This window comes from Pleurodeles waltl, chromosome 1_2 (assembly GCF_031143425.1).
Source record: "Pleurodeles waltl isolate 20211129_DDA chromosome 1_2, aPleWal1.hap1.20221129, whole genome shotgun sequence".
NCBI classification, from domain to species: domain Eukaryota; kingdom Metazoa; phylum Chordata; class Amphibia; order Caudata; family Salamandridae; genus Pleurodeles; species Pleurodeles waltl.
The window spans coordinates 1,343,835,474-1,344,412,189 of NC_090437.1; the positions used below are offsets into that span (position 1 = coordinate 1,343,835,474).

Here is a 576,716-nt window from a genome sequence, read left to right on the forward strand (position 1 = left end):
ACTCCAATCCAAAACAATCTGCCCCACTCCAATCCAAAAAAATTTACCCCACTCCAATCCAAAACAATCTGCCCCCCTCCAATCCAAAACAATCCGCCCCCCTCCAATCCAAAACAATCTACCCCACTCCAAACCAAAACAATCCACCCCACTCACTCCAAAACAACATACCCCACTCAAGTCTGCCCCACTCCAATCCAAAACAATCTGCCCCACTCCAATCCAAAACAATCTACCCCACTCCAAACCAAAACAATCCACCCCACTCACTCCAAAACAACATACCCCACTCAAGTCTGCCCCACTCCAATCCAAAACAATCTGCCCCACTCCAATCCAAAACAATCCGCCCCACTCCAATCCAAAACAATCCGCCCCACTCCAATCCAAAACAATCCGCCCTACTCCAATCCAAAACAATCCGCCCCACTCCAATCCAAAACAATCCGCCCCACTCCAATCCAAAACAATCCGCCCCACTCCAAACCAAAACAATCCGCCCCACTCCAAACCAAAACAATCCGCCCCACTCAATCCAAAACAATCCGCCCCACTCAATCCAAAACAACATACCCCACTCAAGTCTGCCCCACTCCAATCCAAAACAATCTACCCCACTCCAATCCAAAACCATCTGCCCCACTCCAATCCAAAACCATCTGCCCCACTCCAATCCAAAACCATCTGCCCCACTCCAATCCAAAACCATCTGCCCCACTCCAATCCAAAACCATCTGCCCCACTCCAATCCAAAACCATCTGCCCCACTCCAATCCAAAACCATCTGCCCCTCTCCAATCCAAAACCATCTGCCCCACTCCAATCCAAAACCATCTGCCCCACTCCAATCCAAAACCATCTGCCCCACTCCAATCCAAAACCATCTGCCCCACTCCAATCCAAAACCATCTGCCCCACTCCAATCCAAAACCATCTGCCCCACTCCAATCCAAAACCATCTGCCCCACTCCAATCCAAAACCATCTGCCCCACTCCAATCCAAAACCATCTGCCCCACTCCAATCCAAAACCATCTGCCCCACTCCAATCCAAAACCATCTGCCCCACTCCAATCCAAAACCATCTGCCCCACTCCAATCCAAAACAATCCGCCCCACTCCAATCCAAAACAATCCGCCCCACTCCAATCCAAAACAATCCGCCCCACTCCAATCCAAAACAATCCGCCCCACTCCAATCCAAAACAATCCGCCCCACTCCAATCCAAAACAATCCGCCCCACTCCAATCCAAAACAATCCGCCCCACTCCAATCCAAAACAATCCGCCCCACTCCAATCCAAAACAATCCTCCCCACTCCAATCCAAAACAATCCTCCCCACTCCAATCCAAAACAATCTACCCCACTCCAAACCAAAACAATCCGCCCCACTCAATCCAAGACAACATACCCCACTCAAGTCTGCCCCACTCCAATCCAAAACAATGTACCCCACTCCAATCCAAAACAATCTACCCCACTCCAAACCAAAACAATCTACCCCACTCCAAACCAAAACAATCTGCCCCACTCAATCCAAAACAACATACCCCACTCAAGTCTGCCCCACTCCAATCCAAAACAATCTACCCCACTCCAAACCAAAACAATCTACCCCACTCCAAACCAAAACAATCTACCCCACTCCAAACCAAAACAATCTACCCCACTCCAAACCAAAACAATCCGCCCCACTCAATCCAAAACAACATACCCCACTCAAGTCTGCCCCACTCCAATCCAAAACAATCCACCCCACTCCAATCCAAAACAATCTGCCCCACTCCAATCCAAAACAATCTGCCCCACTCCAATCCAAAACAATCTGCCCCACTCCAATCCAAAACAATCTGCCCCACTCCAATCCAATATAATCCGCCCCACTCCAATCCAAAACAATCTACCCCACTCCAAACCAAAACAATCCGCCCCACTCAATCCAAAACAACATACCCCACTTAAGTCTGCCCCACTCCAATCCAAAACAATCTACCCCACTCCAATCCAAAACAATCTACCCCACTCCAATCCAAAACAATCTACCCCACTCCAATCGAAAAAAATGTGCCCCACTCCAATCCAAAACAATGTGCCCCACTCCAATCCAAAACAATCTGCCCCACTCCAATCCAAAACAATCTGCCCCACTCCAATCCAAAACAATCTGCCCCACTCCAATCCAAAACAATCTACCCCACTCCAATCCAAAACAATCTGTCCCACTCCAATCCAAAACAATCTACCCCACTCCAATCCAAAACAATCTGCCCCACTCCAATCCAAAACAATCTGCCCCACTCAAATCCAAAACAATCTACCCCACTCCAATCCAAAACAATCTACCCCACTCCAATCCAAAACAATCCACCCCACTCAATCCAAAACAATCCGCCCCACTCAATCCAAAACAATCCGCCCCACTCCAATCCAAAACAATCCACCCCACTCCAATCCAAAACAATCCGCCCCACTCCAATCCAAAACAATCCACCCCACTCAATCCAAAACAATCCGCCCCACTCCAATCCAAAACAATCCACCCCACTCAATCCAAAACAATCCGCCCCACTCCAATCCAAAACAATCTGCCCCACTCAATCCAAAACAACATACCCCACTCAAGTCTGCCCAACTCCAATCTGCCCAATCTGATTCGGCCCACTGTTCTCCAACTCACCCGGATCCACCCACTCCATCCCAATTCACCCCATTTCAATCCACCCACTCAATCCAATCCACCCTGGATCAATCCACCCTGAATCAATCCAATCCAGCCCAATCTAATCTACTCCACTCCACTCCGATCCAATCCACTGCACTCCAATCCAAAACAGTCTGCCCCACTCCAATTTGCCCAATTTAATCCAAAACAACCTGCCCCACGGAGTCCAAAACAATCTGCCAAACTCCAATCAAAAACAATCTGCCAAACTCCGATCCAAAGCAACCTGCCCCACTCCAATCCAAAACAACCTGCCCCACTACAATTTGCACCACTCCAATCTGTAGGAAATTGCCGCCTTTGACATGGTCACCCCACTTTTTGCCACTGATGCATAGGTTTCTCGACTGGGTTTCTGCTAATCAGGTTCCCAGTGCCAGTGCTCTTTCCCTAAAAAATAAAATAAAAGGTCTAATTGTGTACAATTGGCACACACTTAAGTACCACTGTAAGTCCCTAGTAAATGGCACCCCTGGTACCTACCTAGGGCCTGGGTACTAAAGTGGGTCCCTAAGGGCATGTATTGTGCCACCCTAAAGAACCCCCTACGATTTGCACACCACCTTCCTTTGCAGACTGTGTGGCATGGTGCCATGCCCTAAATCACTGCATCTCATATGTAAGTCACCCCTACAGTGGGTCATAGAGCCCTTAGGCAGGGTGCATTATATTTGTTGTGAGGAGATATCTGCATGAGCAGATATGCCATGCTCCTGTGATGTCTAGTTCGATTCCTAGATATTGCAAGTGAGCAGGGAACCCATTTTAAGGTATGTACTGGGCACTTGTTATTACGAGTTACCCAGCTACATAATGATTTCGCTGAAACCTATGGTGATTAGTACCAAACACCTCACTTTATGAAATCCACACTGATGCCAGTTTTGGATTTATTCTGACATGCACCCAGAGGGCACCTTAGAGGTGCCTCCTAAAACCTACCAGACTCTTAGGGGCATATTTACAGCCCCTAGTGCCTTATCATATATATATATTTTTTTTACACTAAGGCAGGGCTAACCATTCTCCACCCTGTACCATATTTACAAAGTGGAGCAATGAAAGTATTGCATCACTTTTTATACCCTTGCACCACAGTATACCTGCACCAGGTATAATGTATGCAAGGGGTGCGTTCCCTCGCAGGGAGGACCAAAAAAATGGCGCAGTGAAATCTACAAAATTTCACTGCGCAATTCTAGCAGCATTTTTTAATGCCTGCTCAGGGCCGAAGTTAAAGTAACGCTAGTGCATTAGCCTATGGGCCTCTCTGAGCTTTGCTGAACCCAGCAAAGAGCCACAATAGTGTCAAAAATTCTGACTCTATTGTCCTAACATGCACCATGGTGCGCTGTACTCTAAATAGGGGCGCAAGGCAACGCAAGGAAACTGGCGCATCAGACCCAATGCGCCAGTTCCTTGAAAAATATGCCCCTTAGTGCACTGCCTGACTGGTATCGAACAGCCTGCCACCACAGAGGTTTCTAACCCCCTGGAGGTGAAAGCCTGCACTCAGAGTCCAGAAACGATGCTTGCTCCGTAGGAAGTGTAGTAGTTTGACTATTGCTCTATACAAGACTGCTGGTTTAAGGATGACAGTACTTGTAGGAGACTATGCCAGTCCTACAACAAGTCGCAACTGTCGTCCCAACCCTCCCAGCTCACAAGCAGCACCTCACCAGAAACCCAAACAGTAAAAGGTGATTTGTGGCAGCCTTTACGCATGGACTCAAGAGTGTGACATCTCAGGGAGTGTTGTGGTTAAACAGAGATTACCCCTTTCTCACATGAACATGTCTCAATCAGTCACAGGCAATGAAGAAGATGCAGTAAGGTTTCAATAGGTTTTATTTAATAAAACTGCAATCTGTGATAATTTGCATGGGCTGCAATGATTAGGATAATGAACAGTGCAACAAACAGAATGGTAAAGACTAGAGTCATTAATACAAAGACCCCCACCATCTTGCAATGACATGAAATGACACGAAGGATTAAATATATCCTAATAGCCTAACATGATGTACCTAATCTCTAACATAAAAGAGAGCTAGGTGTGTTAAACCTAATCTGCCAATGCCATGTCCATGAGAAGAGCCCCCAACTCTTGTTACCTTGGAATGAGGTCTCTAGCTCAGACTCCGTAGGGACACGAAGACTAGGTCTTCGTCAAGGCGACGTGCAGCATCGATAGCAGCGATGGCATCTGGTTGGAATCCCTGTGACTATCTGGTTAAGTGAGGTGCATTTATACAGATCTGCTCGGACCCCTGACGTAGGCCAAATCCCAAACTATAGATAACAAGGCATGCTTGGGATGGTAATTTATATAAACAATTCCCTCTAAGGCGTGAAGAGGGAAAGTACCTAATGTGAACACCTACAGTTAGTTTATCTTTGTCACTTGATATTGACGCCTTATCGCAGTGGCACTGATAACATGAAACTAAAACATAAGCCTAACTAAAAACAAGGCAGCCATCTTAAAAGATTTAATTAAATAAATGTGCTAAAACAGAGCAAGCTAAGTAGGGTAAAAGTCACTAGGTGACGGGGGCACAAGTCTGCAAGCCAAAGGCTGAGCTAACTCCTGTTTCCCATTAAAACAAACTAGGATTCACTAGAGAAGGTATCACCTCCTCCAGCAGAATGGCTAGTGAATTTGCATACCAATGTCAGGGACTTTAAAGTCCCTGCTACCTTTAATATGGGATCCTAGCTTCCCCCAGGCCAGGAAGAAGCCAAACCATGCCCTGAAGCTCATTTGGCACCAGAACAAGCGAGAAATTAGCAATGCAAGGAGGTGTGTTGCACTACCAGGCTAGTCACAACCCTAAGGGGCTGGGGGGCAGCCTGAAGCGCCCCACAAAAGAAGGGTTCAACCATCTTGTTTTTGATGGAACTAGGAATTCTGGGAAAGGGTTATGCCCTCTCCCTACAGGAAGTGGTGATATAGGGGGTGTAGTCACCTCAGGGGTAAGTAGTTCACTGGCTACTACCCTACACTCCTCTAAACACCCCTAAATTGAGTGTTTAGGTGACCCCCTGAGAGCAGGAACTTAGAGTCATCTGAATGAAGGAGGACAAAGAAGAGCCGACCAAAGCAAGAACAGAGGACCAGCCCAGACTTTGGCCGGCAAACCCTGCCCACCTGCTGCTGTCCCGACAATTGCCCGGAACCCACTTGTCCTGCAGCTATGCATCTCTCAAAAGACTCCGAAGGCTCCCAACACTTTCTCAACCAGACAGCATCTCCCTTGGAGTGGAGGAGCCACTTCTCTGCAACCTGCAGATACCAACTGCGACATCTGGTCTATCGATCTGCTGGCCACTGGGTCCACCGATGTAGCAGCAACCCAAGAGGAGGTCACTATGGTCTAGGAGGACAGACCCATATCTGCACAAAGTTTGGAGTTTCCAAGCCCACCAGGACTCGCTCTGCACCAGTACCCAGGATACCGGAGCAGTTGCAAGCACAAAGGCTCGTTTGTGTCTGGGCCAAACTCCACCACCTCAAAAAGATAACCAGCACCCGAGTGTGAGAAGGTAGCCTCTTTCTAGCCTTGTTACCCCCACTTTTGGCCTGTTTGTGAGTGTATGTCAGGGTGTTTGTCACTGTTTTCACTGTCTCACTGGGATCCTGATAGCCAGGCCTCAGTGCTCATAGTGAAAACACCATGTTTTCAGTATGGTTGTTATGTGTCACTGGGATCCTGCTGGTCAGGACCCCAGTGCTCATAGGTTTGTGGCCTATATGTATGTGTCACTGGGACCCTGTCACACAGGGCCCCAGTGCTCATAGGTGTGCATGTGTATGTTCCCTGTGTGGTGCCTAACTGTCTCACTGAGGCTCTGCTAACCAGAACCTCAGTGGTTATGCTCTCTCATTACTTTCAAATTGTCACTGACAGGCTAGTGACCATTTTTACCAATTTACATTGGCTTACTGGAACACCCTTATAATTCCCTAGTATATGGTACTGAGGTACCCAGGGTATTGGGGTTCCAGGAGATCCCTATGGGCTGCAGCATTTCTTTTGCCACCCATAGGGAGCTCTGACAATTCTTACACAGGCCTGCCACTGCAGCCTGAGTGAAATAACGTCCACGTTATTTCACAGCCATTTTACACTGCACTTAAGTAACTTATAAGTCACCTATATGTCTAACCTTTACCTGGTAAAGGTTAGGTGCAAAGTTACTTAGTGTGAGGGCACCCTGGCACTAGCCAAGGTGCCCCCACATTGTTCAGAGCCAATTCACTGAACTTTGTGAGTGCGGGGACACCATTACACGCGTGCACTACATATAGGTCACTACCTATATGTAGCTTCACCATGGTAACTCCGAATATGGCCATGTAACATGTCTATGATCATGGAATTGCCCCCTCTATGCCATCCTGGCATTGTTGGTACAATTCCATGATCCCAGTGGTCTGTAGCACAGACCCTGGTACTGCCAGACTGCCCTTCCTGGGGTTTCTCTGCAGCTGCTGCTGCTGCCAACCCCTCAGACAGGCAGCTGCCCTCCTGGGGTCCAGCCAGGCCTGGCCCAGGATGGCAGAACAAAGAACTTCCTCTGAGAGAGGGTGTGACACCCTCTCCCTTTGGAAAATGGTGTGAAGGCAGGGGAGGAGTAGCCTCCCCCAGCCTCTGGAAATGCTTTGTTGGGCACAGATGTGCCCAATTCTGCATAAGCCAGTCTACACCGGTTCAGGGACCCCTTAGCCCCTGCTCTGGCGCGAAACTGGACAAAGGAAAGGGGAGTGACCACTCCCCTGACCTGCACCTCCCCTGGGAGGTGTCCAGAGCTCCTCCAGTGTGCTCCAGACCTCTGCCATCTTGGAAACAGAGGTGCTGCTGGCACACTGGACTGCTCTGAGTGGCCAGTGCCACCAGGTGACGTCAGAGACTCCTGCTGATAGGCTCCTTCAGGTGTTAGTAGCCTTTCCTCTCTCCTAGGTAGCCAAACCCTCTTTTCTGGCTATTTAGGGTCTCTGTCTCTGGGGAAACTTCAGATAACGAATGCATGAGCTCAGCCGAGTTCCTCTGCATCTCCCTCTTCACCTTCTGATAAGGAATCGACCGCTGACCGCGCTGGAAGCCTGCAAACCTGCAACATAGTAGCAAAGACGACTACTGCAACTCTGTAACGCTGATCCTGCCGCCTTCTCGACTGTTTTCCTGCTTGTGCATGCTGTGGGGGTAGTCTGCCTCCTCTCTGCACCAGAAGCTCCGAAGAAATCTCCCGTGGGTCGACGGAATCTTCCCCCTGCAACCGCAGGCACCAAAAAGCTGCATCTCCGGTCCCTTGGGTCTCCTCTCAGCACGGCGAGCGAGGTCCCTCGAATCCAGCGACACCGTCCAAGTGACCCCCACAGTCCAGTGACTCTTCAGCCCAAGTTTGGTGGAGGTAAGTCCTTGCCTCACCTCGCTGGGCTGCATTGCTGGGAACCGCGACTTTGCAAGCTTCTCCGGCCCCTGTGCACTTCCGGCGGAAATCCTTCGTGCACAGCCAAGCCTGGGTCCACGGCACTCTAACCTGCATTGCACGACTTTCTAAGTTGGTCTCCGGCGACGTGGGACTCCTTTGTGCAACTTCGGCGAGCACCGTTTCACGCATCCTCGTAGTGCCTGTTTCTGGCACTTCTCCGGGTGCTACCTGCTTCAGTGAGGGCTCCTTGTCTTGATCGACGTCCCCTCTCTCTGCAGGTCCAATTTGCGACCTCCTGGTCCCTCCTGGGCCCCAGCAGCGTCCAAAAACGCCAAACGCACGATTTGCGTGTAGCAAGGCTTGTTGGCGTCCATCCGGCGGGAAAACACTTCTGCACGACTCTCCAAGGCGTGGGGGATCCATCCTCCAAAGGGGAAGTCTTTAGCCCTTGTCGTTCCTGCAGTATTCACAGTTCTTCAGCCTAGTAAGAGCTTCTTTGCACCAACCGCTGGCATTTCTTGGGCATCTGCCCATCTCCGAGCTGCTTGTGACTTTTGGACTTGGTCCCCTTGTTCCACAGGTACCTTCAGACAGGAATCCATCGTTGTTGCATTGCTGATTTGTGTTTTCCTTGCATTCTCCCTCTAACACGACTATTTTGTCCTTAGGGGAACTTTGGTGCACTTTGCACTCACTTTTCAGGGTCTTGGGGAGGGTTATTTTTCTAACTCTCACTATTTTCTAATAGTCCCAGCGACCCTCTACAAGGTCACATAGGTTTGGGGTCCATTCGTGGTTCGCATTCCACTTCTGGAGTATATGGTTTGTGTTGCCCCTATCCCTATGTTTCCCCATTGCATCCTATTGTAACTATACATTGTTTGCACTGTTTTCTAAGACTATACTGCATATTTTTGCTATTGTGTATATATATCTTGTGTATATTTCCTATCCTCTCACTGAGGGTACACTCTAAGATACTTTGGCATATTGTCATAAAAATAAAGTACCTTTATTTTTAGTATAACTGTGTATTGTGTTTTCTTATGATATTGTGCATATGACACTAAGTGGTACTGTAGTAGCTTCACACGTCTCCTAGTTCAGCCTGAGCTGCTTTGCTAAGCTACCATTATCTATCAGCCTAAGCTGCTAGACACCCTATACACTAATAAGGGATAACTGGGCCTGGTGCAAGGTGCAAGTACCCCTTGGTACTCACTACAAGCCAGTCCAGCCTCCTACATTGGTTGTGCAGTGGTGGGATAAGTGCTTTGAGACTACTTACCACTCTTGTCATTGTACTTTTCATAAGAGAAAAATATACAAAACAAGGTCAGTGTATATACACATAGCCAAAAAGTTTTGCATTTCCTCTTTTCACTCTTTTCTAAGTGCTGAAAAGTACTTCTAAACTTTCAAAAAGTTCTTAAAAGTTTAAAAAGTTTTTTTTCTGTCTTTCCAAAAAGTTCTGAAAACTTTTTTCTCTTTGTCTATCACTTTAACTCTCTCTAAAAATGTCTGGCACAGGCCAAAAAGTTTAACTGTCCAAACTTGCATATGATCACCTTAGCTGGAAAGGAGCAAGGAGTCTCTGCAAAGAGAGAGGTTTGAGTGTAGGGAAGAATCCTTCCTTAGAACTGTTAATTAATATGCTTAGAGTACAGGATAAGGCCATAAGTGCCCAATCTGTAGAAAAAGTAGCTAATGGTTCTCAATCTGATCCAGGGACTCCCCCAGGAAAAGGTTCAGGAAAGAAACTTCTCAGCCTGCCCATTACTAGACAGTCTAGCATAGTTGGTACAGAGGTTGAATCACATCATACTGATGATGTGCTCTCACATTATGCTGGTAGCCAAGCTGTTAGGGTGCCCTTGGTAAGGGACAGGTCTCCTTCTGTTCATTCCCATCATACCTCTGTATCTAGAAATGTCCCTCCCACCCACCCTGATGACAGATTGTTAGAAAGGGAGCTCAATAGATTGAGAGTGGAACAAACCAGACTGAAGCTCAGGAAGCAACAGCTGGATTTGGATAGACAGTCTTTAGAATTAGAGAAGGAAAGACAGAAGTTGGGTTTAGATACCCATGGTGGCAGCAGCAGTATTCCCCATAGTCATCCTGCAAAAGAGCATGATTCCAGGAATCTGCACAAGATAGTTCCCCCTTATAAGGAGGGGGATGACATTAACAAGTGGTTTGCTGCACTTGAGAGGGCCTGTGCTGTACAGGATGTCCCTCAAAGCAGTGGGCTGCTATCCTATGGCTATCATTTAGTGGAAAAGGTAGGGATAGGCTCCTTACTGTGAAAGAAAATGATGCCAATAATTTTACAGTTCTTAAGAATGCACTCCTGGATGGTTATGGCTTAACCACTGAACAGTACAGGATAAAGTTCAGAGAGACCAAAAAGGAGTCTTCACAAGACTGGGTTGATTTCATTGACCAGGCAGTGAAGGCCTTGGAGGGGTGGTTACATGGCAGTAAAGTTACTGATTATGAAAGCCTGTATAACACAATCCTGAGAGAGCATATACTTAATAATTGTGTGTCTGATTTGTTGCACCAGTACCTGGTAGACTCTGATCTGACCTCTCCCCAAGAATTGGGAAAGAAGGCAGACAAATGGGTCAGAACAAGGGTGAACAGAAAAGTTCATACAGGGGGTGACAAAGATGGCAATAAGAAGAAAGATGGTGAAAAATCTCAAGATAAGCATGGGGATAAGGGTAAAACCAAAGATCCCACTTCAAATCTTAAACACTCTTCAGAGGGTGGGGATAAAACAAATTCTTCCTCTTCTTCCCAACCTGCACACATTAAAAAGCCTTGGTGCTTTGTGTGTAAAAATAGAGGCCATAGGCCAGGGGATAAGTCCTGTCCAGGTAAACCCCCTGAGCCTACCACCACTAATACATCAAGCTCTAGTGCCCCTAGCAGTAGTGGTACTAGTGGTGGGACTGCTGGCAACAGTCAAGCAAAGGGTGTAGTTGGGTTCACTTATGGGTCCATAGTGGAAACTGATGTAATCAGTCCCAAGACAGTTTCTGTCACACCTAGTGGCATTGGCCTTGCCACACTGGCTGCTTGTCCCCTTACAATGGATAAGTACAGGCAGACAGTTTCAATAAATGGTGTTGAGGCCTTGGCCTACAGGGACACAGGTGCCAGTTTCACTTTGGTGACTGAAAACCTAGTGCCTCCTGAACAACACATCATTGGACAACAGTATAAGATTATTGATGTCCATAACTCCACTAAGTTTCTTCCCTTAGCTATAATTCAGTTTAGTTGGGGTGGAGTTACTGGCCCTAAGCAGGTGGTGGTATCACCTAGCTTACCTGTAGACTGTCTCTTAGGTAATGACCTAGAGGCCTCAGGTTGGGCTGATGTAGAGTTTTATGCCCATGCAGCCATGCTGGGCATCCCTGAGGAATTGTTCCCTCTCATTTCAAGTGAAATGAAAAAGCAAAGGAGAGAAGGCCTGAAAACTCAGGATCCCTCTCCATCAACAGGTAAAAAGGGTATCACAGTATCCCCTAACCACCCTACCATTCAGGATACTATTCCTGTGGTGGGAGAAACCTCTCCTGGGGTGGCACCTGTTCCAAGGGAATCATCAGTTAGCAAAACTGTACTCCCTGAGGTGGAAGTACCTCTCTGTGGGATAACTAACATTGGTGAGAAAAAGAACACCATTTTAGTTAACATGGAGCATCCCTCCAACCCTCCCAGAGAAACTTTAGTGCAGAAACTCTGCACTGCCTCACAACACTTAGGACAGCATCCCTGCCCTAGTGTGGAGCTGATAGGACAGCATCCCTGCCCTGCTCCAACCCAAGAGAAACAGCATCCCTGTTCTCTCTTCCAGCCATATGGACAAAGTTTTTGCCCAGCTATGGCTTTTCTGAGACAGCATCCCTGTCTGGCATTTCCATCACTACAAATAGGTTCAGTGGACAATTCCCACTGCTCTAACCTAAAACTTACTGATAGAAACTCTGAAAATACATCTTCACATTGTTGCTTAGCTAAAAAACTTCAAACAGGGTGGTTTACATCCCCACAGGGAAGTAACCATATAGTGGATGATAAAGGGAGTAACCAGTCTATTGCAGAGCTACTCTCTACTTATCACCACTTAGACAATAAAGTCTCAACTGGCCAAGGTTAGCCTTATTGTCCTTCGTTTGGGGGGGGGTTGTGTGAGAAGGTAGCCTCTTTCTAGCCTTGTTACCCCCACTTTTGGCCTGTTTGTGAGTGTATGTCAGGGTGTTTGTCACTGTTTTCACTGTCTCACTGGGATCCTGATAGCCAGGCCTCAGTGCTCATAGTGAAAACACCATGTTTTCAGTATGGTTGTTATGTGTCACTGGGATCCTGCTGGTCAGGACCCCAGTGCTCATAGGTTTGTGGCCTATATGTATGTGTCACTGGGACCCTGTCACACAGGGCCCCAGTGCTCATAGGTGTGCATGTGTATGTTCCCTGTGTGGTGCCTAACTGTCTCACTGAGGCTCTGCTAACCAGAACCTCAGTGGTTATGCTCTCTCATTACTTTCAAATTGTCACTGACAGGCTAGTGACCATTTTTACCAATTTACATTGGCTTACTGGAACACCCTTATAATTCCCTAGTATATGGTACTGAGGTACCCAGGGTATTGGGGTTCCAGGAGATCCCTATGGGCTGCAGCATTTCTTTTGCCACCCATAGGGAGCTCTGACAATTCTTACACAGGCCTGCCACTGCAGCCTGAGTGAAATAACGTCCACGTTATTTCACAGCCATTTTACACTGCACTTAAGTAACTTATAAGTCACCTATATGTCTAACCTTTACCTGGTAAAGGTTAGGTGCAAAGTTACTTAGTGTGAGGGCACCCTGGCACTAGCCAAGGTGCCCCCACATTGTTCAGAGCCAATTCACTGAACTTTGTGAGTGCGGGGACACCATTACACGCGTGCACTACATATAGGTCACTACCTATATGTAGCTTCACCATGGTAACTCCGAATATGGCCATGTAACATGTCTATGATCATGGAATTGCCCCCTCTATGCCATCCTGGCATTGTTGGTACAATTCCATGATCCCAGTGGTCTGTAGCACAGACCCTGGTACTGCCAGACTGCCCTTCCTGGGGTTTCTCTGCAGCTGCTGCTGCTGCCAACCCCTCAGACAGGCAGCTGCCCTCCTGGGGTCCAGCCAGGCCTGGCCCAGGATGGCAGAACAAAGAACTTCCTCTGAGAGAGGGTGTGACACCCTCTCCCTTTGGAAAATGGTGTGAAGGCAGGGGAGGAGTAGCCTCCCCCAGCCTCTGGAAATGCTTTGTTGGGCACAGATGTGCCCAATTCTGCATAAGCCAGTCTACACCGGTTCAGGGACCCCTTAGCCCCTGCTCTGGCGCGAAACTGGACAAAGGAAAGGGGAGTGACCACTCCCCTGACCTGCACCTCCCCTGGGAGGTGTCCAGAGCTCCTCCAGTGTGCTCCAGACCTCTGCCATCTTGGAAACAGAGGTGCTGCTGGCACACTGGACTGCTCTGAGTGGCCAGTGCCACCAGGTGACGTCAGAGACTCCTGCTGATAGGCTCCTTCAGGTGTTAGTAGCCTTTCCTCTCTCCTAGGTAGCCAAACCCTCTTTTCTGGCTATTTAGGGTCTCTGTCTCTGGGGAAACTTCAGATAACGAATGCATGAGCTCAGCCGAGTTCCTCTGCATCTCCCTCTTCACCTTCTGATAAGGAATCGACCGCTGACCGCGCTGGAAGCCTGCAAACCTGCAACATAGTAGCAAAGACGACTACTGCAACTCTGTAACGCTGATCCTGCCGCCTTCTCGACTGTTTTCCTGCTTGTGCATGCTGTGGGGGTAGTCTGCCTCCTCTCTGCACCAGAAGCTCCGAAGAAATCTCCCGTGGGTCGACGGAATCTTCCCCCTGCAACCGCAGGCACCAAAAAGCTGCATCTCCGGTCCCTTGGGTCTCCTCTCAGCACGGCGAGCGAGGTCCCTCGAATCCAGCGACACCGTCCAAGTGACCCCCACAGTCCAGTGACTCTTCAGCCCAAGTTTGGTGGAGGTAAGTCCTTGCCTCACCTCGCTGGGCTGCATTGCTGGGAACCGCGACTTTGCAAGCTTCTCCGGCCCCTGTGCACTTCCGGCGGAAATCCTTCGTGCACAGCCAAGCCTGGGTCCACGGCACTCTAACCTGCATTGCACGACTTTCTAAGTTGGTCTCCGGCGACGTGGGACTCCTTTGTGCAACTTCGGCGAGCACCGTTTCACGCATCCTCGTAGTGCCTGTTTCTGGCACTTCTCCGGGTGCTACCTGCTTCAGTGAGGGCTCCTTGTCTTGATCGACGTCCCCTCTCTCTGCAGGTCCAATTTGCGACCTCCTGGTCCCTCCTGGGCCCCAGCAGCGTCCAAAAACGCCAAACGCACGATTTGCGTGTAGCAAGGCTTGTTGGCGTCCATCCGGCGGGAAAACACTTCTGCACGACTCTCCAAGGCGTGGGGGATCCATCCTCCAAAGGGGAAGTCTCTAGCCCTTGTCGTTCCTGCAGTATTCACAGTTCTTCAGCCTAGTAAGAGCTTCTTTGCACCAACCGCTGGCATTTCTTGGGCATCTGCCCATCTCCGAGCTGCTTGTGACTTTTGGACTTGGTCCCCTTGTTCCACAGGTACCTTCAGACAGGAATCCATCGTTGTTGCATTGCTGATTTGTGTTTTCCTTGCATTCTCCCTCTAACACGACTATTTTGTCCTTAGGGGAACTTTGGTGCACTTTGCACTCACTTTTCAGGGTCTTGGGGAGGGTTATTTTTCTAACTCTCACTATTTTCTAATAGTCCCAGCGACCCTCTACAAGGTCACATAGGTTTGGGGTCCATTCGTGGTTCGCATTCCACTTCTGGAGTATATGGTTTGTGTTGCCCCTATCCCTATGTTTCCCCATTGCATCCTATTGTAACTATACATTGTTTGCACTGTTTTCTAAGACTATACTGCATATTTTTGCTATTGTGTATATATATCTTGTGTATATTTCCTATCCTCTCACTGAGGGTACACTCTAAGATACTTTGGCATATTGTCATAAAAATAAAGTACCTTTATTTTTAGTATAACTGTGTATTGTGTTTTCTTATGATATTGTGCATATGACACTAAGTGGTACTGTAGTAGCTTCACACGTCTCCTAGTTCAGCCTGAGCTGCTTTGCTAAGCTACCATTATCTATCAGCCTAAGCTGCTAGACACCCTATACACTAATAAGGGATAACTGGGCCTGGTGCAAGGTGCAAGTACCCCTTGGTACTCACTACAAGCCAGTCCAGCCTCCTACACCGAGGAGTAGCACAATCGATGAGGCTGCCTATGAAAGTGGCTCGACTGTCTGTTCTACTTCCCCCTCTGCAGGTCATACCAAACCCCATGAGCGCCTCTGACACAGGACCAGTGGACTAAAAACCTTCTGCACCCGAGTGCCCCAGCCTTGGCCTAGCAACATCGACTATGCCACCTTGCTCCCAGGACTCGCATAAACTGAGCCCCCCCATTGGGAACTCCCGGACACGTCTCCAAGTCCCCCTCTGCAGCCTGTTTCTAGGTGCCACCCACCCCTCTGCCAACCATGTAGTGCCCAAGCCACATGTCTCAACCAGCACCTCTGCACCCAGACACCAGAGGGCAGGTAAACCTGAATACCTGGTGCTTCCTGTGACCGTGGCCCCCTAGTGCCCCATGACCTAGAGGGGACCCCTGGAGTTCGATTGTAACCCTTATGCAGTACATGTTGCTTCTCCATTGAAAAGCATTCACGCGTGAAAGTGCATTTGTGTCCATTACTTACATCACTGTGCAAAGCAACTTTCCAAAAAGTACTTAACTAATTCTGAAGATTTTTGGTGTCCACAAATAATATAAAAAGTGTAGATTTTGTAAAAAATTGGTTGAGTTTCTTCTTGAGTGTGTGTCTCGTTTATTGACTCTGTGTTCAACAAATGCTTAGCACTACCTTCAGATAAGCCTCAACTGCTTGCCCACACTAATACTGAAGTGAGCATTTACACTTATTACTTTAACCTCTGTCAACCAATAACAGGCACCTGTACTATCTGTATAGTGTACCCCTACATTAGTACAAATCCAGTCTACAACACTCTACTCCCCCAATCCACTCTGACACTTCAGGCCACTAACCTTTAGCCATTTGAAAAGCAGCCACACTGGTGTACAGCATGGCAAAAACAGATCGCCAAAGCCAAAAACATTCCTATAGGTGAGACATATTGGCTTTACCAATGCTTGCCTTATGAGCTGTCACAACTACATGGAATCTAAAAGCTCCCACCGTGCACTGGCACAGACCTGCGCACACACTCACATACACAGGGCCGGCTTTAGCGCTGGTGGTGCCCCTCGTGAGTCTTTTTTTGCAGCCCCTGCACCAAATGACCACCTCGTCGGATTCCCTTACTATCACCCAGCAAATCTGCCCACCTCTCTCCATAGTTTTTAAAGGCGGGTTTTACTAATCCACTCAGCTATCTACATAACATATAGTTCTGTTCTTTGCAGCAGGCACATTATCCCACTATGCTACTTTATGGCACGTTAAAGCTGCCGCTAGACAAAACTTCCAACTCTCTCCCTAGCAGGAACATTAATGACAAGAGGTAGCTTGACATTTTAATTGTTTCTTGAAGGCTGGACGCACAAGGAGCTTTTTAGCAGGTGCTTTTAAAGCACAAGTTTCCTAAGTCATTGCTAAACACAGCGCCCCTCTGTGGTCAGCACCCCCCAATCCAGGCCAGCACCCGGTGCGCCCGCTCCGCTCACACAACCCTAAAGCTGGCCCTGCATGTACATGTACCTTTGACCCATATCCCACACGGATGGAAGTGAAACACCCTGGTTGGGGAGGCTGGCAAGGCTTTTACACAGAGGAGTCCGGTAGGCATTTATCCTTGAAGGTGACAAGTAAAAAGGCCCCTCCGTCAGCCAAGACTCAAGCTTGGGCTCCTTGACACCCACTGGACTCAAACATGCTACTGGCATACATGACATATCTTCATTATACAAACATCACTAACATGAACTCAGTGAGACACAGTTCCATGATGGAGCATATCAGATTTTTAATTGCCCCTGAACTCAAAATCAACTACAAAATCAGAAAGACTAACAGAGGAAAGGGGGTCAGTGCCATGGTGTATCTGCTGATGTGGACTGCACAGAAACATCCACCACCTGCAGTTCATCACTCGAAGGCAGGGGGGACACTCACCTACCAGAAGTAAATCATAGATGTGAGCTCCATCTGCACAGCATGGACAACCAAGGGCCTCATTTACAGAGCCCCAGCAGCACACTCTGCACTACTGGAGCATTACAAAAATGGCAGGGTGCTGTCCCATATATACAAGGTCACGCAAAGTCACCTTGCGCGGCTTTTCATGGCCTTTCAAATATGGCTCCCTTTCACGCATAACTGCGTTAAAGGGGCATTCCATGGATGTTGCTGTTGGAGTTCCCATGCAACACCCATGTAACATGACGGAATCTGACGCATTCCCAGACTTACAAGGCTGGGAATGCGTCAGATTCCTATGCCACCTCAGGGGTGGCGTTAAAGTGGCTCAACAGGGAGAAATAATATTATTTCTCCCTGTTTTTTCTGCAGCACACATAGAAAAAGTAAAAAACAATTAATGATTGTTTATGTCCAGGAAGGTGTCCCTTCATGCACATAAACAATCATCGTTGTAAAGCAGGCACCCTTGCATCATGGTCAGTGCTACTAAGCAGTGTACGTCACCTGACATGGTACATACATTAGAGAGGGAGGTGCAGTCCCAACACCCTGACCCCACCTCCTATCACACTCCCTGGTCTCCCAGATAACAGCCTATGATCCTCTAAAAACCATGGACGTCACTTAGAAGTCGCAGCTGGTACTCCTGGTTTGTCCTTTGCAACCTGTGGCATGGCCATTGTGACACCTGACCTCAGAGATGGAAAAATCAGCACCAAAAATGCAGGGGCAGTGTGTGAAAGTAGCCTCTTTCTAGCTCGGTTACCCCCATTTGTGACCTGTTTGTTAGTGTGTTTGACTGTGTCACTGGGATCCTGCTAATCAGGAACCCAGTAGTTATGCTCTCTCTCTTTAAATGTTGTTGTTGGATATTGTTAACACAGTATTCCACTCATAATTTACATACTCGTGCCCCCTTGTAAGTCCCTAGTATATGGTACTTAGGTCCCCAGGGCATTTGGGTTCCAGGGGATCCCTATGGGCTGCATCATATCTTTTGCCACCCAAAGGGAGCCCATGCAAAGGCTTTGCAGGACTGCCATTGCAGTCTGTGTGAAATGGTGCAAGCACCCTTTCACTGCCATTTACACTGCGCCAGGTCACTTATAAGTCACCTATATGTTAGGCCTTCCAACCCTGAAGACTGGGTGCAGAGTACATGTGTTTGAGGGCACCCCTGCACTAACAGAGGTGCCCCGACACCGTTGAGGACCTTTTTCCCAGATGTGAGTGTGAGGACGACATTTTACACGTGCACTGGACATAGGTCACTACCTATGTACAGCTTCACAATGGTAACTCTGAATATGGCCACATTTTGCAAGCATTGGTTGTATGATTCTATACACTCTGAGGGCTCCTTAGCGACCCCCCGGTACTGCCATTACAGACTTCTAAGGTGTTCCAGGCAGCTCCAGCTGCTGCCACCTCACAGACAGGTTTCTGCCCTCCTGTTGCTCAAGCCCAGGAAGGCAGAACAAAGCATTTACTTTAGGAGAGGGGTGTAACAACCTCTCCCTTTGGAAATAGGTGTTACTGGCATGGAAGGGGTAGCCTCCCAGAGCCTCTGGAAATGCTTTGAAGGGCACAGATGGTGCCATCCTTGCATAATCCAGTCTACACCGGTTCAGGGACACCCCAGTGCCTGCCCTAGCACGTAACTGGACAAAGGAAAGGGGAGTGACCACTCCCCTGTCCATCATTACCCCAGGGGTGGTGCCCAGAGCTCCTCCAGTGTGTGCCAGATCTCTGCCATCTTGTTTCCAGAGGTGTGAGGGCACTCTGGAGGCCTCTGAGTGGCCAGTGCCAGTAGGTGACGTCAGAGACCCCTCCTGATAGGTGCTTACCTGTGTAGCTGACCAATCCCCCTTTCAGGGTTATTTAGGGTCTCTCTCTTGGGTGGCTCTTCAGATTCGGATTGCAAGACTCCAGCAGGAATCATCCGCATCCTTTACTTCACCTTCTTACTGACAGAACTTCATCTAGAACCTCCAGGAACTATACAAACTGCAACAAAGAAGCAAAGATGACTTCTGCAACATTGTATCTTCAGCTCCTGCCAACAACTGCAACTGTTTCCAGGTCGTGCATACTCCAAGGACAGCCTGTCTTCAGCCTGCACCAGAAGAATGAAGGAATCTCCCTTGAACTGATGGAGTCACTTACCTGCTTCAGCAGGCATCCCTCCGCAGCAACGACCGGTAGCTTGGGTCCCCTCTCCTGAAGAAGTGCATGGACCCAGCAACACGGGTGGTGGACCGAAGTGGTCCAGATGTCCAACTGTCCAATTGGGTGGTGGAAAGAGCTTGTCTTCCCATGCAAGACATACCCCCCTGCACCATGTGTTTTGCAGTTGCCAAGACTTGTTGGCATCTTTCCACAAATTTCTTTGTGCATCAAGCAGCTCAGGTGCCCAGCACTCTGTCCTGTGATGCACAGTTTCCTGCATGGATCTCCGGCGGCGTGGGACCCTTTGTTGTAGTGCTGCATTGACCTCCTTTTGCACCTACTATGTCCCCGTGCTGTGGTAATCCTATGCATATAACCTGGTCATCTGAGAGTCCACCAGGTCCCTCCTGGTCCCGGGCAGTGAAATTTTCCGCTAACCACAAGCTTTTCATGTGCCAAGACTTGTTGGTGGAATCCAGCGATGCAAACCAGACTGCAATCATCCATCCGGTGTGGGACATCATCTGCACCAACCAGGAACCTCCATCTTCTTGGATGCAGTGCTGACTGTTGTTCTTCACTGGTGGTTCTTCTTTTGCACCTTCATCCGGGTTCGAAGGGACTCCTGTTCTCACTGGACTCTTTGGTGCTTCTTGGACCTGGTCACCTTCTTCCACAGGTCTTCGGGTCCCGGAATCCATCATTGGTGTCTTGCAGACTCTTCTGGTTCTTGCATAATCTTTCTCGTGTTCCTGTGTGTTCTAGGGCAGTTCCTGTGATTTACTCCTGCTTTCCTGGGGTCTGGGGCGGGTTCTATTAATTACCTTTGTTGTTTTCTAATACTCCCAGTGCTCCTCTACACACTGCACTTGCCTAGGTGGGAAACTGACTTTTTGCATCCCACTATTTTAGTATATGGTTTGTGCTCCCCCTAGGCCCATTGTTATCTATTGTGATTTTCACTATTTTAACTGTTTTCTAACTGTTTTTACAGCTATTACTGCATAGTAGTGTACATACTGTGTATATTACTTATCTCCTAGGGGAGTATAGTCTCCTGGCTGCTCAGCTACTGCTACCCCTAGACAGCCTGGCTTCTAGACACTGCGTGCATTTCACTAATAAGGGATAACTGGGCCTGGTAGAAGGTGTAAGTACCTTTGGTACCCACTAGAAATCAGGCCAGCCTCCTACAGGCAGCTCGCTCTTATGACCACTTTCTATTATACTAACAGTGAATAACAGTTTGTTTTTCTCAATTAGAGCGCCAGGGTCTGGAATGAGGCTTTACCTGGCAGCTGAGGTATGTTAAAAAATTATTTAAATTCTAAGTAGGGTGACTACGTGAGAGAGAGTGACCATGCATTTGTGTGAGCATTTGTGTCTGAATGTGTGAGTGAAATTGAGCGTCACTGGCAGGTAAGGAGTGAAAATGAGTTAGATTGGCTGTCAGGATAAGTCAGAGAGTAAGAAAGAGTGATCACAAATGAGTGAATGAGAATGATTTAGTATGAGTGTGAAGGAGTGTTAAAAAAGGTGACTGGATAAGTATGAATGAATGGGTGAAAATAAATGAGAGCAAATGAGACGGAGAGAAAGAATGAGTGCACGTAAGTGTGAGTAACAAAGTAGGAGTAAGCCAGAGTAAGAATGAGTGAGCGTGAGTGCAAATTACCAAAAATGAGTGACAGTATGAAGGGAAAATGAATGTGTGCAGGTGAATGAATGTGTGAGAGTGATAATGTGTGAGTGTAAGCCAATTCTTGGCTTACAGACCCCATGTGCTCTCATGCGAAAATACTGGTATTGTCATATTAGAGATACTTCTTGGCACAATGGTCACCCCTAGAAAAATGCTGGTCCCTTAAGGACTCTTTCCGTTTGCGAATGGGTTACCACCTCCTTCACAGAGTGGGTAAAACGTGAATGTTTTGTGACTGCATCCCGGTCGCAAAACATTCATACAAACCAGTTCAACCACTGGACTGTCGGGATCGCTTGGATCCAGCTCCTGTGTTCCAGGGACGCCCTGAACACGCCCCTTCCTCATGCCGACTCGCAAACACTACTTTCTGATTGGATAATTTACCCAATCGGACAGCAGGGTTGGCACATGTGGAAAGGCTATTTAGCTGTCGCAATCCGCCCAGTTCGCCGTTTGCGACCCCTACCATCCTTTGCATGTCGCCCTTAGTGCCTTGCTATGGAACCTTTAGCTGAACATTAGCAGCTGGGGCTTAAAGCCAGAGGCCTCTTTCAGACAATAAAACAACATTATCTTTCAGGTCAGGAGCACAGTCTGGTGAGAGTTTTATGCATGAAGAACCCTCAGAATGAGCGAATAAGGGCGTCGGGGACCAGAGGTTATGAATTATTGAGAAAAGTGAGGAGGTCCGCAGAAAACAGTGCAAATAAAATATGAAGATCATTCTGGATGTGGTTTTCAAAACTGCCACTAGGAGGCAGGGGTGCACTGTTTTCCAGTTTTTTAATTTTTTTTTTAAGCACTGAAAGAAACCACAGAAACCGCACTCCCCAGAAGGTTGGGAAAAAAATGAAGAAAAAAAGAGAAAAACATGCAGTTAATCACTTGTGCTGACGCTGCAAAGAGAAGCGAGGAGACGCACAGAATACATGACATCGATGTGTGGTCGCTGTGGTGTGTGGGAGGATGTGCTGTGAGATGCAAAGTCGTCTGCTGACCTGAGAGGCTGGAGAGAGAACTGTATGTGTGTGTGTGGACCAGAGGCTGGGAACTGGTGCATGAGAGGTTATGTATTCTAAAGTCGAGTTTATCTGAAGTTATTTATTCCAAATTCGAGTTTATCTCTGATTCACTGTTTGGCACTGCCTCCTGGGTTCTAAGGGATGGATCAATCAATCAATCAGGATTTATAAAGTGTGGCAAATCATCCGTGAGGGTCTCAAGGCGCTGGAGTTGCTGCTTGCTTCACGGTGCTCTGTTCATTCGAGTAGCCAGGTCATCAGTCCTTTCATGAACTGTCCGGGGGGCAAGGGAAGGATGTTTCAGGCTTTGGCCACCAGGTGAGAGAAGGAGCGTCCTCCGCTGTTGGATCAGCAGATGCAGGGGGTCCCTTCGAGGAAGATAGAGGCGGGTCACAGGTGTCTGGTCAGTTGGTGGAGGGTCATTCCTTCATTGACGTATGCAGATCCTGCATTGTGCAGGGCTTTGTATGCGTTGGTTATGGCTGATGTGAGTCCATCTGAGGCGGTCAAGGATGAGTCTTGCCGTTGAGTTTAGCTGTTGTTTCCTAGAGCAGGGCACAGAATGGCAATGAGTGACTGATTATCCACCCAGAGTGATTTTGTTGTTTAAATGCTAACAAATAATCAAAGTTTCCCAAAAATGCTTCTATTTGTTCAAAGACTATTGGAGGCAAATTCCAAGCTTCCAGAAAATGTAGCAAACAAATATGCTTAAACTCCCCCAACCTTTCGGGAGCCTTTCTGCAGGACTTCAGCCACAGGCTCGAGGTGGGGACAGACTTCCCGACCCTCCTCTCCAGGTCCACAGCCTGGGATCAGTCCCACTTCACAGAATCTTCCTCTTGGTCACTCCTGAATCTCCCAAACCTCAGAGGAGTGGGTCCAAAAACCTTTCACAGGGCACTTTAAGTCAATATTTTGTCAAGTGAAAGTTACTGGATACATAATTGAACCTTTTGTAATAATGTTCTTGGTTTTGGAAATACAATTCAAACTATCCAACAAGTGTTTTGTTGCACCTAAAATGACTAAGTTGATTCTTTAAGACTACCAAAATCACACAGTGGCCCCAGCGGGCTTCTGTGCACTCAGGATTGCAGTTTGTGATGCAAAGCAACTCTAGAGTAATTTCTATGCAAAAGAAGAGGCATGGTGTATACATACTTCTAAGTATCTTGCTTTAAAAAAAATATATATATAGGTTGTAGGAGGCTGGACTGGCTTGTAGTGAGTACCTAGGGGTACTTGCACCTTGCACCAGGCCCAGTTATCCCTTATTAGTGTATAGGGTGTCTAGCAGCTTAGGCTGATAGATAATGGTAGTTTAGCAGAGCAGCTTAGGCTGAACTAGGAGACGAGTGAAGCTCCTACAGTACCACTTAGTGTCATATGCACAATATCATAAGAAAACACAATACACAGTTATACTAAAAATAAAGATACTTTATTTTTATGACAATATGCCAAAGTATCTCAGAGTGTACCCTCAGTGAGAGGATAGGAAATATACACAAGATATATATACACAATACCAAAATATGCAGTAATTGTCTTAGAAAACAGTGCAAACAATGTATAGTTACAATAGGATGCAATGGGGACACATAGGGATAGGGGCAACACAAACCATATACTCCAAAAGTGGAATGCGAACCACGAATGGACCCCAAACCTATGTGACCTTATAGAGGGTCGCTGGGACTATTAGAAAATAGTAAGGGTTAGAAAAATAGCCCACCCCAAGACCCTGAAAAGTGAGTGCAAAGTGCACTAAAGTTCCCCAAAGGACATAGAAGACGTGATAGGGGAATTCTGCAGGAAAGACACAAACCAGCAATGCAACAACGATGGATTTCCAGTCGAGGGTACCTGTGGAACAAGGGGACCAAGTCCAAAAGTCACAAGCAAGTCGGAGATGGGCAGATGCCCAGGAAATGCCAGCTGCGGGTGCAAAGAAGCTGCTACTGGACTATAGAAGCTTAGGTTTCTGCAGGAAGAACAAGGGCTAGAGACTTCCCCTTTGGAGGACGGATCCCTCACGCCCTGGAGAGTCGTGCAGAAGTGTTTTCCCGCCGAAAGACCGCCAACAAGCCTTGCTAGCTGCAAATCGTTCGGTAAAGGTTTTTGGATGCTGCTGTGGCCCAGGAGGGACCAGGATGTGGCAAATTGCGTCAGGAGACAGAGGGGACATCGAGCAAGACAAGGAGTCCTCTCAGCAGCAGGTAGCACCCAGAGAAGTGCCAGAAACAGGCACTACGAGGATGCGTGAAATGGTGCTCACCCGAAGTCGCACAAAGGAGTCCCACGTCGCCGGAGAACAACTTAGGAGGTCGTGCAATGCAGGTTAGAGTGCTGTGGACCCAGGCTGGACTGTGCACAAAGGATTTCCGCCGGAAGTGCACGGAGGCCGGAGTAGCTGCAAAAGTCGCGGTTCCCAGCAATGCAGTCTGGCGTGGGGAGGCAAGGACTTACCTCCACCAAACTTGGACTGAAGAGTCACTGGACTGTGGGAGTCACTTGGACAGAGTTGCTGGATTCAAGGGACCTCGCTCGTCGTGCTGAGAGGAGACCCAGGGGACCGGTGATGCAGTTCTTTGGTGCCTGCGGTTGCAGGGGGACGATTCCGTCGACCCACGGGAGATTTCCTCTGAGCTTCTAGTGCAGAGAGGAGGCAGACTACCCCCACAGCATGCACCACCAGGAAAACAGTCGAGAAGGCGGCAGGATCAGCGTTACAGAGTTGCAGTAGTCGTCTTCGCTACTTTGTTGCAGTTTTGCAGGCTTCCAGCGCGGTCAGCAGTCGATTCCTTGGCAGAAGGTGAAGAGAGAGATGCAGAGGAACTCGGATGAGCTCTTGCATTCGTTATCTAAGGAATCCCAAGAGACAGAGACCCTAAATAGCCAGAAAAGAGGGTTTGGCTACCTAGGAGAGAGGATAGGCTAGCAACACCTGAAGGAGCCTATCAGGAGGAGTCTCTGACGTCACCTGGTGGCACAGGCCACTCAGAGCAGTCCAGTGTGCCAGCAGCACCTCTGTTTCCAAGATGGCAGAGGTCTGGAGCACACTGGAGGAGCTCTGGGCACCTCCCAGGTGAGGTACAGGTCAGGGGAGTGGTCACTCCCCTTTCCTTTGTCCAGTTTCGCGCCAGAGCAGGGCTAAGGGGTCCCTGAACCGGTGTAGACTGGCTTATGGAGAAATGGGCACCAAATGTGCCCATGAAAGCATTTCCAGAGGCTGGGGGAGGCTACTCCTCCCCTGCCTTCACACCGTTTTCCAAAGGGAGAGGGTGTAACAACCTCTCTCAGAGTAAGTCCTTTGTTCTGCGATCCTGGGCCAGGCCTGGCTGGACCCCAGGAGGGCAGATGCCTGTCTGAGGGGTTGGCAGCAGCAGCAGCTGCAGTGAAACCCCGGGAAAGGCAGTTTGGCAGTACCAGGGTCTGTGCTACAGACCACTGGGATCATGGGATTGTGCCAACCATGCCAGGATGGTATAGAGGGGGCAATTCCATGATCATAGACATATTACATGGCCATATTCGGAGATACCATTGTGAAGCTACATATAGGTAGTGACCTATATGTAGTGCACGCGTGTAATGGTGTCCCCGCACTCACAAAGTCCGGGGAATTGGCCCTGAACAATGTGGGGGCACCTTGGCTAGTGCCAGGGTGCCCACACACTAAGTAACTTAGCACCCAACCTTTACCAGGTAAAGGTTAGACATATAGGTGACTTATAAGTTACTTAAGTGCAGTGTAAAATGGCTGTGAAATAACGTGGACGTTATTTCACTCAGGCTGCAGTGGCAGGCCTGTGTAAGAATTGTCAGAGCTCTTTATGGGTGGCAAAAGAAATGCTGCAGCCCATAGGGATCTCCTGGAACCCCAATACCCTGGGTACTTCAGTACCATATACTAGGGAATTATAAGGGTGTTCCAGTAAGCCAATGTAAATTGGTGAAATTGGTCACTAGCCTGTTAGTGACAATTTGGGAAGAAATGAGAGAGCATAACCACTGAGGTTCTGATTAGCAGAGCCTCAGTGAGACAGTTAGTCACTACACAGGTAACACATTCAGGCACACTTATGAGCACTGGGGCCCTGGATGACAGGGTCCCAGTGATACATACAACTAAAACAACATATATACAGTGAAAAATGGGGGTAACATGCCAGGCAAGATGGTACTTTCCTACACAACCCCCCCCCCAAACGAAGGACAATAAGACTAGCCATGACCTGATGAGTCTTCATTGTCTAAGTGGAAATATCTGGAGAGTCCATCTGCATTGGAGTGGCTACTCCCAGGTCTATGTTCCACTGTATAGTCCATTCCCTGTAGGGATATGGACCACCTCAACAATTTAGGATTTTCACCTTTCATTTGTTTTAGCCAAAGTAGAGGTTTGTGGTCTGTCTGAACAATGAAGTGAGTGCCAAACAGGTATGTCCTCAACTTCTTCAGAGCCCAGACCACAGCAAAGGCCTCCCTCTCTAAGGCAGACCAACGCTTTTCTCTAGGGCTCAACCTGCTACTAATAAAAGCAACAGGTTGATCCTGGCCCTCAGAATTAAGTTGTGATAGGACTGCCCCTACTCCTAATTCAGATGCATCATTTTGGACATAGAATTATTTAGAGTAACAAGGGTTTTTCAGGACAGGTGCAGAGCACATGGCCTGCTTCAGCTCCTCAAAAGCTTTCTGACAGATTGCTGTCCATAATACCTTTTTAGGCATTTTCTTGGATGTGAGATCATTAAGAGGGGCTGCAATGGAGCCATAGTTCTTAATGAACCTCCTGTAATACCCAGTGAGGCATAGGAAGGCTCTCACCTGAGTCTGAGTAGTAGGGGGAATCCAATCAATAATTGTTTGGATTTTCCCCTGAAGTGGTGTAATCTGTTCCCCACCAACAAGCTGTCCCAGATAAACCACCTTACCCTGCCCTATCTGGCACTTTGAAGCCTTGATAGTGAGGCCTGCCTTTTGCAGGGCCTCCAAAACTTTCCATAGGTGGACCAGGTGATCATCCCAGCTGGAGCTAAAGACAGCTATATCGTCCAAATATGCTGCACTGAAAGCTTCCAGCCCTTGCAGGACTGTGTTCACCAACCTCTGAAAAGTGGCAGGTGCATTTTTCAATCCAAAAGGCATTACAGTGAACTGGTAATGGCCTCCAATGGTTGAAAATGCAGTTTTAGGTTTAGCATCTTCTGATAATTTGATCTGCCAATACCCTGCAGTCAAATCAAAAGTGCTTAGATACTTGGCAGATGCCAGTGTATCTATGAGCTCATCTGCCCTGGGTATAGGGTGAGCATCAGTTTTGGTTACCTGGTTGAGACCTCTGTAGTCTACACAAAACCGCATTTCCTTCTTTCCATCTTTGGAATGGGGTTTTGGTACAAGTACCACAGGAGAAGCCCATGGACTTTCAGAGTGCTCAACCACTCTCAGTTCTAGCATTTTCTGCACCTCTTGCTTTATGCAGTCCCTGACATGGTCAGGCTGCCTGTAGATCTTACTTTTGACAGGTAAACTGTCTCCAGTATCTATAGTGTGCTCACACCAAGAAGTGGTACCTGGCACAGTAGAGAAGAGTTCAGAAAACTGACCCAGGAGATTTATGCAATAGTCTTTCTGCTCAGCAGTAAGACAATCAGCCAAAACTACACCTTCCACTAGAGCATCTTGTTCTGTGGAAGAGAAGAGATCAGGTAGAGGATCACTGTTTTCTTCCTGTCCCTCATCAGTTGCCATGAGCAGGGTGAGATCAGCCCTGTCATAGTAGGGTTTCAGGCGGTTGACATGGAGCACCCTAAGGGGACTCCTGGCAGTGCCTAAGTCAACAAAATAGGTGACTTCACCCTTTTTCTCAACAATTGTGTGGGGACCACGCCATTTATCTTGGAGTGCTCTTGGGGCCACAGGCTCCAAGACCCACACTTTCTGCCCTGGTTTGTACTGAACCAAAACAGCCTTCTGGTCATGCCATTGCTTTTGGAGCTCTTGGCTGGCTTGAAGGTTTTTACTGGCCTTTTTCATATACTCAGCCATCCTTGATCTGAGGCCAAGTACATAATCCACAATATCTTGCTTTGGAGCTTTTAAAGGTTGTTCCCAACCCTCCTTGACAAGTGTTAGTGGACCCCTAACAGGGTGACCAAAGAGGAGTTCAAATGGGCTGAAGCCCACTCCTTTCTGGGGTACCTCCCTGTAGGCAAAAAGGAGGCATGGTAACAGGATATCCCATCTCCTGCGGAGTTTTTCAGGGAGACCCATAATCATGCCTTTGAGAGTTTTGTTAAATCTCTCCACCAGTCCATTTGTTTGTGGATGATAGGGGGTAGTGAACTTGTAAGTCACACCACACTCCTTCCACATGGCCTTTAAGTATGCAGACATGAAATTGCTTCCCCTGTCTGATACTACTTCCTTTGGGAAGCCCACCCTGGAAAATATTCCCAGGAGGGCCTTTGCCACTGCAGGTGCTGTAGTGGTCCTTAAAGGAATTGCTTCAGGATATCTTGTGGCATGGTCCACTACCACCAAGATAAACCTATTGCCTGAAGCAGTAGGTGGGTCAAGGGGGCCAACTATGTCAACCCCTACCCTTTCAAAGGGAACCCCAACCACAGGCAGTGGAATAAGGGGTGCCTTTGGAGTGCCACCTGTCTTGCCACTGGCTTGACAGGTTTCACAGGACTTACAAAATTCCTTTGTGTCCTCAGACATCCTAGGCCAATGAAACAAGGGAACAAGTCTGTCCCAAGTTTTCATTTGTCCTAGATGTCCAGCTAGGGGAATGTCGTGGGCTAGAGTTAGGAGGAACTTTCTGTACTCCTGAGGAATCACTAACCTCCTGGCAGTTCCAGGTTTAGGATCCCTTGCTTCAGTGTACAAGAGGTTGTCCTCCCAGTAAACTCTGTGAGAGTCACTGACATCCCCATTAGCCTGTTTGACAGCTTGCTGTCTTAGACCCTCTAGGGTGGGACAGGTATGCTGTGCCACACTCAGATCCTCCCTGGCAGGCCCCCCTTCACCCAAAAGCTCAGCAGTGTCTGCTTCCAGCTCCTCTGGTGTAGGTTCTGCACAGGGTGGAAATTCTTCTTCCTCAGAAGTAGAATCCACTGTAGAGGGAGGGATAGTAGGAAGTGCTTTACTTCTACTAGCCCTAGCTTTAGGGAGCACTTGGTCCATTGTTCCAGGATCCAAGCTTCCCTGTCCTTTTTGCTTTTTGGCCTGAGCCCCGGTTAAAGCAAAAATATGCCCTGGGATGCCCAGCATTGCTGCATGGGCCTCCAACTCCACATCTGACCAAGCTGATGTCTCCAAATCATTTCCTAGTAGACAGTCTACAGGTAAATCTGTGGCTACCACAACTTTCTTTGGACCAGTAACCCCCCCCCAGTTGAGATTTACAACAGCCATGGGGTGGCTAAGTGTGTTGTTGTGAGCATCGGTTACTTGGTACTGGTGACCAAGTAGGTGTTGTTCAGGGTGGACCAGTTTCTCTATGACCATAGTCACACTGGCACCAGTGTCCCCGTAGGCCTGAACCTCAACACCATTTATTAGGGGTAGCTGCTTGTACTTATCCATATTAAGGGGACAAGCAACTAAGGTGGCTAAATCAATAGCCCCCTCAGAGACTAATATAGCCTCTGTGGTCTCCCTAATAAGACCATCCCCAACTAAGTTACCAATAGTGAGCCCAGCTACTCCCTTGGATTGGCTATTAGTAGGTTTGCTCCCACCACCACTGCTATTAGTAGGGACACTAGGTGTAGCAGTAGGGGTTGTAGTGGTAGGAGGCCTGGTACTTTTCTTTGGACAACTGGGATCTGTTGTCCAATGGCCTTTTATTTTACATAAATAGCACCATGTTTTTTTTTCCCTGTTTTGATTAGAAGAGGATTTGGGCCCACCACCCCCACCAGAGTGTTTTTGTGGGCCTGATGAAGACTCATTTTTAGATTTGTCCCCACCCTTGTCAGAAGACTTACCATCCTTCTTCTTGTTGCCATCTTTGTCACCCCCTGTATGAACTTTTCTGTTCACCCTTGTTCTGACCCATTTGTCTGCCTTCTTTCCCAATTCTTGGGGAGAGGTCAGATCAGAGTCCACCAAGTACTGGTGCAACAAATCAGACACACAATTATTAAGAATATGCTCTCTCAGGATCAAGTTATACAGGCTGTCATAATCAGTAACTTTACTGCCATGTAACCACCCCTCCAAGGCCTTCACTGAATGGTCAATGAAATCAACCCAGTCTTGTGAAGACTCCTTTTTGGTCTCTCTGAACTTTATCCTGTATTGTTCAGTGGTTAAGCCATAACCATCCAGGAGTGCATTCTTAAGAACTTTGTAATCATTAGCTTCATTTTCTTTCACAGTAAGGAGCCTATCCCTACCTTTTCCACTAAATGATAGCCATAGGATAGCAGCCCACTGCCTTTGAGGGACATCCTGTACAGCACAAGCCCTCTCAAGTGCAGCAAACCACTTGTTAATGTCATCCCCCTCCTTATAAGGGGGAACTATCTTGTGCAGATTCCTGGAATCATGCTCTTTTGCAGGATGACTATGGGGAATACTGCTGCTGCCACCATGGGTTTCTAAACCCAGTTTCTGTCTCTGCTTCTCTACTTCTAAAGTCTGTCTCTCCAAATCCAGCTGTTGCTTCTTGAGCTTCAGTCTGGTTTGTTCCACTCTCAATCTATTGAGCTCCCTTTCTAACAATCTGTCATCAGGGTGGGTGGGAGGGACATGTCTTGCAACAGAAGTATGATGAGAATGGACAGAAGGAGACCTGTCTCTTACAGAGGGCACCCTAACAGCTTGGCTAACAGGAACATCATTTCTACTGTGATGAGAATGAATGCTCTTGCTATGATGTGAGACAACACTATCTGTATGGTGTGACTCAACATCAGTACCAACTATGCTAGACTGTCTAGTAATGGGCAGGCTTGGAAGTTTCTTTCCTGAATCCTTTCCTGGGGGAGTCCCTGGATCAGATTGGGAACCATTAGCTACTTTTTCAACAGATGGGGCACTTTTAGCCTTATCCTGTTCTCTAAGCATGTTAAGTAACAATTCCAAGGAAGGATTCTTCCCTACACTCAAGCCTCTCTCTATGCAGAGACTCCTTGCTCCTTTCCAGCTACGGTGATCATATGCAAGTTTGGACAGATCAACATTTTGGCCTGTGCCAGACATTTTTAGAGAGAGTTAAAGTGATAGAAAAAGAGAAAAAAGTTTGTCAGAGCTTTTAAAAAGACAGGGAAAAAAACTTTTAAAAACTTTTTAGAACTTTTTAGAAAGTTAGAAGTACTTTTCAGCACTTAGAAAAGAGTGAAATGAGGAAATGCAAAACTTTTTGGTTATGTGTATATACACTGAACTTGTTTTGTATATTTTTCTCTTATGAAAAGTACAATGACAAGAGTGGTAAGTAGTCTCAAAGCACTTATCCCACCGCTGCACAACCAATGTAGGAGGCTGGACTGGCTTGTAGTGAGTACCTAGGGGTACTTGCACCTTGCACCAGGCCCAGTTATCCCTTATTAGTGTATAGGGTGTCTAGCAGCATAGGCTGATAGATAATGGTAGCTTAGCAGAGCAGCTTAGGTTGAACTAGGAGACGAGTGAAGCTCCTACAGTACCACTTAGTGTCATATGCACAATATCATAAGAAAACACAATACACAGTTATACTAAAAATAAAGGTACTTTATTTTTATGACAATATGCCAAAGTATCTTAGAGTGTACCCTCAGTGAGAGGATAGGAAATATACACAAGATATATATACACAATACCAAAATATGCAGTAATTGTCTTAGAAAACAGTGCAAACAATGTATAGTTACAATAGGATGCAATGGAGACATATAGGGATAGGGGCAACACAAACCATATACTCCAAAAGTGGAATGCGAACCACGAATGGACTCCAAACCTATGTGACCTTGTAGAGGGTCGCTGGGACTATTAGAAAATAGAAAGGGTTAGAAAAATAGCCCACCCCAAGACCCTGAAAAGTGAGTGCAAAGTGCACTAAAGTTCCCCAAAGGACATAGAAGTCGTGATAGGGGAATTCTGCAGGAAAGACACAAACCAGCAATGCAACAACGATGGATTTCCAGTCCAGGGTACCTGTGGAACAAGGGGACCAAGTCCAAAAGTCACAAGCAAGTCGGAGATGGGCAGATGCCCAGGAAATGCCAGCTGCGGGTGCAAAGAAGCTACTTCTGGACTGTAGAAGCTTAGGTTTCTGCAGGAACGACAAGGGCTAGAGACTCCCCCTTTGGAGGACGGATCCCTCACGCCGTGGAGAGTCGTGCAGAAGTGTTTTCCCGCCGAAAGACCGCCAACAAGCCTTGCTAGCTGCAAATCGTGCGGTAAGGGTTTTTGGACGCTGCTGTGGCCCAGGAGGGACCAGGATGTCGCAAATTGCGTCAGGAGACAGAGGGGACGTCGAGCAAGACAAGGAGCCCTCTCAGCAGCAGGTAGCACCCGGAGAAGTGCCAGAAACAGGCGCTACGAGGATGCGTGAAACGGTGCTCACCCGAAGTCGCACAAAGTAGTCCCACGTCGCCGGAGAACAACTTAGGAGGTCGTGCAATGCAGGTTAGAGTGCCGTGGACCCAGGCTGGACTGTGCACAAAGGATTTCCGCCGGAAGTGCACGGAGGCCGGAGTAGCTGCAAAAGTCGCGGTTCCCAGCAATGCAGTCTGGCGTGGGGAGGCAAGGACTTACCTCCACCAAACTTGGACTGAAGAGTCACTGGACTGTGGGAGTCACTTGGACAGAGTTGCTGGATTCAAGGGACCTCGCTCGTCATGCTGAGAGGAGACCCAGGGGACCGGTGATGCAGTTCTTTGGTGCCTGCGGTTCCAGGGGGACGATTCCGTCGACCCACGGGAGATTTCTTCGGAGCTTCTAGTGCAGAGAGGAGGCAGACTACCCCTACAGCATGCACCACCAGGAAAACAGTCGAGAAGGCGGCAGGATCAGCGTTACAGAGTTGCAGTAGTCGTCTTCGCTACTTTGTTGCAGTTTTGCAGGCTTCCAGCGCGGTCAGCAGTCGATTCCTTGGCAGAAGGTGAAGAGAGAGATGCAGAGGAACTCGGATGAGCTCTTGCATTCGTTATCTAAGGAATCCCAAGAGACAGAGACCCTAAATAGCCAGAAAAGAGGGTTTGGCTACCTAGGAGAGAGGATAGGCTAGCAACACCTGAAGGAGCCTATCAGGAGGAGTCTCTGACGTCACCTGGTGGCACTGTCCAGTGTGCCAGCAGCACCTCTGTTTCCAAGATGGCAGAGGTCTGGAGCACACTGGAGGAGCTCTGGGCACCTCCCAGGGGAGGTACAGGTCAGGGGAGTGGTCACTCCCCTTTCCTTTGTCCAGTTTCGCGCCAGAGCATGGCTAAGGGGTCCCTGAACCGGTGTAGACTGGCTTATGCAGAAATGGGCACCAAATGTGCCCATGAAAGCATTTCCAGAGGCTGGGGGAGGCTACTCCTCCCCAGCCTTCACACCATTTTCCAAAGGGAGAGGGTGTAACACCCTCTCTCAGAGGAAGTCCTTTGTTCTGCGATCCTGGGGCAGGCCTGGCTGGACCCCAGGAGGGCAGATGCCTGTCTGAGGGGTTGGCAGCAGCAGCAGCAGCAGCTGCAGTGAAACCCCGGGAAAGGCAGTTTGGCAGTACCAGGGTCTGTGCTACAGACCACTGGGATCATGGGATTGTGCCAACCATGCCAGGATGGTATAGAGGGGGCAATTCCATGATCATAGACATATTACATGGCCATATTCGGAGTTACCATTGTGAAGCTACATATAGGTAGTGACCTATATGTAGTGCACGCGTGTAATGGTGTCCCCGCACTCACAAAGTCCGGGGAATTGGCCCTGAACAATGTGGGGGCACCTTGGCTAGTGCCAGGGTGCCCACACACTAAGTAACTTAGCACCCAACCTTTACCAGGTAAAGGTTAGACATATAGGTGACTTATAAGTTACTTAAGTGCAGTGTAAAATGGCTGTGAAATAACGTGGACGTTATTTCACTCAGGTTGCAGTGGCAGGCCTGTGTAAGAATTGTCAGAGCTCCCTATGGGTGGCAAAAGAAATGCTGCAGCCCATAGGGATCTCCTGGAACCCCAATACCCTGGGTACTTCAGTACCATATACTAGGGAATTATAAGGGTGTTCCAGTAAGCCAATGTAAATTGGTGAAATTGGTCACTAGCCTGTTAGTGACAATTTGGAAGAAATGAGAGAGCATAACCACTGAGGTTCTGATTAGCAGAGCCTCAGTGAGACAGTTAGTCACTACACAGGTAACACATTCAGGCACACTTATGAGCACTGGGGCCCTGGATGACAGGGTCCCAGTGACACATACAACTAAAACAACATATATACAGTGAAAAATGGGGGTAACATGCCAGGCAAGATGGTACTTTCCTACATAGGTGTAATGTAATTTTATTTTCCAACCATTGCTTCCATAAATTGTCCAGTAAAATGTAACATATGGTTATCGGATTGAATTATCGGTCTTTTAGCCAAGCAAGAGGATTTAATTTCCCATCATCCCTCTGCACACTGACTACCGATCCCTTTGTTACTTCCCTGCTTAATGGCAGTTGCAGTGTGGGCACAAAGTGGCATGTCACTGTTGTACCAAGTTCAAGCCTGTGATCGCTTGTCCTCTTCTGCGTTGTGCAGAGTGCAAGGATCCTGGTCCTCCCCTACCCTACTGTGCTCCTCCACTCTCACCAACGTGGTTGTCGCTCTGATACTTCAATGCACCACACAAACGAGAGGAAGCGTTCACATGTGCCCCAAACAAGCTTTCATGGACTTTGCCACACCCTTCCCCCACCACTCCTGCACCAACAGCATCCAGCATCCCACTGACTCACACAAACCAACCACATCGCCTCCCACACAACACACTCACATGCATGCTTCTCAACACCTGCTCACGCACCAAACATGCCACAAAGATATGGGTCCTACCACACGATCACACTCTAGACCTGCTCTACCTCACGGCAACATAGCTAAATCCAACCTCTGCACCAGACATCACTACAGCCACCCTCGCTGGCTGCAAGATCGCCAGGCAAGACCAACAGCACAAGCCTGGAGGTGGAGTCCCCATCATATTCAAGGCATCATCAGCTGGGCCACCTACACAGACTCCTCCGTCAGTTACATGGAACACCTCAGGTTCAAGGTAGGCATCACAGCCAACTTCTCCCAGGGTAGCCCACCAGGACCCTGCACCAATTTTGTCAGTGACATCACAGACTCTGCTGCACTCTTCTTTATTAACATCTGCGCCTCCGTCATCCGCAGAGACCTTAACTTTCGTCTAGAAGACCACAACAACCCAAACTCTACAGCACTTCTAGGAAACCTTGGAAACCTCAGCATGACCCAGCAAGTTACCGAACCAGCCCATATAGCCAGACACTTATTGGACCCAATTTTTTCCACAATCAGCAACATCACAGTCCACAAGACATCCACTATACCCTAGACAGACCAAGCCCTTGTCAGCTACAACATACCCATCCTGCATGGCCACAGACCCACCACCACTGGAGTCGCCCACCACAGCTGAAAAGCATCACAGAAGAGGACTGGTCTTTTGGTCCAAGCGCACCAGCAAATTACCAAGAGAAATCAAGAACCTCAAGCACTGGATCACTGCATGTGCCGACACCCTGACTGCCTGCAAGTGCAACCGAATGGCAATAGCCAGACCACTGCCCCGCTGGTACACAGAGGAACTCAGACTGATAAAACGCCATTGCATGCAACTGGAACACAAATAGAGAATCAGCCAAGACATGATGGAGAAAGACATCTTCAAATCTGCCCTAAGATGGTACAACGAGCAAACACAGAACACCAAGTGTCCAGCTCTTGCAGACCGCATTAACACAGGAAGAAACAGAAGCAACAAAATCTTCACCAATATCAAAGATTTCACCATGACTCCTGCTGCCTACAGAAACAGCTCCCCCTCGCAAGACTTTTGCAATAAGCTCTCAAAATTATTTTGTAACAAAATCAACTCCATATATGGCATATTCGACCCTCAGCCAGACCCTGACACATTTGAAAGTCAACTTCCCATCACAGCCAAAGAAGGAACCATGACTTTGTGGCTCGCCATCACCACCATCAAAACCACCATTTCCATGAAGTCCATCCACTTGGGGGGCCCATATGACTCTTGCCACCACCACATCTTCACCAAAGGACTCCTAGCAAACAAGCAAAGAACTAGCAGCCATCCTCAATGCCTCCATCGACTCCTGGAAAAAAGCCACTTTCATCCCCCCACCCAAGAAACAGTTCACTGACCCAGCCATCATCTCCAGCTATGGGCCTATCTCCCTCGTACCATACCCAGCCACAGTCTTAGAGAAACTAATCAACCAATGCCTTACTGACCACCTCAGCAAACAGAAGCTCCTCATTGCCTTGCAGTCTGGATTCAGGTGCAACCACAGAATAAAAACAGAACTCATCACTGCCACAGATGATACCTGCATGATCCTTGATAGAGGAGGCATGGCAGCCCTCATTCTACCGGCCCTCTCTGCAGCACTTCATATGATTTCACACAACATCCTCATTAGGTGCCTGCATGAGACTGGCATTCAAGAACCCCCTGTCCGCTGGATCCGCTCCTTCTTATCAGATAGAACACGAGCTGTGAGCATCTTACTCACTGAAAGCCCGCAAACTCATCTGCAGCGTGCCTCAAGGGTCATTGCTCAGCCTCACCCACTTCAGCGCATACATGATCCCTCTAGTTAATGTCATCCTCATCATAAGAAACAAGTTCACCAACTGCATGATCAAAATCACTAACTGGATGGCTCAACATCGACAAGACTGAAGAAGTGATCTTTGGAAAGGACAGCTCACCATGGGACTCAAGCTGGTGGCCTGCTGAACTTTGACTCGTACCTACACCCAGCACCCACAGCAGGAACCTTGAGCTCATCATTGACAACAAACTGGACGTGACCGCACACGTCCAGGCATCCTGTTTCCACACCCTAAGGATGCTGAGGAAGATCTTCAAATGTCTCACACGCAACACCAGACAAACCATTACTTATGCTCCTGCCACCAGCAAGTTGGACTAGGGGAACACCCTCTACTCCAGGATCACCAAGCTAATCACCAGCAGACTAGAAGCCATCCAGAACTCAGCAGCCAGGCTCATTCTTAGCCTACCACATAATAAACAAATGTACTCATTTAAAACTCCTCACACCCACATTCAAGGCATTACACAACTTAGGCCCCACTTCCCTGAACAGTCACATCTCCTTCCACCAACCACCAAGACACCTGTGTTTCGCAGAACTTCTACTCTCACACATCCCGCACATACGCAGAACCAGATCAGGAGGAAAGAGTGTTCTCTTACATCATTCTTAAAGAGTGGATGAGCTGTCACCTCACATCAGAGCTTCCTCTGGTCTTCTTGACCTGGCTTTTTAAGTAGTCAACCTACTATAGGCAGGGCGAGCACACACACCTTCTAGTGCTAGGATACCCTTGTGGGTGATAAAGTGCTTTACTAGTACACACAAGAAGAAGAAATGTCAAAGAGTAAGGCTTTTCTACATAACGGTGGCATTAATACATGAAAGCAAGTGATTGTGTTACAGAAGTAAGCCTCAACTCCAGCATAAAACAAAGAAAGCTTCATAGTGTAGAATTGTCTTGGTTAATGATATTAGTTTGATGTTTGCAAACAGCTGCCTCTTGAGTGATGCCATCCTCTTCAGGTGCCCTGGTCAGCTTGGCATCGCTGATACATTAACCAGCAGATATAAATTAATAAGCGAGGAGTTCATCTAATCAATCAAATCAAATCAAATCATTAACATTTATAAAGCGCGCTACTCACCCGTGCGGGTCTCAAGGCGCTAGGGGAAAAAGGGGGGGGTTATCGCTGTTCGAACAGCCAGGTCTTTAGGAGTCTCCGGAAAGCGGAGTGGTCCTGGGTGGTCCTGAGGCTGGTGGGGAGGGAGATCCAGGTCTTGGCCACCAGGAAGGAGAAAGATCTCCCACCCACCGTGGAGCGGCGGATGCGAGGGACAGCAGCGAGTGCGAGGCCAGAGGAGCGGAGGAGGCGGGTGGGGACGTAGAAGCTGAGGCGTCTGTTGAGGTATTCCGGTCCCTTGTCGTAGAGGGCTTTGTGTGCGTGGGTGAGAAGTCGGAAGGTGATCCTTTTGCTGACAGGGAGCCAATGCAGGTGTCTCAGGTGTGCGGAGATGTGGCTGCTGCGGGGTATGTCGAGGATGAGGCGGGCCGAGGCGTTTTGAATGCGTTGCAAGCGATTTTGGAGTTTGGCTGTGGTCCCGGCGTAGAGGGTGTTGCCGTAGTCCAGGCGGCTCGTGACGAGGGCGTGGGTCACGGTTTTTCTGGTGTCGGCGGGGATCCAGCGGAAGATCTTGCGGAGCATGCGGAGGGTGAGGAAGCAGGCGGAGGACACAGCGTTGACTTGCTTGGTCATGGTGAGAAGAGGGTCCAAGATGAAGCCGAGGTTGCGGGCGTGGTCTGTGGGGGTCGGTGCGGTGCCGAGGGCCGTGGGCCACCAGGAGTCGTCCCAGGCGGACGGGGTGTTGCCGAGGATGAGGACTTCCGTTTTTTCAGAGTTCAGCTTTAGGCGGCTGAGCCTCATCCAATCTGCGACGTCCTTCATACCCTCTTGTAGGTTGGTCTTGGCGCTGGCGGGGTCCTTGGTGAGGGAGAGTATAAGTTGGGTGTCGTCGGCGTAGGAGGTGATGATGATGTCGTGCTTGCGTACGATGTTGGCGAGGGGGCTAATGTAGACATTGAAGAGTGTCGGGCTGAGTGATGAGCCTTGGGGTATGCCGCAGATGATCTCGGGGGTTCTGAGCGAAACGGAGGGAGGTAAACTCTTTGGGAACGGTTTGAGAGGAAGGAGGTGATCCAGTCCAGGGCCTGGCCTTGGATCCCGGTGGAGCGGAGGCGGGTGATTAGGGTGCGGGGACAGACGGTGTCAAAGGCAGCCGAGAGGTCGAGCAGAATGAGGGCGACTGTTTCACCATTGTCCATCAGGGTTCTGATGTCGTCAGTGACTGAGATGAGGGCGGTTTCAGTGCTGTGGTTGGTTCGGAATCCGGTTTGTGAGGGGTCGAGCAGGTTGTTGTCTTCCAGGAAGGTGGTCAGCTGTTTGTTGACGGTCTTCTCTATTACTTTGGCTGGGAAAGGCAGAAGAGAGATGGGGCAGAAGTTTTTTAGGTCGCTCGGGTCAGCCGTAGGTTTCTTTAGTAGGGCGTTGACTTCGGCGTGTTTCCAGCATTCGGGGAAGGTAGCAGAAGAAAAAGAAGAGTTGATGACGGTCTGGAGGTGCGGGCGATGATGTCGTCGGCTTTGTTAAAGATGAAGTGCGGGCAGGGGTCCGAAGGGGCGCCGGAGTGGATAGAGTTCATGATGAATTTGGTTTCTTCCGTGTTGATGTGGGACCAGTTGTTGAGGGTGATGTCCGTGGATGCCGGTTCGGTGGTGTATGGTTGGGTCTGGTGTCCGAAGCTGTCATGGAGGTCGCTAATCTTGCGATGGAAGAAAGTGGCGAGGGATTCGCACAGATCCTGTGAGGGCGTGACGGTGTTGGCGCTGGGGTTGGAGAACTCCTTGACGATGCTGAAGAGTTCTCTGCTGTTGTGTCTGTTTTTGTCCAGTCTGTCGGTGAAAAAGTTCCTTTTGGCAGCGCGGATCAGGTGGTGGTATTCGCGGGTAGCGTTCTTGAGGGTGGTCATGTTGTCAGCGGTGCGGTCCTTGCGCCAGGCTTTCTCATGGGCGCGACAAGTTTTCTTTGATTCTTTGAGGGTGTCAGAGAACCAGAGAGGTTTTTTGGTGTTGGTCTGTCGATGCGTGCGCTTGAGGGGAGCAAGGATGTCTGCGCAGTTGGAGATCCAGTTTGTGAGGTTGAGGGCTGCGTCGTTGGGGTCGGTGGAGAGGGTGGGTTGGTTGGCGGCGAGTGCGGAGAAGAGTTGCTCTTCGGGGATCTTGTTCCACTGTCGACGAGGGATGGGTTGAGTGCGGAGGTGGCGGGTCTCGCGTCGGAATGTGAAGTGGACGCAGCTGTGGTCGGTCCAGTGTAGGGCGGAGGCGTGGCTGAAGAAGACGTGTTTGCTGGCGGAGAAGATGGGGTCAAGCGTGTGTCCGGCGATGTGGGTGGCGGTGTTCACCAGTTGTTTGAGGCCGAGGTTGGCGAGGTTGTCGAGCAGGGTGGTGGTGTTGGGGTCGTTGTTTTGTTCCAGATGGAAGTTGAGGTCACCTAGGAGGATGTAGTCCGGCGAGGGGAGGGCGTGCGGGGAGATGAAGTCGGCGATGGCGTCGCTGAAAGGGGCGCGTGGCCCGGGAGGACGATAGACGAGGGATCCTCTGAGGGTGGTCCTCGGATCGGTGCGAATCTGAAAATGCAGGTGTTCAGCGGCGAGAGGGGTGTCTTCGGTGGAGGTGGTGACGCTGATGGAGTCTTTGAAGACGATGGCGATACCTCCTCCTACCTGGTTGGTGCGGTCTTTTCTGGAGATCTTGTAGCCTTCGGGGATGGCAGTGGCGATGTCAGGGGCCGAGGAGGCGTTCATCCAGGTCTCCGTGATGAAGGCGACGTACGGTGCTATGGAGTCCAGGAGGTCCCAGAGTTCAATGGCGTGTTTGTGGACGGAGCGAGCGTTGACTAGGATGCACTTGAGGTGGTTGATGGCTCGTGGGCTTGTGGTCGTGGTTGTTGCGTGGTGGAAGGTGCGTTTGCAGGAGTTGCAGGCGAAGGGTCCATGGGTGCGTTTGGGGTGAGCTTGGAAGCAGGTGTTGGAGCGTCCTGGGTTGAGGGCATGGAGGGTGGTGGGGTCGTAGCGGGTCAGCGGGGCTTGGGAGAGCTGGGGACCAGGGGTCGTGGCGCTGGGTGCGGGCCAGGCGCGGACGGGCGCAGACGGGCTTGCCTCTGGCGCGCCTCCGGCGCGCCAGTGGCATGCCCGCTGCGCAGTCGCACAGCGGCCGCCATATGAGGTAGGAGGGGGGGGGAGGGGGGGAGGGGTCAGGTGGGGGTGAATGGGAGCTGGGGGGCGTGCAGGAGGTCGCGGCGGGAAAGCGCGAGGGAGGGGGGGACAGGTAGAGTGAGAAGAGCTGGGGGAGGGGGGTCTAAGGGTGGAGGGGGGTGAGTGTTAGGAGGTTTAGGAGATAAGGGAGAAAGATAGGAGTAGGGTTGAGAAGATAGGGGAGGGGGGGTTGTAGAGGTGGGTGAGGGTGAGAGGTAGAGTGAGAGGATAGGAAGATAGGTAATAGAGGGGCTGAGGGAGGGGGGAGAGATAGAGAAATAGATAGAGAAAATAGATAGGGAAATCGATAGATAGGGAAATAGATAGAGAGATAGGAAGATAGGAGGAGGTGGAGAGTGAGGGAGTTAGATAGTGGGATAGAGAGATAGGAGGAGTGAGGGAGGTAGATTGTGAATCAATAGAACGTGTAAACCTTTAGAAGAACAATACACCTGGAGTCAGATCATTAACACATCTCTGAAATTTGAGCCTTACAAGAAATTCATCCTTAAACTTTATTAAACATCATGAACATGTATAAAACATTTAAAAATCTTTAGGATCTGCTTCTACATTCCTTGGAAATAGCAGCAAAGGATCTGTGGAGGAGGAGATCCAGGAAGCTTGTCCACATGGAGACAAGACCTTCAGTGAGAGCCAGAACCTCCCTTGTCCCTGTGTCAATGAAAAGGAAGGAGTGTGATGTTTAGTCTCGTTCTTCCACCCAGTCCACTTCTAGAGCTCGCAGCCCAGCTGCGGTACCCGGAGGTCTCAGGAGCAGGATGTAACAAGTCTGTGGAGGGAAAAGAGGAACACACCTTGAAACATTGATTTCATGGTAAAGGCAGACAGTGGGTGTGATTAATGCACAAGTAAGCATGTGTGTGGTCAGTCTCAGACCTGCACCCCAGAATCATTATGTTGACACAGTCATAGCACTGGACTCCCAAATCGGACATCTACACCTGGTGTAAGCAGAACTGGGGAAGAGTTTAGAAAACAGACATTTGATTGGAGCTGCAATTAATATCCAGTCAAATGCAACACAGCTAGGGATCTTTGTGGTGAAATTTGTCCAAGGAAGTTCCTGGGCCATGGACCTATCATACTTCTGTGCAGTGGAGTGCCGATTAGTAGAAGTGGATAGTTGTGCACAGAGGTAGGTTGGATGATGCAAGTAGCACAGTCCATCTCAGCATGAGGGACACAGATAGGTGCAGAAGTAAGTCTTTAGTTTCACTTTAAGCAGGTGTAATCCTTCCAAAACACAATGCATTTTTAAGAGTACTCCAGGAAATGACTTTAGTATCTTCTGAAACTACTGTTTTTCCAAGTATTATGCAATAAACTTTCTCACTAATGGAGCCGGTAAAGTTCAAATAATCTGTCAGGCTTTTGTGGTTGAAGTCTGCTGATATCAGACTCTTATTGGGGATAATTTTTTCTACTACTCACTCTTCCACTCTCAAATCTACACCCTTTCACTTCCTGGCTGAGTAGCACACCTAGTCAGACAGCCTGGTGCCCCGGTTACCCACTAGATCCCAGGCCTGGTAAGGACCTAACCCTTCCTTCTCCTCCATATGCCGCTCCCCAATGAGTTTCATTCTTTGCTCCGCTCAGAGCGCGTTCAAGATGAGCTTTAACATACCAAGGAAAAATGTATTTCATCCTATCAGTTCAGAAAATACTCAACCTTTTTCCGAGGGTCCCATAGAGGATAACTTTCTAATAAGATCTGCTTATTGGAGGCTGCCCCTCATTCATCCACTTAGCACCTACTCTTGCTCTAACAATGACTATCGAGCTTTACCCGGCTGACCTTAAAGGACACGGCAATGAGCTAGTCTACCAATGATCAGTCACACGTCTTTGGAAGGAGGCGACAGTGAACGGTTATACCCCCTGGAATCCGGTACCACAGGACTCAACAGGTCCTGCTCCCTTCAGAAGCCAAAGAGTGGTGATATCAGATAACCAGTGAAAATCAGAGCGGAGAGAAAGAACATTTGCCAGAAGTAAAGGATCAGAGGTGCTTGGATTTGAGCTATCCAGTCACACATGTTGCTGATGTTAGTCTTATTAAAATCATCTGTGAGATTTTGACAAACTCTTGGGATGTTGAGATTTCTGGAGCAAGATACTCAACGGTGGATAACTTAGGGCATGAATTAGAGGGTTACTCTGTCATAAATGTGACGGATCTCCCATCCACTGTATTACCACTTCCATAGGATATTATGGAATCATAATATGGCGGGCGGGATAGCCATCATGTTTGTGACGGAGAAGACCCATCCGCCAAACTGTAATCAGGCCCTTAGTTTTTGCACAGTGGAGACAAAGAGTTTAGCGTAAATGATTTCTCCTTTTGGGTATGCTCCCTGAATAACGAGGACAGAATATCGAAGCATACAAATCTCAAGAATAGAATATAGACTCCAAAATATCGAGAGTTGCGAGTACAGATTTTCAAACCTGACATATTTGTATCTATGCTCCAGGTACGTAGATGTGGAATTAGGGAGAGGAAATCTATAATCCCTCTATATGCACTTATCTTTCCATATTTTCTTCCCCAATATTCTGTCCATAATCATCTCGACTATTGGTAATCTTATGCTCAGTATTCAGTGCTACAACCCTCATCCAATCTAACTGGGAATAAATTGAAAATGTATTTATGTTGAAAACACTTCAAGTTCACATACAAATTTGTTTACTTCTAGGAGTTTTCCTCATTTTCTTTTCCAGTAATGAATTGGTCTATTACTTCTCACATATGATGTATAAACAAAGATGAACTTTCAGTTTTTTTAAAATTTTTATTACTACAGTGGTGAAAGGCACTAACACTTCACCAATCCAGTGTTCCAGTCAATGACCCTTCATTGAGGTAACAATTTGACATCAAGTAAGTCTACTTAGGGATTGGATTTCAGGCTGCAGGGGTATCATTCCAGCATAAGGCCTGGATAACTCCGCTTCGGCGCATCCATTGGCCTTCACACTGACAAGGTGAAGGAACGGGTGCCACAGGATGTTGGAGTCACATCATATGCATGTGTACCCCTCGCTCTGCACACACCACACGGTGCAAGATGTGGCCTGCTGTATATAATGGACATTCCTGCACATCTGTAGAATCTCTCACACCATGCGGTGAAGGAGTGGCCTGCTGAACTCGTTCTCTATTCCCCTTCACATCTGTAGAACCTCACACACCACGCCGTGCAAGGAGTGGCCTGCTGAAATCATTCTCTATTCCTGCACATATGTAGAACCTCACACGACACGGGGTGGAAGGAGTGGCCTGCTGAACTCGTTCTCTATTGCTGCACATCCATAGCACCTCACACACCACGCGGTGCAAGGAGTGGCCTGCTGAACTCGTTCTCTATTCCTGCACATATGTAGTACCTCACACACCACGCGGTGCAAGGAGTGGCCTGCTGAACTCGTTCTCTATTCCTGCACATCCATAGCACCTCACACACCACGCAGTGCAAGGAGTGGCCTGCTGAACTCGTTCTCTATTCCTGCACATCTGTAGAACCTCACACCATGCGGTGCAAGAAGTGGCCTGCTGAACTCGTTCTATTCCTGCAAATCCATAGCACCTAACTGTAGGAGGCTGGACTGGCTTGTAGTGAGTACCAAGGGGTACTTGCACCTTGCACCATGCCCAGTTATCCCTTATTAGTGTATAGGGTGTCTAGCAGCTTAGGCTGATAGATAATGGTAGCTTAGCAGAGCAGCTTAGGCTGAACTAGGAGACGAGTGAAGCTACTACAGTACCACAAGTGTCACTTGCACAATATCATAAGAAAACACAATACACAGTTATAATAAAAATAAAGGTACTTTATTTTTATGACAATATGCCAAAGTATCTAAGAGTGTACCCTCAGTGAGAGGATAGGAAATATACACCAGATATATATACACAATAGCAAAAATATGCAGTATAGTCTTAGAAAACAGTGCAAACAATGTATAGTTACAATAGGATGCAATGGGGAAACATAGGGATAGGGGCAACACAAACCATATACTCCAAAAGTGGAATGCGAACCACGAATGGACCCCAAACCTATGTGACCTTGTAGAGGGTCGCTGGGACTATTAGAAAATAGTGAGAGTTAGAAAAATAACCCTCCCCAAGACCCTGAAAAGTGAGTGCAAAGTGCACTGAAGTTCCCCTAAGGACAAAGAAGTCGTGTTAGAGGAATAATGCAGGAAAGACACAAACCAACAATGCAACAACGATGGATTTCCAATCTAGGGTACCTGTGGAACAAGGGGACCAAGTCCAAAAGTCACAAGCAAGTCGGAGATGGGCATATGCCCAGGAAATGACAGCTGTGGGTGCAAAGAAGCTTCTACTGGACAGAAGAAGCAGAGGTTTCTGCAGGAACGAAAAGGGCTAGAGACTTCCCCTTTGGTGGACGGATCCCGCTCGCCGTGGAGAGTCGTGCAGAAGTGTTTTCCCGCCAAAAGAACGCCAACAAGCCTTGCTAGCTGCAAATCGTGCGGTTAGCGTTTTTGGACGCTGCTGTGGCCCTGGAGGGACCAGGAGGTCGCAAATTGGACCAGGAGAGAGAGGGGAGGTCGAGCAAGACAAGGAGCCCTCTCAGCAGCAGGTAGCACCCAGAGAAGTGCCAGAAACAGGCACTACGAGGATGCGTGAAACGGTGCTCACCCGAAGTTACACAAAGGAGCCCCACGTCGCCGGAGACCAACTTAGAAAGTTGTGCAATGCAGGTTAGAGTGCCGTGGACCCAGGCTTGGCTGTGCACAAAGGATTTCCGCCGGAAGTGCACAGGGGCCGGAGTAGCTGCAAAAGTCGCGGTTCCCAGCAATGCAGTCTAGCGAGGTGAGGCAAGGACTTACCTCCACCAAACTTGGACTGAAGAGTCACTGGACTGTGGGGGCCACTTGGACAGAGTTGCTGGATTCGAGGGACCTCGCTCGTCGTGCTGAGAGGAGACCCAAGGGACTGGTAATGCAGCTTTTTGGTGCCTGCGGTTGCAGGGGGAAGATTCCGTCGACCCACAGGAGATTTCTTCGGAGCTTCTAGTGCAGAGAGGAGGCAGACTACCCCCACAGCATGCACCACCAGGAAAACAGTCGAGAAGGCGGCAGGATCAGCGTTACAGAGTTGCAGTAGTCGTCTTTGCTACTTTGTTGCAGTGTTGCAGGCTTCCAGCGCGGTCAGCAGTCGATTCCTTGGCAGAAGGTGAAGAGAGAGATGCAGAGGAACTCGGATGAGCTCTTGCATTCGTTATCTAAAGTTTCCCCAGAGACAGAGACCCTAAATAGCCAGAAAAGAGGGTTTGGCTACCTAGGAGAGAGGATAGGCTACTAACACCTGAAGGAGCCTATCAGAAGGAGTCTCTGACGTCACCTGGTGGCACTGGCCACTCAGAGCAGTCCAGTGTGCCAGCAGCACCTCTGTTTCCAAGATGGCAGAGGTCTGGAGCACACTGGAGGAGCTCTGGACACCTCCCAGGGGAGGTGCAGGTCAGGGGAGTGGTCACTCCCCTTTCCTTTGTCCAGTTTCACGCCAGAGCAGGGCTAAGGGGTCCCCTGAACCGGTGTAGACTGGCTTATGCAGAATTGGGCACATCTGTGCCCAACAAAGCATTTCCAGAGGCTGGGGGAGGCTACTCCTCCCCTGCCTTCACACCATTTTCCAAAGGGAGAGGGTGTAACACCCTCTCTCAGAGGAAGTTCTTTGTTCTGCCATCCTGGGCCAGGCCTGGCTGGACCCCAGGAGGGCAGATGCCTGTCTGAGGGGTTGGCAGCAGCTGCAGTGAAACCCCAGGAAGGGCAGTTTGGCAGTACCAGGGTCTGTGCTACAGACCACTGGGATCATGGGATTGTGCCAACTATGCCAGGATGGCATAGAGGGGGCAATTCCATGATCATAGACATGTTACATGGCCATATTCGGAGTTACCATTGTGAAGCTACATATAGGTAGTGACCTATATGTAGTACACGCGTGTAATGGTGTCCCCGCACTCACAAAGTTCAGGGAATTGGCTCTGAACAATGTGGGGGCACCTTGGCTAGTGCCAGGGTGCCCTCACACTAAGTAACTTTGCACCTAACCTTTACCAGGTAAAGGTTAGACATATAGGTGACTTATAAGTTACTTAAGTGCAGTGTAAAATGGCTGTGAAATAACGTGGACGTTATTTCACTCAGGCTGCAGTGGCAGGCCTGTGTAAGAATTGTCAGAGCTCCCTATGGGTGGCAAAAGAAATGCTGCAGCCCATAGGGATCTCTTGGAACCCCAATACCCTGGGTACCTCAGTACCATATACTAGGGAATTATAAGGGTGTTCCAGTAAGCCAATGTAAATTGGTAAAATTAGTCACTAGCCTGTTAGTGACAATTTGGAAAGAAATGAGAGAGCATAACCACTGAGGTTCTGATTAGCAGAGCCTCAGTGAGACAGTTAGTCACTACACAGGTAACACATTCAGGCACACTTATGAGCACTGGGGCCCTGGGTTACCAGGGTCCCAGTGACACATACAACTAAAACAACATATATACAGTGAAAAATGGGGGTAACATGCCAGGCAAGATGGTACTTTCCTTCACAACCCCCCCCCCAAATGAAGGACAATAAGACTAGCCATGACCTGATGAGTCTTCATTGTCTAAGTGGAAATATCTGGAGAGTCCATCTGCATTGGAGTGGCTACTCCCAGGTCTATGTTCCACTGTATAGTCCATTCCCTGTAGGGATATGGACCACCTCAACAATTTAGGATTTTCACCTTTCATTTGTTTTAGCCAAAGTAGAGGTTTGTGGTCTGTCTGAACAATGAAGTGAGTGCCAAACAGGTATGGCCTCAACTTCTTCAGAGCCCAGACCACAGCAAAGGCCTCCCTCTCTATGGCAGACCAACGCTTTTCTCTAGGGGTCAACCTCCTACTAATAAAAGCAACAGGTTGATCCTGGCCCTCAGAATTAAGTTGTGATAGGACTGCCCCTACTCCTAATTCAGATGCATCAGTCTGGACATAGAATTTTTTAGAGTAACAAGGGCTTTTCAGGACAGGTGCAGAGCACATGGCCTGCTTCAGCTCCTCAAAAGCTTTCTGACAGTTTGCTGTCCATAATACCTTTTTAGGCATTTTCTTGGATGTGAGGTCATTAAGAGGGGCTGCAATGGAGCCATAGTTCTTAATGAACCTCCTGTAATACCCAGTGAGGCCTAGGAAGGCTCTCACCTGAGTCTGAGTGGTAGGGGGAACCCAATCAATAATTGTTTGGATTTTCCCCTGAAGTGGTGCAACTGTTCCCCACCAACAAGGTGTCCCAGATAAACCACCTTCCCCTGCCCTATCTGGCACTTTGAAGCCTTGATAGTGAGGCCTGCCTTTTGCAGGGCCTCCAAAACTTTCCATAGGTGGACCAGGTGATCATCCCAGCTGGAGCTAAAGACAGCTATATCGTCCAAATATGCTGCACTGAAAGCTTCCAGGCCTTGCAGGACTGTATTCACCAACCTCTGAAAAGTGGCAGGTGCATTTTTCAAACCAAAAGACATTACAGTAAACTGGTAATGGCCTCCAATGGTTGAAAATGCAGTCTTAGGTTTAGCATCTTCTGACAATTTGATCTGCCAATACCCTGCAGTCAAATCAAAAGTGCTTAGATACTTGGCAGATGCCAGTGTATCTATGAGCTCATCTGCCCTGGGTATAGGGTGAGCATCAGTTTTGGTTACCAAGTTGAGACCTCTATAGTCTACACAAAACCGCATTTCCTTCTTTCCATCTTTGGAATGGGGTTTTGGTACAAGTACCACAGGAGAAGCCCATGGACTTTCAGAGTGCTCAACCACTCCTAGTTCTAACATTTTCTGGACCTCTTGCTTTATGCAGTCCCTAACATGGTCAGGCTGCCTATAGATCTTACTTTTGACAGGTAAACTGTCTCCAGTATCTATAGTGTGCTCACACCAAGAAGTGGTGCCTGGCACAGTAGAGAAGAGTTCAGAAAACTGACCCAGGAGATTTAGGCAATGGTCTTTCTGCTCAGCAGTAAGACAATCAGCCAAAACTACCCCTTCCACAAGAGCATCTTATTCTGTGGAAGAGAAGAGATCAGGTAGAGGATCACTGTCTTCTTCCTGTCCCTCATCAGTTGCCATGAGCAGGGTGAGATCAGCCCTGTCATAGTAGGGTTTCAGGCGGTTGACATGGAGCACCCTAAGGGGACTCCTTGCAGTGCCTAAGTCAACTAAATAGGTGACTTCTCCCTTCTTTTCAACAATTGTGTGGGGTCCACTCCATTTATCTTGGAGTGCTCTTGGGGCCACAGGCTCCAAGACCCACACTTTCTGCCCTGGTTGGTACTGAACCAAAACAGCCTTCTGATCATACCATTGCTTCTGGAGCTCTTGGCTGGCCTGAAGGTTTTTGCTGGCCTTTTTCATGTACTCAGCCATCCTTGATCTGAGGCCAAGTACATAATCCACAATATCCTGCTTAGGAGCTTTTAAAGGTTGTTCCCAACCCTCCTTTACAAGTGTGAGTGGACCCCTAACAGGGTGTCCAAAAAGAAGTTCAAAGGGGCTGAAGCCCACTCCTTTCTGGGGTACCTCCCTGTAGGCAAAAAGGAGGCATGGTAGGAGGATATCCCATCTCCTGCGGAGTTTTTCAGGGAGACCCATAATCATGCCTTTGAGAGTTTTATTAAATCTCTCCACCAGTCCATTAGTTTGTGGATGATAGGGTGTAGTTAACTTATAAGTCACACCACACTCCTTCCACATGGCCTTTAAGTATGCAGACATGAAATTGCTTCCCCTGTCTGATACTACTTCCTTTGGGAAGCCCACCCTGGAAAATATTCCCAGGAGGGCCTTTGCCACTGCAGGAGCTGTAGTGGTCCTTAAAGGAATAGCTTCAGGATATCTTGTGGCATGGTCCACTACCACCAAGATAAACCTATTGCCTGAAGCAGTAGGAGGGTCAAGGGGGCCAACTATGTCAACCCCTACCCTTTCAAAGGGAACCCCAACCACAGGCAGTGGAATAAGGGGTGCCTTTGGAGTGCCACTTGTCTTGCCACTGGCTTGACAGGTTTCACAGGACTTACAAAATTCCTTTGTGTCCTCAGACATTCTAGGCCAATGAAACAGGGGAACAAGCCTGTCCCAAGTTTTCATTTGCCCCAGATGTCCAGCTAGGGGAATGTCGTGGGCTAGAGTTAGGAGGAACTTTCTGTACTCCTGAGGAATCACTAATCTCCTGGCAGCTCCAGGTTTAGGATCCCTATGCTCAGTGTACAAGAGGTTGTCCTCCCAGTAAACTCTGTGAGAGTCACTGACATCCCCATTAGCCTGTTTGACAGCTTGCTGTCTTAGACCCTCTAATGTGGGACAGGTTTGCTGTGCCACACTCAGCTCCTCCCTGGCAGGCCCCCCTTCACCCAAAAGCTCAGCAGTGTCTGCTTCAAGCTCCTCTGGTGTAGGTTCTGCACAGGGAGGGAATTCTTCTTCCTCAGAAGTTGAATCCACTGTAGAGGGAGGGATAGTAGGAAGTGGTTTGCTTCTACTAGCCCTAGCTTTAGAGAGCACTTGGTCCATTGTTCCAGGATCCAAGCTTCCCTGTCCTTTTTGCTTTTTGGCATGAGCCCTGGTTAAAGCAAAAATATGCCCTGGGATGCCCAGCATTGCTGCATGGGCCTCCAACTCCACATCTGACCAAGCTGATGTCTCCAAATCATTTCCTAGTAGACAGTCTACAGGTAAATCTGTGGCTACCACAACTTTCTTTGGACCAGTAACCCCCCCCCCCCCAGTTGAGATTAACAACAGCCATGGGGTGGCTAAGTGTGTTGTTGTGAGCATCGGTTACTTGGTACTGGTGACCAAGTAGGTGTTGTTCAGGGTGGACCAGTTTCTCTATGACCATAGTCACACGAGCTCCAGAGTCCCTGTAGGCCTGAACCTCAACACCATTTATTAGGGGTAGCTGCTTGTACTTATCCATATTAAGGGGACAAGCAACTAAGGTGGCTAAATCAATAGCCCCCTCAGAGACTAACACAGCCTCTGTGGCCTCCCTAACAAGGCCAACCCCAACTAAGTTACCAATACTGAGCCAAGCTACTCCCTTGGATTGGCTATTAGTAGGTTTGCTCCCACCACCACTGCTATTAGTAGGGACACTAGGGGTAGCAGTAGGGGTTGTAGTGGTAGGAGCATTGGTGCTTTTCTTTGGACAACTGGGATCTGTTGTCCAATGGCCTTTTATTTTACATAAATAGCACCATGGTTTCTTTTCCTTGTTCTGATTAAAGGAGGATTTGGACCCACCACCCCCACCAGAGTGTTTTTGTGGGCCTGATGAAGACTCATTTTTAGATTTGTCCCCACCCTTGTCTGAAGACTTACCATCCTTCTTTTTGTTGCCATCTTTGTCACCCCCTGTATGAACTTTTCTGTTCACCCTTGTTCTGACCCATTTGTCTGCCTTCTTTCCCAATTCTTGGGGAGAGGTCAGATCAGAGTCCACCAAGTACTGGTGCAACAAATCAGACACACAATTATTAAGAATATGCTCTCTCAGGATTAAGTTATACAGGCTGTCATAATCAGTAACTTTACTGCCATGTAACCACCCCTCCAAGGCCTTCACTGAATGGTCAATGAAATCAACCCAGTCTTGTGAAGACTCCTTTTTGGTCTCTCTGAACTTTATCCTGTATTGTTCAGTGGTTAAGCCATAACCATCCAGGAGTGCATTCTTAAGAACTTGGAAATTATTGGCATCATTTTCTTTCACAGTAAGGAGCCTATCCCTACCTTTTCCACTAAATGATAGCCATAGGATAGCAGCCCACTGCCTTTGAGGGACATCCTGTACAACACAGGCCCTCTCAAGTGCAGCAAACCACTTGTTAATGTCATCCCCCTCCTTATTAGGGGGAACTATCTTGTGCAGATTCCTGGAATCATGCTCTTTTGCAGGATGACTATGGGGAATACTGCTGCTGCCACCATGGGTTTCTAAACCCAACTTCTGTCTTTCCTTCTCTAGTTCAAAAGACTGTCTATCCAAATCCAGCTGTTGCTTTTTAAGCTTCAGTCTGGTTTGTTCCACCCTCAACTTATTGAGTTCCCTCTCTAACATTCTGTCATCAGGGTTGGTGGGAGGGACATTCCTAGATACAGAGGTATGATGGGAATGAACAGAAGGAGACCTGTCCCTTACAGAAGCCACCCTAACAGCTTGGCTAACAGAAACATCACTACCAGTATGGTGAGAATAAATGCTTTTGCTATGATGTGAGACAACACTATTTGTATGGTGTGGCTCATCATCATTACCAACTATGCTAGACTGTCTAGTAATGGGCAGGCTTGGAAGTTTCTTTCCTGAATCTTTTCCTGGGGGAATCCCTGGATCAGATTGAGAACCATTAGCTACTTTTTCAACAGATGGGGCACTTTTAGCCTTATCATGTTCTCTAAGCATGTTAAGTAACAGTTCCAAGGAAGGATTCTTCCCTACACTCAAACCTCTCTCTATGCAGAAACTCCTTGCTCCTTTCCAGCTAAGGTGATCATATGCAATCTTAGACAGGTCAACATTTTGGCCTGTGCCAGACATTTTTAGAGAGAGTTAAAGTGATAGAAAAAGAGAAAAAAGTTTGTCAGAGCTTTTAGAAAGACAGAGAAAAAAACTTTTCAAATTTTTTAGTACTTTTTAGAAAGTTTAGAAGTACTTTTCAGCACTTAGAAAAGAGTGAAAAGAGGAAATGCAAAACTTTTTGGCTATGTGTATATACACTGACCTTGTTTTCTATATTTTTCTCTTATGAAAAGTACAATGACAAGAGTGGTAAGTAGTCTCAAAGCACTTATCCCACCGCTGCACAACCAATGTAGGAGGCTGGACTGGCTTGTAGTGAGTACCAAGGGGTACTTGCACCTTGCACCAGGCCCAGTTATCCCTTATTAGTGTATAGGGTGTCTAGCAGCTCAGGCTGATAGATAATGGTAGCTTAGCAGAGCAGCTTAGGCTGAACTAGGAGACGTGTGAAGCTACTACAGTACCACTTAGTGTCATATGCACAATATCATAAGAAAACACAATACACAGTTATACTAAAAATAAAGGTACTTTATTTTTATGACAATATGCCAAAGTATCTTAGAGTGTACCCTCAGTGAGAGGATAGGAAATATACACAAGATATATATACACAATAGCAAAAATATGCAGTATAGTCTTAGAAAACAGTGCAAACAATGTATAGTTACAATAGGATGCAATGGGGAAACATAGGGATAGGGGCAACACAAACCATAAACTCCAAAAGTGGAATGTGAACCACGAATGGACCCCAAACCTATGTGACCTTGTAGAGGGTCGCTGGGACTATTAGAAAATAGTGAGAGTTAGAAAAATAACCCTCCCCAAGACCCTGAAAAGTGAGTGCAAAGTGCACTAAAGTTCCCCTAAGGACAAAATAGTCGTGTTAGAGGGAAAATGCAAGGAAAACACAAATCAGCAATGCAACAACGATGGATTCCTGACTGAGGGTACCTGTGGAACAAGGGGACCAAGTCCAAAAGTCACAAGCAGCTCGGAGATGGGCAGATGCCCAAGAAATGCCAGCGGTTGGTGCAAAGAAGCTCTTACTAGGCTGAAGAACTGTGAATACTGCAGGAACGACAAGGGCTAGAGACTTCCCCTTTGGAGGATGGATCCCCCACGCCTTGGAGAGTCGTGCAGAAGTGTTTTCCCGCCGGATGGACGCCAACAAGCCTTGCTACACGCAAATCGTGCGTTTGGCGTTTTTGGACGCTGCTGGGGCCCAGGAGGGACCAGGAGGTCGCAAATTGGACCTGCAGAGAGAGGGGACGTCGAGCAAGACAAAGAGCCCTCACTGAAGCAGGTAGCACCCGGAGAAGTGCCAGAAACAGGCACTACGAGGATGCGTAAAACGGTGCTCGCCGAAGTTGCACAAAGGAGTCCCACGTCGCCGGAGACCAACTTAGAAAGTCGTGCAATGCAGGTTAGAGTGCCGTGGACCCAGGCTTGGCTGTGCACAAAGGATTTCCGCCGGAAGTGCACAGGGGCCGGAGTAGCTACAAAAGTCGCGGTTCCCAGCAATGCAGTCTAGCGAGGTGAGGCAAGGACTTAACTCCACCAAACTTGGCCTGAAGAGTCACTGGACTGTGGGGGCCACTTGGACAGAGTTGCTGGATTCGAGGGACCTCGCTCGTCATGCTGAGAGGAGACCCAAAGGACCGGTAATGCAGCTTTTTGGTGCCTGCGGTTGCAGGGGGAAGATTCCGTCGACCCATGGGAGATTTCTTCGGAGCTTCTAGTGCAGAGAGGAGGCAGACTACCCCCACAGCATGCACCACCAGGAAAACAGTCGAGAAGGCGGCAGGATCAGCGTTACAGAGTTACAGTAGTCGTCTTTGCTACTTTGTTGCAGTGTTGCAGGCTTCCAGCGCAGTCAGCAGTCGATTCCTTGGCAGAAGGTGAAGAGAGAGATGCAGAGGAACTCGGATGAGCTCTTGCATTCGTTATCTAAAGTTTCCCCAGAGACAGAGACCCTAAATAGCCATAAAAGAGGGTTTGGCTACCTAGGAGAGAGGATAGGCTACTAACACCTGAAGGAGCCTATCAGAAGGAGTCTCTGACGTCACCTGGTGGCACTGGCCACTCAGAGCAGTCCAGTGTGCCAGCAGCACCTCTGTTTCCAAGATGGCAGAGGTCTGGAGCACACTGGAGGAGCTCTGGACACCTCCCAGGGGAGGTGCAGGTCAGGGGAGTGGTCACTCCCCTTTCCTTTGTCCAGTTTCGCGCCAGAGCAGGGCTAAGGGGTCCCCTGAACCGGTGTAGACTGGCTTATGCAGAATTGGGCACATCTGTGCCCAACAAAGCATTTCCAGAGGCTGGGGGAGGCTACTCCTCCCCTGCCTTCACACCATTTTCCAAAGGGAGAGGGTGTAACACCCTCTCTCAGAGGAAGTTCTTTGTTCTGCCATCCTGGGCCAGGCCTGGCTGGACCCCAGGAGGGCAGATGCCTGTCTGAGGGGTTGGCAGCAGCTGCAGTGAAAACCCAGGAAGGGCAGTTTGGCAGTACCAGGGTCTGTGCTACAGACCACTGGGATCATGGGATTGTGCCAACTATGCCAGGATGGCATAGAGGGGGCAATTCCATGATCATAGACATGTTACATGGCCATATTCGGAGTTACCATTGTGAAGCTACATATAGGTAGTGACCTATATGTAGTACACGCGTGTAATGGTGTCCCCGCACTCACAAAGTTCAGGGAATTGGCTCTGAACAATGTGGGGGCACCTTGGCTAGTGCCAGGGTGCCCTCACACTAAGTAACTTTGCACCTAACCTTTACCAGGTAAAGGTTAGACATATAGGTGACTTATAAGTTACTTAAGTGCAGTGTAAAATGGCTGTGAAATAACGTGGACGTTATTTCACTCAGGCTGCAGTGGCAGGCCTGTGTAAGAATTGTCAGAGCTCCCTATGGGTGGCAAAAGAAATGCTGCAGCCCATAGGGATCTCTTGGAACCCCAATACCCTGGGTACCTCAGTACCATATACTAGGGAATTATAAGGGTGTTCCAGTAAGCCAATGTAAATTGGTAAAATTAGTCACTAGCCTGTTAGTGACAATTTGGAAAGAAATGAGAGAGCATAACCACTGAGGTTCTGATTAGCAGAGCCTCAGTGAGACAGTTAGTCACTACACAGGTAACACATTCAGGCACACTTATGAGCACTGGGGCCCTGGGTTACCAGGGTCCCAGTGACACATACAACTAAAACAACATATATACAGTGAAAAATGGGGGTAACATGCCAGGCAAGATGGTACTTTCCTACACAACCCCTCCCAAATGAAGGACAATAAGACTAGCCATGACCTGATGAGTCTTCATTGTCTAAGTGAAAATATCTGGAGAGTCCATCTGCATTGGAGTGGCTACTCCCAGGTCCATAGCACCTCACACACCACGCAGTGCAAGGAGTGGCCTGCTGAACTCGTTCTCTATTCCTGCACATCTGTAGAACCTCACACCATGCGGTGCAAGAAGTGGCCTGCTGAACTCGTTCTATTCCCGCAAATCCATAGCACCTCACACACCACTCGGTGCAAGGAGTGGCCTGCTGAACTCGTTCTCTATTCCTGCACATCCGTAGCACCTCACACCATGCGGTGCAAGGAGTGGCCTGCTGAACTCGTTCTCTATTCCTGCACATTCGTACAACCTCACACACCACACGGTGCAAGGAGTGGCCTGCTGAACTCGCTCTATATTCCTGCACATATGTAGTACCTCACACCATGCGATGCAAGGAGTGGCCTGCTGAACTCGTTCTCTATTCCTGCACATCCGTACAACCTCACAGACCACGCCGTGCAAGGAGTGGCCTGCTGAACTCGTTCTCTATTCCTGCACATCCGTAGCACCTCACACACCACGCAGTGCAAGGAGTGGCCTGCTGAACTCGTTCTCTATTCCTGCACAACTGTAGCACCTCACAGACCACGCCGTGCAAGGAGTGGCCTGCTGAACTTGTTCTCTATTCCTGCACATCCGCAGCACCTCACACACCACGCGGTGCAAGGAGTGGCCTGCTGAACTCGTTCTCTATTCCTGCACATCTGTACCACCTCACACACCATGCGGGGCAAGGAGTGGCCTACTGAACTCGTTCTTTATTACTGCATGTAGAAAAGTAGCCTATTTATAGTTTGGTTACCCCCACTTTTTGCCTGTTTTTTTGTGTGTTTGACAGGGTCTACTGGGATCCTGCTAACCAGGACCCCAGTGACTTGCTCTCTCCTTTTAAACTTGGTTGCTGGAATCTTTTTCACCCAGCATTTGAAGTTCAACTAGCTTAGGCCTGGAGTCCTGCTGGCTAGAGACTAGAGTTCTACTGTCCTGAGATAGGAGTCCTGCTGGCCTGAAACTAGAGTCCTGTTGTCTTGAGACTGGAGCCCCACTAGCCTAAGATTGAAGTCCTACTAGCCTGAGACTAAAATCCAGCTGGCCTGAGATTAGAGTTCTGCTGGCCTGAGACACTGGAGTCCTGCTACCCTGAGACTGGAGTCCTTCTTAACGGAGACTAGACTCCTGTTACCCCCATGCACCATGTCTCCTGCAGCTGCCAAGGCCTGTTTGCATCTCCTCCAAGGAATCTTCAGGCGTCGTGCAGGCCCAGCACTTCTTCCTGTGATGCACAGCCCTCTGAGTGGTTCTCCTGTGGCGTGAGATCCCTTTCTGTCGTGCTGCGTGGGTTTCCTATGCGATACCTGTGTCCCCATCTTGTAGGACTCCTGTGGGTGCTGCTTTTGCTCCTGTGGAGACTCTGTGTTGCTGAGGGTCCTCTCTGCCTCCCCATCCTGGGTTGAGTCCTCCTGTGCCTTGCTGGACCCCGGCAGCTCCACTTTTCCAGTAAACTCAAATTTACCTTTGCCAAGGTTTCTTGGTGGAATTCCTTTGCCAACACCCACCTGCAATCTTCCCTCCGACGTCGGCCTTCATCTGCATCCATCAGGAACTCTTCGACTCCAGGGCTGCAGTGCTGACCTGTTCTTCCTCACCGTCAACCAACTCCTGCATCCACAGCTGGGTGGGTAGTAGCTCCTACTCCTCCTGGATTCCACTGTGACTCTTGAACTTGGTCCCCTCTCTCCACAGGTCTTCTTTATTCAGGAATCCACTGCTGGTTTTCTTGCAGTTTTGTCCGGGTGTCTTCTTTTCCTTCCTTTTTTGGTTGTTTGGGGAACATCCAGTGATTTACTCCTGCTTTTCTGGCCGCTGGGCGGTACTGTGTTACTTACCTCTGTGGTTTTCTAGTACTCCCAGCTCCCCTCTACACATTCCACTTACCTAGGTGGGGGTCCTGTGTTCGCATTCCATTAGCATATGGTTTGGGCTCCCGCTAGGGTCTCTATTAGTTATTGCTATTTACACTGTTTTCTAACCTTTTCTATGCCTATTACTGTTTACTAGTGTATATAATTAGAGTATTACTTACCTCTTATTGGAGGGTTGCCCTTCTAGTATTTTGTGTTATTGTGTTCCAAAAATAAAGTACCTTCATTTTTGTACAGCTGAGTGTTTTCTTTCATATGTGTAAGTGCTGTGTGACTACAGTAGTATTGTAAGAGCTTTGCATTTTTCCTAGATAAGCTTTGGCTGCTTATCCACAGCTACCTCTAAAGAGCTCTGTCTTCTAGACACTGCCTGCACTTCACTAAGAGGGGATACCTGGTATAAGGTGTTCATACCATAGGTACTCACCACACATCAGGGCAGCTTCCTAGACTGCACATCTTTAGCACCTCACGCACTACACGGTGCAAGGAGAGGCCTGCTGCACCCACTCTCTATTCCTGCACATCCGTAGCACCTCACGCACCACACGGTGCAAGGAGAGGCCGGCCGCACCCACTCTCTATTCCTGCACATCTGTAGCACCACACGGTGCAAGGAGAGGCCTGCCGCGCCCACTCTCTATTCCTGCACATCTGTAGCACCACACGGTGCAAGGAGAGGTCTGCTGCGCCCACTCTCTATTCCTGCACATCTGTAGCACCACACGGTGCAAGGAGAGGTCTGCTGCGCCCACTCTCTATTCCTGCACATCTGTAGCACCACACGGTGCAAGGAGAGGTCTGCTGCGCCCACTCTCCATTCCTGTACAGCTGTAGCACCACACACACCACACGGTGCAAGGAGAGGCCTGCTGGACTCAGTCTCCAGTCTTGCACATCCTTAGCCACTCACACCTCATGTGGTGCTAGGCAAGGGCTCTTGGGCTCACATCTTGTTACTCTATATTCATATTACTGCACACTTTATGGCCCAGATGACTAGTGTCATGTCCTTTTCTGATGTGTGGCAAGTGCTGTTAACACACATACCAACATTATTAGTACTGTGTAGATTACTGCAGCCACCCCCAGGTACATTTCATCAGGTCTAAACTGCACAGTAAATTCTGACGCATGCAGCATTATTATGTGAAAACCACCAGTTTTGCATCAAATTGCCCATTTTCCTTGGGAAACTCTGCATGTGTTATTTTTATTTAATTGTAAAGGAGGCCTATGTGGCTTAGTGACATTACCTGCAGGAACATACCTGGGTTTGTATTTCCATATGATGTCACACATCATATGGGGAACTAACAGGGTTGTGGTATACGCCAAAAGCCAGATTTATCTAGGGGAGGGTGGTGAGCTCCGCTACGCTGGTGAAGTAAACAGAGTTTTTCACACTCCGTTCGGCCAAAAACTCCACTAGCACAGCAGCGGCGCGGAGCTCCCCAACACTTGCACTGTAGCCCAGTTATGGGCCATACAGCGCAAGCACAGACAGGCTGCGCTTGCGTTGTGTCACCCATAACTGGGCTGCACGTCACCCTCGGCCCAATATGAAGACAACGTTTGCCCTATGACAGGCTTTGCTTTCTGCTGGTCTGTGACGTGGAGCTGCTGCTGAGACGAGGGGCTGCACCAGTGCCAGCTACGGATCCAGGCCTCCCTCAGTAGCCCAGTAGCGGGGGGCACAGAGCCAGGCCACTGGCAACCAGGACCCTGGACCCAGGTCAGACCCTTGTTTCGCTTTCTCTTCTATGTGCACACGGGGTCCAGCACTGGACATGGACAGTGATTGCATATGAAAGACGGGGAGAAAGATTCTGTGCTTGGAAAAAAGGAAACTTTCTTTCAGAGCTCCAGTTTAAAATAACTGTCCCCCCAGAGTCCCTGGGAAAGGAAGTGGTGCTATGGGGTACGGTGCTGAGGCCAGCAGGGAGAGCTGGAGATCGAGGGAGCATCGGCTTCTGAGTGGTAGTCTGGCAGTCCCCACCAGATAGAGAAGTGTGTGGCCTGAGAGAGCGCCTTAAAGCCCAGTGGCAAGCAAGGCTAGGCACTTTGTGAAAATACCAGGCTGCTGGTGGTGACCTTGGTCGCTGCTCCTAGTGCTGGCACTCCAGAGTCCTAAAGCAAGGGCAGTCTGAGGCTGTGTGTAAGTGCAGAGGAAGCGACTGCACGGCTGGTGCAAGGCAGGGGGTGTGCTTGGTGAAGGGGAGAGTGCAGGTGTGGTTGAGAGCAGCAGGCTTCGGACCTGTGGGCTGTGTCAGCACAAGAGGCCAGAAATGTCAGCTTTCGTTGCCTACGGCATACCACCCATGCCTGCCCTGCATGCGTTCGATCTTGGAAGCGCTAAGCAGGGTCGAGCCTGGTTAGTGCTTCTAACCAGGGCGGACCCTGCTTACTGCTTCCCAGAGTAGGCGCATTTAGGCCACGGTGCCAGTAAGGCAGGCTGCATTCCACAGCACACGGAACTCCGTGGAATTCCACTGAGTTTTTAGCCAACTCCGCGTAATTCCATGGAGTAGACCTTCATGAGCGCTGCCCACTCTTAGATTTATCAAACGTTCACACAACACAGCTAGACCTTCCTGCGCTGCGTGAAAGGGCAGCGATGTTCGATATTTAACAAAATATGGCTCATTCCTGTCATTTCACTGCGCTGGTGCACAACGTGCTGCCTTTCGCAGATGCAGGCAGGATTGGCTTTGTGCAGGAATGTGCATCTTCCTGCACAAAAGCAATCCTCTGAGGCAGAGTACAGCACACATAGAAAGAGGGAAAAACAAGGACAAATAATGATATTATTCTCGTTACGCCTCCCCTGGGAAGGCGTAGCATTTTGATGCATTTTCAGGTCTACTGTCCATGGGAGATCTGGGAACTGGCCAAAATCCATGAGTGCACTTCCACGCTCCAACCATCGAACGCCTCCCTGGGCAGAGTAACGCAAGGCAGCAACTTACAATGCCTTGCGTTAATCCAGATTCACCAAGCCATGCAGGGCAAGGTGGCCTTGCGTTATTTGGTAAATCTGACTTTAGTGCTGGGTTGCCCTTGCGTTACCTTGCTTGACGCAAGGGCAAAGTAACACTACGATAACTCTGCCCTCAGTCTCTATAATGGTTAACTCCAATGACCAAACGCTAGCAATAGACCATTATGGTGCCACCCATGATCTCACAGTGGTTGTGATCCTCATTTATACACGTCTCCGGGGGGAAAGAAGCTTTCATGGAAGAGCCTAAGCGCAGCTATAGGTGGTTGTAATCTTACCTAGGAGTGTCTGGCGGCCTGTCTAGGTTCACGGTTTGGTGGACTTATGTTCACCCTTTGAAGACGTGTCCGAAGGAGTATAAGTGAACTAGAATCAGACAAAAGATGCATTAAGGTTAAAACATTGCAACAACAAAGTGACCTTAAATGTGACTGAAAGAACATCAGCAAATCTACAGAGACCAAAGGTTGGCATTATTGTGACACACACACAACTAGAGGCTGTGGTATCACCTCAACACAACAGAGTGTCCTTGAAAAAATGTGACTCACAGACCTGTTTACACAGTTACACACTGTGAACCTGTTAAGCTAATTCAGCATAAGTATAAAAAACTAACTAACAAGTGACAAGGCAATTTCATTTACTAAATCCCAAGAGCTGCAGACTTTGCTCTATTCTAATAAAACTGTATCTGGATGTAAGATTTACAACTAATGTATTAACCCCTTAAAAAATAAGTTTGCAGAAGTCAAATTTAAACAAAAAACAGTTTATGAATTAATTTCTATAAATGGTAAATGGTATTTAATCTGCAAAATGTCCATTAAACAGTTTAGGTAGAATGGTTCCTCAAAAACGGTATTCCAATAAATTGATTTCGATGGAATCACATACCACCGCCTAGGGTGTTATCCATCCTCTTCGGTGCTGACGGAGTGCACCTGGAGATCTGCCTTTGGCAGGAGCAGTTAAGTACACACAGGGGCAGCCCAGTAATCCTCGGTATATGGGTTTGTTACATATTTAATTGCTAAGTGATTCTGTCTGTTTTTTTTTTTTTTGCAGCAAACATTTGCTTCTTGTCAATGACATTAAAATAAACCACGAGATTGATCCATTGTGACTGTTAAAGGGCAGAAGAGGGAGTTGACCGTTTGACTTTGTAGGACACCCATATGCAATTCATCTTTTGCTTTGCATGCCTCAATATAGTTACATTAGCTAAGTGATGTGTGTGTTTTTTTTTAAACGTTTTTAGCGGATTCTTTGAGCTCCTGACCAAGAAACAAACTTTTTGCTGCAAAAACAAACCCAGACAGAATCACTTGTCAATTATATGTGGCAGGAACAGGGCACAAATTAGATCTAATCCTGGAAGGATGTGAAGTGCGCAGTCCATCTGCGGATGAAGAACTGTGGTCCCGATTCAGATCTTGGCAGACTAGTTACTCCATCACAACGGTGACAGATATCCCATCCGCCGGAACATAAACCCCATAATATCCCATGGGTATTATACTTCAGTGGACCAGATAACCATCCCCGCTGTGACGGAGTGAGTCACCCACCAAGATCTAAATTAGGCCCTATATCTTTTCATGGGCAGCACTGGTGCAGAGAACACATCGCTCAGGTGAGCCCCAAGGTACACTTGTCACTACATTCTCTTTACGGAGGGTGTCTGGGCAGGAGAAGGATTACCTGTGGGATCTGCTGGATCTCTCGCATGGCGAGACGTATGGAGGGATACAGTCGAGGGATGGCTCTTCTGCTTGCGCGACCTCCTTCGACGTCTGTACTCTGCTGGATACTGCCCTTCAGTTTACGGGCCATGATTCGCTTCAAGGAAGGCGAGTTATTTTGGTCACCTCCCTTCTCTGGTGGGGTGAAGATCTCTGCCATTTGAATGTGCACTCGGTCCTGAGAGCGGTCAGCGGGGGGTTCTGCGTTTTCCGCCTCCTCCTCCAAAGAACGAGCTTTTATCAGGAACTTCAGTTCTTCATACTCCGGTTCCCAGTCACTCTTCTAGGAAAGACACAATAAGGAGGAAATGGTGAGTTCTGGCTGTTTACTGAAGGATGGGAGAAACAACACAGTGACAACAAGTTGAACACGTTAGGATCTCCTGTAGTCTCACTTGAGACCAGAGAGGATGGTGGGCAGCAATTTACCTTACAACAAGTGTGTTACAAGTTAGGAACTAGGACTAGATAATAAGTAATGAAAATGTCACTTACCCAGTGTACATCTGTTCGTGGCATTAGTCGCTGCAGATTCACATGTTTGGCACAGTCCGCTGCCTGGTGTTGGGCTCGGAGTATTACAAGTTGTTTTTCTTCGAAGAAGTCTTTTTGGTCACGGGACCGAAGGACTCCTCCCTCTTTGGCTCCATTGCGCATGGGCGTCGACTCCATCTTAGATTGTTTTCCCCGCAGAGGGTGAGGATGGAGTTGTTTGGTATAAATAGTGCCCATGCAATGGAGTGAATATGTATGTATGATAAGAGTTTCTAAAAATTATTTACAAATGTTCAGATGTTTAAGGTTTATGATCTACTTCTAAACGGCTACAGGCTTCCCGGGGAGGTGGGAGGGTACATGTGAATCTGCAGCGACTAATGCCACGAACAGATGTACACTGGGTAAGTGACATTTTCAGTTCGATGGCATATGTTGCTGCAGATACACATGTTTGGCATAGACTGTAAAGCAGTTACCTCCCCTAAAAGCGGTGGTTTAGCCTGTAGGAGTTGAAGTAGTTTGGAATAATGTTCTTAGTACAGCTTGGCCCACTGTAGCTTGTTGTGCATTTAGTACGTCTACACAGTAGTGTTTAGTAAACGTATGAGGCGTAGACCAGGTTGCAGCCTTACATATTTCGCTCATAGGAATGTTTCCTAGAAAGGCCATTGTAGCACCTTTCTTTCTGGTTGAGTGTGCCTTTGGTGTAATAGGCAATTCTCTTTTGGCTTTAAGATAGCATGTTTGAATGCACCTGACTATCCATCTAGCAATGCCTTGTTTAGAGATTGGATTTCCTATGTGTGGTTTTTGAAAAGCTATGAACAGTTGTTTTGTTTTCCTGATTAGCTTTGTTCTGTCAATGTAATACATTAGTGCTCTTTTGATGTCCAATGTATGTAGTGCCCTTTCAGCCACAGAATTTGGTTGTGGGAAGAACACTGGCAATTCTACTGTTTGATTTAAATGGAATGGTGAGATTACTTTTGGCAGAAATTTAGGATTTGTTCTTAGAACTATTTTATTGTTGTGTATTTGAATAAATGGTTCTTGTATGGTAAATGCCTGTATTTCACTTACTCTTCTGAGGGATGTGATTGCAATGAGAAATGCGACCTTCCAGGTTAGATATTGCATTTCACAGGAATGCATGGGTTCGAAAGGGGGACCCATGAGTCTTGTTAAGACGATGTTAAGGTTCCATGAAGGAACTGGTGGTGTTCTTGGTGGTATAATTCTTTTTAGCCCTTCCATGAATGCTTTAATAACTGGTATTCTAAATAGAGACGATGAATGAGTAGTTTGTAGGTAAGCAGATATAGCTGCGAGGTGTATTTTTATAGATGAAAAAGCGAGATTCGCTTTTTGCAAATGTAGTAAGTATCCTACTATGTCTTTAGTAGAGGCATGTACTGGTTGTATTTGATTGGCATGGCAGTAGTAAACAAATCTTTTCCACTTAGATGCATAGCAGTGTCTAGTGGAAGGTTTTCTAGCTTGTTTTATGACCTCCATGCATTCTTGTGTGAGGTCCAAGTGTCCAAATTCTAGGATTTCAGGAGCCAAATTGCCAGATTCAATGATGCTGGGTTTGGATGTCTGATCTGTTGTTTGTGTTGTGTTAACAGATCTGGCCTGTTGGGTAGTTTGACATGCGGTACTAGTGAAAGGTCTAGTAGAGTTGTATACCAAGGTTGTCTTGCCCATGTGGGTGCTATCAGTATGAGTTTGAGTTGGTTTTGACTCAACTTGTTTACTAGATATGGAAGGAGAGGGAGAGGGGGAAAAGCGTACGCAAATATCCCTGACCAATTCATCCATAGAGCATTGCCTTGTGATTCGCGGTGTGGGTACCTGGATGCGAAGTTTTGGCATTTTGAGTTTTCTCTTGTTGCGAACAAATCTATCTGGGGTGTTCCCCAAATTTGAAAGTACTTGTTCAGAACTTGGGGGTGAATTTCCCATTCGTGGACTTGTTGGTGGTCTCGCGAAAGGTTGTCTGCTAGTTGGTTTTGTATTCCTGGAATAAATTGTGCTATTAGGCGAATGTTGTTGTGAATCGCCCACTGCCAAATTTTTTGTGTTAGGAGGCACAATTGTGTTGAGTGTGTTCCTCCTTGTTTGTTTAGATAATACATTGTTGTCATGTTGTCTGTTTTGACAAGAATGTATTTGTGTGTTATTATGGGTTGGAAGGCTTTTAACGCTAGAAATACTGCCAACAGTTCTAGGTAATTGATATGAAGTTTTGTTTCGTGTATATCCCATTGTCCTTGAATGCTGTGGTGATTGAGGTGTGCTCCCCACCCTGTCATGGAAGCATCTGTTGTTATAACGTATTGAGGCACTGGGTCCTGAAATGTCCGCCCTTTGTTTAAATTTTTGCTGTTCCACCATAGAAGCGAGAGGTATGTTTGGCGGTCTACCAACACCAGATTTTGAAGTTGACCCTGTGCCTGTGACCATTGTGATGCTAGACACTGTTGTAAGGGTCGCATGTGTAGTCTTGCGTTTGGGACAATGGCTATGCATGATGACATCATGCCTAGAAGTTTTAGCACAAGTTTTGCTTGTATCTTTTGGTTTGGAAACATAGCACTTATTAGCTTGTGGAATGCTTGCACTCTTTGTGGACTTGGAGTGGCAATTCCTTTTGATGTGTTGATGGTTGCTCCTAGATATTGTTGTGTTTGACACGGTTCTAGGTGTGATTTTGTGTAGTTGATGGAAAACCCCAGTTTGTGAAGGGTTTGTATGACAAAGGTGGTGTCGTTTGCGCATTTTTTTACTGTGTTGGTTTTGATTAGCCAGTCGTCTAGGTAAGGGAACACATGTATCTGTTGTCTCCTGATGTGTGCTGCTACTACTGCTAGACATTTTGTGAACACTCTTGGTGCAGTTGTTATTCCGAATGGCAACACCTTGAATTGGTAATGTATTCCTTTGAATACGAACCGTAGGTACTTTCTGTGAGAAGGGTGTATTGGTATATGAAAGTACGCATCCTTTAGGTCTAATGTGGTCATGTAATCTTGCTGTTTGAGCAGTGGAATGATGTCTTGTAGTGTGACCATGTGAAAATGGTCCGATATGATGTAGGTATTTAGTGTCCTGAGATCTAATATTGGTCTTAATGTTTCGTCTCTTTTTGGAATTAGAAAGTACAGGGAGTAAACTCCTGTGTTTTTTTGTTGTACTGGTACTAATTCTATTGCATCCTTTTGCAGTAGTGCTTGAACTTCTAGTCCTAAAAGTTCTAAATGATGTTGTGACATTTTGCGTGTTTTGGGGGGGATGTTTGGTGGGAAGTTGTGGAATTCTATGCAATAGCCATGTTGGATTATTGCTAATACCCAATTGTCTGTTGTAATCTGTTGCCAAGCTTGGTAGAATTGGCTTAGTCTTCCCCCCACTGGTGTTGAGTGAAGGGGTTGCGTGACTTGAAAGTCACTGTTTAGGTGGAGGTGTTTTTGGAGTCTGGAATCTTCCCCTACTCCTTGGGAATTGACCCCCCCGATATCCCCTGAAACCACCCCTTTGGAAGGAACCCTGATATGGTGTGGTTCTTGATTGTTGGCTGGTGGTGTCTGTGGGTTGGCCACGAAACCCCCCTCTAAATGGAGTTTTTCTGAAAGAGCCTCTGCTCTGCGGGGAGTAGAGTGCGCCCATGGCTTTGGCCGTGTCTGTGTCCTTTTTAAGTTTTTCAATGGCTGTATCCACTTCCGAGCCAAACAGTTGTTTCTCGTTGAAGGGCATATTAAGGACAGCCTGCTGGATTTCAGGTTTGAAGCCTGAAGTGCGTAGCCAAGCGTGTCTCCTTATGGTGACAGCAGTGTTGACTGTTCTTGCTGCAGTATCGGCTGCGTCTAGTGAAGAGCGGATTTGATTGTTTGAGATCGTTTGTCCCTCTTCCACTATTTGCTGCGCCCTTTTTTGGTATTCCTGGGGAAGATGGTCTACGAGAAGTTGCATCTCGTCCCAGTGTGCGCGGTCATATCTGGCCAGCAGCGCTTGTGAATTTGCGATGCGCCACTGGTTGGCTGCCTGTGACGCCACTCTTTTCCCTGCCGCGTCAAATTTTCTGCTTTCTTTGTCCGGAGGTGGGGCGTCGCCAGATGTATGTGAATTTGCTCTTTTGCGAGCTGCCCCTACTACCACAGAGTCGGGTGGTAACTGTGAAGTAATAAACACTGGGTCTGTGGGTGGTGGTTTGTATTTCTTATCCACCCTTGGGGTGATGGCTCTTGATTTTACGGGCTCCTCAAAAATTTGTTTTGCGTGCCGTAACATCCCTGGTAGCATTGGGAGACATTGATATTGGCTATGTGTAGCCGAGAGGGTGTTAAATAAGAAATCATCCTCTATAGGATCGGAATGCAGTTGGACATTGTGGAAGTCTGCAGCCCTAGCCACCAGTTGCGAGTATGAGGTACTGTCCTCTGGCGGTGACGGCTTTGTGGGGTATGACTCGGGATCATTGTCCGGCACTGGGGTGTCATACAGGTCCCAAGCGTCTTGATCCTGATCGTCATGACTTATGGTAGTTTGCGCTGGTGAGTGCATTTGTGGCGGTGTTTGTGCCGGCGATGCCTGTGGAGGAGAGGGCGGAGGCGTGACTTTTTTAACCACTTTGGCTTGTGGTTGTGTGTCATCCTTTGGAAGTCCGATCTTTCTTTTCCTCATGATTGGGGGAAGGGTTGATATCTTCCCTGTATCTTGCTGGATGCACAGTCTCTTTTGTGTGTAGTCCGATTCTACACTTTGGAGCTCTTGTCCAAATTTGTGCATTTGGCCACTTAGTCCTTGTTCCTCTGAGTAGGATGAAGGTGTGGTATTTTTCGGCGCCGAGAGAGAATGTTTTTTCGGTTTCGGCACCGACAGAATTTTTGTTCCTTTCGGCACGGATTCTCGGTGCCGATGTCTTTCGGTGCCGGTATCTTGTTTTTGTCTCTCGGAGCCGCTTTCTCGGCTCCGAGGTTGCTCCATGGCGGTCCCTCGACCGGAGTCGGGTGTCTTCGCTATGGGCGTGCCCTTTTTCGGCCCCTTCGACGGGTCGCCTGATTTATGGGTCGAGCCATGGCCTGTTGGCAGTGGCGTCCCCTGGGCTTTTGGTTTGTCGATGGATTTACTTTTCGACGTCTTACTCACAGTTTGTTGCTGTTGTTCGACGTCGGAGTCTCCGGATTCTGATTCCGGAACCGAGAATGTTTCCTCTTCGTCGTCGAAACGTTGTTTTGTCGACGTGGACGCCATTTGGTGACGCCTGGCTCTTCGGTCCCGGAGTGTTTTTCTGGACCGGAAGGCTCGACAGGCTTCACAGGTATCCTCCTTGTGCTCGGGGGACAAGCACAAGTTACAGACCAAGTGCTGATCTGTATAAGGATACTTACTGTGACATTTTGGGCAGAAACGAAACGGGGTCCGTTCCATCGGCTTCGATGTCGCACGCGGTCGGGCCGACCAGGCCCCGATGGGGGATCGAAACTGCCCCAAAGTCTTCCGATGATCGGTGTCGATGTACCTAACTATCCCGATACCGAACGGAACAATACCGACGCTTTCTTCCGAGATTCTGACTAACTTTCCGAACCGAAACACGGAGCGAAAAGGAATACGTCCGAACCCGACAGCGGAAAAAAACAATCTAAGATGGAGTCGACGCCCATGCGCAATGGAGCCAAAGAGGGAGGAGTCCTTCGGTCCCGTGACCAAAAAGACTTCTTCGAAGAAAAACAACTTGTAATACTCCGAGCCCAACACCAGGCAGCGGACTGTGCCAAACATGTGTATCTGCAGCAACATATGCCATCGAACATACACTTACATTATCCAATAATTCATGCTACAATCTCCCTGCTTATGACACAAAGATTGTTACCTTGAATCCACCCAGAACTCAGAGGCTACATCTTTGATGTTGAAATATTTCTGCTCTGTAACTGGAGATAGATTCCCTCAGATCATGATGGGTGAGGATCAGACAAGCTGAAGTGTAGTAGGGAGGCTTGAAAGTAGGCCATAGTTAGAGTCAACTTTATTTCATAAATATCCCAGGCACCAAAGGCCGAATCAGCACAAAGAATATAAAAATGTTTTTCATGTTTGCTACACCCTTGAAGGTTGTGTGCAAAGTGGTTGCCGGGCGGGGAAAGTGTAGGTGGGCCTAAAAAAGGATTTCTCCATTACAGCTCCCATAAGGAGGTCTGAGAAATTCAGCAGACAAAACAAATGAACAAACTGGCAACAAATGTGCCAATCATAAGGGACCAGCCTCCTGTGCGTAAGGTTACTTAGTATCTTGAAATTCCCATAGAATACCACTGGGGCATGTTGTTACTGGGAGTGGGGGCATGTTAGTGGGGTGTAGTGAAAGACCGTGCACAGCAGGATCTCAAGGTTGGGAGACAGATGCCAGTGTGTGAAGTGGCTGCACTAGGGGCACAATCCCTGCTTTACACATCCAAAGGCGAAGCTTAGAAGGGACCAGGATTGGTGAACACAGGACAAAGGGTGATGGGAGGCCGCTAGCAATACGTCTGACCACTGGCAATAGCCTGGGGTAGAACTTCAACTCATGGATCTTTTGCTCACCACGCCCCCTCAGTTTGAACTCAGCCATATGCACATCAGTCTTGACCCTGTTCCCGGTGGGAACAGTCCAGTCCGAACTGCCAGGCTGGGTCCTCCCTGAACCAGAACACAAGCAACCACCGGTTTTGCTCTAGTTCTGGGCTCATCCATCTGATGCAGCCTGGTTCCAGTTACACTGAGCACAGGACCCACATACGGGCACACACATGCCACTTTGGGTGGTAAATGAAAAACATAAACGTCAGTGGGACGGTTCTTGCACAGGTCTAACCACTGGCAGTAGCTCGAGGTAGCATTGCAACCCATCATTCGTTTGCTCACCATGCCACCTCAGTTTGGACACAGCCATATGCGGGACGCAAACGAGTGTTGTCTCTGTCTCAGTGAGAACAGTTCAGTCTGAACTGCCAGGCCAGGTCCTCCCTGAACTAGAACACAAGCATCCCAGGAGCAGTGTGGCATGTCTACTGACTAACATATGCTTTTAGCAATCAATATGCCAGGCCTACTGCCTTTATCATAACTTTTCATTATAAACAGCCATCACCATAACCAACTGAAGCCTACTGTACCGAACGTAAGCTTACATAAGGCAACCATCTAGCAAACAGTCATAAAGGTACAAATGTAATCAAAATTCAGTTGGCAAAGCAAGATACTGTCTCTCCTAAGAGCACCTCAGACGACACTTGTACCATAGACCTTCTATTCCCATAGTATGTTTGGATAGACCAACAACAGCAAAACTCTTGCCTACTATGTTAATCTGTAAAATTCTATGTAACAAAGTTCCCGCACACAGGCTTTTAGAGCAGTGTAATAATCCATCCTTAAAAGCCTACGGTCTTTACAGGTGTTGTCATAACATTTCCTGATAAACAGATGAAATCTATGAAAGCCGGGATTACTGCTCCCAATGAACCAATGAAGCCTTTAGCGCTGGCTTTACATTTCACCCAACACCGGCCAATTCAAGTACACGTAACCCGGAAAACACCATGCATATAGCTATAAAATGACATATATGTATAAAACACAGCATGTAAAAATAACATACAACCCCTGCCCCCCCCAATTAACAGGGCCTAAAATGAATCATCACAGTAAAAAGCCACAGGGTTTGTCAGAATTGTAGGCCAAAGCCCAAACCGTTGCGTACTATACTAAACTGTGATATTACATGTAACAAAATACATGTCTCTAACCTGTAACATGATGTGACAACAACAAACTGCTTAAAGCTGACTGGCTTTAGCAAATGCTGTTCGCAATTAATAAACCACAACAACTGGCTTTGCCATCACTGGATCTACGGCATCGGACATCATGTTTCCAGTGCACCAAACAGGCAAACAGCTTTTCACCATAACAAACTCAGGCCTAAAGGTTTCAGTGTAAGCCAATTCACAAAGCCGCCAGTTGTCTAAGCCAGTGGTTCCCAACCTTTTGACTTCGGTAGACCCCCACTTTATGTTTACTGGAACACGGGGACCCCCACTGAATCATTATTGGAATCCAGGGACTCCCCACTAAGTCATTAGGGACTCTCGACTGAATCACTACCGTAACCCAGGGTTTCCCCACTAAGTCATTAGGGAACTCCCCCCCACCCCCACTGAATCATTACTGGAACCCAGGGACCCCCCGACTGAGTCATTAGAGGACCCCCCCCTCTGAATCATTACTGGAACCCGATCTAAACACCGTCGATGATTTGAACCACAAAACAATACACACAAAAAAAAAACAACAAGCGTTTGTCAAATAAAATTAATAGGAAGGTTGGAGCTTTTCTAAATATAATTCAACCCACACATCATCCATACTGTTTTCTGTTTGATGCACCCGACCTGCTCCCACAAATCAATCCAAGAATTTTCATTTCATTTTTTACCTCCAATGTAAAATTCCTTGACATTTATAGTATGTTTTAAAATTTTCAATTGAACATATAGCCACTTTATTTCTATACACTTCACTAATCACACTTTGCGGCGCCCCAGGGGTCCCTGAACCACAGGTTAGGAACCACAGGTCTAAACAAAATACTCTCTCTCCTAAACATTCTAACAAGTACTCTCCAGGGGTGTGGAAATTCATAACATATCTACTTGTCCATGGAACAGGTTACATCATAAATCTACTTTCTCGCAAAAAAAAAAAAAAAAAATCCACTTCTCCCTTTGGTGCCATGTAGTGTGGCAACAAATTATGGTAGCGATCTCATTGCAATTTCATCGGCTGCTCCGATCATGCCAAGGCTTATAGTACTGTAGGGTTGAATAATGGCTATTTGCTTATTCTGCCAACTTTCAGCAGATCCACATACTGGGGCTGGAGGAAGCGGTAAGCAATAGTTCCAGGGTTGGAAAGGCCTTTGGATTCTGTGCAAACCTACTAACTTGCATGTTTTGGGGTTTTTCACCAGTTTAACTCTAATCTTTACCAATACTGAGAAAGGTGGGAAATTTACTCCCGACAAGGGTAGAAGTAAAACGGCTTCCAGGGTTTGGAAAAAGTGGTTGGAGGGAAAGTGAACTTGTAGCCTCTCAACAGATTTTTGCGAAAACAAATCCACACATGCATATTTCCTCATGCTAAAATGCAGTTTACAAATATTTACTAGGAGTACAATTTCCTGGCCTACTTTTGAAATTCTTCTGAATGTATGAAAGCCGCAAATCTGTACTAATACAGGGACATATACCACGGTTGCACTTTTGTGATTTTATTTAAAAATTGTGCCCCTAATTGGTTGTTTTTATTAAAATTCCATGTCTCTATTTAGCGTCTGTCTTCACTGTAAGGAGCATATTGGCACATAAGGTACTTTTGTTCAGTTCCAGGAACTACAAAAAGCAAAATGCTGACCACCAATGTTAGATCTACTGGCTTTGCCAATGCTTGTTTATTTTCATGTTGCCCATAATCTTTCTGAAAATGGTTACCCTTGTTTTTCCATAATGAATATTTGTTGAACTACTAGCAGCATCAAAACATTTTAGTAAAATGAATCTTCAAAGAAGTGGTACCCAAAATTTCACAGTAGTTTATCAAAACGTTTTATCCTAGTTGCGTTTTTTGTGAACATTCTATTTTGACTCGTCAAGCTTGCTTTCGAGCTCCTACAAATATTTGCATCGAACTAGCCAGTATTCTGGAAACACAATATGAAGCCTCATATTGTTAAACTTGGCAAATGTGTGCACACATTTTTATACTGGAACCACTAACAGTGGTGCAGTGCGAGCTAACAATATTTTCTTAGTGCTCACCTTAATAACAAAGGCTCTGCATTAAAGAACCATAAATACAAGCTTTAACAGCATTAAAATACGGAAATAAATATTACCTTAACCGCAGAAAATGCCCTTCTCTGATCCATAATGTGGTACTGTAAACTGCCAGCCAAAGCTGGAGGGGAGAGGGCCTACTTGTCCCAAACGTGGTGTACTTGACCCCAAACAATATGTCCTGGGCATCGGGCTACAGGAATTCCACACCCCTGTTTCTCACAGAGGAAACCTTCTATGTCCTCTGTTTGTAACATGTGATAACTAACACCGAAAACCTTGTCTACCACAGTAACCTGTGAGATTCCATGTAACAAAGGACCTATCTGAAGATTTAACATAGAATAACAACAAACCACGCTCAAGTGCCTACTGACATTAACATGTGTGTCTTACAATAAATGCATGTGGCCTAGTACCTTTCATCATACCATTTCATGATAAAGAGATCAGGCTTAAAGCCATGGTCATTGGTTTTCACTATAACCAACTCAGTCCTGCTGTACAGAGCATAAACGTTGCTACAATTGAAAAGGTGCAATACAATCACTCATTTTAGTGGAAGTATACACATTTGGCCCAACTAAATCCTGTGCTCAGGGTAACTAACATGTGACTGGAGTCTAAGCACCTCTTGCAGTAGGACTCTGAGAGCTCTTTGTTTGATGATCATAGATGATCAGGGGACAGTTGCACTATCAGGCCACACCTAAAAATCCATGTAGATTAATGAGGCCCTGGGGATCCCATACTGCCTTCGAACACAAACCTGCATGCCGATGTCCAAAGTTATTAATGGAGGGGATGGTGCTGGGACTGCAATACATCCTACCTGTGGTACTAACTTATCTACGACACTTTAACAGCATTACAATGTCATGCGTGTGCCCCTGACGTTCACGTTCTAATATCCATGCTGCTGTTGGCATAGACATCTGCATAAGTAAACAACATATTCTCAAGCGCATGGTAGAGAAGCATTTTTCTGTAGAGGCACAAAACGTCACCCAATCAAACCATACTCCTGGTGCCAATATGTGGGTAGAGTCAGAGCTTCTGCCGGTAATTCTCCTGAAAGCTCTGTTTTAAGTTGACCCGATTAGGTCAGGCGACAGCTATCATGTCAAGCCACACCTAAAAATGGCTGCACAAAGTAAGGTTGGAAGATGAAATTAACAGAGAGACACAGGATAAAACCTGTGCAAGAGACTATAAAGATCCATTAAATCCCTACTTTAAAAGTCTTTGTACTTAAGTCACAGCCTTACACAGTTTTCAAAGGGAGGTATGAAGCATACAGACTACAACGGCAGGAGACAGTTTAATTTATATGGCAACAGGATGCCTGCTAATGAGAATAACTGTCATCAAAAACAAAGTACAGGGCGAATGCTTAAATTAATCTCAGCCATTGGCAATCGCTCAGTGCCGTATGTATCCCTGAGAGATTGCCAATTGCTAATTTTAGATGAAGGTTTCCATCCATCACCTTGCTCTGATGCCCTAACTGGGATGGGTATGCCCAGACTTGGGTCTGGGGCTCACTGTACATGGGAACCAAGAAGAAATACCTGGCTGATGAGCCCTCATCAGGGTGAAAGAAGTCCTAGGTTCTGGTAGGACATGACCTGGCATTTACGGTTGGACTATTCCCATTCGAGCAGGGTCAAGACTGTTTCGGGTATGGTTGAGTCCAAACCTAGGACGCATGGTGCCAAAAAACAAAAGATTGGGTTGTGGCTCTGAGCAATTGCCATTGGCTGAGATTAATTCAAGCACTCAATCATCACCTTGTTTTTCTTGCTAGTGACCCTGTCCAGTTGAAGTTGTTTGCACCTGAGTGTTCTTATAATGCTCAACTGCTTTCATCAATTTGTTTCCCAGCAAACCTTGGAGTCGGTGCTGTGCCTTTGAGTTCTGACAACAAATTGCATGAGGCCCACTGATTCCACTCCAAAGATCGAGGGGCAATTTGACTACGCACCAGCTACTGTTTCTCCCTCTTTCCCATCAATACAAAAACTAATATGACAGTATGACACTGAACTTAAGATCACCAAGGAGTATGTTTGGCTAACAAGAAATATCTACTGCAACAGGAAGTGGGAGGGAGGAAAAGAATTTAGAACAAAAGACCAACCTGTGACTATAAGCCCCCAGTGGGTTCTCAAACTCTGCTAGTGCAAAGCCTGTGTCCCAGGTGGAGATTAAAGAAATATTTTGAAAAATCACATACAGCCTTTAGAGAGGATCATGGTTCATGGATAAGGGCTGCTGATGTTCTCCACACAAAAAAGAATTCTTCTGGGAAAAGGAAGTCCACCTAATGATTTACCTCTCCGTGGAAGGCAGAATGTTGTGGGCTAGCTGTGTGCTGTTCAGCATTGTATTGATCACATAACTGTGTTTGAAAAAAAGGGAATATTATTGACCGAATGATGGGACCAGCTAACAATGCCTGTTTTTTGACCTACAAGAGGCCCTCTTTCTGTTTCTAGTACTCAAGGCCCGATTCACAAAGGTAAACTTAAACCAAAAGTCTAAGTTTATGACTGTCGGTATTCCCAAAGGTAAGTTATGAGTAGCATCTTTATGTCCACACTCGGGCGGAATTTCCACACTCGGGGTGTAATCTCAGTACTCAGGGCGGATCTCTGCCCCAAGTGTGGAGATTCCACCATGGGTACAGACAGATATTCTGCACCGAGTGTGGACGTAAAGATACCTTACCTTTGTGAATACCGAAAAGTAGTAAAGTTAGACTTTTGGTCCGCAGCCTTCTTTTGTCATTTGTTTTGCACTTTTGAGCTGGAATATTGCTTGTCCTGAGGGCAAATTAGGCAATAGTCACCTCTAGACATATTTGAGCCAGTACAAAGTCCTCTGTATGCAGGACCTCTCCTTGTTTGGTACAGTTGATAAATACTGACAAAGCCAACAGGTTTGGGTTTATCTGCTATCACACGCAACATTAAAAAGTTCAACAGTGGCTGGCTACCTTCAACTACCTAAGTTAGTAAAACTTCAGGGGCCAAGTATCAAGGTTTAGTGCTTTGAGATTGGGATGTTGTATCTTATCTTGGAGATGAGTGAGAAGATTTGCAGTTAGAGGTAGTTTCAAATGGGGATGTACAGACATCTCGACTCCGCTCAGGTGGGTGCTATGAGGATGCGTCTCAGTCGCTTGCCTCATTTTCCTTACCACAATGTATCTATAGTGGATCCACTGTGGACTGTGGGGGGTGTACCTGGGAGAAAAGCTTCAGCATTTTACATTCTGTCATGTTGCAAACGGATCGATCATCGGGCCCCCCATCATCAGAAGTACTGTTGAAGTACCTGAATGTTAAGCCGCCACTTGTGAGTTTGTTGCAATACCCTCTGGCAGCAAGCCTGTGAAGTTGTTGCCCTCCCCGGGGTGGTGTTCCATGTAGACAAAGACTTCATGACAAATGCCCAGTGCCACGTTGTCTGTGCCAACTTGAACAGTTCAAGTGAGGATGCGTTCTCGTTTCAGAATTTAAAACACTGTGGTTGTGCTGTCTCTACGATCAGGCAGTATTTTGCTGTGGATCAGTTTGGAAAATAATTCGAGCACTACCGGAACTGCCACGAATTCTAACCAATTAACGTGCTTTCTCACTTGCTGCGGAGAGCAATGCCGCTGAACATTAAAGTGGCCCATCCCGGAAGGGAGGAGCCTGTGTTGATGGTGGCTCGCAGTTAGTGGTTGAGAAATGTCCCCACCACTGCAGATTGGTCTAAACTCTGGGGTCTTCCGACACTAGATCCTGAGACTCCCCAGTTGCTTGTGACCGGTGTCTGGTGAAACATTCCTAAAGTGGGTGCAGTGAGCATTGAGGGCGACTGAAAAACAAGACACCATGATTGGTCACAATGGTTTGATTGCCCTCACAGTGAGAGGAGTTGACTTCTGGTCAAGGGGAAGCAGCCCTTGAAGGGCCATCACTCTCTTATTGGTGTTGGCTTTGCTTGGTAGTATATTCAGTATTGCTCCCAAGAAATAAATGTAACCTGCGGAACATGGAGACTGCTTGCTGAGTGTGAATGAGGCATTGCTGCCGACTGCTGATCTTTGCCACTGAGTGGTGAGACTACAGGAGGACATGAACGGACGCGCCAAAGATCTGCAGCAACCAGTGCCAAGCATTTGGGGCAGCTGTGACAACGAAGGGAAGTACTTTGAATTGGTAAGATTTGCCAAGTACTACGGAACCTGTGGTGCCAGTGATGGGCCAGATACGTGGGAATGTGAACGTCCACATCTTTGAGATGGTAATTTTGAAGTGCTCTGAGATTAATGTACCAATTGAGCAGCCAGAAGTATGTTGGCATTAAAGGTCCATTCTTTTAAAGGGTAGGACAAGACTAGACGTCCTTTGCCCGCTGACATGGGGGAACCAGTTCAGTTGTCTCTTTTTGATACATTGCCTCACTATCTCTTGTAGCAACACCTGGTGATCCTGGCTGATGATGTGCTGATGTGGCAGTATATTGGGAGGTGTAGTATGGAACTCCAGATGCTAAGCGTGGGCCACAATGGGCATCACCAACATGTCTGTCTGTCTCTTCCTGGTGGGGAAAAAATAACCCTCTGTCTCCACCAAAAGGTGTTGTGCGGACAGATCAGTGGAAGGTGGTTCACTTGGGGTCGTCGAACCCTATTTGGGGTACGTCTGTATTGTAGGAAAATGACACTGCTGGCATGGTTATCCCCTAACTTTTTGCCTTTTGTTGATACTAGTTATGATTGAAAGTGTGCTGGGACCCTGCTAACCAGGCCCCTGCACCAGTGTTCTTTCCCTAAACTGTACCTTTGTCTGCACAATTGGCACAGCCCTCGCACACAGATAAGTCCCTTGTAAAAGGTACCCCTGGTACCAAGGGCCCTGTAGCCAAGGAAGGTCTCTAAGGGCTGCAGCATCTATTATGCCATCCTGGGCCCCCTCACTCAGCACATGCACACTGCCTCACAGCTTGTGTGTGCTGGTGGGGAGAAAAAGACTAAGTCGACATGGCACCCCCCTGAGAGTACAATGCCTGTGGCATAGGTAAGTCACCTCTCTAGAAGGCCTTACAGCCCTAACGCAGGGTCCACTATACCAGAGGTGAGGGCATAGATGCATGAGCACTATACCCCTACAGTGTCTAAGCCAATTCTTAAACATTGTAAGTACAGTAAAGAGTATATGGTCTGGGAGTTTGTCAAACACAAATTCCACAGTTCCATAATGGCTACACTGAATACCGGGAAGTTTGGTATCAAACTTCTCAGCACAATAAATCCATACTGATGCCAGTGTGGGATTTATAATGAAATGCACACAGAGGGCATCTTAGAGATGCCCCAGGCATGCCAGACCAACTGCTAGCGCTAGGCTGACCAGTTTCTGCCAGCCTGCCACATCCAGATGGGTTTCTGGCTACATGGGGTGAGTGCCTTTGTGCACTCTGTGACCAGGAACAAAGCCTGTCCTGGGTGGAGGTGCTTCTCACCTCCTCCTACAGGAACTGTAACACCTGGTGGTGAGCCTCAAAGGCTCAAGCCTGGTGTTACAATGCCCCAGGGCACTCCAGATAGTGCAGATGCCCGCCCCCTGGACACAGACCCCACTTTTGGTGGCAAGTCCAGAGGAGATAATGAGAAAAAGAAGGAGGAGTCACCCTCCAGCCAGCACATCCCCTAAGGAATCCTGAGCTGAGGTGACCCCTTCCTTAGAAAATCCTTCATGTTGCTTTGGAGGACTTCCCCAATAGGATTAGGGATGTGCCCCCTCACAAAGGGAGGAAGCACAAGGAGGGTGTATTCACCCTCAGGGACAGTAGCCTTTGGCTACTGCCCTCCAGCCCTGTACACACCCCTACATTTAGTATTTGGGGGTGAACCTGAACCCAGGAAAACAGATTTCTTGATGACCTAAAGAAAAAGAAGGACTGCTGACCTGAAAGCCCTGCAGAGACGACAGAGACAACAACTGACTTGACCCCAGCCCTACAGGCTGGTCTCCAGACTCAAAGAACCTGCAACAGCGATTCATCCAGCTGGACCAGTGACCTTTGCCGACTCAGAGGACTGCCCTGTAATCCAAAGAATCAAGAAACTCCTGTGGACAGCGGCTCTGTCTAAACAACAAAGAAGAAACCATCTTTAAAGGGACTCCAGCTTCACTCCTGAAGCGCGAGTCCCCAACCCTCTGCACCCGAGGTGGCTCATGTACAGAGAAAGCAACACTGCAGCGAGGACCCCCATGAGACTCCCAATAGGTGGACACCCCGAGATGACCTGTCTGCACCCCCACGGGGACGCCTGCAGCGAGAATCCAGAGGATCCCCCTGACCGCATCCGCCCGATAAAGAACCTGACACCTGGAATAAGCACTGCTCCCGCAGCCCACAGGCCAGAGAGGAACCAAATACTGGTGCAGGAGTGAACAGCAGGCAGTCCTCATTGTTGCCCAGTTTGTGGCTGGCCTGAGAAGCCCCCCTGTGCCATCCTGCATGCATTGCCAGAGTGATCCCCGGGTCCTTCCATTGATTTCTATTCAAAACCCGACACCTACTTTGCACACTGCACCCAGCCACCCCTGTGTCTGTCAGGGTGTATTTTGTGTGCCTGTTTGGGACCCCCCCAGTGCTCTACAAAACCCCCCTGGTCTTCTCCTTGAGGACGCAGGTACTTACCTGCTAGCAGATTGGAACCAGAGCACCCCTAGTCTCCTAAGGCGCCTATGTTATTTGGGTCCTACTTTGACCTCTGCACCTGACCGGCCCTGTGTTGCTGGGTGTTTGGGGGTGACTTGAACCCCAAACAGTCGGCTGCCTATGCTCAGAAGACTGAACTTGTAAGCGCTTTACTTACTTGCTAAACTAACTTGTACTTATCTCCCCCAGGAACTGTTGAATTTTGCAGTGTCCACTTTTAAAATAGCTTATTGCAATGTTTGCCAAAACTGTGTACATTACTGTTTTAATTGAAAGTTACATACTTACCTGTGTGAAGTACCTTACAATGTATGTACTTACCTAAATTCTGAATCTTGTGGTTCTAAAATAAATTAGGAAAATAATATTTTTCTATATAAAAACCTATTGGCGTGGAGTAAGTCTTTGAGTGTGTGTTCCTCATTTATTGCCTGTGTGTGTACAACTAATGCTTAACACTACCCTCTGATAAGCCTACTGCTCAACCACACTACCACAAGATTATTTCATTTTGCCACTATCAACCTCTAAGGGGAACCCGTGGACTCCGTGCATACCATCTCTCAGTTTGAGATAGTATATACAGAGCCAGCTTCCTACATGTATTTTTCACATTTGTTGCCAGGGTATCCTCCTACGGTGCATGCTTTGCTGCTCTGACCTACATGAAACTGCTGCTGCAGAAGCACAGCTGCCTCTGTCCTCTGGCTACTGGCTGCCTTTGCTGTCACAAAAAACATGTTTTGGGCTACTGCTGTAGCGCCCCCAAGGCCTTCACTCTGCTGGTGTCCTCGTTTATCTTTTCTGGCTTTGCATCAACTTACGAGCCGAAGAGCTGCTTTCTGTTGATTGGCTGGCCGATGAGCTGCCGTCACACTTGGTCCTGAATCCAGACACCCTGGACCGTGCATCTCTCAGCAGACGGACACTTGTGTTTGTCGCACATGAGATGGAATCAGCAGCACTCCAGGCACGTTTGATATTCAAACTGGAAACTGTTTCCTCCCTGAACAGTTTTCTTCCATCTCTTTCACCGGGCCTCTGGGAGGTGCTTAAACTCCCTCATTTCCACCCATGGGTGTTGATCCTACCTAGTGAGTGAACCATCGGAACTGGTAGTGCTTTGTTAGATGGTACCTGCCACTGCCACAATCTTCCCTCGGGCGTCAGTGTTTTTACGCATGCTCCCTGTAACCTGAGCAAATGTCTTCCCATTGCCACTATTTTCCCTCGGGTGTCAGTGTTTTTACGCATGCTCCCTGTAACCAGAGTGAATGTCTTCCCATTGCCACAATTTTCCCTCGGGCATCAGTGTTTTTACGCATGCTCCCTGTAACCTGAGTGAATGTCCTCTCATTGCCACAATTTTCCCTCGGGCATCAGTGTTTTTACGCATGCTCCCTGTAACCTGAGTGAATGTCCTCTCATTGCCACAATTTTCCCTCGGGCATCAGTGTTTTTACGCATGCTCCCTGTAACCTGAGTGAATGTCTTATGTGCTGTATGTACAACTAGGGAGTTTGGCACATGCATGGGCTCGGATGTAAAATGGATCCTGCAGGGCTGCCCTATCATCCTTCTGTACACAGGGTTTGACTGCACATGATTTCTCCAGGTCTTTAAAGTTTTCAGAGGAACTCATCAGCAGACGTTTGAACGCAGGTGAGTACTGCATGGACCGCTCTATTCTGAGTGGGTCTCAATGAGGAAATCATCTCATTCCTTCATATGGAAGTTAAGCTTACGATGGTCACTGCTCCTTGAATGATGGTAGAATATGCTCCTCCATCAATTGGTAGAGAAGGTTTAGCAGGGGGGCTCCAAAGATGAATTGTCATATCTACGGCTGATGTTATACAAGGGATAAGGTCCCCCTGCTGTACATTACAGGAATACAAAAAGTCACTGAAGAGTTTCTTTATAAGGTTATGGAACTCTCTGTTGACTTGCAATATCCTCATCACATATTCATCACATATAATACATGGTCACACAATCGTAATTCCCACAAACCACTAAAAAAACTTGGCATGCAACTATTTTATATAAAAGATCAAACATGTTTACAAACATGAAGAATAAAAATAAAACCTCTAAAGCAAAATGTAACATAAAAAATCTATTAGATATTTGTTGCAAACAGATAGTAGAAATAGTTCAATAGATGTCAGTATTTTGTAAATAAAAAAGCACGCACTATCTCGGAATGTGTAGGAACATGCAGAAGGATTCTAGGTCTCCTCTATCGAAGGAGTGAAACAATGAACATGCTCTCTCTGCGTGCCACGTTAAGCTAAAGACTGGAGCAGAAGATAGAAAAGCAATGTGCTGTGCTCGTTGCTTTAAACAGCTGCTTCAACTATGCTCTGTGACCTAACCTGCCTTTCACCTCAGCTTCGGGCTCTGGCAGCAGACATTGTGACGTTAGAACTCTACTGGAATAACTTATAATAGTTGTGTTCTGAGGTCTTTTCTTTATAATCGGCGACTGGGTGCTCCACAAGTCCATGACTAAAAAGCAATCCAATTCTGGCGTCAATAGAGGAGTTAGACACAGGCATTATAGATATGCGAAGGGTCATCTGCATCACGAGTGAGCATGGACTGATCATGAAGGTTTGGCTGACCTTCCACGGGTTCTTAATCCGAGTTTGTGGCCACAGAACGAGCAGGAGACGGGGAACGCGAAGAGGGTGGAGCGGGGGTTCCTTTGGCTTCCAAAGTTGAAATGGACCAAGTTCTTCAGAACTAACTCTTTCAAACGTGTGGTGCCTTTTTTTTTTTGACGATCTTGCTCGGATGGAGAAGAACGAGCTACGGTGCAGCCTGTGACAGGGCAATATAAAAACCTTCTCTGCCCTACATTTGGTTGAACCCATATGTCTTCAGTAGGGTGCAGGTGTACTGATTAAGAGAGTATTCGTATTCCGAGACCTGTTGGGTACGCTCTCGGTGCCGAGACTGGAAGTCTCAGCGTCAGGGCTCAGAGTCTCACACCTCCATTGCTGAACTCCCTTTTGTGGCCAAACTGTCGTGGGGTGAGTGGGTTGAGCTTACTGTCGAGGTTTCTTCTCGGTCGGCAGGGGGCTTACGTCATGACTGGTCAGTGATGTCGCTGGCCATGCTGCCGAGGCTTCAATCCAGCCTAGCCAAGAACCACGCATCGACGATTAGACTAACGCATTTTAGTGCTGGTGTTTGCATTACCACACTTAGAAGCGTGAGCTTTGGTCTCCCTAAACTCATCGCCTCTGTGGTTTAATTAATAACTAGCTGGCCAACAGCACTCTTTTTGGTGCCCGCTGTGCCACAAGCGGGGGCATTAACTATTGCCCAGCAGTTCAGTGGAGCAAGCTGCTGGGCTCCAACTGAGGGGACCACTTGGTGGCTTTCCTTCAGCGTGGCTCGTGGTTATGGACACAATCTGAAGGCGGCGGCGTCTGTTATTGAGGGCCCCGGGCCTGTCCCCGTGACTACATAGCACCTGACTGGTCCCAATGTGCACCAGAGCTGACAATGAGCAGCGCATGGCAGTGATGTGTTTCCTGCTCGTCCATCAGAGGTCACGCTCACAAGCGGAAAGCTCTGAGATTGGCCCACCTCGCATTCAACTTCAGCATCAAGTTTACGTTTCTCATACTCGAAAATGTGAGTTACAACCATACTCCGATTTATTTGTGCTTATTTGTTTAACCTTCGGCTTTGGAACGTCCATTATCCTTTTTACTTTATCTTGAACATAGGTCATGCAGCTTAAAAAGTATGCAAGCCTTGTTACGCTGCTCGATTTCCCAGTGCAGGGGTTGAAGCTGATATACGAGACCGACAATCTTACACCTTTTTGTAATGTAAGCATTCAGCCTGCGGACAGTGATTTACACACACCTTACTGCTGCAGAGCCGTCTCCCCCCCAGCTAAAATGTTTACTCTTGAAATCATTGCTTTCAGGTGCCTGGCAATCACTTACCTTGGCCCTCTTCACGGTGGTCGTCGTTACTGCAACAGTTATAAACATTTTCAAAGGCAAAACATTCAGGTTTTAGTTGAAATAAAAATAGTCTGTGCTCCCTGGAACAGGTAAGTTTCTTATTCACCTGCAGAATCACTCAACGTAGCCTACACCCAGGAGAACTGGTTGGAACAGTGGCGAATAGTGACCACTGTAATATAGTGCTAAGAGGCCGCAGTTAGCGTTTGAAAGCACTATGAATATGCACACTGTAATCTGCTTCAGTGGTACCCCCGCTTAAGCGAGTGGCTCACAGGGCCCTTGGGTGGAAGAAACTATCTTACGTTGAGGTATGTCCCGGTGGATTGTGGGTTTCAGGGGAAGGATCACGAGTCACCTTGAAACTTTATTAAAAAAACAACTTACAAAGTCCATGCTCAACACTAGAGGACAATACAGCACATAATTTGTGATCTACAGCAGCACGTCCTGCAAAAACAGGCAAAGCTAGATGGAGGTTTACAGGTTTGAAATCAATAACATGATAAAAAATCCACTGCAAAGTTTACATTAAAGTTTTAATGGAAGAAACATTTTTCCTGTCTGTTTATATGAGGAGCAGAGTGATAGAAGGTGGATGCTCGTTTTGATCACAATAATATTTTCCAAACAATCTCCAGAGGCTCCTCCCATCACCAATTGGCAAAAGCCATAGTTTAAATCCTAATCAGGGCGGTCTTGTGTGAGAAGGAAGGCGAGTCCCAGGCTAAGGCTTGCCCGGATCTTTTCATGTGCGAGATACATGCACCCCCAGAAGCCAACATAATGGTTTCCAGATTGGACTTTTGAATCCCTTCATAACACTTGGACTTAACTCTGGGTCCATCCTCCATCTGTAATGTCTGCAGAGAGCTAACTACCCAGGAGACCGAGATGGTAGGAAAGGGTTGTATGTCTTTATACCATGGAAATGCCCTCCCTGTAGAGAGGTTCTTGCTGTGTGGCCCAAAAACAGCCCAACAAGGGTTAGCCCAGAAGAGTTTCCAAAAAAGTAGAAGTAAAGGTTTGATATTACTTTCCAGGAGAGGTCTTGGTATTTGTAGAAGGAGCCTGCAAGCCTAACACACGGGTTAGTTATGGCCAAATGGAAGTGGTTTGTCTCAGTGGTTAATCTGAAAACAGTAAGTTCCAGGGCCCTCGTCAGGAGGACACGTCAGCGTGCACCGTCCACTGATCCTGCCACACTGCTGATCACAGTACTAACAGAGCCACTAACCACCACCACCTGCCAGTGAGATAATCCATAGTATGGGGGCCCCCAAAGCTAGAAGAATGGCTTGGGTAGGAAGTATTAGTGAATGTTAATGTATGTTAAAGTAATAAACAGCTGTTGTTTAGTTCATACCCACACTTGGCAGACAGCGCCACATTGTGGCAGACTGTAACAATCACTGGTGCTAAGAATTAGCTGCTGGTTCTGAGCACCGGAAAACACTGGTTCAAATTAAGCTCTTGTACTACTGCAGCACTCCAAAGAAGCAGCATTAACAAGCCTCAGTGCAAGACACCGCCTACTTATTGCACCTACGAAAGGCTTGTCAGGCCTACACTTCAATGCCAGCGCAGTTAGCCCGTTACTGCTTACATACAGAATAGATAGCACCAATCCTTTTTCAAAATACTGGTATTAAAAGCCTTTATGGAAAACCCTAGGGCTTCGCCCGTCCTCTCGTGGGGTCTGAGCAGTGTTCATACCTGGCTTACGAGGCCACCATTCGCTGCATTACACTTTCATGGACTGTGGCCTTCCTCGTGGCAATCATTTCCATTTGGACATTCAGTGAACAACAAGCTCCAGCAGTACAAGAAACTTTTATTCAAGTGCAGAAAGTTCAGGTCACCCGTAGGAAAAAGAAAACCCTGTTTTCTGCCAAAGGTTTTCTCTCAATGTCATATCAGTCAAATAATTGACTCAGTCATTTTCTACAATCTCAATCACTCACAGAGCTTTAAACACTCTAGATATCAGAAGATCTCTTGAGTATTGCAATGACATAGTCAAACTCTGTCGAAAGAACAATAACTTTTTGTACTTTTAAGTATGCCCAGATTAGGAAAACCTATTTCTTAATCTGATTTCTTAATCTGCCATTGCTAGATGAATAGTGAAGTGAATGCAAGTCTGTTGTGCTAAACAAATCATACAGGGTGTGCTCTTCAAAGGCTCATTCCATTAACAGAAAGGGAGCCATTGTGGCTTTCCTTGTCCACATATTACTTGTAGACATACACAAGCCTACAACATGGTCTACCATTCACAAGATACTACTGGATGGGTATTCATGCATGCCAAAAACCAAAACTAGACCAAACATTTCTTAAAACTTTGTTCCACACAATCCACGGAAGCCGATAAGCCGCTGCCTTCGGGAGGACATTTCTTCTCAGTCCATGGAAAAGCACATGCTACAAACTGAAAATGTTACTCAACTGTTGCATTCGGTTTCCAGCTTCTAATTCTACACTACAAGCTGCAAAAGGAGTTTACAGGTAACGTCTGCCATTTTTACACCTTTCACACACGGTACTACATCCTTAGATTTTAACCATATTTGTGTTTTTAAATGTGTGTTTATTGTATTCTATTCATCTTTTTATTTATTCTGAATACACTAAACTAAGAATTTCTACAACTCATTGAGTAAATCAACTGATCATTCCCCCTTCCAGTCCGATGAAACAGATTCCTCCCCTCAAGTACAGAGCAGTAAGAACCGTACTTGTTGCCAAGATGTTTTCTATAACAAAAATCGTGAGAGTGGCACTGCCCTGGGTATGTGCATTGCCCCGCTTCCTGGACATTATAACTTAAGGGGGTGGGAGCTAAGATTGAGTGATACCATTAAGATATCATTCACCACCCGGAGGCAAGACTCTACACAGCATTAGTGTACAAAGATAACACCAGGTGATAACCCCCAGATCGTACCAGGAGATACAGTTTTATGTTGTTTTTACAAGTTTAGGAGGCCTTCAGTAGAGGGGTCCATCGCCTTCGTTTCCCCAGGTGCTTCTGACTGAGCCTGGGCACAGTTAGTGTCAGGAGTGAACTCCTTTGGGTGAGGAGGCAGGAGTAAACCTCCTTTAGCTAGGCCTCTCAAGGGGCAGTCACGACAGCCACAGCAATTAGGTACATAAAAAAAAAAAAAAATCATGAATTTGTAGCAAAAAGAAGGGGCTATGTTTATTTGCCAATCCAGGGATAGCACCAGAAGACAGGAGTTATTTATCAGGAAAGACACAGGAATACAAATCCTCCTTTATCAACATCTTGTTACACGATCTGGACCAGACCATCTGAGGGCGCTACGCCTATCCCTGTACTGAGACTGATATTAAGTAAAGGCGGTCAGGGAGAGGCCAAGGGGAGACCAAAAGGTAGTACAAAGGGGGATATCACACACAAGACAGCGGAGGTCAGCAAAGACTCACATGTGCACATGGTTCCGTCAACTTCTCCATGAAGGGCTGTAGGCCAATGACCTTGTGGTACTCCACCAGGTTAGTCAGTGATGCGTGGACTCGGTCCTCTCCCGGGATTACGTAGCGTCCATTCGACTTCATCTCAATCATGTAGTGTCGGCAGCGGGTCTCACCCCTATGGATAAATATGAATTCTTGTTAGCAACGGCAGGCTTCAAGCATGGTCTGGAGCCTCCAAGGATGGCTCAAAGGTGATGCCTCTTCTAGGTTACAGGATGATATGGTCCCTACAGAGTTTTCTGGGGAGAATGTGGTTTGAAACATAGGCTGGTGAGAAACATCTCTTGACATCAGCTTGTACTGAATGCCATATTTGTTGGGAAGGACCCATTACATCACTGATGAACAGGAACGGACTTACTCGACACCATGATCATTGATAGATTGCAGTCTTAAAAAACAGGTGCTCTTGTAACGGTGTATAGCAGGTGGTGTCACCTGTATGCCATGTAGTGGTCTCACCGTTGATGCATCTACACTTAACCAGCGATGGGACATCGTCTCAACCACATGTTACGAGCTGACCTCTGCAGCTCACCAGTGATGGAAGGTCTACTCAATCACATGCTATGGGTCGATCTCTACAGCTCAACAGTGATGGGACGTGCTCTCACTGACATGCTACAGGTTGACCACTGCAACTCACCAGTGACGGGACGTCTACTCACCGACTTGCTACAGGTCGATCTCTGCAGCTCACTAGTGATGGGACATGCTCTCACTGACGTGCTACAGGTCGACCTCTGCTCTTACCCAGATGCTATAGGTTGATCTCTACAATTCACCATGATGGGAGGCGCTCTCACCTACATGATATAGGCTTTTACCCACATGCTATGGGCTGCAGCTCACCAATGAAGGGAGGCGCTCTCACCTACATGATATGGGGTGATTACTGCAGCTCACCAGTGATGTGAGGTCCTGTCACTCACATGCTATGGGTTGATGTCTGCAGCTGTCCATGGATGGGAGGAGATCTCACCTGCATGCTGTGGGTCGATCCCTGCATCTCACCAGTGATGGGAGGTCCTCTCACCTACATGCTAAGGGTAGATCTCTACAGCTCCCCAGTGATGGGAGGCCCTCTCACCTACATGCTAAGGGTAGATCTCTACAGCTCCCCATTGATGGGAGGTCCTCTCACCTACATTCTATAGGTCGATCTCTGCAGCTAACCAGTGATAGGAAGTTCTTTCACCTACATGATGTGGGTCGATCTCTACAGCTCCCCAGTGATGGAAGGTCCTCTCACCTACATAATATGGGTTGTTCTCTGCAGCTCACCAGTAATGGAAGGTGCTTTCACCTGCGTACTATGGGCTGATCTCAGCAGCTCACCAGAGATAGGAGGTTCCCTCACCTACATACTATTGGTTGATCTTTGCAGCTTACCAGTGAGGTGAGGTACTCTCACCTACATGCTAAGGCTCGATTTCTACAGCTCCCCAGTGATGGGCAGTCCTCTCACCTACATGATGTTGGTCGATCTCCACAGCTACCCAGTGAAGGGAGGTCCTCTCACCTACATGATGTGGGTCGATCTCTACAGCTACCCAGTGATGGGAGGTCTTTCACCTACATGATATGGGTTGTTCTCAGCAGCTCACCAGTAATGGAAAATGCTCTCACCCACGTACTATGGGTTGACCTCAGCAGCTCACCAGAGATGGGAGGTATTCTCACCTACAACCTAAGGGTCGATCTCTGCAGCTCACCAGTGATGGGAGGTCCTCTCACCTACATGATGTGGGTCGATCTCTACAGCCCCCCAGTGATGGAAGGTCCACTCACCTACACGATATGGGTTGTTCTTTGCAGCTCACCAGAGATGTGAGGACATCTCACCTATATACTATTGGTTGATCTTTGCAGCTCACCAGTACTATGGGAGAAGCTCTTACCTGTAGGATAAGGTGTATCCTTCTCTGGTTTGGCTCAGTCGGATAAGGAAACAGCCCAGTGACTTTTCCACCAGCATATTCTCAGCTTCTCTGTGGCATGAGAGCAAGAAAAAGAACAAAAGGCGTTGGGTTAGTGATGGGACCTCGAAATACAGGACTTCAGGATGTGCACTGTACAAACCTTCTCCTGTGTTTAACTTAAACTATAATGTTGCTCATGTATAATTGTAATCCCGGCCACCCAGAGAGTGCACATAACAACAGACTTGCCTCTTCGCTCACTATTGGCATAGTTGTCCGGGGGAAGGGTGACATGAATGTTTAAAAATTCATGTTTGAAAACTATCACTTTACAAAAAATAATCCTCAATGCACTGATGTAATCTGATGTATTTAGATGAAACGGTTTTGAAGAGACCTTATAGTATTGCTTCATGTTTGCTGCAAAATCTCTTTAAAAATAAAGATGTTCCGAACCTTAAGTGGTGCAGAGCACCCTAGTTATTTCCTTTCTTTAACTTCAATTAACCTTTAAATAATGCTTGCCCATTTATTTAACATTTAATTTAATGTTAGTGCTGAGTTGAGTAAATAGCCTTGATCAGGTGCTCGCAAATAAAGGTCAGGAGGGATGCATGTGGCCCCCGGCCCCTACAGTGAGTATAACTGTTGTATGGCAACCCCAAGCACCTCTGACAAAAAATCTAGGATTTATCTTTTGCTGGGGGTGGTTGCATCGCCCAGGCAAAGTAACGTGGATTACTATTGTGCCTCAGGGGTGGTGGGGTACTGAGAGCAGTCGTCTTCTACCTGGAGCTGCGGGACACTCTGCAGTCTACTGCGCAGTCGGAGCGGGTTAGCCCCGGGGGCACTCTGAGCACTGGCGGTGAGGTGGGGCAGGGTTAGCCAGCTCAGAGGTGGTGCACAACACCACTCCACCTCCACCCTGTCCTGGAGACACTGATGTCCAGGGTCTGAGGAGGACAATGCAGCATCAGGAGATTGCAGCCCTCCAACACCCAGTTAGGCAGAAGCGCATGACTCGGGGATCCGAGGAGCAGAATAGGACCAGTGCCATTGGTAAGCTGCCTGTGACAAAAGACCACTGTGGGTGACAGGAGCGTGGTGGACCCCTAGTGGCCTGCCCACTCTACGGGAGGAGTCCAACTGTGTTTAACACTCCTTCAGCTCCTGCTTCTGAAATGACACACGTGACAGGATAGCACCTCTCTGTACCTCACAAAACCACTAGGGAATTGTAAATATTAACAGTCTAGACAAACAAACCGCTGACCACCATTGCCTTTGGTTACATTAAAAGAAGAAAAATCAGGGAAAGAGTAAGTACACATTATGGTTTGCTTCTCTCCTACTCTTGGAGTGATTTGCCACACACTTTGGGCGCCCTACCTATGATCGCCTTTTCATTTATGGTAGACTCGACTGCTGAGAGTGTGCCCAGTACAGCCTGGTGGACTACAGCTAAAGGTACAGAAGCAAAGAAGGGCCTGCTAACGGTTCACACTAGGGTGCCTCTCCAGGCCTTTGGTTGTGTCTTACTGCTTGTCTGAACCCTTGAGGAGGCACCTTCTAGGCTCTCGCCCTCACCCGCCTATGGGCTGCTAGAGCCACCTATAAGCAACTCTTCTCTTCACAGATTCCAGTCTTCGCCTGAACTGCATCACACACAGATCATGTTATTGTGCTCCACATCAAACACTCCCATGGACCTCGGTCTACTCTTATAAAATAAAAATCTATGTTTAAAAACATCTGATGCTAAAAGAGCCTGGTGGGACTCCAAGTCCCAGGCTCCTCCTTGCTGCTGTCTGCTCCTCTACACCTGGGGCCACTTGCTGCTGATCGCGGGCGCTATTAAGCGCACCGCGCAACACCGCTGCGCAGGACGCGCCCGGGCAAAGCCCGGGCCAAGGGCGGGCCCGTCCGCGCCCGTCAGAGTCCGAAGGAGGCTGGGCTGGGCCCCTCCTCTGGGCCCTAAGGTACGCTACTAGTCTATTTAGTGCTGGGAAGCACTTTCAAAACTCCTTCTTGCATTGTTTTTGTAGCTTCAATCCTCAATGGGGAAGGCGAAAGGCAGCCCTGCATTGGGCTCTGCAAAATCCAAAATACTCAAAACTGATAAGGCCACGTTACCACATACTAACTGTGTTGCTAAGGAAATAGATGACTTGATTGAAGAAGTCAAACAGATCTTAAATAATGAGAGGGTCAGATGAAAGGAGCCGAAATCTGGTACCCTCATCCCGTTCTTGACTCCAAGTTCGCATACTGCCCCCAAATCGCAAACTGTTACTTTACCCCACCAGGTGTCAGCCCTTCAAGGCCCTACTAATATTGGTAGTTCTTCTTCTCCATCTGCACCTCATCTTGATCCTGAAGCACCAAACGACAATGTTACATACTCCACAATTCCTTGTTCTAACCGTTTTTCTTCTCTGGCCCCCCAAGTTCTGGAAAATCCTTTATTAATTTCCACGACTTTGTCACATACGGAGAGTGTTCCTTTACTAAATGACCTGCCAGCACTGGTGTTTAGCCTCAAGAGTGAAATAGGTGAGCTGAAATCCTTATTGCTCGAAATCACTACTCTTCTCAAAGGCAAATTTCTTCTCCCTATTGAAGAGCCCAAGCCAAACCCTACAACATCCAAATACCCATATGTAAAAATTGTTTTCTCAACAGAGCCCCTGCCACCGCCATTAAGCACAGCAGCCTTTTTGGAAGGGCAGCGTTCTCATAGCCAGAACATGTTCTCTTCTGAACGTAATATTCCTCTTCCTTCTAATGTCCCTCTTAAATGGGACACTACTAAAGCGTCCCGCCAAAATTTTAACCCAACTTAGAATAATTATATATATATGTGTAATGTTCCACCTTTGCCCCCCAATACACGAGAAGATAAAGCCTCACTAGCCAATAAGGCCTAGCATTGGCTAAGACACGTTAGAGGATGTGGCTCAGTCATCCGCGATGACATTTTATCTGCCGAACGAGCAAATGGTCTTCCTGGTTGTTGAGACCTTATAAAACTTAATTTCAAATACTCCCATCTGGTAACAGGTCTTCTAGATATGGAAGCACGCAATATAAATAGGAAGCCATCTGCTATTTTTCTCAGCGCCAGTCGCCCCACTGATAGCCATATGAAGCCGAACTTTCCCTCTAGAACAGCCAATTGGGTCTCGAGCCGTTCTTCAGACCATCAAGATTTCAGGCCATCAGGCCTCAAAAGGTGCACCATCTGACCTTGCCCCAATGACCAGCTCCGGTCCTACGTTTAGTGGCCAACCAGCATCCGATTTCAATCTCCAGGGGGCCACTTCCGACATTGATTGACTATACTTCACTAATTCCTGCGTCTCCACTCCTAGTTCAGACCGACGGGCTACAGGCTCTTCATTCTATCCACCTAGTCCAGGTGCCGTTTCCCCTTTGGGTTCACAACTTGTTAATACCAATAAATTTACAAATCCGCTTATGGAGAAGCTTACTGACAGCGACCTTCCAGACGACACTCTCGTGAAATCAAGCTGCTCTATTGCCCAGACACCAGCAAAACTTTTGTCCTGGAATGTGGCTGGCATCAATGGCAAACTCGCAGACAATGAGTGGGGGGCATTTGTTGAAAATTTTAATGTATGTATGTTCCAGGAACTATGGACCAAAAACTGCACATATACACAGGGGTTCAGTTCTTTTTTTAAACCGGCTATGCCGTCTTTAACAGGTAGGGCAGCAGGGGGCTTATATACTTGGGTAAAATCGACAGAGGTGGGAGGAATAAAGGAGATATATGTGGACTCCCATGACATTTTGGCTATTGCTATCCAGACAATCTCAGGCCCCCCTGTTCTCTGTATAAACATTTATAGCAGGCCGGGACCCTCTAACAATTGCTCTACTATTATTGAGCTATTAAACACTCTAATCTCAGATTTTCATCTTAAATATCATATTATAATAGCAGGAAGTTTTAATGTCCAACTTGAATTCAATTTAGACCTTATAGAGGTTATGCAGCCTGAAGATAGTGTGTGGAACATTCCTCCCCATTCCACCCAGCAAAACTCATACAAACCTAGCGTTAGGGCAATGCAGGTATTAGATCTTATGATATCACATGGTCTCCGTCTTGGCAATGGCCATTTTCCAGCTGACACCCCTGCAAGACCAATCTTTTTTAGGGTTCCTTATAGTAATAAACTAGATTACATTTTTTTTTATTTAAGAGTTTGGCACTACATACTAGATGTGGAAGTGGGCAATCCACACACTAGTGATCATGCCCCTCTACAGATCACGTACAAGAGACCTCTTTTAGCAGGAGCTGTATCTCTTTCTGCTTTACCTGCTGTTATGGAGTTGTCTAGCAATAGGCGCACAGTAAGATGGGACTCTTTTGAGAAATCGAACAAGCTCCGAGAAAAACTGTGTGCTTTAATTTCTTCTCACCAGTTATTTGACCATAGTCTTACTTTATCTCCAATCGAAGTTACGTCCCTCCATTTGGACCTCTTTACTACCCTGAAAGAGTTGTTTTCCAAACGTGCAAGGCCGCTGACTAACTCTTGTCCCCAACCTTGCTCCAAATGGTTTAACAAGAGGTGTAGAGAGGCTAAAAATACCCTGGTCAGTGTTTTAAGGAGAAAGGACAGACTAGGTATTATCAATGCTAGACGTAATTATGCTTTGATATGTAATAGGAGCAAACAAGAGCACGAAGAGGAGCTCTGGAGTGACCTATTTGAGGCAGCTAGGGCTCACGACTCCAAACGATTTTGGCTTTTGGTATCTTGCAGTGATCAGAACCGAGCCCCTTATTTGGAGTCCCATATTACCCCTGATGCCTGGCTTTCCCACTTTAAAGAACTGTATGGGTCTCCACTGGCCCTCGATGCCCCAGGTTTGGGACAGCTGACAACACCTCATTCGCCCGTGTCCTCTTTGCCTTTTTTTACACTGAACGAAACTGCGCAGGCCATCACTGCCCAAAAAGCAGCGAAGGCCCCTGGGTCGGATGGGATCCCTTCCGATATGTTTAAAGCGGACCAGAACACCTGGAGCCCGTATATCAATAGGCTCTCTAATGCCATTTTGACTACCAGATCCTACCCTGACTCATGGAAAGAGGCAATCATTGTGCCTATTTATAAGAAAGGAGAGAGGAATCTCCCGGGAAACTATAGACCCATCAGCCTCCTTGACAATCTCCAGAAAATATTTTGCCATCAATTGTTGAGTAGGCTGAGTAAATGGATAGTGGAAAACCAAATTTTAAACCACCTCCAAGCGGGCTTCAGAAAAAAAATCATCATAATAGACCAGATATTCCGTTTCATTTCTATTAAATGGAAAGTTGTTGATGTGAACTCAGGTCACCTATTTGTAGCATTTGTTGACCTAAAATCAGCTTTCGATTTGGTACCCCGCAATAAATTGTGGGATGTCTTGTCTAAAATGGGAGTCCTTTGCCCTATTTTAAACATCATCAGAGATCTCTATACTGGTAATTATGGTAGAATCAGATGGGGTCGGCAAGGTGAACTAACTGAAAAACTTCCCACCGCTCGTGGCGTGAGGCAAGGCTGTGTACTCGCCCCTACCTTATTCCTCCTTTTTATAAACGCATGCATTCCGTATCTTATGGAGTGCTCCAATGACGCCCCCAAAATAGGAGGGCAGAAGATCCCCTGCCTCCTATTTGCTGATGACACCTTGTTGATATCCCAAACAGCTACAGGTCTCACAACCCTGCTTTCGAGATTTATAGCCTTTTGTAACGATCACGGCCTGGAAATCAATCGATCAAAAACTAAGTGTATGGTGTTTGGGGATAAAAAAGGTAGGATGCGGCGCCCCATTTATTTAGAAGGCGCCGCATTGGAAAGAGTTGGCGATTTTGAATATCTAGGCCTGAAACTAGAAGATTCGCACAAATGGTATTCTCATCTCCAGAAAGCGAATCTCCGTTTGAAACAACAGACGAGCGGTATTGTAAGGTTTGCAGATAGATCTCCTAGCTTTGCTGTGACACCCACAATTGAAATCTACAAATTACAAGCAAGGGGGGGGGGAGCCCTTTTTGGAGCCGAACTGTGGGGCCACTGTAATTTAGATGATTTGACAAAGGTGGAAAACTCTTTTTTAAGGTCTTTACTAAGAGTTCCTTCCAGTACCCCAATGCTTCCTATTTGAATGGACCTAAATTTGCCTCCTATTTGCCAGATTGCTGCTCTCAGGCCTTTGTTGTTTTGGATCCACCTATGGTCATTAGACTCTCTTATTCTCTACAGATGTGGGCTAGTTAACCTGATGGCCAATAATACTAGTCCAAAAATCAAGTGGTGTGCGTACGTGGAAAGGATTTTCACACTACTTGGCTTGGGGTCTTACTGGAAGGATCCGCTATCTATTCCAAAAAATGCAACACAGACACTAAAGGATGCATTTTGGCTCCATGTGCATCTTTCACAACTGTTTGTTGTTTCATCATCTTCCATGATGGGCAGTTTCTTACAATTAAAATGCCATTATGAATCCACGCAATATATGGACATAGTTCTCTCTCCACGTGCACGTGCATTGTACATTAGATTTAGGATAGGCTCTCTCCCTTTGCGCATTCTAACACACAAATGGGCCAACACTAGCTACACTTCGAAGATGTGCCCAATGGGTTGTGCCAGGGAAGAATCTATAACCCATGTTCTTTTTCAATGTCCTGCATATCATAATCAGAGAGTTCGTTGGATCATTCCCTTGTGTAGGAAAATGGGTTTTAAGAACTGTCCATTGGCCCTGAGAATTTTTAAATCCGACCCATCCGCTCTAGTGGCCTGCTGTCTGGCAAAATATTTAGATTCCATCTGGCATTGTAGATTGAACATACTTAAAAAAATAGAGGTAAACTCAACTATAGACGTAGGGAGAGGCTGTTAATGATCCCATCCGTGAATTTTAACGTAGGCACCTATTACCTTTTATCGCTTAAAGTATTCTTATGTCCAGATACTTTTGGTTAAGTCTGTATCTGATTCTTGATATTTACTATGCAAAATTTTGCATTCTCATATGATCTTATAATATGGCTTGAATTTTTAAAGGGAACATTTTTATGTTTAATATATACACTTTTATTGTCTAAAAGTTTTTTTTATGCTTAGATATTCTTATACTTTTAAATAGATCGGTTAGGCTTGTATTTGAATCTTGATGTCTAACATACAAAATCTTGCACTATTATATGATTTTATAATACGGTTTGAACTTCCAGAAGGAAAATCCTCATGTTTTACTTTTTTTTATGTAGCCCAACCTCTTATGCTTGAAACTTGTTGTACACAACCTGCTGCTTTGTAAAACTGTGAATTGTGGTGTGCTTTTATGGTATTTACTTTTACCGAAATAAAGCTAACGAACGAACAAAAACATCTTGTTTTCCTTTAAAGAAAAAGGGCTGCATTTAAAAAATAAATGATCAACTTTTTTAAAAGCTATCACATACATGGTGGCCTGCTGACCTCTGCATACCCGCATTCCTGTGATGGCAGCTAATCTAACTGGGTCACAAATTGCGACCTACCTGATTAATATTCATAAGGTAGAGGTCTATTTCTGACCCAAAATTAATCACTATTTATGGAATAAGGACTAAATAATACCTTGGTTCAACAGGATTAGCAATTACCAAATAGTGATTACCCCAAAAAAAAACGATATTTGGTAATCGCAATTACTACCATTCGTACATTTAGCCCAGAGTCCTTAAGAATAAAAAATGAAAGCAAACAGGGTTTTCATAATCTCAAGATGGAGTCCACATGAGGCCAGAAGAGAAATAAGGATGAGGAATGAAGACCCAGTGGGTGAAAGATCTCCACCCTGGAGACCACAGAAGTCAGGAGAGATTCAGCAGAGACATTGGGTAATTCCGAAACCGAGTGGATCCTACTCTGTGTAGTATTAAAACTAAAACAAATTACCTGGTATGAATTAATCTACAAACAATCAGCTAGGGAAGTACCAGGATTGCCAGTGGGAATGAACATAAAGGAAGAACTGCGTCATACGCCCTGCTTTCATTCATCAGAATTGGCCCTGTATGGAGAGTTTCCCTCTTTCGCTGGTCAAACTGCCTTCAAGGGAGGGGTCTCTGGGTGGAGAGATGCTACATACTTGTATCTTTCTCACTGTCCTCTCAGTGGCCTCCACTCCCCCTGGCTTCCCCTTACTTCAGCGCCTCCTCTCACTGGCCTCTCCAAACAACAGGCGCCTCACATTGGCCTCTGCTCCAGTTGGCTGTCCTTGACACTGATTAACTTCCATTAACAGAAAGATATGAAAAGTGAACAGAAGCCAATGCTCACCTGCGGCTGATCATCCCATGCAGCCACGGGGGATAGTCGCCATCCAGGATCACTTTGCAGACCTGGGTGTCTCTAAACCAGCACAAGGTCTCCCTCCTCTTCAGCTTCTTCCTCTCCTCTTCCTCTGCCTTCTGCAGGCGGCTGTCAGTACCAGCAGAGGTCCTGTTGTCAAAGGGCATCAGCTGAGGAAGAAAGTCAGGCAGGTTCGAAAGTCGGTGGTAGGGATACAACACACATGTACAGCTGCACACACAACTCTATAGGACACTGGCCAAGCACTCTTACCACAACCTTCACTGCCAGGCCTATCCACCGCAACCATCTGCTCTCACGTGAGGCATCAGATGGAGAAGCAGGGATGGAGAAGATTATAGGATCGGTGGTGGAGATACAGAACATATTCATCCAGCCACATGCACAGAAGACGTGACACCGGCAGGCACTGTTACAACAGCCTTTACTGCCAATACCATTCACCACAACTCTCATCTTCAGTGGTGCAATAAGACCTTCAACTACACAAAGACTTAAACTCCAGCCGGTGAAGGTGGCCAAAGACCATGAAACCACTGACCCAGCACCCTTGACTTCAGATTAAGGATCCTCAAAGACATACACTGCACTGCACCAATTCCTTAGACTTCAGCCAAAGATCTCAAGCTACTTGTGTTGTCCAAACCTGCTTGGTCGTCTTCCTGCTTGTGGTGGACTACGGCAAAATAAGGGGTGGATTTACCTTCAATTTGTCTAAACAATGCATTGAATTCAGATAGAAAACCTTACTTTTGCTCGAGTCAGCCATGAAAATAGGTTTTCTCCATAAGAAGTAATGGGTAATATTTGCTCATAGGTAGTCTGACCTGCAAAAACAAAACTGCAAATCGGAAGTGTGAGTGAGTGTCTCCTTTCACAGACCAGCTGGGCTGGGGCAGGGTCAGTCACAGTGGCAAACTGGTAAGCCTGTTGTCAAACTCTTCATAACTGAAGAACAGTATGGGGCAAAGCACTGCAAATAAAAGTAGCAACTTGTGAGTCCTGATACTTCAGTTCGCATTGGGGATAGAGTAAAGGACGTCAAAGGTGCCTTGAAGACAAGCAGACAGCACCTTGTAGATAAAGCGCATGGGAACTGTGAGCAAGCAAACTTAAGGAGCTGAAGGATGCAGGACTCTGCAAGGCAGGTTCAATGTCTTTTCACAGAGTTTGCCGCCCTCCTAAAGGCTGTGGGCCTCTCTGAGGCTAGTTCAATGCCTTCTCTCAAGACTGGTCACTCTCCTGAGGGGGCAGGTCTCTCCAATGCTGGTTCAATACCTCCTTTCAGGAGCTCACCACTGTCATGAAGGGTACCAGGCACTCCCAGGCTGGTTCAGGCCCTACTCTCAGGAGCTCACCACCCTCCTGAAGGGTTTGGGTTGTTCCAAGGCTGGTTCAATGCCTTCTATCAGGAGCACACCACCATCCTGAAAAGTGTCTCGCTCTTTAAGACTGGTTCAATGCCTCCCTCTCAGAGCTTGTTGCCCTCCTGAAGGGTGCAAGGATCTCCAAAGCTGGCTAAATGCCATGCCTCAGAGCTTGCCACCCTCCTGAAGGGTGCTGGGCTCTCCAAGGCTGGTTCAATGTCTAATCTTAGGAGCTCACCACCCTCCTGAAGGGTGCCGGGCTCTACAAGGTGGATTCAATGACCCCCCTCTCAGAGTTGTCACCCTCCTAAAGGGTGCCAGGCTCATCAAAGCTGGCTTGATGTCTCCTCTCAGAGCTTGCCACCCTCCTGAAGAGTGCTGGGGTCTCCAAGGCTGGTTCAATGCCTCCTCTCAGATCTTGCCACTCTCCTGAAGGATGCCATGCTCTCCAATGCTGGTTCAAAGCCTCCTCTCAGAGCTCAACCCCCCCCCCCCCCCTTAAAGGGTGCTAGGCTCTCCAAGGCTGATTCAATGCCTCATCTCAGCAGCTCATTGCCCCACTGATGGGCGTTGGGCTCTCCAAGGATGGCTCAGTGCCTCCTCTTAGAGTTTGCCTCCCTCCTGAAGGATGTGGCCTCTCCTGCTTCTGGGTCTTCTGTCTACGTCAGTTAGACAGTGATCTGGACTCTAACCATCCTGGCCTTGTTCTCTCATGTGTGAATTAAAGCATCCATCGAATCATTTACACACAGATGCCAAACTCTCAAAGAAATGCCTGCCTTGAACTGAAAAGCATACTTTGTGACTCTGCAATTCATTTCTAAGCTTCAAAAGGATGCTTTTTGGTGGGTGTGGAAATACGGTTCACCATTTCAGCTATGATGAGCAGAGTGAATAAACCTGTGGGGAGCAAAGGTAACCAAACCTAGAGTGTTTGGATTCATATATATATTTAAAATTATCTACCTAAAGAAGAACGTGGATCAAAAAAATCTGTCCCCAAGAACATTTAGGAGGATACACATTGAATTTTCAAAAATACTTAATCTAGGAACCAGACCTGGAGCAGGTTTTAAATTCAGCTGGCTCTGCAGTATCAGGTTCTTGTCAATCCACAATCTGGAGCCCGAGGGCAGAGAGATCACTCAGTCAGCTTCCTCACTGTTGCTTTCCTTCTCTAGTTGCAACACTCCGTCTCTGGGGCATAATACTGCCTCCTTCCACCCTCCACATTCCCTCACCCTCGTGTCATCCTCAACCATTCCTTTAGTGTTCTCTCCCACCACTGGCCACCTTGGTTCTTCCCTCCCAGGCTACCTCATCCTGGTCTATGACTCCCACCACTAGTCACTCTTCCTTTGCCCTCCCCAGGCTTCCTCTTGATCTAGGACTCTCCCACCACTGGTCACCATGGCTGTTCCCTCCCAGCCTACCTCCCCCCTGGTCTATGACTCTCCCACTACTGGTCACCTTTCTTCCTCCCAAGTTTGATATACCTCATCTGGGCCCCTCCAATCCATATGTCTTCACCTCACTTGCTGACACCACACATGCACCACAATATTACCTCAACAAGTCTGCTGCGTGGGCGAGGCACAGGGGGCCCAGGTGAGGATTCTCTGGACTTTGGATGGGGAAGGTTCTGTGGTATTCTTTTCCTTGGCAGAGGAACGGGGGTGGGAGGAGTGTGAGCTCCTACAAAGAAGAGCAAGAAACAATCAGAAACAAGTCATTAAAGAGCCCCTGCGAGAAGGAGTGATGCATTTTACCGTGGCTACAAAATCACTAACAAGCCCACCTGTGCAACAGTGAGTACCACTGATGTACTAGGGTGTTCTAACTACGCAACAGCGAGTCCCAACTGCACAACGGTGTGTCCCAACTACGCAACGGCAAGTCCCAGGTACGCAAAGGCGAGCCCCAACTTTGCAAAGGAGAGTTCCACCTCTGCACCGGCGAGTACCATCTAGACAAATTTAGTGCTGAGCATAATATAAACAGAGGGAGAATGCATACCTCCGCACAGTCAGTGATGAGTACTACCCATATGCATGCAAGCCACAATCCCTGCCTAAGCACACACTAGTCAAGAGGGACTCAACAATAAGCAACTGTAGGAAGTTGGCTCTGTATATGCTATCTCAAAGTGAGAGATAGTATGCACAGAGTCCAAGGGTTCCCCTTAGAGGTTAATAGTGGCAAAATGCGATAATACTAATGCTCTATTTTGTGGTAGTGTGGTCGAGCAGTAGGCTTACCAGAGGGTAGTGTTAAGCATTTGTTATATACACAGGCAATAAATGAGACACACACTCAAAGACTTAACTCCAGGCCAATAGGTTTTTATAAGAAAAATATTATTTACTTAATTTATTTTAGAACCACAAGATTCAGAATTTAGGTAAGTACATAAATTGTAAGGTACTTCACACAGGTAAGGGAAGTAATGTACACAGTTTTGGCAAAAAGGGCAAGAAGCTATTTTAAAAGTGGACACTGCAAAAATCAACAGTTCCTGAGGGAGGTAAGTAATGCTTAGTTTCTCAGGTAAGTAAAGCACTTACAAGTTCAGTCTCCTGGGTATAGACAGCCCACTGTTGGGGGTTCAAGTCAACCCCAAACACCCAACACCAGCAACACAGAGCCGGTCAGGTGAAGAGGTCAAAGTAGGGCCCAAATAACATAGGCGCCTATGGAGAACAGGGGTGCTCTGGTCCTAGTCTGCTAGCAGTTAAGTACCTGCGTCCTCGGGGAGCGGACCAGGGGGGTTTTGTAGAGCACTGAGGGGGGGGACACAAACAGGCACACAAAATACACCCTCAGCGGCACAGGGGCGGCCGGGTGCAGTGTGCGAAGCAGGCGTCGGGTTTTAGGTAGCAATCCATAGAGGGACCCGGGGTCACTATGGTGACGCAGGTAGGGCACAGGGGGGCTTCTCGGGCCAGCCACCGACTGGGCTAGGATGAGGGCCGTCTGCTGGTCACTCCTGTGCCGATGGTTGGTTCCTCTCGGTCCTGGGGCTGCGGATGCAGTTCTTTGTCCAGGAGTTGAGTTCCTTTGTTACCTGGCAGTCGAGGTCAGGGGGAGCCTCTGGATCATCTCTGCAGGCGTCGCTGTGGGGGTGCAGGGAGGTCGACACAGGGTGTCCACATCGTTGGAGTCGCCTGGGGGTCCTCTCTGCAGTGTTGGTTTCTCTGGACACGGGCTGAGGGCGTCCGGTGTAGTGTGAAGACTCATGCTTCCGGAGTGAGGCTGAAGTCTTCTTTAAAGTTGGATTTTTGGTTGTAGTTTTAGACAGAGCCGCTGTCCTCTGGAGTTTCTTGGGCCTTAGGTGCAGATCAGTCCTCTGAGTCCTCAGAGGTCACTGGTCCCGTTGGATGCGTCGCTGTTGCAGGTTCTTTGAGTCTGGAGACAGGCCGGTAGGGCTGACGCCAAGTCAGTTGTTGTCTCCGTCGTCTCTGCAGGGCTTTCAGGTCAGCAGTCCTCCTTTCTTCAGGTTGCAGGAATCAGATTTTGTGGGCTCAGGGTCACCCCTAAATACTCAATTTAGGGGTGTGTTTAGGTCTGGGGGGCAGTAGCCAATGGCTACTGTCCTGGAGGGTGGCTACACCCTCTTTGTGCCTCCTCCCTGTTGGGAGGGGGGCACATCCCTAATCCTATTGGGGGAATCATCCAAAATAAGATGGAGGATTTCTAAAGGCAGGGGTCACCTCAGCTCAGGGCACCTTAGGGGCTGTCCTGACTGGTGGGTGACTCCTCCTTGTTTTTCTCATTATCTCCTCCAGACTTGTTGCCAAAAGTGGGGGCTGTGTCCAGGGGGCGGGCATCTCCACTAGCTGGAGTGCCCTGGGGTGCTGTAGGCTAGAACCTTTGAGGCTCACCGGCAGGTGTTACAGTTCCTGCAGGGGGAGGTGAGAAGCACCTCCACCCAGTACAGGCTTTGTTCCTGGCCACAGAGTGACAAAGGCACTCTCCCCATGTGGCCAGAAACCCGTCTGGATGTGACAGGCTGGCAGGAACTGGTCAGCCTAACACTAGCATTTGGACTAGTATACAGGGGGCATCTCTAAGATACCCTGTGTGCATTTTTCAATGAATCCCACACTGGCATCAGTGTGGATTTATTGTGCTGAGAAGTTTGATACAAAACTTCCCAGTATTCAGTGTAGCCATTATGGAACTGTGGAATTCGTGTTTGACAAAGTCCCAGACCATATACTCTTTATGGGTACTGTAAGGAAATGCCTCCTTGGCATGGTTACCCCCTGACTTTTTGCCTTTGCTGATGCTATGTTTTGAATTGAAAGTGTGCTGAGGCCTGCTAACCAGGCCCCAGCACCGGTGTTCTTTCCCTAACCTGTACTTTTGATTCCACAATTGGCACACCCTGGCATCCAGCTAAGTCCCTTGTAACTGGTACCCCTAGTACCAAGGGCCCTGATGCCAGGGAAGGTCTCTAAGGGCTGCAGCATATCTTATGCCACCCTGGGGACCCCTCACTCAGCACAGACACACTACTTGCCAGCTTGTGTGTGCTGATGAGAACAAAACGAGTAAGTCGACATGGCACTCCCCTCAGGGTGCCATGCCAACCTCACACTGCCTATGCAGTATAGATAAGTCACCCCTCTAGTAGGCCTTACAGCCCTAAGGCAGGGTGCACTATACCATAGGTGAGGGCACCAGTACATGAGTACTGTGCCCCTACAGTGTCTAAGCCAAACCTTAGACATTGTAAGTGCAGGGTAGCCATAAGAGTATATGGTCTGGGAGTCTGTCAAACACGGACTCCACAGCACCATAATGGCTACACTGAAAACTGGGAAGTTTGGTATCAAACTTCTCAGCACAATAAATGCACACTGATGCCAGTGTACATTTTATTGTAAAATACACCCCAGAGGGCACCTTAGAGGTGCCCCCTGAAACCTTAACCGACTATCTGTGTAGGCTGACTAGTTCCAGCAGCCTGCCACAACCGAGACATGTTGCTGGCCCCATGGGGAGAGTGCCTTTGTCACTCTGAGGCCAGTAACAAAGCCTGCACTGGGTGGAGATGCTAACACCTCCCCCAGACAGGAGCTGTCACACCTGGCGGTGAGCCTCAAAGGCTCACCCCTTTGTGCCAGCACCGCAGGACACTCCAGCTAGTGGAGTTGCCCGCCCCCTCCGGCCACGGCCCCCACTTTTGGCGGCAAGGCCGGAGAAAATAATGAGAAAAACAAGGAGGAGTCACTGGCCAGTCAGGACAGCCCCTAAGGTGTCCTGAGCTGAAGTGACTAACTTTTAGAAATCCTCCATCTTGCAGATGGAGGATTCCCCAATAGGATTAGGGATGTGACCCCCTCCCCTTGGGAGGAGGCACAAAGAGGGTGTACCCACCCTCAGGGCTAGTAGCCATTGGCTACTAACCCCCCAGACCTAAACACGCCCTTAAATTTAGTATTTAAGGGCTCCCCTGAACCTAAGAATTTAGATTCCTGAAACCTACAAGAAGAAGAAGACTGCTGAGCTGAAAAACCCATGCAGAGGAAGAACAGAAGACACCAACTGCTTTGGCCCCAGTCCTACCGGCCGGTCTCCTGCCTTCCAAAGAACCCTGCTCCAGCGACGCTTTCCAAAGGACCAGCGACCTCTGAATCCTCAGAGGACTGCCCTGCTTCAAGCAAAACAAGGAACTCCCGAGGACAGCGGCCCTGCTCCAAAAGAACTGCAACTTTGTTTCAAGGAGCAGACTTAAAGACCCCTGCAACTCCCCGCAAGAAGCGTGAGACTTGCAACACTGCACCCGGCGACCCCGACTCGACTGGTGGAGAACCAACACCTCAGGGAGGACCCTCCGGCGACTCCGAGTCCGTGAGTAACCAAAGTTGTCCCCCCTGAGTCCCCACAGCGACGCCTGCAGAGGGAATCCCGAGGCTCCCCCTGACCGCGACTGCCTGAACTCCATTTCCCGACGGCTGGAAAAGACCCTGCACCCGCAGCCCCCAGCACCTAAAGGAACGGTACTCCTGTGCAGGAGTGACCCCCAGGAGGCCCTCTCCCTTGCCCAGGTGGTGGCTACCCCGAGGAGCCCCCCCTTGCCTGCCTGCACCGCTGAAGAGATCCCTTGGTCTCTCATTGAAAACCATTGAAAACCCGACGCGTGTTTGCACACTGCACCCGGCCGCCCCCGCGCTGCTGAGGGTGTACTTTTTGTGCTGACTTGTGTCCCCTCCGGTGCCCTACAAAACCCCCCTGGTCTGCCCTCCGAAGACGCGGGTACTTACCTGCTGGCAGACCGGAACCGGGGCACCCCCTTCTCTCCATTGAAGCCTATGCGTTTTGGGCACCTCTTTGACCTCTGCACCTGACCGGCCCTGAGCTGCTGGTGTGGTAACTTTGGGGTTGCTCTGAACCCCCAATGGTGGGCTACCTTGGACCCAAACCTGAGACTTGTAAGTGATTTACTTACCTGACAAAACTAACAAAAACTTACCTCCCCAGGAACTGTGACAATTGCAGTGTGTCCACTTTTAAAACAGCTTATTGTGTTTTATGTAAAAAGTATACATGCTAATGTAATGATTTAAAGTTCCTGAAGTACTTACCTGCAATACCTTTCAAATGAGATATTACATGTAGAATTTGAACCTGTGGTTCTTAAAATAAACTAAGAAAAGGTATTTTTCTATAACAAAACCTATTGGCTGGATTTGTCTCTGAGTGTGTGTTCCTCATTTATTGCCTGTGTGTATGTACAACAAATGCTTAACACTACTCCTTTGATAAGCCTACTGCTCGACCACACTACCACAAAATAGAGCATTAGTATTATCTCTTTTTGCCACTATCCTACCTCTAAGAGGAACCCTTGGACTCTGTGCATACTATTCCTTACTTTGAAATAGTACATACAGAGCCAACTTCCTACATTGGTGGATCAGCGGTGGGGTACAAGACTTTGCATTTGCTGGACTACTCAGCCAATACCTGATCACACGACAAATTCAAAAAATTGTTATTAGAAATTGATTTTTGCAATTTGAATTTTTTTTAATTCTTAAAAGACCTGTTAGGGCCTTGTGTTAGATCCTGTTTAGCATTCCTTTTAGAGTTTAAAAGTTTGGTAAAAGTTTGAATTAGAACCTAGAACTAGTTTTAGATTCTTAAAAAGTATTCCAACTTTTAGAAGCATAATGTCTAGTGCAGAGATGAATGTGGTGGAACTCGACACCACACCTTACCTCCATCTTAAGATGAGGGAGCTAAGGTCACTCTGTACACTAAAGAAAATAGTAATGGGCCCCAGACCTTCCAAACTACAGCTCCAGGAGCTTTTGGCAGAGTTTGAAAGAGCCAACCCCTCTGAGGATGGCAACACAGAGGATGATGATAGTGACTTGGAGGGTGATTCCCCCCTACCAGTCCTATCTAGGGAAGACAGGGCCTCTCAAGCCCTGACTCCACAAAATCGTAGTCAGAAATGCTGGTTCCCTCACAGGAGGGACCAACCTCTCTGAAATCACTGAGGATAACTCCAGTGAAGAGGACATCCAGTTAGCCAGGATGGCCAAAAGATTGGCTTTGGAAAGACAGATCCTAGCCATAGAAAGGGAAAGACAAGAGATGGGCCTAGGACCCATCAATGGTGGCAGCAACATAAATAGGGTCAGAGATTCTCCTGACATGTTGAAAATCCCTAAAGGGATTGTAACTAAATATGAAGATGGTGATGACATCACCAAATGGTTCACAGCTTTTGAGAGGGCTTGTGTAACCAGAAAAGTGAACAAATCTCACTGGGGTGCTCTCCTTTGGGAAATGTTCACAGGAAAGTGTAGGGATAGACTCCTCACACTCTCTGGAAAAGATGCAGAATCTTATGACCTCATGAAGGGTACCCTGATTGAGGGCTTTGGATTCTCCACTGAGGAGTATAGGATTAGATTCAGGGGGGCTCAAAAATCCTCGAGCCAGACCTGGGTTGACTTTGTAGACTACTCAGTAAAAACACTAGATGGTTGGATTCAAGGCAGTGGTGTAAGTAATTATGATGGGCTGTACAATTTATTTGTGAAAGAACACCTATTAAGTAATTGTTTCAATGATAAACTGCATCAGCATCTGGTAGACCTAGGACCAATTTCTCCCCAAGAATTGGGAAAGAAGGCGGACCATTGGGTCAAGACTAGGGTGTCCAAAACTTCCACAGGGGGTGACCAAAAGAAAGGGGTCACAAAACCTCCCCAGGGGAAAGGTGGTGAGACAGCCAAAAACAAAAATAGTAAAGAGTCTTCTACCGGCCCCCAAAAACCTGCACAGGAGGGTGGGCCCAGAGCCTCTTCACAAAACAATTCTGGGTACAAGGGTAAAAACTTTGATCCCAAAAAGGCCTGGTGTCGTAGCTGTAGTCAGCCTGGACACCAAACTGGAGACAAGGCCTGTCCCAAGAAAGATACCACTTCTAACTCCACTCCAGCTAAAACTGGAATGGCCAGTCTCCAAGTGGGATCAACAGTGTGCCCAGAGCAAATCAGGTGTCACACTGAAGCTACATTAGTCTCTGAGGGTGGGGTGGATTTAGCCACACTGGCTGCCTGGCCCCCTAACATGCAAAAATACAGGCAGCAGCTCTTAATTAATGGGACAAGTGGAGAGGGCCTGAGGGATACAGGTGCCAGTGTCACTATGGTGACAGAGAAACTGGTTTCCCCTGGCCAATACCTGGCTGGACAAACTTATCCAGTCACCAACGCTGACAATCAGACTAAAGTACATGCCATGGCTATGGTAACTTTAGAGTGGGGAGGGGTCAATGGCCTGAAACAGGTGGTGGTCTCCTCAAATATCCCAGTAGACTGTTTGCTTGGAAATGACCTGGAGTCCTCAGCATGGGCTGAGGTAGAACTGAAAACCCATGCAGCCATGCTGGGTATCCCTGAACTGGTGTGTGTCAAAACAAGGGCACAGTGCAAGGCACAGGGTGAAAAAGTAGAGCTGGAGTCTGGAAGAAAGGCCCAGCCTACCAAGAGAAAAGGAAAGTCAGCTGGGAAACCAGCTGCAACACAACAAGAAAAAGAGAGCCTCTCTTCTCAGGAAGAAGTTCTGCCCTCTGAGGGAACTGAGCCTATGGAGCTGGAACCTTATCAGGTTGAGCTCTTGGGCCCAGGGGGACCCTCAAGGGAGGAGTTGTGTAAGGGACAAGAAACCTGTCCCTCTCTTGAAGGCCTTAGGCAGCAAGCTGCTGAAGAGTCCAAAGGCAAGAAAAATGGAACACATAGGGTCTATTGGGAAGATGGACTCCTGTACACTGAGGCAAGAGATCCCAAACCTGGTGCCACTAGGAGAGTGGTAGTGCCTCAGGGGTTCAGAGAGTTTATTCTGACCTTAGCCCATGATATTCCCCTTGCTGGGCATTTGGGACAAACCAAGACGTGGGAGAGGTTAGTCAACCACTTCTACTGGCCCAACATGTCCCAGAAGGTTAAGGAGTTTTGCACCTCCTGTCCCACCTGTCAAGCCAGTGGTAAGACAGGTGGACATCCAAAGGCCCCCCTCATTCCACTTCCAGTGGTGGGGGTCCCCTTTGAAAGAGTGGGTGTGGACATAGTGGGTCCACTGGAACCTCCCACAGCCTCAGGAAATATGTACATCCTAGTAGTAGTGGATCATGCTACTAGGTATCCTGAAGCTATTCCCCTTAGGTCGACTACTGCCCCTGCAGTAGCCAAGGCCCTCATTGGTATCTTTACCAGAGTGGGCTTCCCTAAGGAGGTGGTGTCTGACAGAGGTACCAACTTCATGTCAGCATAACTAAAACACATGTGGAATGAGTGTGGAGTGACTTATAAATTCACTACACCATATCATCCACAAACTAATGGCCTTGTTGAGAGATTCAACAAGACATTAAAGGGCATGATCATGGGGCTCCCAGAAAAACTCAAAAGGAGATGGGATGTCCTCCTGCCATGTCTGCTTTTCGCTTACAGAGAGGTGCCTCAGAAGGGAGTAGGGTTCTCACCCTTTGAACTTCTGTTTGGCCACCCTGTAAGGGGACCACTAGCTCTTGTGAAAGAAGGCTGGGAGAGACCTCTTCATGAGCCTAAACAAGACATAGTGGACTATGTACTTGGCCTTCGCTCAAGGATGGCAGAGTACATGGAAAAGGCAAACAAAAACCTTGAGGCCAGCCAACAGCTCCAGAAGTGTTGGTATGACCAAAAGGCTGCACTGGTTGAGTTTCAACCAGGGCAGAAAGTCTGGGTTTTGGAACCTGTGGCTCCCAGGGCACTTCAGGACAAATGGAGTGACCCTTACCCAGTGCTAGAGAGGAAGAGTCAGGTCACCTATCTGGTAGACCTGGGCACAAGCAGGAGCCCCAAGAGGGTGATCCATGTGAACCGCCTTAAGCTCTTCCATGACAGGGCTGATGTAAATCTGTTAATGGTAACAGATGAGGATCAGGAAGCTGAGAGTGAGCCTCTCCCTGATCTTCTGTCATCAGACCCTAAAGATGGCTCAGTAGATGGAGTGATCTATTCAGACACCCTCTCTAGCCAACAGCAAGCTGACTGTAGGAAGGTCCTGCAACAGTTTGCTGAGCTCTTTTCCCTAACCCCTGGTCAGACACACCTGTGTACCCATGATGTGGACACAGGAGACAGCATGCCTGTCAAAAACAAAATATTCCGACAGTCTGATCAAGTTAAGGAAAGCATCAAGGTGGAAGTCCACAAGATGCTGGAATTGGGAGTCCATCCCATTCCTAGAGCTGATGAGCTGATTGATAAATTAGGGGCTGCCAAATTCTTAAGTACCTTTGACTTAACAGCAGGGTACTTGCAAATCAAAATGGCCCCTGGAGCAAAAGAAAAGACAGCATTCTCCACCCCTGATGGGCATTATCAGTTCACTGTTATGCCCTTTGGTTTAAAGAATGCCCCTGCCACCTTCCAAAGGTTGGTGAATCAAGTCCTTGCTGGCTTGGAGTCCTTTAGTGCAGCTTATCTTGACGATATTGCTGTCTTTAGCTCCAACTGGCAGGATCACCTGGTCCACCTGAAGAAGGTTTTGAAGGCTCTGCAATCTGCAGGCCTCTCTATCAAGGCATCCAAATGCCAGATAGGGCAGGGAACTGTGGTTTACTTGGGACACCTTGTAGGTGGAGGCCAAGTTCAGCCACTCCAGCCTAAGATCCAGACTATTCTGGACTGGGCAGCTCCAAAAACCCAGACTCAAGTCAGGGCATTCCTTGGCTTGACTGGGTACTATAGGAGGTTTGTGAAGGGATATGGATCCATTGTGACAGCCCTCACAGAACTCACCTCCAAGAAAGTAAACTGGACTGTAGAATGCCAACAGGCCTTTGACACCCTGAAACAAGCTATGTGCACAGCACCAGTTCTAAAAGCTCCAGATTACTCCAAGCAGTTCATTGTGCAGACAGATGCCTCTGAACATGGGATAGGGGCAGTTTTGTCCCAAACAAATGATGATGGCCTTGACCAGCCTGTTGCTTTCATTAGCAGGAGGTTACTCCCCAGGGAGCAGCGTTGGAGTGCCATTGAGAGGGAGGCCTTTGCTGTGGTTTGGTCCCTGAAGAAGCTGAGACCATACCTCTTTGGTACTCACTTCCTAGTTCAGACTGACCACAGACCTCTCAGATGGCTGATGCAAATGAAAGGTGAAAATCCAAAACTGTTGAGGTGGTCCATCTCCCTACAGGGAATGGACTTTATAGTGGAACACAGACCTGGGACTGCCCATGCCAATGCAGATGGCCATTCCAGGTTCTTCCACTTAGAAAATGAAGACTCTCTTGGGAAAGGTTAGTCTCATCCTCTTTCATTTGGGGGGGGGGGGGGTTGTGTAAGGAAATGCGTCCTTGGCATGGTTACCCCCTGACTTTTTGCCTTTGCTGATGCTATGTTTTGAATTGAAAGCGTGCTGAGGCCTGCTAACCAGGCCCCAGCACCGGTGTTCTTTCCCTAACCTGTACTTTTGATTCCACAATTGGCACACCCTGGCATCCAGGTAAGTCCCTTGTAACTGGTACCCCTAGTACCAAGGGCCCTGATGCCAGGGAAGGTCTCTAAGGGCTGCAGCATATCTTATGCCACCCTGGGAACCCCTCACTCAGCACAGACACACTACTTGCCAGCTTGTGTGTGCTGATGAGAACAAAACGAGTAAGTCGACATGACACTCCCCTCAGGGTGCCATGCCAACCTCACACTGCCTATGCAGTATAGATAAGTCACCCCTCTAGTAGGCCTTACAGCCCTAAGGCAGGGTGCACTATACCATAGGTGAGGGCACCAGTACATGAGTACTGTGCCCCTACAGTGTCTAAGCCAAACCTTAGACATTGTAAGTGCAGGGTAGCCATAAGAGTATATGGTCTAGGAGTCTGTCAAACACGGACTCCACAGCACCATAATGGCTACACTGAAAACTGGGAAGTTTGGTATCAAACTTCTCAGCACAATAAATGCACACTGATGCCAGTGTACATTTTATTGTAAAATACACCCCAGAGGGCACCTTAGAGGTGCCCCCTGAAACCTTAACCGACTATCTGTGTAGGCTGACTAGTTCCAGCAGCCTGCCACAACCGAGACATGTTGCTGGCCCCATGGGGAGAGTGCCTTTGTCACTCTGAGGCCAGTAACAAAGCCTGCACTGGGTGGAGATGCTAACACCTCCCCCAGGAAGGAGCTGTCACACCTGGCGGTGAGCCTCAAAGGCTCACCCCTTTGTGCCAGCACCGCAGGACACTCCAGCTAGTGGAGTTGCCCGCCCCCTCCGGCCACGGCCCCCACTTTTGGCGGCAAGGCCGGAGAAAATAATGAGAAAAACAAGGAGGAGTCACTGGCCAGTCAGGACAGCCCCTAAGGTGTCCTGAGCTGAAGTGACTAACTTTTAGAAATCCTCCATCTTGCAGATGGAGGATTCCCCAATAGGATTAGGGATGTGACCCCCTCCCCTTGGGAGGAGGCACAAAGAGGGTGTACCCACCCTCAGGGCTAGTAGCCATTGGCTACTAACCCCCCAGACCTAAACACGCCCTTAAATTTAGTATTTAAGGGCTCCCCTGAACCTAAGAATTTAGATTCCTGAAACCTACAAGAAGAAGAAGACTGCTGAGCTGAAAAACCCCTGCAGAGGAAGAACAGAAGACACCAACTGCTTTGGCCCCAGTCCTACCGGCCTGTCTCCTGCCTTCCAAAGAACCCTGCTCCAGCGACGCTTTCCAAAGGACCAGCGACCTCTGAATCCTCAGAGGACTGCCCTGCTTCAAGCAAAACAAAGAACTCCCGAGGACAGCGGCCCTGCTCCAAAAGAACTGCAACTTTGTTTCAAGGAGCAGACTTAAAGACCCCTGCAACTCCCCGCAAGAAGCGTGAGACTTGCAACACTGCACCCGGCGACCCCGACTCGACTGGTGGAGAACCAACACCTCAGGGAGGAGCTTCCGGCGACTCCGAGTCCGTGAGTAACCAAAGTTTGGGGTTGCTCTGAACCCCCAACGGTGGGCTACCTTGGACCCAAACCTGAGACTTGTAAGTGATTTACTTACCTGACAAAACTAACAAAAACTTACCTCCCCCAGGAACTGTGAAATTTGCACTGTGTCCACTTTTAAAACAGCTTATTGTGTTTTATGTAAAAAGTATACATGCTAATGTAATGATTTAAAGTTCCTGAAGTACTTACCTGCAATACCTTTCAAATGAGATATTACATGTAGAATTTGAACCTGTGGTTCTTAAAATAAACTAAGAAAAGGTATTTTTCTATAATAAAACCTATTGGCTGGATTTGTCTCTGAGTGTGTGTTCCTCATTTATTGCCTGTGTGTATGTACAACAAATGCTTAACACTACTCCTTTGATAAGCCTACTGCTCGACCACACTACCACAAAATAGAGCATTAGTATTATCTCTTTTTGCCACTATCCTACCTCTAAGGGGAACCCTTGGACTCTGTGCATACTATTCCTTACTTTGAAATAGTGCATACAGAGCCAACTTCCTACAGGTACCCTGTACTTACAATGTCCAAGAATTGGCCTAGACACTGTAGAGGCATAGTGCTCATGCAATTATGCCCTCGCCTCTGGTATAGTGCCCTGCCTTAGGGCTGTAAGGTCTGCTAGAGGGGTGACTTACCTATGCCACAGGCAGTGGTTTGTGGGCATGGCACCCTGAGGGGAGTGCCATGTCGACTTAGTCTTTTTTCTCCTCACCAGCACACACAAGCTGAGAGGCAGTGTGCATGAGTGAGGGGTCCCCAGGGTGGCATAATACATGCTGCAGCCCTTAGAGATCTTCCCTGGCCACAGGGCCCTTGGTACCAGGGGCACCACTTACAAGGGACTTAACTGTGTGCCAGGGCTGTGCCAATTGTGGAGACAAAGGTACAGTTCAGGGAAAGAACACTGGTGCTGGGGCCTGGTTAGCAGGGTCCTAGCACACTTCCAATCATAATTAGCATCAACAAAAGGCAAAAAGTTAGGGGGTAACCATTCCATGAGAGGCATTTTCCTACAGCAACGATCAGTGAGAAATATCGTTTAGACAATTCACTGATGATCCCACCTAGTCACACATCCTTGAGGATTATGCCAATACATAAGCCAGTGAGAAGCCCTACATTCCCAGCCACCAGCTGGACACAAGATAGTGAGGAGACCCAGCTAGACAGCAGCTACAGCTAAGCAGCACCTGTGCCACGTCAGTAACCACGCCCTCTGGCACGTCAATGAGTGTTCCAATACTGAAACAAGTACATCATGCCCAGTATTAGTACACATCAGTGCTGACTCCTGTGCAGATAAAAGCTCTCAGTAAGTCAGTGCTCCCTCTGAACTGCACACAAGTCACTGAGGAGTCCTAGATGGGCACACATGAGGAATCAGGCCCGGGCACACACAAGTGATGAGACCCTCAGATGCCAGTCAAGTGCCAGTGAAGTGTCATACAGATGCATGTAAGTGCTAATGACTATGGTGATTAAAGTCACAAGCAAGTCACACTAGCACAAGGCAGTGTTGTATGTAGCAAAAGTGATGAGTTTCCTTGAAGTGTAATTTAAGGCATAAAGCAGCGTCTAATCACACATAGCAGTGGAGAGTCACAGATTCACACAGAGCAGTGCAGCGTCTCATGCAGGCACAAGCTGATGGTGGACCCCACATAAACATAAACCCTCAATAAATCATTCTAAACACAAATAAGTGGCAGGGTACACCTAGACACAAGAGCAAAACTAAGGTTGTACCTGGGCACAACTCAGTGAGAAGTGTCTATTTCACACGTCATAGATACATACTCTAGAGTCCACAAATCGCTAAAGGGGTAATAGCTACACCCCATTGACTTCTAATATAAACAGATGGACGAATCACTTGAACACACGCCAGTGATGACTGCCATCTGCAAACAGGCATCTGGGCATACAGCTTTGGCACAGTTGAGTTACTTGACCAACTTGGCACAAGTGAGGTTTGGAACCACCTAAACAAAGGTCAGTTATGACTCCCACCTGAACACAGACCAATGTCACAACCAAGCACCAGTGAACAATGACTTCTAGCTAAAGATGGACGTCCCCGCAAGGGCACCCAGCTGAGACAGAGCGAATACCCAGTTAAGAAACAAGAATGAGCATACAGTAACCAACTGAGCATCGTTTAGTGAAGGCGTCTACCTGAGGTTAAGATAACTTTATACATCCAACTGTCATACAATGTGACGATACACAGCTAAGATGCACGCCATGGAAGATACTCAGGGAAGACACCCACCTATGAAGCACATCACTGAAGATACTCAGGGGAGATCTTCAGTTTCATGCCAGAGCAGGGACTGGTGGTCCCTGTACCGGTGTAGACTGGATTATGCAAGGAGGGCTTTCTTTGTGCCCTTCAAAGCATTTCCAGATGCTCTGGGAGGATACCCCTCCCATGCCTGTAACACCTATTTCCAATTGGAGAAGGTGTAACACCCTCCTTCCAAAGGAAATACATTGTTCTGCCCTCCTGGGATTGAGCTACTCAATCCCCAGGAGGGCAGAAACCTGTCTGTGAGGTGACAACAGCTGGGGATGCAGTGGAAACGCAGAGAGCTGGTTTGGCAGTACTGTGGGTCCATGGGGGAGCCCCCAGGGTGCATGGAATTGGCTCCCCAGTACCAGATTTGGATTGGGGGTAAAATTTCTCAATCTTAGACACCTTACATGGCCATATTTGGAGTTACAATTGTGAAGCTACATATATGTACTGACATATATGTAGGGCACGCTTACAATGGTGTCCCCGCAATCACAAAGTCCGGTAAATTGGTCCTGGACAACGTGGGGCACCTTTGCCAGTGCAAGGGTGCCCTCACACACAGTAACCTTGCACCTAGCCTTCAGTAACTGAAGGTTAGACATATAGGTGACTTACAAGTTACCTGGTGCAGTGAAAATGGCTGTGAAATAGTGTGTACACTATTTCACTCAGGGTGCAGTGGCAGTCCTGAAAGAGTGTTTGTATGAGCTCCTTATGATGGCAAAAGAAATGCTGCAGCCCATAAGGATCTCCTGGAACCCCAATGCCCTGGGTACCTAAGTACCATATTCTAGGGACTTATAAGAGGGGTCCAGTGCGCCAATCTGAATTGGGATATGGAGTCACTAGACTATAGTGACAAAGTTGATAAACAGAGAGCGCATAAGCACTGGAGTTCTGGTTAGCAGAACGCCAGTGACACAGTAAAACACACTGACATATAGGCCACAAACTATGAGCACTGGGATCCTGGCTAGCAGGATTCCAGAGATACAGTAAAACACATTGACATATAGGCCAGAAACTATGAGCACTGGGGTCCTGGCTAGCAGGATCCCAGTGAGACAATAAAAACACACTGACAAAAAGGCAGAAAGTTGGGGTAACATGCCAAGAAAGATGGTACTTTCCTACAGCATGTCACTGAAGATAGTCCATAAAGATAGATAGCTAGGATGCACATCCTTGAAAACACTCAGAGAAAATACCAAGCTACGGTGCACATCAATAAAGATATCCAGAGACAATACCCAGTTATGATGCCCATCACTGAAGATACTCAGGGAATATATGTAGATAAGATGCACCTTACTGAAGATACCCTCGAAGACACCCACCTATGAAGCCCATCACTTAAGATAGTGAAAATATCCAGCTAAGATGCACCTCACTGAAGATACTCGGTAAACATACCCAACAACGATGCACATCACTGAAGAGACTCACTAATGATACCCAGCTAAGAAGCATGTCACTGAAGATAGTCCATAAAGATAGACAGCTAGGATGCACATCCGTGAAAATACTCAGGAAGATACCCATCTACGATGCACATCACTGAAGATACTCAGGGGAGATACCTAGATAAGATGCACATCACTGACATGCATCATTGATGTGCCTCAGGAAGACACTCCCCTATGAAGCACATCAATGAAGATACTCAGGGAAGACACTCAGCTAAGATTCACCTCACTGAAGAGCAATAGACTATCTTCAGTGATGTGCATCGTAGATGGGTATCTTCGTGAGTATTTTCAAGGATGTGCATCCTAGCTGTCTATCTTTATGGACTATCTTCAGTGACATTCTTCTTAGCTGGGTATCATTAGTGAGTCTCTTCAGTGATGTGCATTGTTGTTGGGTATGTTTACCGAGTATCTTCAGTGAGGTAAACATACCCAACAACGATGCACATCAGTGAAGAGACTCACTAGTGATACCCAGCTAAGAAGCCACCATAAAGATAGACAGCTAGGATGTACATCCTTAAAAATACTCCGGAACATACTGAAGAAACTCAGGGAAAATACCAAGCTATGGTGCACATCAATAAAGATATCCATAGATAATACCCAGTTATGATGCACCTAACTGAAGATACTCAGGGGAGACACCCAGCTAAGATGCACATCACTGAAGATACTCAGTGACAATATCCAGCTAAGATGCCCCTCATTAAAGATAGTCTATAAGCATACCCAACAACAATGCACATCACTGAAGAGACTCACTAATGATACCCAACTAAGAGGCATGTCACTGAAGATAGTCTATTAAGATAGACAGCTAGGATGCACATCCTTGAAAACACTCAGGAACGTACCCATCTACGATGCACATCAATGAAGAAACTCAGGGGAAAATACCAAGCTATGGTGCACATCAATAAAGATATCCAGAGACAATACCCAGTTATGATGCACATCACTGAAGATACTCAGAGAAGATATCTACATAAGATGCAAGTCACTTAAGATGCTCAGTAAACATACTCAAAAACAATGCACATCACTGAAGACTCACTAATGATACCCAGCTAAGAAGCTCATCACTGAAGATAGTCCATGAAGATAGACAGCTAGGATGCACAGCCTTGAAAATACTCAGGAAGATACCCATCTACGATGCACAACACTGAAGAAACTCAGGGAAAATACCAAATTATGATGCACATCAATAAAGATATCCAGAGACAATATCCAGTTATAATGCACATCACTAAAGATACTTAGGAAAGATACCTAGATAAGGTGCACATAAATGAAGATACTCAGTGAAGATACCCAGCTAACACACACATCACTGAAGAGACGCAGTGAAAATACCTACCTAAAAAGCACATCACGAAAGGTACTCAGCATAGATACCCATTAAGATGCACCTCACCGAAGATACTCTGACATCATCCAGTTAAGATGCACTAAGTGAATATACTCTGTAAACATACCCAGCTGTAAAGCACATCACTGAAGATACTCAGGGAATATACTCTGCTAGGATAAACATCACTGAAGATATTCACCAAAGATACCCACGTATGATACACATCCCTGAAGATATTCACCAAAGATACCCACGTACGATCCACATCACTGAAGATGCTCACTAATGATATCCAGCTAAGAATCACATCACAGAAGATACTCGGGGAAGATACCCTGCTACGATTCAAATCACTTAAGATATTCAGGGAAAATACCCACGTACGATTCACATCACTGAAGATACTCAGAGAAGATACCCAGCTAAGGAGCACATCACTGAAAATACTCCTTGAAGTTACACAGCTAAGAAGCACATCACTTAAGATATTCAGGAAAAATGTACATCACTGAAGATACTCCATGAAGGTACTGAGCTAATGTGCAAATCAATGAAGATACTCAACTACGATACCCAGTTGTGACGCACATCGTTGTAGATACTCGGGGAAGATACATAGCAATGATGCACATCAGTAAAGCTACTCCAAGAAGATGCCAAGCTAAGAAACACATCACTGAAGACACTCAGTGCAAATACCTAGCTAGGATGCACATCACTGTAAATACTTCCTATCTGATGATAGCCAGCTAAGATACACATCTCTGAAGATGCTCGGGGGAAGCAACCAGCTAACACACAAATCACTGAAGACACTCCATAAAGGTACCCAGTTACAACCCTTTGAGGACTGCCAGTAGAGATATGATCCAGTAAAAATACTCAGCTGAGATGCACCTAAGAGTAATGTCACCATAGCTCTTTGAGGATTGCTAATTGTTTTCATTAACTGTACATCTTATTATAGTGCCTTAAAAACAGTAGAAGTCACGTGAAAGCACTTGAACTCATAGATGTGAAATGCTCAGGTGCAGCTGGGCTCTCATTGGTGGTACAGAGTGGGCTCCGTTTGGTAGTACAAGGGTGGGCTCTGATTGGTAGTACAAGGGTGGGCTCTGATTAGTAGTACAAGGGTGGGCTCTGATTAGTAGTACAGGGGTGGGCTCTGATTGTTAGTACAGGGGTGGGCTCTGATTGTTAGTACAAGGCTGGGCTCCGATTGGTAGTCCAAGGGGGGGGGGGGGCTCTTATTGGTAGTCCAAGGGGGGGGGGGGGCTCTTATTGGTAGTCCAAGGGGGGGGGGGGGCTCTGATTGGTAGTCCAAGGGGGGGGGGGGCTCTGATTGGTAGTACAAGGGGGGGGGGCTCTGATTGGTAGTCCAAGGGTGGGCTCTGATTGGTAGTCCAAGGGTGGGCTCTGATTGGTAGTCCAAGGGTGGGCTCTGACTGGTAGTCCAAGGCTGGGCTCTGACTGGTAGTCCAAGGCTGGGCTCTGACTGGTAGTCCAAGGCTGGGCTCTGACTGGTAGTCCAAGGCTGGGCTCTGACTGGTAGTCCAAGGCTGGGCTCCGACTGGTAGTCCAAGGCTGGGCTCCGATTGGTAGTACAAGGCTGGGCTCCGATTGGTAGTACAAGGCTGGGCTCCGATTGGTAGTACAAGGCTGGGCTCCGATTGGTAGTCCAAGGGGGGGGGGGCTCTTATTGGTAGTCCAAGGGGGGGGGGGGGCTCTTATTGGTAGTCCAAGGGGGGGGGGGGCTCTGATTGGTAGTCCAAGGGGGGGAGGGGGGCTCTGATTGGTAGTCCAAGGGGGGGGGGGGCTCTGATTGGTAGTCCAAGGGTGGGCTCTGATTGGTAGTCCAAGGGTGGGCTCTGATTGGTAGTCCAAGGGTGGGCTCTGACTGGTAGTCCAAGGCTGGGCTCTGACTGGTAGTCCAAGGCTGGGCTCTGACTGGTAGTCCAAGGCTGGGCTCTGACTGGTAGTCCAAGGCTGGGCTCTGACTGGTAGTCCAAGGCTGGGCTCTGACTGGTAGTCCAAGGCTGGGCTCTGACTGGTAGTCCAAGGCTGGGCTCTGACTGGTAGTCCAAGGCTGGGCTCCGATTGGTAGTACAAGGCTGGGCTCCGATTGGTAGTACAAGGCTGGGCTCCGATTGGTAGTACAAGGCTGGGCTCCGATTGGTAGTACAAGGCTGGGCTCCGATTGGTAGTACAAGGCTGGGCTCCGATTGGTAGTACAAGGCTAGGCTCCGATTGGTAGTACAAGGCTAGGCTCCGATTGGTTGTACAAGGCTGGGCTCCGATTGGTAGTACAAGGCTGGGCTCTGATTGGTAGTACAAGGCTGGGCTCTGATTGGTAGTCCAAGGGTGGGCTCTGATTGGTAGTCCAAGGGTGGGCTCTGATTGGTACTCCAAGGGGGGGGGGCCCTGATTGGTAGTCCAAGGGGGGGGGGGGCTCTGATTGGTAGTATAAGTCTGGGCTCTGATTGGTAGTCCAAGGGGGGGCTCTGATTGGTACTCCAAGGGGGGGCTCTTATTGGTAGTATAAGTCTGGGCTCTGTTTGGTAGTACAAGGCTGGGCTCTGATTGGCAGTACAAGGCTGGGCTCTGATTGGCAGTACAAGGCTGGGCTCTGATTGGCAGTACAAGGGTGGGCTCTGATTGGCAGTACAAGGGTGGGCTCTGATTGGCAGTACAAGGGTGGGCTCTGATTGGCAGTACAAGGGTGGGCTCTGATTGGCAGTACAAGGGTGGGCTCTGATTGGCAGTACAAGGGTGGGCTCTGATTGGCAGTACAAGGGTGGGCTCTGATTGGTAGTACAAGGCTGGTCTCTGATTGGCAGTACAAGGCTGGTCTCTGATTGGCAGTACAAGGCTGGTCTCTGATTGGCAGTACAAGGCTGGGCTCTGATTGGCAGTACAAGTTGGGCTCTGATTGGCAGTTCAAGGGTGGGCTCTGATTGGCAGTTCAAGGGTGGGCTCTGCACAGCAGCTGTAAGGATGGTAGGGACACTTACTCTTGTTCTCCAGCTCGCGAAGCCTGGCTAACTCCTGCTCGGCATCTTCTTCTTGTCGTCTCTTCTCCTCCAGTTCATGCTCCAACTGGACTCGGGCCCTCATCTCCACCAGCACAGCCAGATATCTCCTCCGGCAGCAGAAGGTTTTGTAGTCTGCACAGATTAAAATACAGAGTCAATGTCCTGCTAAGGAGGAAGGAAAGAGGCAGAGACTGCTTCATGCAAAGTCACTCCCAAGGAGCATCAAACTTCTTAGTGCCTGGCAGGACCTGAAGCCCAAGGACAGCCAAAGACATGTATTCATCAGAAGCAGCCCTCATGACAGGTATGAAACTTTAGTTATTGAACAAAGCAAGTAATCCCCGTCTGCAGCTTCACACCACACTGCCTCACTGCCCTGGACAATGTTGCTCTAGTTTTTCAAACTGCCTGATGAGGCACAGGTGGCAACCTAGAGAAAGAAAGAGTTCAAGCTATGCTACTGCTATGTGAAATGACCACATGACTAGGTGTGAGAAAGTAGCCTTTTTCTAGCATGGTTACCCCCATTTATGGCTTGTTTGTCAGTGTGTTTTGACTGTCTCACTGGGATCCTGCTAGCCAGGATCCCAGTGCTCATAGTTTGTGGCCTATGTGTGTTGTAAGTATGCTTGACTGTGTCACTGAAGTTCTGTAAACTAGAACTCCTGTGCTTATGCTGTCTCTACTTACCAAAGTTGTCACTATAGTTTAGTGACTTCATTTACCAATTCCAATTGGCACACTGGACCCCCTTTATAAGTCCCTAGTAAATGGTACCTACGTACCCAGGGCATGAGGGTTCCAGGAGATCCTTATGGGCGGCAGCATTTCTTTTGCCACCCATAGGGAGCTCAGACAAACCCTTACACAGGAATGCCACTGCATCCTGTGTGAAATAGTGCACACACTATTTCAAGCCATTTTCACTGCACTTAAGTAACTTATAAGTCACCTATATGTCTAACCTTCATTTACTGAAGGATAGGTGCAAAGTTACTAAGTGGTGCCCCCAAGCTGTCCAGGGCCAATTCCCCGGACTTCGTGAGAGCGGGGATACCATTACACATGTGCACTACATATAGGTCAATACCTATATGTAGCTTCACAATGGTATCTCCGAAAATGGCCATGTAACATGTCTACGATCATGGAATTGTCCCCCCATTTCAAATCTGGTATTGGGGAGCTAATTCCATGCACCCTGGGGGCTCCACTATGGACCCCCAGTACTGCCAAACCAGCTCTCTGAGGCTTGCAATGCAGCTACAGCTGCTGCCACCTCACAGACAGGGTTCCGTCCTCCTGGGGTCTGAGCAGCTCAGTCCCAGGAAGGCAGAACAAAGCATTTCCTTTGGGAGGAGGGTATTACACCCTCTCCCTTTGCAAATAGGTGTTACAGGCTTGGGAGGTAGCCTACCATAGCCTCTGGAAATGATGGTGCCCTCCTTGCATAGGCCAGTCTAAACCGGTTCAGGGACCCCCAGTCCCTGCTCTGGTGCAAAACTGGACAAGGGAAAGGGGAGTGACCACTCCCCTGTCCATCACCACCCCAGGGGTGGTGCCCAGAGCTCCTCCAGTGTGTCCCTTGCGTTAGCCATCTTGTTTTCCAAGGTGTGGGGACACTCTAGAGATCTGAGTGACCAGTGCCAGCAGGTGATGTTAGGGACCCCTCCTGATAGGCGCATACCTGGTTAGGTAGCCAATCCACCTCTCAGGGCTACTTAGGGTCTCTCCTGTGGGTTCCTCTTCAGATACGGCTTGCAAGTTTCCACCAGGAATCCTCTGCAACTCCTGCTTCATCCTCTGACCGTCGGATCAACCGCAGACTGCTCCAGGAACCGCTGTTACTGCAACAAAGTATCCAAGAAGGCTACTGCAACTCTGCAACTTCAGCCCCAGCCAGCAACTGCAACAGTTTCAAAGGTGCGCACGCTCCAAGGACTCCCTGTCTTCACCCTGCACCAGAAGGACCAAAGAAATCGCCTGTGGAGTGACAGAGTCACTTCCCTGCTCCAGTAGGCACCTTCAAAGATGACAAAGAAGAAAACCCACGGCACATCGCAGGATTGTAGTGAAATCCATTTATTCCTTGGTGATGTCTCAGGAAACAAGTCCCCTGATCCAATGAAACACACTAGGTAAGTTGTTTGAAAGCCAAAACAGTTCTCATGATTGTGAGGAAACAGCGGACACGTGTTTCGTCAAAATTGACTTTTTCAAGGCTCCTAGTATATAGAAGTTTTGGATGTTCCAGATGCGACGCCACACACATACGGTATAGACGCCAGACCAGGTGCAGACTTATCCTGGTCTTTGGACTCTCCTATCATATATGCCAAAATATATACTCTCTAAATTCCTTGAGAACTGGAGCCTTTCAATACATCCAAAACTTCTATATATTAGGAGCCTTGAAAAAGTAAATTTTGACGAAACACAACACCTTGTGTGTTTATTTGGATCAGGGAACTTGTTTCCTGAGACATCACCAAGGAATAAATGGATTTCACTACAATCCTGCGATGTGCCGTGGGTTTTCTTCTTTGTATACATGGACTGTGACCTTTCTCAGGTGACAGCTTACACACCCTGTGGCTGGGTGTACAACCACTTGAGCACTCCCGTCTTCAAATCAGACTTTCTCTTCATGAACTGTGTACATTGAAAGTAGCAGAAATTTCGGAAGTGCGCACCATTTACACACAGCCACAATTGTTGATGTCACGGTTGTTTACCTTCAAAGATGACGACTGGTTCTCTGGGACTCCTGGCGATGAGCATGCTCCCTGGAACACAGGTGGTGGACCCCTTCGACACAGACTATCCTAAGGTCCAGCTGTCCAGTTTGGAAGAGGTAAGAGCTTGCCTTCCCTGTTTGCGACAGTACCCCTGTGCACTGTGTCATCTTCACCTCCTGAGGCCTCTGTTCACTGTTTGCAAGAAACCTTTATGCATAGCCTGGCCCAGGCCCTCAGCACTCTATCCTGCGACGCTCAACTCGCTGAGTTGTTCTCCGGCGGTGTGGGACCTTCTTTTGTAGTGCTGCAGCAACCGCAATTTGCACCTTCTTTGTCCCCATGTTCTGGGGCTCCCGTGGGTGCTGCCTGGTCATCTGTGGGCTCCCTCCAGTGTTGGGAGCCCCATCTGCCTCCTCAGTCCGAGTTGAGGCCCCCAGGTCCCTCCTGGGTCCAGGCAGCACAATTTTGACGCAAACCAGGACATTGCTTGAACCAAGACTTGTTGGACAAATCCAGCACTGCAATTCGCCTGCATCCAACATCTCGACATGGGAAATCCTTTGCATCATGCACGAACCCACAGCTGTCTTCTTTGGTGCTTTCCTGCAGACTTCTTACAACCAGAATCCTCTTTTGCACCATCTTCTAGGTTGGCAGGGGCTCCTGTCCTTCCTGGAATCTTCTGAGACTTCTGGACTTGGTCTCCTTTCTTCACAGGTCTTCAGGTCCAGGAATCCACCATTGTTGTTTGCAGTCTTGCTTGGTCCTTGCAATAACTCTAATCACGGACTTGCAGTGTGTCCTGAGGATACTTGCAGTACTTTACTCCTACTTTCCTGGGCTCTGGGGTGGAGTATTTTACTCACCTTTGTGGTTTTCTTACACTCCCAGTGTCACTCTACACACTACACTTGCCTAGGGGGGAATTTGTGATTCACATTCAACTTTCTTGGTATATGGTTTGTCTTGCCGCTAGGCCTGTTTCTTCCTATTGCATTCTGCATTCTATAGTATTTTCTACTGTTTGCACTATTCTGTGACTATTTACTTACCTGATTAAGAAGTATGGCCTCTAAGATATTTTGGGCCTTGTATTACCCTTTATTTTTGGTAACACTGAGTATTGTCTTTACTTGTGTGTGAGCACTGTGTGACTACAGTGGTATTGCAGGAGCTTTGCATGTCTCCTAGTTCAGCCGCAGCTGCTCAGCCACAGCTACCTCTATCAGCTCTATTGTTAAAGAAGCAACAGATTTAGAATTAAGGGAGGCAGACTGTTGCAGTCAGATTGTAGGAAGGTTTTGCTTCACCCCTCTCTCCTTTGCAGCATGTCAAGGATGTGAGAGTGCTGGGGGAAGCCACCACTGACAAGGTTTGCAGAAAAGAAGGGAGTGCCTGTGAGTGGAAATAAGGACAGGGAAATGGCAAGTGAGGGTCAAAGTGTGTGCATGTTCGGTGGTTCCACTGGTGTTCCTACAGGTTTGGCGTGGCATCGCTCCACCTTGCATGTTTGTCCATTACCAGATGATTATGAGTGAATTTCATCATTTCCATCTCTGTCCTTAGGGTTCAGCAGGGCACCTTGCACTGCAGGTTCTGAACACTCTGAGGTTCTGCCATTACCTGTCACTGGCAGAAGTCCCGGCTCCAGGTGTTCATATTTAGCGCAGTGCTTAATTTGAGCCAGTGGTTTCCAGTGCTCGGCACAAGCAGTTTATTGTCAATACCAGCTCTTATAACAGCCTAACAGCCTGCCACATGATGGCGCTCTTTGTCTTATTTCTTGAGGAGCACAACAGCTGTTGTGTAATAATTAAATATACATTAAAATTACAGGTACCTGCTGCCCAAAGCTGTAAGAATAGTTTGGGCGGCATGTGTTAGTTTAATGTATATTTGGAGCCTGGATTCTCACAATTGTATGAGTGTGATGGCTAGTGGGAGCAGATGGGTAGTGCACGCTGTAGTGGCCTCCTGGCACTTTTTTTTTTTTTTTTACAAATTAGGCACTGATTTACTGTCCCCTTTTGAGGTGAGGTCTGAGTTTGTGCCTGTGGAATTATCAGGAGGGCATGAAGAGGTCATCCTTCAATCACAGAGGGTCTGCACTTTGTGGCTGCAAGTAGCCCAGTTCCGGCATGCTGGTGCCATCTTAGGCATGGTTGCTCAGGTTTCTCGGATGTTCTGGTCTTATTCTGCCTGGCTCTAATTTCTAGTGGCTCTAAACTGTGCATCTACCATCCTATGGAGCAGATCCAATGACGAGGCTATCATGGCATCCGTGTCTGCCTCGTCTGGTACGCCATAGAAACAGATATTATCACTCTACAAGTGCTCTTCTAAGGCTGTAAGAGACACCATATGTCCTGATCTTAACCCGTAACTCTGATGTATTCTAGTATTTTCCTCATCAAGTCATCAATCTGCAGTGCTCAGACTTGTTAGAAAGCATACTCAATCTGCTTGGATAGACATGACTTCACTTGACCTCTTCATGGTCTTGTTCTCCATTTCGCCCCTTATTGTAGTTTTTCCATAGTTGCGTCTAATGTGACAAAAGGCTTCTCCAATTCGTTGATGGCTTGTTGACTGACAACATCTCTAACAAAAGTTGTCGCACAGAGTGCGATGACGACATGTCTGTTATTGCCAAGTATTGGCCCGTGTGGTGGGAATCTTGGTTGGCGCAGCCAATGACTTAAACAACAGTACGCAACTGGAGAGGAGGAGGAGGTGGAGGAAGGAAGGCACTAAGGGCACACTCTCCTAGGAGACACATATACACACAATGTAACCTGACAAACAAATACACACAACGTACCCTGACAAATAAACACACAACATACCCTGACAAAAGATACTAGTCTAATCTAAGGTTTCTAAATGAGTTAAATTGGAAAAAATGGTGTCCAGCAGGATCTAAAAAGATTCTGTGAAGGTTGCTTCACCCACAACTTATCGTGGCATGCTTCATCATAGGCGACCTAACTGCACCCAGCAGGTCAATACTCCTCTGGTGGACTCGACGTGTAGCGGGAGTTCTGACATAATTATCCACCTGGAATCGTGAAGGGGTCCAGATAAAAATGTCTCAAAGTTTACCCAAAGAATATTTCCTTTATCAGCTTGGGGAGCTTCGATATCATTACAAATAAGTTGGGAGTAAAGCTAGAATGGTATTGGTTCCGTTTCCCCTTCAAAGCTTTAGCCTGCGAGAATATATTCAAGTTAGGTATGATAACTTGCACAATGTTGCAGAGTCCACAAAGCCCAGGGTCTTACTCATCTGAGGTCACAGAAGCCACGCACGGTGTTACCCTATCCTCTGCATCCACTCAGATGGGGCGGTAAGGAGCACTGAAGACTACTGCATGATCAAGTGACTGAAGCTTGGGGTCTTTAGGCCTGAAAACCAGCTGTACAAAGATCTGGTTTATGTTTTAAGGAGTAGTTTATTGTCAACACCGGCTCTGACAGCCTGCCACATGATGGCGCGGTTTGTCTTATTTTTCAAGATGGGTTACAGTTCTGTAGAATGAACTGCTGCTTTTAACCTGGAGAAAGAGCTTAAATCAAGTGAAGTATCACAAAGTATTCACAATGATCAGCATCCCATGTCACCCACCATGTAGGCCAATCAAATGCCATTACATTGAGGTTCACTGCAACATGTGCTGTCAACGCTTTGCCAGTGGCTCAGGTGTCGACCTCCGCACTAGCAGTGAAATTTGCAGAGTTTTCCCCACTGCGCACAGATTGTGGAGTTCTGGAAAACTCTGCAAAGTGACGCGGAACAGAGTTTTTTTTCTCTTGGTCACCAATGTTATGTTGGCAAGCGAGAGAAATCGCTAAGTTGGCAAGCGCAAGTGAGATTTCTGAATGTGAGTGGTAGGCTGCGACCGCTCGGAATGAGAAAGCTGCCACTCGCGTTGAAGAAGCTGCCGCTCGAGTAGAAGGTCTACTCGAGCAGCAGAAATAAGTTAGCGTCCTCTGGCACTCCGCGTAATGTCGTTCGTGCTGATTCAACAGCAGGAGAGAAAATCTTGGCACTGAAAATCAACGAGAACAGTGCGACTTACCCAAACTCCACCGCTCACGGAACTCCACGTAGCGCAGCAGAGTTTTTCAAACACTTCACGGAGTTCCGAATTGCAAAACTCTGCAAACTCAGCCAAGGCCTACTCAGCACTGCCCCTGCACCCTACTGGGTTTACCTCAAACCTGATTCCTGGTCATTCCCTCTCCACTCTCTGCTCTTCAACTCTCCTGTGAGAATTGGTCTCTGCTTCACCTCAACGCCTCTTCCATCATTCGCCTGCAGTAAGATCCACTTTCTTGTTCTTTGGATAGTGCTGCCTTGTCTCTTGCCACTAGTCTCCTTCAGTGTAAGGGCATTGGTCAGATGTCATGAAGGCCTTGTGCAGCTGGCACAATGGCCTCTAGCAGGGTGCTCTGATTCATGATCTGTGGGTGTGTGATAGATAGGTCATCAAAATGTCCCTAGGCAAAATCTGCAAATGTCCCTAGGCAAAATCTGCAAATGTCCCTAGGCAAAATCTGCAAATGTCTCTAGGCAAAATCTGCAAATGTCCCTAGGCAAAATCTGCAAATGTCCCTAGGCAAAATCTGCAAATGTCTCTAGGCAAAATCTGCAAATGTCCCTAGGCAAAATCTGCAAATGTCCCTAGGCAAAATCTGCAAATGTCCCTAGGCAAAATCTGCAAATGTCCCTAGGCAAAATCTGCAAATGTCCCTAGGCAAAATCTGCAAATGTCTCTAGGCAAATGTCTCTAGGAAAACTCTGCAAATGGCCCTAGGCAAAATCCAGGAGGTCAATCCCTCATATATTTTTGTGAGTTTTCACCTATTTTAGGTAGAGCTCCTCAATACTCATCATCTTTTAACCAGGCCACACCCTATGTCAACACTCCCCCCAACCCCTTAACCCCAAGATCAATGACAAGAAACAGCCAAGAGATCCAGTGAAGGGAAAGCTGTTACTCACTACTGAAGGACACATTTTAGCTGAGGGATCAGATGGAGGAGTGGATGTATCCTGTCCTGCCTTGCAAGATCACAATTCCTTGCTGGATGTATGACCAGCCCTTTCAGATATCCCACAACTCTGCAATAGAGCAGAAGTGTACATACTTGGAATTCAAGCCACACTCCTTACCAAAAAAGTAGGTCTAGGGTCTTGACCGACAGATGCACTCTGAGACATACTCACATCTTCTCAGATACAGTAGTAAAGTTTAGGAGAGTCTTGGGAGTGTAAATTGATAGGTGTTACTCACACTTCTGGATGACAACAGCAGCATTGTCCAGGCACTGAAGATATCGCGCCAGCTGCTCCTGGTGCCAATACTTGAAAAAAAGACGACATTTTCTGCAAGGGAAGAAATGGAACAGGAGAGCTTTTAATACCCATTCTGTGGGATTAACAACTCTGTCTTTTCACAGAGACGAGAAATGTGGATTATGATACGGGTACAGTGCACCCATTGTCCACGGTTAGAACCTGTATGGGGTATTGGGGTTTTTAGGCCAGACCCCGCACATGGGAGTCAGATCTTGTATGCTGCCCTGCACAGTGCGTTGTTTTCCTTTGCTCACAAATTTAACCGTTTTAAAAAAATCTAACTTTAAACATTTCCTCCAGACTGTGTGAGTTTCTACTTCTGCTCACCTGGAGTCCAACATCTTCTGCTCCTCAAACTCATACAGCACCTGCAGCCCTGCCCTGCTATCTGTACGATGGCCCGAGCTAAGCATCCCATCACAGCTTCAGTGCTTACACACTGCGCCCCCTTTGCTTGTGACTGAGGCAGAGGCCACAAAGACCTCACTGCTCCAAACAGAAAAGTCATATTTTGTGTTCTGTGTCCCCTGTTTTGTGGCCCAAAGACTGTGAGCTTATAGTCTGCTTCTTAAATCATTTACCTTGGGGGATAAGGTGCCGCATCAGGGTAACCTGTGCCACACAAAAGGGGCACGGAGATTTGGTGCATGGCGAGGCGACATGGATGGAGGATTCAGCTAATCCCAAGTGAGTGAAGTGATAAGGGGGCTTTGGCAGAGGTTCAACTGATGCAAACAAAACCTGAAGAAGGCCACAGGTAGGCAGTCATCCTGGTGAGAAACATGCAACCCCAAGACTGAACTTGTGATTCTCTCTAAGGATAAGTGGTTTGTACTCGACGGGCAATGTGAACCATTGGTAATAATCACTGGAAAGGGGTCCCGGACCTGCCTAAATTGCACCCACATTTTCAGAAATCCAGGAATGTTTGTGGGTAAAATTGTGAATATAAGAGACAGAATGATGGTACACAAATCCTCTGGACCTTAAAGCTGCAAAGATATTTTGGCCTTGTATGTATATATTCATGTATGTAATTGGTATTCCTAGAGCCCGAACCTAGTCAAAAGACAGAAGAGCACTGTACGTGGTCTAAGATAACCACAGAGTCAACCAGTGATAGGAGAGGAAGCTGAGTTGTGGACAGCTAATGCATTGTGATGTTGTGTTCTTTAAGGAGGCGAGTCTGGTCTCTGGGTCTCTTTTACTAACTTAGTGTAAGTTTCTTTTTCTCCGCTTTCTCTTTGCCTGATGGCCCTCTTCTCCATCACACTCACGTCTCTACTGCCGGATTTCACTAACTCCATCTATATGCACAGCCAGCGGACTGAGACACCACGTCATGCACCAGTTTCCCAAAGCTTACCCGCACTTCCATCCCTGCAGGCCAGTCCTCTTTAATATCTCCAAACAGCTGAGGATGAAAGAGAGAAACTGGAGTCAGTGACACGAACCTGCTGGAGCTCTTCCTGGCTGTCAGCCTCTCACTGATGCAATAATCTGAGCTGAGAGCGGATAATCTCTGCAAGGAAGCCTAGCGACACTTGGTGGATAGACGCTGCTGGGTGGTTTTCATTCTTTGGAGTAAGTGTTAGAAGTTGTATGAGTGAACCTCAAGCTTGGCTGGCACCATGACAACCACAGACAGCACAAGTGGTACTCGTGAAAGGCCATACATTGTAATGGAACCCCAACATGCAATCATTTCAGTTTATAGTACGCTTCTTGGCCATGCATGATTTTGTTTGGAATACACAGAATGCTTACCTTTCTCTGGTGAGGGGTAGGTCTGGCTTGAGTAGAAGAATGCTGTACCTACGGAAATCAAAAGAAACCACTCTGGTGACAGAGGTACAGTTGGAGTGTCTGAGTTTCTCATTTGTACACATCAGACACTGTCCCTCCGTGCTGAGTTAGTGATGCACATGGTGTTTCCACTGTGCCTCTAAGCAGGAATTGTTCTAGAACCTGTGATCCAATGATGATGTCTCTACCTTTACTCAAAACAGTGTCCAAATCGGCACTCAGGCTCATCTCTCCGCTCAGTAACTCTTCATCCACCCCTCATTTGGTAGATTTTTATAGTTTAGGGATCCTTTAGGAATAAATTAGAATTTCATTGGATTTCCATCAAAGGCCGTATTATCCTTTACCTAAGAATGTCTTGTTTGTTTCAGGGTTAGAGAAGCTAACTAAAGTTCCATGTGGAAGACAAACCCCTTTTATCATTTAATTTCCTGTCCAAAGGTTCGGAGCATTACTGATCAGGTCCCTAGCTAAGTACCGTAGGTCACCTTTTCCTGCCTTTTCTGGATCTACTTCAGAGTTTTAGCTCTGTCCTCAGCACACGAGATAGCTTGCACTTTTGGAGGCAAAGACTTCAGGGCGGGAATTTCATAACATCTCACTGCACTGCGCTGACATGTCAGGTCACCTGAATACCCTAGGGTCACAAGTCCAGCACTGCCTCTCACCAGGAGGAGGAGGGAATTACAATGAGATGGAACCACTCCAGACTGAGCTACACATCAGTGAAGCCGGAGTGAGATTCCGAGTCACCAGTCTTGGTGTGGACATGTTCAGAATTTGCTGAAGCCCCATGAGGGGAAGGGAGAAACCCTATCCTGGATCACCCACACAGCACCCCTGTGTAAACCAGATTAAAAGGTTTGAGGAATCTCCAGTCTACGGCTTAGCTGCTGCTCCAGATCGCTTAGAGGCCAGGCGAATGACAAGATATTATGTCGCACATTCAGTGGTAGTGAACATCGGTAAAGATCTCAACGTTTCTGCTGCCTCTGAATCCAGAATCTACAATCCCAACACTGACCTCACGTTATTGCAAGGTGGTCATTACATTTTGTCTTATTCGGGCAACACCCCGCTATTGCCCATTTTGTAACTATCCTTAAAAAGATAACATAAAAGGTAAATTCTTCATAGGGCAGGTGGTTTATTTTTACTCTTCTGATAGACAAGGTAATTTCCAGCCAGCACCAGAGTTCAGTTCACCTCCCATTAGTTTGTGAAATTAAACTTACAAAGATATGTTGGACTTCAGTGCATCAGGTACAGCCTTCGGCCATTCCACAACTTCACCACTGTCTCATTACAGACACTCGGGAATCTGCAAACAACGTGTAAAGTGAAATAGCGCACACAGCGGGACCCACCTTTCTGCAAAGTCCTGGAAGGCTGGTCGCCAGGGGAAGCCGTCCCTGCGAATGCGGATGGTTTCCTGCAGTCCATTATACCGAAGCTGAGAAAAAGACAGTAAAATAATAATGGGCACCTTATTAGCCCCATCATATGCCAAACCCATTCATTCATGGTAAAGAGACAACTTCTGTCTGTGTAACGACAAAACAGTATAGAACATTCTGGACAAGACTGTCTGTCTTTTGGCATGCAGGGGGCACACCGCTTTTGATTAAGTGGATCAAATACTCCCACTACATTGGAGTAGCCACAACATGCAAAGATCCCAACCACTGCAAAGAACTTTTCTTCTTGACAAGGATCCAGCCGGTGTGGTCAGGGCTGCTCAGGATAAAATGTCCCTTGTGGTATTAGCATCATGCTGGTCTAGCTTGGGGCAACTAATTTAGGTACACTGGGGTAAGTTTCCAGTACCCACAGATGTGTGCCTGTTGTGTGGTCTTTTGTGCAGTTCAGTGACAATGATCTGTTACACAGCTGGCACCTCCGGTGACGCACCTGTTACAAGTGTGTGTGGAGGGGGGAGGCTGTTTTCTGCACTTTACCTTTTCTGTGTGTGTGCCTGTGTAGTTGTGTGTGTGACATTTGTGCCACTTATCTTTGTGCCATACCAGGTCTGCATGTAAAGAAACCTTGCTCTATTCTGGTCTGTATCAGACCCTTTTGTGTGTGCTGAAGAAATCTGCACAGAGACATCTTGTTTGTGCTTTTCTGTGTGTGAGGAAGCCTGTAACTTCTGCTGCACGTTGTGTGTGTGTGTGTGTGTGTGTGCGTGTTCTATGTGGTTGCAGTGCGCGTGAAGGAGCCAGTGCAGCTCCTATTCTGTGGGTGAGGTGCACGTGCACTGCTTCCACACAAACTGCTCCCACAGTGCTGGAGGAAGGAGATCATAGCACAGCGGGCGTGGAAATGGGGGTTACACCCCTGCTCCTTCCAAGGGTAGTGTGCTGTGACTAAGGCAGGAGAGTGGTGATTTGGCTAGCAGATAAAGGGCCTGGAAGCCAATGCGCACAAGGCAGCCCCAAGGAGCGAGATGAAACAACTTGAGAGGAGAGCTCAAGAACAGGTGGGAATGGGAAGGTGTTTAATAAATGAGTGGCCTTGACGGACGTGCTGTGTTCCATACAAACTGGATGGGTCCTCACGTATTAGTCCACTAGTGTGTGCATGTGTTTTTCTGAACATGGACGTGTGCTGTGTCCAGTGGACTGGTTTTAATATACAGACGTTTTTGTACGTCTTATTTCTGATATCCTACGGGCGGAAGGACGTAAACCGGTAGGAGAGCCTTATGCCTGCTTTTTTCACCACCTCTTTAGTGAGAGGGTAGACAGGGAGGTCTAGGTGCCCTCAAGAAGGCCAGGTGACCTGACAGACAGTAGAAAACTGGCTGAAACGTGTTGGCATAATGAAGATGCAGGAACCACTGTTATTTAGAAAGGCTTCCAATACTTTTCTTTTAATGATTGTGAAGATTCCCACTGAATAAAAACTATTCGGGTTAACCCTCAACCATTTTTACTCTAACTGGACCTTCAGAATTGCCCAGAACAATAGTATATCCAAGAGCTCTCAGACAAGGTCAAGCCCTTCCCCGGGTGGTATTATCCTACCAAGGTGAGAAAAAATGCTGATAAGGAAACATGCCACAGTTTGGTTGGTGATATGTTTAAAAAATATATGTTTATATTCCTGTAGGAGACAGTATGAAAGATTACTGCAGCATGATTTTGGGCTGTTCACATTCAATGCTTTAGATAATTGTATGATACAGGAGGATATGTGAAAGCCCCACATTACTTGTCACACCCTCCCTTTTGTGCGTTGAATAGGATAAGGAGGAACACAGACAGGCATGAGTGGTGGGAAGTTAAGAAGTAACATAGACAAAAGAGGTGGGGTGGTAGGGGTAGGGTAGAAGCATTTGTGGTGGGTAAAAGGGGAAACAGTAACATGGATAGCAAGAATAAAGTAAAAAAATAGTACCTGAGTCAGAACAAACAGTGGATGGACAGCAGAAGGACACAAATCAAAGTAAATCTATCAGTACTTGGTCAGTGCTCCAAACCAATGACCAGGAGGTGACATCGGCAAGCACTGACCCATTAGGAGCCAGAAAATAAAAGTTACAATGAAATCAATGAATGGTAAGCAATGGGCGGGCTCCAAGCTCCTTATAGTAAACAATAGGTCTTGGGGCAACACCGCGTGTACCGTTGTCAGGTGAGACCTAATAAAACCCCTTACAGTAAACAATACATCAGCTGTCGTCAGGCAACACCTAAAACGTGTTCTCTGACCTGGCACGATCTGCAACGCGCAGGGTACAGGTGCACTGCCATGGCCACACAGTCACATGTTATGAAGGGTTACACGAACACCCCATGTCCAGTCAGGACTCTGATCAAGAATCACATGTGAGCATCACGAGGGCACACTCTGAGGTCTGCAAACAGTGTGTACATGGGCTTCAGACCGGTTTAGCACACACAATACATGCCAGCCACATCTGAAATATAGTAGGTGCGTAGCATGCACGGTCACCACAGAGACAAGGCTCTTTAACTACTGTGCTGCTTGTCAGTGTATGGAGTATGACAGTTTTACGCATGGTAGTTGGCCATAGCATGCAGCCTACTTTTTCAGCTGGGCCTGTGATCTTACCTCTGTCAATGAACACCTCAACTGGAATGTAGGTCACCTGCAATGAATGCTCTTGGTTATAGAAGTGCTGTTTCTTTTAGCATGCGGTAACATAGGGTGTAAAAGGAAACAAAAGACGGACTTGTGATAACGCACTTATTAGCACTGTGTGTTTATTCAACACACAAAAGGGATTCCCCCCCCCCACTTTCACTGAGCAGGAAAAGTAACAGGGAGAGGACCATGGACGAGGGAAAGGGGGAGTAAAGCAGTGTAAAAGCATATTAAAAACAAGGTAATTTTCCAATCTCTTAAAGCGCCCTCTGTCTGAGGGTGTCAGTGCGCAGTACAGAAAACCTTCATCAGACACGTATCGAAAGAATGAAGAGATTGAGGCGGGACCGGAAGAGGCGTGGAAAAAGGTGGGAGACATTAGAAGAGTGGAAGATGGCAGGAGACATTAGAAGAGTGTGGAAGAAGGTAGGAGACATTAGAAGAGTGTGGAAGAAGGTAGGAGACATTAAGAGGAGTGGAAGAAGGTAGGAGACATTAAGAGGAGTGGAAGAAGGTAGGAGACATTAGAAGAGTGTGGAAGAAGGTAGGAGACATTAAGGGGAGTGTGGAAGAAGGTAGGAGACATTAGAAGAGTGTGGAAGAAGGTAGGAGACATTAGAAGAGTGTGGAAGAAGGTAGGAGACATTAAGGGGAGTGGAAGAAGGTAGGAGACATTAGAAGAGTGTGGAAGAAGGTAGGAAACATTAAGGGGAGTGGAAGAAGGTAGGAGACATTAGAAGAGTGTGGAAGAAGGTAGGAGACATTAAGGGGAGTGGACGAAGGTAGGAGACATTAAGGGGAGTGGAAGAAGGTAGAGACATTAAGGGGAGTGGAAGAAGGTAGGAGACATTAGAAGAGTGTGGAAGAAGGTGGGAGACATTAGAAGAGTGTGGAAGAAGGTAGGAGACATTAAGGGGAGTGGAAGAAGGTAGGAGACATTAAGGGGAGTGGAAGAAGGTAGGAGACATTAAGGGGAGTGGAAGAAGGTAGGAGACATTAAGGGGAGTGGAAGAAGGTAGGAGACATTAAGGGGAGTGGAAGAAGGTAGGAGACATTAAGGAAGAAGGTAGGAGACATTAAGGGGAGTGGAAGAAGGTAGGAGACATTAAGGGGAGTGGAAGAAGGTAGGAGACATTAAGGGGAGTGGAAGAAGGTAGGAGACATTAGAAGAGTGTGGAAGAAGGTAGGAGACATTAGAAGAGTGTGGAAGAAGGTAGGAGACATTAGAAGAGTGTGGAAGAAGGTAGGAGACATTAAGGGGAGTGGAAGAAGGTAAAGACATTAAGGGGAGTGGAAGAAGGTAGGAGACATTAGAGGAGTGTGGAAGAAGGTAGGAGACATTAAGGGGAGTGGAAGAAGGTAGGAGACATTAGAAGAGTGTGGAAGAAGGTAGGAGACATTAAGGGGAGTGGAAGAAGGTAGGAGACATTAAGAGGAGTGAAAGAAGGTAGGAGACATTAAGAGAAGTGGAAGAAGGTAGGAGACATTAAGGGGAGTGGAAGAAGGTAGGAGACATTAAGGGGAGTGGAAGAAGGTAGGAGACATTAAGGGGAGTGGAAGAAGGTAGGAGACATTAAGGGGAGTGGAAGAAGGTAGGAGACATTAAGAGGAGTGGAAGAAGGTAGGAGACATTAAGAGGAGTGGAAGAAGGTAGGAGGCATTAGAAGAGTGTGGAAGAAGGCATGAGACATTAAGGGGAGTGTGGAAGAAGGTAGGAGACATTAGAAGAGTGTGGAAGAAGGTAGGAGACATTAGAAGAGTGTGGAAGAAGGTAGGAGACATTAAGGGGAGTGGAAGAAGGTAGGAGACATTAAGGGGAGTGGAAGAAGGTAGGAGACATTAGAAGAGTGTGGAAGAAGGTAGGAAACATTAAGGGGAGTGGAAGAAGGTAGGAGACATTAGAAGAGTGTGGAAGAAGGTAGGAGACATTAAGGGGAGTGGAAGAAGGTAGGAGACATTAGAAGAGTGTGGAAGAAGGTGGGAGACATTAGAAGAGTGTGGAAGAAGGTAGGAGACATTAGAAGAGTGTGGAAGAAGGTAGGAGACATTAGAAGAGTGTGGAAGAAGGTAGGAGACATTAGAAGAGTGTGGAAGAAGGTAGGAGACATTAAGGGGAGTGGAAGAAGGTAGGAGACATTAGAAGAGTGTGGAAGAAGGTAGGAAACATTAAGGGGAGTGGAAGAAGGTAGGAGACATTAAGGGGAGTGGAAGAAGGTAGGAGACATTAAGGGGAGTGGAAGAAGGTAGAGACATTAAGGGGAGTGGAAGAAGGTAGGAGACATTAGAAGAGTGTGGAAGAAGGTGGGAGACATTAGAAGAGTGTGGAAGAAGGTAGGAGACATTAAGGGGAGTGGAAGAAGGTAGGAGACATTAAGGGGAGTGGAAGAAGGTAGGAGACATTAAGGGGAGTGGAAGAAGGTAGGAGACATTAAGGAAGAAGGTAGGAGACATTAAGGGGAGTGGAAGAAGGTAGGAGACATTAAGGGGAGTGGAAGAAGGTAGGAGACATTAAGGGGAGTGGAAGAAGGTAGGAGACATTAGAAGAGTGTGGAAGAAGGTAGGAGACATTAGAAGAGTGTGGAAGAAGGTAGGAGACATTAGAAGAGTGTGGAAGAAGGTAAAGACATTAAGGGGAGTGGAAGAAGGTAAAGACATTAAGGGGAGTGGAAGAAGGTAGGAGACATTAGAAGAGTGTGGAAGAAGGTAGGAGACATTAAGGGGAGTGGAAGAAGGTAGGAGACATTAGAAGAGTGTGGAAGAAGGTAGGAGACATTAAGGGGAGTGGAAGAAGGTAGGAGACATTAAGAGGAGTGAAAGAAGGTAGGAGACATTAAGAGAAGTGGAAGAAGGTAGGAGACATTAAGGGGAGTGGAAGAAGGTAGGAGACATTAGGAGGAGTGGAAGAAGGTAGGAGACATTAAGAGGAGTGGAAGAAGGTAGGAGACATTAAGAGGAGTGGAAGAAGGTAGGAGGCATTAGAAGAGTGTGGAAGAAGGCATAAGACATTAAGGGGAGTGTGGAAGAAGGTAGGAGACATTAGAAGAGTGTGGAAGAAGGTAGGAGACATTAAGGGGAGTGGAAGAAGGTAGGAGACATTAAGGGGAGTGGAAGAAGGTAGGAGACATTAGAAGAGTGTGGAAGAAGGTAGGAAACATTAAGGGGAGTGGAAGAAGGTAGGAGACATTAGAAGAGTGTGGAAGAAGGTAGGAGACATTAAGGGGAGTGGAAGAAGGTAGAGACATTAAGGGGAGTGGAAGAAGGTAGGAGACATTAGAAGAGTGTGGAAGAAGGTGGGAGACATTAGAAGAGTGTGGAAGAAGGTAGGAGACATTAGAAGAGTGTGGAAGAAGGTAGGAGACATTAGAAGAGTGTGGAAGAAGGTGGGAGACATTAGAAGAGTGTGGAAGAAGGTAGGAGACATTAAGGGGAGTGGAAGAAGGTAGGAGACATTAAGGGGAGTGGAAGAAGGTAGGTGACATTAAGGGGAGTGGAAGAAGGTAGGAGACATTAAGGGGAGTGGAAGAAGGTAGGAGACATTAGAAGAGTGTGGAAGAAGGTAGGATACATTAAGGGGAGTGGAAGAAGGTAGGAGACATTAGAAGAGTGTGGAAGAAGGTAGGATACATTAAGGGGAGTGGAAGAAGGTAGGAGACATTAGAAGAGTGTGGAAAAAGGTAGGAGACATTAAGGGGAGTGGAAGAAGGTAGGAGACATTAAGGGGAGTGGAAGAAGGTAGGAGACATTAGAAGAGTGTGGAAGAAGGTAGGAGACATTAGAAGAGTGTGGAAGAAGGTAGGAGACATTAGAAGAGTGTGGAAGAAGGTAGGAGACATTAAGGGGAGTGGAAGAAGGTAGGAGACATTAAGGGGCGTGGAAGAAGGTAGGAGACATTAAGGGGAGTGGAAGAAGGTAGGAGACATTAGAAGAGTGTGGAAGAAGGTAGGAGACATTAAGGGGAGTGGAAGAAGGTAGGAGACATTAAGAGGAGTGAAAGAAGGTAGGAGACATTAAGAGGAGTGGAAGAAGGTAGGAGACATTAAGAGGAGTGGAAGAAGGTAGGAGACATTAGAAGAGTGTGGAAGAAGGTAGGAGACATTAAGGGGAGTGTGGAAGAAGGAAGGAGACATTAAGGGGAGTGGAAGAAGGTAGGAGACATTAGAAGAGTGTGGAAGAAGGTAGGATACATTAAGGGGAGTGGAAGAAGGTAGGAGACATTAGAAGAGTGTGGAAGAAGGTAGGAGACATTAAGGGGAGTGGAAGAAGGTAGGAGACATTAGGAGGAGTGGAAGAAGGTAGGAGACATTAAGGGGAGTGGAAGAAGGTAGGAGACATTAAGGGGAGTGGAAGAAGGTAGGAGACATTAAGGGGAGTGGAAGAAGGTAGGAGACATTAGAAGAGTGTGGAAGAAGGTAGGAGACATTAAGGGGAGTGGAAGAAGGTAGGATACATTAAGGGGAGTGTAAGAAGGTAGGAGACATTAAGGGGAGTGTAAGAAGGTAGGAGACATTAGAAGAGTGTGGAAGAAGGTAGGAGACATTAAGAGGAGTGGAAGAAGGTAGGAGACATTAAGAGGAGTGGAAGATGGTAGAAGACATTAAGGGGAGTGGAAGAAGGTAGGAGACATTAGAAGAGTGTGGAAAAAGGTAGGAGACATGAATGAGGTAGGGAGACATTAAGGGGAGCCTCAGACTCTATAAATAGGGATACATAGTTACAGACATACAAAGATACAATGTGACAGGTTGTGTCGCCTTATAGGTAGGTCTACACTCTATAAATGACAATGTATACATACAGACATCGATTCAGAGATACATTGAAGGTGGTAGGGTCTGCGACCCTGCAGGTAGGTCCACAGTCTATAAACTGTGATGCACAAAAAGTTGAAGGGGTGTGACACCCCGCAGGTAGGTCCACTCTCTATAAACAGATGTGCATACATAGATACATACAATGTGAAGGGGTGTGTAACCCTACAGGTAGACCCATACTCTGTTAACAATGATGCATACATAGATACATACATACAATGTGAAAGAGTGTATCACCCTGCAAGTACGGCCATGCTCTGTAACAGCGATGCATACATACATACATGCAGTGTGAAGAGGTGTGTTGCCCTACCGATAGGCCCATGCTCCACACATGGTGGTGCATACATACATGTATACATACACTTTGAAGAGGTGTGTTGCCCTACAGATAGGCCCATGCTCCACACACGGCAGTGCATACATAGACCCTAAAGAGAGAAGGCACATGACTGAAAAATGAGAGGAGATAAAGATTGAACTGTGGAGAAGCGGTCCTTACCTGTTCGAGCACCATCTTTGAGTCGAGCACCCCTGCCTCTTTATTGCTGTTCGGTTTGATGCAGCGGATGAAGTGAGGATTGGCAGAAAACATCTTCTCCATCAGCACCGACAGCGAGTGCTAAAGAAGGTAAGAGGTGGAAGGGTGTCACTGAGTCATAAAGAGACCTCACCCTACACCTCTAGCCACTTCCACTCATCATGTGATTCACACCAATGAAAACAAAAGAATTCCCAACAGTCGGTCTGCCTTACCCGGAACTGCGCTCCCACCGACTGCTTCCGCGTGCTGTTGAACTTGTTGTCATCGACTTGTGCGATCTGAGGCACAAAAACACAATCACACACATTAGCAGAGGGGAACAAACTTGTTTCTAAATATGGCCTCCAACCAGCACCCTTCTGCCACAACACCTGCTTAGTAAGTACCAGAGAAGACTTATGACCTCCCACTGGCCAAGGACCAGTGCTCTGGACATGGGACGGACTCCCAGCAGTCTGATATCACTCCCTGTGTGTCAGGAGGGGACAGTCAGCCTGGACCTGCTGGTCAGTCAACAAACCTAGAAACACATCACATGGTGGCAGAGACGTTGACTAATGGCAAATTGTAGGAAAATACCATCTTGCCTGGCATGTTACCCCCATATTTCACTGTATATATGTTGTTTTAGTGTATGTGTCACTGGGACCCTGCCAGCCAGGGCCCCAGTGCTCATAACTGTGCCCTGTACTGAGGTACCCAGGGTATTGGGGTTCCAGGAGATCCCTATGGGCTGCAGCATTTCTTTTGCCACCCATAGGGAGCTCTGACAATTCTTACACAGACCTGCCACTGCAGCCTGAGTGAAATAACGTCCACGTTATTTCACAGCCATTTACCACTGCACCTAAGTAACTTATAAGTCACCTATATGTCTAACCTTCACCTGGTGAAGGTTGGGTGCAAAGTTACTTAGTGTGTGTGCACCCCAGCACTAGCCAAGGTGTCCCCGCATTGTTCAGGGCAAATTACCCGGACTTTGTGAGTGCAGGGACACCATTACACGCGTGCACTATACATAGGTCACTACCTATGTATAGCGTCAAAATGGTAACTCCAAACATGGCCATATAACATGTCTAAGATCATGGAATTGTGGGAGACAATTCCATGATCCCCCGAGTCTCTAGCACAGACCCGGGTACTGCCAAACTACCTTTCCCGGGGTTTCACTGCAGCTGCTAACCCCTCAGACAGGTTTCTGCCCTCCTGGGGTCCAGCCAGGCCTGGCCCAGGAGGACAGAACAAAGGACTTCCTCAGAGAGAGGGTGTTACACCCTCTCCCTTTGGAAAAAGGTGTCAGGGCTGGGGAGGAGTAGCCTCCCTCAGCCTCTGGAAATGCTTTGATGGGCACAGATGGTGCCCATCTCTGCATAAGCCAGTCTACACCGGTTCAGGGATCCCCCAGCCCTGCTCTGGCGCGAAACTGGACAAAGGAAAGGGGAGTGACCACTCCCCTGACCTGCACCTCCCAGGGGAGGTGCCCAGAGCTCCTCCAGCGTGCCCCAGACCTCTGCCATCTTGGATTCAGAGGTGTGCTGGCACACTGGACTGCTCTGAGTAGCCAGCAGGTGACGTCAGACTCTTGCTGATAGGCTCTTAACTGTGTTACTAGCCTATCCTCCTTCCTAGGTAGCCAAACCTCCTTTTCTGGCTATTTAGGGTCTCTGCTTTGGGGAATTCTTCAGATACCGAATGCAAGAGCTCACCAGAGTTCCTCTGCATCTCTCTCTTCACGTTCTGCCAAAGGATCGACCGCTGACTGCTCAGGACGCCTGAAAAACCGCAACAAAGTAGCAAAGACGACTACTGCAACCTTGTATCGCTGATCCTGCCGCTTTCTCGTCTGTTTCGTGGTGGTGCATGCTCCGGGGGTAGCCTGCCTCCTTCTTCCACCAGGAGCTCTGAAGAAATCTCCCGTGGGACGACGGAATCTTCCCCCTGCAACCGCAGGCAACTAAAGACTGCATAACCGGTCCTCTGGGTCCCCTCTCAGCACGACGAGCGTGGTCCCTGGAACTCAGCAACTCTGTCCAAGTGACTGCCACAGTCCAGTGACTCTTCAGTCCAAGTTTGGTGGAGGTAAGTCCTTGCCTCCCCACGCTAGACTGCATTGCTGGGTACCGCGTGATTTGCAGCTGCTCCGGCTCCTGTGCACTCTTCCAGGATTTCCTTAGTGCACAGCAAAACCTGGGTCCCTGACACTCTAACCTGCAGTGCACAACCTTCTGAGTTGTCCTCCGGCATCGTGGGACTCCCTGTTCCGGTACTTCTGCGGGTGCTGCCTGCTTCTGTGTGGGCTCCCTGACTTGCTGGGCGCCCCCTCTGTCTCCTCATCCAAGTGGCGACATCCTGGTCCATCCTGTGCCACAGCAGCATCCAAAAACCCTAACCGCGACCCTTGCCTTGCAGCTAGCAAGGCTTGTTTGTGGTCTTTCTGTGTGGGAACACATCTGCAAGCTTCTTCACGACGTGGGACATCCAACCTCCAAATGGGAAGTTCCTAGTCCTCTTCGTTCTTGCAGAATCCACAGCTTCTACCATCCGGTGGCAGCTCTTTGCACCCTCAGCTGGCATTTCCTGGGCATCTGCCCTCTCTCGACATTGTCGCGACTCTTGGACTTGTTCCCCTTGTTTCACAGGTACTCAGGTCTGGAAATCCACTGTTGTTGCTTTGCTGGTGTTGGTCTTCTTTGCAGAATTCCCCTATCACGACTTCTGTGCTATCTGGGGAATATAGGTGCACTTTACACCTACTTTTCAGGGTCTTGGGGTGGGCTATTTCTCTAACCCTCACTGTTTTCTTACAGTCCCAGCGACCCTCTACAAGCTCACATAGGTTTGGGGTCCATTTGTGGTTCGCATTCCACATTTGGAGTATATGGTTTGTGTTGCCCCTATCCCTATGTGCTCCCATTGCATTCTATTGTGACTATACATTGTTTGCACTGTTTTCTAATACTATTACTGCATATTTTGGTATTGTGTACATATATCTTGTGTATATTTGCTATCCTCATACTGAGGGTACTCACTGAGATACTTTTGGCATATTGTCATAAAAATAAAGTACCTTTATTTTTAGTATATCTGTGTATTGTGTTTTCTTATGATATTGTGCATATTACACCAGTGGTACTGTAGGAGCTTCACTCGTCTCCTAGTTCAGCCTAAGCTGCTCTCCATAGCTACCTTTTCTATCAGCCTAAGCTGCTAGAACACCTCTTCTACACTAATAAGGGATAACTGGACCTGGTGCAGAGTGTAAGTACCCCTTGGTACCCACTACAAGCCAGGCCAGCCTCCTACACAAATGTTTTATATGGGTGACTCCTAAAGAGGCAGGTGATGTGGAGAAGGAGCGCGGCACGTTTGCGACGAGCCTCCATGTCAGAGGTACAGCGTCGCCGACGCTGTACGCAGGGTCAGGCGATCTCCAGAGCTGGGCTCTCTGCGGGTGAATACTTGTTGTAGGTGTGTGACGTACAGTATCACGACGAGAGTGAGCTGAGGTCACTCAGACGCGCAAGAAGAACCTTTGGGTTAACCCAGGGAAGTCCAAGGAAGACACCCTCCCTCTACAATAAGAGTCAAAGTCAGGTATTCCTAAACTGAAAAACAAAACTCTTGGTCTTTCAAAGACGAAGCCACACTTGTTCCCCTAAAAAAAAAAAAAAAAAAAAAAACCCTATCTATAATGACCTCACCCACTCTAGTAGGAGCATGCTTCATCAGGTCTGACGTATACCTGCGTCACAGGTTAATGCCCCCCGTCCTCCTGCACCAGCTTCAAGGGCACTACAGCCTTCACACGGAAGGGTCTCCTTACCTGGCCATGAGTTTTTACCATAACTTAAGCAGACACAGTTCATCAGCTCAAAACCCCCACAAAAGAGAAACTGAAAGGAAAAGGGCCTTGAAGGTGCGCCCCCGGAGAGGGAGCACGCTTCAATGCGCTGTACTTCAGGCATGAACGAACCCCTCACCTTCCATCCCTGAAGGACAAGTCTCCCCCAGTGCATCCAGCTCAGTGACGGAAGCAGGGGACTCTCACCGGATCCCAGCTCCGGCGGTATTCCTGGGCCGGAGCGGGGGCGTGGCTGGCCCAGGGGAACCTGCAGGTTTGGTCCTGATGTCACTTTCTGTCGCTGTGATATGATTCAGGGGCTCCTGCACGTGCCTGCGTTCTGTTTGGAGCAGACACCTGCAGACACCTGCAGACTCCACCCAGATTCACCCAGACTCTTGTTTTCACTTCCAGCCGGGCTAAACAAAGAAAGGGCTGTTCTAATGGCCCAGCAGCCCCTCTGTTGTTCAAGCATCACCCGGCTTGGAACTCTCTAGAGCCTTTTACCCAAATGCCAAAGAGGTGGAAACAGGCACTGACACACAGTTTATCACTTTCAAGAAACAAGGACTTGAAGGCAGATTTTTTGCTTTTTGCACGAGATGTGCATGTAGGGTAAGAATTCCAGGTGTACCTGTTTGTGTGAGTAATTACACTATTAATGGTTTAAATGGAACCAAGTAATATTTTTTTATTTGATCCTTTAATGGAGCTACTCATCCCAGTGTATGGTGTCAGAGCCCCTTACATCACTCACAGGCACAACTAATCGCACAAATATGTCAATCAATGTACAGGAAACACTACTTAAGACAACGACGGCTCTAAGGAATAGGAATCGCACATCGTCCGCACTTGTAGACATTAAGGGCCAGATGTACAAAGCATTTGTTTGGTCGCAAATGTCCCATTTCGCGGGACCGGGACAACGGAGAGAAAAATGCTTTTTCAAATGTACAACCACAAAACTGTCATTCCAGTGCATCACGGCTCGGTTTTGTGGCTTAAAACAAAATCGCTATTTGGAAAGGGCGAGTTCAAGGCATCCTTTCCACACAGGGACTTTGAATGGTACGTACTCGTGTTTACACACAAAATGTGGTTGTAAAACATTCATACTTTACCATTAGTAGCATCCCATTTGTGAATGGGACGGGGTCACTTTGGGGTGATTTCCCCTTTGAGAACGTTTAAAAATATATTTTTCAAGACCAGGGAGTTGTCCTACACACCACCGCCTGCTCTTAGAAACGAAGTGAAACATTTCTTAAAAAAAAAAAAAAAAAATAGGATACTGAATCCAGTAAAAATAAAGATTGGTTTATTTATTAACAATCACAGACATGCTGACCCCCAGGAAGTCACCATCGGCGTGATGGCGAATGGTGCTGGGTCACAAGTTGCCACCTGCCTGATTAATATTCATGAGGTAGGTCTATTTGCGACTCACTACGAAAACGCTAATTAGGAAATAAGGATCAGATATACCTTTAGTGCATTAGTGATAGTAATTACCAAAGAGTGACTGGCAAAAAAATCCCTACTAGGTAATCGCCATTACTAATGTTGGTACATTTGGCCCCACTTGTAACCAGTGAATACTTGGGAGTAACAGAAAGTCAGGAGACAACAAGACTATTACTTCCTAAAGGAACTCTTCTTTTTAATCTGAGAATAACCACAGGTTAAGAAAATATCATTGAGAATATAAACCACTGGCTTACACTTTGCACGCAGCTCCTCGGCGCTATATTAGAAGGACTGCAACTTGTGTAATAGACGTAGTCAAGTAATCAGCGCCTTGAGACCCTCACAGGTGAGTAGTGCGCTTTACAAATTCCTGATTGATTGATTGAATCTCACAAGCGGTGGCCCACTAACCGAGCTAGATAAAATACACGTCCGTGATCTGCATGTCACATGATGTGCCTTGCAGCAAGCAAATTACCCCTCTATGCTAGTTTATGAGTCAAAACTGTGAGTGGACAAACCAGAGCCCTCCCAGGAGTGCTTTCACCACCGGAGCTTGCCTGCCTGGATTACCACCTCATCCAAACATTCTGAGCACAGATCTCTGCCGCAGGGCTCATACCCTGTGGCAAATCTTTAAAATACAGCTTCTGGGACCAAATGAGCTGGAATAGATTTACTGTCACATTTGCCCCTTTTCCAAATTTCATGGCACCAATTTTTTTTTTTTAAATACCATAACAAGTTCACTGCCACACACTGCTTTTGATGCTCTGCCCCATTCTCTCGCCCACATCTTGAAAGCCCCCCCCAAAATTGTGTTTCAAGTCCAGCACTACTGCTGCCGGAGAGGCAGGTGCTACCCTAGCGTTGCCAATCGATAAATTGCGGCCCCATCACCCCTCCTTGTCTATGGGTTTAGTATAAGGTGACCTCTGTTTCTGAGGAACCAGCCTGAGCAGGGCAGCTACAAGATTTAACACAGGGATTGGTGGTGTTGCTAAGACTTAAAGCAAACTACCAAAACATCACCTTAAAGTAACTATCACTTTTGTTTTAGTGTCATTTGACCCTTAAATCATTACAAAACTCATGCCATGAAAGGCAACAGTGGTGAACGCTCTAACTATTGGTCAGAGCTCCATGAATGTGTGTCAAGGGCACCCAGTGCTTAATTTGTTAATTTGCACCACCCATTGCCCCTTCGAGCGTTCAGCTACTAACCACCACACTCCTACAAGTGTGACAATTCATATTATTTAAAGCCCCCAAAGCTGTGAGAATGGCTTGGGTGACGGGTATTTGTCATTTTTCATGTATATTAAATTAAACAAACAGCTCCACCATGTGGCAGACTGTCATAAGTGCCAGTGTTGACATTTAAGTGCCAGTGGCGAGCACCGGAAACCACTGGTTCAAATTAACCACTGAGTGTAAGAGGCTGGACTGGCTTGTAGTGGGTACCAAGAGGTACTTACACCTTGCACCAGGCCCAGGTATCCCTTATTAGTGTAGAGGGGTGTCTAGCAGCTTAGGCAGATAGAAAAGGTAGCTTAGCAGAGCAGCTTAGGCTGAACTAGGAGACGAGTGAAGCTCCTACAGTACCACTAGTGTCACTTGCACAATACCATAAGAAAACACAATACACAGATATACTAAAAATAAAGGTACTTTATTTTTATGACAATATGCCAAAGTATCTCAGTGAGTACCCTCAGTATGAGGATAGCAAATATACACAAGATATTTGTACACAATACCAAAATATGCAGTAATAGCAATAGAAAACAGTGCAAACAATGTATAGTCACAATGGAATGCAATGGGGGCACATAGGGATAGGGGCAACACAAACCATATACTCTAGAAGTGGAATGCGAACCACGAATGGACCCCAAACCTATGTGACCTTGTAGAGGGTCGCTGGGACTGTAAGGAAACAGTGAGGGTTAGAAAAATAGCCCACCCCAAGACCCTGAAAAGTGGGTGCAAAGTGCACCTAAGTTCCCCAAAGAGCACAGAAGTCGTGATAGGGGAATTCTGCAGGAAAGACCAACACCAGCAATGCAACAACAATGGATTTCCAGACGAGAGTACCTGTGGAACAAGGGAACCAAGTCCAAAAGTCACGATCAAGTCGGGAGTGGGCAGATGCCCAGGAAATGCCAGCTGTGGGTGCAAAGGAGCTGCCACCGGATGGTAGAAGCTGTAGATTCTGCAAGAACAACAAGGGTTAGAAACTTCCCCGTTGGAGGATGGATGTCCCACGTCGTGAAGTCGTGCAGAGGTGTTTTCGTGCAGAAAGACCGCCAACAAGACTTGCTAACTGCAAAGGTCGCGGTTAAGGTTTTTGGATGCTGCTGTGGCCCAGGAAGGACCAGGATGTCGCCAATTGCGTGAGGAGACAGAGCGGGCGTCCAGCAATACAAAGAGCCCACTCAGAAGCAAGCAGCACCTGCAGAAGTGCCGGAACAGGCACTACGAAGGGGAGTGAACCGGAGCTCACCCGAAGTCACAAATGAGAGTCCCACGACGCCGGAGGACAACTCAGGAGGTTGTGCACTGCAGGTTAGAGTGCCGGGGACCCAGGCTTGGCTGTGCACAAAGGAAATCCTGGAAGAGTGCACAGGAGCCAGAGTAGCTGCAAAACACGCGGTTCCCAGCAATGCAGTCTAGCGTGGGGAGGCAAGGACTTACCTCCACCAAACTTGGACTGAAGAGTCACTGGACTGTGGGAGTCACTTGGACAAAGTTGCTGAGTTCAAGGGACCTCGCTCGTCATGCTGAGAGGAGACCCAGAGGACCGGTGATGCAGTTCTTTGGTGCCTGCGGTTGCAGGGGGAAGATTCCGTCGACCCACGGGAGATTTCTTCGGAGCTTCTAGTGCAGAGAGGAGGCAGACTACCCCCACAGCATGCACCACCAGGAAAACAGTCGAGAAGGCGGCAGGATCAGCATTACAAGGTCGCAGTAGTCGTCTTTGCTACTTTGTTGCAGTTTTGCAGGCTTCCAGCGCGGTCAGCAGTCGATTCCTTGGCAGAAGGTGAAGAGAGAGATGCAGAGGAACTCTGATGAGCTCTTGCATTCGTTATCTAAGGAATTCCCCAAAGCAGAGACCCTAAATAGCCAGAAAAGGAGGTTTGGCTACCTAGGAGAGAGGATAGGCTAGCAACACCTGAAGGAGCCTATCAGAAGGAGTCTCTGACGTCACCTGCTGGCACTGGCCACTCAGGGCAGTCCAGTGTGCCAGCAGCACCTCTGTTTCCAAGATGGCAGAGGTCTGGAGCACACTGGAGGAGCTCTGGGCACCTCCCAGGGGAGGTGCAGGTCAGGGGAGTGGTCACTCCCCTTTCCTTTGTCCAGTTTCGCGCCAGAGCAGGGCTGAGGGATCCCTGAACCGGTGCAGACTGGCTTATGCAGAGATGGGCACCATCTGTGCCCATCAAAGCATTTCCAGAGGCTGGGGGAGGCTACTCCTCCCCAGCCCTGACACCTTTTTCCAAAGGGAGAGGGTGTAACACCCTCTCTCTGAGGAAGTCCTTTGTTCTGCCTTCCTGGGCCAAGCCTGGCTGGACCCCAGGAGGGCAGAAACCTGTCTGAGGGGTTGGCAGCAGCTGCAGTGAAACACCGGGAAAGGTAGTTTGGCAGTACCCGGGTCTGAGCTAGAGACTCGGGGGATCATGGAATTGTCTCCCCAATGCCAGAATGGCATTGGTGTGACAATTCTATGATCTTAGACATGTTACATGGCCATGTTCGGAGTTACCATTGTGACGCTATACATATGTCGTGACATATGTATAGTGCACGCGTGTAATGGTGTCCCCGCACTCAGACAGTCCGGGGAATTTGCCCTGAACAATGTGGGAGCACCTTGGCTAGTGCCAGGGTGCCCACACACTAAGTAACTTAGCACCCAACCTTCACCAGGTGAAGGGTAGACATATAGGTGACTTATAAGTTACTTAAGTGCAGTGGTAAATGGCTGTGAAATAACGTGGACGTTATTTCACTCAGGCTGCACTGGCAGGCCTGTGTAAGAATTGTCAGATCTCCCTATGGGTGGCATAAGAAATGCTGCAGGCCATAGGTGTTTCCTGGGACCCCAATACCCTGGGTACCTCAGTACCATATACTAGGGAATTATAAAGGTGTTCCAGTATGCCAATGTAAATTGGTGAAATTGGTCACTAGCCTGTTAGTGACAATTTGGAAAGAAATGAGAGAGCATAACCACTGAGGTTCTGGATAGCAGAGCCTCAGTGAGACAGTCATAACACAGGTAACACATACAGGGCACACTTATGAGCACTGGGGCCCTGGCTGGCAGGGTCTAAGTGACACATACAACTAAAACAACATATATATACAGTGAAATATGGGGGTAACATGCCAGGCAAGATGGTACTTTCCTACACAACCCCCCCCCCAAACGAAAGACAATAAGACTAGCCATGACCTGATGAGTCTTCATTGTCTAAGTGGAAATATCTGGAGAGTCCATCTGCATTGGAGTGGGTACTCCCAGGTCTATGTTCCACTGTATAGTCCATTCCCTGTAGGGATATGGACCACCTCAACAATTTAGGGTTTTCACCTTTCATTTGTTTTAGCCAAGGTTTGTGGTCTGTCTGAACAATTAAGTGAGTGCCAAACAGGTATGGCCTCAGCTTCTTCAGTGCCCAGACCACAGCAAAGGCCTCCCTCTCTATGGCAGACCAACGCTTTTCACTAGGGGTCAACCTCCTGCTGATAAAAGCAACAGGTTGATCCTGGCACTCAGAATTAAGTTGTGATAGGACTGCCCTTACTCCTAATTCAGATGCATCAGTTTGGACATAGAATTTTTTAGAGTAACAAGGGCTTTTCAGGACAGGTGTAGAGCACATGGCCTGCTTCAGCTCCATCAAAAGCTTTCTGACAGTTTGCTGTCCATAATACCTTTTTGGGCATTTTCTTAGATGTGAGGTCATTAAGAGGGGCTGCAATGGAGCCATAGTTCTTTATGAACCTCCTGTAGTACCAAGTGAGGCCTAAAAAGGCTCTCACCTGAGTCTGAATTGTAGGGGGGACCCAATCTATAATAGTTTGGATTTTCCCCTGAAGTGGTGCAATCTGTTCTCCACCTACCAGGTGTCCCAGATAAACCACTTTGCCCTGCCCTATCTGGCACTTTGAAGCCTTGATAGTGAGGCCTGCCTTCTGCAGGGCCTCCAAAACTTTCCATAGGTGGACCAGGTGATCATCCCAGCTGGAGTTAAAGACAGCTATATCATCTAGATATGCTGCACTAAAAGCTTCCAGCCCTTGCAGGACTGTGTTCACCAACCTTTGAAAAGTGGCAGGTGCATTTCTCAATCCAAAAAGGCATTACTGTGAATTGGTAATGGCCTCCAATGGTTGAAAATGCAGTTTTTGCTTTTGCATCCTCTGATAACTTGGTCTGCCAATACCCTGCAGTCAAATCAAAGGTGCTTAGATACTTGGCAGATGCCAGTGTATCTATGAGCTCATCTGCCCTGGGTATAGGGTGAGCATCAGTTTTGGTTACCTGGTTGAGACCTCTGTAGTCAACACAAAATCTAATTTCCCTTTTACCATCTTTGGAATGAGGTTTTGGTACAAGTACCACAGGAGAGGCCCATGGACTTTCAGAGTGCTCAACCACTCCCAGTTCAAGCATTTTCTGCACCTCTTGTTTTATGCAGTCTCTGACATGTTCAAGCTGCCTATAGATCTTACTTTTGACAAGCAAGCTGTCTCCAGTATCTATAGTGTGCTCACACCAAGAAGTGGTGCCTGGCACAGTAGAGAAGAGTTCAGAAAACTGACCCAGGAGATTTATGCAGTGGTCTTTCTGCTCAGCAGTAAGACAATCTGCCAGTACTACCCCTTCCACTAGAGCATCTTGTTCTGTGGAAGAGAAGAGATCAGGGAGAGGGTCACTCTCTTCTTCCTGTCCCTCATCTGTTTCCATGAGCAGGGTGAGATCAGCCCTGTCATAGTAGGGTTTCAGGCGATTGACATGGAGCACCCTAAGGGGACTCCTGGCAGTGCCTAAGTCAGCTAAGTAGGTGACTTCATCCTTCTTTTCAACAATTATGTGGGGTCCACTCCATTTGTCTTGGAGTGCTCTTGGGGCCACAGGCTCCAAGACCCACACTTTCTGCCCTGGTTGGTACTGAACCAAAACAGCCTTCTGGTCATGCCATTGCTTTTGGAGCTCTTGGCTGGCCTGAAGGTTTTTACTGGCCTTTTTCATGTACTCAGCTATCCTAGATCTTAGGCCAAGTACATAGTCCACTATGTCTTGCTTTGGAGCTTTCAAAGGTTGTTCCCAACCCTCCTTCACAAGTGTTAGAGGACCTCTTACAGGGTGTCCAAATAGGAGTTCAAAGGGGCTGAAGCCCACTCCTTTCTGGGGTACCTCCCTGTAAGCAAAAAAGGAGGCAAGGTAAAAGGACATCCCATCTCCTGCGGAGTTTGTCAGGGAGTCCCATTATCATTCCTTTCAGAGTTTTATTAAACCTCTCAACCAGTCCATTTGTTTGTGGATGATAGGGTGTAGTGAACTTGTATGTCACACCACATTCCTTCCACATGGCCTTTAAGTAAGCAGACATGAAATTGCTTCCCCTGTCTGATACTACGTCTTTTGGGAAGCCCACCCTGGAAAATATTCCCAGGAGGGCCTTTGCCACTGCAGGAGCTGTAGTGGTCCTTAGAGGAATTGCTTCAGGATATCTGGTGGCATGGTCCACTACTACCAAGATAAACCTATTGCCTGAAGCAGTAGGAGGGTCAAGGGGGCCAACTATGTCAACCCCTACCCTTTCAAAGGGAACCCCAACCACAGGCAGTGGAATAAGGAGTGCCTTTGGAGTGCCACCTGTCTTGCCACTGGCTTGACAGGTTTCACAGGACTTACAAAATTCCATTGTGTCCTCTGACATTCTAGGCCAATGAAACAAGGGGACAAGCCTGTCCCAAGTTTTCATTTGCCCCAAATGTCCAGCTAAGGGAATGTCGTGGGCTAGAGTTAGGAGGAACTTACTGTATTCCTGAGGAATCACCAATCTCCTGGCAGCTCCAGGTTTTGGATCCCTTGCTTCAGTATACAAAAGGTTATCCTCCCATTAAACTCTGTGAGAGTCACTGACATCCCCATTTGCTTGTTTGACAGCTTGCTGCCTTAGACCCTCTAGTGTGGGACAGGTATGCTGTGCCACACTCAGCTCCTCCCTGGCAGGCCCCCCTTCACCCAAAAGCTCAGCAGTGTCTGCTTCCAGCTCCTCTGGTGTAGGTTCTGCACAGGGTGGAAATTCTTCTTCCTCAGAAGTTGAATCCACTGTAGAGGGAGGGATAGTAGGTAGTGTTTTACCTTTACTAACCCTAGCTTTAGGGAGCACTTGGTCCATTCTTCCAGGATCCAAGTCACCCTGTCCTTTTTGCTTTTTGGCCTGAGCCCTTGTCAAAGCAAAAATATGCCCTGGAATGCCCAGCATTGCTGCATGAGCCTCCAACTCCACTTCTGCCCAAGCTGATGTCTCTAAATCGTTTCCTAGTAGACAGTCTACAGGTAAATCTGAGGCAACCACAACTTTCTTTGGACCAGTAACCACCCCCCCCAGTTGAGATTCACAACAGCCATGGGGTGGCTAAGAGTGTTGTTATGAGCATCAGTCACTTGGTACTGGTGACCAAGTAGGTGTTGTTCAGGGTGGACCAGTTTCTCTATTACCATGGTAACACTGGCACCTGTGTCCCTGTAGGCCTGAACCTCAACACCATTTATTAGGGGTAGTTGCTTGTACTTATCCATATTAAGGGGACAAGCAACCAAGGTGGCCAAATCAATGCCCCCCTCAGAGACTAACACAGCCTCTGTGGTCTCCCTAACAAGACCAACCCCAACTAAATTACCAAAAGTGAGCCCAGCTACTCCCTTGGATTGGCTATTAGTAGGTTTGCTCCCACCACCACTGCTATTACTAGGGGCACTAGGTGTAGCAGCAGGGGTTGTAGTGGTAGGAGGCTTGGTGCTTTTCTTTGGGCAACTGGGATCAGTTGTCCAATGGCCTTTTATTTTACATAAATAGCACCATGGTTTCTTTTCTTTGTTTTGATTTGAAGAGGATTTGGGCCCACCACCCCCACCAGAGTGTTTTTGTGGGCCTGATGAAGACTCATTTTTAGATTTGTCCCCACCCTTGTCAGAAGACTTACCATCCTTCTTCTTGCCATCCTTGTCACCCCCTGTATGAACTTTTCTGTTCACCCTTGTTCTGACCCATTTGTCTGCCTTCTTTCCCAATTCTTGGGGAGAGGTCAGATCAGAGTCTACCAGGTACTGGTGTAACAAATCAGACACACAATTATTAAGAATATGCTCTCTCAGGATTAAGTTATACAGGCTTTCATAGTCAGAAACTTTACTGCCATGTAACCACCCCTCCAAGGCCTTCACTGAATGGTCAACAAAGTCTACCCAGTCTTGTGAAGACTCCTTTTTGGTTTCTCTGAACTTCTTCCTGTACTGTTCAGTGGTTAAGCCATAACCATCAAGGAGTGCATTCTTAAGAATAGTGAAATTATTGGCATCACTTTCTTTTACAGTAAGGAGCCTATCCCTACCCTTTCCACTGAAAGATAGCCATAGGATAGCATCCCACTGCCTTTGAGGGACCTCCTGTACAACACAGGCCCTCTCAAGTGCAGCAAACCACTTGTTAATGTCATTCCCCTCCTTGTAAGGGGGAACTATCTTGTGCAGATTCCTAGAATCATGCTCTTTTGCAGGATGGCTATTTGGAATACTGCTGCTGCCACCATGGGGTCCTAACCCCAACCTCTGTCTTTCTTTTTCTAAATCAAAGGCTTGCCTATCTAAATCCAGCTGTTGCTTCTTGAGCTTCAGCCTGGATTCTTCCACTCTCAATCTATTGAGCTCCCTTTCTAACACTCTGTCATCAGGGTGGGTGGGTTGGGCATGCCTTGACACAGAAGAATGGTGAGAATGAACAGAGAGAGACCTTTCCCTAACAGATGGCACTCTAACATTCTGGCCTACAGAAGTAACACTCCTACTATGATGAGAAGTAACACTCTTACTGTGATGTGAATTCACATCAGTACCAGCTATGCTTGTTGGCCTGCTAAGGGTCAGGTTGGGAAGTTTCCCTTCCGAATCTTTCACTGGGGGTGCCCCAGAATCAGAGTGGGAACCATCAGCTAATTTCTCACCAGAAGTGCCAACTAAGGTCTTATCTTGTTCAATGAGCATATTAACTAACAGTTGTCTTGAGGGATTCTTCCCTACCCCTAAACCTCTATCTATGCAGAGACTCCTTGCTTCCTTCCAGCTAAGGTTGTCATAAGCTATGCTGGACAGATCAAGTGTTTGGCCTGTACCAGACATGATAGACAAGAGTTTAAGGGACAGAAAAAGAAAGAAAAAGTTTCAGAACTTTTTAAAGAACAGAAAAAAAAAACTTTTAAAACTTATTAAGAACTTTTTGAAAGCATTAGATGTACTTTTCAGCACTTAGTAAAGAAGTGATGGGAGAAAAGCAAAACTTTTTGGTTAGGTGTAAATACATTGAACTTGTTTTGTATATTTTTCTCTTATGAAAAGTACAATATGACAAAGTGGTAAGTAATTGCAAGTAGTTATCCCACCGCTGCACAACCAATGTAAGAGGCTGGACTGGCTTGTAGTGGGTACCAAGAGGTACTTACACCTTGCACCAGGCCCAGGTATCCCTTATTAGTGTAGAGGGGTGTCTAGCAGCTTAGGCTGATAGAAAAGGTAGCTTAGCAGAGCAGCTTAGGCTGAACTAAGAGACGAGTGAAGCTCCTACAGTACCACTAGTGTCACTTGCACAATATCATAAGAAAACACAATACACAGATATACTAAAAATAAAGGTACTTTATTTTTATGACAATATGCCAAAGTATCTCAGTGAGTACCCTCAGTATGAGGATAGCAAATATACACAAGATATATGTACACAATACCAAAATATGCAGTAATAGCAATAGAAAACAGTGCAAACAATGTATAGTCACAATGGAATGCAATGGGGGCACAAAGGGATAGGGGCAACACAAACCATATACTCTAGAAGTGGAATGCGAACCACGAATGGACCCCAAACCTATGTGACCTTGTAGAGGGTCGCTGGGACTGTAAGGAAACAGTGAGGGTTAGAAAAATAGCCCACCCCAAGACCCTGAAAAGTGGGTGCAAAGTGCACCTAAGTTCCCCAAAGAGCACAGAAGTCGTGATAGGGGAATTCTGCAGGAAAGACCAACACCAGCAATGCAACAACAATGGATTTCCAGACGAGAGTACCTGTGGAACAAGGGGACCAAGTCCAAAAGTCACGATCAAGTCGGGAGTGGGCAGATGCCCAGGAAATGCCAGCTGTGGGTGCAAAGGAGCTGCCACCGGATGGTAGAAGCTGTGGATTCTGCAAGAACGACAAGGGCTAGAAACTTTCCCGTTGGAGGATGGATGTCCCACGTCGTGAAGAGTCGTGCAGAGGTGTTTTCGTGCAGAAAGACTGCCAATAAGCCTTGCTAGCTGCAAAGGTCGCGGTTAGGGTTTTTGGATGCTGCTGTGGCCCAGGAGGGACCAGGATGTCGCCAATTGCGTGAGGAGACAGAGGGGGCGTCCAGCAAGACAAAGAGCCCACTCAGAAGCAAGCAGCACCCGCAGAAGTGCCGGAACAGGCACTACGAAGGGGAGTGAACCGGAGCTCACCCGAAGTCACAAATGAGAGTCCCACGACGCCGGAGGACAACTCAGGAGGTTGTGCACTGCAGGTTAGAGTGCCGGGACCCAGGCTTGGCTGTGCACAAAGGAAATCCTGGAAGAGTGCACAGGAGCCGGAGTAGCTGCAAAACACGCGGTTCCCAGCAATACAGTCTAGCGTGGGGAGGCAAGGACTTACCTCCACTAAACTTGGACTGATGAGTCACTGGACTGTGGGAGTCACTTGGACAGAGTTGCTGAGTTCAAGGGACCTCGCTCGTCGTGCTGAGAGGAGACCCAGAGGACCAGTGATGCAGTTCTTTGGTGCCTGCGGTTGCAGGGGGAAGATTCCGTCGACCCACAGGAGATTTCTTCGGAGCTTCTAGTGCAGAGAGGAGGCAGACTACCCCCACAGCATGCACCACCAGGAAAACAGTCGAGAAGGCGGCAGGATCAGCGTTACAAGGTCGCAGTAGTCGTCTTTGCTACTTTGTTGCAGTTTTGCAGGCTTCCAGCGCGGTCAGCAGTCGATTCCTTGGCAGAAGGTGAAGAGAGAGATGCAGAGGAACTCTGATGAGCTCTTGCATTCGTTATCTAAGGATTTCCCCAAAGCAGAGACCCTAAATAGCCAGAAAAGGAGGTTTGGCTACCTAGGAGAGAGGATAGGCTAGCAACACCTGAAGGAGCCTATCAGAAGGAGTCTCTGACGTCACCTGCTGGCACTGGCCACTCAGAGCAGTCCAGTGTGCCAGCAGCACCTCTGTTTCCAAGATGGCAGAGGTCTGGAGCACACTGGAGGAGCTCTGGGCACCTCCCAGGGGAGGTGCAGGTCAGGGGAGAGGTCACTCCTCTTTCCTTTGTCCAGTTTTGCGCCAGAGCAGGGCTGAGGGTTCCCTGAACTGGTGCAGACTGGCTTATGCAGAGATGGGCAACATCTGTGCCCATCAAAGCATTTCCAGAGGCTGGGGGAGGCTACTCCTCCCCAGCCCTGACACCTTTTTCCAAAGGGAGAGGGTGTGACACCCTCTCTCGGAGGAAGTCCTTTGTTCTGCCTTCCTGGGCCAAGCCTGGCTGGACCCCAGGAGGGCAGAAACCTGTCTGAGGCGTTGGCAGCAGCAGCAGCTGCAGTGAAACACCGGGAAAGGTAGTTTGGCAGTACCCGGGTCTGAGCTAGAGACCCGGGGGATCATGGAATTGTCTCCCCAATGCCAGAATGGCATTGGGGCGACAATTCCATGATCTTAGACATGTTACATGGCCATGTTCGGAGTTACCATTGTGACGCTATACATATGTCGTGACATATGTATAGTGCACGGGTGTAATGGTGTCCCCGCACTCACAAAGTCCGGGGAATTTGCCCTGAACAATGTGGGAGCACCTTGGCTAGTGCCAGGGTGCCCACACACTAAGTAACTTAGCACCCAACCTTTACTAGGTAAAGGTTAGTCATATAGGTGACTTATAAGTTACTTAAGTGCAATGGTAAATGGCTGTGAAATAACGTGGACGTTATTTCACTCAGGCTGCACTGGCAGGCCTGTGTAAGAATTGTCAGAGCTCCCTATGGGTGGCAAAAGAAATGCTGTAGCCCATAGGGATCTCCTGGAACCCCAATACCGTGGGTACCTCAGTACCATATTGTGAATTATAAGGGTGTTCCAGTATGCCAATGTAAATTGGTGAAATTGGTCACTAGCCTGTTAGTGACAATTTGGAAAGAAATGAGAGAGCATAACCACCGAGGTTCTGGATAGCAGAGCCTCAGTGAGACAGTTAGTCACTACACAGGTAACACATTCAGGCACACTTATGAGCACTGGGGCCCTGGGTGACAGGGTCCCAGTGACACATACAACTAAAACAACATATATACAGTGAAATATGGGGGTAACATGCCAGGCAACATGGTACTTTCCTACACTGAGGCCACCAAAGTATTCCACTGTGGGCTGGAAGGCAAGGGCCAGAAGCTCAAATGAGGGTGCTTGGGAAGAAACACTGAACAGTCCCACGCACACAAAAAAGTTCTAGATACTCAATGGGTGCAAGTGGCTCCTCCTGAGCCAAAAACAAAGTTTTGTGAGCTCTGAACTTCCCGCAAGAGTATCACCAGCATATGGTGTAAAGTCATTACAACAGTTGAATTTTAAACAGATGTGTGTAACCACTTTTAAAAATAGGATATGCCGCAAAATATAAAAAAAGAATATCAGGAGACTGGTAAAATGCAGCATAACTAGACTCTGTATAATACTGTAGTGTGGTCATTTTTATGTATCCTTTGCGCGTTAGCTTCAGGCTTTAGGCCTTTGTGCACTTTGCCCTGGATGTATTTTATTCCTTTGCTCGCAGCTTAGTGCCTCTGTGCACTTTGCTCTAAATGCATTTAATTCAGCTTCGTACTGTTATTTTTCAAATAGCCAGTTCTACGGTCTTGTTTTATTTTTGATATCACACTGTTTAGCCTACTTCAGCACTGGAGTTCTCAATAACACATTCTTGCTAACTCTGGGCTCCAGTCAAGGATACAGTCTGGTACATTGCCGATAGACGTGGTAGGAGTTTAGTCTTTGGATACATTCCTGCGTAGGGACGTTTTGTGATCACACTGACATGTTAGTTATAAAAACACTTCCTTGTCCTAATACACGCAAGAAGGAGATTCCGGCCAGGGAACCATAACCAGACGCTGACTGCCTCGTTGCAGATGCTGAACCAGATCACAGGCCTTTGCTCAGGTATGAGTGTTGATGTCTTCCCGGGGAATCTGAAAGGCAAGTTAGTAGCTTAACATGCTGTGCTCGAAATATAACTTACTGAGAGAGAATAGAATCTATTAACACCATGATAGCGTTGTTTTTATGTTTCACTCTCATCGTGACTATTTCAATCCTACTGTGTTGTATGGTTCTGGTTATTGCGGCCCACGCATTATCTAAAATGCAGTCGTTTTATTAAAAACAATCTATAAAACTTAAACTGCCTATGTCATTTGTATATGAGATCATACTGTAAATGAGAGAGCTGTTTGGGACCTTAGTGACCACGACTTCCCTGAGAAGTTCTAAAGATGTCATGCGCTCGGCTGCCCAATTATCCCTCCCCCTCGGGAGAGATGAGGCACTGCTAGTTAGCCGGAGCAAAACCGGATTGAAGGTGACAGAGGTCCTTCTAAGTGGGTCAGACTCAGTCCCCCACACCAGGAACGACCCTGTTAACTAGAAATCCAGAAGTCTCATTTAGGATAATGAGAGCCCACGCGACAATAGGAAGGGTAAACTATCCAGAATTTGTTAATTTAGTAAATTAAACAGCCACTTTCAGATACACTTTCCTGCAAATCCATTGTGTTTCTGTGGTATACCGCTGTCCTGCAGAATTTCCTACATGAGGAGTGTCAGTCTGAGGAAACCAGTCTGATGAAACTTCGTGCTGCAGAAGTGACGCAATGCCAAAATACTTTAACGAAAATAGTACGTTTCTGTGGAAAAGGCACGTGTCATGAAGAGAAAGGTAAGAAGGTAACATGGGAAGAGTGTCCAAGATTGAGGAGAAATGGCGATGAGGCAGGGCAAGCAGTAAGCGTAAAATAAAAAGGGGGTAAAGCAGGAGGTATTTTGTAAGAAGGTTTCTTATTTGGTGGTGGCATCTGGAGCAGATCCTAATGATCCAAGGATCCCAATAAAACATTCATGTTCTGTGAGCCATGTGCACTCCCGCAAATATACCTGAACCACTGGGCACACGTATGCACTTCCTAAATCAAAAATAAAAATATCTAAATATGCAGATCCTGGAGGTGAATCAAAAGTTTCACCTGTAACCGCATGGGTCATGATGTTAAAATAAAGACAGCAAAAGGACACCTGAAATGACGAATGTTCAAGAGAACAACAAACACATACATAAAAGACCCGGAGCTGCTGAGATTCAGGGATACAGATGGAGGCAGCACCTTGAGACCCTCACGGGGGAGTAGCCGCGCTTTACAAAAATTGATTGATTGATTGAAGGAGGCAGCAGATGGAGGCAGCAGATGGAGGCTGCATAACTCATGTCTTCCTAGCTAAGGAAGTTCAGCTTTCCTTGGGTCTTCACCTCACAGTGGACAAACTTCACTCAAGCAGTGGGGGCACCTAGGACCCAGGTCTGTCCAAAAACTAAAGGAACTCTGCAGGGTGAGGCCCTTAAGTACAGGTTAGGTGCTTAATCCCTTTTTACTAATGACACATGCAAGGTGTCACCACATAGGAAGGACAGCCACAAAAAGCGCATTGAGGCATCCCCACAGATGACCAAAAGGCACAGTACGCACTCTTTTGTGAAGGATTTTTGGATGAGGGTTCGCTTGGGCGATGGGCACACTATGTGTGCTCTATCATTAGAGAGTAATGTACCCTACGTGTTTACCTTTGCGTGGTGCTGGGGCATCAGGGTCCCGGTTCTGGAGATGGTAGCTAGAAGAAAAAATACACAACTTAAGTGACTCTCAAGAACACAGAAAGGGAAGACATCTGCCAAGTGATTACACACCAATGTTTATTCCCCATAGAACAGAACTAGGATGGCAGAATTTAGGAGGAAACTGAATTCAGAGAGGGCAGCGAGAGCGTGGGAGCACCAATGAATGGACTGAGTACCTAGGAATGCTAGAACCCAGAAAAAGAGAAGAGGCCTTAAAAGAAGCCACTTCATGGAGATAAGGGATGGAGTGGCATAAGTGATCAAGATCAGCAGCTGTCTGAATCAGGGCGCAGAGACAAAGTACCCCAAGCAATGTAAGGCTCACGGGCTTTGTAAGACCGCAGCAGGAGACATCCACACCGCTATACACTGTGGTATGTTGTGGGACCAGCAGGAGTGACATATTGACACTGCCATACACTGTGGTATGTTGTGGGAGCAGCAGGAGGCTCCACATCAACGTACAATGTGGTATGTAGTGGGAGCAGCAGGAGGCTCCAGGTCACTGTGCACTGTGGTATGTTGTGGGAGCAGCAGGAGGCTCCACATCACCGTACACTGTGGTATGTTGTGGGAGCAGCAGGAGGCTCCACATCACCGTACACTGTAGTATGTAGTGGGAGCAGCAGGAGGCTCCAGGTCACCGTGCACTGTGGTATGTTGTGGGAGCAGCAGGAGGCTCCACATCACCGTACACTGTGGTATGTTGTGGGAGCAGCAGGAGGCTCCACATCACCATACACTGTGGTATGTTGTGGGAGCAGCCGGAGGCTCCACATCACCGTACACTGTGGTATGTTGTGGGAGCAGCAGGCGTGAGACAGCCACACTCCTGTACACTGTGGTATGTTGGAGGAGCAGGAGGAATTGACTGCAGCACACAGCATCTGTTTACATTATACTTCACATGTAGCTACATTCAGTAGTAAACAAAGGTAGCAAGAGAGTTGGAACTATGGATCCAAGTCCAGATGGCGGCTCATAAAGGCCACATGGAGGTTTGACACCAGGCGCAATGTCGTGAGCTCAGAGCCAAGGAAGCCGGCGGGTGGTTTGGGATTAAAGCCCATAGGAGCTGAGAACAAGGGTCTTGCTGTGTGGTTACCTGTGAAGAGCACGCTCAGTAACGGAGTAATACTGTTGATGAAGAGCCCACGAATGTTGGCGGGAAGTGTATCCCGGTTCTTCTCCAGGAATCCGCTGGCAGTGTACTGCACCTGCAAGCACATGACAAGCAGATCAGCCTCAAAGTGTGAAAAGATGACTCACATTCATTGAAGTACAGGTCTCTAGACAAACTGTCCAGTCTAACGGATCCAACTCTATATCACATGCAAACGTCCCTATAGACACTTCTAAGCCTACTAATGACTGTACATTCACACGTAGGTCCCAAAAGACCAGCTAACACAAAGTTCCAACACCAAGCACTCAATCAACACACAGACAGTGACAACACAAAGGAAGGGTAAAATCAGTTAAGTAGCATGTTCACAACAATGAAGACCCTGCTGAATATCATTGTACAAAATCTTCACATTTTTGTTGGAGCCCGGTTTATCCTTAGTGACCTCCGCACCTGAGGTAAAGACTCCAACGAGGTCAAAGACCTCCCAGGAATACAGGTCGACGTCTCCCTGTTCCACACTTACCATTACCCAGCTTTATCACATATTACTTCACAGCCACGAATATGTCGATACCCACTTGGGAACAAACCCAGGTGATCTCATCCTCACAAAATCTCCCATAATATGCAACCTGTGATCCCGACTTTTAACATATGTAAAAGTATTTTCTTTTTCTAGCACATGGTTAACTTTAGAATCTTCATGTTGGAAACTTCATATCTGTGGCTAATCATTATGGAAGTAGGCACTCTGCCCCTCATTAGTACAAAGAGTGAAACTTCGGATTTAGAGAAGCACAAGTAGCTCACAACAATTCCTTCAAAACCTACAAAGAATCCATTGTGTTAGAAAAAGAAATGCAGATTGTCTTTTTTTCAGTCTATTGCACCTCCCAACAAACCTATTGCTCCTGGGATGATACAATGACATTGTAGTGCGATTCCCAAATGATCCAAAAACTTGCTAAATTCCCCAGAGGTAATTTGAACCCCATTATCCTTAACTTTATCAGAGATTCCTTCTATGCCAAATAAGCTTTCAAAAAATGCCATCACCCCTGGACTAATGACACAGTTTAACTTAACATCAAGCCAATGTGAATAGTAATCCACAATCAAAATCCATACCTACTTTCCCCTTTCATTCCATTTAGGGGATCAATAGTGTCCAAACCCAGCTTTGCCCAAGCCTTTTCTGGCACAGGCATCAACTCGAATGGTCTGGGGACAATGATTTGAGATTTATTGCAAATAGCACATGACGTGCATAGTATCACATAATGCTTGCCACACCTGTCAAGACCCGACCACCAGGACTTCCCCCGATCCTTTGCTTCATTGCTCTCATGGCAATCTGTCCTACACATCTCACATTTACAACTATGTCCAGCAATTTGCTGAGAACCACCAACAACCAACTGCCACAAAAAAACACAAGCAATTCTACAACAACACAGACAATTCAACAGCGATAGGAAGCAATGACTTCAAGTTCCTTGAATCAGGCTACCTCCTTATATGTTTTTCTACTGACCTTGTAAGCACATCACCCTCCATCCCCACCACCGCTTCTTCCCATTCCGACTTGGAAATAGATCCACCTGTCGATTGACTCAGTGAAAACACCAGCCCTTGATCTTCCTACACATCAACAGTCACTTTTCCAGGTAACACAATAGTAGACAAGACAATCTGCTGCGATATTTCTCACATTTGGAGTGTAATCCAAACACTCCTCAATATGAAAATATACAAATATAATAATAATAAACAAGCACCCAAACAGTTACTAATAAGGCTACCACCTATTTCCACACATTTGTGACGTGTACTTCCCCTCCTAGCTGTCGTTATCTACATGGACATTGCCCAAAGAGGTCGGACTCCCTCAAGGAAGGTTCAGCGAAGTTCTTCTCAAGAAAAAGTTGCAAAAAAAAAAAGTTTCACTCGTGTTTCGTAAAAGTCATAGGCTCTGTAAAACACAGTGATATGGCTCCTTTGAAATATTCAGCTAGGTTCTGGTCCAGTTTGAGGAGACAATGAGGGTGTTAAAAGATTAAACCTCTATGCAACATATGTGACAAAATAAACCAAACTGCATAAAACCAAACATAGAAGAAAAACAAGTGAGTGAGAGAAAATGCACACCAAATACTTGGCAATAGTGATGGGTAGGGGGTGTTGGGTTGAGTTGATGACTGCTGGAGTACACCCTCAAAGCAATATATATTTTAGTAAATTGAGTATTAATGGTATTACAGAGCGGGTGTTACTACTAGGACTTAGTTAGAAGGAGAAATATGAGAGCTCTTTTAAAAAAAAAATAAAAAAATCAGGAGTAGGAATATTGATGGGACTTAACACAGATATAGTGTGTTGTTTAAACTATGGATCGAAGAGATCACATTAGAGGCTCAAGGGCAGGACAGGAGAGCACCAGGCTCCTTCGATCCTCCATCTGGCAGGTTTCCTATGATCCTCCAGATGGCTGATGGTGACTCCGGGTCATCAGCAGTGATATGAGGTAGGTCACCACTGGACGGCTACTCATCCAGGTTGGCAGGAAAAGACACAGGTGAGTCCTTTCAAGGCTAGGAGGGTGGGTCTACCTCTGAGTAGTGACCATTGGGTGGACCTGTAATTGACATAGGTGGGCTGTGGTCGTACATTCACTTATGGGACAAAGCTTTTTTCTGCCCCCCGTGCTGCACTGCGCTCCACGTATATACACATTGACCTCACCCTATTGCCAGTTAGCTGTCTGTGCGGAGATAGGTGCCAAGAATTCAGCTGAACATTATCAGTAGGGGAACAGGGCGGCCATGAAAGTATTCACAAAGGAGCTTAGGTCTCTGGGTCTGTAGGAAAGTACCATCTTGCCTGGCATGTTACCCCCATATTTCAATGTATATATGTTGTTTTAATCTATGTGTCACTGGGACCCTGCCAGCCAGGGCCCCAGTGCTCATAGGTTTGTGGCCTATATGTGTTCCCTGTGTAGTGACTAACTGTCTCACTGAGGCTCTGCTAACCAGAACCTCAGTGGTTATGCTCTCTCTCTGCTTTCCAAATTTGTCACTAACAGGCTAGTGACCAATTTCACCAATTCACATTGGCATACTGGTACACCCATATAATTCCCTAGTATATGGTACTGAGGTACCCAGGGTATTGGGGTTCCAGGAGATCCCTATGGGCTACAGCATTTCTTTTGCCACCCGTAGGGAGCTCTGACAATTCTTACACAGGCCTGCCACTGCAGCCTGAGTGAAATAACGTCCACGTTATTTCACAGCCATTTACCACTGCACTTAAGTAACTTATAAGTCACCTATATGTCTACCCTTCACCTGGTGAAGGTTGGGTGCTAAGTTACTTAGTGTGTGGGCACCCTGGCACTAGCCAAGGTGCCCCCACATCGTTCAGGGCAAATTCCCCGGAATTTGTGTGTGCGGGGACACCATTACACGCGTGCACTGTACATAGGTCACTACCTATGTACAGCGTCACAATGGTAACTCCGAACATGGCCATGTAACATGTCTAAGATCATGGAATTGTCACCCCAATGCTTCCATGATCCCCCGGGTCTCTAGCACAGAACCCGGGTACTGCCAAACTGCCTTTCCGGGGTCTCCACTGCAGCTGCTGCCAACCCCTCAGACATGTTTCTGCCCTCCTGGGGTCCAGGCATCCCTGGCCCAGGAAGGCAGAACAAAGGAACACCCTCTCCCTTTGGAAATAGGTGTGAAGGCTGTGGAGGAGTAGCCTCCCCCAGCCTCTGGAAATGCTTTGATGGGCACAGATGGTGCCCATCTCTGCATAAGCCAGTCTACACCGGTTCAGGGATCCCCCAGCCCTGCTCTTGCGCGAAACTGGACAAAGGAAAGGGGAGTGACCACTCCCCTGACCTGCACCTCCCAGGTGAGGTGCCCAGAGCTCCTCCAGTGTGTCCCGGACCTCTGCCATCTTGGAAACAGAGGTGTTTGTGGCACACTGGACTGCTCTGAGTGGCCAGTGTCAGCAGGTGACGTCAGAGGCTACTTCGGATAGGCTCTTACCTCTCTTGGTAGCCAATCCTCCTTCCTAGGTAGCCAAACCTCCTTTTCTGGCTATTTAGGGTCTCTGCTTTGGGGATCTCACCAGATAACGAATGCAAGAGCTCACCAGAGTTCCTCTGCATCTCCCTCTTCACCTTCTGCCAAAGGATCTACCGCTGACTGCTCAGGACGCCTGCAAAACCGCAACAAAGTAGCAAGACGACTACTAGCAACCTTGTATCGCTTCATCCTGCCGGCTTTCTCGACTGTTTCCAGGTGGTGCATGCTCTGGGGGTAGCCTGCCTCCTCTCTGCACCAGGAGCTCTGAAGAAATCTCCCATGGGTCGACAGAATCTTCCCCCTGCAACCGCAGGCAACAAAAGACTGCATCACCGGTCCTCTGGGTCCCCTCTCAGCACGACGAGCGTGGTCCCTGGAACTCAGCAACTCTGTCCAAGTGACTCCCACAGTCCAGTGACTCTTCAGTCCAAGTTTGGTGGAGATAAGTCCTTGCCTCCCCACGCTAGACTGCATTGCTGGGTACCACGTGATTTGCAGCTGCTCCGGCTCCTGTGCACTCTTCCAGGATTTCCTTCGTGTACAGCCAAGCCAGGGTCCCCGACACTCTAACCTGCAGTGCACAACCTTCTGAGTTGTCCTCCGGCGTCGTGGGACTCTCTTTTGTGACTTCACATGGACTCCAGTTCACTCTTCTTCTAAGTGCCTGTTGGGGTACTTCTGCGGGTGCTGCCTGCTTCTGTGAGGGCTCCCTGACTTGCTTGGCGCCCCCTCTGTCTCCTTATCCAAGTGGCGATATCCTGGTCCCTACTGGGCCACAGCAGCATCCAAAAACCCTAACCGCGACCCTTGCAGCTAGCAAGGCTTGTTTGCGGTCTTTCTGCGTAGCTTCTTCATGACGTGGGACATCCATCCTCCAAAGGGGAAGTTCCTAGTCCTCTTCTTTCTTGCAGAACACCAAGCTTCTTCCAACAGGTGGCAGCTTCCTTGCACCCTCAGCTGGCATTTCCTGGGCTCCTGCCCAATCTTGACACTGTCACGACTCTTGGACTTGGTCCCCTTGTCTTACAGGTACTCAGGTCCGGAAATCCACTGTTGTTGCATTGCTGGTGTTTGTTTTCCTTGCAGAATCCCCCTATCACGAATTCTGTGCTCTCTGGGGGTTGTAGGTGCACTTCACACCTACCTTTCAGGGTCTTGGGGTGGGCTATATTTCTAACCCTCACTGTTTTCTTACAGTCCCAGCGACCCTCTACAAGCTCACATAGGTTTGTGGTCCATTCATGGTTCGCATTCCACTTTTGGAGTATATGGTTTGTGTTGCCCCTATACCTATGTGCTCCTATTGCAATCTACTGTAACTTTACATTGCTTGCATTACTTCCTTTTGCTATTATCTGCATAATTTTGGTTTGTGTACATATAGCTTGTGTATATATCTTATCCTCATACTGAGGGTACTCACTGAGATACGTTTAGCATATTGTCATAAAAATAAAGTACCTTTATTTTTAGTATATCTGTGTATTGTGTTTTCTTATGATATTGTGCATATGACACCAGTGGTATAGTAGGAGCTTTACATGTCTCCTAGTTCAGCCTAAGCTGCTTTGCCATAGCTACCTTCTATCAGTCTAAGCTGCTAGAAACACCTCTTCTACACTAATAAGGGATAACTGGACCTGGCACAAGGTGTAAGTACCTCTGGTACCCACTACAAGCCAGGCCAGCCTCCTACAGGGTCACAGCACCAAATGGAGGCCTTAAAATGGTTATAAATTAGGGTATGGCTAGTATGTTTTCTTACATCCCACATAGTCTTGTATACACATTCACGCACACTGAGGTGCACACCTGCAACATTCATCCTATCCAACTCTAAGGTGCTTGAAGTACTGCGGGCCGCCTTCCATTGGAAACCTAATACTGACTGCATGTACCGGATACTCCCTGTAGCCAAAAGAACAGAGGCCAAAGAACAGATGATCATCTGCTATGAAAAAGCCACGTAAACTAAGGAAAGTATAAAGGCAGCAAAACATCCTCATAGTGCACTTGAGTTACAAGCTACCGTCTCACAACAAATACTACACACATCAGTTATGATGTTACTGTGAGGTTTGTCTTCAGGGAAATATATGGTTCACCTGCTTCATATACCCAAAAGAGAAGCAAAGAGAAGGAGCTGGAACCTGCACAATAGAAACCGGTCCTTTCAATGTTTCCTAGACCAGAGCTGTTTGCACTCGTACAAAAGAGCAAACTCAAGAGGACTGATAGTGGAAATAAATCCTTAGGTTTCCAGAGCCACACATCAAAAGTGCAGGGAATTACCTTTTCCAAAAACCTCCGGATATAGACCCAGTAAATTACTTTCCATCAAAGGGCGCGTGAACTGAACAGTGCAGTAAGTTTTACTTTTTCATATTTGAGTTGTTCACAGACAGAAGTTTAGAAAACAATGGCAGGATTTACAACTGGGCATCCTGTTAGTGACCATGCACCGCTCAGTGAGTAAATTAAATGGTGCATTACACGCTGAACTACTGTTCAGAAAATACTTTGTGCATCTCTAGCTCCTTTATGTCCTTGATTCTGCCACTTGAGTCCTCTGCTGTCTTAAAGTGCTAGGGCACACAATGGTCTGGGGTCCACAGAAGGTTTCACGTGCATACTAGTCATGCTCTGAGAAATCAATTCTTCATTAGTAAAAGCACTTTAAATGTATATAGCACAGCTAATCACCTGATAGGGTATCCAGACACACCCACATGGTAAACTCACATCCCCACAAACAACTTCTTGCTCGATGACAGAATACATGTGTTTTGCTCTCCTCAAACTACACAAGGCAAACCATACAGCGTCACCATTCCCATTCCATCTTTAGAGCAATACAGCACTCAGAGCAGTTTTGCTGCCATCTGTCACAAAGGCACAGGATTGTGTGTGCCAAAGGGTTTGAGATGAATGGCATTTCAAATTTACCATTTAACAACTTCAAACTACTCATCCCACCCCTTATCCCATATTGATTTCTCATTCTTCTTAAGCAGTTTCACACCTTCAATGGACAAATAGCAACTGAAGTAATCAATAGACATTTCTATGACCCTTTTTCTTTCACATCACCAAAAAACACCTGAAGCAAGGCCATACCAAATAGCATGTGTTTGGATTGAAAAGTCACTCAGAGGGGACAAACAATATAAAATGCCTTGAATCATGTTGCAGTACCATGTGACAGTAAGCGGATGCCACATCAAACATGATAAAAGCCTTAGAATCTTTCAGAGTGGCTAGAATCTTAGTATATATCTTTGTATTTAAATACCTCAAATCCACACACATTCCAAGGGGGCCAGTGGGTTTGCGACTCAAAATGAGAAGGGACAATCATTCAAAACGTTCAATAGGTTCTATTTTATCTTGTTTACACAGTTTGTCTAACTTGTTCTACAATTCAGAACTGTCATGCTCTGCACCTTGTAAACCAACAGTTAAACTTCACTCATCAATTGGATGCAATGCACAAAAACTTGAGTTAGATTAACTTAACTGAAACTACTTCCACAAATCCCTTTACCCACTGTTACAACCTAAGGCAATTAAAGTACTCTTACACTCTTTCTTCAACAATACGTGTTAAAGATTGTTGTTAGACCTGGCATCCTTGGCGTAGTCTCCCCTGTCTTTTTGCCTCTGCTTTCTAGGTTGTGACTGTGTGCTGGACTTTGTTTCTGCTGGGTTTTGGTACTCTGGGCAAGTACAAGTGCTCTCTGTGTAAACTGTATTTGTAATTGGCTTTTCTAAGTTTGGCATATTTGATTTACTAGTCCCTAGTACAGTGCATTAGAGGTGCCCAGGGCCTGTAAATCAAATGCTACTAGTGGGCCTGCAGCACTGATTGTGCCACTCGCATTAGTAGCCCTGTAAACATGGCTCTGACCTGCCACTGCAGTGTCTGTATGTGCAGGTTTAAACTACCAATTCAACCTGGCAAGTGTACCCACTTACCAGGCCTAAATCTTCCCTTTTTGAAAATGTAAGGCACCCTTAAGGTAGCCCCATGGGCAGGGTGCAGTGTATGTTAAAGGTGGGACATGCACTGATGTGTTTAACATGTCCTGACAGTGAAATACTGCCAAATTCGGTTTTCACTGTTGCAAGTTCAATCTCTCTCATAGGTTAACATGGGGGCTGCCTTTAAATATCTTTTAAGTGCAGTTTCCCATTTGAAGCAGATAGAGGATATGGAGCTTGGGGTCTCTGAACTCACAATTTAAAAATACATATTTTGGTAAAGTTGTTTTTTACAATGTCAGTTTGAAAATGTCACTTTTAGAAAGAGGGCATTTTTCTTGCTTAACCATTCTATGCCTCTGCTTTCTTGTGTATTCCATGTCTGGGTCAGACTGACAGTTGGGCTGTTGTGAATTCCCTCTAGATATTGACACTAAGGGAGCTGGGGTGTAGACTGCATATACTGGTGAGTCTCCTGGGACAGAGTAGGGAGGGAGGAGCTGACACACATGAAAGGGCTGTGCCTGTGTTCACCCAATGGAGTCTCTAATCCCCTGGTGTGTGTCTGGGGCCAGGCCTGGGTAAGGCGGGAACTTGTGAACAAGATAGACTTTCCTTTGAAGTTTGCTTACTTTAAAGGCAGAAAGGGGTAGACCCAACACCCCAGACGTTTAGACTACTTCTGGATCAACAGGAACCTCTGCCAAGGAGAAGAGCTCTAGAGCTGGAGGTGGAGAACTGTCCCTTTGCCTGTGAGTGTGCTTTGCTGGGTTGGCCTGTAGTTGCTGCTTCTGCCTTTGAGAGGAAAAAGACTGGACTTTGCTGTGTTTTCCTGCTTGTGAAGTGTCTCCAATGGCATGGTCTGAGCTTGTCCCCTGTTCTGAAGTCTCAGGGCCATTAAAGACTTCCTCTGCCAGCACCTGGACTCTCTTGCTGAGCCTCCTACCCTGCCAAGCAGTGCCCAATCCAGTCCCTGGGCCCTTCAAAGAAGAAGCTGGTGGAACCAAGATTGAAATTCACGCACAGGAGCCGTGCGGGAGAAAAATCTACGCAGGAGGCAACTGAAAATAATCGACACACCACCTGCATAGCGGCTGGAAAATAGACGCAACACCTGTGTGCGGCTGCCAAAAATCAACGCTTCACCCACACAGCAAGGTTCTTCACCGTGCGCAGGAATTTCGCACGCTAGGTGTCAAAATCATCGTGAACCTGTGAGGACCCGAGGTTGCCCGTTGGAAAATCGATGCATCGCTCTTCTGTGGGACAGAAAAATGACGCAACGATTAAGACTCTTAATTAAGATTAAGACTCTTTTTACTTTAGAAATTCATAACTTTGCTTGTGAATGTTGGATTTTTGTTGTTTTGGTCTTGTTCGATTTAGATAAATATTGGTTATTTTTCTAAACTTGTTTTGGGTCACTATTGTGTTGTTTTCACTGTGTTATTGAGTGTGTTGGTACAAATACTTTACACATTGCCTCTGAGATAAGCCTGACTGCTTGTGCCAAACTACCAAGTGGGTGAGCAGGGGTTATCTTAGGTGTGTGACTCACTTACCCTGATTAGAGTGAGGGTCCCTGATTGGACAGAGTGCATACTGACTGCTAACCTGAGACCCCATTTCTAACAATTGTTGAGATCCATTACAGTTTTTACGTTCTTTTGCTCTAACCATGCCAAAAGCCACGATTCATATGTGGCCACATACATGGTGGCTGTGACGAAATTCACTTACAAAGTTGATGGGTTTGCCATAATATGGTATACTTGTGCCTCTCATCACTACTCTAATAAACCTTTCTCCATCATTCACAACTGTCAATGTGAATGGTGATCCGGAATCTGCCACCTTCCTAACAGGCACGCCCAGCACTTCTATTTGGCAATATGCCCTCTTAATGATGCCCATGTTCACTGACGACACCTTACTCTCACATTATGACATTCTTGCATGGTTTGATCCGAGAGGCCAACATTTTTCTAGTGATGAATATACATCCACTGGATCCCCTTCTCTCAACACAGTATGTGTTTCTAGGCAAATGTTTTAAAACTTTTCTATCCTCTGGGCCCAACCAACGGCATTATAAGGCATACTTTTAATATTGGGTAAATACGTTCCCCTCAATTGCACCCAAGTAAGCATTGAAGCCTTCCCATCATTGCTTCCAGTAACCTTCAGGGACACCTGGGCTGTGCAGGAAAGCAGGAGCAGCTCTGGGCGCAATTTATATTTTGCGAAGGCATATTTTACGTACCATCAGGAACTTTATATTATGCTGGTTATGTCAAATTCCCGAAATTATGCCATTATGTCACTTTGCCTAATTACACGTCATTCGAAGTAAAAATTTACCACTTACACATGGGAACAACAGAACATGAGCAGCTGTTATTTGCGGAGCCGAATATAACAAATAACAGATTTGCATTTCGCATAATTTTGTTGTAGCTTCATTAGTACATGAAAGCAAACGACACAAATTTCTGAGACCCCCTAAGCAGGAGGAGGCCCATATTGTGTTGCATGTTAATGATGGTGGAAGGCAATATAATAACAAATCAAAAGCCTTGCTGGCAGCAATTTGGGAAATACCACCAATCCCACCCTTGACAGTGCATGATTACAGAAAGCCCAGCAAATCTAGAGGTGACTGGTTCCCTATCCCATTCTGTGAGGGGAACTGTGCCACTCCTTCCAGGGCTACAATTATGAGCCTGTAACTTGGGCGTGGAGAAGTTTGGGAACGCCCACAAATGTTCCTGTTTGTGGGTGTTCATAAACTTGCACGGCCTAAACCACACTTTGGAATGCCCACTTTTCACCCCTTTTGTTGTATCTACAACTACAGAGATATCTGACTTTATAAATGGGCTTATGTCTGCCAGGAAACACTTTGTGAAATCCTGGCAGGTGGAAATAAAGTAAATTTGGGTAAAATTGTGTTTATGATCAAATGTACGTTGAAGGACCTCTTACCTTCCCTGCATAATGTATAATGGTAAACGCCGTATTCCGACTGCGTCCCAGTTCATAGTGCGGGTGCCCCTTAAATTTGCTGTTCAACTTCTCCACAAAGGTAGAGTCTGTGGCCTGTGGAGAACAAGGAGATCATTTGACACTTATGAAGCACCAAGTCATTCATTAGCTCTACTACTCACCACGCAATGAGGACTGGTCACACGTGTAGTGCCTGACCCAACTGAGATCTAAAGAACCCTCCAGGTAACTCTCTGCAGCAGCCTTCACTAGTTCACAATCTTTTAATATTAACTGGTGAACACAAAACCACTGCAAACCTCTGCAGTTACAGAAGGAACCCTGAGGCTCAGTAATGCGCTAACAGGGAGTGAGCACTATAGATACCTCCCCACCCTGGATCCACCTCCTGACCCCTTTGAAGGAGAGGACGGCGACCAGGAAGAAGTCATGGACAGCCTGGGAGCGTGGGAAAACATGGAGTCTGGAGACTAGGTGGCGAAAAAATTAGAGTTAGGGTTACAGCGGGCCCATGGTGAGGAGGTCACAAGGCAAGGCGAGAACATCAGGCAAGCAGGCAGAAAGGAACATGAGCAGGAACACTGAACATACCGCGAGCACTGATGGAAAGAAAAAGATGGCATAGAGGAGGGGGAAGTGTCATTGTACACAGGCTGAAATGGCTGGGAGGGCACCATGTACAACCGGGGAGTGGGCAGGAAGATGTGCTGTAGCCCCCCCACCATGAACAGGCTGGAAGCTCTTAGATGTGGGCTACCTACCAGTATAAGTGTCATACAAACATGGCTTTTGGATCCGATACCTTGAGTATGGACGGCACACCAGCTGGCGCCCTGAGCCTCTGCTTTGCCCGCTAAGCACTTGTTGGCCTTTGACGCTCTTTCCTTACTATCCAGCATGCATACCAGGCATGGGTAATCACAGTCCTCTTATGGGCCCTCAGATCAGAAAATGATGACGAGGGAGCTGAGTCTTCTCTAGACTAGACCTAGACCTCTGGAACAGTCAGCACTTATCCCTATTACTAAACCAAAACCTGTTTAGTTTTTGAGACACTGTCATTATCCTATTTATTTTCTTGCTCTCTTCATGTTCTATTATGGATTACTGAGGATCCCTGGCGTAGAGCATGCCCTGGGATAACTGTGTGCTCCACGAATGTAACACATCACAGAACTTCAACTATGAAACCAAAGCTAACCATGCATCATCCTTGTAAGCTATAGTTAACCAGCTGCAAACACTTCTCATTCAGGCTCTACGTTTTCAATACTGCAGTATGTTTCTCTCAACCTTCTGGAAGAAGGTATCTACCTCACCAATGATTACCACTAGTAACTTCATCTTCGTAGAAGGTTCCCCACCGTTAGGGTGTAATATCCCTTGCTACCTACCTTCGGGAAGGTGCTCTGCTCATCAAGGAGAGAAAGGATTCCCACCGGCTTCACCAGGAACAGGTCCTGCAGGTACAACAACACAGGTGATCACCAAAGACATCTACAAAGGTTCAACCAACCAGAACCCATGTCGCAGGAGACAAGGTTGGCTCTTTCCCCATGTGAAGTGTGATTGATGGTGAGACCCCCAGCCAGGCATGTTAGTGTTTTAACACATTCTTACCAGTATAGACTTGTTGTTTTTGAATGCAACAGTCTCCCACGATACCCCCTCCTGTTCGTACTCTTGCTGCTCCATCAGGAAGATATGCTGCGGAGAGAAGCAAACAATACCTAAAGTCACAAGCCGGGGTCAAGCACAAAAATAGTGTGCATGTGCGGTTCACTGGAGGAAGAGTATACTGCACGTGCGGTCCCCAGCCAGTGCACCGGAGGAGTAGTCTGTATGTGCAAGTCAGCCGCGGAAAAATATATACATGCCAGTCACAGCGAGGGCACTGGAGGAAGAGTGGGCATGTTAGTGTTACTTGAGGAAGAGTGTGCATGCGTGGGCACCAGCCGGAGCACTGGAGGAAGACTGTGCATGTGCAAGCCAAGGAGAAAGTGCACTAGTGGGTCACCAGCGAGGGCAATGGAGGAAGAGTGGACGTGTTAATGTTACTTGACGAAGAGTGTGCATGTGTGGGCACCAGACAGAGTACTGGAGGAAGACTTTGCATGTGCAAGCCCCAGGAGAAAGTCTACCACTGGGGCACCAGCGAGGGCACTGGAAAAAGAGTGGGCGAGTTAATGTTACTTGACGAAGACTGTGCATGCGTGGGCACCAACCGGAGCACTGGAGGAAGACTGTGCATGTGCAAGCCCCAGGAGAAAGTGTACTAGTGGGTCACCAGCGAGGGCACTGGAGGAAGAGTGGGCATGTTAATGTTACTTCACGAACAGTGTGCATGCGTGGGTACCAGAAAGAGCACTGGAGGAAGACTGTGCATGTGCAAGCCCCAGGAGGAAGTGTACTAGTTGGTCACCAGCGAGGACACTGGAGGAAGAGTGGGCATGTTAACGGTACTGGACGAAGAGTGGGATGCGTGGGCACCAGCCGGAGCACTGGACGAAGACTGTGCATGTGCAAGCCCCAGCAGGAAGTGTACTAGTGGGTCACCAGCGAGGACACTGGAGGAAGAGTGGGCATGTTAACGGTACTGGACGAAGAGTGGGATGCGTGGGCACCAGCCGGAGCACTGGACGAAGACTGTGCATGTGCAAGCCAAGGAGAAAGTGCACTAGTGGGTCACCAGCGAGGGCAATGGAGGAAGATTGGACGTGTTAATGTTACTTGACGAAGAGTGTGCATGTGTGGGCACCAGACAGAGCACTGGACGAAGACTGTGCACGTGCAAGCCCCAGCAGGAAGTGTACTAGTGGGTCACCACCGAGGACACTGGATGAAGAGTGGGCATGCGTGGGCACCAGCCAAAGCACTGGAGGAAGACTGTGCATGTGCAAGCCCCAGGAGGAAGTGTACTAGTGGGTCACCAGCGAGGACACTGGAGGAAGACTGTGCATGCGTGGGCACCAACCGGAGCACTGGAGGAAGACTGTGCATGTGCAAGCCCCAGGAGGAAGTGTACTAGTGGGTCACCACCGAGGACACTGCAGGAAGAGTGGGCATGCGTGGGCACCAGCCAGAGCACTGGAGGAAGACTGTGCATGTGCAAGCCCCAGGAGGAAGTGTACTAGTGGGTCACCAGCGAGGGCACTGGTGGAAGAGTGGGCATGTCAATGTCACTAGACGAAGAGTGTGCATGCGTGGGCACCAGACAGACCACTGGAGGAAGACTGTGCATAGGTGGGCACCAGACAGATCACTGGAGGAAGACTGTGCATGTACAAGCCCCAGGAGGAAGTGTACTAGTGGGTCACCAGCGAGGGCACTGGAGGAAGAGTGGGCGTGTTAATGTTACTTGACGAAGAGTGGGCATGCGTGGGCAGCAGTGAGGGCACTGGAGGAAGACTGTGCATGTGCAAGCCCCAGGAGGAAGTGTACTAGTGGGTCACCAGCGAGGGCACTGCAGGAAATGTCTAGGGAGATGACGGATCAGGGTTGAAGAACAAAAGTCTACATCAACCCCTGCCCTGGAGGAGGCATGTACATGTGCACAGATTAACAAGGGTGCACTGGTGAAGTGTGCAGGCAAGAGCGCATGTGCAAGACACCAGGCGGGTGCATGTACAAACATCCATGATGAGTTCAGTAGTCAGGTTTGCACGTCATGTGTGGCTGAATAGCGTGCACATGCAGGATGCCTCTCTGGGTTGCGGAGCTGGAATGTTCATGCTGTAGTAACTGGGATTATGGAGTTGTAATGTACATATGCAGCCTGTACATAAGCATCTACAGCAGGACTTTGCATGTGCAGTTCACCATGATATGTTTCTATGACATAGGGGTGTGGCTGCGACCCAGAGGAGACAGCTGCCTAAGCAAAGTGCTCCGCACAGTGATATCCCAAAGAATGCCTCATGCGGAGTAGGAGCATGGATTGTTCACACCGCTGGCACTCTCATACAGCACAATGCTACCCGAGAAGAAACAGGAAAGCAGGCTTTAACACCCGTTCTCTGCAATGAGTTTTTGGGAAGTCCCTGATCGGATGAGACACTTACTGAACGTGCTGGTCCCAGGGAGACAGCGTGCTGATGCACCCACTCTCGTTTTGCAGGAGCCGGCATAAGAGAACTGAATAAGATCACTATTATATGATGCTACATTCTACGATAGAGATTAAACTTATAATTTTATGGTCAATTTTTGGAACTAACATTAATGTTGGGCTACAATGATAGGTTTTCTACATAGGCTGTTTCCCCCATTTAAGAGTGTTATACAAGCTCTGAATGCTGAGCATGCTGAGATTGGAAGAATATCAACAGAAGATTGACTCTCTTGCCATGCATTCAGTTCAAGAGGCTTTTATTTGATGTTCATACTGTAACCGTAACTGGGCTGTATTTGGTAGGATGCTACCACGGAGAAACCTTTTCCTTCAATCACATGGTGCCCATCTGCAACATTAAATCAAACAAATAACTTGTTGCTCCATTACCAGTGATGTTAAAAGGAATACAGACTGCATCCTGGCACTGAGTTACATCCACAGAGTGCCAACAAAACTGCAATGGGTGTACTTTTGGAGCAGGACTGTGTTATTGCTTATCTCAACCTACCAGCATCTCATCCTTGTTATATACACAGTTGTGTGCCTCCTACCCCATAGGCTGTATAGGATACAGGTTTGTGTATGTACCTGCCAACTGCATAAAACAGCCGCCTTCCAGTGCTGCCCTTGAAGTTGTCATCCGACTTCTGATAACAGATAATGGAGTCAATATTGCTTACAGTAAAATGGCTGAAAAAGAGCCAAAGGTTGGGAAAAAAAAGGTTTTAAGGCAGAACTACTACTTCCGGAATTGACCATTAAACCAAAGCACGATAACCCATCCTCAATGGACATGATCCTTAAACTAGAGGAAGTCCATGATTTAGAAAATTCAACTACAATAAACACTGATGCGATCCAATCTGATCTCAGCACTATGAAAACTGAGGTTCGCCAAATAAATAGAATCGCAGAAAATGAAAACAGAATTAGTATCTTAGAAGATCAAGAAACCTCTCATATTCAGGAACTCGCTATGATGAGGTCTACAACACTCAATCCTCAAAAAGCAGTATCAGATTAGGAGGACCTAAACAGATGTGGCAATTTATGAATTTTTGGGATTGCTGAAGGATCAGAAGGAAAAGACCATGATGCCTGCAGACATCTCTTGGAAATGTGGATACCGAGAATGCATTGAATGTAAATTGGAAAGAGCACGGGATTCCATGCCAAAGGGAAACCACTAAACTCCACAACATCTAAACCTTGCAGATATCTACATGCGGGGGGCAAATCTACACGGCACAAGATTACTCCAAGGCTACCATAGAACTGGGAAAGTGGTTTTTGGCTCCGAGACCCAGACTAAGGGCCAGGCACATTGTATTTTCTTTTACAAGTCTGCCTCGTTTTGAGAGCTCCCTGAATGGCTCATCACGTATCTCCCAATTCAACACAGAGCTCGAACAATTTCTAGATGACTCTGAAATGAATACACATTCCAAGGGCAGCCCCCACCTCCCCCCAAATAACCCAACTGTTCTGTAAGCTTACATATGGGATACATCACCCAAATCTTTGAGTGTCTCATTGGGGGTATTCAGCGTAATGGAAAAGTGTATCTGGGCAAATCAATTTCTTCACATCCAGTTTATATAAAGAATGTGACAAATGTTCCAGTGGGGCACAAGTTAAATGACATTATAACTATGCATTTGTAGCGTTTCTCTGAAAAGACATTAGTCTCCTTTCCCCATGCCACCAATCTTCGTGAAGGGGGTGGGAAGAGGATGGGTTGGGATTGTGGGGATTGTAGTTTATGTTCTTCATCATAGTTGGTGTCATTGGAAATGTTTGTGTCATTATCGTCCTACCTTCTTATCCTGCTTTCTATTGTTCGATTCATTAGGCGGTATACATAAAAAGACCCTGTTGTTTGTCATGCATCTTTGTTATATAAAACAGAGATAAATCAAAATGTCTGCTCGGTATACTCATGTACACATGGGCCACTGGTTGGGTATGACATGCACACTTCTCTAGATTATTTTTCGTGCAGGGGTGTTGAAGGCACTGGGCAATATTTTGGGTGGTAGCACACACAGGATAACTAGCCCATCAGTGGAATAGTGGAGGATTGCCAGCATGGACGGCTCTAGTTGGGTTTGAGAAGCAGTGCCCTGTGCCAACTTCTCTAGCCTCTTTGTGGGGGCAGAAGTGTTAATGGACGGGTCACAAAGCAGTTTTGTGGATCTGTCACACAGCAATGAATTCACCACACATCAGCAGTATTTTTAAATAAAGTGCATGTGTGCACCAACCTCCAACTGGCTTTATATAGCAGAACTGTGCATGATCAGTACAACTTCTTAAATTGTTAGGAGGTGAGAATGTGCTGCTGATCTGTAACCAGGTCTGTGGATAAGAGACATGACTAACTCTGGTTTTGTAGAAGAGAAGTGTGCATGAAGAGACTTGAACCATATGTCTGTGGAGCAGAAGTGTGCATGAAAAGACTAGAACCATAGGACTGTGGAGGGGAAGTGTGCATGAAGAAACTAGAACCATAGGTCTGTGGAGCAGAAGTGCGCATGAAAAGACTAGAACCATAGGTCTGTGGAGCAGAAGTGTGCATGAAGAGACTTGAACCTTAGGTCTGTGGAGGGGAAGCAAGCATGAACAGACTCGAACAATAAGTCTGTGGTTCAAAAGCATGCATGAACTGTCTCAAACCATAGGTCTGTGGAGCAGAGGTGTGCATGAACAGACTCAAACCCTTGGTTTGTTGAGTAGTAGCAAGGATGAACATACTCCTTATGTAGGTCTGTGGAACAGAAGCATGTATGAACAGACTTGAACCATAGGTTTACAGAGTAGAAGCATGAGTTAACAGACTTGAACCATAAGTTTACAGAGGAGAAGCATAAGTGAACAGACTTGAACCATAGGATTACAGAGCCAAAGTGTATACAAACAGACTAGGAACAGGTTTATAGACAGAAGCATGACTTGTAACATAAGTCTACAGAGCAGAAGCATGAGTGAGCAGACTCGTAACATAGGTCTATGGAGCAGATGTGCCTAAGAAGAGACTCAAACCATATGTCTGTGGAGTGGAACTATGTATAAACAGACTCAAACCATATGTCCATGGAGCTTAAGCGAGCATGAGCAGACTCAAACCATAGGTCTGTGGATGGGAAGCAAGCAGGAAAAGACTTGAACAATAAGTCTGTGATTCGGAAGCATGCATAAACTGTCTTGAACCATAGGTCTGTGGAGCAGAGGTGTGCATGAACAGTCTATAACCATAGGTCTGTGGACGGGAAGCGAGCATGAACAGACTCGAACAATAAGTCTGTGGTTCGGAATCATGCATAAACTGTCTCGAGCCATAGGTGTGAGGAGCAGAGGCATGCATGAACAGACTCAAACCCTTGGTTTGTTGAGTAGTAGCAAGGATTAACACACTCCTTATGTAGGCCTGCGGAGCAGAAGCATGTATGATCAGACTTGAACCATAGGTTTACAGACAAGAAGAATGAGTTAACAGACTTGAACCATAGGTTTCCAGAGCCGAAGTGTATACAAACAGACTAGGAACAGGTTTATGGACAGAAGCATGACTTGTAACATAAGTCTACAGAGCAGAAGCATGAGTGAGCAGATACGTAACATAGGTCTATGGAGCAGAGGTGTGTAAGAACAGACTCAAACCATAAGTCTGTGGAGCAGACACATGTATAAACAGACTCGAACAATATGTCCATGGAGCTTAAGCAGACTCAAACCATAGGTCTGTGGACTAGAAGCATGCATGAATAGACTCAAACCATAGGTTTGTGGAGCAGAAGAATGTATGAACAAACTTGAATCACAGGTTTACAGAGGAGAAGCATGTGTGAACAGACTTCAATCATAGGTCTACAGAGAAGAAGGATCCATGAACAGACTCATAACATTGGTCTACAGAGCAGAAGCATGCATGAACAGACTCATAACATAGGTCTACAGAGCAGAAGTGTATACTAACATACCTCAGTACCAGGGTTGTGGAACCGAAGCGAGCATGAACAGACTCAAACCCCAGGCAAGTAGATCACAAGTGTTTAAATACATGTCTCTTACAGGCTGGTGGGTCAGACCTACACGCCTAGTAATCCTTGTTCTGATTGGTGATGGAGAACCAACTGTGCAATGTCCAATGTCGCTGCTGTGATGGGGTCTTGAAATGGATCCATCTCACTTACGTGGTTGAAGAAGTACTGCAGCTGCTCGTTTGCCAGGTTAATGCAGAACTGCTCGTAACGGTTCACCGCAAAGTTCTCAAACCCAAAGATGTCCAAAATTCCTGGTAAAAGAAACGTGAACAGTTCAAGAAAAGAGAATTCTAATTTTCTCAAGCTCTGAATAAGAATGACTATTCACAGGAGGACCTGGAAGCTCTCAGATCTAGTGCCTAGAGCTGGCTCAGTCTTCACTGAAGATCGCTGTTGAACTCTCGCCCTCATTCTGAACATGCTTGTTCACCAGCCGAGCACAGTAGGGCGTCTCAGCTCAGCGGGGGCTTTCATACCACAAGAGGTGTCTCAGGCTGGGGTGATCGCATGTGCTGCTAGAAGAGTGATCAGCCCAACTGATTCTTCAGCTATACCTGGTAGAGTCCTCACCAAGTGACTGGTATGTGTAGAACACCTCAAGTGCAACTATGACTGAACTGTCCCATGTGGGTAAAGGCCTCTCTCATACCTTCTCTCTGGCTTAGCATTACATTTTACAGCAGTTCCTGCCATTCAGCAGCACTTTGTGTCCAGAACAGGAGGGCTATCTTCGATCTAGAAGCTCGGCCTCCACAAACAACCCAATGGGCGCCATATTATATATGTTTAGATTAGGATAGCTAGTAACGGTTAGCAGGCATAGACCCTCGCTGGCTAGCACTGGGGGGTAGGTCTGGGCTGAGAAAACACAATGTCACTTAAAATCTGCATATATTCACTGCAATCACAGCATTATCTTAACGATGCCAGACAAACTTAGGGTGACTTTGTAGGAGGCTGGCCTGGCTTGTAGTGGGTACCAAGGGGTACTTACACCTTGCACCAGGTCCAGGTATCCCTTATTAGTGTATAGGGTGTCTAGCAGCTTAGGCTGATAGAAAAGGTAGCTTAGCAGAGCAGCTTAGGCTGAACTAGGAGACGTGTAAACCTCCTACTATACCACTGGTGTCATATGCACAATATCATAAGAAAACACAATACACAGATATACTAAAAATAAAGGTACTTTATTTTTATGACAATATGCCAAAAGTATCTCAGTGAGTACCCTCAGTATGAGGATAGCAAATATACACAAGATATATGTACACAATACCAAAATATGCAGTAATAGCAATAGAAAACAGAGCAAGCAATGTATAGTCACAATAGATTGCAATGGGGGCACATAGGGATAGGGGCAACACAAACCATATACTCTAGAAGTGGAATGCGAACCACAAATGGACCCCAAACCTATGTGACCTTGTAGAGGATCGCTGGGACTGTAAGAAAACAGTGAGGGTTAGAAAAATAGCCCACCCCAAGACCCTCAAAAACGGGTGCAAAGTGCACCTAAGTTCCACAGAGAGCACAGAAGTTGTGATAGGGGAATTCTGCAGGAAGACAAACACCAGCAATGCAACAACGATGGATTTCCAGGCGAGAGTACCTGTGGAACAAGGGGACCAAGTCCAAGAGTCACGATCAAGTCGGGAGTAGGCAGATGCCCAGGAAATGCCAGCTGTTGGTGCAAAGAAGCTGCCACCGGATGGTAGAAGCTGTGGATTCTGCAGGAACGACAAGGGCTAGAAACTTCCCCTTTGGAGGATGGATGTCCCACGTCGTGAAGAAGCTTGCAGAGGTGTTTCCGTGCAGAAAGACCACAAACAAGCCTTGCTAGCTGCAAGGGTCGCAGTTAGGGTTTTTGGATGCTGCTGTGGCCCAGGATGGACCAGGATGTCGCCAATTGCGTGAGGAGACAGAGGGGGCGTCCAGCAAGACAAAGAGCCCACTCAGAAGCAAGCAGAACCCGCAAAAGTGCCAGAACAGGCACTACGAAGTGGAGTGAATCGGAGCTCACCCGAAGTCACAAAGGAAAGTCCCACGATGCCGGAGGACAACTCAGGAATTCGTGCACTGCAGGTTAGAGTGCCGGGGACCCAGGCTTGGCTGTGCACAAAGGAAATCCTGGAAGAGTGCACAGGAGCCGGAACAGCTGCAAATCACGCAGTACCCAGCAATGCAGTCTAGCGTGGGGAGGCAAGGACTTACCTCCACCAAACTTGGACTGAAGATTTACTGGACTGTGGGAGTCACTTGGACAGAGTTGCTGAGTTCAAGGGATCTCGCTCGTCGTGCTGAGCGGAGACCCAGAGGACCGGTGATGCAGTCTTTTGGTGCCTGCGGTTGCAGGGGGAAGATTCCGTCGACCCACAGGAATTTCTTCGGAGCTTCTAGTGCAGAGAGGAGGCAGACTACCCCCACAGCAGGCGGCCGGATCAGCGTTACAAGGTCACAGTAGTCGTCTTTGCTACTTTGTTGCAGTTTTGCAGGCTTCCAGAGCAGTCAGCGGTCGATTCCTTGGCAGAAGGTGAAGAGAGAGATGCAGAGGAACTCTGATGAGCTCTTGCATTCGTTATCTAAAGAATTCCCCAAAGCAGAGACCCTAAATAGCCAGAAAAGGAGGTTTGGCTACTTAGGAAGGAGGATAGGCTAGCAACACAGGTAAGAGCCTATCAGAAGGAGTCTCTGACGTGACCTGCTGGCACTGGCCACTCAGAGCAGTCCAGTGTGCCAGCAGCACCTCTGTTTCCAAGATGGCAGAGGTCTGGAGCACACTGGAGGAGCTCTGGGCACCTCCCAGGGGAGGTGCAGGTCAGGGGAGGGGTCACTCCCCTTTCCTTTGTCCAGTTTCGTGCCAGAGCACGGCTGGGGGATCCCTGAACCGGTGTAGACTGGCTTATGCAGAAATGGGCACCATCTGTGCCCATGAAAGCATTTCCAGAGGCTTGGGGAGGCTACTCTTCCCCAGCCCTAACACCTTTTTCCAAAGGGAGAGGGTGTAACACCCTCTCTCTGAGGAAGTCCTTTGTTCTGCCTTCCTGGGCCAAGCCTGGCTGGACCCCAGGAGGGCAGAAACCTGTCTTAGGGGTTGGCAGCAGCAGTAGCTGCAGTGAAACCCCGGGAAAGGTAGTTTGGCAGTACCCGGGTCTGAGCTAGAGACTCGGGGGATCATGGAATTGTCTCCCCAATGCCAGAATGGCATTGGGGGTGACAATTCCATGATCTTAGACATGTTACCTGCCCATGTTCGGAGTTACCATTGTGACGCTATACATATGTCGTGACATATGTATAGTGCACGCGTGTAATGGTGTCCCCGCACTCACAAAGTCCGGGGAATTTGCCCTGAACAATGTGGGAGCACCTTGGCTAGTGCCAGGGTGCCCACACACTAAGTAACTTAGCACCCAAACTTTACCAGGTAAAGGTTAGACATATAGGTGACTTATAAGTTACTTAAGTGCAGTGGTAAATGGCTGTGAAATAACATGGACGTTATTTCACTCAGGCTGCAATAGCAGGCCTGTGTAAGAATTGTCAGAGCTCCCTATGGGTGGCAAAAGAAATGCTGCAGCCCATAGAGATCTCCTGGAACCCCAATACCCTGGGTACCTCAGTACCATATTCTAGGGAATTATAAGAGTGTTCCAGTATGCCAATGTAAATTGGTGAAATTGGTCACTAGCCTGTTAGTGATAATTTGGAAAGAAATGAGAGAGCATAACCACTGAGGTTCTGGTTAGCAGAGCCTCAGTGAGACAGTTAGTCATAACACAGGTAACACATACAGGGCACACTTATGAGCACTGGGGCCCTGGCTGGCAGGGTCCCAGTGACACATACAGCTAAAACAACATATATACAGTGAAATATGGGGGTAACATGCCAGGCAAGATGGTACTTTCCTACAGACTTGCTAAGAGCAACTTTTATTTATGACCCATTTTGAGATACCGAAAGGCCTGGTGCTTCCCAAAAATCTTGAGGTATATATTAAAATGTTCAGCAATGGTGGCATGCCAAAATAAAAATCTATTTTTACCATAGGGGCCCCTGGAAGGTGAAGACCGAGGAGACTATTGCAGTGTCTACATTCACCCTCAGAGAATGACAAGGGTATGCATGGTATATCAATGACAGTGGGGCTCCAGACTCTGTGCATGCATGACAAAGGTGGGCGTGGTATGTGGAGGTGACAGCAGGGCTCCAGACTCTCGGGTGCATGACAAGGGTGGGCCTGGTATGTGGAGGTGACAGATGGGCTCCAGACTCTGTGCATGCATGACAAGGGTGGGCGTGGTATGTGGAGGTGACAGCAGGGCTCCAGACTCTGTGCATGCATGACAAGGGTGGGCGTGGTATGTGGAGGTGACAGCAGGGCTCCAGACTCTGTGCATGCATGACAAGGGTGGGCGTGGTATGTGGAGGTGACAGCAGGGCTCAAGACTCTCTGGTGCATGACAAGGGTGGGCCTGGTATGTGGAGGTGACAGCAGGGCTCCAGACTCTCGGGTGCATGAGAAGGGTGGGCCTGGTATGTGGAGGTGACAGCAGGGCTCCAGACTGTGCGTGCATGAGAAAGGTGGGCCTGGTATGTGGAGGTGACAGCACGGCTCCAGAATCTCTGGTGCATGACAAGGGTGGGCCTGGTATGTGGAGGTGACAGCAGGGCTCCAGACTCTGTGCGTGCATGACAAGGGTGGGCCTGGTTTGTGGAGATGACAGCGGGAATCCAGACTCTCTGCGTACATGACAAGGGTGGGCGTGGTTTGTGGAGGTGACAGGAGGGCTCCAGACTCTGTGCGTGCATGACAAGGGTGGGCGTGGTTTGTGGAGATGACAGCAGAGCTCCAGACTCTGTGCGTCCATGACAAGGGTGGACGTGGTATGTGGAGGTGACAGCAGGGCTCCAGACTCTCTGGTGTATGACAAGGGTGGGCCTGGTATGTGAAGGTGACAGCAGGGCTCCAGACTCTCTGGTGCATGACAAGGGTGGGCCTGGTAGGTGGAGGTGACTGTGGGGCTCCAGACTCTGTGCGTGCATGAGAAGGGTGGGCCTGGTATGTGGAGGTGACAGCAGGGCTCCATACTGTGCGTGCATGAGAAGGGTGGGCCTGGTATGTGGAGGTGACAGCACGGCTCCAGACTCTCTGGTGCATGACAAGGGTGGTCCTGGTATGTGGAGGTGACAGCAGGGCTCCAGACTCTGTGCGTGCATGACAAGGGTGGGCGTGGTTTGTGGAGATGACAGCATAGCTCCAGACTCTCTGGTGCATGCATGACAAGGTAGGTGTGGCATGCGGAGGTGACAGCGGGAATCCAGACTCTCTGCGTACATGACAAGGTTGGGCGTGGTATGCAGAGTTGACCGCGGGCCCCAGAGCCTGTGCGTGCATGACAAGGGTGACGTGGTATGTGGACGTGACAGCAGGGCTCCAGACTCTCTGCATGCATGACAAGGGTGGGCCTGATATGTGGAGGTGACAGCAGGGCTCCAGACTCTGTGCGTGCATGACAAGGGTGGGTGTGGAATGCGGAGGTGACAGCACGGCTCCAGGCTCTGTGTGTGCATGACAAGGGTGGGCCTGGTATGGGGAGGTGACAGCAGGGCTCCAGACTCTCTGCTGCATGACAAGGGTGGGCCTGGTATGTGGAGGTGACAGCAGGGCTCCAGACTGCGTACATGACAAGGGTGGGCCTGGTATGTGGAGGTGACAGCAGGGCTCCAGAGCCTGTGCGTGCATGACAAGGGTGGGCCTGGTATGTGGAGGTGACAGCAGGGCTCCAGAGCCTGTGCATGCATGACAAGGGTGGGCCTGGTATGCAGAGTAGACAGCAGGGCTCCGGAGCCTGTGCATGCATGACAAGGGTGGACATGGTATGTGGAGGTGACAGTGGGGCTCCAGACTCTGTGCGTGCATGACAAGGGAGGACGTGGTATGTGGAGGTGACAGCAGGGCGTCAGAGCCTGTGCGTGCAAAAGAAGGGTGGGCCTGGTATGTGGAGGTGACAGCAGGGCTCCAGACTGTGCGTGCATGACAAGGGTGGGCCTGGTATGCGGAGGTGACAGCAGGGCTCCAGAGCCTGTGCGTGCATGACAAGGGTGGGCGTGGAATGCGGAGGTGACAGCACGGCACCAGGCTCTGTGCGTGCATGACAAGGGTGGACGTGGTATGTGGAGGTGACAGCAGGGCTCCAGAGCCTATGCGTGCATGACAAGGGTGGGTGTGGTATGTGGAGGTGACTGTGGGGCTCCAGACTCTGTGCGTGCATGACAAGGGTGGGCCTGGTATGTGGAGGTGACTGTGGGGTCCTAGAGTCTGTGCATCATTGCAGAATCTAGATTCCATTCTTCTAAGAATGACAAGAGTGGGCGTGGTATCAAATAATATACTTGCTTCATTCTTTATGTCATTTTTCTAGCTCTCAGCACATGTCAAAGCATTCTGGGGTGGGTGGAGGAGGGAGGGAGAGAGAGAGAGAGAGAGAGAGAGAAAGAGAGCGGGATAGTCACGTTTAAATTAGGACACTATACTAACATAAGGACTCACAAACATACATGTGCACATAACGAGGGACACAAAGGACTGACACCGATATGCAACACACCTACTTTAAAATCCAGTCAGGGTCTAAAGGGCGGGGGTGGGTGGGTGGACTATTGAGCTTCAACTAGAGGGCCCATCCTATTCCTTCACAAACTGGGCCATGTACCACCCTTTGCACACTTGGCTCTCGGGTAGCGATTGCAAACAGTCACGGGCTTCTCAGGAAGGTAGCGAGGGCGAGCCGTCACAGGTTTCTAATGGAGGTAGAGGGGTGATCAGTCTCAGGCTTCCCAGTGAGGTAGAGGGGTGATCAGTCACAGGCTTCTCAGGGAGGTAGAGGGGTGATCAGTCCCAGGCTTCTCAGTGAGGTAGAGGAATGATCGATCAGTCACAGGCTTCTCAGGGAGGTAGTGAGGGCGAGTGGTCACAGGCTTCTCAGGGAGGTAGTGAGGGCGAGTGGTCACAGGCTTCTCAGGGAGGTACTGAGTGCGAGCAGTCACAGGATTCTCAGGGCGGTAGTGAGGGTGAGGAGTCGCAGGCATCTCAGAGAGGGAGCGAGGATTAGCAGTCACTAGCTACTCAGGGAGGTAGTGTGATGCACTAAGAATTGAGCATCCAGCCCAGTGCCTAACTTTGCAAGAAACAAAAGTACTTAGATCACTCAGTTGTACTGAATGTGACACACTTTACTTCTCCTGTACATGTTGATGACTCTGGGCATTAGCTCTTCTAAGTTGCTGCTCCCACCTGCTCCCTCTCTATCTCCCTCCAAGGATCTCTCCCATGGGTCTGGGATCCCCCTTCTCCCCAGAGCTATCAGGATTAGCATGACTCCGGCTCTGGTGGAGTCCAATCACCCACAATTTACAAGTGCGCTCAGTCACAAGTCTTGCCCCTTCGAGGGATGGAAGATTTATTTCAAGGTCCTTTTTGGGCCACATCACTCTCCAGCAGCACTTCCTTGGACTTGCTAAAACTGTGGTGGACACTCAGTCTTCACTGGGGTCTCCCCGTTCCAGTCCCAGGGCACATGCAGCAGCACCCGCAGCCAGCCCTTCTTGTGAGGTCACAGTGGCCTGGATGGAGTGGCTCTGCAATGGATGGTGCAGATGGTCACTGGAAGATCGGCAGTTCTGAAAAAGTGGTTCCTACCGGACTGTCGGCAAGTGTAGTCCTGGGGTTTCTTTCTCAGTCAGCAGTTGCAGTCTACCTCAGGGTGGGCAGGAGAGTAGTTAGTCCCCCAAAATTAGGCCTTCAAAGCTATCGTAGAAGTAGCCCTGCACAGGGCCTCAGTAGTTCAGCAGTTGGCACCTCACAAAGGCCTTCAGTAGTTCTTCCCTCTCTCAGCAGACAGGCAGGCAGATAGGACAGCTGTGCGGGGACACAGCTCCTCCTGCAAGAGTTCCAAGCATCAGGTGATGTCCCCTGACCCCTGGATGACTGTCAGGCAGGAACTGGCCCTGGTTGCACAGCAGCCCTCAGAGTACTCTGCTCAAAAAGGTCTTGGATGTGGAACAAAGTTGGATCATTGGGGTCTCACTTTTGTATACAACTTTCAGACGAGTTGTGGATTTACAGTATCGAACTCTAGAAGTGGTTTGAGGAGTTGGTTCTTTCAAGTGTCCTTACCGGGCTGCTCTCCAGACACAGCTTTGTGTAAAGTGGAACAAAGAGGTGTGAGGTGTCTGCATCTGGCTTTCATCAGCCCAGATGAAGAAGTAACCAGGAAAAGACAAAGGGCAGGCCTCACCAAAAAGCTTCCTCACCTTTCACAATGGAGTCTTCAGTCCCACTTCTCAGCCCAACCATCCACCAAGTGACAGGGCTCAAAGGCTAATCATCAGCTCCTTGATGTAAAAGGACCTATTCGAATTTCTAGAGGAGCTTTGTCTCCTCGTCCCCAATTTCACTGTAAAGGTCTCTTCCCTCCAGCTTCAGGAAGTCAGCAAAGCACTTCCACAGTTTGGGAAAACAACCAGCCAGGGCACACAAAATGGATCCCACAGGCTCCCATTACTCAGCTCACTTACACACACCATGCATATGCCACACAGGCTACGTACACACACACACACACACCAGATACACTTTGGAAGCTAGCACTAGAATCTGAGTAAGTGCATGAAAGTAGAACTCAACAGAATGGGGCTGTCGGTCTGACCTCCGTTAAGGACTCACAAAACAGCCCGCTGTGCTAAAACCCACAACAGGGACAGTAGTCCACACTTGGTGGTGTCACGTGGACAGGCCTCTGTGCACACAATAGATTAGTGTGAGGCTCGAGCCAAAATCAAAAACCCAGGATCCATGGAGCAGGGCACTTGGGGCCAGGGGACACAATGTTATCATACACGACGTTCCTGCCCCAGCACCTATAGACATGCATGAGGAGAATTCAAATACTGAATCCAGTTCAATGATTGAGGAAAGTTCTTCACTGGCAAAATCTCAGTTAACAAAAAGAGAAATCAACATAGAATATATCTTTTCTGGTGTGAGCTCCCAGAAGCGACAGGGGACAGTGAATGGTGATTTCTGGACGTGGATATGTTTTTATCAGTTCTGCCCAGGTGCACATGAGGTGGTGGTAGCAGGCAGGATTCCATGTCAGGTGATGGGACTGCAAGAACGCCCAAGGCTTTGGAGGGAAAGAGAGATGGCGGACAGATGCACAGGTTGACAATCCTAACACAATTGAGGATGGAAGTCCGAAACACTCACCGATCTCCCTCAGCTCCACCTCATGCCCTACGTTGGCTGCCAGCAGCTCGTTCACCTTGCTAACGATCCACCCGAAGACCCGGCCATAGGCCACCTTGGCAATGGAGTCGCGGGCATCTGTAAAGTAAGTGGACGAGGTTAGTACCCCTTCCTTTGTACACAGACCCAAAAGAGACGATCGAGATGACCTGTCACAAAATACATTTTATACACTTTCACTGTCACTACACAACATGTCACACAGACAGAAAAGGGCTTCAGGGACCCTACACCAGGGCTGTCCAAGGTAGGCCCAGGAGAGAGGGCTCATGACATCTTTTCAGCTATTGACTATGAAAATAACTTACGCTGGGATTCCGTGAGAGTGTAGTTAAGATGGATGCCCAGAAAATCTTGCATGTACTACACAGTTGTCCTACACCCTCTTTGTGAGTGTAGTTAAGGTGGATGCCCCAAACGTCTTGCATGTGCCACACAGTTATCCTACACCCAAGATCTGGGATAACTCAACAGGACCTGCCCTGGCATTCCTCAAGAAGCTTGCGAGGCACTTCGTCCGAAGGGAGCTCCACAGCACAGGAGGTGGTCTCAGGAGACCCTCATCTGGCAATGTGTTAGGCTGACAGGGAGCTTGAGTCCTTGTGGTGCTATGTTAGGAGTTGGGAAGGATGGACCAACTAAACCACAAAACAAAACAAGGCAGGACATTTCTGTGGGGTGGGTACACACCTGTTCGGATCGCAAAATTAACAAACATTCAAATCAGGGTTGGTTTTATTAATGTTCATGACCCAGCTTCACAAAGGGGAAGAAAACTGAAGCTTCCATTTATTTATTTACTTACCAAGGTATCTATGAGTCAGGTTAAAAACTTTTCTCATCAGATTGTTCCACAACTTAAGTATAGTTCACACAAAACCAAGACCTTCACATAGGAAAAATCATGGCATCACCTGCTGTTCTCACTTAAATTTTAACAAAAAAGTTGGATTTTTATATAAAGTTCTGATGAACTCGTGTTTCACTGAGAACTCACGTAATTCTACTTTTAATAACTTCTGTTCCGTTACTGTCTGCATACACTGGGCCGCATTCACAAGATGACCTTCCCTTGGAGTACTCCTGGATTGCCGAAGTAAGCCATATCTACTCATGACTTACTCCTGAAACTCACGAGTAAGTGGAGACTGCCACAGGTACCACAATATCACTCTTAGAACATTGCCTGCCATGAATACTGTGCCCGAAATATCAATTACAAAACCACTGCCTCATTAGAGTTGATAAAATAAAATCTACACAAATAAGATTAAAGTTTAGCAAATTATATTTAGGACAATATTTATGGCAGGTGATATTTCTGACACACAATTGTACTACGCGAGTTAGTGACACTGACTCATGCTCCAATCTTTGTGAGATAGCCCCGCTGTGTCTTCTTTTTCACCTGTCCTTCCCTCCTCTTTCTGTTTTTAATATTATAATCTAACACGCTAGGTCCAGAGAGCCCACACCTTGACGGGTTATTTTTGACCAGTCTCCCGTCCTACCCAGCCCTAGAGCATGCACAAGAAAATGGCACACATGGAGCTCGTAGCCAGCGCCTTTATTCATCAGCATACAACGTTCAAACTAAAACTTCCCATAATCTCATAGGAGTTAATAACCACACCTTAACACCTCCCAAATGATAATGTAATTTTTTCATTGAGTCTGCCCAGGGGTTAAGGTCCTGGTGCTCACAGTCCCAAGATGCTATGGACCAGATTTAGATCTTGGCGGACTGGGTTACTCTGCCACAGACGTGACAGGTATCCCATCCACCATATTGCGATGCCATCATATACTATGGAAATCTTAATACAGTGGACGGAATAACCGTTGTGTTTGTGACACAGTATTCCCCTCCGCCAAGATATAAACCAGGCCCATCATCTCCTCCCTTGTTAAATAAAAAGTTATAAACAATAGCAGCGTTATATTTCTTTGATCATTCGTTGAGGTGCTTGCACAGTTCAGCCAGACTGCTTGATATGAGGTAGTTGAACTGTACCGATGGTACAGGATCCATTGACCGATCCCCACAGGGGTCGCGTAAACAGTAATCTTGGTGTGTAGATTAGGATCAAAGTAGTCACATTTTCCATCGCATGCTTTATTCTTTTGAAGCTATGTTCACGTACAAAGGACCATCGGAATTGGATATTTTGTTTGGTCAGGTCTCGCAATGGGGCAGGCAGTGTAGCTAAGTTAAGAACGTTCCTTGTGGGGGCATCTTGTGGGGGACTGGTGGCCGACAGTACTCATACTTTATCTGGATCAGGAGTCATCCCTCCATCAGAAAATCACTGCCCAAAGAACTTGAGTTTGGTTGTGTGAAGTTCACACTTTTCTTCATTTAACGTGAGACCTGCATTTGTAAGTAACTATCACGTTTGTTTGAGAAACCTTTTCATGCTGCTGCCGTATTGTTCCAAATACCAGAATGTCATCATTGTAATTGAAAGCATACATAACAGGTTGAATTATTCTATGTATAACTTCTTTGCATATTTCTGCAGCAGATGACACTCCAAAGTTCAGTCTTTTGTATCTGAACAACCCAACATGAGTCACAAAAATGGTAATGTACCTACAGTTTTCTTTCAATTCAAATTGATGGTATCTCTTGTTCAAGTCAAGAGGGAAGAAGACTTTGGCTCCATTCAGTGCATAATCATATCTGCAATATGCGGACCAGGATGTCTTTCGCTCTTGATTGATTTCGTTGGCTTGGCACATATCCACACATATGGGCACTGCACCTCCACTGTCCTTTTTTGGCACCACCACTATTGGGGACACACATGGTGTGGGACCAGTAGAGCGATCAAGTGTGTTGTGTTTTAACAGCTCTTCATGTACCTTTTCAAATGCTTCTTGTAGGTGAAATGCTATTCCTACGGTGCAGCTGTGCAACAGGCCAGATGTCTTCATTAATATGAAGGTGCACCTTCATTGTTGAGCTTTCCTACGCCATGAAATAGCGACAGGAACGGACTCACTATTTCAGTTTGCATATTTAGGTTATAATTGATGGATATCAGTCCCATGTCAGCAGCTGCTGCAAAACTAAGTAGACATGTACTGAATGAAATAACTGGATGGTGAACATGGATTGGGGCCTGCACAAACGTCTTCTTATGTCGCAAGGTCGCTGTGAATGATCCTTGACTCTGCAACGATTTGGAAGCAGCCCATGTGTACACCTTCGTATTTGATGCTTTGAGTCGCAGTACAGGTGACAAACTGTTAAATTGTTCTACTGGCATGTTGCTGATTGATGCACCACAGTCAATTACAAAGGTTATGGGGCAATAATTGACTATAAGTTTGATTTTGAGACAATGTCCATATAAATTCTTTTGTTTTGTTGACTCACTTGTTTTTGTCTTCATTGCAAGCGGCAAAGCCCACATGTGCACAATGCATTTTTTGTTTAGCTATGATCATTGCACACTCATCCTCTTTACTGTTGCTCAACAGTTACGTCAAGCAAGTCTTGCTGGAGAAACTTGATGAGAATCGACTTAGTTTGGCTTCCACCTGTCGCAGTTGAGGTTGCTTTTTGTCTTTGTGGTCATAACAAGAATGCTTCTGGAACCTTCTGGTGTCAAGTTTCTCATCTTGCCGTGGCACAATTGGTTTCTCTTTTGCTTTGCAAACCAGTATGAAGTGGTTCTCCTTACCGCAACCTTTGCATGTCTGACCGATGGCTCGACATTCGCTTTCATGCTGACAATCCACATCAGAGTCTCTCTTTCCTCGAGGATGTCAACTTACGGGCATCTACTTGCTGTTTTTGTTTACTTTACATGATTAACGCCGATTCACTTTTTGCTGTTCCAGCTTTCATGTCAGCGGCTTGCCGATCGGCTTTTTCTTCGGTTCTGGCACCAATTGATACTTTTTGTTAAACTGAGGGTCTCTCTTAACATGATTCTTCTGAACAAGTCAGACAAAAACCATCAATGACTGAGCCACAGAGCTTCTACATCATTAAATGCAATAAACAGTGTTTGATAAGCACATCAAGTCTCTCAACAAACATATCCACCGTTTCACTAACTTGTGGTCTCGCTTGATTGAAAATGTACCTTCCATAGTTGACGTCTGGCATCAGATTGTACTTGGCTTGCAGTTCTTTGATCTTACAGTAGAACATTGTCTTAGTCTGTGAGATTTTCTTTATCACTTCTTTTCCTGCATCACCAGCAAGATTCTAAGTATTTAATGATTTTCTCATCAGAGCATCTATGAAGTCATTGAAAGTCTCAATCTATGTGGTCCATCTGGTACCATCGGCAGTTTCAAGTGGTGAGGGAGGTCTTAAAAAAAGTGTCTGCTGTGTATTTTGCGCCTCTTGCTACTGCCATTGTGAGTATGTGCTGTTCAGACAGCACCGGTTGTGCACCTGAATCTGTGCCTTCTGGAAGTACTGGCTTCGTATTTGAGCTTGAGTCATTTGACTTGCTCAACAGTCGCGTGGCACCTTCTTCATTATTGACGGTAAATGCATTTTTTGTTTCTTGCATCATATGGTCTTCACTTTCAGCTTTCTGTTTCGTTCAAGTCGTTTATTTGCGCTCTTTCAACAGTTTTCACAATTCGGAGTCCAATCTATGACTTTTTTTTAAACAGCAGGCTGTGCATTTGAGTCGCTTGCACAAGGGCTTCAAAGGATGGTGCATCTGAGGTCCTGGTTACAGCATCTATAGAGCATCAATGGAGTGTGCAGCTGAGGTCCTGGTTAAGGCATCTCAAGGGCTTCAAAGGATGGTGCAGCTGAGGTCCTGGCTACAGACATCTAAAGAACATCAATGGAGTGTGCAGCTGAGGTCCTGGTTACGGCATCTCAAGGGCTTCAAAGGATGGTGCAGCTGAGGTCCTGGTTACGGCATCTATAGAGCATCAATGGAGTGTGCAGCTGAGGTCCTGGTTAAGGCATCTCAAAGGCTTCAAAGGATGGTGCAGCTGAGGTCCTGGCTACAGACATCTAAAGAACATCAATGGAGTGTGCAGCTGAGGTCCTGGTTACGGCATCTCAAGGGCTTCAAAGGATGGTGCAGCTGAGGTCCTGGTTACGGCATCTATAGAGCATCAATGGAGTGTGCAGCTGAGGTCCTGGTTATGGCATCTCAAAGCTTCAAAGGATGGTGCAGCTGAGGTCCTGGTTACGGCATCTATAGAGCATCAATGGTTTGTGCAGCTGAGGTCCTGGTTACGGCATCTCAAGGGCTTCAAAGGATGCTGCAGCTGAGGTCCTGGTTACGGCATCTATAGAGCATCAATGGAGTGTGCAGCTGAGATCCTGGTTACGGCATCTCAAAGGCTTCAAAGGATGGTGCAGCTGAGGTCCTGGCTACAGACATCTAAAGAGCATCAATGGAGTGTGCAGCTGAGGTCCTGGTTATAGCATCTATAGAGCATCAATGGAGTGTGCAGCTGAGGTCCTGGTTACAGCATCTATAGAGCATCAATGAAGTGTGCAGCTGAGGTCCTGGTTACGGCATCTCAAGGCTTCAAAGGATGGTGCAGCTGAGGTCGTGGTTACAGCATCTATAGAGCATCAATGGAGTGTGCAGCTGAGGTCCTGGTTACAGCATCTATAGAGCATCAATGGAGAGTGCAGCTGAGGTCCTGGTTACGGCATCTCAAGGGTTCAAAGGATGGTGCAGCTGAGGTCCTGGTTACGGCATATATAGAGCATCAATGGAGAGTGCAACTGAGGTCCTGGTTACGGCATCTCAATGGCTTAAAAGGATGGTGCAGCTGAGGTCCTGGTTACGGCATCTATAGAGCATCAATGGAGTGTGCAGCTGAGGTCCTGGTTATGGCATCTCAAGGCTTCAAAGGATGCTGCAACTGAGGTCCTGGTTACGGCATCTATAGAGCATCAATGGAGAGTGCAGCTGAGGTCCTGGTTACGGCATCTCAAGGGCTTCAAAGGATGGTGCAGCTGAGGTCCTGGTTATGGCATCTATAGAGCATCAATTGAGTGTGCATCTGAGGTCCTGGTTACGGCATCTCAAGGGCTTCAAAGGATGGTGCAGCTGAGGTCCTGGTTATGGCATCTTTAGAGCATCAATAGAGTGTGCAGCTGAGGTCCTGGTTACGGCATCTCAAGGGCTTCAAAGGATGCTGCAACTGAGGTCCTGGTTACGGCATCTATAGAGCATCAATGGAGAGTGCAGCTGAGGTCCTGGTTACGGCATCTCAAGGGCTTCAAAGGATGGTGCAGCTGAGGTCCTGGTTATGGCATCTATAGAGCATCAATTGAGTGTGCATCTGAGGTCCTGGTTACGGCATCTCAAGGGCTTCAAAGGATGGTGCAGCTGAGGTCCTGGTTATGGCATCTTTAGAGCATCAATAGAGTGTGCAGCTGAGGTCCTGTGCCGGCCAACTCTAGAGGGTCAATGGAGGGTGCTGCCGACATGGAAGCGGGAACAGCAACTGAGCGATATTCAGTGAACCGCTTGGAGGACTGGGAGGATCCCCTGATGTGTTGAGAATGTTCATATTGAGGCTGTGAGAAAGTAGCCTCTTTCTAGCCTTGTTACCCCCACTTTTGGCCTGTTTGTGAGTGTATGTCAGGGTGTTTTCACTGTCTCACTGGGATCCTGCTAGCCAGGGCCCAGTGCTCATAGTGAAAACCCTATGTTTTCAGTATGTTTGTTATGTGTCACTGGGACCCTGCTAGTCAGGACCCCAGTGCTCATAAGTTTGTGGCCTATATGTATGTGTTCCCTGTGTAGTGCCTAACTGTCTCACTGGGGCTCTGCTAACCAGAACCTCAGTGGTTATGCTCTCTCTGCTTTCCAAATTGTCACTAACAGGCTAGAGACCAATTTCACCAATTCACATTGGCATACTGGTACACCCATATAATTCCCTAGTATATGGTGCTGAGGTACCCAGGGTATTGGGGTTCTAGGAGATCCCTCTGGGCTGCAGCATTACTTTTGCCACCCATAGGGAGATCTGACAATTCTTACACAGGCCTGCCACTGCAGCCTGAGTGAAATAACGTCCACGTTATTTCACAGCCATTTACCACTGCACTTAAGTAACTTATAAGTCACCTGTGTGTCTAACCTTCACCTGGTGAAGGTTGGGTGCAAAGTTACTTAGTGTGAGGGGCACCCTGGCACTAGCCAAGGTGCCCCCACATCGTTCAGGGCAAATTCCCCGGACTTTGTGAGTGCGGGGACACCATTACACGCATGCACTATACATAGGTCACTACCTATGTATAGCGTCACAATGGTAACTCCGAACATGGCCATGTAACATGTCTAAGATCATGGAATTGTCACCCCAATGCCATTCTGGCATAGGGGGGGGGACAATTCCATAATACCCCGAGTCTCTAGCACAGACCTGGGTACTGCCAAACTGCCTTTCCCGGGGTTTCACTGCAGCTGCAGCTGCAGCCAACCCCTCAGACAGGTTTCTGCCCCCCTGGGGTCAAGGCAGCCCTGGCCCAGGAAGGCAGAACAAAGGATTTCCTCTGAGAGAGGGTGTGACACCCTCTCCCTTTGGAAATAGGTGTGAAGGCAGGGGAGGAGTAGCCTCCCCCAGCCTCTGGAAATGCTTTGATGGGCACAGATGGTGCCCATCTCTGCATAAGCCAGTCTACACCGGTTCAGGGATCCCCCAGCCCTGCTCTGGCGCGAAACTGGACAAAGGAAAGGGGAGTGACCACTCCCCTGACCTGCACCTCCCAGGGGAGGTGCCCAGGGCTCCTCCAGTGTGCCCCAGACCTCTGCCATCTTGGAAACAGAGGTGTTGCTGGCACACTGGACTGCTCTGAGTGGCCAGTGCCAGCAGGTGACGTCAGAGACTCCTTCTGATAGGCTCTTACCTCTCTTAGTAGCCAATCCTCCTTCCTAGGTAGCCAAACCTCTTTTTCTGGCTATTTAGGGCCTCTGCTTTGGGGAATTCTTCAGATACCGAATGCAAGAGCTCACCAGAGTTCCTCTGCATCTCCCTCTTCACCTTCTGCCAAAGGATCGACCGCTGACTGCTCAGGACGCCTGCAAAACCGCAACAAAGTAGCAAAGACGACTACTGCAACCTTGTATCGCTTCATCCTGCCTTTCTCGACTGTTTGCTGGTGGTGCATGCTCTGGGGGTAGCCTGCCTCCTCTCTGCACCAGGAGCTCTGAAGAAATCTCCTGTGGGTCGACGGAATCTTCCCCCTGCAACCGCAGGCAACAAAAGACTGCATCACCAGTCCTCTGGGTCCCCTCTCAGCACGACGAGCGTGGTCCCTGGAGCTCAGCAACTCTGTCCAAGTGACTCACACAGTCCAGTGACTCTTCAGTCCAAGTTTGGTGGAGGTAAGTCCTTGCCTCCCCAAACTAGACTGCATTGCTGGGTACCGCGTGATTTGCAGCTGCTCCGGTCCCCTGCACTCTTCCAGGATTTCCTTCATGCACATCCAAGCGTGGGTCCCCGACACTCGAACCTGCAGTGCACGACCTCCTGAGTGGTCCTCTGGCGTCGTGTTACCTTCCTATGTGACTGCGGGTGAGCTCTGGTTTACTCCACTTAGTAGTGCCTGTTCCGGCACTTCTGTGGGTGCTGCTTGCTTCTGAGTGGGCTCTTTGTCTTGCTGGACGCCCCCTCTGTCTCCTCACACAATTGGCGACATCCTGGTCCTTCCTGGGCCACAGCAGCATCCAAAAACCCTAACCGCGACCCTTGCAAGGCTTGTTTGCGGTCTTTCTGCACAAAAACACCTCTGCAAGCTTCTTCACGACGTGGGACATCCATCCTCCAAAGGGGAAGTTTCTAGCTCTCTTCGTTCTTGCAGAATCCACAGCTTCTACTATCCGGTAGCAGCTTCTTGCACCCACAGCTGGCATTTCCTGGGCATCTGCCCACTCCCGACTTGATCGTGACTCTTGGACTTGGTCCCCTTGTTCCACAGGTACTCTCGTCTGGAAATCCATTGTTGTTGCATTGCTGGTGTTGGTCTTCCTTGCAGAATTCCCCTATCACGACTTCTGTGCTCTCTGGGGGTTATAGGTGCACTTTACACCTACTTTTCAGGGTCTTGGGGTGGCCTATTTTTCTAACCCTCACTGTTTTCTTACAGTCCCAGCGACCCTCTACAAGCTCACATAGGTTTGGGGTCCATTCGTGGTTCGCATTCCACTTTTGGAGTATATGGTTTGTGTTGCCCCTATACCTATGTGCTCCTATTGCAATCTATTGTAACTTTACACTGCTTGCATTACTTCCTTTTGCTATTACTGCATATTTTTGGTATTGTGTACATATATCTTGTGGATATTTGACATCCTCATACTGAGGGTACTCACTGATATACTTTTGGCATATTGTCATAAAAATAAAGTACCTTTATTTTTAGTATATCTGTGTATTGTGTTTTCCTATGATATTGTGCATATGACACCAGTGGTATAGTAGGAGCTTTGCATGTCTCCTAGTTCAGTCTAAGCTGCTCTGCTATAGCTACCTTCTATCAGCTTAAGCTGCTAGAAACACCTCTTCTACACTAATAAGGGATAACTGGATCTGGCACACGGTGTAAGTACCTCTGGTACCCACTAGAAGCCAGGCCAGCCTCCTACGAGGCCCCAAAGCATTATGTTGGGTTGAGGTGTGAATGTGCAGCCTGTGATGACGAGGACAGTGGGGTAGCCAAAAATGATGTCCCCCCACCACAGAACCCGAACGCTGGCCCCTGAGCTTCCCATATCTCACAGATACTCACTGGCCTTGAGGTGATATGGGCTCGTCCGAAGAGTTGGTGGGGCGTGAAGTGTTGGTGCCCCCTTGTCCCACAGGAGGTCCTGAGCACTGTGTTACACTCCTGGCAGAGAACGGCTGAAGAGGTACCAGCTCACCCTCACAAGACCACTCATCAGGTGAGTCGTGGGTGACTGAGCAGCTACAATAAGCAGAGTATATGTATATTCTCTAGATGTAGCTTGGAGGCCAGCATGAACAAGGCAACGGAGTCCATTCAATGAATCCGGCGTGGAGTTTGCACTCTTCTGCTTGGTGCTGCCCATCTCATGCGTGTCACCGCCCCACGCAGGACAGGAAACATGTGCAACACCTTGAGGGACATGTCTGGAAGCCAGGCAGGATATTAACACCACAGCTCCTAGCTTCAGACCCTACAGTGATGGCCGGGATGACTCCACACTTGCAGGCCGAATGAAAGGATGAGCTCCAGTGACCGTCCCCGCGGACAGTCCTCAGTGTAGTGTGCAGCTGGACACAGTCTAGTGTTTTGGCACCAAGGCACCCCCAGAGGGCCGGCCTTAACACCCACCCTACACACATCCAACACAGGCGTCACCGCTCAGGTCATCCTGCTAATAGAAGAGTCCGAGAGCACGTGGCCAGTTCTGCAACCACACACACCGTGTCAGTATCATCATTACCCAAGTATGTGGGCCTAGGGCCACCAGACACGGCAGCCACGCTTAATGACATCATCCTTTACCAAGTATGTGGGCCTAGGGCCACCAGACACGGCAGCCACGCTTAATGACATCATCCTTTACCAAGTATGTGGGCCTAGGACCACCAGACACGGCAGCCACGCTTAATGACATCATCCTTTACCAAGTATGTGGGTCTAGGACCACCAGACACGGCAGCCACGCTTAATGACGTCATACTTTACCAAGTATGTGGGCCTGGTGCCACGAGACACGCAGCCACCCTTGATGACATCATCCTTGGCCTGCTAGTCCTCACTGTGTGAGCAGCACTCGGGCACCTGGTGTGGCCAGTTAGACTCAAGTGCACAATGTTACGAAGTTTTATGTGGCTCGGGGGACTTTGACACATACCTGTGGCCGCCAGGTGGCGCCATCGCTCAAGAGTTCTGCAGAACTTTTCTGTAACCCTCGTTGTTGCAGCGCATCCGGCAGGGGCGGCTTGCAGCGCAGCCCACCATAGACCACCCACCACAGACCACCGGCCCCGAGGCGCCTCCACCCCCATCAGGGCACAAGTTCATCAGAAGCTCACGCTGCAGCGCCGGCTCTTGAGGAGCTATTACACGTCAGAGCTTGAGAACAGCAAACCCCACCCTGCCGAGGTGTCTGGGGGTGGTGGAAACTCACAATGCTGTGCATGAACTTAAATTCACCCCAAGGCCGGGGGGAGCGGACGTGACGTCACACACCACCTGACCTTCATGTTCACTCACACACATGCCTCCATATACATGCACACACCCTCTCACACACATGCTTCCATATTCTAACACCATCACACATACACACCCTCTCACACACATGCCTCCATATACATGCACACCCCCTCTCACATACACACCCTCTCACACACATGCCTCCATATACATGCACACCCCCTCTCACATACATACCCTCTCACACACGCCTCCATATACATGCACACACCGTCTCACATACACACCCTCTCACACACATGCCTCCATATACATGCACACCCCCTCTCACATACATACCCTCTCACACACATGCCTCCATATACATGCACACCCCCTCTCACATACACACCCTCTCACACACATGCCTCCATATACATGCACACCCCCTCTCACATACACACCCTCTCACACACATGCCTCCATATACATGCACACACCCTCTCACACACATACCCTCTCACACACGCCTCCCTATACATGCACACCCCCTCTCACATACACACCCTCTCACACACATGCCTCCATATACATGCACACACCCTCTCACACACATACCCTCTCACACACATGCCTCCATATACATGCACACACCCTCTCACATACACACCCTCTCACACACATGCCTCCATATACATGCACACCCCCTCTCACATACATACCCTCTCACACACATGCCTCCATATACATGCACACCCCCTCTCACATACACACCCTCTCACACACATGCCTCCATATACATGCACACACCCTCTCACACACATACCCTCTCACACACATGCCTCCATATACATGCACACACCGTCTCACATACACACCCTCTCACACACATGCCTCCATATACATGCACACCCCCTCTCACATACATACCCTCTCACACACATGCCTCCATATACATGCACACCCCCTCTCACATACACACCCTCTCACACACATGCCTCCATATACATGCACACACCCTCTCACACACATACCCTCTCACACACGCCTCCATATACATGCACACACCGTCTCACATACACACCCTCTCACACACATGCCTCCATATACATGCACACCCCCTCTCACATACATACCCTCTCACACACATGCCTCCATATACATGCACACCCCCTCTCACATACACACCCTCTCACACACATGCCTCCATATACATGCACACCCCCTCTCACATACATACCCTCTCACACACATGCCTCCATATACATGCACACCCCCTCTCACATACACACCCTCTCACACACATACCCTCTCACACACGCCTCCATATACATGCACACACCGTCTCACATACACACCCTCTCACACACATGCCTCCATATACATGCACACCCCCTCTCACATACATACCCTCTCACACACATGCCTCCATATACATGCACACCCTCTCTCACATACATACCCTCTCACACACGCCTCCATATACATGCACACACCGTCTCACATACAGACCCTCTCACACACAGGCCTCCATATACATACACCATCACACATACACACGCATGCGCTCTCGTGCACACAACAAACATCTAAAAGCATTCCTTACTTCCCCCAGCTGCCAGGAAGTTTCACATTCCTGCTAAGTAGGCTCCATTTTTTATTAAAATAATAGCGAATATCATTATTCACCATTTCTGTGATAAAGCAATGAAAAAACAAGGACACTGGAGCTCTGCCCATCCGGGGGCATCTTTCCAGCAGGGTCCGCACGGAGACCCGCAAGGGGTCCACGGGGTCCGAGGCTGCCGCAGACCCCTGCATCACTCATGTCTACAGAGGTCACCCGGCGGTTCACCCCGGGCACCTACTCCTGCAATGTCCGGTCCCTGGGGCTCCCCCATGCTCTGGAGGGCCTCTTTACCATGTCTCTGGAAGGACTGAGGCATGTAGTGTCTTAGGGCCAGATGTAGCAAACGGTTTTACCCATTCTGTGTCTATGGGAAAATGTGTTCGTACATATGGCCCTTAGAACTGCAAGGGTTAGGACCCCGTAACTAGGGGCGGACTTATGAAGGGAGTTTACTAACCAATCTGAGAGGTGTCAAGGTGTGGTCTTCACGGTTATTGGGGTACTGAGAGTTGTGGCTCTTTCCCCAAACACTGCCTTCCTGGGGTAGCCCTTCCAGAGCCCTCCAGGGCCCCCGGGACTGCTACCTTCCCTCTCTGAGGACGGCCTCCAGTATCTGCGGCCACGAGCCGGCTGCTCTGTCTCCTCAGCCCAGGTCGCAGCGGTCAGTTGACCAAGTAGGGGCCGGCTTGTGGCCCTGGGGCACCACAGCGCGCGCGCTTCCTCTGCGCATCAAGGAATGTCAGGGGGTTGCAGGTGCACTTCTTTCTCCTCACTGGGGCGGGGATGGGGGGGGGGGGACCGCGAAGTGTTATGCATGCGATGAACATGGAAACTCCTCTTCGTCACACGCTGGGCAGGTGCTGCAGTTCATATGTCAATTAACCACGCACTGGGGCGGAGGTGAAAACACCCACCCAGTTGCAGGAAAGCAGTGTTCACCACACGCGTGGAAAATGATGAACAGAAGCGCCCTTCAGGCGCCGAGACTGAAGCACGACCTGGGAGCAGGAGACAGCGCTCCCCACGTGCTGGGCTCCACTGAGGAACTTGGGGGACACGAACGCAGAGGGCCACAGATGGAGAGACCACCACTCAACAGGCAGGCAGGGGCGATCCCCACAAACAGTCCAGCAATGCCAGTCCAATCCAAACCTAGAGAGGGGGCAGCTGGTCAGCAGGACAACAAGCAGAAAAGGGATACTGCTGAGATCTTTGTGCCACCTAGCAGACACCAGGCAGCAGGGCAACAACAAGAAGGGCAGTCCACATGAGTCCCATGTGCAGTCCAGTAGCCTCTCTGGCACAGCTTCGGTCCCAGTTCCAAAAGTGCTCTCCAAAAGTGGGGGAAACCCCCGTTACTTATACTCATTTTGTACAGCCTCCACAAAAGGGGGGAGGAGAGGTTCCAACCAGTCCAACTGGTTTTAGGAGTTGCCCCTCTCTCCTCCAGCACAGGCTCCAGACATCAGTTGGGGTAAACGAGCACTTTGTGTGAGGCCAGGGCACAGCCTTTGCAAATGCATGTGTGCCCCGCCGCCCCTTCTCTCAGCCCAGGAAGACCATTCAGTATGCAGATGCACCTCTGTGACACCTCCACCCTCCCTGTGTAAGGCTGTCTGAAACGTATGCACAAAGCCCCACTGTCACTCTGCCCAGACGTGGATTGGAGTCAAGCTGCAAAAGACCAGAGTCATAAGCACAGAGCAATGCCCACTTTCTAGAAGTGGCATTTCTGTAATAGTAATTAAAAAAAACTTACACTAGTAAGCAGCATTTCTCACTACCATTACAACCATGCCAAACATGCCTACGCCACCCCTCATAGATCAGACAATACCACCTAGACATAACACAGGGCATTTCTAATGCAATGCTATGAGAAGGCAGCACTCACAGCAGAGAGACACCAAATAGGCTGTTTGTCACTACCAGGACATGCCACGCAATATGGCACATGTCCTGCCTTTCTACATACATGGCTCCCTGCCCATAGGGCTATCTAAGGCCTACCTTAGGGGTGACTTGCATGTAGTAAAGGGGAGTTACAGGCCTGGCAGGTAGATTTAGATGCCAGGTCCCTGTGGCAGTAAACTGCGCACGGAGGACCTGCGCTAGGATGCCTGAGACAGGTTTGAAAGGCTACTTCTGTGGGTGGCACAAGCAGCGCTGCAGGCCCACCAGTAGCATTTAATGTACAAGCCCTGGGTATAGAGATACCACTGTAAAAGGAACTAACAGGTAAATTACATGTGCCAATCAGGTGTAAGCCAGTCATACCACTGGTAAAGTGCCCAGAGTCATAACGTCAGCAAAAAGGTCAGAAAAAATAGGAGGAGGAAGGCAAAACGTTTGGGGATGACCCTGTAAAAAGGGCCAGGACCAACAGGGACGCCTTTAGAGAGACAGAACAACTTTCCCTTATACTATTTTGTGCAGCGTGGCTCCATGGCTAACACCTTTCCTTGGACAATCTAGAAGGGAAGGGAGCTCCTGCTCAGTGTTCAGTCCACAACAGATCTCCACACCAACAACTGCTTAGGGTTTGTAAAGATACAGGGCTTGATTTGAATTTTGATAAATGGGTTACTCTGTCCAAATGGTGACAGGGAGCCCAGCCACTGAAATCTAAATCCCTTTTAGATTTTGGCAGACGCAATATCTATCACTGTTATGACAGAGTTCCCATACACCGAAATCCAAACCAAGCCCACAATTCCTTACCGAGACTTTGCATAGGAGTTACAATTGAACCTTGATAATTCAGCTCTTAAGCAGACATTGGCGCCATGGTGTACATTCTGCCCAGTTGTCCTTTCAAGTTCCATATATTTTATGGGACTCCAGAAAAGTTAAGAGCATATTTGGATTGTCTCACCCTGCAGGTAGCTTTTCACTCTGAGTTGAATCCAGATTTAGCCAAAGTGTATTCCCTGATTTGCTGCCTTATAGTTGGCCTGTGAATTCCTTTGGTTGAAAAAAAAAAAACAACAGATGAGTGTCTGCAGTCTCATGAGATCCAAAATAGATTGGATATATTGAGGTATCTGACATGTTTTTGTTAATTAGTGGTTGAACCCACCTATGGTAAGAGAACTCCGATCATATTCCTTCATTGTGGTTGAAACAACACATTTAGGATAAACACATTTGTTCACACCTTTCTATTTTTTTTCTGAACTTATTGATTTATTTTTGTCCTTACAACAAGGATTACAAGGGAAAACAAAGTCAAGAGGAAAGTCCCGAACAAGTTATTCCAATTTTTCCAGGGTTCGGGCATCTGGTCGATCAGAGGTTTCGTTGGACCCTTGGTCTTGACAAGAGACAGTGCTCCTACCACTTGGGAGGGGTTCTTTAACTGAAATCTAAAAGAAGCACCAGCACGTGGCTGGGCTGTGTTTATGTTGTGGTGAAGCTGGATGTTTGAGCCAGGCCTGGGATAGACAACCATCGGGGAATGCTTGAAGAATTCAGTCCTCTTCTGAGAAGAGCATAAACATGCGTTGGCCTCTAATTATGAGATTTGTGCATTTCTGGATAGGGACACATGTTGAATGTTCATTGATTGGGATTGGACCACATAAATAACATTCCTACAGGACGTAAGAAGTCTCCTGAAGCAAGTAGATGTGTTGATGGTTCACCAGTAACTTCCGTCCTGATACAAGAGGCTTCCCCTTCGTTGTTTCAATTGGAGATCATACAGAAGTGTTTCTTACCTTCTGACATTATTGCCTCTGCTAATCATGCTTTTATTTATTTGTTTTTAATTAGTCCATTCCAAAAATAATTTTTGTCATCAGTTTTGGGATGAGCAATGTTACTCTTCTAGAAGTTATTGGACACCGAAAGGACTCTACATCCTCTTCAACAGTGGCTAAACCTTTCCTCTGTGCCAAGTAACATCATGCATTTTCTCATGTTTGGTAAGACTAAAGTTTGTTTTCTCCCCATCTCAAAACATATACCACTGCATTAAACTATAAAACTTGAACCTGGCACTCTTTGAGGTTCGTATATTCAAGAAAAAGAGATCTTAAAAGCTTATTTACAGGAGATATTGCAAAACTGTTTGATTGTGCCAAGTTCATTACCAGCTGGGACGCCTTTGTTCCATGTACCCAAGAGAGAGTGTGCTCTTCGGCATTGTATCATTTATGGGGCGTACATCACATCATGATCAAGGATAGCTATCCTTTGCAGCCTATAAAAGGCATCTGGATTGAGTGCATGGGGTGAGCGTGTCTGCAGAAACTGATTGAAGAGGTGCTCATCGTGTGCTGTGTATAAAGGAAGGGAACGGCTTGCCACATCCCATTTGGGCATTTTCATTATTGTGTAATGCCATTGGGTTGCGCGATGCTGCTGCTATCCTCCAGTGAACTATGTATTTCATAGTGTCTGACGTCTTCAATCTGTCTGCAATGCACTACCTAGAGGATATTTTTAGGGACATCAAGGGCAAGTGAGTTTGGCGTTATCAAGACTTCTGCAGCATCAATTGTCTTGTAAACCTGAGAAGTGTGCATCAGGCGGAAGAAGCTGAGCATCTTGGATTTAGAATGAGTGCCTCTGGTCTTTCGACAAAGCCCAAGAAGGTACTAGGCTATTCTAACAACTAATGCTAAAGCGACTCAATCTCTTTTAGATTTATGATCTTTAACCATAAATTTAATCAAAAATTGTGCGGAGAGAACGGGTGATATTACGTCCAGTGTAAAAAAGAAACAAAATATGAAGTGAGGCTTTTGCTGGGACGGTCAAGCCTATAGAGCCTCCGGTACACTTAAACTGAGTTCTTTTTTTACTCAAGCAAAAATTGTGTGGCACCCTGAAACTTCAAAGAAGTTCATTGTAGAACCCAGTGCCTCCGAACGAGCAGTAGGAGCAGTTCCCACGAGCAAGAAGATGAGGCACGGGAAGATGCTGTGATTTGTAAAAACATAATTGTGCACTTCTATTGCTGTAACTTTCCTTTGCACCTGTATATCACAATATGCACTGAGATATTTTATAATCCAATATCGATGTTGCTTTCTTATTCATTAAAGTGCCCTTTCGCCTCAATATCGTGGTCGAGTTTCACGATTCTAGCAGGCCTACAGGCCATTTTATTTAGGGTAGTACATTTGCACATTGTAGGAAGGTATCCTCTTTCTAGCCTTGTTACCCCCACTTTTGACCTGTTTGTGAGTGTATGTCAGGGTGTTTTCACTGTCTCACTGGGATCCTGCCAGCCAGGGCCCAGTGCTCATAGTGAAAACCCTATGTTGTAAGTGTGGTTGTTATGTGTCACTGGGACCCTGCTAGTCAGGACCCCAGTGCTCATAAGTTTGTGGCCTATATGTATGTGTTCCCTGTGTGATGCCTAACTGTCTCACTTTGGCTCTGCTAACCTGAACCTCAGTGGTTATGCTCTCTCTGCTTTCCAAAATCGGCACTGCAGACTAGTGACTAAATTTACCAATTCTCATTGGCACGCTGGTACACCCATATAATTCCCTTGTATATGGTACTGAGGTACCCAGGGTATTGGGGTTCTAGGAGATCCCTGTGGGCTGCAGCATTTCTTTGGCCACCCATAGGGAGCTCAGAAAATTCTTACACAGGCCTGCCACCGCAGCCTGAGTGAAATAACGACCAAGTTATTTCACAGCCATTTTTCACTGCACATAAGTAACTTATAAGTCACCTATGTGTCTAACCTACACTTAGTGAAGGTTGGGTGCCAAGTTACTTAGTGTGTGGGCACCCTGGCACTAGCCAAGGTGCCCCACACCGTTCAGGGCAAATTCCCTGAACTTTGTGAGTGCGGGCACCATTACACGTGCGCACTATACATAGGTCACTACCTATGTATAGCGTCACAATGGTAACTCCGACCATGGCCAAGTAACATGTCTAAGATCATGGAATTTTCCCCCCAATACTATTCTGGTGTTGGGGGGACAATTCCATGATCCCCCGGGTCTCTAGCACAGAACCCGGGTACTGCCAAACTGCCTTTCTGCGGTTTTCACTGCAGCTGCTGCCAACCCCTCAGACAGGATTCTGCCCTCCTGGGGTCCAGGCAGCCCTGGCCCAGGAAGGCAGAACAAAGGATTTCCTCTGAGAGAGGGTGTTACACCCTGTCCCTTTGGAAATAGGTGTGAAGGGCTGGGAGGAGTAGCCTCCCCCAGCCTCTGGAAATGCTTTGATGGGCACAGATGGTGCCCATCTCTGCATAAGCCAGTCTACACCGGTTCAGGGATCCCCCAGCCCTGCTCTGGTGTGAAACTGGACAAAGCAAAGCGGAGTGACCACTCCCCTGACCAGTACCTCCTAGGGGAGGTGCCCAGAGCTCCTCCAGTGTGTCCCAGAACTCTGCCATCTTGGAAACAGAGGTGTTGGGGGCACACTGGACTGCTCTGAGTGGCCAGTGCCAGCAGGTGACGTCAGACACCCCCTCTGATAGGCTCTTACCTCTCTTGGTAGCCAATCCTCCTTTCTTGGTAGCCAAACCTCCTTTTCTGGCTATTTAGGGTCTCTCCTCTGGGGAATTCTTCAGATAACAAATGCAAGAGCTCATCAGAGTTCCTCTGCATCTCCCTCTTCGACCTCTACCAAGGATCGACCGCTGACTGCTCCAGGACGCCTGCAAACCGCAACAAAGTAGCAAGAAGACTACCAGCAACATTGTAGTGCCTAATCCTGCTGGCTTTCTCGACTGTTTCCAGGTGGGGCATGGTCTGGGGGTAGCCTGCCTTCACCCTGCACCAGAAGCTCCGAAGAAATCTCCTGTGGGTCGACTGAATCTTTCCCCTGCTAACGCAGGCACCAAAAAACTGCATCACCAGTCCTCTGGGTCCCCTCTCATCCTGACGAGCGTGGTCCCTGGAACACAGCAATTCTGTCCAAGTGACTCCCACAGTCCAGTGACTCTTCAGTCCAAGTGTGGTGGAGGTAAGTCCTTGCCTCCCCACGATAGACTGAAAAGCTGTGTACTGCGTGATTTGCAGCTGCTCTGGCTTCTGTGCACTCTTCCAGGATTTCCTTCGTGCACAGCCTAGCCTGGGTCCCCAGCACTCTATCCTGCAGTGCACAACCCGCTGAGTTGGCCTCTGACGTAGTGGGACCCTCCTTTGTAACTTCGCGTGGAGTCCGGTTCACTAATCTTCCAAGTGCCTGTTGGGGTACTTCTGCGGGTGCTGCCTGCTTCTGCGAGGGCTCCCTGAGTTGCTGAGCGCCCCCTCTGTCTCCTCCTCCAAAAGGTGACATCCTGGTCCTTCCTGGTCCTCAGTAGCACCCAAAAACCTCTACCACGACCCTTGCAGCTAGCAAGGCTTATTTGCGGTATTTCAGCTTGTGAACACCTCTAAAAGCTTCATTGCGACGTGGGACATCTGTCTTCCAAAGGAGAAGTTCCTAGTCCTCTTCTTTCTTGCAGAACTACAAGCTTCTTCCATCCGGAGGCAGCTTCCTTGCACCTTCATCCGGGGTTTCCTGGGATCCTGCCCCCCCGGACACTGTCGCGACTATTGGACTTGGTCCCCTTGCCTTGCAGGTTCTCAGGTCCGGAAATCCGTTGTCAGTGCACTGCTGGTGTCTGTTGTTCTTGCAGAATCCCCCTAACACGACTATTGTGCTCTTTTAGGGTAGTAGGTGTAGTTTACTCCTAGTTTTCTGGGTCTTGGGGTGGGGTATCTTGGACACCCTCACTGTTTTCTTACAGTCCCAGCGACCCTCTACAAGCTCCAATAGGTCTGGGGTCCATTCGTGATTTGCATTCCACTTTTGGAGTATATGGTTTGTGTTGCCCCTATACCTATGCTTGCCTATTGCACCCTATTGTACTTCTACACTGTTTGCATTACTTTTCTGACTCTTACCTGATTTTGGTTTGTGTACATATATCTTGTGTATATTACTTACCTTCTTACTGACGGTACTCACTGAGGTACTTGTGCCATATTGTCATAAAAATCAAGTACCTTTACTTTGAGTAACTCTGTGTATTGTGTTTTCTTATGATATTGTGCATATGATATAAGTGGTATAGTAGGAGCTTTGCATGTCTCCTAGTTCAGCTTAAGCTGCTTTGCCATAGCTACCTTCTATCAGTCTAAGCTGCTAGAAACACCTCTATTCTACTAATAAGGGCTAACTGGACCTGGCACAAGGTGTAAGTACCTTTGGTATCCACTACAAGCCAGGCCAGCCCCCTACACACATTTCCTCCATCTTGTTGTAAAGCATAGCCTCACGTTCGATGTTGGCAACCAGAGGCATGATTTTAACTAATTAATGAAGTCATGTCTTTTAACTCTGTTGTTAAAGACGTTTCACATTTTCTCTGTGAGAAGAACCTGCTCGTGTGTGTGCCCCATAGAGTTCTATTCAAGGTAAATGTATGTGAAGCGTTCACATTTGCCTGCATTTTAGCATTACATGCTCCAACTGGCCATTTTTGGCCAAGAGCTCTGGTCTGTAAAAAATGACAATTGTGCCTTAATTATTTGTTGTGCCAGTCTCTAATTTTGCATTAAAAGCATGTTAGACTTTTGGCTTCCTGATGTGTTGTATTTTATTTAAATACATGTATCTGGGGCAGAGCCACCTTCATGAAGTAGGACGCCAGCGCGGAGGAGCTTCCAGGCACACGGCCCTCTCCGTAGATTACCCTGCTGAAACGATTGACAAATTCATCTTTGCAGAGGGGGAACTGCAAGTCAGGCTGGGCGGAGTGTGCTGCTTGCCCAAACAGCCACACAGAGCTACTAGGCCAGGTCCCAGATAAGCAGCAGCACAGTCTGATTACAAGCACAGATGTGCTGCACCACTGCCACTTCCTGTAAAACTGTAAACTTCGCACTAGCCCAGGGTGAAGCGAGGCATCTAAGTGCTGTGAGGGCCGTTGTGGAGATTAAGCAAGCTATTGCCCAGAGTTACAGAGTGGGCCCCATTAATTAGATTAGGCACCAAGGCGAGAATTATCTGGTGCAAGGGAATTGAGCCCAAGACACGCCAAGGTGGGAATTGAACCCTGGTCCCGGGCCAGATCTCTGCATCAGGGTCTGCCGCTCTAACCATTGTGCCACAATTCTCCACATCCTGCAGGAGGCCCGCCACCAACTGAAGTGAGGCTGCAGGTAGGTTCTGCTCTGAGGCCGGGTGCGCTTGCCTGCACCACTGCTGTCGTGGGGCCCGACCTAGATAGGACTGTCGTAGTTTGGACTCTTGCTCTGAGCAAGACTGCTGGTTTTAGGATAACAGTACTTTTGTTTGTAGGCGACTGAGTCTTTCCTACAACAAGTCGCAACTGTTGTCCCAACCTTACCGGCTCACTAGCAGCACCTCACCAGAAACACAATAGTAAAAGGTGATTTTATAGCAGTCGCTTACACATAGACTCAAAGTAAGATATCTCAGGGTATGTCGTGGTTGAATGGAGATTACCCTTTTCTCACAGATATATTATGTCTCACACAAACACAGGCAATGACACAGATGCAATAAAGTTATAATAGCTTTTTAGTTAACATAACTGCAATTTGCGATAAGTTGCATGGATTGCAATGATTAGGATAATGAATATAGCAAGTAACAGTATTGTGAAGAAGAGAGTCATTGTTATGAAGACCCCCACCATTTTGCAATATATGAAATAAATATATATATATATATATATATATATATATATATATATATATATTAGATGTAAGATGCCCTAATACCCTAATGAGAATAGGCCTAACCTCCTACCTAAAGGAGAGCTGGGTTTGCTAAACCTAATCTGCCAAAGCAAGGTCCGTGAGAGGAGCCCCCAACCCTCGTTACCTTGGAATGAGGTCTCTATCTCAGACTCCGCAGGGACACGAAGACTGGGTCAGCGTCAAGATGACTGCAGCATCGGTATCAGCGATGGTGGCGATGCCCTCTGGTCGGACTCCCTCTGATTATCTGTCTAAAGTGTGATGTATTTATACAGATCTACAAGGACCCCTGATGTAGGTGTGCTCCCAAACAATAGATAACAGGCATGCTTGGGACGGCAATTAATATCAACAATCCCTCGAAAGTATAGAGAGGGAAAATCCCTAAGTGGGAACATCTACTGTTTGTTTGTCTTTTGTGCTTGATCTTGACGCCTTGGCGCGGTGACACTGATAATAAAACTCATAACAAGTGGCCTAACTATAAACAAGGCCGCCATCTTAAAGGAAATAAATAATTAAATGGGCTAAGACAGAGCAAGCTAAGTAGGTTAAAAGTCACTAGGTGATGGGGGCACGAGTCTACAAGCCAACGACTAAGCTAACTCCTGCTATCCCATTAAATTGTCACTACAGGACCTGGGCCCTCCTCCCTGTGGGACACTCCAGCAAATGGCATACCGTCGACGAGAACTGCAAGGCACGCTGACACTACCGCCTAGCGCTTGCGGATCTCTCCGCGACCCTCAAAGCTATTGGCCCCCTTCCTGCCTCCCGATCCCCAGTTCTTCTTACCACCTTTCCACTGTTTACACCAGCTATGTCCATATAGAGATGCACACAGCTCCTGTGGAGTCGAGCGATCCACACCCAGCAATGTACATATGACTTACAATATTCTGATTTCTGTGCTGCGAGATGGACACCTAGCCACACATGTTCATTTTTCCTTGATGCCCATGATGTAGGAACACTGAAAACTGTAGGCTGGTCAATAAAAACATTTAAAAAAATACATAAATTCATATATTGCGAGAGGCTGGACAGTGCTTGAAATAGAGCTCTTCGCCATGACGTTTGCTTATTCTGAATGGGGACAGCTTTTGATGGGCTCTAGAGGCCCATTTACCATTCAGAATGATCATTACAATTTATAGTCTGAGCAAGAAATCGTCAATGCAGCAATAGCCTTCAATGCTAAATGCGTATTTGTCTTTGCGCAGTATGATTCATCACTTATATTCCTGGTTCAGAAAATGGGGTTACAGATGCCCTATCTCCCAGTTATCCTGAGTCATTTCTTACTTTGTGATAACCCTGTAATTCCATCTCAACAAGTTTGTATAGTTGAGTGTTTCTTAGAGAAGGTCAAGATGTCTCACGAATAGATGGATCGGAAAGAATCAGATGATCTTCACCTAAAGCCTTCGCTAGGTCGACAACAGGAATTGTATTTCAGCCAACATGCTGTTTTTTGTTCCAGCTAAGGAATGACCATGAGTCACGACTCAGCTGTTGCTGGCCATAGAGGAGTTAAAGACTACTTTGGATTTAGTGCGACAATCTTTTGGTGGCCACATTTTCATTCCGATGTCCAAAAATATCTTCTTAACTGTCCTATTTGTGCCCAACATAATACTTTACACTCCAACTCTTTGGATATTTGCAAGTTAAGAGTGACTTCTGAACCTTGGCACATGATTTCAGCAGATTTTATATTGGATACTCTATCTTCAGAAGGATACCATGTGATACTAGTTTTCAACAATGGCTAATGTTTCGTCCCTGTCTCCATTACCAACATCTGATGAAACGGCCCAGGGCAAAATTGCTTGTCTGCATGGATTGCCTTATACTGTAATTTCTGAAAAGAGGTGATCAATACTGTCACATTTTTGGGCAGCTTTGTGTAAAACATTTAAACTTGAATAATCTCTATCTTATCGTCCCAAGTCATATGCACAAATACATGGAACTGGCCAAAGTTTGGAACTATATTCATGATGCTGTTGTAATACAACTCAAGACAACTGGATTTCTTATTTACCACCTTCAGAAATTCCTTACAATAAAGCAACTGGTAGAGCTACCAAAGAATCACCTTTCTTGTACTAACAGGGATTCGATTAAAGCGTCTTTCCAGCTTCTCCTGGTCGGATCCTTCGATTCTAGAAGCCACTGTTTATTTGATGCACTTACAGAAGCATAGACACCTTGTTTCTGAAAGTGTGCACCAGGCGAAAGTTAAAATGAAGGAATATGGTGATAAATCAAGACCACATTCTGCTCCCCCCTGTAGAGGGAGTGCCGCTGTTTCCCAATTTTCTTATAGTTCATACATTCCCAGTAAATGCTTGACCACTATTTTTTGTGGTATTTGTGATAACTAATTAGATCCACCCTGCAGCCTTTGGCTGAAGTTGCCTCATAGTGGGAGCATTAATTCTCTTTTAATCATCTCAGCTGAAGCCTCATGATGCAGATGCTTATCAGCTTCTGCCTGAACCTCCACCAGTTATGTTACAAGGACAGCCAGAAAATAGGGTTTCAACAAATTAAGATTCTTGGATGTTTCAAAGTTGGCTTTATGTTTTGATCCATTGGAAGGATTATCCTCCTTATGAGCGTACCTAGGAGGATGTTTCTTCAGCACACGTTTCTTTGGTTGTTTGTCATTTTTTCAAACAGCACCGTGATAAACCCAGAACTTCAGGAAGGCGGCATTCTAACATATTTGTGCCAAGAACTGTTTTGAGAAACTACCAGGGCCTGAGATTTATTCAAGCAATCCACTTTTTGTTTTTCTAAGTTTGACACCCTAAGAGTCACAGGTATACCCAGATGTTGATTCCATGCTCACCCTGCCACAGGAGTTAAGCTGCATCCTTCCGAGCAGCCCCGTATAGCCTAAAACCCATCTGGGGTTGCCTCTATTCCCCCTGTGAGGAGACATTTCCTGTCTGTTTGGCCTGGACTGTTCCTACTGAAACTGAATGTAGGCTGATTTGCATATTGTTGAGGTAGCATAGTAGTCAAAAAAATGATAGACTGGATTGCCGCCCAGAGTAACTATCAGTGGCTCAGATTAATTCAAACATTCCACCCATTACGTGTGTGTGTGTGTGTGTGTGTGTGTGTGTGTGTGTGTGTGTGTGTGTGTGTGTGTGTGTGTGTGTGTGTGTGTGTGTGTGTGTGTGTGTGTGTGTGTGTGTGTGTGTGTGTGTGTGTGTGTGTGTGTGTGTGTGTGTGTGTGTGTGTGTGTGTGTGTGTGTGTGTGTGTGTGTGTGTGTGTGTGTGTGTGTGTGTGTGTGTGTGTGTGTGTGTCATTCCGATCACTTCATCTCCCACTCCCCCAACACACACCATATCCCACCCATCACTCCATTTCTTATCACCAACCCCCGTCACTACTTCCATCACTAGCCACCAGGCCCCCACACACCTCACTCACTCCACTCACTCACCACCTGCGCAAACCTCTGCTCCATCTCATACACTAACCAGCTGTCCTGGGCCCTGCCCCCACTTTAACCACTGTACACCTGCCCCCCACACACTGCTCCACCGTAGTCAGTACCCACAGCCAGCCTCAAATATTGCTTAACGCTTAACTACCACAGCCCCATTTTAGTCACCACCCACCTGCCCACACTTCATTCATTCCTCACCCCCTCTAATTCACTCACCCCCAACTCATTCACTGCTCACCTGCCTCCATAATGCTGCCCCCACCCTGCCTTCATTACCCACACACTTACCTCTATTCACACCTTAGTCACTAGCACACTCACACCGGCCTTCACACCTCTGACAGGTCCAAGTGCAATCACCGCCTTCACCTTTGTCACTACTCCCACACCTCCCTAACGCAGGCCAATACCAGCTTAGTCTTTACACGTCCCTAGCCACCTGATATCACCCTGCACAGCCCTGCTCCTGTGTGACTCCCCCCGTACCTCCCACGGTCACCATCAACCTGCCCCGACAAGCATCTCTACCCATCCGTAGTAACTAGTCACCTGATATCACCCTGCACAGCCCTGCTCCTGTGTGACCCTGTAGGAGGCTGGCCTGGCTTGTAGTGAGTACCAAGGGGTACTTACACCTTGCACCAGGCCCAGGTATCCCTTATTAGTGTATAGGGTGTCTAGCAGCTTAGGCTCATAGAAAATGGTAGCTTAGCAGAGCAGCTTAGGCTGAACTAGGAGATGAGTGAAGCTCCTACAGTACCACTAGTGTCACTTGCACAATATCATAAGAAAACACAATACACAGATATACTAAAAATAAAGGTACTTTATTTTTATGACAATATGCCAAAGTATCTCAGGGAGTACCCTCAGTATGAGGATAGCAAATATACACAAGATATATGTACACAATACCAAAATATGCAGTAATAGCAATAGAAAACAGTGCAAACAATGTATAGTCACAATAGAATGAAATGGGGGCACATAGGGATAGGGGCAACACAAACCATATACTCTAGAAGTGGAATGCGAACCACGAATGGACCCCAAACCTATGTGACCTTGTAGAGGGTCGATGGGACTGTAAGAAAACAGCGAGGGTTAGAAAAATAGCCCACCCCAAGACCCTGAAAAGTGGGTGCAAAGTGCACACAAGTTCCCCAAAGAGCACAGAAGTCGTGATAGGGGAATTCTGCAGGAAAGACCAACACCAGCAATGCAACAACAATGGATTTCCAGACGAGAGTACCTGTGGAACAAGGGGACCAAGTCCAAAAGTCACGATCAAGTCGAGAGTGGGCAGATGCCCAGGAAATGCCAGCTGTGGGTGCAAAGAAGCTGCCACTGGAAGGTAGAAGCTGAGGATTCTGCAAGAACGACAAGGGCTAGAAACTTCCCCTTTGGAGGATGGATGTCCCACGTCGTGAAGAGTTGTGCAGAAGTGTTTTCCCACAGAAAGACCGCAAACAAGCATTGCTAGCTGCAAAGCTCGCGGTTAGGGTTTTTGGATGCTGCTGTGGTCCAGGAGGGACCAGGATGACGCTAATTGCGTGAGGGGACAGAGGGGGCATCCAGCAAGACAAGGAGCCCTCTCAGAAGCAGGCAGCACCCGCAGAAGTGCCAGAACAGGCACTACAAAGTGGAGTGAAACGGTGCTCACCCGAAGTTGCACAAGAGAGTCCCATGCCACCGGAGGACAACTCAGGAGGTCGTGCACTGCAGGTTAGAGTGCCGTGGACCCAGGCTTGGCTGTGCACAAAGGAAATCCTGGAAAAGTGCACAGGAGCCGGAGTAGCTGCAAAACACGCGGTTCCAAGCAATTCAGTCTGGCGTGGAAAGGCAAGGACTTACCTCCACCAAACTTGGACTGAAGAGTCACTGGACTGTGGGAGTCACTTGGACAGAGTTGCTGAGTTCAAGGGACCTCGCTCGTCGTGCTGAGAGGAGACCCAGAGGACCGGTGATGCAGTTCTTTGGTGCCTGCGGTTGCAGGGGGAAGATTCCGTCGACCCACAGGAGATTTCTTCGGAGCTTCTAGTGCAGAGAGGAGGCAGACTACCCCCACAGCATGCACCACCAGGAAAACAGTTGAGAAGGCGGCTGGATCAGCGTTACAGTGTCGCAGTAGTTGTCTTTGCTACTTTGTTGCAGTTTTGCAGGCTTCCAGCACGGTCAGCAGTCGATTCCTTGGCAGAAGGTGAAGAGAGAGATGCAGAGGAACTCTGATGAACTCTTGCATTCGTTATCTAAGGAATTCCCCAAAGCAGGGACCCTAAATAGCCAGAAAAGAGGGTTTGGCTACTTAGGAGAGAGGATAGGCTAGCAACACCTGAAGGAGCCTATCAGAAGGAGTCTCTGACGTCACCTGCTGGCCCTGGCAACTCAGAGCAGTCCAGTGTGCCAACAGCACCTCTGTTTCCAAGATGGCAGAGGTCTGGAGCACACTGGAGGAGCTCTGGGCACCTCCCAGGGGAGGTGCAGGTCAGGGAGTGGTCACTCCCCTTTCCTTTGTCCAGTTTCGCGACAGAGCAGGGCTGAGGGGTCCCTGAACCGGTGTAGACTGGCTTATGCAGAAATGGGCACCATCTGTGCCCATGAAAGCATTTCCAGAGGCTGGGGGAGGTTACTCCTCCCCTGCCTTAACACCTTTTTCCAAAGGGAGAGGGTGTAACACCCTCTCTCTGAGGAAGTCCTTTGTTCTGCCTTCCTGGGCCAAGCGTGGCTGGACCCCAGGAGGGCAGAAACCTGTCTGAGGGGTTGGCAGCAGCAGCAGCTGCAGTGAAACCCCTGAAAAGGCAGTTTGGCAGTACCCGGGTCTGTGCTAGAGACCCGGGGAATCATGGGATTGTCCCCCCAATACCAGGATGGCATTGGTGGGGCAATTCCATGATCTTAGACATGTTACATGGCCATATTCGGAGTTACCATTGTGAAGCTACACATAGGTAGTGACCTATGTGTAGTGCACGCGTGTAATGGTGTCCCCGCACTCACAACATCTGGGGAATTTGCCCTGAACAATGTGGGAGCACCTTGGCTAGTGCCAGGGTGCCCTCACACTAAGTAACTTTGCACCTAACCTTTACCAGGTAAAGGTTAGACATATAGATGACTTATAAGTTACTTAAGTGCAGTGGTAAATGGCTGTGAAATAACGTGGACGTTATTTCACTGAGGCTGCAGTGGCAGGCCTGTGTAAGAATTGTCAGAGCTCCCTATGGGTGGCAAAAGAAATGCTGCAGCCCATAGGGATCTCCAGAAACCCCAATACCCTGGGTACCTCAGTACCATATACTAGGGAATTATAAGGGTGTTCCAGTATGCCAATGTAAATTGGTAAAATTGGTCACTAGCCTGTTAGTGACAATTTGGAAAGAAATGAGAGAGCATAACCACTGAGGTTCTGATTAGCAGAGCCTCAGTGAGACAGTTAGTCACTACACAGGTAACACATACAGGGCACACTTATGAGCACTGGGGTCCTGGATACCAGGGTCCCAGTGACACATACACCTAAAACAACATCTATACAGTGAAATATGGGGGTAACATGCCAGGCAAGATGGTACTTTCCTACAGTGACCCCCCCAACTGTCACCATCAACCTGCTCCAACAAGCATCTCTACCCATCCGTAGTAACTACCCACCTGATATCACCCTGCACAGCCCTGCTCCTAGCCACCTGCCCCAACACCTTAGCCTCATCCATCAGTACTCACTGCACAAGCTATCCTGCTAGCGCCACCGCTCTATAAGGCAGAGGTCTCCATCTCCTGGCCTCACTGCTGCGTATCGGCTTTTTGTTCATAGTTGAGTTCATCCATGAAACCACTGCTGCTATCCCGTATTGTTTACTATGGCAGTTTGCTAAATGTAAAAATAATCTGAAGGTCTTGTGGTTTGGCATTTTGAACATGGTACATGTTATTGTTAATTGTAATGGTTTTACATAACCACACAATACAATGATTATTTACGCGCCGCACTACCACACCCCTGGTCCACCTCAGGAGCCACCCATCTGCTCCCACGCCCTTTCCTTGCTGGGGCTGCAGTCCACCCGCCCTCACACCCAGGGGCGTGTCTTGTTCAGAGGCCGGGGGTATGAGCCTGAGATTCCCCACCAATCATGGCATGTACCCAACCATTAGACATGATGACAAGGGTTGGGGATGTGGTTTCATGGGTACTGGGGACAGAGACAGCTTCAGAAGGGTGAGTGGGATGATAACCAATATCTTGAAGGGTAAACAACATTCCTGCACCTTTTCACATATATCCAAACATTCAGATGTCAGCTGCAGAACAAGAGGTTGTTGTGCCTTTCTCCATGGCTGTACTGGTCTGCCTGTAGACACCCCCCCAGTCTCTCTTCATAGCACCTGACACATTGCTCACTCAGCCCTCTCCCAAGGACTCTGAAACCACTGTGTATCTACTCCGGACAATGTCTCTCCATCAGCACCTCTGAATCCCAGGACCTCAGAATTCCTGACACCCCTCACCACCTACATCCCTCAGCCCCCTGGGCAGCTGCGCACTCCTGTAGTGTGTCGTAATCTCAAACAAAATGTAAGCGTAGTTGTCCGATTCGCCTCGTGTCCCAGCCAGCCCCAGAGATCCTGTGCATTTGCTCTGTTCTTCTCCTGTGTGTCCAAGTGTGTACCTATGTGTGTTGTATCTGTATGGCGTGGATCTAGTCAGAAGGTGGGGAGTCAAAGGAAAGCTCAGAGTCACAGAGTTACAGGAGCTGTGGCTGGTCCGCGGATGATTAATGCATGATGTAGTCTTCTTTAAGGAGGGGAATCTTCAACTCCTTCTTAAATTGTATGGTGTCAGTAAGGACCTGATGGACAAGGGGACGCTGATCCAGATCTTGGGAGCACAGATGGAGAACGCACAACGCCTTTTGTTTTGAAACACTTCTCAGTCTGATGGTGTCTTGGCGGCCGCCGTGTGCAGAGATCCACCAAAGATGCTGAGCTTGTCCACAAGAAAACCGCGCAGTCCTGGTTGTGGTGTCTTTGTGAATGATGCAGTTGGTTGTGAAGATGGCGCAGGATGGAAGGGGATGAACTGAGTTCCATCGGGATGGGAATGATGCAATAACTTTTCTTCAGGCCCTGGGTGAGACGTGCTGCAGAGTGAAGGTTGCCCTTCAGGGAAGCGAGTGTGGAGGCTGGAAGGCCATGGACCATGGAGCAGGGCGTTACCCCCATCCATATGCGGAAGCAGAAGGGATTCAACAGCAGTTCTGTTTTCCATGAGGGGAAGGAGGGGGAATCCCAGTGACGTAGCTCTTGGTTCAAGTTGGGTTTTAAAGGCATCAAAGGTTCATATCATTGAGCCAGTTTGTAGTATTTCTTGTTTGTTTTTCTAGGCAACAGGAATTCTGTCTTGGTTGGGTTGAGTTTCAGGAGGTGCTGGACAACCAAGTCTTGATGAGGTTCAGGCAGAGTTTGAGACATTGAGTGTCTGAAGAAGAGGAGAGGTTCATGCAGATCTGTGCATCTTCGGCATATTGGTAAATCTTGATGCTGCTATCCGTGAGTAAAGCACAAAGAGGCTCCATGTAGAGGCTGAAGATGACTCGGGACTGTATGGCACCCTAGGGGGCTCCGCCACTGATGGGGATCTGATGAGACGTGGAGGTTCCCCTGTGAACGAACTGGTGTTGGTTCGAAAGGTAGGAGGAGAGAAAAGTCAAGGACACTGCTGGTGAATCCCATTCACAACTCCAGAGAGCTTATGAGGATGGGAAGCTGAGAGGTCCGAAAATATCAGGAGGTAAGGGTGGTCTTCATCCATGGTCCGGGGGCATCTTCGGCCTATTCACTGACCGGATCACAAGAAGAAGCAGCGCTATAAATCAATGCAGCAGGTCCTGTGTTCTGGGCCCTGGGAGGGTGAGGGGCCCTGCCAGGATCATAACCAGAGGCATAGCTAGAAATAATGCAGCAGGTGCAGTGGTACCAAGGCCCAAGAAGGTGAGGGCCCACGGCCTGGGTAATAACGAATGGCAAAGCTGTAAATGGTGCAGCAGGCGCTGCTGCGGGGGCCGTGCTTAGTCTCCATTTTGGATTTTCTTTTTAACTTGATATGGTTTTCTAGTGGTGACTTTTACATGTTTTTCTATCACACGAGACACACACATTTATTTCTGGGAGGCATTGTCGCCCTGCAGTCTGCATGTTTAGTTCCAGAGTTGTACAATCAAACGCTCAGAACGTGATGCCTTTGTTTTATTTCTCTGTGCTCGTCAGAGACGACTATCCTACTCTAGACAAACCAAAGAAGCTGTCCTGAGCTTCTGCCACAGTAGAAGGATGGTATTTTATGATCTAAACAGCATCCATGGTAAGCTCGGAGAGAGGAGCACTTCATGCGGAGGCTATCGTGGAACCGCTGTGTAGGAAAGTACCATCTTGCCTGGCATGTTACCCCCATTTTTCACTGTATATATGTTGTTTTAGTTGTATGTGTCACTGGGACCCTGGTAACCCAGGGCCCCAGTGCTCATAAGTGTGCCTGAATGTGTTACCTGTGTAGTGACTAACTGTCTCACTGAGGCTCTGCTAATCAGAACCTCAGTGGTTATGCTCTCTCATTTCTTTCCAAATTGTCACTGACAGGCTAGTGACCATTTTTACCAATTTACATTGGCTTACTGGAACACCCTTATAATTCCCTAGTATATGGTACTGAGGTACCCAGGGTATTGGGGTTCCAGGAGATCCCTATGGGCTGCAGCATTTCTTTTGCCACCCATAGGGAGCTCTGACAATTCTTACACAGGCCTGCCACTGCAGCCTGAGTGAAATAACATCCACGTTATTTCACAGCCATTTTACACTGCACTTAAGTAACTTATAAGTCACCTATATGTCTAACCTTTACCTGGTAAAGGTTAGGTGCAAAGTTACTTAGTGTGAGGGCACCCTGGCACTAGCCAAGGTGCCCCCACATTGTTCAGAGCCAATTCACTGAACTTTGTGAGTGCGGGGACACCATTACACGCGTGCACTACATATAGGTCACTACCTATATGTAGCTTCACCATGGTAACTCCGAATATGGCCATGTAACATGTCTATGATCATGGAATTGCCCCCTCTATGCCATCCTGGCATTGTTGGTACAATTCCATGATCCGAGTGGTCTGTAGCACAGACCCTGGTACTGCCAGACTGCCCTTCCTGGGGTTTCACTGCAGCTGCTGCTGCTGCCAACCCCTCAGACAGGCAGCTGCCCTCCTGGGGTCCAGCCAGGCCTGGCCCAGGATGGCAGAACAAAGAACTTCCTCTGAGAGAGGGTGTGACACCCTCTCCCTTTGGAAAATGGTGTGAAGGCAGGGGAGGAGTAGCCTCCCCCAGCCTCTGGAAATGCTTTGTTGGGCACAGATGTGCCCAATTCTGCATAAGCCAGTCTACACCGGTTCAGGGACCCCTTAGCCCCTGCTCTGGCGCGAAACTGGACAAAGGAAAGGGGAGTGACCACTCCCCTGACCTGCACCTCCCCTGGGAGGTGTCCAGAGCTCCTCCAGTGTGCTCCAGACCTCTGCCATCTTGGAAACAGAGGTGCTGCTGGCACACTGGACTGCTCTGAGTGGCCAGTGCCACCAGGTGACGTCAGAGACTCCTGCTGATAGGCTCCTTCAGGTGTTAGTAGCCTTTCCTCTCTCCTAGGTAGCCAAACCCTCTTTTCTGGCTATTTAGGGTCTCTGTCTCTGGGGAAACTTTAGATAACGAATGCATGAGCTCAGCCGAGTTCCTCTGCATCTCTCTCTTCACCTTCTGATAAGGAATCGACCGCTGACCGCGCTGGAAGCCTGCAAACCTGCAACATAGTAGCAAAGACGACTACTGCAACTCTGTAACGCTGATCCTGCCGCCTTCTCGACTGTTTTCCTGCTTGTGCATGCTGAGGGGGTAGTCTGCCTCCTCTCTGCACCAGAAGCTCCGAAGAAATCTCCTGTGGGTCGACGGAATCTTCCCCCTGCAACCGCAGGCACCAAAAAGCTGCATTACCGGTCCCTTGGGTCTCCTCTCAGCACGACGAGCGAGGTCCCTCGAATCCAGCGACGCTGTCCAAGTGACCCCCACAGTCCAGTGACTCTTCAGCCCAAGTTTGGTGGAGGTAAGTCCTTGCCTCACCTCGCTGGGCTGCATTGCTGGGAACCGCGACTTTGCAGCTACTCCGGCCCCTGTGCACTTCCGGCGGAAATCCTTCGTGCACAGCCAAGCCTGGGTCCACGGCACTCTAACCTGCATTGACGACTTTCTAAGTTGGTCTCCGGCGACGTGGGACTCCTTTGTGCAACTCCGGCGAGCACCGTTTCACGCATCCTCGTAGTGCCTGTTTCTGGCACTTCTCCGGGTGCTACCTGCTTCAGTAAGGGCTCTTTGTCTTGCTCGACGTCCCCTCTCTCTGCAGGTCCAATTTGCGACCTCCTGGTCCCTCCTGGGCCCAAGCAGCGTCCAAAAACGCCAAACGCACGATTTGCGTGTAGCAAGGCTTGTTGGCGTCCTTCCGGCGGGAAAACACTTCTGCACGACTCTCCAAGGCGAGAGGGATCCGTCCACCAAAGGGGAAGTCTCTAGCCCTTTGCGTTCCTGCAGAAACCTCAGCTTCTTCTGTCCAGTCGAAGCTTCTTTGCACCCGCAGCTGGCATTTCCTGGGCATCTGCCCATCTCCGACTTGCTTGTGACTTTTGGACTTGGTCCCCTTGTTCCACAGGTACCCTAGATTGGAAATCCACAGTTGTTGCATTGCTGGTTTGTGTCTTTCCTGCATTATTCCTCTAACACGACTCTTTTGTCCTTAGGGGAACTTTAGTGCACTTTGCACTCACTTTTCAGGGTCTTGGGGAGGGTTATTTTTCTAACTCTCACTATTTTCTAATAGTCCCAGCGACCCTCTACAAGGTCACATAGGTTTGGGGTCCATTCGTGGTTCACATTCCACTTTAGGAGTATATGGTTTGTGTTGCCCCTATCCCTATGTTTCCCCATTGCATCCTATTGTAACTATACATTGTTTGCACTGTTTTCTAAGACTATACTGCATATTTTTGGTATTGTGTACATATAACTTGCGTATATTTGCTATCCTCTCACTGAGGGTACACTCTGAGATACTTTGGCATATTGTCATAAAAATAAAGTACCTTTATTTTTAGTATAACTGTGTATTGTGTTTTCTTATGATATTGTGCATATGACACTAAGTGGTACTGTAGTAGCTTCACACGTCTCCTAGTTCAGCCTAAGCTGCTCTGCTAAGCTACCATTATCTATCAGCCTAAGCTGCTAGACACCCTATACACTAATAAGGGATAACTGGGCCTGGTGCAAGGAGTAAGTACCCCTTGGTACTCACTACAAGCCAGTCCAGCCTCCTACACGCTGTGACTGACATTCAGCCCTGCTGATTCCGACCTTCATCCTGAGAGGGAAGATCGCTTGCACACGTAGACATGAATGCACCCAGTCTGGCTTCCTGACACATACGACCAAGGTATGGGGGTCAGACCGTCCCAACAGGTCTGGCAGTCCCAGTATGCTCTCTTTAGTGGATAGATATTAGTGACAAATAGGAGAATATGAGTGACATTAGTAACAATTAACATGGTTGAATTTTTTGTATTTTTCACCACTCTAATAACGCATATTACAACAACGTCTCATCTACTTAATCATCACAGCTCATGTTTTTATTACAAGAACCTTGAGCATGCAAAAGTAATGAATGAAAGCAAAAAGAACAGATGATGGACGGAATGCAGAACAAATCAAACATTTACCCCTAGTCACAGACCTGGGTTTTTCCATCGTTTTTTCACCAATAACATCTAAAAGGTTAGGTGGTTTAGCTGTGGTACTGTGAGCGAGCCGAAACAAACCAACATTTACTGATATACGTAGGCTAAGGGCTGGATTTAGAATTGGAGGAGGCGATACTCTGTCACACATTTGGCGGATATCCCCTCCGCCGTATTACAATCTCATTCTATCCTATGGGGATCGTCACACGGCAGACGGGTTATCCGTCACCTTTGTGACAGAGTATTCCCTCCACCGACTTCTAAACCAGGCCCAAGTCTCTACATTGTGAAGTTCTTGTTGAAATAATACACAGTCCTACTAAACTTGTAGGAACTGTATAAGAGTCCAATGGCACTGGGCTCCATTGGGGGACACTGTGTGGATCGTAACCAGAGGCATAGCTATACGTACAGTAGGTGCAGTGGTACCAGGGCCCCGGAAGGTGAGGGACCCGCTGTCCGGGTCATAACCTCTAGTACAGCTGTAAATGGTGCAGTGCGTCGAGTGGCAAGGAAGGGCGACGGGAACACTGCCCGGAATAGAACCCAAAGCATAGCTGTAAGAGGTGTAGCAGGTGCAGCGCCACCAGGCCCTAAGAGGGAGGAGCACACTGCACCGTAACGATGCTTGCTACCCAAGATGGACTGAGGGGTCCATTTCCTCTTACTTTAGGGCCCACGCTGCCCTTGCGATGCCACTGATCATAATCCACACACGTGCCGGTGCGGAGGCAAGTCTGACGGGCTGAGGAGACAGCAAACAATGAATTAGGATGCATTGGCATTAAAATGCAAGCCATTCTATTTGCAAAACCTAAGTCACCTGCATCTGCAAAGAAACTGCTTACATTTCTATATTAAAAGCCTGTCATTTACTTTTGTTTTAATTGTTGTATGCCACCTGCCAGGGACACACTGGAAAATTGTGGAAAGAAAAAGAAGGTGGGGATACAGTACACAGCTGACCCCCCCAGACCCCATTAAATCTGCCACAGATGCTCTGCACTGTATAGGTCTCCCCAATTCCCTGGCACATGCCCCGGGTGAGCCTGTGGTGCACTCATCTGTGGGTGTCATCCTGGGAGTAGGTTCCTATTGCGATAACATTCCCCACAGACCCTGATCGCAATGGTGAAGTTGTCGACATACGTCACAGATCCAACCATGGGCCATATTAGGAATCCGGTGCACTGTTCATGTTTGCGCCACGGCGCACATTAAGCAGTCAATTATTTAGCTGCAAACCCTCAAACTAAGCTCAACTGAAGGCTCAACGTCTATAAAAAAAAAATGGATTCAATCCTGCATTGAGACTAGTTAGGACAAAGACACAAGGTTTAAGATATAAGCATTTTTTAGGAGATTTGCTTATAATTCACATAAAGCTAAGATTATTCGTTTTAGATACGTCTATCAGGTAGCCCCATAGCAGATACAATTTCATAGAGGAGTGAGAAATGGGTGGGCTATCCTACTGTGTTCATCTCAGAAGACAATTTCATACGAGTCAGTACCAGGAACCATTGGCGGACTCTTCGCGTGATCCCTCAAAGCACTGACTGGAGTCGAGAGGAATCTTCTGGTTAGGGACAATGCTTTGTGCACATCAGCTCCAAAAGGTGGATATATATATTTTTGGGTGAGTTTACAGCTCTTTGTGACCAGTTTTGAGGTACAGACTTATGTTGCCTTCTTGCTGTTAGTTCTTCAAACACTTTCTAAAGAATGAGGCCCGTCCAATCCTGGTTAAGAACAGATGGACGCACCACTGGGTTTAGAGGCACAACCTTTTTTTCTCCAAAATTATAAATGAAGGCTCTTCCTCAGTGGGTTGTGCCAAAGAGCACCGCATCATTAAACCAAAAGTGTTTTAGGAAACATTACGCGATAGTGGATGGCCCGCCCATCCGTACTCCCACACCGGCAGCATGGGAGGCGCTTGGCCATAACTGAAAGTCTACGCTGGACACTCAGTCTTTGATGACGCAAATCAGGAATTATTAGGGCTCATAAGGCGCCTACTTTTGGGGTTCAAAAAGTAATGAGGAGATGGAAGAAAAACACCTTTAGACCAACTCCAGAATATCCTCCCTGGTAGACTTCTAACAGGGGATATTAACAGTGGAGAACTTTAAGACAGTCCTTGGCACAAACCGGGGCCCTTGTTTTTAGGATGGGAATAAAACCGATGCTCTTAAGAGCATCATAATGTTTCTAAACGGGCACGAGTGGGAACATTGGTTGAGGGAATGCTAGTAACTCACAAAGGTTTATTTCCTTTTGCTTGCTTGTTGCATGCAGGATCGGACCGGCCTATACGGCAATCAGGCACCGCCCGGTGGACTGGTCCCGCAGGTCACTGTGTGGGCCGGTGTTTTAACCGAGTGTGGGCCTGTTTTGTGGTCTTGTGGGACCGTTTGCCCCATTGATTTCCCCGGTAGTACCAAAAACATTGCCTGCAGCAAACAGACATGCATGTAGTCTCCCGTACCTTGCAAGCTACCTATGAAGCGTGTCTTTACAAGTTCACATTTCGGTGCCCAGATCTAATATTTTGGCCCACTCTGACGCGGGTGGCACGTTCCATATAGACTTACTCTCTAGAAGGCTACGTAGCTAATTCTGGGCTGGTTTTAATGGCATTTCAAGTCCATTGCCACGTCCAAGAGAGTACGGTTGAATATTTCCTGAGACCCGACATAATTTCTCACTTTTTAAGTGTTTTGCTATCAGAGTGACTTTGTAATTACCACTATTTAATGTAACCGAATAAGTAAAGAGTATATATTTCTGGTACTTAATGAGTAAGGGAGTGGACCCTCCAATGAACAACAGAGAGCTCAGGCGAGCGCAGTGGCGCTCTATGGAACAAACATGACATCTCTATCTGTGAGCTAAACAAAGACTGGTTTGGAAACAGCTCTTGAGGGGGTGCCAACCAACCCAGAATATTAAAAGTAAGATCTCTCCTACCTACCACAGGCAACAACCACTTACGGTCTCACCACAGGGCAGGATCTAAACACAGCGGCTCATGTGAGAGTCCTCATACCTACCACAGGCGACAACCACTTACGGTCCCACCTCAGGGCTGGATCTAAACCCAGCGGCTCATGTGAGAGTCCTCATACCTACTACAGGCAATAACCACTTACAGCAATAATCCCATCACAGCGCAGGATCTAAACACAGCGGCTCATGTCCTCATACCTACCACAGGCAACAACCACCTACGGTCCCACCACAGTGCAGGATCTAAACACAACGGCTTATGCGAGAGTCCTCATACCTACCACAGGCAACAACCACCTACGGTCCCACCACAGTGCAGGATCTAAACACAGCGGCTCATGTGAGAGTCCTCATACCTACCACAAGCAACAACCACCTACAGTCCCACCGCAGGGCAGGATCTAAACACAGCGGCTCATGTGAGAGTCCTCATACCTACCACAGGCAACAACCACCTACAGTCCCACCGCAGGGCAGGATCTAAACACAGCGGCTCATGCGAGAGTCCTCATACCTACCACAGGCAACAACCACCTACGGTCCCACCACAGTGCAGGATCTAAACACAGCGGCTCATGTGAGAGTCCTCAAACCTAACACAGGCAACAACCACCTACGGTCCCACCGCAGGGCAGGATCTAAACACAGCGGCTCATGTGAGAGTCCTCATACCTCCCACAGGCAACAATCACCTACGGTCCCACCACAGTGCAGGATCTAAACACAGCGGCTCATGTAAGAGTCCTCATACCTACCACAGGCAACTACCACCTACGGTCCCACCACAGCGCAGGATCTAAACACAGCGGCTCATGTGAGAGTCCTCATACCTACCACAGGCAACAACCACCTACGGTCCCACCACAGCGCAGGATCTAAACACAGCGGCTCATGTGAGAGTCCTCATACCTACCACAGGCAACAACCACCTACGGACCCGCCACAGTGCAGGATCCAAACACAGCGGCTCATTGGAGATTCGTCATAACTACTACAGGCAATAACCACTTACAGCATTAATCCCATCACAGCGCAGGATCTAAACACAGCGGCTCATGTCCTCATACCTACCACAGGCAACAACCACGTACGGTCCCACCACAGTGCAGGATCTAAACACAGCTGCTCATGTGAGAGTCCTCAAACCTACCACAGGCAACAACCACCTACGGTCCCACCACAGTGCAGGAACTAAATATAGCGGCTCATGTGAGAGTCCTCATACCTACCACAGACAACAACACCTACGGTCCCACTGCAGTGCAGGATCTAAACACAGCAGCTCATGTGAGAGTCCTCATACCTACCACAGGCAACAACCACCTACAGTCCCACCGCAGGGCAGGATCTAAACACAGTGGCTCATGTGAGAGTCCTCATACCTACCACAGGCAACAACCACCTACGGTTCCACCACAGTGCAGGATCTAAACACAGTGGCTCGTGTGAGAGTCCTCATACCTACCAAAGACAACAACCACTTACGGTCCCACCACAGTGCAGGATCTAAATACAGGAGCTCATGTGAGAGTCCTCATACCTACCAAAGGCAACAGCCACCTACGGTCCCACCACAGTGCAGGATCTAAACACAGCGGCTCATGTGAGAGTCCTCATACCTACCACAGGCAACAACCACCTACAGTCCCACCACAGGGCAGGATCTAAACACAACAGCTCATGTGAGAGTCCTCATACCTACCACAGGCAACAACCACCTACGGTTCCACCACAGTGCAGGATCTAAACACAGTGGCTTGTGTGAGAGTCCTCATACCTACCAAAGACAACAACCACTTACGGTCCCACCACAGTGCAGGATCTAAACACAGGAGCTCATGTGAGAGTCCTCATACCTACCACAGGCAACAACCACCTACAGTCCCACCACAGGGCAGGATCTAAGCACAACAGCTCATGTGAGAGTCCTCACACCTACTACAGGCAATAACCACTCACAGCAATAATCCCACCACAGCGCAGGATCTAAACACAGCGGCTCATGTGAGTCCTCAAACCTACCACAGGCAAGATCCACTGGACAGGATCTAAACAGACAGTTCCAAGCACGAGACATCTAGATTTGTACCAGCACTTAAACACATTGGACCTTACTGAGCCCCTTCCAGCTAAGGTCACCTGTGCCAAGGTTGGAGTATGGCTTTGATGTAAAAAGCATTGGATGTGTGGTAGACATGCCTTCCTCATAGTTACCGGGGCGACAGAGGCTATGAACAGCCGTAGCACCTTCCCATGCACCAGTAAGCTGGTCTCAAGAGGTGATGGAGTAAGAAAAAGAGACTCAAAGATGCAGTACAGTTACAGTGCTCCACAGTCTATGACTTTTGAACCATTCAAGGTTTTACTCGGAGGCTGTGGAAACAAGCATTTTCAATGCAATAGGTCTCGCCTTTTCAAGAGTTAGAGCTATTGGCCTTGTAAATGCCTAATTGCACTTTTCTTGTCGAATGGACAACTGCAGTCACGTTCTCCATAGGTCCTTGTCCAGAAGGTCATCTCTGCCATTATGTGTCACTAGTGCACTTTTCGTTTGTAGTGGTGCAAAGCAAAGAAGTCAACAAGGGAAATAAAAAATTAAAATGCAGTAAAGCAATAAATAAATCCTTTTGAGTAATCTACCTAAAGCATTGTCTAAGCTGCAAAGCGTAGTATTTTACAATAATATGATGGCAAATATCTCTACCACTTAAATAAAAACAAAAACCCACTCAAATACATATACAAGGCGAAGAACACCCTGGGATGTCTACTAAGATCCCTTACGACTAACACATATCCAGCTGGAAGTAGAAGTATGAGTGGTCTGGACACACTTGCGCAAGGAATGATGGGCACAAGTAGGTAATGTTTAGTTGTGTTTGTGTGTCATGAAATACATTCAAGGTCACATGCGTTAAGCTGTTGCCTTAACACTGGTATCACCCCTTACATAGGGCCCTTTTGAGGAGTTGCTAAGCCACACCATATTTAAAGACCAGGCCCACTGCTAGCAAAGTACTTAATGTAAACCATATGCCCTCCTATGCCTTGAGGATCGTCCATAGATCCTGTGCATTAATTCCACAATTGCCCCAACTCGGCTTTCTCTGAGCTGCTATCAAATCATATGTAAACACGCACGTCACTCACAGCATCCCATCCCCAGAGCTCTTTACATTAAACGTAAGGTAACACACTCACCTTGCTACCAGCTGATCTGAACACAGTTTCCCACTACTCCACTGGCCGATCCCGTTGCAAACACAAACGAGATCCTAGCATACAGCAACGTGAGCGTGCGGTCAGAGCTGCCGAGTCGGGAGTTCGAGTCTCGGTGTCAGCTCAACAGCCTGTGATTTTGGGAAATCACTTAAAATAAACCTAGTGATCCAGGAGGGGTGGTGGGGGCTCAGTGAAGGGATGGGGAGAGATGGCACAGGGCGAGCAGGCTGCCACGTGCAGGAAACAACACGCAATGGGGAAAATGAAAGCAATAACAGTGTGGCATAATTGGTACTCCTGCAAAGCACTCCAATACCTCAGTTTGAGTTCGAGCTGCATGAAACTTCAAAGCGCCATGGAGGGCGACAAAAAGAAAAAGCAGCGCACCCACACTAAGGTACATAGGTGATCGTGCACTAATCCATGCAACAGGGTCAGTCTGCAAGGCAGTAACAAAGCAGCCTTTAAGGCGGGACAAACAAAGCATTTACCAACAAAAGCAAGGGATCTTTGAAAGGCACACCCACAAGCTATGTGTGTTCTTCTCATTGTACCAGTAGGTAATAAGTGTTTAGCTGATACCATCACTGTGACTGCCGCTAAACCACACTTTATTTTGTATATTCATCTCTTTTTAAAATTTGCTATAATATTTCATGTGTGAAGTTGTGCATTCTGTAGAGTTTACTACATAAAATTGAATGCTAATGTAATGAATCATTCAAGCAGTGAAGGGTCAACTCTCCCCAGTGATTCAGCATTATTATTCCTTTGTCTCTACCATGTAAGTAAACAATAAACAAACTTTCCCACATGTGATGATGATGTATGTGTGATGTGTTAATATAACAATGGGTAAGAGGTGCAGGGTGCTTCTGCAATCATCCTCACCTTCGGCCTGCTGCTGGGTGTGGAACCTCTGGATGGACTCCCCCCGCGTCACAGAGATGGTGCAGACCAGACATGTCAGCAGCTCCTCCTCCTGGACACCAAACTGAGACTGTGGGCGAAGGAGGGAAAGTCATAATCGAAAGGGTGAGAGTGGATGTGGGGTGTGAGGTGTGGGATGAGGGATGTGGAGGTGTGGTAAGTGGGATGTGGTGTGCAGGATGTGGAGAGTGAAGTGTGGATTGTGGGATGTGGAGGGTGGGATGTGCAGTGTGGATTGTTGGATGTGAAGAGTGGGATGTGTGGTGCAGGATGGGGGGAGTGGAGTGTAATGAGTGGAGTGTGAAGTGTGGCTTTTGGGATGTGGAGGGTAGGATGTGGACAGTGAGGTGAGGATTATGGGATGTGGAGGGTGGTATGTGGGGTGGGGGATGTAGTGAGTGGAGCGTGAGATGTGGATTGTGGGATGTGGAGGGTAGGTTTTGAAGGGTGGGAAGTGCAGCACAAGAACTAGAGTGTGGATGTGAGATATGGGGAGCGGAGTGGGAAGTGGATTGTGGGATATGGAGGATGGGTTTTGGAGAGTGAGATGTGCAGTGCAGGATGTGGGGAGTGGAATGTGAGATGTGAAGTGTTGGAAGTGGAATGTGTGCAGTGTTGGATGAGGAAGTGTGTGTAAATATATATATATATATATATATATATATATATATATATATATATATATATATACATACACACACACACACACACAGAGAGAGAGAGAGAGAGAGAGAGAGAGAGAGAGAGAGATGTTTGCATGTGCCAGGTGTCAGTCACAGCAGGATCCTATAAACATCCACTCAAAGCAACCACAAAGGACATTGTGTCTTCAACGCTTCATACCAAGAGCTGAGGCCAACCATACACCAATCGCATATGTAAAAGTAGAGCCAAGTGAGCATGAACACATAAGGAAGCAAATGGCAAAGCCACACACAGCCAACCGAGCCCTAAAACCCTAAAAGGCGTGGCTAGAATTGCACCAGAACAGAGACCAACAAAGAGGTCACACTGAGTAGATTAAATTAGCAGAATAGCGCTGCATTGCAGAGGTGTGTGTGTGTGTGGGGGGGGGGGTGGAATCAAGAAGGTTTGCATTAGTCAAGCAAAGGTTGGGCTTACAGGCAAAACTTTTAGACTGAACTTTTGGAAAATTGGCATTTTATGACAAGAAAAGCTCCTTACAGAAGTTTAACTGTTTCAGCACACAGTGCCTTGGGCACCCTGAGGTCCTACACACTCACCGCTGCAGCCTTCAGCCATCCTTGAGAGTTGGGGGTCACCCTCACCCCTCCGTTATCCTGAGGCTCAAATACAACGTTTCCCAGAGAAAGGACCCCAGCCAGGATTGCCTGCATGTCCACCTGCTCCTGCAACACAAGACAGAGGCACATCAGTGGTTATTAGAACAAGTAGAACTAAGCAAGAGGCAGGGGGTGGAAGGAGGGACTGAGAACAACACAAAAAGGTCAGTCGCTTACCTCTATGTGTGCACACTAGCTTGCAGTAAGTAGCGGGGAAGGAGATCTTGCACATGTCACATACACGTGTGTTTATCACATGGAAGGGAGCAGAAGGCTGGTTGAGGACACAGGCAGTAATCCAAAGGAAGGGAGTGAAGGCATGGAAGGATGAGAGAAGTGGGAGAAAGACAGAGGAGGAGGAGGATATTCAAAGAGGTGAGAGGAATGGTACAAACAAGGGGTTCAAGACAGTATCCTCATCTTGGAGTAAGTGTTCTATCAAGGGTGTCTCCTCCCGGAGGAGAATTCATCTGTACAGCACCGGACACTGGACAGAGAGGGGTCTCTGGGGGTCTGTAGGAAAGTACCATCTTGCCTGGCATGTTACCCCCATTTTTCACTGTATATATGTTGTTTTAGTTGTATGTGTCACTGGGACCCTGGTAACCCAGGGCCCCAGTGCTCATAAGTGTGCCTGAATGTGTTACCTGTGTAGTGACTAACTGTCTCACTGAGGCTCTGCTAATCAGAACCTCAGTGGTTATGCTCTCTCATTTCTTTCCAAATTGTCACTGACAGGCTAGTGACCATTTTTACCAATTTACATTGGCTTACTGGAACACCCTTATAATTCCCTAGTATATGGTACTGAGGTACCCAGGGTATTGGGGTTCCAGGAGATCCCTATGGGCTGCAGCATTTCTTTTGCCACCCATAGGGAGCTCTGACAATTCTTACACAGGCCTGCCACTGCAGCCTGAGTGAAATAACGTCCACGTTATTTCACAGCCATTTTACACTGCACTTAAGTAACTTATAAGTCACCTATATGTCTAACCTTTACCTGGTAAAGGTTAGGTGCAAAGTTACTTAGTGTGAGGGCACCCTGGCACTAGCCAAGGTGCCCCCACATTGTTCAGAGCCAATTCACTGAACTTTGTGAGTGCGGGGACACCATTACACGCGTGCACTACATATAGGTCACTACCTATATGTAGCTTCACCATGGTAACTCCGAATATGGCCATGTAACATGTCTATGATCATGGAATTGCCCCCTCTATGCCATCCTGGCATTGTTGGTACAATTCCATGATCCCAGTGGTCTGTAGCACAGACCCTGGTACTGCCAGACTGCCCTTCCTGGGGTTTCTCTGCAGCTGCTGCTGCTGCCAACCCCTCAGACAGGCAGCTGCCCTCCTGGGGTCCAGCCAGGCCTGGCCCAGGATGGCAGAACAAAGAACTTCCTCTGAGAGAGGGTGTGACACCCTCTCCCTTTGGAAAATGGTGTGAAGGCAGGGGAGGAGTAGCCTCCCCCAGCCTCTGGAAATGCTTTGTTGGGCACAGATGTGCCCAATTCTGCATAAGCCAGTCTACACCGGTTCAGGGACCCCTTAGCCCCTGCTCTGGCGCGAAACTGGACAAAGGAAAGGGGAGTGACCACTCCCCTGACCTGCACCTCCCCTGGGAGGTGTCCAGAGCTCCTCCAGTGTGCTCCAGACCTCTGCCATCTTGGAAACAGAGGTGCTGCTGGCACACTGGACTGCTCTGAGTGGCCAGTGCCACCAGGTGACGTCAGAGACTCCTTGTGATAGGCTCCTTCAGGTGTTAGTAGCCTTTCCTCTCTCCTAGGTAGCCAAACCCTCTTTTCTGGCTATTTAGGGTCTCTGTCTCTGGGGAAACTTTAGATAACGAATGCATGAGCTCAGCCGAGTTCCTCTGCATCTCCCTCTTCACCTTCTGATAAGGAATCGACCGCTGACCGCGCTGGAAGCCTGCAAACCTGCAACATAGTAGCAAAGACGACTACTGCAACTCTGTAACGCTGATCCTGCCGCCTTCTCGACTGTTTTCCTGCTTGTGCATGCTGTGGGGGTAGTCTGCCTCCTCTCTGCACCAGAAGCTCCGAAGAAATCTCCCGTGGGTCGACGGAATCTTCCCCCTGCAACCGCAGGCACCAAAAAGCTGCATTACCGGTCCCTTGGGTCTCCTCTCAGCACGACGAGCGAGGTCCCTCGAATCCAGCGACACTGTCCAAGTGACCCCCACAGTCCAGTGACTCTTCAGTCCAAGTTTGGTGGAGGTAAGTCCTTGCCTCACCTCGCTGGGCTGCATTGCTGGGAACCGCGACTTTGCAAGCTACTCCGGCCCCTGTGCACTTCCGGCGGAAATCCTTCGTGCACAGCCAAGCCTGGGTCCACGGCACTCTAACCTGCATTGCACGACTTTCTAAGTTGGTCTCCGGCGACGTGGGACTCCTTTGTGCAACTTCGGCGAGCACCGTTTCACGCATCCTCGTAGTGCCTGGTTCTGGCACTTCTCCGGGTGCTACCTGCTTCAGTGAGGGCTCTTTGTCTTGCTCGACGTCCCCTCTCTCGGCAGGTCCAATTTGCGACCTCCTGGTCCCTCCTGGGCCCCAGCAGCGTCCAAAAACGCCAAACGCACGATTTGCGTGTAGCAAGGCTTGTTGGCGTCCATCCGGCGGGAAAACACTTCTGCAAGACTCTCCAAGGCGTGGGGGATCCGTCCTCCAAAGGGGAAGTCTCTAGCCCTTGTCGTTCCTGCAGTATTCACAGTTCTTCAGCCTAGTAAGAGCTTCTTTGCACCAACCGCTGGCATTTCTTGGGCATCTGCCCATCTCCGAGCTGCTTGTGACTTTTGGACTTGGTCCCCTTGTTCCACAGGTACCCTCAGTCAGGAATCCATCGTTGTTGCATTGCTGATTTGTGTTTTCCTTGCATTTTCCCTCTAACACGACTATTTTGTCCTTAGGGGAACTTTAGTGCACTTTGCACTCACTTTTCAGGGTCTTGGGGAGGGTTATTTTGCTAACTCTCACTATTGTCTAATAGTCCCAGCGACCCTCTACAAGGTCACATAGGTTTGGGGTCCATTCGTGGTTCGCATTCCACTTCTGGAGTATATGGTTTGTGTTGCCCCTATCCCTATGTTTCCCCATTGCATCCTATTGTAACTATACATTGTTTGCACTGTTTTCTAAGACTATACTGCATATTTTTGCTATTGTGTATATATATCTTGTGTATATTTCCTATCCTCTCGCTGAGGGTACACTCTAAGATACTTTGGCATATTGTCATAAAAATAAAGTACCTTTATTTTTAGTATAACTGTGTATTGTGTTTTCTTATGATATTGTGCATATGACACTAAGTGGTACTGTAGTAGCTTCACACGTCTCCTAGTTCAGCCTAAGCTGCTCTGCTAAGCTACCATTATCTATCAGCCTAAGCTGCTAGACACCCTATACACTAATAAGGGATAACTGGGCCTGGTGCAAGGTGCAAGTACCCCTTGGTACTCACTACAAGCCAGTCCAGCCTCCTACATTGGTTGTGCAGCGGTGGGATAAGTGCTTTGAGACTACTTACCACTCTTGTCATTGTACTTTTCATAAGAGAAAAATATACAAAACAAGGTCAGTGTATATACACATAGCCAAAAAGTTTTGCATTTCCTCTTTTCACTCTTTTCTAAGTGCTGAAAAGTACTTCTAAACTTTCAAAAAGTTCTTAAAAGTTTAAAAAGTTTTTTTTTCTGTCTTTCCAAAAAGTTCTGAAAACTTTTTTCTCTTTGTCTATCACTTTAACTCTCTCTAAAAAAGTCTGGCACAGGCCAAAAAGTTGAACTGTCCAAACTTGCATATGATCACCTTAGCTGGAAAGGAGCAAGGAGTCTCTGCATAGAGAGAGGTTTGAGTGTAGGGAAGAATCCTTCCTTAGAACTGTTAATTAATATGCTTAGAGTACAGGATAAGGCCATAAGTGCCCAATCTGTAGAAAAAGTAGCTAATGGTTCTCAATCTGATCCAGGGACTCCCCCAGGAAACGGTTCAGGAAAGAAACTTCTCAGCCTGCCCATTACTAGACAGTCTAGCATAGTTGGTACAGAGGTTGAATCACATCATACTGATGATGTGCTCTCACATTATGCTGGTAGCCAAGCTGTTAGGGTGCCCCTTGTAAGGGACAGGTCTCCTTCTGTTCATTCCCATCATACCTCTGTATCTAGAAATGTCCCTCCCACCCACCCTGATGACAGATTGTTAGAAAGGGAGCTCAATAGATTGAGAGTGGATCAAACCAGACTGAAGCTCAAGAAGCAACAGCTGGATTTGGATAGACAGTCTTTAGAAATAGAGAGGGAAAGACAGAAGATGGGTTTAGATACCCATGGTGGCAGCAGCAGTATTCCCCATAGTCATCCTGCAAAAGAGCATGATTCCAGGAATCTGCACAAGATAGTTCCCCCTTATAAGGAGGGGGATGACATTAACAAGTGGTTTGCTGCACTTGAGAGGGCCTGTGCTGTACAGGATGTCCCTCAAAAGCAGTGGGCTGCTATCCTATGGCTATCATTCACTGGAAAAGGTAGGGATAGGCTCCTTACTGTAAAAGAAAATGATGCTAATAATTTCCAAGTTCTTAAGAATGCACTCCTGGATGGTTATGGCTTAACCACTGAACAGTACAGGATAAAGTTCAGAGATACCAAAAAGGAGTCTTCACAAGACTGGGTTGATTTCATTGACCAGGCAGTGAAGGCCTTGGAGGGGTGGTTACATGGCAGTAAAGTTACTGATTATGACAGCCTGTATAACTTGATCCTGAGAGAGCATATTCTTAATAATTGTGTGTCTGATTTGTTGCACCAGTACTTGGTGGACTCTGATCTGACCTCTCCCCAAGAATTGGGAAAGAAGGCAGACAAATGGGTCAGAACAAGAGTGAACAGAAAAGTTCATACAGGGGGTGACAAAGATGGCAACAAAAAGAAGGATGGTAAGTCTTCTGACAAGGGTGGGGACAAATCTAAAAATGAGTCTTCATCAGGCCCACAAAAACACTCTGGTGGGGGTGGTGGGTCCAAATCCTCCTTTAATCAGAACAAGGAAAAGAAACCATGGTGCTATTTATTTAAGATAAAAGGCCATTGGACAACAGATCCCAGTTGTCCAAAGAAAGGCACCACAGCTCCTACCACTACAACCCCTACTGCTACACCTAGTGTCCCTACTAATAGCAGTGGTGGTGGGAGCAAACCTACTAATAGCCAATCCAAGGGAGTAGCTGGGCTCACTTTTGGTAATTTAGTTGGGGTTGGTCTGATTAGGGAGACCACAGAGGCTACTTTAGTCTCTGAAGGGGCTATTGACTTAGCCACTTTGGTTGCTTGCCCCCATAACTTGGAGAAGTACAAGCAACTAACCCTAATAAATGGTGTTGAGGTCCAGGCCTACAGGGACACAGGTGCCAGTGTCACAATGGTGATTGAGAAACTGGTGCACCCTGAACAACACATACTTGGACACCAGTACCAAGTAACCGATGCTCACAACATAACACAAAGCCACCCCATGGCTGTTGTAAATCTCAACTGGGGGGGGGGGGTATCTGGTCCAAAGAAAGTTGTGGTAGCTTCAGATTTACCTGTAGACTGTCTATTAGGGAACGATTTGGAGACATCAGCTTGGTCAGATGTGGAGTTGGAGGCCCATGCAGCAATGCTGGGCATCCCAGGGCATATTTTTGCTTTGACAAGGGCTCAGGCCAAAAAGCAAAAAGGACAGGGAAGCTTGGATCCTGGAACAATGGACCAAGTGCTCCCTAAAGCTAGGGCTAGTAGAAGCAAACCACTTCCTACTATCCCTCCCTCTACAGTGGATTCTACTTCTGAGGAAGAAGAATTCCCTCCCTGTGCAGAACCTACACCAGAGGAGCTGGAAGCAGACACTGCTGAGCTTTTGGGTGAAGGGGGGCCTGCCAGAGAGGAGCTGAGTGTGGCACAGCAAACCTGTCCCACATTAGAGGGTCTCAGACAGCAAGCTGTCAAACAGGCTAATGGGGATGTCAGTGACTCACACAGAGTTTACTGGGAGGACAACCTCTTGTACACTGAGCATAGGGATCCTAAACCTGGAGCAGCCAGGAGATTAGTGATTCCTCAGGAGTACAGAAAGTTCCTCCTAACACTGGCACATGACATTCCCTTAGCTGGGCACCTGGGTCAAATGAAAACTTGGGACAGATTGGTACCATTGTTTCATTGGCCTAGGATGTCTGAGGACACAAAAGAATTTTGTAAGTCCTGTGAAACCTGTCAAGCCAGTGGCAAGACAGGTGGCACTCCAAAGGCACCCCTTATCCCACTGCCTGTGGTTGGGGTTCCCTTTGAAAGGGTAGGGGTTGACATAGTTGGCCCCCTTGACCCTCCTACTGCTTCAGGCAATAGGTTTATCTTGGTGGTAGTGGACCATGCCACAAGATATCCTGAAGCTATTCCTTTAAGGACCACTACAGCTCCTGCAGTGGCAAAGGCCCTCCTGGGAATATTTTCCAGGGTGGGCTTCCCAAAGGAAGTAGTATCAGACAGAGGAAGCAATTTCATGTCTGCATACTTAAAGGCCATGTGGAAGGAGTGTGGTGTAACTTACAAGTTCACAACACCCTATCATCCACAAACAAATGGACTGGTGGAGAGATTTAATAAAACTCTCAAAGGCATGATTATGGGACTCCCTGAAAAACTCCGCAGGAGATGGGATATCCTTCTACCATGCCTCCTTTTTGCCTACAGGGAGGTACCCCAGAAAGGAGTGGGCTTCAGCCCCTTTGAACTTCTTTTTGGACACCCTGTTAGGGGTACACTCACACTTGTAAAGGAGGGTTGGGAACAACCTTTAAAAGCTCCTAAGCAGGATATTGTGGATTATGTACTTGGCCTCAGATCAAGGATGGCTGAGTACATGAAAAAGGCCAGTAAAAACCTTCAGGCCAGCCAAGAGCTCCAGAAGCAATGGCATCATCAGAAGGCTGTTTTGGTTCAGTACCAACCAGGGCAGAAAGTGTGGGTCTTGGAGCCTGTGGCCCCAAGAGCACTCCAAGATAAATGGAGTGGACCCCACACAATTGTTGAAAAGAAGGGTGAAGTCACCTACTTGGTTGACTTAGGCACTGCCAGGAGTCCCCTTAGGGTGCTCCATGTCAACCGCCTGAAACCCTAGTATGACAGGGCTGATCTCACCCTGCTCATGGCAACAGATGAGGGACAGGAAGAAGACAGTGATCCTCTACCTGATCTCTTCTCTTCCACAGAACAAGATGCTCTTGTGGAAGGTGTAGTTTTGGCTGATTGTCTTACTGCTGAGCAGAAAGATAATTGCATAAATCTCCTAGGACAATTTTCAGAACTCTTCTCCATTGTGCCAGGCACCACTTCTTGGTGTGAGCACACTATAGATACTGGAGACAGTTTACCTGTCAAAAGTAAGATCTATAGGCAGCCTGACCATGTCAGGGACTGCATAAAGCAAGAAGTTCAGAAGATGTTGGAACTAGGAGTGGTTGAGCACTCTGACAGTCCATGGGCTTCTCCTGTGGTACTGGTACCAAAACCCAATTCTAAAGATGGAAAGAAGGAAATGAGGTTTTGTGTAGACTATAGAGGTCTCTACTTGGTAACCAAAACTGATGCTCACCCTATACCCAGGGCAGATGAGCTAATAGATACACTGGCATCTGCCAAGTATCTAAGCACTTTTGATTTGACTGCAGGGTATTGGCAGATCAAAATGTCAGAAGATGCTAAACCTAAGACTGCATTTTCTACCATTGGAGGACATTACCAGTTTACTGTAATGCCTTTTGGTTTGAAAAATGCACCTGCCACTTTTCAGAGGTTGGTGAACACAGTCCTGCAAGGGCTGGAAGCTTTCAGTGCAGCATATTTGGATGATATAGCTGTCTTTAGCTCCAGCTGGGATGATCACCTGGTCCACCTTTGGAAAGTTTTGGAGGCTCTGCAAAAGGCAGGCCTCACTATCAAGGCTTCAAAGTGCCAGATAGGGCAGGGTAAGGTGGTTTATCTGGGACACCTTGTTGGTGGGGAACAGATTGCACCACTTCAGGGGAAAATCCAAACTATTATTGATTGGGTTCCCCCTACCACTCAGACTCAGGTGAGAGCCTTCCTAGGCCTCACTGGGTATTACAGGAGGTTCATTAAGAACTATGGCTCCATTGCAGCCCCTCTTAATGACCTCACATCCAAGAAAATGCCTAAAAAGGTATTATGGACAGCAAACTGTCAGAAAGCTTTTGAGGAGCTGAAGCAGGCCATGTGCTCTGCACCTGTCCTGAAAAGCCCTTGTTACTCTAAAAAATTCTATGTCCAAACTGATGCATCTGAATTAGGAGTAGGGGCAGTCCTATCACAACTTAATTCTGTGGGCCAGGATCAACCTGTTGCTTTTATTAGTAGAAGGTTGACCCCTAGAGAAAAGCGTTGGTCTGCCATTGAGAGGGAGGCCTTTGCTGTGGTCTGGGCTCTGAAGAAGTTGAGGCCATACCTGTTTGGCACTCACTTCATTGTTCAGACAGACCACAAACCTCTACTTTGGCTAAAACAAATGAAAGGTGAAAATCCTAAATTGTTGAGGTGGTCCATATCCCTACAGGGAATGGACTATACAGTGGAACATAGACCTGGGAGTAGCCACTCCAATGCAGATGGACTCTCCAGATATTTCCACTTAGACAATGAAGACTCATCAGTTAATGGCTAGTCTTATTGTCCTTCGTTTGGGGGGGGGTTGTGTAGGAAAGTACCATCTTGCCTGGCATGTTACCCCCATTTTTCACTGTATATATGTTGTTTTAGTTGTATGTGTCACTGGGACCCTGGTAACCCAGGGCCCCAGTGCTCATAAGTGTGCCTGAATGTGTTACCTGTGTAGTGACTAACTGTCTCACTGAGGCTCTGCTAATCAGAACCTCAGTGGTTATGCTCTCTCATTTCTTTCCAAATTGTCACTGACAGGCTAGTGACCATTTTTACCAATTTACATTGGCTTACTGGAACACCCTTATAATTCCCTAGTATATGGTACTGAGGTACCCAGGGTATTGGGGTTCCAGGAGATCCCTATGGGCTGCAGCATTTCTTTTGCCACCCATAGGGAGCTCTGACAATTCTTACACAGGCCTGCCACTGCAGCCTGAGTGAAATAACGTCCACGTTATTTCACAGCCATTTTACACTGCACTTAAGTAACTTATAAGTCACCTATATGTCTAACCTTTACCTGGTAAAGGTTAGGTGCAAAGTTACTTAGTGTGAGGGCACCCTGGCACTAGCCAAGGTGCCCCCACATTGTTCAGAGCCAATTCACTGAACTTTGTGAGTGCGGGGACACCATTACACGCGTGCACTACATATAGGTCACTACCTATATGTAGCTTCACCATGGTAACTCCGAATATGGCCATGTAACATGTCTATGATCATGGAATTGCCCCCTCTATGCCATCCTGGCATTGTTGGTACAATTCCATGATCCCAGTGGTCTGTAGCACAGACCCTGGTACTGCCAGACTGCCCTTCCTGGGGTTTCTCTGCAGCTGCTGCTGCTGCCAACCCCTCAGACAGGCAGCTGCCCTCCTGGGGTCCAGCCAGGCCTGGCCCAGGATGGCAGAACAAAGAACTTCCTCTGAGAGAGGGTGTGACACCCTCTCCCTTTGGAAAATGGTGTGAAGGCAGGGGAGGAGTAGCCTCCCCCAGCCTCTGGAAATGCTTTGTTGGGCACAGATGTGCCCAATTCTGCATAAGCCAGTCTACACCGGTTCAGGGACCCCTTAGCCCCTGCTCTGGCGCAAAACTGGACAAAGGAAAGGGGAGTGACCACTCCCCTGACCTGCACCTCCCCTGGGAGGTGTCCAGAGCTCCTCCAGTGTGCTCCAGACCTCTGCCATCTTGGAAACAGAGGTGCTGCTGGCACACTGGACTGCTCTGAGTGGCCAGTGCCACCAGGTGACGTCAGAGACTCCTTGTGATAGGCTCCTTCAGGTGTTAGTAGCCTTTCCTCTCTCCTAGGTAGCCAAACCCTCTTTTCTGGCTATTTAGGGTCTCTGTCTCTGGGGAAACTTTAGATAACGAATGCATGAGCTCAGCCGAGTTCCTCTGCATCTCCCTCTTCACCTTCTGATAAGGAATCGACCGCTGACCGCGCTGGAAGCCTGCAAACCTGCAACATAGTAGCAAAGACGACTACTGCAACTCTGTAACGCTGATCCTGCCGCCTTCTCGACTGTTTTCCTGCTTGTGCATGCTGTGGGGGTAGTCTGCCTCCTCTCTGCACCAGAAGCTCCGAAGAAATCTCCCGTGGGTCGACGGAATCTTCCCCCTGCAACCGCAGGCACCAAAAAGCTGCATTACCGGTCCCTTGGGTCTCCTCTCAGCACGACGAGCGAGGTCCCTCGAATCCAGCGACACTGTCCAAGTGACCCCCACAGTCCAGTGACTCTTCAGTCCAAGTTTGGTGGAGGTAAGTCCTTGCCTCACCTCGCTGGGCTGCATTGCTGGGAACCGCGACTTTGCAAGCTACTCCGGCCCCTGTGCACTTCCGGCGGAAATCCTTCATGCACAGCCAAGCCTGGGTCCACGGCACTCTAACCTGCATTGCACGACTTTCTAAGTTGGTCTCCGGCGACGTGGGACTCCTTTGTGCAACTTCGGCGAGCACTGTTTCACGCATCCTCGTAGTGCCTGGTTCTGGCACTTCTCCGGGTGCTACCTGCTTCAGTGAGGGCTCTTTGTCTTGCTCGACGTCCCCTCTCTCTGCAGGTCCAATTTGCGACTTCCTGGTCCCTCCTGGGCCCCAGCAGCGTCCAAAAATGCCAAATGCACGATTTGCGTGTAGCAAGGCTTGTTGGCGTCCATCCGGCGGGAAAACACTTCTGCACGACTCTCCAAGGCGTGGGGGATCCATCCTCCAAAGGGGAAGTCTCTAGCCCTTGTCGTTCCTGCAGTATTCACAGTTCTTCAGCCTAGTAAGAGCTTCTTTGCCCCAACCGCTGGCATTTCTTGGGCATCTGCCCATCTCCGAGCTGCTTGTGACTTTTGGACTTGGTCCCCTTGTTCCACAGGTTCCCTCAGTCAGGAATCCATCGTTGTTGCATTGCTGATTTGTGTTTTCCTTGCATTTTCCCTCTAACACGACTATTTTGTCCTTAGGGGAACTTTAGTGCACTTTGCACTCACTTTTCAGGGTCTTGGGGAGGGTTATTTTGCTAACTCTCACTATTGTCTAATAGTCCCAGCGACCCTCTACAAGGTCACATAGGTTTGGGGTCCATTCGTGGTTCGCATTCCACTTCTGGAGTATATGGTTTGTGTTGCCCCTATCCCTATGTTTCCCCATTGCATCCTATTGTAACTATACATTGTTTGCACTGTTTTCTAAGACTATACTGCATATTTTTGCTATTGTGTATATATATCTTGTGTATATTTCCTATCCTCTCGCTGAGGGTACACTCTAAGATACTTTGGCATATTGTCATAAAAATAAAGTACCTTTATTTTTAGTATAACTGTGTATTGTGTTTTCTTATGATATTGTGCATATGACACTAAGTGGTACTGTAGTAGCTTCACACGTCTCCTAGTTCAGCCTAAGCTGCTCTGCTAAGCTACCATTATCTATCAGCCTAAGCTGCTAGACACCCTATACACTAATAAGGGATGCCTGGTGCAAGGTGCAAGTACCCCTTGGTACTCACTACAAGCCAGTCCAGCCTCCTACAGGGTCTGACTAACATTCATAGACCAGGGCTCAGGTACCAGCGTCAGCAAGGGAAGTCTGACTACATTTATTCAAACAAAGATTATCTAAAGCGTTTGAAAAGCCTCAGAAGTAAGTAGACTGTCAAACCTAGAGATTACTTCCATGTCCAGATTACCCTTTCCAGCCAGCGATTATATCCACGGTTAGAGATTACATTCAGGGCCAGAGATTACATCCACAGCCAGTGATTAAATCCATAGCCAGTGATTACATCCATGACAAAAATTTATATTCACATGCAGATTGTATCCAGGTCTAGATTCCGTTCATGGTTGGATTACATCATTCACAGCCAGAGATTACATCCTCAACCAGAGATTAAATCCACAGCCAGTGATTACATCCATGTCAAAAGTTTATATTCACATGCAGATTGTATCCACATCTAGATTCCGTTCATGGTTGGATTACATCATTCACGGCCACAAATTACATCCTCAGCCAGAGATTACATCTGTGTCAAAAAATAATATTTTACATGCCGATTGCAACCAAATTCAGATTATATACATGGCCAGATTACATTCATTACCAGATATTTTTTCCATGGCCAGAGATTCCACCCTCAACACAGATTACATCCATGGTTCAACATTACATCCACAGCCGGAGATTTCATCCATGGACAGATATTTCATCCACGGCCAGAGATTTCATCCACGGCCAGAGGTTACATCACGTCAAAAGATTATATTCACATGCAGATTGTGTCCACATCCAGGTTATGTTCACGACTGGATTACATCATTCACAGCCAGAGATTACATCCTCAGCCAGAGATTACATGTATGTCAAAAGATTATATTCACGTGCAGATTGCATCCAAGGCCAGATTACATTCACTGCCAGAGATTATATCCATAGCCAGAGATTTCACCCTTGGTCAAAGATTACATCCACAGCAAGAGATTACATCCACAGCTAGAAATCACACCCTCGGCCAGAGATTGTCAAAAGGTTATACCCATGCCTAGAAATTACATTAACACCTACAAACTACATCCATACCCAGAGATTACATCCACGCTTACAATGAAAGAGTAAAGTGAGGGGGCCCAGGAAATATTGGTACACCTCAGGCATTGGCAGACAGGCTCAGTTCTAGGATAATAGGGATTGGTCAGATTACTTCTGCGAGCAGAAGCAAGCGGACATGTTCAGAGGGGTCTTAATAGGGTCAAAGATTGAGCATATAGTTTTTAGGTTTGGCACAGCTCTAAATGGACCTCAAGTGATCAACAGAACAAGAGCTTTCAGAAGCACTGAGAGGATTAGGCTCCACCCCTAAATTAGATCCTTTGAGTACAGCATTTGATTGGATATTGTATTGTATTGTATTGTAATCGTATTTATATAGTGCTTACTACCCCTGACGAGGCGTCGAATCGCTTTTCGATGAGTAGCACGCTACTCCGGAACCCAACAAGAATTAGTGATGGATTAGTATCATTTAATAATGAGTACAGTTTTAGTATTAATATGAGTTAATTTGAGCCACGAATATGAGAGTTTGTTAGTTAGATTGACTGGAGTAATGGAGGGGTGGAGGAGGAAAGAAATCCAGAAGTGTTAAATGGGAGTATATCCTACATTTACTCAATCCAAAGGCTTGGGATGAATAAAAGGGGAGCGGAGGGGAAAGAGGATGTGGAAGGGTTAGGGAGAGCATAGTAGCAGGGTGAGATGAATGCAGGAAAATTTAGTAGGGTTGTGTGGGAGGTCACAGAGGTAGAGTGAGGTTTGGTGAGTTAGATGTGGAGGTGGAGGGAAGAGCTTAGGCAGAGATATTTAGGAGATGAAAGTGGTCGAAGGGATTTGGGATGAGTCAGAGTGAGAATGGAGGATAGTTTGATAGAGACATGACATAAGGGTGATGAAAAATGAGAGCAGAAATTCATAGATATCTAGTATAACAACCCAAAAACCAGGAGCCATGCAATGATCCACAAACATGCCAAGCACAGAAACAACATATACACATACATACACATATATATATATTTATACACACACACACACATGAATACACACACATATGCACATACAATACAGAATTAGAATCATGGGTAAAAAATACTTAGTCAGACAGGTTTAAAAGAGTGTGTGTGTATTTTATTGTTATGACAGTAGCAATACATATTTTCCAAAGAAACTATAAATAAATAGAAATATACATAAATCATGTGCGTCCACTAGAAAAAAGTGCTGGTGTGGCACTTTATGCCTTATGGGGGGTATTTATGTTTAAAACAGCAGAACTGCGTTGACTCCATCAACCTTGATTTATAAAGCGCAGCAAATCACTCATGAGGGTGTATAGAATGCAGTGTTAAGCTACTTATCAAGTTTAGAAGCCTGATGTGTGTATTATGAAAATGTTTGATAAAGGCCATAGGCTGAGACCTATTGTGAAAAGTATATTTTAATGTCAATATGCATTTAAAGGTGAATTGTTATATTTCTATTTTAAAGCCTGCAAAAGCTCTCTTGTTACATGGGTTCCCACACATGAACACAGCAGGTAAGGTTTGGGTGTCGCTTCCCCCTCTGAAAGGCGTATCCTCCACATAGCAGGTCTGAGCGGACTATGGTGCAGGCCAGTGATTGGAGTTCACCGGCCTGAGTGGTTCTTTGGGAAGGGGCATGTCTAATTCCACAGATCTGATCTGTTAGTTTTGGAGAGTTAGCACAAAGGCAGTAGGCCTGGTTTATTTATTTTGTTAAAGTCAATAGGCCGTTAACGGTACACTGTTATCACACTAGGTTACAGGATAAAGACTGGAGTTTTGCAACATGAAATCTCATAATTTAAGGTTGTAGGTAAGGGTTTTGGTGTTTGTCGCCTCTTGTGACAAACCCTGGGGGCAGAAGATTTTCATTGTGATAATCCCTTTAAAGTCCTTTTGGGGAAAAAAGTTTTATTTTGGTTTCCCAACAGTAATTTTGTACATATGTGTAATTTTATAAGTTTCTACATGATGGTTGCCACCTTCTGTGGACCTGCAGGGTTGTGGTATCAGAGCAAAGGGTGGCGCTGTAGGCCTTATTAGCTTATTGGGAATGAAATGCCACATCCATAATATTGACTTATTCACTATATGGCTTTGCCAGGGCGCCCGACATACTTATTGAGAAATGCATGCATTTAAGGCAGAGGGCGTTTAAGGGTCAATTGTCATCCCGCTGTGCTAAAGCCTGTAGGCAGGTGTTTTTTATAATGGAATCTCACAGATTACACAATAAACAAGGGTTTTGGTGTTGATGACCCGCTCAAACAAACTGTAGGGATAGAGAATTGCACTGGAATGAGCCTGGTTGGCCCTATTTGGATGGCTTCTGCAGCATTCTGACAGCTGTAATTTTGTACATATTGGTCATTTTGTCACGGAGCACCTGAAGTGTCTTGCGGGAAAGTTTACGCTCAGTACTGTAGGTCTGAGTTGGCTATAGGGGAAAGCCACGGCTTGATTAATTCAAAGGTAAACCTTATTTCAGATGCCAAAGGCATGATTGATTTATTATGAACAATTCTGACAAAGGAGGTAGGCTTGGCTTATTGGGTATGAAACACATATGTTAAAGGCGATAGACTTAAGTGTGGAATGTTGTTGCACAGTGTTAAAACATACAGACATGAAGTTTGTTTTTTGAAATCTCACAGTTTATTATTTTTGTAGACTTTTAATGTTGATTACTTTCTATGACAAACACCTGAGGTAGAAGGTGAACACAGTACTCATTCTTGCTGTATCTTCTCTGAAAAGCCTTATAGGTTTAGTTACCTGGCAGAATATATCCATATTATTTTATCTATATCTCTATTATGCTAAATACATCTCTTGTGTCTATGTTATGTTATGAACGTCTGTATTGGCTGTTTTATATGTTATACATATAACTATTCCCTGAAAAACACAGTTACATTCACCAGTTATGGTTAGCAACACACACAACACACGCCATAACTCACACCTCCTGCCATGGTCACAACGCCACTCTGGAAAAAGTACAGAATCATACAAAAGCACAATCAACATAACATTGTGCCATCAACTATGAACGTGTTGTGGGAATGCTAACCACAATTGGCTCATTTGCTTAGAATATATAGAGTCAGTCCCGGGAATTCTTCCAAATTTGGGGTGGAGATTGGGGCTAAACTGTTTTTCTCCCATTTGGAAAGTAAGAAGCTAGCGCTGACTCGCGAGTTCCAAGATGGCTGCCAAAACCATTTTACAGCCCCAATCAAGCCAATCCCATTGTCTAAAACCATTTTACAGCCCCAGTCGAGCCAATCATATTGTCTAAATTATGGAAATGTGACTGAAAAGATTGGTTTGTGAGTTTAAACAGTTGAGAGAGAGACACGTGGTATGTATATATGCATGAGCCATATAGCAAGGGCCAGTAGGCCAGCCCCCTTCAGCCGCTGGCCCTTTTAACCTGGGAGTGACAGCATTCACACGATGACGTGTACAGCCGCCTGAAAATGGGCGCGCTTCAGTGGTGGGTGGGCCAGTCCTTTGGTTTTCCATTTTCTCCTTTTATATGTCCCCTTTCATTTCTTTCCTTCCCTCTCTGTATTAACATGTTCTGGCGCTAGCCCAGCTCCCACGGTGCCAATGGCTGCCTCCTTGCCACTCATTTCATCGGCAGCGCACCACATCCTGCACAGCCACCACATCTAAACCAGACAACCACCACTGAGTGGTACTGCTCATTCTACCACTCCAAGATGGCAGCTTGTTGGTTGCAAGCACGGCAGCCATGTTGGAACGGTGTAACTGCGACAATCCGCTGCGTAGCGCCTCCTGCGGCCCTGTTTAACTCTGCAGCTTTGGCAAGCATAGGCCACCATGTGTAGTGGGCAGAAGGCTTTTTTTTTTAGTTTCATCCTTTTTACTGTATCTTGCATGCATTGTTGAGTTTGTGTGTGTTTTATTGTGGATGTGTAAGCAGAAGCATGCAGGAAAGAGTCAGTGGGTAGATAAATAGACATAGGGGAGGGTGAGTGCAGGAAGCATGTATGATGACTCATGGCATAGCCAATGCTTGTTAGAAACAGTTTATCCGGTAGTTAAAGAGCAGAACATCGGTGGAGACACAAAGCAGCCAGTGGCAGGGCCGGGCCCGGGCTCAGTCACCAGCTCCTGCCAGGGGTGATTCTCCCAGGGGCCTTCCAACCACCAACAGAGAAGAATAACTCAGAGGTGTCTGCGGCCTCCACGTCAAGCTAAGTGTAGAGCTGGTGGCTGTAGCTGGAGGGAACCCGAGCTGCTCTGATGAGGCACAAGGTGGCCAGCCAGGAAGCCAACACCCTCAGCAAAGAAAACATCTCTGCATTTCAAATCCCGCGCTAATAGCAACTGCAGTTGACACGGTGGCCGGCGATGTGACCCCAAGAGTATCTTCCAGTTCTTACTTGCAGTGCTTAATTTGTGAAAGTGCCAGGCCCCAAGGAGATCACTGCGGAGTGCACATCCTGGGGCCCCACCAGCGATGCCAAACGCTAGTCCCAGGGCCACCATGACCTACCCCCGCCTCTGCACAACCTGCACTATTCCGGGCACTCAAGGCTGTAAGAAGGGCCAGGGCCTTGCTGTTACTATTGTAATGTATATGAAATTGATGCTGGGCTCACAAACCATGTGCTGTATTGGGATTAACAGACCTTTTAACCAGAATTAACACACTGCTCTACCCTACAAGGAATAACAGACCCCTCCTGTGCCAGGATTAACAGGCCCCCACCTCCTGTGCCAGGATTAACAGGCCCCCACCTCCTGTGCCAGGATTAACAGGCCCCCACCTCCTGTGCCAGGATTAACAGGCCCCCACCTCCGGTGCCAGGATTAACAGGCCCCCACCTCCGGTGCCAGGATTAACAGACCCCTCCAGTGCCAGGATTAACAGGCCCCCACCTCCTGTGCCAGGATTAACAGACCCCTCCTGTGCCAGGATTAACACGCCCCCACCTCCTGTGCCAGGATTAACAGGCCCCCACCTCTCCCCCACCTTCTGTGCCAGGATTAACAGGCCCCCACCTCCTGTGCCAGAGTTAACAGACCCCCACCTCCTGTGCCAGGGTTAACAGACCCCCACCTCCTGTGCCAGGGTTAACAGACCCCCACCTCCTGTGCCAGGGTTAACAGGCCCCCACCTCCTGTGCCAGGATTAACAGGCCCCCACCTCCTGTGCCAGGATTAACAGGCCCCCACCTCCTGTGCCAGGATTAACAGGCCCCCACCTCCTGTGCCAGGATTAACAGGCCCCCACCTCCAGTGCAAGGATTAACAGACCCCTCCTGTGCCAGGATTAACAGACCCCTCCAGTGCCAGGATTAACAGGCCCCCACCTCCTGTACCAGGATTGACAGACCCCTCCTGTGCCAGGATTAACTGGCCCCCTCATGTACCAGGATTAACTGGCCCCCTCCAGTGCCAGGGTTAACAGACCCCCTCCAGTGCCAGGGTTAACAGACCCCCTCCAGTGCCAGACCCCCTCCTCCTCCATGTTTTAGGTGAGGAGGGTAGTAAGGAGCTACAGATCCAAGAAGAGACAGGGGAGGTGGAGGATGGAGAGAGTCCCCAGTACCAGGAGGGCCAGGTCCACTCACCTGGTCCTCGAAGCCCACCATGTCCATCGCGTTGCAGACGCCCCTGTACCGGCCCCGCCAGTACTCGTCCATCACCTGGTCTCCGTACTTGTGGTTTATGTACCTGCGGTGGAGGAGACGGAAGAGGTGAGACCTCTCACAGGTGAAGAGATGGGAAAGAGAGAGACACACACACACACACTGCAGGAGAAGGGCACTCGAGGCGCAGAGGAGAGAGAGAGAGAAAGAGAGAGAGAGAGAGAGAGAGAGAGAGAGAGAGAGAGAGAGAGAGAGAGAGAGAGAGAGAGGAGAGAGAGAGAGAGAGAGAGAGGGATAAAGGAAGAGAGAGGGGGAGAGAGAGAGCGCGCGAGCGAGCGCAGGTGAGTGAGACAATCCAGGGGAAGCGCACTCAAGGCACAGTGGAGAGAGAGAGCGCTAGAGAGAGTGGAGAGAGAGGAGTGAGACACTCCAGGGGAAGCGCACTCGAGGCGCAGTGGAGAGAGCAAGAGAGAGAGGAGTGAGACACTCCAGGGGAAGCGCACTCAAGGCACAGTGGAGAGAGAGAGAGAGAGCGCTAGAGAGTGGAGAGAGAGGAGTGAGACACTCCAGGGGAAGTGCACTCGAGGCGCAGAGAAGAGAGAGAGAGACAGACACACTCCAGGGGAAGCGCACTCAAGGCACAGTGGAGAGAGAGAGAGAGCGCTAGAGAGAGTGGAGAGAGAGGAGTGAGACACTCCAGGGGAAGCGCACTCAAGGCACAGTGGAGAGAGAGAGCGCTAGAGAGAGTGGAGAGAGAGGAGTGAGACACTCCAGGGGAAGCGCACTCAAGGCACAGTGGAGAGAGAGAGAGCGCTAGAGAGTGGAGAGAGAGGAGTGAGACACTACAGGGGAAGTGCACTCGAGGCGCAGAGAAGAGAGAGAGAGACAGACACACTCCAGGGGAAGCGCACTCAAGGCACAGTGGAGAGAGAGAGAGAGAGCGATAGAGAGAGTGGAGAGAGAGGAGTGAGACACTCCAGGGGAAGCGCACTCAAGGCACAGTGGAGAGAGAGAGCGCTAGAGAGAGTGGAGAGAGAGGAGTGAGACACTCCAGGGGAAGTGCACTCGAGGCGCAGTGGAGAGAGAGAGAGAGAGAGAGCGCTAGAGAGAGTGGAGAGAGAGGAGTGAGACACTCCAGGGGAAGTGCACTCAAGGCACAGTGGAGAGAGAGAGAGAGCGCTAGAGAGTGGAGAGAGAGGAGTGAGACACTCCAGGGGAAGGGCACTCGAGGCGCAGAGAAGAGAGAGAGAGACAGACACACTCCAGGGGAAGCGCACTCAAGGCACAGTGGAGAGAGAGAGAGAGCGCTAGAGAGAGTGGAGAGAGAGGAGTGAGACACTCCAGGGGAAGCGCACTCAAGGCACAGTGGAGAGAGAGAGAGAGCGCTAGAGAGAGTGGAGAGAGAGGAGTGAGACACTCCAGGGGAAGCGCACTCAAGGCACAGTGGAGAGAGAGAGAGAGCGCTAGAGAGAGTGGAGAGAGAGGAGTGAGACACTACAGGGGAAGTGCACTCAAGGCGCAGTGGAGAGAGAGCGCTAGAGAGAGCGGAGAGAGAGGAGTGAGACACTACAGGGGAAGTGCACTCAAGGCGCAGTGGAGAGAGAGAGAGACAGACACACTCCAGGGGAAGCGCACTCAAGGCACAGTGGAGAGAGAGCGCTAGAGAGTGGAGAGAGAGGAGTGAGACACTACAGGGGAAGTGCACTCGAGGCGCAGAGAAGAGAGAGAGAGACAGACACACTCCAGGGGAAGCGCACTCAAGGCACAGTGGAGAGAGAGAGAGAGCGCTAGAGAGTGGAGAGAGAGGAGTGAGACACTCCAGGGGAAGCGCACTCAAGGCACAGTGGAGAGAGAGAGAGCGCTAGAGAGTGGAGAGAGAGGAGTGAGACACTCCAGGGGAAGGACACTCGAGGCGTATAGAAGAGAGAGAGAGCAAGAGAGAGAGAGACACTCCAGGGGAAGGGCACTTGAGACGCAGGGGAGAGACGGAGAAAAACTAGAGTAAAGGCTTTCTCAGACAGCTGAGAAAGAGACGACTGGAACAGAGGAGAAAGAGAAATTAATGCCAGAAAGGTGAGACACTGGATGGATAGAAAATAGGGGTGCACAGAGCTGGGGGGTGGGGGGGAAGAGATCAGAGCACTAGAGTAAAACTGGGAGCAGAGAACTGAGCCTGGAAGTGTAAATGTTCACACACACACAGAAAAGAACAAGCATTTGCAATGCAATAGGTCTCGCGTTTGTGATCATTTGAGCTATTGGTGTTGCTTATGTTATTGTATTATAATACAAATGGTATTGTGATCATATAATGGTATGTTTGCTGCAACAAGTAAGTGTAATTTCAGAAAATACGGTATTGTTTAAAAAATTTAGATTTTATTTGTTTTTTAGTATATATATATATATATATATATATATATGCAGTATTTTAATTTTGGTGCACATTGTTGATTTGAATAGCAGTAAAAACATTGGTCTAAATATAAAGCATGTTCATTTATTAGTTTATATTGAGAACATTTCTTGAAGAATGTCTTTGATGACTAGATGACATCTAGAGAATAAAGTAAACAAAAAGATAGTGTGTGTGTAAGAGAGTTATTGCTGTGTGTGAGTAAGGTGTGCGAGAAAGAGAGAGAATGCTGTATGAATGAGAGAGTTGAATAGAGAAAGAGAAATAGAAAGACAGAGAGTGTGTAAGTAAGAGAAAGTGAAATACCTTATGTGTGTAAACGAAAATAGTGTCTGTTCGTAAGAGCGTATATATGTGAGAGAGTGTATGTGTGTTGTGAGTACCAATATAACAGCAAATAAACTTTGCATAAGATCGCTGCAAAATATTTAATCCCTAAAAGTGGGTCAACCGAAGTGAAATGCATATGCACGCAATGTTATATTTAAACATGTCTCGAAATGTTCTAACTAAATCTGTGCATACCTTACAGAAAACACAAAAAGCACAATGTTAAATTTAGGCATTATTTCCAATGTTAAAACTAAAAATGAGCAAACATGATATAAAAGGCAACCTATACCCTACTAGATTTACAAACGTTTATAAAATTACTAAACAAAAATAAGGACAAAGTCTGGAGAGGTGTGAAATTGTAAAAAAAAAAAAACTAGGCTGTATTCATCAAAGATCCCACTGGTCTTCAGTGAAGATAGAATTAGCATAGTTGTGAGCACCACCTTCAACATCCGCACCTGCGGTTTAGGTTCATGATAACATCTTTAAAGCTGTGCTAATTCTCTTGCTACTGAAGCTAGGCATATCTTCCAAAACACAACAAACGACTGAACCCTGTCTGGCCACTGCAGACTCTTTCTTTCTGCCTAAATTGCTTTTGTTCCTTGGAAAAAACTAGCCGCACATGCCTTTAGGGATCAAAAGTAACCTTCAAAGGCTTCAGACTATCATGATGCACATCAGACTTGTTTTTACAGGTTGTTTGGTAATAATAAAAGATTATCAAAAACTGTGCAAAACTGGTGCCTAAAAAATAACTGAACCGCCATTAGCAATTCAATAAAAATGTGCCTCTGCATAATAGAAGGCTGAGTTGTAAATAGGAGTATTTTAAGCTGTGCAAACGCTAAACAAAATACAAAGTTGTCACTGATAGGCTTTAAATAAATGTTAATAAATAATAAAGTTTGAACAGGCACAGCTGAACCGTAACGTGTTGTTTTAAGCTGTGGGGAAGTAAAGTAAAAGTTTATGATACCACTTGTCTTCTAAAAATGCCAATACATACGAAAATATTAAGCAAGCACAACTAAGCCTCTACTGGCAGTGTTTGAAGTAGGGTCAGTGTATAATTAGAACCGTGCTGACACTGTCAAGATTTGTCAATTTACAGCACATAAACTCTGCATAATATGGAAGCGAGGCAATTAATAACAGAAACTGTGCAAACACAAGATCAAAGGGAAAGCGCGTGCTGCGGTATTAACCTGACATGGTGAAAACTTCGAGTAAACTCTATATGACTGTCTCTGTTAGTGATGTGAGTGAGACAGAGCATGTGTGTGTAAGAGAGGGCAGGTGTGTATTACACAAAGGATGTATGTATGTGAGTGATAGCTTGTGTAAGTAACAGGGCGTGTGTGTGTGAAAGAAAGAAAGAGGGTATAGTGAGAGAGAGACAGTGTGTATGTTAAAAAGTTAGTGTGTGACAGAGGGAACGATAGAGACAGAAAAAAATAAAGTGCTGTATAAATGAGAAAGCGGGAAAGAGAACAAAAAAATAAAAACAGTTTGTGTGTGAGATAAAAAGAAAAAAACGATTGTGTGGGAGAGAAGATGTGCGTATGTATGTGAGGAAGTGTGTGTGTGTTATAAAAACCAATATAAGCATTGAACCTTTCACTAATATAGCTGCAAGGTAATTAATAATAATTAAGACTGTGCAAACGCGACGAAAACAAATGCGTACAGTGCTACATTTAAGCATGTTTTTAAGTTTACTAATCAAAGTAAAACTACAAACACTAGATGAGAGCTAATACTCGCAGTGCTTTATTTAAGTTCGTTTTAAAAATTACTAAACAAACAAAAAAAAAAAAAACACGATGTGAAAACCAAGGCCTACACTACGATGTTGATCTGACATGGTGTAAACGTAAAATAAAATACATCTGAATGTCTCTGTGAGAGATGTGTCTGAGACACAGTACGTGTGTGTAAAAGAGAGCGCTTCTGTGTGGGAGAAAGATGTGTGTATGTGCGTGAGGGCGTGTGTGTAAGAAAGCATGTATTGCAAAATAATTAATAATAACCGAAACTGTTCAAACATTAACAATAAAACAAAGTGTGCATTGTTATTTTTAAACATGTTTTAAAATGTACTAACCAAAGCTGTGCAAACACAAGTTATAGGCAACGTGCAACCGGCGCTTAACAGACTGATCGCTACAGTGCGACTACAAATACTAACAAAAAAAAGTTCCACAAACATCTAAAAAAGGAAACTTGTGTAAGAAGATTGTACTTGGTCGCTGCGCTTTGGGAGGGAAAAACACGAAGGGAGGCATGACAAGTGCGTGCCAGAAACCAATAGCAAACAAAGAATATAATTACAACAAGCACACAGCCAATAAGAAGCCAGTAGGTGGGCACAGAGCCCACAGAGCAATTACAACAGTCCGAGAGACAGCGCATGCGCGCTGCCTAGGCTCGACCTAAAAAGTAACTTATGTTGTTCTTGGGATCTGATTACTTTCATCCCCAAAGTACCCTGAGCAGGGTTGGATTGGGAAACAAAGGTGGCCCGGGCACCCCAAACTAGTGGTCCCCATTAGTGACTTAGATTTCAACTTGCAAAGAGACACTGTGTAAACGTATGAACACTGCATGGATGCGAGCTTGCAGCTGGCAATGTTTGTTTTAATATTAGGGAAATCAACAGTAAAACCCAGTCCAACAGATCATGAACAAGGCCCACAAACAGCTAAAAAAAGAAAAACACGCTGACCCGTCAGAGCAGCCCGTCAGACGGGGCAATGGAATTATTCGATTGTGCAGCCAAAGCGGTTTTCACATAATTATGGATTTGCTGCATTTGCCACATAATCCATCATCTGTTGCGTGACATGCAGATTTTAGCAACAAAAATATTGTTTGTAGCTCAAATGGTTCAAAAGTTACTAAACATGGAGAGTGGAAGGCCCTTTGCAAAGCTGGGCTGATCACCTTCTGTTTCTCATTGCGGTATCTGGGTAATGATGAGGTGCAACTAATGCACAGACAGTGTTAACAAGAAGCATTTGCAATACAATGGGTCTGGTGTTCAGGGGCAGCTCGTTGTGCTTAATAGGGGTGGGGTGGCATGCGTGGGGGGGAAGGAGTTAATAGGGGGGAAAAAACAGTAGCTGTGTCGTCACCACCGGGGCGAGCACCACGCCGCTCCTCTCCGGCAGGCAGGCTGCAGGCACAGTACCTGTGTCGTCACCACTGGCGCAAGCACCGCACGCTCCTCTCCGGCAGGCAGGCTGCAGGCACAGTGCCTGTGTCGTCACCACTGCTGCGAGCACAGCGTGCTCCTCTCCGGCAGGCAGGCAGCAGGTACAGTACCTGTGTCATCACCACTGGCGCAAGCACCGCACACTCCTCTCCGGCAGGCAGGCTGAAGGCACAGTACCTGTGTCATCACCACTGCCGCGTGCACCGCGCGCTGCTCTCCAGCAGGCAGGCTGCAGGCACAGTACCTGTGTCGTCACCACTGGCGCGAGCAGCGCGCGCTCCTCTCCGGCAGGCAGGCTGCAGGCACAGGATCACAGCCTGCTGTGCGGCCAATCCTGACGCTGCTCAGATCAGCGTCCGGATTGGCTGTAGACTGGGAGCTTGTGCCTGCTCCCTCCAGAGAGAAGCGACCAAATACACATGCGCAATGAGAGGGAGTGCTGCGCCCCAGTGCTCGTCACAGCCCAGGGCCCACCACTTTTACAAAAAAAAACTATAGAAAACATAGTTTATTATTGTTTTTTTAGTAAAAGGCTTGCAGCTGCGGGTGCTGGCAAGGGGCGACGCTCCTCCACCCTAGCTGCGCCTGCTCACCCTTGCTGTAGTTACAGCTACTGGCGTTGTCAATTCCCAACTGGACTTTTCTTGCCACATAAATTGAAAATGAAAAGTAAAACAGTTGACATAAGCGAGCCGATTCAAAGTGCCACGGCCGCCATGAGCGCGAAGAGACACAAAAGGAAATAGAAGATCTCTCGCAGTCAAACGTATCAGCAATCGTGCGATTATCCAGTAACAGGGTCGGTGTCCAAGGGGTAACAAAACCGCCCCAAGGAGGGACAAACAAAGCATTTACCAATGATAACACAGCAATTTTAAAGGGGAAGCCCATGAACGAGTGATAGTGATGGGCGTGAGGTGGGTGTGGTTAAAAGCCACCAGATACATTACAACACGTCAGAGCTCCACTTAAATGACTAAATAATGACGTATTACTATTACACAACGTGCCACACTATGCCGTGTAATTTGCCTTTCCTTGCTGCAAAAATTACACGACCCTGCCTCATAATTTGTCAATCTTCTGCCGCATAATTCCAGTGGCCCTGGTACAGGCAGTCCGCCCTGACTGAGGGGCACTGGAGTGTGTAAAGCAGTGTGTGTTTGTGTGGGTGACCTGTGCAGCTGTCCGCATGAAACACTCTCCCTGGCCCTCAGACCGCTCACCTTTGATTCCATTTCCGATGACTGTAGGTCGGGGCATCTGTAGGGGTGCCACCCCCTCACACTGATGTTGGGGAGCATTTGATGTCCACGGCTGGCTGTGTGCCTCGGTGACTCTCTCACTCCCGCCCCCCCCCCCCCCCCCCAACATCCCCCCCTTGTTGAGAGATACTGCGACAGTCTCTTAGACGTCGCTGCCCCATCCTTCAGGAGGGGCCCGTGTGTGAAGATGTGACGGGTCGCCCAGCTCTATTAGTGATGAACTTGGAATGGGTCCAGCCACCCTCCGGTGAGAGGTCACCATGGAGGACATCCGCACCTGTGTGTGTAACAGAGCGGTGCAACAGTCTCTTCTGACACCCCCACCTCCTTCTTCACTAGTTCCCTCAGTACCACCCTCCGGCAGAGCCCCCCATCTCTCCACATCCCCCCTCTCTGACACACATTTCATGTGTTTACCCTCAGCCCACAGCTCACTCCCACTATCTGCTCGGTCCACGTTCTTCGAAGCAGGCACATTAACCCTCCGAGCTGCCTTACGAGTTGAAGCCGCCACTAGAAGGTATTCGGATCTCTCTCCTGCAGGAGCATTAATTACCTGAGATATCTTTACAACTTTACTGTGTCTGGAACTTCTTGTGTTTTATACCCATTACTTTTTTTAAACAGCCCACCCCACCTCCCGGAAACTCGGCTCCCTGTGCGGCTGAACCGGTCGCACCGCTCTGAAGCCGTCCCTGGTGTGTAGTATCTGCGCCCTGGAGGCGGTGAACATACATCGACCGGACTGGACGTGTCTTAGCGCCTAAACACCGATGCTTACAGAGCCTAAGCGCTGACCTGTTGGTGTACGTGTCACTGGGCACCTTCCAGTGGGGGCGCTAATGACCCCATACACCTCCCCAACCCCCAAATAATGTCCTACTCCAGTCCAGCCCTCTCTAGAGCCTCACATCTACCCCAGGGGTGTCTGTGCCCAGATGAGCTTGAGTCATTACCTGCACCTACAGCTCAAGGTCATGACCTTCCTTCACACCCCCGGAAGCAGCAGGCCTGCTCTCCCTTTAAACCCCGGACTTCCCCAGCGCTGCCCTGGTTCACAGCTCTTGGATCGCAGCGCCAAGAGGCGGTACGCTTCACTCCGCGATATTAATAGAAGAAAAATAAACATGACGTCAAGGATGTGCCAAACGTAGCACTTGCAACATGTGGCCACATTGGACTCTTGCAGGCCCGGAGGAGTGTGACCCCCCCTCTGCCTCACAAGCTGCCTCCAGTGTGAGGAAGCGCCTCACATCACACGTGGCACTGCGGGTGCACCGAGGCAGGAAGGTAGAGGTGTGGGGGCGTCACCTGTAAAGTGTGCATGTGCCGGTGAGTGCCAGGGGTGGACACCCAGGCTCATAAACCATCAGGCAGGCTCCGCACCCCACCATGTGAGGCACCCCCGGGCTTGTGTGCACATCCAGACTGCTGCACCCCTGGGGCTCGAGGCGTGGGCAGTGTCAGCAGTCAGTAATGGGTGCACGGGCCAGGGGTGGACACCCAGGCTCATAAACCAGCAGGCAGGCTCCGCACCCCACCATGTGAGGCACCCCCGGGCTTGTGTGCACATCCAGACTTCTGCACCCCTGGGGCTCGAGGCGTGGGCGGTGTCAGCAGTCAGTAATGTGTGCACGGGCCAGGGGTGGACACCCAGGCTCATAAACCAGCGGGCAGGCTCCGCACCCCACCATGTGAGGCACCCCCGGGCTTGTGTGCACATCCAGACTGCTGCACCCCTGGGGCTCGAGGCGTGGGCGGTGTCAGCAGTCAGTAATGTGTGCACGGGCCAGGGGTGGACACCCAGGCTCATAAACCAGCCGGCAGGCTCCGCACCCCACCATGTGAGGCACCCCCGGGCTTGTGTGCACATCCAGACTGCTGCACCCCTGGGGCTCGAGGCGTGGGCGGTGTCAGCAGTCAGTAATATGTGCACGGGCCAGGGGTGGACACCCAGGCTCATAAACCATCAGGCAGGCTCCGCACCCCACCATGTGAGGCACCCCCGGGCTTGTGTGCACATCCAGACTTCTGCACCCCTGGGGCTCGAGGCGTGGGCAGTGTCAGCAGTCAGTAATGTGTGCACGGGCCAGGGGTGGACACCCAGGCTCATAAACCATCAGGCAGGCTCTGCACCCCACCATGTGAGGCACCCCCGGGCTTGTGTGCACATCCAGACTTCTGCACCCCTGGGGCTCGAGGCGTGGGCAGTGTCAGCAGTCAGTAATGGGTGCACGGGCCAGGGGTGGACACCCAGGCTCAAACCAGCCGGCAGGCTCCGCACCCCACCATGTGAGGCACCCCCGGGCTTGTGTGCACATCCAGACTGCTGCACCCCTGGGGCTCGAGGCGTGGGCGGTGTCAGCAGTCAGTAATGTGTGCACGGGCCAGGGGTGGACACCCAGGCTCATAAACCATCAGGCAGGCTCCGCACCCCACCATGTGAGGCACCCCCGGGCTTGTGTGCACATCCAGACTGCTGCACCCCTGGGGCTCGAGGCGTGGGCGGTGTCAGCAGTCAGTAATGGGTGCACGGGCCAGGGGTGGACACCCAGGCTCAAACCAGCCGGCAGGCTCCGCACCCCACCATGTGAGGCACCCCCGGGCTTGTGTGCACATCCAGACTGCTGCACCCCTGGGGCTCGAGGCGTGGGCGGTGTCAGCAGCGAGTAATGTGTGCACGGGCCAGGGGTGGACACCCAGGCTCATAAACCATCAGGCAGGCTCCGCACCCCACCATGTGAGGCACCCCCGGGCTTGTGTGCACATCCAGACTGCTGCACCCCTGGGGCTCGAGGCGTGGGCGGTGTCAGCAGTCAGTAATGTGTGCACGGGCCAGGGGTGGACACCCAGGCTCATAAACCAGCCGGCAGGCTCCGCACCCCACCATGTGAGGCACCCCCGGGCTTGTGTGCACATCCAGACTGCTGCACCCCTGGGGCTCGAGGCGTGGGCGGTGTCAGCAGTCAGTAATGTGTGCACGGGCCAGGGGTGGACACCCAGGCTCATAAACCAGCCGGCAGGCTCCGCACCCCACCATGTGAGGCACCCCCGGGCTTGTGTGCACATCCAGACTGCTGCACCCCTGGGGCTCGAGGCGTGGGCGGTGTCAGCAGTCAGTAATGTGTGCACGGGCCAGGGGTGGACACCCAGGCTCATAAACCATCAGGCAGGCTCCGCACCCCACCATGTGAGGCACCCCCGGGCTTGTGTGCACATCCAGACTTCTGCACCCCTGGGGCTCGAGGCGTGGGCAGTGTCAGCAGTCAGTAATGTGTGCACGGGCCAGGGGTGGACACCCAGGCTCATAAACCATCAGGCAGGCTCCGCACCCCACCATGTGAGGCACCCCCGGGCTTGTGTGCACATCCAGACTTCTGCACCCCTGGGGCTCGAGGCGTGGGCAGTGTCAGCAGTCAGTAATGGGTGCACGGGCCAGGGGTGGACACCCAGGCTCAAACCAGCCGGCAGGCTCCGCACCCCACCATGTGAGGCACCCCCGGGCTTGTGTGCACATCCAGACTGCTGCACCCCTGGGGCTCGAGGCGTGGGCGGTGTCAGCAGTCAGTAATGTGTGCACGGGCCAGGGGTGGACACCCAGGCTCATAAACCATCAGGCAGGCTCCGCACCCCACCATGTGAGGCACCCCCGGGCTTGTGTGCACATCCAGACTGCTGCACCCCTGGGGCACGAGGCGTGGGCAGTGTCAGCAGTCAGTAATGGGTGCACGGGCCAGGGGTGGACACCCAGGCTCAAACCAGCCGGCAGGCTCCGCACCCCACCATGTGAGGCACCCCCGGGCTTGTGTGCACATCCAGACTGCTGCACCCCTGGGGCTCGAGGCGTGGGCGGTGTCAGCAGTCAGTAATGTGTGCACGGGCCAGGGGTGGACACCCAGGCTCATAAACCATCAGGCAGGCTCCGCACCCCACCATGTGAGGCACCCCCGGGCTTGTGTGCACATCCAGACTTCTGCACCCCTGGGGCTCGAGGCGTGGGCAGTGTCAGCAGTCAGTAATGGGTGCACGGGCCAGGGGTGGACACCCAGGCTCAAACCAGCCGGCAGGCTCCGCACCCCACCATGTGAGGCACCCCCGGGCTTGTGTGCACATCCAGACTGCTGCACCCCTGGGGCTCGAGGCGTGGGCGGTGTCAGCAGCGAGTAATGTGTGCACGGGCCAGGGGTGGACACCCAGGCTCATAAACCAACCGGCAGGCTCCGCACCCCACCATGTGAGGCACCCCCGGGCTTGTGTGCACATCCAGACTGCTGCACCCCTGGGGCTCGAGGCGTGGGCGGTGCACACATCACACTGGCACAGGCGACTGCAGGAATGAAAGACATTGCGCATGAAGACAAAATAGGTCAAATAATAGACATTTAGAAGTGATTCACTGTACCCCTCCGGCCCTCCCCCGTGCAGACGCAGAAGTGCAAGGGCTCTGCGCAAGGTCACGGAGGAGACATGCGCCGGGATCTGCGTGACACACACTGACATCTGTAATCTGCACAGATCACCCAAGTACTCCAGGGAGTTCTCAGAATCCGGGATGATTCGTACATTCACCACGGGCAAGGGAGCTCCCCGTTTAACATTACAGAGTGGGGGTGACCAGAGGCCTCGCAGCGCTTTACAAGAGCGCAGTTACACTCACAGCAGGGGTAGATAAGACATAGGAGCAGACAGTGGAGAGTGAGGGAGCACAGTCCCCAACCAATCATCACAGGAGTACATCTGAGATACAACGTAGGACAGCGACGCGCTCTACAAATGACTGATTGATTGACGAGTACTGGCAAAGCCAATAGGTCTCGCCTATGCAAGAGCTATTAAGTTTGGCAATGCGTTTTAGCCATGTTGTTCACCAGTGTGGCTGCGGGTCAGCACGGCTAAAAGTTAGTGGCATGGGTGGGGTATAATGGAGTGAGGTAGTTTGGGGTACAGTGGAATTGGGTAGATGAGTGTAGAGTGGGGTAGAGTCGGGTAGATTGGAGTAGTGGAGGTGGGTCGATTAGCATGATAGATTGGAGTAGGGTAGATTGAATTGGGGTGGAGTGGGTTAGAAGGGGTGGAGCAGATTGTTGTAGATGAGAGTGGGGTAGTGTAGGAAAGTACCATCTTGCCTGGCATGTTACCCCCATTTTTCACTGTATATATGTTGTTTTAGTTGTATGTGTCACTGGGACTCTGTTCACCAGGGCCCCAGTGCTCATAAGTGTGCCTGAATGTGTTACCTGTGTAGTGACTAACTGTCTCACTGAGGCTCTGCTATCCAGAACCTCAGTGGTTATGCTCTCTCATTTCTTTCAAATTGTCACTAACAGGCTAGTGACCAATTTTACCAATTTACATTGGCTTACTGGAACACCCTTATAATTCCCTAGTATATGGTACTGAGGTACCCAGGGTATGGGGGTTCCAGGAGATCCCTATGGGCTGCAGCATTTCTATTGCCACCCATAGGGAGCTCTGACAATTCTTACACAGGCCTGTCACTGCAGCCTGAGTGAAATAACGTCCACGTTATTTCACAGCCATTTTACACTGCACTTAAGTAACTTATAAGTCACCTATATGTCTAACCTTTACCTGGTAAAGGTTAGGTGCAAAGTTACTTAGTGTGAGGGCACCCTGGCACTAGCCAAGGTGCCCCCTGTAGGAGGCTGGACTGGCTTGTAGTGAGTACCTAGGGGTACTTGCACCTTGCACCAGGCCCAGTTATCCCTTCTTAGTGTATAGGGTGTCTAGCAGCTTAGGCTGATAGATAATGGTAGCTTAGCAGAGCAGCTTAGGCTGAACTAGGAGACGTGTGAAGCTACTACAGTACCACTTAGTGTCATATGCACAATATCATAAGAAAACACAATACACAGTTATACTAAAAATAAAGGTACTTTATTTTTATGACAATATGCCAAAGTATCTTAGAGTGTACCCTCAGAGTGAGGATAGCAAATATACACAAGTTATATGTACACAATACCAAAAATATGCAGTGTAGTCTTAGAAAACAGTGCAAACAATGTATAGTTACAATAGGATGCAATGGGGACACATAGGGATAGGGGCAACACAAACCATATACTCCAAAAGTGGAATGCGAACCACGAATGGACCCCAAACCTATGTGACCTTGTAGAGGGTCGCTGGGACTATTAGAAAATAGTGAGAGTTAGAAAAATAGCCCACCCCAAGACCCTGAAAAGTGAGTGCAAAGTGCACTAAAGTTCCCCTAAGGACAAAGAAGTCGTGTTAGAGGAATAATGCAGGAAAGACACAAACCAACAATGCAACAACGATGGATTTCCAATCTGGGGTACCTGTGGAACAAGGGGACCAAGTCCAAAAGTCACAAGCAAGTCGGAGATGGGCATATGCCCAGGAAATGCCAGCTGTGGGTGCAAAGAAGCTTCTACAGGACAGAAGAAGCTGAGGTTTCTGCAGGAACGAAAAGGGCTAGAGACTTCCCCTTTGGTGGACGGATCCCTCTCGCCGTGGAGAGTCGTGCAGAAGTGTTTTCCCGCCGAAAGAACGCCAACAAGCCTTGCTAGCTGCAAATCGTGCGGTTAGCGTTTTTGGACGCTGCTGTGGCCCAGGAGGGACCAGGAGGTCGCAAATTGGACCAGGAGAGAGAGGGGACGTCGAGCAAGACAAGGAGCCCTCTCAGGAGCAGGTAGCACCCGGAGAAGTGCCAGAAACAGGCACTACGAGGATGCGTGAAACGGTGCTCACCCGAAGTTACACAAAGGAGTCCCACGTCGCCGGAGACCAACTTAGAAAGTCGTGCAATGCAGGTTAGAGTGCCGTGGACCCAGGCTTGGCTGTGCACAAAGGATTTCCGCCGGAAGTGCACAGGGGCCGGAGTAGCTGCAAAAGTCGCGGTTCCCAGCAATGCAGTCTAGTGAGGTGAGGCAAGGACTTACCTCCACCAAACTTGGACTGAAGAGTCACTGGACTGTGTGGGTCACTTGGACAGAGTTGCTGGATTCGAGGGACCTCGCTCGTCGTGCTGAGAGGAGACCCAAGGGATCGGTAATGCAGTTTTTTGGTGCCTGCGGTTGCAGGGGGAAGATTCCGTCGACCCACAGGAGATTTCTTCGGAGCTTCTGGTGCAGAGAGGAGGCAGACTACCCCCACAGCATGCACAAACAGGAAAACAGTCGAGAAGGCGGCAGGATCAGCATTACAGAGTTGCAGTAGTCGTCTTAGCTACTTTGTTGCAGTTTTGCAGGCTTCCAGCGCGGTCAGCAGTCGATTCCTTATCAGAAGGTGAAGAGAGAGATGCAGAGGAACTCTGATGAGCTCTTGCATTCGTTATCTAAAGTTTCCCCAGAGACAGAGACCCTAAATAGCCAGAAAAGAGGGTTTGGCTACTTAGGAGAGAGGATAGGCTACTAACACCTGAAGGAGCCTATCAGAAGGTGTCTCTGACGTCACCTGGTGGCACTGGCCACTCAGAGCAGTCCAGTGTGCCAGCAGCACCTCTGTTTCCAAGATGGCAGAGGTCTGGAGCACACTGGAGGAGCTCTGGACACCTCCCAGGGGAGGTGCAGGTCAGGGGAGTGGTCACTCCCCTTTCCTTTGTCCAGTTTCGCGCCAGAGCAGGGCTAAGGGGTCCCTGAACCGGTGTAGACTGGCTTATGCAGAATTGGGCACATCTGTGCCCAAGAAAGCATTTCCAGAGGCTGGGGGAGGCTACTCCTCCCCTGCCTTCAAACCATTTTCCAAAGGGAGAGGGTGTAACACCCTCTCTCAGAGGAAGTCCTTTGTTCTGCCATCCTGGGACAAGCCTGGCTTGACCCCAGGGGGGCAGAAACCTGTCTGAGGGGTTGGCAGCAGCAGCAGCTGCAGTGAAACCCCAGAAAAGGCAGTTTGGCAGTACCAGGGTCTTTGCTACAGACCACTGGGATCATCGAATTGTGCCCACAATGCCAGGATGGTATAGAGGGGGCAATTCCATGATCTTAGACATGTTACATGGCCATATTCGGAGTTACCATTGTGAAGCTACATATAGGTATTGACCTATATGTAGTGCACGCGTGTAATGGTGTCCCCGCACTCACAAAGTTCAGGGAATTGGCTCTGAACAATGTGGGGGCACTTTGGCTAGTGCCAGGGTGCCCTCACACTAAGTAACTTAGCACCCAACCTTTACCAGGTAAAGGTTAGACATATAGGTGACTTATAAGTTACTTAAGTGCAGTGTAAAATGGCTGTGAAATAACGTGGACGTTATTTCACTCAGGCTGCAGTGGCAGGCCTGTGTAAGAATTGTCAGAGCTCCCTATGGGTGGCAAAAGAAATGCTGCAGCCCATAGGGATCTCCTGGAACCCCAATACCCTGGGTACCTCAGTACCATATACTAGGGAATTATAAGGGTGTTCCAGTAAGCCAATGTAAATTGGTAAAATTGGTCACTAGCCTGTTAGTGACAATTTAGAAAGAAATGAGAGAGCATAACCACTGAGGTTCTGATTAGCAGAGCCTCAGTGAGACAGTTAGTCACTACACAGGTAACACATTCAGGCACACTTATGAGCACTGGGGCCCTGGTGAACAGGGTCCCAGTGACACATACAACTAAAACAACATATATACAGTGAAAAATGGGGGTAACATGCCAGGCAAGATGGTACTTTCCTACACCCCCACATTGTTCAGGGCCAATTCCCTGAACTTTGTGAGTGCGGGGACACCATTACACGCGTGCACTACATATAGGTCAATACCTATATGTAGCTTCACAATGGTAACTCCAAATATGGCCATGTAACATGTCTAAGATCATGGAATTGCCCCCTCTATGCCATCCTGGCATTGTTGGCACAATTCCATGATCCCAGTGGTCTGTAGCACAGACCCTGGTACTGCCAAACTGCCTTTCCTGGGGTTTCACTGCAGCTGCTGCCAACCCCTCAGACAGGTTTCTGCCCTCCTGGGGTCAAGCCAGGCTTGTCCCAGGATGGCAGAACAAAGGACTTCCTCTGAGAGAGGGTGTTACACCCTCTCCCTTTGGAAAATGGCGTGAAGGCAGGGGAGGAGTAGCCTCCCCCAGCCTCTGGAAATGCTTTGTTGGGCACAGATATGCCCAATTCTGCATAAGCCAGTCTACACCGGTTCAGGGGACCCCTTAGCCCTGCTCTGGCGCGAAACTGGACAAAGGAAAGGGAAGTGACCACTCCCCTGACCTGCACCTCCCCTGGGAGGTGTCCAGAGCTCCTCCAGTGTGCTCCAGACCTCTGCCATCTTGGAAACAGAGGTGCTGCTGGCACACTGGACTGCTCTGAGTGGCCAGTGCCACCAGGTGACGTCAGAGACTCCTTCTGATAGGCTCCTTCAGGTGTTAGTAGCCTATCCTCTCTCCTAAGTAGCCAAACCCTCTTTTCTGGCTATTTAGGGTCTCTGTCTCTGGGGAAACTTTAGATAACGAATGCAAGAGCTCATCAGAGTTCCTCTGCATCTCTCTCTTCATCTTCTGCCAAGGAATCGACTGCTCACCGCGCTGGAAGCCTGCAAAACTGCAACATAGTAGCAAAGACGACTACTGCAACTCTGTAACGCTGATCCTGCCGCCTTCTCAACTGTTTTCCTGGTGGTGCATGCTGTGGGGGTAGTCTGCCTCCTCTCTGCGCTAGAAGCTCCGAAGAAATCTCCCGTGGGTCGACGGAATCTTCCCCCTGCAACCGCAGGCACCAAAAAGCTGCTTTACCGGTCCCTTGGGTCTCCTCTCAGCACGACGAGCGAGGTCCCTCGAATCCAGCGACCCTGTCCAAGTGACCCCCACAGTCCAGTGACTCTTCAGCCCAAGTTTGGTGGAGGTAAGTCTTTGCCTCACCTCGCTAGACTGCATTGCTGGGAACCGCAACTTTTGCAGCTACTCCGGCCCCTGTGCAGTTCCGGCGGAAATCCTTTGTGCACAGCTAAGCCTGGGTCCACGGCACTCTAACCTGCATTGCACGACTTTCTAAGTTGGTCTCCGGCGACGTGGGACTCCTTTGTGTAACTTCGGGTGAGCACCGTTTCACGCATCCTCGTAGTGCCGGTTTCTGGCACTTCTCCGGGTGCTACCTGCTGCTAAGAGGGCTCCTTGTCTTGCTCGACGTCCCCTCTACCTCCTGGTCCAATTTGCGACCTCCTGGTCCCTCCTGGGCCACAGCAGCATCCAAAAACGCTAACAGCACGATTTGCAGCTAGCAAGGCTTGTTGGCGTTCTTTCGGCGGGAAAACACTTCTGCGCGACTCTCCACGGCGAGGGGGATCCGTCCACCAAAGGGGAAGTCTCTAGCCCTTTTCGTTCCTGCAGAAACCTCAGCTTCTTCTGTCCAGTAGAAGCTTCTTTGCATCCACAGCTGGCATTTCCTGGGCATATGCCCATCTCCGACTTGCTTGTGACTTTTGGACTTGGTCCCCTTGTTCCACAGGTACCCTAGATTGGAAATCCACAGTTGTTGTATTGTTGGTTTGTGTCCTGCCTGCATTATTCCTCTATCACAACTTCTTTGTCTTTGGGGGAACTTTAGTGCACTTTGCACTCACTTTTCAGGGTCTTGGGGAGGGTTATTTTTCTAACTCTCACTATTTTCTAATAGTCCCAGCGACCCTCTACAAGGTCACATAGGTTTGGGGTCCATTCGTGGTTCGCATTCCACTTTTGGAGTATATGGTTTGTGTTGCCCCTATCCCTATGTGTCCCCATTGCATCCTATTGTAACTATACATTGTTTGCACTGTTTTCTAAGACTATACTGCATATTTTTGCTATTGTGTATATATATATCTTGTGTATATTTCCTATCCTTACTCTGAGGGTACACTCTGAGATACTTTGGCATATTGTCATAAAAATAAAGTACCTTTATTTTTAGTATAACTGTGCATTGTGTTTTCTTATGATATTGTGCATATGACACTAAGTGGTACTGTAGTAGCTTCACACGTCTCCTAGTTCAGCCTAAGCTGCTCTGCTAAGCTACCATTATCTATCAGCCTAAGCTGCTAGACACCCTATACACTAATAAGGGATAACTGGGCCTGGTGCAAGGTGCAAGTACCCCTTGGTACTCACTACAAGCCAGTCCAGCCTCCTACAGGTAGATTGAGGGAGTGTGGTGGATTGGGTTAGAGTGGAGTGGGGTGGATTGAGGGAGTGTGGTAGTTTAGGGGGAGTGTGGTAGTTTAGGGGGAGTGTGGTAGATTGGGTTAGAGTAGTGTGATGTGGATGGGGTGGAGTGGGAGTAGATTGGGGGAGTGTGGTAGGTGGGGTTGGGTAGATTGGAGTGGTGTGGGGCAGATTGGGGGAGTGTGGTTGATTGGGGTGGAGTGGGGTAGATTGGGTTAGAGTGGAGTGGGGTAGATTAGGACGGGGTGGAGTGGGGTAGATTGGGTTAGAGTAGTGTGATGTAGATAAGGATGGGGTGGAGTAGGGAGATAACATGTACAAATGTCTTCCACTAATGTATGGATGTCTTCTCATCATATTCAAATATTTCTTTCCACCACACTTCAGAATTACAAAAAAGTGCTTCATTTGTAGGAACTCCATTCGATTCAGAAACATTAGCACAGTTCATTTTTTGTTGTTTTGTGCTAGAAAAATCATCCTACACCTTCTTCTCTTACATGGATACTCAGCAGGGTTGTCTTATAAATTATCTCACTTTGAAGTCAGAGAAAGACAACACCAGGCTCCCTCGGATGAGAGAGATTGACATTTGACTTCAGTCTTTGAATGCACAGCAAATGTGACAAGATAAGATCAACGTTTAAAGGCCTGTTTACAGTAAGTGTGGAAGAATACAGTAAACTAGGTTTGGCAATGGGAGGGATGAACACAGGCTGGACAGCCCAAAGCAAATAAAGCCAACAAACAGAAAGCCAAAAAATGTGAGCTACAAATCACAAAGCCAATGGTAATCAACAGACAGAATGCATTCCTAGGTCAGCTTTATGAATGTCCCCAAGATCTCTTTAGCAAACCAGAGCTGTCTAGTAGGCTTTCAACCTAAAAAATGAAAAGCAGACATTCTAGAGAGTGGGATAAAAATGATTTAACCCAAGAGTCTTTCAAAGAGAATAGTTTTGAGATCTTTTGTGACGTTTTTTCAAAAGTTTTCAAAGGCAACAGTAATTTGAGGGACATACTTGTATATACAAGACCAAGGGTGACCACAACTAGATGTGAGAACCTTAGGGTCACTCCAGAGAATTAACTGATCATTTAGCTTGCAACAGCAGTGATGTGACTAGATTCACAAAACACAACACGTTTTGACCTGGGTATGATGCCATGATTTGACTTTTCAATTTGTGCAGCGCAACAAATGCCCATAGGTGTCAAGGTGCTATAGTTACAGCAGCCCGCACACTAGTGATAAATCACAAGCTATAAGGCCGAATAGGAAGCCGCCGATACAGGGTACAGCCGGGTCTTCAATGCCTTTCTAAATGACAAATGTCCTTTGAGAAGGGTCAGAAGAGTGGGGAGAGTTCCGGAGTCTGGCAGTCGCAGCTTAAACAGCCCTGTCCCCACCTCACCTTACGCACTCTGTAAATAGTAGCCAGCGTCCAATGGGCAGAGCGTAAGTCCCTACCTGCAGTGTACCAATGGATCATCTCCCTTATCCCAGGCGGAAGTGCTTGATAAAGACCTTTATACACCACACAGATGGCCTTACATTTAACACGGTTCCTGACAGGGAGCCGGTGAAGCTCACCCCCCGCAGACACAGACTGATGCTTAGGAATATCAAGAACCTCCTAGTAAGAGCATATTGTGCTACCTGCAGCTTTGCTTGAGTACTAATGTTGGAGTCCAGATAGAAACCATTACAATAATCAATTGTGGACATAACCAACGCCACAGCAACCTGCCTCCGCACCAAAACGGGAATGAAGGGAAAGATTTATTTCAACTTTCCAATAAACCAGAAGCACTTAGCAACTGTGTGATTTGCCTGCCATTAAGAGAAAGCTCTGAATCTGGACTCACTCAAAGATTTTTCTCCGCCTTATCAACTGGGACAGACAAAGTGCCGAGGGAGTTCAGCCACCAGGCATCGTTCCAGATCGAGGAATGTGTTCCGAAAAGCAGCACATCAGTTTTCTCACCATTGAGGTTAAGGACATTTCTTCCCATCCATTCTGCTAAGGCGGACATGCAACATGAGAAATTTGCTGCTGTGGCTGTAGAGGGCCTAGGGATCAACACGATTTGGGTGTTGTCAGCGTAAGATAGCACCTGCAGCCCATGGGAACGGATAATGGTGGTGAGTGGAGAACCATACAGATGAAATAAGGTAGGGCTCAGATGAGTCCTGCAGTACTCCACAAGGAAAGGAGAAAATATCTGAATAATACTGTTTCAACATAACCCTTTGAGAGGATATTTGTGGAAGGAAGACAACAGTTCCAAGGCCCTAAAAGTAATGCCCAACTCTTGTAGGCGTTCAATTACCAGAGAGGGGGAGCATTAGAAATGGGGTCTCTAGTTGGAAGAGCTATACACCCTTCTCCAAGTAGGCACCACAACCCTAGTCAGGGTAAGTCACAACACAATGCAAATTATCCTGTGCTCACTCTCTGGTAGCTTGGCACAGAGCAGGCAGGCTTAACTTAGAAGGCAATGTCAAAAGCATCTGTGCAACAACATACAGTAACACAGTGAAAACACCACAAAAAGTACTCCACACCAGTTTAGAAAAATAGATGATATTTATCTGAATAAAATAAGATAAAACAACAAAAATCCAATATGCAAAAGTCAAGATATCACTTTTTTAAAGGTTTAAGAGTCACAATCCTTAAGAATCGTGGTTATATCCTTGTAACACACAGTACCTCGGATGCGTCCAAAATAAGGAAGCATGGGGTTGCAGAGGAGGAGATGCATAGAAAAATAAGGTGCTGCATCAGATTTTCCGGCGCGGCACAGATGATGCGTAATTTCTTTCCATTCTACAAGGGGATGCGTCAATTTAGAGGAGTGCAGCCTTGGTTCCTCACTGCGATGCAGGGATGTTTTGACTCCAAGGACAGTGTGTGGAAATACTTGACGCGCTGGTAAGAAGGAGCAGGTGCCGAGTTGATCCAGTGATGATGCGGTGAGTTTTCACCCGGTAGGCAGGCACTGCATCAATTTCTGCAGGCGTTGCGTTGATTGCCTGACACAGAGATTTTCTTATTTTTGGTGAAGTCTTAATGGCTCTAAGACTTCAGAACAGGAGTCAAGCTCAATCCAAGCCCTCGGAGAGCACTTGCAGGGAAGGCAGAGTCCTTCCAGCAGAGGCCAGCAGACAGAAGGGCAACAACCAGGGCAGCAGTTCTTCTCAGCAAAGCAGTCCAGATGAGCCACTTGGGCATCCAGGCAGTCCTTCTGACAAAGTCCAGGTGTAGATGCAGAAGTGTCTGATTTGGTGAGGGGGTGGGTCAGAGACCCAGAATGTATACCCCAAAATGCCTTTGAAGTGGGGGAAACAGAGTGGTTTTGAAGAGCACAAGTTCTCGTTTCAGCCCAGTCCTGTCTGCCAGGATCCCTGTGGTGGGTTATCAGTCCTTTGTGTGAGGGCAGGCCACTGGCCTTTGAAGTGTAAGAGAGCCCCTCCACCCTTCCTGCACAGGGAGACCCATTCAGTATGCAGATGAATGCAGATGTGACTGGGTGTCCTGTGTTTGTGGCTGTCTGGGTGGAATGCACAAGGAGAAGCTATCAACCAAAACAGACAGTTCAGACATGAATTGAAGACATTTTAACCAAATAAGTACACTGTTCCAGACTACGTAAACACAGGGGACAAGAGAGGACTGCAGTCAGACAGTTGTAGGAGTGCCCTCAAGCATCACATTAGGATGCTAAGCATCATCATCGGGCTAACCCCTCGTCAGACTGGCACTGCAATGTCTGACGGGCCACCATCCAAAAGATGAAGGCTCTTCAACCAGAAAGATGTTTAATCAATCGAAAGAAGTCTGCAGCCCATGTTGACAGGGGAGAGAAAGGAGAGTCAAGGATGTAAAATTGGCTCTAAACACCTCATACTAATTTTTAATATTATTGATAAGGGTTAGGTCAAGGTTAAAAACATAACTCGGAGTATTCAGGCGAACAATGCTCCCAATACTATCACACCAAAGAATTTCTGGTTGATTATAAAAAATGCTCTTTTTGCTTATTTTGTCTTTTTGTCTCCAACACAGGGCGACTTAACACTTGACTGACAGACACAATAGATCGGCAGACTGTAAGTGACCTTCCAGCATTTATTGTCTTGTTTTTTCATGGAGAAGCAACTATTATCGGTCCTGATGAAGCGCCAATGGATCCATGTGTGACCGTGAGGGCGCGAAACATGTCGACCATATGTTAGGAGCAAACAATTTGTCTCCTCTCTAGTTTTGAAGGAGTATTGGGAGCATTGTTCGCCTGAATACTCCGAGTTATGTTTTTAACCTTGACCTAACCCTTATCAATAATATTAAAAATTAGTATGAGGTGTTTAGAGCCAATTTTACATCCTTGACTCTCCTTTCTCTCCCCTGTCAACATGGGCTGCAGACTTCTTTCGATTGATTAAACATCTTTCTGGTTGAAGAGCCTTCATCTTTTGGATGGTGGCCCGTCAGACATTGCAGTGCCAGTCTGACGAGGGGTTAGCCCGATGATGATGCTTAGCATCCTAATGTGATGCTTGAGGGAACTCCTACAACTGTCTGACTGCAGTCCTCTCTTGTCCCCTGTGTTTACTTAGTCTGGAAGAGTGTACTTATTTGGTTAATAGGTTCATGTAAAGGGAGACAGTACACTGGACCAATAAACTCCCTGTCCCTCCAGTTTTTAGAAGTAATTGAGCAGCAGTTCTGCTGCGGGACTTACTAGTGATAGAGTAGACCATGGATAATTTCCAGGGTCTCAGCTTCGACGATGACGTCGTCTCTGCCATTCTACAAACACCATCCATACTTTCCCACGATGGCTCAGCCCCCTCAGGTAGCCTTAAAGAAGACTGGGACAAACTATCCTCTTTGAAACGCGACTTAATCAAGACAATTATGCATGGGACAATTATGACCGAATACCTAAGAGCAAATATTGCTCCCAACGGTCTACTAGTCTCTAATGTACCAAGAATTTTCCTGCAGGACCTGGCTTTCAGGAAAGACTGGGCACAGACAGCATGGAAATGTACCCGTGATTGGCTAGTATTGATTATCAACACTTCGAAGCGGCTAGCCGAGTCCATTGCTATCCAGATTAACTGCATGGAAAGTTCAATAAAAACAACAGTTACGATAGCAGCCTTCAAGAGTCGTCTTCTGGAGATTAACACGGAACTTAATGAAACCAAAGAGTTCCTGACACAACAAAAAATCTCCAAACTTCAAAAAGATATCAACAAGTTTGATCGGGAGAAAATTTACCCATATATCAAAGAGGATTTTGAGACCGACACACAATCACGGTCTTCAGACGATTCCTCCTATTCTAACAGAAAACCTCGTAACTACAGCAGTAGCTCCTCCTCAGATGGATGGAGCACTGATGAGAGTACACCCCAACTTTACTACAACTTCCCTCAGTATGCTCATAATCAACAACTTTTTTGGCAACCCCCTTATCCTTTTTTTCAACCCCGCCCGATGCCACCTTTCGGGCCTTTTTTAGGCCGAGGCCCGGGCAGAGGAAGAGGCAGAAGGAGAGGAAGAGGGAGAAGAGTACACTGGGGTCGAGAAGAACCCCAGATGATCACAAGGAGCCAGAACAAGATCGCTCCACAGAAGACCTAGTAGTTAATCTGTCCCACAGACAATTATTTAGGGAGGAATCAGGAGTCCTGAATAGAGGTCAAGGCTTTGTTCCCACCCCCCCTGAAGATCCCTTCCGCCTTCACTGTGAGTTGTCTCAATTTTTTAGAAAGGTTTGCTTACATTTTTTCTTCAAAAACCAACCGGAACCACCCATTAGTCTTGATACAGGCTTAAAGAAACCATCTACCTTTATGCCTCCCACACATTCCCTTCCTTGTGAGGTTCTAGCCTTTGAAAAGGCTGTCCTGTCAGATCTTGAACAGATTGTTCCTAGACGTCCGTTTGTTAATCTACCGACTTCTGAGCGGAATGCACTTAAGAGTCTATCCATTGATTCGTCCATAGTCATTAAACCGGCCGATAAAGGAGGAGCAATAGTTATAATGGATGCGTCTGATTATAGACAGGAGTGTCTCCGTCTTCTAAGTGACAGAACCCATTATGCGCTTCTCAACCAAGACCCTACCAACATGTTACAACTCAAGATTAAGAGTATGGTCCACGAAGCCAAAAGCAATCGTTGGATTTCTTTTAAAGAGGCAGAATTCTTGGAAAGTACCTATCCGAGAATACCATATTTCTACTGCCTCCCGAAAATTCACAAAGGTATTCTACCTCCACCTGGTCACCCCGTAGTCTCAGGAATCGGTTCAATATTGGAACCATTGTCAACTTTTTGTGACTCTTTTTTTCAACCACTACTTAAGAGTTCCACTACCTATCTTAAGGACACCAAGGATGTCTTGAACCTTATAGAGACGATCAATTCCACTATCCAGGTAGAGGTCCTCATCACGTTAGACGTAGAGTCCCTTTACACCAACATTCCGCAGACTGCCACTCTAGAGGTCGTGGAATCCGCCCTTCTTCAGCAACAATGGACTTCATTAACTCCAGTCCACTTTGTTATGCATTGTGCATCCTTGGCAATGACACAGAATTTCTTCCAATTTGAGGATGTCCTTTACCATCAGATCCAAGGGACATCGATGGGCAGTACCTTTGCCCCTAGTTTGGCTTGTTTATACATGTACCAATTTGAAAAAACTTTCATCTTGCCAGTGACAAGTCCGTTCTTTGACAACATTAAACTGTGGCGACGTTACATAGATGATATTCTCATCATTTGGCAAGGGTCGCTTTCGACAGTTGATCTGTTCACTAGCTGGATCAACACATTAGATCCCTTTTTGAGATTTACAGCCCATGTTTCAACCACTCAAGTACCGTTCTTGGACCTTCTGATCCACAACGTGGAAGGGAAATTAGTGACAGACACGTATCACAAGATAACAGACCGGAATAGCCTACTGCGATATGACAGTTACCATCCAAAAGCTCTACGCGATAATCTACCTTTTGGCCAATTTTTAAGATTACGCAGAAATTGCTCTTCAAAAGCGTTGTTTGACAATCAGGCACGAGAACTACAAAGGAAACTCCAAACGCGACAATATCCTTCAAAGGTGATTAATCCCGCTTGCAAGAGAGCTAGAAATAATCACAGAGAAGCTCTCCTAGCACCTGTAGTGCGGGAAGAGCAAGCACGGATCACATGTGTAACAGCCTATACTCCTCTGTCCAACACGGTTAAAAGATTGATTAACAAGAGGTGGCAAATCCTACTAAGCGGGGGGACGCAGATTCCCAAACCATTGTTTGCATTTAAGAGATCCACCAATATCAGGGATCTAGTTATTCATACACGACCATACAGACAGGAAGTTGGCAAAGACCAATCCACACTTTGGAATTTACCTCCAGTCACCGGTCACTACCCATGTGGTTCCTGCAATGTTTGTTCCTTAACCAAACGTGCAAATAGTCTAGTCTTGAGACATTTTGGGACCTGGTATTTAAAAAACCACACTAACTGTAATACCCAACATTGTATTTACTTAATAACATGCCCGTGTGACTTACAATATGTAGGCATGACAACCAGACCGGTAAAGTTACGAATCAATGAACACCGCAGCAATATTAGATGTTCACGGATAACAACCAAACTGAGTGCACACTTTTTAGCAGCCAAACATGGCCCCAATGACCTCACGTGGACAGTCTTACAAGTACCAAAATATAAAGAAGATGATCCAAAATCCCTGTTCAGGATTGAACAGCGATGGGTCTTCAGATTGAAAACAGCCAGCGAGGGCCTAAATGACGAAATTCCTTGGTGGACCCTCTAACTAAACTATTGTGTTATACCCTACCAGGAGCACTAGGTCTTGAAGGTAGATGTCTTCTATACCTTCCCTAAGATGATTTTTTGATGTGAATATAACACCTTGTTGCCTGTGTTACCCTATTATTTTCCTGGGGGAAACACTATCCAAAGGTAGTTTATGATTTATATAACTAACACAATGGATAAATACTCTAGAGTTTACAACTGGAGCTCCTGATTTCCCTTTTGTGGTTTACTCATAGCGATGTAGTTTGAGATCCAAGATGGCCGCCGTTGTTGCCAACGACGAGTTCTTCACTATTCTGGTTCCAGTGTCTAGCTTCCAGGGACGGCAGGTTTCACGTCACAGGCTAATTGCCTCGGAAAACGTTCTTGTCCTCTTTATATCCGAACGGACGCGCGCCGCGTTTGTCTTACGGGTACGCTACCTCGGGTAGGTTCAAGATGGACCTCCAGGAGAACTACATGTAGGTACACGCTTTTTGTGTTCCTTTATTTGTCACTCTATTTTTTCGAAAATGTCCGCGTTTAGGTTGCACGAGTCGGCCCACACACAGGGTCGAAAGTAGTTTTACCAGGGTCACGGAATGTAACAGCTCTAGTAATTTGGTCCACCGGACTTGATAATCAGTACATGCAACTGTACTCTACACGCGTGCAGAATACAGTTAGAGTTTGACACACGACTGTTGGTAGAAATTGAGTATACAATATGCAGAACTAGAGCACCTGTGTCACGGGCCCCTGTATCACGGTCAAACTACATTGAATCAAGTGTCTCTTGAACAAAAGTTCTCCGGTCTGTATAGAAAATAATGGTTTGATGTCTATTGAGTACTACTGAATAATGACCGTTTTCGGACTACAAACACTAACTTTGATAGCTATAAATTGCACACTTTATAAATGTTGTTTTTTACGACTATTAAGACATTTAGTCAGACGATACTCAGTTTGACTGGTGAATGTAGTATATTTTAATAGTCATGACGGACTTTGAGACTGGGCAGAGTCCCTCAGACTACGAGACTGTCTTTGAGTGTCAATGTATGTTGAAATTCCATGGTGTCATGCTGAACATATTGTGGCCTCAGAAGCGTGCAATTACCTTCTTATTATAAATTTTTTCCAAATGTAGAGTACTCTCCTCGGGTAAGAGGTTTTACGCGTCCCTATGTTGCCCGTTACCTACAAGGGAGGGTAAGCTTCTTTTTCGGTTTCCTTCTTTCTTTTATACCTGAGTACCCTTCTTGTGTGAGTATACGCCAAATACTTAATATGCGTATGGCTCCCATGAGACTATCACACCAAAGAATTTCTGGTTGATTATAAAAAATGCTCTTTTTGCTTATTTTGTCTTTTTGTCTCCAACACAGGGCGACTTAACACTTGACTGACAGACACAATAGATCAGCAGACTGTAAGTGACCTTCCAGCATTTATTGTCTTGTTTTTTCATGGAGAAGCAACTATTATCGGTCCTGATGAAGCGCCAATGGATCCATGTGTGACCGTGATGGCGCGAAACATGTCGACCATATGTTAGGAGCAAACAATTTGTTTCCTCTCTAGTTTTGAAGGAGTATTGGGAGCATTGTTCGCCTGAATACTCCGAGTTATGTTTTTAACCTTGACCTAACCCTTATCAATAATATTAAAAATTAGTATGAGGTGTTTAGAGCCAATTTTACATCCTTGACTCTCCTTTCTCTCCCCTGTCAACATGGGCTGCAGACTTCTTTCGATTGATTAAACATCTTTCTGGTTGAAGAGCCTTCATCTTTTGGATGGTGGCCCGTCAGACATTGCAGTGCCAGTCTGACGAGGGGTTAGCCCGATGATGATGCTTAGCATCCTAATGTGATGCTTGAGGGCACTCCTACAACTGTATGACTGCAGTCCTCTCTTGTCCCCTGTGTTTACTTAGTCTGGAACAGTGTACTTATTTGGTTAATAGGTTCATGTAAAGGGAGACAGTACACTGGACCAATAAACTCCCTGTCCCTCCAGTTTTTAGAATGAATTGAAGACAGGCTGTACAGTACAGATGGCAGTAAGTGTAGAGAAATGCCCACTTTCTAAACGTGGCATTTCTAAAATACTAATATTAAGTCTAACTTCACCAGTAGGCAGAATTTTCTATAACCATTCTGGCCATACTAAACATGACAGGGCTACTCCTTTCAGATCAGAATCTGCCACTTAAAAGTATATAAGGGCAATTCTAATGATTGCGTATGTGAGAAGCAGGCCTCACAGTGGTGGAAAATGAATCTGAGTTTTCCACTACCCTGATATGCACAACACATAAGTACATGTCCTGCCTTTTAGTTACCTAGCACCCTGCCCTATGGGTTACCTAGGGCCTACCTTAGGGGTGACATTTAGAAAAAGGGGAGTTCAAGGCTTGGTAAGCAGTTTTAAATGCCTAGTCAAAGTGGCAGTGGAACTGCACCCACGAGCCTTGCAATGGCAGGCCTGAGACATGTTTAAGGGGCTACTTATGTGGGTGGCACAATCGGTGCTGCAGGCCCACTAGTAGCATTTAAGTAGCAGGCCCTGGGCACATGCAGTGCACTTTGCTTGGGACTTAAAGGTAAATCAAATATGCCAATTGGGGATGAACCAATGTTACCATGCTTAAGGGAAAGAGCACAAGCCCTTTAGCACTGGTCAGCAGTGGTAATGTGCGCTGAGTCCTAAAACCAGCAAAACAGTGTCCGAAAAATGGTGGTAGGCATTCAGAAATTTGGGGGGGGGGTGACCACTTTAAGGCTGTCAGGCGTAACAGGGAGATGGTGTTAAAGGTTTCCCATAGATCATGTGAGATCAAGGCCACGCCTCGCCAGTCATCCACAAACCACCGAATACAGTGTCTGTAGCCGACACCATGGATACTACAACAGCCTGCGAACTGCAACAGTGACGGGACGATTCACCTGATAACTTGTCCTTGAGGTTTACAATACATTGGTATGACTGCACAAAAAGTAAAAATAGGTATCATGAGCACAGGAGTAATAAGGTAGGTACAAGCAATCCATGACTAAGCTTACTAGAAACTTCCCACGTCAGACATACCCGAGCCCTCGTCTTCAGTATGCTCCCTTTGCAGTCACTCGTATGAAGACCATTTTTGGTTACACAGTTATCATAGGGTCTTGTTCAACAAGACACAATCCAACTCTCATTTGAGGTCACCGTGAACGGGCCCCTAAGTGGTTTCCCCACATGACTGTGATCTTTAATTTATTTCTTCCCTATTAGTAACCATGATACCTGATGCCAGCTTTGAAGTGGAACAAACTTCTGGAGATTCCCCCCCACAGAAGTGTCTGGAATTTCCTGCTTTCCTACCCTGGTCTCAGGATGTCTGGGGGCACAAAAGACTAGAGTGATCGTCTTTGTACATGGGCCGAGCGAGTGTCTGAAGTGAAAGTGTGGATGTGCGCAACTCTGCCCCTCCCACCCTGTCATGATGGCCCATTCTGCCAACAGCCAGTCCCTCTTCTGTGCGACTGTCTCAGAGGAAACACAAAGGGAAACTGCGAGCTGCAGCTATTAATGCGACCCAGAAAGCAGGCTGCGCGCACCAACTAGGACAAGAAAATGTCAACTTTCTAATTTAGAATTTTCATAATTAGGACTTAAAATTTAATTTTACCTTAAAGAGGATTTTTAATCATCCCAATTTGGTGGATAAACACAAAATACTTACCTTTCCCCAATCGAAACGTGGAAGAGGTAGGCTTCATAGCAGTGAAAAATGAATTTGTGAAATTTTCACTACCAGGAGATGCAAATATTAAAAGTACAACTTTTTAAATATAATGGACCCTGCCTCAGGGGCTATTTAGGGCCCACCTTATGTGCGAAAGGGACTCTTTTTTGAATGGTTAGCCCCCACTTTTTGCCTGGAAAATGATGGGGTTTCAAACTTAGAAGTGCACTGGGCCCTTGCTAATCAGGTTCCCAGGGCCAGATCTCTTTCCCCAAACGTGTACTGTGTATTGGCACTCAAGGCACCTTTCTATTCCATAGTAAATGGTGCCCGTGGTACCTAGGGAATGGCTAATAAATAGGGCTTCGTAGAGCTCCAGCACCAATTGTGCCACTCCGAGGCCCCACACCAGCCTCACGCAGACCTCCATTGCAAGTGCATGACAAGGTGTATTTATAAGTTCCAAATGTGACATGGCACCCACCAAGAGTACTCTGTCCACTAGCACTGCATGCACTATAGGTGCATGCACCTATAGTGCACCCCTCTGGCAAGCCTTACAGCCCTAAGGCAGGGTGTACTATAATGTATGTGAGGTCATATGTTTTCATGAGCAAATATGCCCCTACTGTGTCTTTATAAAACCTTAACCCATAGTATGTGTACAGGGAAACCATAGCAAATACATGTGTTTGACACTGGTCATTACATGTTCCCCAGCTACATGATGGCTACTCTGAACCCTGGGTTGTTTGGTATCAAACAACTCAGAGTAATACATCTTCACTGGTACCAGTGTTGGATTCATTATAAAATGTACCCAGGGCCCCATCTTAGAGGTGCCCTGCAAAACCTAACTAGCCCTGACATGGTTGCTGGCTGGTCTTAAACAGCCTATCACCAGACAGGATTCTGGATCCCTGGGGAGAGAGGCTCTGCTCTCTGGGATAAAAAACAAAGCCTTTCCTGGGCAGATGTGTAACACCTCCTACCCAGGAACGTGCACTGCCCAGCCAGCGAGCTTCAAAGGGCGTGCCGCCTTTGAAACTCGACCCCCAGCCCTGCTATCAGCAGATGGCCACCTCCGTTTCAAACCCTTAGTTTTGGCAGGAGAAATAGTGGGAAACTACACAAAGTATGGGGGAGTGACCACCATCAACCTGCACCACCTCCCCAGGTGCAGTAGGTGATGTGACCACTCCATTTCATTTTCCTCCGTCTTAAATAGCAGAAAACTAGCCTATCAGGGTTACGGATGTGACCCCTTCCCACAGGAAGTGGTCACATAGTGGGTGTAGACACTCTAAGGTAAGTGGCCCATTGGCCACTACCAAGTCCTTCCCTAAATGCCCAGTAAATGCAGTATTTAGTGGGCATCTGTAGACCTGCAGGTGAGATTTGGACACAAGAAGGTGAGCAATAAAGAAGACCCAATGCTTGAGAAAAGAAGTCCTGCTGCAAGAAGAAGGCACCAAACCCTGCCTGCTGCACCCAGGACTCGACAATCGCCACTGAGAGGTCGACTGGACATAAGACAGACTCTAAGAAACCCAGAGGACGTCCCAACCCTCAAAAAATTGCTAAGAACCTCCCTCTCCAGAGTGAAGGCTTCACTCTCTAAAAACCAGCAATCAAGATCCAGTGAAGTCCAGTTCACTGACTGGCCCCTGACCAACGAACCGGACACAGCATCCAGACCAAATTTCAACTGACAGCCCCAGAGTAAAAACTCTGCAAGTGAGCTGAGTTTGGTGGCACTGACTTTCAGTGGCTGAACCGTGCAATAGACAGAGGATCCTGGACCCTCAACGTTTGACACCCAGAAGAAAAGTCCACTCGGACTCTCCAAGGACCAGGAGTAAGCACCCATGAAGGGACTTCAGGTCACCCAAGAACCAACCCCCGGAGTGGCCCTACTGACCTGCAATCTACCGTCCAAGTGACCGGCACCTGGCTCCAAAGGCTCCCTTTACACACAGTCCTTGGATGACCTACTGCACTGCATTTGGCCACCCTGGCCCCCGGCATCGGAAAACCAGCTGTGCTCTAGGGGTCCCTAACCCCTTGCAACCTCCATCCTCCAAGGGGACACATCGGACTTACCTCAAAGTCCCTCTGTGCAGTGCATTTCCAAGTGGTACCCTTCACTGTAGCGCAACAGCTCCAAGACTTTCGGCTGCTGCTCCCGCCGGAACTGGGAGCCGCCCAAACTTCTCCGGCTTGATCACAGGACATCTTGATGACTTCGACCTGGAAACAAAAGGTGAAACTTGTGAGACCATTGCCAGATTTTATATGCCATTTTAAAGTTTTCTGCCATTGATTCATATGGTGCATAATTACACACAGAAACAGAACATTTTTTTAAACTTTGAAAAATCTTAACCTATTAAGTACTTACCCGATTGTGATGTTCTTGGCTTTAAATATTTTATAAAAATCTGAAGTATTTTTGTATATTGGTCTTGAGTTATTCTTCCAAGTGTGTCCACATTTATTGATACTGTGAGCACAACAAATGCTTAGCCCATATCCAAGATAAGCCTAACTGCCCCACCATACTACCACAAAAACAGAGCATTAGGTGATCGGCTTTTTATCTCTGGATACCAAAGTGGGGCTGCTTGGACTCTCTGCACAGTGCACGTCATTTTCACACACAATATAGAGAGCCAGACTGCGACAAGGTGACACTTAAGTGGGTGGCACAATAAGTGCCGCAGGCCCACTGGTAGCATTTAAGTTACAGGCCCTGGGTTTATGGTATACCCCTTTACAAGAGACTTACATGTAAATTAAATATTCCCATCATATATTTACCAATCAAACCATGTTTAAGGGAGTGAGCACAAGCACTTTGTGCACTTTACCACTGCTAACCAGTGCTAGAGTCCTAAGGCCAAGTGGCAAAAATCCAGCAAAAAGTAAAAGGGGGAAGGCAAAAAGTTAGGGGCTAGAGAGGGCCATTTCCAACAGTAACCCAAAGCCAGTTTTGAAAGTGACCTACATTAAACTACTTAACATTTTCACATGGAACTCTCTTGTGCCTTGTCGTAACTTTAAAAGCTACTCTGCATTTATTGTGTGACCAGAGGGGCATGTTCCTTGTTCTGTTTTGCAGCCCATTCTTGCTGTGAACACTAATGATGTGGGTAGATGGAAAGCGCTTGGAAGTCAGTGAATCAGCAGTGCGCGCTATGGGCAATAATTCAGTTAGTCACCCATTGTGAGTCCTGGAAAGGCATTAGTAAGTTACTCATAAGTCTGGAATACTCCATAACTAGTAATTAAAAACTGGGACTGGCTCCAGTGCTCACAGTCTGAGATGTACACAAAACCTAAAACCGAAATAACTCATGAATCCACAGCTGGAGGAGGAAGGCATTTTCTGTACCATGAGTGAACATGTTTTACTCCTGGAATTTCTGGAGTAATTTACAACTAAGTTATACATTTTTGTAGAAAAGCTTGTGAATTGGGCCCTGTGCTCAGTGTACAGATTACAAAAAGGCTAAAAAAATAACTACTAACTTCCTGGCCCTCTCGAAGTCACCGGCCCTTTATTCCCTCCTCACCCAGGGCAGAGATAGTGCAACAATGTGAAAGACTGACATGAGGGCTGCTGCAGTTGAGGTCTCGCCTAGCTGTGACCATGGGCACAGCTCGCGTGCCAGCCTCTTGCCTGCTGTTCTGTCTCCACCCAGTGTTGCCTCCACCCTTGGTGTTCTCATGTGACTGCTATTATCACCCCTTCTGCTGGGAGCTGGCCTCTGGGTATCATGCACTTTCTGGGTTAACTTCTGATTCCCCCACCCCCTCCATTCCTTCCAAGTAGTACTCCCACTCTTCTACCAAAAGCAGTCCGAACTATCGGGCATAGGCCACCGTATCACGGTTTCCACTCTCTTGCAAGCAGCAAGGATTGCTGGCCCAGAGACATTTACATGATGCAGAAAGAGGCATTTAAATGATGCTGCAATCACAACAGAGCACTGAGCCCTGGTCCAGGAAGAGATGGTCAGATATTCAAATCCGGCTCCTCTCTCTGTGCAAATATGATAGAGATGGCTGGGCGCAGCTTTAACCCTTTCAACTCTGCGGAGCTCATAGGATGAGCGAGGCCATCACTCGGGTGACAGTACAGGAGGATATAAAAAGAGTAAACTGGTGGAAATCAGAGGGGCAATTATTTAACAAGAAAATCACAAGTGCAGGGCAAAAAGATGAAGGAGGAAGAAGCACAAGGGAAAAAAGAGCAGGAAAACACATGCATTCCCATGGATTGCTGTAGGTTCTCCATAGGGTCTGGGTTGGACGCCCTTATTTTAGCATTAGGCCAATAGTGTGTACCTTTTACATATTTTTATTCAGCTCATATTTATTTTTAGCACAGTCAGCTTTTAGCTTGTTTTTGTATTTTAATCAACTGCTTCATTCTGAGAAGACACAGTTGTTCGTTTTATCAGCCCCTTGTACACACTACACTTTGTACTCTGTTCAAGGCAGTTATGTTCAGTACATGATAGTCTAACTCGTATTGCCACTCCAGGAGCTCAGGAGTCAGTTCCCAATACTTAGAAATATTAATATGTCAGGCCTGTTCTTAAAGCACTAACATTCATTGTATGAACATCACATAGGCCTAAAGGGGGCAGAGGGCATTCCAGTCGTGGCCATCGTGGGATGAACAGCATTCCATTGACCGCTTTTTACCATAAGAAGCAATTGCTCCAATAAATGTATTGAAATCCATTTAGCATCTTTATTCTACCTTGAGCACGAGAGAGTGTTTGAATAACTGAGCGAAAGGACTATGATCGGTTGTCCAGGGCTTCCCTGAGGAGTACGTGTCAGGTTCAGGTTGCCACCAATCACCTTTTCCTTTCTAGGGTTGGGTGAGGCACTGTGGACTAGAGAGGCATTAGGTCGACAACTTTCAGACATTGTGGGACCGACTCAGCCACCCACACTTGGTGGTGCCACCGCCCTAAACACGCATTCTTATCATTAAAATAGGAACCGCAGGACAGGATTTCTTACAGAAAAAGAAAAAGTTGTAGAATAAAGGTCAGCCAATCAGAACTGAAATGCTCCTGGGTGGAACATATAGATGCATACAGAGGGAAACCACTGAATCAGGATAAGGGAAGTGGGATAGACAACAAATGCACGCAGTAATGAGCAAGAGGCTGACCCAAGCCCAACTACATGCACATTGCAAACAATAAATCTGACCAATGGACAGCTTTAGCTGTTAGTAGCTGAGGACGCCGCATCCTCGACATCCCACGCCACAACCACCTCTCAGCCCACCTGAAAGATCTACACTGGCTCCCCGTCAACAAGAGGATCACCTTCAAGCTCCTCACCCACGCTTACAAAGCACTCAACGTCAACCCTGCTTACCTCAACGAGCGACTCACCTTCTATGCTCCCAACCGTCAACTCCGCTCCGTCAACCTCGCCACCGTTCCTCGCTTCCACCGAACTACAGCCGGCGGCAGATCGTTCTCCCACCTCGCTGCCAAGACCTGGAACTCCCTCCCCGTCCACCTACGACAGGACCTGCTGACCTTCAGGAAACGCCTCAAGGCCTGGCTGTTCGAGCAGCAGGTGGTGTATGCCCAGTGCGTCTTCATCTCACGCTTGTAGGTTCTTTTCCAGCTCTGCTTCCTCCTTTTGTCACTGTGTTTCCAACTTTTTCTTTTCCTATTTGTATTTTTCTATCTTCTGTTCTGGGTCAAAGTCTTATGAGGAAAAAACAATGCTGTACCCAACTAAATGAGTGTCGGTGGACCCCACCTGCAGCCACAGCTCAAATTAATTAAGCACTGATCCCACCTCCGTGAGCTGCAATCCGCATTTAAGTGCCAGAAAGTGCCTGGTCACAGCTTCACCAACAATGATCCAACTAAATCCAGAGAAATGTCAAGAGCAGCCTTGGTTCACATTTTCCAGCCAAAATACCCTTTAGAATTGGCTCTCCGACATTCCTGCACCAGGGTTCCCATTGCGAATCCTTTGAGGCAGCTGTAGGAGGCTGGACTGGCTTGTAGTGAGTACCAAGGGGTACTTACACTTTACACCAGGCCCAGGTATCCCTTATTATTGTATAGGGGTGTCTAGTAGCTTAGGCTGATAGAAAAGGTAGCTTAGCAGAGCAGCTTAGGCTGAACTAGGAGACGAGTGAAGCTCCTACAGTACCACTAGTGTCATATGCACAATATCATAAGAAAACACAATACACAGATATACTAAAAATAAAGGTACTTTATTCTTATGACAATATGCCAAAGTATCTCAGTGAGTACCCTCAGTATGAGGATAGCAAATATACACAAGATATATGTACACAATACCAAAATATGCAGTAATAGCAATAGAAAACAGTGCAAACAATGTATAGTCACAATAGAATGCAATGGGGGCACATAGGGATAGGGGCAACACAAACCATATACTCCAAAAGTGGAATGCGAACCACGAATGGACCCCAAACCTATGTGACCTTGTAGAGGGTCGCTGGGACTGTAAGAAAACAGTGAGGGTTAGAAAAATAGCCCACCCCAAGACCCTGAAAAGTGGGTGCAAAGTGCACCTACGTTCCCCAAAGAGCACAGAAGTCGTGATAGGGGAATTCTGCAGGAAAGACCAACACCAGCAATACAACAACAATGGATTTCCAGACAAGAGTACCTGTGGAACAAGGGGACCAAGTCCAAAAGTCACGATCAAGTCGGGAGTGGGCAGATGCCCAGGAAATGCCAGCTGTGGGTGCAAAGAAGCTGCCACCGGATGGTAGAAGCTGAGGAACGGCAAGGGCTAGAAACTTCCCCTTTGGAGGATGGATGTCCCACGTCGTGAAGAGTCATGCAGAAGTGTTTTTCCGCAGAAAGACCGCAAACAAGCCTTGCTAGCTGCAAAGCTCGCAGTTAGGGTTTTTGGATGCTGCTGTGGCCCAGGAGGGACCACTATGTCACCAATTGCGTGAGGGGACAGAGGGGGCGTCCAGCAAGACAAAGAGCCCACTCAGAAGCAAGCAGCACCCGAAGAAGTGCTGGAACAGGCACTACAAAGTGGAGTGAACCGGAGCTCACCCGAAGTCACAAAGGAAGGTCCCACGACACCGAAGGACAACTCAGGAGGTCGTGCACTGCAGGTTAGAGTGCCGGGGACCCAGGAGATCCCTATGGACTGCAGCATTTATTTTGCCACCCATAGGGAGCTCAGACAAATCTTACACAGGACTGCCACTGCAGCCTGATTGAAATAATGCCCACATTATTTCACAGCCATTTACCACTGCACTTAAGTAACTTATAAGTCACCTATATGTCTAACCCTTACTTGGTGAAGGTTAGGTGCAAAGTTCAATCAATCACGTAATTTATAAAGCGTGCTACTCACCAGTCAGGGTCTCAAGGCGCTGGGGGGAGGGGGGGAGGGGAGAGAGATCTACTGGTCGAATAGCCATGTTTTCAGGCCTTTCCTGAAAGTCAGGAGGTCCTGGGTCTGGCGTAGGTGGAGCAGTAGGGAGTTCCAGGTCGTGGCGGCGAGGTGAGAGAAGGATTTTCCTCCGGCGGTGGTGCGGCGAATGCAGGGGACAGGGGCGAGGCTGGCGGAGCGGAGCTGGCAGACGGGAGTGTGGAAGGTGAGTGTCGTTGAAGTAGGCCGGGCCTGTGTTGTGAAGGGCTTAGTGTGCCTGGGTTTGAAGGTAATCCTCTTCGATACGGGTAGCCAGTGTAGGTGTCTGAGGTGGGCAGAGATGTGGTCGCGGCGTGGGACATCGAGGATGAGTCGGGCGGAGGCGTTTTGGATACGTTACATTTTCATTTGTAGTTTGGCCGTGGTTCCTGCATAGAGTGCGTTGCCGTAGTCCAGTCGGCTGCTGACCAGGGTGTGGGTGACAGTCTTTCTGGTTTCCACTTGAAAATCTTGCGGAGCATGCGAAAGGTGTTGTAGCAGGAAGAGGAGACTGCGTTGACCTGCTGAGTCATGCTGAGTGCTGAGTCCAAGATAATTCCCAGGTTTCGTACTTGGGTGGTGGGTGTGGGTGCGGCTCCTAGGAGGGCAGGCCACCAGGAATCGTTCCAAGCAGAGGGGTTGCTGCCGAAGATTAGGATCTCTGTTTTGTCTGTGTTTAACTTGAGGCAGCTTGATTCCATCCAGTTGGTGATGGCGTGAAGTCCATTGTGGAGGTTGTTTCTTGCTGTTGTAGGGTCTTTCATGAGGGAGATGATCAGCTGGGTGTCTGCGTAGGATACTATGTTGATGTGGTGGGAGCCATGTAAACGTTGAAAAGTGTTGGGCTGAGGGAGGATCCCTGGGGGATGCCACAGATGGTTTTGGAGGATTCGGACAGGTAAGGCGGAAGGCGGACTCTCTGGGTTCTGCCGGAGAGGAATGAAAGGATCCATTTGAGGGCCTTGCCGCAGATCCCGGCGTTGTCGAGGCATGTTTGAAGGGTGTGGTGACAAACGGTGTTGAAGGCTGCGGGGAGGTCCAGGAGGATGAGCGATGTGGTTTCGCCTTTGTCGAGCATGGTCCTGATGTCATCTGTAGCAGCAATGAGTGCGGTCTCAGTGCTGTGGTTCTTGCGAAATCCGGATTGGGAGGTATCGAGCGCTTTGCTGTCTTCCAGGAAGCGGGATAGTTGGCTGTTCACGATTTTCTCAATGACCTTTGGTGGGAAGGTGTTGACGTCTGCGTGTTTCCAACTCTCCGGGAAGGTGTCTGTCTCGAAGGAGCTGTTGATGATGGTGCGGAGATGGGGGGGCGATGATGTCGCTGGCTTTGTTGAAGATCTGGTGTGGGCAGAGGTCCAAGGGGGAGCCGGAGTGGATGGAGGCCATGGTGTTGATGGTGTCTTCATTGTTGACGTGGGTCCAGGCGCATAGAGGGTTAACGTTGCTTGGTGCGTTGGGTTCGTGGCTGTCTGTGGTTGACTGGTGGGTCTAGGGTTTGAAGCTGTTGTGGATGTCTTTGATCTTTCGACAGAAGTAAGTGGCGAGGGAATTGCAGAGCTCCTGTGATGGCGGAGGTTCGTAAAGGCAGGGCTTGGGGTTAGAGAGTTCTTTGATGATGCCGAAGAGCTCTCTGTTGTTGTGAGCGTTGGTGTCTATGCGGCTTTTGTAGTAGGTTCTTTTGGTGGTGTGGATCAGCTGCTGATGTGTGCGAATGGCAGTCTTGAGGGCGATGTGGTTGGATTCAGTAGGTACAAGGCGCCAGGTCTTCTCCATTCTTCGGCATTCCCGTTTGGAGGCCTGTAGGTCGGGGGTGAACTAGCTGGCCTTGGATCTGTGGTGGATGTCCGAGGGTTGTTTGAGTGGCGCAAGGGTGTTGGCGCAGTCGTCTATCAATTGATGCCGGTTGGTGGCGGCTGAGTTGGGGTCCCCGGTCCTAGGAGGAGGTGCCTGGGTGAGGGTGGAGATCAGCTTTTCTGTCGAGATTCTGTTCCAATAGCGGCGGGGTGGGTTGAGTGGCGAGGTGGTGAGTGACCGGCTTCTGAAAGGAGAAATGGATGCAGGGATGGTCGGTCCAGTGGAGTTCGGTGGTGTGGCCGAAGGAGTCGTGGTTGCTGGCTGAGAAGATGGGGTCGAGTGTGTGTCCTGCGGTGTGGGTGGGGGGACATGACGAGTTGCTTGAGGCAGAGGTTGTCGAGTAGGTTGTTGGTGTTGAAATCGCTGTTGTTTTCTAGGTGGAAGTTTAGGTCGCCGAGTAGGATGTAGTCCGTTGAGGCGAGGGCTTGGGCGCTGATGATGTCAGCGATGTTGACGCAGAAGTGAGGTTGGGGGCCCGGCGGTCTGTAGACCAGTGTTCCTCTGAGGGTGGTGTTGTCGTTGATGTGGATTTTGAAATGGAGGTGCTCGGCGGAGTTGATGGTGTCGTGGGAGCTGGTGAAGACTCTGATGGTGCTTTTGTGGACTATGGCGATTCCTCCTCCTGGTTTGTTGGTGCGGTCTCTTCTACTGATCTTGTAGCCTTCAGGTATGTCTGGCTCCGAGGCCAAATTCATCCAGGTTTCGGTGAGAAATACGACGTCAGGTGATGACTAGGTCAATAGGTCCCTAAGTGTGAGGGCACCCTGGCACTAGCCAAGGTGCCCCTACATAGTTCAGGGCAATTTCCCCGGACTTTGTGAGTGCGGGGACACCATTACACGTGTGCACAACATATAGGTCAATTCCTATATGTAGCTTCACAATGGTAACTCCGAATATGGCCATGTAACATGTCTAAGATCATGGAATTGTCCCCCCATGCCAAATCTGGTATTGGGGTGCCAATCCCATGCATCCCCGGGGCTCCAGCATGGAGCCCGGGTACTTCCAAACCAGCTCTCTGGGGTTTTCACTGCAGCTACTGCTGCTGCCAACCCACAGACAGGCTTCTGCCCTCCTGGGGTCTGGGCAGCCCAGTCCCAGGAAGGCAGAACAAAGAATTTCCTCTGAGAGACGGTGTTACACCCTCTCCCTTTGGAAATAGGTGTTAAGGGCCTCAGAGGAGTAGCCTCTCCTGGCCTCTGGAAATGCTTTGAAGGGCACACATGGTGCCCTCCTTGCATAAACCAGTCTACACCAGTTCAGGGAACCCCCAGCCCTGCTGTGGCTCGAAACTGGACAAAGAAAAGGGGAGTGACCACTCCCCTGTCCATCACCACCCCAGGGGTGGTACCCAGAGCTCCTCAGTGTGTCCCAGACCTCTGCCATCCTGAATCCAGAGGTGTGAGGGCACAATGGAGGCCTCTGAGTGGCCAGTGCCAGCAGGTGAATTCGGGGACCCTCCTGATAGGTGCTTACCTAACTAGGTGGCCAATCCTCCTCTGAGGGCTATTTAGGGTCTATCCTATGGGCTTTTCCTCAGATAAAGAATGCAAGAACTCACCAGAGTTCCTCTGCATCTCCCTGTGACTTCTGCCAAGGATCAACCTCTGACTGCTCCAGGACGCCTGCAAAACTGCAACAAAGTAGCAAGAAGACTACCAGCGACATTGTAGCACCTAATCCTGCCAGCTTTCTCAACTGTTTCCAGGTGGTGCATGCTCTGGGGGCTGTCAGCCGTCACCCTGCCCTGGAAGCCAAGAAGAAATCCCCCTCTGGGTTGACGGAATCTTCCCCCTGCTAACGCAGGCACCAAACTTCTGCTTCACCTGTCCTCTTGGTCCCCTCTCACCATGACGAGCGTGGTCCCTGGAAAACAGGTGCTGGATCCAAGTGACCCCGACAGTCCAGTGGTCCATCTGTCCAAATTTGGAGGAGGTAAGTCCTTGCCTCCCCTCGCCAGACAGTAATCCTGTGTACTGCGTGAACTGCAGCTGCTAGGGCTTCTGTGCACTTTTGCAAGGAATCCTTTGTGCACAGCACAGCCCAGGTCCACAGCACTCTGTCCTGCATTGCTCAACTCGCTGAGTTGACCACTGGCTTCGTGGGACCCTCCTTTGTAGTGTTGAGACGACCGCCATGCTCAGTTTTCTTGAACTTGTGTTCAAGTAGTTCTGTGGGTGCTGCCTTCTTCCGCATGGGCTCTATGTGTCGCTGAGGGCCCCCTCTGTCTCCTCTTCCAAGTGGCGACATCCTGGTCCTTCCTGGGCCCAGGCAGCACCTATTTTCTTCAACTGCGACCTTTGCAGCTAGCAAGGCTTGTTTGCGGTCTTTCTGCAAGGAAACAACTCTGTATCCTCCAGTGTTCCGAGGGACATCTTCTGTGCAAAGGAGAAGTTTCTGGCACCTTCCGTTGTTGCAGAATCTTCAGCTTCTTCCACCTGGAGGCAGCCATTGTGCCATTTTAACCTTCAAATGACCTGTCACTGTGTCCTCCGAGGCAGCTCCGAATTATGAGCAGTGAGTCATGTTGAGGAAGTATTTTGCTTAAGTACAAAACGTCACTGGTGCCCTTGGCATGGCACATTCTGCACCGCCCATGTAAGCAGGGTAAGTGCCTCACAGGCTTAATTTCACCCTCCCTCAATTATGATTTATCACAGCCTTGGTGTGCAAGATGTTGAAAATCACTGTGGCAAGGAGGTTCATGTCCCATGCTTCATCCATAAATTCTAATTATTCAACAAAAACATTAGGCAGCAGATGAGGCCATTACATACAATATTCATGAGACACCCAAATAATGTCTTTATGCAAAGCCCAAGTATACTCCCCAAAGTCTGACAAGTGCACGTAAATCAAGAATACTCACGAAAGACTGATCCAAGTGCACGTAAATCAAGTATACTCCCCAAAGACTCACACAAGTGCACGTAAATCTAGAATACTCCCCAACGACTGATCCAAGTGCATGTAAATCAAGAATACTCACGAAAGACTTATCCAAGTGCACGTAAATCAAGAATACTCCTCAGAGACTGTCAAGTGCACATAAATCAAGTAAACTCCCCAAAGACTCACACAAGTGCACGTAAATCTAGAATACTCCCCAAAGACTGATCCAAGTGCACGTAAATCAAGTATCCTTCCCAAAGACTCACACAAGTGCACATAAATCAAGTATACTCCTCAAAGACTGACACAAGTGCACGTAAATCAAGTACTCTCCCCAAAGACTGACACAAGTGCACGTAAATCAAGTATACTCCTCAAAGACTCACAAGTGCACATTGTAGGAGGCTGGCCTGGCTTGTAGTGGGTACCAGAGGTACTTACACCTTGTGTCAGGTCCAGTTATCCCTTATTAGTAGAATAGAGGTGTTTCTAGCAGCTTAGGCTGATAGAAGGTAGGTATGGCAAAGCAGCTTAGGCTGAACTAGGAGACATGCAAAGCTCCTACTATACCACTTATATCATATAGCACAATATCACAAGAAAACACAATACTCAGAGTTACTAAAAATAAAGGTATTTTATTTTTATGACAACATGCCACAAGTATCTCAGTGAGTACCCTCAGTAAGAAGGTAAGTAATATACACAAGTTATTTGTACACAAACCCAAAACAGTTAAGAGTCAGAAAAGTAATGCAAACAGTGTAGAATTACAATAGGTTGCAATAGGCAAGCAAAGGTCTAGGGGCAACACAAACCATATACTCCAAAAGTGGAATGCGAATCACGAATGGGCCCCAGACCTATGGGAGCTTGTAGAGGGTCGCTGGGACTGTAAGAAAACAGTCAGGGTGTCCAAGATACCCCACCCCAAGACCCTGAAAAGTAGGAGTAAAGTACACCTACTACCCTAAAAGAGTACAATAGTTGTGATAGGGGGATTCTGCAAGAACCACAAACACCAGCGGTGCACTGAAAATGGATTCCTGGACCTGAGAACCTGCAAAGCAAGGGGACCAAGTCCAATAGTCGCGACAGTGTCCAGGGGGGGCAGGAGCCCAGAAAACCCCGGATGAAGGTGCAAGGAAGCTGCCTCCGGATGGAAGAAGCTTGGAATTCTGCAAGAAAGAAGAGGACTAGGAACTTCTCCTTTGGAGGAAAGATGTCCCACGTCGCGATGAAGCTTGCAGAGGTACTCCCATGCAGAAATACCACAAACAAGCCTTGCTAGCTGCAAGGGTCACGGTAGAGGTTTTTGGGTGCTGCTGAGGACCAGGAAGGACCAGGATGTCGCCACTTGGAGGAGGAGACAGACGGGGTGCTCAGCAACTCAGAGAGCAGCACCCGCAGAAGTACCTGAACAGGCACTTGGAAGATTTGTGAACCGGAGTCCACGCAGAGTTGCAAAAGAGGGTCCCACGACGTCGGAGCCCAACTCAGCGGGTTGTGCACTGCAGGACGGAGTGCTGGGGACGCAGGCTAGGGTGTGCACAAAGGAAATCCTGGAAGAGTGCACAGGAGCCGGAGCAGCTGCAAATCACGCGGTACACAGTTTTGCAGTCTAGCGTGGGGAGGCAAGGACTTACCTCCACCAAACTTGGACTGAAGAGTCACTGGACTGTGAGAGTCACTTGGACAGAGTTGCTTTGTTCCAGGGATCACGCTCGTCAGGATGAGAGGGGACCCAGAGGACCGGTGATGCAGTCTTTTGGTGCAGGGGGAAGATTCTGTCGACCCACGAGAGATTTCTTCAGAGCTCCTGGTGCAGAGAGGAGGCAGACTACCCCCAGAGCATGCACCACCTGGAAACAGTCGAGAAAGCAGTCAGGATGAGGCGCTACAATGTTGCTGGTGGTCGTCTTGCTACTTTGTTGCGGTTTTGCAGGCGTCCTAGAGCAGTCAGCGGTCGATCCTTTGGTAGAAGTCAAAGAGGGAGATGCAGAGGAACTCTGGTGAGCTCTTGAATTCGTTATCCGAAGAATACAATGCGAAAGAAGGTAAAGCCCCACTAAATTAGTCTTGATTTAAATCATAATTTCAAGTCCAAAACCTTTGATTTAGTAGAATGCAATTTAACAGGAGGTACAAGGAGCATCATAGTTGAGCAAATTTAGTTTATTTATTTGTTGTTGAGAGAGCGTTGTATTTCCAGGACAAGAAGCATCAATAATATTTCAAGACAAGAAGCATCAATAAAGGATCCAAAATAGTAACAGGAAGGGTCAGCCAACACGTGTTTCGCACCCTCTGGCACTTTAGCCGGGGCTTTCTCAAGGCTGGAAAAGAAATCCAATTCTAAAATAATGTAATGGTGTAGAGAAAAAGATTGTATTTAATGAAGCACCGCCGAAAGGTGAACAAGAGCGAATTACGTGCAATATTTATTTCTCAGATGCACTTTATCCCAAGAATGAGAGATCCGTGTACCCAAACGTGATAAGGGATAGAAAGAGGTTGATGTTAAATTTGGAGATCAAAGCAAGACTTAACGTGCTCAAAAGCTAACTAAAACTGTGACGATAAAAAGAGAATGTAAATACGTTGGGGAGCCAAATGGGGTCTTGAGGAGATATGATAAGCATGGCCATTCAAAATTAAAAAGAGTTTAAAGAGTGACAAGTTATAACACCGATAAGTAGTGCCCATAGGTGCAACCTTGTAATCAGAGAGAGAAAAACGGGAAGATAGCCCGAAATGTTACTAGAAGAGTGGCGAATAGTTGAGCTAACGTTATATAAGGTAAAGAAAATAATTATAAAACAAACATACCCTGCAGAAAGGGATCCATTTTGTGATGCAATCATTGCAATATATACATTGATATTATCTTAATCTGCAAAGAATACAATAAACGGTAAATGGCTGTGAAATAACGTGGACGTTATTTCACTCAGGCTGCAGTGGCAGGCCTGTGTAAGAATTGTCAGAGCTCCCTATGGGTGGCAAAAGAAATGCTGCAGCCCATAGGGATCTCCTGGAACCCCAATACCCTGGGTACCTCAGTACCATATACTAGGGAATTATAAGGGTGTTCCAGTAAGCCAATGTAAATTGGTAAAATTAGTCACTAGCCTGTTAGTGACAATTTGAAAGAAATGAGAGAGCATAACCACTGAGGTTCTGGTTAGCAGAGCCTCAGTGAGACAGTTAGTCACTACACAGGTAACACATACAGGGCACACTTATGAGCACTAGGGCCCTGGGTTACCAGGGTCCCAGTGACACATACAACTAAAACAACAAATATACAGTGAAAAATGGGGGCAACATGCCAGGCAAGATGGTACTTTCCTACACACATAAATCAAGTATCCTCCCCAAAGACTGACCAAATGCACATAAACCAAGTATACTCCTCAAAGACTGATCCAAGTGAACATAAACCAAGTGTACTCCTCAAAAAGACTGACGAGTGCACGTAAATCAAGAATACGCCCCAAAGACTGACCCAAGTGTACGTAAATCAAGTATACTCCCCAAGGACTCACACGAGTGCACGTAAATCAAGTATACACCCCAAGCACTGACACAAGTGCACTTAAATCTAGAATACTCCCCAAAGACTGACCCACATGCATGTAAATGAAGCATACTCCCCAAGGACTGATAGAAGTGCACGTAAATCAAGTATACTCCCTGAAGACTGACACGGGTGCACGTAAATCAAGTGTACTCCCTGAAGATTGACCCAAGTGCACATAAATCAAGCATACTGCCGAAGGACTGACACAAGTGCACGTAAATCAGGTATTCTCCTCAAAGACTGACAAGTGCACGTAAATCAAGTATCCTCCTGAAAGACTGATCCAAGTACACGTAAATCAAGTGCACTCCCTGAAGACTGACACGAGTGCACGTAAATCAAGTGCACTCCCTGAAGACTGACACGAGTGCACGTAAATCAAGTATCCTCCTGAAAGACTGATCCAAGTGCACGTAAATCAAGTGCACTCCCTGAAGACTGACACGAGTGCACGTAAATCAAGTATCCTCCTGAAAGACTGATCCAAGTGCACGTAAATCAAGTGCACTCCCTGAAGCCTGACACGTGCACGTAGATCTGAGCAGGGTAAAACGCCTGCGTAGAAACCTTAGCCTGAGTAATATTGTGTTTGCTCTCAGGCTCTTCCAGAAACCGGATTTGCAGATTGGTTGTGACACCTCTCTTCCCCTCAGGCTTTGGCCGAGACACACCTCATGTTGGGTTTTCTATGCACAACCGCAGCCCTTTATTTGTCCTGGGTAAACAAGGAGAGATATTTTTGTTACAAGAAAGCAAGCCGCTTGTGAAAGCGAGGCAGCAGCCGTGCTGAGGGACGGGGCGCTCCTCACCTATGGGGAGTCAGGAGCCCATCCTCAGCCTCCCCCCACGCCCCTCTGATTGACGGACTCTGATGTTACGAGCCCCCCCAGTGTCCTGCCCCTCCTTTGGACACATGATGCCTCTAGATGTACACATCTTCACTGCTCATCCTGCGGTACAAGTGTCCAGTGTGCACAAAGCTGCCTCGTGACCTTTGGCCTCTGTTGTAACAAGTGACTGCATCAACTCTCCTCTTCTGCGCGTCATTTCTGCTCCACCTGCAGTAGCCGTCAGTGCACCAATCCCTGCAGCGCTCAGTGTCAGATATGTGCCTCAGTCCTCGGTTCCGGGTCGCTCCGTCTCCCCCCCCATCACTCCTGCTGTAGTATCTCCTATGACATGAGCCTCCTGGCCCCGCCGAGCGCCGAGAAGCAGCCGCGAGCAGCCAGGAGGGGAAGAACTGGGGCACAACTACCAGGACTGTGTGTAACACGGCAGTGACCCTCTCGCTGCTCGGATATTCATTTTAAAACAATGTAGACAGACGGATTTCAATTTACTTCGGAAGGGAAAAAAATACTAGATTTAACTGCTTTTCTCAATATTATTTTTTCTATTCAGGACTTGAAATAATAAACCAGGCCGGGAAAAAACCCTACAAACTATAACCTTGTAATTATGTGTTATTTTATTGCGCTCAACGTGCCCCGTGCAGCGCAGGGGTGGCCGTTGGGCCCAGTCTAGGGTGACCACCTGGCATTGATGCAAATCCTGGACAGGACTGTAAAAAAATTCAGGACAAAAATTCAAGAACAAACGTCAGTTGCCAGTTTTACAGACACGCGCAAGCGAGGCCACGCCTCACTACGATGTCAGTGCATTTACTTTCTCTTTTTTTTAACATACACAATTTTTGTGGTTGCCTCCTGGTGTGCTGCATTCAGGTGTCACATTACGTCCTTGTTCAGTAGTAAATTAATGCCCTTCAGTACTGCGGCAAGGCCATCACCCCTACCCAAAGCTACCCGATCTTTCTTGGGGAGAAAGTAACAGCAAATGTTTGATTATGTTTCTGAACATTTTAAAACCCCTGGCAAACAGTTTGGGAAACATTAAAGTAATTAACCGTGTACTAGTTTAGACAAATTGAACAAAAACATCTGGCTCACCCCAACCGCCCATGGACTTTCGACCTAAAAAATAATGAATGAGGCAGGGCAGATGGTGTGGGCGACAGTCTCACACCTAATGTCAGGATGTGATGTACACACAACTTGTCTGTAGACTAGAGTGTATGTCTGGGACTCTACATTTATCCCACAAGAGTCTACTCTGCACTCTGACACTGCTCCACTCCGCATTACTGCCCTCTCTGCTACTCTATTGTATGCCACTCTACTCCACTGCACTCTATGCTACTCTACCCCATGCCACTCTATGCCACTGCACTCTGCGCTAGTGCACTCTAAACAACGGCACTGTACGCCACTGCCCTCTACTGTGCACCACTGTACTCTACGCCACTGCTCTCTGTGCCACTCTAAACCACTGCACTGACACTATACTCTGCAACACTGCACTCTCTGCCACTGTACTGTACACCAATCTACTCTGTACTACTGCATTCTATGCCACTGCCTTCTATGCCACTGCACTCTGCGCCAATGCACTATATGCCATTCTACTTTACATCACTCCACTCTATGCCACTGCACTCTATGCCACTGCACTCTGCAGCACTATACTCTACTCTGCACCACTCTACACCACGCCACTGCACTCTGCCACACAAGTCTACTCTGCCCTCTATGCCCCTGCACCACTCTACACTACTGCACTCTCTGCCACTCTATTGTATGCCACTCTACTCCACTCCACTGCAGTCTATGCCACTCTACTCTGTCCCACACCACTCCATGCCACTGCACTCTAAACCACTGCACTCTACACCAATGCACTGTAAACAACTACACTGTACCCTGCACTACTGGGCTCTTCGCCACTGCTCCTATGCCTCTCTACTCCACTCCACACCACTATGCCACTAACATTTAGCCATGAACAGCAGCCACTCTGGTGTATAACATGGCTAAAACACATTGGCAAAGCCAATAACTCTTGCGTAGACTAGACCTATTGGCTTTGCCAATGTTTGTTAGTACTATGAGGTACCGAGGCCCCTGAAAGAACTGTGAATGTGTAAGTCCTTATTTTAAACATGCATTTGATGCCTCCTCGTGGATAGTAAACGCTATATAAATACAATTACATCATATATGAGCTGCTACAAAATGTGCAAATACATTTTGGTTAAATAAAAAATAGTGCTTCTCAAATACAGATTTGAATAATATACAGTTTATACCTAGTACAAAAATGTTTTTTATAACACTCCATTAAAACCACACACTCCACAGCTCACCTTGGAACACCATTGCAGTACCTCTCTAAAAGAAAATGTATTTGCCATCAGAAAGGTTCAAGTGACTCCTCTGGTTAAAGTGGATGCAGGTTTTCAAGCCCCTTTACATTTGCAGATTTACCAGTTGCACACATTTGCATTTCTTTAGGGAAGGAGATACCCTGGCAAGAAGGCCTTTTTCTTATCTGTCTGCCCCTCTGTAGGAGGCTGGACTGGCTTGTAGTGAGTACCAAGGAGTACTTACACCTTGCACCAGGCCCAGTTATCCCTTATTAGTGTATAGGGGTGTCTAGCAGCTTAGGCTGATAGAAAAGGTAGCTTAGCAGTGCAGCTTAGACTGAACTAGGAGACGAGTGAAGCTCCTACTATACCACGAGTGTCATATGCACCATATCATAAGAAAACACAATACACAGATATACTAAAAATAAAGGTACTTTATTTTTATGACAATATGCCAAAGTATCTCAGTGAGTACCCTCAGTATGAGGATAGCAAATATACACAAGATATATGTACACAATACCAAAATATGCAGTAATAGCAATAGAAAACAGTGCAAACAATGTATAGTCACAATAGAATGCAATGGGGGCACATAGGGATAGGAGCAACACAAACCATATACTCTAGAAGTGGAATGCGAACCACGAATGGACCCCAAACCTATGTGACCTTGTAGAGGGTCGCTGGGACTGTAAGAAAACAGTGAGGGTTAGGAAAATAGCCCACCCAAAGACCCTGAAAAGTGAGTGCAAAGTGCACTGAAGTTCCCCAAAGAGCACAGAAGTCGTGATAGGGGAATTCTGCAGGAAAGACCAACACCAGCAATGCAACAACAATGGATTTCCAGACGAGAGTACCTGTGGAACAAGGGGACCAAGTCCAAAAGTCACGATCAAGTCGAGAGTGGGCAGATGCCCAGGAAATGCCAGCTGTGGGTGCAAAGAAGCTGCCACTGGATGGTAGAAGCTGAGGATTCTTCAAGAACGACTAGGGCTAGAAACTTCCCCTTTGGAGGATGGATGTCCCACGTCGTGAAGAGTCGTGCAGAAGTGTTTTCTCGCAGAAAGACCGCAAACAAGCCTTGCTAGCTGCAAAGCTCGCGGTTAGGGTTTTTGGATGCTGCTGTGGCCCAGGAGGGACCAGGATGTCGCCAATTGCGTGAGGGGACAGAAGGGGTGCCAAGCAAGACAATGAGCCCTCTCAGAAGCAAGCAACACCCGCAGAAGTGCCGGAACAGGCACTACGAAGTGGAGTGAAACGGTGCTCACCCGAAGTTGCACAAGAGAGTCCCACGCCGCCGGACGACAACTCAGGAGGTCGTGCAATGCAGGTTAGAGTGCCGTGGACCCAGGCTTGGCTGTGCACAAAGGAAATCCTGGAAAAGTGCACAGGAGCCGGAGTAGCTGCAAAAGATGCTATTCTCAGCAATGCAGTCTGGCGTGGGGAAGCAAGGACTTACCTCCACCAACCTTGGACTGAAGAGTCACTGGACTGTGGGAGTCACTTGGACAGAGTTGCTGAGTTCAAGGGACCTCGCTCGTCGTGCTGAGAGGAGACCCAGAGGACCGGTGATGCAGTTCTTTGGTGTCTGCGGTTGCAGGGGGAAGATTCCGTCGACCCACTGGAGATTTCTTCGGAGCTTCTAGTGCAGAGAGGAGGCAGACTACCCCCACAGCATGCACCACCAAGAAAACAGTCGAGAAGGTGGCAGGATCAGCGTTACAAGGTCGCAGTAGTCGTCTTTGCTACTATGTTGCAGTTTTGCAGGCTTCCAGCTCGGTCAGCAGTTGATTCCTTGGCAGAAGGTGAAGAGAGAGATGCAGAGGAACTCTGATGAGCTCTTGCATTCGTTATCTAAGGAATTCCCCAAAGCAGAGACCCTAAATAGCCAGAAAAGAGAGTTTGGCTACTTAGGAGAGAGGATAGGCTAGCAACACCTGAAGGAGCCTATCAGAAGGAGTCTCTGACGTCACCTGCTGGCCCTGGCCACTCAGAGCAGTCCAGTGTGCCAGCAGCACCTCTGTTTCCAAGATGGCAGGGGTCTGGAGCACACTGGAGGAGCTCTGGGCACCTCCCAGGGGAGGTGCAGGTCAGGGGAGTGGTCCCTCCCCTTTCCTTTGTCCAGTTTCGCGCCAGAGCAGGGCTGAGGGGTCCCTGAACCGGTATAGACTGGCTTATGCAGAAATGGGCACCATCTGTGCCCATGAAAGCATTTCCAGAGGCTGGGGGAGGCTACTCCTCCCCTGCCTTAACACCTTTTTCCAAAGGGAGAGGGTGTAATACCCTCTCTCTGAGGAAGTTCTTTGTTCTGCCTTCCTGGACCCCAGGAGGGCAGAAACCTGTCTGAGGGGTTGGCAGCAGCAGCAGCTGCAGTGAAACCCCTGAAAAGGCAGTTTGGCAGTACCCGGGTCTGTGCTAGAGACCCGTGGGATCATGGGATTGTGCCAACAATGCCAGGATGGCATTGAGGGGGCAATTCCATGATCATAGACATGTTACATGGCCATATTCGGAGTTACCATTGTGAAGCTATACATTGGAAATGACCTATGTAGAGTGCACGCATGTAATGGTGTCCCCGCACTCACAAAGTCCGGGGAATTTGCCCTGAACCATGTGGGGGCACCTTGGCTAGTGCCAGGGTGCCCAGACACTAAGTAACTTAGCACCTAACCTTTACCAGGTAAAGGTTAGACATATAGATGAATTATAAGTTACTTAAGTGCAGTGGTAAATGGCTGTGAAATAACGTGGACGTTATTTCACTCAGGCTGCAGTGGCAGGCCTGTGTAAGAATTGTCAGAGCTCCCTATGGTTGGCAAAAGAAATGCTGCAGTCCATAGGGATCTCCTGGAACCCCTATACCCTGGGTACCTCAGTACCATATACTAGGGAATTATAAGGGTGTTCCAGTATGCCAATGTAAATTGGTAAAATTGATCACTAGCCTGTTAGTGACAATTTGGAAAGAAATGAGAGAGCATAACCACTGAGGTTCTGGATAGCAGAGCCTCAGTGAGACAGTTAGTCATAACACAGGTAACATATACAGGGTACACTTATGAGCACTGGGGCCCTGGCTGACAGGGTCCCAGTGACACATACAACTAAAACAACATATATACAGTGAAATATGGGGGTAACATGCCAGGCAAGATGGTACTTTCCTACACAACCCCCCCCAAACGAAGGACAATAAGATTAGTCATTACCTGATGGGTCTTCATTGTCTAAGTGGAAATTGTAGGAGGCTGGACTGGCTTGTAGTGAGTACCAAGGGGTACTTGCACCTTGCACCAGGCCCAGTTATCCCTTATTAGTGTATAGGGTGTCTAGCAGCTTAGGCTGATAGATAATGGTAGCTTAGCAGAGCAGCTTAGGCTGAACTAGGAGACGTGTGAAGCTACTACAGTACCACAAGTGTCACTTGCACAATATCATAGGAAAACACAATACACAGTTATACTAAAAATAAAGGTACTTTATTTTTATGACAATATGCCAAAGTATCTCAGAGTGTACCCTCAGAGTGAGGATAGCAAATATACACAAGTTATATGTACACAATACCAAAAATATGCAGTATAGTCTTAGAAAACAGTGCAAACAATGTATAGTTACAATAGGATGCAATGGGGACACATAGGGATAGGGGCAACACAAACCATATACTTTAAAAGTGGAATGCGAATCACGAATGGACCCCAAACCTATGTGACCTTGTAGAGGGTCGCTGGGACTATTAGAAAATAGTGAGAGTTAGAAAAATAACCCTCCCCAAGACCCTGAAAAGTGAGTGCAAAGTGCACTAAGGTTCCCCAAAAGACAAAGAAGTCGTGATAGAGGAATAATGCAGGAAAGACACAAACCAACAATGCAACAACTGTGCATTTCCAATCTAGGGTACCTGTGGAACAAGGGGACCAAGTCCAAAAGTCACAAGCAAGTCGGAGATGGGCAGATGCCCAGGAAATGCCAGCTGTGGGTGCAAAGAAGCTTTTACTGGACAGAAGAAGCTGAGGTTTCTGCAGGAACGAAAAGGGCTAGAGACTTCCCCTTTGGTGAACGGATCCCTCTCGCCGTGGAGAGTCGTGCAGAAGTGCTTTCCTGCCGAAAGGACGCCAACAAGCCTTGCTAGCTGCAAATCGTGCGGTTAGAGTTTTTGGACGCTGCTGTGGCCCAGGAGGGACCAGGAGGTCGCAAATTGGACCAGGAGGTAGAGGGGACGTCGAGCAAGACAAGGATCCCTCTTAGCAGCAGGTAGCACCCGGAGAAGTGCCAGAAACAGGCACTAAGAGGATGCGTGAAATGGTGCTCACCCGAAGTTACACAAAGGAGTCCCACGTCGCCGGACACCAACTTAGAAAGTCGTGCAATGCAGGTTAGAGTGCCGTGGACCCAGGCTTGGCTGTGCACAAAGGATTTCCGCCGGAAGTGCACAGGGGCCGGAGTAGCTGCAAAAGTCGCGGTTCCCAGCAATGCAGCCCAGCGAGGTGAGGCAAGGACTTACCTCCACCAAACTTGGACTGAAGAGTCACTGGACTGTGGGAGTCACTTGGACAGAGTTGCTGGATTCGAGGGACCTCGCTCGTCGTGCTGAGAGGAGACCCAAGGGACCGGTAATGCAGCTTTTTGGTGCCTGCGATTGCAGGGGGAAGATTCCGTCGACCCACGGGAGATTTCTTCGGAGCTTCTAGTGCAGAGAGGAGGCAGACTACCCCCACAGCATGCACCACCAGGAAAACAGTCGAGAAGGCGGCAGGATCAGCGTTACAGAGTTGCAGTAGTCGTCTTTGCTACTTTGTTGCAGTGTTGCAGGCTTCCAGCGCGGTCAGCAGTCGATCCCTTGGCAGAAGGTGAAGAGAGAGATGCAGAGGAACTCTGATGAGCTCTTGCATTCGTTATCTAAAGTTTCCACAGAGACCCTAAATAGCCAGAAAAGAGGGTTTGGCTACCTAGGAGAGAGGATAGGCTACTAACACCTGAAGGAGCATATCAGAAGGAGTCTCTGACGTCACCTGGTGGCACTGGCCACTCAGAGCAGTCCAGTGTGCCAGCAGCACCTCTGTTTCCAAGATGGCAGAGGTCTGTAGCACACTGGAGGAGCTCTGGACACCTCCCAGGGGAGGTGCAGGTCAGGGGAGTAGTCACTCCCCTTTCCTTTGTCCAGTTTCGCGCCAGAGCAGGGCTAAGGGGGCCCTGAACCGGTGTAGACTGGCTTATGCAGAATTGGGCACATCTGTGCCCAAGAAAGCATTTCCAGAGGCTGGGGGAGGCTACCCCTCCCCTGCCTTCACACCATTTTCCAAAGGGAGAGGGTGTAACACCCTCTCTCAGAGGAAGTCCTTTGTTCTGCCATCCTGGGACAAGCCTGGCTTGACCCCAGGGGGGCAGAAACCTGTCTGAGGGGTTGGCAGCAGCAGCAGCTGCAGTGAAACCCCAGGAAAGGCAGTTTGGCAGTACCAGGGTCTGTGCTACAGACCACTGGGATCATGGAATTGTGCCAACAATGCCAGGATGGCATAGAGGGGGCAATTTCATGATCTTAGACATGTTACATGGCCATATTCGGAGTTACCATTGTGAAGCTACATATAGGTAGTGACCTATATGTAGTACACGCGTGTAATGGTGTCCTCGCACTCACAAAGTTCAGGGAATTGGCCCTGAACAATGTGGGGGCACCTTGGCTAGTGCCAGGGTGCCCTCACACTAAGTAACTTTGCACCTAACCTTTACCAGGTAAAGGTTAGACATATAGGTGACTTATAAGTTACTTAAGTGCAGTGTAAAATGGCTGTGAAATAACGTGGACGTTATTTCACTCAGGCTGCAGTGGCAGGCCTGTGTAAGAATTGTCAGAGCTCCCTATGGGTGGCAAAAGAAATGCTGCAGCCCATATGGATCTCCTGGAACCCCAATACCCTGGGTACCTCAGTACCATATACTAGGGAATTATAAGGGTGTTCCAGTAAGCCAATGTAAATTGGTAAAATTGGTCACTAGCCTGTTAGTGACAATTTGAAAGAAATGAGAGAGCATAACCACTGAGGTTCTGATTAGCAGAGCCTCAGTGAGACAGTTAGTCACTACACAGGTAACACATTCAGGCACACTTATGAGCACTGGGGCCCTGGAGAACAGGGTCCCAGTGACACATACAAATGGGGGTAACATGCCAGGCAAGATGGTACTTTCCTACAGAAATATCTGGAGAGTCCATCTGCATTGGAGTGGGTACTCCCAGATAAATGTTCCACTGTATAGTCCATTCCCTGTAGGGATATGGACCACCTCAACAATTTAGGGTTTTCACCTTTCATTTGTTTTAGCCAAAGTAGAGGTTTGTGGTCTGTCTGAACAATGAAGTGAGTGCCAAACAGGTATCGGCCTCAACTTCTTCAGTGCCCAGACCACAGCAAAGGCCTCCCTCTCTATGGCAGACCAACGCTTTTCTCTAGGGGTCAACCTCCTGCCGATAAAAGCAACAGGTTGATCCTGGCCCTTAGAATTAAGTTGTGATAAGACTGCCTCTACCCCTAATTCAGATGCATCAGTTTGGACAATGAATTTTTTGGAGTAACAGGGGCCTTTCAGGACAGGTGCAGCGCATATGGCCTGCTTCAGCTCCTCAAAAGCATTCTGACAGTTTGATGTCCATAATACCTTTTTAGGCATTTTTTTAGATGTGAGGTCATTAAGAGGGGCTGCAATGGAGCCATAGTTCTTTATGAACCTCCTGTAGTACCCAGTGAGGCCTAAGAAGGCTCTCACCTGAGTCTGAGTTGTAGGGGGAACCCAATCTATAATAGTTTGGATTTTCCCCTGAAGTGGTGCAATCTGTTCTCCACCTACCAGGTGTCCCAGATAAACCACCTTCCCCTGCCCTATCTGGCAGTTTGAAGCCTTGATAGTGAGGCCTGCCTTTTGCAGGGCCTCCAAAACATTCCACAGGTGGACCAGGTGATCATCCCAGCTGGAGCTAAAGACAGCTATATCATCTAGATATGCTGCACTAAAAGCTTCCAGCCCTTGCAGGACTGTATTCACCAACCTTTGAAAAGTGGCAGGTGCATTTTTCAATCCAAAAGCCATTACTGTGAATTGGTAATGGCCTCCAATGGTTGAAAATGCAGTTTTTGCTTTTGCATCTTCTGATAATTTGATCTGCCAATACCCTGCAGTCAAGTCAAAAGTGCTTAGATACTTGGCAGATGCCAGTGTATCTATTAGCTCATCTGCCCTGGGTATAGGGTGAGCATCAGTTTTGGTTACCTGGTTGAGACCTCTATAGTCTACACAAAACCACATTTCCTTCTTTCCATCTTTGGAATGAGGTTTTGGTACAAGTACCACAGTAGAAGCCCATGGACTTTCAGAGTGCTCAACCACTCCCAGTTCAAGCATTTTCTTCACCTCTTGCTTTATGCAGTCTCTGACATGGTCAGGCTGCCTATAGATTTTACTTTTGACAGGCAAACTGTCTCCAGTATCTATAGTGTGCTCACACCAAGAAGTGGTGCCTGGCACAGTAGAGAAGAGTTCAGAAAACTGACCCAGGAGATTTATGCAGTGGTCTTTCTGCTCAGCAGTAAGACAATCTGCCAAAACTACACCTTCCACTAGAGCATCTTGTTCTGTGGAAGAGAAGAGATCAAGGAGAGGGTCACTCTCTTCTTCCTATCCCTCATCTGTTGCCATGAGCAGGGTGAGATCAGCCCTGTCATAGTAGGGTTTCAGGCGATTGACATGGAGCACCCTAAGGGGACTCCTTGCAGTGCCTAAGTCAACTAAGTAGGTGACTTCACCCTTCTTTTCAACAATTATGTGGGGTCCACTCCATTTATCTTGGAGTGCTCTTGGGGCCACAGGCTCCAAGACCCACACTTTCTGCCCTGGTTGGTACTGAACCAAAACAGCCTTCTGGTCATGCCATTGCTTTTGGAGCTCTTGGCTGGCCTGAAGGTTTTTACTGGCCTTTTTCATGTACTCAGCCATCCTAGATCTGAGGCCAGGTACATAGTCCACTATGTCTTGCTTTGGAGCTTTTAAAGGTTGTTCCCAACCCTCCTTAACAAGTGTTAGAGGACCTCTCACAGGGTGACCAAATAGTTCAAAGGGGCTGAAGCCCACTCCATTTTGGGATACCTACCTGTAAGCAAAAAGGAGGCAAGGTAACAGGATATCCCATCTCCTGCGGAGTTTTTCAGGGAGTCCCACAATCATGCCTTTGAGAGTTTTGTTAAATCTCTCCACCAGTCCATTTGTTTGTGGATGATAGGGTGTAGTGAACTTGTATGTAACACCACACTCCTTCTTGTGTATATTTCCGATCCTCTCACTGAGGGTACACTCTAAGATACTTTGGTATATTGTCATAAAAATAAAGTACCTTTATTTTTAGTATAACTGTGTATTGTGTTTTCTTATGATATTGTGCAAGTGACACTTGTGGTACTGTAGTAGCTTCACACGTCTCCTAGTTCAGCCTAAGCTGCTCTGCTAAGCTGCCATTATCTATCAGCCTAAGCTGCTAGACACCCTATACACTAATAAGGGATAACTGGGCCTGGTGCAAGGTGCAAGTACCCCTTGGTACTCACTACAAGCCAGTCCAGCCTCCTACATTGGTTGTGCAGTGGTGGGATAAGTGCTTGAGACTACTTACCACTCTTGTCATTGTACTTTTCATAAGAGAAAAATATACAAAACAAGTTCAGTGTGTGTACACATAGCTAAAAAGTTTTGCATTTCCTCTTTTCACTGTTTTCTAAGTGCTGAAAAGTACTTCTAAACTTTCAAAAAGTTCTTAAAAGTTTAAAATGTTTTTTCTGTCTTTCTAAAAAGTTCTGAAAACTTTTTTTTTTTCTTTTTCTATCACTTTAACTCTCTCTAAAAATGTCTGGCACAGGCCAAAATGTTGACCTGTCTAAGATTGCATATGATCACCTTAGCTGGAAAGGAGCAAGGAGTCTCTGCATAGAGAGAGGTTTGAGTGTAGGGAAGAATCCTTCCTTGGAACGGTTACTTAACATGCTTAGAGAACAAGATAAGGCTAAAAGTGCCCCATCTGTTGAAAAAGTAGCTAATGGTTCTCAATCTGATCCAGGGACTCCCCCAGGAAAAGGTTCAGGAAAGAAACTTCTTAGCCTGCCCATTACTAGAAAGTCTAGCATAGTTGGTACTGAGGTGGAGTCACATCATACAGATGATGTGCTCTCACATTACACTGTCAGCCAAGCTGTTAGGGTGGCCTCTGTAAGGGACAGGTCTCCTTCTGTTCATTCCCATCATACCTCTGTATCTAGGAATGTCCCTCCCACCAGCCCTGATGACAGATTGTTAGAAAGGGAACTCAATAAGTTGAGGGTGGAACAAACCAGACTGAAGCTTAAAAAGCAACAGCTGGATTTGGATAGACAGTCTTTAGAAATTGAGAGGGAAAGACAGAAGTTGGGTTTAGAAACCCATGGTGGCAGCAGCAGTATTCCCCATAGTCATCCTGTGAAAGAGCATGATTCCAGGAATCTGCACAAGATAGTTCCCCCTTATAAGGAGGGGAATGACATTAACAAGTGGTTTGCTGCACTTGATAGGGCCTGTGTTGTACAGGATGTCCCTCAAAGGCAGTGGGCTGCTATCCTATGGCTATCATTTAGTGGAAAAGGTAGGGATAGGCTCCTTACTGGGAAAGAAAGTGATGCCAATAATTTTACAGTTCTTAAGAATGCACTCCTGGATGGTTATGGCTTAACCACTGAACAATACAGGATAAAGTTCAGAGAAACCAAAAAGGAGTCTTCACAAGACTGGGTTGATTTCATTGACCATTCAGTGAAGGCCTTGGAGGGGTGGTTAAATGGCAGTAAAGTTACTGATTATGACAGCCTGTGTAACTTGATCCCGAGAGAGCATATTCTTAATAATTGTATGTCTGATTTGTTGCACCAGTACTTGGTGGACTCTGACCTCTCCCCAAGAATTGGGAAAGAAGGCAGACAAATGGGTCAGAACAAGGGTGAACAGAAAAGTTCATACAGGGGGTGACAAAGATGGCAACAAAAAGAAGGATGGTAAGTCTTCTGACAAGGGTGAGGACAAATCTAAAAATGAGTCTTCATCAGGCCCACAAAAACACTCTGGTGGGGGTGGTGGGTCCAAATCCTCCTTTAATCAAAACAAAGAAAAGAAACCATGGTGCTATTTATGTAAAGTAAAAGGCCATTGGACACCAGATCTCAGTTGTCCAAAGAAAAGCACCAAGCCTCCTACCACTACAACCCCTACTGCTACCCCTAGTGTCCCTACTAATAGCAGTGGTGGTGGGAGCAAACCTACTAATAGCCAATCCAAGGGAGTAGCTGGGCTCACTATTGGTAACTTAGTTGGGGTTGGCCTTGTTAGGGAGGCCACAGAGGCTGTGTTAGTCTCTGAGGGGGCTATTGATTTAGCCACCTTAGCTGCTTGTCCCCTTAATATGGATAAGTACAAGCAGCTACCCCTAATAAATGGTGTTGAGGTTCAGGCCTACAGGGACACTGGTGCCAGTGTGACTATGGTCATAGAGAAACTGGTCCACCCTGAACAACACCTACTTGGTCACCAGTACCAAGTAACCGATGCTCACAACAACACACTTAGCCACCCCATGGCTGTTGTTAATCTCAACTGGGGGGGGGGGGTTACTGGTCCAAAGAAAGTTGTGGTAGCCACAGATTTACCTGTAGACTGTCTACTAGGAAATGATTTGGAGACATCAGCTTGGTCAGATGGGGAGTTGGAGGCCCATGCAGCAATGCTGGGCATCCCAGGGCATATTTTTGCTTTAACCAGGGCTCAGGCCAAAAAGCAAAAAGGACAGGGAAGCTTGGATCCTGGAACAATGGACCAAGTGCTCCCTAAAGCTAGGGCTAGTAGAAGCGAACCACTTCCTAATATCCCTCCCTCTACAGTGGATTCAACTTCAGAGGAAGAAGAATTCCCTCCCTGTGCAGAACCTACACCAGAGGAGCTTGAAGCAGATACTGCTGAGCTTTTGGGTGAAGGGGGGCCTGCCAGAGAGGAGCTGAGTGTGGCACAGCAAACCTGTCCCACATTAGAGGGTCTAAGACAGCAAGCTGTCAAACAGGCTAATGGGGATGTCAGTGACTCTCACAGAGTTTACTGGGAGGACAACCTCTTGTACACTGAGCATAGGGATCCTAAACCTGGAGCTATCAGGAGATTAGTGATTTCTCAGGAGTACAGAAAGTTCCTCCTAACTCTTGCCCACGACATTCCCCTAGCTGGGCATCTGGGACAAATGAAAACTTGGGACAGGCTTGTTCCCTTGTTTCATTGGCCTAGGATGTCTGAGGACACAAAAGATTTTTTTAAGTCCTGTGAAACCTGTCAAGCCAGTGGCAAGACAGGTGGAACTCCAAAGGCACCCCTTATTCCACTGCCTGTGGTTGGGGTTCCCTTTGAAAGGGTAGGGGTTGACATAGTTGGCCCCCTTGACCCTCCTACTGCTTCAGGCAATAGATTCATCTTGGTGGTAGTGGACCATGCCACAAGATATCCTGAAGCTATTCCTTTAAGGACCACTACAGCTCCTGCAGTGGCAAAGGCCCTTCTGGGAATATTTTCCAGGGTGGGCTTCCCAAAGGAAGTAGTATCAGACAGGGGAAGCAATTTCATATCTGCATACTTAAAGGCCATGTGGAAGGAGTGTGGTGTAACTTATAAATTCACTACATCCTATCATCCACAAACAAATGGACTGGTGGAGAGATTTAACAAAACTCTCAAAGGCATGATTATGGGTCTCCCTGAAAAACTCCGCAGGAGATGGGATATCCTTCTACCATGCCTCCTTTTTGCCTACAGGGAGGTACCCCAGAAAGGAGTGGGCTTCAGCCCCTTTGAACTTCTTTTTGGACACCCTGTTAGGGGTCCACTCACACATGTAAAGGAGGGTTGGGAACAACCTTTAAAAGCTCCTAAGCAGGATATTGTGGACTATGTACTTGGCCTCAGATCAAGGATGGCTGAGTATATGAAAAAGGCCAGTAAAAACCTTCAGGCCAGCCAAGAGCTCCAGAAGCAATGGCATGATCAGAAGGCTGTTTTGGTTCAGTACCAACCAGGGCAGAAAGTGTGGGTCTTGGAGCCTGTGGCCCCAAGAGCACTCCAAGATAAATGGAGTGGTCCCCACACAATTGTTGAGAAAAAGGGTGAAGTCACCTATTTGGTTGACTTAGGCACTGCAAGGAGTCCCCTTAGGGTGCTCCATGTCAATCGCCTGAAACCCTACTATGACAGGGCTGATCTCACCCTGCTCATGGCAACTGATGAGGGACAGGAAGAAGACAGTGATCCTCTACCTGATCTCTTCTCTTCCACAGAACAAGATGCTCTTGTGGAAGGTGTAGTTTTGGCTGATTGTCTTACTGCTGAGAAGAAAGACCATTGCATAAATCTCCTAGATCAATTCTATGAACTCTTCTCTACTGTGCCAGGTACCACTTCTTGGTGTGAGCACACTATAGATACTGGAGACAGCTTACCTGTCAAAAATAAGATCTATAGGCAGCCTGACCATGTCAGGGACTGCATAAAGCAAGAAGTCCAGAAAATGTTAGAACTAGGAGTGGTTGAGCACTCTGAAAGTCCATGGGCTTCTCCTGTGGTACTGGTACCAAAACCCCATTCCAAAGATGGAAAGAAGGAAATGCGGTTTTGTGTAGACTATAGAGGTCTCAACTTGGTAACCAAAACTGATGCTCACCCTATACCCAGGGCAGATGAGCTCATAGATACACTGGCATCTGCCAAGTATCTAAGCACTTTTGATTTGACTGCAGGGTATTGGCAGATCAAATTATCAGAAGATGCTAAACCCAAAACAGCATTTTCAACCATTGGAGGACATTACCAGTTTACTGTAATGCCTTTTGGTTTGAAAAATGCACCTGCCACTTTTCAGAGGTTGGTGAACACAGTCCTGCAAGGGCTGGAGGCTTTCAGTGCAGCATATTTGGACGATATAGCTGTCTTTAGCTCCAGCTGGGATGATCACCTGGTCCACCTATGGAAAGTTTTGGAGGCCCTACAAAAGGCAGGCCTCACTATCAAGGCTTCAAAGTGCCAGATCGGGCAGGGGAAGGTGGTTTATCTGGGACACCTTGTTGGTGGGGAACACATTGCACCACTTCAGGGGAAAATCCAAACAATTATTGATTGGGTTCCCCCTACAACTCAGACTCAGGTGAGAGCCTTCCTAGGCCTCACTGGGTATTACAGGAGGTTCATTAAGAACTATGGCTCCATTGGAGCCCCTCTTAATGACCTCACATCCAAGAAAATGCCTAAAAAGGTATTATGGACAGCAAACTGTCAGAAAGCTTTTGAGGAGCTGAAGCAGGCCATGTGCTCTGCACCTGTCCTGAAAAGCCCTTGTTTCTCTAAACAATTCTATGTCCAAACTGATGCATCTGAATTAGGAGTAGGGGCAGTCCTATCACAACTTAATTCTGAGGGCCAGGATCAACCCGTTGCTTTTATTAGTAGGAGGTTGACCCCTAGAGAAAAGCGTTGGTCTGCCATAGAGAGGGAGGCCTTTGCTGTGGTCTGGGCTCTGAAGAAGTTGAGGCCATACCTGTTTGGCACTCACTTCATTGTTCAGACAGACCACAAACCTCTACTTTGGCTAAAACAAATGAAAGGTGAAAATCCTAAATTGTTGAGGTGGTCCATATCCCTACAGGGAATGGACTATACAGTGGAACATAGACCTGGGAGTAGCCACTCCAATGCAGATGGACTCTCCAGATATTTCCACTTAGACAATGAAGACTCATCAGGTCATGGCTAGTCTTATTGTCCTTCGTTTGGGGGGGGGGGGGGGGTTGTGTAGGAAAGTACCATCTTGCCTGGCATGTTACCCCCATTTTGCACTGTATATATGTTGTTTTAGTTGTATGTGTCACTGGGACCCTGTTCACCAGGGCCCCAGTGCTCATAAGTGTGCCTGAATGTGTTACCTGTGTAGTGACTAACTGTATCACTGAGGCTCTGCTAATCAGAACCTCAGTGGTTATGCTCTCTCCTTTCTTTCAAATTGTCACTAACAGGCTAGTGACCAATTTTACCAATTTACATTGGCTTACTGGAACACCCTTATAATTCCCTAGTATATGGTACTGAGGTACCCAGGGTATTGGGGTTCCAGGAGATCCCTATGGGCTGCAGCATTTCTTTTGCCACCCATAGGGAGCTCTGACAATTCTTACACAGGCCTGCCACAGCAGCCTGAGTGAAATAACGTCCACGTTATTTCACAGCCATTTAACACTGCACTTAAGTAACTTATAAGTCACCTATATGTCTAACCTTTACCTGGTAAAGGTTAGGTGCAAAGTTACTTAGTGTGAGGGCACCTTGGCACTAGCCAAGATGCCTCCACATTGTTCAGAGCCAATTCCCTGAACTTTGTGAGTGCGGGGACACCATTACACGCGTGCACTACAGATAGGTCAATACCTATATGTAGCTTCACAATGGTAAGTCCGAATATGGCCATGTAACATGTCTAAGATCATGGAATTGCCTCCTCTATGCCATCCTGGCATTGTTGGCACAATTCGATGATCCCAGTGGTCTGTAGCACAGACCATGGTACTGCCAAACTGCCTTTCCTGGGGTTTCACTGCAGCTGCTGCTGCTGCCAACCCCTCAGACAGGTTTCTGCACCCCTGGGGTCAAGCCAGGCTTGTCCCAGGATGGCAGAACAAAGGACTTCCTCTGAGAGAGGGTGTTACACCCTCTCCCTTTGGAAAATGGTGTGAAGGCAGGGGAGGAGTAGCCTCCCCCAGCCTCTGGAAATGCTTTCTTGGGCACAGATGTGCCCAATTCTGCATAAGCCAGTCTACACCGGTTCAGGGACCCCTTAGCCCTGCTCTGGCGCGAAACTGGACAAAGGAAAGGGGAGTGACCACTCCCCTGACCTGCACCTCCCCTGGGAGGTGTCCAGAGCTCCTCCAGTGTGCTCCAGACCTCTGCCATCTTGGAAACAGAGGTGCTGCTGGCACACTGGACTGCTCTGAGTGGCCAGTGCCACCAGGTGACGTCAGAGACTCCTTCTGATAGGCTCCTTCAGGTGTTAGTAGCCTATCCTCTCTCCTAAGTAGCCAAACCCTCTTTTCTGGCTATTTAGGGTCTCTGTCTCTGGGGAAACTTTAGATAACGAATGCAAGAGCTCATCCGAGTTCCTCTGCATCTCTCTCTTCACCTTCTGCCAAGGAATTGACTGCTGGCCGCGCTGGAAGCCTGCAAACCTGCAACATAGTAGCAAAGACGACTACTGCAACTCTGTAACGCTGATCCTGCCGCCTTCTCAACTGTTTTCCTGGTGGTGCATGCTGTGGGGGTAGTCTGCCTCCTCTCTGCACTAGAAGCTCCGAAGAAATCTCCCGTGGGTCGATGGAATCTTCCCCCTGCAACCGCAGGCACCAAAAAGCTGCATTACCTGTCCCTTGGGTCTCCTCTCAGCACGACGAGCGAGGTCCCTCGAATCCAGGAACTGTGTCCAAGTGGCCCCCACAGTCCAGTGACTCTTCAGTCCAAGTTTGGTGGAGGTAATTCCTTGCCTCACCTCGCTGGACTGCATTGCTGGGAACCGCGACTTTTGCAGCTACTCCGGCCTCTGTGCACTTCTGGCGGGAATCCTTTGTGCACAGCCAAGCCCGGGTCCATGGCACTCTAACCTGCATTGCACGACTTTCTAAGTTTGTCTCCGGCGACGTGGGACTCCTTTGTGTAACTTCGGGGGAGCACTGTTTCACGCATCCTCGTAGTGCCTGTTTCTGGCACTTCTCCGGGAGCTACCTGCTGCTGAGAGGGCTCCTTGTCTTGCTCGACATCCCCTCTCTCTTCTGGTCCAATTTGCGACCTCCTGGTCCCTCCTGGGCCACAGCAGCGTCCAAAAACGCTAACCGCACGATTTGCAGCTAGCAAGGCTTGTTGGCGTTCTTTTGGCGGGAAAACACTTCTGCACGACTCTCCACGGCGAGAGGTATCCGTCCACCAAAGGGGAAGTCTCTAGCCCTTTTCGTTCCTGCAGAATCCTCAGCTTCTACTGTCCAGTAGCAGCTTCTTTGCACCCACAGCTGGCATTTCCTGGGCATCTGCCCATCTCCGACTTGCTTGAGCAGCACCTCTGTTTCCAAGATGGCAGAGGTCTGGAGCACATTGGAGGAGCTCTGGGCACCTCCCAGGGGAGGTGCAGGTCAGGGGAGTGGTCACTCCCCTTTCCTTTGTCCAGTTGCGCGCCAGAGCAGGGCTGATGGGTCCCTGAACCGGTGTAGACTGGCTTATGCAGAAATGGGCACCATCTGTGCCCATGAAAGCATTTCCAGAGGCTGAGGGAGGCTACTCCTCCCCTGCCTTAACATCTTTTTCCAAAGGGAGAGGGTGTAACACCCTCTCTCTGAGGAAGTCCTTTGTTCTGCCATCCTGGGCCAAGCCTGGCTGGACCCCAGGAGGGCAGAAACCTGTCTGAGGGGTTGGCAGCAGCAGCAGCTGCAGTGAAACCCCTGAAAAGGCAGTTTGGCAGTACCCGGGTCTGAGCTACAGACCCGTGGGATCATGGGATTGTACCAACAATGCCAGGATGGCATAGAGGGGGCAATTCCATGATCTTAGACATGTTACATGGCCATATTCGGAGTTACCATTGTGAAGCTACACATAGGTATTGTAGTACCTATGTGTAGTGCACGCGTGTAATGGTGTCCCCACACTCACAAAGTCCGGGGAATTTGCCCTGAACAATGTGGGAGCACCTTGGCTAGTGCCAGGGTGCCCACACACTAAGTAACTTAGCACCCAACCTTTACTAGGTAGAGGTTAGACATATAGGTGACTTATAAGTTACTTAAGTGCAGTGAAAATGGCTGTGAAATAATGTGTGCATTATTTCACTCAGGCTGCAGTGGCAGGCCTGTGTAAGAATTGTCAGAGCTCCCTATGGGTGGCAAAAGAAATGCTGCAGCCCATAGGGATCTCCTGGAACCCCAATACCCTGGGTACCTCAGTACCATATACTAGGGAATTATAAGGGTGTTCCAGTATGCCAATGTGAATTGGTGAAATTGGTCACTAGCCTGTTAGTGACAACTTGGAAAGAAATGAGAGAGCATAACCACTGAGGTTCTGAATAGCAGAGCCTCAGTGTGACAGTTAGTCATAACACAGGTAACACATACAGGGCATACTTATGAGCACTGGGGCCCTGGCTGGCAGGGTCCCAGTGACACATACAACTAAAACAACATATATACAGTGAAAAATGGGGGTAACATGCCAGGCAAGATGGTACTTTCCTACACTCCCAGCCTCGAATAATCATATAGTACACTGCTCATCAATTAACTCTGGGCGTGGAGACTCTCAGAAATTCGGGTGGCAGAATTCTACCAAAGTTTGATTCGATTTTTAGTTTTATAAAGCGCTCGATTGTCTGAAGGCGTCTTGGCGCTGGCTCTGTTGTGGAAGGAGCATTAGCAAGATGTGCAACCTAGTGAGTAAAGAGCCAAGTCTTGACAGATTTCCTAAACAACAGTAAGTTTGGACAGTTTTTTTAATTCATGGGAAAGGAGTTCCACAACTTTACTGATCTGGAAAATAAACTTTTGCCACCCCAGGAAGTTCATTTAGCCCTAGGCAACTCTAAGCACTTGGCTTCCGCAGATTTGAGCTTTCGAGAGAGTGTGTAAAAAATGAATCTATCCTGAATGTATCTTGGAGCGGTAATATGTGAAGCCTTAAAAGCTATGCCAAAAGCTTTACATTCTGTTCTCTTTGCTACAGGAAGCTAATGAAGCTTTTATTTGGCTTGAGATACTGAGACTGGTATTTTGGAATCTTCATCAGGAGCAAAGTTATTGCTCCAGATGAAATTCTGTCATTTGACGCAGGTCCAGCGCTGAAGTGAGACTGAAGCAACATGATGCGCCTCCCAGACTTCCTAGAATGCCTTGTTTTAGGCATGTCTGTTTGGAAGAGGCTTATCCTAATTTCTTCACTGCCAAAGAAGGCTACACAAACAAAATCCTAGAAACACCACACATTGATGTGTCCCTGTGTCTTTATACATTGCAGACGTGATACCACACGGTCACTCACTGTAGGAAGCTGGCTCTCTATGTAGTGCACTAAAATGAAGTGCACTGTGCCAAGAGTTCAGTGGGTCCCCAAGGATGTGCAGAGGCCGAAATAACTAGGTCTAGAGCTCTGTTAGTGGTATTGCGAGTGAGCAGCTAGGCTTATCAAGGAGACATTTGTTGTACTCCCAGAAGCAATAACTGAGGCACACACTTGAAGAATAAATCTGAGACCAATTCAGAAAAATAACAGCTGCTATATGCTTTGAACCCAAGAACTTTGTTACAAGGTAAGCAGTTTTCAAAATTGAAATTATTTTGCTGTTGTAGAAATCGACAGTGCAATTTTCAGAGTCTTCAATGTTAAACTTTGAAAGGAAAACAAGTTGCGGTTTTTCCGCTAAGTACACACTTATGACCCCAGTTCTCAGGGATTCAGGCTAGCACTAGGCGAGGTTATGGTAGGGGCCAAGAGGGCACCCACAGTGGCACTGCGGTGGCTGACTGCCAAGGTCGAAGTTGGAGTCGGAGCCCAATGTTAGTCAATGGAGAATGGGGGGGGGACTGAAGACGCGCTGCTCCCAGGTAAGTACAGGCGATGTCAGAGGTTGGTATCCAGGGGTTAAGGCAAGCACCGGGAGGCCACAAGGCAGCACCAAAGTGACACCCTCAGCGGTACGGGCGGCCGGGTGCAGAGTGCCAATTCAGCATCAGGCGCCCAATGCTTTGCAATGGAGACAAGGGGTATCCACTGCAGCGCTGCTTCCAGTTAAGTAGAGCGAGGTCAGGGGTGGATCTCCTGGGGTGGAAGCAGGGTCAAGGGGGGCCACAAGGTATATCCAAACTTACACCCTCAGCAGCATAGGGGTGGCCGGGTGCAGAGTGCAAACACAGAGTCTGGCTCCCAGTGTTGCTCAGTGCAGGAGATCACTTTCAGAAAGGGCTGAAGGCTTAGGCCAGGTGCCCTCTGAGTGCATGCATTGATAAATCCATCACTGGAATCAGTAAGGGTTTATTAATATGAGATGTTTGATACCAAACATCCCTATCTCCAGTGAATCCATCATGTAGCTGGTAAACTCGTAATGACCAGTGTCCAGCACATGTACTTAAAATGGCTTCACTGTTAACTTACTACGTCTGAGAATCGACAAAGACATATCAGGGGCATATCTCCTTGTGCGGGTATGCCCCCACATGTAATATAATGCACCCTGCATTTGGGGTTGTAAGGCCTGCCAGAGGGATGACTTACATATATTGCATGCAGTGCACAGGGGGGAGGGCACACAGGCTGTGTTGCCATGCCCTGTTTTCACTTTAGGCCTGCACCGAGACATGCAGCCTACGTAGGCAGCACTGTGGGCACTTGGTGAGAGGGTCCCCGAGGGTGGCACAATCTTTGCTGCAGCCCTCAGGGGCCTTCTTTAGCACCCCATGCCCTGGGTGCCAGGGGTACCATTTACTAAGGACTTAAAGTGGCAACTAAAGGTTTGTCAATAGGGAAAAACAACTGTGTAGTTTTAGGGAAAGAGATCCGTCACTGGGGAAACCAGACATAAACTTGGGTGGTACCATGTCAAAAGAGGCACTTTCCTACAGTCATTTCTTCCATATTCTAGTTCTGCTTCTTGCTGGCTGCCTCATCGCTGAAGCAGACGGGCTGACAGACCTTCCATAGTGTTACTTCAGAAGGGGGGAGAACAACCCTGGCTTGCCAGGCACTGCTGTGCAAGGGCTGCAGAATCAACAGCCCCTTAGGGCCCTATTGTGCCCACTGTATCTACGTTGCTGAGCTTCACTCCTGCACCTCACCACATACTCCATCACACCCACGCCACCTTCAGTCACTCACCACCACCATCCCCAACATGGCCGCCACATCATAGACTCCATCGTCCCCATATTCTTTACTCCACACAGACAACACATTAACAATAGAGTTCAAAGAGTCTGTGGGTACGTCTGAGATCAGTGTAGTAAGGTGAGAAACAAGCTATGTAAGTATTCAATCCTAATTATTAACCACACAAAGACTTGTGATAAACAGGGACACGTTAACTCAACAACTGATGTTAACTTCCCAAACCAGGATAGCAGAGAACAGCAGTTGAAGCACAATAACATATTCTCACCCCCGGCATCAAGCTTATCTATGGTTTTTCTGTCCTTGTTAGTACACAGCAAAACCCATGAGTACTGTGTAAGTACCACTAGCTAGTGTAGAACAACTCTTTAAATGCTGAAACTAGCCGTCAATCTCAAGAGGGCGCTAATTCCCCCACAATGACTTATGGGATGTGAATGGACCCACAGACCTAGAAACCTTTGTTTCTATCCAATTCACTTCTAAAGAGAAGATTCTGGTCGTGCCACAGTCTGGATTTGGAGGGAGACCGAAGAGGGCTGGTAACAATGTGGGGTGCAGCCTACAACCAGTCCATGCTCCAGTCCTTATGGTGTATTGACAAGACCTTCCCAACACCCTGTGAATGAGATTCACGTGTACCTGTACAAGGTGGGATCCAGGAGTCCGAACATCTCCTTGTCGGCAGCCGAGATCCCTGCAAACATGCAGTAGAAGATGTGGAAGTTCCGCTCTCCGGCATCCTGGTGGACCACTCGGGACTTTTCGAGGAGGTATTCATTGATCTTCGCCCCTTTAACTGGAGAGTCATGGAGAGAAGGAAGACCTGGTCAGTGAAGATGGACACCTATCTCACCACTCACCTGTACCATACCATTAGGGCTCGCCGCTTGTGTGGGTAGCGTGACCCTATTCTTCTCGACAGGGCCTGGGGCTTATAAATTCACCACTAAACCTCTGAATCTCACTTGTTCCTTTCCAGCAGGATCGTCTCGTCTCACTTTAACCAACATTTTACTCCCCCTATTCATAAACCTGAAGCCAGACTTAACTTTCTCTCCTACTCCAGTGTCTATCCTCCTTCCTCCCCTCTGTTGTCTGCAGAGCTGCTGGTGACAGCCCATCTTCAAAGGGCTACGGTGGTGCTCCCTCTGGTCCTCAAGCCCTATATCCCTTACTCATACCATTTGCTGTGGTATTGCACTTCATAACTCCTATAAAATGAGCCCTTATATTCTGAGCATCCCACTTCCGAAACCCCATCTAAACTAGACATGAACCACCAGCTGCACAATCCATCATGGGCCCTTCTCTTCCCATGTACTGTGCATCCCTCATTTAGGCTCAGCCCCCTTAGTATGTCTGTGTGGTAGCATGGCTGTATGAGATGACCCCGCTGCAAGCACTCCTGCCAATCAGAGCTGCTGGGACTAGCACATCACAGCATCAGGTCCATATGCTCACCTGCGCCATTGTGGAACCTCAGCTGGATGTACTTTCCAAAGCGGCTGCTGTTGTCATTCATGACCGTCTGGGCGTTGCCAAAGGCTTCCAAGAGAGGGTTCACCTGGGATCAAAATGTAGAGAACGGATCACTGGTGATGGAGAGAACATGTATGAACGTTGAACACCGATCACTTGTAGTGGACAGAGAACATGTATGAACATAGAACACGGATCACTGGTGATAGATGGAGAACATGTAAAACTGTAGAACATGGATCATGTGTGCTGGAAGGAGAACAGGTATAACTAGAAGATGGATCACGGCTGATGGAAGGAGAATAGGTATGAATGGATCATGTGTGGTGGAAGGAGAACATGTATGAATGGAACACTTGTGGATGGAGAACATGTATGAGTGTAGAAGATGGATCACTTGTGGTGGACGAAGAACATGTAAAACTGTAGAGCATGGATCACGTGTGGTGGAAGGAGAACAGGTATGAATGGATCACTTGTGGTGGACGAAGAACATGTAAAACTGACGAACATGGATCACGTGTGGTGGAAGGAGAACGATATAACTGTAGAAGATAGATTGTGGAAGGAGAGAGAACAGGAGACTCCGTCCAGTGCTGGGGGTTGAGATGGTAGGATGAAGGAAATTCACCAGTCAATCAACACCACAAAGACAGTCAATGGTTTTACATGTCAGTGCAGTGTGTTCAACTTTGACAAAAATAAAATAAATCATCTGGAGCAAGTTGGAAATAATTCCAGCCAAAAATGTTTTTTCAGAGAAAATGGAAAACAGTCATTCTCAACTCAGAAGAGTAAATCTTTGTTAAAAGCAAGAACTACAAATTATACTCATATGTTCTTGCTAAATGGAGAATCTCAAGCCAACATCTTTGATGCTGTGCAGCACGGCTAAAGAATAAAATAAAGACGTGGCGGCGCGCATCATTCTGTAGGTGCACGCACCATTCATCCGTGTGCCTACAAAATGATACAGGTGCTTTTTCTTCTATTTAGTTACCAATGTGGGAGTTGGATCAATAACTAAAAAGAAAAAAAAACATATTTTTTTTTAAATAACAAGAGGCAACGCCAGGGACAGTAGCAAAACTGGAGACAAGAGGCGGAAGCAACACACGGTGCCGGAAGCAACACCGAGGTTCCAGGAAGGAAGGAGTAGCAACTGGTGAGAGCAACATGCTGTCGGCACGGAAGCAGTACGGGTGGACATGCAGCAGTAGGATGGGGTGAGGAGGAGAAGCAACTGGAAAACAGGAAGGTGCAGGTGGGGGAAGAAAGATGGACAGTGGAAGTGGGGGTCGGAGAGGAGAAACAACAGGTAAGAGAGCAACGTGAGGTAGGAGAAGTCCAGGGGTGCGAAAGCAAAAGGGGAAGTACATGAGGGTGAGTGGAACATGGAGGGGGCGGGGAGAAGCACACATGAGAACGAGCAATACAACATTCATGACAAGAGAAGTATACGAGGGAGACAGCTGGAAAAAACATTCAAACTCATGGACTGCTTAAATGAAAAGAAAATAATGCTTGAAAAGCAAGCAGTTGAAGCCTAGAAGCAAGAAGAGATGGTAAAGAGGGAGTGTTTCATGGAAGGGACGAACACAAGGTTGACAAGCTGAAACATGAATAAGAAGCAGGCAAATTAGAGTGATGAGAAAGACAACCAATAGTAATAGGCCTTGAGCCAATCATGTTATTGGTATCACTTGGGGGGATGGGTTCTAATATGATTTATTGGCAAGGTATGGACACCTAGAGATGGAAAACAATTTGATAGCAAGTCATAACTCTTTGCTTTTTGTGCCTTACCGCTCCTCTCCCAGGATACCTTGATGCAATTGGAAAGGTTATTGTAAATGTGATTATATAAATGATAATTACAATAGTAATTATGATTATATTAAGTACACCAAGTAAAATGTATATATATATTTTTTATAACTTTCTTTTTCAGAGCTGGTGGAGCATAACCGTGCAGCATCATGAGGACTTAAACAAGCACATCCTGTCCCTCTGATCCCCAGTGTACAAGTCATCAAGTCATCGGTATAGCTGTGCATCCCAGGTTATTCGGACCACAACCTTTTAAAGCCCCTCCCCCAAGCATTGAGAAACAAAAGCAAAGAACAATGACTACCACAAATACTGAAGAATCGTTCATGTATGTTTCTAACAAATGAGTTGGGCCTCAGCCATTGATGACAAATACCGAAGTCATAACATGACAAGCTGCCCAACTGAAGCTTGAACTAAACAAGAACATAATCCGGCTTGTTACAAGATGAGAAGCAAGGGTCGCACAGATAATACCAAGTTGGAAGGGATTTACCATCAGAACCAGAGACCTAGTTAGTGTATAAGATGATTCCATTAATGCCCCTGCAACTAAGCTGACAACCGTTTCTGAAATTCTGAAACAGTCAGAGCTGATGAGGGAATCACTGCATTTGGATAAAACTGCAGTGGTCATGGATCAAGTTCTCTACGCAAAAGCAACTGAGATCGTGTGGAAGCATAAAGCAATGCACAACAGAATGATTCTTTCTTTGCAAAAGACCTATGCCAACAGAGATTAGACAACCTCTTGCAGAATGCTGCCTTTGTTGAAATAAAACAGCTTTGGGATGTATTCCAGGAACAACTTTGTCATGACAATGACGATCTCTCTGCATTTTGGATGTCCTATGTGGATATTGTTGAAAATGTCTTTACTGACTCTGCTGCGTGGTAGTCTAGTAGGAAATTGGTATTCACATCTTACCGCCATATGCTCTATGATCCTATCGTCTTTGCGTATGACAGGATGAACTTCGCTAGAAATCTTCCTGTATGCTGTGCCGAAAAGACATTACCTGCAGTGAAACATCCAGAGATACACCACAACTTCATCAACGTTGGATGTTAATCCATTTGGACAAATTCCGGTTGATCAAGCGATAGAGGTAATAGTCAACAAAGACACACAGACTCCAGGTGGTATAACAAGATTCAACCTTAAGGCGGGTGCTGTGTTAAGATATTATATGACGGCTGAACCCAGAAGCACCTTTTTGGGTCACATAAGTGAAATGGTTTGTAACAGATCAGATCTTACTCACGCAGACCTACATAAGTCACAAATTGAAAAAGATGAAGATACTTGCATGAGAGCTGTTATTCTGGTTTGAAGCTGGATAAACCCATTTGTTGGGCCACATGATCGCATGTGTCGAGTCACTGCAAAAAAGGCATCTCAAGACATAGTATCTGACATAATGAAGGCACATGAAATAGGTCATCAGTGCTATAAAGACTTCAGACTTGAGTGACTTGACAATAATCCACCTATTAAAAAGTTTCATGGACCAATGAAAATGAACAAACTAAAAACCTTCACTAACATTTCCAAGAAGAAGGCAGTGGACGCCAATGGCAGGAAAGTCATCGTGAAAGCAGACGATACACTATTTGGTCGAATGATTGTGACAGCACTGAATGGGAACCTTCAGGGAACCCTGTTCATGAATTGGGAAGATAAGTACTACAAAATCACATCTGAAGTAAGCCACGAAGTGCCGGATCTCGTCAGTACACACGAAGAAGCAGATGCTCGTTTGTTGAGTCACACGCTGCTAATGAGGGTTATGAGACAGTAATTATAACCTCAGATGACGCCGATGTGTTAATTATGTGTTTGGGATTCCATGACAGAATCGTAGCTAAATTGTTTCTGAAAAGTGATACTAAAATACTCATGCGAGTCCTTGACATTGGGAAAACAGCTTCTACTTTTGGTGACAATGTTTGTCGAGTTGTGAAGGACTCCACACGTTTACTGGATGTGACACAGTAAGCGCATTTGTGGGAAAGGGAAAAGTAAGCGCATTCAAAACCCTGTCTGCCGACAGACATACACAGGAAACATCGTCACAGCTCGGACGCGAATGGGATCTCTCCGAGGAACTAATGGACAAATTGGAGTAATGCTTGTGCTTGCTGTATGCAGCATAATCTTCGGTTCTTCATGTGAATGACTTGAGATATCACCTTCTCTGCGCAAAGAAGGGTGAGACAGACCGTCATCAACTTCCACCTTGCAAGGAGTGTCTGAAGAAACATGCTAAATACGCAAAAAATCAAGCCGCTATAAACAAGAGATGTCTTCTGAACGATCCACAGATACCTTGTCCAAATGGGAGAGGGTGGAAGTTGGCAAAACACGAGGGAGCAGAGCATGGGGTCGTGCACTGGACGGAGGGGCAGCCAGCACTGAGGCTGCGTTAGATCTACGCTTGCAACTGGTTAGAGACTGCGAACTGCCAACGTTCTGCTGTCTAAAGGACCTCAAGGGCACTGATGTGCAGACTTCCCGCCTGTGAAAATCAAACAGGCGCAGAGAACGTGGACGCCTGTTCAGAAGAAGACGACGAACGTGAATGATAAAATTGTGTTTATGTTCACTCATGACATACATTGCCAATGTAACATGGGACAACTATTATCATTTGAAATTATAAGTGAAAATTATGCATATAATATAAATCAATATATGAGGAATACAATTAGGTTTTGTTATTTTAAGGACTATGTTATTATTACAATTAATCATAATTATTTTTAAATGTATTGAATGTAACCAGTCTTCTGGAATTAGATTTATTTCCCCACATATTATGATGAATTTGTATGCTATTTATTAAAAATATGAAAACAGTTATTTTTTCGGCTATGATTGCTAATCCAATAATATCAGACAAAAGGCACAGAGTGATGACTGAGCAGAGTTTCCATCTCTTGGCATCCAGACTGTAGGAGGCTGGCCTGGCTCGTAGTGGGTACCAAAGGTACTTACACTCTGTGCCAGGTCCAGTTATCCCTTATTAGTGTAGAAGAGGTGTTCTAGCAGCTTAGGCTGATAGAAAAAGTAGCTTAGCAGAGCAGCTTAGGCTGAACTAGGAGACATGCAAAGCTCCTACTATACCACTGGTGTCATATGCACAATATCATAAGAAAACACAATACATAGAGTTACTAAAAATAAAGGTACTTTTTTTCATGACAATATGCCACGAGTATCTCAGTGAGTACCCTCAGTAAGAAGGTAAGTAATACACACAAGTTATATGTACACAAACCACAAATAGGTAAGTAAGAGACAGAAAAGTAATGCAAACAGTGTAGAATTACAATAGGTTGCAATAGGCAGACATAGGTCTAGGGGCAACACAAACCATATACTCCAAAAGTGGAATGCGACTTACGAATGGACCCCAGACCTATGGGAACTTGTAGAGGGTCACTGGGACTGTAAGAAAATAGTCAGGGTGTCCAAGATACCCCACCCCAAGACCCTGAAAAGTAGGAGTAAAGTACACCTACTACCCCAAAAGAGCACAATAGTCATGATAGGGGGATTCTGCAAGAACAACAAACACCAGCAGTGCACTGAAAACGGATTCCTGGACCTGAGTCAAAGCAAGGGGACCAAGTCCAATAGTCGTGACAGTGTCCGGGGGGTGGGGGGGGCAGGAGCCCAGGAAACCCCGGATGAAGGTGCAAGGAAGCTGCCTCTGGATGGAAGAAGCTTGGAATTCTGCAAGAACGAAGAGGACTAGGAACTTCTCCTTTGAAAAGAAGATGTTCCACGTTGCGATGAAGGTTGCAGAAGTGTTCCCACGCAGAAATACCGCAAACAAGCCTTGCTAGCTGCAAGGGTTGTGGTAGAGGTTTTTGGGTGCTGCTGTGGACCAGGAAGGACTAAGATGTCGCCCCTTGGAGGAGGAGACAGAGGAGGCGCTCAGCAACTCAAAGAGTTGCCATAGAAGCAGGCAGCACCCACAGAAGTACCGGAGCAGGCACTTAGAAGAAGAGTGAACTGGAGCCCACTCAGAGTTACAAAAGAGGGTCCCACGACATCAGAGGCCAACTCAGCGGGTTGAGCACTGCAGGACGGAGTGCTGGGGACCCAGGCTAGGGTGTGCATGAAGGAAATCCTGAAAGAGTGCACAGAAGCCGGAGCAGCTGCAAAACACGTGGTTCCCAGCAATGCAGTCTAGCGTGGGGAGGCAAGGACTTACTGTAGGAGGCTGGACTGGCTTGTAGTGAGTACCAAGGGGTACTTGCACCTTGCACCAGGCCCAGTTATCCCTTATAAGTGTATAGGGTGTCTAGCAGCATAGGCTGATAGATAATGGTAGCTTAGCAGAGCAGCTTAGGCTGAACTAGGAGACGTGTGAAGCTACTACAGTACCACAAGTGTCACTTGCACAATATCATAAGAAAACACAATACACAGTTATACTAAAAATAAAGGTACTTTATTTTTATGACAATATGCCAAAGTATCTTAGAGTGTACCCTCAGTGAGAGGATAGGAAATATACACAAGATATATGTACACAATACCAAAAATATGCAGTATAGTCTTAGAAAACAGTGCAAACAATGTATAGTTACAATAGGATGCAATGGGGACACATAGGGATAGGGGCAACACAGACCATATACTCCAAAAGTGGAATGCGAACCACGAATGGACCCCAAACCTATGTGACCTTGTAGAGGGTCGCTGGGACTATTAGAAAATAGTGAGAGTTAGAAAATTAGCCCACCCCAAGACCCTGAAAAGTGAGTGCAAAGTGCACTAAAGTTCCCCCAAAGACAAAGAAGTCGTGATAGAGGAATAATGCAGGAAAGACACAAACCAACAATGCAACAACTGTGGATTTCCAATCTAGGGTACCTGTGGAACAAGGGGACCAAGTCCAAAAGTCACAAGCAAGTCGGAGATGGGCTTATGCACAGGAAATGCCAGCTGTGGATGCAAAGAAGCTTCTACTGGACAGAAGAAGCTGAGGTTTCTGCAGGAACGAAAAGGGCTAGAGACTTCCCCTTTGGTGGACGGATCCTTCTCGCCGTGGAGAGTCGTGCAAAAGTGTTTTCCCGCCGAAAGAACGCCAACAAGCCTTGCTAGCTGCAAATCGTGCGGTTAGCGTTTTTGGACGCTGCTGTGGCCCAGGAGGGACCAGGAGGTCGCAGATTGGACCAGGAGAGAGAGGGGACGTCGAGCAAGACAAGGAGCCCTCTCAGCAGCAGGTAGCACCCGGAGAAGTGCCAGATACAGGCACTACGAGGATGCGTGAAACAGTGCTCACCCTAAGTTACACAAAGAAGTCCCACGTCGCCGGAGACCAACTTAGAAAGTCGTGCAATGTAGGTTAGAGTGCCGTGGACCCAGGCTTGGCTGTGCACAAAGGATTTCCACCGGAAGTGCACAGAGGCCGGAGTAGCTGCAAAAGTCGCGGTTCCCAGCAATGCAGCCCAGCGAGCTAAGGCAAGGACTTACCTCCACCAAACTTGGACTGAAGAGTCACTGGACTGTGGGGGTCACTTGGACAGAGTTGCTGGATTTGAGGGACCTCGCTCGTCGTGCTGAGAGGAGACCCAAGGGACCGGTAATGCAGCTTTTTGGTGCCTGCGGTTGCAGGGGGAAGATTCCGTCGACCCACAGGAGATTTCTTCGGAGCTTCTGGTGCAGAGAGGAGGCAGACTACCCCCACAGCATGCACAAACAGGAAAACAGTCGAGAAGGTGGCAGGATCAGCGTTACAGAGTTGCAGTAGTCGTCTTAGCTACTTTGTTGCAGTTTTGCAGGCTTCCAGCGCGGTCAGCAGTCGATTCCTTATCAGAAGGTGAAGAGAGAGATGCAGAGGAACTCGGATGAGCTCTTGCATTCGTTATCTAAAGTTTCCCCAGAGACAGAGACCCTAAATAGCCAGAAAAGAGGGTTTGGCTACCTAGGAGAGAGGATAGGCTACTAACACCTGAAGGAGCCTATCAGAAGGAGTCTCTGACGTCACCTGGTGGCACTGGCCACTCAGAGCAGTCCAGTATGCCAGCAGCACCTCTGTTTCCAAGATGGCAGAGGTCTGGAGCACACTGGAGGAGCTCTGGACACCTCCCAGGGGAGGTGCAGGTCAGGGGAGTGGTCACTCCCCTTTCCTTTGTCCAGTTTCGTGCCAGAGCAGGGCTAAGGGGTCCCTGAACCGGTGTAGACTGGCTTATGCAGAATTGGGCACATCTGTGCCCAAGAAAGCATTTCCAGAGGCTGGGGGAGGCTACTCTTCCCCTGCCTTCACACCATTTTCCAAAGGGAGAGGGTGTAACACCCTCTCTCAGAGGAAGTCCTTTGTTCTGCCATCCTGGGACAAGCCTGGCTTGACCCCAGGGGGGCAGAAACCTGTCTGAGGGGTTGGCAGCAGCAGCAGCTGCAGTGAAACCCCAGGAAAGGCAGTTTGGCAGTACCAGGGTCTGTGCTACAGACCACTGGGATCATCGAATTGTGCCAACAATGCCAGGATGGCATAGAGGGGGCAATTCCATGATCTTAGACATGTTACATGGCCATATTCGGAGTTACCATTGTGAAGCTACATATAGGTATTGACCTATATGTAGTGCACGCGTGTAATGGTGTCCCCGCACTCACAAAGTTCAGGGAATTGGCTCTGAACAATGTGGGGGCACCTTGGCTAGTGCCAGGGTGCCCTCACACTAAGTAACTTTGCACCTAACCTTTACCAGGTAAAGGTTACACATATAGGTGACTTATAAGTTACTTAAGTGCAGTGTAAAATGGCTGTGAAATAACGTGGACGTTATTTCACTCAGGCTGCAGTGGCAGGCCTGTGTAAGAATTGTCAGAGCTCCCTATGGGTGGCAAAAGAAATGCTGCAGCCCATATGGATCTCCTGGAACCCCAATACCCTGGGTACCTCAGTACCATATACTAGGGAATTATAAGGGTGTTCCAGTAAGCCAATGTGAATTGGTAAAATTGGTCACTAGCCTGTTAGTGACAATTTGAAAGAAATGAGAGAGCATAACCACTGAGGTTCTGATTAGCAGAGCCTCAGTGAGACAGTTAGTCACTACACAGGTAACACATTCAGGCACACTTATGAGCACTGGGGCCCTGGTGAACAGGGTCCCAGTGACACATACAACTAAAACAACATATATACAGTGAAAAATGGGGGTAACATGCCAGGCAAGATGGTACTTTCCTACACTTACCTCCACCAAACTTGGACTGAAGAGTCACTGGACTGTGGGAGTCACTTGGATAGAGTTCCTGTGTTCCAGGGACCATGCTCGTCAGGATGAAAGGGGACCCAGAGGACTGGTGATGCAGTCTTTTGGTGCCTGAGTTAGCAGGAGGAAGATTCCGTCGACCCACAGGAGATTTCTTCTGAGCTTCTGGTGCAGGGTGAAGGCAGGCGACCCCCAGAGCATGCACCACCAGGACACAGTCGAGAAAGCCGGCAGGATGAGGTGCTACAATGTTGCTGGTAGTCGTCTTGCTACTTTGTTGTGGTTTTGCAGGCGTCCTGGAGCAGTCAGCGGTCGATCCTTGGTAGAAGTCAAAGAGGGAGATGCAGAGGAACTCTGGTGAGCTCTTGGACTGAAGAGTCACTGGACTGTGGGGGTCACTTGGGCAGAGTCGCTGGATTCGAGGGACCTCGCTCGTCGTGCTGAGAGGAGACCCAAGGGACCGGTAATGCAGCTTTTTGGTGCCTGCGGTTGCAGGGGGAAGATTCCGTCGACCCACGGGAGATTTCTTCGGATCTTCTGGTGCAGAGAGGAGGCAGGCTACCCCCACAGCATGCACAAGCAGGAAAACAGTCGAGAAGGTGGCAGGATCAGCGTTACAGAGTTGCAGTAGTCGTCTTTGCTACTATGTTGCAGGTTTGCAGGCTTCCAGCGCGGTCAGCAGTCGATTCCTTATCAGAAGGTGAAGAGAGAGATGCAGAGGAACTCGGATGAGCTCTTGCATTCGTTATCTAAAGTTTCCCCAGAGACAGAGACCCTAAATAGCCAGAAAAGAGGGTTTGGCTACCTAGGAGAGAGGATAGGCTACTAACACCTGAAGGAGCCTATCAGAAGGAGTCTCTGACGTCACCTGGTGGCACTGGCCACTCAGAGCAGTCCAGTGTGCCCCCAACACCTCTGTTTCCAAGATGGCAGAGGTCTGGGACACACTGGAGGAGCTCTGGGCACCACCCCTGGGAGGTACTGGTCAAGGGAGTGGTCACTCGCCTTTCCTTTGCCCAGTTTCGCGCCAGAGCAGGGCTAAGGGGTCCCTGAACCGGTGTAGACTGGCTTATGCCTGGCAGGATCCCAGTGAGACAAGGGCTAAAACAACATACATACAGTGAAATATGGGGGTAACATGCCAGACAAGATGGTACTTTCCTACACAGACCTTGCAAAAAAAAAAAAAAAAAGTAGGAATACATCTGTGTCACTATTTAATTGTGGTTACTTATAAAGTGGCGGCCAGCCGAGTGCTATACGTGGCAACAGAATACATACCCTCACGTGATATACATGAAGATGCGTCTATAATAAGAGATGAAAACCTGCTGCTCTTCAGGGCCTTGGTGAACTATGTTTGGTCTGTTCCTTCTCACCTGCTAGCGGTGGCCTCACCTTTGCATGTGCTGCTCACCCAAAACATCCCCATTCCAGCAGAACCAGTCTTTCTGGATTCTTCTGCCTCTGGGACGTTTCCCTTAGTCATTCGTACACATCCGACAAGTGTCCTTTTCAAGTTCCACCCAAGGAATTCCATTCTTCTCGCAGATGTCATCCGTGGCTCACCGGTCATATGAAGACAACTCCCCGCAGCGAATCGCAGCTATGCTGGTGCATATTATTGTCGGCTGGTCTTGCACTTTTGCGATGTGAGCCTTTACCACCCCTGCTTCTTCCGCTGCCACTGGACGATCCCAGTACCATGCGTTTGGTCACATCTTACTCAAGATTCACACCTCAGCTACGGCATGAATATTGCACGGTATTGTTAATGGGAAACAAGCACATGACGCATACATGCACTGCACATGAACTGATGCTGGCATCCATCACTCCGGTCCCACGAACTGAGGAAGCCATTTGGTCTCTGCAATGCCACTGCATTCAGAAACATCTGGTCTACATTTGTGACTATCTTTACAATATATTAGTGCTCTACCAGAACATTGAAGAACACTGAAAACACATTTGAGAAATTGAGCGAACACTCATGTTATGTCCAAGTAAACAAGTTCATAATTGCCATCAATCAGTCATCATTATGGGTTTCATTAGATCAGATCAAAGGATTCAAATGGATCCAGATAAACCAACGCTGTGGTTGAGTGGCCTCCGCCTAAGAGTTCACAAAGTTTTGCCAACTTCTACAGACACTTTATCAAACATTTCTCACATATAACATAACGCACAACAAAACTCAGAAAGAAGAATCATCTCTTCATATGGGGAGGAGCAGGACTAGAGTTTTCAGACCTTGAAGATGACATTTACTACTTCACCCATCCTGAGACTTCCCGACTGTACTCATTCTTTTATTGTGGATACTGATGTACCTCCTTTTCAACTAGAGTTATACTGTCTCAGACACATCTAGAAACTAAACACAGACACCCTCTCCAGCTCCGGAGCTCTCAAGCTCCAGAGGTCTCGAGCACCAGAGGTCTCCAGGTACTACCTGGGGTCATTATCTGCTGTCGCTTACAGAGCGGCAGGTAAGATGCAAAGAGATGAAGACTGTATAGAGACTTGTACACTCACATAACTTCTATTGCTGAATGTTATACTTTTATTGCTATTGTCAGATCAGCTGACACAGTGGGGAGTGAAGTCTTCTTAGGACATCTTTGGGAGCGAGCACACAAAGAGTTATTATTTCTACTTAACTTCTGCGAGGTGAGCCATTTGCTCCAGTGTGTTTCTCTCTTATCCATATCCCCACTTTCCCCTTTCAAGAACTTGTAGGTTGGAGATCATCTACTGTTCCACGAATAGCTCTTAGTTGGTTAGTATGGAGCCCAGCCAGCTCAACTGCTGCTGCCTTGGTGTGCCATGCCTGTCGGTTTGTTTCCAAACTTAAGCAAGGCGCGTTTGCAGAGGACAAGCAGAGATACTGCATTTGCGCGAGCTGCACGACTCGCCCCAGCCAACAAGTCTTGTTGATTGTAATTACCATGTGAGAGGGTGTGGGCGGGTCAGCGCAGTTGGCTGCTGCTGAAAGTCTCACATACTCTCACTGCGGGTGAGTCATGTGACTGCCCATCAACGTATTTGTCACTTGAAGCGGTAATAGATGGGCTCATTACTTGTTGATATTTTATCAACTGCCTCACTTATGTTGATGTCGAAATTGTGATCCACCTGTGTAGGAGGCTGGCCTGGCTTGTAGTGAGTACCAAGGGGTACTTGCACCTTGCACCAGGCCCAGTTATCCCTTATTAGTGTATAGGGTGTCTAGCAGCTTAGGCTGATAGATAATGGTAGCTTAGCAGAGCAGCTTAGGCTGAACTAGGAGACGTGTGAAGCTACTACAGTACCACGAGTGTCACTTGCACAATATCATAAGAAAACACAATACACAGATATACTAAAAATAAAGGTACTTTATTTTTATGACAATATGCCAAAGTATCTCAGGGAGTACCCTCAGTATGAGGATAGCAAATATACACAAGATATATGTACACAATACCAAACTTATGCAGGAATAGCAATAGAAAGCAATGCAAGCAGTGTACAGTCACAATAGATTGCAATGAGAGCACATAGCTATAGGGGCAACACAAACCATATACTCCAAAAGTGGAATGCAAACCACGAATGGACCCCAAACCTATGTGAGCTTGTAGAGGGTCGCTGGGACTGTAAGAAAACAGTGAGGGTTAGAAAAATAGCCCTCCCCAAGACCCTGAAAAGTAGGTGTAAAGTGCACCTAAGTTCCCCAGAGAGCACAGAAGTCGTGATAGGGACATTCTGCAAGGAAGACCAACACCAGCAATGCAACAACGATGGATTTCCAGACGAGAGTACCTGTGGAACAAGGGAACCAAGTCCAAGAGTCAAACTCAAGTCGGGAGTGGGCAGATGCCCAGGAAATGCCAGCTGAGGGTGCAAAGAAGCTGCCACCGGATGGTAGAAGCTGTGGTTTCTGCAAGAACTTAGAGGTCTAGGAACTTCCCCTTTGGAGGATGGATTGTGAGAAAGTAGCCTCTTTCTAGCCTTGTTACCCCCACTTTTGGCCTGTTTGTGAGTGTATGTCAGGGAGTTTGTCACTGTTTTCACTGTCTCACTGGGATCCTGATAGCCAGGCCCCAGTGCTCATAGTGAAAACACTATGTTTTCAGTATGGTTGTTAAGTGTCACTGGGATCCTGCTGGTCAGGACCCCAGTGCTCATAGGTTTGTGGCCTATATGTATGTGTCACTGGGACCCTGTCACACAGGGCCCCAGTGCTCATAGGTGTGCATGTATATGTTCCCTGTGTGGTGCCTAACTGTCTCACTGAGGCTCTGCTATCCAGAACCTCAGTCGTTATGCTCTCTCATTACTTTCAAATTGTCACTAACAGGCTAGTGACCAATTTTATCAATTTACATTGGCTTACTGGAACACCCTTATAATTCCCTGGTATATGGTACTGAGGTACCCAGGGTATTGGGGTTCCAGGAGATCCCTATGGGCTGCAGCATTTCTTTTGCCACCCATAGGGAGCTCTGACAATTCTTACACAGGCCTGCCACTGCAGCCTGAGTGAAATAACGTCCACGTTATTTCACAGCCATTTTACACTGCACTTAAGTAACTTATAAGTCACCTATATGTCTAACCTTTACCTGGTAAAGGTTAGGTGCAAAGTTACTTAGTGTGAGGGCACCCTGGCACTAGCCAAGGTGCCCCCACATTGTTCAGAGCCAATTCCCTGAACTTTGTGAGTGCGGGGACACCATTACACGCGTGCACTACATATAGGTCACTACCTATATGTAGCTTCACAATGGTAACTCCGAATATGGCCATGTAACATGTCTATGATCATGGAATTGCCCCCTCTATGCCATCCTGGCATAGTTGGCACAATCCCTTGATCCCAGTGGTCTGTAGCACAGACCCTGGTACTGCCAAACTGCCCTTCCTGGGGTTTCACTGCAGCTGCTGCTGCTGCCAACCCCTCAGACAGGCATCTGCCCTCCTGGGGTCCAGCCAGGCCTGGCCCAGGATGGCAGAACAAAGAACTTCCTCTGAGAGAGGGTGTGACACCCTCTCCCTTTGGAAAATGGTGTGAAGGCAGGGGAGGAGTAGCCTCCCCCAGCCTCTGGAAATGCTTTGTTGGGCACAGATGTGCCCAATTCTGCATAAGCCAGTCTACACCGGTTCAGGGACCCCTTAGCCCCTGCTCTGGCGCGAAACTGGACAAAGGAAAGGGGAGTGACCACTCCCCTGACCTGCACCTCCCCTGGGAGGTGTCCAGAGCTCCTCCAGTGTGCTCCAGACCTCTGCCATCTTGGAAACAGAGGTGCTGCTGGCACACTGGACTGCTCTGAGTGGCCAGTGCCACCAGGTGACGTCAGAGACTCCTGCTGATAGGCTCCTTCAGGTGTTAGTAGCCTATCCTCTCTCCTAAGTAGCCAAACCCTCTTTTCTGGCTATTTAGGGTCTCTGTCTCTGGGGAAACTTTAGATAACGAATGCATGAGCTCAGCCGAGTTCCTCTGCATCTCTCTCTTCACCTTCTGATAAGGAAACGACCGCTGACCGCGCTGGAAGCCTGCAAACCTGCAACATAGTAGCAAAGACGACTACTGCAACTCTGTAACGCTGATCCTGCCGCCTTCTCGACTGTTTTCCTGCTTGTGCATGCTGTGGGGGTAGCCTGCCTCCTCTCTGCACCAGAAGCTCCGAAGAAATCTCCCGTGGGTCGACGGAATCTCCCCCCTGCAACCGCAGGCACCAAAAAGCTGCATTACCGGTCCCTTGGGTCTCCTCTCAGCACGACGAGCGAGGTCCCTCGAATCCAGCGACTCTGTCCAAGTGGCCCCCACGGTCCAGTGACTCTTCAGTCCAAGTTTGGTGGAGGTAAGTCCTTGCCTCACCTCGCTGGGCTGCATTGCTGGGAACCGCGACTTTTCAAGCTACTCCGGCCCCTGTGCACTTCCGGCGGAAATCCTTTGTGCACAGCCAAGCCTGGGTCCACGGCACTCTAACCTGCATTGCACGACTTTCTAAGTTGGTCTCCGGCGACGTGGGACTCCTTTGTGCAACTTCGGCGAGCACCGTTTCACGCATCCTCGTAGTGCCTGTTTCTGGCACTTCTCCGGGTGCTACCTGCTTCAGTTAGGGCTCCTTGTCTTGCTCGACGTCCCCTCTCTCTTCAGGTCCAACTTGCAACCTCCTGATCCCTCCTGGGCCCCAGCAGCGTCCAAAAACGCCAAACACACGATTTGCGTGTAGCAAGGCTTGTTGGCGTCCTTCCGGCGGGAAAACACTTCTGCACGACTCTCCAAGACGAGAGGGATCCGTCCACCAAAGGGGAAGTCTCTAGCCCTTTTCGTTCCTGCAGAAACCTCAGCTTCTTCTGTCCAGTCGAAGCTTCTTTGCACCCGCAGCTGGCATTTCCTGGGCATCTGCCCATCTCCGACTTGCTTGTGACTTTTGGACTTGGTCCCCTTGTTCCACAGGTACCCTAGATTGGAAATCCACAGTTGTTGCATTGCTGGTTTGTGTCTTTCCTGCCTTATTCCTCTAACACAACTATTTTGTCCTTAGGGGAACTTTAGTGCACTTTGCACTCACTTTTCAGGGTCTTGGGGAGGGTTATTTTTCTAACTCTCACTATTTTCTAATAGTCCCAGCGACCCTCTACAAGGTCACATAGGTTTGGGGTCCATTCGTGGTTCGCATTCCACTTCTGGAGTATATGGTTTGTGTTGCCCCTATCCCTATGTTTCCCCATTGCATCCTATTGTAACTTTACATTGTTTGCACTGTTTTCTAAGACTATACTGCATATTTTTGCTATTGTGTATATATATCTTGTGTATATTTCCTATCCTCTCACTGAGGGTACACTCTAAGATACTTTGGCATATTGTCATAAAAATAAAGTACCTTTATTTTTAGTATAACTGTGTATTGTGTTTTCTTATGATATTGTGCATATGACACTAGGTGGTACTGTAGTAGCTTCACACGTCTCCTAGTTCAGCCTAAGCTGCTCTGCTAAGCTACCATTATCTATCAGCCTAAGCTGCTAGACACCCTATACACTAATAAGGGATAACTGGGCCTGGTGCAAGGTGCAAGTACCCCTTGGTACTCACTACAAGCCAGTCCAGCCTCCTACATGGATGTCCCATGTCGTGAAGAAGCTTGCAGAGGTGTTCCCACGCAGAAAGACCGCAAACAAGCCTTGCTAGCTGCAAGGGTCGAGGTTAGGGCTTTTGGATGCTGCTGTGGCCCAGGAGGGACCAGGATGTCGCCAATTGTGTGAGGAGACAGAGGGGGCGCCCAGCAAGACAAGGAGCCCACTCAGAAGCAAGCAGCACCCGCAGAAGAGTGAACCGGAGCTCATCCAAAGTCACAAAAGAAGGTCCCACGATGCCGGAGGACGACTCAGGAGGTCGTGCACTACAGGTTGGAGTGTCGGAGACCCAGGCTTGGCTGTGCACAAAGGAAATCCTGCGAGAGTGCACAGGAGCCGGAGCAACTGCAAATCACGCAGTATCCAGCAATGCAGTCTAGCGTGGTGAGGCAAGGACTTACCTCCACCAAACTTGGACTGAAGAGTCACTGGACTGTGGGAGTCACTTGGACAGAGTTGCTGGGTTCCACGGACCATGCTCGTCGTGCTGAGAGGGGACCCAGAGGACCGGTGATGCAGTCTTTTGGTGCCTGCGGTTGCAGGGGGAATATTCCGTCGACCCACGGGAGATTTCTTCGGAGCTTCTAGTGCAGAGAGGAGGCAGACTACCCCCACAGCATGCACCACCAGGAAAGCAGTCGAGAAGGCGGCTGGATCAGCGATACAAGGTTGCAGTAGTCATCTTTGCTACTTTGTTGCAGTTTTGCAGGCGTCCAGAGCAGTCAGCGATCGATTCCTTGGCAGAAGGTGAAGAGAGAGAGATGCAGAGGAACTCTGATGAGCTCTTGTATTCGTTATCTAAAGAATTCCCCAAAGCAGAGACCCTAAATAGCCAGAAAAGGAGGTTTGGCTACTTAGGAAGAAGGATAGGCTAGCAACACAGGTAAGAGCCTATCAGAAGAAGTCTCTGACGTCACCTGCTGGCACTGGCCACTCAGAGCAGTCCAGTGTGCCAGCAGCACCTCTGTTTCCAAGATGGCAGAGGTCTGGAGCACACTGGAGGAGCTCTGGGCACCTCCCAGGGGAGGTGCGGGTCAGGGGAGTGGTCACTCCCCTTTCCTTTGTCCAGTTTCACGCCGGAGTAGGGCTGGGGGATCCCTGAACCGGTGTAGACTGGCTTATGCAGAGATGGGCACCATCTGTGCCCATCAAAGCATTTCCAGAGGCTGGGGGAGGCTACTCCTCCCCAGCCCTGACACCTTTTTCCAAAGGGAGAGGGTGTAACACCCTCTCTCTGAGGAAGTCCTTTGTTCTGCCTTCCTGGGCCAAGCCTGGCTGGACCCCAGGAGGGCAGAAACCTGTCTGAGGGGTTGGCAGCAGCTGCAGTGAAACCCCGGGAAAGGTAGTTTGGCAGTACCCGGGTCTGTGCTAGAGACTAGGGGGATCATGGAATTGTCTCTCCAATGCCAGAATGGCATTGGGGTGACAATTCCATGATCTTAGACATGTTACATGGCCATGTTCGGAGTTACCATTGTGACGCTGTAGATAGGTAGTGACCTATGTACAGTGCACACGTGTAATGGTGTCCCGCACTCACAAAGTCTGGGGAATTTGCCCTGAACAATGTGGGGGCACCTTGGCTAGTGCCAGGGTGCCCTCACACTAAGTAACTTAGCACCCAACCTTTACCAGGTAAAGGTTAGACATATAGGTGACTTATAAGTTACTTAAGTGCAGTGGTAAATGGCTGTGAAATAACATGGACGTTGTTTCACTCAGGCTGCAGTGGCAGGCCTGTGTAAGAATTGTTAGAGCTCCCTATGGGTGGCAAAAGAAATGCTGCAGCCCATAGGGATCTCCTGGAACCCCAATACCCTGGGTACCTCAGTACCATATACTAGGGAATTATAAGGGTGTTCCAGTATGCCAATGTGAATTGGTCACTAGCCTGTTAGTGACAATTTGGAAAGCAAAGAGAGAGCATAACCACTGAGGTTCTGGTTAGCAGAGCCTCAGTGAGACAGTTAGTCATAACACAGGTAACACATCCAGGGCACACTTATGAGCACTGGGGCCCTGTAGAACAGGGTCCCAGTGACACATACAACTAAAACAACATATATACAGTGAAATATGGGGGTAACATGCCAGGCAAGATGTTACTTTCCTACAACCTGCAACGCAGGTAATCACAGCAACATCGCACAGAGATGACTTACTCTCTCGCTAGGGCCCTACCAAGCAGACCACCCTCAAGTCCACCAGAGGGAAAGCGCTTCTCAATCAGCTGCCCCCAAGGCTGCCCACAAGAGGCCTCCTACCAGCAGCAAAGCCAAGAAGCCTCGCAGCTAGTAACCTGGAACCGCAGCTCACAGAGATCTGTTGCTACCAGAAGAAAGCAGAGAGTTCACCAGCAATCAGTAAAGGTGGCCATTGGAAGGCGTGGTCTAGCGCCGGATATGATGGCTGTCTAACATCAGAGCTCCTCTGTAGGAAGCAGCGTTCTCTTTAGAGGAACATGCCTTTTTCTCCTTATACCACACTCTTTAGACATTCATGTTGGAGCACCTTGACAATCACGCGTGCTGCTAGTCAGTTTTTTTTTTTTTTTTATGTCCGCTTTGAGTAGCTCCACCCGCCACATGTGCTCCAAAATTCTTGCTCCTCCCATGCTCCTCGTAATTTCCAGTGGTTGAATGACAATGGGTTTTACGTGTTAAAGATGCAGGAGAGGGCGGGAAGTATGCATAGCCCAGAGACCCTCACGGGTGAGTATCGGCGCCTTACAAATATTGATTGATTCATTGATTGTATGCACTGTTAGACCTGATACTTTAGGTGTGGTCATCCAGAAGCATGATGGAAAGTACAGAATGTTGCAACATGCACTAAAACTTTAAAAGACTAATATACTACAGCACATTAAATAAATGTTTTTTTAAGGCCTTGCGAAGTTTTATAATATTGGATTCGGAACGTAGTTCAATGGGTAGCTTGTTCTATGCCTGTGCTGTAACTACTCTAAAAGCATCACCAGCAATTCTTGCCCTACGCAACTGGGGCACGACTAGCCGATTGGCTGATGCAGATCGTAGTTGTATTGAATGGATGTGTCTTTTAAACATTGAAGAAATATAGTTGACACGCCTAGGGTAGAAAGCCTTATGACACATGCAGAGGGCCGTGAACCAACATCTCTTCTAAACCAGCAGCCAATGCAGTTTTCTTATATATGGAGATATTCTATCAAACTTCTGAATCCCCAATATCCTTCGGGCAGCAGCTTTGCACTAAACCGGTCTAATGAGGATCAACGCTGGCATCGATACCTGCCTAGGTTGCTGTGGGATAAGAAGTTGGAGATTTTTGAAGCCTTCATAATCTGAGTGTTGTCTGCACACTGGAAGCCGTAAGACTACAGCCCTCGCCGACGTTGACTTGCCGGTCCCTAGCCAATATCAGTAAACAAACTCTGTGCCCTCTTATCACGGCCCAGCGGATAGCTGTGTCCATCCTGCTTTAGCTCTATGTGGCGTACAGTCAGTGCACCTCCTGATAGCCCTTCCCTCGGCGCCCACATCTGGACTACGGCACAGAAACAAAGTCTTTCCTTGCCTTTCACGCGTCCATGCAAATGAGGGAACGCCCACTTGACACGGGTCGTAAAATGCTTTTCTGGGTCCACCCCCTCTGCTAGTTGAGATTTGAGGCAAATGTCTGGTCAACATAAGAACTTCAGAGCTTGCAATATGTCGACACATCTGTTTGCTGCCATTGTGGGTCAGAGAAGCTTGTGTGGCTGAAGATATGCACATGTGGCGAGCTGCCAGGGCAGGGGAGAGGGCATCATTATAGACTAGACATGTGCAATCCATGTCACAAGCATACAGGTACCCCACTGACTCATCAAAAGGAGGGGGGGGGGGCAAAGATTTACAAGGTGGCAGCACGGCCAAGCTTCTAAGGATGAGGACAGGTGGGACATGATTTGGGTCTTGGATTCCACTGGCGAAGAAGGAAGGTTCTGGTGCCGGCCTCCTCCATCCACCGGGCAGCTGTGCTCTTTACTAAGTGGGGATGTCAAAGTGAAGAAGCTTTTAAAGCTCAACTCTGCAAACGTTTCTCCTGAATAGCAATGCATGTCTTGGAGGAGAGGTGAGAACCAACTATAAACATACATTGGCAATGCCAATTGTGCTGTTTCAATTAGTAATGCATCCACACAAGTCCTTTTTGCTCGCCTTAGAACATTAAAGTCATAGTTACAGGTTTTTCCAATGTGAATTATTTTCCTTGAATTCATTCTTTTTCTTGAGCGGATTGTTGTCTGGTCTCAACTTCTAGAACTCTACCCTGAACATAGGACCAAAGGTTTTAGCAATATAAAGATGTTTATTACATGGCCATACCCTCCTTGTTGAATCATCTCACACAAACCTTGACGAATGAACACAATGATTCATGATGTCCTAAGTGCAAATGACTCATAAGCAGGAGACTGCGACTCGCGTCACCCGGATGATTGTTTGCACACCATGCTTATTGCTCAGCTTCCAAGCTTAACCTTCAGTTCAGTTACTCAATAAAGGAAGATGCAAGGAGTACTAAAGTATGAGGAAGGTGGGAAGGCGTGTCTTCAAGAGGGGCGTGCTCGTGCAGGGTGCGGCCCCAAAATGGGTATGTTCATGAAGGGCAGGCCCCAAAATGAGCAGTGCCACGCAGGGCATGGCCCCAAGATGAGTGTAGGAAGCTGGTCTGGTGTGTGGTGGGTACTTAAGGTACTTACCCTTATACCAGGTCCAGGTACCCCCTCTTAGTGAAGTGTAGGCAGTGTCTAGAAGCCAGGCTGTCTAGAGGAGGCTGTGGATGAGCAGCCAAGGCTTATGTAGGAGACACGCAAAGCTCTTGCAATACCACTGTAGTCATGCAGCACTTTCACACATGAAAGAAAACTCAGGGTTACAAAAATAAAGGTACTTTATTTTTGGGACAAATCACCACAAAATACTAGACACGTGACCCACCCTTAGGAGGTAAGTAATGTAAAAATATATACACTAGTAATCACAAACAGGTATAGAAAAGGTTAAAAAACAGTGCAAACAGCAATAGCCAATAGTGACCCTAAGGGGAGCAGAATGCATATACTAAAAAAATGGAATGTATCCGGAAGATCCCATGGAGGAGATGCAAACAAGCCTTGCCAGCTTCAAGAGATGCAGTGCACGGAGGTACTATACTGCGTGGGAAGCAAAGGCTTACCTCCACCAAAATTTGACAGCTGGCAGAGAGGACCAAGATGACTACTCCGGACCGCCACCTGTGATGCAGGATCCACAAAGCTCAAGGTGAGAGGAGATCCACGCAGCCAGTTGTTGCTTGTTGTAGGTGCCTGTGGTTGCAGGGAAGTGACTCCTTCAATCCAAGGGAGATTCCTTCTTCTTCTGGTGCAGACTGAAGAGTTGTAGTCTTCTGAACATGCACAGCCGGGGAAATATTGCAAAGCTGGCAGAAGACGTGGAAACAAAGTTGCAGAAGAGTCTTCTTCATTGTAGCAGCCTTTGTTGGTTCCTGGAGGGTCCAGTCTCGGTTCCAGTGGCCAGAAGTCAAAGCAGAGGAGTTCTGCTGGAATCTTGCAAGCCGACTCTGAGGACCCACCCAAGAGAGACACTAAATGGCCATGAAAGGGGAATTGGTCACCCAACCAGGTAAGCACTTATCAAGAGGGGGCTCTGATGTCACCTGCCGGGCCTGGTCACTCAGATGCTCCCAGAGTTCCCTGCCAACCTTGGAAACAAGATGGCAGAACCCATGGAACCTCTGGAGGTGCTCTGGGCACCTCTCCTGGAGTGGTGATGGACACAAGAGTGGTCACTCCCTTTTCCATTGTCCAGTTTCGCGCCAGAGGAGGGACTGGGGGTCCCTGAACCGGTGTGGACTGGATTATGCAAGGAGGGCACCATCTGTGCCCTTCAAAGCAGACCAGTGGCTTGGGGAGGCTACTCCTCTCAGGCCCTTAACACCTATTCCCAAAGGAAATCCTCTGTTCTGCCTTCCTAGGCTTGATCAGATCAAGCAGCAGGAGGGCAGAAACCTGTCTGAGGGGTGGCAGCAGCTGGGCTGCTCTGGAAAACCCTGTAAGACTGGTGGTAGCAATGCTGGGGGTCCTCTAAGGAGCCCCCAGAGTGCATGGAATCATACTTCCAATACTTGCAACAGTATTGGGGTATGATTCCGACATGTTTGATGCCAAACATGCACAGGTTCAGAGTTACCTTTATGTAGCTGGACATAGGTAGTGACCTATATCCAGTACACGTGTAAAATGGCGTCCCTGCACACACAAAGTCCAGGAAAATGGATCTGGAGTGTGTGGGGGCAACTCTGCTAATGCAGGGGAGCCCTGGCACACAGCCACCTGCACCTTGCCCTCTGAGTTGAGGGGGCCTACCATAGGTGTGACAGTGACCTGGTGCAGTGACCTGTACTGAAAATTTGTGATACACCTGTTTCACGCAAGCTGCAATGGTAGGGCTGCTGAACCCTTCGCATGGGCTCCCTATAGGTAGCAGAATAACTGCTGCAGCCCATAGGGATCTCCTGGAACCTCAATGCCCTGGGTACCCAGGTACAATATACTAGGGACTCACATGGTGGGACCAGAATGCCAATTGTGGGACTTAAAATGCCAATTTAGAGGAGAGCCCAAAACTACTGGGGCCCTGGTTAGCAGGAACCCAGTAGACACAGTCAAATATACTGACAACAGGCAGAAGAATGGGGGTAACCATGCCAAGAAATAGGGTAATTTCCTACAATGAGCAATGCCACACAGGGCATGGCCCCAAGACGGGCATGCTCATGCAGGGCATGGCCCCAAGACGGGCATGCTCATGCACAACGTAGCCCCAAGATGAGCAATGCCACACAGCACATGGCCCAAGATTGATGTTCCCATGAAGGACACAGCATTTACGTTGACAATGTTCTTCCAGAAGGCGGGGACGATAAACCTGTATGATCATACACACCAGTGGCTCTTGTCTCACCAACTATCCCTTTATAATTCCCTGAAAGTGCCCCTCCAGGGCCTCACTCAAAGACCCCAGAATGCAATTAAAGTTAGAAAATCCAGACAAGACGGTGCCCCCAAAAGTAAGGTTGCAAATGTTAATCATTAATGAGTTCTGCCATGTCAGGAAACGAGACAACACTGTCTCTGAACAGGATTAAGACAACCAACACATGTTAAGTCCCCGACCATCTCTTTAAACAAACATCCGGCAGAGTCACTTTCTACTTTTTATATGAAAACTATAGAATTGTTTTTTATATTATTAATAAAACCACCTCACATATTTATGTATACTAATTTAAACATATTATGCCCCTTATATTTGCATCATAAGATGAAATATAACTTTAAATCCCATACCCACATCAACAATGTATTCTTTCCAATCAGTCATTGGTCCAGAGTCTGTTAAACATGAACTGATCACTGTGAGCGTATCACCCGTCTAATGACTACTGGACAAGCAGTGATCTCCTTCCATTTCAAGACAGGGCACAAGCTGGAGACAGTTTGACTGATGCTGTGAATCACCTCATCTCCTGGTCATTATTGTACTTTATGGCTCTAGAGCCCACCCAAGTGGTCCCCTCAAAGTCCAGACTCATGAGCCCGGTCTCCAGGATGAAACAGCAGTCACGGTCAGAGATCTGATAATCACAAGACCCTCAGACTTGGGTACACACCCATTTTATATATGGGACACAGAAGACCATGTCCTCCCCTTCAGCTTCTGGAAGTGGACAGGGGATCTCATGGAAAGGAGGGACATCACACCAACCACAACTCCACTGGGGGAGGTCAGTGAGGAGGTACCACCGATGGTGAGATTACTCCTCTGAGGGAAACCTCCTCTCTGACCACGACTTATACCCACAAAGCCATGAAGATGACTGCTACGGCAGAATTAACGTTTTACTTTTTAAAAGCTTATGTTAAAGCCCTCCCACAAAACTACCTATACGTCTCTAGTATATAATAGGGCCTGGAAGTTTAGAGGCCCCGTAGATTTCCTGCACGGGAGTGTGCACTGCTGTTTTGCCTGCTGTCATTTTTAAAGGCGGCATAGTAAAATGTGTGCAAATTCGACTCTTGAACTGAAGGTGCTTCCAAAGTGATAATCTACCATGTTGTTTATATGAGAGGGAAGTGTTTGGTAACTCAAGGCTTGATGTGGCATGTGACTGGGTCATATTTCAATAGAACAATCCTGCGGGGAAATTTTCTCAAGGAATGATATGGTTTGAGCTGTAATTGGAGTCTGGCCAGAGGAGGACGGCAGAGATGATTCTCCTGGAGAATGCAATTTAATAAACCCTCATTCAACATCTCATGTACCTGGCTAGTCTTGTGTTGGTGGAGATTCCACTTTCACACACCTTTCAGCCCTCTGGGTGAATAAAACACCCCCCATTCTTTCTCTATGAGCAGGATCAGCTGCTCGAGAATTGACATGGGTTGGCCGATCTCCAGCCTCGCCTCAGCCGCTGTCGCCCAGCCCAAGCCTCGCCTCAGCCCAAGCCTCGCCTCAGCCCAAGCCTCGCCTCAGCCCAAGCCTCGCCCCAGCCCAAGCCGCGCCCCAGCCCAAGCCTCGCCTCAGCCCAAGCCTCGCCTCAGCCCAAGCCTCGCCTCACCCCAAGCCTCGCCTCAGCTGCTGTCGCCCAGCCCAAGCCTCGCCTCAGCCCAAGCCTCGCCTCAGCCCAAGCCTCGCCTCAGCCCAAGCCTCGCCTCAGCCCAAGCCTCGCCTCAGCACAAGCCTCGCCTCAGCACAAGCCTCGCCTCAGCACAAGCCTCACCTGAAGGATCTGCTGCTCCAGCTGGGAGGTCCCCTGGCACAGCTCCATGAGCTGCCTCAGCAACAGCTTCGTGCTCTCCGTCTTCCCCGCCCCGCTCTCTCCACTGCAATACGAAGAAGAGAGTTGTGTCAGAATGCGAGAAGTCACCCAAGAGCACCGTCAACCCAGCACTGGTCAAGGTGCGCGAGAAACAGAACATTGGGGTCTTTGGCTCAAAGCGTGATGAACTCTGGTGGCGGAAATTCTCTACGCAACAAATAATGCATGCAGGACCCTGCTGAACCCAGGCAAAGACCTACAAAAGTGCTCCTCGTGAAGGCCAATAACTGCCTAATGCAGACAACAAAATACATATAAAATACTAGGGAGGCGCCTGGAAGAGGGAACGCTGGACCTCATTCATGAGGATCAATCAGGGTTCAGAAAAGACTGCCAGACCTTTGACATCACCAGGGGGAGAGTTCACAGCATTGGAAAACGACGTGAACAGAAAAGTCCAACGAAAGTAGTGCCGGGTGCAGGGAAGGCACTCGATAGGGTAAACTGGACTTCCCTGAAACAAGTAATGAGGTCATTTGGAGTGGGAGAAAAATTCATTTCAATGGTGATAGTTTCATGTAACCTAGGGCAAATATCCTGCTTGATGGGCTATTTTTCTAAAAATGTGCAGATCACCATTAGAAGGACTTGCTGATTTCCCGTGGCCACATAGTCATTGATTTGGAGACACGGAGGATACATTCTCACCGATTGATGACGATGTCCTACTTTAATTAACCAAGTGAGGACAATCTTTTCCCCCTTTCCTGGGGGCAGAGAGGTTTAGAAGGAGCGCAGGGTATAGAGGGAACATGAAAAAATGCACTAATTGCCAGTGCAGCACACGAGAGAGGAAAAGAGAATTAAGGGGACCAGCAATTTTTGCTATCACAGAACATGCACTAAAATATCTGGGGATTCAGATCACCCCTCGAATAGAAGACGTACTTGAAGCTAATATAACCCCGGTGGCGTCAAGGTACACAGATGGCGCCCCAGGGATATCTTCTCCTTTGTAGGACAGCAGCAATTACGCTATAATAATGTCCCCTTTGTAAGTCTTCCGGGCACTCCCTACAAAGACAGGCATCGAAACCTTCCGGGTAGGAGAGAAATCCCTTTTACACTATATATGGCTGAAGAAGCCGCAGAGAATATCTCCGATGATGATGTTGGAAGCGTCTAATACTAGAGGGGGACTGAGCTTCCCAGATACTCAGAGAAGTCTGTAGAGCAGAGGATGCGCGTATTATAGGTGGATGGCTAACCAGAGTCGCGCAGACATCGAGTACCTGTGGATATGGCAGTTGCGGGAAGGACACTATGGGATGTGATTTGGGTGCTGAAGAAGGCCCGAACAAGTAGGTTATGTCAGAGCCGAAACACGATAACTATGCTGGACGCGTGGGTCAAGACGGAGATGGGTTTGGGTCTTGAGAGAAGGGGGTCCGGATCCTTAGGGACTGGTACCATATGGGGCGAGTAATGTCCTTCACACACCGCCGGAAGGCACATGGGGGTCAGAATAAGAAACATTCCGCTGTCACCAAATGAGACTCTGGAGACCACACCCTGGAAGCAGGGAAGAGGCCTCGAGAGCGATCACCACACCAGGACTCCACGGAGACACTCGGCTCACAGAACTAGAGGTAAGGATGAGGTCCTCCTGGTGCGGTGACTGGTGACGGAGGGAAGGAGTAGAGAGATAAGATGACCACTGAGGGGACACGCTCCGTGGCTGGGTGACTGATACAACCTCCAGGGTGTAGAAGTAAGGACCGTGGGAATGCCCACCCTCGGGATAGACCACAAGCAGTGAGGAGGGATCACCACCCGAAAGCAGGGGTTGGTTAATGTGCTGTGAAACGGACGAAAATGACAGACGAGAAATGATCACTTGGGACAGGTTTGTAATGCAATGAGCCGTGTCTATGTGCCCCAAGGCACTGGTGAAAGGTGAATAGAAGTCCTTAAGCATCCTTCCAGGTGAGCCCGAGTGGGAGCTAAGGTCCACACCCCCATCAGCACCAGAGGGGGCTTGTGACAGGTGGGGCCCAGGGGACCAGGTGGGCTGGACTGGAGTCTCAGCTCCACGGCGTGGTTAAAGGACCAGAGGCGCCGCCATGTTGGACACTTGGCATGCGGGTGCGGGGGCGTGAACCCCCAGATAACACACAGCCATATACAAAGACACGGGGTCTCTGATGGGGTCTGTGATGCAATCAAACGGCAGAACAGCCTCAGGGATCTGGGGGAGGGGACAAGGGGGTATAGGTGGGGGCCTAACACAGGCACCGGAGGAGCAAGGGGGGGGGGGGTCAACCTTTCAGGGGCTTCCAAGAGCACCCCCTTCAGCCCAATATCTGTGGAATATCGGAGATTGAAGGGCCCATTTCCACATTCTGCGGGGGGGGGGGGGGGGAGGGGGGCATCAGTTTATGCCACTTTGCAGGGGAGAAGAATATACCAAGCAATAAAAACGGGAGGTTCAGGAATAGGAATGAGTGCCCCGTGCCAGAAGGTACTGAGAACCGAGTCTGTCTAGCGCACAGTGCGGGCACGCCGCCTCTAGGAGCTAGGCAGCCGCCTCCAGAGGCAAGAGAAGGAAGAGCTGTGAAGAGAAGACGGACCCCCGGGGCCTGCGCCACGTGGACATGGTCTGTGGGTCCCCGGGGGTCTTCAGCAGGGGCTCCCCAAACCGTCTTTGGTGCTCCCCGCTTCAAGGAAGCTCACTCACTTGATACTTCCTGTTCATACTCATTCTTAACTCAAGCAGGTGTGTCATGACGTCACGGAAGAGTCCGAGCGGCTGATTAACTATTAAAGTTTCACAAGGAAGGTTAGCGCAGTTTCTCACCTGGTAAGAGAAGGGGCGCTGCGCCCCTCCGGGGTACAACTCGTTGCACACATCACCTGTGAAACCTATTGTGACATACTGACCATCAAATGCCACCTTCGCCCCCAGGACATGCCCCCGGTGCTGTCAGGTGGTGCCACCCCACTGCTGCCCAGTCATGCCACCCAGTGCTGCCGGTCGTGCCCCCTCCCCCCATGTGCTGCCCAGGAGTGTCCCCCTCCCCCAGCGCTGCCAGGTAGTGCCCCCTCCTCAAATGTTCTGCCAGGTCATGTTCCCAGTGCTGCCCAGTCGTGCCCCCTCCCCCAGTGCTGCCCAGTCGTGCCCCCTCCCCCCCGCGCGCTGCCGGTCGTGCCCCCTCACCTGATGACGATGCACTGGTTCCGGGGTCCGGTGCTCAGGCGGCCACCCATGGCCTGGTAGGCCCGGTCCGCCACAGCGAAGATGTGCGGAGGGAGAGCGGCCTTCTCGTGCTTCCGGTACCTGTCCGACACCTGGGGACACAAGCACAGGTGTGTTACGGGAGCCCCTGTCACTGGGAGTGGAGGGGGCCCTCTCCGTGCCTCGCGCCACCTCCATCTCTCACACCAACCCCATCTATCCCCATCCCTGGCCCTATCAGTGTGTATCCCTATCCATGCGTATCTTTATCCGTCCATCCCCATCCCTGCCCATCCTTGCCCATCCCTCCCCATCTCTATCCATCGGTATCCCCATCCGTATCCATGTGCATCCCTGCCCCTCCCTATCCATGTGAATCCCCATCTATCCCCATTCCTGTCCCAGTCAGTGTGTATCCCTATCCATGTGTATCTTTATCCGTCCATCCCCATCCCTCCCCATCCCTATTCCTATCCCTATCCAGCCCCATCCCTGTCATTTTGTATCCCTGGCCATGTGTATCCCTATCCATATCTGTCCATGTGTATCCATATCCATCCACATCCCTATCCATGTGTGTCCATGTGTATCCATATCCATCCACATCCCTATCCATGTGTGTCCATGTGTATCCATATCCATCCACATCCCTATCCATGTGCATCCCTAGCCATCCCCATCCATATCCATCCCCATCCCTACCCATGTGTATCTCTAGCCATATCCATTTCTGTCCATGTGTATCCATATCCATTCCCATCCCTATCCATGTGCATCCCTATGCATGTCAGGGATGTGGAATTCATAATGTGTGTCCATATGTTAATGTTGTTCCACCTTGTATTTATGGTTCATTAATGAAAAGTGTTCACTATTAGGTGAGCACTGGAAGTAAACATTTTAAGATCACACTGCACTCCTGACAGTGGTTCCAGTAAAAGAAAAAAGTGTACACATTTGAAACGTTTAACAATATGAGGCTAAGTAGGATGCTCCCAGAATGCCCTCTGGTTAGACGGAAGTGTTTGCAGAAGCTTGTAAGCAAGAGTGAGGATTGCTTTCAAAATAAAATGCTCAGTAAAAACACGCAAGCAGGAAAAAAGAAGTTTCACTGCTATGAAACTGTAGGTGCCATTTTTTTGAAGCGTCCTTTAGTAGAATGCTAGTGGCTCCAAAGACTATTCCTGATGGAAAATCAGTGTAACCATTTTCAACAAGATTATGGGAAGCATGAAAATAAACAAGCACTGGCAAAGTCAACCAATCGTTATGTTTTTTGCGAGTCTTTTGTTTCTTTCAGTGCATGTCTTGTTTTGACATGGCTTTTGTAACATCTTATTGTTGAGGGTGCAGCCAGGCCCTCACCATTGTAAAACACTAGCAAAAAGGAAAAATGTTTTTGGTCTCAAAAAGCACACATTGTCACTAGTGGCGTAACAAAGGACCTGCAGCCCCCTCGAGTTTTGTTACGCTACTGATTGCCGCAGTAGTTTCTGGCACTGAACAAAACTACTTTGTGTGCCAGTATGCTCCTGGTGGAAGAGCAAAATGTGATCCCTCATAGTAAATCCAGCCGATAGAGAGAGAAATTGAAGTTTAATAAAACCAAAATGTCTTTGTTAACGCCAGACCTAATTAGGGACCCAATTCCTAAACAAAGTCATAAAAGTGCACTCATGGTATGGGTCTTTGAATGAGTGGCTTTCATGAATTCACAAGAACTTACAGAAGTAGACCAGGAAATCTTACTACTAGAAAATACTTATGAACTGTATTTTAGCACAAGCAAATGTGCATGTATGGGTTTGCTCATGCAAAAATCTATTGAGCGTTTAAAAGTTCACTTTCCCTCCAATCACTTCTTCCCCAACCCTGGAAGAACTTTTACTTCTGCAACTGTCAGGAGTACATTTCCAACATTTCTCATTATGGGAAAAGAATAGAGAAGAGCTGGTGAAAATCTTTAAAACATGCAAGTTAGTAGATTAGCAGATTCAATGGCATTCCAGCCCTAGAACTATTGCTCACTCCTTCCTCCAGCCCCAGTATGTAGATCTGCGGAAATGCAAGAACTCAAGCCCTACTATAGTAGCACCCTGACATAATCAGAGAGGCTGTTATCGGAGCTCCTACATAATGAGATTGCTGCCATAAGTTATCACCGCACTACATGGCACCAAAGGGACAAGTAGATTTAAGAAGCAACCTGTCCCATGGGCAAGTAGACATTTTATTAAATTCCACACACCCCTACATGTGTAGCTCTATCCATTTCCATATCTATCCATGTCTCTCCATGTGTATTCCTACCCATCCCCATCCATCCCCATACCAATCCCTATCCATCCCCATCCCTATCCATGTGTATCCCTATTCACCCCCATCACTGTCCATGTGTAGCCCTACCTATCCATATCCACGTGCATCCCTATACATCCCATATCAATCCATGTGTATCCCGATCCACCCCATCGCTTTCAATGTTTATCCCTATCTACTCCCATATCTATCCATCCCCATCCCTATCCATGGGTATACCTGTCCATCCCTATCCCTGTGTATCCCTATTCACCCCATCACTGTCCATGTGTAGCCCTACCTACCCATATCCATGTGCATCCCTATTCATCCCATACCAATCCATGTGTATCCCTACCCATCCCTATCCATGGGTCCCCCTTTCCATCTCTATCCCTGCCTATCCCTATCCATCTCCATCACTGTCCATGTGTAGCCCTACCTATCCCTATCCATGTGCATCCCTATTCATCCCATTCCAATCCATGTGCATCCCGATCTATCCCATTTCTATGCAGGTGTATCCTACTCATCTCTATCCATCTGTATTCCTGTCCAACCCTATCCCTATCCATGTGTATTCCTATCCATCCCCATCCATGAGTATCCCTATCCATCCCCTTCTCCATCCATGTGTATCCCTATCCATCCCCATCCATATTCATATCCATGTCTATGTGTATCCCTATCCATCCCCATCAATCTGGATCCCTATCCATCCTCATCCCTACCCCTATCAATCTGTATCCCTATCCTTCTCCATCCCTATTAATATGTATCCCTATCCATCCCCATCACTATCCATGTGTATCCCTATCGATAACCATCCATGTGTATCCCTATCCATCCCTATCCATTCATATACCCACCCATCTCGGTCCATGTGTGTCCATGTCCCTACCCATCCCTATCCATCCCAATCCCTATCCATGGCTATCCCTATCTATCCCTATCTATCCCCATCCTTAGCCATGTGTATTCCTAGCCATTCCTATCCATGTGTATCCCTGTTGTTCCCCATCCTTACCCATGTATATCTCTGTCCAAGTGTTTCCCTGTCCATCCCTATCCCTATACTTGTCAATGTGTATCCCTATCCATTCCCTTTCTATCCATTTGTATCCCTATCCATCCTGATCCCTATTCCATGTGTATCACTATCCATCCCCATTCCTGTGGAACCCTGGCTACTTCCATATCTATCCATGTCTGTCCATGTGTATCCCTATACATCCATATCCCTATCCATTTGTATCTCTATCCACCCCCATACATGTGTATCCATATCCATCCCCATTTACGTGTATCCCTATCCATCCCCATTTACGTGTATCCCTATCCATCCCCATTTACGTGTATCCCTATCCATCCCCATTTATGTGTATCCCTACCCATTCCAAGCTCTATCCATGGCTAGCCCTATCTCTCTCTCTATTCATGTGTTTTTGTATCCCCATCTGTCTCTTCCCATATCTTTCCCTCTCCATATATTTAACCAGTGCTGGCTTGTGCTGCTCCACACTGTAGGAGGCTGGCCTGGCTTGTTGTGGGTACCAGAGGTACTTACACCTTGTGCCAGGTCCAGTTATCCCTTATTAGTGTAGAAGAGGTGTTTCTAGCAGCTAAGGCCGATAGAAGGTAGCTATGGCAAAGCAGCTTAGGCTGAACTAGGAGACATGCAAAGCTCCTACTATACCACTGGTGTCATATGCACAATATCATAAGAAAACACAATACACAGTTATATACTAAAAATAAAGGTACTTTATTTTTATGACAATATGCCAAAAGTATATCAGTGAGTACCCTCAGTATGAGGATACGTTATATACACAAGATATATGTACACAAACCAAAATTAGTTAAGTAATAGCAAGAAAAGTAATGCAAACTGTGTAGAATTACAATAGATTGCAATGGGAGCACATAGGTATAGGGGCAACACAAACCATATACTCCAAAAGTGGAATGCAAACCACGAATGGACCCCAAACCTATGTGAGCTTGTACAGGGTCGCTGGGACTGTAAGAAAACAGTGAAGGTTAGAAAAATAGCCCACCCCAAGACCCTGAAAAGTAGGTGTAAAGTGCACCTACTACACCCAGAGAGCACAGAAGTCGTGATAGGGGGATTCTGCAGGAAGAACAAACACCAGCAATGCAACAATAGTGGATTTCCGGACCTGAGTACCTGTCAGACAAGGGGACCAAGTCCAATAGCTGCAACAGTATCAAGAGTAGGCAGGAGCCCAGGAAATGCCAGCTGAGGGTGCAAGGAAGCTGCCACCAGATGGGAGAAGCTTGGAGTTCTGCAAGAAAGAAGAGAGCTAGGGACTTCTCCTTTGGAAGACGGATGTCCCACGTCACGATGAAGCTTGCAGAGGTATTCTCACGCAGAAAGACCACAAACAAGCCTTGCTAGCTGCAAGGGTCGCGGTAGAGGTTTTTGGGTGCTGCTGTGGCCCAGGAGGGACCAGGATGTCGTCACTTGGAGGAGGAGACAGAGGGGGCGCCCAGCAACTCAGGGAGCCCTCACAGAAGCAAGCAGCACCCGCAGAAGTACCGGATCAGGCACTTAGAAGAAGAGTGAACTGGAGTCCACGCGAAGTCACAAAAGGGAGTCCCACGATGCCGGAGAACAACTCAGAAGGTTGTGCACTGCAGGAAGGAGTGTCGGGGACGCAGGCTTGGCTGTGCATGAAGGAAATCCTAGAAGAGTGCACAGGAGCCGGAGCACCTGCAAATCACGCGGTACCCAGCAATGTAGTCTAGCGTGGGGAGGCAAGGACTTACCTCCACCAAACTTGGACTGAAGAGTCATTGGACTGTGGGAGTCACATGGACAGAGTTGCTGAGTTCCAGGGACCACGCTCGACAGGATGAGAGGGGACCCAGAGGACCAGTGTTGCAGTCTTTTGGTGCCTGCATTAGCAGGGGGAAGACTTCGTCAACCCACAGGAGATTTCTTCGAAGCTTCTGGTGCAGGGTGAAGGCAGGCTACCCCCAGAGCATGCACCACCTGGAAACAGTTGAGAAAGCTGGCAGAATGAGGCGATACAAGGTTGCTAGTAGTCATCTTGCTACTTTGTTGCGGTTTTGCAGGCATCCTGAGCAGTCAGCGGTCGATCCTTTGGTAGAAGGTGAAGAGGGAGATGCAGAGGAACTCTGGTGAGCTCTTGCATTCGTTATCTGGTGAATTCCCCAAAGCAGAGACCCTAAATAGCCAGAAAAGGAGGTTTGGCTACCTAGGAAGGAGGATTGGCTACCAAGAGAGGTAAGAGCCTATCAGAAGGAGCCTCTGACATCACCTGCTGGCACTGCCCACTCAGAGCAGTCCAGTGTGCCACAGACACCTCTGTTTCCAAGTTGGCAAAGGTCTGGGACACATTGGAGGAGCTCTGGGCACCTCCCCGGGGTGGTGCAGGTCAGGGGAGTGGTCACTCCCCTTTCCTTTGTCCAGTTTTGTGCCAGAGCAGGGCTGGGGGATCCTTCAACCGGTGTAGACTGGCTTATGCAGAGATGGGCACCATCTGTGCCCATCAAAGCATTTCCAGAGGCTGGGGGAGGCTACTCCTCCCCAGCCCTCACACCTATTTCCAAAGGGAGAGGGTGTTACACCCTCTCTCAGAGGAAGTCCTTTGTTCTGCCTTCCTGGGCCAGGGCTGCCTGGACCCCAGGAGGGCAGAAACCTGTCTGAGGGGTTGGCAGCAGCAGCAGCTGGAGTGGGGACCCCGGAAGGCAGTTTGGCAATACCCGGGTACTGTGCTAGAGACCCGGGAGATCATGGAATTGTCCCCCCAATACCAGAATGGTATTGGGGTGACAATTCCATGATCTTAGAGATCTTACATGGCCATGTTCGGAATTACCATTGTGACGCTAAACATAGGTAGTGACCTATGTATAGTGCACGCATGTAATGGTGTCCCCGCACTCACCAAGTCCGGGGAATTTGCCCTGAACGATATGGGGGCACCTTGGCTAGTGCCAGGGTGCCCACACACTAAGTAACTTTGCACCCAACCTTCACCAGGTGAAGGTTAGACATATAGGTGTCTTATAAGTTACTCAAGTGCAGTGGTAAATGGCTGTGAAATAACGTGGATGTTATTTCACGCAGGCTGCACTGGCAGGCCTGTGTAAGAATTGTCAGAGCTCCCTATGGGTGGCAAAAGAAATGCTGCAGCCCATAAGGATCTCCTGTAACCCCAATACCCTAGGTACCTCAATACCATATACTAGGGAATTATAAGGGTGTACCAGTATGCCAATGTGAATTGGTAAATTTAGTCACTAGCCTGTTAGTGACAAATTTGGAAAGCAAAGAGAGAGCATAACCACTGAGGTTCTGGTTAGCAGAGCCTCAGTGAGACAGTTAGGCATCACACAGGGAACACATAAAGGGCACATACTTATGAGCACTGGGGCCCTGCCTGGCAGGGTCCTAGTGACACAGACTAAAACATCATATATACAGTGAAATATGGGGGTAACATGCCAGGGAAGATGGTACTTTCCTACACACACCCAGCCCTCTGAAGAAGTCTATGGAGTGAGACGAGCACAGCGGCAGAAATGTCCCTGGACACTCGGTTAGGGCACTGTGTAAGTGCACACCAGCATCACCATGGTACAGTTACCACAAGAACCACCATGTGGGTGGTGGAGGGGGGCCGCAGCTAGGACCAGGACTGGGGCTTGGCTTCGGCTGAGCGAGACCATGGGTCAACCCAAGGTGGAAGTGGAATCATGGGAACTGTGAGAGGAAGAATAATACTATGACTGATTGTCTGAATCAGACCCTCAGGAACTAGCTTAGCAAATGAGGCAGTAGGTTCTAGAGCTCTTTAAAGGGTTTATCACATGGGACAGATGAAACAGACCCAGAAACAGATGTGCACCACAGATGAAGTAGGACGATGGAGAGGGTGACTGTGGTAGAACCAGGGAGGAAAGCTTAGAAACACAACAGTGTGGGAGACCAAGGGTTCAACCAGGGTTGAACCAACCAAACGTACAATGAGAACCACGCACAAACCAGCAGAACAAGAAGAACTGGGGCTGGTTTAGGCCACAGACAGGAGCAGGTACTGTAGCAAAGAAATAAAGCCAGGGGTGCATCACTACTGTTAGACCCAAAACAGGGGTGAGGCAGGACAAACCCACCACCAGTACTGACGAAGACAAGGGACAAGCAGACCGACATGGAATGACCAAGGGTGCAAGCAAAACCATAAAATGCCAGACAGATTCTCTCCCCCACGTCTGTTCTAAAGCAAATGCGGTAACAACTGCAGGTGGCTTGAGAACAGATGGAGAAAACCAAGCAGAAAGAAGACCAAAGAGAGCTTAAGGGACAACTGCAGAATTACAAGTCAGCAATCTTCCTAGAACAATTCATACTTGAGCTCAAAAACTGAAAGTAGCTAAAAATCACCAAAAGGAGCCTTTCCAAATGATAGACATTCAGCATAGCCTCATACCATCTCCAGCAATGGCAGAAGCATTAAATACTTTACTTGCAGAAAAATAAAGGATACACAATGTCCAGAACATGATCGTGATTGTCATGATAACCAGGAATGCACCAAGGAAACTTTTAGAAACTCACAGTGAAGAGGAAACATGCCATACACCCAATTCCCCTCTGAGCACAAGGACTGCTATGAGAAAGTAAAAAATCATTGCTCACAACTGTGATGTCTTGCCTGCACTACTTGCCAATAAAATTGCTACAGTCATTGCTCCTTGTGCAGCCAAAGTAGGAAATTATTTAAAGCAGCCATGGTGCCAGCTATCATATGCCACTACTAACCTCACTGTGTAGAAAAGAGTCCTCCTTAAATTCTCCATAATGGTGGGCCCACTGCTGGTCTCCTTTGGACATCCAGAATCTTGGAAATACATTTCAAATGCAGTTCTACTTGAACCTCCACCAGAAACTGGATAGATGAAAGTTAGGTTTTAGACCTGAGCATGACAATGAGACAATTATTTCATAATGAATAATGTCCTCTCAACATGCTACCTCACAAACTCAGACCGATCACTGAAGCAGTTCAGGAAGGATCTCAAGACCTGCCTTTTCGATTGAGCAGCATGCTCGCAAACAGTGCCTGGAGACCCCATGGGTGATTAGCCGTGCTATAGACTATGGCGACCAAGGTTATAACCAGAATCATGGGTAGAACAAAGAACCATAAAGGAGACCAAGGGTACAATCATAGTCATGTGAGAACAAGGCTAAGATAAGAACCATATGTGAGAGCAAAGGTGCGGCTAGAACCAAGTGTTCAACCGGAGCTGGTAGGGGCTTAGGGAATAACCAGAGCCATGTGGGAATCAAAGGTTCTACCAGAACTGGGGGCTGGATTAGGCCAAGAATAGAATCCACTAGTTAAGATATTACCAAATCCAGGGGCTGTTTATCAGTGTTAAATCCAAAAGCAGGGTTGAGAAGGGGCAGCCATACAAATAGGGTGATCAAAAGATAAAGTCAAAACCACACAGGAGGCCAGGGGTGCACACAGAAGTAAATGTGGGATTAAAGGAAGAACCAGAACATCATGAGAAACCAAAGGTCCAACCAGACCAAAGAAAGAACAAGAACCGCATGGGAAACTAAGGATCCAACAAGAATCATATGCAAGACCAAAGAAAGAACTAGAACTACATGAGAAACAAAGGGTCCAACTCAAATCACACACAAGACCAAAGGAAGAACTAGAACTACATGGAAATCAGAGGTCGAATCATAATCACATGAGACCAGTGGAAGAACCAGAAGTCCATGAGAAACCAACCACAACTACATGAGAAACAAAGGAACCAACCAGAATCACATGTGAGACCAAAGGAAGAACCAGAACTCCATGAGAAATCAAGGGTCCAACCAGAATCACACGCAAGACCAAAGAAAGAACCTGAACTACATGAGAAACAAAGGGTCCAACCAAAATCACACACAAGACCAAAGGAAGAACCAGAGCTACATCAAAAACCAAAAGGTCCAACCAGAATCACATGCAAGACCAAAGGAAGTACCAGAACTACATGATAAACCAGGGGTTCAACCAGAATCGCATGCGAGACCAAAGGAAGAACCAGAACTACATGAGAAACCAAAGGTCCAACCAGAATCACACACAAGATCAAAGGAAGAACCAGAACTACATGAGAAACCAAAGGTCCACTAGAATCACATGCGAGACCAAAGAAAGAACCTGAACTACATGAGAAACTAAGGGTCCAACAAGAATCATGAGCAAGACCAAAGGAAGAACTAGAACTACATGGAAACCAGAGGTCCAATCAGAATTACATGTGAGAACAAAGAAGAAGCAGAACCACATGGGAAGCTAAGGATCCAACAAGAATCACATGCGAGACCAAAGAAAGAACCATAACTACATGATAAACCAGGGGTTCAACCAGAATCACATGCAAGACCAAAGGAAGAACCAGAACTACATGGAAACCAGAGGTCGCATCATAATCACACGAGACCAATGGAAGAACCAGAACTCCATGAGAAACCAACCACAACTACATGGAAACAAAGGGACCAACCAGAATCACATGTGAGACCAAAGGAAGAACCAGAACTCCATGAGAAATCAAAGGTCCAACCAGAATCACATGCAAGACCAAAGAAAGAGCCTGAACTACATGAGAAACCAGGGGTTCAACCAGAATCACATGCAAGACCAAAGGAAGAACCAGAACTACATGATAAACCAGGGGTTCAACCAGAATCGCATGCAAGACCAAAGGAAGAACTATATCTACATGAGAAACAAAGGGTCCAACCAGAATCACACACAAGACCAAAGGCAGAACCAGAACTACATGAGAAACCAAAGGTCCAACCAGAATCACACACAAGAGCAAAGGAAGAACCAGAACTACATGAGAAACCAAAGGTCCACTAGAATCACATGCAAGACCAAAGGAAGAACCATAACTACATGGAAACCAGAGTTCCATTCAGAATCACATGCGAGACCAAAGGAAGAACCAGACCTCCATGAAAAAACAAAGGTCCAACCAGAATCACGTTAGACCAAAAGAAGAACCAGAGCTACATGGAAAACAGAGGTCCAATCAGAATCACATGCAAGACCAGAGGCAGAGGCAGAGCTACATGAGAAACAAAGGGGTGCTGTGAGTAACATGTAGTCTAGGCTTTGTTTGATCTGTTCTTGCCACGAGTTTAGATTTGTGTTGGTGGATCTGTTATGCTTGTGGTTACGCATCCCACGGTTTTGATCACATACTGCCCGAGATGCTTTCCTTGTGATTGTGCAGCTGTCGCGGCCGGTGCACACAGGACGTGGTCATATCTGTGGGCTCCTGCTACCGTGGAATAAACACCAGTTATTGGATCACCCACCCATGCCTTGTCCTCTGTTGACCTCATCTTTTCAAGGGTCCAGCCAGAGTCACGCATGGGGCTCAGTGACGCCCCAGAACCACGAGAGCCCAGGAGTCACCAGCACCCGCGGGCTGTGCCCGGACTAAGATGGCTGCACCTCCAGGGTGACCTTGTAGGAACGTACCATCTTGCCTGGCATGTTACCCCCATATTTCACTGTATATATGTTGTTTTAGTGCATGTGTCACTGGGACCCTACCAGCCAGGACTCCAGTGCTCATAAGTGTGCCCTGTATGTGTTCCCTGTGTTATGACTAACTGTCTCACTGAGGCTCTGCTATCCAGAACCTCAGTGGTTATGCTCTCTCTGCTTTCTAAATCATCACTAATAGGCTAGTGACAAATTTCACCAATTCACATTGGCATACTGGAACACCCTTATAATTCCCTAGTATATGGTACTGAGGTACCCAGGGTATTGGGGTTCCAGGAGATCCCTATGGGCTGCAGCATTTCTTGTGCCACCCATAGGGAGCTCTGACAATTCTTACACAGGCCTGCCATTGCAGCCTGAGTGAAATAACGTCCATGTTATTTCACAGCCATTTACCACTGCACTTAAGTAACTTAGAAGTCACCTATATGTCTAACCTACACCTGGTGAAAGTTGGGTGCTAAGTTACTTAGTGTGTGGGCACCCTGGCACTAGCCAAGGTGCCCCCACATTGTTCAGGGCAAATTCCCCGGACTTTGTGAGTGCAGGGACACCATTACATGCGTGCACTATACATAGGTCACTACCTATGTATAGCGTCACAATGGTAACTCCGAACATGGCCATGTAACATGTCTAAGATCATGGAATTGTCACCCCAATACCATTCTGGCATTGGGGAGACAATTCCATGATCCCCCGAGTCTCTAGCACAGACCCGGGTACTGCCAAACTGCCTTTCCCGGGGTTTCACTGCAGCTGCTGCCAACCCCTCAGACAGGTTTCTGCCCTCCTGGGGTCCAGCCAGGCTTGGCCCAGGAAGGCAGAACAAAGGACTTCCTCAGAGAGAGGGTGTTACACCCTCTCCCTTTCGAAAAAGGTGTCAGGGCTGGGGAGGAGTAGCCTCCCCCAGCCTCTGGAAATGCTTTGATGGGCACAGATGGTGCCCATCTCTGCCTAGGCCAGTCTACACCGGTTCAGGGATCCCCCAGCCCTGCTCTGGTGTGAAACTGGACAAAGGAAAGGGGAGTGGCCAATCCCCTGACCTGCACCTCCCAGGGGGGGTGCCCAGAGCTCCTCCAGTGTGCTCCAGACCTCTGCCATCTTGGAAACAGAGGTGCTGTTGGCACACTGGACTGCTCTGAGTGGCCAGTGCCAGCAGGTGACATCAGAGACTCCTTCTGATAGGCTCTTACCTGTGTTGCTAGCCTATCCTCCTTCCTAGGTTGCCAAACCTCCTTTTCTGGCTATTTAGGGTCTCTGCTTTGGGGAATTCTTTAGATAACGAATGCAAGTGCTCATCAGAGTTCCTCGGCATCTCTCTCTTCACCTTCTGCCAAAGGATCGACCGCTGACTGCTCAGGACGCCTGCAAAACCGCAACAAAGTAGCGAAGACGACTACTGCAACCTTGTATCGCTGATCCTGCCGCCTTCTCGACTGTTTTCGTGGTGGTGCATGCTCTGGGGGTAGCCTGCCTCCTTCTTGCACCAGGAGCTCTGAAGAAATCTCCCGTGGGATGACGGAATCTACCCCTTGCAACCGCAGGCAACAAAAGACTGCATCACCGGTCCTCTGGGTCCCCTCTCAGCACGACGAGCGTGGACCCTGGAACTCAGCAACTCTGTCCAAGTGACTCCCACAGTCCAGTGACTCTTCAGTCCAAGTTTGGTGGAGGGAAGTCCTTGCCTCCCCACGCTAGACTGCATTGCTGGGTACGGCGTGATTTGCAGCTGCTCCGGCTCCTGTGCACTCTTCCAGGACTTCCTTCGTGCACAGCCAAGCCTGGGTCCCCGACACTCTAACCTGCAGTGCACAAACTCCCGAGTTGTCCTCCGGAGTCGTGGGACTCCCTTTTGTCTCTTCGGGTGAGCTCCGGTTCACTCCTCTTCCAAGTGCCTGTTCTGGTCCTTCAGCGGGTGCTGCCTGCTTCTGTGAGGGCTCCCTGACTTGCTGGGCGCCCCCTCTGTCTCCTCATCCAAGTGGCGACATCCTGGTCCCTCCTGGGCCACAGCAGCATCCAAAAACCCTAACCGCGACTCTTGCAGCTAGCAAGGCTTGCTTGCGGTCTTTCTGCGTGGTAACACCTCTGCAAGCTTATTCACGACGTGTGACATCCATCCCCCAAAGGGGAAGTTTCTAGCCCTCTTCATTCTTGCAGAATCCACAGCTTCTACCATCCGGTGGCAGCTTCTTTGTACCCTCAGCTGGCATTTCCTGGGCATCTGCCCACTCTCAACATTGTTGCAACTCTTGGACTTGGTCCCCTTGTTCCACAGGTACTCAGGTCTGGAAATCCACTTTGGTTGCTTTGCTGGTGTTGGTCTTCCTTGCAGAACCCCCCTATCACGAATTCTGTGCTCTCTGGGGAACTTAGGTGCACTTTGCACCCACTTTTCAGGGTCTTGGGGTGGGCTATTTTTCTAACCCTCAATGTTTTCTTACAGTCCGGGCAGGTCTGGACTCTGGCTGCTGCAATGGTGGGGGGGGGGGGGGGGGGGGGTGGAGGCCTGGACTCAGGTGTTGGCTGCTGGAATGGGGGGGGTGTAGTAGGCTGGCCTGGCTTGTAGTGGGTACCAGAGGTTCTTGCACCTTGTGCCAGGTCAAGTTATCCCTTATTAGTGTAGAAGAGGTGTAACTAGCAGCTTAGGCTGATAGAAGGTAGCTATAGCAGTGCAGCTTAGGCTGAACTAGGAGACATGCAAAGCTCCTACTATACCACTGGTGTCATATGCACAATATCATAAGAAAACACAATACACAGATATTCTAAAAATAAAGGTACTTTATTTTTATGACAATATGCCAAAAGTATCTCAGTGAGTACCCTCAGTATGAGGATGACAAATACACACAAGATATATTTACACAAACCAAAATTAGTTAAGTAATAGCAAGAAAAGTAATGCAAACAGTGTAGAATTACAATAGATTGCAATAGGGGCACATAGGTATAGGGGAAACACAAACCATATACTCCAAAAGTGGAACGCGAACCACGAATGGACCCCAAACCTATGTGAGCTTGTAGAGGGTCGCTGGGACTGTAAGAAAACAGTGAGGGTTAGAAAAATAGCCCACCCCAAGACCCTGAAAGGTAGGTGTAAAGTGCACCTACAACCCCCAGAGAGCACAGAAGTCGTGATATGGGGATTCTGCAAGGAAAAATAACACCAGCAATGCAACAACAGTGGATTTCCGGACCTGAGTACCTGTAAGGCAAGGAGACCAAGTCCAAGAGTCAGAAGAGTGTCCAGAGTGGGCAGGAGCCCAGGAAATGCCAGCTGATGGTGCAAGGAAGCTGCCACCGGATGGAAGAAGCTTGGTGTTTTGCAAGAACAAAGATGACTAGGAACTTCCCCTTTGGAGGAACGATGTTCCACGCCGTGAAGAAGCTTGCAGAGGTGTTCCCACGCAGAAAGACCGCAAACAAGCCTTGCTAGCTGCAAGGGTTGCGGTTAGGGTTTTTGGATGCTGCTGTGGCCCAGGAGGGACCAGGATGTCGCCACTTGGATGAGGAGACAGAGGGGGCGACCAGCAAGTCAGGGAGCCCTCACAGAAGCAGGCAGCACCCGCAGAAGTACCTTAACAGGCACTTAGAAGAAAAGTGAACCGGAGTCCACCCGAAGAGACAAAAGGGAGTCCCACGAAGTCGGAGAACAACTCAGAAGGTTGTGCACTGCAGGAAGGAGTGTCGGGGACCCAGGCTTTGCTGTGCACAAAGGAAATCCTGGAAGAGTGCACAGGAGCTGGAGCAGCTGCAAATCACTCGGTACCCAGCAATGCAGTCTAGCGTGGGGAGGCAAGGACTTACCGCCACCAAACTTGGACTGAAGAGTCACTGGACTGTGGGAGTCACTTGGACAAAGTTGCTGAGTTCCAGGGATCACGCTCGTCGTGCTGAGAGGGGACCCAGAGGACTGGTGAAGCAGTCTTTTGTTGCCTGCGGTTGCAGGGGGAAGATTCCGTCGACCCACGGGAGATTTCTTCAGAGCTCCTGGTGCAGAAAGGAGGCTGGCTACCCCCAGAGCATGCACCACCTAGAAACAGTCGAGAAAGCCGGCAGGATGAAGCGATACAAGGTTGCTAATAGTCATCTTGCTACTTTGTTGCGGTTTTGCAGGCATCCTGAGCAGTCAGCGGACGATCCTTTGACAGAAGGTGAAGAGGGATATGCAGAGGAACTCTGATGAGCTCTTGCATTCGTTATCTGAAGAGTTCCCCAAAGCAGAGACCCTAAATAGCCAGAAAAGGAGGTTTGGCTACGTAGGAAGGAGGATTGGCTACCAAGAGAGGTAAGAGCCTATCAGAAGGAGCCTCTGACATCACCTGCTGGCACTGGCCACTCAGAGCAGTCCAGTGTGCCAGCAACACCTCTGTTTCCAAGATGGCAGAGGTCTGGGACACACTGGAGGAGCTCTGGGCACCTCCCCTGGGAGGTGCAGGTCAGGGGAGTGGTCACTCCCCTTTCCTTTGTCCAGTTTCGCGCCAGAGCAGGGCCGGGAGGATCCCTAAACCGGTGTAGACTGGCTTATGCAGAGATGGGCACCATCTGTGCCCATCAAACCATTTCCAGAGGCTGGGGGAGGCTACTCCTCCACAGCCATCACACCTATTTCCAAAGGGAGAGGGTGTAACACCCTCTCTCAGAGGAAATCCTTTGTTCTGCCTTCCTGGGCCAGGGCTGCCTGGACCGCAGGAGGGCAGAAACCTGTCTGAGGGGTTGGCAGCAGCAGCTGCAGTGGAGACCCCGGAAAGGCAGTTTGGCAGTACCCGGGTACTGTGCTAGAGACTCGGGGTCATGGAATTGCCCCCCCAATGCCAGAATGGCATTGGGGTGACAATTCCATGATCTTAGACATGTTACATGGCCATGTTCAGAGTTACCATTGTGACACTGTACATAGGTAGTGACCTATGTACAGTGCACACGTGTAATGGTGTCCCCGCACTCACAAAGTCCGGGGAATTTGCCCTGAAAAATGTAGGGGCACCTTGGCTAGTGCCAGGGTGCCCACACACTAAGTAACTTTGCACCCAACCTTCACCAGGTGAAGGTTAGGCATATAGGTGACTTATACTTTACGCAAGTGCAGTGGTAAATGGCTGTGAAATAACGTGGACGTTATTTCACTCAGGCTGCAGTGGCAGGCCTGTGTAAGAATTGTCAGAGCTCCCTATGGGTGGCAAAAGAAATGCTGCAGCCCATAGGGATCTCCTGGAACCCCAATACCCTGGGTACCTCAGTACCATATACTAGGGAATTATAAGGGTGTTCCAGTATGCCAATGTGAATTGGTGAAATTGATCACTAGCCTGTTAGTGACAATTTGGAAAGCAAAGAGAGAGCATAACCACTGAGGTTCTGATTAGCAGAGCCTCAGTGAGACAGTTAGGCATCACACAGGGAACACAAACAGGTGATATATAGACTGAAACAACATATATACAGTGAAATATGGGGTTAACATGTCAGGCAAGATGGTATTTTCCTATAGGGGGCTCAGGCCTGGATGGGGGTGGGGGGGGGGGGGGGCCTGGACTGTGGCTGCTGGACGGGGGGAGGGGGGAGCAGGATACAGGATTTGTCCGGCTACAGGATTTGGGATCTGTAAGGGCCATAAGATTGAGTGCTGCTGTCCAGAGTCTTCCAGGAGTCTGAGTGCTCTGGGCATGCGTGGCAGTCTCCTGCGGATGTAAGCCGCACACCAGACCTACCGCCGCCCCCTCTACTCACTTTCACTGTGTATTTGTAGAGGTTTGAGTCTAGGCGCTTGATCTCTGCTCTCTCCACTTCTCCCTTCCTCCCTCCTCTGTCTCCTTCCTCTTTTTGCTTTCACCGTCCATCCTCTCCACTCCTCCCTGTTGTCCTGCTCCTCTCACCCTCTACGTCCTCCCACCCCACTCCCTGCCTGCTGGGGAGCTCCTACTCTCTCTGGGGGCTATCTTTACAACCATTATTTTGCTGTGATTTGACTGAGCAGAATGTTTTGATGGAACAAAGAGGAAACACAAATTAAACTTTCTCTGTTAAACAGTCTCCCCACTCCTTTATCCATCACCCTCCGGGTCAATCACTCCTCCTTCTGGCTCTGCCACTGCCCTCCAGCCTCTTCACAGCCCTCCTCTGGCCCCTCCCCCTCCACTGATCATTTGTTAATGACCCTCCCTGGGACCACCCTCCTTCCTCATCATCATCGCCATCCTTCACAGGTCAGCCTCCTGCACCTTCCGGTACACCCCCCCCCCCCCCACAACCTCCCCCCCCCCAACCCCCTCCCCGCCCATCACTCCTTGTGGTCATCAGTCTCAAGCTCCATCCAGGCCTCTTCCTCAGTCTCCTCCTTCATCCACCGTTCACACCATCATCTTCATCCTCTCTACTTCATGCCCATCACCCCCCTCCCCACTGATCAACCCTCCTTGAAATACGTCTTCTCTTCCCTTCAATCACTTCTTTACTCTGGTTTCATCCAGCGGTTTCTTTGGCATTATTTTGTCCTGTCCTTCCTTTTCTTTTCTCTCACTCGTGTTCTCTCCTCGGGCTCTGCTCTCCTCAGCCTCCACCTCCCCCCATCACCTCCTCCTCTTGTCAGGATCCTGGAGTCTGATCGTGTATTACCCAGGGGAGCCCCCGCTCTGAGAGCGCCCCATCAGCCTCCAGGGGGCACCACGTGTGCTGTAGGACCTCTGCACCCCATCCCTCCAAGTGCCCCAAAATAGCGCATCTAAAGCTTACATTGTGTTGTTTCTCCAGATCAGAGACACAAGCAGTTCAGAATTTTTATATGGATAGTAAGAGATCTTTTTTGTTTCCTTAAAGTGCTCGCTGTCTGTAAATAAAAAAATAAAAAAATGATTTATTATTTAGGGTGGATGACATGGTCTTTCCCTCAAGAGGAGTCAAAACTGTGCCATCACTAGTTTTTACTTTTTTATTAACATAGCGCTAAGGGCTTTATGTGAGATGAAACAATTGGGCGGGTCTGTAAAACGTACAGGATGTTTGTAGTCATAGGCGTGGCTTAAAACAAACCATGTTTCTATGATTTCCATAGCGTGCCATCGGACTGGTGTTTTGGCGTTTCCTCGAGTTTTCTGTTCCTGCATCCAGATATAGAACACGACAACTGGCATACATCTAAAACCAGCCAGGACTACTGGCTTTGTCAATGATTGTCTCTGTGCGCTCGGCAGAGAGGCCAAGGATTTGATGACCAGGTATTCTGATCTCTTTCAGGCACTGTGAGAGATGTGCAGTGCCTTCGCCCTCCATCCAGAGCTCTCGATTGTGGTCTGGTAGTACCTCCTCAAGGCACCTCAGTTCAACGTAGCGCTATACAAGAGACGTTTGCTGCACACAAAAAACACAACTTCCTGAACACAGCTAACACTCAAGTGCAAATGATGTAAAACGTGAAATATAAAGAGGAACCAAGTCACTGACATGGATTACCTTAACATCTTGACACAAATTGTTCAGATATCGTCAATCTTTTACCAGTAAAGTTAAGGACATGAATGTAGCGCTCAATATAAACCTGTTTCAATGCTCGTTATAAGTTGCTATCAGTCTGAGACCCGGGCAGACCTGTAGAGCTGTCAGCAGGGCACCTGGGATTCGGGGATCCTGGGGCTGGAGTGTATTACACACAATTATGGATTCGCCACATTTGTGACGTAATCCATCACCTGCTACAGATTTTAACAAAACAAAATTAATTTCTAACTCAAACAGTTTGAACGTTTCTAAAACACAACAACGTGTCAGTTGCTGCATCGTGGAAGGCCCTTCTCAAAGTTTGACTGGTCACCTTCAGTCGCTGTACTTCAGTGTAAAATGGTGCTAACAAGGTACACCCTTCTCTAAGACAGTGTTAACATGTAAAAATGTGAAAATAATAAAACTATCTTAAAATGTGCATTAGTACACTGAGTAATGTGCCTTTTTGGCCACACAATCAACCCTGCCACATAGTTTGGTTTTCCCCAGCCGCATACTGCCTGTAACGACTAGAACCCGTGCCCTAAGTAACTAAAACCCACGCCTTCGCCAGGCACTGCTAAACACCCCACATTTTATCACTTATGACACCTTCTATGGCATCTTTCAAATTATCACTGCAACATTTGCAATAATATTATTCTTCACGAAACTGTGCATGGCGAGGGCGCCAGTTACAGTTACCTTACGTCATGGGTTATAGTTAAGAGTTATTTGAAATAACTATAACTGCTGAATTTCTATGGTTTTCTGTGTAAATTCTGAACCTAACTAAAACGTCCCTGTAACCTTTGTTTTTTTCAGTGGATTTCTATGGGTTATTTTTTAGCATGCACAGACGTGAATATAAGCAGCGGCCGAAGGCTGTACGCGGCGGGATTTGGCCGCACCCGGCGGCCCTCCCTCCCTGCATGCACCCAAACCCCACCTGCACACGGCATGAGTTCGGATACAGTGGGTGTTTTGTTTTTTTTCAATTTTTTTCTGTATTAACAAAATCCCCAGTGGATTTGCGAATGGATCCGTAAATCGGACAAAAAATACATTAACTATAATTGGGCAGTCTTTGCCCACGAGCCCTCTGTGTCCCCTATGGGGTCAGGAAATCTCTATCCTGACCCCTTATGTGTTTTTCTCTCTTCTTTTCCGACCTCCGAGCCGATGCGACAAACAAAATAACAGTTTCAACTTTCCTGTCAAGTTGCGGCCAGCTGATCATATCGGCACGTGGATCCGCAGATGAACCGTCAGTGAATCCGCAGAGGATCCGTGTTCCTATAGCTATATTTTTTGGCCTTCAATTACTCCAAAACTACTGAACGGATTTACACCAAATCACGCAAAGCATGATCTGTGCAACATAATCTACATTTGTGCCAAATTGTGTGTAATTCAGTAGGTATGTCTAAAGGCCCTATGGAAAAATAAATAGGGAAAACATGTTTTGGGACCCCCCCTTTTTCTCCGTCTCCGCTTGACAGATCACCCCGAAACTTTCCAGACAGAAGCTGAACGTGGCAAAGTATAAGTTTTGAACATTTCGTGAAGATTCGTCAAACAGCCCCAAAGTTATTAGCAAACCAAAAAATACTTTTTCTATAGAAACTAGGTCCTAACTATAACCACCTACTGGCAACTGCCACTAGGTAATACATATTATATATATATATATATATATATATATATATATATATATATATATATATCCTCCAACTCTCCTCCAAATAACAGGAGACCCAGGACACCTCCAAGGTGCAAATCAATTTATTTCAGCACACAAATCCAACGCGTTTCGGCAGCAGGATACCATCCATGAGTAAGGCTGCTGCCGAAACGCGTTGGATTTGTGTGCTGAAATAAATTGATTTGCACCTTGGAGGTGTCCTGGGTCTCCTGTTATTTGGAGGAGAGTTGGAGGATTTATTAGGGCCTCTCGGAGCCCACCCGGGACCGCTGTGTGGTGTTCCTGCAGTCCGAGTGTTTTATGTGAATTATATATATATATATATATATATATATATATATATATATATAGATTGTATACTCATTTTCATTTTTCTTAAAAAGACAAAATCCTCCACACTGTTTCTGCCATAAAACTGTTTTAATTTCGTACTAACTGTGGTGAGGGGAGCTTGCGGCCTCCATGTAGTGGGAGTGTCTCAGGTACTGCCTCTGTTGACACATGCATAGTAATAGCAACAATCCCCTGTGACCCCAGCCCAGTCACTTAAAGTAGTCGAAGGCACTGGTAATATATATATATATATATATATATATATATATATATATATATATATATATATATATATATATATATATACATACATAAAAGTCGTGGGCCGGCCAAACACATGCACAGTGTGCTTTCTCCAGCCCTGCACTGTGTTGCCGGGCTCAGTAGAGCCTGAACAGGCTCCCAGTCTGCCTGGAAGCACCCTGGCCAACAGAGAATCAGCGGCGCAGAGGTAAGTTTTAAATCCCCCCGCGTGCTGCCCCGCCCCCTGTAAACCCCGCAAGCCGACAGACCAGACTTACCGACTTCTCGTAGAGAGGAAGAGATCGGAAGGGGTTAATGGCCACCAGGATGTCTCCAATATAGGTCTGTGGAAAAATAATTTTATTGTTTAAGTTACTTAGTTTCAGAAGGATACAAACATATCAATTATTATATGTACACTCTGTCAATAGAGCACTGGATTAAAATACAGCACTTAGGAACGACCAGAGGGACGCCTCCTACAGGAAAGAGGCACCTTCACAAACATTACTACAATCTTTAATTCGTAGTAGTACATATATATATATATACACACACACACATACATATATGTGAAGATTCGTCAAATGGCACCAAATGTATTGGCAAAACAAAAATCATTTTTCCTATGGAAACTAGGTCCTAACTATATACAATGGCAACTGCCAGTAGGTAATTAGTGTGTACATATATTTATTTATACATTTGGTAGAGGCCATCAAAGCTAATAAGTTCATGAGTACACAGGACACCACCACATATAAAGAAAGAAAGAAAAAAAAATATATATATATATATATATATCATCATGTCACCTGAATGAAACTTTCAGGAGTTAGGCCGTGTCCAGAGAGAACAGCTGCGTAATTTTATTTTACGGCCAGATTTACTACTATGTTGGTAGCACATTTGAGCCAGAATCTTATTTTGTAAACCGCCCTATGTACTAACTGGTTAGTTCTCAACCAATGTTCTCTCCAATATTTTACCTCTGTCTAGCGCCAAGCCGGCCGTGTGCCACTTGCTGTGAGCTATTGCTTGTGCGCTCACAGCGATCAGGGAGAGGGGATTTAATCCAGTATTATTGCACACAAGTGGGGGATAAGTATGTCCTCTGCAAGGTATAGCTGTAAAAGGGACCTGGATGTACAATTTTGAACTTTGTTTTTAATGAGTTCACCAAATCTCAAATAATTAATATTAACCCCTGCTCGTTGATCACTCATCTGCAAACATTTATTGAAGGTTTAAAATATAAAATAGGTCCTGGACATGGACACTTGTTTCAGTTCACCTCATACATTATTAATTAAATACAGCGCGCGCCAGAAAAATTCATTACTAGGAGAGCGCATGTAATGAACTTTTAACACACTGTTAAAGACATAAATAAATGTATTTGTTGAAAATGGCCCATTCTGCAGGGTCATCCCCAGACTTTTTGCCTTCCTCCTCCTCCTGTTTTTCTGAGAAAGTAGCCTCTTTCTTGCATGGTTACACCCCCTTTTGGCCTGTTAGTGAGTGTGTGTCAGCGTGTTTTTACTGTGTTACTGGGATCCTGCCAGCCAGGACCCAGTGCTCATAGTTTATGGCCTAAATGTGTTACCTGTGTAGTGCCTAACTGTGTCACTGAGGCTCTGCTAACCAGAACTTCAGTGCTTATGCTCTCTCTGCTTTTTAATTTGTCACTGTATGTAGGAAAGTACCATCTTGCCTGGCATGTTACCCCTATATCTCACTGTATATATGTTGTTTTATTTGTATGTGTCACTGGGACCCTGCCAGCCAGGGCCCCAGTGCTCATAAGTGTGCCTGAATGTGTTACCTGTGTTATGACTAACTGTCTCACTGAGGCTCTGCTATCCAGAACCTCAGTGGTTATGCTCTCTCATTTCTTTCCAAATTGTCACTAACAGGCTATTGACCAATTTTACCAATTTACATTGGCTTACTGGAACACCCTTATAATTCCCTAGTATATGGTACTGAGGTACCCAGGGTATTGGGGTTCCAGGAGATCCCTATGGTCTGCAGCATTTATTTTGCCACCCATAGGGAGCTCTGACAATTCTTACACAGGCCTGCCATTGCAGCCTGAGTGAAATAACGTCCACGTTATTTCACAGCCATTTTACACTGCACTTAAGTAACTTATAAGTCACCTATATGTCTAACTTTTACCTGGTAAAGGTTAGGTGCAAAGTTACTTAGTGTGAGGGCACCCTGGCACTAGCCAAGATGCCCCCACATTGTTCAGGGCCAATTCCCAGGACTTTGTGAGAGCGGGGACACCATTACACGCGTGCACTACATATAGGTCACTACCTATATGTAGCTTCACAATGGTAACTCTGAATATGGCCATGTAACATGTCTATGATCATGGAATTGCCCCCTCTATGCCATCCTGGCATAGTTGGCACAATCCCATGATCCCAGTGGTCTGTAGCACAGACCCTGGTACTGCCAAACTGCCTTTTCTGGGGTTTCACTGCAGCTGCTGCTGCTGCCAACCCCTCAGACAGGTTTCTGCCCTCCTGGGGTCCATCCAGGCTTGGCCCAGGATGGCAGAACAAAGGACTTCCTCTGAGAGAGGGTGTTACACCCTCTCCCTTTGGAAAATGGTGTGAAGGCAGGGGAGGAGTAGCCTCCCCCAGCCTCTGGAGATGCTTTCATGGGCACACATGGTGCCCATTTCTGCATAAGCCAGTCTACACCGGTTCAGGGACCCCTTAGCCCTGCTCTGGCGCGAAACTGGACAAAGGAAAGGGGAGTGACCACTCCCCTGACCTGCATCTCCCCTGGGAGGTGCCCAGAGCTCCTCCAGTGTGCTCCAGACCTCTGCCATCTTGGAAACAGAGGTGCTGCTGGCACACTGGACTGCTCTGAGTGGCCAGTGCCACCAGGTGACATCAGAGACTCCTTCTGATAGGCTCCTTCAGGTGTTGCTAGCCTATCCTCTCTCCTAGGTAGCCAAACCCTCTTTTCTGGCTATTTAGGGTCTCTGTCTCTGGGGATTCCTTAGATAACGAATGCAAGAGCTCATCCGAGTTCCTCTGGATCTCTCTCTTCACCTTCTGCCAAGGAATCGACTGCTGACCGCGCTGGAAGCCTGCAAAACTGCAACAAAGTACCAAAGACGACTACTGCAACTCTGTAACACTGATCCTGCCGCCTCCTCTCTGCACTAGAAGCTCCGAAGAAATCTCCTGTGGGTCGACGGAATCGTCCCCCTGCAACCGCAGGCACCAAAGAACTGCATCACTGGTACCCTGGGTCTCCTCTCAGAACGACGAGCGAGGTCCCTTGAATCCAGCAACTCTGTCCAAGTGACTCCCACAGTCCAGTGACTCTTCAGTCCAAGTTTGGTGGAGGTAAGTCCTTGCCTCCCCACGCCAGACTGCATTGCTGGGAACTGCGACTTTTGCAGCTACTCCGGCCTCCGTGCACTTCCGGCGGAAATCCTTTGTGCACAGTCCAGCCTGGGTCCACGGCACTCTAACCTGCATTGCACGACTTCCTAAGTTGTCCTCCGGCGACGTGGGACTCCTTTGTGTGACTTCGGGTGAGCACCGTGTCACGCATCTTCGTAGTGCCTGTTCCGGCACTTCTGCGGGTGCTGCTAGCTTCTGAGAGGGCTCCTTGTCTTGCTCGACACCCCCTCTATCCCAGACGCAATTGGCGACAACCTGGTCCCTCCTGGGCCACAGCAGCATCCAAAAACCCTAACCGCACGATTGGCAGCTAGCAAGGCTTGTTGGTGGTCTTTCGGTGGGACCAGTAGCAGCTTCTTTGCACCCACAGCTGGCATTTCCTGGGCATCTGCCCATCTCCGACTTGCTTGTGACTTTTGGACTTGGTCCCCTTGTTCCACAGGTACCCTCGACTGGAAATCCATCGTTGTTGCATTGCTGGTTTGTGTCTTTCCTGCAGAATTCCCCTATCACGACTTCTATGTCCTTTGGGGAACTTTAGTGCACTTTGCACTCACTTTTCAGGGTCTTGGGGTGAGCTATTTTTCTAACCCTTACTATTTTCTAATAGTCCCAGCGACCCTCTACAAGGTCACATAGGTTTGGAGTCCACTCGTGGTTCGCATTCCACTTTTGGAGTATATGGTTTGTGTTGCCCCTATCCCTATGTGTACCCATTGCATCCTATTGTAACTATACATTGTTTGCACTGTTTTCTAATACTATTACTGCGTATTTTGGTATTGTGTACATATATCTTGTGTATATTTGCTATCCTCATACTGAGGGTACACTCTGAGATACTTTGGCATATTGTCATAAAAATAAAGTACCTTTATTTTTAGTATATCTGTGTATTGTGTTTTCTTATGATATTGTGCAAGTGACACTAGGTGGTACTGTAGGAGCTTCACACGTCTCCTAGTTCAGCCTAAGCTGCTCTGCTAAGCTACCATTATCTATCAACCTATGCTGCTAGACACCCTATACACTAATAAGGGATAACTGGGCCTGGTGCAAGGTGCAAGTACCCCTTGGTACTCAATCTTCACGCCGTGGGACATCTTTTGCATCAGACAGGAACTTGCTGGCATCATCCTAGGGTGCATTGCTGCAGTCTTCAACTAACCGGGGACTCTTTTTTTGCACCCTCTTCTGGGTTGACAGGGGCTCCTGTCCTTCCTGGAACTTCTTTCGACTTACTTGGTCCCCTTCCTTTGCAGGTCTTCCGGTCCAATAATCCAGCAGTTGTTCCCCAAAATGAGGTGTAGTGTGTCCTAAGGAAACTTGCAGTACTTTACTCCTGCTTTTCTGGGCACTGGGGTGGGGTAATTTACTTACCTTTACTGTATTGTTACTCTCCCAGCGATTTTGCACACACTACACTTTTCTAGGGGGGGAAATTTGTGATTCACATTCCACTTTTTTAGTATATGGTTTGTGTTGCCCCTAGACCTATTTTCTCCCATTGCATTCTATAGGATTTCCTACTGTTTGCATTGTTTTATGACTATTTACTTGTCTAATTTTGGTATCTAGTGTATATATTGTGTATAATACTTACCTCCAGAAGGAGTATTGTCTCTAAGATATTTTGGTACTGTGTCACCCAAATAAATACCTTTATTTTTGCTAACACTGAGTATTGGCTTGTGTATAAGTACTGTGTGACTGACTATAAGTGGTATTGCATGAGCTTTGCATGACTCCTCGTTCAGCCTAAGCTGCTCTGCTATAGGTACCTCTATCAGCCTAAGCTGCTAGAACACTACTACATTCACTAACAAGGGATAACTGGACCTGGTGTAAGTACCCAAGGTACCCAATACAAACCAGGCCAGCCTCCTACACTCATTTCTACTGTTTTTTAGGATTCAGGGCACTTTAGACCTGCTGAGCAGTGCTTAAGTACAGGTGCCATGTTGTCTACAACATGGTAACATTTGCTATTCCAGAATTGCCATATTTAATGTACTTACAAGTCCCAGATAAAGAGCAATACAAGGCCCAGGGCCTGTAACTCAAATGCTACTAGTGGGCCTGCAGCACTGGTTGTGCCACCCACATTAGTAGCCCTGTAAACATGGCTCAGACCTGCCACTGCAGTGTCTGTGTGTGCTGTTTTAAACTGCCAATTCAACCTTGCAAGTGCACCCACTTGCAGGCCCAAACTTTCCTTTTTACTACATGTACGTCACCCCTAAGTTAGGCCCAAGGCAGCACTATGGGCAGGGTGCAGTAAATTTACAAGGTAGGACATGTACTTTTAAGTTGAACATGTCCTTATAGTGACTTCTGTCCGCCCCACAGAGCAGACCGGGGCAGTGTGGGTGGTTGGCTCGGGCCTGGTGCGTCCTCGGAGAAGAGGGGTGAACGGCGATTCTGGTTTCATTACTACAGACCTGGGTGATCATATAGGCTTACTCAAGGCTCTGCGCCACCCTCCCTGCAGATTATCCTAGGGAGCGCCCGCGTGCGGTCCTGTTCTCTAAAACCCTATGCGCTATCACAGCGTATCCTTCTCATGGAGGCAGCGCCACCGTCACGAAATTGATTAATGGTTTGTGGGCTCCTGGAGTGAGGTTTGTACATTCTGCAGCACTGATGTATGCCCCCAGAGTTAGGTACCCTGTACAACCCCCCATGACAGATGGAGAAGAGAGGCAGAGGCTCTGCCAATTCCCTCCCGCAACCATGTGCACACATCATGCCCATCACAGATCTCTTGACAGATTGGGGCCCCTCACAATGAGCCATGGGGCCAAATAACCTGCTGTGCCTCCCAGGTTTCAAGGTCACACTTTGATGCAGAGCCCTGGTGTGGGTGCTCCCAGCTTCCCCTGCGGGGTGCTAGGGGCACCTTAGAAGAAGCACAGTTCACGACATAAGAAATCAGACTGGGTCGTAGAATGAGCTACCAGTTATTCCTCATTAGGTCAGTCGCACATTCTGACTTACTCTGATTGGTCAAATCACAGAAGTGATGGTCGCAAAGGTCGGAGGAATCCCGACCAAATGTTGGCCCGCTTCCTTCTGCCAGTTGAGTAGATTTTCTACTTGAGCAGCTGCTCCCTCAACGCGAACGGTCGCGACCGGCTGGGACGGCCCACGTTGGGAAACCTCACGAGAGGCATTCCAGCGCCTGAAAATCACACTAGGAGACGCAAATTCTCATGTGCGCTCGTCAACTTAGGAGCCGCGCACAAGAGAAAAAAAAAAGCACGGTTGGTAGAGTGTTTCCGGAACTCCACCCTCCAAGCAGAATGCAGGGTGGGCAAAGTTGCACAGGCGGAGCCGAAATTTGTGACCCCCAAATAGTACGTCAACATAGGGACTGCATGCGGAGAAGGGATTTAGGGTATGAGACCTGGAGGTCAAAGGCCATCGAGTCCTACAAAGACCCTGATGGCGAGGGAACGTGTGGGGGCCACCCTCTGAGAAGAGACACAGACCCACAGCGTATTTACGGCTCCACCAACCCTTTTCAAACACCCCCCAAAACCCATAATATGACCAGTACCTCATAGAGATGGACACTGGAGTATCATCCATTACTTGAGCACCAGCCCGAACCGGAAGGAGATCGCCTCCCCAACCTCATGATGTTACCAGACCTCGCAGAGATGGACACAGGAGTATCTGTCCATTACTTGAGCACAAGCCCGAGCACAGGAGTATCTGAGCATTAGTCGAGCACCAGCCCGAACCGGAAGGAGATCACCTCCCCAACCTCATGATATTATCAGACCTCACCGAGAGGGACACTGGAGTATCTGAGCATTACTTGAGCACCAGCCCGAACACTGGAGTATCTGAGAATTACTTGAGCACCAGCCCGAGCACAGGAGTATCTGAGCATTACTTGAGCACCAGCCCGAGCAGGAAGGAGATCACCTCCCCAACCTCATGATATTACCAGACCTCGCAGAGATGGACACAGGAGTATCTGTCCATTACTTGAGCACCAGCCCGAGCACAGGAGTATCTGAGCATTACTTGAGCACCAGTCCGAGCACAGGAGTATCTGAGCATTACTTGAGCACCAGCCCGAGCACAGGAGTATCTGAGTATTACTTGAGCACCAGCCCGAGCACAGGAGTATCTGAGCATTAGTCGAGCACCAGCCCGAACCGGAAGGAGATCACCTCCCCAACCTCATGATATTATCAGACCTCACCGAGAGGGACACTGGAGTATCTGAGCATTACTTGAGCACCAGCCCGAACACTGGAGTATCTGAGAATTACTTGAGCACCAGCCCGAGCACAGGAGTATCTGAGCATTACTTGAGCACCAGCCCGAGCAGGAAGGAGATCACCTCCCCAACCTCATGATATTACCAGACCTCGCAGAGATGGACACAGGAGTATCTGTCCATTACTTGAGCACCAGCCCGAGCACAGGAGTATCTGAGCATTACTTGAGCACCAGTCCGAGCACAGGAGTATCTGAGCATTACTTGAGCACCAGCCCGAACACTGGAGTATCTGAGCATTACTTGAGCACCAGCCCGAGCACAGGAGTATCTGAGCATTACTTGAGCACCAGCCCGAGCAGGAAGGAGATCACCTCCCCAACCTCATGATATTACCAGATCTCGCAGAGAGGGACACTGGAGTATCATCCATTACTTGAGCACCAGCCCGAACCGGAAGAGACACATGCCCAACCTCATGATATTACCAGACCTCGCAGAGAGGGACACAGGAGTATCTGAGCATTACTTGAGCACCAGCCCGAACACTGGAGTATCTGAGCATTACTTGAGCACCAGCCCGAGCACAGGAGTATCTTTGCATTACTTGAGCACCAGCCCGAGCACAGGAGTATCTTTGCATTACTTGAGCACCAGCCCGAGCACAGGAGTATCTTTGCATTAGTCGAGCACCAGCCCGAACCGGAGGAGATGGAAGGACCGCGCATGGTGATCAATGCCCGGGACACCCTTCCTCGGGGTCCAGCCCAGCAAAGCCCCCCTTCGTAGAGAGCAGAGAGGCTCACCATGGGTCAGAGTAACACACCAGAGAGCACAAGTGCACAAGTGCACGGGGGTTCTGGGGGGGTGGAGACCACAGCGGGGGTCCATGTGGGGAGCTTCTAGGCGCTGGTTCTGGAACGCAGGGCCCACCTCCTCTAGTCACTGCGCTTTATGACACACACCTGACCCAGCCGGCCAGGGACCTCCTCGGAGGCTGCAGGACATTAATGCCCCAGTGTCTCTCCAGCACATGGGGGTGAGAAGCGAAAATCTACACTCGGCATGGGGTATTGTGGAGAAGTGCGCGTGCCTCGGTACCCGCAGGAGGGGGGAGGGGGGGAATCTTGAATAAAGTGCTTTAAAAAAAACCAAGAAAGTAACACTAACCACCTCTTAAAGGTCGCACCCAGATGCTGAATTTTATGAAAGGTTTCCTGAAGTGCAGGTACTTTGTTCAGGAGACGGTTGGTCCCTGTTGACCAGTAGCGCCTAGAGGAAGGAAGGCGATACTCTTGTTAGGCGCGGAGCCGTTGTTGCCCCGCTCAGCGCCTAGAGGCAGTTTTTTGTTACGAGACGCTTCAGAAGTCACCGAGGTCGGCGTCTGCGCCGCGTTGCGTGATTATTTTAACCACGGCGGGCTCTTAGGAGGGTCTCCAGCTGTCTGGAGGCTCCAACTGTACTAAACTTCACTTTAAATTAAGGCCGGACTTTCATTCAGGAGTATCCGGGAACCACAGAAGGCGGGTGGAAAACAAGAGAGGCAAAACAATAAATGAAAGAACATCTAGGTGCACATGAGTCCATATTCTTATAACTTGAGCACCTGTTATATATGCTTCAAGGCGCTAGACACGACCTGCAGCACCTCACGCCTGCCTTCCCCTCCTTGCACAATCAGTGGTGCACCCGGCATCATCCGATGGACACGCCTGCCTGTCGTGACAGCATCTTTGTGGCTCCGGCCACACGCACCGGCCTGTCGCGATCATGTGACAATAACGAAGTGCACTTGTCATCGGTGAACCCTGGAATGGACTAAAGTGCACCAGCTTCAAAGCGCTGCATGAGGGCAGGAGTGCATCCTTCACGCGGGGCGGGGCTTGCTGTCTTCAAACACAAAGATTGCAAAATATGTATTATTGGGACAGGACACGTTCTGACTGACAGCCCGCGGGAGGCTGCGCCTGAGATGACTCATGCGGAAGATGGGGGAGTAATGAACTCAGGGTGGGGCCCCCTCCTGGGAGGGATGTAGGAACTCACGCCCCAGCACCCCACAGGCCTCTCTCTACCTGCAGTGACAAAACCTGGCCAATTACTTCCCTTCCACAGACGTCTGTCTTGCGGGGTCTCTCTCTCTTGGGGTCTCTCTCTCCTCTCTCGGGGTCTCGCTCTCTCCCTCACTCTCTCTCTTGGGGTCTCTCTCTTTTTCTCTCTCGGGGTCTCCCCCTCTCTCTCTCTCTCTCTCTCTCTCGGGGTCTCTCTCTCTCGGGCTCTCCCTCTCTCTCTCTCTCCCCCTCTCTCTCTTGGGGTCTCTCTCTCTCTCACGGTCTCCCTCTCTCTCTCTCTCGGGGTATTTCTCTCTTTCTCTCTCTCTGGGGGTCTCTCTCTCTTTCTCTCTCTCTGGGGGTCTCTCTCTCTTTCGCTCTCTCTTGGGGTCTCTCTCTCTTTCGCTCTCTCTTGGGGTCTCTCTCTCTTTCTCTCTCGGGGTCTCTCTCCGTCTCGGGGTCTCTCTCCGTCTCGGGATCTCTCTCGCGCTTTCTCTCTCGGGGTCGCTCTCTCTTTTGTCTCGGGGTCTTCCTCTCTCTCAGGGTCTCTCTCTTTCGGGGTCTCTCTTTCTCTCTCGGGGTCTCTCTCTCTCTCTCTGTCTCTCGGGGTCTCCCTCTCCCTCTCTCGTCCGGCTGGGAAAGACTTCTTGGGACATTCTGAATGAAGAGTTAAGAAAACTTTCCGCCACTGCTCGATGTAGAGAATAAGCGGAGAGCCATGCGGGCTCTCCTTGTGTGTAAAACGTGCTCTGCGTGTCCAGGAGGGGGCACGGAGCACCACTATATAATAAAGTGGGAGCTGCGGTGACGCACTCTCGGGTGTGGCGTGAAGCACAACAAGTCTCCGTGTCTGTTTGTCATATCGTCGAAGTCGCAAGACTACAATGGCGACGAGCGGGATCTCGATATCCCATGTGTTGATAGAAGAGTATTTTAAGTGAGGAACGAACTTGTGAAAGAAAAAAAATAATAACGGAAAAAAAAAAAACTATCAACAGCGTGCGGTGTTGGCCGCCTGCAGGAGAAGTTGTTTGCCCGGTGTGGTGTCCCCGGAGAGTGCGCGGCTTGGCCCCCTGCCTGGGGAAGCCGAAAACAGGAAGCTGCGAGACACGCCCTGCCTCGCCTTCGGAAAAAAAAAAAAAAGGGAGACGCTCCGTCGAGCGCTGTACGGTGAGACACGCCCTGCCTCAAAACAAAGAAAGAAACGCTCCGTCGAGCGGTTTCATTTGGAAATCCTGCTGCCGGGAGATCCTGGCTCCCAATGACACGCCCTGCCCCGCCCTAAAAGAAAAATAAAGAAAGAAACGCTCCGTCAAACGTTTTGTTTACAGTGTTCTGTTGCCGGGGAACCTGGTATCGAGCGTGCGCCTGAGCTTAGCGTCCTGTTGCCAGGAGAGCAACAGTGACGCAGGTGCCGTCGAATCGGGTGTCCCCTCTGCAACAGTGTTGCCGCTGCAAAGTGCAGTGAGTTGAGTGTTTCACCTGGAGCTGGGGAAACGAAGTGAAAAAAAAAACATAAGGGACAAAAGAGTGAGGCAACTGCCTCTGATTACGGGAGACAAGTGCCTGTGAAAGTTGGAGTCATTAATGTCCGGCAGAGGCCTGTGGGAAAAAAAAAAAAGTAATAGTTAAATAAATAAAGAGAGTTTTTTTTTTTTTTCTCTCTCTCTCTCTCTCTCTCTTCAATATATCTGTGTATGAGCCACGATCTGGTCAACAGTGTTCTAAAGACAATAAATCGAATTTCATTTCAAATTCTGTAATTCAGTGGAGAGAGCAAGTATGAGTGCCCCGCCCCAGGACAATGCTGATCCGCCACCACCACCACCAGGGAATCCCCAACTCCCTACACACATGAATAACAGTTTGCACTCCTCCATTACGTCGTTACCACCGTTTAGCCAATTGATTGACCCGGCCACCGCTGCGCCTAGATGGCGCTTATGGATAAATCGGCTAGAGAACTATTTTTGCGCAACTAGGGAAACGGATGGAGCCGTACGTAGGTCCGTAATGCTGTTAATGGGAGGAGATGAACTGCAGGAGCTGTTTGATTCTCTGCCTGATACAGGAGATAAGTCTGATTTTGATGCAGCGGTCACTGCTTTAAATAGACTCTTTGATCCTCAACTTAATTCTGATTTTGAACGTTTTAAATTAAGACAGGCCCAACAGACAGAAGTCGAATCAATGGATATGTTTTATGCCAGGTTGAGAAAGCTAGCGAGCTCGTGCACAGGACTCAACCAGCAAGAGGAAATTCGAGCGCAAATCATACAAGGTTGCCGATCCAATGCTTTAAGGAAGCTTATTCTTCGACAGCAGGGTATGTCACTCGACGATATTTTAATTCTTGCGCGGTCGCATGAACTATCTGCGGTACGAGCAGATGCCATGGCAGCCGTAAGAGGTCAGTCGTTAGCGGCGGCGTCTTCAACTCGCGCTGTACAGGTTAAGGAAGAACAAGTGGATGCTGTTCAGACACGCCGGATGGCGCAGCGTAATACAAACCCGGCCAAATCCAAGGACAGGGTTTGTGCAAGCTGTGGATATGAGCACCGAGCGAACATGGGGTGCCCGGCGAAAGGACAATCGTGCAACCGCTGTGGTAAAGCAAACCATTTTGCTAAGGTGTGTAGATCCCGAAGAAATGTGACATCTGACCCGAAAGGAAAAGATGCTAGTGTCAGAGCTGTATCCAAAAGCACGGAAGAAGTAAGGGACCATGTCATGGTGAGTGGCCCAGCTTGCGATGAAGATGAAGAGGAAGACATCTTTGTAATTTCTTTCACTGGAGGGAGGCCATTAAAGAAGCGATCGCCTCCCATGAGCGATGTTCAAGTAAATGGCATCCCTGTATCCGTACTCATCGATACAGGGGCGCCTGTCAATGTCATGGATGAAACTCTTTTCAAGAAGCTAGTGCCGGCCCCGATACTCACTCCAACGTCGACAAAAATATATAACTATGGAGGACGAGACCCCCTTCCTCTCAAAGGAACAGTAGAGGTGTCAGTGCATAGCGGGGGTAAGTCAACGGATGCAAGATTCTATGTGGTGTCTGGGGATCGTGGCACTCTACTAGGGTGTTACACGGCGGAAGAGTTAGAATTGGTGTTCTTCGCACGTCAAGTTCATGACGCTCAAGTGGAACAACTACTCAATGAGTTCTCGCAGCTCTTCGAAGGGTTAGGACGGCTGAAAGGAAAGCGTATCAAACTGCACATAGACCGAAGTGTGGTTCCGGTGGCGCTAAGACATCGTCGAGTACCATTCCATTTGCGTCCTGCTGTCGAAAAAGAATTGCAACTACTGGAGGACCAAGGAGTAATAGAAAAGGTAGAAGGACCTACACCTTGGGTGTCACCGTTGGTGATTGCGCCAAAACCTAAACAACCGGGAGCAATTCGTCTCTGTGTTGACATGAGGCTGCCAAACAAAGCCATCAAAAGAGAGAGACATATAACGCCCACAATGGATGATATCATTGCAGATCTAAATGGAGCCCAGTGGTTCTCGAAACTGGATCTTAATGCGGGGTATCATCAGTTGGAACTGGACCCTGGAAGTAGGAATATCACCACGTTCTCAACCCATGTGGGCCTGAGACGATATAAGAGATTAAGTTTTGGAGTATCTTCGGCTGCTGAGGTTTTTCAGAATGCAATCAGAGAGACCTTGTCTGGACTACCGGGAGTGATCAATTTAAGTGACGATATCTTGATATATTCCCGGACGAGAGAAGAGCATCATCGCTATCTGAGATCGACTTTGCAGAGGTTAGCTAATGCGGGACTGACGTTGCACAAAAAGAAGTGTGCGTTTTATCAAACGTCTGTAGATTTTTTTGGTTACATCTTCTCGAAAGATGGCCTGCAAGTGGATCCACGGAAGGCAGAGGCGATCCGACAAGCCCCCGTTCCACAAAGTCCCACGGAAGTTCATAGTTTTCTAGGAATGGCCACCTATTGTGGAAGGTTTATACCACAACTTGCTACTATGGCTGAACCTCTTCGACAGTTAACCAAAGGGCAACATCGCTGGGACTGGACTCAAGAGGCTCACAAGGCATTTGCGGACATTAAGGCTGCACTGCTTGATAGGTCAACAATGGCCTATTTCAACCCCCGCAGGAGAACAGAAGTGGTGGTAGATGCAAGCCCCGTTGGGCTAGGCGCGGTGTTATTGCAAGAACAAAGGCATCAAGAGTGGATCCCTGTTGCATATGCTAGTAGGGCTCTGTCGGCGGTAGAGACCAGATATGCGCAAATTGAACGCGAAGCGCTGGCTATTCGCTGGGCGTGCCGCCATTTTCATCTCTATTTGTATGGGCATGAATTTCAGGTGGTCAGTGATCACAAGCCGTTGGTATCGTTGTTTGCGGGCAGTCCACGCCTTGCTCCCCCAAGAATTGAACGATGGACCGTTTTACTTCAGCCCTATCGCTTCACGGTCGTGTACCGCCCTGGGGCAAGTAATCCTGCAGACTATCTATCTCGTCATCCTGCTCCACAGGCATTTGATGCACACCAGGAACAAGATGAGGAAAGCACCGAAGTCTTTGTCAGCATGGTTGTACAGTCGGCATGTCCCAATGCTCTGCTTATCTCTGACATCGTCACCGCTACCCGGGATGACGTGGTGCTGGGTCATGTCAAGGAAGCGTTGACCCATAAGAAGTGGAAGTACTTTCTAGAGAAAACTAGTATGTCGTGCTCAGGTCAAAAGTTGGCTGTGCAAGGTATCTGGAAGGTGCGTGATGAGTTATCTACAGACAATGATGGTTTGGTCTTAAGAGGAAGAAGAATCGTACTTCCACAGTGTCTATGGTCTAGAGTGATTGAATTGGCTCATCAAGGACATCAAGGTGCTGGGAAAACTAAAGCGAGGCTACGTGCCAAAGTGTGGTTCCCTGGCATGGATAAGCAAGTGGATGACGTGGTGGGGAAGTGTCATTCCTGTATTATCACATCGATGGAACCTCCGAGTTGCCCTGTGGCAACGGAACCAGCCACTTTGAAACCTTGGGCAAAGGTGAGCATGGATTTCGGAAGTTTTCCGGATGGAAGATTGACAGCTGTCCTAATTGATTCGTATACCAAATTCCCGGTGGTCGAGTTGGTATCGTCTACGGCGTTTGAAAATGTAAAACCAGTTCTGCAAAAGACGTTTGCATTGTTTGGTCTGCCCGACGAAATTAGAACAGACAATGGGCCTCCATTTCAAGGACAAGAGTTTTGCGCGTATCTTGATGGGTTGGCAGTTCGTCATCGTAAGATAATGCCCTATTGGCCTCAGGCAAATGGGGATGTTGAAAGGTTTATGCGAACTTTGAATAGGGCTCTCCGAATTGGAGTTGAACAGAAGGAAGACAGTGAACAATGTATGCATCAGTTCTTGAGTGCTTATCGTCAAACGCCTCACAGTACTACTGGGTGTGCTCCGTCTGCTCTGATGTTCAAGGTGTCTCCACGTGACTGCATTCCCGCTGGTGCCAAATGGAAACCTCCTGCGCTGGATGTCAAGGCAACTCAACAACGACGAGTAATCACTAATCAGAAGGCCAGTTTGAAACGAAGATCCAAATATCGAGGGTTTCAAGAAGGTGATCAAGTAGTAATAAGATGTAGAAGAGGTGGAGGAAAGTTTAGGACACAGTTTGAGCCTGAAGTATGGGAGATGATTGGAGTAAAAGGGTCCATGATAACTGCGTCCAGAGGTAGACAGAGAGTGACCCGAAATGTGTCACATTTTCGGAGGGCTGGCTGGAGAGAATTGGAAGAAGATGAAGAAGAATGCGAGATGGAGGATGCCAATGATGGTCCCTCAATGATACCTGGAGAGATGGAAAGTACATCCGGGTCAGCTGTGACTGAACAAACACAGCCTAATTGTGTTCCGGGGCCTGGGAATGTGCCCACTAGAAGTGTGAGGTATGACTTACGCCCCAATCCTGCACCAAGCAGCAAGCTAAAAGACTTTGTCTGTCAAGTTGAGTAGTTATAAGCTACGTATCATCATCTTCTTTTGATGACGGAACACTGTTGGAGACTGATGGGGACAGTGTGAGAATGTCTCCAGGCATCTAAAGAGGACAGTGTGAAAAGATGGTGTACCAGTTATTACAGAGTTGCACTGTTTGGGTTTTGTTGTTTGGTTTGTTCTTTTACGTTTCTGTTATTCAGTTAATTCATCTCCATGTGAAGTAAAACATGGGGGGGATGTAGAGAATAAGCGGAGAGCCATGCGGGCTCTCCTTGTGTGTAAAACGTGCTCTGCGTGTCCAGGAGGGGGCACGGAGCACCACTATATAATAAAGTGGGAGCTGCGGTGACGCACTCTCGGGTGTGGCGTGAAGCACAACAAGTCTCCGTGTCTGTTTGTCATATCGTCGAAGTCGCAAGACTACACTCCCCACTCGCTTTGTGGTTCTAACTCGGGGTGCGCTGACCTCCTCTCCGGAGTTTGCAGTTTTTCCCACTTGGCGCTGCTTAGAGCGCAGAGTTCCAAAAACTCTGCAGAGTGGAGTTTTCCCCTCATTCACGCTCGCCAGGGTTAAGTTTGCGAGCGCAAGTGAGGAAAATCTTCCTCTTAATCTTCACACTCCGGCCCCTCTTGCACCATCCATCTGCTCTGCCTCAGTAAGCATCGGGAGTTACTGTCTGCCCACGGGACTACCTACCGCAGTTCTTATCTTCCAACAAGATAATGCATTCTGGGACTCGTAGTCCTGGTTAACGTCACTGTAATGCAGTTGTTTAAAACACAGGCAGTAATGACTGGTAAAACGGAAGCCGAGTACTGAAGATGGCCTGGCATATAGTGGGTACCTTGTGGTACTTACACTCTGTACCAGGTCCAGTTATCCCTTATTAGTGTAGAAGAGGTGTTTCTAGCAGCTTAGGCTGATAGAAGGTAGCTATAGCAGAGCAGCTTAGGCTGAACTAGGAGACATGCAAAGCTCCTACTATACCACTGGTGTCATATGCACAATGTCATAAGAAAACACAATACACAGATATACTAAAAATAAAGGTACTTTATTTTTATGACAATATGCCAAAAGTATCTCAGAGGATACCCTCACTTAGGAGGTAAGTAATATACACAAATTATATGTACACAGACCCAAAACAGGTAAGTAATAGTAAGAAAAGTAGTGAAAACAATGTACAATCACAATAGGATGAAATAGGTAGACAAAGGCCTAGGGTGTAGGAGGCTGGCCTGGCTTATACTGGGTACCTTGTGGTACTTACACATTGTGCCACGTCCAGTTATCCCTTATTAGTGTAGAAGAGGTGTTTCTAGCAGCTTAGGCTGATAGAAAAGGTAGCTTAGCAAAGCAGCTTAGGCTGAACTAGGAGACATGCAAAGCTCCTACTATACCACTTATATCATATGCACAATATCATAAGAAAACACAATACACAGAGTTACTAAAAATAAAAGTACTTTATTTTTATGGCAATATGCCACAAGTATCTCCGTGAGTACCCTCAGTAAGAAGGTAACTAACATACACAAGTTATATGTACAAAAACCCAAAACATGTAAGTAATAGTAAGAAAAGTAATGCAAACAGAGTGGAATTACAATAGGATGCAATAGGCAAACATAAGTCTAGGGGCAACACAAACCATATACTCCAAAAGTGGAATGCGAACCACAAATGGACCCCAGACCTATGGGAGCTTGTAGAGGGTCGCTGGGACTGTAAGAAAATAGTAAGGGTGTCCAAGATACCCCACCCCAAGACCCTGAAAAGTAGGAGTAAAGTTACTCTACTACCCCAGAAAGACAGAATAGTCGTTATAGGGGATTCTGCAAGAACCACAAGCACCAGCAAAACACTGAAGACGGACTCCTGGACTTCCGGACCTGTAAAGGAAGGGGACCAAGTCCAAGAGTCACAGGAGTGTCCGGGGGGACAGGTGCCCACTAAACCCCAGATGAAGGTGCAAAAGGGCTGCCTCCGGGTGGAAGAAGCAGAAGATCCTGCAACACGATGTCCCACGGCGTGCTGGATGTTGCAGAAGTGTTTCCAGGCAGAAATACCGCAAACAAGCCTTGCTAGCTGCAAGAGTCGCAGTTGAGAATTTTGGGTGCTGCTGGGGACCAGGAAGGACCAGGATGTCACCCCTTGAAGGAGGAGACAGAGGGGGCGCTCAGCAACTCAGAGAGCCCCCACAGAAGCAGACAGCACCTGCAGAAGTACCAGAACAGGCACTTATTAGATCTGTGAACTCAGAGTCACAAAAGTAGGGTCCCACGACATTGGACTCCAACGCAGCGAGTTGGGCAATGCAGGACAGAGTGCTGGGGACCCAGGCTAGGCTGTGCACAAAGGAATCCTTGGAAAAGTGCACAGAAGCCAGAGCAACTGCAAATCATGCAGTACACAGGTTTGCTGTCTGGTATGGGGAGGCAAGGACTTACCTCCACCAACTTTGGACAGAAGGGCCACTGGACAGTGGGAGACACTTGGACCCAGCTCCTGTGATCCAGGGACCACGCTCGTCAGGATGAGAGGGGACCCAGAGGACCGGTGATGCAGATGTTTGGTGCCTGCGTTAGCAGGGGGAAGATTCCGTCGACCCACAGGCGATTTCTTCTTGGCTTCTAGCAGCCCCCAGAGCATGCACCACCAGGAAACAATCAAGAAAGCTGGCAGGATGAGGTGCTACAATGTTGCTGGTAGTCGTCTTGTTACTTTGTTGCGGTTTTGCCGGCGTCCTGAGCAGTCAGCAGTCGATCCTTGGCAGAAGGAGAAGAGGGAAGTGCAGAGGAACTCTGGTGAGCTCTTCCATTCGTTATCTGAGGAATAGCCCAGAGGAGAGACCCTAAATAGTCAGAAAAGGAGGTTTGGCTACTAATAAAGGAGGCTTGGCTACTGAAAGAGGTAAGCACCTATCAGGAGGGGTCTCTTACATCACCTGATGGCACTGGCCACTCAGACCAGTACATTGTGCCCCAACACCTCTTAATCCAAGATGGCAGAGGTCTGGGACACACTGGAGGAGCTCTGGGCACCTCCCCTGGGAGGTGCTGGTCAGGGGAGTGGTCACTCCCCTTTCCTTTGTCCAGTTTCGCGCCAGAGCAGGGCTGGGGGATCCCTGAACCGGTGTAGACTGGCTTATGCAGAGATGGGCACCATCTGTGCCCATCAAAGCATTTCCAGAGGCTGCGGGAGGCTACTCCTCCCCAGCCCTTCACACCTATTTCCAAAGGGAGAGGATGGAACACCCTCTCTCAGAGGAAATCTTTTGTTCTGCCTTCCTGGGCCTGGGCTGCCCAGGGGGCAGAAACCTGTCTGAGGGGTTGGCAGCAGCAGCAGCTGCAGTGGAAACCCCGGAAAGGCAGTTTGGCAGTACCCGGGTTCTGTGCTAGAGACCCAGGGGATCATGGAATTGTCCCCCCAATACCATAATGGTATTGGGGTGACAATTCCATGATCTTGGACATGTTACATGGCAATGTTCGGAGTTACCATTGTGACGCTACACATAGGTAGTGACCTATGTGTAGTTCACGCTTGTAATGGTGTCCCCGCACTCACAAAGTTCAGGGAATTAGCCCTGAATGATGTGGGGCACCTTGGCTAGTGCCAGGGTGCCCACACACTAAGTAACTTGGCACACAACCTTCACCAAGTGAGGGTTAGACATATAGGTGACTTATGAGTTATTTAAGTGCAGTGAAAAATGGCTGTGAAATAACGTGGACGTTATTTCACTCAGGCTGCAGTGGCAGGCCTGTGTAAGAATTGTCTGAGCTCCCTATGGGTGGCAAAAGAAATGCTGCAGCCCATAGGGATCTCCTGGAACTCCAGTACCCTGGGTACCTCAGTACCATATACTAGGGAATTATAAGGGTGTTCCAGTGTGCCAATGAGAATTGGTAAAATTAGTCACTAGCCTGCAGTGACAAATTTGGAAAGCAGAGAGAGCATAACCACTGAGGTTCTGGTTAGCAGAGCCTCAGTGAGACAGTTAGTCATAACACAGGTAACACATACAGGGCACACTTATGAGCACTGGGGCCCTGGCTGGAAGGGTCCCAGTGACACATACAACTAAAACAACATATATACAGTGAAATATGGGGGTAACATGCCAGGCAAGATGGTACTTCCCTACAAGTACTTTCTGCCTGGTAGCACTGAGGCGGTGGGTACCAGGGCCCTACAACATTTTATCCCTCTAAATCCTACCCAGTGCTTTAAATGGGCCGGTACTCACCGGTACTGAGTACCGCCACTTCTGAGTTTTGTCCCATTGAGTACCGGAAGTTTTCCTTTGGGCAGAGTACTGGTACTCCTGGTGGCCACAGGACTCCGGCCCTGCAGGATGGGAGGTGCAGCGCGGAAGCTGCTGAAATAAGCCTCCGAGGTGGAGCGGGTCTACCCCCACCCTGAGAGGCAATAACCGGTTTATTAGGCCCCGAGTGGTTGCTGCAGGTCACCTTCTAAAAGGCATCAGAACAGGGGCGAGGAGCTATGGCCAGAGCTGCGGAGAGCGGAACCAGGTTCAAATCCCGGCGTCGGCTCATCACCCTGTGATTCTAGACACATCACTCATCCACCCGGGCTTTAAAGCAGGACTTCTGACTCATGTAAAGCGCCCAGAGGCCGTGGGGCCACATTCGCACCCTATCAAAGGGCAAAGGACTGGGGCCGGAGGTATGGCACAGGTTGATGCCAATCATGTGCACAACACACAACAATCCTGTGTCCTGAGGCCTGGCCGAGTCCGGCGAGGCGCAGCTTAGGGAAACGGGACATCAGGCACCATTGTTAGGAGTAAACACAATTATAGGAGAGAGAGAGAGGGAAAGAGAGGGAGGGAGAGAGAGACAGAGAGTTTGTGTATCCCATCCTCTGGCTTCATGGGGTGTGAATACTCCCATGGGTACCCCGGGGGGACCGGGCAGGGCGCATCTCTCTCTGGTGCACCCGGAGTGATGCATCAACAAAAGGCGCCGCACGTGGAGTCCAGGTCAGGAGCTGGAAACAGAACTGGCGAGGACCAGCACCTTTCCAACACAACTGGAAATGCACCCCAAAATAGTCTCCACCATCCCCAACGTATTATGCAGAACACTCCTCCGTACCCCTGTCCACAGCCTTGGGAGAAGAACTAGTGATGGTATCATCCCTAAAACCAGAAGGCATGGCTTCCAGGCGCCCCTCAAGATTGGATACCCACCTTCCAGGCGCCCCTCAAGATTTGATGTCCACCTGCCAGGCGCCCCTCAAGATTGGATGTCCACCTTCCACTCCACAGACCTCTGTGCTCTGCTATAAACAGTTCGCCTTCAGACCCTAGTCCTATTAAAACATCTCCAAACTGGGCGACGTCAGGTCTGTAACCTCCTGTGACATTGTCAATGCTCCGTTGACCTTGGGCACATGTCGCGTCCTTTAATGAACCGCGTTGTGGTCCAGTTATTAAGAAGGTCTGTTTCGACCCCCTCTTAACAACCAGCGAACGTCGCATCACCAGGGCCACTGGAATTATGCGGCACGTGTTGTAATAGCATTACCTGTTTGTTTCGTTACTTTTAAACTTGGCAGCGCCGCATGAGCATCGCTTGCACCTCATCAGTACCAGTTTAGCACCCCAGTACACCCCTGAGCAACAGAAGGTGATCAGCGCCGCTTTGTAATTACCCTTCCACTGCGCAGCAACGCGCGTCACTGCAGTTTTAAATCTTTTGAATGGTTGGAGATAGAAACAACATTTTTTTTGTTAAAATCTCAGACATTGCGGTAGATGACGGGTTAGGTGGCAATCACGGCAAATCTATAATTATGCCAAAATCGCTGCAGGCGCACACTCGCCTGTTCCTGCGGCCCCGCCAGTCACTACCCCCCCCCACACACTTATGTGGTAAACAACTAAGCCATTTTTTTTTAAGCCCATAATATTCTCGATTTTCAGGCCGGCTATTGTCCACTTTTGGGGCACAGAATTCTCTCTCCTTCATGGGGTGCATGAGAAGCTCCTCCTGTAACTGGACGTCTCTGCTGCATTCAACGCCATTGGTCCAGCAGTATGTATGTATCATACATATAAAAAAAACGTAAAACAAGCATTGGTAAAACCAATCGGCCTGTATATTTTGTAAGTGAAAGTGCTCCTTTGGCGACTGGCACGTTTGTGCGGTCCCGTAAATGAGTGGATGAACAAGAGAATGGGTAAAAGCCTGGATGGATGAATGAGTACATGGGTCGATGGAAACGAGACACCAACTGCATGTCTAATTAATGGATGAGTGAATGCATGGATAAAAGGCTGGATGGTGTAAATGAGGATGAGGCTTTCTACATGAAGCAAAATACTCCGAATGAGCTGGAAAGATATGTTCCACAGAATAAATCTAGCTTAAACATATAGCAAGCATCAAGTTCAACATCTGAGAAGCTGAAACATATAATTAAACAATCTATTTACCCAATTTGAGAGAGAGGCTGAAGACCAGATTCCTGGGTGAGAGCCTGAGCTGCAGGGTGTGCCGAGCTGCCCGCTCCAGGGGTGTCCTTCCCCGATGCATGTTACAGGAAGGATTCACCCTGTGCACTTCCTGGCAACATCTAACCTTCTGGAGAAGGGACCCAGGGCTCTGATGCTCCTGGCATCCTAGCAACATCTAACCTTCTGGAGAAGGGACCCAGGGCTCTGATGCTCCTGGCAACATCTGACCTTGTGGAGAAGGGACCCAGGGCTCTGCTGCTCCAGGCTCCTGGCAACATCTAACCTTCTGGAGAAGGGACCCAGGGCTCTGCTGCTCCAGGGTCCTGGCAACATCTGACCTTGTGGAGAAGGGACCCAGGGCTCTGCTGCTCCAGGGTCCTGGCAACATCTGACCTTGTGGAGAAGGGACCCAGGGCTCTGCTGCTCCAGGCTCCTGGCAACATCTGACCTTGTGGAGAAGGGACCCGAGGCTCTGCTGCTCCAGGGTCCTGGCAACATCTGACCTTGTGGAGAAGGGACCCAGGGCTCTGCTGCTCCAGGCTCCTGGCAACATCTGACCTTGTGGAGAAGGGACCCAGGGCTCAGCTGCTCCAGGCTCCTGGCAACATCTGACCTTGTGGAGAAGGGACCCAGGGCTCAGCTGCTCCAGGCTCCTGGCAACATCTGACCTTGTGGAGAAGGGACCCAGGGCTCAGCTGCTCCAGGCTCCTGGCAACATCTGACCTTGTGGAGAAGGGACCCAGGGCTCAGCTGCTCCAGGCTCCTGGCAATATCTAACCTTCTGGAGAAGGGACCCAGGGCTCAGCTGCTCCAGGCTCCTGGCAACATCTGACCTTGTGGAGAAGGGACCCAGGGCTCAGCTGCTCCAGGCTCCTGGCAATATCTAACCTTCTGGAGAAGGGACCCAGGGCTCAGCTGCTCCAGGCTCCTGGCAACATCTGACCTTGTGGAGAAGGGACCCAGGGCTCTGCTGCTCAGGGCACCTGGCAACATCTGACCTTGTGGAGAAGGGACCCAGGGCTCTGCTGCTCAGGGCACCTGGCAACATCTAACCTTCTGGAGAAGGGACCCGAGGCTCTGCTGCTCCAGGGTCCTGGCAACATCTAACCTTCTGGAGGAGGGACCCAAGGCTCTGATGCTCCTGGCATCCTAGCAACATCTAGCCTTGTGGAGAAGGGACCCAAGGCTCAGCTGCTCCTGGCATCCTAGCAACATCTAACCTTCTGGAGGAGGGACCCAAGGCTCTGCTGCTCCAGGGTCCTGGCAACATCTGACCTTCTGGAGAAGGGACCCAAGGCTCTGATGCTCCTGGCATCCTAGCAACATCAAACCTTCTGGAGAAGGGACCCAAGGCTCAGCTGCTCCAGGCTCCCTATGTGTGAGAGAATCCCAGAGCCAAACATCACCCCCATCAACCACCTGAGATCCAGCTTCACGACCTTCAACCAAGCACAGGACGATCACAGTTAGTAGAGAAGGGGAAGGTTGAGGAATGAAAGCAGAAAGAGAGGAGAAACAATGTGAGTGGAAGATTAATAGAGCAGGAGGAAGGGGGCAAACAGCATGGAGAGTGCGAAGGGAAAGAAATGAAAACAAATTAGAGACGAGTGAAGCCAACATGAACCACATGGGAGTGCAGGGAAAGGAGGTGCAGAGCGGAGACATACGAGAGGAGGAGTGAGGCGTGGGCTCTCCTAGTGAGGTCTTCTGGGTGAAGCAGGAATGGGGACCTCCCAATGGAGCTGGGGAGGGAGGTGTCAGCACCCACCGCATATGGTAGCCTTTGCAGGGGGTGCGCAGGCCAGTCAGTGACCTCTGCGGCCCACCGGCTGCTCAGCCCCTGCTGCTCAGCATCATACTGCCAGCCTGGGCAGCTTCCTTCAGAAGATGCGTGGGAAGCCTCGCGCCCTGCTGAAGCCCCTCAAACACTGACTATATTCAAGACCGAAACATCTCTGCTCTTCAAGTCAACAGTATTCAAAAAGCACTGCACCAACAACCAAGGCACAGAAAATGATGTTCTGCAAATTCTCAAAAACCTCTCTATCAGGCAGTATAAGCAATTAATCCTCACCTTAGAAAGTGAGAGGAGAAAACATAGGAGCTGGGGTTCAGAAGGTGAATGAGCAACAAAGAGGGCTTTACATTGTAATTTCATCTTGTCACTTTTGCTGTGAGTTCAAAGACAGAGCTCATATGTCAGGCTACGTCGTGTTGGCTTAAGCTCAACCTTTATAAAACCAGGTCCCTCTTCACGGGTCCTATCGCTACAGGTACAACACTCTTCATGGCCTTTGCCATTCAAAGCAATGGACAGCTTGGTGCAGCCCCCCAGGTGGACTATCGGGCGCCCGCAGTAGCTTCAAGCTCTACCTTCCATCTTGGACCACTGGTGGCCGCCTCGCCTTAGCTCACCATGGAAAGCCGCGCCCCGGACACCTGAGACTTCTGCGGTAGCTTTTATGCCAATATAAAAACCGTCCGCCTGCTCGCTCGCAGCCCATCGAAACTCAAGCAGGAGGATGGGTAGAAGAAGCCACTAGGTTTAGTTCCACTGCTCCCATTTGTGAGGCCCTGGGCAGGCTTTCTGTTCAACAATATCTAACATTTAGGGGTGGGTGATAAATTCCACTCGGCCAGTGGTGTTTGCGGAGCTCTGGCCACTCCATATTACACTTGTAACGTGGCGTTCCGGCCAAATTCCACCAAACACTGCGTGGCAGAGTTTTTCCTTGGATTGCCAAAGGTAAGTTGGCATGCGCAAGCGAGAATGGTCATTCCCTTGCATGATTTTTGGGTGCTAGGAGGACAAATGGTGAGATTTCCCCAAAGCAGGCGGTCCCCAACCGTTCACGCTGAGAAAGTTGCAGCTCGGTGGAAAATGTACTCGAGTGGCAGCAAAATTGACTCGAGCAGCAGCGCCCTCTGGAGCGCCACATGGTGCAGTTTGTGATGATTTTTCAGCATGGAACTAGCCCCCAGCGCTAAAAATGAGCGTGAGCAGCAAAACATGCTGATTTCCGCACTTTTGCGGAATCTTGCAGAGTTTTCATGTAACTCCGCAGAATTCCACGGAGTGAAATTCCGTAAGTTTCGCCCACCCCTGGTAACATTTAGATTACTATGTATACTTCATCGTACCCGCTATGGTACGACCCCAGATTTTATTATGCAAGCGGTTTCAAAGATAGTGAGATTCAAGAACACTCTGGTTCTCTCAACACCTCCTAAAAGTTGTGAAATTTCACAAAGCGCAGAGCGGAGGCCGCGCCTTTTCTGTGTGTGCACTTCAGCCATGGAGTAGGTGATTGTGACAGAAAATGCTGTTGTGACAGGTGAGGTGACTGGAGGTGGTGTGTGAGAGAGAAAAAGCAGGATGAAGTGGACGCCAGAAGGAAGTACCGGTGAAACAGAGTTAAGAAACAGTGGTGAGCACAGGAGGTGATGTATGAGGTACGCATACGGAGGATCTCAGAAAGATGTGATAAGAAAAAGGGCGTAAGTGGCAAGGAGCGCGAAGCTGCAGAGGGAAGTGGTGTGAAAAGGAGAACAGAAGCGATTGAGATATGACCATAACCTTTCCACAGACCTATAGTATTGAAACGTTTTCCATTGTGTAATTATTCACAACTGCTTTTGTTGTCACTCACCGACTTGACACTGGTAACAAGCTTTAACACCACCAGGGTTCTGGCTGGTTTTAGCTGTAGGTCCATTGGTGTGTGAAATGTCAGGACACAGTAACACAAAAGTCCCCTCAAAGGTCCTCAAAGGGAACTTTACTCGAAGTGTCACGCATTTGACAGCAGAATGTCACTCATAGCCAGACTGAAATCATAGAATTCTCACAAAGTGTAACCTAAACCCTTGGGCGCTGTGCATGCTTCTGAAAATTATTTGCACAACAAGGGACACCCCCCTCGTTTATATCAATGTCTGTGCAAACATCTGTGCAAGAGGAGCAGAATTGTCACCCTGGCTCCTGAAACTTCCCTCACACGCGGCTTAAGGGCGGTGGGACTGGTGCCCTGACACTGGGCGCTGGGCTTGGGAGGGAACTCAAGTCATTTATCAGGACCAGACTCAAAGACAAACGGGAGCACAGACCTCATTTGTGGAACTGGCAGACAGACTGAGTGCACAAAAAGATAGGAGAGCCGGGGACAAGCAGTTGGACAGGGACAAGCTATGATTTCCCCATGTATACACGTGCTGCGTGGGCTGTCAGCCATGCCCCTTTTTGGAGAACCCTGTAGTCTTCCTCCCCCAGAAGAGGACAATCCCTGGGTTAACGCACCTGCTGTTGCCTGTCTGCGGCTATATGGGGAAACTGAATGAGGTGGTGGTGGGATGGAGTGGTGGGAGAGTGCAGAGAAACTCAGGCTCAGGGGCCGACATGCAGAAACACACACAGATGTCAGAACACATGTACGTACATATGTACTAACATCCATACAAAAGTGCATTGGTGCACATGAACATATGTAGACATGAGGTTGTGTGCACAAAAGTACACAAAACAACCAAGAACACACATAAAGACACACACGCACACACACACACACACACACACAGGGTAGGCTTTACGGCAGTGCGACCGCACTGGGTGCTGACCTGGGGAGGGAGGCACTGATCTCAGAGGGACACCGATTTAAAACACCTGATGCAGAGTTCCTTGTGTATCCATGTAGGAGGCTGGACTGGCTTGTAGTGAGTACCAAGGGGTACTTGCACCTTGCACCAGGCCCAGTTATCCCTTATTAGTGTATAGGGTGTCTAGCAGCTTAGGCTGATAGATAATGGTAGCTTAGCAGAGCAGCTTAGGCTGGACTAGGAGACGTGTGAAGCTACTACAGTACCACCTAGTGTCATATGCACAATTTCATAAGAAAACACAATACACAGTTATACTAAAAATAAAGGTACTTTATTTTTATGACAATATGCCAAAGTATCTTAGAGTGTACCCTCAGTGAGAGGATAGGAAATATACACAAGATATATATACACAATAGCAAAAATATGCAGTATAGTCTTAGAAAACAGTGCAAACAATGTATAGTTACAATAGGATGCAATGGGGAAACATAGGGATAGGGGCAACACAAACCATATACTCCAAAAGTGGAATGCGAACCACGAATGGACCCCAAACCTATGTGACCTTGTAGAGGGTCGCTGGGACTATTAGAAAATAGTGAGAGTTAGAAAAATAACCCTCCCCAAGACCCTGAAAAGTGAGTGCAAAGTGCACTAAAGTTCCCCTAAGGACAAAGAAGTCGTGTTAGAGGAATAATGCAGGAAAGACACAAACCAACAATGCAACTACTGTGGATTTCCAATCTAGGGTACCTGTGGAATAATGGGACCAAGTCCAAAAGTCACAAGCAAGTCGGAGATGGGCAGATGCCCAGGAAATGCCAGCTGCGGGTGCAAAGAAGCTTCTACTGGACAGAAGAAGCTGAGGTTTCTGCAGGAACGAAAAGGGCTAGAGACTTCCCCTTTGGTGGACGGATCCCTCTCGTCGTGGAGAGTCGTGCAGAAGTGTTTTCCCGCCGAAAGAACGCCAACAAGCCTTGCTAGCTGCAAATCGTGCGGTTAGCGTTTTTGGACGCTGCTGTGGCCCTGGAGGGACCAGGAGGTCGCAAATTGGACCAGGAGAGAGAGGGGACGTCGAGCAAGACAAGGAGCCCTCTCAGCAGCAGGTAGCACTCGGAGAAGTGCCAGAAACAGGCACTACGAGGATGCGTGAAACGGTGCTCACCCGAAGTCGCACAAAGAAGTCCCACGTCGCCGGAGAACAACTTAGGAGGTCGTGCAATGCAGGTTAGAGTGCCGTGGACCCAGGCTGGTCTGTGCACAAAGGATTTCTGCCGGAAGTGCACGGAGGCCGGAGTAGCTGCAAAAGTCGCGGTTCCCAGCAATGCAGCCCAGCGAGGTGAGGCAAGGACTTACCTCCACCAAACTTGGACTGAAGAGTCACTGGACTGTGGGGGCACTTGGACAGAGTTGCTGGATTCGAGGGACCTCGCTCGTCGTGCTGAGAGGAGACCCAAGGGACCGGTAATGCAGCTTTTTGGTGCCTGCGGTTGCAGGGGGAAGATTCCGTCGACCCACGGGAGATTTCTTCTGAGCTTCTGGTGCAGAGAGGAGGCAGACTACCCCCACAGCATGCACAAACAGGAAAACAGTCGAGAAGGCGGCAGGATCAGCGTTACAGAGTTGCAGTAGTCGTCTTAGCTACTTTGTTGCAGTTTTGCAGGCTTCCAGCGCGGTCAGCAGTCGATTCCTTATCAGAAGGTGAAGAGAGAGATGCAGAGGAACTCGGCTGAGCTCTTGCATTCGTTATCTGAAGTTTCCCCAGAGACAGAGACCCTAAATAGCCAGAAAAGAGGGTTTGGCTACCTAGGAGAGAGGATAGGCTACTAACACCTGAAGGAGCCTATCAGCAGGAGTCTCTGACGTCACCTGGTGGCACTGGCCACTCAGAGCAGTCCAGTGTGCCAGCAGCACCTCTGTTTCCAAGATGGCAGAGGTCTGGAGCACACTGGAGGAGCTCTGGACACCTCCCAGGGGAGGTGCAGGTCAGGGGAGTGGTCACTCCCCTTTCCTTTGTCCAGTTTCGCGCCAGAGCAGGGGCTAAGGGGTCCCTGAACCGGTGTAGACTGGCTTATGCAGAATTGGGCACCTCTGTGCCCAACAAAGCATTTCCAGAGGCTGGGGGAGGCTACTCCTCCCCTGCCTTCACACCATTTTCCAAAGGGAGAGGGTGTCACACCCTCTCTCAGAGGAAGTTCTTTGTTCTGCCATCCTGGGCCAGGCCTGGCTGGACCCCAGGAGGGCAGATGCCTGTCTGAGGGGTTGGCAGCAGCAGCAGCTGCAGTGAAACCCCAGGAAGGGCAGTTTGGCAGTACCAGGGTCTGTGCTACAGACCACTGGGATCATGGAATTGTACCAACAATGCCAGGATGGCATAGAGGGGGCAATTCCATGATCATAGACATGTTACATGGCCATATTCGGAGTTACCATTGTGAAGCTACATATAGGTAGTGACCTATATGTAGTGCAAGCGTGTAATGGTGTCCCCGCACTCACAAAGTTCTGGGAATTGGCTCTGAACAATGTGGGGGCACCTTGGCTAGTGCCAGGGTGCCCTCACACTAAGTAACTTTGCACCTAACCTTTACCAGGTAAAGGTTAGACATATAGGTGACTTATAAGTTACTTAAGTGCAGTGTAAAATGGCTGTGAAATAACGTGGACGTTACTTCACTCAGGCTGCAGTAGCAGGCCTGCGTAAGAATTGTCAGAGCTCCCTATGGGTGGCAAAAGAAATGCTGCAGCCCATAGGGATCTCCTGGAACCCCAATACCCTGGGTACCTCAGTACCATATACTAGGGAATTATAAGGGTGTTCCAGTAAGCCAATGTAAATTGGTAAAAATGGTCACTAGCCTGTTAGTGACAATTTGGAAAGAAATGAGAGAGCATAACCACTGAGGTTCTGATTAGCAGAGCCTCAGTGAGACAGTTAGGCACCACACAGGGAACACATACATATAGGCCACAACTTATGAGCACTGGGGTCCTGACTTGCAGGGTCCCAGTGACACATAACAAACATACTGAAAACATAGGGTTTTCACTATGAGCACTGGGCCCTGGCTAGCAGGATCCCAGTGAGACAGTGAAAACACCCTGACATACACTCACAAACCAAAAGTGGGGGTAACAAGGCTAGAAAGAGGCTACTTTCTCACAATCCAGCTTTCAGGCGGCAATAAAAATGTCACGAAAACTCTTGTGATAAATGTTTCTGCTAGAGAGAGTGAATAGTTTTGTCCAGTGGCAGTTTTGACTCCATAAAGTAGCAGAGAGGGTTAATACATGAAAACGTGTGCAGTGCAGATCACAGATCTGTATTTTATGTGGACAGCTGAGTGGATTAATGCTTTGCCACAGAGAACCTTTAGTTGCTGCAGTTCATATGATAAAACCCTAATATAGAACGGAAACTGTCACAGAGCTACATGCAAACTGCATAAAATAGCTTTGGATGTTTCTTCCCCAATCTTCCATTACCCATTCCTAATGTTGTTAAAAAAAAAAAAAAAGAAGGTTTGTTTGGGTATATATACATTCTTATTAGTAAAGCCAGCCTTTGCCAGTTTTTTAAAACAAAAACTTATAAGAGTGAGGGGCACTTTTGCCCAGTGGCAGAGGGAATCTGAGGAGGAGGTCATGGGGGGGAAACAAAAATGACTGTTGCAGCGCTAAAGCCGGGCCCAGCACACACGTACACTTTTTTTTCTCTCTCTAAGTTCTTCAACACTGTTCTCCTGTAAATGATGCTTCGAAGTCTTATCACAGCAAGTGGTGCTATTGCAGAACATTAAAGGCGGTTATGTTAATCAATATTCACACTCTTGTATAAAATTATTTACAAAATGAGAGTTTATCAAATGTGAATTTGTAGAATTAGGTGGGTGGGTTGACTTCCTGGTGTGAATTCGCGTCTTCAGAGCTGTCCCCACACTGTGTGTTTGTTACGTGTGTTGCCTCGAGAGGGCAGTTTATCGCATCTAACCAGAATATGTATTTATCTTGTTAGTAGTGGCCTTTTTACACAGACCGAGAAATACGCTTTTTTAACGAACTGGAAGTGAGCACTGTAGGAAAGTACCATCTTGCCTGGCATGTTACCCCCATTTTTCACTGTACATATGTTGTTTTAGTTGTATGTGTCACTGGGACCCTGGTAACCCAGGGCCCCAGTCCTCATAAGTGTGTCTGAATGTGTTACCTGTGTAGTGACTAACTGTCTCACTGAGGCTCTGCTAATCAGAACCTCAGTGGTTATGCTCTCTCATTTCTTTCCAAATTGTCACTAACAGGCTAGTGACCATTTTTACCAATTTACATTGGCTTACTGGAACACCCTTATAATTCCCTAGTATATGGTACTGAGGTACCCAGGGTATTGGGGTTCCAGGAGATCCCTATGGGCTGCAGCATTTCTTTTGCCACCCATAGGGAGCTCTGACAATCCTTACACAGGCCTGCCACTGCAGCCTGAGTGAAATAACGTCCACGTTATTTCACAGCCATTTTACACTGCACTTAAGTAACTTATAAGTCACCTATATGTCTAACCTTTACCTGGTAAAGGTTAGGTGCAAAGTTACTTAGTGTGAGGGCACCCTAGCACTAGCCAAGGTGCCCCCACATTGTTCAGAGCCAATTCCCTGAACTTTGTGAGTGCGGGGACACCATTACACGCGTGCACTACATATAGGTCACTACCTATATGTAGCTTCACAATGGTAACTCCGAATATGGCCATGTAACATGTCTATGATCATGGAATTGCCCCCTCTATGCCATCCTGGCATAGTTGGCACAATCCCATGATCCCAGTGGTCTGTAGCACAGACCCTGGTACTGCCAAACTGCCCTTCCTGGGGTTTCACTGCAGCTGCTGCCAACCCCTCAGACAGGCATCTGCCCTCCTGGGGTCCAGCCAGGCCTGGCCCAGGATGGCAGAACAAAGAACTTCCTCTGAGAGAGGGTGTGACACCCTCTCCCTTTGGAAAATGGTGTGAAGGTAGGGGAGGAGTAGCCTCCCCCAGCCTCTGGAAATGCTTTCTTGGGCACAGATGTGCCCAATTCTGCATAAGCCAGTCTACACCGGTTCAGGGACCCCTTAGCCCCTGCTCTGGCGCAAAACTGGACAAAGGAAAGGGGAGTGACTACTCCCCTGACCTGCACCTCCCCTGGGAGGTGTCCAGAGCTCCTCCAGTGTGCTCCAGACCTCTGCCATCTTGGAAACAGAGGTGCTGCTGGCACACTGGACTGCTCTGAGTGGCCAGTGCCACCAGGTGACGTCAGAGACTCCTGCTGATAGGCTCCTTCAGGTGTTAGTAGCCTATCCTCTCTCCTAGGTAGCCAAACCCTCTTTTCTGGCTATTTAGGGTCTCTGTCTCTGGGGAAACTTCAGATAACGAATGCAAGAGCTCATCCGAGTTCCTCTGCATCTCTCTCTTCACCTTCTGATAAGGAATCGACTGCTGACCGCGCTGGAAGCCTGCAAACCTGCAACATAGTAGCAAAGACGACTACTGGAACTCTGTAACGCTGATCCTGCCGCCTTCTCGACTGTTTTCCTGCTTGTGCATGCTGTGGGGGTAGCCTGCCTCCTCTCTGCACCAGAAGCTCTGAAGAAATCTCCAGTGGGTCGACGGAATCTTCCCCCTGCAACCGCAGGCACCAAAAAGCTGCATTACCGGTCCCTTGGGTCTCCTCTCAGCACGACGAGCGAGGTCCCTCGAATCCAGCGACTCTGTCTAAGTGACCCCCACAGTCCAGTGACTCTTCAGCCCAAGTTTGGTGGAGGTAAGTCCTTGCCTCACCTCGCTGGGCTGCATTGCTGGGAACCGCGACTTTGCAGCTACTCCGGCCCCTGTGCACTTCCGGCGGAAATCCTTTGTGCACAGCCAAGCCTGGGACCACGGCACTCTAACCTGCATTGCACGACTTTCTAAGTTGGTCTCCGGCGACGTGGGACTCCTTTGTGCAACTTCGGCGAGCACCGTTTCACGCATCCTCGTAGTGCCTGTTTCTGGCACTTCTCTGGGTGCTACCTGCTTCAGAGAGGGCTCCTTGTCTTGCTCGACGTCCCCTCTCTCTGCTGGTCCAATTTGCGACCTCCTGGTCCCTCCTGGGCCTCAGCAGCGTTCAAAAACGCTAACCACACGATTTGCAGCTAGCAAGGCTTGTTGGCGTTCTTTCGGCGGGAAAACACTTCTGCACGACTCTCCACGGCGAGAGGGATCCGTCCACCAAAGGGGAAGTCTCTAGCCCTTTTCGTTCCTGCAGAAACCTCAGCTTCTTCTGTCCAGTAGAAGGTTCTTTGCACCCGCAGCTGGCATTTCCTGGGCATCTGCCCATCTCCGACTTGCTTGTGACTTTTGGACTTGGTCCCCTTGTTCCACAGGTACAATAGATTGGAAATCCACAGTTGTTGCATTGATGGTTTGTGTCTTTCCTGCATTATTCCTCTAACACGACTTCTTTGTCCTTAGGGGAACTTTAGTGCACTTTGCACTCACTTTTCAGGGTCTTGGGGAGGGTTATTTTTCTAACTCTCACTATTTTCTAATAGTCCCAGCGACCCTCTACAAGGTCACATAGGTTTGGGGTCCATTCGTGGTTCGCATTCCACTTTTGGAGTATATGGTTTGTGTTGCCCCTATCCATATGTTTCCCCATTGCATCCTATTGTAACTATACATTGTTTGCACTGTTTTCTAAGACTATACTGCATATTTTTGCTATTGTGTATATATATCTTGTGTATATTTCCTATCCTCTCACTGAGGGTACACTCTAAGATACTTTGGCATATTGTCATAAAAATAAAGTACCTTTATTTTTAGTATAACTGTGTATTGTGTTTTCTTATGATATTGTGCATATGACACTAAGTGGTACTGTAGTAGCTTCACTCGTCTCCTAGTTCAGCCTAAGCTGCTCTGCTAAGCTACCATTATCTATCAGCCTAAGCTACTAGACACCCTATACACTAATAAGGGATAACTGGGCCTGGTGCAAGGTGCAAGTACCCCTTGGTACTCACTACAAGCCAGTCCAGCCTCCTACAAGCACCACGGCCAAAGTACACAAAAACTCAGGCCCTACATTTCAGTGCGTCATTCGTGCACATACACATGCCAGATACATACACAAACACCCACACACGCCGAACAAGCGATGCACAAATACACACTCGACATAAACGACATTTCTGGGGGGGGGGACACAGGGGCATCAACAAAGACTGTTGCACTCGGTGGCCCCCCAAATAAAGCCTGCAACGACCTGTGCAGGGTAACGCATTACAGCCGGGGTCGGGCGGCAACATAAATCACAACATTTTAAAAGGGGAAAGTGGGAGATTAAAAAAATATATATATAATAATTCTGAGCATGTATTTCTCCCACTGACTTCCATTGAAGGAGAGGCAATTTCAAGCAGAAAGCAGCCACATTAAAGCCATTTTTTGCTTCCAAAAACAAGTGTCTCCAGTCTGAATCGGGTCTATTGGCACGTATGCAATACGGGGCACACATATAGGCAGGGCCCAGGGAATCACGCGATTGTGCGCTGGCAGCGATTTTTGCATAATTATAGATCTGCACATTTGCCACATTGTCCATCATCTACCGCATAATCTGCAGATTTGAATTAAGAAAATGTTTTCTTGTTCATTCGGTTCATAAATTATTAAAAATACAGCAGGTGTTGGTGCAGAATGGAAGGCCCTTTCTGTAGCTTGTTGCAATGTTTGAGTGCTGAACTGGTATTACTGGGGTGCAACCAATGCCCCCAGTTTTACCAAGGTTAGAAAAATGACAAAATAATGAAGTCATACTGATACAAAAAGTGGTGCATTATGCCGCATAATCTGCCTTTTCTTGCCGCATATTTAGGCCCTCTCCTGCCGCATAATTCCAACGGCCCTGCATGTAGGTGGAGAAGGAAGCGAGAAGATAGAAAGGTGGGAAGCCAAGGCGCCCCCGCGTAATGCGTGACACCAGCCGACCCAGGGTCCTGGACCACAGGGAAGTGCATTGTGGGATCTGTGGACGGTCCGGTCGAGTTACACGTTTGGCGTAAATAATCCCAGCATGCACCGCGCTGCTGAGCGGCATGAGGAGGAGGGGCCGGACTATGACGTGTCTACTGCGCAGTGTGACGTCACGAGGGCAACTGACTTGTATGGAATCAGCCCCCCGACAGTTTCAGGACAAGGAGAGGAATAATAACCTCATGAATACAAAGTGACACAAGAGACTCCGGGTGCGAACACCAGAGGGGCGAGTGAACCGTTTCTATTTTAAAAGAAATGTCCTGAAATAAGTGAGTTACAAAGAAGCCTCCGGACTTCACACCCTGTGTCCACCCCGGGGCGCACGAGGCACAGCAGCCCAAGCCTGGTCAGGGCAGTAGGCGCTATAAACCCAAGAGAAGCAGCGCTTGTGCACAGCACGACATCAGCAGGGAGCGCCGAAGCGCGCGCGCGTTAGTGGCTACGTCATCGCGCACTCCCCTGACGCCGACCCTCGAGGGAGCGGCCGGGTTACGAGGTGACGTCAGCAGGCACGTGAGGCCCCGACGGTACGTGTGTCCTCGTGCACTGAGCTGCTGACCTTGGCACTGAGGACCAGACTCCAGTCCCGACGCCTGCTCAGACCACGTGTGACCCTGAGCAGCTCACTCCGCCTTGAAAACATCTGCAACATACTCTGGGCGCCTTCACAGCACCCTGGGGCCCTTCTACAGAAACACACACACGCATGCATGCAGCAGCCATGCGTGGGACTGAGCGCAACAACAAGGGGAGGGATGGATGCTTGGATTAATCTCAGCCACTGGCAATCGCTTGAGGCCACCTCAGTTTGGACCCAGCCATGTGCACATCAGTCTTGCCCCTGCTCCCATGGGGACAGTCCAGCCCGCGCTGCCAGGCCTGCCCTGGACATGAGCACGCTACCTGGGACTGGTTTCGCCCTAGAAGGGGCTCTTCTGCCAGGTGTAGGTTGCTTCCAGTGGCACAGTGAGCACAGGACCCACGTCTGACCATACCTGGCACACACAGGGTGACAACAGCTAAAACAACAAGGGGATGGAATGCGCAAATGAATCCCAGCCACTGGCGATCACTCAGAGCCGCGTGTTAGATTAAAAGCACTACAAAACCAGCAGCGGTAATTCACAATCCAGGATGTCCAAGATGGGGTTCCTAAGTGGTCACCTTACCCATTGCTGTGGTGTGCATCATCGGCCTCACTCCCACCCGACAGCCAGAGGAGGGAGCGGTGGTGTCTGAGGAAGAAGCGGCTGAGTTATTTACTGACAGAAGCTCACTCTTCACAAATATGGTGCTGGTTTTCACACACACCACCCCAGTTGCAATTATGGCCAAGCTCTGCACTCTAGAAACCATGAGCTGCGTCTCACACTTGCAGCTGGCTTCTGCCCGCTACATTGCTGCTGCCAGAACACCAAGAGCTGCAATAGATTGTACTCGTGCCCCATCAGGCTTTGTGTAGTAGATAGAGTTGCCACCATTCCAAGACAAAAAAAAATACAACTCATTTGTTGGTTTAAGAGTCTTCAAAGACCTTTTCGTGATACTAGATAGGATTGTAAACAAAACTGCATGCATTCATTTTTAACCTAACTTTTCTGTCTTTGTTGACAGTAATTATTAGTTATAGATCAAAAATGCAGCTGTGGAACACATTTAAAAGTGCTTTGTATCTATATTTGTTGTTTAAAGTATGTACAGAGAAGGGGTAAAAATACCAGCTTTAGGTGATTTGCTTATTTTTGTACCACCTGGGATATCAACATACCGGTGGTGCTGGTAGAAAACCAACCAGGTGGCAGCCCTAGCAGTAAAGGGCGCCATCACACATGAGGTTATCCTGGCACTGTGCACATCAAAGGACCCGTACCCAAAGTAACACAGAGCAGAGAGCTGTAGTGCCCTGCTTCTGGGGCTGCCAGTGCTAATATCCTGCCCTCTCAACGCTACTCTCCAGCTCTCTGCCATCAACTGTACACTATTTGGCCCCTGCGCTCGGAGGTCATCTGTCCTCTGCACCATCAGCATCCTCTTGCCCTGGTGCAGTCAGATATACTGTCCGGGTAAAGCTGTACTATCCTGCCCCATGCCGGCTGGTGTCCAATGCTACCCTGTGTGTCGTCACCTCTGCTGCGTGGCCCCGTCTGACGCCAGCTCCGCTGCGTGGCCCCGTCTGACGCCAGCTCCGCTGCGTGGACATGACTGCCGTCAGCTGCTCCTTCGTGCTCTCTAAGCTTTCAGTTTCTGGGGCTGTATTATGTATACGGCATACTTTCCCTGTTTGCACCATGGTGCACCTTCACCCCCCAACTCCCACCACTAAACAGCTTTCAGCCCAAAACTCTTTCCCATATCTGTCCTCTGAAACGTTCACCTTTCCCTTCTAGATCCTTAGTATTTCACTGCTCAACCCTGCACCCCAAAACACTCCACCCAAAGCACTTCATCAGTCACACCTGCACCCTTCACAATTCTGCTTAAACCTCTACACCTAAGCTTGTCACGGCAAAAACGTGGCATCTCCGGGTCTCCACTCCAGATCACTGCTAGACCTGAGGGACAACAGAGAGGACTGGGCCTGCTGTGTGGACTGGAGAGGAGAACTGAAGGATTGAACCCGTTGCATCTTGTACCCAGGAAAAAGTAATTGATTCCAGTGGTCAGTTGACTGACTTCCTGTTAGAGTTAAAAGGACACAAAGGCCCTCATTATGACCTTCACGGGCGGCTTCACCGCCGGGCGGCCGCACTCCCGCCGCGGTGATTTTGAGATCCCCGCTGGGCCGGCGGGCGGAAACCTGGTTTCCGCCTGCCGGCCCAGCGGGGATCACGGCCGCAACACAGGAGCCGGCTCCAAATGGAGCCGGCAGTGTTGCGGCTGTGCGACAGGTGCAGTTGCACCCGTCGCGCTTTTCACTGTCTGCATAGCAGACAGTGAAAAGCTGCACGGGGCCCTGACAGTGGGCCCCTGCACTGCCCATGCCAGTGGCATGGGCAGTGCAGGGGCCCCGCGACTCCCCGTACCGCCAGTCTTTTCCTGACGGTTCAAACCAGCGGCGGTAGGGGGACTCGTAATCCCCATGGCAGCGCTGCTAGGAGCGCTGCCCTGGCAGATTAGAACCGCTGGGGCCATTGTGGCGGCTTCCGCCACAGTCATAATGACCCGGAATGCACCGCCAGCCTGTTGGCGGTGCTTCCGTCACAACAGCCCTGGCGGTCTTGGATCGCCATGGTTGTAATGACCCCCAAAATGTTTAAGTGGCCTTTCCCTGCAAATACCCACATGAATGGTGGTAACTGGATCTGGACTGGACCTCCCTATTGGCCTCTGACTGACATCCGATGAGTCTCTAAATGCCTTCCTGTATTGGGGCTTAAAGGACTTAATCATAGACCAGGATGAACCTGGTTGGTGTAACCGGCCCACATTCCATGGGGACCAGCTTAACATTGTGCTTAGTTCCCGGTCTACAGCAACCATTGACTGTCATTGGCACTTTGTGCTTCTTGGCACTATTTCTAGTTAAAACTTTAGAAATGCATATCTCCGGTTCTCCTTATTGGATTTTTGTCATTTTTGTTTATTAAACTGTAACATATTCTAATTTGTTTTGGAATGTTTGTTGTTTGGTATTTTGACGTTATTACTGCTGTGGTACTGCTTTAATAGTTTACACATTACCCTAAGTTAAGCCTGTGTGCCCCGTCCCACAGCTTCCACATCATGCAAGCAAAGTGTCTTGGCTTGTTTTTATCCTATTAAAACCTTTCCCCCCCCAATCACACTTCAGAAAAAGTGTCTCATTTGTATTTTCCTTGCTGCTGATATTTTTTAAGTATTGCTGTAGCTTACTTTTAAGTATTTAAATTTAGTTTAGTGTTGGAGTACATTTGATATGCTGTAGATTGTCATTTCATACCTACTTCATTTACTTACGCAAAATTTCCCTCACATTTTCCAGTCAAAGGAAGCAAGTCATCACCAAACTCCATAATAAAAAGATACGCAACAGTTTGTCAGAAGGCATTGCCTGACATTTGATCTCAGCCTTTGAACTCAAAGGAAATGTGATGAGATAGAAACAAGATTTGAAGGCCTATTTATTGCTCATTCTCTGTCTGAACTTTTGCAAGGTTATTCTGGGGGTGGTGGGACAGCTGCACGTCCCACCCCCGCTTAACTCACTCAACAACAACAGAAACAGAACAACCAGACCCTCCCATCTGCACGAAAAGCCAATGAGAGTCTATCTATGTCCTGCCTTATATGCTCCACAGACAGACGGCACTGCTTGAGGAGCCAAGACAAGCCAGAGTGGAGAAACTGCGTCCGCCAGAGGATGACGCAAGAACAGGCGAGACCAAAGCGAGTAGTGATCGCCCAGGGCTCTTGGTGTGGTGTCCTTCGCCTTCTGTAGGAAGCCCTCCTGGCTAACTCAACTGGAAGGGCCTTATCCTAGCCTAGAAACCTCCATCTGAGACCTCTGGAGCTGGAGGTGCGGCTGAGGGTGACGAGAGAGAGAAACGGACAGACAGAGAGAAGGAGAGATAAAGAGAAATACAGACGGAGAGAGCCAGAGATAGACGGTAAGAGAGAGTTAGAGTTTAAACTGATGCACAACAATACAGACCGTCACTCTCAGAACATAAGCCCAACTCAGCTTTCCTCTCTAAACAAGAATACATTCATTATTACCACACTGCTAACCATTGCTACTTCAAGCCAACCCACAAGCAGAGGTCATGATTCCTTCCTCTAGTCTCTATTTGCTCCAAAACTGTGTAGTCAGTAATTCGGTCTGTCCCCTTCTGACCACGTCTTCACACAGATATATCTGACCCTTGGTCCACTGAGTGATGCAGTTTTAAGAGCACTGATGTGCCACACAAGTGTCTTGCTCAAGTCTACCTTTTCTTTTAACAAGTCCCTGCATTATTGCACTGTAATCCATGTGAAACAAGACTTCAACTCCCAGAATGCATGAGGGTGCCAACTGCACAGATGGTTTACAGCACAGTCACACTGGACGTGGTATTGCGTTGGTACAGTATGTTGAGGCAGAAAAAACAAATAAAAATGCAGTTGTAGGAAATCATTGACAGTTTTATTATTAAATGCGTAATTGCTTGACAACTATTCCGTCATGAAATTAACAAGTATTGGGAATTGACATAATATGAATAACTAGGAATAATTGAGATGTTAAATCATTTAAAAAAAAAAAAAAAAAAAAATCAGTAGAAGGTCATTATGAGAAAACAAGACATTTGTTTCTTGCGGTCGACACACCACGCAACAAGCTTGCACGCATTCTTTACTCTGCAGATTTCTGACCCCCACACTAATGCCAGATTCAGAAATGGTGTAATTGATATGGTTCAATATCTTGAATACTTTGCTGTTTACCCATCTAGTTAGCCTTTCAAGCATCTTGTTGCTATGACATCCATTCCCCTGACCCCACTGTTTAGTTTCAATATTGAAATTCTTTTCATGTTCTTGGTTTTCAGGAATCAGTTTGCACGTGGCCCCTGAAGAAGGACCAGTCTTGGTCCGAAACATATAGGGGCTCAATATATTTATTTTATTTAGAGATTAATATAAAGTGTGAACATGATCCAAAGGTATCAGACCACTGTACATAGAAAAGGCCATTACAGAATAAGCAAAACAGAACCTAACATCGTCATAGTATTACAAGATTGCCGCTACCCGTAACCCCAACAAAGCATATACACAAAAAGGCTTCTTATAACCATCAGAAGAGGACCCTTCATTGTGTAAACAATAATATAAGTTGCGTCAATGAGTCAGGCCTAAGTCATATCATCTCTTTGTCCAATTACTTAGCTTCTGGAAAGTCATTGATGCCTCTACTGGCTGCAGTGCTGCGAGGGGGTACTGGGTAATGTTGTGCATTCTTGGTGTAGACCAGGGATCAGGAGTGGAATGTGTCAAATAAGATCCTTTTCTCCTCTTTTTGGAGAGGGTTTGTTGGTGGGTTCAGCCAACTCTCTGGTGGGAGAGAATCCCGCATTCTGGGGGCCGAGCCAGAAAAAACGACCACGGCGGGTAATTTTCTTCCAGAATCTCGCTGCTAGCCCTAGCGGCTTGGAGAGCGAGTACCACCTGGGATAGTGAGAGTGTAGGCTAAGTACTCTGGTGTGCCATAGTACAGGGCTTTGTGAGCCAGGCATGCTATCTTACGACGGATCCAATGCCGTGAATTGAGGAAGGGTGCGATGTGGTAGAAACGTCTCATCTCCGTTAACAGCCTCACTGTAGCGCCGGGGGCTGCTTCTAGTGGTGCCCCCTGTGTTTAGGGTAGCCCATTTAAGGATACAGCTGGGCATTGTACTGCTGTCGTGAGGTCGGATGAATGGTTTACCTTCTTTAGACTAAGGCGCTGATTTAGATATTGGTGGATGGATTACTCCATCACAGCAGGGACGAATATCCCATCTGGCGTTATCTAAATCCTACAGGATAATGGCATTTAGCTATTGGCGGAGGGGATATCCATTTCCATTGTGATGGATAACCCATCTGCCAAGTTCTAAATCAGGGCCTAGGTACCCTACGTGTGGCTGCCCTGATGTGGGCTCGCATGTTGAGATTTCTGTCGCCCGTTATCCCCAGGGATGTGGTTGATTTGACGGCTGTAGGCTTGGAGTCGGGAACATCCAGCTGAATGAGCCATTCATGTACAGGAGGAGAGCGGTGTGTGTTGCAGGGGGTGAGCAGGATTTCAGTTTCCAGAGACTTCAGCTTTAGATAGTTTCAGGGCAACCAGGTTTGAGTTTAATAGTAGAGTATCGCTGAGACAGATAATATCCTGCAGGGCCGATATCTTTAGATATAGTCGGGGAGAGGGGGGATCCACATACATGTAGAAGACAAGCTTAGCCTGCTCCAGGATCTCAGTTAGCGGGTCCATGAAGAGGTTGAATAGCTTTGGGAAGATTCTAAATTCTTGCGGGACTCCGGATCCAACCGGAGCCCAACTACTGACGAGTCGATTATGAATATTTCAAATCACGAACAAAGGGCAACTTGTTTCCCAACTGCTCACAATTTATTAAATAAATTGCACTTGGTGACAGATAACAGTTGAATGTGTTGGTTATGTACAAAACATTACCTTCAAAGCTGTATACTCATGAATTAGTCATTTGATTTCCAATAAGTAGCGGTTCCCAGAAAGACTACTGCTATTTTTAGGAGTAAGCTTGAATGGTTTAACACTAGGTATGATTCATGATCTTACAGAAAGGTATAAATAATAATATAAGTTCAGCGGGGAAGCTTGTATGAACCTAAAGCCAGGCACACGCTTGGCTGTTAGTTAGGTGAAGGGAATGCATAGGTCTTACCCAAGATAGCAAATTGAGGTAAATCTTTCAAAGATTCAAGCTAGCCTGGCTGATGAAGGGTGATACCCCGAAACCGGCCCCAGGATGCTTGTTTCTGGTCCAGGGAGGACCTGGTCTGGCAGTTCGGGCTGGACTGTTTCCATGGGGAACAGGGCCAAGACTGATTTGCATACGACTGGGCCCAAACTGGAATGGCATGGTGAGCAAAAAAACTGATGGATTAAACCCAGATCTGTGACTGGGGGTGAATGTTTGATTTGTTCTACATTCCGTCCATCAACTCTTCTTTTTACGTTAATTGATTTTGACTGCAGTGAATTTATTTGTGTATGTCTAAAACTTCTCAAATAACAACTTTAAGGTTGAAACTTCGTCTGTCATTCTTGTAGGATCAAATGTGTTCCACATCACTCTCATTTACAATTGACACCTTAAACGGGTAGAGAGACACCCGCATCCTATGGAGAGCAGCAAAATGTACTCTCTCGAGTGAGTGGGATGTTTTCACTAGAAAGCAACCCCCCCCCCCCCCTTTGCCCTCAGTCCTTCAGAAGTTGCGACACCCCTAATTCACCAGCTCTTGTTGAATTTGCAGTGTGCATGGCGCAGGGCTCCCCCACTCACGTCTCTCTGCTCCATGACCCCTAGCATACAAGTGATGGAAGCCGTGCTCGGCAGTGTGTGCATGGGGGGGGGGGGGGGGGACTGACCACAGCCTGGCACCAGCCTCACCTTCTGGGTGGGAGACGAATGTAAACATGGGAGCACATGAAGTATTGTCCAACGAGGTGCACTTCAGAGGAAGCTCACGCCCCCAGCACTCCTTCAGTGCCTTAGAAGTCACAGCACTAGTGAGTGCCCCAACCTACACCGCCAAGAGGTGCAGTGGCGGGGCGCCCTGTGAGGTACATTCAGGGCTTCTAGGTGCTACCGTGGAAGGGCGCGGAGCTGTGAGGGGAGGGTGGTGCCCAACATCTCAAGGTGCTGGTGCAGGGAACCGAACCAAGGGGATGGAAGAGAAGAGGGGCGGGAGGAGACACTGGGCTCTAGCTGGAGTGAGGTACCACCAACACCCTCTGCTTCAGACCTCTGCACACGAGCAGCGTCAGGACCGAGGGAAGTGGGGTGAGCTGCCTAGGACCACCCCGCGGTAGCTCACTCCCTCAGATATGCACCCTGTACATCCTCTGTCCAGAGACTATAAACGGATCCCAGATCTCTGCACGCAGGAGCAGCGTCAGGACCAGGGCAGGTGGAGTGAGCTGCCTAGGACCACCCACGCAGTAGCTCACTCCCTCGGATATGCACCCTGTACATCCTCCGGCCAGATACTATAAATCCCAGACCGCACGTGGTCTTTGGCCCGAAGCACCACTTGGACTCTGTTCTGCGCCAGCGGGGCCTATCATGCGCTGGAGAGTGCCCGCTATCCTGGCGACAAGAGCCCTCCCTCTCGTGCCCCCTTGTTATCTCCACACCCAGGCTGCACCAGCAGGTCAGTGTCAGTGCCAAGATTGGCTGCCCTGACACCCCTAGCCCTGCCCCTGCGGGTCCCCAGCGACGATGAGGACCTCCAGGGGCGGTGTCCCCAGACGCCCACCTCTGCATCAAGCGCTGCTGTCAGGCCATGGCTGGTGCCTGCCCAGGATGGGGCCTCGCACCCCTCTCGCCACACACCTGGGGCCCTTCTGGGGTGCGTGAGAGGAGCCTCGCCCATGCCTGTCGGCTGCCCGCCGACATGCCCAGGGCGATCTCCAAAGGGGAGGGAAGGCCTTTTACATGGATTCTTCCTTTGTAGGCAGAAAGTACATAACTACGAGCAGTTTGTTACACTGGCTTTGACTTCATTTACTGGCGCAAAGGATACAATCGCACAGAAATTAAAAGAAAACTATGGAGGAGCAAAATGAAAAAAAGACAATATAAATGAGGAAATAGAAAAAAGAAAAAAAAGAGGAGGGTGGAATTAAAATTAAAGAACGAACATCACAAAAAGCAGGAGGGGGGGGGGGGGAGGAAAAAGGAACAGACACCCCACTATGACAAAGCCGGGCGCGCCGCACCCCACGACGCCCTACACTGACCACAGTGCATTGGACGGCCGCCACGCCCAGCGGAGTGACCACCTACTCTCCCCAAGACCCAGTCGTGGCAGATGTCCGAAGTGAGGCCCCCGAAAGCGCACCCAGACGCGGTAGAAGGTCATGCTACAAGGCTTCAGTGCGCTAGCCGATCCAGCGCCATCGCCACCCTCCTGAAGGACTTGGGGCAGGGCGGCCACATAAAGACTTTGTTGCCACCAGTGAAACTGATGGTGAACTAAACGGTCTCTCCTGCTACTTTACGCTGGAGATAAAATGTACCAATTATTTGAGCAGCTCCCCAATACTGGCATGAGGGGTGACTGGGGCAGCAGTAAGAGCCCTCAATGCACATTTTGATCCTCAACTCAACCCAGACTTTGAACACTTCAAACTCTGCCAAGCCCGCAAATGAAAAAGGGAGCCGATATGTAGCTTTCATAGTTTGTGTGCCCGAGCCAGCACACGCACTGCAGATGACCTAAACAAGGAAATAAAGTGCAGCTTATCCACGGGTTCTGCAACAAGACACCCAGAGACCTGTTGTGGTGTTGATATGTGCACCCTAAGTACTAGGGGTACACCCAGACGTGGGCCCTTTGCTCATTGCGCCACTAGATTCAAGCTAGCCTGGCTGAAGAGGGAGATACCCCAAAACCGGTCCCCGGATGCCTATTTCCGGTCCAGGGAGGACCTGGCCTGGCAGTTGGAGCTGGACTGTTCCCATGAGGAGCAGGGTCAGACGGATTTGCATATGGCTGGGTCCAAGCTGGGGTGATGTGGCAAGCAAAATATTGATGAATTTAACCCAGATCTGTGGCTGGAGGTGAGTGTTTGTGAAGTTTCAACACTCCGTCCATCATTTTATTTTGTGATGTTGCAACCAAACATCAGCCCAGATGACATCCTCATTATGGCAGGATCTCAAGACCTGCCGGCTGCTGGGACTGCAGAAATGGGCATTGCCATAACTCAAGCTCCAGAAAGACCCCCTCCACAGTGAAAGTGGAACGAGTTGATGCCACACACGCGAGTAGGAAATCAAATAAACCTAGGATGCCTGCTCCCTCGCTAACGGGACATCACAGCAAATACTGCGGCCATAAAGAACATGCCCCCCCCCCCCACCCCCACCCCCAAAAAAAAAAAAAAACTGTCCAGTGCAAGGCCACACTTGCTCCAACTGCAGCAAACTGAACTATTTTTCAACCGTGTGCTGAGAGGGGGAGAAAGGGGAAGAGGTGCCAGAGGCAAACAAACTCCTATGAGAGCAATAAGGCAAGTCTCCATGGACAAACCAGAAATGCAAGGAGCCGCCATGTACCCACAACAACACAGACACCACCCAAGAGGACTTGTCACCAGAAGATGAAGAGGACGTCTCCCTCATTTCCCTTACGAATGACCTGAAGTGACACAGAGGGCCACAAACACCGTGTGTGATAGAAATCGCTGGGTCAGAAGTCAAAGCCCTGATAGATAATGGCACTTCAGTAAATGGTATGAGCAATATCGGTGTCTCCAGCCGAAACCGCCACTGACTCCATCCAATGCTAAGATAGTCATTTACAGAAGCCAATCCCTGCTACTGCTATAGGAAGCAAGACAATGCGGGTACACTCAAATGACCAAGAAATCCTGATAATGTTTCACATGGTTGCCAAAGAAGCCGATGCGCTGCTAGGAAGCCACTCTGCAGAGGACTTGAGGCTAGTTATTTATTATTTTTTGTGCAAGAAATGTGAAAGCATATCAGATCGATGAAATACTGAATCTGCTCCCAGGGCTATTCACCAGCCTTGGACACCTAAAAGCCCCACCAGTCAAATTGCACATCTTAAAACCCATCAACCCTGTTGCCCTGAGACACCAGCATGTCCCTTTTCATCAGACACCACTCATCGAACAAGAGCTCGACGAGCCGGAAAGCAAGGAGTTATAGAAAAGGTACCCAGACCAACACCATGGTTATCACCTATGGTAATTACTGAAAAGCCCAAACAGCCAGGAAAGTTGCAGCTGTGCATAAACATGCACCTCTCAAATCAAGCCATAAAATGGGAGAGGCAAATCACACCCACAATGGACGAAATCATTGCCGACCTGAACGGGTTGCGGTGGTTCTCAAAACCCGAACTCAAGGCCAGATATCATCAACTGCTCCTCTCTGAAGAAATCAGATGCATAACTGTAGGAGGCTGAACTGGCTTGTAGTGAGTACCAAGGGGTACTTGCACCTTGCACCAGGCCCAGTTATCCCTTATTAGTGTATAGGGTGTCTAGCAGCTTAGGCTGATAGATAATGGTAGCTTAGCAGAGCAGCTTAGGCTGAACTAGGAGACGTGTGAAGCTACTACAGTACCACAAGTGTCACTTGCACAATATCATAAGAAAACACAATACACAGTTATACTAAAAATAAAGGTACTTTATTTTTATGACAATATGCCAAAGTATCTCAGAGTGTACCCTCAGTGAGAGGATAGGAAATATACACAAGATATATATACACAATAGCAAAAATATGCAGTTTAGTCTTAGAAAACAGTGCAAACAATGTATAGTTACAATAGGATGCAATGGGGAAACATAGGGATAGGGGCAACACAAACTATATACTCCAAAAGTGGAATGCGAACCACGAATGGACCCCAAACCTATGTGACCTTGTAGAGGGTCGCTGGGACTATTAGAAAATAGTGAGGGTTAGAAAAATAACCCTCCCAAGACCCTGAAAAGTGAGTGCAAAGTGCACTGAAGTTCCCCTAAGGACAAAGAAGTCGTGATAGAGGAATAATGCAGGAAAGACACAAACCAACAATGCAACAACTGTGGATTTCCAATCTAGGGTACCTGTGGAACAAGGGGACCAAGTCCAAAAGTCACAAGCAAGTCGGAGATGGGCATATGCCCAGGAAATGCCAGCTGTGGGTGCAAAGAAGCTTCTACTGGACAGAAGAAGCTGAGGTTTCTGCAGGAACGAAAAGGGCTAGAGACTTCCCCTTTGGTGGACGGATCCCTCTCGCCGTGGAGAGTCGTGCAGAAGTGTTTTCCCGCCGAAAGACCGCCAACAAGCCTTGCTAGCTGCAAATCGTGCAGTTAGCGTTTTTGGACGCTGCTGTGGCCCTGGAGGGACCAGGAGGTCGCAAATTGGACCAGGGAGAGAGGGGACGTCGAGCAAGACAAGGAGCCCTCTCAGCAGCAGGTAGCACCCGGAGAAGTGCCAGAAACAGGCACTACGAGGATGCGTGAAACGGTGCTCACCCGAAGTTACACAAAGGAGTCCCACGTCGCCGGAGACCAACTTAGAAAGTCGTGCAATGCAGGTTAGAGTGCTGTGGACCCAGGCTTGGCTGTGCACAAAGGATTTCCGCCAGAAGTGCACAGGGGCCGGAGTAGCTGCAAAAGTCGCGGTTCCCAGCAATGCAGCCCAGCGAGGTGAGGCAAGGACTTACCTCCACCAAACTTGGACTGAAGAGTCACTGGACTGTGGGAGTCACTTGGACAGAGTTGCTGGATTGGAGGGACCTCGCTCGTCGTGCTGAGAGGAGACCCAAGGGACCGGTAATGCAGCTTTTTGGTGCCTGCGGTTGCAGGGGGAAGATTCCGTCGACCCACGGGAGATTTCTTCGGAGCTTCTAGTGCAGAGAGGAGGCAGACTACCCCCACAGCATGCACCACCAGGAAAACAGTCGAGAAGGCGGCAGGATCAGCGTTACAGAGTTGCAGTAGTCGTCTTTGCTACTTTGTTGCAGTGTTGCAGGCTTCCAGCGCAGTCAGCAGTCGATTCCTTGGCAGAAGGTGAAGAGAGAGATGCAGAGGAACTCGGATGAGCTCTTGCATTCGTTATCTAAAGTTTCCCCAGAGACAGAGACCCTAAATAGCCAGAAAAGAGGGTTTGTCTACCTAGGAGAGAGGATAGGCTAGCAACACCTGAAGGAGCCTATCACAAGGAGTCTCTGACGTCACCTGGTGGCACTGGCCACTCAGAGCAGTCCAGTGTGCCAGCAGCACCTCTGTTTCCAAGATGGCAGAGGTCTGGAGCACACTGGAGGAGCTCTGGACACCTCCCAGGGGAGGTGCAGGTCAGGGGAGTGGTCACTCCCCTTTCCTTTGTCCAGCTTCGCGCCAGAGCAGGGGCTAAGGGGTCCCTGAACCGGTGTAGACTGGCTTATGCAGAATTGGGCACATCTGTGCCCAAGAAAGCATTTCCAGAGGCTGGGGGAGGCTACTCCTCCCCTGCCTTCACACCATTTTCCAAAGGGAGAGGGTGTAGCACCCTCTCTCAGAGGACGTCCTTTGTTCTGCCATCCTGGGACCAGCCTGGCTTGACCCCAGGGGGGCAGAAACCTGTCTGAGGGGTTGGCAGCAGCAGCAGCTGCAGTGAAACCCCAGGAAAGGCAGTTTGGCAGTACCAGGGTCTGTGCTACAGACCACTGGGATCATCGAATTGTGCCAACAATGCCAGGATGGCATAGAGGGGGCAATTCCATGATCTTAGACATGTTACATGGCCATATTCGGAGTTACCATTGTGAAGCTACATATAGGTAGTGACCTATATTTAGTGCACGCGTGTAATGGTGTCCCCGCACTCACAAAGTTCAGGGAATTGGCTCTGAACAATGTGGGGGCACCTGGGCTAGTGCCAGGGTGCCCTCACACTAAGTAACTTTGCACCTAACCTTTACCAGGTAAAGGTTAGACATATAGGTGACCTATAAGTTACTTAAGTGCAGTGTAAAATGGCTGTGAAATAACGTGGGCGTTATTTCACTCAGGCTGCAGTGGCAGGCCTGTGTAAGAATTGTCAGAGCTCCCTATGGGTGGCAAAAGAAATGCTGCAGCCCATAGGGATCTCCTGGAACCCCAATACCCTGGGTACCTCAGTACCATATACTAGGGAATTATAAGGGTGTTCCAGTAAGCCAATGTAAATTGGTAAAATTGGTCACTAGCCTGTTAGTGACAATTTAGAAAGAAATGAGAGAGCATAACCACTGAGGTTCTGATTAGCAGAGCCTCAGTGAGACAGTTAGTCACTACACAGGTAACACATTCAGGCACACTTATGAGCACTGGGGCCCTGGTGAACAGGGTCCCAGTGACACATACAACTAAAACAACATATATACAGTGAAAAATGGGTGTAACATGCCAGGCAAGATGGTACTTTCCTACAGTAACCACATTCTCAATTCATCTCAGTTCATGCAGATACAAGAGGTTCAACTTTGGCATTTCTATAGCAGCAGACGTTTTCCAGAACACCATACGCTGTCAGGGCTTCAAGGCATCATGAATGTAAGTGACAATATTTTTAATTTTTCCAGCTACCACTGAGGATCACCACATGCACCTTTGAGCCACCCTCAAATGCCTCTGGGAACAGGGTGTCACTCTGCACCAAGAAAAATGCTCATCCTTTCAGATGATCATAGAATTCTTTGGGTATGTTTTCAACCAGGAAGGGGTGCAACTCAACCCCAGCAAGTTGAACGCAATTAAAAAAAAGCTCAAGCGTCCACCACAGCATCAGAGGTACGCAGTTTTCTGGGTATGGCCACCTATTGTGGCAGGTGCCTCCCTAACCTAGCGACACTCGCTGAACCTCTAAGAGCCCTGATGAAAGTTGACACCCCCTGGACATGAGGTAACATGGAAGAGGAAGCATTCCAAAAGATAAAACTAGCCCTCTTGTGCAAGATGACAACGGCCTACTTTGACTCAAAGAAGAAGACTGAGCTACTCGTTGATGGCAGCCCTATCAGCCTAGGATCTGTGCTCACTCGAGAAGTAGAACCAGGGAGGTGGGCATTGTTAGCATTCTCCAGCAAGGCGCTCACGCCGACAGAAGCACAATATGCACAAATTGAGAAGGAGGCCCTAGCCATTAAGTGGGCATGTGGGTACTTCACTTGTACCTCTGCAGAAGGCTATTCACCAACCACTCATCCAACTCTTTCAAGGTACAGCGTTTCACTCACCACCATGCATCGGACATTGGGCCATCCAACCACAACACTACCACATGAATGTTGTGTATTGGCCGGGTCCAAAGACACGGCAGATTTCCTCTGGCGCCATCCACCCCAAACCACACAAGGGAGTGCAGATACCACCGAAGCAATGGAGAAGTATGCCCACATGGTGTCACAAGGCGCTTGCTTGAAAGCACTCCGCTTGCATGAAATTGAGGATGCTACAACCACGGATGCATTGCTGCTGAAAGTGAAGGATGCTTTGCAGAACAGTTTTTGCGTGACGCCAACGACTGGCAAGGGCCAGATAAGGAAAGACTCACAAATTTCTGGAGGGTACCTGAAGAATTCAGCACCACACAGGATAGACTCATCCTGCGGGGTGTCCAGCTGGTGATTCCTGAAAGCCTTCAGCATCGTGTAGCAATGTTAGCCCATGAAGGACACCAAGGCCCTGCCAAGGTGAAGTCACGCACGTGGAAAAAGTATGGTTTCACCATCTAGAAACTGCTGTGGATGACCTCGTGCGGCAATGCCTTGTACGACAACTCTCCAGCTCTCAGGAACCCCCAACACCAATAATAATGGAACAGTGCACCGCCCCTGATCCAAAGTAAGCTTAGACTTTGGAAACTTCTGAGATGGGAGAACCACCATGGTCCTTATGGATAGCTACTCAACGCTCCCCATTGTCTAAGTCCTTGACTCAACAGCGCTTGCCAATGTCACACCAATTTTAGAGAAAATCTTTGCACTGGTATCCTCAAAGAAATCAAAACAGACAGCGGTTCACCTTTTCAGGGGTCAGAGTTCAAAGAACTACTTGACAATCTAGGAATAAGACATTGCATTACACCTGAATGGCCTCCAGTGAATGCTGAGGCCGAACGCTTCATGTGTGCACTGAACAAGACCTTCCAACGTGCCAGGGAGCGACCTGGAACTTAGCCTCCAGAGTTTCCTGTGGGAATATCACGGGACACCTCACTGCACCACGTTACAGTGTCGTTGGTGCTCAGTGGACCTCGGAGAGCTATGACTTAGGTTCATCCTGGATGCAACCACCACCCTATGACCGTGATGGCACCCACACCAGGCGTATGCAGAGCAACAAGTCTGAGAAGGCAAGCGACAACAGAGCAGCTACTGCCAGGTGATGGAGGGATCATCAGAGACAGGAGACTGGGGTAGAAGCTCAGGACGCCTTTCAAACCAGGTGTATGGGCCGTGCTCTGCGTAGCCCACACCATGGTCACTGCACAGAAAGGGAATGAAATGGTGACCTGACACATATTGTGGATCTCTCGAGGTCCCAAGAACCAGCCGCAGAGGACGAGAGGGTCACGATGGACAGATCGATTGATAGGGAGAGACTCCGGGGCGCTACCTCAAGCGCCCGAGAGCCAGGACGGGAGAAGTGACCGATCCAAGGCACAGGAGAGAGACTCGCTCATCCACGGAGACAGCAGTACAACCTCAGGTGAAATCCTCCAATGAGCCAAAGGCTCGAAGACTCTACGCCAAGTCCCTTGAAAGACTTCTGATACGCAGTTGGTAAGGGATGTGGTGAGATCCCTGGGACCACCCCTGCGGTAGGTCACTGCCCCCTGCATGCACCTGTACACCCTCTGGTCAGGCGTGGCCGAGGCCAGAAGTAGGAGGGTCCTGGTGCGCGGGTGGTGTTTGGCACACACCACCCCTCTGTGAACACGTCTTCTGCACTCGCTGGGCCCATCGCGCAGTAGAGTGGGCGCTACCACAACTCACCCCCTCCAGCGGGAATGTGTCATGCCCCAGGTGAAGCCACATTTCTTGCCCTCCCTGCCCTGACAATGGGGTCATACGTGGAGTCTACGATCAGTCGGACTCGCCCTAGCACCTCCCTCACCAGTCCTCAGGCAAACATCTCATCTGCTTCCATGAAACCCAGTGATGTGTCTGAAGGGGACAGTGCCCCTGGTGGCATTCATCAACTAGCGCCCAAAGGCGGAGCAGGAGAGGACGAATCCACGCAAGTCAGAGGTGCCCTACACAGGGGCGAAGGCATAAGAATCTGTGGGATTACCATCTCAAAACACAAAGAGTGAGGAACAAGCCCGAGAAAGATGGAGAGTTCAGCAAAAACCTCAACATGAGGGAAATAAAACCATTAAATAAAGAAAAAAACACTCCCTTGGAATTACAGGCATTCTGAGTAACATTCTCCATTAAAGGACCGCACGGCAAGGAAGGCGACTGTGCATTAATTATAAAAATAGATGGGTACCATGCCCTCTCTCTTCTCCACAGCCATACACCGTCTCTCCCTTCTGTCTGGTCACTTCTCTTCTCTCTACAGTCAGTCGCCCCCCCTCTCTATCTCTCATTCTCTCTCTCCCCTTCACTCGCCCCCCCTCGCTTCACAGGTGCCTGTCTCTCTCTCTTCTCCACAGCCGGACACCGTCTCTCCTTTCTGTCCTGGTGTAGGAGGCTGGACTGGCTTGTAGTGAGTACCAAGGGGTACTTACACCTTGCACCAGGCCCAGGTATCCCTTATTAGTGTATAGGGTGTCTAGCAGCTTAGGCTGATAGATAATGGTAGCTTAGCAGAGAAGCTTAGGCTGAACTAGGAGACGAGTGAAGCTCCTACAGTACCACTAGTGTCACTTGCACAATGTCATAAGAAAACAGAATACACAGATATACTAAAAATAAAGGTACTTTATTTTTATGACAATATGCCAAAGTATCTTAGAGTGTACCCTCAGTATGAGGATAGCAAATATACACAAGATATATGTACACAATACCAAAATATGCAATAATAGTATTAGAAAACAGTGCAAACAATGTATAGTTACAATAGGATGCAATGGGGACACATAGGGATAGGGGCAACACAAACCATATACTCCAAAAGTGGAATGCGAACCACGAATGGACCCCAAACCTATGTGACCTTGTAGAGGGTCGCTGGGACTATTAGAAAATAGTAAGGGTTAGAAAAATAGCCCACCCCAAGACCCTGAAAAGTGAGTGCAAAGTGCACTAAAGTTCCCCAAAGGACAAAGAAGTTGTGATAGGGGAATTCTGCAGGAAAGACACAAACCAGCAATGCAACAACGATGGATTTCCAGTCGAGGGTACCTGTGGAACAAGGGGACCAAGTCCAAAAGTCACAAGCAAGTCGGAGATGGGCAGATGCCCAGGAAATGCCAGCTGGGGGTGCAAAGAAGCTGCTACTGGACAGTAGAAGCGGAGGATTCTGCAGGAACGACAGGGGCTACAGACTTCCCCTTTGGAGGATGGATCCCACACGCCGTGGAGAGTCGTGCAGAAGTGTTTTCCCACCGAAAGACCGCCAACAAGCCTTGCTAGCTGCAAATCGTGCGGTTAGGGTTTTTGGATGCTGCTGTGGCCCAGGAGAGACCAGGATGTCGCCAATTGTGTCTGGAGACAGAGGGGGCGTCGAGAAAGACAAAGAGCCCTCTCAGAAGCAGGCAGCACCCGCAGAAGTGCCGGAACAGGCACTACGAAGAGGAGTGAAACGGTGCTCACCTGAAGTCGCACAAAGGAGTCCCACGTCGCCGGAGGACAACTTAGGAAGTCATGCAATGCAGGTTAGAGTGCCGTGGACCCAGGCTTGGCTGTGCACAAAGGATTTCTGCCGGAAGTGCACAGAGGCCGGAGTAGCTGCAAAAGTCACGGTTCCCAGCAATGCAGTCTGGCGTGGGGAGGCAACGACTTACCTCCACCAAACTTGGACTGAAGAGTCACTGGACTGTGGGAGTTACTTGGACAGAGTTGCTGGCATCAAGGGACCTCGCTCGTCGTGCTGAGAGGAGACCCAGGGTACCAGTAATGCAGTTCTTTGGTGCCTGCGGTTGCAGGGGGACGATTCTGTCGGCCCACGGGAGATTTCTTCGGAGCTTCTAGTGCAGAGAGGAGGCAGACTACCCCCACAGCATGCACCACCAGGAAAACAGTTGAGAAGGCGGCAGAATCAGCGTTACAGAGTTGCAGTAGTCGTCTTCGCTACTTTGTTGCTGTTTTGCAGGCTTCCAGCGCGGTCAGCAGTCGATTCCTTGGCAGAAGGTGAAGAGAGAGATGCAGAGGAACTCTGATGAGCTCTTGCATTCGTTATCTAAGGAATTCCCCAAAGCAGAGACCCTAAATAGCCAGAAAATAGGGTTTGGCTACTTAGGAGAGAGGATAGGCTAGCAACACCTGAAGGAGCCTATCAGAAGGAGTCTCTGACGTCACCTGCTGGCCCTGGCCACTCAGAGCAGTCCAGTGTGCCAGCAGCACCTCTGTTTCCAAGATGGCAGAGGTCTGGAGCACACTGGAGGAGCTCTGGGCACCTCCCAGGGGAGGTGCAAGTCAGGAGAGTGGCCACTCCTCTTTCCTTTGTCCAGTTTCGTGCCAGAGCAGGGCTGAGGGGTCCCTGAACCGGTGTAGACTGGCTTATGCAGAAATGGGCACCATCTGTGCCCATGAAAGCATTTCCAGAGGCTGGGGGAGGCTACTCCTCCCCTGCCTTCACACCATTTTCCAAAGGGAGAGGGTGTAACACCCTCTCTCAGAGGAAGTCCTTTGTTCTGCCATCCTGGGACAAGCCTGGCTGGACCCCAGGAGGGCAGAAACCTGTCTGAGGGGTTGGCAGCAGCTGCAGTGAAACCCCTGAAAAGGCAGTTTGGCAGTACCAGGGTCTGTGCTACAGACCACTGGGATCATGGGATTGTGCCAACTATGCCAGGATGGCATAGAGGGGGCAATTCCATGATCATAGACATGTTACATGGCCATATTCGGAGTTACCATTGTGAAGCTACACATAGGTAGTGACCTATATGTAGTGCACGCGTGTAATGGTGTCCCCGCACTCACAAAGTCCGGGGAATTTGCCCTTAACAATGTGGGGGCACCTTGGCTAGTGCCAGGGTGCCCTCACATTAAGTAACTTTGCACCTAACCTTTACCAGGTAAATGTTACACATATAGGTGACTTATAAGTTACTGAAGTGCAGTGGTAAATGGCTGTGAAATAACGTGGACGTTATTTCACTCAGGCTGCAGTGGCAGGCCTGTGTAAGAATTGTCAGAGCTCCCTATGGGTGGCAAAAGAAATGCTGCAGCCCATAGGGATCTCCTGGAACCCCAATACCCTGGGTACCTCAGTACCATATACTGGGGAATTATAAGGGTGTTCCAGTAAGCCAATGTAAATTGGTAAAATTGGTCACTAGCCTGTTAGTGACAATTTGAAAGAAATGAGAGAGCATAACTACTGAGGTTCTGGATAGCAGAGCCTCAGTGAGACAGTTAGGCATCACACAGGGAACACATACCTATAGGTCACAAACTTATGAGCACTGGGTTCCTGGCTAGCAGGGTCCCAGTGACACATAACAAACATACTGAAAACATAGGGTTTTCACTATGAGCACTGGGCCCTGGCTAGCAGGATCCCAGTGAGACAGTGAAAACACCCTGACATACACTCACAAACAGGCCAAAAGTGGGGGTAACAAGGCTAGAAAGAGGCTACTTTCTCACACCTGATCACTTCTCTTCTCTCTACAGTCAGTCGCCCCTCCTCTCGGTCTCTCGTTCTCTCTCCCCCCCCACTCTCCCCCTCTCTCCCTTCACAGGTGCCTGTCTCTCTCTCTTCTCCACAGCCATACACCGTCTCTCCCTTCTGTCCTGGTCACTCTTCTCTCTACAGCCAGTCCGCCCCCTCTGTTCGTCCAGCCTCTCTAAGTGTTGGGTCATTTCTCTCTCTCTCTCCTCTCTCCCTCTCCCTTTCTTCCTGTCTCCCCTTCACTCCTGATGAAGCAGAAAATGAAGGTTTTGATTTATTTACGCTTAAACGTAGTGTTGCAATAATCATGTGTGACTTTAACCGAACTAATATAGATTGTACGGGGACAAAATGTGCCCTCAGAGTAGTTTGCCAACATTTATAAGCGTGCTTTATATAACGTGATGTATTAGAATTGCACTAATCCGACATAATCATAAACGTGTGCTACGATTTGCTTGTTTGAAATGTTTTAGCTTAGCATAACTTTAGCGGAGGCTTTGGCCTAGTTGCCTGGTCTCACGGTTTAGATGCTCGTATTTTTCCACTGTGCTAATAAACGTGTAATTTTGCTTGAAGCTGTACTTTTCCACAGAAACTGTTCACATGCTTATCTTAAGGTTTCGTGCCAGCCTGGCATATTTTCTCTTTAATTCAAGGTCGACTTGCAGGTGCGGACAATGGAGGCTCTGAAAGTGAGCTAATTGGTAGACAATGTTGCAACTTGCGTACCCATCTCCAAGGATAATGTATGCTTAAGTGAAAGCTTGAGAACTGTCGTTTTTGATTGGACAATTTGAAGCTAACCTATGAACCCTCCAATTGAAGACCCTACTGGATTTGAACTGTTGTCTATAAAAACCAGGTGCACGAGAAGAAGGTAGCTTTTTGCAGCCATTATTGGACATCCAGCCATTTTGTAGACTTCGTAGCTATTATGGCCCACTTTGCTGCGACGCCATTTTGAAAGAGACTTTGATACTTTCTCTAATCGAGAGAAAGAGACTTTAAATGATTCTGGCCCTAGAGACTTTAACTTTGATTTAATCCCTTGCATGAAGTAATAGTTTTACCTTGCCGCCGTGAGGCAATTGCCCCGTCCACCTTGCCCCTTTGCCCCGTCCCATGCCGGTCGAAACGGTACCAATGCTGATCGAGAAACGGTACCTGTGAGACGAAGACTTTCTTGTATGCTGATCGTAATTGGTAAATATGAAAGGAAATTGTTCAATTGCATTGTGTTTCTTTTAGGTAACCAACTGCTGATTTTGATAAGATCCCTAGTTAGGAGTTTTTCTAAATTAATGTTACTAAATTGTTTTGCATGAAGTCCCACATGCCGATGCTAATTTGAGGTTAGATGAGGATTCCTTTTGTTGCACGATGCAATTTGAGACCTTGCTATGCTGACCAATGTATGCAATAAGTTCATTACAGATTATAGTATTAGTGATTTGCATTGCTATTATCGAATGCCTTGTGATTCAAATGCTACATAGATTGCACTTGTTTCGCCGTTATGGACAGCTATTAATGTTCATTTACGTTTATCATTTGGTGTTGAGACACATCTATATTGTGCTAGCTTTGTTAATATAGGGAAATAAATTTACTAACTTTGCAATAAACTGGTGTGGTTATTCCTGACTGAAAGGTCAGGGTTTCGCCGAAATGTATTCTGGATTAATTGTTAAGTGTTATGTTGATCAAGGTATTGCTTATGTTCGTTATTGATTATTGATCTTAATGAAATTGATTGATTAAGAGTACGGAGAGTCCCACTTAGTCAAAAGATTCATTGGCCTAAAGAGCGTCCGAATACAGGTAAATTATTAGTACGGACCGCTCTATCACTCCCCACCTCTCTCCCTCCCTCTCTCTCCCCCTCTCCTCGCCCCGCTCTCTCTCTCCTACTCTCACGCTCTAGCCGGCCCGTGCCCTCCAAGACTGACCTCGGATGCTCCCACCTCCCCATGCCCGGCCTCGGTGCAGACCAGCCCGTCTCTGACAGTCACATGTAAAGCGCAGTGAAGCCGTGACTCGAGGGGCCACCCCGGCCCTCGGTGGCTGTGACTATTGTAATCCGTGGGCCTCTGGACAGCGGGTATGTGCCCTGGCACAGACAGGCACTGTGAACCCCACTTCCTGGGTTCTAGGGTTTCCCAGGCTGGAGTCTCTTCAGCCGGTCAGGTTCCTCTTGTCGAGTCTGAAGTATCTTATGAGACCAGCCGGGGAAGGACCTCGGTCCTCTGAGCGGGTCCCCAGGGTTTGCAGAGACGGGTGAAGGGTCTTAGAGGGGACCCCGATCCCTACTGCCTCTCAGAGCCCCTTGACCCCCAGGTGGCAGCTTCTGGGACGTCAGAACCCCCCCATCACCCTGTAATCTCATCACTGCTGAAGGCAGCTTTTCGCAGGACTGGCCCCTGTGGCCCCAAACAAAACCTGAGGGACACTACTTGTATGTCTAACTGCGAAGGCAGCGAAGGAGCTGGCGGGCCCCTGTGGCCCCTACTGAATCCTGGTGACGTCATTCGCGTGTCTACCTGCGAAGGAAACGTATGAGGTGGACTGGCCCTGTGGCCCCTACTGACACCTTGCGACGTCATTCGCTTGTCTACCTGAGAAGGTAGGGTAGGAGCTGGGCGGGCCCCTGTGGCCCCTACTGAATCCTGGGTGACGTCTCTCACATGTGAACCCTTCTAACCTACCCTGTCCAGTGTCTGAAGGATTAATTCTCACTCCCAACCCCTTAGAATGAACACTCCAATGCAGCCTGTCAGTCCCACCCTGGTGCCCCGGCTGGCATACAATCGTGGTCTCCTTCCAGACAGTTCTTGGGCACCGGTGGCCCCACTGAATGTCCTTCAGCTAAATACCTGCTGCCCGAGACCCGAGGGCACAGCTCCTACAACATAGATCTTCCACTGAGAGGGTATCTCTCCGAGAAGTCTTCCCCTACGTACTGCCCAGTTAGCTCTAGCGCCTCGTAAACACCATGTCTGGCCTAGAAACAAGGGGAGCTGCTTAAACCCCTCCTCGTTTGGAGAGGGATCCTCGTCAGCTCTTACACGTGTTGGCAAACACTGCAGTGCGGACGTGGTGCCCTCGAGAGCCTCCTTGGCTGGGACGCAGTCCTCCCAGTACCAGGGCTCTCTGGGTTGGGGTTGAACCTTCAGATCAGGGTTTGAAAGGTCCTCACCCTGTTCGTGCCCTGCTGGAGAGAGGGCACCAGGGTTACCCACCTGCCCTCTACACCTGCAGCTCACCAGGGCCGGGGGGGGGGCATCTGTCCAGTCGGTTATATGACAAGGGAGCAGGTCTCAGGACCCTCAGGTGAAAAAATAAATCCCTCCTCTGAGGGCACAGAAAGCTATGAATGTGGGAAAAGAAGCTTTGTACCGGATCTGATGCTAAGGTACCATTTATTGACTGCGTAAACCACATTTCATAGAGAGTATTGTGACCCAGTAAGTGTAAAGTGACCCCAATGAAGGGACTATCACTGAAAAGTAGTGAACACTAGTTAACACAGAAAGAAGCGTGCGTTAGCTGTGGGTACACAGAGGACCTGAAAATCCTTAGTACGTTTCAATAGGCCCATGGACGGCTGCACTTGTGTAACTCACGGGATGGCAGCAAGTTTGTTTCTATAAAATGACAACGTTTCGACCCCCACATCTACTCCAGGGATCTTATCAGGACATAAGTATAAATGGGGACGGGGGCACCTTATGCAATCAGGCATTCCCCAGGCGGCTGGAGCCATGGGAAGCCGTGTCTGAAGCTTAGGCAAAAAGAACCGACGATGGGCGGAGTGCTGAACTATGCAAACACTCACCCCGAGTCACACATCTGAGTTTAATCCACCGTTCTTTTGCTCACCATGCCGCCCTTGTTTGGACCCAGCCCTATGCAAATCAGTCTTGACCCTGCTCCTCATGGGAACAGTCCAGCCTGAACTGCCAGGCCTAGGGTGACCACCTGGCATTGAGACAAATTCTGGACAGGACTGTAAAAAACTCAGGACAAGGGATCAAAGTTCAGGACAAAACTTCACGAAGTAATTGAGCACAAAAATTCAACAACAAACGTCTTTATAAACACATCCGAGAAAGGCCACACCCTACTACGTTATCAGTGCATTTATTTACTCTTTTTTAACATAGCACTATTTATTCACTGTGGTGTTTTTGTGATTGCCTCCTGGTGTGCTGCATTCAGGTGTCACATTATGTCCTTGTTCAGTAGTAAATTAATGCCCTTCAGCACTGCTTCTAGTCCATCACCCCTATCCAAATCTACCCAATCTTTCTTGAAGAGAAAGAAACAGCAAATATTTGATTAGGTTTCTGAACATTTTAAAACCCCTGGCAAAGAGTTTAGGTAACATTAAGGTAATTAACCTTATGCTAGTTTAAACAAATTGAAAAAAAAAAAACATCTCAACCGCCCATGGACTTTCAACCTCATTCTTTTTTTTTTACTGAGGCAGGGCAGATGGTGTGGGCGACAGTCTCACACCTAATGACAGGATGTGATGTACCCACAACTTGTCTGTGGTCTCACTGCACTAGAGTGTATGTCTGGGACTCTACATTTATCTCAGAAATGGGAGCCGGACTACCAATCAAAGATAATAAAAGAGGAGGATGAAATCGAGATCAAATGGGAGATCCACGGCAACTGATTCAAAGGGCTGTTGCTAAAAGCTGGATAAATAAAGAAGAGAAGAACAAGGTGGGACAGCTCCTAAAAAAAGACAAGATGGGTCCACCAAGACTATCGGAGGGTACTGGGTACCTGAAGAGTTGTCTCTGCAGACAGGAGAGAAACAGAAGAGGCCCTGTCAACTGGTTGAACAATCAATACCCATCCACCTTGGCAAACTCTTCTGGTGCAATGGTTCGCTGTTCATGCTTGTGAAGGGTGAGCCGGGGCCAGACTCCTTGCAAGGTTGTACAGGGCAATTGCCCGCTTTGTCCATGTCTTTAAATGGTTTTGAAATTGAGCAAAAGCCAAACTAGTTATCTGGGTTATCTCTAAGTCTCAAGCACACATAGAATCTTCAAAATATTTGGGATGTAAATTGCACAAACAAAATGTAAATAATTTAAATTTTAATTAGTGTTTCTTTAATATATGGCACTGTTTTCCCCTTTATATACAATTTGACCTCAGACTGAACTGGGAACCAGTTACCTTTCGATACCTAGTGATTATTATCTACCATTCTCCCACTGATTTGCAAGATGGAAATCTCGGCAGAGCGTCACAGTCCTCAGAGTCGAGTTTGCTTTTTGGTCTTCTCTTCTGCTTTCTGTCATGGGCCATGTGGCACTAGTGAAGATGGTGGGCTACCCCGGTGATAGTATTATTTTGCAAACCTTTCCCTGCTCGTCCTTCTTCAGACAGGCCACACATCTGATTTGGTCGCTGCGGCGCCATCGGGAGCTCTTTCCACTCTAAAGCTACCTGTGACTGCAGGTGGATTAGGTCGTCTGGACTTAGAATGCTATTATTCAGCTGCACGGGCCCAATCGGTGACTTTCTGCCCACCCCCCTGCATGAGATGGGATTTATCTGTAAAGACTTTTAAGGAGGGCTTACTGCACTGCTCATTGTTTCCTACTGACTATTCTACGGGTCACCATCCAGGGTTATCATGCACGGCTTTCCCTTGCCTTGCTGGAACCCGTAAACTCATTAACATGAAGAAACCCTGTGCTCCTGCACTACCTTTGCTAGGCCTTCCCACTTGCACAGGACGGCTGTGATCAAAGTAACTCAGTCAGCGGCATGCTGCAGGTGTCTTAAAATTGGGGGATTTGTTTCTGGACAGCGAGCTACTAAATTTCCAAACCCTTGTGGCAGACTACCATCTTCACTCTGGTCAACTCCTTACTTACAACCACCTTAAATAATCATTGAATGCCCTATTTCATGTCTGCCACCTAGCACTAACCCTACATGAGGTGTGCCAGAAGCTCTACACCATGGGGACTGGTGGCAAACTGATAGAATGGGTGTACAGACCTTTCCTGCAGCATTGAGACCACTCCGGGTCTTCCTGTCATACTACCAGGGTGATTGATGTAGCCAAACCTCTGCAAGATATGGTCTAAAATACTGGACATTACCCACAAAGTATCCCACAGCTGTCACTTTAAGTACATTCATAGAGTTTCCTTGGGAATGCATTCCGCCCGTTGCTTGCCATTGGCTTTGTGGTTTGTAACTCAGATTTTGTTGCTTTATTTGTTTTAGGCTATGCAGCTTGAATTCGCCCCTTCCCTTGCCCAAACCTTATTTACAGTATCCTTCTGAGTGCTACCTTTATGTAAACAGGCCTGTAAATCTTGTTCTTATCTCATCACATTTGCTGTGCATTCAAAGAACAAGGTCAAATGTCAGGCTCTGTCCGGTGGGAACTTAGTGTTTACTTTTCTTTCTCTGACTTTGAAGTGAGAGGGTTTGTGCGACAATCTTGCTGGATATTGGGGGGGTAGGAAAGAGTTTTTTCTATCACATGACAACATTTAAATAAACTTCAGAATATATCAGATTTAGGAGTACATTTTTGTTAATTCTGAAGTGTGCTGGGAACAAATATATTTATATGATCAAAACAAATCATTGCATTAGGTGATGTAATTTCCGCACATCATTGTACAGGGAGTGCAGAATTATTAGGCAAGTTGTATTTTTGAGGATTAATTTTATTATTGAACAACAACCATGTTCTCAATGAACCCAAAAAACTAATTAATATCAAAACTGAATATTTTTGGAAGTAGTTTTTAGTTTGTTTTTAGTTTTAGCTATGTTAGGGGGATATCTGTGTGTGCAGGTGACTATCACTGTGCATAATTATTAGGCAACTTAACAAAAAAAAATATATACCCATTTCAATTATTTATCATTACCAGTGAAACCAATATAACATCTCAACATTCACAAATATAAATTTCTGACATTCAAAAACAAAACAAAAACAAATCAGTGACCAATATAGCCACCTTTCTTTGCAAGGACACTCAAAAGCCTGCCATCCATGGATTCTGTCAGTGTTTTGATCTGTTCACCATCAACATTGCGTGCAGCAGCAACCACAGCCTCCCAGACACTGTCCAGAGAGGTGTACTGTTTTCCCTCCTTGTAAATCTCACATTTGATGATGGACCACAGGTTCTCAATGGGGTTCAGATCAGGTGAACAAGGAGGCCATGTCATTAGATTTCCTTCTTTTATACCCTTTCTTGCCAGCCACGCTGTGGAGTACTTGGACGCGTGTGATGGAGCATTGTCCTGCATGAAAATCATGTTTTTCTTGAAGGATGCAGACTTCTTCCTGTACCACTGCTTGAAGAAGGTGTCTTCCAGGAACTGGCAGTAGGACTGGGAGTTGAGCTTGACTCCATCCTCAACCTGAAAAGGCCCCACAAGCTCATCTTTGATGATACCAGCCCAAACCAGTGCTCCACCTCCACCTTGCTGGCGTCTGAGTCGGACTGGAGCTCTCTGCCCTTTACCAATCCAGCCACGGGCCCATCCATCTGGCCCATCAAGACTCACTCTCATTTCATCAGTCCATAAAACCTTAGAAAAATCAGTCTTGAGATATTTCTTGGCCCAGTCTTGACGTTTCAGCTTGTGTGTCTTGTTCAGTGGTGATCGTCTTTCAGCCTTTCTTACCTTGGCCATGTCTCTGAGTATTGCACACCTTGTGCTTTTGGGCACTCCAGTGATGTTGCAGCTCTGAAATATGGCCAAACTGGTGGCAAGTGGCATCGTGGCAGCTGCACGCTTGACTTTGCTCAGTTCATGGGCAGTTATTTTGCGCCTTGGTTTTTCCACACGCTTCTTGCGACCCTGTTGACTATTTTGAATGAAACGCTTGATTGTTCGATGATCACGCTTCAGAAGCTTTGCAATTTTAAGAGTGCTGCATCCCTCTGCAAGATATCTCACTATTTTTGACTTTTCTGAGCCTGTCAAGTCCTTCTTTTGACCCATTTTGCCAAAGGAAAGGAAGTTGCCTAATAATTATGCACACCTGATATAGGGTGTTGATGTCATTAGACCACACCCCTTCTCATTACAGAGATGCACATCACCTAATATGCTTAATTGGTAGTAGGCTTTCGAGCCTATACAGCTTGGAGTAAGACAACATGCATAAAGAGGATGATGTGGTCAAAATACTCATTTGCCTAATAATTCTGCACTCCCTGTATGTGCACTGTATAGTTTTATTTTAAAAATTACACAGTTGTGCAATGTAATGCTCATTTCAATCGAAAACGTGTTGTCTGTAATGGCAGTGTGTTACCACACCATGCATACTCCACTCCACTCTGCACCACTCCACACCACTGCACCCTACTCTGTATCACTTCACTTTACGCCACTCCATGCCACTGCCCTGTGGGACACACTGCACTCTTCTCCACTCCACTCTATGCCACTGCACTATATGCTGCTTCACACTACGCCTCTCTACTCTAGTCTGCGAAAATACACTTTACACCTCTCTACACCACTGTGCTCGGCGCCTCTGTACACTATACCACTCCAGTCTAGGCAACACCAATCTAGTCCGCACGACTCCACTCTACAACACGGCACTGCACACCATGTGAATACACTCTATGCTACTGCACTTCACTCTATAATGCTCAGCTCTATGCCCCAGCACTGTACATCAATACACAATAATATTATAACAAACACCCCCACAGCATATTTGGGTTTGTAGTGGGCCAGAAAAAGAAACTAGAAGCAACACCCCCTCCCCCACTTGTCCAAAAGCCGGGGACAGCCCTGAACTCTTCAGGGTCAAGCGAGCCCTCAACATACAAACAGAACCCCAAGGGGAGGAAGTCTGATCACACCATGCCTGGGCAACAACAGACCTCTAGAAGGACAAGTCACCAGACATCCCTGAGGCCTACAGAACCCTAGAAGGACAGACCAACAGGCGCATCCCTGAGGACTACAGACCTCCAGAAGGACATATCAACAGACACATCCCTGGGGCCTACACAAGGGCAGATCAACAGACACATCCCTGGGGACTAATGACCTCTAAAAGGACAGGTCACCAGACATCCTTGAGGCATACAGACCTCTAGGACAGATCAGTGGACACATCCGAGGACTACAGACCTCTAGAAGGACAGATCAACAGGCACATCCCTTACGACTACAGACCTCTAAGAGAACAGATCAACAGACACATCCCTGAGGCCTGCAGAAGGACAGATCTACAGACATGTCCCTGAGGACCACAGACCTCTTGAAGGACAGATCAACAGACGCAGGTCTGAGGACCACAGACCTCTGGAAGGACAGACCAACAGACACATCCCAGAGGTCTACAAAAGGACAGATCAACAGACACATCCCTGGGGCCTACAGACCTCCAAAGGACAGTCCAACAGACACAGCCCTGAGGCCTACAGACCTCCAAAGGACAGTCCAACAGACACAGCCCTGAGGCCTACAGACCTCCAAAGGAGAGAACGACAGATATTCCTGAGGTCTACAGACCGCTAGAAAGACCAGGTGCATCCCTGAGGACTACAGAAGGCCTACAGACCTGTAGAAGGACAGACCAACAGACATATCCCTGAGGCCTACAGACCCGTAGAAGGACAGACCAATGGACACATCCCTGAGGCCTAAAGACCCTGGAAGGGCAGAGCAACAGACACATCCGTGAGGACTACCGATGCACAGATCAATAGACACACCCCTGGAGTCCACAAACCTTTAGAAGGACAGACCAACAGGCAGATCCCTGAGGACTACAGATCTCTAGAAGGACAAGGCAACAGGCACATCAAGGCCTTTAGGACTCTAGAAGGACACAGTAACAGACACAACCCTGAGGACTATAGACCTCCTGACGGACAGATCAACAGACGCACCCCTGAGGACTACAGACCTCTAGAAGGACAGACCAACAGGTACATCCCTGAGGACCACAGACCTCTAGAAGGACAGATCAACAGACACACCCTTGAGGTCTACAGACCTCTAGGACAGGTCAACAGACATCCTTGGGGTCTACAGACCTCTAGAAGGACAGATCAACAGACACATCCCTGAGGACTGCAGAAGGACGGATCAACAGACACATCCCTGAGGCCTACAGACCTCTAGAAGGACAGGTCTACACACACACACACCCTTGAGGCCTACAGACCTCTAGAAAGACAGGTCACCAGACATCCTCGAGACCTACAGACCTCTAGAAGGACAGGTCATCAGACATATACCTGAGACCTACCGACCTCTAGAAGGGCAGGTCTACAGACACATTCTTAAGGCCTACAGACTTCTAGAAGGACAGGTGACCAGACATCCTTGAGACCTACAGACCTCTAGAAGGACAGGTCATCAGACACATCCCTGAGACCTACCGACCTCTAGAAGGGCAGGTCTACAGACACATTCTTAAGGCCTACAGACTTCTAGAAGGACAGGTGACCAGACATCCTTGAGACCTACAGACCTATAGGACAGGTCACCAGACACATTCTTGGGACAAATAGACCTCTAGAAGGACAGGTCACCAGACACATTCTTGAGGCCTACAGACCTGTAGAAGGGCAAGTCTACAGACACACAGGTCTACAGACACATCCTCGAGGCCTACAGACCTCTAGAAGGACAGGTCACTAGACACATCCTCGAGCCTACAGACCTCTAGAAGGACAGGTCACTAGACACATCCTCAAGGCCTACAGACCTCTAGAAGGACAGGTCACCAGACACACCCTTGAGGCGCCTCTGGAGCGGGCCTCACCCTCCAAGAGACACCACACCTTGAAGCCCTCTCCCAAGAGCACCAGGAGCTGCAAGTAGAACGGACGCGCTTTTCTTTTACGTTGAGGCAGGGGGCAGGAGCCAAGCCCCTCTGCCTATTTGCTGCCAGAGTTGGGGGCAGGAGCAGCCCCTTCAAAAGACTTTCACACGCCTGCTGCCGTGGGACGCGCCCGGGCAAAGCCCGGGCTAAGGGCGGGCCCGTCCTAAGCCCGTCAGCGACCGGAAGAGGCCGGGCCGGGCTATACCCCTTATCTCTGTTCCTGGGTTCGCCTTTCACTTGTCAGCAGCAGGGGCTGAGGAGTCCACCAATGAGGTGAGGGATCGTTAGTAGACCTATAGCAGGTGGGGCCCGTAGGCCAAGCACGCCACCAGCCTAGGGCCTACTGGAGGTACCCGGATTTAAGAAGGCAAGATGGGCAGACGGCGAGGGGGGGGCTGAAGAAAAGCACGGGTCTAACAAAACCCTAGATTTTTTTTTACAAAAGGCCGTCGGGGCACTCGAAAAAGAAATAGAGTTGGTGCAGTGTCGCCTAGCTGTTCCCTCCTCTTCAGTCACCAGTCTAGCCTACGCGGATGATGCCCTACAGACCCCCCTGCAAATGGAATCACAGCCTGCGTCGTCCACTGCTCTCTCCTCTCCCTCTAGAAACCCCCAGGAGCACCTGGGTAAAATGTTTAATGAACCTAACGCCCTTCCCGTGCCATCCAGGCCAACTCGGAGCCCCTCTACGGGAGGGCCCTCAATTATTGTAGATTCCAACACTAAAGGAAAAAGGAAATGAAGGGAGCCCGTCATCAAAAATAAACAATCTAGGACTTCGAGTCCCCCTAATCCGGCCCTGCCCTTTAACAAGGATGTGATTCTAAGCCCCTCAGAAAACACCAATGGATGACAGGCAAACGAGCATACCAGGGATCTTATAAGAGAAGAGCTTTCAAAGTTGCTTCTTCCCATTGTAGCCAGTCTCCAAACGATAGAGGATAAACTGGAAGGTTTCATTAAGAGCCAACAGCCAGCACCTCTCCCTAATGTAGATATCCATTCCTATCCCCACCACTCTCACCTCAACCAAGAGCATACGGATGTCAGCAGACCATCTGCTCAAAGGGGCAAGAGTCCACTTTTCCCTAAGAATCAAGAATGGATCAGTTCTGTTAAAGCAGCCAACATCTCAAAGAACATGCCTTCCAAGGTATAAGCCCCTCCTTCAGAAGGTATTGTTTCTTCCAACTACACAGCATCCAACATCGGTGATCCCAATTCAACCCGTGACTATTTACCAATAGGCCCCCAGAAGAGGGCCCAGATTAATGGTTCGACTGGATTGAGAGTACTGCACCTTCCACCGGAGTCATGCCCATACGTTCTTGTAATTACCAATGTACCTGTACTCAAAACCAAAACCCCAGAATCTTTCTCTGAACTCAAAAATAAGGTCATACATTGGTTGCATGTCAATGCGGGGCTTGCATTTTCCATGATACCCTCGGTACTGGTGGTGAGAAGGGAAGGGTGGGTGGGCTCTCTAGAAAAGAGTGGCACAGGGGACTGTATTGTTATTAACTTCAATTCTCCCGATCTTGTACAGCTGTTTTTTTCAAATGCTAACAGACCTTATCCCTTAGCAGACAAAGTTTCCCTGTGCAGACTACAAGTGTTTTATGCTCCCTCTCTGCCATCCGTGAACAGGCAATTGCAAAGAGTTTCCTCCGATATCCAGATTCAGTCTATCCCCAAGTTTGGCCTTAGACACTCTTTGGCGTCTCTCTCTGAGATAGATTGACTAAGTGATGGACCTCGGGAAGCGGTTTTGAGTAGCCTTGAAACTGAGCATACCAGCCATCCTGCCCTTAGTGATTTCACCTCTGTAATCCCATCGATGTTGACAACCGCTCCCTGCAACCTTGGGCCTACTTGCCCGGATACCTTACCAGATAGGTACACGACTGGCGTAATATCTAGTGAGGCGAACATCCTACAGGGTGAGAAAGACATAGATTACTGTATGCTTGTGGGGAATAGCATGGTTTCTAGCTGTACCTCTCCCAGTAGGAAATACTCCTTGAAAGAAGCTGGGTATGCTAAAACAAATGACTCTGATATGATTCTTAGCTGGAACATAGCAGGGCTGGAAAGCAAATTGGAGAGCCCGGGATGGGGGCCAATTTATTGATGAGCATCAGATTTGTCTTTTCCAAGAAACTTGGGCACTGGGACCCAAATACAGATTAGGCTTCAAAAGCTACTGGGTTGCAGCACGCAAGACGCCCTCTGGGAGATCTTCGGGAGGGCTACTTATATGGCTAAGTAGTTCTCTCAGGTACAGAGCTGAAGCAATAGACATGGGCTGCCCTGACTTACAGGCCTTACTAGTAACGATTTCTGAGGAGAGATCTTTATTAATAATTAACATCTACAATAGGAGCGTTGGCAGCCACTATGACTCTGATGCTCTGTCCTTATTGGACAACTTCCTTAAAAATAATTCATCCTATTTCATCTTGATTGGAGGGGATTTTAATGTCACATTTGAGCCCAATCCCCTGGTCCAAGAGATATATAAAGAAGAGGATGCCTATTGGGGTATCCCCCAACTAGCTTCCAACAAAAGACCAAGACTAAACAAAATAGCGCACCTAGTGGCTGACATCACATTATCGCATGGTCTCCGAGCTTGTAATGGTCACTCCCGCTCAGATATTAACTTGCACCCCACCTTTAGGCGTGGAGGGCACAGGAGTCAGATTGACTATATACTCTCGACATTCGTCTATGGGGCCATATGTCTGACATGAGGGTACAAGAGCTCGAGGAGAGTGACCACGATCCGTTGATCTTATCGACAAGAGGCCTCTTCCCTTCGCTTGTAGCTCCCCATTCCAAGGCCTCTGCTCAACAGCTTGCCCTAACAAATAACAGACGCAATACAAAATGGGAGTCTGTTATTTCATCACCCGAACATCTTACAACAATATATAACCTGTTAGCTAACCGAATGGAGTGTATGCTTCGATACAATGAGTCTGGTGATGGCGACAGGCTTTTAGCAGCCCATGCTGCACTATTTAATTCTTTAAAACATCTCTTTACGAAAGAGATTATTAGCAACCCCAAGAAAAAGTGCTGTGCACGTTGGTTCAACAACTCATGTAGGCAAGCCCAGCTCAACCTACTGAAAGCTCTAAAAGAAGGCCATGTTGAGCCCATAAGAAAAGCTAGGAAGGATTACAAGAAGGAATGCTCTAAGGCACGCAGAAGCTGGGAAGAGGCTAGATGGGCTGCTATCCTGGATACTGCCAAATCTAACGATACTTCCAGGTTCTGGAAACTAATAGATGATGACTGCAGAGATTCTGCCTCTTTACCCGGTACAAGCAGGGTTTAGACCAGCTGTGAGCACCATAGATCAAGCACTGAGATTCCTGGCAATCAAATGGAAGAACGTGGAACTGGGGAGGGGAATCTGTATGTGGTCTTTATAGACCTCAGAGTTGCATTTGACTTGATCCCTAGGAATATGTTATGGTCAACACTCTCCAATATGGGGGTTCCATCTGGCCTCCTGAAACTCATCACCGATTGCATGATAATACCTATGCTCAAATTAGATGCGGTAAGGAGGGTGAGCTGTCAGATCCTGAAGCCATTAAAAGAGAGGTCAGCCAGGGTTGTGTCTTGGCCCCCACTCTTTTCTTACTCTACATAAATCACTGTATCCACTACTTAGAGAACTGCATAAACGACTCGCCCAAATCAGCTGGAAAGAAAATCCGGTGTCTGCTATATGCGGACGACATAATCTTGTTAGCTAAATCTCCAATGGGAATGCAAAATCTGGTCAACCAATTCTGCGCCTTTTGTAGAGACTATGGGCTGGACGTCAATGCTAAGAAAACGAAACTCTTGATATACCGTACCTCAAGGAAATGCCCTTGTGCCAGAATAGAAATGAACTCAGTCCTGTTGGAGAAAGTGGAAGAATTTGATTACCTAGGTATTAGACTCTCAAACGCAGGTAATTGGGAGGCAGCTATTGACAAAGGGGCACTGATTATAAGTCAAAGAGGTGGGGCCCTAGTACGCAGGTCTAGAAAGGCCCCGAGTCCCCCCCTGAATACAATGGCAGAGATTTATAATGTCCAAATCCGTGCGGCGGCCCTGTATGGAGCGGAACTTTGGGGTTTGCACAGAAAACTGGACATTCTACAAACCAAAGAAAATCAATTCCTCAGACAGATTTCTTGGCCAGGGATGGGCACACTGTAGGAGGCTGGACTGGCTTGTAGTGAGTACCAAGGGGTACTTGCACCTTGCACCAGGCCCAGTTATCCCTTATTAGTGTATAGGGTGTCTAGCAGCTTAGGCTGATAGATAATGGTAGCTTAGCAGAGCAGCTTAGGCTGAACTAGGAGACGTGTGAAGGTACTACAGTACCACAAGTGTCACTTGCGCAATATCATAAGAAAACACAATACACAGTTATACTAAAAATAAAAGGTACTTTATTTTTATGACAATATGCCAAAGTATCTTAGAGTGTACCCTCAGTGAGAGGATAGGAAATATACACAAGATATATGTACACAATACCAAAAATATGCAGTATAGCATTAGAAAACACTGCAAACAATGTATAGTTACAATAGGATGCAATGGGGGCACATAGGGATAGGGGCAACACAAACCATATACTCCAAAAGTGGAATGCGAACCACGAATGGACCCCAAACCTATGTGACCTTGTAGAGGGTCGCTGGGACTGTAAGGAAACAGTGAGGGTTAGAAAAATAGCCCACCCCAAGACCCTGAAAAGTGGGTGCAAAGTGCACCTAAGTTCCCCAAAGAGCACAGAAGTCGTGATAGGGGAATTCTGCAGGAAAGACCAACACCAGCAATGCAACAACAATGGATTTCCAGACGAGAGTACCTGTGGAACAAGGGGACCAAGTCCAAAAGTCACAATCAAGTCGGGAGTGGGCAGATGCCCAGGAAATGCCAGCTGTGGGTGCAAAGAAGCTGCCACCAGATGGTAGAAGCTGTGGATTCTGCAAGAACGACAAGGGCTAGAAACTTCCCCTTCGGAGGATGGATGTCCCACGTCGTGAAGAGTCATGCAGAGGTGTTTCCGTGCAGAAAGACCGCCAACAAGCCTTGCTAGCTGCAAAGGTCGCGGTTAGAGTTTTTGGATGCTGCTGTGGACCAGGATGTCGCCAATTGCGTGAGGGGACAGAGGGGGCACCCAGCAAGACAAAGAGCCCTCTCAGAAGCAAGCAGCCCCCGCAGAAGTGCCAAAACATGCATTACGAAGTGGAGTGAACCGGAGCTCACCTGAAGTCACAAAAGAGGGTCCCACAACGCCGGAGGACAACTCAGGAGGTCGTGCACTGTAGGTTAGAGTGCAGGGGACCCAGGCTTGGCTGTGCACAAAGGAAATCCTGGAAGAGTGCACAGGAGCTGGAGTATCTGCAAAACACACGGTTCCCAGCAATGCAGTCTAGCGTGGGGAGGCAAGGACTTACCTCCACCAAACTTGGACTGAAGAGTCACTGGACTGTGGGAGTCACTTGGACAGAGTTGCTGAGTTCAAGGGACCTCGCTTGTCGTGCTGAGAGGAGACCCAGAGGACCAGTGATGCAGTTCTTTGGTGCCTGCGGTTGCAGGGGGAAGATTCCGTCGACCCACGGGAGATTTCTTCAGAGCTTCTAGTTCAGAGAGGAGGCAGACTACCCCCACAGCATGCACCACCAGGAAAACAGTTGAAAAGGTGGCAGGATCAGCGTTACAAGGTCGCAGTAGTCGTCTTTGCTACTTTGTTGCAGTTTTGCAGGCTTCCAGCGCGGTCAGAAGTCGATTCCTTGGCAGAAGGTGAAGAGAGAGATGCAGAGGAACTCTGATGAGCTCTTGCATTCGTTATCTAAAGAATTCCCCAAAGCAGAGACCCTAAATAGCCAGAAAAGGAGGTATGGCTACTCAGGAGAGAGGATAGGCTAGCAACACCTGAAGGAGCCTATCAGAAGGAGTCTCTGACGTCACCTGGTGGCACTGGCCACTCAGAGCAGTCCAGTGTGCCAGCAGCACCTCTGTTTCCAAGATGGCAGAGGTCTGGAGCACACTGGAGGAGCTCTGGGCACCTCCCAGGGGAGGTGCCGGTCAGGGGAGTGGTCACTCCCCTTTCCTTTGTCCAGTTTCACGCCACAGCAGGGCTGGGGTATCCCCGAACCGGTGTAGACTGGCTTATGCAGAGATGGGCACCATCTGTGCCCATCAAAGCATTTCCAGAGGCTGGGGGAGGCTACTCCTCCCCAGGCCTGACACCTTTTTCCAAAGGGAGAGGGTGTAACACCCTCTCTCTGAGGAAGTCCTTTGTTCTGCCTTCCTGGGCCAAGCCTGGCTGGACCCCAGGAGGGCAGAAACCTGTCTGAGGGGTTGGCAGCAGCAGCAGCTGCAGTGTAACCCCGGGAAAGGTAGTTTGGCAGTACCCGGGTCTGTGCTAGAGACTCGGGGGATCATGGAATTGTCTCCCCAATGCCAGAATTGCATTGGGGTGACAATTCCATGATCCTAGACATGTTACATGGCCATGTTCGGAGTTACCATTGTGACGCTATACATATGTCGTGACATATGTATAGTGCACGCGTGTAATGGTGTCCCCGCACTCACAAAGTCCGGGGAATTTGCCCTGAACAATGTGGGAGCACCTTGGCTAGTGCCAGGGTGCCCACACACTAAGTAACTTAGCACCCAACCTTTACCAGGTAAAGGTTAGACATATAGGTGACTTATAAGTTACTTAAGTGCAGTGGTAACTGGCTGTGAAATAACGTGTATGTTATTTCACTCAGGCTGCAGTAGCAGGCCTGTGTAAGAATTGTCAGATCTTCCTATGGGTGGTACAAGAAATGCTGCAGCCCATAGGGATCTCCTGGAACCCCAATACCCTGGGTACCTCAGTACCATATACTAGGGAATTATAAGGGTGTTCCAGTATGCCAATGTAAATTGGTGAAATTGGTCACTAGCCTGTTAGTGACAATTTGGAAAGAAATGAGAGAGCATAACCACTGAGACTGTTAGTCATAACACAGGTAACACATACATATAGGTCACAAACTTATGAGCACTGGGGTCCTGGCTAGCAGGGTCCCAGTGACACATAACAAACATACTGAAAACATAGGGTTTTCACTATGAGCACTGGGCCCTGGCTAGCAGGATCCCAGTGAGACAGTGAAAACACCCTGACATACACTCACAAACAGGCCAAAAGTGGGGGTAACAAGGCTAGAAAGAGGCTACTTTCTCACACACACCAATGATCCTTCTCAGGCTCGACCTAGGTCTAAATAGAATCAAAACTATAGCGGGCCTGAGACCACTCTCCTACTTGATCCGTCTATGGAAAACAATTGAACTTGAACTGTTCAGGGTGGCGATAAGAGATCTCATAGCATCTCCCCAAGGCCCGGAAAAAATCCTCTGGCTGAAGGAGATGAAATCTGCCTGGGATAAAATAGGATTTCTCCATTATTGGAAACACCCGGAACTGATTCCCAATACTGCAAGGCAACTTGTTAAAAAAAGATACTGGGGAAAAAATCAACAAAGATTCCGTGCATCATTATTGGGTGGCCAGTCTAACAACAGAATTTCTTGTACTCAAGCATGAACCCTGGCCCGAGAACTTCATGAATCTCCCTATCCCTCCATATGCCCGTGCCCTATATCTTCAGGTAAGATATGGTACCTTGCCTATCAACAGCTATACGGCTCGCTGGCCACCAAGCAACCTTTCAACTGACAAATGTATACTTTGCTATTATTGTAAGGAAACAATTGAGCATATGCTGTTTTTCTGCTCTTTATACAGGAGACCTAGAGGGAGGTGGATTATTCCCCTCTGTAAAAATGTATCACTGCAGGATAGAGGCAACGCCACTAGAATATGTAAATATGATACATCTACACTGGTAGCTAGTTCAGTCACCAAATATCTGAGGCTTGGTCCATCCGTCGCAGGTTCATTTCAACCAAGGGTCCTTGAGTCGGTTAGGCACTCACCCACAGAAGGAGATTTTACCAAGACATATTTTTCTCTGTTTCCTATCTTTTAGATGGGGCCTGTACTCTGATATTGATGTGTATTTCCTTAACTTTATATGGTATTTCTGGGAATCTTACTAGTAACCCGTTGCACCTCATATGAGCAGCAGAGACCTCACAAGTCTATGGAGACGAACTTCCACTCGAAATTTGCCACGCTACTCGATAAAACATTTTATAGACGACAATGAATTTTATTAGCTCATAAAATGGCTAAGATACTGAGTAAAAGTTCCATGGAAGGCAACAGCTGTATATATCCGCATGATAGACATACGTTTTTATCAAAGATCTTTTTATCTTATGTACGTCTAATTTATTGTATTTTAAGCATTACAGCCTCAGTTCCGAGGATTTTACTGTAACATTTTTACCTGACTGTCGGCCACCAGCTCCTACTGATACGATGTATGACTGCTACTTTGAATTTTAAAGACATAAACCCATTATGTAAGACTGTTACTTTTTTTAATTTTAATGGTCTAAATTAGTGATTCCCAACCTGTGGGCTGGGACCCCTGGGGGTCCGCGGCTGCTTAAATTTTTTAATAATATTAGGTCCCAGGTATCAGTAATGACTCCTTGGGTGTCCCCGTGTTCCAATAATGATTCAGTGGGGGTCCCCGGGCTCCAGTACTGATAAAATGGGGGTCCACAGAAGTCAAAAGGTTGGGAACCACTGGTCTAAATTTTTAGACCGAATGAACTTAAATAAATAAAAAAGTAGAACGGAAGCTCACACTTCATAGGCATGTCGGAAGAGGCCAAGGATGTAAAACAAACTGCAGACCGGACCCCCCACTCTTGGGGGGTGCGTGTATAAGTGCGTGAGGTGGTGCCCCCGAGCAGCCTTCCAGGGCCCAGCCCCACCCCAGCCCCACAGCATCACTTGGAGGTGTGTACACTGCCCAGTCTGGGGGGTGCGATGTTTGGCACCACGAGGTCGAGAAGAGGGCCCCACAGCTCTCGGGTGACTTTGCTTTCTAGCAGAGGTGGCCCCGATAGCGCCCCGCTGCGGTCCGGACCCCCAGAGCCCAGCACTGCGAGTAGGGGCGGGTACTCGGTACTCCACTCCGTTAAACTGAAGGGGGGGGGGGGGGGGGGGGAGGAGATACTGCCTCGTAGCAGGGGCCCAGTACCTTCAAGGTACCTGCGCTACTGATTAGTTAAGAGGGACTCTGGGATACAGAGCGCCTACACTTTACATGTCCATCCAAGCACTGGTGGGTAGGGGTGACCTACCTACCACCTGCTGCGGGGTCTTTAACTTTACAAGGTCAGCAGCGCCTCCCCATGAAAGAGAGATCTGCGAGTCGAGCCCTTAGACGGTATTGTGGATAATCCTTTAACAAGAAGCGCCTAGAGGTGGCACAGCGCTCGTGTGCGTTGGACGCCAGCCTCTTTACTGCACCCAGAGCCCCCACTTCATGCACTCAGAACTACTTCCCTAAGAGGCCCGCCGAAGCGCCTTAATTCACACTGCTGCACAATTCATGTTTGTTCATTCATCGCTTCAACGCGGGGGCACTACTGCAGGAAGCATCTTAAAATAGCGCCCACCTTCCTTCTGACACTAGCGTGGATCCACTCCTCCAGAAATGGCTTGGAGACGATTCAATTTACAGTGATAAATCATAGAAGTCTCTTCATCCATTCATTCATTGGCCACGCCTGATACTCACACAACCACGCCTCCAAGAAGTGTCTTTAGGGGACTTAGTTCACATTTCAATATTATTTAAATGCAATTACAATATCAACCTATTCATTCATTCATTGCCTGCCCACCCCGGTACTCACATAGATCCGGGCCTCCAGGAATCGCCTTGAGGGGACTCAGTTCACATTTCTATACTATACAAGTCCATCACTCATCCATCCATTCATCCACTGCCCAGTACTCACATAGATGCGGTCCTCCAGGAAGCGCCCTCGCAGATGCTCCAGCAGTTGCGCCTCAGTGAGCTCCGGCAGCGCAGCCAGGTCCTCGGGGATGGAGCCAGCCCCCCGGGGGGCAACTTCTCCCATTGTCCGGAGGGGGAAAGTAAGGGACCCAGGTACCTCTCCAATGGAGCAGGCAGGTCAGGGGCCCCTTCACAGGAGCAGCAAGTCAGAGGTCAGGAGCCCTCCACAGGAAAAGGCAGGCCAGGGGCCCCTTCACAGGAGCAGGCAGGTAAAGGTTCCAGGAGCCCTCCACAGGAGCAGGCAGGTGAAAGCTCCAAGGAGCCCTTCACAGGAGCAGGCAGGTCAGGGGCCAGGAGCCCTCCACAGGAGCAGGGAGGTCAAAGGTCCCAGGAGCCCTCCACAGGAGCAGGCAGGTCAAAGGTCCCAGGAGCCCTCCACAGGCGCAGGCAGGTCAAAGGTCCCAGGAGCCCTCCACAGGCGCAGGCAAGTCAGGGGCCCCTTCACAGGAGCAGACAGGTCAGATGCCAGGAGCCCTTCACAGGAGCAGGCAGGGCAGGGGGCCCTTCACAGGAGCAGGCAGCTCAGGGGCCAGGAGCCCTCCACAGGAGCAGGCAGGTGAAAGCTCCAAGGAGCCCCCCACAGGAGCAGGCAGGTCAAAGGTCCCAGGAGCCCTTCACAGGAGCAGACAGGTCCAAGGTCACAAGAGCAAGCAGGGCAGGGGCCAGGCACTCCTACACAGATCCAGGTAATTGGAGGGCTCTGTTCCCTCACTGTCCAATCCTGCCCAGGTGGAAGCAGGCGCCTCCACACACCCAGCTGTGGCTTCCAGGCACCGCCGGGCCACTCCCCCCAGCAGCACCCCGAGACTCCAGACTAGCTCCTCGCCTGTTTGTGCCCCACCCTCTACCCACTAAAGACAGCACAGGCCCCTCCCCCAGATCACAGCTGCACCCCTGAGTCTGCTGACCAGCCCTCTGCTCCTCTGCCCTCCCTCTCTGCCCCAGCCCGCCCTTCACACACTCAGACAGAGCCGGCCCCTCCCCCCGATCACAGCTGCACCCTGTGTCTGCTGATCAGCCCTCTGCTCCTCTGCCCTCCCTCTCTCCTGCTGAAGGACACTTTCCTGAAGTGCCTTGTGCACATGTGGCGCCTAGACTCCTGCAGCGGGCAGGCCCCCGGGGCGGCAGGCGTGCCCGCTCTTGCAGCAGCAGCCTGCTGTGTTCCGGCTCCTCTGGGTCCAAGCAGCTCTGCCCTGGGGCACATTCACCAGCTGCTGGTGTACTTTTCATCCAGTTGGAAACTTTCACCCACTGCGCCAAAGTGGCCTCTGCTGCCCTCTGCTGGCCGAAGGGCCGCTGCGCAGCTGCACTTGCACCCATCGGTCTCTGCCAGGTCCAGAAAAGCACTTAGTAGGAGACCTTTAAAGATGCGAAGGGGATGGAGGGGGCCCCCCTTCCAGTCACCCAGTCATGAGCCCAGAGGTGGGGAGAGGAAGCCAGGGGGGCCAGAGGAGAGGGTACATCAGACTGATGGAGCCAGGGGCTGCCATGGGCTGAATGACTTACCCAAGTCACAGGCCCGCTTCAGAGCTGGGCTGGCCAGAGACGTTTAAGGGCCTGGGCAAGGTGGGCTCTGGCCCCGGGCCCCAGCCTCTCAGGGCCCCTGGTGGACCCGGCTCTGTTCTGCAGAGTCTGCCCTGGTGACCTCGAGCAGTTCTTAAAGAGATGGATTTAAACCCCCTTTTTCTTTAATTTATTTTTTATCTCGGTGATGCGTGAGAGTCTGTTTCAGACATTTTACACAGAAATATGTTTATGTTTCATGCAACGTCTATAACGAAGTTTCTTTTACATCAAACAAGTACCTGTCCTATGAGAAATGAGAGGGTGTCACCAGGGACGTAGCTTCGGGTGGGGGGTGTGACTACAACCCCCTAATAAATGGATTTTCTGATAAATAGTTGGGCACAGATGCGTTCAGCCGGGTGGGGAGGTATCTGTCCGATTTCATCAGGACTTTTTACAGACATTCAGAGAAAAACACGCACACACCCCCCCTCTCAGCTTTTAAAGTCGTCAGAAATAACATTTTACAAAACGATGTGATTTCCCACTGTTGGTACCCCTACCGACCCCCTCCCCTCTGGCTTTCCACTGCCTCCTAGCCCCCCATGCACCCTGCTTGTGTATTTAAACATTACATGCCACTCCGATTCTTGGAAAATGTGTCCCCCCCCCCCCCCTCACAATCTTACTGACCAAGCGACGCCCCTGGGAGTCACAGATATTATTTTCAGTAATATTACAGAGCTGATGCTGTGATACAACATTGAAAACACACCTCGCTGTCCCTGAATATTAGATGTGAACACATTTAGAATTTGACCAGTGTCTGTCACTGACCTGGACAGAGACGGCATGAAAGAGATGAGACATGTCCATGCTGAACCAGTGACGACAGCCGAGGGCTTTTTCTCTTAGAACTCTGGGAGTTGTAGTCATATTTAACCAATTATAAAAGCAGGACTAGAAATCACAGAATCAAACAAAAACAAACAAACAAAAAGACATGAATGGACTACCTAGTCCTGGGACCTGGGAGAGGCGATGGCTGTGTGTATCTCAGTATCTCTGCTTTGTCGCCTAGTACCTCAGTTTCTAATGATTACTCCAGGTTTGAACCGCCCTCTGCATGTCTTGCACAGCGTGTGCTCCTGTCCAGAGTCACCTAAGGCTTGAGCCCCTGGTGGCTTCTTGGAGCTACTGCGCACAACAGTGACTTACAGAGGACCCGAAGAACTGAAGACACTAAACTGCAGAATTGTATTGTTGACAACAGCAGAAAGTACATTTTAGGTGAATCAGGCTAACAGAGCCTCCCTCGTCCACCTCTAAAGTGACGTTCTCTGTTAGAGTAAAGAGGGATACTCCGAGCAGTCGAAGACTTCACCGAATGTCTGAATGCGATGCAGTCTTCTCCGACTGAATACCATACTGTGGAACTATTGTGTCCCCATGTTGGAGGCGATGTGAACAGAGAATCCCATGCACTGCAATAGTGAGAAACCCCTCAAATGTATTGTGTTGGAAACAGTTCTCTTTGCATGACTTCTACTGGGAGGAGTGTGGGAACCACGTACTAATGCAGCGACTGTAAGAACCTTTGTCTAAAGTCTCAGAAAAGGGCATCATTTTGGGAGGTAAGTGTCAAACCCTCCCGGGTCCGATAACATGCGTTAGAACACATCACACACGGAGCTCGTAGTTAATGTCTTCACTCATTAGCGTCCAACATTCAGCTCATCTCTCAAAATTCCAGTAACCATTAGGACCACACCTTGGCACCTTCCAGATCGATTATGTCATTTCCTTCATACGTGCGCCCCTAGTCATTGGGTTCCAACGCTTACAGTTCTAAGACATTGAATCTCCCTCCTTGGTAAACAAAAAAACCTAAACAAAAGATATGAGCAAATAGCAGCGTTATATTTCCTCGATCTCCCACCTCAGTGCTCGTCGAGTATGGCCCGACTGCATCGTATAAAGTAGTTGAGCTCTACCTGAAGTGGACCCCAGGGGTACAGAGCCTAATGTCTGATGAGAGTCTTCAGATGGGGCCGTTCCCTCTGAATCTGTCAGGACTGATGATCGACAAGACAGATGTCCGAAGTAGGATGAGTCCCTTGTGATCGATTTGCCGGGAAGATGCACCGTTATCATGTGTCTTTTTCGTGTCACAAGTTTTAAAGGTTCAACATCCAACGGGAAGATTTGTCTTCCGCTTTTGTTTGACGAGAACCAAATCGCCCTAATCTAACATGACCTCCTGAGTTTCACGATGTTGATCAGTGTTCGTCTTCATCTGATGCTTCTGAGCAGCATCAGTAGCACAAACCACTTCATCATGTAAGGTTCACTCAGGGGACTGCAGCAGTAATTTGGTTCTCATGGCTCGCACAAACATCAGAGAGCGGGACCCTCGCCTGTAGTGGAATGAGGAGTTGACCTATAGGCATGGAGGACTTGGCTTAACGCCTGACTCGGAACAAGTCTCTATCAATTCACGTTGAATTATCAGTTTTTGGGGATCCCATAAATCGTTCAATGGCACTGTTGGCCTAAGGCCACAAGGATGTGCTTTTCTGATGTTTGATGTTAAGACCAGCTGGAAACTCCTTGAACTCCTTGCTGTTGAGCGGTGGACCATTGTCAGACTTGAGAATGTATGGAATGGCCCACACTGCGAAGATGTTATCCAGCTGCTCAATGACCTTGTCATGGGTTGTGGATGACATGCCTTCTATCAGGGGAACCCGGGAGTGCTTGTCAGTGATCACTGTAGGAGGCTGGACTGGCTTGTAGTGAGTACCAAGGGGTACTTGCACCTTGCACCAGGCCCAGTTATCCCTTATTAGTGTATAGGGTGTCTAGCAGCTTAGGCTGATAGATAATGGTAGCTTAGCAGAGCAGCTTAGGCTGAACTAGGAGACGTGTGAAGCTACTACAGTACCACCTAGTGTCATATGCACAATATCATAAGAAAACACAATACACAGTTATACTAAAAATAAAGGTACTTTATTTTTATGACAATATGCCAAAGTATCTTAGAGTGTACCCTCAGTGAGAGGATAGGAAATATAAACAAGATATATATACACAATAGCAAAAATATGCAGTATAGTCTTAGAAAACAGTGCAAACAATGTATAGTTACAATAGGATGCAATGGGGAAACATAGGGATAGGGGCAACACAAACCATATACTCCAAAAGTGGAATGCGAACCACGAATGGACCCCAAACCTATGTGACCTTGTAGAGGGTCGCTGGGACTATTAGAAAATAGTGAGAGTTAGAAAAATAACCCTCCCCAAGACCCTGAAAAGTGAGTGCAAAGTGCACTAAAGTTCCCCTAAGGACAAAGAAGTCGTGTTAGAGGAATAATGCAGGAAAGACACAAACCAACAATGCAACAACTGTGGATTTCCAATCTAGGGTACCTGTGGAACAAGGGGACCAAGTCCAAAAGTCACAAGCAAGTCGGAGATGGGCAAATGCCCAGGAAATGCCAGCTGGGGGTGCAAAGAAGCTTCTACTGGACAGAAGAAGCTGAGGTTTCTGCAGGAACAAAAAGGGCTAGAGACTTCCCCTTTGGTGGACTGATCCCGCTCGCCGTGGAGAGTCGTGCAGAAGTGTTTTCTTGCCGAAAGAACGCCAACAAGCCTTGCTAGCTGCAAATCGTTTGGTTAGCATTTTTGGATGTTGCTGTGGCCTTGGAGGGACCAGGAGGTCGCAAATTGGACCAGGAAAGAGAGGGGACGTCGAGCAAGACAAGGAGCCCTCTCAGCAGCAGGTAGCACCCGGAGAAGTGCCAGAAACAGGCACTACAAGGATGCGTGAAATGGTGCTCACCCGAAGTCGCACAAAGGAGTCCCACGTCGCCGGAGACCAACTTAGAAAGTCGTACAATGCAGGTTAGAGTGCCGTGGACCCAGGCTTGGCTGTGCACAAAGGATTTCTGCCGGAAGTGCACAGGGGCCGGAGTAGCTGCAAAAGTCGCGGTTCCCAGCAATGCAGCCCAGCGAGGTGAGGCAAGGACTTACCTCCACCAAACTTGGACTGAAGAGTCACTGGACTGTGGGTGTCACTTGGACAGAGTCGCTGGATTCGAGGGACCTTGCTCGTCGTGCTGAGAGGAGACCCAAGGGACCGGTAATGCAGCTTTTTGGTGCCTGCGGTTGCAGGGGGAAGATTCCGTCGACCCACTGGAGATTTCTTCGGAGCTTCTGGTGCAGAGAGGAGGCAGACTACCCCCACAGCATGCACAAGCAGGAAAACAGTCGAGAAGGCGGCAGGATCAGCGTTACAGAGTTGCAGTAGTCGTCTTTGCTACTATGTTGCAGGTTTGCAGGCTTCCAGCGCGGTCAGCAGTCGATTCCTTGGCAGAAGGTGAAGAGAGAAATGCAGAGGAACTCGGATGAGCTCTTGCATTCGTTATCTAAAGTTTCCCCAGAGACAGAGACCCTAAATAGCCAGAAAAGAGGGTTTGGCTACCTAGGAGAGAGGATAGGCTAGCAACACCTGAAGGAGCCTATCACAAGGAGTCTCTGACGTCACCTGGTGGCACTGGCCACTCAGAGCAGTCCAGTGTGCCAGCAGCACCTCTGTTTCCAAGATGGCAGAGGTCTGGAGCACACTGGAGGAGCTCTGGACACCTCCCAGGGGAGGTGCAGGTCAGGGGAGTGGTCACTCCCCTTTCCTTTGTCCAGTTTCGCGCCAGAGCAGGGGCTAAGGGGTCCCTGAACCGGTGTAGACTGGCTTATGCAGAATTGGGCACATCTGTGCCCAACAAAGCATTTCCAGAGGCTGGGGGAGGCTACTCCTCCCCTGCCTTCACACCATTTTCCAAAGGGAGAGGGTGTCACACCCTCTCTCAGAGGAAGTTCTTTGTTCTGCCATCCTGGGCCAGGCCTGGCTGGACCCCAGGAGGGCAGATGCCTGTCTGAGGGGTTGGCAGCAGCAGCAGCTGCAGTGAAACCCCAGGAAGGGCAGTTTGGTAGTACCAGGGTCTGTGCTACAGACCACTGGGATCATGGGATTGTGCCAACTATGCCAGGATGGCATAGAGGGGGCAATTCCATGATCATAGACATGTTACATGGCCATATTCGGAGTTACCATTGTGAAGCCACATATAGGTAGTGACCTATATGTAGTGCACGCGTGTAATGGTGTCCCCGCACTCACAAAGTTCAGGGAATTGACTCTGAACAATGTGGGGGCACCTTGGCTAGTGCCAGGGTGCCCTCACACTAAGTAACTTTGCACCTAACCTTTACCAGGTAAAGGTTAGATATATAGGTGACTTATAAGTTACTTAAGTGCAGTGTAAAATGGCTGTGAAATAACGTGGACGTTATTTCACTCAGGCTGCAGTGGCAGGCCTGTGTAAGAATTGTCAGAGCTCCCTATGGGTGGCAAAAGAAATGCTGCAGCCCATAGGGATCTCCTGGAACCCCAATACCCTGGGTACCTCAGTACCATATACTAGGGAATTATAAGGGTGTTCCAGTAAGCCAATGTCAATTGGTAAAAATGGTCACTAGCCTGTCAGTGACAATTTGGAAAGAAATGAGAGAGCATAACCACTGAGGTTCTGATTAGCAGAGCCTCAGTGAGACAGTTAGTCACTACACAGGTAACACATTCAGGCACACTTATGAGCACTGGGGCCCTGGGTTACCAGGGTCCCAGTGACACATACAACTAAAACAACATATAAACAGTGAAAAATGGGGGTAACATGCCAGGCAAGATGGTACTTTCCTACACAACCCCCCCCCAAACGAAGGACAATAAGACTAGCCATGACCTGATGAGTCTTCATTGTCTAAGTGGAAATATCTGGAGAGTCCATCTGCATTGGAGTGGCTACTCCCAGGTCTATGTTCCACTGTATAGTCCATTCCCTGTAGGGATATGGACCACCTCAACAATTTAGGATTTTCACCTTTCATTTGTTTTAGCCAAAGTAGAGGTTTGTGGTCTGTCTGAACAATGAAGTGAGTGCCAAACAGGTATGGCCTCAACTTCTTCAGAGCCCAGACCACAGCAAAGGCCTCCCTCTCAATGGCAGACCAACGCTTTTCTCTAGGGGTCAACCTCCTACTAATAAAAGCAACAGGTTGATCCTGGCCCTCAGAATTAAGTTGTGATAGGACTGCCCCTACTCCTAATTCAGATGCATCAGTTTGGACATAGAATTTTTTAGAGTAACAAGGGCTTTTTAGGACAGGTGCAGAGCACATGGCCTGCTTCAGCTCCTCAAAAGCTTTCTGACAGTTTGCTGTCCATAATACCTTTTTAGGCATTTTCTTGGATGTGAGGTCATTAAGAGGGGCTGCAATGGAGCCATAGTTCTTAATGAACCTCCTGTAATACCCAGTGAGGCCTAGGAAGGCTCTCACCTGAGTCTGAGTGGTAGGGGGAACCCAATCAATAATAGTTTGGATTTTCCCCTGAAGTGGTGCAATCTGTTCCCCACCAACAAGGTGTCCCAGATAAACCACCTTACCCTGCCCTATCTGGCACTTTGAAGCCTTGATAGTGAGGCCTGCCTTTTGCAGGGCCTCCAAAACTTTCCATAGGTGGACCAGGTGATCATCCCAGCTGGAGCTAAAGACAGCTATATCGTCGAAATATGCTGCACTGAAAGCTTCCAGCCCTTGCAGGACTGTGTTCACCAACCTCTGAAAAGTGGCAGGTGCATTTTTCAAACCAAAAGGCATTACAGTAAACTGGTAATGTCCTCCGATGGTAGAAAATGCAGTCTTAGGTTTAGCATCTTCTGATAATTTGATCTGCCAATACCCTGCAGTCAAATCAAAAGTGCTTAGATACTTGACAGATGCCAGTGTATCTATGAGCTCATCTGCCCTGGGTATAGGGTGAGCATCAGTTTTGGTTACCAAGTTGAGACCTCTATAGTCTACACAAAACTGCATTTCCTTCTTTCCATCTTTGGAATGGGGTTTTGGTACCAGTACCACAGGAGAAGCCCATGGACTGTCAGAGTGCTCAACCACTCCTAGTTCTAACATTTTCTGGACCTCTTGCTTTATGCAGTCCCTGACATGGTCAGGCTGCCTATAGATCTTACTTTTGAAAGGTAAACTGTCTCCAGTATCTATAGTGTGCTCACACCAAGAAGTGGTACCTGGCACAGTAGAGAAGAGTTCAGAGAATTGATCTAGGAGATTTATGCAATTATCTTTCTGCTCAGCAGTAAGACAATCAGCCAAAACTACACCTTCCACAAGAGCATCTTGTTCTGTGGAAGAGAAGAGATCAGGTAGAGGATCACTGTCTTCTTCCTGTCCCTCATCAGTTGCCTTGAGCAGGGTGAGATCAGCCCTGTCATAGTAGGGTTTCAGGCGGTTGACATAGAGCACCCTAAGGGGACTCCTGGCAGTGCCTAAGTCAACTAAATAGGTGACTTCTCCCTTCTTTTCAACAATTGTGTGGGGACCACTCCATTTATCTTGGAGTGCTCTTGGGGCCACAGGCTCCAAGACCCACACTTTCTGCCCTGGTTGGTACTGAACCAAAACAGCCTTCTGATCATGCCATTGCTTCTGGAGCTCTTGGCTGGCCTGAAGGTTTTTACTGGCCTTTTTCATGTACTCAGCCATCCTTGATCTGAGGCCAAGTACATAATCCACAATATCCTGCTTAGGAGCTTTTAAAGGTTGTTCCCAACCCTCCTTTACAAGTGTGAGTGGACCCCTAACAGGGTGTCCAAAAAGAAGTTCAAAGGGGCTGAAGCCCACTCCTTTCTGGGGTACCTCCCTGTAGGCAAAAAGGAGGCATGGTAGAAGGATATCCCATCTCCTGCGGAGTTTTTCAGGGAGACCCATAATCATGCCTTTGAGAGTTTTATTAAATCTCTCCACCAGTCCATTTGTTTGTGGATGATAGGGTGTTGTGAACTTGTACGTTACACCACACTCCTTCCACATGGCCTTTAAGTATGCAGACATGAAATTGCTTCCCCTGTCTGATACCACTTCCTTTGGGAAGCCCACCCTGGAAAATATTCCCAGGAGGGCCTTTGCCACTGCAGGTGCTGTAGTGGTCCTTAAAGGAATAGCTTCAGGATATCTTGTGGCATGGTCCACTACCACTAAGATAAACCTATTGCCTGAAGCAGTAGGAGGGTCAAGGGGGCCAACTATGTCAACCCCTACCCTTTCAAAGGGAACCCCAACCACAGGCAGTGGGATAAGGGGTGCCTTTGGGGTGCCACCTGTCTTGCCACTGGCTTGACAGGTTTCACAGGACTTACAAAATTCCTTTGTGTCCTCAGACATCCTAGGCCAATGAAACAATGGAACCAATCTGTCCCAAGTTTTCATTTGACCCAGGTGTCCAGCTAGGGGAATGTCATGTGCCAGGGTTAGGAGGAACTTTCTGTACTCCTGAGGAATCACTAATCTCCTGGCAGCTCCAGGTTTAGGATCCCTATGCTCAGTGTACAAGAGGTTGTCCTCCCAGTAAACTCTGTGAGAGTCACTGACATCCCCATTAGCCTGTTTGACAGCTTGCTGTCTGAGACCCTCTAATGTGGGACAGGTTTGCTGTGCCACACTCAGCTCCTCTCTGGCAGGCCCCCCTTCACCCAAAAGCTCAGCAGTGTCTGCTTCCAGCTCCTCTGGTGTAGGTTCTGCACAGGGAGGGAATTCTTCTTCCTCAGAAGTAGAATCCACTGTAGAGGGAGGGATAGTAGGAAGTGGTTTGCCTCTACTAGCCCTAGCTTTAGGGAGCACTTGGTCCATTGTTCCAGGATCCAAGCTTCCCTGTCCTTTTTGCTTTTTGGCCTGAGCCCTTGTCAAAGCAAAAATATGCCCTGGGATGCCCAGCATTGCTGCATGGGCCTCCAACTCCACATCTGACCAAGCTGATGTCTCCAAATCATTCCCTAATAGACAGTCTACAGGTAAATCTGAAGCTACCACAACTTTCTTTGGACCAGTAACCCCCCCCCAGTTGAGATTAACAACAGCCATGGGGTGGCTAAGTGTGTTGTTGTGAGCATCGGTTACTTGGTACTGGTGACCAAGTAGGTGTTGTTCAGGGTGGACCAGTTTCTCTATGACCATAGTCACACTGGCACCAGTGTCCCTGTAGGCCTGAACCTCAACACCATTTATTAGGGGTAGCTGCTTGTACTCATCCATATTAAGGGGACAAGCAACTAAGGTGGCTAAATCAATAGCCCCCTCAGAGACTAACACAGCCTCTGTGGCCTCCCTAACAAGGCCAACCCCAACTAAGTTACCAATAGTGAGCCCAGCTACTCCCTTGGATTGGCTATTAGTAGGTTTGCTCCCACCACCACTGCTATTAGTAGGGACACTAGGTGTAGCAGTAGGGGTTGTAGTGGTAGGAGGCTTGGTGCCTTTCTTTGGACAACTGGGATCTGTTGTCCAATGGCCTTTTATTTTACATAAATAGCACCATGGTTTCTGTTCCTTGTTCTGATTAAAAGAGGATTTGGGCCCACCACCCTCACCAGAGTGTTTTTGTGGGCCTGATGAAGACTCATTTTTAGATTTGTCCCCACCCTTGTCAGAAGACTTACCATCCTTCTTTTTGTTGCCATCTTTGTCACCCCCTGTATGAACTTTTCTGTTCACCCTTGTTCTGACCCATTTGTCTGCCTTCTTTCCCAATTCTTGGGGAGAGGTCAGATCAGAGTCCACCAAGTACTGGTGCAACAAATCAGACACTCAATTATTAAGAATATGCTCTCTCAGGATCAAGTTATACAGGCTGTCATAATCAGTAACTTTACTGCCATGTAACCACCCCTCCAAGGCCTTCACTGAATGGTCAATGAAATCAACCCAGTCTTGTGAAGACTCCTTTTTGGTCTCTCTGAACTTTATCCTGTACTGTTCAGTGGTTAAGCCATAACCATCCAGGAGTGCATTCTTAAGAACTTGGAAATTATTAGCATCATTTTCTTTCACAGTAAGGAGCCTATCCCTACCTTTTCCACTAAATGATAGCCATAGGATAGCAGCCCACTGCCTTTGAGGGACATCCTGTACAACACAGGCCCTCTCAAGTGCAGCAAACCACTTGTTAATGTCATCCCCCTCCTTATAAGGGGGAACTATCTTGTGCAGATTCCTGGAATCATGCTCTTTTGCAGGATGACTATGGGGAATACTGCTGCTGCCACCATGGGTTTCTAAACCCAGTTTCTGTCTCTCCTTCTCTACTTCTAAAGTCTGTCTATCCAAATCCAGCTGTTGCTTCTTGAGCTTCAGTCTGGTTTGTTCCACTCTCAATCTATTGAGCTCCCTTTCTAACAATCTGTCATCAGGGTGGGTGGAAGGGACATGTCTTGAAACAGAAGTATGGTGAGAATGGACAGAAGGAGACCTGTCCCTTACAGAAGCCACCCTAACAGCTTGGCTAACAGAAACATCACTACCAGTATGGTGAGAATAAATGCTTTTGCTATGATGTGAGACAACACTATTTATATGGTGTGGCTCATCATCATTACCAACTATGCTAGACTGTCTAGTAATGGGCAGGCTAGGAAGTTTCTTTCCTGAATCTTTTCCTGGGGGAGTCCCTGGATCAGATTGAGAACCATTAGCTACTTTTTCACCAGATTGGGCACTTATGGCCTTATCCTGTACTCTAAGCATGTTAATTAACAGTTCTAAGGAAGGATTCTTCCCTACACTCAAACCTCTCTCTATGCAGAGATTCCTTGCTCCTTTCCAGCTAAGGTGATCATATGCAAGTTTGGACAGATCAACATTTTGGCCTGTGTCAGACATTTTTTAGAGAGAGTTAAAGTGATAGGAAAAGATAAAAAGTTTGTCAGAGCTTTTAGAAAGACAGAGAAAAAAAACTTTTAAAACTTTTTAGAACTTTTTAGAAAGTTAGAAGTACTTTTCAGCACTTAGAAAAGAGTGAAAAGAGGAAATGCAAAACTTTTTGGCTATGTGTATATACACTGACCTTGTTTTGTATATTTTTCTCTTATGAAAAGTACAATGACAAGAGTGGTAAGTAGTCTCAAAGCACTTATCCCACCGCTGCACAACCAATGTAGGAGGCTGGACTGGCTTGTAGTGAGTACCAAGGGGTACTTGCACCTTGCACCAGGCCCAGTTATCTCTTATTAGTGTATAGGGTGTCTAGCAGCTTAGGCTGATAGATAATGGTAGCTTAGCAGAGCAGCTTAGGCTGAACTAGGAGACGTGTGAAGCTACTACAGTACCACCTAGTGTCATATGCACAATATCATAAGAAAACACAATACACAGTTATACTAAAAATAAAGGTACTTTATTTTTATGACAATATGCCAAAGTATCTTAGAGCGTACCCTCAGTGAGAGGATAGGAAATATACACAAGATATATATACACAATAGCAAAAATATGCAGTACAGTCTTAGAAAACAGTGCAAGCAATGTATAGTTACAATAGGATGCAATGGGGAAACATAGGGATAGGGGCAACACAAACCATATACTCCAAAAGTGGAATGCGAACCACAAATGGACCCCAAACCTATGTGACCTTGTAGAGGGTCGCTGGGACTATTAGAAAATAGTGAGAGTTAGAAAAATAACCCTCCCCAAGACCCTGAAAAGTGAGTGCAAAGTGCACTAAAGTTCCCCTAAGGACAAAGAAGTCGTGTTAGAGGAATAATGCAGGAAAGACACAAAACAACAATGCAACAACTGTGGATTTCCAATCTAGGGTACCTGTGGAACAAGGGGACCAAGTCCAAAAGTCACAAGCAAGTCGGAGATGGGCAAATGCCCAGGAAATGCCAGCTGGGGGTGCAAAGAAGCTTCTACTGGACAGAAGAAGCTGAGGTTTCTGCAGGAACAAAAAGGGCTAGAGACTTCCCCTTTGGTGGACGGATCCCTCTCGCCGTGGAGAGTCGTGCAGAAGTGTTTTCCCGCCGAAAGAACGCCAACAAGCCTTGCTAGCTGCAAATCATGCGGTTAGCGTTTTTGGACGCTGCTGTGGCCCTGGAGGGACCAGGAGGTCGCAAATTGAACCAGGAAAGAGAGGGGACGTCGAGCAAGACAAGGAGCCCTCTCAGCAGCAGGTAGCACCCGGAGAAGTGCCAGAAACAGGCACTACGAGGATGCGTGAAACGGTGCTCACCCGAAGTCGCACAAAGGAGTCCCACGTCGCCGGAGACCAACTGTAGGAGGCTGGAATGGCTTGTAGTGAGTACCAAGGGGTACTTGCACCTTGCACCAGGCCCAGTTATCCCTTATTAGTGTATAGGGTGTCTAGCAGCTTAGGCTGATAGATAATGGTAGCTTAGCAGAGCAGCTTAGGCTGAACTAGGAGACGTGTGAAGCTACTACAGTACCACCTAGTGTCATATGCACAATATCATAAGAAAACACAATACACAGTTATACTAAAAATAAAGGTACTTTATTTTTATGACAATATGCCAAAGTATCTTAGAGTGTACCCTCAGTGAGAGAATAGGAAATATACACAAGATATATATACACAATAGCAAAAATATGCAGTATAGTCTTAGAAAACAGTGCAAACAATGTATAGTTACAATAGGATGCAATGGGGAAACATAGGGATAGGGGCAACACAAACCATATACTCCAAAAGTGGAATGCGAACCACAAATGGACCCCAAACCTATGTGACCTTGTAGAGGGTCGCTGGGACTATTAGAAAATAGTGAGAGTTAGAAAAATAACCCTCCCCAAGACCCTGAAAAGTGAGTGCAAAGTGCACTAAAGTTCCCCTAAGGACAAAGTAGTCGTGTTAGAGGAATAATGCAGGAAAGACACAAACCAGCAATGCAACAACTGTGGATTTCCAATCTAGGGTACCTGTGGAACAAGGGGACCAAGACCAAAAGTCACAAGCAAGTCGGAGATGGGCAGATGCCCAGGAAATGCCAGCTGCGGGTGCAAAGAAGCTTCGACTGGACAGAAGAAGCTGAGGTTTCTACAGGAACGAAAAGGGCTAAAGACTTCCCCTTTGGTGGACGGATCCCTCTCGCCGTGGAGAGTCGTGCAGAAGTGTTTTCCTGCCGAAAGAACGCCAACAAGTCTTGCTAGCTGCAAATCGTGCGTTTGGCGTTTTTGGACGCTGCTGGGGCCCAGGAGGGACCAGGAGGTCGCAAATTGAACCTGAAGAGAGAGGGGACGTCGAGCAAGACAAAGAGCCCTCACTGAAGCAGGTAGCACCCGGAGAACTGCCAGAAACAGGCACTACGAGGATGCGTGAAAACGGTGCTCACCGAAGTTGCACAAAGGAGTCCCACGTCGCCGGAGACCAACTTAGAAAGTCGTGCAATGCAGGTTAGAGTGCCGTGGATCCAGGCCTGGCTGTGCACAAACGATTTCCGCCGGAAGTGCACAGGGGCCGGAGTAGCTTGCAAAGTCGCGGTTCCCAGCAATGCAGCTCAGCGAGGTGAGGCAAGGACTTACCTCCACCAAACTTGGGCTGAAGAGTCACTGGACTGTGGGGGTCACTTGGACAGAGTCGCTGGATTCGAGGGACCTCGCTCGTCGTGCTGAGAGGAGACCCAAGGGACCGGTAATGCAGCTTTTTGGTGCCTGCGGTTGCAGGGGGAAGATTCCGTCGACCCACGGGAGATTTCTTCGGAGCTTCTGGTGCAGAGAGGAGGCAGGCTACCCCCACAGCATGCACAAGCAGGAAAACAGTCGAGAAGGCGGCAGGATCAGCGTTACAGAGTTGCAGTAGTCGTCTTTGCTACTATGTTGCAGGTTTGCAGGCTTCCAGCGCGGTCAGCAGTCGATTCCTTATCAGAAGGTGAAGAGAGAGATGCAGAGGAACTCGGCTGAGCTCATGCATTCGTTATCTAAAGTTTCCCCAGAGACAGAGACCCTAAATAGCCAGAAAAGAGGGTTTGGCTACTTAGGAGAGAGGATAGGCTACTAACACCTGAAGGAGCCTATCAGCAGGAGTCTCTGATGTCACCTGGTGGCACTGGCCACTCAGAGCAGTCCAGTGTGCCAGCAGCACCTCTGTTTCCAAGATGGCAGAGGTCTGGAGCACACTGGAGGAGCTCTGGACACCTCCCAGGGGAGGTGCAGGTCAGGGGAGTGGTCACTCCCCTTTCCTTTGTCCAGTTTCGCGCCAGAGCAGGGGCTAAGGGGTCCCTGAACCGGTGTAGACTGGCTTATGCAGAATTGGGCACCTCTGTGCCCAACAAAGCATTTCCAGAGGCTGGGGGAGGCTACTCCTCCCCTGCCTTCACACCATTTTCCAAAGGGAGAGGGTGTCACACCCTCTCTCAGAGGAAGTTCTTTGTTCTGCCATCCTGGGCCAGGCCTGGCTGGACCCCAGGAGGGCAGCTGCCTGTCTGAGGGGTTGGCAGCAGCAGCAGCTGCAGTGAAACCCCAGGAAGGGCAGTTTGGCAGTACCAGGGTCTGTGCTACAGACCACTGGGATCATGGGATTGTGCCAACTATGCCAGGATGGTATAGAGGGGGCAATTCCATGATCATAGACATGTTACATGGCCATATTCGGAGTTACCATGGTGAAGCTACATATAGGTAGTGACCTATATGTAGTGCACGCGTGTAATGGTGTCCCCGCACTCACAAAGTTCAGGGAATTGGCTCTGAACAATGTGGGGGCACCTTGGCTAGTGCCAGGGTGCCCTCACACTAAGTAACTTTGCACCTAACCTTTACCAGGTAAAGGTTAGACATATAGGTGACTTATAAGTTACTTAAGTGCAGTGTAAAATGGCTGTGAAATAACGTGGACGTTATTTCACTCAGGCTGCAGTGGCAGTCCTGTGTAAGAATTGTCAGAGCTCCCTATGGGTGGCAAAAGAAATGCTGCAGCCCATAGGGATCTCCTGGAACCCCAATACCCTGGGTACCACAGTACCATATGCTAGGGAATTATAAGGGTGTTCCAGTAAGCCAATGTAAATTGGTAAAAATGGTCACTAGCCTGTTAGTGACAATTTGGAAAGAAATGAGAGAGCATAACCACTGAGGTTCTGATTAGCAGAGCCTCAGTGAGACAGTTAGTCACTACACAGGTAACACATTCAGGCACACTTATGAGCACTGGGGCCCTGGGTTACCAGGGTCCCAGTGACACATACAACTAAAACAACATATATACAGTGAAAAATGGGGGTAACATGCCAGGCAAGATGGTACTTTCCTACACAACCCCCCCCCCCAAACGAAGGACAATAAGAATAGCCATGACCTGATGAGTCTTCATTGTCTAAGTGGAAATATCTGGAGAGTCCATCTGCATTGGAGTGGCTACTCCCAGGTCTATGTTCCACTGTATAGTCCATTCCCTGTAGAGATATGGACCACCTCAACAATTTAGGATTTTCACCTTTCATTTGTTTTAGCCAAAGTAGAGGTTTGTGGTCTGTCTGAACAATGAAGTGAGTGCGAAACAGGTATGGCCTCAACTTCTTCAGAGCCCAGACCACAGCAAAGGCCTCCCTCTCAATGGCAGACCAACGCTTTTCTCTAGGGGTCAACCTCCTACTAATAAAAGCAACAGGTTGATCCTGGCCCTCAGAATTAAGTTGTGATAGGACTGCCCCTACTCCTAATTCAGATGCATCAGTTTGGACATAGAATTTTTTAGAGTAACAAGGGCTTTTCAGGACAGGTGCAGAGCACATGGCCTGCTTCAGCTCCTCAAAAGCTTTCTGACAGTTTGCTGTCCATAATACCTTTTTAGGCATTTTCTTGGATGTGAGGTCATTAAGAGGGGCTGCAATGGAGCCATAGTTCTTAATGAACCTCCTGTAGTACCCAGTGAGGCCTAGGAAGGCTCTCACCTGAGTCTGAGTGGTAGGGGGAACCCAATCAATAATTGTTTGGATTTTCCCCTGAAGTGGTGCAATCTGTTCCCCACCAACAAGGTGTCCCAGATAAACCACCTTACCCTGCCCTATCTGGCACTTTGAAGCCTTGATAGTGAGGCCTGCCTTTTGCAGGGCCTCCAAAACTTTCCATAGGTGGACCAGGTGATCATCCCAGCTGGAGCTAAAGACAGCTATATCGTCCAAATATGCTGCACTGAAAGCTTCCAGCCCTTGCAGGACTGTGTTCACCAACCTCTGAAAAGTGGCAGGTGCATTTTTCAAACCAAAAGGCATTACAGTAAACTGGTAATGTCCTCCAATGGTAGAAAATGCAGTCTTAGATTTAGCATCTTCTGATAATTTGATCTGCCAATACCCTGCAGTCAAATCAAAAGTGCTTAGATACTTGGCAGATGCCAGTGTATCTATAAGCTCATCTGCCCTGGGTATAGGGTGAGCATCAGTTTTGGTTACCAAGTTGAGACCTCTATAGTCTACACAAAACCGCATTTCCTTCTTTCCATCTTTAGAATTGGGTTTTGGTACCAGTACCACAGGGGAAGCCCATGGACTGTCAGAGTGCTCAACTACTCCTAGTTCCAACATTTTCTGAACTTCTTGCTTTATGCAGTCCCTGACATGGTCAGGCTGCCTATAGATCTTACTTTTGACAGGTAAACTGTCTCCAGTATCTATAGTGTGCTCACACCAAGAAGTGGTGCCTGGCACAGTAGAGAAGAGTTCTGAAAATTGTCCTAGGAGATTTATGCAATGGTCTTTCTGCTCAGCAGTAAGACAATCAGCCAAAACTACACCTTCCACAAGAGCATCTTGTTCTGTGGAAGAGAAGAGATCAGGTAGAGGATCACTGTCTTCTTCCTGTCCCTCATCAGTTGCCATGAGCAGGGTGAGATCAGCCCTGTCATAGTAGGGTTTCAGGCGGTTGACATGGAGCACCCTAAGGGGACTCCTGGCAGTGCCTAAGTCAACCAAGTAGGTGACTTCACCCTTCTTTTCAACAATTGTGTGGGGACCACTCCATTTATCTTGGAGTGCTCTTGGGGCCACAGGCTCCAAGACCCACACTTTCTGCCCTGGTTGGTACTGAACCAAAACAGCCTTCTGATCATGCCATTGCTTGTGGAGCTCTTGGCTGGCCTGAAGGTTTTTACTGGCCTTTTTCATGTACTCAGCCATCCTTGATCTGAGGCCAAGTACATAATCCACAATATCCTGCTTAGGAGCTTTTAAAGGTTGTTCCCAACCCTCCTTTACAAGTGTGAGTGGACCCCTAACAGGGTGTCCAAAAAGAAGTTCAAAGGGGCTGAAGCCCACTCCTTTCTGGGGTACCTCCCTGTAGGCAAAAAGGAGGCATGGTAGAAGGATATCCCATCTCCTGCGGAGTTTTTCAGGGAGACCCATAATCATGCCTTTGAGAGTTTTATTAAATCTCTCCACCAGTCCATTTGTTTGTGGATGATAGGGTGTTGTGAACTTGTACGTTACACCACACTCCTTCCACATGGCCTTTAAGTATGCAGACATGAAATTGCTTCCTCTGTCTGATACTACTTCCTTTGGGAAGCCCACCCTGGAAAATATTCCCAGGAGGGCCTTTGCCACTGCAGGAGCTGTAGTGGTCCTTAAAGGAATAGCTTCAGGATATCTTGTGGCATGGTCCACTACCACCAAGATAAACCTATTGCCTGAAGCAGTAGGAGGGTCAAGGGGGCCAACTATGTCAGCCCCTACCCTTTCAAAGGGAACCCCAACCACAGGCAGTGGGATAAGGGTGCCTTTGGAGTGCCACCTGTCTTGCCACTGGCTTGACAGGTTTCACAGGACTTACAAAATTCCTTTGTGTCCTCAGACATCCTAGGCCAATGAAACAATGGAACCAATCTGTCCCAAGTTTTCATTTGACCCAGGTGCCCAGCTAGGGAAATGTCATGTGCCAGTGTTAGGAGGAACTTTCTGTACTCCTGAGGAATCACTAATCTCCTGGCAGCTCCAGGTTTAGGATCCCTATGCTCAGTGTACAAGAGTTTGTCCTCCCAGTAAACTCTGTGAGAGTCACTGACATCCCCATTAGCCTGTTTGACAGCTTGCTGTCTGAGACCCTCTAATGTGGGACAGGTTTGCTGTGCCACACTCAGCTCCTCTCTGGCAGGCCCCCCTTCACCCAAAAGCTCAGCAGTGTCTGCTTCCAGCTCCTCTGGTGTAGGTTCTGCACAGGGAGGGAATTCTTCTTCCTCAGAAGTTGAATCCACTGTAGAGGGAGGGATAGTAGGAAGTGGTTTGCTTCTACTAGCCCTAGCTTTAGGGAGCACTTGGTCCATTGTTCCAGGATCCAAGCTTCCCTGTCCTTTTTGCTTTTTGGCCTGAGCCCTTGTCAAAGCAAAAATATGCCCTGGGATGCCCAGCATTGCTGCATGGGCCTCCAACTCCACATCTGACCAAGCTGATGTCTCCACATCATTCCCTAATAGACAGTCTACAGGTAAATCTGAAGCTACCACAACTTTCTTTGGACCAGTTACCCCCCCCCCCAGTTGAGATTTACAACAGCCATGGGGTGGCTTTGTGTTATGTTGTGAGCATCGGTTACTTGGTACTGGTGTCCAAGTATGTGTTGTTCAGGGTGCACCAGTTTCTCAATCACCATTGTGACACTGGCACCTGTGTCCCTGTAGGCCTGGACCTCAACACCATTTATTAGGGTTAGTTGCTTGTACTTCTCCAAGTTATGGGGGCAAGCAACCAAAGTGGCTAAATCAATAGCCCCTTCAGAGACTAAAGTAGCCTCTGTGGTCTCCCTAATCAGACCAACCCCAACTAAATTACCAAAAGTGAGCCCAGCTACTCCCTTGGATTGGCTATTAGTAGGTTTGCTCCCACCACACCTGCTATTAGTAGGGACACTAGGTGTAGCAGTAGGGGTTGTAGTGGTAGGAGCTGTGATGCCTTTCTTTGGACAACTGGGATCTGTTGTCCAATGGCCTTTTATTTTACATAAATAGCACCATGGTTTCTTTTCCTTGTTCTGATTAAAGGAGGATTTGGACCCACCACCCCCACCAGAGTGTTTTTGTGGGCCTGATGAAGACTCATTTTTAGATTTGTCCCCACCCTTGTCAGAAGACTTACCATCCTTCTTTTTGTTGCCATCTTTGTCACCCCCTGTATGAACTTTTCTGTTCACTCTTGTTCTGACCCATTTGTCTGCCTTCTTTCCCAATTCTTGGGGAGAGGTCAGATCAGAGTCCACCAAGTACTGGTGCAACAAATCAGACACACAATTATTAAGAATATGCTCTCTCAGGATTAAGTTATACAGGCTGTCATAATCAGTAACTTTACTGCCATGTAACCACCCCTCCAAGGCCATCACTGCCTGGTCAATGAAATCAACCCAGTCTTGTGAAGACTCCTTTTTGGTCTCTCTGAACTTTATCCTGTACTGTTCAGTGGTTAAGCCATAACCATCCAGGAGTGCATTCTTAAGAACTTGGAAATTATTAGCATCATTTTCTTTCACAGTAAGGAGCCTATCCCTACCTTTTCCACTAAATGATAGCCATAGGATAGCAGCCCACTGCCTTTGAGGGACATCCTGTACAACACAGGCCCTCTCAAGTGCAGCAAACCACTTGTTAATGTCATCCCCCTCCTTATAAGGGGGAACTATCTTGTGCAGATTCCTGGAATCATGCTCTTTTGCAGGATGACTATGGGGAATACTGCTGCTGCCACCATGGGTATCTAAACCCAACTTCTGTCTTTCCTTCTCTAATTCAAAAGACTGTCTATCCAAATCCAGCTGTTGCTTTTTAAGCTTCAGTCTGGTTTGTTCCACCCTCAACTTATTGAGTTCCCTCTCTAACATTCTGTCATCAGGGTTGGTGGGAGGGACATTTCTAGAAACAGAGCTATGATGGGAATGAACAGAAGGAGACCTGTCCCTTACAGAAGCCAACTTAACAGCTTGGTTTACAGAAACATTACTACCAGTATGGTGAGAATAAATGCTTTTGCTATGATGTGAGACAACACTATTTATTTGGTGTGGCTCATCATCATTACCATCTATGCTAGATTGTCTAGTAATGGGCAGGCTAGGAAGTTTCTTTCCTGAATCTTTTCCTGGGGGAGTCCCTGAATCAGATTGGGAACTATTAGGTACTTTTTCAACAGATGGGGCACCTATGGCCTTATCCTGTTCTCTAAGCATGTTAAGTAACAGTTCCAAGGAAGGATTCTTCCCTACAATCAAACCTCTCTCTATACAGAGACTCCTTGCTCGTTTCCAGCTAAGGTTGTCATATGCAAGTTTGGACAGATCAACACTTTGGCCTGTGCCAGACATTTTTTAGAGAGAGTTAAAGTGATAGAAAGAGAGAAAAAAGTTTTCAGAACTTTTTGGAAAGACAGAAAAAACTTTTTTAAACTTTTAAGAACTTTTTGAAAGTTTAGAAGTACTTTTCAGCACTTAGAAAAGAGTGAAAAGAGGAAATGCAAAACTTTTTGGCTATGTGTATATACACTGACCTTGTTTTGTATATTTTTCTCTTATGAAAAGTACAATGACAAGAGTGGTAAGTAGTCTCAAGCACTTATCCCACCACTGCACAACCAATGTAGGAGGCTGGACTGGCTTGTAGTGAGTACCAAGGGGTACTTGCACCTTGCACCAGGCCCAGTTATCCCTTATTAGTGTATAGGGTGTCTAGCAGCTTAGGCTGATAGATAATGGTAGCTTAGCAGAGCAGCTTAGGCTGAACTAGGAGACGTGTGAAGCTACTACAGTACCACCTAGTGTCATATGCACAATATCATAAGAAAACACAATACACAGTTATACTAAAAATAAAGGTACTTTATTTTTATGACAATATGCCAAAGTATCTTAGAGTGTACCCTCAGTGAGAGGATAGGAAATATACACAAGATATATATACACAATAGCAAAAATATGCAGTATAGTCTTAGAAAACAGTGCAAACAATGTATAGTTACAATAGGATGCAATGGGGAAACATAGGGATAGGGGCAACACAAACCATATACTCCAAAAGTGGAATGCGAACCACGAATGGACCCCAAACCTATGTGACCTTGTAGAGGGTCGCTGGGACTATTAGAAAATAGTGAGAGTTAGAAAAATAACCCTCCCCAAGACCCTGAAAAGTGAGTGCAAAGTGCACTAAAGTTCCCCTAAGGAAAAAGTAGTCGTGTTAGAGGAATAATGCAGGAAAGACACAAACCAGCAATGCAACAACTGTGGATTTCCAATCTAGGGTACCTGTGGAACAAGGGGACCAAGACCAAAAGTCACAAGCAAGTCGGAGATGGGCAGATGCCCAGGAAATGCCAGCTGCGGGTGCAAAGAAGCTTCGACTGGACAGAAGAAGCTGAGGTTTCTACAGGAACGAAAAGGGCTAAAGACTTCCCCTTTGGTGGACGGATCCCTCTCGCCGTGGAGAGTCGTGCAGAAGTGTTTTCCCGCCGAAAGAACGCCAACAAGCCTTGCTAGCTGCAAATCGTGCGTTTGGCGTTTTTGGACGCTGCTGGGGCCCAGGAGGGACCAGGAGGTCGCAAATTGAACCTGAAGAGAGAAGGGACGTCGAGCAAGACAAAGAGCCCTCACTAAAGCAGGTAGCACCCGGAGAACTGCCAGAAACAGGCACTACGAGGATGCGTGAAAACGGTGCTCACCGAAGTTGCACAAAGGAGTCCCACGTCGCCGGAGACCAACTTAGAAAGTCGTGCAATGCAGGTTAGAGTGCCGTGGATCCAGGCCTGGCTGTGCACAAACGATTTCCGCCGGAAGTGCACAGGGGCCGGAGTAGCTTGCAAAGTCGCGGTTCCCAGCAATGCAGCCCAGCGAGGTGAGGCAAGGACTTACCTCCACCAAACTTGGGCTGAAGAGTCACTGGACTGTGGGGGTCACTTGGACAGAGTCGCTGGATTCGAGGGACCTCGCTCGTCGTGCTGAGAGGAGACCCAAGGGACCGGTAATGCAGCTTTTTGGTGCCTGCGGTTGCAGGGGGAAGATTCCGTCGACCCACGGGAGATTTCTTCGGAGCTTCTGGTGCAGAGAGGAGGCAGGCTACCCCCACAGCATGCACAAGCAGGAAAACAGTCGAGAAGGCGGCAGGATCAGCGTTACAGAGTTGCAGTAGTCGTCTTTGCTACTATGTTGCAGGTTTGCAGGCTTCCAGCGCGGTCAGCAGTCGATTCCTTATCAGAAGGTGAAGAGAGAGATGCAGAGGAACTCGGCTGAGCTCATGCATTCGTTATCTAAAGTTTCCCCAGAGACAGAGACCCTAAATAGCCAGAAAAGAGGGTTTGGCTACTTAGGAGAGAGGATAGGCTACTAACACCTGAAGGAGCCTATCAGCAGGAGTCTCTGACGTCACCTGGTGGCACTGGCCACTCAGAGCAGTCCAGTGTGCCAGCAGCACCTCTGTTTCCAAGATGGCAGAGGTCTGGAGCACACTGGAGGAGCTCTGGACACCTCCCAGGGGAGGTGCAGGTCAGGGGAGTGGTCACTCCCCTTTCCTTTGTCCAGTTTCGCGCCAGAGCAGGGGCTAAGGGGTCCCTGAACCGGTGTAGACTGGCTTATGCAGAATTGGGCACCTCTGTGCCCAACAAAGCATTTCCAGAGGCTGGGGGAGGCTACTCCTCCCCTGCCTTCACACCATTTTCCAAAGGGAGAGGGTGTCACACCCTCTCTCAGAGGAAGTTCTTTGTTCTGCCATCCTGGGCCAGGCCTGGCTGGACCCCAGGAGGGCAGCTGCCTGTCTGAGGGGTTGGCAGCAGCAGCAGCTGCAGTGAAACCCCAGGAAGGGCAGTTTGGCAGTACCAGGGTCTGTGCTACAGACCACTGGGATCATGGGATTGTGCCAACTATGCCAGGATGGTATAGAGGGGGCAAATCCATGATCATAGACATGTTACATGGCCATATTCGGAGTTACCATGGTGAAGCTACATATAGGTAGTGACCTATATGTAGTGCACGCGTGTAATGGTGTCCCCGCACTCACAAAGTTCAGGGAATTGGCTCTGAACAATGTGGGGGCACCTTGGCTAGTACCAGGGTGCCCTCACACTAAGTAACTTTGCACCTAACCTTTACCAGGTAAAGGTTAGACTTATAGGTGACTTATAAGTTACTTACGTGCAGTGTTATATGGCTGTGAAATAACGTGGACGTTATTTCACTCAGGCTGCAGTGGCAGTCCTGTGTAAGAATTGTCAGAGCTCCCTATGGGTGGCAAAAGAAATGCTGCAGCCCATAGGGATCTCCTGGAACCCCAATACCCTGGGTACCTCAGTACCATATACTAGGGAATTATAAGGGTGTTCCAGTAAGCCAATGTAAATTGGTAAAAATGGTCACTAGCCTGTTAGTGACAATTTGGAAAGAAATGAGAGAGCATAACCACTGAGGTTCTGATTAGCAGAGCCTCAGTGAGACAGTTAGTCACTACACAGGTAACACATTCAGGCACACTTATGAGCACTGGGGCCCTGGGTTACCAGGTCCCAGTGACACATACAACTAAAACAACATATATACAGTGAAAAATGGGGGTAACATGCCAGGCAAGATGGTACTTTCCTACACCAACTTAGAAAGTCGTGCAATGCAGGTTAGAGTGCCGTGGACCCAGGCTTGGCTGTGCACAAAGGATTTCCGCCGGAAGTGCACAGGGGCCGGAGTAGCTGCAAAAGTCGCGGTTCCCAGCAATGCAGCCCAGCGAGGTGAGGCAAGGACTTACCTCCACCAAACTTGGACTGAAGAGTCACTGGACTGTGGGGGTCACTTGGACAGAGTCGCTGGATTCGAGGGACCTCGCTCGTCGTGCTGAGAGGAGACCCAAGGGACCGGTAATGCAGCTTTTTGGTGCCTGCGGTTGCAGGGGGAAGATTCCGTCGACCCACGGGAGATTTCTTCGGAGCTTCTGGTGCAGAGAGGAGGCAGACTACCCCCACAGCATGCACAAGCAGGAAAACAGTCGAGAAGGCGGCAGGATCAGCGTTACAGAGTTGCAGTAGTCGTCTTTGCTACTATGTTGCAGGTTTGCAGGCTTCCAGCGCGGTCAGCAGTCGATTCCTTGGCAGAAGGTGAAGAGAGAAATGCAGAGGAACTCGGATGAGCTCTTGCATTCGTTATCTAAAGTTTCCCCAGAGACAGAGACCCTAAATAGCCAGAAAAGAGGGTTTGGCTACCTAGGAGAGAGGATAGGCTAGCAACACCTGAAGGAGCCTATCACAAGGAGTCTCTGACATCACCTGGTGGCACTGGCCACTCAGAGCAGTCCAGTGTGCCAGCAGCACCTCTGTTTCCAAGATGGCAGAGGTCTGGAGCACACTGGAGGAGCTCTGGACACCTCCCAGGGGAGGTGCAGGTCAGGGGAGTGGTCACTCCCCTTTCCTTTGTCCAGTTTCGCGCCAGAGCAGGGGCTAAGGGGTCCCTGAACCGGTGTAGACTGGCTTATGCAGAATTGGGCACATCTGTGCCCAACAAAGCATTTCCAGAGGCTGGGGGAGGCTACTCCTCCCCTGCCTTTACACCATTTTCCAAAGGGAGAGGGTGTCACACCCTCTCTCAGAGGAAGTTCTTTGTTCTGCCATCCTGGGCCAGTCCTGGATGGACCCCAGGAGGGCAGATGCCTGTCTGAGGGGTTGGCAGCAGCTGCAGTGAAACCCCAGGAAGGGCAGTTTGGCAGTACCAGGGTCTGTGCTACAGACCACTGGGATCATGGGATTGTGCCAACTATGCCAGGATGGCATAGAGGGGGCAATTCCATGATCATAGACATGTTACATGGCTATATTCGGAGTTACCATTGTGAAACCACATATAGGTAGTGACCTATATGTAGTGCACGCGTGTAATGGTGTCCCCGCACTCACAAAGTTCAGGGAATTGACTCTGAACAATGTGGGGGCACCTTGGCTAGTGCCAGGGTGCCCTCACACTAAGTAACTTTGCACCTAACCTTTACCAGGTAAAGGTTAGACATATAGGTGACTTATAAGTTACTTAAGTGCAGTGTAAAATGGCTGTGAAATAACGTGGACGTTATTTCACTCAGGCTGCAGTGGCAGGCCTGTGTAAGAATTGTCAGAGCTCCCTATGGGTGGCAAAAGAAATGCTGCAGCCCATAGGGATCTCCTGGAACCCCAATACCCTGGGTACCTCAGTACCATATACTAGGGAATTATAAGGGTGTTCCAGTAAGCCAATGTAAATTGGTAAAAATGGTCACTAGCCTGTCAGTGACAATTTGGAAAGAAATGAGAGAGCATAACCACTGAGGTTCTGATTAGCAGAGCCTCAGTGAGACAGTTAGTCACTACACAGGTAACACATTCAGGCACACTTATGAGCACTGGGGCCCTGGGTTACCAGGGTCCCAGTGACACATACAACTAAAACAACATATATACAGTGAAAAATGGGGGTAACATGCCAGGCAAGATGGTACTTTCCTACAATTACTATAAGGTGAAGTCCATTGGCCAGAGGCCCAAAGAAATCAAGAGCAATTCTTTCCCAAACATACACAGGGAGATTGGATATTTCCAGGGAATGTTGGGTAATCTTGGGAAACAGGCAGTTATATAAATGACACTCCTTAAGCTCTCTCGCCAGTTATTCATCCAAGAGAGGGAACCACACACGATCCCTCAATGCCCTCTAGGTGGCCACAATGCCATGATGGCCTTCATGGGTGAGTCCAATAACTTGCTGTCTCTCACTCGCAGGTCTGACAATTCGGTATCCTCTTACCACAGTCCCTTCTTTAGGGACAGACAGTTCATCTTGGACATGACAACATTTTTGACATTCAACATGGTCACTCAAAGGTCGAACACTGTCTCCAGGACTGGGCTGGAATAATGTCTTTAAGGGCACTCATGTCCTTATCAGCAGTGGTTGCGGGAGTGATCTGCTCAATGGAAGGAGCTTCGGGCACGCTGGACTTTATAATGACATTGATGTACTCCTAATGCAGTTTTCAACATTGAACTACGCCGCTGAAGGGGGTACTAGTGTTTTGATTCTTGTCTGTGCACAATTGTATAGTTGTACTCTTGTAGTCACAACCCCCACCTCTCGATGCGAGTAACGCCTGGTGGTCAGTGACGATTGTGAAACGCTTTCCATACAGAAACACATGAAAATGTTCACGGCCCACACCAATGCCAGACTCTTTTTTTCTGGCTGGGAGTAGGCACGTTCTATGTCAGACAAACTTCCACTGACATACGCCACAATGCATCTCTGGGCATTCAGATGTCCACTAGGCTGAACAAGGAATGCTCCCAACACCACTAGGCTTGCATCAACAGTAATCTCAGTGTGCAACTTAGGAACAAAGTAAGCCATCTCAGTTACATTTTCAATTGCATGTTTTATATTTTTGAAACTGTGCCCACATCTAGCAGACCATCGGAGCTGGACATTTCGTCTTGTCAGGTCTCCCAAAGTGGCACTGACTGTGCAAAGTCACCAATGTATCTTGTACAATAGCTGGCTGTAGGAAGCGGGCCCTGTATATACTATCTCAAAATGAGATATAGGGGGTCATTCTGACCTCGGCGGTAAAAGGCCCTTACCGCCAGTCAGAAGACCGCCATAACACCGCCGCGGCCGCGGTTAACCGCCACGGTCATTCTGACCCACAACGGCCAAACCTAGAAAATTCCGTCCTCCACTGCAGCCCGCCACATCAGCGGGCAGCGATAAACTGGAGATGCCCAAACCTCCACCGTCACGCCAACAGAAATACGCCCATGCCATTACGACCCACGAATCCACACGGCGGTCATTCAAACGCGGTATTCCATTGGCGCTACACACCGCCGCGGTCAGAATACACACACAGCACCAAAACACAGCCACATTGGACAATTTGAAATACACACACCTGATACACATACACACACCACTCCCACACAATCAACCAACTATAAAACACACACCCACATCACCCACAAACCCCTGCGACCATAATTACTGAGAGAAGGAGAGAGAGACACAGCAGACAATCCAAAGCAAGACACACTGAGGCACACTACACCATCACACACACCACATAGTAGCACAAAGCACCACTCACCAACCTACTCATCATCACATACACCACCCCACACCTCACCCACACCACCCCATGGCACCCCAAAGGCACCCCAAAGGCACCCACGCTTTTCGGACCAAGAACTCCGGGTCATGGTGGAGGAAATCCTAAGAGTGGAACCCCAGCTCTTCGGCTCGCAGGTGCAGCACACCAGTATAGCTAGGAAGGCGGAGCTATGGCAGCGGATCGTGGACAGGGTCAACGCGGTGGGACAGCATCCCAGGAATAGGGAGGACATACGCAAAAGATGGAACGACCTACGGGGGAAGGTCCGATCGATGGTCTCCAGGCACAACATCGCGGTCCAGAAGACTGACGGCGGACCCCCACCCACCCCTCCCGAATTCACATCGTGGGAGCAAGACTTCTTGAACATCCTGCATCCTCAGGGCCTCGCAGGAGTAGCCGGAGGAATGGACTCTGGTAAGTCCAATCTCAACTACTATATCCCCCCCACCCCACCAGCATGCCAACCCACACCCCCACCCTCACCCCCAACCCCCCAGCACACATCCTCCCTGACAATGTCTCACCAGCACAACCCACCCATCCCAACACCAACTCCTGCATGCCAACACAAATCATGGGCACCCATCACCTAAGCATGACCACTGCACTAACCCCCCCCCCCCACTAACTACCCTCACAACACCTCCCTCAAGGGAATGCCTGCACTGGGGGACAAGGGCACCCATAACACGCACGCTATTGCACACACAGAAACAATAACCAAACTCTCTTACCCCATGCAGGACCCGAACGACAACACACCAGCCAGGAGGGTCCAGAACTGTCCATCCCACCACCGGAACAGGCCCACACTGAGGATAGCAGCTCTGTCGACAGTGAACCTGATGACCAGCCCGGACCATCGGGGACCTCTGGGCAGTCGGTTCCCCTCAGGCAGCCACAGGCCACACCAGACCCGACCCCCTCTGCCAACACCAGCACAGCTCCCACCCAGCGGGCCCATGCCTCTGTCTCTAGGACAGCTCAATCAGCGGTGTGTCTGCCACTACAGGGCACCCAGGCTAACCCAACACCCCAACAACAACAGGGACCTGGGGGCAGTGGGAGCGGGCACACCGTCCAGGGGACAGAGGCCGGGGGAAACCGGGCAGCTCGGAGGGCTGCTGTGCGACAGGGGGGGGAGGAGAGGCCCAGGGAACCCACTCTCAAAGAGGCCCTCCCCACCATCATGGGGGCATACCACCACTCCCAAGAAACGATGGCGACGGTACTGGCCAGGTTCACTGAGATCCAGGCACAGCAGGAGGAACGCTACATGGGGTTCAGGGAGGAGCTGAGAATCATCGGGACCGCAATGGGGACCATCGTCCTGGCCCTCCACAGGATAGAGGACGCGTTGCGGGACCATGGTGCACCACACAGGGCCCCTGTCACTAGCCCGGACCAGGAACAGCCTACCACCTCCGCTGGCGCTAGTGGACAGGAGGTCCCAACACCTCGACAGCCCCCCAGAACCCCACCTCCTGCTGAAGAACAACCACCCCGTAAGAGGAGCCTGAGACCAAAAAAAAAGACAGAGTAGGATGTCAAGACCCCCGCCAGCAGGACATACCCCCTCAAGTCTTCCCACTGTCCCACATTGCCACCCTGTCCAACCATGAACTGCCTATGCTCCATCCTTCCACAGGCAAAAGGACAATGCACCTGTGAGACTGAGAACTGGACTCTGCCATGGATATTCCTCCACCCCCACCCATCACCCTTAGAATCACATGTACCGATATCTAGCACTGTAAATAAATCACATTTTGCACACAAATCTGTTTTGAGTCATGCTGTATTATTAACAAATGTATTACATATTACTGTTCGATTTCTGTTCTGTCAATTAGTCATGACAACATACCAATGTCAATACGCTGTATTTCATGGGCGAACCAAGCAGAAGTCAGGTACTGAGTCAGACAGCACTGAGAAGGGAAGGGAAAGGCAAAAATTAATGAAAAACATCTGTGGGGAACTACAGAAAGTACAGATGCAGGAGGCTAGAAGCAATTGTGAAATGGCGTGGGTGATTCTTACCTGTGTGTTACTGGAAATACTGTTGTATCACTCTGTCCCTATTGTCTGTGTCGTCCTCAGAGTCTTCCTCCTCTTCACTCTCCACAGGCTCCACGGCTTCTACAACACCACCATCTGGACCATCCTCCTGCAGGAAAGGCACGTGGCGTCGCAAAGCCAGGTTGTGGAGCATACAGCACGCCACGATGATATGGCACACCTTCTTTGGTGAGTACATTAGGGATCCACCTGTCATATGCAGGCACCTAAACCTGGCCTTCAGGAGCCCAAAGGTTCGCTCTATCACCCTCCTAGTACGCCCATGGGCCTCATTGTACCGTTCCTCTGCCCTGGTCCTGGGATTCCTCACTGGGGTCAATAGCCACAGCAGGTTGGGGTAACCAGAGTCACCTATTAGCCACACACGCTGTCTCTGTAGCTGTTCCATCACATAGGGAATGCTGCTATTTCGCATAACATACGCGTCATGCACTGACCCTGGGAACTTGGCATTTACATGGGAGATGTACTGGTCAGCCAAACAGACCACCTGGATATTCATTGAATGGTAATTCTTCCTGTTCCTGTACACCTGTTCATCGTCATTTGGGGGGACTAAAGCCACATGGGTCCCATCAATTGCACCAATGATGTTGGGGATGTGTCCAAGGGCATAGAAATCAGCTTTCACTGTAGGCAAATCACCCTCCTCTGGGAAAATGATGTAGCTCCGCATGAGTTTCATCAGGGCAGACAACACTCTGGATAAGATCTTGGAAAACATAGGCTGAGACATCCCAGATGACATGGCCACTGTTGTCTGGAATGAGCCAGTTGCAAAGAAATGGAGGACAGACAGAACCTGCACTAGAGGGGGAATTCCTGTGGGTTGGCGGATGGGGGACATCAGGGCTGGCTCCAGCTGGGCACACAGTTCATGGATGGAGGCTCGGTCAAGTCGGTATCGTAGTATTATGTTGCTTTCTTCCATTGTGGACAGGTCCACCAGCGGCCGGTACACGCGAGGATTCCTCCTTCTCATCGCTAGTCCCAGCGGACGGTGCCTAGGAAGGAGAATATGGAGTACAGAGTCAATCCACTCACAGGTACGTACAACACAGCTTGCACAGTACAGGTAAATGTATGGTTTGAAATGTTTGTATGTGTGCCATTGCAAGGCCTAGGCCTGTGTGACGCATTAGAAATTAAGCCATGTGGGCCCTTGAAATGGCCGATGCCTGACCTGTGAAGTGGGACAATGGGATGTGAGGTCACTGCGCTGGCGGGGCACACCGTGGCGGTAGGCGGTCGAAGACCGCTGTGCGAAGACGCATTGGTTAACATTGAAGCCTATGGGTTTCAGGAGCCAATGACGATGTGCGCCGGCGGTCGCGGGACGCACCGCCGCGGTACGCACCGCCGCGGGTGTGACCGCCATTTTCTATCTGCTCAATCATTCGAGACCTGATCATCCACAGGCGAGGACCTATACTGCAAGTGCTGCTGTGAACTCGGTCTGGAAGTGACAATGGCTGCTGCTACTGGTGAAAGGGCCCCCGCCTTCAGTTCAGAAGAGTTGGAGAAGCTTGTGGACGGGGTCCTCCCCCAGTATGCGCAACTCTACGGTCCTCCAGACCAACAGGTGAGTACACTCAGTGCACATTGAATGGGTTATGCCTGTGTGGTGGGGGGGGGATGTAAGTTGGTGGGGTGTGGAGGGAATGGGGAGTGCAACGCACGACAGATGAGAGAATGGGAACCATGACAAGGTTGGGGAGGGGGGGGCATGTACTCCAAACATGCAGATATGTGACGGTTTCTCTTTCCCACCCTGTACATGTCAAACAGGTGAGCGCCCACCAGAAAATCGATATTTGGCGTGCCATCGCCGAGGAAGTCCGGAACTTGGGGGTCCACAACAGACGGGGCACCCACTGCCGCAAGAGGTGGGAGGACATCCGCCGCGGAACGAGGAAGACCGCAGAAACACTGCTGGGGATGGCCTCCCGACCTAGGAGGGGTGCCAGTCGCACCATGACCCCCCTGATGTCCCGGATCCTGGCGGTGGCCTACCCTAATTTGGATGGGCGCTTGAGGACATCACAGCAGACACAAGGGGGTGAGTATCCGCACATTCTCCTATCTGTATGCGCATTGGAGGCGTCTGGGTGGGGGAGGAGGGCTGTGGGTGACATTAGGCCCGGGCGCTCTCTGTAGTGTAGTCCGCTCCCTTAGGCATGGCCCTGTGCCCCCGCCCCCCACCTCTGTAGGGTGCCAAGTGCAGCTACCCATGCTCCAGCATCACACATGTGCGCGTGTGTTGTCCCTAGACCTGTTTGCCTAGTCAGAAGTACTGAGTAGTGTACCCCAAGTTCGCGACTTAGTGCACGAGGCACCTGTGTCTGTCCTCTCCGCAAAGGGTATTGCTAAGGCATGCACTCAACTTTGTTTAATTTCTCCCCCCACCCTAAATCTTTGTCTTCTTGTGTTTTAGCATCATCAGGCGGAGGAGATTTGGCGTCGGAGCAGGAGGGAGCTGCAGGTCACCAGGCCCCGGTGGGCACTGACACAGACACCGAGGGCACCAGTGATCCGGAGGGCGAGGGGAGCACCACAACGGGGGCCGGTGGAGACACCAGCGACACGGACACGTCCTCGTTTGGGAGCTCCCTAGCGGGGGCGGCACCATCTGTGCCCCCCGCAACAACAGGTACAGCCGCCACCCAGCGCACCAGCACCGCCCTCCCAGCAGCCCCTCAGTCTTCGCTCCGTGCCCGCTCGGCCAGGAAGGCGCGTGTCTCCTTCGCCCCAGGCACCTCAGCCCCTGCCTCTGTTACCCCTGCTGCCCTCAGTGCGGAGCTCATTGACCTGGTGAGGACGGTCATTGTTGGGCAGACTACCCTTCTGAATGCCATCCAGGGGGTGGAAAGGGAGGTGCATCGGAGCAATGCCTACCTGGAGGGCATTCATTCGGGTCAGGCTGCCCATCAACGAGCGTTCACTGCTCTGGCCTCAGCACTGACGGCAGCCATTGTCCCTGTCTCCAGTCTCCCTCTTCTATCTGCCTCCACCCTTTCTCTGTCTCCTGTACCTCAACCTATCCCATCCACACCATCAGACCAGCCTGCACACACCTCAACACCCAAGGCCAGCTCATCCAAACATAAGCACCACAGAAAACACAAGCATTCACCCAAGCAACACACAGATGCAGACATATCAACAGTCACTACCACCTCTGTGTCCCCGTCCTCCTCGTCTCCCTCCTCCCTCCCTGTGACGTCTACACTCACACCTGCATGCACCCCAACATCAGCCAGTTCTTCCACCACCAGCAAACCCTCCACTACAGTCCGCACACCTGCAGTCACCACCCCCACTGGCATTTACACGTCCCCTGTGTCCTCTCCCACTGTGTCTGTCACCCCCTCTTCCAAGACACATAAACGCAGGCAGACACCCAAACAACAGCCAACCACCTCACCACAGCCTACGTCCCAGTCACCTGCACCCAAGGACAGCACACCTGGCTCTCATACAACCACATCCTCTTCCTCCACTTCTCTCACCACTACTCCTACCCCTTACCTTGGTCCCAAGAAAAATTACCTCTCCACTTTTGACCTCTTTCCCTCCCCCGACCCACCCCCTCCAACTGGGAAAAGTCCCAAGGGCACCTCAGCCACCACCAGCCCAACTACTACAGTGCAAGTGGTGCATGGCATGTGGAGTCCACCCTTTGGCGGCAGTAACACTTCGGTGAGCAGCAAGGGGACAGCCAGCCCCCCCCCAGGCAAGAGGACCCGGAAATTGAAGGGCCGCCGTGAGCGGACAGAGACGGCTGCCCCCAAGGAGGTGACTCCGGCCACTTCACCAGCCACAGCAGCCAGGGGAGGCAAGGGCCCGAGAGCCCCATCTAAGGAGCGGAAGGACAGCAGGGCGGAGAGGACAACCACCAGGAGTGCGGAGCAGGAGGGCCCCACAAACCCCATCCCGGCTGCAAGGGACGACACCAAAGGGCCCAGGACTCACTCCCCGAAGGGGCCTGACACAGCACGGTCGGAGGGCGAGTGAGCAGGGTGTCCAGGCCAGGTATGACTCCCTTGACATACTGCAAGAGCACGGCTGAACAGGGCCCCGCCGTGCAGAAGAGCACCGCTGAACAGGGCCCCGCCGTGAAGACAGGTACCGCTGAACAGGGCCCCGCCGTGAAGACAGGTACCGCTGAACAGGGCCCCGCCGTGCAGAAGAGCACCGCTGAACAGGGCCCCGCCGTGAAGACAGGTACCGCTGAACAGGGCCCCGCCGTGCAGAAGAGCACCGCTGAACAGGGCCCCGCCGTGAAGACAGGTACCGCTGAACAGGGCCCCGCCGTGAAGACAGGTACCGCTGAACAGGGCCCCGCCGTGAAGACAGGTACCGCTGAACAGGGCCCCGCCGTGAAGACAGGTACCGCTGAACAGGGCCCCGCCGTGAAGACAGGTACCGCTGAACAGGGCCCCGCCGTGCAGAAGAGCACCGCTGAACAGGGCTCCGCCGTGAAGACAGGTACCGCTGAACAGGGCCCCGCCGTGCAGAAGAGCACCGCTGAACAGGGCCCCGCCGTGAAGACAGGTACCGCTGAACAGGGCCCCGCCGTGAAGACAGGTACCGCTGAACAGGGCCCCGCCGTGCAGAAGAGCACCGCTGAACAGGGCCCCGCCGTACAGAAGAGCACCACTGAACAGGTCCCCGCCGTCTCAAGCACCGCTCCGCTGGGCCCTTCCTGTCAAGCACCGCTCCGCTGGGCCCTTCCTGTCAAGCACCGCTCCGCTGGGCCCCGCCGTCACAAGCACCGCTCCGCTGGGCCCTTCCTGTCAAGCACCGCTCCGCTGGCCCCGCCGTCTCAAGCACCGCTCCGCTGGACCCTTCCTGTCAAGCAACGCTCCGCTGGACATCGCCATGTCATGCACCGCTGCGCTGGGTCCCGCCGTCTCAGGCACTGTTTATGGTTCACTGTGCCCACCATGCCTCCTCCTTGACCAGTGGACTCTGTAATCCACCTGAGAGACTGTGGCTTTGCACTCCCCAGGATGGCACAGTGGGCAATCCACCCACTGTAGAGACTTGAGAGACTGTGGCTTTGCACTCCCCAGGATGGTACAGTGGGCAACCCACCCACTGTAGAGACATTGAGAGACTGTGGCTTTGCACTCCCCAGGATGGTCCAGTGGGCAACCCACCCACTGCAGAGACTTGAGAGACTGTGGCTTTGCACTCCCCAGGATGGCACAGTGGGCAATCCACCCACTGTAGAGACTTGAGAGACTGTGGCTTTGCACTCCCCAGGATGGTACAGTGGGCATGGTGGCTCCTCGTGGATCTGGCGTCGTGGACTCATGTGGCTGTGGTGGCCCCCCCTTCCCTTCCCCCTGAGGTGCCTGTAGTTTTGACATCGGATGCCCCTGCAGTGTTCTCTCCAAAGGACTCAGGTCTCGAGTGTGGGCTTTGCCCTTGTTTCGCAGAACCTTGGCCCACGGACATGTTAGATTCGTAGGATGTTCAGGACTTGTTACTTCAGTGATACACTGATGTGTATATCTTTTTGGTTTTTGTAAATATTTTTCACGGTTGCTCAATTATTTCCAGGTGCTTTTTTTGTACATGAAAATTTATTCCAAATTTGGTTGTGTCATTGTATTTTTAAAGGGGCTTTGTGTGGTGTCACTGTGACTTCCTGCTCTGCATTGGTGTGTACATATTGGGGGGGTGGGGGGGTCGCATATGTGTATGCCCATTACCTTTCTTCCTCCCCCCTCCCGTGTGTCGTAGGTGCAGTACTCACCGTTGACGTCTGCGCCGGAGTTCGTACTCGTGGTAGATGAGCAGGTAGACGAGAGCAGGTATGATGTTCAATTCGGGTTCCATGCTGTCCGGATTCCGGTGGAGTGGCTCGAGGTGAGCGGTTTCCATTGAAAATGTCTGTTTCCGCCGTGTTTTTATCGGCGGTGCTCCCGCCCCGGAAAAGGTGGCGGATTGGTGGGTCGTGATAGGGTGGGCGGTACATTGTCTGCCGCCTGGCTGTTGGCGGTGACCGCCGCGCTGTTTGTTTGTTCCGCCGTGGCGGTCGGAGTGTTAATGCGGCGGGCTGTGTTGGCGGTTCCCGCCAGGGTCAGAATTGCATTTTTTTGACCGCCGGCCTGTTGGCGGGTTGGCCGCCGCTTTATCACTGACCGCCAGGGTCAGAATGACCACCATAGTGTGCACAGAGTCCAGGGGTTCCCCAGAGGCTTAACAGCACTAAAGTAGATAATACTAATGCTCTCTTTTGTGGTAGTGTGGTCGAGCAGTTAGGCTTATCAGAGGATAGTACAAAGAATTTGTTGTTCACACACAAGCAACAGAATAAACACACACTCAATGACTTAACTGCAGACCAATTGTTTTTATACAGCAAAAATATATTTTCTTAATTTATTTTTAGATCCACAAGATTCAAGTTTCAGGTAAGTACTTCAATAGTTTTGTAATTCACACATGTATCAACAGTACTTTGTTTGAAATCGATAAGTTATTCAGTTTTTGAAATATTGGCAATTATCTGTTTTAAAACTTGACACACTGCAATTTACAGAAACTGTTCCTGGGGGGAAGAAAGTTTAGATTGTTTTACAGGTAAGTACAACACTTACAGTTACAGTCTCAAGGGGTTAGAAAGTCCACAGGTCGGGGTTCCAGTTAACCCCAAACACCCACCACCTGCAACACGGGCCGGCCGGGTGCAGAGGTCAAAGTGTAGGCAAAATTAACGTGGGCTTTTATGAAGACTGGGGACACTCAGTTTCAGATCTGCAGACAGGTAAGTACCCGCGGCTTGGAGGGCAGACCTGGGGGGATTAGAGGAGCACTGGGGGGTGGACACAAGTAGGCACCCAACATACACCCTCAGCAGCGCTGGGGCGGCAGGGTGCAGGGTGTAAACAAGGTGTTGGGTCTCCAATGATTCTCTATGATGGGACCCTCGGGGTCACTCAGAGGCAGCAGGCGAGGTCCAGGGGGTGGTCTAGGGCAAACCACAGGCTGGACAGGGCGGAGGGCTGTGTGCTGAGCGTTGCTGCACTGAAGGTCGGGTTCTCCAAGGCCTGGGTGCTGCTGGTGCAGAGTGTCTTTTAGGCGCCAGATATCTTCGTCCAGAGCTTTGTGGTCAGGGAGGCCCTTGGGATTCCCTCTGCAATCATCGTGGTGGAGGGGTGGAGAGCCCCACCCAGGGTGGGCACTTACTCAGAATCACCTGGGGATCCTCTCTAGCTGGTTGGGCCACCTGGACACGGGCCGTGGACGTCCAGTGCAGAGTGGTTAGAACTCACGCATTCTGAATGAGGTTAGAGTCCTTAGTTGTTGTTTCTTCTTGGACAGGACCGCTGTCCACAGGAGTTCTTGGTGCTTTAGAGAGCAGGGCAGTGCTCTGGAGCTTGGCAGAGGTTGCTGGTTCTGCTGGATGTATTGCTGTTCTTTTGCAGAATCTTGAAGCAGGAGAGACGCAGGTAGGGCTGGGGCCAAATTAGTTGTTGTCTTCTTTCTTCTCTGCTGGGAGTTTCGGGTAAGCAGTCCTTCTTCTTCTTTTCAGGTCACCAGGAATCTGGTGAGCTAGATTCAGGGAGATCCTTAAATCCTAGATTTAGGGGTGTTTTAGGGGTCAGCAGGCAGTAGCCAATGGCTATTGTCTCTGAGGGTGGTTACTCTCTCATTGTGCCCACTTCCTCTGGGGAGAGGGGGAACAAACCTAATCCAATTGGTCCCTGTGAGAAAGTAGCCTCTTTCTAGCCTTGTTACCCCCACTTTTGGCCTGTTTGTGAGTGTATGTCAGGGTGTTTTCACTGTCTCACTGGGATCCTGCTAGCCAGGGCCCAGTGCTCATAGTGAAAACCCTATGTTTTCAGTATGTTTGTTATGTGTCACTGGGACCCTGCTAGTCAGGACCCCAGTGCTCATAAGGTTGTGGCCTATATGTATGTGTTCCCTGTGTGGTGCCTAACTGTCTCACTGAGGCTCTGCTAACCAGAACCTCAATGGTTATGCTCTCTCATTTCTTTCTAAATTGTCACTAACAGGCTAGTGACCAATTTTACCAATTCACATTGGCTTACTGGAACACCCTTATAATTCCCTAGTATATGGTACTGAGGTACCCAGGGTATTGGGGTTCCAGGAGATCCATATGGGCTGCAGCATTTCTTTTGCCACCCATAGGGAGCTCTGACAATTCTTACACAGGCCTGCCACTGCAGCCTGAGTGAAATAACGTCCACGTTATTTCACAGACATTTTACACTGCACTTAAGTAACTTATAAGTCACCTATATGTCTAACCTTTACCTGGTAAAGGTTAGGTGCAAAGTTACTTAGTGTGAGGGCACCCTGGCACTAGCCAAGGTGCCCCCACATTGTTCAGAGCCAATTCCCTGAACTTTGTGAGTGCGGGGACACCATTACACGCGTGCACTACATATAGGTCAATACCTATATGTAGCTTCACAATGGTAACTCCGAATATGGCCATGTAACATGTCTAAGATCATGGAATTGCACCCTCTATGCCATCCTGGCATTGTTGGCACAATTCGATGATCCCAGTGGTCTGTAGCACAGACCCTGGTACTGCCAAACTGCCTTTCCTGGGGTTTCACTGCAGCTGCTGCTGCTGCCAACCCCTCAGACAGGTTTCTGCCCCCCTGGGGTCAAGCCAGGCTTGTCCCAGGATGGCAGAACAAAGGACTTCCTCTGAGAGAGGGTGTTACACCCTCTCCCTTTGGAAAATGGTGTGAAGGCAGGGGAGGGGTAGCCTCCCCCAGCCTCTGGAAATGCTTTCTTGGGCACAGATGTGCCCAATTCTGCATAAGCCAGTCTACACCGGTTCAGGGAACCCTTAGCCCTGCTCTGGCGCGAAACTGGACAAAGGAAAGGGGAGTGACCACTCCCCTGACCTGCACCTCCCCTGGGAGGTGTCCAGAGCTCCTCCAGTGTGCTCCAGAACTCTGCCATCTTGGAAACAGAGGTGCTGCTGGCACACTGGACTGCTCTGAGTGGCCAGTGCCACCAGGTGACGTCAGACACTCCTTCTGATAGGCTCCTTCAGGTGTTAGTAGCCTATCCTCTCTCCTAAGTAGCCAAACCCTCTTTTCTGGCTATTTAGGGTCTCTGTCTCTGGGGAAACTTTAGATAACGAATGCAAGAGCTCATCCGAGTTCCTCTGCATCTCTCTCTTCACCTTCTGATAAGGAATCGACTGCTGACCGCGCTGGAAGCCTGCAAAACTGCAACAAAGTAGCTAAGACGACTAATGCAACTCTGTAACGCTGATCCTGCCGCCTTCTCGACTGTTTTCCTGTTTGTGCATGCTGTGGGGGTAGTCTGCCTCCTCTCTGCACCAGAAGCTCCGAAGAAATCTCCCGTGGGTCGACGGAATCTTCCCCCTGCAACCGCAGGCACCAAAAAGCTGCATTACCGGTCCCTTGGGTCTCCTCTCAGCACGACGAGCAAGGTCCCTCGAATCCAGCAACTCTGCCCAAGTGACTCCCACAGTCCAGTGACTCTTCAGTCCAAGTTTGCTGGAGGTAAGTCCTTGCCTCACCTCGCTGGGCTGCATTGCTGGGAACCGCGACTTTTGCAGCTACTCCAGCCCCTGTGCACTTCCGGTGGAAATCCTTCATGCACAGCCAAGCCTGGGTCCACGGCACTCTAACCTGCATTGCACGACTTTCTAAGTTGGTCTCCGGCGACGTGGGACTCCTTTGTGTAACTTCGGGTGAGCACCGTTTCACGCATCCTCGTAGTGCCTGTTTCTGGCACTTCTCCGGGTGCTACCTGCTCTTGAGAGGGCTCCTTGTCTTGCTCGACGTCCCCTCTCTCTCCTGGTCCAATTTGCGACCTCCTGGTCCGTCCTGGGCCACAGCAGCGTCCAAAAACGCTAACCGCACGATTTGCAGCTAGCAAGGCTTGTTGGCGTTCTTTCGGCGGGAAAACACTTTTGCACGACTCTCCTCGGCGAGAGGGATCCGTCCACCAAAGGGGAAGTCTCTAGCCCTTGTCGTTCCTGCAGAAACCTCAGCTTCTTCTGTCCAGTAGAAGCTTCTTTGCACCCACAGCTGGCATTTCCTGGGCATATGCCCATCTCCGACTTGCTTGTGACTTTTGGACTTGGTCCATTTGTTCCACAGGTACCCTAGACTGGAAATCCACAGTTGTTGCATTGTTGGTTTGTGTCTTTCCTGCATTATTCCTCTAACACGACTTCTTTGTCCTTAGGGGAACTTTAATGCACTTTGCACTCACTTTTCAGGGTCTTGGGGAGGGCTAATTTTCTAACTCTCACTATTTTCTAATAGTCCCAGCGACCCTCTACAAGGTCACATAGGTTTGGGGTCCATTTGTGGTTCGCATTCCACTTTTGGAGTATATGGTTTTTGTTGCCCCTATCCCTATGTGTCCCCATTGCATCCTATTGTAACTATACATTGTTTGCACTGTTTTCTAAGACTATACTGCATATTTTTGGTATTGTGTACATATAACTTGTGTATAATTGCTATCCTCATACTGAGGGTACTCACTGAGATACTTTGGCATATTGTCATAAAAATAAAGTACCTTTATTTTTAGTATAACTGTGTATTGTGTTTTCTTATGATATTGTGCAAGTGACACTTGTGGTACTGTAGTAGCTTCACACGTCTCCTAGTTCAGCCTAACCTGCTCTGCTAAGCTACCATTATCTATCAGCCTAAGCTGCTAGACACCCTATACACTAATAAGGGATAACTGGGCCTGGTGCAAGGTGTAAGTACCCCTTGGTACTCACTACAAGCCAGTCCAGCCTCCTACATTGGTTGTGCAGTGGTGGGATAAGTGCTTTGAGACTACTTACCACTCTTGTCATTGTACTTTTCATAAGAGAAAAATATACAAAACAAGTTCAGTGTATGTACACATAGCTAAAAAGTTTTGCATTTCCTCTTTTCACTGTTTTCAAAGTGCTGAAAAGTACTTCTAAACTTTCAAAAAAAGTTCTTAAAAAGTTTAAAAAGTTTTTTTTCTGTCTTTCCAAAAAGTTCTGAAAACTTTTTCTCTTTTTCTATCACTTTAACTCTCTCTAAAAATGTCTGGCACAGGCCAAAATGTTGATCTGTCCAAACTTGCATATGATCACCTTAGCTGGAAAGGAGCAAGGAGTCTCTGCATAGAGAGAGGTTTGAGTGTAGGGAAGAATCCTTCCTTGGAACTGTTAATTAACATGCTTAGAGAACAGGATAAGGCCATAAGTGCCCCAGCTGTTGAAAAAGTAGCTAATGGTTCTCAATCTGATCCAGGGACTACCCCAGGAAAAGATGCAGGGAAGAAACTCCCTAGCCTGCCCATTACTAGACAGTCTAGCATAGTTGGTAATGATGATGAGCCACACCATACAAATAGTGTTGTCTCACATCATAGCAAAAGCATGTATTCTCACCATACTGGTAGTAATGTTTCTGTTAACCAAGCTGTTAGGGTGGCTTCTGTAAGGGACAGGTCTCCTTCTGTTCATTCCCATCATACCTCTGTATCTAGGAATGTCCCTCCCACCAACCCTGATGACAGAATGTTAGAGAGGGAACTCAATAAGTTGAGGGTGGAACAAACCAGACTGAAGCTTAAAAAGCAACAGCTGGATTTGGATAGACAGTCTTTTGAACTAGAGAAGGAAAGACAGAAGTTGGGTTTAGATACCCATGGTGGCAGCAGCAGTATTCCCCATAGTCATCCTGTAAAAGAGCATGATTCCAGGAATCTGCACAAGATAGTTCCCCCTTATAAGGAGGGGGATGACATTAACAAGTGGTTTGCTGCACTTGAGAGGGCCTGTGTTGTACAGGATGTCCCTCAAAGGCAGTGGGCTGCTATCCTATGGCTATCATTTAGTGGAAAAGGTAGGGATAGGCTCCTTACTGTGAAAGAAAGTGATGCCAATAATTTCAAAGTTCTTAAGAATGCACTCCTGGATGGTTATGGCTTAACCACTGAACAATACAGGATAAAGTTCAGAGAAACCAAAAAGGAGCCTTCACAAGACTGGGTTGATTTCATTGACCATTCAGTGAAGGCCTTGGAGGGGTGGTTAAATGGCAGTAAAGTGACTGACTTTGAAAGCCTGTATAACTTGATCCTGAGAGAGCATATTCGTAATAATTGTGTGTCTGATTTGTTGCACCAGTACTTGGTGGACTCTGATCTGACCTCTCCCCAAGAATTGGGAAAGAAGGCAGACAAATGGGTCAGAACAAGGGTGAACAGAAAAGTTCATACAGGTGGTGACAAAGAGAACAACAAGAAGAAAGATGGTGAAAAATCTCAGGATAAGCATGGGGACAAGGGTAAAACCAAAGATTCCACTTCAAAACTTAAACACTCTTCAGGGGGTGGGGATAAAACAAATTCTTCCTCTTCTTCTCAACCTACACAATTTAAAAAGCCTTGGTGCTTTGTGTGTAAAAATAGAGGCCATAGGCCAGGGGATAAGTCCTGTCCAGGTAAACCCCCTGAGCCTACCACCACTAATACATCAAGCTCTAGTGCCCCTAGCAGTAGTGGTACTAGTGGTGAGACTGCTGGCAACAGTCAAGTTAAGGGTGTAGTTGGGTTCACTTATGGGTCCATAGTAGAAACTGGGGTAGTCAGTCCCAAGACAGTTTCTGTCACACCTAGTGGCATTGGCCTTGCCACACTGGCTGCTTGTCCCCTTACAATGGATAAGTACAGGCAGACAGTTTCAATAAATGGTGTAGAGGCCTTGGCCTACAGGGACACAGGTGCCAGTATCACTTTGGTGACTGAAAACCTAGTGCATCCTGAACAACACATCATTGGACAACAGTATAAGATTATTGATGTCCATAACTCCACTAAGTTTCTTCCCTTAGCTATAATTCAGTTTAGTTGGGGTGGAGTTACTGGCCCTAAGCAGGTGGTGGTATCACCTAGCTTACCTGTAGACTGTCTCTTAGGTAATGACCTAGAGGCCTCAGGTTGGGCTGATGTAGAGTTTTATGCCCATGCAGCCATGCTGGGCATCCCTGAGGAATTGTTCCCTCTCATTTCTACTGAAATGAAAAAGCAAAGGAGAGAAGGCCTGAAAACTCAGGATCCCTCTCCACCACCAGATAAAAAGGGTATCACAGTATCCCCTAACCACCCTACCATTCAGGATACCATTCCTGTGGTGGGAGAAACCTCTCCTGGGGTGGCACCTGTTCCAAGGGAATCATCAGCTGGCAAAGCTGGACTCCCTGAGGTAGAAGTACCTCTCTGTGGGATAACTAACATTGGTGACAAAAAGAGCACCATTTTAGTTAACATGGAGCATCCCTCCAACCCTCCCAGAGAAACTTTAGTGCAGAAACTCTGCACTGCCTCACAACACTTAGGACAGCATCCCTGCCCTAGTGTGGAGCTCATAGGACAGCATCCCTGCCCTGCTCCTACTCAAGAGAAACAGCATCCCTGTTCCCTCTTCCAGCCATATGGACAAAGTTTTTGCCCAGCTATGGCTTTACTGAGACAGCATCCCTGTCTGGCATTTCCATCATTACAAATAGGTTCAGTGGATAATTCCCACTGCTCTAAACTAAAACTTACTGATAGAAACTCTGAAAATACATCTTCACATTGTTGCTTAGCTAAAAAACTTCAAACAGGGTGGTTTACATCCCCACAGGGAAGTAACCATATAGTGGATGATAAAGGGAGTAACCAGTCTATTGCAGAGCTACTCTCTACTTATCACCACTTAGACAATAAAGTCTCAACTGGCCAAGGTTAGCCTTATTGTCCTTCGTTTGGGGGGGGGGGGGTTGTGTGAGAAAGTAGCCTCTTTCTAGCCTTGTTACCCCCACTTTTGGCCTGTTTGTGAGTGTATGTCAGGGTGTTTTCACTGTCTCACTGGGATCCTGCTAGCCAGGGCCCAGTGCTCATAGTGAAAACCCTATGTTTTCAGTATGTTTGTTATGTGTCACTGGGACCCTGCTAGTCAGGACCCCAGTGCTCATAAGGTTGTGGCCTATATGTATGTGTTCCCTGTGTGGTGCCTAACTGTCTCACTGAGGCTCTGCTAACCAGAACCTCAGTGGTTATGCTCTCTCATTTCTTTCTAAATTGTCACTAACAGGCTAGTGACCAATTTTACCAATTCACATTGGCTTACTGGAACACCCTTATAATTCCCTAGTATATGGTACTGAGGTACCCAGGGTATTGGGGTTCCAGGAGATCCATATGGGCTGCAGCATTTCTTTTGCCACCCATAGGGAGCTCTGACAATTCTTACACAGGCCTGCCACTGCAGCCTGAGTGAAATAACGTCCACATTATTTCACAGCCATTTTACACTGCACTTAAGTAACTTATAAGTCACCTATATGTCTAACCTTTACCTGGTAAAGGTTAGGTGCAAAGTTACTTAGTGTGAGGGCACCCTGGCACTAGCCAAGGTGCCCCCACATTGTTCAGAGCCAATTCCCTGAACTTTGTGAGTGCGGGGACACAATTACACGCGTGCACTACATATAGGTCAATACCTATATGTAGCTTCACAATGGTAAGTCCGAATATGGCCATGTAACATGTCTAAGATCATGGAATTGCCCCCTCTATGCCATCCTGGCATTGTTGGCACAATTCGATGATCCCAGTGGTCTGTAGCACAGACCCTGGTACTGCCAAACTGCCTTTCCTGGGGTTTCACTGCAGCTGCTGCCAACCCCTCAGACAGGTTTCTGCCCCCCTGGGGTCAAGCCAGGCTTGTCCCAGGATGGCAGAACAAAGGACTTCCTCTGAGAGAGGGTGTTACACCCTCTCCCTTTGGAAAATGGTGTGAAGGCAGGGGAGGGGTAGCCTCCCCCAGCCTCTGGAAATGCTTTCATGGGCACAGATGTGCCCAATTCTGCATAAGCCAGTCTACACCGGTTCAGGGACCCCTTAGCCCTGCTCTGGCGCGAAACTGGACAAAGGAAAGGGGATTGACCACTCCCCTGACCTGCACCTCCCCTGGGAGGTGTCCAGAGCTCCTCCAGTGTGCTCCAGACCTCTGCCATCTTGGAAACAGAGGTGCTGCTGGCACACTGGACTGCTCTGAGTGGCCAGTGCCACCAGGTGACGTCAGAGACTCCTTCTGATAGGCTCCTTCAGGTGTTAGTAGCCTATCCTCTCTCCTAAGTAGCCAAACCCTCTTTTCTGGCTATTTAGGGTCTCTGTCTCTGGGGAAACTTTAGATAACGAATGCAAGAGCTCATCCGAGTTCCTCTGCATCTCTCTCTTCACCTTCTGATAAGGAATCGACTGCTGACCGCGCTGGAAGCCTGCAAAACTGCAACAAAGTAGCTAAGACGACTACTGCAACTCTGTAACGCTGATCCTGCCGCCTTCTCGACTGTTTTCCTGTTTGTGCATGCTGTGGGGGTAGTCTGCCTCCTCTCTGCACCAGAAGCTCCGAAAAAATCTCCAGTGGGTCGACGGAATCTTCCCCCGGCAACCGCAGGCACCAAAAAGCTGCATTACCGGTCCCTTGGGTCTCCTCTCAGCACGACGAGCGAGGTCCCTCGAATCCAGCAACTCTGCCCAAGTGACTCCCACAGTCCAGTGACTCTTCAGTCCAAGTTTGGTGGAGGTAAGTCCTTGCCTCACCTCGCTGGGCTGCATTGCTGGGAACCGCGACTTTTGCAGCTACTCCGGCCCCTGTGCACTTCCGGCGGAAATCCTTCGTGCACAGCCAAGCCTCGGTCCACGGCACTCTAACCTGCATTGCACGACTTTCTAAGTTGGTCTCCGGCGACGTGGGACTCCTTTGTGTAACTTCGGGTGAGCACTGTTTCACGCATCCTTGTAGTGCCTGTTTCTGGCACTTCTCTCGGTGCTACCTGCTCCTGAGAGGGCTCATTGTCTTGCTCGACGTCCCCTCTCTCTCCTGGTCCAATTTGCGACCTCCTGGGCCACAGCAGCGTCCAAAAACGCTAACCGCACGATTTGCAGCTAGCAAGGCTTGTTGGCGTTCTTTCGGCGGGAAAACACTTCTGCACGACTCTCCACGGCGAGAGGGATCCGTCCACCAAAGGGGAAGTCTCTAGCCCTTTTCGTTCCTGCAGAAACCTCAGCTTCTTCTGTCCAGTAGAAGCTTCTTTGCACCCACAGCTGGCATTTCCTGGGCATATGCCCATCTCCGACTTGCTTGTGACTTTTGGACTTGGTCCCCTTGTTCCACAGGTACCCTAGATTGGAAATCCACAGTTGTTGCATTGTTGGTTTGTGTATTTCCTGCATTATTCCTCTAACACGACTTCTTTGTCCTTAGGGGAACTTTAGTGCACTTTGCACTCACTTTTCAGGGTCTTGGGGAGGGCTAATTTTCTAACTCTCACTATTTTCTAATAGTCCCAGCGACCCTCTACAAGGTCACATAGGTTTGGGGTCCATTCGTGGTTCGCATTCCACTTTTGGAGTATATGGTTTGTGTTGCCCCTATCCCTATGTGTCCCCATTGCATCCTATTGTAACTATACATTGTTTGCACTGTTTTCTAAGACTATACTGCATATTTTTGGTATTGTGTACATATAACTTGTGTATAATTGCTATCCTCATACTGAGGGTACTCACTGAGATACTTTGGCATATTGTCATAAAAATAAAGTACCTTTATTTTTAGTATAACTGTGTATTGTGTTTTCTTATGATATTGTGCAAGTGACACTTGTGGTACTGTAGTAGCTTTGCACGTCTCCTAGTTCAGCCTAAGCTGCTCTGCTAAGCTACCATTATCTATCAGCCTAAGCTGCTAGACACCCTATACACTAATAAGGGATAACTGGGCCTGGTGCAAGGTGTAAGTACCCCTTGGTACTCACTACAAGCCAGTTCAGCCTCCTGCAGTCCCTGTCCTCCAAACCACCAGGTGTTACAGTTCCTGCAGGGGGAGGTGTGAAGACTTTGTTTCTGACCACCGAGACCACAAAGGCTCTCACCCCATGTGGTCAGAAAGATGTCTGAAACTGGGAGGCTGGCACAGACCAAGAGGTCTTACACTTGCAGTTTGGCTAACATATAGGGGGCATCTCTAACATGCTTTCTGTGTGCATTTTTCAATAAATCCCACAGTGGCATCAGTGTGGGTTTATTGTGCTGAGAAGTTTGATATCAGTGAAGCCATTATGAAGCTGTAGAGTTCGTAATGACAGACTCCCACACCATATACTCAATATGGCTACACTGCACTACAATGTCTAAGAATGGACTTAGACACTGTGGGGGCATATTGCTCATGCACTTATGTCCTCACCTGTGGTATAGTTCACCCTGCCTTGGGGCTGTAAGGCCTGCTAGAGGGGTGTCTTATCTATGCCACAGGCAGTGGTTTGTGGCCCTGGCACTGCCACTGCCATGTCGACTTTGCCTTTTTCTCACCACCAGCACACACAAGCTGAACAGACAATGTCCATGTGCTTGGTGAGGGATCCCCTAGGATGGCATAATACATGCTGCAGCCATTGGGGACCTTTCCTGGCCACAGGGCCCTTAGTATCATGGGTACCTTTTACAAGGGACTTAACTGTATGCCAGGGGTGTGCCAATTGTTTAAACAAAAGTACAGATTTTGGGAAAGAACACTGGTGCTGGGGCCTGGTTAGCAGGATTCCAGCATACTTTTAATCAAAGTTGGCATCAACACTAGGCAAAAAGTGTGTGTGGGTAAATATGCCAACAGTGGCACTTTCCTACACTGGCCATGTGTAGGAAAGTACCATCTTGCCTGGCATGTTACCCCCATATTTCACTGTATATATGTTGGTTTAGTTGTATGTGTCACTGGGACCCTGCCAGCCAGGGCCCCAGTGCCCATAAGTGTGCCCTGTATGTGTTACCTGTGTTATGACTAACTGTCTCAATGAGGCTCTGCTATTCAGAACCTCAGTGGTTATGCTCCCTCATTTCTTTCCAAATTGTCACTAACCAGCTAGTGACCAATTTCACCAATTTACATTGGCATACTGGAACACCCTTATAATTCCCTAGTATATGGTACTGAGGTACCCAGGGTATTGGGGTTCCAGGAGATCCCTATGGGCTGCAGCAATTCTTTTGCCACCCATAGGGAGCTCTGACAATTCTTACACAGGCCTGCCACTGCAGCCTGAGTGAAATAACGCCCACGTTATTTCACAGCCATTTACCACTGCACTTAAGTAACTTATAAGTCACCTATATATCTAACCTTTACCTGGTAAAGGTTAGGGTGCTAAGTTACTTAGTGTGTGGGCACCCTGGCACTAGCCAAGGTGCTCCCACATTGTTCAGGGCAAATTCCCCGGACTTTGTGAGTGCGGGGACACCATTACACACGTGCACTACACATAGGTCACTACCTATGTGTAGCTTCACAATGGTAACTCCGAACATGGCCATGTAACATGTCTAAGATCATGGAATTGCCCCCACAATGCCATCCTGCTATTGGGGAGACAATCCCATGATTCCCCGGGTATCTAGCACAGACCCGGGTACTGCCAAACTGCCTTTTCAGGGGTTTCACTGCAGCTGCTGCTGCTGCCAAACCCTCAGACAGGTTTCTGCCCTCCTGGGGTCTAGCCAGGCTTGGCCCAGGAAGGCAGAACAAAGGACTTCCTCAGAGAGAGGGTGTTACACCCTCTCCCTTTGGAAAAAGGTGTTAAGGCAGGGGAGGAGTAGCCTCCCCCAGCCTCTGGAAATGCTTTCATGGGCACAGATGGTGCCCATTTCTGCATAAGCCAGTCTACACCGGTTCAGGGACCCCTGAGCCCTACTCTGGCGCGAAACTGGGCAAAGGAAAGGGGAGTGACCACTCCCCTGACCTGCACCTCCTCTGGGAGGTGCCCAGAGCTCCTCTAGTGTGCTCCAGACCTCTGCCATCTTGGAAACAGAGGTTCTGCTGGCACACTGGACTGCTCTGAGTGGCCAGTGCCAGCAGGTGACGTCAGAGACTCCTTCTGATAGGCTCCTTCAGGTGTTGCTAGCCTATCCTCTCTCCTAAGTAGCCAAACCCTCATTTCTGGCTATTTAAGGTCTCTGCTTTGGGGAATTCCTTAGATAACGAATGCAAGAGCTCATCAGAGTTCCTCTGCATCTCTCTCTTCACCTTCTGCCAAGGAATCGACTGCTGACCGCGCTGGAAGCCTGCAAAACTGCAACAAAGTAGCAAAGACGACTACTGCGACATTGTAACTCTGATCCTGCCGCCTTCTCGACTGTTTTCCTGGTGGTGCATGCTGTGGGGGTAGTCTGCCTCCTCTTTGCACTAGAAGCTCCGAAGAAATCTCCCGTGGGTCAACGGAATCTTCCCCCTGCAACCGCAGGCACCAAAGAATTGCATCACCGGTCCTCTGGGTCTCCTCTCAGCACGACGAGCGAGGTCCCTTGAACTCAGCAACTCTCTCCGAGTGACTCGCACAGTCCAGTGACTCTTCAGTCCAAGTTTGGTGGAGGTAAGTCCTTGCCTCCCCACGCCAGACTGCATTGCTGGGAACCGCGTGTTTTGCAGCTACTCCGGCTCCTGTGCACTTTTCCAGGATTTCCTTTGTGCACAGCCAAGCCTGGGTCACGGCACTCTAACCTGCATTGCACAACCTCCTGAGTTGTCCTCCAGCGGCGTGGGACTCTCTTGTGCAACTTCGGGTGAGCATATTTTCACTCCACTTTGTAGTGCCTGTTCTGGCACTTCTGTGGGTGCTGCCTGCATCTGAGAGGGCTCCTTGTCTTACTGGATGCTCCCTCTGTTCCCTCACGCAATTGGCGACATCATGGTCCCTCCTGGGACACAGCAGCATCCAAAAACCCTAACTGCGAGCTTTGCAGCTAGCAAGGCTTGTTTGCGGTCTTTCTGCAGGAAAACACTTCTGCACGACTCTTCACGACGTGGGACATCCATCCTCCGAAGGGGAAGTTTCTAGCCCTTGTCTATCTTGCAGAATCCTCAGCTTCTACCATCCGGTGGCAGCTTCTTTGCACCCACAGCTGGCATTTCCTGGGCATCGGCCCACTCCCGACTTGATCGTGACTTTTGGACTTGGTCCCTTTGTTCCACAGGTACTCTCGTCTGGAAATCCATCGTTGTTGCATTGCTGGTGTTGGTCTTTCCAGCAGAATTCCCCTATCACGACTTCTGTGCTCTTTGGGGAACTTAGGTGCACTTTGCACCCACTTTTCAGGGTCTTGGGGTGGGCTATTTTTCTAACCCTCACTGTTTTCTTACAGTCCCAGCGACCCTCTACAAGGTCACATAGGTTTGGGGTCCATTCGTGGTTTGCATTCCACTTCTAGAGTATATGGTTTGTGTTGCCCCTATCCCTATGTGCCCCCATTGCATTCTATTGTGACTATACATTGTTTGCACTGTTTTCTATTGCTATTACTGCATATTTTGGTATTGTGTACATATATCATGTGTATATTTGCTATCCTCATACTGAGGGTACTCACTGAGATACTTTGGCATATTGTCATAAAAATAAAGTACCTTTATTTTTAGTATATCTGTGTATTGGGTTTTCTTATGATATTGTGCAAGTGACACTAGTGGTACTGTAGGAGCTTCACTCGTCTCCTAGTTCAGCCTAAGCTGCTCTGCTAAGCTACCATTTTCTGTCAGCCTAAGCTGCTAGACACCCCTATACACTAATAAGGGATACCTGGGCCTGGCGCAAGGTGTAAGTACCCCTTGGTACTCACTACAAGCCAGTCCAGCCTCCTACATTGGTTGTGCAGCGGTGGGATAAGTACTTTGCAACTGCTTACCACTTTTGTCATTGTACTTTTCATAAGAGAAAAATATACAAAACAAGTTCAGTGTATGTACACCTAACCAAAAAGTTTTGCTTTTCTTCTCTCACTTCTTTGCTAATTGCTGAAAAGTACCTCTAAACTTTCTAAAAAGTTCTTAAAAAGTTTAAAACGTTTTTTTCTGTCTTTCAAAAAGTTCTGATAAACTCTTTTTTACTTTTTCTATCCCTTAAACACTGTCTAAAATGTCGGGTACAGGCCAAACTCTTGATCTGTCCAACATAGCTTATGACAACCTTAGCTGGAAGGAAGCAAGGAGTCTCTGTATTGATAGAGGTTTAGGGTTAGCGAAGAATCCCTCAAGACAACTGTTGATGAATATGCTCATTGAACAAGATAAGACCTTAGGTGGCACTTCTGGTGAGAAATTAGCTGATGGTTCCCAATCTGATCCTGGGGCACCCCTAGCAAAAGATGTGGGAGGGACTCTTCTCAACCTGCCCATTAGCAGACCACCTAACATAACTGGTACTGATGTGATTTCACATAACAGTAATAGTGTTGCCTCACATCACAGTAAGAGTGTTCCTTCTCATCATAGCAGGAGTGTTACTTCTGTTAGCCAGGTTGTTAGAGTGCCACCTGTTAGGGCCAGGTCTCCTTCTGTTTATCCTCACCATACTTCTGTTTCCAGACATGCCTCACCCACCCACCCTGATGACAAAATGTTAGAAAGGGAGCTCAATAGATTGAGAGTGGAACAATCCAGGCTGAAGCTCAAAACGCAACAGCTGGATTTAGATAGGCAGTCCTTGGAGATAGAAAGAGAAAGACAGAAATTGGGGTGTGAACCCCATGCTGTCAGCAGCAGTATTCCCAATAGTCATCCTGCAAGAGAGCATGATTCCAGGAATCTGCACAAGATAGTTCCCCCTTACAAGGAGGGGGATGACATTAACAAGTGATTTGCTGCACTTGAGAGGGCCTGTGTTGTACAGGATGTCCCTCAAAGGCAGTGGGCTGCTATACTATGGCTATCTTTCAGTGGAAAGGGTAGGGATAGGCTCCTTACTGTAAAAGAAAGTGATGCCAATAATTTCACAGTTCTTAAGAATGCACTCCTAGATGGTTATGGCTTAACCACTGAACAGTACAGGATGAAGTTCAGAGAAACCAAAAAGGAGTCTTCACAAGACTGGGTAGACTTTGGTGACCATTCAGTGAAGGCCTTGGAGGGGTGGTTACATGGCAGTAAAGTTTCTGACTATGAAAGCCTGTATAACTTAATCCTGAGAGAGCATATTCTTAATAATTGTGTGTCTGATTTGTTACACCAGTACCTGGTGGACTCTGATCTGACCTCTCCCCAAGAATTGGGAAAGAAGGCAGACAAATGGGCCAGAACAAGGGTGAACAGAAAAGTTCATACAGGGGGTGACAAAGATGGCAAGAAGAAGGATGGTAAGTCTTCTGACAAGGGTGGGGACAAATCTAAAAATGAGTCTTCATCAGGCCCACAAAAACACTCTGGTGGGGGTGGTGGGCCCAAATCCTCTTCAAATCAAAACAAAGAAAAGAAACCATGGTGCTATTTATGTAAAATAAAAGGCCATTGGACAACAGATCCCAGTTGTCCAAAGAAAAGCACCAAGCCTCCTACCACTACAACCCCTGCTGCTACACCTAGTGCCCCTAGTAATAGCAGTGGTGGTGGGAGCAAACCTACTAATAGCCAATCCAAGGGAGTAGCTGGACTCACTTTTGGGAATTTAGTTGGGGTTGGTCTGATTAGGGAGACCACAGAGGCTGTGTTAGTCTCTGAGGGGGCTATTGATTTAGCCACCTTGGGTGCTTGTCCCCTTAACATGGATAAGTACAAGCCACTACCCCTAATAAATGGTGTTGAGGTTCAGGCCTACAGGGACACAGGTGCCAGTGTTACAATGGTAATAGAGAAACTGGTCCACCCTGAACAACACCTACTTGGTCACCAGTACCAAGTAACTGATGCTCATAACAACACTCTTAGCCACCCCATGGCTGTTGTGAATCTCAACTGGGGGGGGTTACTGGTCCAAAGAAAGTTGTGGTTGCCTCAGATTTACCAGTAGACTGTCTATTAGGAAATGATTTAGAGACATCAGCTTGGGCAGAAGTGGAGTTGGAGGCTCATGCAGCAATGCTGGGCATTCCAGGGCATATTTTTGCTTTGACCAGGGCTCAGACCAAAAAGCAAAAAGGACAGGGAAGCTTGGATCCTGGAAAAATGGACCAAGTGCTCCCTAAAGCTAGGGTTAGTAAAGGTAAAACACTACCTACTATCCCTCCCTCTACAGTGGATTCAACTTCTGAGGAAGAAGAATTTCCACCCTGTGCAGAACCTACACCAGAGGAGCTGGAAGCAGACACTGCTGAGCTTTTGGGTGAAGGGGGGCCTGCCAGGGAGGAGCTGAGTGTGGCACAGCATACCTGTCCCACACTAGAGGGTCTAAGGCTGCAAGCTGTCAAACAAGCAAATGGGGATGTCAGTGACTCTCACAGAGTTTACTGGGAGGACAACCTCTTGTACACTGAAGCAAGGGATCCAAAACCTGGAGCTGCCAGAAGATTGGTGATTCCTCAGGAGTACAGAAAGTTCCTCCTAACTCTAGCCCACGACATTCCCTTAGCTGGACATTTGGGGCAAATGAAAACTTGTGATAGGCTTGTCCCCTTGTTTCATTGGCCTAGAATGTCAGAGGACACAAAAGAATTTTGTAAGTCCTGTGAAACCTGTCAAGCCAGTGGCAAGACAGGTGGCACTCCAAAGGCACCCCTTATTCCACTGCCTGTGGTTGGGGTTCCCTTTGAAAGGGTAGGGGTTGACATAGTTGGCCCCGTTGATCCTCCTACTGCTTCAGGCAATAGGTTTATCTTGGTGGTAGTGGACCATGCCACCAGATATCCTGAAGCAATTCCTCTAAGGACCACTACAGCTCCTGCAGTAGCAAAGGCCCTCCTGGGAATCTTTTCCAGGGTGGGTTTCCCAAAAAAGGTGGTATCAGACAGGGGAAGCAATTTCATGTCTGCTTACTTAAAGGCCATGTGGAAGGAATGTGGTGTGACATACAAGTTCACTACACCCTATCATCCACAAACAAATGGACTGGTGGAGAGATTTAACAAAACTCTCAAAGGCATGATTATGGGACTCCCTGAAAAACTCCGCAGGAGATGGGATATCCTATTACCTTGCCTCCTTTTTGCTTACAGGGAGGTACCCCAAAAAGTAGTGGGCTTCAGCCCCTTTGAACTCCTATTTTGACACCCTGTGAGAGGTCCTCTAACACTTGTTAAGGAGCGTTGGGAACAACCTTTAAAAGCTCCAAAGCAAGACATAGTGGACTATGTACTTGGCCTCAGATCTAGGATGGCTGAGTACATGAAAAAGGCCAGTAAAAACCTTCAGGCCAGCCAAGAGTTCCAAAAGCAATGGCATGACCAGAAGGCTGTTTTGGTTCAGTACCAACCAGGGCAGAAAGTGTGGGTCTTGGAGCCTGTGGCCCCAAGAGCACTCCAAGACAAATGGAGTGGACCCCACATAATTGTTGAAAAGAATGGTGAAGTCACCTACTTAGTTGACTTAGGCACTGCCAGGCGTCCCCTTAGGGTGTTCCATGTCAATCACCTGAAACCCTACTATGACAGGGCTGATCTCACCCTGCTCATGGCAACAGATGAGGGACAGGAAGAAGAGAGTGACCCTCTCCCTGATCTCTTCTCTTCCACAGAACAAGATGCTCTAGTGGAAGGTGTAGTACTGGTAGATTGTCTTACTACTAAGCAGAAAGACCACTGCATAAATCTCCTGGGTCAGTTTTCTGAACTCTTCTCTACTGTGTCAGGCACCACTTCTTGGTGTGAGCACACTATAGATACTGGAGACAGCTTGCCTGTCAAAAGTAAGATCTATAGGCAGCCTGACCATGTCAGAGACTGCATAAAGCAAGAGGTGCAGAAAATGCTTGAACTGGGAGTGTTTGAGCACTCTGAAAGTCCATGGGCCTCTCCTGTGGTACTTGTACAAAAACCTCATTCCAAGGATGGAAAGAAGGAAATGCGGTTTTGTGTAGACTACAGAGGTCTCAACCAGGTAACCAAAACTGATGCTCACCCTATACCCAGGGCAGATGAGCTAAAAGATACACTGGCATCTGCCAAGTATCTAAGCACTTTTGATTTGACTGCAGGGTATTGGCAGATCAAATTATCAGAAGATGCAAAAGCAAAAACTGCATTTTCAACCATTGGAGTCCATTAGCAATTCACAGTAATGCCTTTTGGATTGAAAAATGCACCTGCCACTTTTCAAAGGTTGGTGAATACAGTCCTGCATGGGCTGGAAGCTTTTAGTGCAGCATATCTAGATGATATAGCTGTCTTTAGCTCCAGCTGGGATCATCACCTGGTCCACCTATGGAAGGTTTTGGAGGCCCTGCAAAAGGCAGGCCTCACTATCAAGGCTTCAAAGTGCCAGATAGGGCAGGGGGAGGTGGTTTATCTGGGACACCTGGTAGGTGGAGAACAGATTGCACCACTTCAGGGGAAAATCCAAACTATTATAAATTGGGTTCCCCCTACAACTCAGACTCAGGTGAGAGCCTTTTTAGGCCTCACTGGGTACTACAGGAGGTTCATAAAGAACTATGGCTCCATTGCAGCCCCTCTTAATGACCTCACATCTAAGAAAATGCCTAAGAAGGTATTATGGACAGCAAACTGTCAGAAAGCTTTTGAGGAGCTGACGCAGGCCATGTGCTCTGCACCTGTCCTGAAAAGCCCCTGTTACTCCAAAAAATTAATTGTCCAAACTGATGCATCTGAATTCGGGGTAGGGGCAGTCTTATCACAACTTAATTCTGAGGGCCAGGCTCAACCTGTTGCTTTTATCAGCAGGAGGTTGACCCCTAGAGAAAAGCGTTGGTCTGCCATAGAGTGGGAGGCCTTTGCTGTGGTCTGGGCACTGAAGAAGTTGAGGCCATACTTGTTTGGCACTCACTTCATTGTTCAGACAGACCACAAACCTCTACTTTGGCTAAAACAAATGAAAGGTGAAAACCCTAAATTGTTGAGGTGGTCCATATCCCTACAGGGAATAGACTATACAGTGGAACTAGACCTGTGAGTACTCACTCCAATGCAGATGGACTCTCCAGATATTTCCACTTAGACAATGAAGACTCATCAGGGCATGGCTAGACTTATTGTCCTTTGTTTGGGGGGGTGGGGGTTGTGTAGGAAAGTACCATCTTGCCTGGCATGTTACCCCCATATTTCACTGTATATATGTTGTTTTAGTTGTATGTGTCACTGGGACCCTGCCAGCCAGGTCCCCAGTGCTCATAAGTGTGCCCTGTATGTGTTACCTGTGTTATGACTAACTGTCTCACTGAGGCTCTGCTAACCAGAACCTTAGTGGTTATGCTCTCTCTTTACAAATTGTCACTAACAGGCTAGTGACCAATTTCACCAATTCATATTGGCATACTGGAACACCCTTATAATTCCCTAGTATATGGTACTGAGGTACCCAGGGTATTGGGGTTCCAAGAGATCCCTATGGGCTGCAGCATTTCTTTTGCCACCCATAGGGAGCTCTGACAATTCTTACACAGGCCTGCCACTGCAGCCTGAGTGAAATAACGTCCACGTTATTTCACAGCCATTTACCACTGCACTTAAGTAACTTATAAGTCACCTATATGTCTAACCTTTACCTGGTAAAGGTTGGGTGCTAAGTTACTTAGTGTGTGGGCACCCTGGCACTAGCCAAGGTGCCCCCACATTGTTCAGGGCATATTCCCCAGACTTTGTGAGTGCGGGGACACCATTACACGCGTGCACTATACATATGTCACTACATATGTATAGCGTCACAATGGTAACTCCGAATATGGCCATGTCTAAGATCATGGAATTGTCAGACAATTCCATGATCCCCCGGGTCTCTAGCACAGACCTGGGTACTGCCAATCTACCTTTCCCGGGGTTTCACTGCAGCTGCTGCTGCTGCCAACCCCTCAGACAGGTTTCTGCCCTCCTGGGGTCCAGCCAGGCTTGGCCCAGGAAGGCAGAACAAAGGACTTCCTCAGAGAGAGGGTGTTACACCCTCTCCCTTTGGAAAAAGGTGTCAGGGCTGGGGAGGAGTAGCCTCTGTAGGAAAGTACCATCTTGCCTGGCATGTTACCCCCATTTTTCACTGTATATATGTTGTTTTAGTTGTATGTGTCACTGGGACCCTGTTCACCAGGGCCCCAGTGCTCATAAGTGTGCGTGAATGTGTTACCTGTGTAGTGACTAACTGTCTCACTGAGGCTCTGCTAATCAGAACCTCAGTGGTTATGCTCTCTCATTTCTTTCAAATTGTCACTAACAGGCTAGTGACCAATTTTACCAATTTACATTGGCTTACTGGAACACCCTTATAATTCCCTAGTATATGGTACTGAGGTACCCAGGGTAGTGGGGATCCAGGAGATCCCTATGGGCTGCAGCATTTCTTTTGCCACCCATAGGGAGCTCTGACAATTCTTACAATTGCCACTGCAGCCTGAGTGAAATAACGTCCACGTTATTTCACAGCCATTTTACACTGCACATAAGTAACTTATAAGTCATCTATATGTCTAACCTTTACCTGGTAAAGGTTAGGTGCAAAGTTACTTAGTGTGAGGGCACCCTGGCACTAGCCAAGGTGCCCCCACATTGTTCAGGGCCAATTCCCTGAACTTTGTGAGTGCGGGGACACCATTAAACGCGGGCACTACATATAGGTCAATACCTATATGTAGCTTCACAATGGTAACTCCGAATATGGCCATGTAACATGTCTAAGATCATGGAATTGCCCCCTCTATGCCATCCTGGCATTGTTGGCACAATTCCATGATCCCAGTGGTCTGTAGCACAGACCCTGGTACTGCCAAACTGCCTTTTCTGGGGTTTCACTGCAGCTGCTGCTGCTGCCAACCCCTCAGACAGGTTTATGCCCCCCTGGGGTCAAGCCAGGCTTGTCCCAGGATGGCAGAACAAAGGACTTCCTCTGAGAGAGGGTGTTACACCCTCTCCCTTTGGAAAATGGTGTGAAGGCAGGGGAGGGGTAGCCTCCCCCAGCCTCTGCAAATGCTTTCTTGGGCACAGATGTGCCCAATTCTGCATAAGCCAGTCTACACCGTTTCAGGGGCCCCTTAGCCCTGCTCTGGCGCGAAACTGGACAAAGGAAAGGGGAGTGACCACTCCCCTGACCTGCACCTCCCCTGGGAGGTGTCCGGAGCTCCTCCAGTGTGCTCCAGACCTCTGCCATCTTGGAAACAGAGGTGCTGCTGGCACACTGGACTGCTCTGAGTGGCCAGTGCCACCAGGTGACGTCAGAGACTCCTTCTGATAGGCTCCTTCAGGTGTTAGTAGCCTATCCTCTCTCCTAGGTAGCCAAACCCTCTTTTCTGGCAATTTAGGGACTCTGTCTCTGGGGAAACTTTAGATAACGAATGCAAGAGCTCATCAGAGTTCCTCTGCATCTCTCTCTTCACCTTCTGCCAAGGAATCGACTGCTGACCGCGCTGGAAGCCTGCAACACTGCAACAAAGTAGCAAAGACGACTACTGCAACTTTGTAACGCTGATCCTGCCGCCTTCTCGACTGTTTTCCTGGTGGTGCATGCTGTGGGGGTAGTCTGCCTCCTCTCTGCACTAGAAGCTCCGAAGAAATCTCCCGTGGGTCGACGGAATCTTCCCCCTGCAACCGCAGGCACCAAAAAGCTGCATTACCGGTCCCTTGGGTCTCCTCTCAGCACGACGAGCGAGGTCCCTAGAATCCAGCAACTGTGTCCAAGTGGCCCCCACAGTCCAGTGACTCTTCAGTCCAAGTTTGGTGGAGGTAAGTCCTTGCCTCACCTCGCTGGACTGCATTGCTGGGAACTGCGACTTTTGCAGCTACTCCGGCCTCTGTGCACTTCCGGCGGAAATCCTTTGTGCACAGCCAAGCCTGGGTCGACGGCACTCTAACCTGCATTGCACGACTTTCTAAGTTGGTCTCCGGCAATGTGGGACTCCTTTGTGTAACTTCGGGTGAGCACTGTTTCACGCATCCTCGTAGTGCCTGTTTCTGGCACTTCTCCGGGTGCTACCTGCTGCTGAGAGGGCTCTTTGTCTTGCACGACGTTCCCTCTCTCTCCTGGTCTAATTTGCGACCTTCTGGTCCCTCCTGGGCCACAGCAGCGTCCAAAAACGCTAACTGCATGATTTGCAGCTAGCAAGGCTTGTTGGCATTCTTTCGGCGGGAAAACACTTCTGCACGACTCTCCATGGCAAGTGGGATCCGTCCACCAAAGGGGAAGTCTCTAGCCCTTTTCGTTCCTGCAGAATCCTCAGCTTCTTCTGTCCAGTAGAAGCTTCTTTGCATCCACAACTGGCATTTCCTGGGCATATGCCCATCTCCGACTTGCTTGTGACTTTTGGACTTGGTCCCCTTGTTCCACAGGTACCCTAGATTGGAAATCCACAGTTGTTGCATTGTTGGTTGGTGTCTTTCCTGCATTATTCCTCTATCACGACTTCTTTGTCTTTTGGGGAACTTTAGTGCACTTTGCACTCACTTTTCAGGGTCTTGGGGAGGGCTAATTTTCTAACTCTCACTATTTTCTAATAGTCCCAGCGACCCTCTACAAGGTCACATAGGTTTGGGGTCCATTCGTGGTTCGCATTCCACTTTTGGAGTATATGGTTTATGTTGCCCCTATCCCTATGTGTCCCCATTGCATCCTATTGTAACTATACATTGTTTGCACTGTTTTCTAAGACTATACTGCATATTTTTGGTATTGTGTACATATATCTTGTGTATATTTCCTATTCTCTCACTGAGGGTACACTCTAAGATACTTTGGCATATTGTCATAAAAATAAAGTACCTTTATTTTTAGTATAACTGTGTATTGTGTTTTCTTATGATATTGTGCAAGTGACACTTGTGGTACTGTAGTAGCTTCACACGTCTCCTAGTTCAGCCTAAGCTGCTCTGCTAAGCTACCATTATCTATCAGCCTAAGCTGCTAGACACCATATACACTAATAAGGGATAACTGGGCCTGGTGCAAGGTGCAAGTACCCCTTCGTACTCACTACAAGCCAGTCCAGCCTCCTACATTGGTTGTGCAGCGGTGGGATAAGTGCTTTGAGACTACTTACCACTCTTGCCATTGTTCTTTTCATAAGAGAAAAATATACAAAACAAGTTCAGTGTGTGTACACATAGCTAAAAAGTTTTGCATTTCCTCTTTTCACTCTTTTCTAAAGTGCTGAAAAGTACTTCTAAACTTTCAAAAAGTTCTTAAAAGTTGAAAAAAAAAATCTGTCTTTCCAAAAAGTTCTGAAAACATTTTTTCTCTTTTTTTATCACTTTAACTCTCTGTAAAAATGTCTGGCACAGGCCAAAATGTTGACCTGTCTAAGATTGCATATGATCACCTTAGCTGGAAAGGAGCAAGGAGTCTCTGCATAGAGAGAGGTTTGAGTGTAGGGAAGAATCCTTCCTTGGAACTGTTACTTAACATGCTTAGAGAACAAGATAAGGCTAAAAGTGCCCCATCTGTTGAAAAAGTAGCTAATGGTTCTCAATCTGATCCAGGGACTCCCCCAGGAAAAGGTTCAGGAAAGAAACTTCATAGCCTGCCCATTACAAGACAGTCTAGCATAGTTGTTACTGAGGTGGAGTCACATCATACAGATGATGTGCTCTCACATTACACTGTCAGCCAAGCTGTTAGGGTGCCCTCTGTAAGGGACAGGTCTCCTTCTGTTCATTCCCATCATACCTCTGTATCTAGAAATGTCCCTCCCACCAACCCTGATGACAGATTGTTAGAAAGGGAACTCAATAAGTTGAGGGTGGAACAAACCAGACTGAAACTGAAAAAGCAACAGCTGGATTTGGATAGACAGTCTTTAGAAATAGAGAGGGAAAGACAGAAGTTGGGTTTTGAAACCCATGGTGGCAGCAGCAGTATTCCCCATAGTCATCCTGTAAAAGAGCATGATTCCAGGAATCTGCACAAGATAGTTCCCCCTTATAAGGAGGGGGATGACATTAACAAGTGGTTTGCTGCACTTGAGAGGGCCTGTGTTGTACAGGATGTCCCTAAAAGGCAGTGGGATGCTATCCTATGGCTATCATTTAGTGGAAAAGGTAGGGATAGGCTCCTTACTGTGAAAGAAAGTGATGCCAATAATTTTACAGTTCTTAAGAATGCACTCCTGGATGGTTATGGCTTAACCACAGAACAATACAGGATAAAGTTCAGAGAAACCAAAAAGGAGTCTTCACAAGACTGGGTTGATTTCATTGACCATTCAGTGAAGGCCTTGGAGGGGTGGTTAAATGGTAGTAAGGTTACTGACTTTGAAAGCCTGTATAACTTGCTCCTGAGAGAGCATATTCTTAATAATTGTGTGTCTGATTTGTTGCACCAGTACCTGGTAGACTCTGATCTGACCTCTCCCCAAGAATTGGGAAAGAAGGCAGACAAATGGGTCAGAACAAGGGTGAACAGAAAAGTTCATACAGGGGGTGACAAAGATGGCAACAAAAAGAAGGATGGTAAGTCTTCTGACAAGGGTGGGGACAAATCTAAAAATGAGTCTTCATCAGGCCCACAAAAACACTCTGGTGGGGGTGGTGGGCCCAAATCCTCTTTTAATCAGAACAAGGAAAAGAAACCATGGTGCTATTTATGTAAAATAAAAGGCCATTGGACAACAGATCCCAGTTGTCCAAAGAAAGGCACCAAGCATCCTACCACTACAACCCCTACTGCTACACCTAGTGTCCCTACTAATAGCAGTGGTGGTGGGAGCAAACCTACTAATAGCCAATCCAAGGGAGTAGCTGGGCTCACTATTGGTAACTTAGTTGGGGTTGGCCTTGTTAGGGAGGCCACAGAGGCTGTGTTAGTCTCTGAGGGGGCTATTGATTTAGCCACCTTAGTTGCTTGTCCCCTTAATATGGATAAGTACAAGCAGCTACCCCTAATAAATGGTGTTGAGGTTCAGGCCTACAGGGACACTGGTGCCAGTGTGATTATGGTCATAGAGAAACTGGTCCACCCTGAACAGCACCTACTTGGTCACAAGTACCAAGTAACCGATGCTCACAACAACACACTTAGCCACCCCATGGCTGTTGTTAATCTCAACTGGGGGGGGGTTACTGGTCCAAAGAAAGTTGTGATAGCCACAGATTTACCTGTAGACTGTCTACTAGGAAATGATTTGGAGACATCAGCTTGGTCAGATGTGGAGTTGGAGGCCCATGCAGCAATGCTGGGCATCCCAGGGCATATTTTTGCTTTAACCAGGGCTCAGGCCAAAAAGCAAAAAGGACAGGGAAGCTTGGATCCTGGAACAATGGACCAAGTGCTCCCTACAGCTAGGGCTAGTAGAAGCAAAACACTTCCTACTATCCCTCCCTCTACAGTGGATTCAACTTCTGAGGAAGAAGAATTCCCTCCCTGTGCAGAACCTACACCAGAGGAGCTTGAAGCAGACACTGCTGAGCTTTTGGGTGAAGGGGGGCCTGCCAGAGAGGAGCTGAGTGTGGCACAGCAAACCTGTCCCACATTAGAGGGTCTGAGACAGCAAGCTGTCAAACAGGCTAATGGGGATGTCAGTGACTCTCACAGAGTTCACTGGGAAGACAACCTCTTGTACACTGAGGCAAGGGATCCTAAACCTGGAGCTGCCAGGAGATTAGTGATCCCTCAGGAGTACAGAAAGTTCCTCCTAACTCTTGCTCACGACATTCCCCTAGCAGGACATCTGGGACAAATGAAAACTTGGGACAGGCTTGTTCCCTTGTTTCATTGGCCTGGGATGTCTGAGGACACAAAAGAATTTTGTAAGTCCTGTGAAACCTGTCAAGCCAGCGGCAAGACAGGTGGCACCCAAAGGCACCCCTTATTCCACTGCCTGTGGTTGGGGTTCCCTTTGAAAGGGTAGGGGTTGACATAGTTGGCCCCCTTCACCCTCCTACTGCTTCACGCAATAGATTCATCTTGGTGGTAGTGGACCATGCCACAAGATATCCTGAAGCTATTCCTTTAAGGACCACTACAGCTCCTGCAGTGGCAAAGGCCCTCCTGGGAATATTTTCCAGGGTGGGCTTCCCAAAGGAAGTAGTATCAGACAGGGGAAGCTATTTCATGTCTGCATACTTAAAGGCCATGTGGAAGGAGTGTGGTGTAACTTATAAGTTCACAACACCCTACCATCCACAAACAAATGGACTGGTGGAGAGATTTAACAAAACTCTCAAAGGCATGATTATGGGTCTCCCTGAAAAACTCAGCAGGAGATGGGATATCCTTCTACCATGCCTCCTTTTTGCCTACAGGGAGGTACCCCAGAAAGGAGTGGGCTTTAGCCCCTTTGAACTTCTTTTTGGACACCCTGTTAGGGGTCCACTCACACTTGTCAAGGAGGGTTGGGAACAACCTTTAAAAGCTCCAAAACAAGATATTGTGGATTATGTACTTGGCCTCAGATCAAGGATGGCTGAGTATATGAGAAAGGCCAGTAAAAACCTTCAGGCCAGCCAAGAGCTCCAGAAGCAATGGCATGATCAGAAGGCTGTTTTGGTTCAGTACCAACCAGGGCAGAAAGTGTGGGTCTTGGAGCCTGTGGCCCCAAGAGCACTCCAAGATAAATGGAGTGGACCCCACACAATTGTTGAAAAAAAGGGAGAAGTCACCTATTTAGTTGACTTAGGCACTGCCAGGAGTCCCCTTAGGGTGCTCCATGTCAATCGCCTGAAACCCTACTATGACGGGGCTGATCTCACCCTGCTCATGGCAACTGATGAGGGACAGGAAGAAGACAGTGATCCTCTACCTGATCTCTTCTCTTCCACAGAGCAAGATGCTCTAGTGGAAGGTGTAGTTTTGGCTGATTGTCTTACTGCTGAGCAGAAAGACCATTGCATAAATCTCCTAGATCAATTCTCTGAACTCTTCTCTACTGTGCCAGGTACCACTTCTTGGTGTGAGCACACTATAGATACTGGAGACAGCTTGCCTGTCAAAAGTAAGATCTATAGGCAGCCTGACCATGTCAGGGACTGCATAAAGCAAGAGGTCCAGAAAATGTTAGAACTAGGAGTGGTTGAGCACTCTGAAAGTCCATGGGCTTCTCCTGTGGTACTTGTACCAAAACCCCATTCCAAAGATGGAAAGAAGGAAATGCGGTTTTTTGTAGACTATAGAGGTCTCAACTTGGTAACCAAAACTGATGCTCACCCTATACCCAGGGCAGATGAGCTCATAGATACACTGGCATCTTCCAAGTATCTAAGCACTTTTGATTTGACTGCAGGGTATTGGCAGATCAAATTGTCAGAAGATGCTAAACCTAAAACTGCATTTTCAACCATTGGAGGACATTACCAGTTCACTGTAATGCCTTTTGGTTTGAAAAATGCACCTGCCACTTTTCAGAGGTTGGTGAACACAGTCCTGCAAGGGCTGGAAGCTTTCAGTGCAGCATATTTGGACGATATAGCTGTCTTTAGCTCCAGCTGGGATGATCACCTGGTCCACCTATGGAAAGTTTTGGAGGCCCTGCAAAATGCAGGCCTCACTATCAAGGCTTCAAAGTGCCAGATAGGGCAGGGTAAGGTGGTTTATCTGGGACACCTTCTTGGTGGGGAACAGATTGCACCACTTCAGGGGAAAATCCAAATAATTATTGATTGGGTTCCCCCTACCACTCAGACTCAGGTGAGAGCCTTCCTAGGCCTCACTGGGTATTACAGGAGGTTCATTAAGAACTATGGCTCCATTGCAGCCCCTCTTAATGACCTCACATCCAAGAAAATGCCTAAAAAGGTATTATGGACAGCATTATGGAGGAGCTGAAGCAGGCCATGTGCTCTGCACCTGTCCTGAAAAGCCCTTGTTACTCTAAAACATTCTATGTCCAAACTGATGCATCTGAATTAGGAGTAGGGGCAGTCCTATCACAACTTAATTCTGAGGGCCAGGATCAACCTGTTGCTTTTATTAGTAGGAGGTTGACCCCTAGAGAAAAGCGTTGGTCTGCCATAGAGAGGGAGGCCTTTGCTGTGGTCTGGGCTCTGAAGAAGTTGAGGCCATACCTGTTTGGCACTCACTTCATTGTTCAGACAGACCACAAACCTCTACTTTGGCTAAAACAAATGAAAGGTGAAAATCCTAAATTGTTGAGGTGGTCCATATCCCTACAGGGAATGGACTATACAGTGGAACATAGACCTGGGAGTAGCCACTCCAATGCAGATGGACTCTCCAGATATTTCCACTTAGACAATGAAGACTCATCAGGTCATGGCTAGTCTTATTGTCCTTCGTTTGGGGGGGGGGGTTGTGTAGGAAAGTACCATCTTGCCTGGCATGTTACCCCCATTTTTCACTGTATATATGTTGTTTTAGTTGTATGTGTCACTGGGACCCTGTTCACCAGGGCCCCAGTGCTCATAAGTGTGCCTGAATGTGTTACCTGTGTAGTGACTAACTGTCTCACTGAGGCTCTGCTAATCAGAACCTCAGTGGTTATGCTCTCTCATTTCTTTCAAATTGTCACTAACAGGCTAGTGACCAATTTTACCAATTTACATTGGCTTACTGGAACACCCTTATAATTCCCTAGTATATGGTACTGAGGTACCCAGGGTATTGGGGTTCCAGGAGATCCCTATGGGCTGCAGCATTTCTTTTGCCACCCATAGGGAACTCTGACAATTCTTACACAGGCCTGCCACTGCAGCCTGAGTGAAATAACGTCCACGTTATTTCACAGCCATTTTACACTGCACATAAGTAACTTATAAGTCACCTATATGTCTAACCTTTACCTGGTAAAGGTTAGGTGCAAAGTTACTTAGTGTGAGGGCACCCTGGCACTAGCCAAGGTGCCCCCACATTGTTCAGGGCCAATTCCCTGAACTTTGTGAGTGCGGGGACACCATTACACGCGTGCACTACATATAGGTCAATACCTATATGTAGCTTCACAATGGTAACTCCGAATATGGCCATGTAACATGTCTAAGATCATGGAATTGCCTCCTCTATGCCATCCTGGCATTGTTGGCACAATTCCATGATCCCAGTGGTCTGTAGCACAGACCCTGGCACTGCCAAACTGCCTTTTCTGGGGTTTCACTGCAGCTGCTGCTGCTGCCAACCCCTCAGACAGGTTTCTGCCCTCCTGGGGTCAAGCCAGGCTTGTCCCAGGATGGCAGAACAAAGGACTTCCTCTGAGAGAGGGTGTTACACCCTCTCCCTTTGGAAAATGGTGTGAAGACAGGGGAGGAGTAGCCTCCCCCAGCCTCTGGAAATGCTTTCTTGGGCACAGATGTGCCCAATTCTGCATAAGCCAGTCTACACCGGTTCAGGGGACCCCTTAGCCCTGCTCTGGCGCGAAACTGGACAAAGGAAAGGGGAGTGACCACTCCCCTGACCTGCACCTCCCCTGGGAGGTGTCCAGAGCTCCTCCAGTGTGCTCCAGACCTCTGCCATCTTGGAAACAGAGGTGCTGCTGGCACACTGGACTGCTCTGAGTGGCCAGTGCCACCAGGTGACATCAGAGACTCCTTCTGATAGGCTCCTTCAGGTGTTAGTAGCCTATCCTCTCTTCTAAGTAGCCAAACCCTCTTTTCTGGCTATTTAGGGTCTCTGTCTCTGGGGAAACTTTAGATAACGAATGCAAGAGCTCATCAGAGTTCCTCTGCATCTCTCTCTTCACCTTCTGCCAAGGAATCGACTGCTGACCGCGCTGGAAGCCTGCAAAACTGCAACAAAGTAGCTAAGACGACTACTGCAACTCTGTAACGCTGATCCTGCTGCCTTCTCGACTGTTTTCCTGGTGGTGCATGCTGTGGGGGTAGTCTGCCTCCTCTCTGCACTAGAAGCTCCGAAGAAATCTCCCGTGGGTCGACGGAATCTTCCCCCTGCAACCGCAGGCACCAAAAAGCTGCATTACCGGTCCCTTGGGTCTCCTCTCAGCACAACGATCGAGGTCCCTCGAATCCAGCAACTCTGTCCAAGTGACTCCCACAGTCCAGTGACTCTTCAGTCCAAGTTTGGTGGAGGTAAGTCCTTGCCTCACCTCGCTAGACTGCATTGCTGGGAACCGCGACTTTTGCAGCTACTCCGGCCCCTGTGCACTTCCGGCGGAAATCCTTTGTGCACAGCCAAGCCTGGGTCCACGGCACTCTAACCTGCATTGCACGACTTTCTAAGTTGGTCTCCGGCGACGTGGGACTCCTTTGTGTAACTTCGGGTGAGCACCGTTTCATGCATCCTCGTAGTTCCTGTTTCTGGCACTTCTCCGGGTGCTACCTGCTGCTAAGAGGGCTCCTTGTCTTCCACGACGTCTCCTCTACCTCCTGGTCCAATTTGCGACCTCCTGGTCCCTCCTGGGCCACAGCAGCATCCAAAAATGCTAACCGCACAATTTGCTGCTAGCAAGGCTTGTTGGCGTTCTTTCGGCGGGAAAACACTTCTGCACAACTCTACACAGCGAGAGGGATCTGTCCACCAAAGGGGAAGTCTCTAGCCCTTTTCGTTCTTGCAGAAACCTCAGCTTCTTCTGTCCAGTAGAAGCTTCTTTGCATCCACAGCTGGCATTTCCTGGGCATATGCGCATCTCCGACTTGCTTGTGACTTTTGGACTTGGTCCCCTTGTTCCACAGGTACCCTAGATTGGAAATCCACCGTTTTTGCATTGTTGGTTTGTGTCTTTCCTGCATTATTCCTCTATCACGACTTCTTTGTCTTTGGGGGATTTTTAGTGCACTTTGCACTCACTTTTCAGGGTCTTGGGAGGGTTATTTTCTAACTCTCACTATTTTCTAATAGTCCCAGCGACCCTCTAGAAGGTCACATAGGTTTGGGATCCATTCGTGGTTCTCATTCCACTTTTGGAGTATATGGTTTGTGTTGCCCCTATCCCTATGTGTCCCCATTGCATCCTGTTGTAACTATACATTGTTTGCACTGTTTTCTAAGACTATACTGCATATTTTTGGTATTGTGTACATATATCTTGTGTATATTTCCTATCCTCTCACTGAGGGTACACTCTAAGATACTTTGGCATATTGTCATAACAATAAAGTACCTTTATTTTTAGTATAACTGTGTATTGTGTTTTCTTATGATATTGTGCAAGTGACACTTGTGGTACTGTAGTAGCTTCACACGTCTCCTAGTTCAGCCTAAGCTGCTCTGCTAAGCTACCATTATCTATCAGCCTAAGCTGCTAGACACCCTATACACTAATAAGGGATAACTGGGCCTGATGCAAGGTGCAAGTACCCCTTGGTACTCACTACAAGCCAGTCCAGCCTCCTACAGCAAGTGACACTAGTGGTACTGTAGGAGCTTCACTCGTCTCCTAGTTCAGCCTAAGCTGCTCTACTAAGCTACCATTATCTATTAGCCTATGCTGCTAGACACCCTATACACTAATAAGGGATAACTGGGCCTGGTGCAAGGTGCAAGTACCCCTTGATACTCACTACAAGCCAGTCCAGCCTCCTACAGGAAGTCTCTAGCCCTTGTCGTTCCTGCAGAAACCTCAGCTTCTACTGTCCAGTAGCAGCTTCTTTGCACCCACAGCTGGCATTTCCTGGGCATCTGCCCATCTCCGACTTGCCTGTGACATTTGGACTTGGTCCCCTTGTTCCACAGGTACCCTCGACTGGAAATCCATTGTTGTTGCATTGCTGGTTTGTGTCTTTCCTGCAGAATTCCCCTATCACGACTTCTATGTCCTTTGGGGAACTTTAGTGCACTTTGCACTCACTTTTCAGGGTCTTGGTTTGGGCTATTTTTCTAACCCTCACTATTTTCTAATAGTCCCAGCGACCCTCTACAAGGTCACATAGGTTTGGGGTCCATTCGTGGTTCGCATTCCACTTTTGGAGTATATGGTTTGTGTTGCCCCTATCCCTATGTGTCCCCATTGCATCCTATTGTAACTATACATTGTTTGCACTGTTTTCTAAGACTATACTGCATATTTTTGGTATTGTGTACATATATCTTGTGTATATTTCCTATCCTCTCACTGAGGGTACACTCTGAGATACTTTGGCATATTGTCATAAAAATAAAGTACCTTTATTTTTAGTATAACTGTGTATTGTGTTTTCTTATGATATTGTGCAAGTGACACTAGTGGTACGGTAGGAGCTTCACTCGTCTCCTAGTTCAGCCTAAGCTGCTCTGCTAAGCTACCATTATCTATCAGCCTATGCTGCTAGACACCCTATACACTAATAAGGGATAACTGGGCCTGGTGCAAGGTGCAAGTACCCCTTGGTACTCACTACAAGCCAGTCCAGCCTCCTACACCCACCGGGTACAACTTCACCTTGTTCACAAACAGGTACAGACTGGTGAAGTCGTAGTAGTGTATTTTCGTACCCTAACCAGTGACCCAGTACAGCTGTATGGCGTTTGTACGACCGCCGAATAAGGCATCACGGGGTTCCAACAGTGCTGATAACTGCCGACTTCTGCATCTTTTGTTAGCTCGTCTAACTACTCTCATTCCCAGAGGGTTCTCAGAACAAAGCCGCTGTTTTCAATATACTGCGCCTTTGCCAGAGTACAACGATGCAGCTGTGCACATGGTGCCCTGCAGTCTATTAAACTTGTGGTGTTTGTAACAACGGCGACACCCGTGGTAAAAGCAACTGTTGAACTCAAAGGCGGTTGGTACCCCGTTAATTAATGCATACCCGTCTAGGTAGTAGTGGCCCAGACGTTACTTGCCGCCCTGCAACGCATGTTGAATGAAGATGTTCTCTTTCTCCAAGACGTACCTGAGCCACTGAATAGACAGGGTGGAGTAACGTTTCTGTTTACCGTTATAGTTGTCAGGCGGTACTAGAGCTATGGTTTCAGGTTTTAAAAACATGTGGTGATAAATAGACATGCACATGGGAGCCAGAGTAATGTTCTTTAATGGGTCTAGGTATTCCATGATTTCTCTCCTCTAAAGGAATTCGGTTTTCATAATCCTGGCCCGTTTTGTCATCTCCATCACAACGTCTCTGAAAAGGTTGTGCGCTTTTTGCAAGATCATGACATTCACCTGACAGTAAGCTTTCAACTCTGTTCGAAAATGAAACCGATTTTCATGATTTTATTTTCACCACTGTAGAAAGCTCTCTTTTTCAGATGGCATCATGTACTAGACGCTGTAACTGTCGGGGGAGGCATGGGACCGCTGTAATTCTGATGAGCCCATGTGTTAAAAAAGACATGGAAATAACCTTTACAGCCTTCAAAACCAAAGGCTTTTGGCAACTTGCTCAACTTCATGGGCAGAAAATTCAAGGTGTCTATGAACCTAATTTCAAAAGGAACAACCTTTAACAGGATCAGTTTGGAACCCTGGGTGATGAGCTCCATGTTCAGCTTTTCACAAATCAGGTCCCAGAGAATAAAGAACGAGTCGTACGCTTTCGAGTTGTGAGCCAGCATTGTATACTCATAGTATTTCTGCTGCATGAATGTGTTGAGGAAATAGTTCACGCATGACCGGCCTTCAAACTCCCAGTTTTCATCGGCCGTTAGATGATGGGCGTAAATGTAGTTAGGCTGGTGCACACCCGTCTCCTGCGTACACTGTATATCGAATATGATATAGGCCCCCATTTCAACTTCGGCGGTCTTTGGAAAAGACCTCCGAAGCAGCAGGAGCCAGTATACCGCTAGTGCTGGCAGTATATCTGGCTCCCTATTTCGACTTTTCCGCTGGGCCAGCGGACGGAAACAGTGTGTTGTATCTCAGTAATGAAGACGGAGCGGATTCGGTAAGTAAACAGGTTTAATGTGAAATAAAACAGGAGCCACCCACAGCGCGTCCTTCTCGCCGCCCTCCATCCGCCGATCTCCCAGCCTACGTCCCCCCGTTCCACATTCCACCGTTCTACCTCCCCGCGCCCTACATTCCACGTTATAAACAATAGAAATACATAACATAGCATCTCTCCCTTTTAAAACACAAACAAAACAAAACACAAAAAAACAAAAAGATACATATTCAATAATAGGGAACGAATCTAACTAAAGATTAAGACACATCAGACCTCAATTTCCATGGTAAAAACTTTTCCCTGGAAGATCTACGCAGAGACCTTTCTGAAGAATTCGTAGCTGAACACTGACCATTGGACTCAAGCTAAAATAATTAAAAAACAAAATAGATCCACGTAAACACTGCTGCTGCCTTTTAAAAAAAATAAACACGTGGGCAGGCGCGCGTCAGTAAACTAAAACAGCTTCTTGTAAACACAGCGGTAGCTTTGAAAGAGAGTAACAAACTTGTCAAATTTCGGCGTAGACGGACGTGCCCAAACTCTTCCGTAACAACATGGTGGTTGCCTGGATACAAACGCGCGCACCTCCTCTGTATTTGCGCTCTGCGCTTCACCGCGTGCTCAAGCTAGCCGGTTGCTAGGTGCAATGTTTGCTTGGATACAAACGCGCACACCTCCTCTATTCACGCGCTCTACGCTTGAATTCGTTCTCAAACTTGCCGGTTGCTAGGCGTGAATAACTTCCGATTTAGAGATTTTTTTTTTTAATAAAATATCACCCTGAAGAAAATGTTCGTCACGAACCACAAAAGCAGGATACACACCGTGAAGAAAACAACTTCAGCCTTGACATGGGAATGACTCGATGGTTCCGCGTAGGTTCCGAGGTGGTTCCAGTACCTCGTCGCCAAAATTATGTTGTATCTCAGTAATGAAGACGGACCGGATTCGGTAAGTAAACAGGTTTATTGTAAAATAAAACAGGAGCCACCCACAGCGCGTCCTTCTCGCCGCCCTCCAACCGCCGATCTCCCAGCCTACGTCCCCCCATTCCACATTCCACCGTTCTACCTCCCCGCGCCCTACATTCCACAGTATAAACAACAGAAATACATAACACAGTGTTACCGTCTGCTGGCCCAGCGGAAAAGTCACATCAACATTGCAGCCGGCTCGTAATAGAGCCGGCGGCAATGCTGATGTGCAGCGGGTGCAGTAGCACCCATTGCGCATTTCACTGCCCGAAATTCGGGCAGTGAAATGCGCGATGGGGCTATGCCTGGGAGCCCCTGCACTTCCCATGCCAAGTGCATGGGCAGTGCAGGGGCCTCCAGGGGAACTCCAAGTCCCCCTTACCGCCAGCCTTTCCATGGCGGTGTTTACCGCTGTGGCCAGGCTGGCGGTCGGGGACTCATAATCACCAGGGCAGCAGTGCTTGCACCGCTGCCCTGGGAATTATGACCGCCAGGCAGAAGCCTGGTGGTATAGTGGAGGGGCCGGCAGTATGGCTGTGGCTATTGTGTCACGGTCATAATAGCTGGCGGAAAACCGCTAGCCTGTTGGCGGTGTTACCGCCAGCTTACTGCCGGCCGCTAGGGTCGTAATGAGGCCCATAGTCTACTGTTTTTTTCTGGGGGAAGCCTTCGAGCTATAAAATACGCTTTACACCTGGGACATTGCATACCTTTACAATTGTGGTTGGCGGCCTTGTAGCACCTGCAAGCCTGGCAGTCGGATTTATGGATGCACTGTGCAAGGCTGATGTGTACGTTCAAGCAGTCCTGCGACCGACAAAACACCTTATACGTCGAGCAGTTCACCTTCTGAGTGTCATCGTCGACGCACCCGTCCCTCTGACACATTTTACAGTGCATTTCACACTGGTGTCTGGTCTGGTTGTTGTATATGTGGTCACAATGCTCGCACACGTACTTGACTCCTAGAAAACCCTTCAAGTTCAAGACACTGTGAAAGTGGTTTTCGTGATGTAGCACATAAACGGTCTTGTTTTTCACACGCTCATCGGTAGTGAAGTACTTCCAAGAACCGCTGTGGTGCAGAACTTTTACTGTAATGGCAAAATGGTTCTCAAAAAGGCCATGTCCCCAAAACCAACCAGTCTGTCAGGCGGTATTTGAAGCACGCGTGGGCTGCCGCTGCCATAGACATAATGACATTGTCTAGGGTAGCTTGGTCCACCAACAACCCCATGATGCTAGCTGCTAGACACATATTGGTAGCTCATGTGTTGAAGTCGAGCAACCATTGATATTTCTTGCTGATTATTTAACTGTACATGACGCTCTTCAAGGTCCTGGAAGCACCGCCCTCACGACCCCTAATAATGATGGCAATGATTCTAAAGGTCCCGTACGCCATTGATTCAGCATTGCTCTGTAAAAGCTTAGACAGGTTTTCTAGAAGCGTCACATCGTCAAACACATCTCGAGACGACCGTCTGGTGAACAGAGGACTGTTGAGACCCTGCCCCTGAGAACGCAGCTGGAAGAAATCGTTAGGCCCCACATCGTGTAACAATCGATCTATGAGCGTTTGTACGGCCTGGTGTATAGCAATAACACCCTGATTAGAGGAGTTTAGATGGTCTAGGTTACCAAACCTAAACTCCTCATAGTGCTCCTCTGTTGCATTAAACCTCTCTACAGTACGACTGTACCTTCTGACACTTTCTAAAAAGACTGGTTCTGAATCCTCAGCTTGAGGACGCCGCAGGATGGAGGGCTCCCTGAGGTATCATTCGACGGTAGTTGACTATGGCTCGTTCTTGGGATATTTTTATGCCACCGTGTAACGCATAGTCTGGCTTTCTTTAATATTCTTATTAGAAGCACACGGTTTCTAGCGCTACTAGCCCACTTCTGTTTCTTACAAGCCCAGCTGTTTTTAGGCAACCGACCACAGCCTATTTGAACAATAGTTGGTGTATTTACAGGAGGTGTTCTTACCATTTCAGCTAATACGGGTGGGGGTCGTTCAGGTTGTTTGGGATTGAGGCACCTCAGAACTTAACCACTTAAGACCCTGAAAATGCCTGTATTCTCTCCTATTGAGAGCTTATGGGGAGTGTTTTAAGTGTTAAGGGTGCTGCTTTTAGGAGTTTCAAACAGGTGAGGGTTGGCTGTAGCAGCTCTTTGGTTTTGAGCTCTCGTAAAACCCGTAGAGCTTTACTGAGTACCTCCTGGGTCTTCTTTTTAAATTTAGACCTATGGACAACCTTTTTACAAAAAGCAGGTAGGGCACTCCTTAGGTGTACACGGATGCCTAGTCACGCCAATATATTGTCTATGTCTGCTGTGGCTGATTCACAAGCTACAATCACCTTCCTTCTACACCTTGCTAACCGCAGTATTAACACTCTCTGGGACGGTGGGGAGAACCCAGTATCGACCCCCGACTTCCCCAGTTTTGCGGTCTTGAGCTTTAGGTGTGATTTTAGTTTCCTAATGGCCTGCTGTATTTCTTTCAGGTATATTTCCAAAACCCTTTTGGGGGTCAGGGCACCACATTTTGTTCTGCTACGTGTGTCATTAGCTGTGTGCTGTATATTACCCACAACCACCCTGGGTGTCTGATCACTGTTAACTGCAATAAGACTTTTTTGAACGGGTGAGTTGGGATGGGTCGAAAGGACAGGGCTCCAGTGTGAACACCCCAGTGCTTGGGAGGCCTGATCATCGCTTGATGGCGTTCCAAAACTCTGATTTTGTGAACTGCTACATCCTGTACTGCTATCAGGATATATTGAGGAGGACGGTGAAAACCATTGCGTGCTGGCACTTGGTTTCGGGCTGGTGGAGTCATACGCTCCAGGGGGTGTAATTGGTGACATCAGACATAGGGAAGTTAAATGTTGGTCATTATAACTTAAGGCCTCTGATGCATATGAAGCACTGTGGCTGGGTGTGGGTAATTGAGACCCTGGTGTTTGCAACCCGTCGAGAGTGCATTAGAAGGGGCACAGGTCATTGCTGTGGCTTTAGAACTCTCTACCAGACCAGCTAGTGCCTTTAGAAGTTGTATACACCCAGAATATGGATCCTCTATGGGGCTATCTGTTTCCATGCGTGTGTCATGTAAACGGGGAGGGCTAGTTATACAGGCTGCCGCTACTAGGGCATTGACAGACACAACTATATTAGACTCCTCAAGCGTTGAATATTCAGAACGCGGTGGGCTATGGGGAACAGTCTGAGCCTTAACAACATTTTTAAAAGACAGGTCTAAAGGCAAGGCTTGTAGCTCAGGGGTCTGCAGCTTCTTCTTGCGGTTCTTTAAGAACAACAGATTTATTTTAGCCTTATTGCTCTGGTTAGGGCCCCAACCAGAGGTTCTCAAAGGTACAGGATGGTGTCTGTCTGTAAGTGCCATGCTCTCACATTGTCCAAACCCTTGTACACAGGTAGTTACTATAGAAGTGTTTGCGGTACTGGGCATAGCCTTTATTACTGTTGATGCGGTGTAGTCAAGGGCTGTACCTGGGCCATGACCGTTGTCTGTGGAGCCGATGCACGGTTTGTCCTGGTGTCCTGCGTTGTTCACAGATGCTGCTGGTGCCATGGGGTCTTGAAGGGTCACGTTGCTGTCCTTTAAAGACGATGCAGTTCGCTTAGCCTGATGAACAATTCTTCCAGAACTCTTTTGTGCTGACTCTAGGATGTAAAGATAACAAAATGCATATCACGTGTTGCTATAGCTGCTATATCCTGGGGGTGAAAGAGGTTTGAGACACACTAAGGATTGAATTCATCTGGCTTACAAACTCACCTGAGGTGCTCCAATGTGAGAGGCCATTCTTTATAGGCGGACCTTGTAGGAGGCTGGACTGGCTTGTAGTGAGTACCAAGGGGTACTTACACCTTGCACCAGGCCCAGGTATCCCTTATTAGTGTATAGGGTGTCTAGCAGCTTAGGCTGATAGATAATGGTAGCTTAGCAGAGCAGCTTAGGCTGAACTAGGAGACGAGTGAAGCTCCTACAGTACCACTAGTGTCACTTGCACAATATCATAAGAAAACACAATACACAGATATACTAAAAATAAAGGTACTTTATTTTTATGACAATATGCCAAAGTATCTCAGTGAGTACCCTCAGTATGAGGATAGCAAATATACACAAGATATATGTACACAATACCAAAAATATACAGTATAGTAATAGAAAACAGTGCAAACAATGTATAGTTACAATAGGATGCAATGGGGGCACATAGGGATAGGGGCAACACAAACCACGTACTCCAAAAGTGGAATGCGAACCACGAATGGACCCCAAACCTATGTGACCTTGTAGAGGGTCGCTGGGACTGTAAGAAAACAGTGAGGGTTAGAAAAATAGCCCACCCCAAGACCCTGAAAAGTGAGTGCAAAGTGCACTGAAGTTCCCCAAAGAGCACAGAAGTCGTGATAGGGGAATTCTGAAGGAAAGACCAACACCAGCAATGCAACAATGATGGATTTACAGACTAGAGTACCTGTGGAACAAGGGGACCAAGTCCAAAAGTCACGATCAAGTCGAGAGTGGGCAGATGCCCAGGAAATGCCAGCTGTGGGTGCAAAGAAGCTGCCACTGGACAGTAGAAGCTGAGGATTCTGCAAGAACGACAGGGGCTAGAAACTTCCCCTTTGGAGGATGGATGTACCACGTCGTGAAGAGTCGTGCAGAACTGTTTTCCTGTGGAAAGACCGTAAACAAGCCTTGCTTGATGCAAAGCTCGCAGTTGGTGTTTTTGGATGCTGCTGTGGCCCAGGAGGAACCAGGATGTCACCAAGTGCGTCAGGTAACAGAGGGGGCATCCAGCAAGACAAGGAGCCCTCTCAGAAGCAAGCAGCACCCGCAGAAGTGCCGGAACAGGCACTACGAAGTGGAGTGAAACGGTGCTCACCCGAAGTTGCACAAGGGAGTCCCACACCGCCGGAGGACAACTCAGGAGGACGTGCAATGCAGGTTAGAGTGCCGTGGACCCAGGCTTGGCTGTGCACAAAGGAAATCCTGGAAAAGTGCACAGGAGCCAGAGTAGCTGCAAAACAGGCAGTTCCAAGCAATGCAGTCTGGCGTGGGGAGGCAAGGACTTACCTCCACCAAACTTGGACTGAACGGTCACTGGACTGTGGGAGTCACTTGGACAGAGTTGCTGAGTTCAAGGGACCTCGCTCGTCGTGCTGAGAGGAGACCCAGAGGACCGGTGATGCAGTTCTTTGGTGCCTGCGGTTGCAGGGGTAAGATTCCGTCGACCCACGGGAGATTTCTTCAGAGCTTCTAGTGCAGAGAGGAGGCAAACTACCTCCACAGCATGCACCACCAGGAAAACAGTTGAGAAGGCGGCAGGATCAGCGTTACAAGGTCGCAGTAGTCGTCTTTGCTACTTTGTTTCAGTTTTGCAGGCTTCCAGCGCGGTCAGCGGTCGATTCCTTGGCAGAAGGTGAAGAGAGAGATGCAGAGGAACTCTGATGAGCTCTTGCATTCGTTATCTAAAGAATTCCCCAAAGCAGAGACCCTAAATAGCCAGAAAAGAGGGTTTGGCTACTTAGGAGAGAGGATAGGCTAGCAACACCTGAAGGAGCCTTTCAGAAGGAGTCTCTGACGTCACCTGCTGGCACTGGCCACTCAGAGCAGTCCAGTGTGCCAGCAGCACCTCTGTTTCCAAGATGGCAGAGGTCTGGAGCACACTGGAGGAGCTTTGGGCACCTCCCAGGGGAGGTGCAGGTCAGGGGAGTGGTCACTCCCCTTTCCTTTGTCCAGTTTCGCGCCAGAGCAGGGCTGAGGGATCCCTGAACCGGTGCAGACTGGCTTATGCAGAGATGGGCACCATCTGTGCCCATCAAAGCATTTCCAGAGGCTGGGGGAGGCTACTCCTCCCCAGCCATGACACCTTTTTCCAAAGGGAGAGGGTGTAACACCCTCTCTCTGAGGAAGTCCTTTGTTCTGCCTTCCTGGGCCAAGCCTGGCTGGACCCCAGGAGGGCAGAAACCTGTCTGAGGGGTTGGCAGCAGCAGCAGCTGCAGTGAAACCGCGGGAAAGGTAGTTTGGCAGTACCCGGGTCTGAGCTAGAGACTCGGGGGATCATGGAATTGTCTCCCAAATGCCAGAATGGCATTGGGGTGACAATTCCTTGATCCTAGACATGTTACATGGCCATGTTCGGAGTTACCATTGTGACGCTATACATATGTCGTGACATATGTGTAGTGCACGCGTGTAATGGTGTCCCCGCACTCACAAAGTCTGGGGAATTTGCCCTGAACAATGTGGGAGCACCTTGGCTAGTGCCAGGGTGCCCACACACTAAGTAACTTAGCACCCAACCTTTACCAGGTAAAGGTTAGACATATAGGTGACTTATAAGTTACTTAAGTGCAGTGGTAAATGGCTGTGAAATAACGTGGACGTTATTTCACTCAGGCTGCACTGGCAGGCCTGTGTAAGAATTGTCAGATCTCCCTATGGGTGGCATGAGAAATGCTGCAGCCCATAGGGATCTCCTGGAACCCCAATACCCTGGGTACCTCAGTACCATATAATAGGGAATTATAAGGGTGTTCCAGTATGCCAATGTAAATTGGTGAAATTGGTCACTAGCCTGTTAGTGACAATTTGTATAGAGAGAGCATAACCACTGAGGTTCTGGTTAGCAGAGCCTCAGTGAGACAGTTAGGCACCACACAGGGAACACATACATATAGGTCACAAACTTATGAGCACTGGGGTCCTGGCTAGCAGGGTCCCAGTGACACATAACAAACATACTGAAAACATAGGGTTTTCACTATGAGCACTGGGCCCTGGCTGGCAGGATCCCAGTGAGACAGTGAAAACACCCTGACATACACTCACAAACAGGCCAAAAGTGGGGGTAACAAGGCTAGAAAGGGGCTACTTTCTCACACAACCCCCCCCCCCCAAACGAAGGACAATAAGGCTAACCTTGGCCAGTTGAGACTTTATTGTCTAAGTGGTGATAAGTAGAGAGTAGCTCTGCAAAAGACTGGTTACTCCCTTTATCATCCACTATATGGTTACTTCCTGTGGGGATGTAAACCACCCTGTTTGAAGTTTTTAAGCTACGCAACAATGTGAAGATGTATTTTTAGAGTTTCTATCAGTAAGTTTTAGTTTAGAGCAGTGGGAATTATCCACTGAACCTATTTCTAGTGATGAGAATGCCAGACAGGGATGCTGTCTCAGAAAAGCCATAGCTGGGCAAAAACTTTGTCCATATGGCTGGAAGAGAGAACAGGGATGCTGTTTCTCTTGAGTTGGAGCAGGGCAGGGATACTGTCCTATAAGCTCCACACTAGGGCAGGGATGCTGTCTTAAGTGTTGTGAGGAAGTGCAGGGTTTCTGCACTAAAGCTTCTCTGGGAGGGTTGGAGGGATGCTCCATGTTAACTAAAATGGTGCTCTTTTTCTCACCAATGTTAGTTATCCCACAGAGAGGTACTTCCACCTCAGGGAGTACAGCTATGCCAGCCAATGATTCCCTTGGAACAGGTGCCACCCTAGGAGAGGTTTCTACCACCACAGGAATGGTATCCTGAATGGTAGGGTGGTTAGGGGATACTGTGATACCCTTTTTACCTGTTGTTGGAGTGGGATTCTGAGTTTTCAGGCCTTCTCTCCTTTGCTTTTTCATTTCAGTAGAAATGAGAGGGAACAATTCCTCTGGGATGCCCAGCATGGTTGCATGGGCATAAAACTCTACATCAGCTCAACCTGAGGCCTCTAGGTCATTACCTAAGAGACAGTCTACAGGTAAGCTAGGTGATACCACCACCTGCTTAGGGCCAGTAACTCCACCCCAACTAAACTGAATTATAGCTAAGGGAAGAAACTTAGTGGAGTTATGGACATCAATAATCTTATACTGTTGTCCAATGATGTGTTGTTCAGGATGCACTAGGTTTTCAGTCACCAAAGTGATACTGGCACCTGTTTCCCTTTAGGCCAAGGCCTCAACACCATTTATTGATACTGTCTGCCTGTACTTATCCATTGTAAGGGGACAAGCAGCCAGTGTGGCAAGGCCAATGCCACTAGGTGTGACAGAAACTGTCTTGGGACTGACTACCCCAGTTTCTATGATGGACCCATAAGTGAACCCAACTACACCCTTAACTTGACTGTTGCCAGCAGTCCCACCACTAGTACCACTACTGCTAGGGGCATTAGAGCTTGATGTATTAGTGGTGGTAGGCTCAGGGGGTTTACCTGGACAGGACTTATCCCCTGGCCTATGGCCTCTGTTTTTACACACAAAGCACCAAGGCTTTTTAACTTGTGCAGGTTGAAAAGAAGAGGAAGAATTTGTTTTATCCCCACCCCCTGAAGAGTGTTTAAGATTTGAAGTGGGATCTTTGGTTTTACCCTTATCCCCATGCTTATCTTGAGATTTCTCACCATCTTTCTTCTTGCCATCCTTGTCACCACCTGTATGAACTTTTCTGTTCACTCTTGTTCTGACCCATTTGTCTGCCTTCTTTCCCAATTCTTGGGGAGAGGTCATATCTGAGTCCACTAGATACTGATGCAACAAATCAGACACACAATTATTAAGTATATGCTCTCTCAGGATTAAGTTATACAGGCTGTCATAATCAGTAACTTTACTGCCATGTAACCACCCCTCCAAGGCCTTCACTGAATTGTCAATAAAGTCTACCCAGTCTTGTGAAGACTCCTTTTTGGTTTCTCTGAACTTCATCCTGTACTCTTCAGTGGTTAAGCCATAACCATCTAGGAGTGCATTCTTAAGAACTGCAAAATTATTGGCATCACTTTCCTTTACAGTAAGGAGCCTATCCCTACCCTTTCCACTAAATGATAGCCATAGGATAGCAGCCCACTGCCTTTGAGGGACATCCTGTACAACACAGGCCCTCTCAGGTCCAGCAAACCACTTGTTAATGTCATCCCCCTCCTTGTAAGGGGGAACTATCTTATGCAGATTCCTAGAATCATGCTCTTTTGTAGGATGACTATTTGGAATACTGCTGCTGCCACCATGGGATTCAAATCCCAATTTCTGTCTTTCTCTTTCTATCTCCAATGACTGCCTATCTAAATCCAGCTGTTGCTTCTTGAGCTTCAGTCTGGATTGTTCCACTCTCAATCTATTGAGCTCCCTTTCTAACACTCTGTCATCAGGGTGGGTGGGTGAGGCATGTCTAGAAACAGAAGTATGCTGAGAATGAACAGAAGGATACCTGGCCCTAACAGATGACACTCTAACAACCTGGCTAACAGAATGAATACTCTTACTATGATGAGAAGGAACACTTTTACTGTGATGTGAGACAACACTATTACTGTGGTGTGAATTCACATCTGTGCCAGCTATGCTAGGTGGCTTGCTAGGGGGCAGGTTGGCAAGATTCCCTCCCAAATCTTTTGCTAGGGGTACCCCAGAATCAGAGTGGGAACCATCAGCTAATTTCTCACCAGAAGTGCCACCTAAGGTCTTATCTTGTTCAATGAGCATATTAACCAACAGTTGTCTTGAGGGATTCTTCCCTACCCCTAAACCTCTATCTACACAGAGACTCCTTGCTTCTTTCCAGCTAAGGTTGTCATAAGCTGTGTTGGACAGATCAAGAGTTTGGCCTGTACCAGACATGATAGAAAGTGTTTAAGGGACAGAAAAAGTGAGAAGAAAAGTTTTCAGAACTTTTTAAAGAACAGAAAAAAAACTTTTAAAACTTTTAAAGAACTTTTTAGAAAGTTTAGAGGTACTTTTCAGCACTTAGAAAAGAAGTGATAGGAGAAAAGCAAAACTTTTTGGTTAGGTGTACATACACTGAACTTGTTTTGTATATTTTTCTCTTATGAAAAGTACAATGACAAAAGTGGTAAGTAGTTGCAAAGTACTTATCCCACCGCTGCACAACCAATGTAGGAGGCTGGACTGGCTTGTAGTGAGTACCAAGGGGTACTTACACCTTGCACCAGGCCCAGGTATCCCTTATTAGTGTATAGGGTGTCTAGCAGCTTAGGCTGATAGATAATGGTAGCTTAGCAGAGCAGCTTAGGCTGAACTAGGAAACAAGTGAAGCTCCTACAGTACCACTAGTGTCACTTGCACAATATCATAAGAAAACACAATACACAGATATACTAAAAATAAAGGTACTTTATTTTTATGACAATATGCCAAAGTATCTCTGTGAGTACCCTCAGTTTGAGGATAGCAAATATACACAAGATATATGTACACAATACCAAAAATATGCAGTATAGTAATAGAAAACAGTGCAAACAATGTATAGTTACAATAGGATGCAATGGGGGCACATAGGGATAGGGGCAACACAAACCATATACTCCAAAAGTGGAATGCGAACCACGAATGGACCCCAAACCTATGTGACCTTGTAGAGGGTCGCTGACACTGTAAGAAAACAGTAAGGGTTAGAAAAATAGCCCACCCGAAGACCCTGAAAAGTGAGTGCGAAGTGCACTGAATTTCCCCAAAGAGCACAGAAGTCGTGATAGGGGAATTCTGCAGGAAAGACCAACACCAGCAATGCAACAACGATGGATTTCCAGTCGAGGGTACCTGTGGAACAAGGGGACCAAGTCCAAAAGTCACGATCAAGTCGAGAGTGGGCAGATGCCCAGGAAATGCCAGCTGTGGGTGCAAAGAAGCTGCCACTGGACAGTAGAAGCTGAGGATTCTGCAAGAACGACAAGGGCTAGAAACTTCCCCTTTGGAGGATGGATGTCCCACGTCGTGAAGAGTCGTGCAGACGTGTTTTCCGGCGGAAAGACTGTAAACAAGCCTTGCCAGCTGCAAAGATCGCGGTTGGAGTTTTTGGATGCTGCTGTGGCCCAGGAGGGACCAGGATGTCACCATTTGTGGCAGGTGACAGAGGGGGCATCCAGCAAGAAAAGGAGCCCTCTCAAAAGCAAGCAGCACCCGCATAAGTGCCAGAACAGGCACTACGATGTGGAGTGAAATGGTGCTCACCTGAAGTTGCACAAGGGAGTCCCACGCCGCCGGAGGACAACTCAGGAGGTTGTGCAATGCAGGTTAGAGTGCCGTGGACCCAAGCTTGGCTGTGCACAAAGGAAATCCTGGAAAAATGCACAGGAGCCGGAGCAGCTGCAAATCACTCGATTCCCAACAATGCAGTCTAGCTTGGGGAGGCAAGGACTTACCTCCACAAACTTGGACTGAAGAGTCACTGGACTGTGGGAGTCACTTGGATAGAGTTGCTGAGTTCAAGGGACCTCGCTCGTTGTGCTGAGAGAAGACCCAGAGGACCGGTGATGCAGTTCTTTGGTGCCTGTGGTTGCAGGGGGAAGATTCTGTCGACCCACGGGAGATTTCTTCGGAGCTTCTAGTGCAGAGAGGAGGCAGACTACCCCCACAGCATGCACCACCAGGAAAACAGTCGAGAAGGCTGCAGGATCAGCATTACAAGGTCGCAGTAGTCGTCTTTGCTACTTTGTTGTAGTTTTGCAGGCTTCCAGCGCAGTCAGCGGTCGATTCCTTGGCAGAAGGTGAAGAGAGAGATGCAGAGGAACTTTGATGAGCTCTTGCATTCGTTATCTAAAGAATTCCCCAAAGCAGAGACCCTAAATAGCCAGAAAAGAGGGTTTGGCTACTTAGGAGAGAGGATAGGCTAGCAACACCTGAAGGAGCCTATCAGAAGGAGTCTCTGACGTCACCTGCTGGCACTGGCCACTCAGAGCAGTCCAGTGTGCCAGCAGCACCTCTGTTTCCAAGATGGCAGAGGTCTGGAGCACACTGGAGGAGCTCTGGGCACCTCCCAGGGGAGGTGCAGGTCAGGGGAGTGGTCACTCCCCTTTCCTTTGTCCAGTTTCGCGCCAGGTCAGGGCTGAGGGATCCCTGAACCGGTGCAGACTGGCTTATGCAGAGATGGGCCCCATCTGTGCCCATCAAAGCATTTCCAGAGGCTGGGGGAGGCTACTCCTCCCCAGCCTGACACCTTTTTCCAAAAGGAGAGGGTGTAACACCCTCTCTCTGAGGAAGTCCTTTGTTCTGCCTTCCTGGGCCAAGCCTGGCTGGACCCCAGGAGGGCAGAAACCTGTCTGAGGGGTTAGCAGCAGCAGCAGCTGCAGTGAAACCCCGGGAAAGGTAGTTTGGCAGTACCCGGGTCTGAGCTAGAGACTCGGGGGATCATGGAATTGTCTCCCCAATGCCAGAATGGCATTGGGGTGACAATTCAATGATCCTAGACATGTTACATGGCCATGTTCGGAGTTACCATTGTGACGCTATACATATGTCGTGACATATGTATAGTGCACATGTGTAATGGTGTCCCCGCACTCACAAAGTCCGGGGAATTTGCCCTGAACAATGTGGGAGCACCTTGGCTAGTGCCAGGGTGCCCACACACTAAGTAACTTAGCACCCAACCTTCACAAGGTAAAGGTTAGACATATAGGTGACTTATAAGTTACTTAAGTGCAGTGGTAAATGGCTGTGAAATAACGTGGACGTTATTTCACTCAGGCTGCACTGGCAGGCCTGTGTAAGAATTGTCAGATCTCCCTATGGGTGGCCTAAGAAATGCTTCAGCCCATAGGGATCTCCTGGAACCCCAATACCCTGGGTACCTCAGTACCATATACTAGGGAATTATAAGGGTGTTCTAGTATGCCAATGTAAATTGGTGAAATTGGTCACTAGCCTGTTAGTGACAATTTGTATAGAGAGAGCATAACCCCTGAGGTTCTGGTTAGCAGAGCCTCAGTGAGACAGTTAGGCACCACACAGGGAACACATACATATAGGTCACAAACTTATGAGCACTGGGGCCCTGGCTGGCAGGGTTCCAGTGACACATAACAAACATACTGAAAGCATAGGGTTTTCACTATGAGCACTGGGTCCTGACTAGCAGGATCCCAGTGACACATAACAAACATACTAAAAACATAGGGTTTTCACTATGAGCACTGCGTCCTGGCTGTCAGGATTCCAGTGAGACAGTGAAAACACCCTGACATACACTCACCAACAGGCCAAAAGTGGGGGTAACAAGGCTAGAAAGAGGCTACTTTCTCACAGACCTTCCTTAGACGCTTTTGTCTTTTTAATGCCCCTACCACATTCTGGGTCGTTACCACGGGATTCACTTGTGCCGCAAGGGGGCCAGGGGATTAAAAAAAAGAATAAAATGTTACATTTACAATATAATACACAGACAATACAACTTCTCGGAGGGTTCCTACGATGCTGTTTTTATGGGGGCTTTTTAGGTTTTCACAGTGTTTACACAAAGACTCCGCTTAGTTACCCGCAAAAGCTGAATCCTGAGACATTGTGCTTGTACCATCTTGAGCCTGGAGGATTTGTTGCAGAGCACCAACCGCATGCTGTAGTTGCGCATCATAACCTGTAAAAGCACACAAATACAAAGGAAGCCATTAATGGTAAAATAAAATAAAAAATAACAATCAAGACAGCTTTGTTTAGGACTGATGAAGACACGGATCTCTAATATATAAATCTCTAGATACATATACCTTGTTGCAAGGCCTCAATTTCCTCTGGGGACAGCGTTGGCTCTTGGGGATCCTACGTACAGAAGAGACAGAGAGGACTTTTAGCCCTAATGCTTTTTTATGCTACATTCATAATTGCAAGGTAGCCACAAAAAGAAATATTAGTTGAAGCGTTACCAATCCTCATGACTGTAAGCCTTATTATCATAGTATACACACACTTTTAGAGGTATATACTAGTATGTATGTCGCGTTCGAGATTTTTTACATATACATTTAAAAATAAAATTCATTTTAAGCATTCTCGCTCATGATGCTAGCTGTTAAGTATCCTTGCAACCCATACATAGGTTCTAAAAAGTACAAGCAGGAAAAACCTAATGTTGCATTACCCAATTACCCTGAGATGTTCATCAAAAAGACCACATGGTGGCGCTAATGTATACCATAAGCTCTAAGGAACTGTTTCCACAACGTTCTCCGCATTATTTACACACATTACTATATCATTCACAGGCCTTGTAATACCACATGATTACAGTAATTATAAAAAAAATATAAATATCAGCTATCACATAACTGGCCAGATGTATCGTCATCACGGTTTGCATTTCCTAAATAGCAATTTTTAAGAAATCGCTATTTAAGAAATGCAAAATGGGATGTATGAAAATTGCAATTCAGTGAAAGCGATTTCTTAAAATTACCGAATTGCCACTAGGGAATGGGACTCCGTTCATCCCTAACGGCCTGTAGGCCCATAGGTGCGAATGATTTTGCATTACCTAATTCCTGTTAGGAATTCGCAAATTAGGTAATGCAAACCCCAGGGTGCTGGGGGCCTAAGTCCTCCTTTGATGCACCCCAAAAAAATATTTGTAGACATGTGAAGTGCACACATGCCTTAAGGGCACATGTGTGCTACATGTCATTTTTTAAAATGCATTTATAATGCATTTTTAAAAATTGCACATGCTTACCAACCACCAAATTGGACTTGGTGGTAATTGCATTTCCTAAATGCCTAGTTTGCATTTCGGAAATGCTTGATACATGCGCTTTGGAAATCGCTAATAGGAATTCCCTATTTGTGATTTCCTATTTAGAGAACTGCAATTTGTGATTCCCAAAACGGAGTCGCAATTTCAAGGAAGCGCTATTTTAGCGATTCCTTAATATTGCACAGCGACTGCCGTTCATACATCTTGAAAGGTGTTTTTGCATTTGCAAACGGTCGAATTTTGCAATTTGCACCGTTTGTGAATGCAAAAAGGTTTGATACACCTGACCCAATATTTTGAAAAACAAAATACATTGGATGCCTGAGCCTGGAATCCGGTCCAGGTTTTTACCCTCACTCTCCAAGCTCTCAACCATGTACATTGGGTCGGGGCTGCCTTGCTAGGACAAAGGGCGGAGCATCTGAGGCACAGCCATTCTTCCTCCCAAGCACGTGGAGTTCCTCATGGTCTCCCCCAGCCCCTTGGAAAATGCCAGGGCCCGTACGTTTGGAGGCCTTGTTTATGCACCCCTGTACGACAGGTATGTAATAGGGACCCCCAACTAGCGTTACGTTTTTATTTGTATTATTATTTTTTTAAAATTTATTTTAAATATTTATTTTTTAAACCCCAACTCGTCAGGGGGTCTGTATGTATGCTTCCTGCGCTGTGCAGCTCCTCCGGGGGGGTGAACAACGCCTGAAGCTCTGTTCATGCCCCTCCTTTGGGCTTCAGGGGTGCTTGATGCTGGTTGCTGGGCCCCCCCTGCTCATGTATGGCGTAGGAGGGCCCGGGTGTTTTTTTTTTTTTTTAAAGAAACGACCTCAGACCCGGATCCCCTGACCTTCATTGTATACAGCGTTGTTAGGACCACCTGGTCCTAACGTCGCTGTATATAATGGTGGCCGGAGCCGCAACAGCCATTAAATCCAGTGCTGTTAGGACCGCATGGTCCTAACAATACTGTATATACTAGAGATCGGGGACCAGGGACGATCGCAGCGCGGATCTGCAACCTCCATTACAGACGCGGCTGTCAGGACCACCATGGTTCTAACAACAGCGTCTATAGAGGAGGGACGGGACCCACGACGCATGCGCCCTGGGTCCCCAACCTTTATTATAGGCACGGCTGTTAGGACCATGCGCTCCTATCAGCGTTATATGTAATGCCGGTTGTGAACACAGGCCGAGCACGGTATGTGTTCCCGATCGGCATTACAGACATAGATGTTAAGACCCACATGGACCTAACACCTATATATGTAATGCCAGTCGGACACATGCACTGCGCTCGGCCTGTGTCCCTGACTGGCATTACAGACATCGATGTTAGGGTCCTAGGGACCAGGGGTCTCTACCTGGCCCTCTCCCAACACCCCAGCAGCAACAAGGGTCCGGGGCCCCGGCCTCCCTCCCCACTCTCAACACAGCAGCAGCAACATTGGAGGGTCGGGTTAAGACCCCAGGCCCCCTAACAACACTTGCGTAATGGCCGCCATTACCAGTTTACTTTTAAGGGGTACAGGGCCCCGGCCCCCCTCTCCAGCATCAACACAGCAGCAGCAACATTGGGGGCGGGGTAGAAACCCTAGGCCCCTAACAACACAATATTTAAAAAAACATCTCATTATCATGTCTATTGTTCTATACATTTAGACACTTCTATTTTCACTACAACCCCTGTTTTTTAACGCCTTTAAAAAATACTGTACCCCTCTACAAATTAAACAGCGGTTTCAACACAATATAAATGTATGTCTCAAAATAACCTGTACAAAAACACATCCATTTTTCTCTGCTAGGTTTAGCTAAAAAAGGCTGTGGATAACGTCTATGTTAAACGACAATAAAACATATACAGGCAACACATAGTTACACACCTTAAGTAGAAGAGGGTTAACACCACCAGTCTGTACTCTGTCCTTCATATTTTGTCTCCTTGAGGGGGTCTGGAAACCCAGGCTCTCCTCAAACTTCAAATATGTAGTTCAGAAAAAGAGCCCTGTGAATGTGGGGGTGTTTTTACATGGCCCTCATTGTGCTAATTATGCATAGGTTTTGTGGAGGGTTGTGCTTAGAAATAGCCATCTGTTTTAGGGGGGGGGGGGGGCATTGCTTGTCTTCTGTCTATTTCATAACTTTTTAAAATTGACTGGTCACTTTATACTTTGATATATGCTGAACACCTTTGAACCCAGGTCTGGGAACTCTTAGGGCTACATCTGTTTTAGGCTTGCATTGCTTGTCTTCTGTCTATTTCAAAACTTTTTTTAAATTGACTGGTCACTTTATACTTTGACATAGGCTGAGCACCTTTAAGTCCTATTCCTGGGAATTTTTGGAGCCAGCATCTGTTTTAGGTTTACATTTCTAAATTGATTTGCTGGCTCTAACACAAGCAATATTTACCCAGCCCATCTTTTTGGATTAGCCAGCAGTGTGGAGGTTTGGCCTTACATTCCCAATGCTCCGCCCTGTGACAAGGCCCCCAAGCAGCCACTTGGTCCTGAATGTCTGACATGTCCAGACTTGCACTCTTAGGCTCAGAAACAGGTTGCACACCAGCTGGGCCCTCCTTTTACACAGCCCGTAGACCTAGGCACAGGGGCTAAGACCCTGCCACGTGACTAACACGTGACCCCCTGATGTCACAACCCAAGTGACACACTTACACCTTCGTCAGTGCCTACGTCATCACAGGGCGGGCACTTGTCAAAAGTTTGATGGAAGGTATCTCCTTATACTACTACCTTAGGCAGTCAAGCAGTCTCTACGCTGAAGGGAACCTGGGTAATTTAAAGTAAATAGAAAAGTAGTTCACCAAGGACCTGTTTGGATTGAATCCACATTTGGCTAGTGGATCAGTTACTACAAAACATGAAGGGTAGGAAACACAGATGTCAGTACTCAGGAAGCAAACCAATGTGTGATAGTCGTTAGTGACTGAGAAGGTGTTTCGAGAAAATATTAAGTCCAAAATATTGTTTGGACAAAATATTGTGTCAAGAATGTCGAGGACAAGAATATCGTGAAGGTAAGTTCCCATAGATATGCAAACTTTTATTATATTTAGCTCCACATATATGTACCTTCACTATATGTATCGTCAAGGTACATAGATGTGGAGATAAGAATTGTAACGCTATGCTTATCTATTTGCACTTATCTTCTCAATTTTTTTAACCCCGGAATTTTTGACACAATATTCATGTCCAATCGATATTTTTATCCCCAATAATTTGTGAATGATCTGACTAAGACGGAGGGTAACCTCATCAATACTGATTGAGAATCCTAATTAGACTAGCAGTCTTTCATCTATTTCTTCCTCTTCTTTCTAAAATGTTATTTTTTACATATATATATATATATATATATATATATATATATATATATATATATATATATATATATATACACTACATCCTACTACTTTATTTTCCTTCATTTTTTAATTCTACTTTTAATCTACTCTCGTTCTCCAGACAGCAGTCCACTATTGCTCTTTACTAGGATTACAGTGAACAATGTTTTCTGGACAGGAATAACAGTGTTTATCTACACATCACTGTATGAGGCTGGCTTGGTTTGTGGTGGGTACCTAAGGTACTTACATCTTATACCAGGTCCAGTTATCCCTTATTAGTGAAATGTAGTAGTGTTTCTAGAAGCTTAGGCTGATAGAGGTAGCTATAGCTGAGCAGCTTAGGCTGAACTAGGAGACATGCAAAACTCCTGCAATGCCACTTATAGTTACACAGTACTTACACACAAGAAAGACAATACTCAGTGTTACCAAAAATAAAGGTACTATATTTTAGTGACACAAGGCCAAAAATATCTTAGAGGCAATACACCTTCTGGAGGTAAGTATTTTACACAATATATACACTAGTAACCACAATCAGGTAAGTAAACAGCCATAGAATAGTGCAAACAGTAGAAAATACAATAGGATGCAATAGGCCTAGGGGCAACACAAACCATATACTAAGAAAGTGGAATGCGAATCACGAATTCCCCCCTAGGCAAGTGTAGTGTGTAGGGGGATGCTAGGAGTGTAAGAAAACACCAAAGGTAAGTAATATACCCCACCCCTGAGCCCAGGAAAGTAAGAGAAAGTACTGCAAGTTTCCTCAGGACACACTACAAATCGTGATAACAGATATCGCAAGAACCAAGCAAGACTGCAATCAACAACTGGTGGATTCCTGGACCTGAAGACCTGTGAAGAGAGAAGACCAAGTCAAGAAGACGCAGAAGTTTCCAGGTAGGGCAGGAGCCCCAGCCAACCTAGAAGATGGTGCAAAAGTGGATTCTCCGGTTAGAAGAAGAGTGAAAAAGAGCACCAAAGAAGATGGCTGTGGGTTCCTGCATGGTGCAGGTGATGTCCCAGGTGAAGCTGTTGGATGCAGGCTGTTTGCACCACTAGATTCGTCCAACAAGCCTTGGTTCAAGCAAGTTCGCAGTTTGCATCAAATTGGCACTGCCTGGACTGAGGAGGGACCTGGGGGTCTCAGCTCAGACTGAGGAGACAGAGTGGGCTCCCAACACTGGAGAGAGCCCACAGAAGACCAGGCAGCACCCATGGAGTCCCAGGACACGGGGACAAAGAAGATGCAAAATGCGATTGGTGCAGCACAACAGAAAAATGTCCCACGCCGCCAGAGAACAACTCAGCGAGTTGTGTGTCACAGGATGGAGTGCTGGGGACCTGGCCTACACTGTGCATGAAGGATTCTTGGAAGAAGTGTACGGAAGCCCAAGGAGATGGAGATGACGCTGTGCACAGGGATACTGACGCAAATCGGGAAGGCAAGCTCTTAGCTCCACCAAAATGGGACAGCTGGACCTTAGGACAGTCTGGGTCATGTGGTCCACCACCTTTGTTCCAGGGAGCAAGCTCATCACCAGGAGAAGAGTCCCAGAGTACCAGTTGTCATCGAAGAAATGTGCCTGCAGGAGCAGGGAAGTGACTCCGTCACTCCACGGGAGATCCCTTCGGTTCTTCTGGTGCAGGGTGAAGACTGGCAGTCCTCAGAGCGTGCGCACCTTGGAAACTGTTGCTGTTGGTGGCTGGTGCTGAAGTTGCAGGGTCACAGTAGCAGTTCTTGGAGCAGTCTGTGGGTGATCCGACCATCAGAAGCTAAAGCAGAGGATGCAAAGGATTCCTGGAGGAGTCTTGCAAGCTGAATCTGAGGATCCACGCAGAGGAGAGACCCTAAATAGCCCTGAGAGTGTGATTGGCTACCTACCCAGGAATGCACCTATCAGGAGGAGTCTCTGATGTCACCTACTGGCACTGGCCACTCAGAGGTCTCCAGAGTGTCCCCACACCTTGGAAAACAAGATGGCTAACGTCGGGGACACACTGGAGGAGCTCTGGGCACCACCCCTGGGGTGGTGATGAACAGGAGAGTGGTCACTCTCTTTCCTTTGTCCAGTTTCACTCCAGAGAAGGGACTGGGGGTCCCTGAACTGGTGTAGACTTGCATATGTGTAGGAGGCTGGACTGGCTTGTAGTGAGTACCAAGGGGTACTTGCACCTTGCACCAGGCCCAGTTATCCCTTATTAGTGTATAGGGTGTCTAGCAGCTTAGGCTGATAGATAATGGTAGCTTAGCAGAGCAGCTTAGGCTGAACTAGGAGACGTGTGAAGCTACTACAGTACCACTTAGTGTCATATGCACAATATCATAAGAAAACACAATACACCGTTATACTAAAAATAAAGGTACTTTATTTTTATGACAATATGCCAAAGTATCTTAGAGTGTACCCTCAGTGAGAGGATAGGAAATATACACAAGATATATATACACAATAGCAAAAATATGCAGTATAGTCTTAGAAAACAGTGCAAACAATGTATAGTTACAATAGGATGCAATGGGGAAACATAGGGATAGGGGCAACACAAACCATATACTCCAAAAGTGGAATGCGAACCACGAATGGACCCCAAACCTATGTGACCTTGTAGAGGGTCGCTGGGACTATTAGAAAATAGTGAGAGTTAGAAAAATAACCCTCCCCAAGACCCTGAAAAGTGAGTGCAAAGTGCACTAAAGTTCCCCTAAGGACAAAGAAGTCGTGTTAGAGGAATAATGCAGGAAAGACACAAACCAGCAATGCAACAACTGTGGATTTCCAATCTAGGGTACATGTGGAACAAGGGGACCAAGTCCAAAAGTCACAAGCAAGTCGGAGATGGGCAGATGCCCAGGAAATGCCAGCTGCGGGTGCAAAGAAGCTTCTACTGGACAGAAGAAGCTGAGGTTTCTGCAGGAACGAAAAGGGCTAGAGACTTCCCCTTGGTGGACGGATCCCACTCGCCATGGAGAGTCGTGCAGAAGTGTTTTCCCGCCGAAAGAACACCAACAAGCCTTGCTAGCTGCAAATCGTGTGGTTAGCGTTTTTGGACGCTGCTGAGGCCCAGGAGGGACCAGGAGGTCGCAAATTGGACCAGCAGAGAGAGGGGACGTCGAGCAAGAAAAGGAGCCCTCTCTGAAGCCGGTAGCACCCGGAGAAGTGCCAGAAACAGGCACTACGAGGATGCGTGAAACGGTGTTCGCCGAAGTTGCACAAAGGAGTCCCACGTCGCCGGAGACCAACTTAGAAAGTCGTGCAATGCAGGTTAGAGTGCCGTGGATCCAGGCTTAGCTGTGCACAAAGGATTTCCGCCGGAAGTGCACAGGGGCCGGAGTAGCTGCAAAGTCGCGGTTCCCAGCAATGCAGCCCAGCGAGGTGAGGCAAGGACTTACCTCCACCAAACTTGGACTGAAGAGTCACTGGACTGTGGGGGTCACTTGGACAGAGTCGCAGGATTCGAGGGACCTCGCTCGTCGTGCTAAGAGGAGACCCAAGGTACCGGTAATGCAGCTATTTGGTGCCTGCGGTTGCAGGGGGAAGATTCCGTCGACCCACCGGAGATTTCTTCGGATCTTCTGGTGCAGAGAGGAGGCAGGCTACCCCCACAGCATGCACAAGCAGGAAAACAGTTGAGAAGGCGGCAGGATCAGCGTTACAGAGTTGCAGTAGTCGTCTTTGCTACTATGTTGCAGGTTTGCAGGCTTCCAGCGCGGTCAGCAGTCGATTCCTTATCAGAAGGTGAAGAGAGAGATGCAGAGGAACTCGGATGAGCTCTTGCATTCGTTATCTAAAGTTTCCCCAGAGACAGAGACCCTAAATAGCCAGAAAAGAGGGTTTGGCTACCTAGGAGAGAGGATAGGCTACTAACACCTGAAGGAGCCTATCAGAAGGAGTCTCTGACGTCACCTGGTGGCACTGGCCCCTCAGAGCAGTCCAGTGTGCCAGCAGCACCTCTGTTTCCAAGATGGCAGAGGTCTGGAGCACACTGGAGGAGCTCTGGACACCAACCAGGGGAGGTGCAGGTCAGGGGAGTGGTCACTCCCCTTTCCTTTGTCCAGTTTCGCGCCAGAGCAGGGCTAAGGGGTCCCCTGAACCGGTGTAGACTGGCTTATGCAGAATTGGGCACATCTGTGCCCAACAAAGCATTTCCAGAGGCTGGGGGAGGCTACTCCTCCCCTGCCTTCACACCATTTTCCAAAGGGAGAGGGTGTCACACCCTCTCTCAGAGGAAGTTCTTTGTTCTGCCATCCTGGGCCAGGCCTGGCTGGACCCCAGGAGGGCAGATGCCTGTCTGAGGGGTTGGCAGCAGCAGCAGCTGCAGTGAAACCCCAGGAAGGGCAGTTTGGCAGTATCAGGGTCTGTGCTACAGACCACTGGGATCATGGGATTGTGCCAACCATGCCAGGATGGCCTAGAGGGGGCAATTCCATGATCATAGACATGTTACATGGCCATATTCGGAGTTACCATTGTGAAGCTACATATAGGTAGTGACCTATATGTAGTGCACGCGTGTAATGGTGTCCCCGCACTCACAAAGTTCAGGGAATTGGCTCTGAACAATGTGGGGGCACCTTGGCTAGTGCCAGGGTGCCCTTACACTAAGTAACTTTGCACCTAACCTTTACCAGGTAAAGGTTAGACATATAGGTGACTTATAAGTTACTTAAGTGCAGTGTAAAATGGCTGTGAAATAACGTGGACGTTATTTCACTCAGGCTGCAGTGGCAGGCCTGTGTAAGAATTGTCAGAGCTCCCTATGGGTGGCAAAAGAAATGCTGCAGCCCATAGGGATCTCCTGGAACCCCAATACCAGGGAATTATAAGGGTGTTCCAGTAAGCCAATGTAAATTGGTAAAAATGGTCACTAGCCTGTCAGTGACAATTTGGAAAGAAATGAGAGAGCATAACCACTGAGGTTCTGATTAGCAGAGCCTCAGTGAGACAGTTAGTCACTGTAGGAAAGTACCATCTTGCCTGGCATGTTACCCCCATTTTTCACTGTATATATGTTGTTTTAGTTGTATGTGTCACTGGGACCCTGGTAACCCAGGGCCCCAGTGCTCATAAGTGTGCCTGAATGTGTTACCTGTGTAGTGACTAACTGTCTCACTGAGGCTCTGCTAATCAGAACCTCAGTGGTTATGCTCTCTCATTTCTTTCTAAATTGTCACTGACAGGCTAGTGACCATTTTTACCAATTTACATTGGCTTACTGGAACACCCTTATAATTCCCTAGTATATGGTACTGAGGTACCCAGGGTATTGGGGTTCCAGGAGATCCCTATGGGCTGCAGCATTTCTTTTGCCACCCATAGGGAGCTCTGACAATTCTTACACAGGCCTGCCACTGCAGCCTGAGTGAAATAACGTCCACGTTATTTCACAGCAATTTTACACTGCACTTAAGTAACTTATAAGTCACCTATATGTCTAACCTTTACCTGGTAAAGGTTAGGTGCAAAGTTACTTAGTGTGAGGGCACCCTGGCACTAGCCAAGGTGCCCCCACATTGTTCAGAGCCAATTCACTGAACTTTGTGAGTGCGGGGACACCATTACACGCGTGCACTACATATAGGTCACTACCTATATGTAGCTTCACCATGGTAACTCCGAATATGGCCATGTAACATGTCTATGATCATGGAATTGCCCCCTCTATGCCATCCTGGCATTGTTGGTACAATTCCATGATCCCAGTGGTCTGTAGCACAGACACTGGTACTGCCAGACTGCCCTTCCTGGGGTTTCTCTGCAGCTGCTGCTGCTGCCAACCCCTCAGACAGGCAGCTGCCCTCCTGGGGTCCAGCCAGGCCTGGCCCAGGATGGCAGAACAAAGAACTTCCTCTGAGAGAGGGTGTGACACCCTCTCCCTTTGGAAAATGGTGTGAAGGCAGGGGAGGAGTAGCCTCCCCCAGCCTCTGGAAATGCTTTGTTGGGCACAGATGTGCCCAATTCTGCATAAGCCAGTCTACACCGGTTCAGGGACCCCTTAGCCCCTGCTCTGGCGCGAAACTGGACAAAGGAAAGGGGAGTGACCACTCCCCTGACCTGCACCTCCCCTGGGAGGTGTCCAGAGCTCCTCCAGTGTGCTCCAGACCTCTGCCATCTTGGAAACAGAGGTGCTGCTGGCACACTGAACTGCTCTGAGTGGCCAGTGCCACCAGGTGACGTCAGAGACTCCTTGTGATAGGCTCCTTCAGGTGTTAGTAGCCTTTCCTCTCTCCTAGGTAGCCAAACCCTCTTTTCTGGCTATTTAGGGTCTCTGTCTCTGGGGAAACTTTAGATAACGAATGCATGAGCTCAGCCGAGTTCCTCTGCATCTCCCTCTTCACCTTCTGATAAGGAATCGACCGCTGACCGCGCTGGAAGCCTGCAAACCTGCAACATAGTAGCAAAGACGACTACTGCAACTCTGTAACGCTGATCCTGCCGCCTTCTCGACTGTTTTCCTGCTTGTGCATGCTGTGGGGGTAGTCTGCCTCCTCTCTGCACCAGAAGCTCCGAAGAAATCTCCCGTGGGTCGACGGAATCTTCCCCCTGCAACCGCAGGCACCAAAAAGCTGCATTTCCGGTCCCTTGGGTCTCCTCTCAGCACGACGAGCGAGGTCCCTCGAATCCAGCGACACCGTCCAAGTGACCCCCACAGTCCAGTGACTCTTCAGCCCAAGTTTGGTGGAGGTAAGTCCTTGCCTCACCTCGCTGGGCTGCATTGCTGGGAACCGCGACTTTGCAAGCTACTCCGGCCCCTGTGCACTTCCGGTGGAAATCCTTCGTGCACAGCCAAGCCTGGGTCCACGGCACTCTAACCTGCATTGCACGACTTTCTAAGTTGGTCTCCGGCGACGTGGGACTCCTTTGTGCAACTTCGGCGAGCACCGTTTCACGCATCCTCGTAGTGCCTGTTTCTGGCACTTCTCCGGGTGCTACCTGCTTCAGTGAGGGCTCTTTGTCTTGCTCGACGTCCCCTCTCTCTGCAGGTCCAATTTGCGACCTCCTGGTCCCTCCTGGGCCCCAGCAGCGTCCAAAAACGCCAAACGCACGATTTGCGTGTAGCAAGGCTTGTTGGCGTCCATCCGGCGGGAAAACACTTCTGCACGACTCTCCAAGGCGTTTGGGATCCATCCTCCAAAGGGGAAGTCTCTAGCCCTTGTCGTTCCTGCAGTATTCACAGTTCTTCAGCCTAGTAAGAGCTTCTTTGCACCAACCGCTGGCATTTCTTGGGCATCTGCCCATCTCCGAGCTGCTTGTGACTTTTGGACTTGGTCCCCTTGTTCCACAGGTACCCTCAGTCAGGAATCCATCGTTGTTGCATTGCTGATTTGTGTTTTCCTTGCATTTTCCCTCTAACACGACTATTTTGTCCTTAGGGGAACTTTGGTGCACTTTGCACTCACTTTTCAGGGTCTTGGGGAGGGTTATTTTGCTAACTCTCACTATTTTCTAATAGTCCCAGCGACCCTCTACAAGGTCACATAGGTTTGGGGTCCATTCGTGGTTCGCATTCCACTTCTGGAGTATATGGTTTGTGTTGCCCCTATCCCTATGTTTCCCCATTGCATCCTATTGTAACTATACATTGTTTGCACTGTTTTCTAAGACTATACTGCATATTTTTGCTATTGTGTATATATATCTTGTGTATATTTCCTATCCTCTCACTGAGGGTACACTCTAAGATACTTTGGCATATTGTCATAAAAATAAAGTACCTTTATTTTTAGTATAACTGTGTATTGTGTTTTCTTATGATATTGTGCATATGACACTAAGTGGTACTGTAGTAGCTTCACACGTCTCCTAGTTCAGCCTAAGCTGCTCTGCTAAGCTACCATTATCTATCAGCCTAAGCTGCTAGACACCCTATACACTAATAAGGGATAACTGGGCCTGGTGCAAGGTGCAAGTACCCCTTGGTACTCACTACAAGCCAGTCCAGCCTCCTACAGTCACTACACAGGTAACACATTCAGGCACACTTATGAGCACTGGGGCCCTGGGTTACCAGGGTCCCAGTGACACATACAACTAAAACAACATATATACAGTGAAAAATGGGGGTAACATGCCAGGCAAGATGGTACTTTCCTACACAACCCCCCCCCCAAACGAAGGACAATAAGACTAGCCATGACCTGATGAGTCTTCATTGTCTAAGTGGAAATATCTGGATAGTCCATCTGCATTGGAGTGGCTACTCCCAGGTCTATGTTCCACTGTATAGTCCATTCCCTGCAGGGATATGGACCACCTCAACAATTTAGGATTTTCACCTTTCATTTGTTTTAGCCAAAGTAGAGGTTTGTGGTCTGTCTGAACAATGAAGTGAGTGCCAAACAGGTATGGCCTCAACTTCTTCAGAGCCCAGACCACAGCAGAGGCCTCCCTCTCAATGGCAGACCAACGCTTTTCTCTAGGGGTCAACCTCCTACTAATAAAAGCAACAGGTTGATCCTGGCCCTCAGAATTAAGTTGTGATAGGACTGCCCCTACTCCTAATTCAGATGCATCAGTCTGGACATAGAATTTTTTAGAGTAACAAGGGCTTTTCAGGACAGGTGCAGAGCACATGGCCTGCTTCAGCTCCTCAAAAGCTTTCTGACGGTTTGCTGTCCATAATACCTTTTTAGGCATTTTCTTGGATGTGAGGTCATTAAGAGGGGCTGCAATGGAGCCATAGTTCTTAATGAACCTCCTGTAATACCCAGTGAGGCCTAGGAAGGCTCTCACCTGAGTCTGAGTGGTAGGGGGAACCCAATCAATAATTGTTTGGATTTTCCCCTGAAGTGGTGCAATCTGTTCCCCACCAACAAGGTGTCCCAGATAAACCACCTTACCCTGCCCTATCTGGCACTTTGAAGCCTTGATAGTGAGGCCTGCCTTTTGCAGGGCCTCCAAAACTTTCCATAGGTGGACCAGGTGATCATCCCAGCTGGAGCTAAAGACAGCTATATCGTCTAAATATGCTGCACTGAAAGCTTCCAGCCCTTGCAGGACTGTGTTCACCAACCTCTGAAAAGTGGCAGGTGCATTTTTCAAACCAAAAGGCATTACAGTAAACTGGTAATGTCCTCCAATGGTTGAAAATGCAGTCTTAGGTTTAGCATCTTCTGACAATTTGATCTGCCAATACCCTGCAGTCAAGTCAAAAGTGCTTAGATACTTGGCAGATGCCAGTGTATCTATGAGCTCATCTGCCCTGGGTATAGGGTGAGCATCAGTTTTTGTTACCAAGTTGAGACCTCTATAGTCTACACAAAACCGCATTTCCTTCTTTCCATCTTTGGAATGGGGTTTTGGTACCAGTACCACAGGAGAAGCCCATGGACTGTCAGAGTTCTCAACTACTCCTAGTTCTAACATTTTCTGGACCTCTTGCTTTATGCAGTCCCTGACATGGGCAGGCTGCCTATAGATCTTACTTTTGACAGGTAAACTGTCTCCAGTATCTATAGTGTGCTCACACCAAGAAGTGGTACCTGGCACAGTCGAGAAGAGTTCAGAGAATTGATCTAGGAGATTTATGCAATTATCTTTCTGCTCAGCAGTAAGACAATCAGCCAAAACTACACCTTCCACAAGAGCATCTTGTTCTGTGGAAGAGAAGAGATCAGGTAGAGGATCACTGTCTTCTTCCTGTCCCTCATCAGTTGCCATGAGCAGGGTGAGATCAGCCCTGTCATAGTAGGGTTTCAGGCGGTTGACATGGAGCACCCTAAGGGGACTCCTGGCAGAGCCTAAGTCAACTAAATAGGTGACTTCTCCCTTCTTTTCAACAATTGTGTGGGGACCACTCCATTTATCTTGGAGTGCTCTTGGGGCCACAGGCTCCAAGACCCACACTTTCTGCCCTGGTTGGTACTGAACCAAAACAGCCTTCTGATCATGCCATTGCTTCTGGAGCTCTTGGCTGGCCTGAAGGTTTTTACTGGCCTTTTTCATGTACTCAGCCATCCTTGATCTGAGGCCAAGTACATAATCCACAATATCCTGCTTAGGAGCTTTTAAAGGTTGTTCCCAACCCTCCTTTACAAGTGTGAGTGGACCCCTAACAGGGTGTCCAAAAAGAAGTTCAAAGGGGCTGAGGCCCACTCCTTTCTGGGGTACCTCCCTGTAGGCAAAAAGGAGGCATGGTAGAAGGATATCCCATCTCCTGCGGAGTTTTTCAGGGAGACCCATAATCATGCCTTTGAGAGTTTTATTAAATCTCTCCACCAGTCCATTTGTTTGTGGATGATAGGGTGTTGTGAACTTGTACGTTACACCACACTCCTTCCACATGGCCTTTAAGTATGCAGACATGAAATTGCTTCCCCTGTCTGATACCACTTCCTTTGGGAAGCCCACCCTGGAAAATATTCCCAGGAGGGCCTTTGCCACTGCAGGTGCTGTAGTGGTCCTTAAAGGAATAGCTTCAGGATATCTTGTGGCATGGTCCACTACCACCAAGATAAACCTATTGCCTGAAGCAGTAGGAGGGTCAAGGGGGCCAACTATGTCAACCCCTACCCTTTCAAAGGGAACCCCAACCACAGGCAGTGGGATAAGGGGTGTCTTTGGGGTGCCACCTGTCTTGCCACTGGCTTGACAGGTTTCACAGGACTTACAACATTCCTTTGTGTCCTCAGACATCCTAGGCCAATGAAACAATGGAACCAGTCTGTCCCAAGTTTTCATTTGACCCAGGTGCCCAGCTAGGGGAATGTCATGTGCCAGGGTTAGGAGGAACTTTCTGTACTCCTGGGGAATCACTAATCTCCTGGCAGCTCCAGGTTTAGGATCCCTATGCTCAGTGTACAAGAGGTTGTCCTCCCAGTAAACTCTGTGAGAGTCACTGACATCCCCATTAGCCTGTTTGACAGCTTGCTGTCTAAGACCCTCTAATGTGGGACAGGTTTGCTGTGCCACACTCAGCTCCTCTCTGGCAGGCCCCCCTTCACCCAAAAGCTCAGCAGTGTCTGCTTCCAGCTCCTCTGGTGTAGGTTCTGCACAGGGAGGGAATTCTTCTTCCTCAGAAGTTGAATCCACTGTAGAGGGAGGGATAGTAGGAAGTGGTTTGCTTCTACTAGCCCTAGCTTTAGGGAGCACTTGGTCCATTGTTCCTGGATCCAAGCTTCCCTGTCCTTTTTGCTTTTTGGCCTGAGCCCTTGTCAAAGCAAAAATATGCTCTGGGATGCCCAGCATTGCTGCATGGGCCTCCAACTCCACATCTGACCAAGCTGATGTCTCCAAATCATTCCCTAATAGACAGTCTACAGGTAAATCTGAAGCTACCACAACTTTCTTTGGACCAGTAACCCCCCCCCAGTTGAGATTTACAACAGCCATGGGGTGGCTAAGTGTGTTGTTGTGAGCATCGGTTACTTGGTACTGGTGACCAAGTAGGTGTTGTTCAGGGTGGACCAGTTTCTCTATGACCATAGTCACACTGGCACCAGTGTCCCTGTAGGCCTGAACCTCAACACCATTTATTAGGGGTAGCTGCTTGTACTTATCCATATTAAGGGGACAAGCAACTAAGGTGGCTAAATCAATAGCCCCCTCAGAGACTAACACAGCCTCTGTGGCCTCCCTAACAAGGCCAACCCCAACTAAGTTACCAATAGTGAGCCCAGCTACTCCCTTGGATTGGCTATTAGTAGGTTTGCTCCCACCACCACTGCTATTAGTAGGGACACTAGGGGTAGCAGTAGGGGTTGTAGTGCTAGGTGCATTGGTGCTTTTCTTTGGACAACTGGGATCTGTTGTCCAATGGCCTTTTATTTTACATAAATAGCACCATGGTTTCTTTTCCTTGTTCTGATTAAAAGAGGATTTGGGCCCACCACCCCCACCAGAGTGTTTTTGTGGGCCTGATGAAGACTCATTTTTAGATTTGTCCCCACCCTTGTCAGAAGACTTACCATCCTTCTTTTTGTTGCCATCTTTGTCACCCCCTGTATGAACTTTTCTGTTCACCCTTGTTCTGACCCATTTGTCTGCCTTCTTTCCCAATTCTTGGGGAGAGGTCAGATCAGAGTCCACCAAGTACTGGTGCAACAAATCAGACACACAATTATTAAGAATATGCTCTCTCAGGATCAAGTTATACAGGCTGTCATAATCAGTAACTTTACTGCCATGTAACCACCCCTCCAAGGCCTTCACTGAATGGTCAATGAAATCAACCCAGTCTTGTGAAGACTCCTTTTTGGTCTCTCTGAACTTTATCCTGTACTGTTCAGTGGTTAAGCCATAACCATCCAGGAGTGCATTCTTAAGAACTTGGAAATTATTAGCATCATTTTCTTTCACAGTAAGGAGCCTATCCCTACCTTTTCCACTAAATGATAGCCATAGAATAGCAGCCCACTGCCTTTGAGGGACATCCTGTACAACACAGGCCCTCTCAAGTGCAGCAAACCACTTGTTAATGTCATCCCCCTCCTTGTAAGGGGGAACTATCTTGTGCAGATTCCTGGAATCATGCTCTTTTACAGGATGACTATGGGGAATACTGCTGCTGCCACCATGGGTTTCTAAACCCAGTTTCTGTCTCTCCTTCTCTACTTCTAAAGTCTGTCTATCCAAATCCAGCTGTTGCTTCTTGAGCTTCAGTCTGGTTTGTTCCACTCTCAATCTATTGCGCTCCCTTTCTAACAATCTGTCATCAGGGTGGGTGGGAGGGACATGCCTTGAAACAGAAGTATGGTGAGAATGGACAGAAGGAGACCTGTCCCTTACAGAAGCCACCCTAACAGCTTGGCTAACAGAAACATCACTACCAGTATGGTGAGAATAAATGCTTTTGCTATGATGTGAGACAACACTATTTATATGGTGTGGCTCATCATCATTACCAACTATGCTAGACTGTCTAGTAATGGGCAGGCTAGGAAGTTTCTTTCCTGAATCTTTTCCTGGGGGAGTCCCTGGATCTGATTGAGAACCATTAGCTACTTTTTCAACAGATTGGGCATTTATGGCCTTATCCTGTACTCTAAGCATGTTAATTAACAGTTCTAAGGAAGGATTCTTCCCTACACTCAAACCTCTCTCTATGCAGAGATTCTTTGCTCCTTTCCAGCTAAGGTGATCATATGCAAGTTTGGACAGATCAACATTTTGGCCTGTGCCAGACATTTTTAGAGAGAGTTAAAGTGATAGTTAAAAGATAAAAAGTTTGTCAGAGCTTTTAGAAAGACAGAGAAAAAAACTTTTAAAACTTTTTAGAACTTTTTAGAAAGTTAGAAGTACTTTTCAGCACTTAGAAAAAAGTGAAAAGAGGAAATGCAAAACTTTTTAGCTATGTGTATATACACTGACCTTGTTTTGTATATTTTTCTCTTATGAAAAGTACAATGACAAGAGTGGTAAGTAGTCTCAAAGCACTTATCCCACCGCTGCACAACCAATGTAGGAGGCTGGACTGGCTTGTAGTGAGTACCAAGGGGTACTTGCACCTTGCACCAGGCCCAGTTATCCCTTATTAGTGTATAGGGTGTCTAGCAGCTTAGGCTGATAGATAATGGTAGCTTAGCAGAGCAGCTTAGGCTGAACTAGGAGACGTGTGAAGCTACTACAGTACCACTTAGTGTCATATGCACAATATCATAAGAAAACACAATACACCGTTATACTAAAAATAAAGGTACTTTATTTTTATGACAATATGCCAAAGTATCTTAGAGTGTACCCTCAGTGAGAGGATAGGAAATATACACAAGATATATATACACAATAGCAAAAATATGCAGTATAGTCTTAGAAAACAGTGCAAACAATGTATAGTTACAATAGGATGCAATGGGGAAACATAGGGATAGGGGCAACACAAACCATATACTCCAAAAGTGGAATGCGAACCACGAATGGACCCCAAACCTATGTGACCTTGTAGAGGGTCGCTGGGACTATTAGAAAATAGTGAGAGTTAGAAAAATAACCCTCCCCAAGACCCTGAAAAGTGAGTGCAGAGTGCACTAAAGTTCCCCTAAGGACAAAGAAGTCGTGTTAGAGGAATAATGCAGGAAAGACACAAACCAGCAATGCAACAACTGTGGATTTCCAATCTAGGGTACCTGTGGAACAAGGGGACCAAGTCCAAAAGTCACAAGCAAGTCGGAGATGGGCAGATGCCCAGGAAATGCCAGCTGCGAGTGCAAAGAAGCTTCTACTGGACAGAAGAAGCTGAGGTTTCTGCAGGAACGAAAAGGGCTAGAGACTTCCCCTTTGGTGGACGGAACTCTCTCGCCGTGTAGAGTCGTGCAGAAGTGTTTTCCCGCCGAAAGAACGCCAACAAGCCTTGCTAGCTGCAAATCGTGCGGTTAGCGTTTTTGGACGCTGCTGAGGCCCAGGAGGGACCAGAAGGTCGCAAATTGGACCAGCAGAGAGAGGGGACGTCGAGCAAGACAAAGAGCCCTCTCTGAAGCCGGTAGCACCTGGAGAAGTGCCAGAAACAGGCACTACGAGGATGCGTGAAACGGTGCTCGCAGAAGTTGCACAAAGGAGTCCCACGTCGCCGGAGACCAACTTAGAAAGTCGTGCAATGCAGGTTAGAGTGCCGTGGACCGAGGCTTGGCTGTGCACAAAGGATTTCCGCCGGAAGTGCACAGGGGCCGGAGTAGCTGCAAAGTCGCGGTTCCCAGCAATGCAGCCCAGCGAGGTGAGGCAAGGACTTACCTCCACCAAACTTGGACTGAAGAGTCACTGGACTGTGGGGGTCACTTGGACAGAGTTGCTGGATTCGAGGGACCTCGCTCGTCGTGCTGAGTGGAGACCCAAGGGACCGGTAATGCAGCTTTTTGGTGCCTGCGGTTGCAGGGGGAAGATTCCGTCGACCCACAGGAGATTTCTTCGGATCTTCTGGTGCAGAGAGGAGGCAGGCTACCCCCACAGCATGCACAAGCAGGAAAACAGTCGAGAAGGCGGCAGGATCAGCGTTACAGAGTTGCAGTAGTCGTCTTTGCTACTATGTTGCAGGTTTGCAGGCTTCCAGCGCGGTCAGCAGTCGATTCCTTATCAGAAGGTGAAGAGAGAGATGCAGAGGAACTCGGATGAGCTCTTGCATTCGTTATCTAAAGTTTCCCCAGAGACAGAGACCCTAAATAGCCAGAAAAGAGGGTTTGGCTACCTAGGAGAGAGGATAGGCTACTAACACCTGAAGGAGCCTATCAGAAGGAGTCTCTGACGTCACCTGGTGGCACTGGCCACTCAGAGCAGTCCAGTGTGCCAGCAGCACCTCTGTTTCCAAGATGGCAGAGGTCTGGAGCACACTGGAGGAGCTCTGGACACCTCCCAGGGGAGGTGCAGGTCAGGGGAGTGGTCACTCCCCTTTCCTTTGTCCAGTTTCGCGCCAGAGCAGGGCTAAGGGGTCCCCTGAACCGGTGTAGACTGGCTTATGCAGAATTGGGCACATCTGTGCCTAACAAAGCATTTCCAGAGGCTGGGGGAGGCTACTCCTCCCCTGCCTTCACACCATTTTCCAAAGGGAGAGGGTGTCACACCCTTTCTCAGAGGAAGTTCTTTGTTCTGCCATCCTGGGCCAGGCCTGGCTGGACCCCAGGAGGGCAGATGCCTGTTTGAGGGGTTGGCAGCAGCAGCAGCTGCAGTGAAACCCCAGGAAGGGCAGTTTGGCAGTATCAGGGTCTGTGCTACAGACCACTGGGATCATGGGATTGTGCCAACCATGCCAGGATGGCCTAGAGGGGGCAATTCCATGATCATAGACATGTTACATGGCCATATTCGGAGTTACCATGGTGAAGCTACATATAGGTAGTGACCTATATGTAGTGCACGCGTGTAATGGTGTCCCCGCACTCACAAAGTTCAGGGAATTGGCTCTGAACAATGTGGGGGCACCTTGGCTAGTGCCAGGGTGCCCTCACACTAAGTAACTTTGCACCTAACCTTTACCAGGTAAAGGTTAGACATATAGGTGACTTATAAGTTACTTAAGTGCAGTGTAAAATGGCTGTGAAATAACGTGGACGTTATTTCACTCAGGCTGCAGTGGCAGGCCTGTGTAAGAATTGTCAGAGCTCCCTATGGGTGGCAAAAGAAATGCTGCAGCCCATAGGGATCTCCTGGAACCCCAATACCCTGGGTACCTCAGTACCATATACTAGGGAATTATAAGGGTGTTCCAGTAAGCCAATGTAAATTGGTAAAAATGGTCACTAGCCTGTCAGTGACAATTTGGAAAGAAATGAGAGAGCATAACCACTGAGGTTCTGATTAGCAGAGCCTCAGTGAGACAGTTAGTCACTACACAGGTAACACATTCAGGCACACTTATGAGCACTGGGGCCCTGGGTTACCAGGGTCCCAGTGACACATATAACTAAAACAACATATATACAGTGAAAAATGGGGGTAACATGCCAGGCAAGATGGTACTTTCCTACAATATGCAAGGAGGGCACCATCTGTGCCCTTCAAAACATTTCCAGAGGGTCTGGGAGGCTACCCCTCCCAAGCCTGTAACACCTATTTCCAAAGGGAGAGGGTGTAACAGCCTCCCCCTAAAGGAAATACATTGTTCTGCCTTCCTGGGACTGAGCTGTTCAGACTCCAGGAGGACAGAAACCTGCCTGTGAGGTAGCAGCAGCTGGGGCTGCAGTGGAAACCTCAGAGAGCTGGTTTGGCAGTACTGGTGACCCATGGCGTGGCCCCGAGGATGCATGGGATTGGCCCCCCAATACCAGATTTGTAGGTATAGACATATATGTAGTGCACACTTATAATGGTGTCCCTGCACTCATGAAGTCCGGGGATTTGGCCCTGGACTGTGTGGGGGCACCTTTGCTAGTGCAAGGGTGCCCTCACACTTAGTAACTTTGCACCTAGCCTTCAGTAAATGAAGGATAGACATATAGGTGACTTATAAGTTACTTAACTGCAGTGAAAATGGCTGTGAAATAGTGTGTGCATTGTTTCACTCAGCCTGCAGTGGCAGTCCTGATGAAAGGTTTCTCTGAGCTCCTTATGGGTGGCAAAAGAAATGCTGCACCCCATAAGGATCTCCTGGAACCCCAATGGCCTGGCAACCTAGGTACCATATACCAGGGACTTATAAGGGAGGTCCATTGTGCCAATTGGAATATGAAGTCACTAAACTATAGTGACAAATTGTTTGAGTACACAGAGCATAAGCACTGGAGGTCTGATTAGCAGAACTTCAGTGACACAGTGAAGCATATTGCCTACACACACGTAGGCCACAAATATGAGCACGTCTTCCCAGAGATCAACTCAGCACAAGTGACTGTGGAGTGCCTCCCCCACCCCCGCTGAGTGTTAAGAGGTAACCAACATCTCCAGTCCTACTTCCTGAGACATGCATTAGGAACAGTTTCCTTTTTCACCCTATTCTTCCACAAGATCTGTAGTGTTCATATGTTTAGCACTGTTAGAGGGTATGTCCTTCAGCGGTGATATTGAAGGATTGTATCTATTGTTGTGTACTACCTACTAATGTTTCAAAGTTTGTAGGAAACTTGCTGTTTCCACAGGCCTGGCTAACTGGATAGGCATGAAGAGGCAAACAATTCAAAAGAACCTAATATTGCGCTCTCTCTCATTTACTGTTGCGGAGTGCAAGATGCAAACATACAAAAAAATCATGGACCTGGGAACATATCTGTCACTACATATTTATTGTATGAGGGAATATGTTTTAATCTGTTTCGTGCCTAATTTTTGTACACTGAACATGATTCACAATTTCTTTACATTTCCTGCCCTGTGGCTGTGTTTTGTACACATAGGGTGACTGTGGCTGCTCCCATTGGGGTTGATTAGGTCACCCTGCTCTTTATCAAATGTTCTTAAAATGTCATCCCACAATCTTGCCAATGGATGTCACTGTACCTCTCTTTCTCAGCAATACATACAGCCATCCTCAGCCACCTCATCCCACCGTTGAGCCCATTCATCCATTTAATGTGTGGGCTTCATCAAGAGATCTCCAGTTCATCGGCATAGCCCTTTTCGCCCTAACTATTCCAAGAACCAAAAAAATCTGTTACCTGCTGTTTGGCTTTACAATGAAGGAACATTTCTGTGAAACATATCTCTAGTAATAACTTCTACCCCCCTCCTCATAGCAGTCTCTGACTGTGTGTATCTCAACTTCTGTCCAGGCTCTGAGTCCACCTGCCCTCTCACAGTCCTCTTTGAGGTAGTGATGGGACACATAACAGGTACTGAGGGGCCTTTCTATGTAACGGTTTCCACAGTGCTTAATTTGAGCCAGTGTTTTCTGATGCTTGGCAGCGGCACCTAATTGTCAACACCGGAAGTTATGACAGCTGCTGCATGGTGTCGCTGTTTGTTTTAGTTTAAAGATGAGGAGAACAGCATTTGTTAATTATTTGGGTATACATTAAAAAACAAATACCTGTCACTCAAACCATTCTTATAGCTTTGGGGACCTGGAATTGTCTCAGTTGTCACACTTGTAGCAGAGTGCTGGTTAGTCGCTGTGTAGATGCTGTCATTGGTAGAGCCAATGAGTGGTGCAAGCCACGGAAGCCTCCTGACGAGGGCGTGGCACTTATTCTTTTTGTACAAATAAGGCACTGGGTTTCCAAATTTGCATGGTCGTATGGAGTAGCGTAGGCTCTCTTGTGGGGCCCTTACATGGGCCCCACCAGCAGTGCTACTCATGACCCTTGACTGATTCTTTCTCCCACTGTCCTTTTTAAACAACTGCTTCCCGTTGGGACACACATTGCCGCTGTGCTGCTAAATAATACAGTTCATAATTCGAGGCTCCCAGGCCCCCTTCTCTAACTGGAAGTTGTAGCACCCCTACATTCACTCTGTGTCATACTCCTTCCCATGTTAGTTCCCAGAGCAGGTAGCTTAAAACCAAGCCTGAGGCATCCAAACTGGCGGGCTGGCACACTAGTATAATAGCCACAGCTGGGTCACCCTCTTGGTTACGGCTGTCCTGGTCATTATTGGCTGCTTTAGTGGTCACTAAAATGCCATGTTTCCTTTCATAACCCTGATCGCGTGACCCAGATTACCTTCTCTAATAGCAGATGATCATGGCTATACACCTAATCTGTGTATTATGACATGTTGTAATAAAGGCACTCGACCTGACATATTTACTATGAAATGCATATGTTAAACTGTGAACGTTATTTTTCTATTTTAAAGTCTATAGGGAGGTATTTTGTTGTCTCACAGATTATTGTAGTAGGGTGGGTTTTTGCGTTGGGCACTCACTTTCACAAACTGGGTGTTTTCACTGTGATGATTCTTGTCTAGCCCTGTTGAGATGGCTTGCATAATGTTTTGCGACCTTGAATGTTTCTACATATTTGTAATTTTATAACTGTATGCAGGATAACTGTCAGTTTAGGTGCACTTGAATAGGCCGGTGTTGGGTGAGGTGTAGATCCTTGGTAAAGGGTAGAGGCTTCATTGGGTCATTGCGAAAAGCATGTCAGATTTCAGAGGTTTAATCTGTTTACAATTATATGTTTTAACAAAACAAGTAGGCCTGGCCTACTTTTTCTGAAAGGTTTGTATTAAAGATAATGGGGTTGTAGGGATGAATTGTCATTTCACTCTGTTAAATTTACTGTAGGCAGGTATTTTGTTACATAGAGTTTCTCAGAATAACATAGTAGGCAAGGGGTTTCTTGTCGGTGAGTCAACCAAACAAACCGCAATGATAAAAGGTATGCACTACAATACTCTTTGTTATGCCCTCTTAGGACATATAGGCCCTCATTATGACCCTGGCGGTCCAAAGACCACCAGGGCCACGGTGGCGGTCTCACCGCCGATGTGCTGGCAGTGATGACCACCACATTATGAGTGTGGCGGTTTGGCCTCTGCCAAACCGTCACATCTCCATGGTACCACCAGGGCAGTAGGACAGCTGGGCCGGAGAACAGCACGTCCGGGCCGGCTGTCCACTGAAGACCACCGGCGGTATTATGAGTCACCTTTCCACCAGGGTTTCCGCGGCGATAGCACCTCCACGAAAACCCTGGCGGAAAGGCTGCCGGCAACAGGAACTTCCTTTCCTGTCGCTGTAGGAAAGTACCATCTTGCCTGGCATGTTACCCCCATTTTTCACTGTATATATGTTGTTTTAGTTGTATGTGTCACTGGGACCCTGCCAGCCAGGGCCCCTGTGCTCATAAGTGTGCCTGAATGTGTTACCTGTGTAGTGACTAACTGTCTCACTGAGGCTCTGCTATCCAGAACCTCAGTGGTTATGCTCTCTCATTTCTTTCAAATTGTCACTAACAGGCTAGTGACCAATTTTACCAATTTACATTGGCTTACTGGAACACCCTTATAATTCCCTAGTATATGGTACTGAAGTACCCAGGGTATTGGGGTTCCAGGAGATCCCTATGGGCTGCAGCATTTCTTTTGCCACCCATAGGGAGCTCTGACAATTCTTACACAGGCCTGCCACTGCAGCCTGAGTGAAATAACGCCCACGTTATTTCACAGCCATTTACCACTGCACTTAAGTAACTTATAAGTCACCTATATGTCTAACCTTTACCTGGTAAAGGTTAGGTGCAAAGTTACTTAGTGTGAGGGCACCCTGGCACTAGCCAAGGTGCCCCCACATTGTTCAGGGCAAATTCCCCGGACTTTGTGAGTGCGGGGACACCATTACACGCGTGCACTACATATAGGTCACTACCTATATGTAGCTTCACAATGGTAACTCTGAATATGGCCATGTACAATGTCTATGATCATGGTATTGCCCCCTCTATGCCATCCTGGCATAGTTGGCACAATCCCATGATCCCAGTGGTCTGTAGCACAGACCCTGGTACTGCCAAACTGCCTTTCCTGGGGTTTCACTGCAGCTGCTGCTGCTGCCAACCCCTCAGACAGGTTTCTGCCCTCCTGGGGTCCAGCCAGGCTTGGTCCAGGATGGCAGAACAAAGGACTTCCTCTGAGAGAGGGTGTTACACCCTCTCCCTTTGGAAAATGGTGGGAAGGCAGGGGAGGAGTAGCCTCCCCCAGCCTCTGGAAATGCTTTCATGGGCACACATGGTGCCCATTTCTGCATAAGCCAGTCTACACCGGTTCAAGGACCCCTTAGCCCTGCTCTGGCGCGAAACTGGACAAAGGAAAGGGGAGTGATCACTCCCCTGACCTGCACCTCCCTTGGGAGGTGTCCAGAGCTCCTCCAGTGTGCTCCAGACCTCTGCCATCTTGGAAACAGAGGTGCTGCTGGCACACTGGACTGCTCTGAGTGGCCAGTGCCACCAGGTGACGTCTGAGACTCCTTCTGATAGGCTCCTTCAGGTGTTAGTAGCCTATCCTCTCTCCTAGGTAGCCAAACCCTCTTTTCTGGCTATTTAGGGTCTCTGTCTCTGGGGATTCCTCAGATAACGAATGCAAGAGCTCATCCGAGTTCCTCTGCATCTCTCTCTTCACCTTCTGCCAAGGAATCGACTGCTGACCGCGCTGGAAGCCTGCAAAACTGCAACAAAGTAGCGAAGACGACTACTGCAACTCTGTAACGCTGATCCTGCCGCCTTCTCGACTGTTTTCCTGGTGGTGCATGCTGTGGGGGTAGTCTGCCTCCTCTCTGCACTAGAAGCTCCGAAGAAATCTCCCGTGGGTCGACCGAATCGTCCCCCTGCAACCGCAGGCACCAAAGAACTGCATTACCGGTACCCTGGGTCTCCTCTCAGCACGACGAGCGAGGTCCCTTGATTCCAGCAACTCTGTCCAAGTGACTCCCACAGTCCAGTGACTCTTCAGTCCAAGTTTGGTGGAGGTAAGTCCTTGCCTCCCCACGCCAGACTGCATTGCTGGGAACCGCGACTTTTGCAGCTACTCCGGCCTCTGTGCACTTCCGGCGGAAATCCTTTGTGCACATCCAAGCCTGGGTCCACGGCACTCTAACTTGCATTGCACGACTTTCTAAGTTGGTCTCCGGCGACGTGGGACTCCTTTGTGCGACTTCGGGTGAGCACCATTTCACGCATCTTCGTAGTGCCTGTTCCAGCACTTCTGCAGGTGCTGCCTGCTTTTGAGAGGGCTTCTTGTCTTGCTCGACGCCCCCTCTGTCTCCAGACGTAATTGGCGACATCCTGGTCCCTCCTGGGCCACAGCAGCATCCAAGAACCCTAACCGCACGATTTGCAGCTAGCAAGGCTTGTTGGTGGTCTTTTGGCGGGAACACACTTCTGCACGACTCTCCATGGCGTGGGGGATCCATCCTCCAAAGGGGAAGTCTCTAGCCCTTGTCGTTCGTGCAGAATCCTCAGCTTCTACTGTCCAGTAGCAGCTTCCTTGCACCCACAGCTGGCATTTCCTGGGCATCTGCCCATCTCCGACTTGCTTGTGACTTTTGGACTTGGTCCCCTTGTTCCACAGGTACCCTCAACTGGAAATCCATTGTTGTTGCATTGCTGGTTTGTGTCTTTCCTGCAGTATTCCCCTATCACGACTTCTTTGTCCTTTGGGGAACTTTAGTGGACTTTGCACTCACTTTTCAGGGTCTTGGGGTGGGCTATTTTTCTAACCCTTACTATTTTCTAATAGTCCCAGCGACCCTCTACAAGGTCACATAGGTTTGGGGTCCATTCGTGGTTCGCATTCCACTTTTAGAGTATATGGTTGGTGTTGCCCCTATCCCTATGTGTCCCCATTGCATCCTATTGTAACTATACATTGTTTGCACTTTTTTCTAATACTATTACTGCATATTTTGGTATTGTGTATATATACCTTATGTATATTTGCTATCCTCATACTGAGGGTACACTCTGAGATACTTTGGCATATTGTCATAAAAATAAAGTACCTTTATTTTTAGTATATCTGTGTATTGTGTTTTCTTATGATACTGTGCAAGTGACACTTGTGGTACTGTAGGAGCTTCACTCGTCTCCTAGTTCAGCCTAAGCTGCTCTGCTAAGCTACCATTATCTATCAGCCTATGCTGCAAGACACCCTATACACTAATAAGGGATAACTGGGCCTGGTGCAAGGTGCAAGTACCCCTTGGTACTCACTACAAGCCAGTCCAGCCTCCTACATTGGTTGTGCAGCGGTGGGATAAGCGCTTTGAGACTACTTACCACTCTTGTCATTGTACTTTTCATAAGAGAAAAATATACAAAACAAGTTCAGTGTATGTACACCTAACCAAAAAGTTTAGCATTTCCTCTTTTCATTCTTTTCTAAGTGCTGAAAAGTACCTCTAAACTTTCTAAAAGTTCTTAAAAGTTTAAAAAGTTTTTTTTTCTGTCTTTCTAAAAGTTCTGAAAAACCTTTTCTCACTTTTTCTATCACTTAAACTCTTTCAAAAATGTCTGGCACAGGCCAAAATGTTGATCTGTCCAAACTTGCATATGACCACCTTAGCTGGAAAGGAGCAAGGAGCCTCTGTGTAGAAAGAGGTTTGAGTGTAGGGAAGAATCCTTCTTTGGAATTATTGCTTAACATGCTTAGAGAACAAGATAAGGCCACAAGGGCCCCATCTGTTGAAAAAGTAGCTAATGGTTCCCAATCTGATCCAGGGACTCCCCTAGGAAAAGATTCAGGAAAGAAACTTCCTAGCCTGCCCATTACTAGACAGTCTAGCATAGTTGGTACTGATGTAGAGTCACACCATACAGATAGTGTTGTCTCACATCATAACAAGAGCATTCCTTCTCACCACAGTAGAAGTGAGGTTTCTGTTAACCAAGCTGTTAGGGTGCCTTCTGTAAGGGATAGGTCTCCTTCTGTCCATTCTCACCATACTTCGGTTTCTAGGAATGTCCCTCCCACCCACCCTGATGACAGATTGTTAGAAAGGGAGCTCAATAGATTGAGAGTGGAACAAACCAGACTGAAGCTCAAGAAGCAACAGCTGGATTTGGATAGACAGACCTTAGAAGTAGAGAAGGAGAGACAGAAATTGGGTTTAGAAACCCATGGTGGCAGCAGCAGTATTCCCCATAGTCATCCTGCAAAAGAGCATGATTCCAGGAATCTGCACAAGATAGTTCCTGTAGGAAAGTACCATCTTGCCTAGCATGTTACCCCCATTTTCACTGTATATATGTTGTTTTAGTTGTATGTGTCACTGGGACCCTGCCAGCCAGGGCCCCAGTGCTCATAAGTGTGCCTGAATGTGTTACCTGTGTAGTGACTAACTGTCTTACTGAGGCTCTGCTAACCAGAACCTCAGTGGTTATGCTCTCTCATTTCTTTCAAATTGTCACTAACAGGCTAGTGACCAATTTTACCAATTTACATTGGCTTACTGGAACACCCTTATAATTCACTAGTATATGGTACTGAGGTACCCAGGGTATTGGGGTTCCAGGAGATCCCTATGGGCTGCAGCATTTCTTTTGCCACCCATAGGGAGCTCTGACAATTCCTACACAGGCCTGCCTCTGCAGCCTGAGTGAAATAACGTCCACGTTATTTCACAGCCATTTTACACTGCACTTAAGTAACTTATAAGTCACCTATATGTCTAACCTTTACCTGGTAAAGGTTAGGTGCAAAGTTACTTAGTGTGAGGGCACCCTGGCACTAGCCAAGGTGCCCCCACATTGTTCAGGGCAAATTCCCCGGACTTTGTGAGTGTGGGGACACCATTACACGCGTGCACTACATATAGGTCACTATCTATATGTAGCTTCACAATGGTAACTCCGAATATGGCCATGTAACATGTCTATGATCATGGAATTGCCCCCTCTATGCCATCCTGGCATAGTTGGCACAATCCCATGATCCCAGTGGTCTGTAGCACAGACCCTGGTACTGCCAAACTGCCTTTCCTGGGGTTTCACTGCAGCTGCTGCTGCTGCCAACCCCTCAGACAGGTTTCTGCCCTCCTGGGGTCCAGCCAGGCTTGGCCCAGGATGGCAGAACACAGGACTTCCTCTGAGAGAGGGTGTTACACCCTCTCCCTTTGGAAAATGGTGTGAAGGCAGAGGAGGAGTAGCCTCCCCCAGCCTCTGGAAATGCTTTCATGGGCACACATGGTGCCCATTTCTGCATAAACCAGTCTACACCGGTTCAGGGACCCCTTAGCCCTGCTCTGGCGCGAAACTGGACAAAGGAAAGGGGAGTGACCACTCCCCTGACCTGCACCTCCCCTGGTTGGTGTCCAGAGCTCCTCCAGTGTGCTCCAGACCTCTGCCATCTTGGAAACAGAGGTGCTGCTGGCACACTGGGCTGCTCTGAGTGGCCAGTGCCACCAGGTGACGTCAGAGACTCCTTCTGATAGGCTCCTTCAGGTGTTGCTAGCCTATCCTCTCTCCTAGGTAGCCAAACCCTCTTTTCTGGCTATTTAGGGTCTCTGTCTCTGGGGATTCCTTAGATAACGAATGCAAGAGCTCATCCGAGTTCCTCTGCATCTCTCTCTTCACCTTCTGCCAAGGAATCGACTGCTGACCGCGCTGGAAGCCTGCAAAACTGCAACATAGTAGCAAAGACGACTACTGCAACTCTGTAACGCTGATCCTGCCGCCTTCTCGACTGTTTTCCTGGTGGTGCATGCTGTGGGGGTAGTCTGCCTCCTCTCTGCACTAGAAGCTCCGTAGAAATCTCCCGTGGGTCGACGGAATCGTCCCCCTGCAACCGCAGGCACCAAAGATTTGCATCACCGGTTCCTTGGGTCTCCTCTCAGCACAACGAGCGAGGTCCCTTGAATCCAGCAACTCTGTCCAAGTGACTCCCACAGTCCAGTGACTCTTCAGTCCAAGTTTGCTGGAGGTAAGTCCTTGCCTCCCCACGCCAGACTGCATTGCTGGTAACCGCGACTTTTGCAGCTACTCCGGCCTCCGTGCACTTCTGGCGGAAATCCTTTGTGCACAGTCCAGCCTGGGTCCACGGCACTCTAACCTGCACTGCACAACTTCCTAAGTTGTCCTCCGGCGATGTGGGACTCCTTTGTGCGACTTCGGGTGAGCACCGTTTCTTGCACCCTCGTAGTGCCTGTTTCTGGCACTTCTGCGGGTGCTGTCTGCTGCTGAGAGGGCTCCTTGTCTTGCTCGATGCCCCCTCTGTCCCCAGACGCAATTGGCGACATCCTGGTCCCTACTGGGCCACAGCAGCATCCAAAAATCCTTACTGCATGATTTGCAGCTAGCAAGGCTTGTTGGTGGTCTTTTGGCAGAAAAACACTTCTGCACGACTCTCCACGGTGTGTGAAATCCGTCCTCCAAAGGGGAAGGCTCTAGCCCTTGTCGTTCCTGCAGAAACCTCAGCTTCTACTGTCCAGTAGCAGCTTCTTTGCACCCACAGCTGGCATTTCCTGGGCATCTGCCCATCTCCGACTTGCTTGTGACTTTTGGACTTGGTCCCCTTGTTCCACAGGTACCCTCGACTAGAAATCCATCGTTGTTACATTGTTGGTTTGTGTCTTTCCTGCAGAATTCCCCTATCACCACTTCTATGTCCTTTGGGGAACTTTAGTGCACTTTGCACTCACTTTTCACGGTCTTGGGGTGGGCTATTTTTCTAACCCTTACTATTTTCTAATAGTCCCAGCGACCCTCTACAAGGTCACATAGGTTTGGGGTCCATTCGTGGTTCGCATTCCACTTTTGGAGTATATGGTTTGTGTTGCCTCTATCCCTATGTGTCCCCATTGCATCCTATTGTAACTATACATTGTTTGCACTGTTTTCTAATACTATTACTGCATATTTTGGTATTGTGTACATATATCTGGTGTATATTTGCTATCCTCATACTGAGGGTACACTCTGAGATACTTTGGCATATTGTCATAAAAACAAAGTACCTTTATTTTTAGTATATCTGTGTATTGTGCTTTCTTATGATATTGTGCAAGTGACACTAGTGGTACTGTAGGAGCTTCACTCGTCTCCTAGTTCAGCCTAAGCTGCTCTGCTAAGCTACCATTATCTATCAGCCTATGCTGCTAGACACCCTATACACTAATAAGGGATAACTGGGCCTGGTGCAAGGTGCAAGTACCCCTTGGTACTCACTACAAGCCAGTCCAGCCTCCTACATTGGTTGTGCAGCAGTGGGATAAGTGCTTTGAGACTACTTACCACTCTTGTCATTGTACTTTTCATAAGAGAAAAATATACAAAACAAGTTCAGTGTGTGTACACATAACTAAAAAGTTTTGCATTTCCTCTTTTCACTCTTTTCTAAGTGCTGAAAAGTACTTCTAAACTTTCAAAAAGTTCTAAAAAGTTTAAAAAGTTGTTTTTTTCTGTCTTTCTAAAAGTTAAAAAAACGTTTTCTCACTTTTTCTGTCACTTAAACTCTTTCTAAAAATGTCTGGCACAGGCCAAAATGTTGATCTGTCCAAACTTGCGTATGACCACCTTAGCTGGAAAGGAGCAAGGAGTCTCTGTATAGAAAGAGGATTGAGTGTAGGGAAGAATCCTTCCTTGGAATTATTGCTTAACATGCTTAGTGAACAAGATAAGGCCAAAAGGGCCCCATCTGTTGAAAAAGTAGCTAATGGTTCCCAATCTGATCCAGGGACACCCCTTGGAAAAGATTCAGGAAAGAAACTTCAGAGCCTGCCCATTACTAGACTGTCTAGCATAGTTGGTACTGATGTAGAGTCACACCATACAGATAGTGTTGTCTCACATTATAGCAAGAGCATTCATTCTCACCACAGTAGAAGTGATGTTTCTGTTAACCAAGCTGTTAGGGTGCCTTCTGTAAGGGACAGGTCTCCTTCTGTCCATTCTCACCATACTTCTGTTTCAAGGCATGTCCCTCCCACCCACCCTGATGACAGATTGTTAGAAAGGGAGCTCAATAGATTGAGAGTGGAACAAACCAGACTGAAGCTCAAGAAGCAACAGCTGGATTTGGATAGACAGACCTTAGAAGTAGAGAAGGAAAGACAGAAGTTGGGTTTAGAAACCCATGGTGGCAGCAGCAGTATTCCCCATAGTCATCCTGCAAGAGAGCATGATTCAAGGAATCTGCACAAGATAGTTCCCCCTTATAAGGAGGGGGATGATATTAACAAGTGATTTGCTGCACTTGAGAGGGCCTGTGCTGTACAGGATGTCCCTCAAAGGCAATGGGCTGCTATCCCATGGCTATCATTTAGTGGAAAAGGGAGGGATAGGCTCCTTACTGTGAAAGAAAGTGAAGCCAATGATTACAAAGTTCTTAAGAATGCACTCCTGGATGGTTATGGCTTAACCACTGAACAATACAGGATAAAGTTCAGAGAGACCAAAAAGGAGTCTTCACAAGACTGGGTTGATTTCATTGACCATGCAGTGAAGGCATTGGAGGGGTGGTTACATGGCAGTAAAGTTACTGATTATGACAGCCTGTATAACTTGATCCTGAGAGAGCATATTCTTAATAATTGTGTGTCTGATTTGTTGCACCAGTACTTGGTGGACTCTGATCTGACCTCTCCCCATGAATTGGGAAAGAAGGCAGACAAATGGGTCAGAACAAGGGTGAACAGAAAAGTTCATACAGGGGGTGACAAAGATGGCAACAAGAAGAAGGATGGTAAGTCTTCTGACAAGGGTGGGGACAAATCTAAAAATGAGTCTTCATCAGGCCCACAAAAACACTCTGGTGGGGGTGGTGGGCCCAAACCCTCTTCTAATCAAAACAAAGAAAAGAAACAATGAAGCTATTTATGTAAAATAAAAGGCCATTGGACAACAGATCCCAGTTGTCCAAAGAAAAGCACCGAGCCTCCTACCACTACAACCCCTACTGCTACACCTAGTGTCCCTACTAATAGCAGTGGTGGTGGGAGCAAACCTACTAATAGCCAATCCAAGGGAGTAGCTGGGCTCACTTTTGGTAACTTAGTTGGGGTTGGTCTTGTTAGGGAGACCATAGAGGCTGTGTTAGTCTCTGAGGGGGCTATTGATTTAGCCACCTTAGTTGCTTGTCCCCTTAATATGGATAAGTACAGGCAACTACCCCTAATAAATGGTGTTGAGGTTCAGGCCTACAGGGACACAGGTGCCAGTGTCACAATGGTGATAGAAAAACTGGTCCACCCTGAACAACACCTACTTGGTCACCAGTGCCAAGTAACCGATGCTCACAATAACACACTTAGCCACCCCATGGCTGTTGTAAATCTCAACTGGGGGGGGGGTTACTGGTCCAAAGAAAGTTGTGGTAGCCTCAGATTTACCTGTAGACTGTCTACTAGGAAATGATTTGGAGACATCAGCTTGGTCAGATGTGGAGTTGGAGGCCCATGCAGCAATGCTGGGCATCCCAGGGCATATTTTTGCTTTAACCAGGGCTCAGGCCAAAAAGCAAAAAGGACAGGGAAGCTTGGATCCTGGAACAATGGACCAAGTGCTCCCTAAAGCTAGGGCTAGTAGAAGTAAAACACTTCCTACTATCCCTCCCTCTACAGTGGATTCTTGTTCTTAGGAAGAAGAATTTCCACCCTGTGCAGAACCTACACCAGAGGAGCTGGAAGCAGACACTGCTGAGCTTTTGGGTAAAGGGGGGCCTGCCAGGGAGGAGCTGAGTGTGGCACAGCAAACCTGTCCCACACTAGAGGGTCTAAGACAGCAAGCTGTCAAACAGGCTAATGGGGATGTCAGTGACTCTCACAGAGTTTACTGGGAGGACAACCTCTTGTACATTGAATCAAGGGATCCTAAACCTGGAACTGCCAGGAGGTTAGTGATTCCTCAGGAGTACAGAAAGTTCCTCCTAACTCTAGCCCACGACATTCCCCTAGCTGGACATCTGGGACAAATGAAAACTTGGGACAGACTTGTTCTATTGTTTCATTGGCCTAGAATGTCTGAGGACACAAAAGATTTGTATAAGTCCTGTGAAACCTGTCAAGCCAGTGGCAAGACAGGTGGCACCCCAAAGGCACCCCTTATCCCACTGCCTGTGGTTGGGGTTCCCTTTGAAAGGGTAGGGGTTGACATAGTTGGCCCACTTGACCCTCCTACTGCTTCAGGCAATAGGTTTATCTTGGTGGTAGTGGACCATGCCACCAGATATCCTGAAGCAATTCCTCTAAGGACCACTACAGCTCCTGCAGTGGCAAAAGCACTCCTGGGAATCTTTTCCAGGGTGGGCTTCCCAAAAGAGGTAGTTTCAGACAGAGGAAGCAATTACATGTCTGCTAACTTGAAGGCCATGTGGAAGGAGTGTGGGGTGACATACAAATTCACCACACCCTATCATCCACAAACAAATGGACTGGTGGAGAGATTTAATAAAACTCTCAAAGGCATGATTATGGGTCTCCCTGAAAACCTCCGCAGGAGATGGGATATCCTGTTACTGTGCCTCCTTTTTGCCTACAGGGAGGTACCCCAGAAAGGAGTGGGCTTCAGCCCCTTTGAACTCCTCTATGGACACCCTGTCAGGGGTCCACTAACAGTTGTCAAGGAGGGTTGGGAACAACCTTTAAAAGCTCCAAAACAAGATATTGTGGATTATGTGATTGGCCTCAGATCAAGGATGGCTGAGTATATGAAAAAGGCCAGTAAAAACCTTCAGGCCAGCCAAGAGCTCCAAAAGCAATGGCATGACCAGAAGGCTGTTTTGGTTCAGTACAAACCAGGGCAGAAAGTGTGGGTCTTGGAGCCTGTGGCCCTAAGAGCACTCCAAGATAAATGGAGTGGACCCCACGCAATAGTTGAGAAAAAGGGTGAAGTCACCTACTTAGTTGACTTAGGCACTGCCCGGAGTCCCCTTAGGGTGCTCCATGTCAACCGCCTGAAACCCTACTATGACAGGGCTGATCTCACCCTGCTCATGGCAACTGATGAGGGACAGGAAGAATATAGTGATCCTCTACCTGATCTCTTCTCTTCCACAGAACAAGATGCTCTTGTGAAAGGTGTAGTTTTGGCTGATTGTCTTACTGCTGAGCAGAAAGACCATTGCAAAAATCTCCTGGGTCAGTTTTCTGAACTCTTCTCTACTGTGCCAGGTACCACTTCTTGGTGTGAGCACACTATAGATACTGGAGACAGCTTGCCTGTCAAAAGTAAGATCTATAGACAGCCTGACCATGTCAGGGACTGCATAAAGCAAGAGGTGCAGAAAATGTTAGAACTGGGAGTGGTTGAGCACTCTGAAAGTCCATGGGCTTCTCCTGTGGTACTTGTACCAAAACCTCATTCCAAAGATGGAAAGAAGGAAATGCGGTTTTGTGTAGACTACAGAGGTCTCAACCAGGTAACCAAAACTGATGCTCACCCTATACCCAGGGCAGATGAGCTCATAGATACACTGGCATCTGCCAAGTATCTAAGCACTTTTGATTTGACTGCAGGGTATTGGCAGATCAAATTATCAGAAGATGCTAAACCTAAAACTGCATTTTCAACCATTGGAGGACATTACCAGTTCACAGTAATGCCTTTTGGATTGAAAAATGCACCTGCCACTTTTCAGAGGTTGGTGAACACAGTCCTGCAAGGGCTGGAAGCTTTCAGTGCAGCATATTTGGACGATATAGCTGTCTTTAGCTCCAGCTGGGATGATCACCTGGTCCACCCATGGAAAGTTTTGGAGGCCCTGCAAAAGGCAGGCCTCACTATCAAGGCTTCAAAGTGCCAGATAGGGCAGGGTAAGGTGATTTATCTGGGACACCTTGTTGGTGGGGAACAGATTGCACCACTACAGGGGAAAAGCCAAACAATTATTGATTGGGTTCCCCCTACTACTCAGACACAGGTGAGAGCCTTCCTAGGCCTCACTGGGTATTACAGGAGCTTCATTAAGAACTATGGCTCCATTGCAGCCCCTCTTAATGACCTCACATCCAAGAAAATGCCTAAAAAGGTATTATGGACAGCAAACTGTCAGAAAGCTTTCGAGGAGCTGAAGCAGGCCATGTGCTCTGCACCTGTCCTGAAAAGCCCTTGTTACTATAAAAAATTCTATGTCCAAACTGATGCATCTGAATTAGGAGTAAGGGCAGTCCTATCACAACTTAATTCTGAGGGCCAGGATCAACCTGTTGCTTTTATTAGTAGGAGGTTGACCCCTAGAGAAAAGCGTTGGTCTGCCATTGAGAGGGAGGCCTTTGCTGTGGTCTGGGCTCTGAAGAAGTTGAGGCCATACCTGTTTGGCACTCACTTAATTGTTCAGACAGACCACAAACTTCTACTTTGGCTAAAACAAATCAAAGGTGAAAATCCTAAATTGTTAAGGTGGTCCATATCCCTACAGGGAATGGACTATACAGTGGAACATAGACCTGGGAGTAGCCACTCCAATGCAGATGGACTCTCCAGATATTTCCACTTAGACAATGAAGACCCATCAGTGAATGACTAGTCTTATTGTCCTTTGTTTGGGGGTGGGTTGTGTAGGAAAGTACCGTCTTGCCTGGCATGTTACCCCCATTTTTCACTGTACATATGTTGTTTTAGTTGTATGTGTCACTGGGACCCTGCCAGCCAGGGCCCCAGTGCTCATAAGTGTGCCTGAATGTGTTACCTGTGTAGTGACTAACTGTCTCACTGAGGCTCTGCTACCCAGAACCTGAGTGGTTATACTCTCTCATTTCTTTCAAATTGTCACTAACAGGCTAGTGACCAATTTTACCAATTTACATTGGCTTACTGGAACACCCTTATAATTCACTAGTATATGGTACTGAGGTACCCAGGGTATTGGGGTTCGAGGAGATCCCTATGGGCTGCAGCATTTCTTTTGCCACCCATAGGGAGCTCTGACAATTCTTACACAGGCCTGCCACTGCAGCCTGAGTGAAATAACGTCCACGTTATTTCACAGCCATTTTACACTGCACTTAAGTAACTTATAAGTCACCTATATGTCTAACCTTTACTTGGTAAAGGTTAGGTGCAAAGTTACTTAGTGTGAGGGCACCCTGACACTATCCAAGGTGCCCCCACATTGTTCAGGGCAAATTCCCCGGACTTTGTGAGTGTGGGGACACCATTACACACGTGCACTACATATAGGTCACTACCTATATGTAGCTTCACAATGGTAACTCCGAATATGGCCATGTCACATGTCTATGATCATGGAATTGCCCCCTCTATGCCATCCTGGCATAGTTGGCACAATCCCATGATCCCAGTGGTCTGTAGCACAGACCCTGGTACTGCCAAACTGCCTTTCCTGGGGTTTCACTGCAGCTGCTGCTGCTGCCAACCCCTCAGACAGGTTTCTGCCCTCCTGGGGTCCAGCCAGGCTTGGCCCAGGATGTCAGAACAAAGGACTTCCTCTGAGAGAGGGTGTTACACCCTCTCCCTTTGGAAAATGGTGTGAAGGCAGGGGAGGAGTAGCCTCCCCAAGCCTCTGGAAATGCTTTCATGGGCACACATGGTGCCCATTTCTGCATAAGCCAGTCTACACCGGTTCAGAGACCCCTTAACCCTGCTCTGGCGCAAAAGTGGACAAAGGAAAGGGGAGTGACCACTCCCCTGACCTGCACCTCCCCTGGGAGGTGTCCAGAGCTCCTCCAGTGTGCTCCAGACCTCTGCCATCTTGGAAACAGAGGTGCTGCTGGCACAATGGGCTGCTCTGAGTGGTCAGTGCTACCAGGTGACGTCAGAGACTCCTTCTGATAGGCTCCTTCAGGTGTTGCTAGCCTATCCTCTCTCCTAGGTAGCCAAACCCTCTTTTCTGGCTATTTAGGGTCTCTGTCTCTGGAGATTCCTTAGATAACGAATGCAAGAGCTCATCCGAGTTCCTCTGCATCTCTCTCTTCACCTTCTGCCAAGGAATCGACTGCTGACCGCGCTGGAAGCCTGCAAAACTGCAACAAAGTAGCGAAGACGACTACTGCAACTCTGTAACGCTGATCCTGCCGCCTTCTCGACTGTTTTCCTGGTGGTGCATGCTGTGGGGGTAGTCTGCCTCCTCTCTGCACTAGAAGCTCCGAAGAAATCTCCCGTGGGTCGACTGAATCGTCCCCCTGCAACCGCAGGCACCAAAGAACTGCATCACCGGTCCCCTGGGTCTCCTCTCAGCACGACGAGTGAGGTCCCTTGAATCCAGCAACTCTGTCCAAGTGACTCCCACAGTCCAGTGACTCTTCAGTCCAAGTTTGGTGGAGGTAAGTGCTTGCCTCCCCACGCCAGACTGCATTGCTGGGAACCGTGACTTTTGCAGCTACTCCGGCCTCCGTGCACTTCCGGCGGAAATCCTTTGTGCACAGTCCAGCCTGGGTCCACGGCACTCTAACCTGCATTGCACAACTTCCTAAGTTGTCCTCCGGCGACGTGGGACTCCTTTGTGGGACTTCGGGTGAGCACCGTTTCATGCATCCTCGTAGTGCCTGTTTCTGGCACTTCTGTGGGTGCTGCCTGCTGCTGAGAGGGCTCCTTGACTTGATCGACGCCCCCTCTGTCCCCAGACGCAATTGGCAACATCCTGGTCCCTCCTGGGCCACAGCAGCATCCAAAAACCCTTACCGCAAGATTTGCAGCTAGCAAGGCTTGTTGGCGGTCTTTTGGCGGGAAAACACTTCTGTACGACTCTCCACGGTGTGAGGGATCCGTCCTCCAAAGGGAAAGTCTCTAGCCCTTGTCGTTCCTGTATTAACCTCAGCTTCTACTGTCCAGTAGCAGCTTCTTTGCACCCACAGCTGGCATTTCCTGGGCATCTGCCCATCTCCGACTTGCTTGTGACCTTTGGACTTGGTCCCCTTGTTCCACAGGTACTCTCGACTGGAAATCCATTGTTGCTGCATTGTTGGTTTGTGTCTTTCCTGCAGAATTCCCCTATCATGACTTCTATGTCCTTTGGGGAACTTTAGTGCACTTTGCACTCACTTTTCAGGGTCTTGGGGTGGGCTATTTTTCTAACCCTTACTAATTTCTAATAGTCCCAGCGACCCTCTACAAGGTCACATAGGTTTGGGGTCCATCGTGGTTCGCATTCCACTTTTGGAGTATATGGTTTGTGTTGCCCCTATCCCTATGTGTCCCCATTGCATCCTATTGTAACTATACATTGTTTGCACTGTTTTCTAATACTATTACTGCATATTTTGGTATTGTGTACATATATCTGGTGTATATTTGCTATCCTCATACTGAGGGTACACTCTGAGATACTTTGGCATATTGACATAAAAAAAAAGTACCTTTATTTTTAGTATATCTGTGTATTGTGTTTTCTTATGATATTGTGCAAGTGACACTAGTGGTACTGTAGGAGCTTCACTCGTCTCCTAGTTCAGCCTAAGCTGCTCTGCTAAGCTACCATTATCTATCAGCCTATGCTGTTAGACACCCTATTAACTAATAAGGGATAAGTGGGCCTGGTGCAAGGTGCAAGTACCCCTTGGTACTCACAACAAGCCAGTCCAGCCTCCTACAGTTCCCCCTTATAAGGAGGGGGATGACATTAACAAGTGGTTTGCTACAATTGAGAGGGCCTGTGCTGTACAAGATGTCCCTCAAAGGCAGTGGGCTGCTATCCTATGGCTATCATTTAGTGGAAAAGGTAGGGATAGGCTCCTTACTGTGAAAGAAAGTGAAGTCAATGATTACAAAGTTCTTAAGAATGCACTCCTGGATGGTTATGGCTTAACCACTGAACAATACAGGATAAAGTTCAGAGAGACCAAAAAGGAGTCTTTACAAGACTGGGTTGATTTCATTGACCATTCAGTGAAGGCCTTGGAGGGGTGGTTACATGGCAGTAAAGTTACTGATTATGACAGCCTGTATAACTTGATCCTGAGAGAGCATATTCTTAATAATTGTGTGTCTGATTTGTTGCACCAGTACTTGGTGGAGTCTGATCTGACCTCTCCCCAAGAATTGGGAAAGAAGGCAGACAAATGGGTCAGAACAAGGGTGAACAGAAAAGTTCATACAGGGGGTGACAAAGATGGCAAGAAGAAGAAGGATGGTAAGTCTTCTGACAAGGGTGGGGACAAATCTAAAAATGAGTCTTCATCAGGCCCACAAAAACACTCTGGTGGGGGTGGTGGGTCCAAATCCTCTTCAAATCAAAATAAAGAAAAGAAACCATGGTGCTATTTATGTAAAATAAAAGGCCATTGGACAACAGATCCCAGTTGTCCAAAGAAAAGCACCAAGCCTCCTACCACTACAACCCCTACTGCTACACCTAGTGTCCCTACTAATAGCAGTGGTGGTGGGAGCAAACCTACTAATAGCCAATCCAAGGGAGTAGCTGGGCTCACTATTGGTAACTTAGTTGGGGTTGGTCTGATTAGGGAAACCACAGAGGCTGTGTTAATCTCTGAGGGGGCTATTGATTTAGCCACCTTGGTTGCTTGTCCCTTTAACATGGATAAGTACAAGCAACTACCCCTAATAAATGGTGTTGAGGTTCAGGCCTACAGGGACACAGGTGCCAGTGTCACAATGGTGATAGAGAAACTGGTCCACCCTGAACAACACCTACTTGGTCACCAGTACCAAGTAACCAATGCTCACAACAACACACTTAGCCACCCCATGGCTGTTGTAAATCACAGCTGGGGGGGGGGAGTTACTGGTCCAAAGAAAGTTGTGGTAGCCTCAGATTTACCTGTAGACTGTCTACTAGGAAATGATTTGGAGACATCAGCTTGGTCAGATGTGGAGTTGGAGGCCCATGCAGCAATGCTGGGCATCCCAGGGCATATTTTGTGCTTTAACCAGGGCTCAGGCCAAAAAGCAAAAAGGACAGGGAAGCTTGGATCCTGGAACAATGGACCAAGTGCTCCCTAAAGCTAGGGCTAGTAGAAGTAAAGCACTTCCTACTATCCCTCCCTCTACAGTGGATTCTTGTTCTGAGGAGGAAGAATTTCCACCCTGTGCAGAACCTACACCAGAGGAGCTGGAAGCAGACACTGCTGAGTTTTTGGGTGAAGGGGGGCCTGCCAGGGAGGAGCTGAGTGTGGCACAGCAAACCTGTCCCACACTAGAGGGTCTAAGACAGCAAGCTGTCAAACAAGCTAATGGGGATGTCAGTGACTCTCACAGAGTTTACTGGGAGGACAACCTCTTGTACACTGAGGCAAGGGATCCTAAACCTGGAACTGCCAGGAGATTAGTGATTCCTCAGGAGTACAGAAAGTTCCTCCTAACTCTTGCTCACGACATTCCCCTAGCAGGACATCTGGGACAAATGAAAACTTGGGACAGACTTGTTCCCTTGTTTCATTGGCCTAGA

General features: G+C 48.2%; 1 protein-coding gene across 1 annotated transcript; it reads right to left on the minus strand.

The window, feature by feature from the left end:
• Positions 1–42,005: 42,005 nt before the first annotated feature.
• LOC138252353 (myosin-IIIb-like) lies at positions 42,006–449,655 on the minus strand. The gene is made up of 30 exons (XM_069205730.1): positions 449,445–449,655; positions 373,041–373,106; positions 352,096–352,226; positions 348,840–348,942; positions 323,805–323,907; positions 322,983–323,139; positions 253,354–253,456; positions 234,875–235,000; positions 233,592–233,700; positions 190,687–190,803; positions 181,563–181,663; positions 174,876–174,962; positions 174,650–174,715; positions 173,235–173,348; positions 162,145–162,256; positions 160,986–161,032; positions 140,709–140,774; positions 140,455–140,574; positions 132,399–132,484; positions 130,993–131,040; positions 130,592–130,639; positions 129,161–129,252; positions 121,105–121,257; positions 101,014–101,141; positions 98,047–98,228; positions 89,660–89,749; positions 87,708–87,873; positions 63,120–63,443; positions 61,694–61,781; positions 42,006–42,297 (listed from the first exon to the last, which is right to left on the minus strand). The coding sequence occupies exons 1-29, from the start codon at positions 449,565–449,567 to the stop codon at positions 61,722–61,724; spliced, it is 3,228 nt and encodes a 1,075-aa protein (XP_069061831.1). The 5' UTR covers positions 449,568–449,655; the 3' UTR covers positions 42,006–42,297; positions 61,694–61,721.
• Positions 449,656–576,716: the final 127,061 nt, after the last annotated feature.

What these genes read in the sequence shown, in the direction of transcription:
- LOC138252353 (XM_069205730.1), bottom strand. Translation starts at nt 449,567, where the DNA reads ATGGGAGAAGTTGCCCCCCGGGGGGCTGGCTCCATCCCCGAGGACCTG. An exon ending in CTACCCCTCACCAGAGAAAG is followed by an intron (nt 130,640 to 130,992) that starts GTAAGCATTCTG and finishes TTTCATCCTCAG; the next exon opens with CTGTTTGGAGATATTAAAGA. An exon ending in CATGGGATGATCAGCCGCAG is followed by an intron (nt 89,750 to 98,046) that starts GTGAGCATTGGC and finishes CTCATGCCACAG; the next exon opens with AGAAGCTGAGAATATGCTGG.